The 505,944-nt window shown below is 43.7% G+C and overlaps 8 protein-coding genes and 1 long non-coding RNA gene across 20 annotated transcripts in view; 3 read left to right on the top strand and 6 right to left on the bottom strand.

The window, feature by feature from the left end:
- The window catches only part of LOC139570754 (protein delta homolog 2-like), a 30,790-nt gene extending 5,376 nt beyond the window's left edge, over positions 1–25,414 (bottom strand). Inside the window, exons 1-2 of one of the 2 annotated variants that reach the window (XM_071392902.1) lie at positions 23,881–25,414; positions 9,676–9,768 (exon numbers count right to left, since the gene is read on the bottom strand). In XM_071392902.1, the coding sequence (XP_071249003.1) occupies positions 9,676–9,754 (79 nt within the window). In that variant the 5' untranslated portion in view covers positions 9,755–9,768; positions 23,881–25,414. Of the gene's footprint in view, positions 1–9,675; positions 9,769–14,702; positions 15,160–23,880 lie in introns of those variants that run through there. The other variant, XM_071392901.1, reaches the window with a different exon arrangement.
- A 25,421-nt stretch (positions 25,415–50,835) lies between these two features.
- Positions 50,836–208,194, top strand: LOC139570750 (tight junction-associated protein 1-like). Of its 2 annotated transcripts, XM_071392894.1 has the most exons (11): positions 50,836–51,224; positions 62,982–63,059; positions 125,439–125,549; positions 130,583–130,641; positions 147,547–147,737; positions 151,567–151,595; positions 161,974–162,135; positions 170,458–170,524; positions 181,405–181,512; positions 181,693–181,776; positions 199,037–208,194. In XM_071392894.1, exons 5-11 carry the CDS (start codon positions 147,585–147,587, stop codon positions 200,534–200,536), a joined length of 2,103 nt encoding a protein of 700 aa, XP_071248995.1. In that variant the 5' UTR covers positions 50,836–51,224; positions 62,982–63,059; positions 125,439–125,549; positions 130,583–130,641; positions 147,547–147,584; the 3' UTR covers positions 200,537–208,194. The 2 variants fall into 2 exon arrangements, with proteins under 2 accessions (XP_071248995.1, XP_071248994.1); XM_071392893.1 differs by lacking the exon at positions 62,982–63,059 and having other exon boundaries at positions 50,837–51,224.
- Positions 208,195–210,047: 1,853 nt separating this feature from the next.
- Positions 210,048–224,072, bottom strand: LOC139570753 (leucine-rich repeat-containing protein 73-like). 2 transcript variants are annotated; one of them, XM_071392898.1, is made up of 6 exons: positions 223,013–224,072; positions 222,522–222,682; positions 221,977–222,111; positions 218,379–218,479; positions 210,828–211,026; positions 210,048–210,458 (listed from the first exon to the last, which is right to left on the bottom strand). In XM_071392898.1, exons 1-6 carry the CDS (start codon positions 223,315–223,317, stop codon positions 210,388–210,390), a joined length of 972 nt encoding a protein of 323 aa, XP_071248999.1. In that variant the 5' UTR covers positions 223,318–224,072; the 3' UTR covers positions 210,048–210,387. The 2 variants fall into 2 exon arrangements, with proteins under 2 accessions (XP_071248999.1, XP_071249000.1); XM_071392899.1 differs by having other exon boundaries at positions 221,977–222,099; positions 223,013–224,070.
- Positions 224,073–228,630: 4,558 nt separating this feature from the next.
- Positions 228,631–242,401, bottom strand: LOC139570751 (protein YIPF3-like). 3 transcript variants are annotated; one of them, XM_071392896.1, is made up of 11 exons: positions 242,119–242,401; positions 239,877–241,163; positions 239,315–239,613; positions 237,882–238,091; positions 237,614–237,720; positions 237,454–237,499; positions 237,226–237,318; positions 234,655–234,786; positions 234,439–234,552; positions 232,015–232,138; positions 228,631–229,684 (listed from the first exon to the last, which is right to left on the bottom strand). In XM_071392896.1, exons 4-11 carry the CDS (start codon positions 238,056–238,058, stop codon positions 229,545–229,547), a joined length of 933 nt encoding a protein of 310 aa, XP_071248997.1. In that variant the 5' UTR covers positions 238,059–238,091; positions 239,315–239,613; positions 239,877–241,163; positions 242,119–242,401; the 3' UTR covers positions 228,631–229,544. The 3 variants fall into 3 exon arrangements, with proteins under 3 accessions (XP_071248997.1, XP_071248998.1, XP_071248996.1); XM_071392897.1 differs by having other exon boundaries at positions 239,877–240,005; XM_071392895.1 differs by lacking the exons at positions 239,315–239,613; positions 239,877–241,163.
- A 15,561-nt stretch (positions 242,402–257,962) lies between these two features.
- On the top strand, positions 257,963–267,099 carry LOC139570747 (nuclear receptor coactivator 4-like). 3 transcript variants are annotated; one of them, XM_071392889.1, is made up of 10 exons: positions 257,963–258,048; positions 261,204–261,330; positions 262,222–262,362; positions 262,546–262,634; positions 262,870–262,978; positions 263,359–263,460; positions 263,593–263,715; positions 263,934–264,998; positions 265,143–265,235; positions 265,525–267,099. In XM_071392889.1, the coding sequence occupies exons 1-10, from the start codon at positions 257,978–257,980 to the stop codon at positions 265,528–265,530; spliced, it is 1,926 nt and encodes a 641-aa protein (XP_071248990.1). In that variant the 5' UTR covers positions 257,963–257,977; the 3' UTR covers positions 265,531–267,099. The 3 variants fall into 3 exon arrangements, with proteins under 3 accessions (XP_071248990.1, XP_071248989.1, XP_071248991.1); XM_071392888.1 differs by lacking the exon at positions 257,963–258,048 and adding an exon at positions 258,553–258,703; XM_071392890.1 differs by lacking the exon at positions 257,963–258,048 and adding an exon at positions 259,622–259,777.
- Positions 267,100–267,806: 707 nt separating this feature from the next.
- LOC139570749 (uncharacterized) lies at positions 267,807–285,659 on the bottom strand. Its single transcript, XR_011674158.1, has 5 exons — positions 285,116–285,659; positions 284,865–284,975; positions 281,439–281,497; positions 281,188–281,298; positions 267,807–270,175 (listed from the first exon to the last, which is right to left on the bottom strand). It is a non-coding gene; the product is annotated as an uncharacterized lncRNA (long non-coding RNA).
- A 3,276-nt stretch (positions 285,660–288,935) lies between these two features.
- LOC139570748 (zinc finger protein 883-like) lies at positions 288,936–294,026 on the top strand. 2 transcript variants are annotated; one of them, XM_071392892.1, is made up of 3 exons: positions 288,936–289,120; positions 290,091–290,164; positions 290,290–294,026. In XM_071392892.1, exon 3 carries the CDS (start codon positions 290,375–290,377, stop codon positions 291,788–291,790), a length of 1,416 nt encoding a protein of 471 aa, XP_071248993.1. In that variant the 5' UTR covers positions 288,936–289,120; positions 290,091–290,164; positions 290,290–290,374; the 3' UTR covers positions 291,791–294,026. The 2 variants fall into 2 exon arrangements, with proteins under 2 accessions (XP_071248993.1, XP_071248992.1); XM_071392891.1 differs by lacking the exon at positions 290,091–290,164.
- Positions 294,027–307,296: 13,270 nt separating this feature from the next.
- LOC139570746 (KH domain-containing RNA-binding protein QKI-like) lies at positions 307,297–412,961 on the bottom strand. 4 transcript variants are annotated; one of them, XM_071392886.1, is made up of 8 exons: positions 412,224–412,960; positions 388,645–388,787; positions 368,669–368,785; positions 347,612–347,755; positions 321,264–321,351; positions 320,255–320,542; positions 317,185–317,259; positions 307,297–311,801 (listed from the first exon to the last, which is right to left on the bottom strand). In XM_071392886.1, exons 1-8 carry the CDS (start codon positions 412,363–412,365, stop codon positions 311,785–311,787), a joined length of 1,014 nt encoding a protein of 337 aa, XP_071248987.1. In that variant the 5' UTR covers positions 412,366–412,960; the 3' UTR covers positions 307,297–311,784. The 4 variants fall into 4 exon arrangements, 3 of the variants coding, with proteins under 3 accessions (XP_071248987.1, XP_071248986.1, XP_071248985.1); XR_011674156.1 differs by having other exon boundaries at positions 317,185–320,542; positions 412,224–412,961; XM_071392885.1 differs by lacking the exon at positions 307,297–311,801 and having other exon boundaries at positions 316,658–319,376; positions 412,224–412,958.
- Positions 412,962–477,672: 64,711 nt separating this feature from the next.
- On the bottom strand, positions 477,673–493,833 carry LOC139570744 (uncharacterized). The gene is made up of 5 exons (XM_071392883.1): positions 493,590–493,833; positions 481,407–481,548; positions 479,291–479,697; positions 478,922–479,150; positions 477,673–478,676 (listed from the first exon to the last, which is right to left on the bottom strand). Exons 1-5 carry the CDS (start codon positions 493,695–493,697, stop codon positions 478,555–478,557), a joined length of 1,008 nt encoding a protein of 335 aa, XP_071248984.1. The 5' UTR covers positions 493,698–493,833; the 3' UTR covers positions 477,673–478,554.
- Positions 493,834–505,944: the final 12,111 nt, after the last annotated feature.

The raw sequence follows: 505,944 nt of genomic DNA, 5'->3' as shown, positions 1-505,944 counted from the left end.
GTCTGTTACTTGAACTCTGTGAAGCATTTATTTGGGCTGCAATTTCTGAGACTGGTAACTCTAATGAACTTATCCTCTGCAGCAGAGGTAACTGGGTCTTCCTTTCCTGTGGCAGTCCTCATGAGAGCCAGTTTCATCATAGTGCTTGATGGTTTTTTCGACTGCACTTGAGGAAACTTTCAAAGTTCTTGAAATGTTCCAGATTGACTGACCTTCATGTCTTAAAGTATTGATGGACTGTCGTTTCTCTTTGCTTATTTGAGCTGATCTTGCCATAATATGGACTTGGTCTTTTACCAAATAGTCCGATCTTCTGTATTTTTTTAACTAGGCAAGTCCGTTAAGAACAAATTCTTATTTTCAATGACAGCCGCAGCAGATTTTTACCTTGTCAGCTCGGGGATTCGATCTTGCAACCATTCGGTTACCAGTCCAATGCTCTAACCACTAGGCTACCTGCCCCTGCACTGTATTTCTGATCAATTTGATATTATTGTAATAGACAAAAAAAAAAGTGCTTTTCTTTCAAAAACAAGGACATTTCTACGTGACCCCAAACTTTTGAACGATATTGTATACATTGAACTGGGTTTACATTGAACTGGGTTTACATTGAACTGGGTGAAACAGTCATCCAATATGTTGTGATAGAAATAAGGCCATGTTCATGAGGGGAAAAAATGGTCCTCCATCTTAAATGGCACCGACTGTGTGTGTGTGTGTAATAATATCACTTAGAAATTTCCTTGTTTTTGAAAGAAAAGCCATTTCTTTTCTCTATTAAAATCAAATTGATCAGAAATACAGTGTAGACATTGTTCATGTTGTAAATGACTATTGTAGCTGGAAATAGTACCCGCAAAAGCATCCAAGACCAGAGAGCTGTGTAAGGACATCAGGGATACAATTGTAGACCTGCACAAGGCTTGGATGGGCTACAGGACAATAGGCAAGCAGCTTGGTGAGAAGGCAACAACTGTTGGCGCAATTATTAGAAAATGGAAGAATTTCAAGATGACGGTCAATTACCCTCGGTCTGGAGCTCCATGCAAGATCTCACCTCGTGGGGCATCAATGATCATGAAGGTGAGGGATCAGCCCAGAACTACACGGCAGGACCTGGTCAATGACCTGAAGAGAGCTGGGACCACAGTCTCAAAGAAAACCATTAGTAACACACTACGCCGTCATGGATTAAAATCCTGCAGCGCACACAAGGTCCCCCTGCTCAAACCAGCGCATGTCCAGGCCCGTCTGAAGTTTGCCAATGACCATCTGGATGATCCAGAGGAGGAATGGGAGAAGGTCATGTGGTCTGATGAGACAAAAATAGAGCTTTTTGGTCTAAACTCCACTCGCCGTGTTTGGAGGAAGAAGAAGGATGAGTACAACCCCAAGAACACCATCCCAACCGTGAAGCATGAAAGTGGAAACATCATTCTTTGGGGATGCTTTTCTGCAAAGGGGACAGGACGACTGCACCGTATGGAGGAGAGGATGGATGGGGCCATGTATCGTGAGATCTTTGCCAACAACCTCCTTCCCTCAGTAAGAGCATTGAAGATGGGTCGTGGCTGGGTCTTCCAGCATGACAACGACCCGAAACACACAGCCAGGGCAACTAAGGAGTGGCTCCGTAAGAAGCATCTCAAGGTCCTGGAGTGGCCTAGCCAGTCTCCAGACCTGAACCCAATAGAAAATCTTTGGAGGGAGCTGAAAGTCCGTATTGCCCAGCGACAGCCCCGAAACATGAAGGATCTGGAGAAGGAAGGTCTGTATGGAGGAGTGGGCTAAAATCCCTGCTGCAGTGTGTGCAAACCTGGTCAAGAACTACAGGAAACGTATGATCTCTGTAATTGCAAACAAAGGTTTCTGTACCAAATATTAAGTTCTGCTTTTGTGATGTATCAAATACTATGATTGAGTGTGTGGACAGGTGTCTTTTATACAGGTAACGAGTTCAAACAGGTGCAGTTAATACAGGTAATGAGTGGAGAACAGGAGGGCTTCTTAAAGAAAAACGAACAGGTCTGTGAGAGCTGGAATTCTTACTGGTTTGTGGTGATCAAATACTTATGTCATGCAATAAAATGCAAATGAATTACTTAAAAATCATACAATGTGATTTTCTGGATTTTTGTTTTAGATTCCGTCTCTCACAGTTGAAGTGTACCTATGATAGAAATTACAGACCTCTACATGCTTTGTAAGTAGGAAAACCTGCAAAATCGGCAGTGTATCAAATACTTGTTCTCCCCACTGTATATACACACACACACTGGTGTACAAAATATTAGGAACACCTGCTATTTCCATGAGATAGACTGACCAGGTGAATCCAGGTGAAAGCTATGATCCCTTATTGATGTCACTTCTTAAATCCACTTCAATCGGTGTAGATGAAGTGGAGGAGACAGGTTAATGAAGGATTTTTTAAAAACTTGGGACAAATGAGACATGGATTGTGTATGGGTACCATTCAGAGGGTGAATGGGCAAGACAAAGGATTTGCCTTTGAATGAGGTATGGTAGTAGGTACCAGGTGCACCAGTTTGAGTGTGTCAAGAACTGCAACGCTGCTAGGTTTTTCACAATGAACAGTTTCTGGTCCACCACCAAAGGACATCCAGCCAACTTGACACAACTGTGGGAAGTGTCAACATGGGCGAGAGTGGGCCAGCATGGGCCAGCATCCCTGTGGAACGCTTTCGACACTTTCTGGAGTCCATGCCCCAACGAATTGAGGCTGTTCTGAGGGCAAAGGGGTGCAACAAAATATTGTGTATATTTAAGCAATAAGACACAAGTGGGTGTGATATATGGCCAATATACCACGGCTTAGGGCTGTTCTTATGCACCACACGACGCAACGCAGAGTGCCTGGATACAGCCCTTAGCTGTGGTATATTGGCCGTATTACATACCGCCCCAACAGATCCACAGATGATACTATCTCTATTGCACTCCACAATGCCCTTTCCCACCTGGACAAAAGGAACACCTATGTGAGAAGTGGGCCTGGGGGCTTTCCTGTCCAAACGACAAGGTAATCCACAAAAATTGTATCCATGTGCATATTACTCAAAGAAACTGTCTCCTGCAGAGGGGAACTAGCGATCGGGAGCTCCTAGCGTTGAAGTTGGCATTAGAGGAGTGTAGACACTGGCTGGAGGGCGCCAAGGACCCATTTCTCAAGTCGGATTTGAAGTCAAAATCGAGGTTAGTAACTGTCAATCTGATGTCCAGAAGTGCTTGGCGTCATATTTGATAATAGTAGGAACTTTCTGCACAAAAAAACATAAATATTAACATGAAAAAGTCACTAAATAGCATCGATGGGTTGGAACTCGTAAGATGTCGGCCTTCTCTACGTTGGCGCCATCCTGACAATACCTTCTTCTCATTGACTCTCCAGGGTTGTGTCCTCAGTCCTCTGCTGTACTCCCTGTTCACCCACGGCTGTGTGGCTTTGCACGACGCCAACTCCATCATCAAGTTTGCTGACGACGCCACGGTTGTAGGCCTGATAACCGACAACGACGAGCTGGGGGAGGTAAGTGAACTAGCATTGTGGTGCGAGGACATCAACCTCTTCCTCAACATCAGCAAAACAAAGGAATATATTTTTGCCTTCAGGAAGCAGAGGAGAGAACACGCCCGATCCACATCCACGGGACTGCATTAGAGAGAGTCAGCAGTTTTAAGTTCCTTGGTGTCCACGTCACCGATGACTTGACATGGATCATCAACACCACCACTCTAGTCAAGAGGGCGCAACAGCACCTCTGCTTCCTCAGACTGCTGAAGATATTCGGAATTCCACCCTGGGTCCTCTCCAAATATTACCCGCTGCACTATCCAGAGCCTCCTCACCAATTGCATCACGGCCTGGTACAGGAATTGCTTCGTCCACGACCGCAAGGACCTCCAGCGAGTAGTGAAGACAGCCCAGTACATCACTGGGGCCGTGTACCCACCCATCCGGGACAGATACTTGAAACAGTGCCTGAGGAAGTCCTGCAGCATCATCCCAGCTATGAGCTGTTCACTCCCTTACCGTCGGGCAGATGGTATTGGAGCATGAGGTCTGATATCAACAGGCTCAGAGACAATTTCTATCTACAAACCATCACTGCTGAACACTTAATTAAACTGGACTAACCACCTGCACTGACTCTCCTCACCTTAGCACACATGCACTCACACACGCACACACCCACTCATTTACTCTTTCTAATACTGTTCAATTTAAAAACTTTCCCCCCAATCCCTGATACATGTACATATTGCACTGTAAATTGTGCCTTCCTGTATTATACTTATGGTAAAATGTTTCTTCTTTTCTACTGAGCCGTTTACTTCATGTTTGTATTCTTATCTTTTATTATTTCTTATTGTTGTTGCATTGTGGAGAAGGAACCTACAATAAGCACTTTGTTGGACATTGTCTACCATGTGTATCCTGTACATTCGACTAATAAAACTTGAAACTTGAAACCTTGGGAGTGGGGACGAGGATAGACGAATGCCCACATGATGAGTCACACACTTTGATTTCACTTGGGGTTTTATATGATTCTGACTATGAATTATATGCTATTGGTTTCAGAAAGGTAACTCAAGCTGCATTGCTGAGTTATTAAACATCCCCATGAACTGGCAAGCATTTACTACTAAAGGGATATGTGATTAATCTCTTATTGTCATCAGCTGTTGTTACTAGTTGATTTGGCTGGCCTTAGGCATACCTATGTACTGTCTGTACTTGGCTATAGTAAATAATGGGGGCTTGCCAGGTAGGGTGTGTGGGGTGCGTGTGGTAGCGGTGAGCCGCACGAGGGGAGCGCGTGCAGTGGGAGGAGAGGAATGCCGTACAGTCATGTCTCCGCCCGCACAAACTCTGCCCAAACACCACTGGAATTCACAATCACTCCTTGTCTCACCTCCCACACTGTAGTACTGTACCCGAACCCTGTCACTATATAGAGAGATTTGTAGAGCAGAGTTCTTGCAGTAAAACAGTTATTCTCTTTGTTACCTGAGCAGTAATTTATACAAATTCTTTCTTTGATATACAATAGTACATTTTCTCGTATAACCTAGTCTGGTAGCTTTAGTTTCTCAGCTCAACTGACTATATTTCTTATCATTGTTGCGTCTTCACATCTCAACATTTAGAATAGGGTAGCTTTGGCAATTATATGTACCGTAAGACAATAGAGATATCCTTCAGTTGTGAATGCATACAATGCTGCAGAAAGTCATTGGATTGATGTGGAATTGCAGACATTTTCCATGAACAACACGACAGTTGGCTGCAGTAAGCCCTGTGTCCGTGGCAACAAAGCGGACCTTGAACAATGAAATGCGTTAGCTCATGTATTCTAAACAGGGAAGCTATAAAAATAAAAAATAAATCCCACAGACAATGGGAATATTGCAGTAAGCTGTTATTTTCAGAGACCTAATTTCTGTTTTTGACATGCAAAAATGAAACTGTGCTCTTTTAAAAGCACGTTTCGTTGAATATAACAACACACTTGTCACATCTTATATGACTTAAGGCTGAATTTAATTAAAACTGACATTATATATCCGTGTCTATCTAGGAACGTTTTGCAATTTTATATGACCACCGGAAAGAAATATGTTAAAATGCTACTGTGTACGCAAAGCAAGAACAATTTAATTGAGCCTTGATCCAGCCATTTGCTTGTTCTGTACGGCGTCATTAAATGGCATGGAGGATGTCACAGTAGACACCATCAACAATCCTTCAGGTGCCATTTACCCCATGCTGCCAGTGCCTCCGGTTTAAATGAGAGAATATTTCTGTAATTTCTCATCCCTAGTGGTAAAGTTGCGTGGAGGCCCTTTTCTTTCCAACTTTTTTCTGCATGGTTTATTAGAGTAAACTTCAAAGGCTCTTGAAGCGCTGTGTGAAGTGTGTTATATCTGGTAGGAAGAGAGACATATTGAGAAATTACAGGGGATGGAAGTGGAACTAGCCTGCAGTTTGAGTTGGACCACAGTGAGCATCACAATGAGTGAGAAGAGTGAGAGGGACAGAGAGGAGAAGGAGTATGCAGGATGGGCGTGCGCCAAAGGCTTGGGTAGCCATACTGCACATATCATGCACATGTCCGTAGGGAGGGAATGAGCATGCCAGGGTAGACGGACAAACAGCCGTCTGATCACTGCAGAGTGTGGACAGACTGATGAGACAAGTCAGCCTGCTCTCAGAGGTCCAGGAAAGTACAGCAGCCCTCCCGCCTGCCTCTCATTCCTGCTGCTGGCCCTGCAGCAAGTCAGAGAAGACTAGTCCCAGCCACTGTCTGCCAGGGAAGCCTGTCTGGTCAGCCCCATTCCCTGTCCCTGTTGTGGGCTTTGTGTGTTTGTAGTAGGTTCCCTCCAGCTCTGCTAAGACTGGAACCATGAAGACACACATGCCCCAACTAGACCCAGGGCTCAGTATCAGCAACAGAATACATCCCGGAAGACTTGGAATCAGGAAAAATTGTCCTAAACTAATCAGTACGAAGTCCCCCAGCTGACTGATTATTGAGCAAGATAACAAAAACTTCTATACAGTATAAACATTGCCAGAATATTAACAATGACAACTGTGTATATGCAGTATACTGTAGTATTGTAGTAACTTATTCAGTTGTCAACTTGTCATTCGTAGAATGCTGGGTGGTGATATCGTATGTATCCAGGCTTTGGACCAGGGCCTTGTCACTAGCTTATGTATCACCAGATAATCATGGAAAATAATGACTGGACCACCAACTGTTAAACACACTGTCCTTTGTTTGGAGCAGTGTTCTTTAAGAGCTTCTGGTTTACCATCTAATCATGGGGGGACAGGTGCTGTTTTCTTCCCCAGTCTGGCCCTCAGGGCCTGCAAGCTGCCCAGTGCTTCTCTGGAGGGGTACTTTACACACCGGGCTTCACTGAGTCTCTTCATGTTAAAACCAGAGGGATCTAAATTTACTCCTGGCCATGAAACTTTATCCCCCCCTCCCATCCTCCCCTGCTCATGCCTCGGCAAGTGCTTTGGTGCCAGTTATACACGCAGCACAGGTTTTGGTTTCCTCCATTTTGATCCCAAGACGGGCCGCGTGCCGGCCGACCAACCCACGCGCACGTGTGCCCTAAGTCCAGATTAAGGAGGAAGGGGGTGAGGAGGGACGTGCGAGGGGGCACCAGCGTCTGAAGAAGCTGAGAGAATCGTAACCAGATCCTTGAGAAATTAAGGATCATTCAATCTCTGTATCCACTCCAGCTGCTTGTGCCGCTAGAAAAATATTTAGGTAGGACGGCCGAGCAGGGAGCATCAACTGCCTTATCCCATGGCTCCGAGGCTCTTGGCAAGGCTTGAAGACGTAGACAGGCCAGGATAGGCTCTATGACCCTTTATCCTTAAAGCAAACCCAATGGCTATTGACTACTGCTGTAACACAGAGGGCATTCCTGTCTTCTGACACACGTGTCACACCTTTTGTCACAATGCCTCCTACCACATCACTGCTTCCCTTCTCACCCCAGGGGGCGACGCAAAAATGAATCACATTCTTTAACCAGACAGGAATTTCACAGCGAAGGGAGAAGAGAAAAAGCATCTCTGTTTGTGATATTGCACTCCGTACTGAGGGCAGATCATGACTGATTCAAGAACATGATTCTTCATGCACAGACAGCAATGTTCAAAGTTTAAATTGAATTGCGGTTAAGAATCTCTGTACTTCATGCTTTAAACAATGTTTTATTGAGTCTACACATTCGCTGTTTCACACAACGATTTTCTTTCTTTTTTTACGATGACGTGTGCTTGTTTCTTTTGATTTAAATGATGTATTTAATAATTCTATATCAAACTACTTCTGATGTATGTTTTGAACAGAGTTTTGTTTACTTTTATCAGCAGAAATCCTATTGATCCTTTGGCTTAAACCTGATAGTTACCCAGCATACAGTATCAGATGCACTCACATGCACAGTTGCCAAGGCTTTCTCTCTAGGAGTACATATTCCGTGGGGTCCGAAATGATTGACATCCTTGATAAAGATGAGCAAAAAATGACTGGATAAAATAAATAATTCAAATAGGGAGCTATATTGTATGCTAAAGAAATGGTTCATTGGCCACAAAATCAACATTTTGCAATGGCCATCCCAGGCTTCAAACCCATTGAAAACCTGTGGTTTGAATTGAAGAGGACAGTCCAGACGAAGGATATCAAGGATCTGGAAGGATTCTGTATGGAAGAATGGTCTAAGATCCCTCCCAGTGTGTTCTCAAACTCATAAAACATTTTACAAAAAGGCTCAGTGCTGTTATCCAACAAGGTGAGGTATTGAAAGGTATTGAAAACGGGTGTGATTCATTTTGACCCCTATCTTTTTCAGATATATGTTTTTGTAATTTTTTGGACAAATGACAATCGATTTAGCATACAATCAATGTTCTCTCAAAAAAATGTTGTCACTGAGCTAATTTCAGGTCTGCTGAGTGCAAACTTGAACGTTGTGAATATTCTGTGCAACTTCCGGGGCCCGTTTACTGTGAACACTGAGGTTGTACCTGCTTTAAGTTAGTTTAACAGTGGTCAAGTAGGCTACTGTGACTATTTGATCATAATGTAGGCCTACCAGAGTGGCCTACCATCAATAACAATGGGAAAAATGCATTCCATAACATTTTAACATGGAAACAGCTGTTCTTTCATTCAGCCTACAGTAGCAGCCAATGTGTGGTGTTCAATGTAGGCCGACATTCCATGAGACTTTAAAAAAAAACATGCAGGGCTTGAGATTAACCTGTTTATCCACTTGTCCTTCAGACAAGGAGGTGACTGAAAATGTTGTGTAGTTTGATGCAAGAAACCACTTCACAAAAAGTAAATGCATCATTATTCCAAATACACTTATTACAGAGAATCAGTCAACTTATGCTACCCTCTACGTATTGGCTACTTAGCTTATTCAAGTCTGTCTCAAAATGCAACACTACCCCTTTAAGACAAAATAAAAGAAAAAATACAACTCTTTACCTGACTCACTTTTCAAAGCTGTCTAGAAATGTACACGTTTTGTGCTCTTGTAGGAAACAGTCACTCTCCCATTGAGGACTACAAATTATCTATAACTGGGCTAATAGCTCGCTAACTAGCAAAGGATATGAACATATGTACAAATGTGCACACGTCGCTACATTTAGCTCTCATTTTGATCTCAAAACAAGCGCATCTACTCATGACCGCTCACGCTGTAAAAACAGTCCAGTTCAAAGTGAATGGTACAGATCCATATATGGCAATGGTCTATTTGCATATAGGCCTACTGCAGCTCTGATTGGTTATGGCGCTCTGGTCTGTGTAGAGTACAGGCCTGAGTTGTGCCTGTCAATGAAATAGAATCCTACTCCGATGCGTTCTGCCTACAAAAATTTTTCTTGCATAGTTAGTTTTGCATACTACTGTAAGTCTTGCATAGTTCGTTTTGTTTTTGGTATGTTGCATTGAACGTTGATTCAATCACAATTCCCACAGTAAATGATTTATTTCATACAGTCATTTTTGCTCATCTTCATCAAGGGTGTCAATAATTTCGGAACCCACTGTATGTACCATAGGATGTAGGGCACCGATTGACATGCAGCAAATGTCTTACCTTGACCCTCGCATTGGTGGACAAGCAGTAGTACGCAGCAACTCCAGAGCAGCAGCGTGACTGAGTCTCTCAGAGGCATGGTGCAAAGGGGATCTGAAATGGAGCACAGAAGATTCCTCCTTAGGCTTTAGGAGGTTAACCTTGTGCCGATACACAGGACTCGAATGATGGGACATCTATCTTTGGCATGACATAAATCTCTACCATAAGGTAGAGCTTGGCGATATGGACAAAAATACATATCGCAATAAATTGTCTGAATTGATGCGATAACGATAAATAGAACGATACGTTTATAACATTAATGTGCACCACAGTTTTTATCCTTTAAACTACTACTTCTAGTTTGATGATTGTAGCCACCAATTGTCCCATTAACAATCACCCATATTAGCAAACTTGTTTCCTTTCAAAAGTTCACATTTCTGTAGTATAGTTCACATTTCTCTAGTTTAGGCTACTTATCGTAATGAACGATATCAGCAAAATGCCTGCAAAAAGTGATCCGTATGGTCGGTGTCGGTTTATCGTCCCAGCTCTACCATAAGGTGAACATGCTTTGTGGCCACAAAGGGGTCTCCAAAGGTTACAGAACAGGAGTGAGACATTCCGTCGCGGAGGCCTGCAGGTTTATTACATCTTGGCTCATAACTCTTATTCTGCTGTCATCGTTTCGATAAAGGACACTTAACCAGGTGTCCCAGTTATAAATCAGCTCAGACATGATGGCATTCAAGGACAAGGGTTGGTCCTGGAGAGAAACAGCTACAACTGTTGATGCCAACAAAACCTAGTATCATCTCCTTCCCCATACTACTTAGCTTTATTTCTCAGTAGTTCCAGAACTCAGAAGAGGGGCTTTGCTTAGTCAGTCTTTGCTTACTCAGTATCATGCTGTTAGTCAGGAGTAAGTCAGGAATGCTGAAACACTCCTCCAACTCCTCCAAAGATCAAACTGAAAGAAACCCGATCACCTCGACAGGCAACTGACACTCACTCAATAATTCACAACATTGTGTGAATCTTTAATACTGGACATTTACAACAAGACCACACCACTCCAGTGCCACCTCTCTCTCTCTCAGCACCACCCAACATACAAATCTACCCACTTACCATTATGTCTTCTTGAGATTATTGCAGTGATACTGCATCCAAGGTTACTGCATAAACCTGCTCCTCCAACCGTGTTGCATCGTTGCTATTAGTTACCTATCTGACATGTGACCGTGTTCTCTTTGCTTACAGCAGTCTGCTAAACCATTTAAATGGCTAGAGTATGCAGTGACTCAGGTATATCACATTTGCATAGCCGCCACACAGCACTTGAACTTACATTTTTGATATCCACTTGGCAGTCAGCCGACTCGACCCTATCCAGCTCCATCTAAATGTCTTATCCAGATGAAGGTGCTGTTCTCACTTTTCTATGCAATGGCAAGTTGACCTTTCCAGCTTTCCCTGGAATGGAGCAAACTAAGAGCAAGGGGTCGGGAGCAATAGCTTTCAGCCTTACACTTGGCTCGAGTTTTCATATACTTCTCAGTAATCTCCCAATTGTCATTCTGGGATTCCATTGAATTGCCGTTGTGAATGTGGCTGCTGGGCAACAACTGGCCCCTTCCCTGTTCCCGCTATAGCCTAATGGAACTTTGTGAGCTGCTAATGAGAGCCAACATGGACCCTATTATTTTTTGTTACATTTTTAACCCATTTTTCTCCCCAATTTTGTGATATCCAATTGGTAGTTACAGTCTTGCCCACCACTGCAACTCCTGTACGGACTCGGGAGAGGCAAAGGTTGAGAGCCATACTTCCTCTGAAACACGACCCTGCCAAGCCGCACTGCTTCTTGACGCACTGCCCGCTTAACCCGGAAGCCAGCCGCACCATTCGCCCGGCCCACCACAGGAGCCGCTAGAGCGCGATGGGACAAGGACATCCAAACCCTCCCCTAACCCGGACGACGCTGGGCCAATTCTGCGCCACCTCATGGGTCTCCCGGTCGCTGCCGGCTGCAACACAGCCCGGGATCGAACCCGGGTCTGTAGTGACGCCTCAAGCACTGCGGTGCAGTGCCTTAGACGGCTGCGCCACTCGGAAGGCCGGGCCCTGCTTTGAACTGGAAACCCAAGAGGAGTTTTAATTCCATAATAGGAGGGCTATTTCCCCATGCCACATTAAATAGCCGCAGTCCATTGTCTTTGATGCGCTAGATTCCATGTAAATGATGAAGTACGCTGTCTCTTCTGGCTCAAGTGTTGACAAGAATGTGATAAATGTAAATATAAACCCAACAACTGAATCGTATGGATTTGTTTCCCACACTCACAAAAATCTCACCCACTAAACTAACGGTCAAAAGTTTTAGAACACCTACTCTTTCAAGTATTTTTCTGTATTTTGACTATTTTATACATTGTAGAATAATAGTGAAGACATAAAAACTATGAAATAACACATATGGAATCATGTAGTAACCAAAAAAGTGTTAAACAAATCAAAATATATTTTATATTTGAGATTCTTCAAAGTTGCCACCTTTTGCATTGATGACAGCTTTGCACACTCTTGGCATTCTCTCAATCAGCTTCACCTGGAATGCTTTTCCAACAGTCTTGAAGAAGTTCCCACATATGCTGAGCACTTGTTGGCTGCTTTTCCTTCACTCTGTGGTCAGACTCATCCCAAACCATTTCAATTTGGTTGAGGTTGGGGGATTGTGGAGGCCAGGCCATCTGATGCAGCACTCCATCACTCTCCTTCTTGGTAAAATAGCCCTTACACAGCCTGGAGGTGTGTGGGGGTCATTGTCTTGTTGAAAAACTAATTATAGTCCAACTAAGCCCAAACCAGATGGAATGGCGTATCGCTGCAGAATGCTGTGGTAGCCATGCTGGTTAAGTGTGCCTTGAATTCTAAATAAATCACAGACAGTGTAACTCTAATTAACTTATCCTCTGCAGCAGAGGTAACTCTGGGTCTTCCTTTCTTGTGGTGGTCCTCATGAGAGCCAGTTTCATCATAGCACTTGATGGTTTTTGCAACTGCACTTGAAGAAACTTTAAAAGTTCTTGAAATGTTCCGTATTGACTGACCTTCAAGTCTTAAAGTAATGATAGACTGTCGTTTCTCTTTGCTTATTTGAGCTGTTCTTGCCATAATATGGACTTGGTCTTTTACCAAATAGGGCTATCTTCTGTATACCCCCCTATCTTGTCACATCACAACTGATTGGCTCAAACGCATTAAGAAGAAAATAAATTCCACAAATTAACTTTTAAGAAGGCACACCTGTTAATTTAAATGCATTCCAGGTGACTACCTCATAAATCTGGTTGAGAGAATGCCAATAGTGTGCAAAGCGGTCATCAAGGCAAATGGTGGCTATTTGAAGAATCTCAAATATAAAATATATTTTGATTTGTTTAACACTTTTTTGATTACTACATGATTCCGTATGTGTTATTTCAAAGTTTTGATGTCTTCACTATTATTCTACAATGTAGAAAATAGTAAAAATTAAAGAAAAACCCTTGAATGAGTAGGTGTGTCCAAACTTTTGAACGGTAGTGTACGTGAAATGTAACATGTACTGGCCTTTCTGACACAAAATCTACATCTATGACAATTAGATCCTTCGATCCTTCCATTTCTCACTTGTACTCCTTTCTGAAGATACATTTTCCATGTCCCCTATGTGTTTCCCACAGGGATTTGGATAGGGACCATCTCTCTCAGTACATTGATAGAGTCTGGCAGAGAGATGTGAGGGTATTTCCTGTGGGCTCACAGCTAGAGCAGGGGACACATTCTAACAGCAGGCAGCACGTCTCAGCCTGGCTCTTCATCAATCAGATACAGGTCCGACTTCAATAGACCTTCCACAAGATTGCTCTGTTACCTGCTTTAAGTAGATACTTGAGTGCAGCTATCTTGATTAAGACCTACCTTCTGTTCCTTTTCTCCTTTTGGCTATAACATAAATGTTTTGTGATCAACGGCTGAATTAAATTATATTTTTTCCGATCACAGTAATCAAAAACACTTTACCTGTACTTCACCTCACCCGCTCCTGTTCTCACTATATACTATTCTTAGGTAAATGTTGCTCTATCGCTGTGGTGACTGTAAATGACTGATTGTCTTTACGGTGCGTGTGTAGGAAATAGCCGAGGTGTGAGTTTAGGATCTCCTCTGATATTCTTGGCACCATCATATTCTTTCTTCACAATTAACCCTTTATTGGAAGTGCTATTTGTGTTCGGCTATTTGGAAGTGCGTCCTTATGTCACTGAACCACCAAATGGAGTGTCTAGGATAAAACATCCAGAAAGAACCTCCCTCACAGAATTCAGAATACTGACCGTAATCCAACACTGATAATTGTTGACCATATTGCGTACATGGTAAATTAAATCATAACAAGACCACCGAGGTTGATTTTCAAATGCTAACAGTCATTGATTACTCCACCACTTTGTGTCGAATTCCATCAAACCCACACTGTGTAGGCGTCGAATCAAAATAAGGATGCACTTGGTTTTGTTTCATTCAGTCACTGCGATCTTACTTAATTACATTACTGTACTTGAAATGTGCGTTTTCCATGTAGGTTTGTGGCAAACATGTTTTTAATTCAGTTTTAAGTACAACAAGAAGAGAACAAGATGTTCTTTAAATATGCAAATTGCAGGCCACAATTTAGCATAAACATAAAATCCCCATCTAACCAAGATTAGATAACTCACCAAGATGCACACACACATTTTCATGTACTGTATGCCACAACCCTAATCAGCAATTCTGATTCTGGTTTATTTGCTGAACGATACAATATATTGCCTAAAGAAGGTTAAAATTACCTAGAATTGTATAGACACACACACACACACACACACACACACACACACACACACACACACACACACACACACACACACACACACACACACACACACACACACACACACACACACACACACACACACACACACACACACACACACTGTACGTATGTTACACACCTGTGCTGAAGGTGGTCACCTCACCACTGAATAAGAGTCCTCGGATAGAGCGAGTAGGTACACGTGCTCTCACAAACAGTAAAAAACACATGTTAGAGCTACACAGACACACGTTCAGGAGCAGGCAGCACGTTCAGGAGCAGGCAGCACGGAGGAGTTTGTTGATCAAAAAGCCTGTCAGAGAAACAAGAGGCAGAATAAAGACAGGCAGGGATCCACCTCCTCACTTATCAGCACAGACCTGCCAAGGACCAACTCTTAAAGAGACAGGCACCATTAATGTCTACATCCATTAGACAGCCATCACGTCTAATAATCACCTTTCTTTCTACTCGACAATGGACTCACAAACATAGATTGAGTGATCGATTTCTGTCGCTGTTTCTCAGAATCTCAACCTCCCAGACTAGAGAAACACATTTGAGATGAGTATCGAGCAAGCTCCCTTGTGTGTGCTTCTTGGTATTCTGTACCTCCTAGAAATGGGGAGCTAGTCAGTGGATGCCTGTTGCTGTAGCGACAGATCAGGCTCCTGAGGTTGGACGGTTGCTGTGCCCACACGTTCCACTGCAGGTGATAGTAAGAAAAGGATCATTTTTCAGAGGATTATCTCCACAATATCACAACTGTGTGCCTTAGAAAACAGGCACCTACATGCCTGGATGACTGCCTTCTGCTGACGTGTGTGTGTGTGTGTGTGTGTGTGTGTGTGTGTGTGTGTGTGTGTGTGTGTGTGCGTGCGTGCGTGCGTGCGTGCGTGCGTGCGTGCTTGCGCGTGCGTGCGTGCGTGCACGTAGTGTACGTCTGCGTGTGTTTACTGTAAATGTGTGGCTGCCTGTTGACAGTGTGTCTTTGTACTTGTGTTTTACTGCATATTGTGAAAGAAAGAACATTTACCCGAAATATGTATTTTATCTTCCATGTCAATCAGAATTCTGTTGCACCTTTCGTGTTAACTTTACTGTCTGGTTTAGTCCAGCTAACGACGGCAAATCATTGTTTTTAAGAGACAATGGTTACAGGCGGATGTTTTTACAAGTGGCTGTAGTCCCATTTCACTTGTAAGAAGCACTGAAAGCCTGATTATAAATGAAATAAACCACATTATAAAGCTTTGCCAGTCACCCTGGGTGTGTAGCTTGCACATCTGCTGTAAATGGAATTTGACTCCTGGAGCCCACAACAGCTCCTGTGACACATCAATGAATTTCATCCACTTCACTCAACCCAAACAGCCTTCCCACTGGGCAAAAAGTTGTCGAATCAACATTGTTTCCACGTCATTCCATCCCCCAAAAATCTATGCAATGATGAAAATTGATTGGATTTGCAAAAACTTAGCAACTTAAGGTAATTGTTGTCTTTTTTTCACCCAACTTTTGACATAAATCCAATGACAACATTACATTTTTTGTTGAATTCACGTGAGTTGAAAACTCAAGCAAATGTAAATCAAAACTAGACGTTGAACTGACGTCTGTGCTCAGTGGGTTAGTGCTGTCCTGGCTCCCTCTCCGTGTACAAATAATATCCCTCCAAATTCAGATGAATGGAGAAGCGCACTCAACTGTTCTGGTTTCTGCTGCCTGCCTACATTGTGTTTATATTGGGATAATGGCTTGCCTATTGTTGTACCCATCCGACCAGGCAATTTGATATCTACAGTTGAGGGACTCTCTTTTCAGACTGCATGATTATGATGCATCTGCTCCACATGAAAAACAAAAGTAATTGCATTCACTCTGTAGCTCTCTTCAGAGAGTATATGGCTTCTGTTAGTCTTTTATTCTCTAATAAGCCTGCCAAACCCCCTCAATTCTAAATAGCCACATTTGATGTCAATGACTGCAATTTTGAAAATTGCTAAATGAACACTTGCATGCATTACACACAACAAAAAGAGAGATTACAAAAGTTTGTTGTCATTTGTTTTGTTTTTCTCAGTTGTAATGCCTCCAAATGAAAATATGGTCACTTTGTTGTCATTCCTAATCAGCTGAGATAGGAAAACACACGCATTATGTGTGTCCAATATATTGTGCTGTTACCTGCTTTAATTCGGACTTAAATCACATTGTTTTGCCCACATTTCTGGGACAAAATGTATCACTGAGAGAAGTACGAGCCTTCACATCATCAAGGGTTGAAATGTTAAGAGTTGAGCGGCTACTGTCTGTGTGCTTTTCCCATAGTTGTCTTGGAATTACAATTGTTATCATTCAGACTAGGCTGATAGAACACCAGTGGGAAAACTGGAACAGACCTTCACATGCTATTGTCCTGTTATGTAACTCGACTTCACCAGAATACTTGACTTTATTGAATACATTTTCCCGTATGTTCTTTATACATGATGAATGATCTTTCTGGTTTACTCTGGCATTTAAAGTTTTACTATCTGCCCAGAGCTATTCCAATCAAGGTGTGCTCAGGTTACACATGGCGTCAAGCTCAGGAAAATGGAAAGACATTTGTCAGACCTCTAAATCCTCTAGGCATTACAAAAGCAACAGTAATGTCAAAAAAAAAATACTGAATACAAATCAATGTTTATGGAGTTACAGTTGAAGTCGGAAGTTTACATACACCTTAGCCAAATACATTTCATCTAAGTTTTTCACAATTCCTGACATTTAATCCTAGTAAAAAATTCCCTGTCTTAGGTCAGTTAGGATCACCACTTTATTTTAAGAATGTGAAATGTCAGAATAATAGTAGAGAGAATGATTTATTTCAGCTTTTATTTCTTTCATCACATTCCCAGTGGGTCAGAAGTTTACATACACTCAATTAGTATTTGGTAGCATTGCCTTTAAATTGTTTAACTTGGGTCAAACATTTCGGGTGAATTTTGGCCCATTCCTCCTAACAGAGCTTTTGTAACCGAGTCAGGTTTGTAGGCCTCCTTGCTCGCACACTATTTCACTTCTGCCCACACATTTTCTATGGGATTGAGGTCAGTGCTTTGTGATGGCCACTCCAATACCTTGACTTTGTTGTCCTCAAGCCATTTTGCCACAACTTTGGAAGTATGCTTGGGGTCATTGTCCATTTGGAAGACCCATTTGCGACCAAGCTTTAACATCCTGACTGATGTCTTGAGATGTTGCTTCAATATATCCACATCATTTTCCTACCTCATGATGCCATCTATTTTGTGAAGTGCACCAGTCCCTCCTGCAGCAAAGCACCCCCACAACATGATGCTGCCATCCCTGTGCTTCACGGTTGGGATGGTGTTCTTAGGCTTGCAAGCATCCCCCTTTTTCCTCCAAACATAACGATGGTCATTATGGCCAAACAGTTCTATTTTTGTTTCATCGAACCAGAGGACATTTCTCCAAAAAGTACGATCTTGTCCCCATGTGCAATTGCAAACCATGGTCTGGCTTTTTTATGGCGGTTTCGGAGCAGTGGCTTCTTCCTTGCTGAGCGGCCTTTCAGGTTACGTCGATATAGAACTCGTTTTACTGTGGATATAGATACTTTTGTACCCGTTTCCTCCAGTATCTTCACAAGGTCCTTTGCTTTTGTTCTTGGATAGATTTGCACTTTTCGCACCAAAGTACGTTCATCTCTAGGAGACAGAACGCATCTCCTTCGTGAGCGGTATGATGGCTGCGTGGTCCCATGGTGTTTATACTTGCGTACTATTGTTTGTACAGTTGAACATGGTACTTTCAGGGATTTAGACATTTCTCCCAAGGATGAACCAGACTTGTGGAGGTATACAATATTTTTCTGAGGTCTTGGCTGATTTCTTTTGATTTTCCAATGATGTCAAGCAAAGAGGCACCGAGTTTGAAAGTAGGCCTTGAAATACATCCACAGGACACCTCCAATTGACTCAAATTATGTAAATTAGCCTAACAGAAGCTTCTAAAGCCATGACATCATTTTCTGGAATTTTCCAAGCTGTTTAATGGCACAGTCAACTTAGTGTATGTAAACTTCTGACCCACTGGAATTGCGATACAGTGAATTATAAGTGAGATAATCTGTCTGTAAACAATTGTTGGAAAAATGACTTGTATCATGCACAAAGTAGATGTCCTAACCGACTTGCCAATACTATAGTTTGTTAACAAGAAATTTGTGGAATGCTCTTGGAGCACTACCATTGGCCCAAGTGCCAATTTCATCTACAAGGCAGAACGTGAAGAGTTTGCCACTCCTTTGTAATTTCTAACTCCATAGACCTGCCCTGTTACGCACAGGTTTGTTGTGAAAGGTAACTCTACTCAGCTTTATAGTATGAGTCACTGCACTGCCACCTTTTATCCCTTTATTTTGGATTTGGAGGGAGAATACAGCGTCTGAGGGAGGAAAAGGCTTCTTGCGTAAACTGAATATCTGTCTTTATTGTTTGGGCAGTGTGGCTCATTCTCCATTTATCAGAACAGGAGTGCCTTGAAAGGCCTCTCCACATGCTATGAGCCTTGGAAGCGAATAATCCAGTTACTAGGAACCCCACCAGAACACTGGTTGATCTTCACAGGGGTCAGTGGCTGCTATGGCAACAGAGGACCGATGCTGCTAACATTTGGGAGGCAGTGCGAAAGAGAGGCCTTTCTGGCCAATCTCCACAAGGGTCTTCGGCATATTGCCTCATCGCAGGGCATGTGGTGCACGATGAGTCATTTCGCTTTCATCTGCTTAATTTTCATAAAGCTGTAAAAGTAATGTCCTACAGACTTGGAGTCTGACATGCAGTCAATGACTGAGCCCAAGAATCCTTTGGGCCTGATATTGCCAATAACAACCCCTAAGTGTGTTACATACTCCCTGCCTTGGGTTCTGTCAGCTCCTACAAATCACTAGGAAGCATCTGTAGAGCATGGGAGATAGAGAGATGGGATTGTGTGACGGTGATGGAGGATAGAGGATATCAAGCCCTGCACTGTTTCCGCCAGCAAATAACATGATAGAGCCTTGGCAAATGAGTGTCCCTGATACAGGATTTCTGTTGATGTGCCCTGCATGTCTACGTTGGTGTTAATTAAAGGACAATAAATCAAAAGCAAGTGGGCTGACACAAGATCTGTGAGAACAGGAATTGTCCTTACCTCACGTATGCTGTAGACCAGTGGTCCAGTGGTTCTGCAGGTGGTCTGCATTTCTTTGCTGATAAAATAAATAAACTAAAATCGTCCAACAATAATAACAGTTGGTAGTAGGTATTATAAGGAGTTTTACATACTTTTCAGAATGCAAATAGTTTATAATAATAACAAAAATATGCCTTTAATTTGTTACATTCACTGGAAAAATGTACTAAATTTGATCACCAAGATACAGTATTTTATGTTAAAATAATGTTGTCGTGATTTGGTTGTCCCTGGAACAGAAAAGGGAACCGCTGCTACAGACAACTATGAAGTAGTTTCTCAAAAATACAAACTCTTTCTCTCACCAGCGCAACTCACAAACCCCCAAACAGACACGCGCACGTGTAGGCTACACACACACCTGCCTACACTAAGCCGTGTCGCCCCCCCGACTCCTAGTCTGGTTTCAGAGAATGCATTATGAGGGCCAGTGAAAGCAGATTATAGACTCGTTGCCTTTTTATTAGGAAGTATTTATTAACTGATTTACTGGCCACTGAGGTCCCCTTGTTATGGACACCACATTTGTTTGCCTGTGGCTTTCGATCTGGACAATGGATCCCAAGTGAGCAGAGCAAGTCAGTGGGCTTCAAATATAACTCGACCCCAGGAACCAGAAGCATGTCTCAACAGGGTAAAATACCTGAAACATTAGCATTTTTGCGCTTCATGTCCAAATCATCTTCAAGTAACTTAATTGAGTTACACAATCAATTTCTAAATACTTTAGGATGATTTGGACATGAAGCCAAAGATGTTAATATACAGTTGAAGTTGGAAGTTTTCATACACCTTAGCCAAATACATTTAAACTCAGTTTTTCAATGTAATTCCTGACATTATATCCTAGTAAAACATCCCTGTCTTAGGTCAGTTAGGATCAGCATTATATTTTAAGAATGTGAAATGTCAGAATAACAGCAGAGAGAATTATTTATTTCATCACATTCCCAGTGGGTCAGAAGTTTACATACACTCAATTAGTATTTGGTAACATTGCCTTTATATTGTTTAACTTGGGTCAAACATTTCGGGTAGCCTTCCACAAGCTTCCCACAATAAGTTGGGTGAATTTTGGCCCATTCCTCCTAACAGAGCTGGTGTAACTGAGTCAGGTTTGTAGACCTCCTTGCTCGCACGCGCTTTTTAAGTTCTGCCCACAAATTTTCTATAGGATTGAGGTCAGGGCTTTGTGATGGCCACTCCAGTACCTTGACTTTGTTGTCCTTAAGCCATTGTGTCACAACTTTGGAAGTATGCTTGGGGTCATTGTCCATTTGGAAGACCCATTTGCGACCAAGCTTTAACATCCTGACTGATGTCTTGAGATGTTGCTTCAATATATCCACATCATTTTCCTATCTCATGATGTCATCTATTTTGTGAAGTGCACCAGTCCCTCCTGCAGCAAAGCATCCCCACAACATGATGCTACCACCCCCGTGCTTCACGGTTGGGATGGTGTTCTTCGGCTTGCAAGCGTCCCCCTTTTTCCTCCAAACATAACGATGGTCATTATGGCCAAACAGTTCTATTTTTGTTTCATCAGAACAGAGGACATTTCTACAAAAAGTACGATCTTTGTCCCCATGTGCAGTTGCAAACCATAGTCTGGCTTTTTTATGGCTGTTTTGGAACAGTGGCTTCTTCCATGCTGAGCGGCCTTTCAGGTTATGTCGATATAGGACTTGTTTTACTGTGGATATAGATACTTTTGTACCCGTTTCCTCCAGCATCTTCACAAGGTCCTTTGCTGTTGTTCTTGGATAGATTTGCACTTTTCGTACCAAAGTACGTTCATCTCTAGGAGACAGAACGCGTCTCCTTCCTGAGCAGTATGACGGCTGTGTGGTCCCATGGTGTTTATACTTGCGTACTATTATTTGTACAGATGAACATGGTAGGTCTACAATTTTTTTCTGGATGTCAAGCAAAGAGGTACTGAGTTTGAAGGTAGGCCTTCAGTCAACTTAGTGTATGTAAACTTCTGACCCACTGGAATTGTGATAGTGAATTATAAGTGAAATAATCTGTCTGTAAACAATTGTTGGAAAAATTACTTGTGTCATCCACAAAGTAGATGTCCTAACCGACTTACCAAAACTATAGTTTGTTAACAAGAAATTTGTGGAGTGGTTAAAAAACAAGTTTTAATGACTCCAACATACAGTGGGGAGAACAAGTATTTGATACACTGCCGATTTTGCAGGTTTTCCTACTTACAAAGCATGTAGAGGTCTGTCATTTTTATCATAGGTACACTTCAACTGTGAGAGACGGAATCTAAAACAAAAATCCAGAAAATCACATTGTATGATTTTTAAATAATTAATTTGCATTTTATTGCATGACATAAGTATTTGATCACCTACCAACCAGTAAGAATTCCGGCTCTCACAGACCTGTTAGTTTTTCTTTAAGAAGCCCTCCTGTTCTCCACTCATTACCTGTATTAACTGCACCTGTTTGAACTCGTTACCTGTATAAAAGACACCTGTCCACACACTCAATCAAACAGACTCCAACCTCTCCACAATGGCCAAGACCAGAGAGCTGTGTAAGGACATCAGGGATAAATTGTAGACCGGGATGGGCTACAGGACAATAGCCAAGCAGCTTGGTGAGAAGGCAACAACTGTTGGCACAATTATTAGAAAATGGAAGAAGTTCAAGATGACGGTCAATCACCCTCGGTCTGGGGCTCCATGCAAGATCTCACCTCGTGGGGCATCAATGATCATGAGGAATGTGAGGGATCAGCCCAGAACTACACGGCAGGACCTGGTCAATGACCTGAAGAGAGCTGGGACCACAGTCTCAAAGAAAACCATTAGTAACACACTACGCCGTCATGGATTAAAATCCTGCAGCGCACGCAAGGTCCCCCTGCTCAAGCCAGCGCATGTCCAGGCCCGTCTGAAGTTTGCCAATGACCATCTGGATGATCCAGAGGAGGAATGGGAGAAGGTCATGTGGTCTGATGAGACAAAAATAGAGCTTTTTGCTCTAAACTCCACTCGCCGTGTTTGGAGGAATAGAAGGATGAGTACAACCCCAAGAACACCATCCCAACCGTGAAGCATGGAGGTGGAAACATCATTCTTTGGGGATGCTTTTCTGCAAAGGGGACAGGACGACTGCACCGTATTGAAGGGAGGATGGATGGGGCCATGTATTGCGAGATCTTGACCAACAACCTCCTTCCCTCAGTAAGAGCATTGAAGATGGGTCGTGGCTGGGTCTTCCAGCATGACAACGACCCGAAACACACAGCCAGGGCAACTAAGGAGTGGCTCCGTAAGAAGCATCTCAAGGTCCTGGAGTGGCCTAGCCAGTCTCCAGACCTGAACCCAATAGAAAATCTTTGGAGGGAGCCGAAAGTCCGTATTGCCCAGCGACAGCCCCGAAACCTGAAGGATCTGGAGAAGGTCTGTATGGAGGAGTGGGCCAAAATCCCTGCTGCGGTGTGTGCAAACCTGGTCAAGAACTACAGGAAACGTATGATCTCTGTAATTGCAAACTAAGGTTTCTGTACCAAATATTCAGTTCTGCTTTTCTGATGTATCAAATACTTATGTCATGCAATAAAATGCAAATTAATTACTTAAAAATCATACAATGTGATTTTCTGGATTTTTGTTTTAGATTCCTTCTCTCACAGTTGAAGTGTACCTATGATAAAAATTACAGACCTCTACATGCTTTGTAAGTAGGAAAACCTGCAAAATTGTCAGTGTATCAAATACTTGTTCTCCCCACTGTAAGTGTATGTAAACTTCCGACTTAAACTGTAGGTACCGTTGACATGCTTTTGATTGTTGTCACACATGCTAAAAGGTTAGCATTTAACACAGTGGCCAGGTAAACAAAACTTGGATTGTTGTCATACCTTGTCCATAGACTGCGTACAGAAAACCAATACGCCATTTTATAATTTGGGTGAACTCTCCCTTTAATATACTTAGTCGGTTGCTCTCAACCTTTTGCCCACAGACACTTTTGCAAGCAAAACACAATGATCTACATTAAATGTGTCTTTGTATTCTATGTGAAATGATTTCAGTTCTTACCTTGTTTGGCAAATAAACTCCGCTCAGTCCTTCACTCTGTAAAAGTAGAGAAAAGCTCTCCCGTAGTGTGCTCTTACACTCCAATCTATCAGTCTGGTGGTGGGCTCCTCTCTTGAAGTGTGTCCAGTCCTCACACCCGCTGGGCAGCAGCCTCCCTCTGGTGGGTGTTGGGTTATTTTAATGTGTGGTGAGCTGCAGACAGGCTGGAGAAGCCACTGCTCCCCCTCTAGCTGGACGACAAGGAGACACACGTCCACCCCACTTCACACCCTCTCTGGCTGCTCCACGCCTCACCCTCTCCTCTGGGTGCAGACCTGACTCTCCAGGCCACACACTCTTGTCACTTCCTCATTGAGCTGAGAGAGAGAGCGAGAGAGAGAGTGAGGGAGGGTCACAGCTTTCTTTCTATCGCCTTTGCCGGATATCTTGTTTGTGGCAGTGTTAAATTAAGTTCAGATTAGATGGCAGTTCCGCACACCTGTGGCTATTTATTGCCCCTCCAAGTGGAAGAAATTGAGAGGAGAAGGAGTGAGAGAAAACAGACTGCAGCCACCAGCTCTCGGGGTCTTTGAACAGAAGTTGTTGGATTGCGCTGGTGGAAAGTTTCTGTCCCCGAGGACGGACGATAAGTGCTCACTCACTGACTCCACTATTCGCTCTCCTGTAGCTCACTCACTCACTCACTCCACTATTCGCTCTCCTGTAGCTCACTCACTCACTCACTCTTCCTTTCCAGTCCTCAAACTCTTGCCATCCACGTTCTCTGATTGATTCTGTGTCAGACTGCTCTGGCGGCTGTATGGAATATCAGATAGCTAAGCTGGTTGTGTGGATATTTTTTTGTCCATAAAACACCCGGCAAGTGTTTTTCTGTCAGCGTCAAACCACAGAGGAACCTCAGTTTAAACCTCTAACATTTTCCAAAGCCAGGTCCAGTGTTCATTCAAGGAAAGGAAAAAGGTGCCCAGTATCACCTCAACAGAGAGACACAAGCTTGTCTGACTGGCCTTGATGTCAGGAATCAATTTTTATTACACGGGTCACTCCCCCCCAAAAAAGCAGAGGTCCCGAAGCCCTCTTAATCTGCCAGACATCTGACTATCCGCTTTCTCCCGATCCCTCTGTAAGCCCTCCTGGATAGGTGCAACCACACCACTCTGTTAGCTGAAACCGAATAGACGGAGAGAGAGCAGCTGAACTCACATTCGGTTGCCCCACAGAGCTCAGGTAAGGTCCTCTTCAGAGAGATGCACAGCCTGAAGTAGTCACCTGACTGTCTGAAAGACACTTGAGACACAATGGCCAACAACTTTGATGCAACAAGTCCAAGCGGACAGTTTTCGTTCTTCTTTGCTCTTTCCAGATATTTGTTTTGAAAGGAGATATCACTCTAGTCATTAACACCCTCCGTCCCCCTGTGTGCTACACGCAGGGAGCGAGAATTAACGTTCCATTGCTGGGATGCTCCGCTCCTGTCACTTTGAGGTGGGCCGGACGTGCCAGTGTCCCCCTGCTGCATTCTGGCAAATGTGTTGCCCGTCCCCTGCCCGAGGCAGAGGCGGGATGGTGTCCCAGGGGATGTGGCCTGTTTGTTGTAACCTAATCCCAGGGCTCATTGTTACGTTGGCTGAGGAGCGCTAAATTTGCTCATGCCCAGTGGTGACTTTGAAATAGCCGCTCATTTAAGGGGGGTTGAAAGGTAACACATTGAACCAGGCGGTGCAGCTGTGTGATGCTTTCTCCCTTAACCGCTAGTAATCTGCACACAATGCGGGGCGCGAGGGGCTATCTGTCAGCATGGAGAGACCTTGATAGCGGAGCTATTGAATGACTCCCGAATATGAGGGGACGGATATGCCCCCCCTGTCTAAAGCCACCTGGCCCGAAACGCTTGTCTGTTTATCTTGGGATGAGAATGGGGCTGAATGGCGGGAGGAGCAAACCACAAACATTCCACACCAGCAGCAGCCTTGACCTGGGAGCAGCTGGGGCTTGGGAACAATATTGCAGGGCCAGCAGGCATCTAAACGCCCTCGGTCTCCGGATGGCCGACATACATTCCGACTTTTTTTTTTAACATGGCATGTTTACATGCCATGGCTGTAGAAACCCAGAATCTCTTGACTGTATGGATTCAACTCAGGTATCCAATAAGCACTAAAGTCCTCTTAAGCTCTTGTCGCAAGTGCCTCATGCATTATGTCTTTACAGTTTTCACCATTACCAGTTGGAGGGGTTTTGAAGAGCCTGCGTGTCTTTGGTCTGGGTGTCAGGATGCTTTGCGTGCATGCCTCTCTGTGTGGTACGTTGAGGTTAAAGGGATCGTTTGATATCCACAAGGTCATCTGACTCTTGGGGCGTAGATACACGGCTTCATTGCCAACATCCCAAACTATCTCTTTAAGGGCAGGGTTGTGCTATGAGGTCCGAGGCCGTGGGAATGCCATTTGAACAATAGGCTGGACGTGTGCAAAATATATAAGCAAGCTATTTGGATGGTATTTTAAGGAACCGTCTGAGGTAAACACAGTCATGTTGCTGGGCTGTTGAGTAAATCCTGGTATCGAAGATGAGGGTGAAGGTTTGCTTCTGTTCAGTGTGTGTGTACGAACATGCATTGTTGTATACAGTATGTGTGTGAAAAGGAAGGAGGATAATTTGGGGCCCTGAGTGACGGGCCAGAGAGTGGTAACTGGAGACACCGCTCCCCAAACAAGGAGACAAACGATCTGATCATCGTGTGTTTGACCTCTTCACCTTGACATGCGCCATTCCACTCCCAGGACAAACAGTGCCTTGCATGATGGATGGCCTCTTAAGACTGCAACAGTTGAGCCCACAAACCCTCCCTTGAGGCAACGAGACTGAACAGCACTATATCCAATTAATGAAACGGAATCATTAGAACAAACTAGTCTGATCCCTCAAGAACCACCTATTCTGATGCTGTGTTTGAAATCATAATGATCGATCTTGACTTCTCCCGTCTTTTGATTTTCAATGTTCTTTACATGTCATAAACAGTACTACACACACTTGGCTAAGAACTGTCTCACAAGTACCTCTAACCACAATAAACTACGGTATGTAAAACACAGATTGCCAGCCTTTTGTTCGGAAAACACTTCACTTTCACTGTTCTCTGATACCGCTGTTTCTCCCCTAGGGCCGTATAACGACTAAAGAGTGAATAACATCAGCTTTCAATGCAGTCTTCAGCCATGATCAAATATAGATAACTTGTGTACGCTGGACAGATAGCCACTAGGGCAGTGCACAGCGGGAGTAATGTATACACACACAGAAGAACAGCCTGCACCCTGTTGGCATCTACTATAAGGGGTCTCGAGTCGACACCCGATCCACCCCCAACACCACAATGAGCACACTCCAAGCTGCATTATTAATACCTGCCCAAGAGGTGATAAGAAAAGTGCTTCATGGAATAAAACCAATAAGCCTGTTTGTACGGTGCTGAGCGGGTGTGTGGGAGAGAACTCTGCGTTTTATCTGGATTAGAAAACGCCACGCTGTGTTACTGCTGGTGCAAACAGGAGGAGCAGCAGGACTTCCTTGCTCCCCAGCGGTGCAGAGGTCTTTCAACGTGCAATGTGTGTCTCAGTCCGCTATTACGTGTAATTCAAATTTAGTGAGATGGGTGCTGAGACAACAGTGACAGGATTGCATCATGCCAATATCAACCTTATTTAAATGGTGACTATATGTACTGGTTTGCAAATTGAGCAGAGGGTTAAGTTATTGTGCGTCCATAACATTATTGTGAGTCCAAAGTTGTATGTAGGCCTTCATTTCTTGGATACATTTTAAAATGATCTTAGCTATTATTATGAATATTAAGGCATTGCTATAGGATACACAGAACATGTATTTCAGACCATTTCTCTAACTTGCTTATTAAGGGTGACATGTCTGTGATGCTGCCACCAGGCTGATCACTCACGCAGGGCAACAGTTTTTTCAACTGTGCTCTATGACCACTAGCGATTATTAACATAATTGCAATGGTGTGCAATTACTGAGAATTGTTTCACCAAAGATGCACACAGCTCCTTCCAGACCATTCAGGCATCACAGAGACCGGAGAGGCTAAGAGAGAACACTGCAGGTTAGGGACCCATTTCCATTCATTAAGTGTCCTCCTTACAGAGAGGCTAATTGTTTCTACGAAGGAAATTAATTGATAATAGACTGGCCTTGAGCATGATGCAGTGAGTGCATTGTTGAGCTTCTTGCCATTCTCCTGTTTGCTGGTCTAAGCAAATATCCTGGGTTGGCAATCAAAGTCCACATTAGATATTCCAAATGCATAACATACATGGTCAGTTTGGTTCTTTTTCAAATACTCACTTCGATGTCTCTCAGTGGGATTCGCTCAGCGGATCACTGACTGCTGGGAGAACCAATCACACATCGTCTGTTGAAGACATACAGGTCGAGTGGCGAATGAGGTGAACCCCTTTCCTCTTTAAGGAAAGGGGCCCACTGTGGAAGAGATTAAGCTCTCCTCAGCACGACTAGATCCCTTTCTTTCTACTGAATGTTCCCCATAGAACTGTGAGGTTAACGCTGCAGAACATAGGACCTCAGCTTGATAGTGTTGAGTACTGACCGAAACTAAAGTTTTGCTTCGAGTAGAATTAATGTTCTACTCCTCAGTCTCACTGTTGCCAAATCATTTTATGTTTATTTCTCTACATTAAGCTGCCTCCAATGTCCTTTTAGAGAATTTGGCAGTACGTCCAACCAGCCTCACAACCGCCGACCACGTGTATGGCTTCGCGTGGGCGAGCAGTTTGCTAATGTCAACGTTGTGAACAACGTGCCCCATGATGGTGCTGGGGTTATAGTATGGGCAGGCATATACGCTACGGACAATGAACACAATTGCATTTTATCAATGGCAATTTGAATGTACAGAGATACCGTGACGAGATCCTGAGGCCCATTGTCGTGCCATTCATCCGTCACCATCACCTCATATTTCCGCATGATAATGCACAGCCCCATGTCGCAAGGATCTGTACACAATTCCTGGAAGCTTGAAAATGTCCCACTTGTTCCATGGCCTGCATACTCACTAGACATGTCACCCACTGAGCATGTTTGGGATGCTCTGGATCGACGTGTGCGACAGCGTGTTCCATTTCCTGCCAATATGCAGCAACTTCGCACATCTATTGAAGAGGAGTGGGACATCATTCCACAGGCCACAATAAACAGCCTGATCAACTCTATGCGAAGGAGAGCTGTGTCGCGCTGCATGAAGCAAATGATGGTCACACCAGATACGGACTGGTTTTCTGATCCATGCCCCTACCTTTTAATTGAGGTATCTGTGACCAACAGATGAATACCTGTATTCCCAGTCATGGGAAATCCATAGATTAGGGCCTAATGAATTCATTTCAATTGACTGACTTCCTTATATGAACTGTAACTCAGGTAAATCTTTGAAATTGTTGCATGTTCAGTGGCTCATAATAGCAAGGGTTTACAGACCCTGGTGGGCCTGAGGGCTCATTCCAACAGAGGTATGGCTAAGAGATTTGCGAGGCAGCATGTTGGACCACCCCTCATACAAATAATATCAGGTTTTCCTGACTGGATGTCACTGCACCTTTGTTGGCGCATATTGACCTCAATGCCAGGGCCTCTGAGGGGTGATGCTGTTAGGACTACCCTGGCTTCGGAAAGCACGTCTGCGATACGGGAGTTGGCCATATTCCATCATGAGACATCGGAACTAGTATTTGAAATAGGACTTAGTGTTACTTGCGTAACGCCGGTTCTATGATAATATGAGTGAGATCTCTCACCGCGTTTCCCTGCTTGCAAGAGCGCAAGGAAGAGAGGCATGCTTGAGAATGACCAGTGGGTGGGCAAGTGGCGCCTTATAAGGAGAAGAGGGGCTCACCTCATTCGCCGCTCGACCTGTCCGTCTGCAACAGACGTTGTGTGATTGGTTTTTCGAGCTGTCAGTGATCCGCTGAGCGAATCCCATTGTGAGACATCTCACTCATATTACCATAGACCAGGGGTTACGCAAGTAACCCTACATTTCTTGTCATCAAAGGGTTATCCCCTCCTTATGTTCGTTCCATCTGGAAGGAAAACGTCCCATTTTACCCATTTTCAGCTAGTGAAATAGATATCAATAAAGTGAGGAGTCTAATCCCTACATTTGATGGTAGACCCTTCCTCTCTTTAATAATCTCCAGGCCTAATCCGTCTACTCTCTTTTATTAATTCTGAGGGGCATTTAGCAGTGCTGCCTTACTCTTAGCTGGAGCCTGTGGTTTGTACAAAGAATTATGGACCCAGCTTGAATTTGTTAGGAGGTGATATTAGAGTTACTTTACTTGTTGTTAATTAAATCTCTATAGACTTGCTATATGTACATGTCATTATTTAATTACTGTTATTAACAGAGAAGTAGACTCTCTTTATTTATGTTTATAGCTTACAGTTTAATCGCCGTTAGTCAGCACCTCCACACAAAATATTTTTTTCTGGGTGTGCGCCAGCTCATGTTTATTTATTTTTATTTATTTAGTATTTTTTTATATATATATATATTTTTTAGACTTTTTTAACCCTTTTCTCCCCAATTTCGTGATATCTATTGGTAGTTACAATCTTGGCCCATCGCTGCAACTCCCCTATGGACTCGGGAGAGGCAAAGGTTGAGAGCCGTGGGCCCCCTCGAAACCCTGCCAAGCCGCACTGCTTCTTGACACAATGCTCGCTTAACCCGGAAGCCATGTGTCAGAGGAAAAACCGTCCAACTGGCGACCGGAAGTCAGCTCGCAGGCGCCCGGCCCGCCACAAGGAGTCGTTAGAGCGCGATGGGACAAGGAAATCCCGCCTGGCCAAACCCTCCCCTAACCCCTAACCCAGACGACGCTGGGCCAATTGTGTGCCACCTCATGAGTGCCACCTCATGCTAATGTTCATGCTTTTTTTTTAACAGAGAAGGAGACAACTGTGCAGAGAATAAGAAGATGGAGTGAAACTGCAGTGTCCATGAAATAAAGGTTTCAAAACAGCATTTACTTTCAGTCATGTGCAATTGTATATATGGGAGGTCTTCATTATATATAATTTGAGATATTGCACATCAATGTTACATGAGGCACTGTATATAGAGCTGAAACCCAATTACGAAGTGTTGCTTATTGACAGCTTTCCATACAACTATTCAATGCACTGCTTAGAAGTGAAAACAGGTTTCTCCGGAGGCCTAATGACTGATCCTTCATTACTCAGCCTTTGCCCTCCAAATCGTATTAATTGATAGCGTAGATCAGGGATTATCACTGTGTTGGTTAGGTTAGGAAAGTTATGAGGGGAAGGTTGTGACAACAGGTGGTCAATAATCTAATAAACAGTACAATCCCATGACTGGGACATGACAATAGTTAGTTGTTACCTCTATCCCTGTCCTTAACTCACTGTTCCCATTATAGCAGGGAACAATAGCCTACTAAACTGATTGGACTGGAGAATGTGTTAGACCTCATATAGGCGAAGGAGCAGGAGAGCGACAGGATATACATCAAGTGTCTGGTTTCATACACTGCCGAGTGCTGGCCACTTCAAACAAGAGAGAGCTGAGGGCTTTAAATGTGACTGGGAAGAGGATCCAGGAACTGTCTGAAAGAGAGTGTGTGACATAGAACACCATAGTTTGACATGACAGTACGAGGCATGTACCTTCTAAAACCATACAAAAGACCATTCTAGTAAGGGTTGTAGTGTGTTGTTTCTATATAGCGGGTATGGTAACTCACCTCTTAGACATGGGTTTAACTTTCATATGCTCCCTGGCCTGGAACAGAGAGCATCAGCCTAATATTAATTTACGGTCAGCTTATGAATTGATGGTTTACGGTATTGTAGTTACTGAGGTATTGATTTCGCATAGCACCAAAAGAGTATGTTTAAAGTGACATACAGTATTGCTTGATTCTTTTACCTTCCTTCCGCCATGTACAGTATAGGATGAGCCACTATCACCCTCCTGCCCAGCCACCATTACCTCAGACATTAAACCAAGGCCATTTTTCATGGAGATGCACTTGTCAGCCAGTTCACATGTCAGACCTCTGATGTTTCTCTTTATAAATACCCCTCCAGCTATTTAAAAGAGGTGCCAGATTTCAAGGTGGACAGGGTGGTGAGAGGTGCTGCTGTGCTTCTCATGCGTGTTTTCTCCCCATTGACACCACAGCAAGAAGCCTGCGTCACCATCAGACGATGAGTTCCTTTAATAACTGGACACCTGATACACGACTTCTGAAGGAGGGGGCAAAGATCGCCTGTAAGACTGGGTATCAGTCATGCAGATGGTAAACGTTTGGAACAAGGGCAGGGTGACACTGTTGATACACAGAACATCAACCGAGTGAACTCTCCAGGTCTGTAACGGGTTTCATCCTCGTCTGAAGAGGAGTATGAAATGTCGGACCAATGTGCAGCGTGGTCAGTGTCCATTTTAATTATTATAAAACTGAACACTAAACAATACAAAATAACAAAGTTGCAAAATACTGAAAAACCCGAAACAGTCCCGTATGGTGAAAACACTAACACAGGAAACAACCACCCACAAAACCCAAAGGAAAAACAGGCTACCTAAATATGGCTCCCAATCAGAGACAACGACTGACACCTGCCTCTGATTGGGAACCATACTAGGCCAAACACAGAAACAGACAACCTAGACATACAACATAGAATGCCCACCCACATCACACCCTGACCAAACAAAACATAGAAACATACAAAGCAAATTATGGTCAGGACGTGACAGTACCCCCCCCCCCCCCCCAAAGGTGCGGACTCCAGCCGCAAAACCTGAACCTATAGGGGAGGGTCTGGGTGGGCATCTGTCCGCAGTGGCGGCTCTGGTGCGGGACGTGGACCCCACTCCACCATAGTCTTAGCCCGCTTAAGTGGCGTCTTTGGCGCGGCGACCCTCGCCGCCGACCTAGGACTGGGGACCCTAATAAAGGGCACCACTGGACTGAGGAGCACCTCTGGACTGAGGGCCCGAGCCACCCTTCAGTCCAGAGGCGCCTGAGCTCCGGACTGAAGGGCAGCTCCGGACTGAAGGGCAGCTCCGGACTGAAGGGCAGCTCCGGACTGAGGGGCAGCTCCGGACTGAAGGGCAGCTCCGGACTGAAGGGCAGCTCCGGACTGAAGGGCAGCTCAGGCGGCTCCTGACTGAAGGGCGGCTCAGGCGCCTCTGGACTGAAGGGCGGCTCAGGCGCCTCTGGACTGAATGGCGGCTCAGGCCCTCAGTCCAGAGGTGCTCCTCAGTCCAGTGGCGCCATATACAGTAGACAGCTTGATCATCTCTCACGCCGATAATACTATGAATTGAGGATATTGAATCCTTGAATAAATAAATTCAGCCAAGTTATTCCTCATAGCTGCTTAACCACACAAATACAAAATATCCCTTCTAACATAAACATGTCCAAAACAAAGACAGTTCTTGATTGATCTGATGATATCATAGTTTAGATGATAGGGTCTATTGTTGCCTCCAATGAACGATGAAGCAGGTGTGACTCAGTCAGTGTTCGTCACACACTGAGCATTAGCTGTCACTTCATCCTCTAGTGAGAAAACCAATTTCCGTCTCCACTCCGATAAACACCTGACGTGTGAAAAACAACACAGCCCCAAAGCATACATGAACCACCAAATATCTCAGAAGTCATGAGGTTAAAAAAACATCAAACAGAGCTGGAGAACGGGGTGTTTATTGAATAATATTCTCTCAGTGAAAAAACGTAATTCGATCGTAAACACTTTTGAGACCTTTATATTTGTCGCGTAGACGTAGTACTGGAGTTGTGGTTTTCCGGACATAGAGTTCTCTGGCTCTCTTGCTCCTGACGCTGTCTCATGGGTCGGCTGCACTCTACAGCAGGGGAGGCACCCGCTCAGTCAGTGGTAGCAGGAGGTGATGAAATGTGTCGCTATTTCAAGTCAGACGTGGGACACTGCCTTTGAAGTCTGAACTTCCCTGAGATTACACTTCTACCCGCGCTGTCATCTTCCACCACTACACACGCTGTGACACATGCAGCACCCTGGCCTGTACTACACCAATACTCCGTGTAGTCTACTCCCTAGAGTGCTATTCCATCAATAACATGAGCATTAGACAGAAAACAGCACTGCAGACAATCTAAAATAACGGTGTCGTAGAAACCCTAATGACAAGAGCAGCTGCTAAAGTCAGGAGTGATTCACTAATCTAATGCACATACTTGCCATCGCTCCCATTGCTCCAGAGAGTGGAGATGGGCTTCACATTGTTTCTAAAGCAGCTGGGGCTGGGGCTGGGCATTGTCTTTCTTCCCACACCAGGATAGTGGACATAATCTACAGCCCACCAGGTCAGGGGTGGGGTGGTAGGGGACTGTAAGGTCCTTGTCATCGTCATTTATAAAAATAGAGCATCACACCCAATCCAGGGGTCCTCACAAACCAGCTGCCTCAGAGCAGCAGAACCTTAATCAGACGGGACAATAAAGGGCAATTTAGGAGCAGATTGCTGATTAGCAGTGGGTTCTGATAACAGGCAAACAGTTGTGTAATGATTACTAATTACTCCCCCCCCACCATCGCTGTGTGGGTAATTGAGGCAAGGATAATGAGTTATTAAGGGGGATTGTGTCCTCAGGGCAATCAAAGATGTTATGTGGGGTTGTCTGTGGGGTTTAGGGGTGACCTCTTTTTGGCTTTTTATGGTTTGGTTTGGCGCTCTGAGGGTATGGCACTTTGGCACACTCAAGAGAATGGTGTTAAGATGAAGAATCGTCAAGATCACTAAACAGAAACTTTGTGCAAATCTAATGATGCTCATCAAGAAATGGTATCAAGGTGAGTATGTGATGTGTCAATGGTGGACATATGCACCCCCACACAAATGTGAACAGTTTCTGAGAGAACTGGGGGAAACATTTTCCCTTCATGCCAGAGCTGTCCAGCCCAATAGATGGGTTTTGAGTTGAGGAGGCATGGGTTTTGAGTTGAGGTTCTTCCACGTTTCAAGGTATTATCAAGGTCAAGATGAGGCCCTGATCACAGTAACAATTTAGTGTATTAAACTTTAGTGGTTAAGAGTAAGATTAGACAGTCTATTAACCTGGATAGAGAAGAAGAAGAACTGGGTAAGGGATCCTTGTTACTAGTCTGTTGTTTCCAGATTTAATTGAACTTTCCTTGATTTACCTAGTCGTCCTAGGCTCGCATACACTCTTAGATAAATGGTTATTTGGCTGTCCCAATATGAGAACCCTTATTGGTTCCAGGTAGAACCCTTTTTGGTTCCAGGTAGAAGCCTTTTGGGTTCCATGTAGAACCCTCTGTGGAAAGGGTTCTGCATGAAACCAAAAATGGTTCTTCAAAGGCTTATCCTATGGTGATATCTGAAGAACTGTTTTAGGTTCTAGATAGCTCCTTTTTTCTTAGAGCTTCTTCCCACTTACTACACTTTTCGTAAAAATACCATCGGCTACACATATACCTCAAATGTAAACTTGCGTACTTGCTACATCTCGACCACTAACTCGGGAGGTAGCTCACGACGCTTGCCTGACAGTTGCCACCCTTGAAGCAGGGCAGTGTAAACAGAATTGTCTCATTGAGCCAACACTCCTACACAGTGGCGACCAGTCATTCAGGGCATATTTAATATACCCTGTATGGGCCGATGCCTTACAGGAGAATCAGGTACAGGGAGTCAGACATTTATTCGGAAACAGACATAGAACAAGACAGGAACAGCGTCAGCACAGGGGTAACACGAACATATGACAAACAATGCAGCAGTGGATAACAGAGCTGGGGAACTGACAAATATTGAGGAGGTAATAAACAGGTGATTGAGTGAGTCCAGGTGAGTCCAATATCGCTGAAGCGTGTGACGAGGGAAGGCAGGTGTGAGTAAATGATGGTGGCTGGAGTGCGTAATGCAGGGCAGCCTGGCACCCTCGAGCGCCAGGGGGAAGAGCGGGAGCAGGCATGACACACCCTTTGCCTTGATGACATCTTTGCACACTCTTGGCATTCTCACAACCAGCTTCATGAGGAATGCTTTTACAACAGTCTTGAAGGAGTTCCCACATATGCTGAGCATATGTTGGCTGCTTTTCCATCACTCTGCGCTCCAACTCATCCCAAACCATCTCAATTGGGTTGAGGTAGGGTGATTGGGGAGGCCAGGTCATCTGCTGCATCACTCCATCACTCTCCTTGGTCAAATAGCCCTTACACAGCCTGGAGGTGTGTTTTGGGTCATTGTCCTGTTGAAAAACGAATTATAGTCCCACTAAGCTCAAACCAGATGGGATGGCGTATCGCTGCAGAATGCTGTGGTAGCAATGCTGGTTAAGTGTGCCTTGAATTCTAAATAAATCACTGACAGTGTCACAGCAAAGCACCCCCACACCATCACACCTCCTCCTCCATGCTTCACGGTGAAAACCACACATGCAGAGATCATCCCCTCACCTACTCTGCGTTTCACAAAGACATGGTGGCTGGAACCATAAATCACAAATTTGGACTCATCAGACCAAAGGACAGAATTCCACAGGTCTAATGTCTGTTGCTCGTGTTTCTTAGCCCAAGCAAGTCTCTTCTTCTTATTGGTGTCCTTTAGTAGTGGTTTCTTTGCAGCAATTCGACAATGAAGGCCTGATTCACGCAGTCTCCTCTGAACAGTTGATGTTGAGATGTGTCTGTTACTTGAACTCTGTGAAGCATTTATTTGACCTGCAATCTGAGGCTGGTAACTCCAACGAGCTTATCCTCTGCAGCAGAGATAACTCTGGGTCTTCCTTTCCTGTGGCGTCCTCATGAGAGCCAGTTTCATCATAGCGCTTGATGGTTTTTGCGACTGCACTTGAAGAAACCTTCAAAGTTCTTGACATTTTCCGGATTGACTGACCTTCATGTCTTAAAGTAATGATGGACTGTCATTTCTCTTTGCTTATTTGAGCTGTTCTTGCCATAATATGGACTTGGTCTTTTACCAAATAGGGCTATCTTCTGTATACCACCCCTACCTTGTCACAAAGCAACTGATTGGCTCAAACGCATTAGGAAGGAAATAAATTCCACTTTTAACAAGGCACACCTCATGAAGCTGGTTGAGTGAATGCCAAGAGTGTGCAAAGCTGTCATCAGTGCAAAGGGTGGCAACTTTGAAGAATCTCAAATATAAAATATATTTTGATTTGTTTCACACTTTTTTGGTTACTACATGATTCCATATGTGTTATTTCATAGTGTTGATGTCTTCACTATTATTGTACAATGTAGAAAATAATAAAAATAAAGAAAAACCCTTGAATGAGTAGGTCTGTCCAAACTTTTGACTGGTACTGTATATACGTTTATAAAATTCATTTTTTTTGTTGTTGCCTGTTTTGCATGTTATTTTGACATTAATACGTGTCACAATTAAAAAAAAAAAATCCACATACAAACATGGTCTCTTTTTGCAGGTGTTTCAGCCTAGCTCAGTGCTTTCTGTGATTGATGCAACTTTCAACTTTCATCATACTTTCAAAATCTTAGCTAGCAGGCTAGCAGTCATCATCCTGCATCAAGTCGACAATCTACTGGCAAATCCTTTTCACTCCTTGTCATATGAAGAGAAATTATAGATAGAACGTTTCGGTGCTCATCGTCAATTGGACATCAACATTACACAACAAGTTGGAAATCACAAATTCAACAATGAGTGGTTTGGAAGGAATCAGTGGCTTACTTCAAGCATTGCAAAGAAATCACTAGCTTGCTATTCAATGGAGTGTATGTGTGGTCCCAGTCTGGGTTTAAGAATCTCTTTTCCAAGCTTAAAAGGATAAACATTCAACATTGGCCATGCTGTCAATCCCGCATGACGTTGGCTGCTAACAGAACAACTGGAAACTCGGAACTGGGAAATCTCAGACTTCAGTGAGTTCTAAACACCTGGGAACTTGGAAAAAAACAAGGTCCAACCTGAAGATCACTAACGTCATGATTCCTAGTTGTCTTGAAAGTACCATAAATTCAGAGAATGCCAGACTTTGATGACACAATTTGCCCATGAAGGATCATCGCGCCACTTTCCTGTTCAGGTGAGCACATCACAGCAAGGTGAGTCCAAAAATGTATTGTATGCTGTTGCCTAAATTATGTAATATGCCATGGAGATATGTATACTAAAGTTCAGAAAGTAATAATCAGTGTATGTTGTGTAGTAAACCGTTAGTAGACCATGTGCCTCGCCCTAATAATTAGGTCTCTTTTCCCCTCATAATTTAGCCTACTGTTCTGACTTGGTGTTGCATATTTAGCCTATAGCCTGTTTTAGAGAAATGTCATCATCGAATATTGTAAGAGCTTTCATTGTCTGCTTATGTGCCCCTTTTATTTATTCTACGGTTCTGACTTGGTGTACAGGGAGAATACTGTAACAACGGCCCATGTTCTGAATTCTATCGCTGTCCATTTCTAAAGTCCTGAACAAATAGTTATATTGACTACGTCCGTCCTAGCTGGCTTATTGTCTTAATCAAAAATTAGACAAACTAACAAGGCTGAGTTCGCTGTATGCAGGGTTGCATCGTTGTCACGCCCTGACCATAGAGAGCTTTTTATTCTCTATGTTGGTTAGGTCGGGGTGTGACTAGGGTGGGTCTTCTAGGTGATTATATTTCTATGTTGGCCTGGTATGGATCATATTTAGGCAGCCATTTCCCCTTTGTGCTTTGTGGGATCTTGTCTATGTATAGTTGCCTGCGAGCACTACGTTAGCTGCACGTTTCGTTTTGCGCATTATTGTTTTTCTTTGAGTTTCTCTTCCAAATAAAGAGGATGGAAACATACCACTCTGCATCTTGGTCCACTCATTATAACGAGCGTGACAGAAGATCCCACCACAAACGGACCAAGCAGCATGGCCAGGAGGAGCAGACATCCTGGACATGGGAGGATATTTTGGATGGTAAGGGATCCTGGACGTGGGAGCAGATCCTGGCAGGAAAGGATCGCCTTCCATGGGAGCAGATGGAGGCAGCGAGGGAGGAACAAAGACGACACCGGGGTTCGCGGCCATGACGGAAGCCCGAGAGGCAGCCTCAAACATGTTTGGGGGGGCACACGGAGTGGTTGGCGGAGCCAGAGTTTGAACCAGAGCCAACTCCCCGTACTCACCGTGGGGAGCGTGTGACCGGTGATACGCACTGTGTCTCCAGTGCGCATCCACAGCCCGGTGCGTTCTGTGCCAGCTCCTCTCACTTGTCGTGCTAAAGTGGGTATCTGTCCAGGATGGGTTGTGCCGGCTCAGCGCTCCTGGTCTCCAGTACGCCTCCAGGGTCCAGTACATCCTGCGCCGGCTCTACGCACTGTGTCCCCAGTGAGCCTTCACAGCCCAGTGCGTCCTGTGCCAGCTCTCCGCACTTGCCGTGCGAAGGTGGTCATTTGTCCAGGACGCGTTGTGCCAGCTCTACGCTCCAGAACTCCAGTGCGCCTCCACAGTCCAGTAAGTCCGGAACCTCCAACGACGGTCCACAGTCCGGAACCTCCAATGACGGTCCACGGTCCGGAACCTCCAGAGACGGTCCACGGTCCGGAACCTCCAGAGACGGTCCACGGTCCGGAACCTCCAGAGACGGTCCACGGTCCGGAACCTCCAGAGACGGTCCACGGTCCAGAACCTCCTGAGACGGTCCACGATCCGGAACCACCGGCGACGGTCGGCAGTCCAGAGCCTCCTGCGAGGGTTCCCAGTCCGGAGCCTCCGGCGACGATCCACGGTCCGGAGCCTCCGGCGACGAGCCACAGTCCGGAGACCCCGGCGACGAGCCACGGTCCGGTTCCTCCGGCGACGAGCCACGGTCCGGAGTCCCCGGCGACGAGCCACGGTCCGGTGCCTCCGGCGACGAGCCACGGTCCGGTTCCTCCGGCGACGAGCCACGGTCCGGAGCTTCCGGCGACCATCCCCGCACCAGAGCCGCCATTGAAGATGACGTATCCACGAGCAGAGTGGGTGCTTCGCCCCGCACCGGAGCCGCCCCCGACGGTAGATGCCCACCCGGACCCTCCCCTATTGAGTCAGGTTTTGCGGTCGGAGTCCGCACCTTTGGAGGGGGGTGGTACTGTCACGTCCTGACCATAGAGAGCTTTTTATTCTCTATGTTGGTTAGGTCGGGGTATGACTAGGGTGGGTCATCTAGGTGATTATATTTCTATGTTGGCCTGGTATGGTTCCCAATCAGAGGCAGCTGTTTATCGTTGTGTCTGATTGGGGATCATATTTAGGCAGCCATTTCCCCTTTGTGCTTTGTGGGATCTTGTCTATGTATAGTTGCCTGCGAGCACTACGTTCGCTTCACGTTTCGTTTTGCGCTTTATTGTCTTTCTTTGAGTTTCTCTTCCAAATAAAGAGGATGTGTCACGAGAGACTAGGTGCGTGAGGAAGAATCAGGCACAGAGAGCATAAGTTCCACAGGAAGAAGTGCACTTTAATTACGCACCGATAAAACAATGCCCACAACACAGGGTGCCGAAAAAATGTGGACCAACCCAAACACACAGGGTACCAGGTCCGGAGTACGAACACCAAATATCATACACACGTAATCCCGCACAAAACAAGGGCGGGTAAACGTACTATAAATAAGGAAGCCCATCAAGCACATAAAATAAACACAGGGGCAACTAATAAGACAAAACAAACAGACAACGAAAAAGGGATCGTGGCGGCTAGTAAACCGGTGACGACGACCGCCGAGCACCGCCCGAACAGGCAGGGGAGCCAACTTCGGCGGAAGTCGTGACAGTACCCCACCCCTGACGCGCGGCTCCTGCAGCGCGCCGCCACCGGCCTCGAGGGCGACCCGGAGGGCGAAGCGCCGGGCGATTCGGGTGCAGGCGGTGGAAGTCTCTCAGGAGGGAAGGATCCAAAATGTCCCCCACCGGTACCCAGCACCTCTCCTCCGGACCGTACCCCTCCCAGTCCACGTACTGTGTACGCCGGGGACCCTCGATGTCCAGAGGGGGCGGAGGGACCTCAGGCACCTCACCTTCCTGAAGGGGACCAGCCACCACCGGCCTGAGGAGAGACACATGAAACGAGGGGTTAATACGATAATACCTAGGAAGTTGTAACCTGTAACACACCTCGTTTATTCTCCTCAGGACTTTATATGGCCCCACACACTGCGGCCCCAGCTTCCGGCAGGGCAGGCGGAGGGGCAGGTTTCGGGTCGAGAGCCAGACCCGGTCCCCCGGTGCGAACACGGGGGCCTCACTGCTGTGCTGGTCAGCGCTCCTCTTCTGCCGTTCACCCGCCAGTCTCAGCGACTCCTGGACGGCTTTCCAGGTGTCCTTTGAGCGCTGTACCCATTCCTCTACCGCAGGAGCCTCGGTCTGGCTCCGATGCCATGGGGCCAGGACCGGCTGGTAACCGAACACACACTGAAAAGGGGACATGTTCGTTGAGGAGTGGCGGAGGGAGTTCTGAGCGAGCTCAGCCCAAGGAACATACCTCGCCCACTCACCTGGCCGGTCCCGGCAATATGACCGCAGAAACATGCCCACATCCTGGTTTACGCGCTCCACCTGCCCATTACTCTAGGGGTGAAAACCGGAGGTCAAGCTGACCGAGACCCCCAGTCTCTCCATAAACGCCCTCCAAACTCTGGACATGAATTGGGGGCCCCGATCAGAAACAATGTCCTCAGGCACCCCATAGTGCCGGAAGACATGGGTAAACAGGGCCTCCGCAGTCTGCAGGGCCGTAGGGAGACCGGGCAACGGGATGAGACGGCAGGACTTAGAAAACCGATCCACAACGACCAGGATCGTAGTACTTCCCTGGGACGGGGGAAGGTCGGTAAGAAAGTCCACCGATAAGTGTGTCCACGGCCGTTGTGGAACGGGGAGGGGCTGTAACTTCCCTCTAGGCAAGTGTCGAGGAGCCTTGCTCTGAGCGCACACCGAGCAGGAGGAGACATAAAATCTCACGTCCTTAGCCAACGTGGGCCACCAGTATCTCCCCCTAAGACTCCGCACTGTCCTCTCGATGCCAGGATGACCCGAGGAGGGTAGAGTATGAGCCCAACGGATTAGTTTGTCACGGACCCCCCTCGGCACGTACTGAGCCCCTGCAGGACACGGAGAGTGATGCCCTCTCTATCTCCGCGTCCACCTCCCATACTACCGGTGCCACGAGACATGAAGGTGGAATGATGGGGGTTGGCTCAACGGACCGCTCCTCGGTATCATAGAGGCGGGACAGCGCGTCGGCTTTGGTATTTTGGGAGCCTGGCCGGTATGAGATGGTGAAACGAAACCGGGTAAAAAAGCATGGCCCATCTAGCCTGACGCGGATTTAGTCTCCTCGCTGCCCGGATATACTTGAGATTACAATGGTCAGTCCAGATGAGAAAAGGGTGCTTAGCCCCCTCAAGCCAATGTCTCCACACCTTCAGAGCCTTGACTACAGCTAACAACTCCCGGTCCCCCACTTCATAGTTTCGCTCCGCCGGACCGAGCAGCCTCGAAAAAAAGGCACAAGGGCGGAGCTTTGGTGGCACGCCCGAGCGTTGGTACCGCACGGCCCCGACCCCAGCCTCGGACGCGTCCACCTCCACTATGAACGCTAAAGAGGGGTCCGGATGCGCCAACACGGGCGCATTGGTGAACAGCTCCTTCAGACGACTGAAAGCTCTGCCCGCCTCTGCTGACCAATGCAAGCGCACCGGTCCTCCCTTCAGCAGTGAGGTAATGGGAGCAGCCACCTGACCAAAACCCCGGAAAAACCTCCGGTAGTAATTGGCAAACCATAAAAACCGCTGCACCTCTTTCACCGTGGTCGGAGTCGGCCAATTACGCACAGCTGTAACGCGGTCACACTCCATCACCACCCCGGAGGTGGAAATACGATAACCCAGGAAGGAAACGGCCTGTTTGAAGAACTCACATTTCTCGGCCTTGCAATACAGGTCATGCTCCAGCAGTCGCCCAAGTACCTTACGCACCAGAGACACGTGCGCCAACTTCGGAGGAAGTCGTGACAGGATGGAAACATACCACCCTGCATCTTGGTCCACTCATTATAACGAGCGTGACAATCGTGTAGGCCTTTGCGTATGTAATTAAAAAGATACTCATACAGTATGTTATCGCTAATGTGTTGATTGATTAATTCCAATCAATAACTTTGGATTAAAATGGCCATGGTAGCCTAGCCACCCAAAGTTTCAATATAAACCAAATTTTATCAAATTCACATATTCTCAGAACACAAATAAATGGGCCTGTTTTAGGTTATAAATACATAGCTTAGGCTATAAAAACATGATGTTACGTTTCCCCTGGCGAAGCCCAGATGGACAAGAGCGCATAGGCTTCTCTAGGCTACCTGCAGCTGTGGTAGGCTACAGTTGATCAGACTTAAGCACAGACTAATTGTGCATGTTGACAAATCACAAGGCATTTTATTTAACAAATTGGTGGCGGTTATGAGCTTCCATATAAAACAGCTGGTTGAGTCACAATTTGCTTTTACCACATGTAATGATTGGCATGATATTGATACAAATGTAGCCTGGTTTGTTGGAAGGTAGGCCTATTGTACTTTTATATTCGTATGAGAGGGTTAATTGTAATTTTTTTTATAGGATAACGTGCTTTTAGCAACTGTGCTTTTGTCTTGAAGCTAAAATGTAATGACTGCATCCTATAGACAAGAAAATAAGCCCTTTAATTGTCTGCACATGCTTGTGAATTGTTGCATTATTGAAGAGTGTAATATGGTTTGGTTGCATTATTCAATAGTGTAATATGTCTTAGAAGAAATGTTTCTGTCATTATTGAATAGTTTGTGCTTACTGGCTAGTGGCTACTATGATATTTACTGTCAATTTGAGCTGTGGACCAAGAATAATGGGATGCCAGCCACAACGAAAGGTAAGGCAATTATTTAATGTGAATTAAAAAGTAGAACTCTCTTTCGCCCCGCCTCAGACTCTGTCATATCTCATAGTGGGAATAAGGGCCTAGTGTATGCTTCACATTAGAGCTGGGATGATAAACTGAAAATTAGCAATACCGATCACTTATCGCAGGCATTTTCCTGATATCGTTCATTGTGATATGTAGCCTACACTAGAGAAATGTGAAGTTTGAAAGGAAATGCATTTGCTAATTTGGGTGATTGTTAATGAGACAATTGGTGTCTACAACCATCAAATCTGTAGTTTATATTTTTTAATTTAACTAGGCAAGTCATTTAAGAACAAATTCTTATTTTACAATGACGGCCTACCACGGCCAAACCCTCCCCTAACCCGGACGATGCTGGGCCAGTTGTGCGCTGCCCTATAGGACTCACGATCATGGCTGGTTGTGATACAGCCGGGGATCGAACCAGGGTCTGTAGTGACACCTCTAGTACTGAGATGCAGTGCCTTAGACCGCTGTGCTATTCGGGAGATAATTTTTACTATGGTGCACATTAATGTTAGACACGTATCGTTCTCGTTCTATTTGTTGTTATCGCATCAATTCAGGCAATCTCTCAGCTCTGCTACACATAACAGTTATAGCCATAATGACTAAGGTCTACATTTTTTAAATACAATGCCAAGTCATGCTCTCTTTTAAATGGCCTCCAATGGTGTGTTCGTGACTGGTACAGAATCCAATAGCTTATCAGTGTACAAAACACAAGTTGTCTAATATACTATCCCATAAAACATTGAAATAATTAGACTTTCTTTTTTTCATCTGACATTCCCTGTTTCCAGCGCTAAGGTGGAAAGCAAGTCTTTTTTAAATCCTTTAAATCAGAGGGGCCAGTGGCGGTTTGCATGTCTGTAAGTCTATGCTTGTTATTTTCACGTTGAGATTTACAACCATGTTTTTCAATGGCTGAGCAAATTAAAGCAGAGAAGTGTTACTGAGGAGTTCAGCTGATAACCTCTAATTAGTGGCTGTGTCTGACAGAAAATCTGACTTGAAAGAGAGGCATGAAGGAACATAATGAGACAGGTCTCGTCAATGAAACATTTCCTCTTACTGCGTTTTCATTAACCGTTCACATCTGAAGTGCAACATGAAGCACTTCCATGTCTCCATAATGCTTAAAGACTCTCCTCAGTTTTCGTCAAGCGAAAATGTCAGCTGTTGTTTTCATATTAATCGCCGTATTTACAGTGGTGGAAAAAATATCCAATACTTAAGTATCAAATGTAATTGCTATAACATACTTAAGTGTCAAAAGTAAAAGTATAAATCGTTTCACATTCCTTATATTAAGCAAACCATAAGGCACTATTTTATTGTTTTTTAAATTTACAGATAGCCAGGGGTACACTCCAACACTCAGACATAATTGACAAAACAAGCATTTGTGTTTAGTGAGCCAGATCAGGGATGAACAGGGATGTTCTCTTGATAAATGTGTGAATTGGACCATTTTCCTGTCCTGCTAAGCATTCAAAATGTAATAAGTACTTTTGGGTGTCAGGGAAAATGTATGGAGAAAAACTGCATTCTTTTCTTCAGCAATGTAGTGGAGTAAAAGTTGAAGTTGTCAACAAAAAAAAATAGTCAAGTAAAGTACAGAAACCCCCAAAAACGATTTAAGTAGTACTTTAAATTATTATTACTTAAGTACTTTACACCTCTGAGTATTTAAATGTCACTAGATCCAAATACTGATTTCTCCAATAAAAATGTCCTAGATACTGTAGATTTTTGAATTGGTATCATCTTTTGTAGAACCAAACTCTTCCCACTAAATGTCTACCATCCATCCAATGTGTCCAAGATTATAAATACTGCCTCAATCAGTAGACTGCCTAGATTGGTGTGTCAGATGAGCATATTGATCTTCAGGAGAGGAATCTCTGTCACCTATCCTCCCCTTGTGGTTCTGTCTGGTAATGCTAGATATAAAGACAAGATAGTGACTTACCTCTCTTTTATTTGAAGGCTGCATACAACTGTTGTCTCATTTAATCCTATTACAGGTGTCCAGGAGTTACTTTCATTTACATTTTAGTCATTTACAGTAGTTACTGCATACATTTTCATACTTGTCCCCCATGGGAATCAAACCCACTACCCTGGCATTGCAAGCACCGTGCTCTACAAACTGAGATACTCGGGACAACTTTCAATCACTCTTCAGTGAAATGTAATGTCTGAGAGCTCTGAAACTGCAATTCAACAATCCCTCTTAGTTTACATTGGTGAATAACACTTCAAAGAGTGAGGATTGTAAGTAGTGAGTGGCCTTGCCACCACTTAAGCGAAACGGGCATGTTGGTTTTGTGAGCAATATGACGCTCCATCAGAAGCCAACGGGGGAGAAGATCTGGCAGGCCCTATCACTCTGCCCACATTAGTGACATGAAGCTCTGCCACGCTACGCTACGCCCCAGCGGAAGAGGAGCAGATTTTCCCGCTGTGGCACGAATGGGTTTTCCAGCAGCCCAGAACACTCTCCAACCAAGGAAAACAAACATAGCCTGGGGCTGAACCTGCTGGTGTGAACAGGGGAAATGGTAGCTCGCTCTCGAGGTTCAAGTTGGCTCTTCAAAAAAACATTGTACATTTTTCATCATGAGAGTATTGGAATACAAATGTTTGTACTTTTATGTGTGGCACACTAATAGAACCCTTCCTATCCAGTTAACACAAATAACCATCATTGCCTATTGCAGAATGGCTCCTAGTTTAAATTTGGTTATTATAAGTTTGATTAGAATTTGTATTCTCTTTTAAGCATAAAGATAAATATATTGAAAGTGGATGTAAGAACTAAACCACCATTTTAGCAGCTTAGTGCAGGGTTTCCTAAACTCGGTCCTGTGGCCCTCCCTGGGTGCACGTTTTGGTTTTAGAAGTATGCACTACACAGCTGATTCAAATTATCAAAGCTTGATGATGAGTTAGTTGGTTGTTTGAATCAGCTTGTGTTGTGCTCGGGCAAAAACCAAAACGAAACCGAAACACTGGCTTAGTGTATTAACACATAATATGCTTTCACCGTCAATATATTCAAAAAGTTGTTGGAGTAAAAACATAAAGCCTGGATGATGGTTCCATTATACCAACACAATGGTTTCCTCTGATGTTTGTAACTCAAACGATTGAATGACCAAAATTACAGGCTGCAGTGTCACCAACAGTGTGCTAAATGTGTGCAGAGTTTAGTTTTCAGTAATACTTTTACAGAGCTTTGTGAAAGGTTTTTGGGCAAGTTCTACCATCAAATTGCATATTGTATTTGAGAAAGGATTGACCTTTTCATGCAATTCTTTTAAATATTCCTACATAAACAATAGAGCAACTACAGTCATTGAAATGTCTAATCCGCTTCTCTCTGCTGCTCAGGCCTAGGATAGATAGGGCACCCCTCCCCCACCTGTGCAGATTTGAGAGGATTAAGTTTGACAAGGAGACGCACTGGCTACAACGCTCTGGTTTGATGGTTTTTACATGTGTACGGGGGAAATTATTCATGCTGACTCTGTGCTTTTAATTCATTAGATTTTTTGTAGCTCCTCCACCTAAAATGCAAATAACTCTCTCCCCAGCCAGCTCCCCGTCATGATGTGAGGCCTGCTGGAGTGCTGTGCCAGTGGACTCTGACCCCTCTGGCGTGAAATGTGTTCTCTACCTTCTGTTCTCAGGTCAGCTGTCTGCTCTTCTGACAGGCAGGTAGAGCATTAGTATGCAACCTCCTGCTGGTGAACAACTTCAACCACAGCTAGCGCATTAGAATATAGAGAGATATGTAACTGCAGGAGCATTGTTTTGTTCTGTTGAGAGATGAATGCAGATTAATACATTTTCTTACTGGAGGGTATGAGAATGTGTGGTTGACAACATTGTTTAAAACATTTCTCAACAATTACTTCTGAGAAAAAGCATAAGTGGGGGGCCTTATATAATTTACCTACTTTAGTCCTATATAATCATAATGTGATTCATAACTCAAAAACTATTTGTATTTGTCCAAATATAGCCTATGCCATTTCCAATTCCTGTGTAACAATTGAGTCAGTGTAAAAAGGTGGGGCGCCTGGAGTGAGCAATCATTGATTAAGTTCACTGAACAGTTTGTTTTGCTCTGAGGAGTGCCCGGCTTTGCTCATGGAACCACAGATGTGTCAACTAGGATCTAAGACTGCCACCTGCTGCTCAGCCTCTCTCTGTAACACAGCCCAGAGGACCCAATGCACTTTTTTCTCCCAACGCTTTGTTCTGGCTCTCTGGCTCACTTTGTCCAAAAAACAAAGATGTCTTTCCTGCGTATTACTTGAAATATTTGGGGTTTGCTCTGTGTACCCTATCTTTTTAACAAAAGGATGAATTATTGTTTTGTCGTCCACTCTGGATCAATTGTTTTCGATGAATGAACACTAGCAGATCTGAAAGGTTTGTTTTCATTGACTGAGCATCCCTATAGCAAAAATAGCCTATGTTGGGCTTGCCAGAAGATACCGATCCTACCGTTATGCTTGTTTACACTGAGCTGCACTGGGGTCGGAATGCAATCATGGTTACATTAAGACACCATGGAGCCGGTGCAAGACATGGGTCAGAAAATGTACCTTTATCCACACTGCTCCATCGAAAAGATTGAAATACTGCTAGTTTTTCCAGGAAACTGCCCTTTTCCTCCGCTACTGCTAGCCTCCTGCTGTGGCTAGCAGTAGCCACAGCAGCCATTATAGAATGGCACATTGTGTTGAACAACAAAGAAGCTAATTGGCTGACACTGCTATTCCAAAATGGCTGCGGTGGCTACTGCTAGCTAACATGAGGACAGGGCAGTGGTCCGGGAAAACTTGCAGTATTTCAATCTTCTCGATACATGTATCAGTGTGTGGCTAAAGGTCAAATTTGGAGTACAGGTTTGTTATCCCATACCTGCATTGAGGTACGTTTTCCGATCCATTTCTGGCGCCGGCTCCACGGTGTCTTAATGTAACCATGATTGCATTCCGACCTCAGTGCAGCTCAGTGTAAACGACCATGATGGTAGGGTCAGTATCTTCTGGCAGATGTTGGGCAGGCCTCATTTATTTGACATCATGAAGTAGACTATTGGGCACTTTGCTGTAAACATTTAACATTTAAACATGTTAGCCTACTATTAAATGAATGCACTTCAATTGATATCAAAGATAGCACCTTTACTAATAGTGTGTCTAGTACCATGACGCCAGGGGAAATGTATTGAGGAGCCTCGAATGCACCACCAGCTTGATTTTGTTTCATTTGAGGGACCTACGATGTTTTTGTTTGCAATTTTACGTAGTTTAACAAAACTCTTGACATATTTTAGGTAGGCTATTTAATAATAATAATAATAATAATGGATAAGGAAAATTTATTCTATCCCCAAATGTTATTCCGCTACCAAAAATGTTTAATTATAATAATTTATATGAACTCTCAATTTAATTATACATATTCTCTTTTACAAAAAGTAAATAGATCAAATTCTTTCACTCCTTGACTTTAGAAGGTTGTAGCACAGCTTTTGAATGTCATATATATCATACAGTATATATCCCCCATGTGAATCAGAGTCGCTTCTTGCTCTGGCTTGACTAACCTAAAGCATCGCAGATGAATGCGTTGTTTTAGATCGGTAAAAAAAAAATATATATAGAGAGTACCAGTCAAAAGTTTGGACACACCTACTCATTCAAGGGTTTTTCATTATTTTTGGAATTTTCTACATTGTAGAATAATAGTGAAGACATCAACACTATGAAATAACACATGGAATCATGTAGTAACCACCCAGCTAGCACATTCATACCAAATGTGATTTCATAGTGTTGATGTCTTCACTATTATTCTACAATGAATAACACTTTTTTTGCCCAGCTAGCAACGAGGCATCGGCCCAGAAGCGGCCCTCTTCCATGGGGCCGGAACTGATTGAATCGGCCCGGACTCGGGTGTCGGATTTGGCCGGGAATCAAAATGAATGACTGCCCAGAATCAGCCCAAGTACATCGGGCTGTTTCCGTCTACCGAAATTCAGCCGACTTTGCCTACATCTTACCAGAATCCCCCCAGAAGCGGCCCGATGCAAATTTAAATAAATGTATACAAAATTACCCGATTTAGTCATTTTAAATATTGCTATTATAAATGTTATACATACAAATTATACCCATCCACAAAAATACTACACAGGATTCTTAAAGAATGGCATTTAAATGTTAATTGTATTTTTTGATCACAGAAACAATGAGAAAATATGGGGAAAATAAATAATGAAATGTTAATTATATAAAGCAGCCCGTGTAATCATCTGCCAGAGTAGCCCCAATCGGCCCGAGCCCCAAGTAATACATTTGGGCCAGATAACTCTCAATGGAATTGGGCCGAGCCCCAACTAATACATTTGGGCCAGATACCTCACACCGGAATCGACCCGAGCTCAATCCCCGCATCCTAGCCATAAGTAATACTGCTGAAGGCGGCCCAGAATCGGGCCACATGACGTTGGACGAGTCTGACGCTCAGCCGAGTGCCCGACTCTCAGCCGGAATCGGCCCAGATCCACTGTGCTAGCTGGGTGGTTACTACATGATTCCATATGTGTTATTTCATAGTGTTGATGTCTTCACTATTATTCTACAACGTAGAAAATAGTAAAAATAAAGAAAAACCCTTGAATGACTAGGTGTGTCCAAACTTTTGACCGGTACTGTAATCATTTTTATTTGTTATTTTTTATCAAGGAAGGTCCCACCCCACGAATCGTTGGCGCCCCCTAGGTTGGGAACCCCTGCACTAGGCTATAAAGTGCTGCAGCTAGTGCAATTAAGTTGTAAAAATCCACCTGCCAGTCCTTCCCTTAATAGCCTATTTTGAACGTCAGGACGCTCAGTACGTGGGGATTCCTAAGGATTACCCAGTGTACCCCGCGGGTAAAGATGGCGATAGAAGAGGGTAGGAGATCAACTTTATCCGTGAACAATCGTTGCTGAATGTCGGGTTGAGAGAGAATAAACCGTTAGTTACCGATTGTGTAGTTTAATGGCTAGCCACCTATTTCACTGTCATTCGTGAGTCCAGACTACGCAACGTGATCGAATAATCGAGTTGTGCCAGTGCACGAGCTTCCTTCCTTGCGACCAAACTGCAGAGTCCGTCCTGAGAAGAGCGGATAAAGTTTATTACGGATCTGACTCAACCCTCTGTTGACGCTGATTTTTTTGTTGTTGATTATTTGGCGTAACAGTCGGACACTAGCTAAACAGGTAAGATTGAAGTTTAACTGTCTGTTTCTAATAATGTAAACAAGCTATCGTTTTGTAGATATCTGTGAACAGAAGTCGATACAACCTTTGAAGTGGGCCACACAGAATCGAACTCGACAATGGGTATTGACATTCGCTATCGCGTGACCGTCAATAATAACACCAAATCGACGATGGTATTTCTTAGCTAGCTAAATTGTTAACAGTGATATCAGAGAACATATTAGACATTTTGTTTTAACTGGATAAATCATTTGCAGCAGCTGTAAATCATTGAATGGGACATTATCGCAGGTTATGTCGTGTGTAAACCAGTATCGAGAGGTGCCTGTTTGCATACCTATATAGCCTACTGTTTTTATGATTTGACCGGATCCATAAATGCACCGTTTAATGATATTGATGACCCTGAGCTTGGTGTCATGCCAGTATGTTGTCAATGCATCGCTATCTCATTTGGTAAAATAATATGCCCTCAGATTTGCTGGCTCTGATTCGGCCAAATCGTTTGATCTAAGCACCTGTCATTTTTTTCACTTTGAAGAAAACCTCATGAAATGCGAGGTCTGGAGACAATTCATTATTTTAATGTTGAAATCAGAACTTTCATGTTCATGAACGCATAAAAAAAAAACATTTATTCCCGAAGAAGCAATAGAGGCGCATTTGTAATTTTTTCCAATGTTGCCTACAAAATGTCAAGCTGTTAGCTTCGGGATATAGGCTAATGGACAATCCTCGAAGCGCTTTAGTTTTGTTAGATTCTCCTACCCGAGGTATAACAAAGCACAACCATGTTTTTCCATATAAGGTCTCCCATATATGAAATGGATGGTTGCATAATTTTTTTTTACAGTAAAAGTGATTAAATGTATAAATATTAGCTGTCCCCCCTTACATTTTTCAATCTTTACTAAAGACATGTTTTGAGTAAAGCCAGTGTGTCTGTATGCATATGACTCAACACTGTACACACCAGCTACTACCAAAACTGAAATGACTGCAACAATTAAAAAAGAGCTGCAGTTAGTTTCGGAATGGGTAGCAAGGAATACGTTAGTCCTAAATATTTCCAAAACTAAAAGCATTGTATTTGGGACAAATCATTCACTAAACCTCAACTACATCTCGTAATGAACAATGTGGAAATTGAGCAAGTTGAGGTGACTAAACTGCTTGGAGTAACCCTGGATTGTAAACTGTCATAGTCAAAACATATTGATACAACAGTAGCTAAGATGGGGAGAAGTCTGTCCATAATAAAGCGCTGCTCTGCCTTAACATCACTATCAACAAGGCAGGTCCTACAGGCCTGAGTTTTGACTACTGTTCAGTAGTGTGGTCAGGTGCCACAAAGAGGGACTTAAGACAATAGCAGTTGGCTCAGAACAGGGTAGCACCGCTTGCCCTTAAAAGTACATGGAGAGCTAACGTTAATGACATGCATGTCAATCTCTCATGGCTAAAAGTGGAAGAGAGATTGACTTCATCACTAGTTGTTTTTGTAAGAGGTATTGACATCCATGTATACCCCACAAGACATGCCACCAGAGGTCTCTTCACAGTCCCCAAGTCCAGAACAGACTAGGGACATTTTGAAGAGACTATATATATATATTATTAATAATAATAATATATTTTTTAAATATAATAAATACTTTTTTTATATATATATTTTTGGGGGTAATAATGACAATTACAACACTGAATGAACACATATTTTAACTTTAATATAATACATCAATAAAATCAATTTAGCCTCAAATAAATAATGAAACATGTTCAATTTGGTTTAAATAATGCAAAAACAAAGTGTTGGAGAAGAAAGTAAAAGTGCAATATGTGCCATGTAAGAAAGCTAACGTTTAAGTTCCTTGCTCAGAACATGAGAACATATGAAAGCTGGTGGTTCCTTTTAACATGAGTCTTCAATATTCCCAGGTAAGAAGTTTTAGGTTGTAGTTATTATAGGAATTATAGGACTATTTCTCTCTCTACGATTTGTATTTCATATACCTTTGACTATTGGATGTTCTTATAGGCACTTTAGTGTAACAGTGTAGCTGTTTGAATGATGTCTGAGTATAACCAAACTCAAATGGCAGGCAAAAACCTGAGAGAAAATCCAAACAGGAAGTGAGAAGTCTGAGACTGGTCAATGTTCAACTCATCGCCGATTCAATTCCCTGTAAGATATGGATCTGTTTGCACTTCCTACGCCTTCCACTAGATGTCAACAGTCTGTAGAACGTGGAATGAAGCCTCTAGTGTGATGTGGGGCCGGATGGGACGTGTTTCAGTCATTGGTCTGGCAGAATGCCAGTTCCTGGTCACGCGCTTTCCTCATGATATCGCCTTGCGTTCCATAACTTCTACAGACATGAAGGAATGCTCCGGTTGGAACGTTATTGGATATATATGATAACAACATCCTGAAGATTGATTTTCTACTTAGTTTGACCAGTTTATTCGACCTGTTTATATCACTTTTTCCAAAGTTTTCGTCCGAGTTTGCCTGCATCTGCGTGAGCGTTTGGACATGTGCACTAAACATGCTAGCAAAAGTAGCTACTTAGACATAAGTAATGGACATTATCGAACAAAACAACGATTTATTGTGGAACTAGGATTCCTGGGAGTGCATTCTGTTGAAGATGATCAAAGGTAAGGGAATATTTATGATGTAATTTCGTATTTCTGTTTACTCCAACATGGCGGAGAAATGTTGTTTTTATCTGAGCGCCGTCTCAGATTATTGCATGGTGTGCTTTTTACGTTAAGTTTTTTTGAAATCTGACACAGCGGTTGCATTAAGAACAAGTGTATCTTTAATTATATGTAAAACATGTATCTTTCATCAAAGTTTATGAGTATTTCTGTTATTTGACGTGGCTCTCTGCAATTTCTCCGGATATTTTGGAGGCGTTTCTGAACATGGCGCCAATGTAAACCGAGATTTGTGGATATAAATATGCACATTATCGAACAAAACATAAATGTATTGTGTAACATGATGTCCTATGAAGATCATCAAAGGTTAGTGATGAATTTTATCTCTCTTTCTGATTTTTGTGACTACTATCTTTTGCTGGGAAAATGGCTGTGTTTTTCTGTGGCTATGTACTGAGCTAACATAATTGTTTGGTGTGCTTTCCCCGTAAATCCTTTTTGAAATCAGACATGTTGGCTGGATTCACAACATGTGTAGCTTTAATTTGGTGTCTTTCATGTGTGATTTCATGAAAGATTGATTTTTATAGTAATATATTTGAATTTGGCGCGCTACATTTTTTTCTGGCGTTTGGCCAAGTGGGACGCTACCGTCCCACATATCCCAGAGAAGTTAACTTCTTGACGCTAGGAGGCAGAATTTTTATATTTGGAAAAATAACGTTCCCAATGTAAACGGCCTATTTCTCAGGCCCAGATGCTAGAATATGCATATAATTGACAGATTAGGATAGAAAACACTCTAAAGTTTCCAAAACGGTCAAAATATTGTCTGTGAGTAAAACAGAACTGATTTTGCAGGAGAAAACCTGAGGAAATCCAACCCGGAAGTGCCTCTTATTTTGAAAAATCCCTGTTCCATTGCCTGCCTTTCCTTAATTTAAAGGGATATCAACCAGATTCCCTTTCCTATGGCTTCCTCAGGGTGTGAACAGTCTTTAGACATAGTTTCAAGCTTTTATTCTGAAAAATGAGCGAGATTTATCAAATCGCGTCAGTGTCCTTGATTAGTTCTTGCGTGTGAAAGTTGTAGCTCAACATTTTATTTCTGTCTTCTATTGAATAGTTTACCCTCCGGTTGAAATACACTGCTCAAAAAAATAAAGGGAACACTAAAATAACACATCCTAGATCTGAATGAATGAAATATTCTTATTAAATACTTCTTTACATAGTTGAATGTGCTGACAACACAATCACACAAAAATTATCAATGGAAATCAAATTTATCAACCCATGGAGGTCTGGATTTGGAGTCACACTCAAAATTAAAGTGGAAAACCACACTACAGGCTGATCCAACTTTGATGTAATGTTCTTAAAACAAGTCAAAATGAGGCTCAGTAGTGTGTGTGGCCTCCACGTGCCTGTATGACCTCCCTACAACGCCTGGGCATGCTCCTGATGAGGTGTCGGATGGTCTCCTGAGGGATCTCCTCCCAGACCTGGACTAAAGCATCCACCAACTCCTGGACAGTCTGTGGTGCAACGTGGCGTTGGTGGATGGAGCGAGACATGATGTCCCAGATGTGCTCAATTGGATTCAGGTCTGGGGAACGGGCGGGCCAGTCCATAGCATCAATGCCTTCCTCTTGCAGGAACTGCTGACACACTCCAGCCACATGAGGTCTAGCATTGTCTTGCATTAGGAGGAACCCAGGGCCAACCGCACCAGCATATGATCTCACAAGGGGTCTGAGGATCTCATCTCGGTACCTAATGGCAGTCAGGCTACCTCTGGCGAGCACATGGAGGGCTGTGCGGCCCCCCAAAGAAATGCCACCACACACCATGACTGACCCACCGCCAAACCGGTCATGCTGGAGGATGTTGCAGGCAGCAGAACGTTCTCCACGGCGTCTCCAGACTCTGTCACGTCTGTCACATGTGCGTGTGAACCTGCTTTCATCTGTGAAAAGCACTGTGCGCCAGTGGCGAGTTTGCCAATCTTGGTGTTCTCTGGCAAATGCCAAATGTCCTGCACGGTGTTGGGCTGTAAGCACAACCCCCACCTGTGGACGTCGGGCCCTCATCCCACCCTCATGGAGTCTGTTTCTGACCGTTTGAGCAGACACATGCACATTTGTGGCCTGCTGGAGGTCATTTTGCAGGGCTCTGGCAGTGCTTCACCTGCTCCTCCTTGCACAAAGGCAGAGGTAGCGGTCCTGCTGCTGGGTTGTTGCCCTCCTACGGCCTCCTCCACGTCTCCTGATGTACTGGCCTGTCTCCTGGTAGCGCCTCCATGCTCTGGACACTACGCTGACAGACACAGCAAACCTTCTTGCCACAGCTCGCATTGATGTGCCATCCTGGATGAGCTGCACTACCTGAGCCACTTGTGTGGGTTGTAGACTCCGTCTCATGCTACCACTAGAGTGAAAGCACCGCCAGCATTCAAAAGTGACCAAAACATCAGCCAGGAAGCATAGGAACTGAGAAGTGGTCTGTGGTCACCACCTGCAGAACCACTCCTTTATTCGGGGTGTCTTGCTAATTGCCTATAATTTCCACCTTTTGTCTATTCCATTTGCACAACAGCATGTGAAATTTATTGTCAATCAGTGTTGCTTCCTAAGTGGACAGTTTGATTTCACAGAAGTGTGATTGACTTGGAGTTACATTGTGTTGTTTAAGTGTTCCCTTTATTTTTTTGAGCAGTGTATTATAGATTATTTATGTTAAAAACAACCTGAGGATTGATTATAAAAACGTTTGACATGTTTCTACGAACTTTACGGATACTATTTGGAATTTTCGTCTGCCTTCATGACCGGCACGAGCCTGTGGATTACTGAACATAACGCGCAAACCAAATGGAGGTTTTTGGATATAAAAATCATCTTTATCGAACAAAAGGAACATTTATTGTGTAACTGGGAGTCTCGTGAGTGCAAACATCTGAAGATCATCAAAGGTAAGCGATTAATTTGATTGGTCACGAAAGTCAGAAAAGCAATCTACATTGCTGCTAGCTGTTCGTAATGTTTTGTCTAGTGATCGATAAACTCACACAAACGCTTGGATTGCTTTCACTGTAAAGCATATTTTCAAAATCTGACACGACAGGTGGATTAACAACAAGCTAAGCTGTGTTTTGCTATATTGCACTTGTGATTTCATGAATATAAATATTTTTAGCAATTATTTTTGAATTTGGCGCTCTGCAATTCAGCGGTTGTTGATGACAATTAACCCGCTAAAGGGAACCGTGCGCCAAGAAGTTAACTGACTTGCCTAGTTAAATAAAGGTGTAAAAAAAAAAAAATTTGCAAAATCGCCGTCAAAAATTACCATTTTCCGATTGTTATGGAAATTTGAAATCGGCCCTAATTAATCGGCCATTACGATTAATCGGTCGACCTATAATAAATACAAACTCAAACCATGAAGAAGAATGCCTGACAGGAGGGACTCATGTAAACGTCTGAAATATCAATTATTAATATTTATGCTGAATGTAAACTTCCCTTTTTGGTAGCTGTTCAATAGACAACTTTCCAAGTCAAATATGCTCTCATTCAGTGCTGTATGGTCCTGCCTGACAGAAATGCATAGTCTCACATGTTTTTTTGATGTTTTGGCTATTGTAATCAGGTCTATGGCAAGTGTGCTCATACTGAAAACTGTATATGCGTTATGTTTAGCCCCTACTTGCATTTACGTTAGGGGAACCCCCTAGATTTGAATCCAAATCCAATATGGTGTCTAAAATACAATATGGCTGCCATATTGCCATTAAATGGTGGTTTAATCACCTGTATATGTACACATTGTAAATGGGGTGGGGGGGATTTGTGTACTGTACTTATGACCTGTACTCACGGCTATTATCGTGTACTTCAACTATGTTAGAAATCCAATATGCCCACCATATACACTCAAACACCTTTGTCTGGATATATGTATAAAAAGGCAGCAGACTGCTTGGCATGGCAACACCAAGTATTCTAAGTCACAAGCCTCTTTAGGGATCAACAATATAAACACAAAAATTATTTTACGGAGTTAGTTCATATAAGGAAATCAGTCACCTGAAATGAATTCATTATGCCCTAATCTATGGATTTCACATGATTGGGAATACAGATACCTTAAAGGTGGGGGCGTGGATCAGAAAACCAGTCAGTGTCTGGTGTGACCACCATTTGCTTCATGCAGCGCGACACAGCTCCTTTGCATAGAGTTGATCATGCTGTTGATTGTGGAATGTTGTCCCACTCCTCTTCAATGGCTGTGCGAAATTGCTGGATATTGGCGGGAACTGGAACACGCTGTCGTACACGTCGATCCAGAGGATCCCAAACATGCTCAATGGGTGACATGTCTGGTGAGTATGCAGGCCATGGAAGAACTGGGACATTTTTAGGATCCAGGAATTGTGTACAGATCTTTGCGACATGGGGCCGTGCATTATCATGCTGAAACATGAGGTGATGGTGGCGGTTGACAATGGGCCTTGTTAATTGTTAGATTAACAAGTAATCTAACAATTTCACAACAACTACCTCATACACACAAGTGTAAAGGAATGAATAAGAATATGTACAGTGGTGGCCAAAAGTTGAGAATGACACAACTATTAATTTTCACAAAGTCTGCTGCCTCAGTTTGTATGATGGCAATTTGCATATACTCTAGAATGTTATGAAGAGTGATCAGATGAGTTGCAATTAATTGCAAAGTCCCTCTTTGCCATGCAAATGAACTGAATCCCCCCAAAACATTTCCACTGCATTTCAGCCCTGCCACAAATGGACCAGCTAACATCATGTCAGTGATTCTCTCAAAACAAATTTTATTTGTCACATACACATGGTTAGCAGATGTTAATGCGAGTGAAGTGAAATGCTTGTGCTTCTAGTTCCGACCATGCAGTAATATCTAACATGTAATCTAACCTAACAATTTCACAACTACTACCTTATACACACAAGTGTAAAGGAATGAATAAGAATATGTACATAAAAATATATGAATAAGCGATGGCCGAACGGCATAGGCAAGATGCAGTAGATGGTATAGAGTACATTATATACATATGAGATGAGTAATGTAGGGTATGTAAACATTATATAAAGTGGCATTGTTTAAAGTGGCTAGTTATACATTTATTACATCCATTTTTTAAATTATTAAAGTGGCTAGAGATTTGAGTCAGTATGTTGGCAGCAGCCACTCAATGTTAGTGATTGCTGTTTAACAGTCTGATGGCCTTGAGATAGAAGCTGTTTTTCAGTCTCCCGGTCCCCGCTTTGATGCACCTGTACTGACCTCGCCTTCTGGATGATAGCGGGGTGAACAGGCGGTGGCTCGGGTGGTTGTTGTCCTTGATGATCTTTTTGGCCTTCCTGTGAGATCGGGTGGTGTAGGTGTCCTGGAGGGCAGGTAGTTTGCCCCCGGTGATGCGTTGTGCAGACCTCACTACCCCCTGGAGAGCCTTACGGTTCTGGGCGGAGCAGTTGCCGTACCAGGTGGTGATACAGCCCGACAGGATGCTCTCGATTGTGCATCTGTAAAAGGTTGAGTGTTTTTGGTGACAAGCTGAATTTCTTCAGCCTCCTGAGGTTGAGGAGGCGCTGCTGCGCCTTCTTCACCACACTGTCTGTGTGGGTGGACCATTTCAGTTTGTCCGTGATGTGTACGCCGAGGAACTTACCTTTCCACCTTCTCCACTACTGTCCCGTCAATGTGGATAGGGGGCTGCTCCCTCTGCGGTTTCCTGAAGTCCACGATCATCTCCTTTGTTTTGCTGGTTATTTTCCTGACGTCACACTCCGGGGGCCCTCACTTCCTCCCTGTAGGCCGTCTCGTTGTTGTTGGTAATCAACAGGAAGTCAGGAAGTCCAGGACCCAGTTGCACAGGGCGGGGTCGAGACCCAGGGTCTCGAGTTTAATGACGTGTTTGGAGGGTACTATGGTGTTAAATGCTGAGCTGTAGTCGATGAACAGCATTACACAGGTATTCCTCTTGTCCAGATGGGTTAGGGCAGTGTGATTGCGATTGCGTCGTCTGTGGACCTATTGGGGCGGTAAGAAAATTGGAGTGGGTGTAGGGTGTCAGGTAGGGTGGAGGTGATATGGTCCTTGACTAGTCTCTCAAAGCACTTCATGATGACGGAAGTGAGTGCTACGGGACGATAATCATTTAGCTCAGTAACCTTCGCTTTCTTGGGAACAGGAACAATGGTAGCCCTCTTGAAGCATGTGGGAACAGCAGACTGCGATAAGGACTGATTGAATATGTCCGTAAACACACCAGCCAGCTGGTCTGCGCATGCTCTGAGGACGCGGCTGGGGATGCCGTCTGGGCCGGCAGCCTTGCGAGGGTTAACACGTTTAAATGTTTTACTCACGTTGGCTGCAGTGAAGGAAAGACCACAGGTTTTGGTAGCCTGCCCATACCATAAACCCACCGCTAACTTGGGGCTCTCTGTTCACAATGTTGACATCAGCGAACTGCTCACCCACACAACTCCATACACGTGGTCTGCGGTTGTGAATACGGTTGGACGTACTACAAAATTATCTAAAATGATGTTGGAGGTGGCTAATGGTGTTGAAATTAAAATGATGTTGGAGGTGGCTAATGGTGTTGAATGTTAATTTCTTTATCTTGCAACAGCTTTGGCATTGTGTTGTGACACAGATGCACATTTTGGAGTGGCCTTTTATTGTCCCCAGTACAAGGTGCACCTGTGTAATCATGCTGTTTAATACGTTTCTAAATATGCCGCACCTGTCGGGTGGATGGATTCTTGGAAAAGGAGAAATGTTCACTAACAGGGATGTAAATAAATTTGTACACAAAATTTGAGATTTTTTTTGCTTATGGAACATTTCAGGGATCTTTTATTTCTGCTTATGAAACATGGGACCAACACTTTACATGTTACGTTTTTATATTTTTGGTCAGTGTACATTGTTCGGTGCACTGTTATCCTGTTTGGGTTGAGCTGGCACATTTTCTTCCTCCAGACAATCATGTCCACCATCCTGGCTGTCTACCCTGGAGTTGCCATACTTGGTGACATTATGGTGTATGGGGAAGATGCAAGCACATAAGGCAGGTGTTCGCTACAATGAACCAACACAAGCACTCACTGACAAAAATGCCATCAACTTATTGGGCCTTCACATGGCATAGGAATTGTTATCTCCAATGTCAATTCCACTTTGAATCGCCCAAAATTGTCCTTGATCGGCCCACTTCACCACCAGGCTTCCCCTCAGCCAGCTACTAGAGACACCATGGAACTAGACATTTCTGGCGTGCATTGTACTCATGTACCTTTTTTGCTACCAACCATGGCTAGGGCTGTGGCGGTCAAGGTATTGATAACATTTAAAAGGGGGTGCTGGTCCTTGATCACTTTCTACTCTGAAGACGCTTTGTGAATACGGGACCGGGAAGAAAGCTGTTGCCCAATACCTTGCACAGCAGTCTTTCACCACATGACCCTAGATATTACAGTCAATGCTTATAAACTGAGTATTTGTATGTGAATTTCCATATTTCAATGACACTAACAAAAGGGTTAAATTGTTTAAAAATATCTCTTGACCATGGCCTTATTTCTATTACAGCATATTGGATGATTCTCATTCATATTCCCTTCACCCAGTTCAATATAACATAACAGTGATATGTTTAGGCTACTACATGATACTAAAATCTTCCCTATGAGGTTGTTACAACCTAGCCTATGAATGAAGTTTACAACGTAGGTGCACACAGGTCGAGAGACAAATATGAGGTAGCAGTGACACATTCATTATCGCTTTGCACACTCTTGCCTGCACCTGATATAGGGTGTATATTGTTTTTTTTTTCAAGTCAAACAGTTTGCGATAGTTTGACTATGATTGGTGTTAAAACATTTCTAATTAAATTATTAAATGAAATCATACTCTACCTTAACCATAATGTATTTAAAAATGCATTGGTTTGTTATGAAAAAGAACGCTATTAAACATTTGCATTTAAAGTATAACTTTTGAATGTATATAAACAAAGTGCATAAAAATATAACCATTCAAAACGAATACAATCTGAACAGCATAATAGAATATTGCACCATATCAAAGAAAAATAACAATAACAATGTGCAAAACTGCAGCATCCCACTTAAAACATTAAACTGGTCCCTCTTTTCTCTCTTCCTTATTGCCATGTTATAACCAGCAGCACAGAGCAATGCTGACCATATTTTGCTTTTGAGAGATTAGCATTCAGAAATGCAAGCTGCCTCACTTTCGAGGGGCTGATGCGATTTCTTCTCTCAGTAATTATTTGTCCTGTTTTCGAGAAGACCCTCTCAGAGGGAACGGATGTGGCCACTATGCAGAGTCTCCCTGTCATGACTTTAACCGTGGGTAGCCTTGTTCTTCCACCAGCTCAGAGGATCTGCAAATCTTTGGAGGGGCTCCTCCAAATAGGATCGGACCTCCATTATGGCATCTGCTGAGGGATTCCTTCATGCTGCATCCTCAGTTGCTCTCTCGTCAAACAGCATCCAAACAGCAGACGTTTGGGGCACTACTGCTGGTGCTTCTGCTCATCTGATCCCTCTTCCTGTTGCCCTGGTGCCTGAGCCAGCTGACTGCTGGGGATGTCCCTCCCTGCTGCTGAGCTTATTCTTTGAAGAGCCTCATCAATCGCTCTGGCATCACTGAAGGCTAAATTCTTAAACCTGGGGTCAAATGCAGCGGTTTCTGATAGCACGTGGGTATATTCCATTCTGTGGAACTTTCTGTCCATTGATGAGCATGGGGTGTCCATCAACTCTGTCACATGTCCTGTGGTTACATTTGCTTCTCTCTGGCGGCTGGCTGTGATTCGCTGCAGACCCTTACACAGGAGTGTCGTTTTTGAGGCTGTCACATAGCTGAAAAGAGAACAGTAACTTATTATTTTTTTGTCTACTGATACTACGTTCTCATCTACTGCTCATATACATATATAATACTGGATTAAATAATGATGTAGTAAAAAATGCTTACTCTACCTCTCTCCACTGATCTCCACAGTGACCTGCTCAAAGGGTTCCAGGACTCTGCACACCTCCACCACCACCTCCCATTCCTCTTGGGTCAGAGCATCAGCAGGTGCGTTGACAATGGCCAGGGTAGAGATGATAGCATCCTTTGACTCACAAAACCGCTTCAACATATAAAATGTTGAATTCCACATTGTAGTGCAGTCTTGTTTTAGGCCTCAGCTCAGGCATCCCCATCTGGTGTTGTGTAGACTTTTGTTTTTCAGCACCTACTGTGTTCCCGTCGAAGTATTCCACAGCTGCTTTCACTTTGTCCACAGTGGGCTTCATCACCTTCAGAGCATCTCTTACAATCAGGTTGATTGTGTGGGCTAGACATTGATGATGGGTCCATTTTTAATTTTTTGGTGGGGTTATGTTAGCTGCATTGTCAGACCACTTTTCCATCTACTTGCAATTCTCTGGCCACTCTTAACAGTTCCTCTGCCAAGTTCTCTGAGGTGCGTCTGTCGCTGAACTCAAAGCAGTCCAGAAGACAGCTAGACATCGAAAAATCTTCAATGAAGTGACATGTAACCGACATGTAAGAAGTGGTTACCCTTGATGTCCAGCAGTCAGTGGTAAGGCAAACTGCAGTAGCTTTTTGGAATCTTTCCCGCACTGATGCCTGTGTGCTCTCATACAGTTGTGGAATAAGGGATTTTGAAAGGGTTTTCCTGCTTGGAATTGTGTACATTGGATTTAGATTATTGCTATAATTTCTAAAACCTCTGTCCTCCGATCAAAAATGGCTGGAAATCAGTGGCAATAATTTTAGCCAATGCAATATCAATTTGGCCTGGTTTTGCTGCAGACATACACCTTAGCATAAACTGGTCCATAGAAGACTGCGTTGCTGTGCGTCGCAGAGTAGGCCTACTTGACCGAGTGGATACATCTCCACGTGTGGGGGTGCTGGCTCTACCACTATGACTAGCTAGCTTCACAGTTGGGTGCACATTTCGCATATGCCGGTGTAGGTTGTGCGTAGAACCGGCTTTATACAATTTTGTTTTGGCAAATTCTACGCTGTGCTCTAACATTGTCTACATTTATTAAAATGCATCCAAATGTTACTGTGCTTCCGACTCATTTTCCAGCTGTTGTTTTCACAGCTGTCCTTACTCTCTCTCCTCGGATGCTAAGTGTGTGAGTGAGTTGGCTCGGCCCTCCCTCACGCATCTTTGGTTCATTGGTTGAAACTGCGTGATTGACAGGAACAACAGGTGAGGCTGTTAGTCTGAGCAGACAGTCAGAACGAATGTGTGCGCTTGAGCATTTAGGCCTATATAATATATATATATTTTTTTCATTCTTTAAATACATTTTATTCAAATCTTTTTGATTATTTATATCTTAATTGAAATATTTTTATAAATAGATTCGGCTCTTCTGATATGCGAGCCGGCTCCCAAAAGACTCGTTCGCGAACAACCCATCACTAAATGTAAATAAATCGTTAGTAAATCCACTACATTCATGCAGTAACGTTGGTGTACAATCAGTAAGCGGTTACACTGGCGGGCCCTGGTGGCAATAAATTAGTAATACCAAAAGCTTACCTTTACTTGGAAGAGTTCCAGTGTTGTGTTGGATAGTCATAGCCACCTAACTAACATAGCATCCCTCTGTTTGAGCAGGGTGTTTCAGTAGGCTAAACTAGCTAGCTGTATTTGCTAGCTAAGTAACTGAAAGTGTAAAAAATGACACTCTTGCTTTTTGTAGAAATTAATTTGTTAAACTGTTCGTCTATTGTCTTTCTGAGTCAACTACTCGCTACATTTTGATACACTGCAGTGGTAGCTAGCTGTAGTTTATACTTTCAGATTAATTCTCTGATCCTTTGATTGTGTGGACAAAAAGTCAGTTCATGTTGCAAGAGCGCTGATAGGTTGGACATTCTTTGGAAGTTTTATTGACTTACACAGTAATTATGACAAGGGGGTGAGAACCATGAGCCTCCTACAGTGGTTCCTCTTTTAAAAGTTGTGAGCTTGCACCGCGGGACTTAGAGGTACTCAGCGTCACAGCTTCATTGCTCCAGACCACCACAAGGGGGAGTTAGAGTACTCATGCATTTGGGTCCCAAGGTTTTTATATGACCAATCATATCGAGTGGTTCCAATGATGAATTTTGACGCGAGCCACCCTTGCCTTGTGGCGTTCTTCAACAAAGATGGCTGACACAACATTATGGTACCAGATGTAAGTTGTATTGTCATAATGAGTCGAGCAAAAAATTTACAATTGAGAGGAATATGTTAGTTAATGTAGAGACAAACGTTTGTGCATATTTTTTTGTCAGTTAATTTACGAAAATCACTATTTTAGCAAGTTATCTGACTAGCTAACATTAGCTTGCTACCTAGTGTTAGGAGAATGAATTTGTAATTCGTGTTTTAATGTTTTAGTGACTCTTGAGAGAACCAGCAAACCAGGCTGTCGTCTTGTGAAACAGTGGATGTAAAGAATCTAGCTAGCTAAAGCATTTACTACAAATTGAATGTACAATTGTGTAAGCTTGCCTTGCAATGCAGTTGAAGTAACATAGCTAGCTAACTATTTACTTGCTCATTGTGTAGTGGAGGATAAAAATAACTAAGCCTATGGATGTGTAGCTAGTTACAGTATGTAGCCGATCTGTGTATGGACCCTAAAATGTTTGGTATGAATATTAGTTCAGAACCTATGAACCTCAGCTATCATAGTTGTATCAATTTCAATTCTGAATGGCATAAATTAAGCATATGGATAGAGTAGAATATAATGTCTTTATTGTTCCAAGGATGCAAGTCCTATTTACACATGTACTGTAGTTTACCACGCATGAGATTCCCACATTTTAGCCTGTACATTGAATATATTCATGTACTCTTCCTTGGCAACTAAAGGTGCGGTTCAGGTATGAATCTCAGACATTCTTTTTCAGTCATATCAAAATCCATTATTTGAATGCCGTGTCTGCATGTATGTATTACAATTATACACTTCAACAGTGTTTACCGCTCCTGGAACATCAATGATTACACATTGTAACTATGCAATAGACTAGAAACATGATTGATTTGTAATTGATATATACAGAAGAAGAAAAAACTACGCATATCTAACTCCCTTCACCTGCATTAATCTGAGGACACAGGATAGTATTTCAATGTGATACTTAATTTCAACCAATGTGAAACGCTTTATTGAAAGAAGTTCATTATCCAGGTGTTATAAATGCATTATAATTATGATAATTGTAATATTATAAATACAAGTTCAATCTGTACTTCAATGCACATATGGTGTGCATTATTAAACGAGGAAGAAAGACGAGGTGTATAAGACCGAAAGGGAAAGAGGTAAGAACAGCGGCAGACAGCATATGATTAATGAATTACAGTGCTACCCTAATATTCTCTCAGTTCTTCACAATTGCGGTGTCTCCTAACCAGCCTTGGGCCCCCAGTTGGCCCAAAGGTTATCTTAAGAGCGGGTGAGGTGGCGATGACAGGACTGGCTTCCTATCTCACATCAAAACATACCTGCAGATGAGAGAGCATGATTTAAGCCTTGTTTAAAAAAAAATTCTAACACGGTCAGTCATCTTAAATCAGGAGGTGAAATGCAAAACTGACCTTGGATCATTAACTCTGGGACTACTACATCTGTCTGTATTTCTATGTAAAGCATCTCTTTAATAATATTTCCTGTTGACCCGACCAAGTGACATCTCACCTATGATCATGCTGTGCCCTCTGTCAGCCAGGACAGATGCGGGAGGGGTTCACCAAAACCGCTGGGATAACCTTGAGGGTTTAGGGAGAAGGAGGAGAGGGATGAAGTTAAGAGAGACTGTTATTGTGTGTGTGTGGGGTCTCACCTGGTGTCCACACTAAGTGGCTACAGAGTACTTTATGCTGAAAAACAGACACATGAGGATAAACAATAGAAGATAATGTCAATAGGTGTCTGCGTCACATACAGTATCTTCTATCGGAGTGTACCTGAAACATTTAAATATAGAGGGCTATGTGTCTCAGCACTTGGTTATTGCAAGGCTAACTCCAGGGAAATTGTGACTTGGCAGCAACAGATAGTCCAGTGAAAATGGCTGTGTTTGTGGTGTAAATCTGAAAATTAGCAGCTGACATCTTAAGGGTTTTTAAATGAATGCAGGTGAGACAGGTTCCATGTACAACAAGACAGGCAGAGATGGAGAAAAATAACACAGAATAGTTTAATTACCTCTGCTTATGGACACTTTTGCCAGCAATAAAGCTTCCATGGCCTGTTCCTCGGACAGTGAACATCTGGCAATATCTACATTTTGACCCCTTGGTCAGCTCGCTCTCTGAAAGTAAAGAAAACAACTTATTTGTTATTGATAGGAAAACAATAACTGAGATATGACCGTTCAATCTAAAGCAGCAGATGTCATTTTTAGGATACGTTAATACAGCCCAGTGCGGCTTACCTGAGATGCCATCTTCGTAGTTGTCCGCTTTGACTTCCTTTGTGTCGGAAAAAAGTTGTTTTCAGATTTTTTTTTTTTAAATTGAAGATAAAGGTTTTGCTCTCGACCAAAAAGACACAAATGTACCTCCATAGCATATAACAATTTGCCTGTGAATAACCACACCTTCATACAAACATGCTACTGTATGCAGAATTCTTGACGCACAACTGAAGATGCTGCCATATCCTGCCAGCACGCTCACAAGCGAGCCACTCAGGAGCAGAATGATGACGCGTGGAAGAGGGAAAGGAATGAGATGGGAACAGCTATTTGTTGCAAGTTGGGGAGGAGAGCTAATAGCTGAACAATAGACTATTCAACCTTTACTAAAGAATAGTGTAATAGCCGAGCTAGGTCTGAAAAAAATAAATATATAATAATAATCACAGACCAGATTTGCCCTAACGACCAAGAGATAGCTTGCTACTCAATGTAATAATAAAGTAATTACTTTTCAAATAAGTTACCTTACACTTTATGTTGGCTGACAATTTGTTAGCTATGCTGTTCTTACGAACCACATAGAATATCATTACAGCAGTATGTACCGGTATGTTAGCTACCTAATGTTAGTAGTTATACAGTATATTAACTATAGGCTATTTAACTACCCAACGTTTATTGACGTGATTATTCTCGTCATTCTTAGCTTCGATAAATGGTATAGTCGTTGTGCTTTCTCAATGGACATTCGAGTGCTTTCGTATATTCACTCTGGCTATCTATAGGCTGGATAATAGAACGAGTCAAAATTCACCCAAGGCTGAAAAACGGCTTAAGGACGTTGGCTAAACTGGAACACTAGCGCGAGCCCATAGCAAATTAATGAAATCGAACGTTTGCAGAGTCTGTTTTGACTGGAGTGATGCTTTAGAATTCCATAAATGTATCCCTTCTTATTTTACCACAATCTGTTCGTCGGACGAAACTGGGAAAAAAATTACTTGTGTAGAAAGCAAACATCCACACCTCGATGGTGTCAACTGTGCTTATGTCTGCGTGGGGCAAACTAAAAACTTCGGACTATTTCTGGTCTAGCGATCGATGACAAACGAGCTCGCTGCCCAGACTTACATAATTACAAAGAGGAGATTATCCTGATTTTAAAATGGTGCACGTGTAACAGTTTTGCTTCCATTCCTCTCCTCATCCCTACCTGGGCTCGAACCAGGGACCCTCTGCACACAGACAACAGCCACCCTCGAAGCATCGTTATCCATCGCTCCACAAAAGTCGCGGCCCTTGCAGAGCATGGGGGACAACTACTTCAAGGTCTCAGAGTGAGTGACCTCACCAATTTGAAACGCTATTAGCGCACACCCGCTAACTAGCTAGTCATTTCACACCGGTTACACCTGACTTGCGAGATATTTGGCAAAATAGGCAGACGTGCCTATATTTCCCCCATAGGAAACAATGGGAAGACTGCAGAGTTCCAATGTTGTTTTTATAGTTAAAATGTAAATAAAAATAAAGTGAACATGTCTCATTGCCAGCAATAGCAAAGCAGGCATTGTGACATTGAACAATACGCTGGGAATAGAACGTTCTGAAGGCGAGTTGGTGCTCAATAGAACTAATAGGAGCTGTCAGGGTGAAAAATGCCCTAAAATAAGGCCTGCTTTTTCGCGATTACTTCAAAACGACGGCAAGCAGCTGGGAAATATGCTAATATTATGAAACTGAACTCTGCATTGAACTAGCTTTTATCAGAAAAAGTTCTTAAATTGTGTCCAGCCTACGATCTACACAGATTTCTGAGCACTCTCGTCTGAGTGTACCAGAGCGCAGAATAATTACTTTACGAGCGCTCGACACCCGTTGAATATGGCCGGTGTCAGTAATCGTCGGGAAAAAAGCGTAATTAAATTGTTTCCAGCAGCACATTTACAGTCACCAACGCTCTGGTTAAAACAAACTGCCTTACCACCTCTGCTAGGGCGAGTAAAATGGTCAGAGTGGTCTCAGTTGTGTCTGGAAGTAGCTAGCCAACGTTAGCTTGGGTGCTTGACTGCCGTTGTAAGGCCAGAACACTCGAATCAACCCTACTTCTCGGCCCGAGCGTCCAGTGTGCGCTCCGAGAGCGAAAAGGTCTGAATTTACAAACGGACAGTTTTTCTTCATAAACATTGATAAACGATACAAGTGTTAAGCATGTAATTATAGATAAACTTCTGCTTAATGCAACCGCTGAGTCAGATTTAAAAAATGCTTTACGGCGAAAGCACACTTTGCGATTATGTTAGGTCAGCTCCTAGCCACAGAAACACATACAGCCATTTTCCAAACAAGAGGTGTCACAAAAGTCAGAAATAGCATTAAAATTAATCACTTACCTTTGATCTTCATCTGGTGGCACTCCCAGGTCTCCATGTTAGACAAATGTTTGTTTTGTTCGATAATGTCCCTCTTTATGACAAAAACCTCCTTTTTTGTTTGCGCGTTTTGTCCAGTAATCCGAATGCAGAAGGCGCGAGCACTAATTCCAGACAAAGTTTTTATAAAGTACAATAACAGTTAGTAGAAACATGCCAAATGATGTTTAAAATCAATCCTCCGGTTGTTTTTGTCATAAATAATCAATAATATTTCAACCGGACAAAAGCTTCGTCAATAGGAAAGGTGAAACAAGAAAGGCGCGTTCACGATCAGACGCATGGCTGATGAATGGAAATTTCCACTGGCCACTGATTGAAAGTGCTGTATGTCCCTCATTTTTCAGAGTAAAAACATGAAACAATGCCCAAAGACTGGTCACATGTTGAGGAAGCCACAGAGCTTGTGAACTGGGTCAAGTCTTTGTATGGTGGATAGGCTTACAATGGAAAAACAGCCTTTCAAAATAATAGTACTTCCTGGTTGGATTTTCCTCTGGTTTTCGCCTGCCATATCAGTTATGTTATGCTCACAGACATTATTTTAACAGTTTTGGAACCTTTAGAGTGTGTTCTATCAAAATCTACTAATTATATGCATATCCTATCTTCTGGTCATGAGTAGCAGGCAGTTTAATTTGGGCACGCTTTTCATCCAAAATTCCGAATGCTGCCCCCTACCCTAGTGAAGTTAAAGGAGGAACCACTGTAGGTTTTCTATTGAAGTCAATGTACCCAGAGGAGAACAGAAGCTAGATGGCCTCCGGCGACTACACCATGGTGCTACCCTGCAGAGTGCTGTTGAGGCTGCTGTAGACCTTTGCAAAATAGTGTTTTAATCAGTTGTTTTGTGACGTGATTATATTTAGTATAATTTTATCAAAAAATTGTAACTTTATTTATACTATTATTATTTTTATGAAATTCACTGAGGTGGATGTCCTGCCCTGCTCCCCTGTGCTTGAAAAAGAGCCCCTCAACTCTGACCTACCACTGGCCAAGGGCCTCCTGCCTAACCTTTTATCGCAGTCACTCTGACAGGGAGTTACTCCAGGAGTAGGTTGTTGTATGGTGCATAGGGCTTCTCCACTTCTTATGAAAGTAGTATTAGCTCTTAAAATGGTATAATGCAATCTAAAGGAAAACATTACATCATGGCTTACTGACATGGAGTGCTCCATGTTTCCTGCTGACAGTCATACATCCTGCCTATTTAAAAAAAAAGAAATTTGCGGCCTGTGATTGAGGCCGGGCTGATTTTGCAGGCCAACTGCTTCAAATAGGGTGATTAGCCAAGGTAGCCTAGCTAGCTAAATGATAACCACATTAATTCTAGAAGTATTGACTCTATTGCTTAATTCAGAAAGTAGGCTTCACCTCCGAGTTACGTCGGTAGGCATTAGTTCGCCACAGTAGCTAGTTAGATAATGGTTTGTGATAATTACAGTTCATTATTTAGCTAGCTAAGAGTAAAACGACTCCTTCTTGCCGACTCCAGTCTATAGGTCTTCTAGGTTCAAAACAATATGACTAGTCCGGTGCTTCATTATCAAAAGAAACCGCTCACACACTGCCATCTGGTGCAGGCAGTCAATGGCTCAGCGTTCCAAAAGTATTCACCTGAATCTACGTCAAGCCAGGACAACGTTCAATGTTGAGTAAGGACGCTCACCTGACTACGCTTAGAAGTAGGCCTATAGGCTACCTGGCCTGCGTGCAAATGTAGGCATATACATGTGCCTGTAGTATTTCTGATTGGCTTAAGGCACCACCACTAATGAGCTGTGGAACTTCTCAAAGTAATATTTTCTTCACCCCAAACAGCAAGCAAACAAAGTCCTGTTTTAACACCCATTGAAAATGACAATAGTTCCTCAGTGTAATTTAAAAAAAAATCTTTCCAGCTCTCCCTTTCGATAACCACTCGGCGTGAAAGGGAAAATGTCATGCTCAGATCCAGTGGAAACATCATAAAATGGGCCTATGAGTGCTTGACTGGGACTGAAATAGGTTCCGGTACTCATTTTGGATGCTGGTACTGTTTATATTTAGGTGCAGGAGCTCCACAATACTTTTGAGTTAATGTTCTATAAGAGGAACAGGAGCTCAAGCAGTAGAACAAGCACTTCTTCTTACGCAAACAGCCTACAGCTGTCTCTCCCGAGCTCACTTGCATGGGAAACGCTGAGGGCCAGGAATATTTTATAAGATGTTGCAAGTTAGCTAGCACAAGGTTCGGGCTGGACTCCTCGTGTAGCCCCTTACCGGCTACTTCAGGAGAGTAATGGCAGAATTGATTGGTGGAAAGAACAGACTACTTTCGGTCAACTAAAAATGTTTTTAGTATGGGACAGCCCTACACTGCCCCAATTTCTCACTTTCCCTTATGTGTTCTTATGTCAACATGCTGGAGGAAATTAACAATTTTAAGTACTATGCATTTTTCCTGAAATCTATTTAGGTGGTGCATTTATTCAATCATGCTTGTCGCTGTAGAGAGCAGTAGTCTAGCTCTAGCAGAAGTCTAGGAAAATCCTACTAGTGGCCAATGTATCTGTTGGCTAATCATTCATCACATAGCTTTAAAAACATGTTTTTATTATTATTTTACCCCTTTCTCTCCCCAATTTTGTGGTACCCAAATGGTAGTTAGTCTTGTCCCATCGCTGCAACTCCCGTACAGGCTCGGGAGAGGCGAAGGTAGCTTCTTGACACAATGCCCCGCTTATCCCGGAAGCTAGCCACACCAATGCCTCGGAGGAAACACCGTACACCTGGTGACCGTGTCAGCGTGCATTGCGCACATTATCTCGCTCTTCTCCATACTGCAGCGGAAAGGCACTGCAGCTAGAAGGCTGCTGTCCTTGCTGAAGCTGCAACAGAATTTCATCCGTTTAGTTGCTTTCTTGTTTCTTACTGAAAGGTTCTGTTACCGAAATCCCTAATTTGTTTCTAAAAAAAACATTCCCTCAACCCTTGCTCTCTTTTATGTGAAACATGCAAGCATTGTATTCATGTGACCAATAGGGCCTGACCTATAGCCTATCATAATCACATCAATAAATTGGTTATAACAAACTCTGAACACAGTAATGTCGACAGCAAAATAGACGTGGAGGAAGTGAAGAACTTGAAATGGGCGAATGTTTACTGGTTGCTAAGGAGGGAAAGGGGAAGTCAGATCTGTAGAAGACATTTGACTTAGTAGTGGAAGCTACTGGAGATCAAGATAAAGGTGGATATAGGAGCAAACGTTGCGTGAGTATTATGTGTGCCAAACAGTTGCTGTTAGATTACATATAATTTTTTCGGACCATTTGGAGCAGTGTAAACAACACTAAATAAGTATACCAAAAGAGTCTTTTCTAACGTAAAATAACCATGCAGTACCAGTCAAAAGTTTGGACACCTACTCATTCAAGGGTTTTTCTATTTACATTTGTGTTACTATTTTCTACGTTGTAGAATAATAGTGAAGACATAAACTATGAAATAACACGCACATGGAATCATTTAGTAACCAAAAAAAGTGTTAAACAAATAAAAATGTATGTTCAAATTGCCACTCTTTGCAATGATGACAGCTTTACACACTCTTGGCATTCTCTCAACCTGCTTCAACTGGAATGCTTTTCCAACAGTCTTGAAGGAGTTCCCACATGCTGAGCACGTGTTGGCTGCTTTTCCTTCACTCTACGGTCCTACTCATCCTAAAACATCTCAATTAGCTTGAGGTTGGGTCATTGTGGAGGCCAGGTCATCTGATGCAGCACTCCATCACTCTCCTCCTTGGTTAAATAGCCCTTACACAGCCTGGAGGTGTGTTGGATCATTGTCCTGTTGAAAAACAAATGATAGTCTCACTAAGCGCAAACCAGATGGGATGGCGTATCGCTGCAGAATGCTGTGGTAGCCATGCTGGTTAAGTGTGCCTTGAATTCTAAATAAATCACAGACAGTGTCACCAGCAAAGCATCCCCACGCCATAACACCTCCTTCTCCATGCTTTACGGTGGGAACCACACGTGCGGAGACCATCCGTTCACCTACTCTGCATCTCACAAAGACACGGTGGGTAGAGCCCAAAATCTCACATTTGGACTCATCAGACCAAAGGACAAGTTTCCTCCGGTCTAATGTCTATTGCTCGTGTTTCTTTGCCCAAGTCAGTCTCTTCTTATTGGTGTCCTTTGGTGGTTTCTTTGCAGCAATTTGACCATGAAGGCTTGATTTCACACAGTCTCCTCTGAACAGTTTCTGTTTAGATGTGTGTGTTACTTGAACTCTGAAGCATTTATTTGGGCTGGTAACTCTAATGAACTTAACCTCTGCAGCAGAGGTAACTAGTCCTTTCCTGTGGTGGTCCTCGTAAGAGCCAGTTCCATCATAGCGCTTGATGGTTTTTGCAACTGCGCTTGAATAAACTTTCAAAGTTTTAGACATTTTGAGGATTGACTGACCATGTCTTGAAGTAATAATGGACTGTCGTTTCTCTTTGCTTATTTAAGCTGTTCTTGCCATAATATGGACTTGGTCTTAGCTCTATTTGGTATATGTTCTGTATATCCACTAGAGGTTGACCGATTATGATTTTTCAATACCGATACCGTTTATTGGAGGACCAAAAAAAGCCGATACCGATTTAATCAGACTTTTTATATATATATATTTTTAATAATGACAATTCCAACAATACTGAATGAACAATGAACACTTTTATTTTAACTTAATATAATGCATAAATAAAATCAATTTAGTGTAAAAAATAATAATAAATAGTTTAAATCATGCAAAAACAAAGTGTTGGAGAAGGAAGTAAAAGTGGAATATGTGCCATGTTGAGCGGTGGTAGCCGCAGCCTGCTGCTGCCTACCACCGCTCAGTCAGACTGCTCTATGAAATCATAGACTTAATTATAATATAATAACACACAGAAATACGAGCCTTAGGTCATTAATATGGTCGAATCCGGAAACTATCATCTCAAACAAAACGTTTATTCTTTCAGTGAAATACGGAACCGTTCCGTATTTTATCGAATGGGTGGCATCCATAAGTCTAAATATTCCTGTTACATTGCACAACCTTCAATGTTATGTCATAAATATGTAAAATTCTGGCAAATTAGTTCGCAACGAGCCAGGCGGCCCAAACTGCTGCATATATCCTGACTCTGTTGCACAGAACGCAAGAGAAGTGACACAATTTCCCTAGTTAAAAGAAAGTAATGTTAGCAGGCAATATTACCTAAAATATGCAGGTTTAAAAATATATACTTGTGTATTGATTTTAAAGAAAGGCATTGATGATTATGGTTAGGTACACATTGGTGCAACGACAGTGCTTTTTTCGCGAATGCGCTTGTTAAATCACCCGTTTGGCGAACTAGGCTGTGATTCAATGATAAATTAACAGGCACCACATCGATTATATGCAACGCAGGACAAACTAGTAAATATCATCAACCATGTGTAGTTAACTAGTGGTTATGTTAAGATTTATTGTTTTTCATAAGATAAGTGTAATGCTAGCTAGCACCTTACCTTGGCTCCTTGCTTCACTCGCATAACAGGTAATCAGCCTGCCACGCAGTCTCCTTGTGGAGTGCAATGTAATCGGCCATAATTGGTGTCCAAAAATGCCGATTACCGATTATGAAAACTTGAAATTGGCCCTAATTAATTGGCCATTCCGATTAATCGGTCGACCTCTAATACCCATCCTACCTTGTCACAACATAACTGATTGACTCAAACGCATTAAGAGGGAAAGAAATTCCAACAAATTAACTTTGAACAAATCTCACTTTTTAATTCAAATCCATTCCAGGTGACTACCTCATGAAGCTGGTTGAGAGAATGCTAAAAGTGTGCACAGCTGTCATCAAGGCAAAGGATGGCTACTTTGAACAATCTAAAATTAGATTACAATATTATTTTTCTACCTGTTTTGAACAGTGTAAACACTAAATCAATTATAACTAATACCAGTCTGTTCTAATGCATTTCCTTTGTAAAACCATTATTACAGCATAGCAAAGATCGATTAAAAACAGCCAAGTCTGTAATTGCTTCATCCAAGATTTTGCCGTTGCATGAGTCTTGGTGCACACGGAATCAGTAGGATATTAAACAAACACTCAAACAGGCAACAGAATCAAGATCTGGATGATTTCTAAAGCCAGGCACATTTAAGTTAGGCTATTGATTATAGACCTAAATAAGTTGTTTTGCTCTTAATATTCTTAAGCCCTATTTGCACGGGTCTAGTATTACTATAGAACGTCGGTTTTGTAGTTATTACCCCACCACGTCCGTTTTTCCAGTGGACGCTTCGACTGGATTGTTTTACCAAAACTGCTCCTGTAAAAAAAAATTTTTTTTCCTTTTTCAAAATGGACCATTATGACAAGCCTGGAGGCTGTTGCAGGCGTGAAAATATTTCAAATGTCTAGGGATAGCCTAATGGCCTTAAATTCAGAGAAAATTTAAATAATAATAATACATATCAATAAGAACCATGAACTGTAACCTATGGAGACATTTTAATTACCTGATGTATTTGGAAATGTATCAATTTATTGGCACAATATCATCCACTTCATCTTTTACAAGAGATGTCACTAGGAATATTGATATTTGATAAAACACTTCATTCATCTGTTTTAAGTATACATTCCTTCCCATGTTCTGGGTGCAGCACCTGTTAGTCTGTAATATCCCTCAACACAGGGATGACGATTCACACGGGATACGTATTATCAGAGTAACGTTACCTGGGCGTTTGCAGAAAAGCAGTAGGTTTTTAGGGCTGGGGGGATAACCTTCCTGCCGAGTAAAAATTACTGACGTGGCAGATTTGGATGGGACTGAAATTACGGATGTGGTGATTTGTGCTCGTGCAAGTAATTACGTTACTTGAGCTCCCCCAGTAAAACGTATCCCTTCCGAATAGGGTTTAAGACAATTAGGGTAAATCGTATTCGCACAGGACTAGTATTACTAGAGGACGCTGGTTATGTAATTTGTACCCTAGAATGTCCATTATTCCAGAGGACGATTCGGATGGGATTAGTTTTTTCCGAACTGTCTCCTGTAATAAAAACAAAATCCCAGTAAATTGACAGGAATGACGGAAGCCTGGAGTTTCTATTTCTAGGCGTGAAGATATTTAAACAAGTCCAGGCGATAACAAAACATCTTTGGTGTAGTGTCGCCATAATATTTGAATTGAGGAAGTGTGATCATTAGGCTATTTTAGCGATCCGCAGTAGACGTCCTAAATGGATGTGAAAGTGAATTTATCATTTCCAAAGGTTTAGGTCAGTTGTATGCTGCTTTGCGATCTATTAACAGCAAGAGTTACATATAAATATGCGCCGTTTTTTTTTTTTTTACTGATGCATTTGGCAATATTAAATTAATACGCACAAAACCCTATGAACAAAAGCATTCACTGTGAAAGTTGAGATATGAAGGGCCGAAATGTAAAGGCTACGCACAGCACTTCGTTAAATTGATCGAATCTGTTTTCACCTGTCAAACTCACACATTTCTATTAACCCAGGGATGTCGATTCGCACGGGACTAGTGTTATCAGAGGACTTTGGAGTTTGTCAAAAAAACAGTAGGTTATTCTGGCTGTTTTTTTTTACTCTCCTGCCATGTACAAATTACTGACCTCGCAGATTTGGATGGGACTAAAATTACAGATGTGGTGTTTTGCGCTTGTGCACATAATTACATTACCTGACCACCCCCAATAAAACTAATCCTGTCCGAATAGGGCTTAAGGTCAGGGCTGTTTCCTCATCTCTGCTTCTGGTGCTGCTTTATTGTCATAAATCCCAATATGCTGGTTCATTTTGCGATTTATTAGAATTAGCACTTTTCCATATGTTGCTAAGGCGCACTGAAGATTGTTTAAGAACTGCGGTCAGCGACCATATCCATCGCGGGAGAAAGTGCATTTGTTATAAAATAATATTCGATTTATTAGTGTTGCACCATTATTTGTACATAATATAACCTTATACAGTTTCTGTATCATGTGTCTGAGTGTCTCCCGGGTGGCGCAGTGGTCTAGGGCTGCGCCACCAGAGTCTCTGGGTTCGCGCCCAGGCTGGGCTGGGTTCGCGCCCAGGCTCTGTCGCAGCCGGCCGCAACCGGCATAGCGTCGTCCGGGTTAGGGAGGGTTTGGCCGGTAGGGAGGGTTTGGCCGGTAGGGATATCCTTGTCTCAGTATGTAAAAATGTAATAAAATGTATGCACTCTACTGTAAGTCGCTCTGGATAAGAGCGTCTGCTAAATGACTAAAATGTAAATGTAAAAAATGATGGACTGTGCCATCCCCATGGCCTCGCAATGGATTAGTGCACTGAGACTGGCGCCAATCAGACGTGTCCTGTCCACCATGATTATTTTTTTTACAATTGCGACTGCTCAACGAAAAATCTTGGTTGACCAACAGCCTATCACCCAGTCGACTAAATGGGGTCTATAACATGGATCGGATGCACACTTCATGTGGTGTGCTGAAGGATGTATCTGACAGTGTGGTTTTGGCTGGCTAGGCTAATGCCATACAAATTTTATTAAATGGTTAGCGGATACAATTTTGTAAAAAGTGGACCTTGTTAAAGTAGTTTAGTGAACTTAGTACAACAACCTAGCGACATAATCAAGAGATTCTTGCTTCTTGGGACATTTGTATGGCCTAACTGACGTTAGTGTGAATGCAAAGTGGGCAGCACTTCTGTTATCCTATGTGTCTGCTCCAGGAAAGAGAGGGGAGGCTAAAGAGCTGTCAACACTGCTCTGTGTCTCTCCTGACCTCTCTCCCCTGAGAGGGAGCCTCTGCCACCAGTTCCAGAGAGCTGCAGCCGGGCTGAGTACTCCTCACTCTGGGGCCCACGTGGCAGGCACACACTCATGATTTGTGTGTGTAGTGGTGGAAGGATGAGCTTGGTAGTTCAATTGGATAAATCCAGCTTTGAGAGAAAGCAGAGTGGTTATTTTCAGGATGAGTGTGGTATGGTAATATAGAACTCTGTTTGGGTTTTGGAGAGAGGGAAGGACTTTTTAACTATGCAAGTCAGTTAAGAACTAATTATTATTTACAATGACGGCCTAGTGCGAGTGAAAAGACGTTGGCCTATAGGCCTAGCCAAACACGGGATTGTTCTGCCTGTTCATTGTTAGACCTGAGCGATTCTTCAAATGAACATCAGAGTATAGCCGACACCTGGCAGCTGCTCGCTGACAACGCCACACTCGAGCTCATCTCCCGCCTTCTCATCATTTTTTATTCAAAGACTTAATTGGAGCTTGTAAAATAAAATGGTTCAACACTGCGTGGAAATGAAATCTGTTGCACGTGTGTGTGTTAGAGGAGAGCTGTGTCGGGAGCCTGTGCTCATCACCATGCCTCCTCTCCTGTTTTATTGAAGAATATTTGTTGCAGAAAACAAAAGTCTGTGGGGGCAGGCTTTGTCATAAACCAGACATTCGAAGGCGAAGTCGTGGGTTGGACTTGGTAATAGAATTTGAGACTGATTTATATCCGCGATATTAATCATTTTCTGGAGACAGCGGAACTGTAATGTCTGGGGCAGTGGATTTCAGCTGAATTGGAGCCACCCTGACTACTGCACGATGGTTCATCATCCCTGCCGCTGGGCATTCAGAAAGCTGCTGCAAGCGCATGGAGGTGACGTGGACACTGGACAGTCCCTGCTGTTTACCAGAGAGCTCGGCAGACAATTGTTGATTTGTTGTGTGTGGAGGGGGAAGAGCCAGGGGGCTGGTGAAAGGGAGGCTATTCTCTGGGACACTCTTAGCCATGTGGAGCGAGTTGCCCCTCAGTGCCCCCATTTTGGTAGAATGCACTTCAGAAAGCAGCTCCAGGCGATTTATTGTGCAAATTTACCCTTCAGCCACATGCTCCTATTCTCATCCTGTCAGGACTCTCATTCTGTGTGTTTGCTTGAATCCAATTATCTGTGACGTGCCACATACTTTCCGGTTGGTCTGAGGTGAATAACAAATCGGCTCTAAGTCAGTGGTTCCCAAACTTTTATACAGTTGAAGTCGGAAGTTTACATACACTTAGGTTGGAGTATTAAAACTCGTTTTTCAACCACTCCACAAATTTCTTGTTAACAAACTATAGTTTTGTCAAGTCGGTTAGGACATCTACTTTGTGCATGACACGTAATTATTCCAACAATTGTTTGCAGACAGATTATTTCACTTATAAATTCACTGCATCACAATTCCAGTCGATCAGAAGTTGACAAACACAAAGTTGACTGAAGGCCTTTAAACAGCTTGGAAAATGATGTCATGGCTTTAGAAGCTTCTGATATGCTAATTGACGTCAATTGGAGGTGTACCTGTGGATGTATTTCAAGGCCTACCTTCTAACTCAGTGCCTCTTTGCTTGACATCATGGGAAAATATAAAGAAATCAGCCAAGACCTCAGAAAAAAAATTGTAGACCTCCACAAGTCTGGTTCATCCTTGGGAGAAATTTCCAAATGCCTGAAGGAACCACGTTCATCTGTACAAACAATTGTACGCAAGTATAAACACCAAGGGGCCACGCAGCCGTCATACCGCTCAGGAAGGAGACGGGTTCTGTCTCCTAGAGATGAATGTTCTTTGGTGCGAAAAGTGCAAATCAATCCCAGAAGAACAGCAAAGGACCGTGTGAAGATGCTGGAGGAAGCAGGTACAAAAGTATCTATATCCACTGGTAAACGAGTCCTATATCGACACAACCTGAAAGGCTGCTCAACAAGGAAGAAGCCACTGTTCCAAAATCGCCATAAAAAAGCCAGACCTCGGTTTGCAACTGCACATGGGGACAAAGATCGTACTTATTGGAGAAATGTCCTCTGGTCTTATGAAACAAAAATAGAACTGTTTGGCCATAATGACCATTGTTATGTTTGGAGGAAAAAGGGGGAGGCTTGCAAGCCAAAGAACACCATCCCAACTGTGACGCACGGGGGTAGCAGCATCATGTTGCGGGGGTGCTTTGCTGCAGGAGGGACTGGTGCATTTCACAAAATAGATGTCATGAGCAAGGAAAATTATGTGGATATATTGAAGCGACATCAGTCAGGAAGTTAAAGCTTGGTCGCAAATGGGTCTTCCAAATGGACAATGACCCCAAGCATACTTCCAAAGTTGTGTTAAAATGGCTTAAGGACAACAAAGTCAAGGTATTGGAGTGGCCATCGCAAAGCCCTGACCTCAAACATATAGAACATTTGTGGACAGAACTGAAAAGGCGTGTGTGAGCAAGGAGGCCTTACAAACCTGACTCAGTTACACCAGTTCTGTCAGGAGGAATAGGCCAAAATTTACCCAATTTATTGTGGAAGGCTACCTGAAACGTTTGACCCAAGTTAAACAATTTAAAGGCAATGCTACCAAATACTAATTGAGTGTATGTAAACTTCTGACCCACAGGGAATTTGAATAAATAAATAAATAAAAGCTGAAATAAGTCACTATTATTCTGACATTTCACATTTCTAAAATAAAGTGGTGATCCTAACTGACCTAAGACCAGGGAATTTTTACAAGGATTAAATGTCAGGAATTGTAAAAAAAAAAGAAAAAGTTTTTAAATGTATTTGTTTAAGGTGCATGTAAACTTCAGACTTCAACTTTAGTCCCGTACCCCTTCAAACATTCAACCTCCAGCTGCGTACCCCCTCTAGCACCAGGGTCAGCGCACTATCAAATGTTGTTTTTTGCCATCATTGTAAGCCTGCCACACACACACACACACACACACACACACACACACACACACACACACACACACACACACACACACACACACACACAGACTATACAATACATTTATTAAACATACGAATGAGTGGGTCTTTGTCACATGAGTGGGTCTTTGTTATTTAACCATCTTTCATAAAACCTTAATCACAATTTTCAATGAACAAATAACTCACCACAGGTTCATGAGAAGGGTGTGCTTGAAAGGATGCACATAACTCTGCAATGTTGGGTTGTATTGGAGAGAGTCTCAGTCTTAAATCATTTTCCACACACAGTCTGTGCCTGTATTTAGTTTGCATGCTAGTGAGGGCTGAGAATCCACTCTCACGTAGGTACGTGGTTGCAAAGGGCTTCAGTGTCCTAATAGCGCAATTTGCCAAGGCAGGATACTCTGAGCGCAGCCAATCCAGAAGTCTGGCAGTGGCTTCTGATTTTAAATTATAGTTTCACAGGAGCGCTTGTTGCAATTTTGATGAGGCTCTCTTGTTCAGATATCAGTAAGTGGACTGGAGGCAGGGCATGAAAGGGATAACGAATTCAGTATTTTGTGTCATCCGTTTTGGGAAAGTACCTGCGTAATTGCGCACCAACTCACTCAGGTGCTTCGCTCTATATCACATTTGATATTGTCCGTAAGCTTGTTCATTTGCACACAAAAAATCATACAACGATGGAAAGACCTGTGTTGTCCTTGTTAATGCAGACCGAGAAGAGCTCCAACTTCTTAGCCTCAATTTTGTCCCGCACATTGAATATAGTTGCGGAGAGTCCCTGTAATCCTAGATTCCGATCATTCAGGCGAGAAAAAACATCACCTAGATAGGCCAGTCGTGTGAAACTCGTCATCATGCAAGCGGTCAGACAAGTGAAAATTATGGTCATTAAAGAGAACTTTAAGCTCATCTCTCAATTTAAAATAACGTGTCAATACTTTGCCCCTTGATAACCAGCGCACTTCTGTGTGTTGTAAAAGCATTACATGGTCGCTGCCCATATCATTACATAGTGCAGAAAATACATGAGAGTTCAGGGTCCTTGCTTTAACAAAGTTAACGTCTTTCAAGCTGTCAGGCATTCCTTTGGCAGCAAGGGCCTCTCGGTGGATGCTGCAGTGTACCCACGTGGCGTCGGGAGCAACTGCGTGTACGTGCGTTACCACTCTGTCTCCCTGTCATGGCTTTTGCGCCATCAGTACAGATACCAACATGAGCAGCAGCTACGTTTGGCTACATACAGACCGTTAGTGGAATTCCCGCGAGAGAGTAACGGTTACTGTGATTGGATCTTTAATTATTTGACTAGGCTACTAGAGGTCGACCGATTATGATTTTTTAACACCGATGCCGATGATTGGAGGACCAAAAAAAGCCGATACCGATTAATCTGCCGATATTTTTTATTTTAATTCAAAAGTTATATATATATTTTTTGTTTGTAATAATGACAAATACAACAGTACTGAATGAACACTTATTTTAACACATCAATAAAATCAATTTAGCCTCAAATAAATAATGAAACATGATCAATTTGGTTTAAATAATGCAAAAACAAAGTGTTGGTGAAGAAAGTAAAAGTGCAATATGTGCCATGTAAGAAAGCTAACGTTTAAGTTCCTTGCTCAGAACATGAGAACATATGAAAGCTGGTGGTTCCTTTTTAACATGCGTCTTCAATATTCCCAGATAAGGAGTTTTAGGTTGTAGTTATTATAGGAATTATAGGACTATTTCGCTCTATACGATTTGTATTTCATATACCTTTGACTATTGGATGTTCTTATAGGCACTTTAGTATTGCCAGTGTAACAGTATAGCTTCAGTCCCTCTCCTCGTTCCTACCTGGGCTCAAACCAGGAACACATCGACAACAGCCACCCTCGAAGCAGCGTTACCCATGCAGAGCAAGGGGAACAACTACTCCAAGTCTCAGAGCGAGTGACGTTTGAAACGCTATTAGCGCACACCCCGCTAACTAGCTAGCCATTTCACATCGGTTACACCAGCCTAATCTCGGGAGTTGATAGGCTTGAAGTCATAAACAGCGCAATGCTTGAAGCATTGCGAAGAGCTGCTGGTAAAACGCAGGAAAGTGCTGTTTGAATGAATGCTTACGAGCGTGCTGGTGCCTACCATCGCTCAGTCAGACTGCTCTATCAAATCATAGACTTAATTATAACATAATAACACACAGAAATACGAGCCTTAGGTCATTAATATGGTCGAATCCGTTCCGAATCGTTCCGTATTTTATCTAACGGGTGGCATCCATAAGTCTAAATATTCCTGTTACATTGCACAACCTTCAATGTTATGTCATAATTACGTAAAATTCTGGCAAATTAGTTCGCAACGAGCCAGGCGGCCTAAACTGTTGCATATACCCTGACTCTACATGCAATGAAAGGAAGAGAAGTGACACAATTTCACCTGGTTAATATTGCCTGCTAACCTGGATTTCTTTTAGCTAAATATGCAGGTTTAAAAATATATACTTTTGTGTATTGATTTTAAGAAAGGCATTGGTGTTTATGGTTAGGTACAGTCGTGCAGCAATTTGTGCTTTTTTCGCAAATGCGCCTTTGTTAAATCATCCCCCGTTTGGCGAATTTGGCTGTCTTTGTTAGGAAGAAATAGTCTTCACACAGTTCGCAACGAGCCAGGCGGCCCAAACTGCTGCATATACCCTGACTCTGTTGCAAGTGACACAATTTTCCTAGTTAAAAGAAATTCATGTTAGCAGGCAATATTAACTAAATATGCAGGTTTAAAAATATATACTTGTGTATTGAGTTTAAGAAAGGCCTTGATGTTTATGGTTAGGTGCACGTTGGAGCAACGACAGTCCTTTTTCGCGAATACGCACCGCATCGATTATATGCAACGCAGGACACGCTAGATAAACTAGTAATATCATCAACCATGTATAGTTAACTAGTGATTATGATTGATTGTTTTTTATAAGATAAGTTTAATGCTAGCTAGCAACTTACCTTCTTACTGCATTCGCATAACAGGCAGGCTCCTCGTGGAGTGCAAAGTAAGGCAGGTGGTTAGAGCGTTGGACTAGTTAACCGTAAGGTTGCAAGATTGAATCCCCGAGCTGACAAGGTAAAAATCTGTCGTTCTGCCCCCTAACCCAGCGTTCCTAGGCTGTCATTGAAAATAAGAATGTGTTCTTAACTGACTTGCCTAGTTAAATAAAGGTGTAAAAAAACAATCGGCCAAATCGGTGTCCAAAAATACCGATTTTCATAAACTTGAAATCGGCCCTAATTAATCGGCCATTCTGATTAATCGGTCGACCTCTATAGGCTACCTGTATTTGACATTGTTTTGTTATTTCGCTGAACACTTGATGGTTTAATTTTATTTTTGGCAGTGAAACGAGGCTACTCAGGCAAGAAAAAAACCTCACCCAAATGTATAGCCCCATTGGAAAATATAAATGGAAATACCTGCTGTAAGTGATTGAATCTGGATCTTAACATCACCAAAGAATCAGCGACTGCTTTTAGAAGTCTCGAGGCTAGTTGTTTTTCCATCCTCTTACTATCCAGTGATTTGTTTTCTCCATGCTCATTATTGCTCTGTGATCACCTCTCCCTTCCTCATTCACATCTTAAATGCTTCTCAGGCATTATTAAAAGTTAGTTACTTGTTCCGTATTTATAACCTGTTGAAATGTCAGTGAAAGGTCGTCACTTCAGTGGGGTCTCCTGATGTTGTTAAAGCATTGTTTTTCTATTAAAGTGTAAACCTGGAATAACTCTTTTATTTTGGGGAAAAACTGAACAGAATAAGGCAAACACACACACGGTCTCTCTTAATCTGTTGATTACCTGGTAAATCCAGTATTTCAAACTGAATGATATATCTAGATGTTTTACAAATTTTGTGAGTATTTGAAATGGATTGTTGCCCTGCTGCAGTATTTTTACACTGACCTACAACCACAGCCATTCAAAATGCCCCACTTCTCCATACCCCCTCCATCAAGCCTTCCCTCTCTTATTCCTGCCTCTTACCTTCCCTTGAGTTGGACCTGGCTGGCTGTGTCTCAGTGAGTCAGAGACTGGAAAGCCTTAATCCTCAGCACACAGTCACCTAAGCAGGCCTTAGCTAGCTAGGCTAACAATGTACCTCTCTGTGCCTGCCACTGCTACCAGCTGCCGGCATCCTGAGATGCTCCTTGAATGACTGCCTGTGTTGCCAGGCTGCTACTGCAGTATTGGCAGCTAGGACTGGTACAATTACTGTGTAACCGATGGGTTATGGATGAAGACCGTCATGATAACCGACTAACTGTTTGAATTTTTGTGTGTGTGTGTGGAACGAACAGCTGACTGAAGTCTGGACTGCTGGGCATTCATGCGGTTGAAAAACCGTATCATGGACTCTTAATAACGTGATTAAAATAGTTTTGCTTCTTGCTGAAACAAGAAAACGAGTCCTCGGTTGCCTAGGCAACGCCACCCACAATGGAGCAGGAGCACACTTAGAAATGTAATGAATAGAACGGGCTTGGAACCTTTAACATGCCGACCAGACCGCATGCGATCGGCCGCCAACATGCGCAAGTTGATTTTGTCCACCCACACCAGATGCGATCAGGACACGCAGATTGAAATATCAAAACAAACTCTGAACCAATTATATTAATTTGGGGACAGGTCGAAAAGCATTAAACATTTATGGCAATTTAGCTAGCTAGCTAAATCTAAACATTGGGTTGTTATTTTACCTGAAATGCACAAGGTCCTCTACTCTGACAATTAATCCACAGCTAAAACAGTAAACCCGAATTCATTTCTATTCATCTCTCCTCCTTCCTTCAGGCTTCTTCTTATCTTTGACTTTATATGGCAGTTGGCAACAAACTTTAGGTGCATTACCACAACCGACAGGAGTGTGGACCTTAGTTCATCTTTCAATCACCCACGTGGGTATATGCTCCTAAAAACCAATGAGGAGATGGGAGAGGCCAGACTTGCAGTGCGTTGAGCATCACAAATAGAACCAAATAATATTTTAGCGCATGGCCACGCAGACGCTCGCGAGCTTTGTGGATGCGTGGCCCTCCTTGGAGCCCTCCTAGATGTCCCGATTTTATTTTTCAAGCATGTTGGATTTTATCGGCACAATCTGTGATGCTTCTGTAGTGTGAGATGTGCAATGACAACTTTTGACAATGCTGATCAACAATAGCCAATGAGAGAGCGCCATAGAAAAAGCCAGTGAGATGATTTCGTTCACCCACAATGTGTAGACTCTGGTGCAGTTGTAATGCCCAGTGACTCACTAGGGCTGAAACAGCCACCTGACCTCTCATGGATCCAGTGCAGTAAGACTGAGGTCAGTCATTCTAAAATAAATGTGAAGTGATTACCACTCACCCTTACAAGTGTATAGCAATGGGTTTTGTACACAGACACGCGCACACACAGTATCACTCTCCAGGGAATCTTCGTTTCCATAGTGAATAGCATATACTTCATTCTCCTCGCCTGCAGCAGTTGTTGGCCTTACATAGAGAAAATGAAAAATAATTTACAGGCACTCCTCTCTCTCGTGCAGAGTCTTTTCTTCAGTCCATCTCTTCCTCTACTACGGTCCTGTGTCCTGCCAGGCACTGTAGCCTCCGCAAGCTTTATTCAGACATCTTCATAGCTGAACATGGCTGAGTCATTTATAGCTCAATATTTTATGAATATTATTTGTTCTCCCTGCCACACATGTGGCTTTAACGATTTCCAGCTCCCTAGAGTGTTTGTGGGAGCACTTTGTCTGTGCAACCTGGTCTTTTCATTATGTACACAGCTAATGCTCCAGAGAATATAGAGGAAGAGATGGCCAACATTAACTTTTTAATGAGACTCGGCGTTTGTTTTTCTTGAGCCTGCCTTGAAATGAAAAAGAATCACGCAATCAGAGGATGTTGTTTTTATCAGCCTTTTGTAGGCCAATTGGCAACTGTTTTACCCTTTATGATTTATCGAGAATTTTATACTGTTCTGTGTTCACTCGCTTGGTTGGTATTGGCTAGTTGTTGTTGTTGTGTGTGTGTGTGAGACTTGTTTTGTCAGTGCCTTGTGACGGGCAGAGGAGTGGGTCTGACTAGGGCTGGCACAATTTCCTCCCAACTGTCGGTTATGGATGAAATCCATTGTAAACGTAAAATAATATAAATTAATTGTGTGTGGAGCGAATCGGTCGGGCATTTTTGCGTTTGTTTGTTTCTGTGGTAATTTGGACTGTTAACAACGTTATGAAACTTTGTTGCTCCTTGCTGACACAAGCAAGATCTTGTAGCAAACTAGTTTTCTGTTGCCTAGGCCCCCCCCCCCCCCTACAGCAGCACGCATAGAAATAGAATTAATAGAACGGGCTTGGAACCTCTAACCCTGGTCCTTTAACAGTCAAACTCATGGGTACGCTGCTCGCAATGTCTGACTGGTATTGCGATTCAGTCATTTTCAGGGTAATATAGAATGTTCATTTGATTGATGTTAACTGGTGTGTGTGTGGCTGTTGCAATGGAATGTTTTTAACCGTCATCCAAAATGCCATGATCGTCACAGCCCTAGGTCTGACTCCAGAGTAGGAAAATAAAAGGAACTGCTTTAGCAATCTGCTCTGGATTAGAAGTGTCCATGTCCAATATTCTCGGTGGCCTCGAAGGGATTTTCAGATTTTCAGTTTTTATATGAAGTGGCGGTAAAGACTAGATGCCTCCTGGGGGTTTGCCTGTGATATTGGACTACTGATGAAAGGAGCTCAATCGTGTACTGCCCAGGCGGCTTTGTATCAGGAGTGTGGACTGGCATGCCTCAACAGAGCACCATTCCGATGGTACCGTGGGAGAGTTTCAGCTAGAGAGGGAGAGAGTCGGAGAGAGGGAGCCTGTAGCTGTCTTTGTCTGCTCTTCCACCAGTTTGCCCCCCTGCAGCGTCTGTGAGTCCGGGACTGAGGATTTAAGATTCTGTCGGGTTTGTGGAATTCTGTGTTTATTTGGAAGAGCAGGGGCTTCATGTCGTTTGAGGCCATCACCCAAATTCCTTAAATCCTCTCGTACTAAGATACACCAGGTCCAAGCCCTCTTGGAAACCCAAAACAGAGTAAAACCCATTCAACATCAGTAATGAATGGTAAACATTTTTTGTAGCGGCTTCAGGGTGTTTGTTTTCATCCACCTCAGAATTAAATTAATCAAAGCAGAAATACATTTGCATTCCCTGATAATATGAATAACCTAATTTTGGAAGCTCTGTTTATAGGCCTACATACATAACTAAATAACCAAACGAACATGGTGTGTACCAGCAGGGGTTTGGCAGGCACAGCAAGCTGTCTGACAATGTTGTATTTTGCCTTCTATGTGGTCTCCACCCCCAGTATTCAAGCCCCTACAATCTTCTAGGGCTGAGTGGTTAAATGTATTTGACTATATACCGGTATTGATGCACAGACCGGCTTGGATGTTTACTTGACCTCCTATAACGGTATTTTAATGTTTGCTTTGTTAAATGTGATAAGAGGTGAAACTCGAAAAATTATGGCAATTGTCTTTTTTTACCGCCAGTAAGAAACCTCTAACAGCTGAGAATGGCTAAGAGCTTCACGAGCACAGAGAGACAGATCCACGGAGGACGCAATCTCTATTGCACTCCACACTGCCCTTTCCCACCTGAACAAAAGGAACTCCTACGTGAGAATTCTGTTAATTGACTACAGCTCAGCGTTGGGTCACCATGGTGCCCTCCAAGCTCATCACTAAGCTAAGGACCCTGGAACTGAACACCTCCCTCTGCAACTGGATCCTGGACTTCCTGACGGGCCGCCCCCCAGGTGGTGAGGGTAGGCAACAACACACCCGCCACACTGATCCTCAACATGGCTCCTTAGGGGTGTGTGCTAAGTCCCCTCCTGTACGCCCTGTTCACCCACGACTGCGTGGCCATGCACGACTCCAACACCATCAAGTTTGCTGAAGACATGACGGTGGTAGGTTTGATCACTGACGACGATTAGAAAGCCTATAGGGAGGAGGTCAGAGACCTGGCAGTGTGGTGCCAGGACGACAACAACCTCTCCATCAATGTGGTCAAGACAAAGGAGCTGATCGTGGACTATTGGAAACGGGGGCCGAGCACGCCCTCATTCTCATCGACGGGGCTGTAGTGGAGCGGCTCAAGGGCTTCAAGTTCCTTGGTGTCCACATCACTAAGGACCTATCATGGTCCAAACACACCAACGCAGTCATGAAGAGGGCACGACAATGACTATTCTCTCTCAGGAGTCTGGAAAGATTTGGCATGGGACCTCAGATCCCCAAAATGTTCTGCAACATCGAGAGTATCTTGACTGGTTGCGTCACTTCTTGGTATGGCAACCGATTGGCATTCGACCGCAAGGTGCTACAGAGGGTAGTGCACTGACTCTCTTGCACAGGCTCGATGTACGCTCACTCGACTAACCACAGATTCACACATACTACACTGACACTCCAAAACACACACACGTTCACATTTCTTCACACACTTCAAGGCTATATACCCCTTGTATATAGCCTTGTTATTGTAACTTTTTATTGTGTTACTGTTTTTCCTTTTTAGTTTATTTAGTACATGTTTCTATTTTAAACCTCTACATTGTTGCCTTAGGGCTCGTAAGCATTTCACGGTAAGGTCTACCTACGCCTGTTATGTGATATAAAACAATATATATTTCCGTGAAGAGCTTGTTTTCATGTTTTCTTTTTGGTCTAGTCACAGTTTCTAAACCTTTTATCTTATCTTACGTATAATTTCACAAGCCCTGAATTCATCAGATTATTGCTGACTGTTTGAAGTGCATTGTACAACAAAGCTTATTTGGAGAGAAAATATAATATATAATTATATATATATTTTTTTAAAGTAAGCTTTTAGCAGATGCTCTTATCCAGAGCAACTAGGGTTAAGTGCTTTGCTCAAGGGAAAATCGACAGAGATTTCACCTAGTTGGCTTGGGGATTTGAACCAGCCACCCTTACTGGCCCAACGCCTAGTTGAAGTTTTATTGAGGAGTATAAAATAAAAAACATTAAGATAAGTTAATGTAAAGAAAATGTAATGTAAAACGTTATATTTTTTAATGCGTCATTATCAGGTAAGTTTCACTTACCTACAAATGTGCAGAGCAGCAGCACTGCATACAGAAACAATCTTTGAAACTGGAAGTTAAAATGATATCGCACAGCCCAACTACACATACCTCTGGAAAATACAGAAATAATGTGAGATCACTCAAAGTAGTGTCAATCCTGTTGGATTGTGTTTATGGTTTACATACCAAATGTTATCGATTTCTGTGTAGAGAAGCCACTGCTGCTTTTATCACATGGAATGGCAGCAGCTTTCCATCAAAGTGTTTGTGTCCTGGGTGGCTTCCTGGTAATACTATTGCATTATCCTCTGCGTAGTTGTTGAAGTTCACCACTCGCTGCAAGTCCTCATGCTTCAGGTGTAAACTGTGCTTTCTTGGGCCAGCTCTCTTCTTGATGGGAGTCATTAGACCATTCTCCTTGTATGATTGGTGGAGTAGAGTCAGGCATGTTCTACTGATGCTGAAAGACAAATTCCGGATACAAATATTTTGGCATTATTATACAATAGATAGCCGTAATCACCTTCAGACACACCTGACTAACTTGATGGGTCTTGTAATGATCTGGCGAAGTGGAGTCTTGTTTAGACATGCTAGCTAAACAATGAACTATAATCCTAATCCATAGAGTACTAGCTATGCAAACCGATTGTCATAGCTAGCTAAAGTTAACCAAATAGGTTTAATGTTAGTTAGCTAGCTAACATTAGGCTATAACTAGCACAGCGAAATGGCATTCTGAGTACATTACTACACACCGATCATAAATGTAATGTTAGCTAGCGAGCCAGTCATCTAACGTCAGCTAGCTAGCTAACAGTAAGCTTTAACTTGCAATGAAAACAACTTTCTGACAAAATTAGAAACGCATATCTGAAACTGTAGCTAGACTCTTACCCATAAACATGGATGAATGCTTCACATCAGACTGCAACCTCTTTCATTAAATAAGATGTCCTGTCGTTTCCGTTTTGTTTGACCCGTTGTTTGAAGTCACTCTGGTTCATACTGCCCGTGTGCAATTCCATAAGAATTATCTGAAGCTATAGCCCCCACCCAAACTCTGACCATTTTACTCACCCTAGCAGAGCTGGAAAAGCTGTTTTCATGTTATCCAGAGTGTTGGTGACTAACTGTGCTCCTGGCAACAATTTATTTACGCTTTTATGCCGACGTTTACTGACACCGGCCATATTCAACCAGTGTTGAGCGTTCGTAAATCCATCAGTTACTCTGCGCTATGGTACACTCAGACGAGAGTGCTCTGAAACAGTTGTTTCAGTGATGTTCTATTGATATGGTTACTTGCATACTAAAGTCTTAAATTAATACGCAATACATAAAAAAAAAAGCTGCGTTAGACAGGATTACCCTACACATACTGACCAGTTTAAATAGACAGAAGCGCGCTATATGGCAGACCAATCCAAACTCATCTCTCGGCATGTCTAGCCCACATCTCAGCCAAACATGGCCAGGGGGAAGGTTGCCCACTTTTTCTGTGGCTTAACCAACTAGGCTCATAATTTAAGTTGTATTCATATTTACAGATGGCATACAAGTTTGTTATTAAGGCACATGAAAGTTCACATGTTTGAGTAGTGAATCGCGACATACACCTAGTTTCCTGAAACGGGTCACATATGACAGAGGAGTGGTCTGCTATATATATATATATATATATATATATATATATATATATTTTTTTTTTTTAATGAAATAAGTAGGTGCTTCGTCTGGCTCTCTCTCCTCAAACACTGAGCTATAGGCTAGACTGCCTAATGTTACTCCTCTAATTCTAAAACAAATAAAATAAAAATTCAACTGGTCTTTCACCTCTTCTGCTTCTCTTGCCCTGTGTCTTTCTCTCATTCTACTTCTTTGTTCTCTCACTTAATTTTTTGCCCACTTTCCCTCTTAATCTAAATGCTCATATTTTGGAAATTATACGTCTCCTTTAAACTCTGACATCACAAGCTGTTGTAACATCTGTTGAATGTCTTGATCAAAATACCGTCCTTAGAGCAGTCACTGTGAAGTTCCTCCTGTTTCCACTAAAGATTTAAGAGAGGCACTAGAAAGGACAAGACGGTGGAAGAGGGAAAGAGTGGGAGAGAAGTAGAAAAACTCAACATACTGTAAGCCTAATTGGGCTTAAGGCAGGTGTGTTTTGGTGTGTAGTTATAAAATGGTGCTGTGTGCCTATTTTCACTCAATTTTCTGATAAACGGCATGAGCCAGTGCAGGTAGGCAGTGTTTGTTTGCTATTTCAGTGTCGGGTAATGAAAGAGAAACATGAGTTCACGCCTGGATGGGAGTCACTACCATGTCCTCGGGCTTTGGATGACATTGCTCAGGTAGATCAGCTTCCCTCCACTGCCTTTCTAAAAAGTGATACAGCCTTCTCCTTTTCTCCCCCACTGCATTCCAGCGGAATGGTTCCTCTGGGCTGGTTGAATTGACCTGTAAATAAATATGTACTTTTTTTTTCTCCTTCCCCTCTCTCTTTACAGACTAGCATGTTCACCAGGCTCTGATAGCCTTTGTTTATTTTTTGTGTTTATTTCCAATTCATAGGATACTGCTCTTTGTATAGTATGTTTAACATCTGGACAGACTGGTAATGTTGATACTGTGTTGAGCGATTGAGTGACAGACATGGTATTAGGCTACACTCAAATGCCCATTTTATAACATGGTATGCATGTATGTATTTTTCTTCAACCTTTTATATTATGGTCTCACTGTTGGCCCTCACATGCAATGACGAGGGAGGTTTTCATTAATTATAGAAACCTTTTTACTTTGACATTTATGTACTTTATATTATTTCCATCGTAATGGCAGGGCACTTCGGGCTGGTGATGGATTGCACACCAGGCCGGAGCTGGTGTCTCGGATAGGGCTGTTGCGATGACCTTATTATCAATCACATTTATTTATAAAGCCCTTTTTACATCAGCAGATGTCAAAAAGTGCTATACAGAAGCCCAGCCTAAAACCCCAAACAGCAAGCAATGCATATGTAGAAGCACGGTGGCTAGGAAAAACTCCCTAAAAAGGCAGGAACCAGGCTCTGAGGGGTGGTCTGTCCTCTTCTGGCTGTGCCGGGTGGAGATTATAAGAATACATGGCCGTTTAAGGCCAGATTACTCTTGTTCAAATGTTCATAGATGACCAGCAGGGTCAAATAATAATAATCAGTGGTTGTAGAGGGTGCAACATCTCAGTACCTCAGTTGGCTTTTCATAGCCGAGCATTCAGAGGTCGAGACAGCAGGTGCGGTAGAGAGTGAGTCGAAAACAGCAGGTCCAGGACAAGATAATAGGTCAGGGTTTCCTAGCCACAGGCAGAACAGTTGAAACTGGAGCAGCAGCACGAGCAGGTGGACTGGGGACAGCCAGGAGTCATCAGGCCCAGTAGTCCTGAGGCCAGCCAGGCAGAGACGTCAAGGGCGGTTTGTCGCTCCAGTGCCTTGCCATTCACCTTCGCACTACTGGGCCAGACGACACTCAATCATGGGACTTACTGAAGAGTTGAGTCTTCAATAAAGACTTAAAGGTCAAGACTGCGTCTGCGTCTCTCACATGGATAGGCAGATCATTCCATAAAAATGTAGCTCTATAGGAGAAAGCCCTGCCTCCAGCTGTTTGCTTAGATATTCTAGTGACAATGAGGCCTGCGTCTTGTGACCGTAGCATACGTGTAGGTATGTACAGCAGTATGTACAAATCGGAGAGATAGGATCAAGCCCATGTAATGCTTTGTAGGTTAACAGTATAACCTTAATCAGCCCTAGCCTTACCAGGAAGCCAATGTAGAGAGGCTAGCACAGGAGTAATATAATGTGTTCTAGTCAGGATTTTTTGTGTTCTAGTCAGGATTCTAGCAGCCGTGTTTAGCACTAACTGAAGTTGATTTAGTGCTTTATCCGGGTAGTCAGAGAGTAGAGCATTGCAGTAGGCTAATCTAGTGACAAAAGCATGGAATAGCTTTTCTGCATAAAAAGTTCTGCTTTTTGCAAAGTTACCATGATGGGGGGGGGGGAAATCTGTCCTTGAAACAGTCTTGATATGTTCGTCAAAAGAGAGATCAGGGTCCAGAGTCACGCCGAGGTTCTTCAGTTTTATTTGAGACGACTGTACAACCAATCAGATTAATTGTCAGATCCAACAGCAGATCAGCAGATTTTTTAGGATCTAGAACTAGCATCTCTGTTTTGTCCGAGTTTATAAGTAAAACATTCGCTGCCATCCACTTCCTTATGTCAGAAGCACAGGCTTCCAGGGTAGGCTATTTTGGGGCTTCACCATGTTTCATCGAAATGTACAGCTGTGTGTCGTCCACATAGCAGTGCAAGTTGTCATTCGGAAACACAATGTCATCACCAAGAGGTAGAATATATAGTGAAAACAATAGTGGTCCTAAAATGGAACCTTGAGGAACTGCAAAACTTACAATTGATTTGTCAGAAACGTACAATTGATTTGTCATACTCAGAGACGAACTTATATCTTTCCGAAAGATAAGATCTAAACCAGGCTAGAACTTGTCCGTGTAGACCAATTAGGGTTTCTAATCTCTCCAAAAGAAGGTGGTGATCGGTGGTTTCAAAAGCAGCACTAAGGTCTCGGCGCACGAGGACGGATGCAGAGCCTTGGTCTGATGTCATTTACCACCTTCAAGAGTGCTGTCTCAGTGCTATGATGAGGTCTAAAAACAGACTAAAGCATTTCATATATTTTTTGTCTTACCGCCACAACGGAGGTCATGAAGGCAGTCAAATTTCACGTGACCGTTTAGTCACGGTAATTAGGCTTCTCCAAGCTATGATGCTTCTGATGGTCATTCATAGCCTACCAAACTTGCTAACTGCCTGGTATTCAGCACTCTATTGTCCCTCTAATCACTCTGACATCAATGTAGCTGAGAATCTAATCAAACACTTCATCAGAGCCCATAAGCTCATGTTGCTCAACATTTCTATAGGCTATACAATTTCCTCGAAAAACAGATATAAAAGGAGGCCTACTATATTTATTTTTCTACTTTCCTAATATTAAGCAAATATTAAGCACATTTCTTCTCTGTACAACAGGAGTATAGCCTTACCTGGCTGGCATGAAAATGAACCACAGGAGAAGCGTCCTCTATTTGGCCCTGTTTCGAGACACGTGCAGCATAATGGTCCATTCTAAATCAAAACGAATTTCACACATACTGTACAGTACCAGTCAAATTTGGACCCAGCTACTTATTCAAGAGTTTTTATTTATTTGGACTATTTTCTGCATTGTACAATAATAGTGAAGACATCAACACTATGAAATAGCACACATGGAATCATGTAGTAACCAAAAAAGTGTTAAACAAATCAAAATATATTTGAGATTCTTCAAAGTTGCCACCTTTTGCCTTGATGACAGCTTTGCACACTCTTGGCATTCGCTCAATCAGATTCATGGAGTAGTCACCTGGAATGTATTTCAATTAACAGGTGTACCTTGTTAAAAGTTAATTTGCGGAATTTCTTTACTTAATTTGTTTGAGCCAATCAGTTGTTGTGACAAGGTAGGGTGGGTATACAGAAGATATGCCTATTTGGTAAAAGACCAAGTCCATATTATGGCAAGAACAGCTCAAATAGGCAAAGAGAAATGACAGTCCGGAAAATTTCAAGAACTTTGAAAGTTTCTTCAAGTGTAGTTGCAAAAACCATCAAGCGTTATGATGAAACTGGCTCTCATGAGGACCGCCACAGGAAAGGAAGACACAGAGTTACCTCTGCTGCAGAGGATGTGTTTATTAGAGTTACCAGTCTCAGAAATTGCAGCCCAAATAAATGCTTCAGAGTTCAAGTAACAGATGCATCTCAACATCAACTGATCAGAAGAGACTGTGAATCAGGCCTTCATGGTCGAATTGCTACAAAGAAACCACTACTAAAGAACACCAATAAGAAGACGAGACTTGCTTGGGCCAAGAAACACGAGCAATGGACATTAGACTGGTTGAAATTTGTCCTTTGTTCTGGATGAGTCCAAATTTGAGATTTTGTCCCCACGTGTAGTTACCACCGTGAGGCATGAAGGAGGTGTGGGGGTGCTTTCTGGTGACACTCAGTGATTTATTTAGAATTCAAGGCACACTTAACCAGCATGGCTACCACAGCATTCTGCAGTGATACGCCATCCCATCTGGTTTGCGCTTTGTGGGACTGTCATTTGTTTTTCAACAGGACAATGATCCAACACACCTCCAGGCTGTGTAAGGGCTATTTGACCAAGAAGAAGAGTGATGGAATGCTGCATCAGATGACCTGGCCTCCACAATGACCCTACTTCAACCCAATTGAGATGGTTTGGGATGAGTTGGACCACAGAGTGATGGAAAAGCAGCCAACAAGTTCTCAGCATATGTGGGACACTCCTTCAAGACTGTTGGAAAAGCATTCCAGGTGAGGCTGGTTGAGAGAATGCCAAGAGTGTGCAAAGCTGTCATCAAGGCAAACACTTTTTTTGGTTACTACATGATTCCATATGTGTTTTTTCATCGTTTTGATGTCTAAACTATTATTCTACAATGTAGAACATTTTCAAAATAAAAACCCATGAATGAGTAGGTGTGTCCAAACTATTGACTGGTGCTGTATATTATTTAATATATGTAAAGACCAGATTAAGTCAAGAATGATTTGGGTGACAATATTAGCCTTTCACTGTGAATGATGCCCAGCTAAAGGCAATCAACAATGCTGTGAGTTTCAAGTTTGGGAAGATAATATTCACCTTTAAATACACCTTTTATAGTAAAAGCATTATATGCATTATTACATTTGCGGTCAATTTTGATAATGGTGTTTTCCAGTTAATGGAACATTCGTGCTTATAACCTACTGCCATGTGCGCATTGCTGCGCTTATGTGAATAAATAGCCTAATAGTTTATTACCATTTTAAGCTAAACATTCTGAACTGTTGCGTCACCCTCATTGCATCAAAAAGTTTGATGCTAGTGGTTGTATTCATTTGGGATCTATCGCATCCCACAACTGTCCCAGACTCTTTGGTATATTTATTTCTCGCATAGAATAGGTCAACATTTGTACTATGGGGATAGTAGCTTGACATAGGCTTGTGCTTTTGCTGTTCGTTAGGCCATCTCATCTTGTTGGTTGACATAGTAAATGTGGACAGGTTCTTCCAATTTTTTTAATTTAACCTTTTATTTAACTAGGCAAATAAGTTAAGAACATTCTTATTTACAATGACAGCCAAACCCCAACCCGGACGACGCTGGGCCAATTGTGTGCCGCCCTATGGGACTCCAAATCACGGCTGATTGTAATACAGCCTGGAATCAAACCAGGGTCTGTAGTGATGCCTCTAGTACTGAGATGCAGTGTTTTATACCGCTGCGCCACTCGGGAGCCCTTAAAGTAATTGAAGAATGTGGGCATCTTCAATTTGCACCTCGGAATTGCATAAGGATGTGATCAGTTGCATCACCGATGTCTCTGTCTTCACTTGTAGCCTGTGAGAAAATCCGATCATGTGATGTGGAGCCGTGTGAGTGAGATGAGAGGTGCTTAGGAGCAGGCATGGATTTTTTTTAGGGTTCGTTAAGGCCACAAAGAGGATGCCGCCGGGAAATTCAAGTCATTATCAAGTGCTTCTCAAATTGTGAATGAGAGACTGAAATTGTGTGTACAGCCTGTGCAAAAATCTAAGCAGAGCTCATGCCTTTCAAGTGACTTTTTTCAAAACATCATTAGTTGCATCATGCAGCCTTAGAATGTATTAAAAATCAAAACATATAGGCAAACGTTTGTAGAACATCTAAAGTTACATTAATAACTCTAAATTAAGCAAATACGTGTACCTATTTCTTTGTTAACCGCTCAACACAGAATAGCTGCACGTGCGCACTCCCTCTAATTGTTTGGAGAAAATATCCTCTATTTTATTCAGCTTTGTTCAATTCTATTCTTCATACTATAGATTAATGCCACAGAATTCTAAGCGAATCTTGTCTGCTAAATGAACTAGTGTAGCCCACAGCAATATGGCATAGCCAGATCAGGAATTAACATAAGGACAACACAGAGTATTCTGTTCTTCTAAAATAGAAGTCTAAAACTGTCTACAATAAATAATGGATTTATTGTGAAGATGTAGGCTATAATACATGGATTTATTAGACTTTTAAAAATGTAGATGTTCCAATGGTCTGCATCAGTGGCGTGTAGGCTGTGTGGCAGCCAGGAGATGCTAATTGTTAATTAACCGCTAATTAACCGTCAATTACTGTGAGACCGACAGTTATTTGCGTGACAATCACCAGTTGACAAAGTTTTGTGACTGCCACAGTCTCTGACATTTTATTTTTGCAGTCTTTTCCTCTCTCAGCCTATGCAAGACCACAAGCTTATGTTATTTGGTTAGCAGTTTACTGACACAGGACATGGTTAACTAAGGTTGCCAGTCTAAAAGCATTTCATTCAAAGGTCGGTGATGGAGAATAACCCCCTTTGGATGACAATACTGGAGGAAACCCTAGCTACATCAGAATAACAGACGGTTAACAGTAGAAAGTAACAAGCTGTCTGTGCGTTTCAAGGGGTGTGTGTGTGTGTTTTAACTGCTTTGTCTGCTTGTCTGTGCTGCCCATGACCACTGAGTCAAGTGCCCTCTAGATGCCAAGTCTCGACACAAATGGCGCAAGCTTCCATTTTGAAGACTCATCATGGAAGAAGAATCGCCTTTTAAGTCGGAGGACTGAAGCGTGCCGGTTTCAGCTCCCTGCTCACTGCTGCAGAAATTGATTTGGTCCATTTCAGTGGTTGTGTGAGAAGCATGCATTTTTCCCTTTCCATCCCTGTGGTTTCCTTCCAGTGTTTGAGCCTGTATAGCTCTGCACTCACCTTCTTTTAAGGCTCTGCTTTGGTACTTGGCTGCAGGTAAAGAGAAGGCAGAGCTGAGCCGCAGTATAGGGCGCACTGAAATGAGAATGGGAATACTCACTAATCCCAGGCTAGAGCCATCTCTTATGCCTGTTAGCCTTTTTTTATTTTCTACTCACTGTAATCCCTGACTTCTCCTCCAGAGCCCAATATTATAGGTCTGAATCAGAATGAAGTATTTGAAGTGTATTGCCAAACATCTCATACCACAAACAACCCAGAGCCGCTACAGAAGGTACAGCTATCTGCCAATTTTGCCAAAGATATTATACCATCTCCAAAGGTCCTGAACTCATCACAATGAAGCTAACGTATTGCTCCAAATGGAAATGTATGCAAACTACTTGTTGCGTCCATGTTTCTTTAAATGCATAATAAAGTTTCTTTATAACTTAGTCTATCAATTTCATACAGTAGAATATCCCCATGTGAGCTAATATTACCCTGAGATTCGTATAAACCTAACCTGATAACCTAACCTGACAGTCCTACTGTCTCTTGCTATAGGCCACTCTCCCACCCTGGCATAGTTCTGCAGACTGGAGGTGTCTGCTTTGTTTGCGTGCTTGTGAAAAACGACTAGATACCACTTGTAAGTAATGTAAACTAAAATAAGTGCTGTCCATGTCTGCACAAGGTCGTGGCCGCCTGTTTGCAGTTATTTATTAGCGTCGTCCCGGGTGCCTGCAGGGTGACCTCGGTTGAACAGTGTTTCCCCCGACACCTTGGAGCGGCTGGCTTCCGGTTTAAGCGGGCGGGTGTTAAGAAGTGTGTTTTGGCGGGTCATGTTTCGGAAAGACGCATGACTCGACCTTCACCTCCCGAGCCCATTGGGGAGTTGCAGCAATGAAACGAGATCAAAATTGGGGAGGTAAAGGGGGTAAAAAAAAAATATATATATATATACGATGCCCATAGTGGCTGTCTCTAGAGACGAGGGCTCTGTTAGAAGTTTCTGTCTTTGCCCAGAGGAGACGGGAGCAGAGGGATGAACAGAGGTTGTTACTGATTTAATTAAGACTGCTCTCTTTTATTAGCTGTCAAACTTGAGAGCCGAATTACCATGCATGTACATCACTTCAGCACTGCTTTTGAAAATTGCACTGTGCGACGCCGTGCCACTTGTGAGGCTGCTGTGTAGGCTAATCGGCATCCCTGTGACTACTGTCCCCGCCTTTGTGAACTAAACCTAAACTCTTAATGGTCAGTTAGTGGGGGGGGGGGTATTTTTAGTTTTTCTCCCATGCAGTTTAGTACTCTGCTGTGCCACTCTACTTTTTGAGTTGTGGAGAATTGGAGATTGAGCGCTATACTGGGATGGAAATGGAACTCTTGCAAATCATATCTCTAGTTCCATAAATAAATAAAAAGTAAATTTAATCAGTGACGTCTGCCTATCCTCGGGTTCTGACTAAGACCCTCATGGACCTTTTTTAATATAAGGATTGTGAATAATTTAGCTGTCTGATTCAGAAGTTATATATGTGATTCATGTTAATACCAAAGTCAAGTGTTGATAATTTGTGAGAGCTTCCTGGGCTCTACAGGTGTGAGGAATTCCACATTCTCATTCAAAATAATGAGGTATGGAAGCAGCAGCAGACCAAAGCAGAGGGATCTTTAGGATTCAGAGGCAGCCAGACATGAGCCAAAGGCTGGCTTTATGCTTAAACAGTGGTATTCTTTCAGATCATGATCGTTTTGTAGGGATTGAAAATCGGTCATTTTGAGAATATGTCTGAAATTCAATCTTTGAGAAGGAATGAGATGTACTGGGCCTGAGCATCAGGTTATCCAGGAGGGGATAAATCACCTGGCCTTTCTGGTCAAACCACATAGAGCCAGTCACCTAACCAGACCTTGGACCCCCGCAAGGAGTCTGTGGAATGGTACAATTGCTGTGGCTACAGCAATTAGGGAGTGTCTAACTTTGTATTACATTTAGAAATGGCCCAGCTTCTAATCATGATTAAAGGATGGTATTTTCACTGGATGAAAGAGCCAGTGCCTGAGCTTCACAGATGCAGCTTCGAGTTGATAGACTTGTTAAAATGTCCATTTTGGAGTGGTAGCTTTTAAGATTCTGCTGGTCGTTAAAAACGCAATGGAGTAGAAATGCTAACCTTCTCACTAATTGTGATCAGATGACTGGATCTGTGGGCTCCTGAGCAGAATATTAAAACGTAAAGTGTTCATATGAGCAAAATCTCTCAAATGTATCATTGCCTCATTTCTATCAAGCCTAAAATAAACTGTACATTGACATATGTTCTGCTGTGTAAGACATGTATTCTTTGTACACTCTTCCTGCATTAGTCTTGAATAATTGAGGAGGAATGATTGTTTAAGATTTTACCATGAACTAATTTGCACAATGGTTTGGCTGTTCAGTTGGTCAAATCAAAGTTATTTGTCATATGTTTCGTAAACAACAGGTGTAGTCTAACAGTGAAATGCTTACAGGCCCTTCCCAACAATGCAGAGAAAAAATAAATGGTAGAAAAATACAAAATGAGTAACGATAGCTTTGCAATATACACGGGTACCAGTACAGAGTCGATGCGTAGGGGTACGAGGTAATTGAGGTAGAAAGTACACGTATGAAGGGATAAAGTGACTAGGTTACAGGATGCATAATAAGCAGCAGCATATGTGATGAGTCAAGAGTTAGTGCAAAAAGGGTCAATGCAGATAGTCCTGGTAACTATTGGTTAGCTACACTGAACAAAAATATAATCGCAACATGTAAACTGTTGGTCCCATATTTCATGAGCTGAAATAAAAGATCCCAGAAAAAGCTTATTTCGCTCAAATTTTTGCACAAATTTGTTTACATCCCTGAACATTTCTCTGTTGCTCATTTCTCCTTTGCCAGGATCCATTCACCTGACAGGTGTGGCATATCAAGAACCTTGTGCTGGGGACAATAAAAGGCTGTAGTTTTGTCACAAAACACAATGCTACAGATGTCTCAAGTTTTGAGGGAGCGTGCAATTGGCATGCTTACCGCAGGATTGTCCACCAGAGCTGTTGCAGAGAATTGAATGTTCATTTCTCTACCATAAACTACCTCCAATGTCGTTTTTGAGAATTTGACAGTACGTCCAACCAGCCTCACAACCGCAGACCACGTGTATGGTGTCGTGTGGGCGAGCGCTTTGCTGATGTCAACGTTGTGAACAGAGTGCCCCATTGTGGCGGTGGGGTTATGGTATGGGCAGGCATAAGCTACGGACAACGAACACAATTGCATTTTATGCCGTGACGAGATCCTGAGGCCCATTGTTATGTCATTTAACCCGCGCCATCACCTCATGTTTCAGCATGATCAACTTTATGCAAAGGAGATGTTGTGCTGCATGAGGCAAATGGTGGTCACACCAGATACTGACTGGTTTTCTGATCCACGCCCCTACCTTTTTTAAGGTATTTGTATTCCCAATCATGTGAAATCCTTCTATTAGAGCCTAATTTATTTATTTCAATTGATTGACTTCCTTATATGAACGGTAACTCAACATGATTTTTTTCATGTGCGTGTTTTGCCCTTTTTCTCTCCAATTTCGTGGTATCCAATTGGTAGTTAGACTTGTCTCAGCGCTGCAACTCCCGTATGGACTCGGGAGAGGCGAAGGTCGAGAGCCGCGCGTCCTCCGACCTGGAAGCCAGCCGCAACAATGTGTCGGAGGGAAAACGCTGACACGGACGACGCTGGGCTAATTGTGCGCCGCCCCATGGGTCTCCCGATCACGGCCAGCTGCGACAGAGCCTGGACTCAAACCAGGATCTCTAGTGGCACAGCTAGCACTGCGATGCAGTGCCTTAGACCACTGCGCCACTCGGGAGGCCTTTTTTCAGTATATTTAACTAACTATTTAACAGTATTATAGCTTGGGGGTAAAAGCTGTTCAGGGTCCTGTTGGTTCCATACTTAGCGCATCGGTACCACTTGCCATGCAGTAGCTGATAGTCTATGACTTGGGTGGCTGGAGTATTTAACAATTTATAGGGCCTTCCTCTGTCAGCGCCTGGTATAGAGGTCCTGGATGGCAGGGAGCTCGTCCCCAGTGATGTACTGGGCTATACGCACTACCCTCTGTAGCGCCTTGCGGTCGGATGCCAAGCAGTTGCCATAACAAGCGGTGATGCAGCCAGTCAAGATGCTCTCAATGGTGCAACTGTAGAACTTTTTGAGGATCTGAGAGCCCATGCCAAATATTTTCAGCTTCTCAGTGCTGCCCTCTTTCAGCCTCTCTACATTCTACAATAGTAAAATGAATTGAATGTAGGCGTTCTAAAACTTTTGACTGGTTGTGGGAGTGTGTTTTTATTTGTTAGCTTGTTGTACGGTACTTTTTTGATACTTGAACTTGAAAAATGGTTTGGTACTAGCATTTTTGTCACGTTCGGTACTTCTGTCAAATGTCTCACGGATCAAGTCTGTATCAGCGCAGCCAGTGCTCCGTGCTTGCTCCACAGACTCATTGCAAGCCTGCACTGGGAGTCTGGGCTGCATCATGTTTAGCTCCACACTCAGGCTGCACAGAAGTTAACACATTTGAATAATGAGACCCTGCATGTTGAAACTGTTCATTACTGTTTGCAAAATAATGTCCATACAGGTTAGAATAACTTCACAAGTTATCTCCCTCAGGCAAAGATTTATCGCCTCAGCGAACTGAGGGCTCCGACAGGCCGCACACCTCTAGGATCGTAAATGACGTCTTAAAGAGGGAGCTCGCACTTTTATAAAATAAGCTACTTCTAAGCAAATGTTGTTGATCAGTACAATTTAAACTCAGTGCCACATGGAAGGGGAACATATTGTTTGTCATCTGTAGCGCCATCTAAATCAACTTCAATAACTCAATGCTCCTATTGCATATGCATTTGCCTGTATTGTGAATAGGCTTAGGGTACACCTTGATTTACCCAGTTTATCAATAGAGCTTTACCATTCAAATAAAGTATTACCATTATGTTATGTAGTTAGGATTGGTATTAAAAAAAAAAGTCAAATTGAATGTATTGTGTAATTTATTGTGTAAAACATTTAAAAATGCAATGATATTGAACTCAAAAGATGCCCAACGGTTGAACAGAGCAGTAGCTGAGTTTTTCTGGATCAAGTGCCATTCTGTGACTTCGGCTAATATGCCGTTTTTTGCAGTGGTATGGTTTTGATATTGAGTATCGCGATAATAAACCTGGTCTCGGTATTGAAGTCAAACTTCTGGTATCGTGACAACACTACATGCTTCCCCATTAATACAGAGAACTGCTCGTTTCTAATCCAAACAGTTCAAAATGACTACTATTTACAATGCAAGTATGGGTATTCGGACACAGCCATTGACTTGACTGTGAACATCGTTTTTCAAAACACTGCTCTACTTGTAGGCTACATTGTACAGAGTTCCCTGACACAAAATGTTTCAGAATGGCATATTTTATCTTTTGGTTTAGCTAACAGGTTGCTTAGCTTTTGGGCATTGTTAGTCAAGTCTTATCGTGAGAAAGTTGAGCTTCAATGTAAAAGTCAAAGGAAAATCATAATTACCGTAGTCTAGATTGTATAACCACTTTATGGGAGTAGTTCAAAGCTTAAAACTGTATTAAAGTTTCTTTCAACATGGCAGTAATTAAACACACCCGTCAGCCTCTTGGTAATAGTTTCCCTGGGAACTGTGTTTGATTTATTGTTCTCATTTGTGTTTTAGTATGTCATTTTCAATTTCCTCCAAATGGCACGAATGATAATTATAGATGTTGAAAATCCAATTTTTATGCACAAAAGGTTGATTGCGTGGTGGTTGTGACCAGAAGATGAATACCAAGGTGATGGGAGACAATACATTATGGTAAAATACAATGAAAGATTATAGTTAAATGAATCTAGCAAGTAAGCCTATGTACTAAGGAGGATGTTGTGTAGAAATGCACTGTCAGTCAACCAGTGACTCAGTTCTCTGCCACTGTGTGGTTCATGTCGGAAGCCTGGTGCCATATGCTCCGCGGGGAGACAGGAAGCCATGGCCTGAGAGTGAGGAGGCTACCACACATCGCGCTGACAGCTCCCAGACCCAGCCGAGTGCTCCCTCTGTACCACAGCCCTAAGGCCCCGATGAGTCAAACATGTCCTGGACCCTGGCCGAGGAACTGTTGACACTATAGTATGGAAGACTACAATGACTGCATATGCCATTGATGACGAGACACACATTCCTATGTGATGACTCGATAGCACATTGAAGCCAAATTTATGTTGTTTAAGATGGCGTCTCATGGATCAGTTTGAGCTACTCCAGGAAGTGATGTTGCAGGCTCGCCCTCATTGATGAACTCCAGTTGAAGGCCAACCGGGGTAGTGCAGGCTGCGATTAGCGACTAAATTAACTTCTTCTGTTTGCAATAAATAAAAATCAGTTCAAGGTCATCTTTTGTATTAAAGCAACTATTGGTACCTTGATTGTCTAAGAAAGCATATTTTATTTAAACGGATTGACCACTAAGCTTGCCATTTTTCCATTCACTAATGGGGGATCTGGTTTTCAGCAAACAATGCCTGCAGTACCGTGGTCGCCCTTTAACTTTCGTGGCTTCATTGAGAGGGGGTAGTCATTTCCTTTCGAAGACTCAGTCACACCTCAGAGGTGTGTCCACTGTGTCTGTCCAGGCCTGTCTGTCCATCTCTGAGTCTGTGATGTTCTACGAAGCACAGAATTAGAGATGATGGGATTACACGTCACACGGTTTAGCATAGACAGACCTGGATTGTGGGAAGGGATCATAGGGCCGGGGTCAGGTGAGACAATATGGTGCATTCAGGAAGAAAATTCCCATGGCAGCTCTCGCTTATGGGCCCCATTTTAATTATCTCCTGTCTTCTCTCTGCAGTCTCCCAAAAAGCAGTTAGAAAGAAATGGTTCATTACTAAACAGATTTTTTTATGCAGATTTATCCATTTCGATGCAGATTGATCCATCACATGTGTGATATTTACAATTCCTCTTCATGTCTCCAATAAAGCAACATGGATTAACTAAATCCACTTTGCTGTGGAGGTCCGGGCATGCACTCCAGGAGATTTATTTTGTAGAACAACTATGACAAGGTCACTTCTGGTGACTTAAAAAAAAATGCATGAAAATGTAATATGTTGACACAATCTGAAATATAGAACTGATGCGTGCCCCAGCAATGTAGGGAGATGATTAGGAGCAAGCGGTGGCTGTGGCTCTCCTTCGTGCCACTGCTCGCACTGTTTGCTACAAATATACAGTACCAGTCAAAAGTTTGGACACACCTACTCATTCAAGGGTTTTTCTTTATCTTTCTATTTTCTACATTGCAGAATAATAGTGAAGACTTCAAAACTATGAAATAACACACATGGAATCATGTAGTAACCAAAAAAGTGTTAAACAAATCAAAATATATATTTTGATTCTTCAAAGTAGCCACCCGTTTCCTTGATGACAGCTTTGCACACTCTTGGCATTCTCTAAACCAGTGTTATGAGGTAGTCACCTGGAATGCATTTTAATTAACAGGTGTGCCTTTATTTCCTCAATGCATTTGAGCCAATCAGTTGTTGTGACAAGGTATACAGAAGATAGCCCTATTTGGTAAAAGACTCAAGTCCATATTATGTCAAGAACAGCTCAAATAAGCAAAGAAACGACAGTCCATCACTGACTGACCTTAATGTCTTAAAATCTGCAAAATTTCAAGAACTTTAAACGTTTTTTCAGAGTTCATCTGACTCTGGGTAAGTAGAAAAATGCTCATTGCCAAAATCTTACAGATCCCTTTTAAAAGCATATCTCTGCAGATACATATATATATACAGTTGAAGTCAGAAGTTTACATTCACTTAGGTTTGAGTCATTAAAACTAGTTTTTCAACAACTCCCACAAATTTCTTAACAAACTATAGTTTTGGCAAGTCAGTTAGGACATCTACTATGTGCATGACAAGTCATTTTCCCAACAATTGTTTACAGACATATTATTTCACTTATAATTCACTGTATCACAATTCCAGTGGGTCAGAAGTTTGCATACCCAAAGTTGACTGACTGTGCCTTTAAACAGCTTGGTAAATTCCAGAAAATTATATCATGGCTATAGAAGCTTTTGATAGGCTAATTGACATCATTTGAGTCAATTGGGGGTGTACCTGTGGATGTATTTCAAGGTCTACCTTCAAACTCAGTGCCTCTTTGCTTGACATCATGGGGAAAATCGAAAGAAATCAGCCAAAGCCACAGAATTTTTTTTTATATCTCCACAAGTCTGGTTCATCTTTGGGAGCAGTTTCCAAAACCCTGAAGGTACCACATTCATCTGTACAAACAACAGTACGCAAGTATAAACACCATGGGACCACGCAGCCATCACACCGCTCAGGAAGGAGACGCGTTCTGTCTCCTAGAGATGAACGTACTTTGGTGCGAAAAGTGCAAATCAATCCAAGAAAAACAGCAAAGGACCTTGTGAAGATGCTGGAGGAAGCTGGTACAAAAGTATCTATATCCACAGTAAAACGAGTCCTATATCAACATAACCTGAAAGGCCGCTCAGCAAGGAAGAAGCCACTGCTCCAATTCCGCCATAAAAAAGCCAGACTACGGTTTGCAACTGCACATGGGGACAAAGATCGTACTTTTTGTAGAAATGTTCTCTGGTCTGATGAAACAAAAATAGAACTGTTTGGCCATAATGACCATTGTTATGTTTGGAGGAAAAAGGGGACGCTTGCAAGCCGAAGAACACCATTCCAACCGTGAAGAACGGGGATGGCAGCATCATGTTGTGGGGGTGCTTTGCGGCAGGAGGGACTGGTGCACTTCACAAAATAGATGGCATCATGAGGTAGGAAAATTATGTGGATATATTGAAGCAACATCTCAAGACATCAGTTAGGAAGTTAAAGCTTGGTCGCAAATGGGTCTTCCAAATGGACAATGACCCCAAGCATGCTTCCAAAGTTGTGGCAAAATGGCTTAAGGACAACAAAGTCAAGGTATTGGAGTGGCCATCACAAAGCCCTGACCTCAATCCCATAGAAAATGTGTGGGCAGAACTGAAAAAGCGTGTGTGAGCAAGGAGGCCTACAAACCTGACTCAGTTACACCAGCTCTGTCAGGAGGAATGGTCCAAATTTCACCCATTTTATTGTGGGAAGCTTGTGGAAGGCTACCCGAAACGTTTGACCAAAGTTAAACAATTTAAAGGCAATGCTACCAAATACTAATTGAGTGTATGTAAATGTCTGACCCACTGGGAATGTGATGAAATAAATAATTCTCTACTATTATTCTGACATTTCACATTCTTAAAATAAAGTGGTGATCCTAACTGACCGAAGACAGGGATTTTTTACTAGGATTAAATGTCAGGAATTGTGAAAAACTGAGTTTAAATGTGTTTGGCTAAGGTGTGTGTAAACTTCCGACTTCAACTGTAGGTACTCTGACAAATCAGGGCTAACTTACTTAACGGTCTCTGCCAATCACAGAGAGCCATTGAGAGGTAAAGACAAAGCTATGGGGGAAAAAAAGGCTCTCCGGGGTTAAAATGTGAGCTAATGCGGGTTGGAGAAGGTTCACAGTACACCTTGTACACCTTGGTTGAAGCGGAGATTAAAATCAATACTGGAGCCCACATGTAACCGATTGAAGTCTTAGAAAATCAATTTTCGGCACTGCAGTGCATTGGGATATAATAGGCTTCAGCATGTTTTTCATTGGGATTAATGGGCATGTTTGGGCAAGCTGCACAACTTTGTGGAGGCTGTAAAGTTCACCTCATCCTCAAACTCTGTCTTTCAGATTCATTTAAATGGTTCAGAGAGACCATGCAAAACACCAGTCATCAGTCAGGCCTAACACATACTGAAACGTCCAAAGCTGGGATAAGAATAACAGCATCAGGTGGAACGTCACCCTAAATGTCAGCAGCTTTCTTCTGACTGCAAGACACAGTGCTCTGTTCACCTTAGGCCTACATGGTTAAAGCATAGGTCATCATACAAAAGTGAGCGGGGTGTGAATCAAATCGTACAGTGTTATGCATGTGGGGGAGTGGCAAGGATATCTGCAAATCCCTTTAAGTACCAACAAGACACCACAAGAGAGAACACAATTAATTTCAGTCATATTGGATGTAATTACTGAAAAGGAGTAGAGTTCTCAGCCCGAACCCGACGGGGCCCGATGGTCTGGGCCTCAAATTCTGAGAATTGATTCGGGCAGGGCAGGTTTTGGGCTTGCTGCACTGTGTAAAAAGATATATGAAAAAGACTGCGTGTCTTCACACCTTTTACTCCTGCTTTCTCGCAGCAACTAACAGTGCCAAGATTCCAAATTTGTCTGGGCCAGAGAAATGTGACCATGATGAAACATTTCTTTCTGATGATTTGAAATGTTTCAAATTGCGATATGAATAGGCTGGAGTGCACACGGGAGAATGATGATCCATGAGACCACGACAGATCGCACCTCTCGGAATCAAGGGGAAGACCATTTAAATGGCATCTGCTAACGCCAATACATCCTAATAAAATGCATCCTATGACTGCCCTGCAAATGTGCCTTGCTGGACCTTCTAAATTATCAAAAGTCGACCCTTAATTGATCCAAAGGTTTTCCTCAATCAGGCATACATACGCTTGCAGTTATTTCAGAGTAAAACATGCATTTAAAAACAAGGAGCTTTTGTTTAATTATTCAAATGGTGGTTTGGCAGAAAATCTAGTTATTGTTTAATTACTCAAGGCTCCCTTTGTTCTCCTAATTCATTTTCAAAATACATTTTTTGATTGTATTTAAAAGGCATGAATGAATAGTATGCTGTGTAATGACATGAATGAGTTACGTTAAAGATGTTCTGGGACTTTGGCAACGACATAAGTATTTTTTAAAACCTTTTGCTTTGGGCTGGATGTGTCAATGTGTAGTTCATACATTAATAATCTATGAGCAGAATTACTGTCTGACCTCAATTAGCCACGAAATCCCTAGTTTGAAAGCGACTGCTGTCTGGAACCTGTGTGGTGCCATTTTGAGTACTGCAAGCTTGGCCCACATGGGCTAGCCCCCTAATAATTAAGAGTTCCAGCCAATGAGCTTCAGCCCCTCGTCATTTGAGTGACAGCTAGCAAGATGCACATTAACAAGTTGCACAGTGAAAGAAGGCTGGCCCAGGCATGCCCAGCATTATCCAATGAGATTGCAGGGCGGGCCCAACGGCTCAGTGACACAGCAGAGAGGGAGATGACGTACTGCCCATATCTGCAAATACTGTATTAGTGCACATATTTTACTTCCTGGATAGCTCCCATGTGTACACTCGCAAAGTCCGCAAGTTCACTCATTATGCGTTCATTGACTTGAAACTACTGTCTCTTGTCTCCAGGAAAACATTTATCCGGGGTCATTGGCTACTCTTATTTCATAAATGTTATGCAAATGAAGGATTAGAAATCCCATTATATCCTAGGTGAGCCTTAATTAAATTGGAGGTGAGAAATATAGTCTGGTTTACTGTATTTATTGAGCTCAGCCTGGGGTATTAGTCACGCTCTTGACAGGGCGGTTTGGCTCCTGTGACCTTACTTTGAACAAATTAGTTTATGCACTCACTGCAGGGCTCATCCAAGGGAACAATGAAGTAGCCCAAATGTTAAACTTTATTTTAACCACCCTGCATGCTGACATTATGCAAATGTCACCCATTCATTTGAAGTCAGAGAAAAGAGCAGGGAAAAAGTCAAGGATGGATGAAAATACTCATTCTGTACTGTATTATTTACTGTAGAAATGTACGGGTTTGATGAAATTTTTAGAGGTTGTCACTTAACTTCTTGGAACTATAGGGGGTGCTGTTCCGCATTAGCATATTTTGGTCTCCAAATTAAACTGCCTCGTGCTAAATTCTTGATCGTACAATATGCATATTATTGTTATTATTGGATAGAAAACACTTTCTAGTTTCTATAGCCGTTGGAATTTTGTCTCTGAGTGGTACAGAACTATATCTACAGCACTTTTCATGACAGGGGTCAGATTTCAGAAATTTTTACCCCTGATCTGGAGTCTGTTTTTAAGGTGACAGTGAATGCTATGAAGAAACCGACACTGCCTACGTCTTCCTCTGGGTGTCTGTACGTCATCACGTTTTGAATGGAATCGATTGCACAATCACAGCCACTATAAAAGAACAAAACGTAGAGGTACCTCCCTTTCTCGTCGCGCGCCTGAAGCGTGAAGGACATCGGACTTGCCTCATTCCAAATCGTTGTTTAGCCAGCAATATTTCTCTGGTCATGTTTTTACTCGTTATAGTTTTTAAAAACATCATAATGTAGTTAATTTGAACCGTTTTATAGCAATTTATATCCGTTTAGTGCGATTCTGAGGAATTTCTTTGTCGTGCACTTTCTAGCTTTGGGAACGTTTCGGGGTCTCGGTCGTTGTTAGTGGACATTTCGAAGGACAGAGGACATCTATCGACCAAAAGAAGATTACAACATAGAAAGGATACATTGCCCAAGAATCTGATGGAAGAACAGCTCAAAGTAAACAATATTTAATATGATAAATCGTTGTTCTGTCGAAATATTTTAAACGCATATTTCGCCATTTTGTTTGTTATCGCGTCACTTGGCGAACCCTGTATTGAAAAGTAAGGATAATTTTAAAAATGTAAGTCAGCGGTTGCATTAAGAACTAATTTGTCTTTCGATTCCTGTCAACCCTGTATTTTTTAGTCAAGTATATGATTAGCTTTCAATTAAACTAGATCACTCTGAAAGATGACGTCAGACATTTTGAGGCTTGATTTCCTAGTATTTTCATTGTGTAACCACGGTTTTGTATGGCTAAATATGCACATTTTCGAACAAACTGTATATGTATGTTGTAAAATGATGTTACAGGAGTGTCATCGGAAGAATTCTGAGAAGGTTAGTGAAAAAATTAATATATTTTGGCGGTGATTACGTTATAGCGCTCTTTGGCTGGAATCGATGCTCTGGTAACGTTTTCACATGTGGTATGCTAACTTATTGATTTATTGTGTTTTCGCTGTAAAACGCTTAGAAAATCTGAAATATTGTCTGGAATCACAAGATCTGGGTCTTCCACCCAAAAACTAGGTTTTGGTATTTGTTTCATTAGTCAATTGTTGACATAGGCAAAACATTTTGGGACTGTCAGCAATCAAAATGTCAAAATATAGAACTTTCAAAATACTGTATTTTGAAAGTTACTCTGGATCTCTGTTTGAAAGGTACTGCGGTTTCTCTTCTGTTTGGTTCTAATTCTCAGAGTAAAAAAACTACGGACACTATGAAAGCTTAACCAAGTTTATTCTTCCCAGAGGATCAATACGGCTGCATTAGACAAAACATGTTTCCACCACAAGTTTTTAAACGTCCTATTTTCAGTACCCTGTTTTTCAACGATAAATTCATAAAAATCCAAATAACTTCACAGATCTTCATTGTAAAGGGTTTAAACACTGTTTCCCATGCTTGTTTAATGAACCATAAACAATTAATGAACATCCACCGTTGGAACGGTCGTTAAGACACTAACAGCTTACAGAAGGTAGGCAATTAAGGTCACAGTTATGAAAACTTAGGCCTTTCTACAGACTCTGAAAAACACCAGGGTCCCTGCTCATCGGTGGGAAAATTCCTTAGGCATGCTGCAAGGAGGCATGAGGACTGCAGATGTGGCCAGGTCTGTACTGTGAGCAACAGGGAGGCAGGACAGACAGCTGATCATCCTTGCAGTGGCAGACCACGTATAACAACACCTGCACAGGATCAGTACATCCGAACATCACATCTGCGGGACAGGTACAGGATGGCAACAACTGCCCGAGTTACACCAGGAATGCACAATCCCTCCATCAGTGCTCAGACTGTCCGCAATAGGCTAAGAGAGGCTGGACTGAGGGCTTGTAGGCCTGTTGTAAGGCAGATCCTCACCAGACATCACCGGCAACAATGTCACCTATGGGCACAAACCCACCGTTGCTGGACCAGATAGGACTGGCAAAAAGTGCTCTTTGACGGGTCACGGTTGTCTCACCAGGGGTGATGGTCGGATTCGCGTTTATCGTCGAAGAAATGTTCCTGCAGGCTCATCCTTGCAGGTGCCTTGGTGGAAGAGTGGGGTAACCTCCGCTCAGAATGATTAACATTCACAGTTAGGCTTATGGCCTCTGTTCTACATGCACTCTATTTCCATCACAACATAATGCCATTCCAGCTGAAGCTGTTGGCTTCCACTTCAGCTGGAGCTGCTTTTAGTTTCTCCACTTTATCCTTCTGGTTCCTAAGAGAGTGATAGCATAAGACTTGGAAAACAACAAAAAAACACAACATAACAGTATTAACAATGTGGTAAACTATGCATAAGTATATATGCATAAAAACCAAAGTCTGAGACCATGACATTTCCCACTCTCTCTTCTCCTGACTCTATGCCTCCAGGATACTTTTCTGCTGGATTCCACAAAAATGAAAACCCTAAAAAGTCTCCTCATGCTTTCGCCCAGTCTTCCCCTTTCTGGCCCCAGGTTCCAAGAGGTGTTCCCAATCCATGTCATTTTCACTTTGTTCCCCATCTCCTCCATTGCCACCTGATAGGCAAGTGCTTATCCATAATCAACGCTACATCCTCTTGAGGTAACTCAGCACTTTATATGCTTTGACATGACATGACATGAAAAACAGCCCCCCCCCCCTGTACTCCCATCGGTCTCCCAGTTACCAATTCATGTGGCACGAGTCCTCATAAACTGATATCCCAAAAATGCTTCTAAAATAACCCCTGCTACTACTAACATGGCCCATGACTATAGCCTCCTTCAATTACTGTCCCTACAGCGACTGCCGTGAGAATAACTACTACATGTAATCTGTCAAGTGTTCGCCGGCTGTTTGAAATTGGGAAAGAGATTAATGTGAAGTATATCCAACCGAACAAAGCTCAAACCACCTTTTGATGCGACTAGAACTGGGGAAAGAACCGTCCATCCATTATGTTCTATGCCCATGTTATGCTGGTCCCCATGCCCTCTCCTTCATTTTCATCCTTGGGTGTTATCGCAAAACACAGACTATGAGCCTTGTATGCAATTAATTGTACCGTCTCATCCAGCAATCTCTATGTATCGATGCGATTTAACATAAAAATTCTGATGACATGGTAAAACAAAAGGGAACAAAAAAAAGCCTTCATGGTTGATCCAAGCTATCATCTAGTGAGTTCTACTTAGAGATGAAGTTTCTAGAGCCTTCCTAGGCCTAATACATTTTAGCAGTGCCCCCACCCCTCACCGTTTGAAAGCAACTCTCTCTCGCTGTATCCGAATCATAACTAAATCATTTTATAAATTATCCAACCCAAATTCAGAATGCCAGTTCTTAGTGCTTACTTTGAGTATGACTTGAATTCAAGCTTCTCAACCTAGCACACATCATCCCTGTTAGAATGTACATTTCTAAACTGAACATTTTATTGCCGGTAATAACTCTTCTCATTACAGGTCCCCTTTGGCCCTGTTTTCCTGTCGCAAGTGGCCTGGTAATGAAAGATCGGCATCTCAATGCATACTTAGTCTAAATTGTTTGCAGTGTGTAGACCTTCTCCCGGCACTTATCATTCTAGCGTATAGTTGAAGTCGGAAGTTTACATACACCTTAGCCAAATACATTTAAACTCAGTTTTTCACAATTCCTGACATTTAATCCTAGTAAAAATTCCCTGTCTTCAGTCAGTTAGGATCACCACTTTATTTTAAGAATGTGAAATGGCAGAATAATAGTAGAGAATTATTTATTTCAGCTTTTATTTATTTCATCACATTCCCAGTGGGTCAGACGTTTACAAACACTCAATTAGTATTTGGTAGCATTGCCTTTAAATTGTTTAACTTGGGTCAAACGTTTTGGGTAGCCTTCCACGAGTTTTTGTTTTTGGCCCGTTCCTCCTGACAGAGTTGGTGTAATGGAGTCAGGTTTCCTCGCACACACTTTTACAGTTCTGCCCTCATATTTTCTATAGGATTGAGGTCAGGGCTTTGTGATGGCCACTCCAATACCTTGACTTTGTTGTCCTTAAGCCATTTTGCCACAACTTTGGAAGCATGCTTGGGGTCATTGTCCATTTGGAAGACCCATTTGCGACCAAGCTTTAACTTCCTAACTGATGTCTTGAGATGTTGCTTCAATATATCCACATAATTTTCCTTCCTCACGATGCCATCTATTTTGTGAAGTGCGCCAGTCCCTCCTGCAGCAAAGCACCCCCACAACATGATGCTGCCACCCCCGTTCTTCATGGTTGGAATGGTGTTCTTCGGCTTGCAAGCCTCCCCCTTTTTCCTCCAAACATAACGATGGTCATTATGGCCAAACAGTTCTATTTTTGTTTCAACAAACCAGAGAACATTTCTCCAAAAAGTACGATCTTTGTCCCCATGTGCAGTTGCAAACCGTGGTCTGGCTTTTTTATGGCGGTTTTGGAGCAGTGGCTTCTTCCTTGCTGAGCGGCCTTTCATGTTATGTTGATATAGAACTCGTTTTACTGTGGATATAGATAGTTTTGGACCCGTTTCCTCCGGCATCTTCACAAGGTCCTTTGCTGTTGTTCTGGGATTGATTTGCACTTTTCGCACCAAAATACGTTCATCTCTAGGAGACAGAATGCGTCTCCTTCGTGAGCGGTATGACGGCTACGTGGTCCCATGGCGTTTATACTTGCGTACTATTGTTTGTACAGATGAACATGGTACCTTCAGGCGTTTGGAAATTGCTCTCAAGGATGAACCAGACTTGTGGAGGTCTACAATTTTTTTATGAGGTATTGGCTGATTTCCTTGATTTCCCCATGATGTCAAGCAAAGAGGCACTGAGTTTGAAGGTAGGCCTTGAAATACATCCACAGGTACACCTCCAATTGACTCAAATGATGTCAATTAGCCTATCAAAAGCTTCTAAAGCCATGACATCATTTTCTGGAATTTTCCTAGCTGTTTAAAGGCACAGTCAACTTCGTGTATGTAAACTTCTAAACCACTGGATTTGTGATACGGTGAATTATAAGTGAAATAATCTGTCTGTAAACAATTGTTGGAAAAATGACTTGTCATGTACAAAGTAGATGTCCTAACCAACTTGCCAAAACAGTAGTTTGTTAACAAGAAATTTGTGGAGTGGTTGAAAAACGAGTTTTATTGACTCCAACCTAAGTGTATGTAAACTTCTGACTTCAGCTGTATGTCAGAGCATAACAAACATACTGTTACTGTTGAAGCCATTTTCAAAATTAGTTTATACTCCCTTATTTTACTGGCGACCTCTCGGAAAAGTTACCAGATCAGGAAGTTAGCACCCTAACCCATCCGGGAATCCCACACTCCATAAATCCCAATCTTGTGAAATTTGTATCGTAAGATGATCAAAAAATGAAATCAGCAATTCACATATCACAATCAATTTGGAGTAACTGTCATCCCTATTTAACATATATTTTTCCATCTCTATGCAGACTGAACAAAGTGAATTTGTATATTTACCCAAAGACCAGGACCCCAGGGAACTGGTAACTTTCTTTTCTAACACATGATTCACATTGTGATTCAAAAACATGTTAAATCAAAAATAACCGCATTCGAAATAACCAATCAACTTGGAATTACAACTCTTGATAACTCCATAAGGAAATAATAGTATCTCATAAAGCAATGGTAAAATCGAACAGAAACTGGTGTTTCTCATTCATTTTATAATTAAATCCCACCTGTTTCTATCATTTCTAATGAGATTGGTCAGGCCTTACCAGAAAGTCAGGATACAGGACATTCGACACCATTAAATATTTCCTCTCCCTTTTTTATTTTTTATTTCACCTTTATTTAACCAGGTAGGCTAGTTGAGAACAAGTTCTCATTTGCAACTGCGACCTGGCCAAGATAAAGCATAGCAGTGTGAACAGACAACACAGAGTTACACATGGAGTAAACAATAAACAAGTCAATAACATGGTAGAAAAAAAAAGAGAATCTATATACAATGTGTGCAAAAGGCATGAGGTAGGCAATAAATCGAATAATTACAATTTAGCAGATTAACACTGGAGTGATAAATCATCAGATGATCATGTGCAAGAAGAGATACTGGTGTGCAAAAGAGCAGAAAAGTAAATAAATAAAAGCAGTATGGGGGGTGAGGTAGGTAAATTGGGTGGGTAGTTTACAGATGGACTATGTACAGCTGCAGCGATCGGTTAGCTGCTCGGATAGCAGATTTTTAAAGTTGTTGAGGGAGATAAAAGTCTCCAACTTCAGAGATTTTTGCAATTCGTTCCAGTCGCAGGCAGTAGAGAACTGGAAGGAAAGGCGTCCAAATGAGGTTTTGGCTTTAGGGATGATCAGTGAGATACACCTGCTGGAGCGCGTGCTGCGGGTGGGTGTAGCCATCGTGACCAGTGAACTGAGATAAGGCGGCACTTTACCTAGCATAGCCTTGTAGATGACCTGGAGCCAGTGGGTCTGACGACGAACATGTAGCGAGGGCCAGCCGACTAGGGCATACAGGTCGCAGTGGTGGGTCGTATAAGGTGCTTTAGTAACAAAACGAATGGCACTGTGATAAACTGCATCCAGTTTGCTGAGTAGAGTATTGGAAGCTATTTTGTAGATGACATCGCCGAAGTCGAGGATCGGTAGGATAGTCAGTTTTACTAGGGTAAGTTTGGCGGCGTGAGTGAAGGAGGCTTTGTTGCGGAATAGAAAGCCGATTCTTGCTTTGATTTTGGATTGGAGATGTTTGATATGAGTCTGGAAGGAGAGTTTGCAGTCTAGCCAGACACCTAGGTACTTATAGATGTCCACATATTCTAGGTCGGAACCGCCCAGGGTGGTGATGCTAGTCGGGCGTGCGGGTGCAGGCAGCGAACGGTTGAAAAGCATGCATTTGGTTTTACTAGCGTTTAAGAGCAGTTGGAGGCCACGGAAGGAGTGTTGTATGGCATTGAAGCTCGTTTGGAGGTTAGATAGCACAGTGTCCAAGGAAGGGCCGGAAGTATATAGAATGGTGTCGTCTGCGTAGAGGTGGATCAGGGAATCGCCCGCAGCAAGAGCAACATCATTGATGTATACAGAGAAAAGAGTCGGCCCGAGAATTGAACCCTGTGGTACCCCCATAGAGACTGCCAGAGGACCGGACAACATGCCCTCCGATTTGACACACTGAACTCTGTCTGCAAAGTAGTTGGTGAACCAGGCAAGGCAGTCATTAGAAAAACCGAGGCTACTGAGTCTGCCGATAAGAATATGGTGATTGACAGAGTCGAAAGCCTTGGCCAGGTCGATGAAGACGGCTGCACAGTAATGTCTTTTATCGATGGCGGTTATGATATCGTTTAGTACCTTGAGCGTGGCTGAGGTGCACCCATGACCGGCTCGGAAACCGGATTGCACAGCGGAGAAGGTACGGTGGGATTCGAGATGGTCAGTGATCTGTTTGTTGACTTGGCTTTCGAAGACCTTAGATAGGCAGGGCAGGATGGATATAGGTCTGTAACAGTTTGGGTCCAGGGTGTCTCCCCCTTTGAAGAGGGGGATGACCGCGGCAGCTCTCCAATCCTTGGGGATCTCAGATGATACGAAGGAGAGGTTGAACAGGCTGGTGATAGGGGGTGCGACAATGGCGGCGGACAGTTTCAGAAATAGGGGGTCCAGATTGTCAAGCCCAGCTGATTTGTATGGGTCCAGGTTTTCCAGCTCTTTCAGAACATCTGCTATCTGGATTTGGGTAAAGGAGAAGCTGGGGAGGCTTGGGCGAGTAGCAGCGGAGGGGGCGGGGCTGTTGGCCAAGGTTGGAGTCGCCAGGAGGAAGGCATGGCCAGCCATTGAGAAATGCTTGTTGAAGTCTTCGATTATCACGGATTTATCGGTGGTGACCGTGTTACCTAGCCTCAGTGCAGTGGGCAGCTGGGAGGAGGTGCTCTTGTTCTCCATGGACTTTACAGTATCCCAGAACTTTTTGGAGTTAGAGCTACAGGATGCAAATTTCTGCTTGAAAAAGCTGGCCTTTGCTCTCCTGACTGACTGCGTGTATTGGTTCCTGACTTCCCTGAACAGTTGCATATCGCGGGGGCTCTTCGATGCTATTGCAGTTCGCCACAGGATGTTTTTGTGCTGGTCGAGGGCAGTCAGGTCTGGAGTGAACCAAGGGCTATATCTGTTCTTGGTTCTGCATTTTTTGAACGGAGCATGCTTGTCTAATATGGTGAGGAAGTAACATTTAAAGAATGACCAGGCATCCTCAACTGACGGGATGAGGTCAATATCCTTCCAGGGTACCCGGGCCAGGTCGATTAGAAAGGCCCGGGTACAGAAGTGTTTTAGGGAGCGTTTGACAGTGATGAGGGGTGGTCGTTTGACCGCGGACCCGTGGCGGATACAGGCAATGAGGCAGTGATCGCTGAGATCTTGATTGAAGACAGCAGAGGTGTATTTGGAGGGCAGGTTGGTCAGGATAATGTCTATTAGGGTGCCCATGTTTACGGATTTAGGGTTGTACCTGGTGGGTTCCTTGATGATTTGTGTGAGATTGAGGGCATCAAGCTTGGATTGTAGGACTGCCGGGGTGTTAAGCATATCCCAGTTTAGGTCACCTAACAGAACAAACTCTGAAGCTAGATGGGGAGCGATCAATTCACAGATGGTGTCCAGGGCACAGCTGGGAGCTGAGGGGGGTCGGTAGCAGGCGGCAACAGTGAGAGACTTATTTCTGGAGAGATTAATTTTTAAAATTAGAAGTTCGAACTGTTTGGGCATAGACCTGGAAAGTATGACAGAACTTTGCAGGCTATCTCTGCAGTAGATTGCAACTCCTCCCCCTTTGGCAGTTCTATCTTGACGGAAAGTGTTATAGTTGGGTATGGAAATCTCAGAATTTTTGGTGGCCTTCCTAAGCCAGGATTCGGACACGGCAAGGACATCAGGGTTGGCAGAGTGTGCTAAAGCGGTGAGTAAGGCAAACTTAGGGAGGAGGCTTCTGATGTTGACATGCATGAGGCCAAGGCTTTTTCGATCACAGAAGTCAACAAATGAGGGTGACTGGGGACATGCAGGGCCTGGGTTTACCTCCACATCACCCGAGGAACAGAGGAGTAGTAGGATGAGGGTGCGGCTAAAGGCTATCAAAACTGGTCGCCTAGAGCGTTGGGGACAAAGAATAAAAGGAGCAGATTTATGGGCGTGGTAGAATAGATTCTGGGCATAATGTGCAGACAGGGGTATGGTGGGGCGTGGGTACAGCGGAGGCAAGCCCAGGCACTGGGTGATGATAAGAGAGGTTGTATCTCTGGACATGCTGGTCTCAATGGGTGAGGTCACCGCATGTGTGGGGGGTGGGACCAAGGAGGTATCAGAGGTACGGAGAGTGGAACTACAGGGTCCATTGCAAACCAAAACAATGATAATGATAACTAGCCTGAACAACAGTATGCAAGGCATATTGATATTTGAGAGAGACATACAATAAGGCATAAAGTGATTGCAGGTCTTGATTGGGAGAGCTAGCTAAAACAACAGGTAAGATAACAGCAGCAATAACAGGGTGCTAGTCTAACACAGCAACAACAGGTAAAAATGGCGACGACTAGGCAGAGAGGGTCGGATTAACTACACACAGATCCTGAGTTAAAGCACAGAGCCGACAGATAAAACACAAATAAACAGAATGGAGTACCGTGAATTAATGGACAGTCAAGGATGCATCAGCTATGTAGCCAAGTGATCATAGTGTCCAGGGGGCAGCCGTAGATGGAGCAGGGAGGCCTCCACTAAGCTAGCACGCGGCGTTTAAAGTTAGTAGCCCGGGGGGTGGTCTGCTCAGACGGAGGGGGTCTGCTCAGACGTGGTCGTGTCGACAGGGAATCCAAGCCAGATGGCGATGGCGAAAGAGAGGTTGTGAATTGTAGAATTGTGTTTGCTAACTGGTGCTAGCTTCGTGGCAGTGGCGCTAGCAGCGCTAGCTGCAAGCTAGCTGTGAGGATCAGAAGTAGTGGCTCAGGGATTACGGCAGGAATCCGGCGTTGTTGTCGAGAGACAGTCCGATGCTGGTAAATTGGTGAGTAATATCCAGGCTAATAACAGGGCTGGTGTCTGTGCAGAAGGTAAAAGCTACTAGCAGCGGCAAAAAAATGGCTAAATTAGCTTGTAGCTGGTATTGTAGCCCAAGAATTCGCTGGTAGACCTCTTCAGCTAGCCGGCAGATGGGCCTAGCTCGAGGCTAGCTCAAGGCTAACTGGTGCTTGCTTCGGGACAGAGGTGTTAGCCAGTAGTAGCCACTCGGTTGCAGCTAGCTAGTTGTGATGATACGGTGTAATTGTCCAGAGCTTGCGTCAGGAATCCGGTGATGTGGTAGAGAAAAAGCAGTCCTATATGCTCTGGGTTGATATCGCGCTTGCAGACTGGCAGGTATTGGCCCGGTATTGAAGCTGGCTGTGTCCGAGTTGAGGGTGAAGACCGCAGCAGTGGCTAACTGACTACTAGCTAGTAGCTAGTTATCTGGCTAGCTTCTGATTGGGGTTACTGTTCTAAAGTATAAAAAAAATAGCAGGTCCGTACCACATTGGGTGAGGCGGAATGTAGGAATGTATATTCAGTTCCTAGATGGAAAGTGAAATTAAAATATATACGAAATGTACACGAAAAATACGAAGACTATTTACACGGGACAGGACATGACAAAGACACGTCCGACTGCTACGCCATCTTGGATTCAACCATCCATCCTGTCCTTCAGAAACCATTTAAAAACCTTCCAAACATTTCCATCCTTCTGCATACCCAATTTACAACTGAATTGAAAAGACCCCATCCAAAATAAATCCTCCGTATCAACACCACTAATGCATATTCGTAACCGGTAAAGTGTGTTTTTGTGTGTGTGAAACCGTAGGTCAAAAACACACATGAACAAGCCTCACTTATCTGGAACTCCATTTATGGCCCACTCCATAATTTATGTATATTTTATTTAGTATGTACTATTCTCCATAACCACCGCACCACAATGTTCATGAACTTACAAAAAAATATTAAGTTAATTTTAGTTTTAGTAACCCCTTTGCTAATTCCTCGTTACCTTTCCACCCTTTCGTACATTCTCAAAATCTATTTCAGAATAAAAATACACAAAATGTCTCGATCCCCCAAAAAAGAGTGTTTGGACAGATTATTTTAAATTTGTTACCTCTAGAATTCATTCCACCTGGCATTTCGCCTAGATTCTTCAACCCAAAATATGTTTTCCTGTGTCAATTTTAGCCAATTTCTCATCCTAAGGAATCCGTGATATTTGATCCCTGGCCTCATATTGAACAGTTGGGTAAGACGTGATCTCATACGTGTTCCTTCAACTAGAAACTGTCATCTCTATGAGCCGCTATCGATCGAACCGAAGCTATACACCGAGATGTGACTTTTCCTCTCCTGCTACTCTCAAAAGGATTTGTTGTCGCTCTTTTGAAAAAGATGCAAACGCTTGTTTAGCGGAATTTCCTTCGAATGCAGCAGGCTCCAGTATCACCATACACTCATTCTTCCAATGTCCGATGCTCCCTGTTTTAGATGTGAGATTATCTCCTTACGCTTTGATGTTTTGTCGCTGCGTTTCTTTGTCTTACCTTGGCCATTGAAACCACTGTTAGTGACTTTCACTGTGCCTGTATTAACCCCTCGCACGTCTGCGAAGTGAGCGGATTTATATTCCACTCAAACATCTTGCTCTATTTCATCCTCAACCCCCACAATGGTCGTTTTGATCACAGGTTTCAAACCTGCCATCAAAGCCGGAGTACAAATTCTATCAATGTACTCACGTACCCAGTCTTTTTGTAGCTAAGTACCTCTATTAATTCCCCATATTCGAGCCGAATTGGTAGAATGCTTGTGCGCTTCTTTCAGTGACTCCGTTGCTTTTTTAAAATCCTCTAGCTCCGCTTGGAGAATCGAGTCTGTCGCCATATGAATAGTTATTATTCCCAAACTGTGTCTAGGGTGTTTTATATTTCTTCATTCCCGTCTATAATACACACCACCTATTAACTATTTTCTAAGGTAGCGCTACCCACTTCCACGGATAATAATTAATTGGTCACGGTACTTAACACCTTGTATAAGAACCTATACTATAGCGTCTGCACATGTATTACTGGAGAATACGGATGACTTAATGTCTTATTCCAGTATTGTGCCTCAAATATCACTGTTGTTGATAACCCACATTACCAAAATTATTCACACTTGTCTTCCTGTTTCCACATAATCTGTCATGGTTCTCCACCCAACAGGGCATCTAACCAACCTCTCTTTATTGCTACTGCTAATACTCGTAACTCAGTGTTTGAATATCTTATTTTTCATTTTTTTCATTTTTATTTTACTCACTAGCTTCTAGAACTGCCCCTACACTGTATTGTCACTCCTGGATCTCGCAGAGGAAAACCTCCACTCGGGACCTGTCCTTTTGGAACCTACCCTGCACCAGATATTTGCGACCGGTCATTACACAATGGGCCTACCGAATAAACTCAGGCTCTCTAGGTCCGTGTCCTATAATTGTTCAGCCTACGATTCTCATCTCCCCAAGATGTCAAAATGAGTGGAAACAGGTGTCGGAACTGTGCCTTCCTTGTTTGTTGCCAGCTCCAGCTCCACTGATCTGGACTCTCTGGTTTGACTACAAATCGTGGTAAACCCTGCTTGCAGCGCCAAGTGTTTGGTTCTAATTCTCATAGTAGAAAAGTCAACGGACGTTTTGAAAGCTTCAAAAATGTTGTTCTTCCAAGAGGATCAATACAGCTGCATCAGACAAAACATGTTTCCACCACTACAAGTATATATACTCCTATTAGGCACTCCTCCTTCTCTCCAATCCTAACATCTATTATGGTTCGACAGGAAGACAAAGTAATAGGGTAATAAACCATAATTTCTCCCTTAAGGGGATCTGACCTGACCTCAACCCCTCATTTGCCTAATCCAAAGATGTCCACCCATATCCCTACAGCAATCCTGTGACTTCCTCCCGTCCACCCAGCACATTCCAAAGCCATCTGGCTCCTACAGATAACCATTATCTTCTGATGTAAAAACCAGTCTCTAGGATAGCAATGTTCCAAGTTTACCCCAGAATCCAACACTTCCAGACAAAGTTCAATCCAAGCAAAAATGTATTATCAAGGCTAAATGTATTATCAAGGCCTTCTCCTTTCGCGTCGGATTCTGACAAATAGAGCACAGCGAGTCACTTTGAGAAGGCACAGTGGCTGTCTAAAGTTATATATTTTTCTCAATAGAATCCCCACGATCATTCTAGAGTAGAAGAGGAAGCTAGCTAGTGTGTGGCAGCAGTCAGTCAGTCAGTCAGACTGTGTAGGAGTGAATGTAAAGGACAGAGAATGAAACAGACTCCCTTATGAGGTTTGCTTCGCACACACTGTCCCCTGAGCCCCAGCTTCGTCTGGCTTGTTACCGTATCCGAAGAGTCGGGAGATTGACAGCCCACAGGTACTAACACGGCTGTGTTTTTCCATCCACCTTCTTTTGTTTCAGGTTATCAGTAGTCCAGAGGTTCACATGCCAAGAGAGAGAGGACGAAGAGGAAAAGAAGAGGGGACACACTTAGGACGATGAGTCTGGAGCACGCAGCATATACTCTTAAAGGTGAGGGGCTATTCATACGCGATTCTCTCTATAATCCTGCTTTCGTTCTCTCCCCCTCTTGCTTGCTCTCTCTACCTCCTCACAGACACACCACACACACACAAAGTATGCTTTCCATCCATTACTCTCTGTCCTTGGTTTTTCTCTCTTCTGTATGAAAGATGCACATAATCACTCCAATTATACTGCTAAAATACACATTCATTTCCCTTCTGCACATTGTGGTGTTACTGTTTTGTGAATTGCTTTTAAGTTAAGTTTAGCGTGGCACACTGTGAACCTCCTGCTGTTTGGATCTTCTCCTATGGTTTCCGCAGGGAAGAATGCTTTTCACTCGTAGGTTTGAAATAGAGCCGGTTTAAACAGGTTTATTTGTTCATACAAGAGGATTATGTAATGGTTTTCTGTTTACTTCATGTAAATGAGACCGACGAGCCACTTCTTTTGTAAATGTTTGGTCTTTCGTTGTTGCGTTAGTACAGTAGCTCCAGCCTTATTATAATGGTGAGCCACCCAGGTTATAATAAGTCAGCCACCCAGGTTCCACCAAGTCAAGAGTCCTCAGTGGGACTTAATGACTTGGGTTATTTTTCTCTCTCCCATACGTGACGTCCTAGGATTTTTTTGTATTTTTTTATATAACTTTTTCCATGGGCTCAGTTATATGAACCGTAGCCATCTCTTCCTCCATTAAATTATTCAAGCTTCGCCCAAACAGCACTGAACACGGCCATGTAGAGCACACCATCGCCCAGTCCAAGGGCTTGTTAATAATAGAGCACTACCCTCACCTCAGTGGAAACATTTGTTCATTTGGGTTTTTGCAAACAACCCTCACTAGGCTCGCTTTATATGGAGCTGCATTTTCATTAGACCAATTCAGGTGACTAGTGCTGAGCGATTTAGTGCTTTTTGAGGTCTGTTTGATAATTTTTTTTAAAAATATGGTTTTTCGATGTTGATTATTTTTTGTGTTTTTTTTACGTTAAATGCACTATGCATTATGTGGGTTGAATGTTGTAACACAGAATAAAACAATACAAGTCCCATTAATGTAGTTGACTGTCTATTACTGCTTCATCACTTAACCATCATTTATTAACATTACTTTAATAAGATATTTCAGTTGTTGTGTATATTATGTTTGTTTCATTCCAAGTCGTCTCATCTCTATAGAGCTGCTGCCTAGGCTGTCTGACAAATCACTATTTTAGTAGTTCTTCAAAGTAAATAAGGCATACTTTTATGACTTCTGAATACCAACTATTAATGACTTAGATCACGTATTTTCAGGTGGAGATGCATCTGCTCTCTCTCTCTCCCTAGAACACGTGTTCTCTTCCTCTCCGTGTCTGCCCCACACCGACCGGACAAGTAGGCGCGCAATGGTTTATGGTGATTATAGTTAATTACCACATTTTCTGCGCTCTACTATGTGGCATATTGGCCTGTTGGAAACTACAACTCCCTACTACATCGCGTAGTTCGAGCTTGAGCCAATTCATCTTTAGAGAAACTGCGCATTGAGCTGACCAGAAAAGAACTGAACAAAATGGAATTCAAATAATTGAACCGATGTTGGTCAATTAGCTGTTTAAAAACCGAAAGATTGCTGAAATGTCGGTTAATCGCTTAGCACTACTGAGTACACAAGCTGTGTGCCTTCATCTCGCCCCTAAATCCACCCAATTATTGCCTCGGCACCAACAGCTGCTCTAATCGGTCGCTATATTGGGTTGATGAGGCAAAATGGCGGTACAATCAATGAATTAAACTTTGTTAGTCGAGCACACTTTTCACAAAGTAATTTGTTACAGGAAGTTCAACAAAGCCAAGGCCTTAACCTCCCAAGAGCAAGCCTAGGGCCTTAGAAAAACTCTCCCAGAAGAAAGGAAGAAACCTGGCAAGGAACCAGATATAGGGGAGAGTCCATCTCCCTCGATTCAGCTGTTCAGGTAATGTCAGTTAAGGTCAGCCAATTGTCCTCGTTAAAAGCAGTCAATAGAAGGCTGAAAATAGAAGGATGTTGGACAAAGCAGGGTGACCACTGGTAACTGGATGCTAGACATGGAGTTAAGAGGCATGGAACGAGACACATTCGCTCAAAATGACAGCAGGGGTTTTGCACCGATAAGGAGGAGCAACGTCCCATCAGTTATAAACAGAGTGCTGCCAGGGCAGAGGCATAAGAAACACATCACCGTTAGGGTTCTCCTAAATCAACCCACTGTTCAGAGTGGCCGTAAAGATGGCTTTTAAAATAATAATTATATTTCTATGGCTCATAACATCATAAAGCTCTATGGTAGTGCTCTTCCCATAGCTGTGCCCTTAGGCTGTGAGCCTAATTTAGATTTTAAAAATGGAATCTGATTCCTTAATGTTGACTGGCTTGTTCAATAGTAAATGAGCCCTTAAACACTGTGGGTGACCTTGGAGAGGAAGACACTATGGCTGTGTTTAGACAGTCAACACAGTTCTTATATTTTTGTCACTAATTGGTCAATTGCAACAGATCTTTTCACATTAGCTCTTTTCCAGAGCTGATCTGATTGGTCAATAGACCAATTAGTGAAAACAAGATCAGAATTGGTCTGCTTGTGTAAAAGCAGCCTGTGTTCCATTTTCTCCTAGTCTGTAATCATCATGATTTTCAATTAAGTAAAATATCACACACTGCTGTGTACCCCTTTTTAGAAGCAGCCCTCTTTACTGTCTCTGGTCCTCAGATAAATATTAACCCCTGTCGGTTAGCCATGGCACTGTGAAGATTTTATTCAAACATGGAATACTTTATGATGAGTAATGGCCTTGCTGTGTCTCCTAGCCTGTGGGGCAAATACGGATGATGGTGGTCTGAGGTAGTGCCATTGGAGAGTGTGAGACTGTGTTGGAGCTGAAGTGTGTGTGCGCGTACGTGTTTGCACTTTGCAGACTTGTGTGTAGCTGTATGCGCGTGAGGCTGTATTCAACAGCACCACAGGCTGATTGTCACGCATGGCTGGCGGCCATAGCACAGGCCTTCATGTGTTATTCTCTGCCACATCCCCCTGCAGGGCTTGCTTATCCACAGCAAAAGGCCCTGAACGGCACAAAAGAAAGAGCACTTTTACACTGAATAAATATTGTATTGGATCAGGTCAAGGCAGATAGACTCTGAGAGAACAGAAGAGGCAGTGGCAAATATTTAACTGGAAAGCTGTAGTTGCCAGTAAAACATTTAAAATTTGTTTTACGCTGGATTTCTTTAGAAAAATAAATAAATAAATAAATATATAGCCTTCAAGAGATCTTACAACAATATAAAACACTCGCTGTGTTAAACTAGATTAATCTCCATTTAAACACACGCTACCTGACACCAATATTTACATTTTGTGCGGCCTTTTAAGCGTTCTAGTACAGTTAAATAGTTGAAACGCACACACTGACCAAAAAGTTATTTTATTGGCATTTTACGTATGTCCCCATTACCAGTAAAACATAATCAAAACCTATTTCTTTCACTTACTTGCTGTGCTGTTTCATTGTTCAGTCGTTTCATTCTCAACCAGGATTTCATCATACATGTCAAGCAGTGAAGTTTCACCTCTGTTTGTCACGTGCGCCGAATACAACCGGTGTAGACCTTAGAGTGAAATATTTACTTACAAGCCCTTAACCAACAGTGCAGTTAAGTAAAAAAAAATAAAAAAAATAAAAAGTGTTAGTTAAACAATAGATAAGTAAATAAAAAAAATAAAAACACAGTAAAAAATAACAGTAGCAAGGCTATATACAGGTGGTACTGGTACAGAGTCAATGTGCGGGTGCACCGGTTAGTCGGGCTATTTGAGGAAATATGTACATATAGGATATGTTAAAGTGACAATGCATAGAGGATAAACAGAGAGTAGCAACAGCTTAAAAGAGGGGTTGTTGGGGGGGTGGCAGGAAACAATGCATAGTTCGGGTAGCCATTTGATTAGCTGTCGTGGGTCCTCTAACTCGGTGCGCACTGTCACTGTGTCTGTTTCCGTCTTCCATCCAGCTGTGTCTAACACTTCACCTGAACTCCTGTTTCTAGTCTTCATCGAAGTAGCGGTCCAGGTACCTAGCATCGAGGATGGTGGCGACACAGTAAAGACACTGTTGCCGAGAATTGAATGTTCATTGCCCCACCATAAGCTGCCTCCAATGTCGTTTTAGAGAATTTGACAGTACGTCCAACCAGCCTTACCATCACGGACCACGTGTAACCACGCCAGAATGCACTTCCACATCCGGCTTCTTGACCTGCGGGATAGTCTGATACCAGCCACCCGGACACCTGATGAAACTGAGGAGTATTTCTGTCTTATCTTAAAGCCCCTTTGTTTGGAAAAACTAATAGTGATTGGCTGAGACTTTCTCCCAAGTGGGTGGACCTGGCTCCCAAGTGGGTGGGCCTATGCCTTCCCAGGCGAACCCATGGCTGCGCCCCTGCCCAGTCATGTGAAATCCATAGATTAGGGCCTGTTGAATTAATTTCAATTGACTGATTTCCTTACATGACCTGTAACTCAGTAAAATCGTTGACATTTTTGCATGTTGCGTTTTATACTTTTGTTCAGTATATAACTGCCACCAAATCAACGGTAATTGAAGATCAGAAAAGTGTAGCACTGAATGTTGTGGGAAGAGTCCTGCTATCAACCATGTGTGAATTTCCACTTGTCACACTGCTCAATATTTGATTGAACATTTTCGTGAGGGGGCCTCAGAACAGTTTTGAGTGTGTGAAAAGTTCTTGGATTTTCAGTGACCCATTTTTGAAACCCGTTATCATTGTGAGCAATGTCACTCAAATCCCAGTGGACTTCATTACAGAATGTTTGTAGGGTTGTCTCAGGTGAGTGAGTCCCCTGGTGCTTCACGATTCTAGAGGAGGGAACCCAGTATAGCAGCACATGCACGGAATCCTTTCTATCACGTGTGAAATGAAATCGCTAACTATTGGCTACTTTTCTCTAACCCTTTGATCTAAATTCAGCCTGCTCCTTTGTGTGTTTCAGAATGCCTGTGACTTAGGAACCTGTGGATGAGGACATCGCTGGAATAACTCAGAATTTGGGTATGGCTCTTATTTTCATAGAATCATTATCTAGATTTATTTCAGTACAATATGTTTAGTTGTGTGGGTTTAACAAAATAAAATCACAGTGCAGTTATCACAACCATATTATGTACCCTGTTATAGCCTAACTAGACGATAGGCTATAAAGTTGTGTAATTGAAATAAAATTGGAGCGTAAGAGGCGAACTTTAGGTTACTTTGGTAAATTTGCGAGGAATGCAAGTCAAGACGTTGCGAGAGAGAGATTACCAAGAATTTTTACAAACCTTTTATTTAACTAGGCATGTCAGTTAAGAACACATTCTATTTACAATGACGGCCTACCGGGGAACAGTGGGTTTAACTGCCTTGTACAGGGGCAGAACGACAGATTTCTACCTTGTCAGCTCGGGGATTCGATCTAGCAACCTTACTGGCCCAATGCTCTAACCACTAGGCTACCTGTCGCTCCGAAATATACAGTGCATTCGGAAAGTTTTCAAACCCCTTGACTTTTTCCAATTTTTTTGTTATTCTAAAATGTATTAACTTTTTTCCCCTCGTCAATCTACAATCTACACCCATAATGACAAAGCAAAAACTGTTTTTTAGATTTTTTGCAAATGTATAAAAAAAAAATCATATCACATTTACATAAGTATTCAGACCCTCTACTCAGTACTTTGTTGAAGCACCTTTGGTAGTGATTACAGCCTTGAGTCTTCTTGGGTATGACGCTACAAGCTTGGCACACGTGTATTTGGGGAGTTTCTCCCATTCCTCTCAGAAGATCCTCTCAAGCTCTGTCAGGTTGGATGAGGAGTGTTGCTGCACAGCTATTTTCAGGTCTCTCCAGAGATGTTCGATTGGGTTCAAGTCCGGGCTCTGGCTGGGCCACTCAAGGACGTTCAGAGACTTGTCCCGAAGCCACTTCTGCGTTGTCTTGGCTGTGTGTTAAGCCCTCTGTGTCCTGAGCCCTCTGGAGCAGATTTTCATCAAGGATCTCTCTGTACTTTGCTCCGTTCATCATTCTGACTAGTCTCCCAGTCCCTGCTGCAGAAAAACATCCCCACAGCGTGATGCTACCACCACCATGTTTCACCATAGGGATGGTGCCAGGTTTCCTCCAGACGTGACGCTTGGCATTCAGGCCAAAGAGTTCAATCTTGGTTTCATCAGATCAGAGAGTCTTGTTTTTCATGGTCTGAGAGTCTTTAGGTGCCTTTTGAGAAACTCCAAGCGAGATGTCATGTGCCTTTTTACTGAGGTGTGGCTTCTGTATGGCCACTCCACCATAAAGGCCTGATTGGTGAAGTGCTGCGGAGATTGTTGTCCTTCTGGAAGGTTTTCCCATCTCCACAGAGGAACTCTGGAGCTCTGTTAGTGACCATCGGGTTCTTGGTCACCTCCTTGACTAAGGCCCTTCTTCCCCGATTGCTCAGTTTGGTCGGGCGGCCAGCTCTAGGAAGAATGTTGGTTGTTCCAAACCTCTTCCATTTAAGAATGATGGAGGCCTCTGTGTTCTTGGGGACCTTCAATCCTGCAGAAATATTTTGGTACCCTTCCCCAGATCTGTGCCTTGGCACAATCCTGTTTCGGAGCTGTGGGACATTATATAGACAGGTGTGTGCCTTTCCAATCATGTCCAATCAATTGAATTTACCAGAGCTGATCTCAAGGATGATCAATGAAAACAGGATGCACCTGAGATCAATTTTGAGTCTCATAGCAAAGGGTCTGAATACTTATTAAAAATAAAAAACAGAAATACCTTATTTATATATCAATCATATATTTATGTAGCCCTTTTTACATCAGCCGATGTCACAAAGTACTGTACAGAAACACAGCCTAAAACCCCAAACAGCAAGCAATGCAGATGTAGAAGCACGGTGGCTAGAAAAAACTCCCTAGAAAGGCTAAACCTAGAGAGGAACCAGGCTCTGAGGGATGGCCAGTCCTTTTCTGGCTGTGCCGGGTGGAGATTATAACAGTACATGGCCAAGATGTTCAAATGTTCACAGATGACCAGCAGGGTCAAATAATAATAATAATCATCCTCAGTGGTTGTAGAGGGTGCAACAGATCAGCACCTCAGGAGTAAATGTAATTTGGCTTTTCATAGCCGAGCATTCAGAGTTAGAGACAGCAGGTGCGGTGGAGTGAGCGAGTCGAAAACAGCAGGTCCGGGACAAGGTAGCACGTGCAGTGAACAGGTTAGGGTTCCATAGCCGCAGGCAGAATAGTTGAATCTGGAGCAGCAGCACGACCAGGTGTACTGGGGACAGCAAGGAGTCATCAGGCCAGGTAGTCCTGAGGCATAGTCACAGGGCTCAGGTCCTTTGGGAAGAGAGGGAGAGAGAGAATTAGAGGGTGCATACATAAATTCACACAGGACACAAGATACGACTCTGACCGAAAATAAATAACTTCTGGACATCAGGACTGCGATTACTCACCACGGACTGGCAGAAATCTTTTTATTTTTTTCCTTTTAACAAGTCTGATGAGCCCGAAGCGAATTATATTCTGCTTTCTCGGGAACAGGCCCAGATTCCCGTGATTTGCGTGAAGAGGCGGAGAAAAAGGGGCCAGAGAGCAGGCTGCCTTCTGAGAATTTGTAGGCAATCGAATAAACCCCCACTACCTTTTATTCTGCTAGCAAACGTGCAATCTTGGGAGAACAACGGGACATTCAAAACTGTAATCTTATGCTTCACGGAGTCGTGGCTGAACGATGACATTATGAACATACTCGCTGGTTATACTCTGTACCGGCAGGATAGAACAGCGGCGTCTGGTAGGACGAGGGGCGGCGGACTATGCATTTTTGTAAATAACAGCTGGTGCACGATATCTAAGGAAGTCTCGAGCTATTGCTCGCCTGAGATAGAGAGTATCTCATGATAAGCTGTAGACCACACCATCTACTTAGAGAGTTTTCATCTGTATTTTTCGTAGCTATTTACATACAACCACAGACTGCGGCTGGCACTAAGACAGGATTGAATGAGTTGTATTCCGCCATAAGCAAACAAGAAAATGCTCACCCAGAGGCGGCGCTCCTAGTAGCCGGGGACTTTAATGCAGGGATACTTAAATCTGTTTTTACAAATGACTAGATCAATAAAATAGTGGTCAGATGAAGCAGATGCTAAGCTACAGAACTGTTTTGCTAGCACAGACTGGAATATGTTCCGGTATTCCTCCGATGGCATTGAGGAGTACACCATGTCAGTCAATGGCTTCATCAATAAGTGCATCGAAGACGTCGTCCCCACGGTAACCGTACATACCCCGTACATACCCCAACCAGAAGCCATGGATTACAGGCAACATCCGCACTGAGCTAAAGGCTAGAGCTGCCGCTTTCAAGGAGTGGGACTCTAACCCGGAAGATTATAAGAAATCCCGCTATGCCCTCTGATGATCCATCAAACAGGCAAAGCGTCAATACAGGACTAAGATCGAATCGTACTACACCGGCTCTGATGCTTGTCAGATGTGGCAGGGCTTGCAAACCATTAGACTACAAAGGGAAGCACAGCCAAGAGCTGCCCAGTGACACGAGCGTACCGGACGAGCTAAACTACTTCTATGCTCGCTTCGAGGCAAATAACACTGAAACATGCATGAGAGCATCAGCTGTTCCGGAAGACTGTGTGATCACGCTCTCCACAGCCGATGTGAGTAAGACCTTTAAACAGGTCAATCAATATTCACAAGGCCGCAGGGCCAGACGGATTACCAGGACGTGTACTACGCGCATGCGCTGACTAACTGGCAAGTGCCTTCACTGACATTTTCAACCTCTCGCTGTCCGAGTCTGTAATACCAACATGTTTTAAGCAGACCACCATAGTCCCTGTCCCCAAGAACACGAAGGTAACCTGCCTAAATGACTACCGACCCATAGCACTCACGTCTGTAGCCATGAAGTGCTTTGAATGGTTGGTCGTTGCTCACATCAACACCATTATCCCAGAAACCCTAGACCCACTCCAATTTGCATACCGCCCCAACAGATCCACAGATGTCATCTCTATTGCACTCCACACTGCTCTATCCCACCTGGACAAAAGGAACACCTATGTGAGAATGCTATTCATTGACTACTGCTCAGCATTCTACACCATAGTGCCCTCAAAGCTCATCAATAAGCGAAGGACACTGGGACTAAACACCTCCCTCTGCAACTGGATCCTGGATTTCCTGACGGGCCGCCCCCAGGTGGCAAGGGTAGGTAACAACACATCCGCCACGTTGATCCTCAACTCAGGGGTGCGTGCTCAGTCCCCTCTTGTACTCCCTGTTCACTCATGACTGCACAGCCAGGCACGACTCCAACACCAAGTTTGCCGATGACACAACAGTGGTAGGCCTGATCCCCGACGAGACTGCTTATAGGGAGGAGGTCAGAGACCTTGCCATGTGGTGCCAGGACAACAACCTCTCCCTCAACATGATTAAGACAAAGGAGATGATTGTGGACTACAGGAAAAAGAGGGCTGCGCATTCTCATTGATGGGGCTGCAGTGGAGCAGGTTGAGAGCTTCAAGTTCCTTGGTGTCCACATCACCTACAAACTAACATGGTCCAAGCACACCAAGACAGTCGTGAAGAGGGCACGACAAAGCCTATTCCCCTTCAAGAGACTGAAAAAATGTGGCATTGGTCCTCAGATCCTCAAAAGGTTCTACACCTGCACCATCAAGAGCATCCTGACTGGTTTGTTCACTGCCTGGTATGGCAACTGCTCGGCCTCCAACTGCAAGGCACTACAGAGGGTAGTGCCAATGGCCCAGTACATCACTGGGACCAAGCTTCCTGCCATCCAGGACCTCTATACCAGGCGGCGTCAGAGGAAGGGCCAAAATATTATCAAAGACTCCAGCCACCCTAGTCATAGACTGTTCTCTCTGCTAAGCACGGCAAGCGGTACTGGAGCGACAAGTCTAGGTCCAAGAGGCTTCTAAACAGCTTCTACCCCCAAGCCATAAGACTCCTGAACATCTAATCAAATGGTGACCCAGACTATTTGCATTATACCCCCCCCCCCCCCCTTTTACGCCGCTGCTACTCTCTGTTGTTATCATCAATGCATAGTCACTTTAATAACTGTACCTACATGTACATATTACCTCAACTAACCGTCTGCCCCGCACATTGACTCTTTACCGGTACCCACCTGGTCTTTACCGGTACCCACCTAGTCTCGCGATTGTTATTTTATTGCAGCTCTTTAATTACTTGTTACTTTTATTTCTTATTCTTATCTGTATTTTTTTAAACTTCATTGTTGTTTAGGGGCTCGTAAGTAAGCATTTCAATGTTGTATTCATCACATGTGACTAATAAAATTTGATTTGAAGACAGGAGAAATACTCCAGATATAAGACTGACCCTAGCCCCCCGATACACAAACTATTGCAGCATAAATACTGGAAGCTGAGACCGGAGGGGTCGGGAGACACCGTGGCCCCATCCGATGAAACCCCTTGACAGGGCCGACCAGGCAGGATACAAACCCACCCACTTTGCCAAAACACAGCCCCCACACCACTAGAGGGATATATTCAAACCACCAACTTACTACCCTGAGACAAGGCTATATCCCACGAAGATCTCCCCCACGGCATGAACCCAAAGGGGGCGCAAACACGGACTCAAGTGACGCACCCCTCCTAATGTGCAAACATTTCTATAAACCTGTTTTCACTTTGTCATTTTGGGGTATTGTGTGTAGATTGCTGAGGAATTGTTATTTATTTAATACATTTTGGAATAAGGCTGTGAAGTAACAAAATGTGGAAAAAGTCAAGGGGTCTTAATACTTTACAAAGGCACTGCATGTGCACGGTTCTTTCTGCCGGCACCCTCCCCTCTCTCCCTTGCGATGGCTCGCCTGCTCTTTCTCTTTGCTTATGATGCGAGTGTGTTAAGTTTTCATTCTGTGCTTGTAGAATTTCCTATTCATTGATGATAGGCCCTGCTGTACTGAAGTTGCAAAACATTGCAAGCCAAGAAATTGTGAGATACAGCGTTTGTTTGCCGATAGATAGGCCTAGTACATGGTTCTGACGCTGTCTGTCTGGTGGCCGACCTGCCTATGCTGTGCCCGTCCCCTCTCTCTCCATCCCTAGCTAGCTTGCTATGAATGATGCAGGTGTTTGTTCTTGGAAGTACGGCAACTAATCAGTCTCCTCCGTACCCAAAATACTCAATCTTAGGAGTCAATTCCTTGTGGACTCGAATCTTGACACTCAGAAATGGGAGTCGACGTGCAAGAAGTTGGAGTCAATTATTTTGGAGTCGACTCTCCACCCACTACATCATCGTTGTTAACAGTTGGAAAAATGGCAGAGAAAGGCAAGCGACAGCAGTGAAGTCCTATATGGTATTTCTATGAGAAGTTAAATGAGGAAATGTAAACTTTGCAGTAGTGATGCACCGATATGACATTTTTGGCCGATTCCAATATTTTCCTTGCCAAAAAAAAACGATACCTATAACCGATATTTAAAATTTAAGCGGCCTTTTAAGCATTGTAGTACAGTTGAATAGTTAACACACACACACACATGGATGCAGAGGTCTAAGGCACTGCATCTCAGTGCAAGAGGCATCACTACAGTCCCTGGTTCGAATCCAGGCTGTATCACATCCAGCCGTGATTGGGAGTCCCATAGGGCAGCGCACAATTGGCTCAACATCGTCCGGGTTTGGCCGGGGTAGGCCGTCATTGTAAATAAGAATTTGTTCTTAACTGACTTGTCCACTCAAATAAAGGTTACACACCACACTGACCAAAAAGTTATTTTTGTTGCCATTTACGAATGTCCCCGTTACCAGTAAAACAATCAAAACCTATTTCTTTCAATTTACTTGCTGTGCTGTTTCATTGTTCATTTGTTCAGTCATTTCATTCTCAACCAGGATTTCTATGGAACACCGTTTGGGTCTTTGCGTGTCAATAAAGATACACTATTTGACGTGTCAAATAACACTATTTGACAAATCAGGACCTGAATATGACAGCACGTCACATAATTTAACGCGTTCATTAATTTTCTGCGTAGTTATTGCACATTGATTACGCTATCACTCGTATTTCATATGTCACAACGGTTCATCGATAAGTATGCTAGGATGCTAGCTCATGGATGCAAACAATGTTCTTACCCATAAACATAGAAAAACGACAATTTGTTATAGTAGCATAGCTAGGTGTTATCTAAAATAACCCTAATTTATAAGACAGTTCTTATTTGATTAATGGTGGTCGGACCCATCTATGTGAAGCTAGTAGACTTTGCGGTTAGCATTCAAAATCAAAGTTTGGCATAATTATACTATTTGTATTAATTTGCATCACTGTCAATTATATACTCTTATTTTGAAGGAAAACCGCAAATGCCACTATTGTGCTTAATCCTTATTGTGGCTAGCTTCACAACACATAATCCGGTCCGGTCGAGCATCACTAGCCAGATGAAGCTAGCTGGCTGCTTATAACGTTAGCTTTGGGCAAAAGGGTTAAGTAGCTGGCTAGCTATTTATTTTCATGAACTGAAGTTCATTTTCAATAGGTGAACAAGTGGCAACCTAGATAATACTTACCCACAAGGATTCCTAAATCATTGCTAAGAATAATGAAAATGACTGCAGTTTCTACTGGTCATTGTTTTCAGGCTGTTTGTATTGGTGCTAGCTAGGTACCAAGCTAAAGCTAGCTAGCCCAGAAGTTGCGGTAGAACAAAGTATGCTTTATTACCAGCACGGTATTGTAAACACATTGTTTGTGGCTGGTGTTTGCTTGTTTGCAGACTTTTTTTGTACAGCTTTGACAGTGCTACTGTATATTATTTGACACGCAATGACCCAAACGGCGTTCCATAGTATTGTAATGACCTGACTAGATCATAAATTAACAATTGTCCAGACATAGGCTTGAGTTTGCGAATTGACGGTTTATTAAACCAACTTTACACAGGCTACTGTTTGGCCGTAGCCCACGCCAAATAAATGACAGATAACCCACAAGCCAATCGTGACCTTCTCTTGTGAAGCCCAGACGTAAAAAGAGAGAACAAAGGCTAAACCTGGTCTTAACTTCCAATGCTCCATCCCCCTGCCCAACCCCCTCCACGCCACTCCGCCAACCGCCAGGATGCCCGGCATCAGAACATTCCAGGCATTCCCGTGATTGGCAGATAGCAGGTTGATTGACATGTCGGACCCCGCGAACACTGGGTACTGGTCAGTACAACACAACCACCTCCTAGCCTAACACATAACACACAGCTGTCTGTGCGGGTCGCTACACAGCCCCCCCACCACAAAGTCCCTCGTCCCCGAGGGAACAAACAAAGTCTCTGAAGCGACCCGGAGGTCTCCTTTGCCTGCGTGGCCGTGATGGTCGCAGAGTGCCCCTCTGGGAACCAGGGGATGAAGGCAGGGATATGGGGGACAAGGAAGCGGGAACGGGTAATACAGTCCGTGGCTCTGGGGAACCACGCGGTGACACAGGGGGGGAGACAGGGGGAGTGGGCTGTCTGGAGCCTTGTCTGCGGCACCTGGGGGTGGGTGCCTGGAGAATGTCATTGCCAGAGAGGGGAATTGTGGGGGTTCCTGGGGTTTGGGGAGAAGAGGCCCCTCTGTATGGGGCTAACCTGTCCCGGTGCAGTGCCACCTTTCTCCCCCTGGGAGGAAGCTGCACCCGGTAAACAACCTCCCCTACCCTCTCCAGGACACTGCAGGGTCCCACCCAGTGACTGTCCAACTTGGGGCATCTGCCTTTTTTCCTTAGGGGGCTGTAGACCCAGACCAGCTCCCCAGCCACAAAGTGCCTTCCCCGGGTGTGCAGGTCATAGTTCCTTTTCTGCCTCACACCTGCATTCACCAGCTGCTCTCTGGCGAAGGTGTGGGCTGTCTCCAGGCGGTCCTGGAGTCTCCGGGCATACTCCGGCCCCGGGGGAACATGAGGGCTATCCAGGGGCCGACCAAACGCCATCTCCGCAGGGGTGCGGATCTCTCTCCCCAGCATGAGGAGGGCAGGAGTGCAGGAGGTGGAGTCTTGGACAGCGGATCGGCATGCCATGAGGACCATAGGCAGGTGCTTGTCCCAGTCACGCTGGTGTTTGGCAGAGACGATGGCCAGCTGCTGTCCAAGCGTTTTGTTGAAGCGCTCCACAAGGCCATCCCTTTGAGGATGGAGAGGAGTAGTGCGGGTCTTGTGCATACCCAGCCTCTCACACATGGTGGCGAACACACGGGACTCAAAGTTTCTGCCTTGGTCGCTGTGGATGGACTCTGCAGCTCCAAACCTGCTGAACATCCCCGCTGTCAGGGCGTCGACGATGGTCTCTGCCTCCTGGTCAGGCAGAGCATAGGCCTCGGGCCATTTTGTGAAATAGTCCATGGCCGTGAGCACCCAGCGGTTTCCACTGTCTGTGGTTGGGAACGGCCCAACTACATCCACTCCCACCCTCTCCATGGGAGCACCCACTGGGAACTGTTGGAGCTGAGCATGAGAGCGGCCTGGGGGGCCCTTTCTCGCTGTGCAGTTGTCACAGCGGCGACAAAAGTCCTCCACATCCCTCTTGTGCTGCCCCCAGTAGAAGCCCTGATGGAGACGGCGCAGTGTTTTTGTGACCCCAAAGTGTCCAGTCCCCAACCCCCCATGAGTACTCTGGAGCACAGCCTCCCGCAATGCTTTTGGGACCACCACCTGCCACCTCTCCTCTCCCGTAGCTGACTCCTTCCATGCCCGCTGTAGCACGCCATCAGCCAGCCGCAGTCTCTCAAACTTCGACCACAACCCTTTGGTCGCGAGTGAGAGCGCTGTCACCTCTTCCCATGGTGGCCTCACCTGCGCCTCTACCCACTGTAGCACTGGCTGTAGGTCTGTGTCCCGTCCCTGCTGCTGCCGCCATTCAGCCACGTCGACAGTCTGCAGCTCACGGCAGACAGGCCCGCTCGCCCGACACACTGTGGCACAGACCCCCTTCTCTGCACACAGCTCTCTCTCCCGTCCCTCTCTCCGTTCACAGTGGCGGCAGCCGTCTGCAGTACAGGGCCGACGGGACATGGCGTCGGCGTTGGAGTGGCGTGCCCCTGCCCTGTGCACCACCGTGAAGTCATACGGCTGAAGCTCCTCCAACCAGCGTGCCACCTGCCCCTCTGGCTCTCTGAAAGACATGAGCCACTGGAGAGCAGAGTGGTCAGTCCTTACCCCATACCACGTATCGATGAGTCGCTGGTAAAGGGCAGTAAAGGGCAGACCACCCAGGTAGTACTTGAAGTGTTTGACGGAAGCCACAACAGCCAAGAGCTCCCGCCGGGTGACACAGTAGCGGCGCTCATGTTTGTCAAATGTTTTGCTGAAGTACGCCACCACTCTCTCCCCCTCTGGCCCCATCTGGGCCAGCACCCCACCCATGCCCACATTGCTCGCGTCTGTGTCCAGGATAAAGGGCAAGGTGAGGTCAGGTGGGGCGAGCACGGGGGCCTCGATCAGTGCACGTTTGAGGGTGTTGAATGCCTCCTCACACTCCACTGTCCAAGTGAAAGCCTTGTCCTTCGGCAGCAGGCGGTTCAGTGGAGCAGCAACGCTTGAGAAGCCCCGTACAAACCTCCTGTAGTACGAGGCCAGGCCCAGGAAGCTCTTCAGCTGACGCTGGTCGGTGGGGGTGGGCCAGTCTCTGACAGCCCCTACCTTGTCCTCCATGGTGCTGATCCCCTCCTTCCCCACTCGGTGGCCCAAGAAGGACACCTCTCTCCTCATGAAGTGGCACTTCTCGGGGTGGAGCTTCAGACCTGCGGCAGCCACCCTCTCCAGCACACGCCGTAGCGCCCCCAGGGCTGACTGGAAGGAGCTGCCATGGGCCAGGATGTCATCGAGGTATACCAGACACTGCTGTCGGGGGATGCCATCCAGCACCCTGTCCATCAAACGTTCAAAAGTAGCTGGAGCGTTGCACAGGCCAAAGCACAGGACCTTGAACTGCCAGTGTCCTCTGTTAGTGGAGAACGCAGTTTTGGCTCTGGCCTCTGGGGAGAGGGGCACCTGCCAGTAGCCACTGCGGAGGTCTAGTGAGGAGAACCAGGAGGACCCCCTAACCAGGTCCAGCGACTCATCGATACGTGGTATGGGGTATGAGTCCTTCCTAGTTACCTCATTCAGCCGCCTGTAGTCCGCACAGAACCTCAGCTTGCCCCCCTTCTTCGGAACCATGACGACTGGCGCCGCCCAGGGGCTGTCTGAGGGCTCAATGAAGTCTGCCCGCTGCATCTCCAACACAGCCTTGTCTGCCGCCTCCTGGCGTGCCAGCGGGATACGGCGGGGACGCATCTTGATGGGTCGAGCGTCACCTGTGTCGATCTCATGCTGCACCAGATGAGTCTGACCCACCTCTTCCTCACTCAGCGCAAAGCTGTCTCTGAATTCAAACAGCAACTGCCACAACCGTTCCTGCTGCTCGGGGTCAAGACCAACACTCTCCTCTCCCATCTGGGGTAGCTGGGCTGGGGGGGCGCGGCCCGGGCTCACAGAGGGCTGTGTCATGGAGGTAGCTGGGGGAATGTAACACACCGCCGTAGGTGACAGGGGGACTGGGGAAAAGTCACACACAGCTGTGGGGGAGGGGGGGCAGCCATGAGTCTCTGCTGCTTTAACTGTTGGAGTAAAGGGTTTGTTGGGTTGAGTGAATGTGACATTAGGGGGGGCCATGGTGACCTCCGGCCCTCCCTGGAAGCTCAGTGTGCCCCTATTTAGGTCTAACTGGCAGCCTGTGCTCCTAAGAAAGTCCAACCCCAGGATACAAGGGTCCTGCACAGCCGCCACCCACACAGGATGACGCACAGTCCTGCCCCCTACTGTCAGAGTCATTATTCCCTTCCCTTTCATGGGTGCCAGCTCACCTGTGACTGTGCGGAGCTGCACAGTTGTAGGCTCACACTGAGTCCAACCTGGCACAATATCTGGCCTCACCAGGGTTACTGTGGACCCAGTGTCCACCAGGGCGGAGCAGGGCACCCCCTCCACAGTGACAGGGACATGACAAAAGTCCCCAACACAGGTCCGGCCCACCACAACAACAGGCTCCATCCGCTTGCCCTCGTCTGCTTCTGGGGGAAGTGGAGCCTTGCTTCCCCGTCTGTGCCGGTGGGCTCCTCCTGAAGAAGATGGTGGTTGGGATAGAAAGCCAGGGGTCCGCACTACCCGGTCTATGCGGACCCCGAGCCGTTTCCCTGAGCTCTGGGGGACATGGGGCAATCTCGGCGCAGATGGCCTGGCTGGCCACAACCCCAGCAGACCCTGGGACCAGGGCGTGTGTTTCGTGCCGCCTGTAGCGACACAGCACGAATGAGTTCTGTCATTTCAGCCACCCATGCAGGCTTTTCCGGCTCCGGGCTGCTCTGCCCCCCAGCTCGCACAGAGGGTCTGTCTCCCTGCACCCCCACCAAAGCCCCAGCTGAAGCCCCAGCCCACACCAGCTCCCTCTCCAAAGCCATCTCCAAGGCTGTCTGCAATGACTCAGGATGAGCCAGCTGGGTCCGTATGCGCAGCTCCGTAGGAGAGAGCGCCTGTATGAACTGGTCCCGTGCTAGCTCGCTCTGCACGGAGGGGGGCATGTGAGCATATGCCCGCCGAGAGAGGCTCTCAATGTCATTAGCTAGCACCCGTAGAGGCTCTCCAGGCTGCCTGCGTCTATTACTCAGTTCGGAGCGCAGTAGCCCGGGCTGTACACACTGTCCATAGCGCCTCCTCAGTGCTCCCACTAAAGCACCATAATCATGTCTGTCCTCGGGGCTAATCAATATCAAACAGGCCAGAGCTTCATCCGTGAGGCATAAAGCCAACTGCAGTGCCCTTTCTTCATCCGACCACCCCCTAAAATGAGCTAACAGTTCAAACTGAGCATGAAAAGCTTCCCAATCCGCCTTACCGGAATACTTCGGGGTCTTAACAGATACGGACGCACCCGGGAACTGGGCGCCGCCATGTTTGTTTACATCCTGAGCCCCAGATTCCTCGTCCCGCCGCGTCGACGTCACCCCTTCGGTCCGCCCACCAGAATCCGCGCGAAACACAGTCGACGAAGCACTCATGCCCGCTTCAGCCGCCATCACTCTATCGTCCTCCCTCAAGCGGCCTCTGGGCTCCGACGCCCTGGCGATCTCCTCAGCCAGAACCTCCGACGTCCATGCACACGCACCTCTTTGGCTATAATCGTCCCCTACCTCCACCTTCACTTTCGGATTCCCTCGAAGCATTTTCAACCACCGTTCTCACCTACGGTAGCTAGTCACATAAGTCAGCTAGCTAGCTAACTTTTATCAACGTTTTTACTTCTGACACCAATGTAATGACCTGACTAGATCATAAATGAACAATTGTCCAGACATAGGCTTGAGTTTGCGAATTGACGGTTTATTAAACCAACTTTACACAGGCTACTGTTTGGCCGTAGCCCACGCCAAATAAATGACAGATAACCCACAAGCCAATCGTGACCTTCTCTTGTGAAGCCCAGACGTAAAAAGAGAGAACAAAGGCTAAACCTGGTCTTAACTTCCAATGCTCCATCCCCCTGCCCATCCCCTCCACGCCACTCCACCAACCGCCAGGATGCCCGGCATCAGAACATTCCAGGCATTCCCGTGATTGGCAGATAGCAGGTTGATTGACATGTCGGACCCCGCGAACACTGGGTACTGGTCAGTACAACACAACCACCTCCTAGCCTAACACATAACACACAGCTGTCTGTGCGGGTCGCTACAGTATGCATGTTGTGAAGCTAATAGCAGTGACTTTATGACTGTGTAACTCCAGTAGGGCAACGTCTGAAAAATAGCTGACTTGGTAGTGTGTACCGGTGCTCGACCAGTCGGCGAAAGCCAACATCACCCACGACAGAGAACGGTTGATTGTCAAGGGCAATGAATTGCCTTTGAGTTGACTCGCTGAAATTGTCTTACTCTTTCAATTGACTGCTCGACTTGTTGACTGCTCACTCTACACAGCAGACATTGTGGGCTAGGTTAGGAATGCTGTGTTGTACGTGTAACGCCAAATTTTTACGTGACGTCATTACGTCATGTACCTACATTATATAGGTATCCACGTCAGCTTTGACATCGGTTTTGCACATCGGCGTTAAACTAGACATCGGGCCGATGTTGGCATTTTTAGCTAATTTCGGCCGACTCAATATGTTCACCGATTATATTGTGCATCCCTACTTTGCAGTAATGGTAGTACAGGTGCAAGGCTTAAACCTTTTGAAAGGAACGCAGTGTGAGACCCAAAACGTTGCTGGCAGCAGGATTGTGAATTGAGACATGGAATTTTCTGATCTTTTCGTATGGTTTTGATGAAAAACTGATGATAGAAAAATGGCGGTTTAAACACTAAGATATTTTCCATTTGTCACATCCCTAATATGTATCTGCTCCTGTTTGTCATTATTTTAAGGTGGAAGAGCTGTGTTTTCCCATAATGATGATGCCGTTTATTTTTTTTTAAGTCCTTTTAGAAACTGGGATCTTGTGGTGTGAAAATCTTCTTCTTTTTTTAATGATTAAAAAATATATATATATTTTACCTTATTTTACCATACTTAAATAAAACAATGAATGTTTTATGGTGTGCGAGTGTTGCGCCTTTTCCTTTTCAATGATGTTGGCTTGTGGCATTTATTTAATGTCTTGCATGTCAGTATCATCATGTATCAGCTCAGAATAGCTTGTTAGATTTCATGTCATGTACACAAAAGTATGTCAGTGACTAGGCTTTGCTATAGTGTGGTATAGTCAATTTGACTCTATGTTCTAAATACCGCTGTACCTGCTAGCAATCTAGTATTGAGATGTCATCCTCCTTTAGCTCAGATTGCTTAATCAGAATCCTTTCATTTGATGTGCTGTAATTTCAGACATACACTCACGGTTCCTCTACCTGACTGGCTCTGTGCTGTAATTGCGTCTGATCATTCATTCCAAGGCTGATTAACTCATGCACTCATTTTACCCAGAGACCCCCTGTGGCTCATTCAAATACTGTCTTCAGGTAAATGGCATTCCAAAATGTTCATGTTCCAATTGAGGGCTGTCACCTTCAGATTCACTGTCGGTGATTTCATCTCTGATGAGCTGAAGTTTGACTTCCTTTTATAAGATATCGTAAACGTGGCCTTAGTCGGTTATAATAATGGTGTTTTTCAGGCAGAGCTTTAACTTAGAAGACCCATCTGAGTGATTCCGCATGAAACCAGGACAGACAAAAAATACTGATTTTGGGTGATTTTCACAAAATGTAATGAATTGAATGGTCATTTGGAGGAAGGATTGTTGACGTTTGACATTTTGTATCTAAAAGCATAATTGAGAAATAATTCATCAAAGTTGGCATATGACATTTTGGCCTTACCCAGGCCTCCTTTTAGACTCCATAATGTTTTATCTCTCTGCAATCTTACTCCATGCCGTTGACCTTCTGATGTTGTCTGTATTCTAGCAACGCAACATTATATAGAATTGGAAAACAAGACATAGCGATGATTGGCTTTCCTCCATCTTTTTTTGTTTTTGCTTGCCCGGAAAAAATTACAGGCAGAACTATGTTTCATGAGCGGAAGATAATCAAGCAAACATCTGCTCCTCAGTTGGCAATGGTGGTTGTGTGAAATTTGCATAAAGTAGAGCTCAACTTTTTCTACTGCTCTGCTATTAGGGTTCTCGCCGCTCACCTTCCCACAATCCCCTGCACATTTCTCAGCGTGCCCTCGCTGAAACTTAATGGGGGCAGTACTTCTCTTGCTGACGCCGTGTCTGGTAAAAACACGCTGTTAGACTGAAGAGGGGGTTGAGACCTGACTATATTCCACAATAACGTTTTCCTAATCATTATTTATTTCATAATGCTCTCATCAGGGATACAAATGGTTGTCCTTCAATCTACCTTTTTTCTATCTGAACCTCTTAAAATGATTTCTATGGCTTACACTGCAATGAGTGCATCAGACTGGCATAAGCAACATGTATAATGGATATAGAGAGGACTACAGTGTCCTAGTCTGTGCTGGCAGGAAGCATAGGCAGCTCAATGGTGTTTCTCCACTCACTGGCAATTGGATCCACAGGGCTATAGAGTGACTCAGCGGAAGCCAAGTTATCAATCAGAATGGATATAGTGACGCGTCCTTCTCTTGTTCAGCTTAAGCTTTTTAGTCATTTATGACCACTAGTGTGGGTGTCGGTGTGCCTGTGCTCCTAAAAGTGCCTTCCGGTGCATCAGTGTGTGTTTGTGGTCCATGGTTTAGATTTTGGGAGGAAATGAATCCACACCCCCTAACGAATGTGGCTTGTTTTCACATTCTAAACTTAGCCCACTTTAATCAATTCTGCCAGCCCGTGGACTGGAGTTTAAGAGTTCCTCTATTGGAAACATACTTCTGCTTGTAATCAATCGTAGGCTTGAGGGCATGCTCAGATTTTCCTCTCTTTCTATTGCACATACACACATACTCTGCAGGCAGAATTCTGAGAGCAGATATTTTAAAAGCCCTCCACATCACAACACATAAATTGACATGTGTATGATGTTCATTTGAAGTGGCATCCCAAACCCCTCCCTCCACTCTCCACCACTAACAGTCTGCACCAGGCAGCCACTTTCTTTACTGTCCAATGCTGCTGCTCTCAAAGCCCTATTGATTCAAACCACTTTTTCGTTGCAGCCACTTTAGGAGAGAGCGAGAGCGGCAGAGTAGAGAGCCAGGGAGAGAGAATGGTTGTGTGAGAGAGGGAGAGAAAGACTGGGGAACTGGACACAGACCTTTACAGCTGGCTTTTTGCACAGAGCAGGACTCAGGGTTGTTGCTACTTCCACCGCATCTAATGCTTGTCTCCTGGCAGGAATAACAGAACAGACAGACGGACGCTGAGCGCCAAGGATGACGAGCGCTGCCCCGGCCAGGAAGCCGTACCGCAAGGCTCCGCCTCAGCACCGCGAGACACGCAACAACCTGCCCTTGTTTCGAGAGGACCTTAGTGGGAGCACGCCGCCTGTCCACACCGCTGGCCCCAACCTGCCTGACCCCTGCCAGGTAATTCGCATTCCAAACCATACCCCAGGTTTTCAGCGATCAAGGTTCACAGACCCCTACCCGAAATGCCCAGTTAGTCCTGAGGGCCGCAATATATTCTCCCCCTCCTGGTCTCTGCTCTCGGACAGCGAACTGGACGTCTCCAGCCTGTCCAGCCTGGAGCTTACCGTCCTGCCCCCACCCCGCATCTTCAGCCATGGAGGCATCACCGTGGGCGTCACTGCCAACCAGACAGCCAGGGATCTACAGGGGATGAGCCACTTCTTGAGCCACAGTGAGGGCTTACTCGCCCTATCTGGAGACGAGGACCTCAGCTCAGAGGACTCCCAGCGAGGTGGCCACTCCGCCTCCATAGCCCAGTCCAGTCGTAGCATGGAGCGCTCGCTGGCCTTCAAGGACAATGCAGAGATCCTGGTGCCCAGAGGTGGTCAGCACCACCAGCAGACATCCTTCCAGAGACCGGCCCTCCCTCCTAAGGGGATCCTAAAGCAGCCCAACCAGCTGGGCGCCCACTTCTCAGACCTCAGGAAGTCCAAGTCTGTTGAAATGCTGGGCCAGAGCCGTGGCCGGAAACCCGACAGCAAGTCTCTGGACAGGGAGACTGAGAGGAAGGATCTGGGCAAGACCTCTTCTATCAGACAGGTTTCCCCATCTTCCACTTCATCCAGCTCAGCGCCCTCAGAGAGAAAGATACAGTTTCTGGAAAATAAGCTGAAATTCTCCAACTTCCTGAATGATGTCACCACTAGGGTCATCTGCCCTGCCAGAATGCAGATGCTGGGTGGAAAAAATAAAGAGGCCCCAAGACCAGCTAAGGGTAACCAGTACCAGGCACAGAATGCCCCCCAGACTCCTGAAGTGAAGAAGCGAGGAGCCGAGAGGAAGTCTGAGAAGAGCCGGCCGTGGGACGAGTGGTCCTCGGCGCTGAACAGGGACAGGCCTTCTAGGAAGGACAAAGAGGGCCAGCCCAAGACCTGGCGCATCCCCCTTAGGAAGGACAGCCCCGACCAGGATGGAAAGAAGCGTAGGGCAGACCCTCTCAGGGCAGACCCCCATCGAGAGGGAGCAAGGCCCAAATCGGAGGGGCCCATCTACAGTCATGTGGGGGGTGGAGGGGACTCCAGCTCCCGACGCAGCAGTGAGACTGATTGGGAGGACAAGAGTCGGCAAGGGGACCATCACCAGCAACAACAGCACCAGCCCTCTCAGCTGGAGACCAGGACACAGCACAAAGACACTATGAGTAGACCCACAGCTAAATACATGCCCCAGCCTCCTCACTCTGAGAGGGAACAAGTGACAACTGTATCACAACACAGCTCTTTTTCAATTTTATCACAGATCAAGGTATGTGAGGAGAATTTCTCCTTCTTTCCCCCGTTCATTGTTGTACACCTTCCAGAAAAATAATTGGAAGCCTTCTCAACCAATTTCTGTGTATTGTGTCGAGAGATGATTCAACCTGCGAGTTGCTTAGCTACAACTCTCGTTATATTATAAATAGAAATGACATTCGCCATTAACTGAAGGTAAGTCATCTCCCTAGATGGCTTGAAAGAGCGTTCAAGTGGCATTCACTAGCCAGCGTTCTAGTTCAATTCAAACTGAAAAGTTCAGTCTTGTGCAGCTGTGTCATGTGAGTCTATCATTTTACTTTTAGATATCTTTATTTTATTGCACGGTATTCTGCTGTAGCTACAGTTGCAGCCAAATATATTGACACACTTGCACTTTTCTTAAAAATATATATATTTTTATTAAATAATAAATTCTAAAATAATTAGAAATGGAAAAATTTGTTCTCATCTTGTTATTCGATTGTCAACATTGCAGAACCAATTTTATTTTTGTTAACTTAAGACAAATGGACAAATTTTTTGGCAACCCGGAGCTAGTACTTGGTTTCACAGCTTTTGGCCAAGATAACTGCCAACAAATGCTTCTTGGAGTCACCAATGAGCTTGCTGGACCTTCCTACCGACAATTTTGCCTACTCTTCTGCAGCAAACTGCTCTAATTCAGTGTTGGAGGGGTACCCTCCACAAACTGCTGTTTTCAGCTCTCGCCATAGGTTATGGACTCTCCTCTGGCCACTCCAGAACAGTCCAATGTTTTTTATTGAACTATACCAGTGTGCTTTTGATGTTTCTTTGGAGTTGTCCTGCTGGAAGACCCACAACCTTCAACAGACAGCTTTTGGACACTAGGTTGAACATTACACTCAAACACCTTCATAATTGGCTGATTTCATGATGTCTTGCACACATTCAAGGCCCACAGTACCAGAGGCAGCAAAGGAACCCCAGCATTGTCGAACCTCCCTCATGTTTGATTTTAGGGAGGGTGTTCATTTCTTTGAATGCTTCATTTGGTTGTTGGTTAACTTAGGAAGACCCCACTGTGGAAGGAGACACAAGAAAGCCCGATTGATGTATGAAACCCACCTAAACCAGCCTAAATCCTGGGGGAAATGTTCTATGGACCAATTCAACTAAATTCAAGTTCTTTGGCTGTAGAGATCAGCACTGTGTTTACTGACGACTAAATTAAGCTTTCAATTTAAGAAAAACACCCTCCCTACAATCAAGCACGGGGGAGGTCCGATAAGGCTGTGGCGTTGCTTTGCTGCCTCTGGTACTGGGTGCCTTTTAACGTGTGCAAGACATGAAACCAGCAGATCATGTGTTTTGGGGTCCTGTGTTCAACCCAGTGTCCAAAAACTGGGTCTCCATTGATGGTTTTGGGTCTTGCACCAAGCCAACGACCCCAAACACACATCAATGGTTCAAAAAGAGATGCTGGACTGTTGGAGTGGCCAGCAAAGAGTCCAGATCTGAATCACATCCATAACCTATGGCAAGAGCTGAAAACAGCAGTTGGTGGAGGGCACACCTCAAACATTGAAGAACTAGACCAATTTGCTGCTAAAAATCTGCAAAATTGCCAGTAGAAAGGTGCAGCAAGCTCAAAGATGGCTAAAAGTAGAGTTGGTCTGCTGTTATCTTGGCCAAAGGCTGTGCAACCAAGTACTAGCTCCGGGGTGCCAAAATGTTGCCCATGCAGTTTGTCTTTATTTTCTAAATTAAAATAGTCAATTTAAGTTTACAAAAATATAATTGGTTCTGCAATGATGAAAATCGAATAACAAGGTGTGGGGACCAAATGTTTTTTTAAATTATGCCTGTAACGATTATTCTTAATTATTAAAGTGCAATTATCCTACAGAGATGAGACTACCATATTCTTAAATATAATGCTGATAACTAGCCTCTTAAGTGCTGTAGATGTGCAGATGGACCCTATGTGTAAACTGATGGCTTTTTTAGTTGGCAGAATGACAGGGGCTGTCAAATTGATTTCATAGCTCCATGAGGCGTGTACGTATTGACCTATGCAGCTAAGAGAGACACAATTTAAAATTCTGCCCTGGCTGCTCATCTCTAACCCTTTGGCTTCAACAGAAATGTGGCTAACACTGTGGCTACCAAGGAATCTGTGCAGTGCAAAATTCTTTATTATAAACATAGAACCTGTGTACAATTTCTGCTTCAAGTTCTACCTTGAAAGCCAGTGATTGTTGACATTGTGGATTGTTGTCAGAGTGCATCTCAGCTTTTTCCAAGGTCTGCTCACTGCCGGTCTCGCTCAATGCCTCAAGGTTGTAGATAGCCTTTTTAAAAGTAATTACCAATGTTTCCCCCATATGGCAGAGTTTGCCAGGGCAGCTGAGATTTTATGTGTTTTTTTTCTTGACAATGCTTTGACAATCTCTTTTGTTGCAAACATATCCACAATGGCCAAATTTAATGGGATGTTTCTGTTGTTGCAGGACTCCTTATCAGATGCAGACAGGATCAAGTAAGTGGTTATTTTATATCCTCATGCTTACCTTGATAAATATATGTTGTATTTTCTGTGAAATGCTTCAGCCACAGGATTGAAAAATACCCACATTTTGACTTAGTTTAATGAAACAGAAAAAAGTGAACTTATGCATGTCTTGGAATGGTTCTTTGGCGATGGGTTTCTGTGTCTATTTGCCTGCCTCACTTTGAGCCCAGTGTTGACACCTCTGAGTTATACAGTACACTGTAATCTTTACTGTGTGGGAAGCTGTAGCCCTGGGTGGCATGACCTGATTGGCAGTGGGTAGATAGGCTGCTTATAGTGGACAGCCAGGTTGGCACCGAACCATGGCCACCCGTTCACTGGAACCCCCCCCAGCTGCTCCGGTCGAGACGCTTCCTGGGGAGAGGGAGCCTGGCAGGCTACTTTTACATGTAGTCCTCTTTAAAACAGCCGATCCCAGTCCTCTTTAAAGTGAACTCTGGGTTGGGCCTTTCGAGTGGCGCAGCGGTCTAGGGCACTGTAGTAATGCCGCAGGGCTAGAGGCGTTACTACAGACCCAGGTTCATTCCCGGGCTGTGTCACAACTGGCTGTGGCCGGGAGTCCCATAGGACGCCGCACAATTGGCCCATCGTCGACCGGGTTAGGGGAGGGTTTGGGCGGGGGGGGCTATACTTGGCTCACCGTGCCCTAGCGACTCCTTGTGGCAGGCCAGGCGTCTATAGGCTGACGCCAGTTGAATGGTGTTTCCTCTGACACATTGGTGCGGACTGGCTGGCGGGTGTTACGGGTAATTTTTTGGGAGGACTCATGACTCCCCCCTTCGCCTCTCCTCAGCCCGTTGGGGAGTTGCAGCGATGAGACACGATCGAAATTGGGGAGAAAAAGGGGGGTAAAAAATCAGCTAAATAACTAAAGTCCTTGTATTCACACTGCCCTTGCCTTTATAAGAGGACTCGACTCTTTTGCCAGTACACTTCACCTATTTTGTGGTCCGAGTCCTCTTTGCATTCACGTTGCTATGTTTAGAGAGGAACCAAGATCTTTTTCCAACATCCACTCAATGTACTGTGGGTTTTTACGAAGTGCAGGACAAGCCATTCCATCAGAATGTGTTATGGGACAGCTAAATATACCTACTTACAGTGCATTCGGAAAGTGTTCAGACCCCTTGACTTTTTAATTTATGTTACAGCCTTATTCTAAAATGTATTAAATATATTGTTTTCCTCATCAATCTAAACACAATACCCCATAATGACAAAGCGAAAACAGGTCTTTAGAAATATTTGCAAATGTATTAAAAATTAAAAACAGATAGCTTATTTACTTAACTATTCAGACCCTTTGCTATGAGACTCGAAATTGAGCTCTGGTGTATCCTGTTTCCGAACATGGGGTGTATTCATTGGCCAAACAGTGAACTAAAACAAGAGTTTCTATTGGACAAATTCAGGTAGGTTTCTCCCCGTTCCGTCTGCTTCCGTTTAAGAAATGCTTCGCAACAGAATTTGCATAATGAATACGACCCTGCATATCATCTTCTCTCTTTTGTGGCTCCGATGTGAAGGGTTATGTCAGGGGAAATGGTGTTGCAGTAATCTAGTGTGTATGCGGGAATAATGACAAGGGAACCTGCGGAGCTTTGTGTTCACATTGCCTAAAACATAGGGAACCGGACCATGGAATTCAAGTGAAACGAACTCTCGAGATGGTCTCAGTTCGGTTTGCTTCGTGGGCTCTTTTGACGGGTCTGAGTTCCTTTTGGAGTCTTCACGCTGCACAAAGAAATAAGCGAATCGCACCGAGTTCACAAAAATTGGCTGAAAGTGACCAAGTGTGAATACGCCCTCAGACACCCAGCCTCTGCGTCAGTAGCACTGAGGGGGAGGGGAGGGAGGGTTCATAGAGATATGGGAGATCCCATCTGGTGCGATGATGACTAGGCCCTGCGGTGTGGTCGGATGGGCGCTGCACAGGTGGGCGAATGGAAGAGGAGCAGGTTGCTGTTAGCGCCAACATCTGTCAACCACACCGCCCTCCTCCCTCTCCTCCTCCCACCCCAGACTGGGCTCAGAGTGAATCTGTGTGATCAGTGCCATCTCCCTGCCGGACCTCCCTGAGAGCCTCGGCAGTCCAGGCTGTGAAAGCACACACCTGCTGCTGCCACACAGCTAATGATGAGTCAAAGCAGAGACCGACCACTAGTTCTAGTTACAGATGGCACTCTCACCTCCATCAGTCCTCCTGTCCTCCTCCGCTCCACTTCCTTTCCCACAGGAATCCCTATACTCAGCTAATTACTACTAAATCTATCAAGTGTGTGTGTGACAGTGCCTGTGTTTTTGAAGTTTCATCTTATCCTCTCATAGTGAAGTCTAGTGCAGTCTCTGTCTCTGTGGTACGCTACACGTGAAGTGCCCTTTGGTGTCAGTGAACAAGCTGTGACGTGCGCGCTAGGGTAAATGTTGTCAGGCCACTATCCACACGTATGGGCATCAGACCGCAATGCTTAATGAATTTCCGCTGACGTAGCGGCTGTTGGATCCTCCCTCCCTCTCTCTTCCCTGTGGTGGGAAATGCTGGTAAGCTGCTTTGTGGCACACAGGCAACATAATCGATTGGCCTAGATGCCCCTGTGCTCGTGTGGGATGTTGAATAATTCTGTGCGAGATGACCTGTGTCTGACTGAATACAACCGGACCTGAGCTGAGTGCTGCTGTTAATGAGTACCGCCCAGTTGCCCACTCTTGCCCTGGAATTCCTCAAGGCACCAAGCCTCTACAGAGGCTAGAGCTTGTTCTGTCTCCCCAGTAGTAGAGCGGTTTTGTCATGCTGAATCTTGGCTGTTGGTCTACTGCATATGCTGCAGAGGACTGTGAGGAGCAAATCTCCCAACATGTGTTTCTCAGATGAATGGGATTACCGACACGTCGATTGACAGACAGATCTTCCTCCTCTCTCTCCCTCCTTCCATCATACCCCTCCGAATGGGGAACAGGTCAGAAAAGTCCAGCTCGGCCAGGAATTGTTTCCCATTCTCCGCTGGAACCTTGCTGTGCCTCCGAGTTTTAAATGGCCTCTGCCTCTCGACCAGCCATGCTCAACTATGCTTATTTTATAATTAGAGGCGTTTTGTTTACCTCTCTTTCCATATGCCGGGTCTTATTTTCTGTTTGGTTGACTAGACATAACACACAAATGCATCCTTCCAGCCTTTATCTCGAGACGTGTACTTGTTGTATTCTGTCACTCAGTGTCAAGTTGCGACTACCATGGGATAAGGGGCCTATGAAAGACAGATAAGAAGTGACAGTGATGAGATGACTGACGATGTTGTTGCCATGAAGCAGTCAGGGAAATAGACATCAGAGGCCTAGGGATGGCTGTCGTTCTGTTGGCCATCCTAAGCGTTGCTGTTGGGTGTTTCGCTGTAGGCCTATTGCAAATGTTGTTTTTTTTGTTACATTTTTGATAGCATTTCACATTTTTTCAGCTCACTATGATGCACACGCCTACCTCTCTGATCACAAGGACAAAGTTTAATGCTTGTAAAAAATAAAATAAACTGGCCTCTGAGAACATCTTACAATTTCAGTCTATCAAATTACTTTCTGAAAGCTTTTGAATCTCTGTTTTCTCTTATCGCAGTTATTTCCCCAATGTGCGTTTGCCACTCTCCTCCACCTCTTTGTTGGCTCCTGTGGAGCATCTCAGTGTGCAAGGCTGTTAGAGCTGTTTGTAACACAGCCGAAAAAGTATCCCAACCACTGTGGACTCGGGTGCTAGGTTGTCTGAAATTGACCCTTTTATGCTGTGACATGCTCATTTTGCTTTGCTGTTGTAAATCATCCAGGTTAGAGCCAAAGTTCCTGATACCTTGCTTTTATATACACACTGTGCATTAGTTGGCAGGAGTTGAGTTCTGTGCAAATCTTGTATTGTACCATATAATGCATCTACATTTTTCCTCAATGCTTACATTTACAGCAGAATAGAGTGGAAAGCTTAGCTTCTTATAAAGGTCAAAGGTCAAATTGGAGGCGCTTATATTTGTAACCTGTGCGTTGTGAAATTAAAATGTTGCCGTCATTGACGCTGACCCTGGAGCAATTGGGGTTACGTGCCTTGTAAATCGACAGATTTTTCACCTAGTCGACTCTGGGATTTGAACTAGCAACCTTTCTGTTACTGGCCTAACGCTCTTACCGCTAGGCTATCTGCCGCCTCACACTGTGTGCTTAGGGTCGTTGTCCTGTTGGAAGGCGTGAGGTCCAGAGCGCTCTGGAGCAGGTTTTCATCAAGGATTTCTATTACTTTGCTCTGTAAATCTTTCCTTTTGATCCTGACTAGTCACTAGTCAGGGAGCTACAAAGGAAGGAGCAGGACCTTGGTCAGCTCCAGTCCCTGCCCGCTGAAAAATATCCCCACAGCATGATACTGGCACCATCATGTTTCACCGTAGGGATGGCCAGATTTCATCCAGACATGGCGCTTTGCATGCAGGCCAAAGAGTTCAATTTTGGTTTCATCAGAAAAGAAAATCTTGCTTCTCATGGTCTGAGAGTTCTTTAGGTGTCTTTTGGCAAACTCCAAGCGGGCTGTCGTGCATTTTTACTGCGGGGGGGCTTCCGTCTGGCCGCTCTACCATAAAGGCCTGATTGATGGAGTGCTGCAGAGATGGTTGTCTTTTTGGAAGGTTCTCCCATCTCCACAGAGGAACTCTGGAGCTCTGTCAGAGTGACCATCGGATTCTTGGTCACTTCCCTAAACAAGGCCCTTCTCCCCCGATTGCTCAGTTTGGCCGGGCGGCCAGCTCTAGGAAGGGTCTTGGTGGTTCCAAACTTCTCCCATTTAAGAATGTTGGAGGCCATTGTGTTCTTGAACCTTCAATGCTGCAGAAATATTTTGGTACCCTTCCCCAGATCTGTGCCTCGATGCAATCCTGTCTCGGAGCTCGATGGACAATTCCTTTGACCTCATGGCTTTGTTTTTGCTCTGACATGCACTGTCATCTGTGGGACCTTATATAGACAGGTGTGTGTGCCTTTCCAAATCATGTCCAATCAATTGAATTTACCACAGGTGTTCTCCAATGACTTTGTAGAAACATCTCAAGGATGATCAATGGAAACAGGATGCATCTGAGCTCAATTTCGAGTCTCATAGCAAAGGGTCTGAATACTTATGTAAATTAGATATTTATGGTTTACATTTTTAATATCAATCAATCAAATGTATTTATGAAGTCTCAATTTCTAAAACCTATTTTTGATTTGTCATTATGGTGTATTGTGTGTAGATTGAGGGGAAAAATATTTAATCAATTTTAGAATAAGGCTATAACGTAATAAATTGGGGTCTGAATACTTTCCGTATGTGTTGTGTACATGCATACTGAGCACACATACTTATCTCAAGCAAACTTGTACAGGGTTACAGGGTATTACCTAATCAAAAGAGAACAATCGCGCTCGCCCAGAAGCTTGGCTGTTGCGTAAAACCTGCGAATTCAGACAAATTAAAAGGGTTTGCGCTCAAGATGTCGCATAAAGCTTATTCTATGCTTTTCATTATTTTCACTGCAACAGGGATAGCATACACAGACGTTTCGGCTTTACAGCCTTTAGTGTGTAGGCACAATTTTATTTTAATTCAAAACAGCATTTGTAAAGAACAACAGATGAGCAGCAGGTCCTTCTGATCACGGTTGCCATTCATCTGCCAATCAGGGATGTGGCTTTTCTGGTCTACCTGTATAGAAATTAGTCACAAAGAAATAGAGTTATAGGGTATGGGAGTTGGCACAAAGGGCAACTCAAATCATTACCGCCCCCGGTGTTTGCTCACCTAATTACATCATATCAATTCATGAGCCAGCCCACCACAAAGTACAGTTGCAAAGAAAAAGCCATATCTCAGACTGGCCTATAAAAAGGAAAATATTAAGATGGGCTAAAGAACAGACACTGGACAGAGGAATTCTGCCTAGAAGGCCAGCATCCCGGGGTCGCCTCTTCACTGTTGACGTTGAGACTGGTGTTTTGCGGGTACTATTTAATGAAGCTGCCAGTTGAGGACTTGTGAGGCGTCTGTTTCTCAAACTAGACACTCTAATGTACTTGTCCTCTTGCTCAGTTGTGCACCGGGGCCTCCCACTCCTCTTTCTATTCTGGTTAGAGCCAGTTTGTGCTGTTTTGTGAATGGAATAGTACACAGCTTTGTACGAGATCTTCAGTTTCTTGGCAATTTCTCACATGGAATAGCCTTCATTTTTCAGAACAAGAATAGACTGACGAGTTTCAGAAGAAAGTTCTTTATTTCTAGCCATTTTGAGCCTGTAATCGAACCCACAAATGCTGATGCTCCAGATACTCAACTAGTCTAAAGAAGGCCAGTTTTATTGCTTCTTTAATCAGAACAACAGTTTTCAGCTGTGCTAACATAATTGCAAAAGTGTTTTCTAATGATCAATTAGCCTTTTAAAATGATAAACTTGGATTAGCTAACACAACGTGCCATTGGAACACAGGAGTGATGCTTGCTGATAATGGGCCTCTGTACGCCTATGTAGATATTCCATTAGAAATCAGCCGTTTCCAGCAACAATAGTCATGTACAACATTAACAATGTCTACACTGTATTTCTGATCAATGTGATGTTATTTTAGTGGACAAAAAAATTGCTTTTCTTTTAAGAACAAGGACATTTCTAAGTGACCCCAAAGTTTTGAACGGTAATGTAAGTTTGATAGATTTCTTGACCATTTATAGGTGAATAAAGGTGGATTCTGGAAGGCAGAATTTAAATAGGAGTCTGTGTCAATGTTTATTGACAATACACTTGATGCCATTACGGCTATCATTGAAAGTAAGTATATAGTTTACAGAAAACTTGATTCTGTTTTTGTTGTCATTTATTAAGTAACTGGTTTCTGTTTAAACTTGTGTTTTGAGCTTTATCAAGCCAGGCATCAGGGTATCCTCTCAAGCGAAAATGCTCAAGGAGAGGGCGATAACTATCTGTAGGTTTTCTGTAAACTCTAGTACTTGTTACAAAAGCGACAATCTATATCTAAGAAATCTATGGTTAATGCTATTTTCCATAGTGAAGGAAATTGTTTGATTGTAGTTAAGAAGTTCATTTAATTTCGGAACCCGTCCAGATCATAAAGCAATCTTCTGTATATCGGGTCCAATATTTAACATGATCTTTGTAAGGATTATTTTCATGAATTAAAATCCAATTTGAATTTTCCCAAGATTGATTTGCGTTGTTGGAAGCTAATGGAGTTCCCGTTGCTGTTTCTAAAGTCTGTAGGTAGTGATATTTTTCAAATAGAAAATAGTTTTTAGTAAGCATTAGTTGTGCAAGCTCAATTATGTAATTTGTAGGCACATTGCTTAAGCGGTTGGAGAGGAAGAATTTGAGGGCCTCATCATTCGCAATATTGGTGTTATGGAAAACCAGGGGCCAGCAGGCCTCTAGAAAGGAAGGAGCAGGACCTTGGTCAGCTCCAGAGGGCTCGAGAGGCCAAGGTGAGTCGGCGCCATGGACAGCTCTACAGGCACCAACTGGGTCTGGTGATTCATGGAAGACGCTGTAACTCAGCTGGTGCAAGCCCAAAGCCTCCTTGCCCATCAGGAGGCCTTCACACAGCTTAGCCAAGCCATGGTTCGGCCAAATCGAATGACGGAACCAGTCAAGATTCTCGCCAAGCTAATTGCTGAAGATGACATTGAAGTTTAGCTAGAGGTTTTTGAGCGCACCACAGAGAAAGAGCGATGTCCCTAGGAGGACTTGGCTGGCAAAGTGGCCCCTTTCTGACTGGAGAAGCCCAGAAGGCCTGTAGGGACTTGGCACGGGCGGATGTCGACAACTATGCTGCTCTGAAAACTGCCATCTTGGCCCATTATAGGCACAACCATTCCACTCCTGGGCCTATGATGGCCACGCCCCGGTAAGACCTCAAATAGCCGCGCCGGTTAGATTAACTAGTAGTTGGCTTACCACGTGGGACGGGCCATCAGCTATAGATCGACTGGTAATAGACAAATGTATCCTGCCCACCGACACAAAGCGCCATGCTGCCCAGAGCAACCCCCGTTAGTTGATGCCCTGCTTGCTTTTAATAGAAAATCACCAGGTTACTGTAGAGGTGTTTGCGAAGGACAGAGCCCAGTAGGCCTGAAGTCAAGCCCGAACCAACGCGTGGTAGAAAGGGAGACACCTATTTGAGCCCCGCTTCAAGACGGCCTCCTATTACTGAACCCAGATCACCCCCGAGGCTCGGCTGCTTGTTAGCGGGAGCCAGAGAAGGTGTTACAACTGTGGCCAGAAGGGATACCTGGCCTGGAGCTGCCCGGGAAACGAGTCTTTGCCGACGGCCAGTCACTACCTGCTGGGCCCATGAAGCAACTGCAGCCCCCCAGATCCTAAAGCAACGGGTCTCCCGCTGTCTTATTTTATTGTGAGTGTCACCTCTCCCCTGACTCCCCTGAGCTGCCACAGTATATAGCTATGAGACATCAAGAGCAACTATTTGACTAATGGATAAATGTGTAAGTCCACATAACGAGACACTTTCTGTTTGGGAGCCAGTACCTGAAACGATAGGTCTTAATGGAGGGTCTGTGGTTGATTTGTGTCTAAACTGTAGGTTTTGGGACAAAGATATATTTCAATTCCTGTTCTGTCAACCATTTATTTTGTAGTCATTTAACGAGGACTTTATTACTTGAAAATCTGTTTCTTGTAACATATTTTTAATCATCCAACATACACATTTTTCGATATACATGTTGGTATTAGAAATCACAATTCCAAGTCATCAAGAGCGTTGTTTGTTTTTTTTACTCCTGGAAAGGTATTGTTTACGTTGTAAATGTGGACATTCACTTTTGGATTTGTTGGATGTCAATTACATTTCCTACCAGTCTGCAGAATTTACTAACTGATGGGTTATTTACAAAAGGACTGAAGGTACTGGGTAATACCCACAGACTGTGCCAAATACCAATTTTCTGCCTGTTACTCAAACCTGTGCCCTGAAAGAGCCCAGAAGAAAGCGTGAAATCCTGTGTATATTTATAGAGTAAAACATTGGTCGCCCCCCCCCCCACCGACCAGAACATACCATAAATCATTGATGTTCTCTTTTCTTGAGCCGTTCTGGTTGGCATGCGTGTCTGCATGTGTGTGCGTTCCTTCCTTCCCCTCTCTTAAGCAGTAGACTTAGTGAAGAGGACTACCCTCTGGCTCTGGGAGTGTCAGGATGGGACCTCACGTCGATTTTAAAGATTTAGTGTCCGCAAGCTGTTAGGTGTGGAAAAAGTCCAATTGATCTTTGCAGACGCAGCACGGCGGAGCAGACAGCGGTGTGAGGGCTAATTTGATTCCACACGGTCACACCCAATCACACCCTGTCACAGGGTAACGCACCTGGATGCTGCTGATGTGGTCTGCCTAATCAATTGCCTGGCTCTCACAACCTAATCTGAGCCTACTGGAAGTCACAGCCTAAACGTAGGTCAGTGGACGGTAGTTATGAGCTTTCTGCTGCTAACTAGCTGGCCGTATCTGCATATCCTCCTCTCTCCTCCTTTCTCCCTGCTTTCTTTGTGCTTTTTATTGAGCTATCTGTTGTTGCTGGTTGGATGTGTCAGTGACGTGTTGAAAAAAACATGTGGTCTTGTTTTAACCGCTGTCATGCATCTGAGCCAGATTGGACAGACTCTGAGAGAACTGTGGTTTTAATAGACGTGTGCAGCCAGCAGTGAGTGTGTGGCTGGATGCTGCGTGGTGTGATGCGCTGTGTGGTGACAGGATTGGGGACATTGGGTTGTGGCAGATAGCAGATGTGTCCTGTCCCATGTCAGCTGCTCTGTCCCCTCCCGTCCCCCCAGCATCCTGACAGTATCTCCCATTAAATCCACAGACACACTAGGACAAAGGGACCTGGGCAAAGTCAGGCAATCACCCAAGACACAGGCTACTCTCCTTCCCGCTGCAGACACACACAGAGGGCTGTGGTCAACCATGTGCTCTCTCTCGCACACCCCAAAAATGTGTATGTCATAAATATGCACGCACTAGCTAAATTAATGACTTTCTTTCGCATACCAGTTTTCCCTTATTATGCTTATCATAGTTGTTAATTGTGATTTTTCTTTATTTCCCGTTTTGATATTTTGTCAGTCACTCAAATTCAGTTTGTCAGTTAACTGTGTCTCCCTGAATTCTGTGGCTGAAGCAAGTTCTCATGGCTCTCTGTTCGTCTTGTCAGTCTAGTCACTGTGAAATACGATACTGTCTGTGAATCATTCCACTGCACCTGGGCTGACTGTCTCCCCCCTCCACCCGTCCCTCCACCCGTCCCTCCCCTCCAGGATCCTGCAGCAGCAGAATGAAGACCTGCGCCGGCGGCTCTCCCACACCACCCACAAGATGGAGGCCATGGAGACGGAGTTTGAGACCAGCCGCCACTACATGCGGGAGGAGATGGGTCGTACCCGCGACGACCTGGAGAAGATGAGAGACAAGTTCCGCAGGTGACGAGTTCGACCTCCCTCGTATTCTGAGCCAGTTGTCAGTGTCATGGAAAGCGCTCTCACTATCTCATAACACAGATAATATTCCCTTACACCGCGCTCACTCACTCCCTGACGAAGGCCATGCAGCCGAAACGCGTCGGTTTTTAAACAACTTTGTTTCTATTGAACATGCCATACTAATAAAGGCATTTTAATTAATTATATGAAGAGTGCCTTGGTCCTCCTTTCTTTTTGATGACCGCGCTCACTCACTTCCTCTCCCCACCACACTTTTTTTCCCACACAGAAAGATTAAATGAATACCTTCCCCGGCAATCAATTTTTAATGAATTTGATCAAAGCTGTTGAATTAATGAGATCTTAGCTGTCTGATTATGCATCTAGTTGTTACTTTAATTCCCTCAATCTCCGGGCATGTTGGATTGCCTATTTGAGAATGTTATGTTAAGTTTCTGCCACATGGAACATTGCCAGGAAGTCTGTGCTGTTTTATCTACACACAAGTTGTCTGGATGTTGTTTGGGTGGTGGTCCATTCTCAATACACACGGGAAACTGTTGAGCGTGAAAAACACAGCAGGGGTACAGTTCTTGACACAAACCGGTGCGCTTTACACCTACTACCATACCCTGTTCAAAGGCCCTTTAAATCCATGTCTCAGTTGTCTCAAGGCTTACAAATCCTTCTCTAACCCGTCTCCTCCCCTTCATCTACACTGATCTGAAGTGGATTTAACAAGTGACATCCAATAAGAGATCATAGCTTTCACCTGGATTCACCGGGTCAGTCTATGTCATGGAAAGAGTTCTTCATGTTTTGTACACTCAGTGCATATCTATATTTCATAATGTTGTTGTTCAATCGGAGGATGTTGCCCCAGGGCTCTTCTGTGCCCCACCACACTTTCTCTGTCAGCCCCAGGTGATAACACCAGGCCTTCCTCTACAATATATGGCCACCAGTCTTTCAGAACCTGATTTAAAAGCAAATGCTTCTCCTACATATTATTATTCTGGTCTGCTGTGTTTGCTTTCCCTGGCGATGCACTTGCAACCCACCTCCCAGCTCTTGATTAAGAAATTCATCTTTACACATCTGCTGGTCTATCCAGTTCATTCTGAAGTAAAAGGCAAGCCAAGTCCCATCTGTGTTCAACTTGTAGCTTGTTAAATGATGATTTACATTATTCTCCGTTTACAGTTAACGTTTAAAAGCGTATTGACAGATCAAATAGATTTGAGTTTAACACTAGAACCGCTAAAGCTGTCATTTGGACTTTTCATGATAAAAAAAAAAAAAGTCACTTCTGTCCTTGACTTTTTCTAAGTAAGTCTATATAACACACGGTCCTTGTTAGAATCTTAATATCACAAACAGAACTGGAGTTATAAACAGTTTTAAGAGGGCTTATCATTTTTTAAATAGTGCCTGCCCCTCTCCTTCTCCCTACAGTTGCCGTGTCCAGTTGATAATCACCCCAATAATTGTTTCGAAACTGAACCTAAACTATGCCTAAACTAATTTCACACATATAACAACAGATTAAATAAATGAAGTAAAGTATGATGGGGGAGAATGGGTGAGTTGATGAGCGAGGGGAAGCGAACAATGCAGAATTATGTAATCACCAATTGGGAATGAAGAACAGGGTGGGCCATTCTATTATATTGGTCTATTCAGATTTTTATCTCAAAATGGTATGTACCTTATATCAGTCCATCAAATCCAAGCAGTCTTTATCAGTCTACTCTGGCCTACGTGGAGTACGTCATTTACAATGGCGAGAAGACCAAGACGAAAGCACATGCCGTGTTAGCGTCGCTCCAAACTCTGACTGAACTACTGACGGTGGGGAAGAAATGAATCATGACATGTCTGATGATTATTCATCTGATTCTGAGCCTCAGCCTGAACATACACCTCCGAGGCTTAAGGGCAAAAGAAATTGAGTACGTTGCGCCTCGAAGATGCGCCCACCACCAAATGAAACGGGGAGATGGGAGAGAGGAAGAGACGGTACCGTTGGATAGAACAAGTCAGTGACGACGCCATGGGCCGATTATCAGCACAAAATGTCACCACTGACAGAGAATCCCCTACATCGCAAGTAACATTAGCACTGCATTCACCAGCTGTCGTTGTTTGTGACATGAGCTGCCAATAATTGATTATTATTCATAATGTGCTTTTGTACTGATTTTCACTTTTATCAAGCACACTTGGCACTTATGTTTATTGATGTTGTCATCGCTTGGCTGCGCGTCTTGCTGACTGTGCATGTTGGCGGTATTATTTTCCTTTTTTTTTGTATAAAAAAAGCTGTTACCGCATTCCATCACACATGCGTTCTGTTTCATAGTTGTAACAATGGCACTCCACGAATAAAATGTATTGAACACTTGAATTTTTTAATTTTTTACATAGACTACAGTAACATACATTTATTTTTAAAAAGCTATTGTTATTTTAGAAGAAAAAAAATCGGATTCTGATGTTACCTAAGTAAGTTAAAGGTTAAAAAAAATTAAGCACACCCAAATGATTATTTTTGCTATAGCATATATGATTAACACTGTTAGAATTTTGCAGTCAGAATGGGTTCGAAGGGGGTTCCCTCGAGGCCCAGCGATTCTAGTGTTAATGGCAGGAAAAAAATAGCCAACAAAATGACAAGCGTGTACTGGTGGGGGGTATGCCTAATTCATATTTTAATGAGAAAAGAAACTGTCTCGTGGGCCTCCTGAGTGGCGCAGCGGTCTAAGCCACTGCATCACAGTGCATAAGGCGTCACTACAGACCCAAGTTCGATCCCGGGCTGTATCACAACCGGCTGTGATCGGGGGTCCCATAGGGCGCCGCCCTAATTTGCCCAGTCCGGGTTAGGTTAGTGGAGTTTGGCTGGGGGGGGCTTTACTTGGCTCATCGCGCTCTAGCGACTCCTTGTGGCGAGCCTGGCGCCTGCAGGCTAACCTCGGTCGTCAGTTGAACTGTGTTTCCTCCAACACATTGGTGCGGCTGGCTTCCGGGTTAAGCGGGCGGGTGTTAAGAAGTGCGGTTTGGCTGGTCATGTTTTGGAGGACGCATGACTCGACTTTAGCCTCCCGAGCCCGTTGGGGAGTTGCACGATGAGACCAGATCGAATTTGGGGAGAAAAAGGGGATGAAATACAAAAAGAAAAGAATGAGATTGTAAAGCTAATGTCATTATGAAGTGAAATGGTATTGATCAATGAGGTTCCCACCACCACACAGAGAAGGGTTCTAGGCTGACCTTTTTTACAAGGAGCAGGTGTGCGCCTAAGTTGAAAAATGTAGGCGCACACAAAGAAATTTAGGAGCACAATGAAAAATAGTTGAGGTAATAAAGCTAGAGTCCTTAATTTGTCAAGGCGCACTGGTGCTCCTAAATAAAAATTCCAGGTCACGCAGCAAAATATTTAGGCGCTTTATGCGCGTAAAATTGTAGCGCTGTAGAGCCCTGCTTAGGAAACTAAAACTCTGTCAGAGGCAGGACACAGGTCTGCAGCTAATGCTGGTTAACAGAACTTGGCGGGAAAACCATTTCCCGATTGGGTGTCGGGTGATAATGTTTGCCATTCTGTTTCTTATGCACAAGATGTCTTTTAAATCGTAAAATATGTTGCATCCATTTGAAATATTTTCCAATACATTTCCCATATCTTTCTTTATATGTAAATGTACCATTTCGTTTTTATCTTGCGGTCAACATGTACAGTGGGGAGAACAAGTATTTGATACACTGCCGATTTTGCAGGTTTTCCTACTTACAAAGCATGTAGAGGTCCGTCATTTTTTATCATAGGTACTTCAACTGTGAGAGACGGAATCTAAAACAAAAATACAGAAAATCACATTGTATGATTTTTAGGTAATTCATTTGCATTGTATTGCATGACATAAGTATTTGATACATCAGAAAAGCAAAACTTAATATTTGGTACAGAAACCTTTGTTTGCAATTACAGAGATCATACGTTTCCTGTAGTTCTTGACCAGGTTTGCACACACTGCACACACACAGCAGTCACATTTTGGCCCACTCCTCCATACAGACCTTCTCCAGATCCTTCATGTTTCGGGGCTGTCGCTGGGCAATACGGACTTTCAGCTCCCTCCAAAGATTTTCTATTGGGTTCAGGTCTGGAGACTGGCTAGGCCACTCCAGGACCTTGAGATGCTTCTTACTTCTTACGCAACTCCTTAGTTGCCCTGGCTGTGTGTTTCGGGTCGTTGTCATGCTGGACGACCCAGCCACGACCCATCTTCAATGCTCTTACTGAGGGAAGGAGGTTGTTGGCCAAGATCTCGCAATACATGGCCCCATCCATCCTCCCCTCAATACGGTGCAGTCCTGTCCCCTTTGCAGAAAAGCATCCCCAAATAATTTTTAATTTTTTATTTTTTTTTTTTTTTTACCGTTATTTTACCAGGTAAGTTGACTGAGAACACGTTCTCATTTGCAGCAACGACCTGGGGAATAGTTACAGGGGAGAGGAGGGGGATGAATGAGCCAATTGTAAACTGGGGATTATTAGGTGACCGTGATGGTTGAGGGCCAGATTGATGTTTCCACCTCCATACTTCACGGTTGGGATGGTATTCTTGGGGTTGTACTCATCCTTCTTCTTCCTCCAAACACGGCGAGTGGAGTTTAGACCAAAAAGCTCTATTTTTGTCTCATCAGACCACATGACCTTCTCCCATTCCTCCTCTGGATCATCCAGATGGTCATTGGCAAACTTCAGACGGGCCTGGACATGCGCTGGCTTGAGCAGGGGGACCTTGCGTGCGCTGCATGATTTTAATCCATGACGGCGTAGTGTGTTACTAATGGTTTTCTTTGAGACTGTGGTCCCAGCTCTCTTCAGGTCATTGACCAGGTCCTGCCGTGTAGTTATGGGCTGATCCCTCACCTTCCTCATGATCATTGATGCCCCACGAGGTGAGATCTTGCATGGAGCCCCAGACCGAGGGTGATTGACCGTCATCTTGAACTTCTTCCATTTTCTAATAATTGCGCCAACAGTTGTTGCCTTCTCACCAAGCTGCTTGTCTATTGTCCTGTAGCCCATCCCAGCCTTGTGCAGGTCTACAATTTTATCCCTGATGTCCTTACACAGCCCTCTGGTCTTGGCCATTGTGGAGAGGTTGGAGTCTGTTTGATTGAGTGTGTGGACAGGTGTCTTTTATACAGGTAAAGAGTTCAAACAGGTGCAGTTAATACAGGTAATGAGTGGAGAACAGGAGAGCTTCTTAAAGAAAAACTAACAGGTCTGTGAGAGCCGTAATTCTTACTGGTTAGTAGGTGATCAAATACTTATGTCATGCAATAAAATGCAAATGAATTACTTAAAAATCATACAATGTGATTTTCTGGATTTTTGTTTAAGATTCCGTCTCTCACAGTTGAAGTGTACCTATGATAAAAAAGTACAGACCTCTACATGCTTTGTAAGTAGGAAAACCTGCAAAATCGGCAGTGTATCAAATACTTGTTCTCCCCACTGTATATGGAAAAACAGCTTTGTCATTTACTGTTCATGTGCATTTTGAATTGGTTTTGCTCTGGGGTGCAGTAATGTAAAAAAAAAATGCACATGTTTAAGTCAAGACTCCAGGAAAAAACACATGGCTGCTTATTTCAAATCCCCTGTGTGTGTGTGGAATTCAAAAGCAATCATCCCAGTTTATCTCCAATCAAGAGGCGTCTCTTCCTGTTTTTTGGTCAGAGCAGCCAGTCACTTTCAATTATCCCTGCAGTGTTTCCATCATAAATCGGAGCATGAGGCTACATGCCTATGCGGGATGCGCTGGTCCATACTAGATGATCACACATTTCAATGCGGCCTCAGCAAAGGTAATGGTTCAATTGGATCACCGTTGTTTAATGAGTATGCTCCACTCCTATGTCCTATCTGATTATCACCGAGCAGCACCATTACACGGATGCTTTTAGAGATCACTCTGCATGGAGAAAAGGCTCTGGGAATGAGAAGCCAATTGTTGTATTTACGACTACAATTTTACCCAACCCAGGAGCAGCCTTCACATGTGAATTACTCTCTGAGGACTTGATTTAATTTGTTTACGGCAGCCAGACTATTCAATTCGACTTCTTGGTGGATCTATCAAGTGACTTTAATTGCTCTGCCTATTTTTTCTGAATTCCATCAGCTCTAAATAAAATTAATCACTATCCTCTGAACACTGAAATACAGCGGGAGTTTACCACTGTGGTCTCGGTGGGAATCAGTGAGCTTTGCTCAAATGTGTTTATGAATTTTTGATTGGGACAAAGAGAGCGAAAATCATCGGTGGTGATTTGCAGTGAACACTTTTTAATTAGTGAGGAATGAGAAGGATGTGCCAGAGGGTAATAAGAAATGCTGGTGTTATTGAGAGGGAATTATGTCAGTCAAATCCAGGTGTTTTTGGAGTATGAATCCAATTGATACGCAATGGTAGCGCTGATACATGCTGGACACTGCAATAGCTTTAGTGTCATTGCAGTGGGGTTGTAATCAGGGCAAGGTTACACCAGTGTGTGTGTCCTTATGCAATATTGTTCGATCGATGAATCAATCACTTGGCCAGTTGGCCCGGGAGAGGCAGTTGTTGTAACATGTCCACATCTGCATGGTCAAATGAGCAAACAGTATGGCTCAGGGCAGAGAGAGGAGATGAGACTAACAGGCTAGAGAGGATGGCCCTGGTGCACTGTGCAGACCTCACTACCGGGGAAAGGATCACAAGCTGCTAGACTGTGGCCTTGTAATCCGTTCTCAATGGGAAGAGTGACGGGCAGAGTGCTTTGTGAGCATCATCGGTGTGCTTTTTTTTGGACACTTCTATTGGATTTCAGATGTTGGATTTTCAGTCATAGTCCTGAATCATATGCTCCGGGGTTTCTGTGAGATGGGGTTTGAACCATACAAAGGTTAACAAAGGCAAAATTACTAATATAACAATGGACATAGAGAGGTGATTAGAAATTACTGGTATTGAAAGATTCGCAGGTTGGTATTTATTGTCGTGAAACTTGCCCTGGTGGCAGCTCTGCAGTAGGGACACTAGCTGGCACAGCCACAAAGTCATGAAATCTGATTTGAAACCTAACCTTAACCACACTGCTAACCATAATACCTAACCCTTAGCCAATTTTGACTTTGCAGCTGGCCCAACTAGCGGAAACCACTCAGTTCTACTTGCAGGGCAAGATTCATGACGATAAACGTCAACCTGCGAAAGATTCATGACACCTTTCAAATACAGATTTTCTAAAAAAAATTTGGGGGGTATTTCTTTGTTCAAGAAGTCTCACATGGAGTTGACTTGCACGTAATTTCTCATGAGTCACACTCACTGAAAGATTTCACTGAAAGCAGTGTGCTTTGGTGCCCTGAACTTCCTGATTCCCACACCTCTTTACTGTTGCTCACCATTACACATTGTGAGCGTGACTGATGATGATTGTGCACCACCATTATCCTAATCAGGGGTTGTAAGCTATTTCTATAGAACAGGAACATCAATACCTGTACAGTACATGCCTGCAGGGCCCATCTCATCCATTAAAAGCAAAACTATGTGTAAAATTGTTACGTTGCCATTTTAGCGCTTTGAATTTCTTCTGCATCATAATTGCATTCGGCATAAAATCCACAACCTCTCATTTTAGAGTGGAATTTATCTAGCAAATTTAGGAGGCAGTGGATACTGGATACAGTGGGAAAGTAATTGCCCTTGGCCCTATTGAAATGGGTTTAGTTCAGACTCCTCTCTCCCCTTTCCTCCCATCTCTCGTAATTTGTGCCGAAAGTCTAACCTGTTGAAAAACTCAGACGGCGTCATTAAATGCTCTGAGAAAATTCATACCGCTCTGCTGTTGAATGTGAATGGAAATAAACCAAACTAAATGTACGGGTATGTGACTGCCAAAAGAACAGTATCCGTACTTCAGGACGTGCCCATTTTCTGGTGCCTTATTGCGGCAATAACTCTGGTCTATATGGCCAGTTTCTTTAATTTATTTGACGACCAGTCTGAGACGAGACGCACATGAGAAGACAACGCATCATCTGAACTATGATGGGAGTTGATTGCATACATTTAAAAAATGATTATTTCTTTTTTTTAAAGCTGAAGTGTTTGAAGAGTTCTTACTGCAGTGCTACGTTCTGTACCAGTGGGCTCGTATCAGTCAGCAGCATACCATCTGTGGATTTCCGATTTAACCTTTCTATCTGTAGGCACTGCACTATTAACTGAGACACATTCTGTTTTCTGCTCTTCTCCACAGACTGCAGAACAGCTACACTGCCTCCCAGCGGGCCAACCAGGACCTGGAGGAGAAGCTTCATGCCCTGGTAACCTTTCACCTCTTTCAGCTGTCCTCTGAGCTTTTTATATAGGTTTTCATTGGTCAATACACATTACGTGTTCTTCTGGTGACTACTTTTGAACGGAAACCTTATCGCACAACTTGTACCATGAAGTTAAAGGGGCAATCTGCGGTTGCTACATACATTTTTGCATTTTTTGAATGAATGATATGTAGTCTCTACATCTACTTATGCACATATGAATTAATGATACGTATCCATTGATTCTTTAGGAATATAACTTATAAATGCCTCATTAGCTTAGTTCAACTGTCATACCACATCAGAACCCCAAATACATGTTTGCATTACTCCAATGTTTGTAAACAAACAGTATGGCCTCAAAACATGGTTAAACTATATTTTTGATATCATGGATGGTCAGTCCTTCCATTCATAGCTCAAAATATTAATTTTCCTTTTGACCTTACCCTGGTCAAACGTATTATGGAATTGCAAACACTACAACTTCCAATTGCAGGTTTCTATGTCACTGAATTTCCCAGTATACCAGGTCAGTGGATCTATTCTGTCTGAACAGTCTTTCCCATACAGCTGTGTGTGTATTATCTAAAGTGCACTCTCATGCCATTATCCCACACCTGTCAGACATTTATGTTGCAGGATTTTGTTTTGGAAGGTTCTGTGGTACAGAGTGCTGCAAGGGATTAGCACGGAGGGAATTGACTTAATTGCCAAATTATTCTATCACGCATGTCTCTGCCAGACCCCTTGGGAAATGGGAAGGTCCACAACTCTGCTATTCCCTGTGGCAGCACACCAGGGAAAACCTGTGTGCGCGCACGTTCCAAACCCACCACAAGTGACAACTATGGAATTTATGTGCAAAGAGAGGGACAGTTGTATATATTCCCACAATGGCAAATCCCAGACCGTCCCTTTAAAACATGGTTAATTATGTATGATGCTTGTTATAGGTTTATCGGGAGATTCACAATATGAGTCCCCAACCATACATAACAAACATGAATTCACATCATCATTGTTTCGCCACTAACATCAATCATGTATTAAATATCAGGGCATAAAGTATGCGTGGATGTTAGATGTGCGCTGCTGTCCCCACACGTCTGATGGTTGTTTGATTAGCCTCTCAATTCAATTGAAATGTGCTTTATTGTGGATGACATACTGATACGTATTGCCAAAGCACAATGTTACAATAGAACTAGTCATTAACAATCGAAAATAAAAAATCAAGAGGTCTTGGAAATCAACAGAATAATACTAACAATGTTAATTGGGAGGGGTGGGGGGAGGGTATTTGTGTGTCGGTGTGTGTCGGTGGTATGTGTGTGCATACTTTATGTCCATTCTTTCCAATCACATTGTCAAAGGAAACGTGCCCCCTGGCCCAATGTTGTTTTCCCATAAAATGTAGATGGACTGTCAGAATAGTTTTTTTAGATAGATAGATAGACAGACAGACAGACACAGTTGAAGTCGGACGTTTACATACACTTAGGTTGGAGTCATTAAAACTCGTTTTTCAACCACACCACAAATTTCTTGTTAACAAACTGTAGTTTTGGCAAGTCGGTTAGGACATCTACTTCGTGCATGACACACGTAATTTTCCCAACAATTGTTTACAGACAGATTATTTCACTTATAATTCACTGTATCACAATTCCAGTGGGTCAGAAGTTTACATACACTAAGTTGACTGTGCATTTAAACAGCTTGGAAAATTCCAGAGAATGTAATGGCTTTAGAAGCTTCTGTTAGGCTAATTGACATAATTGGAGGTGTACCTGTGGATGTTTTTCATGGCCTACCTCTTTGCTTGACATCATGGGAAAATCAAAAGAAATCAGCCAAGACCTCAGAAAAAGAATTGTAGATCTCCACAAGTCAAACGCCTGAAGTTACCACATTCCTCTGTACAAACAACAGTATGCAAGTATAAACAAATGTTGTGGGGCTGCTTTCCTGCAGGAGGGACTGGTGCACTTAACAAAATAGATGGCATCATGGGGAAGAGAAATTATGTGGATATATTGAAGCAACATCTCAAGACATCAGTCAGGAAGTTAAAGCTTGGTCGCAAATGGGTCTTCCAAATGGACAATGACCCCAAGCACACTTCCAAAGTTGTGGCAAAATGGCTTAAGGACAACAAAGTCAAGGTATTGGAGTGGCCATCACAAAGCCCTGACCTCAATCCCATAGAAAATGTGTGGGCAGAAGTGAAAAAGTGTGTGCGAGCAAGGAGGCCTACAAACCTGACTCGGTTACACCAGCTCTGTCAGGAGGAATGGGCCAAAATTCACCCAACTTATTGTGGAAGGCTACCTGAAACGTTTGACCCAAATTAAACAATTAAAAGGCAATGCTACCAAATACTAATTGAGTGTATGTAAACGTCTGACCCACTGGGAATGTGGTGAAAGAAATAAAAGCTGAAATAAATCATTCTCTCTACTATTATTCTGACATTTCACATTCTTACAATAAAGTGGTGATCCTAACTGACCGAAGACAGGGAATTTTTACTTGGATTAAATGTCAGGAATTGTGAAAAACGTGAGTTTAAATGTATTTGGCTAAGGTGTATGTAAACTTCCAACTTCAACTGTACATATCACACACACACACACAGTGCCTTCAGAAAGTATTTGCACCACTTTACTTTTTCAACATTTTGTTGTTTCAGCCTGAATTTAAAATAGATAAAATGTAGATATTGTGTCGCTGGCCTACACACAATAAATACTCCACAATGTCAGTGGAATTATGTTTTTAGAAATGTTTCAAATTAATAAAATAAAAAATGAAAAGCTGAAATATTTTGTTCAATAACTATTCAACTCCTTTGTTATGGCAAGCTTTAATGTTGTTCCCTCTAAGCTTCGCTTGTGCGCAGTCGCGCACTTCCTCCAGGACTGCCATACAGAAGAAATGCGATGCCACGCGGAGACGCATTCATTTGCACTATATAGATCAACTTTTTTTCTGTGCCTGAATCAACATTACAGTGCATTCGGAAAGTATTCAGACACCTTGACTTTTTCCACATTTTGTTACGTTACAACCTTATTCTACAATGGATAAAATACATTTTATTTACTCATCAATCTACAGACAATAGTGTGAAAAGTGGAGAGGATTTTAGAAATGTTTGCAAAAGTATAAAAAAACGTAAGTATTCAGACCCTTTGCTATGAGACTCGAAATTGAACTCAGGTGCATCCTGTTATTATTGATCATCCTTGAGATGTTTCTACAACTTGGAGTACACTTGTGGTAAATTCAATTGTTTGGACATGATTTGGAAAGACACACACCTGTCTATATAAGGTCCCACAGTTGACAGTGCATATCAGAGTAAAACCAAGCCATAAGGTCGAAGGAATTGTCCGTAGAGCTCTGAATCAGGATTGTGTCGAGGCACAGATCTGGGGAAGGGTACCAAAACATTTCTGCAGGATGGAAGGTCCCCAAGAACACAGTGGCCTCCATCATTCTTAAATGGGAGAAGTTTGGAACCACCAAGACTCTTCCTAGAGCTGGCCGCCCAGCCAAACTGAGCAATCGGGGGAGAACGGTCTTTGTCAGGGAGGTGACCAAGAACCCGATGGTCACTCTGATGAAGCTCCAGAGTTCCTCTGTGAAGATGGGAGAACCTTCCAGAAGGACAATCATCTCTGCAGCACTCCACCAATCAGGCCTTTATGGTAGATTGGCCAGACGGAAGGGTATGAATACTTATGTAAATGTATTATTTCAGTTTTGTATTTTCTTTTATACATTTGCAAAAATGTCTTAACCTGTTTTTGCTTCGGCATTATAGGGTATTGTGTGTAGATTGATGTGGGGGGAAAACGATTTAATCAATTTTAGAATAAGGCTGTAATGTGGAAAAAGTCAAGGCGTCTGAATACTTTCCAACTACACTAGACACTGAAGTAGCTTACCAAGACGACACTGAATGTTCCTGAGTGGCCTAGTTACAGTTTTGACTTAAATCGCCTTGAAAATCTATGGCAAGACTTGAAAATGACTATCTAGCAATGACCAACAACCCCACAGAGCTTGAAGAATTTGTAAATGTACAATCCAGGTGTAGAAAGCTCTTGGAGACTTACCCAGAAAGACTCACAGCTGTAATCGCTGTCAAAGGTGACTAACATGTTTTGACTAAGGGGTGTGAATACTTCTGTAAATTTTATTTTCAATAAATGTGTGAATTTCTAGAAACATGTTTTCACTATATGGGTATTGTGTGTAGATGGGTGAGAAAAATAAATACATTTAATCCATTTTGAATTCGGGCTGTAACAACAATGTGGAATAAGTCAAGGGGTATGAATACTTTCTGAAGGCACTGTGTCTGTGTGTGTATGCATACGGTAGTGTATCTATGTATGTATGTATATACACTGCTCAAAAAAATAAAGGGAACACTAAAATAACACATCCTAGATCTGAATGAATTAAATATTCTTATTAAATACTTTTTTCTTTACATAGTTGAATGTGCTGACAACAAAATCACAGAAAAATGATCAATGGAAATCAAATTTATCAACCCCATGGAGGTCTGGATTTGGAGTCACACTCAAAATTAAAGTGGAAAACCACACTACAGGCTGATCCAACTTTGATGTAATGTCCTTAAAACAAGTCAAAATGAGGCTCAGTAGTGTGTGTGGCCTCCACGTGCCTGTATGACCTACCTACAACGCCTGGGCATGCTCCTGATGAGGTGGCGGATGGTCTCCTGAGGGATCTCCTCCCAGACCTGGACTAAAGCATCCGCCAACTCCTGGACAGTCTGTGGTGCAACGTGGCGTTGGTGGATGGAGCGAGACATGATGTCCCAGATGTGCTCAATTGGATTCAGGTCTGGGGAACGGGCGGGCCAGTCCATAGCATCAATGCCTTCCTCTTGCAGGAACTGCTGACACACTCCAGCCACATGAGGTCTAGCATTGTCTTGCATTAGGAGGAACCCAGGGCCAACCGCACCAGCATATGGTCTCACAAGGGGTCTGAGGATCTCATCTCGGTACCTAATGGCAGTCAGGCTACCTCTGGCGAGCACATGGAGGGCTGTGCGGCCCCCCAAAGAAATGCCACCCCACACCCACCGCCAAACCGGTCATGCTGGAGGATGTTGCAGGCAGCAGAACGTTCTCCACGGAGTCTACAGACTCTGTCACGTCTGTCACATGTGCTCATGTGCTCAGTGTGAACCTGCTTTCATCTGTGAAGAGCACAGGGCGCCAGTGGCGAATTTGCCAATCTTGGTGTTCTCTGGCAAATGCCAAACGTCCTGCACGGTGTTGGGATGTAAGCACAACCCCCACCTGTGGACATCGGGCCCTCATACCACCCTCATGGAGTCTGTTTCTGACCGTTTGAGCAGACACATGCACATTTGTGGCCTGCTGGAGGTCATTTTGCAGGGCTCTGGCAGTGCTCCTCCTGCTCCTCCTTGCACAAAGGCGGAGGTAGCGGTCCTGCTGCTGGGTTGTTGCCCTCCTACGGCCTCCTCCACGTCTCCTGATGTACTGGCCTGTCTCCTGGTAGCGCCTCCATGCTCTGGACACTACGCTGACAGACACAGCAAACCTTCTTGCCACAGCTCGCATTGATGTGCCATCCTGGATGAGCTGCACTACCTGAGCTACTTGTGTGGGTTGTAGACTCCGTCTCATGCTACCACTAGAGTGAAAGCACCGCCAGCATTCAAAAGTGACCAAAACATCAGCCAGGAAGCATAGGAACTGAGAAGTGGTCTGTGGTCACCACCTGCAGAACCACTCCTTTATTGGGGGTGTCTTGCTAATTGCCTATAATTTCCACCTGTTGTCTATTCCATTTGCACAACAGCATGTGACATTTATTGTCAATCAGTGTTGCTTCGTAAGTGGACAGTTTGATTTCACAGAAGTGTGATTGACTTGGAGTTACATTGTGTTGTTTAAGTGTTCCCTTTATTTTTTTGAGCAGTGTATATATACATATATACTACCGTTCAAAAGTTTGGTGTCACTTACAAAAGGCCTTGTTCTTGAAAGAAAATCTGTTTTTTTTTGTCCATTAAAATAACATAAAATTGGTCAGAAATACAGTGTAGATATTGTTCATGTTTAAATTACTAGTGTAGCTGGAAACGGCAATTTTTTTCTGGAATATCTACATAGGCGTACGGAGGCCCATTATCAGCAACCATCACTCCTGTGTTCCAATGGCGCGTTGTGTTAGCTAATCCAAGTTTATCATTTTAAAAGGCTAATTGATCATTAGAAAACCCTTTCGCAATTGTTAGCACAGCTGAAAACGGTTGTTCTGATTCAAAGAAGCAATAAAACTTTCCTTCTTTAGACTAGTTGAGTATCTGGAGCATCAGCGGGTTTGATTACATGCTCGATTACAGGAGGTGTGATGGTGTGGGGGTGCTTTGCTGGTGACACGGTCTGTGATTTATTTAGAATTCAAGGCACACTTAACCAGCATGGCTACCACAGCATTCTGCAGCGATACGCCATCCCATCTGGTTTTTGCTTAGTGGGATTATCATTTGTTTTTCATCAGGACAATGACCCAACACACCTCCAGGCTGTGTAAGGGCTATTTGACCAAGGAGAGTGATGGAGTGCTGCATCAGATGACCTGGCCTCCACAATCACCCGACCTCAATCCAATTGAGATGGTTTGGAATGAGTTGGACTACAGAGTGAAGGAAAAGCGGCCAACAAGTACTCAGCATATGTGGGAACTGTTGGGAAATCATTCCTCATGAGCTTGTTGAGAAAATGCCAAGAGTGTGCAAAGCTGTCATCAAGGCAAAGAGTTGCTACTTGGAAGAGTCTAAAATATATTTAGATTTTTAAAAACTCATATTTGGTTACTACATGATTCCATATGTGTTGTTTCATAGTTTTGATATCTTCTCTATTCTTCTACAATGTAGAAAATAGCAAAAAATAAAAACCCTTGAATGACTAGGTGTGTCCTGTATATACACTAAGTAGTAGCCAGTTTATTATGTACACCACCCCGTTCACGGACATGGTTCGCTCCTGCAGACAGTGAGTCACGTGGCCGTGGTTTGCTGTATAAAGCAGGCAGACCGGCCTCCTGGGCTTTTCGCGAACGACATTGTCTAGTCTTTACTGAGAATGGTATGACAAACATCCAGTCAGCGTCAGTCCTGTGGGCGAAAATAGCTTGTTGATGAGAGGTCGAAGGAGAATGGCAAGAATTAAGCTGACAGGCGGGCCACAAACAGTCATATAACGGCACAGTACAACAGTGTGCAAAACGGCATCTCAGAACGCACAACTCGTCGGTCCTTGAATTTGGCGAAGTGGCATGAGTTTATGGCCCCATCCAGCCTGATGTCAACGGTACAGGCTGGTATCGGTGGTGTAATGGTGTGGGTAATGTTTTCCTAGGTCCGTTCATACCAATTGAGCAACGCTTCCATGCCTGAAGCAATGACGCTGTTCTGGAGGCAAAGGAGGGTTTGACCCGGTACTAGATGGGTGTACCTAATAAACTGGCATCTGGGTGTATATAGCTGTGATCCTTTGCTGGTGACTGTCGTATGGTCCCCTGTCCCCTCTGATAGCTGTGTGACAATCAAAAGTCAAGCTGCACTGTGTTACTAGGGAAAGACCAACTATGTTGCTGTGAAACTGCCATCTCTCTGCATGGCATGTGATCTGAGTAGAACTACAAGCAGTTTCCCTTGACTGCCCGTTAACCAGAGGCTAGCCCTCCCAGAATGGATTCACACCACATAGGCCTATTTACTGTCGTATTATCTACCAACATTCTACTGTCTGATTTTAGTCCAGCCCTGCTGTCAGTGTAGAAGAGGTAGCTTTAGCAAAATAGATGATAGAGGATGAATGGGCTGGTCGGAGCTTTGAAGATGGGACGGTGTGTGTGGGGGGGGGGGGACTGGCCCTGATGTGAGGTAATCTCTTTTAACTGGCCAGAGGATTACTCTGCCCAAAACATGCTCTGTCCCCACACTCACTCGGTCAAAGGTGGCCTTTAGCCAGGGGATGGGCAGTTGAAAGAGTATCGGTGTTTTGTGTTGCTGGCCTAAAATAATTTTGAATACTCGCATCTTAGCGTGAAACGGGGTTGAAGGGGAAAAGTTTGCGGTAATTGTTCCAATTACTGGTTGTTCTGATACTCAACACATTATTTTCAAAGCGATTGACATACTCCAGACAAACACAACTTAGTTAGACATTTTGCCAGTGCTTAATGTCTAACTAGTATAGTTCAAAATGTAGTACTTCTATTCAATTATAAGTAAACAAATTGCAAACCTTGAATCGAGTACTCGCGGTCACCCCTAGTACACAGCTTTAAAATCCTCCTTCCTCATCCTTGGGGATTCCATTATTTTTGTGTTGAGCCTAAATTGATGAGATTTCCCAGTTCTCTTTAGAGGTCTATTGATAGTGTGATTGGGAATAGGCCTAAATTGGCGAACAGTTAAGGCCTTAAATTGCATGCCTGTTTCAACATATTCTGACGTGTTGCGGTAGAGGAGTTTGCAATCAGGAACCTTATTAGCCGATGAAGCACTGGCGATCTCGTGTAAAAGAGACCAAAATGTCCTGTCTTGTTGTCTTTGTTCTCACCAGCCGTCTGTCTTATTTTTTTTCTGTCTTTCTCTCATTCTCTTCCTCTCTCTCATGCTGCCGATTCGTGACGGGCTGTCTCATCATCAGGCTGCGATCAGTCAAACCTGGGTCTACGCAGTTGCGTTATCATTCTTTTTCTCTCCCGACTACCTCCCCCATCACCCCCCCTCCGATCATTTATTACTGTTGTCATTTTCATTACTGCTCTGCTTGTTGTTTCTGAATAAGAAGTCTCTCCATCCTCCTGTCTTGTCCTGGCAAACTGCTCCTAGATGTCCCGCTGTAGATCATCCTGTCTGTAGCGCTGCTATGGGGGGTTGAGGTTGGGGGGGAAATAATGTGTTTCTCTAGGTGTGCCTAGCGGTTCAAACTTTACTTTTCTAGTGTCAAGTCCCCCACCTCTCTATATATCCCCTTTTTTGAGTTACTGTAGGCTTGTTATGCGCTGCTGCACAAGTGCTGTAGTAGAGATCACTAAGGTGTTTTATGGCCGTGTCTTTGCCCAGTTGAGCTGCGTCTCTGCATGGCAATGAGGCGCTGACTGGCTTCTTTTCTCTGTGCTTTTATTTATTTATTTTTCTCCTCAGACTCTCCAGTTGAGAATGTACCGTACAGATAATTGGTTCATTTTTGACATGGCAAGCAATGGAGCAGGAGCTACAGTCTGGGTCTCATTCTGTGTAAATGTCTCACAGTAACTCCCTTTCTCACTGATTCTCTATCCTCTCTTCAAGCAGGTGTGATTTAATGTTAGTGGCTATAGCCTATCCCTTGGTGAGGATTTGGATCTGAAACAACCGGACAGAGCTCTGTGCCGGCTTCAGTTAACATCCAGTAAATTTACAATATGTCAGATATAAGCTGCAGGTAGGGCCCCCCCCGAACAGAACAGCAAGCCTGATCAGGGTGATGCTCGGCTGGTGGGCTTACAGGGTGTCGGTGCAGATCCAAGCCACTCGCAGTGGGCTCGCTGGAGGCTCTAATGAACCTGTGGTGAATATTAATGCACAATATTGATGTATTCCAAATTCTTGTCCAATCTGGACCTGCTCTTGCTTACTAACACAAACGCACTACACATACACACGCAGGAGTCACAGAATCTGGATCCGCACTCTTAATTGGTTTGGAAGTTCTCCAGCTCGGGTTTGGGGGATCATTTGCTCCGAGAGAATGTTCAGAAGCACAGAGAAAACCGGTGGTTTGTTTTTCCAATTTGAAATAGGGAAATCTTCTGTTGTTCACTCAACTTGACAGGTGTATTGCACATATAGTGTGAGGTCCCTACTGTACCAAGCACAATTTGTAGGCTAAGTCTTACTTAAAGGATAGTCACCACAGCTACTCAGGACCACAGGCTGTTCCTGTGGTACCTCTGAAATCAGAGACATCTTTTTATATTAGAGAATCCCTTAAATCCTGATTTATAACAATACATCAGATAATGTTAGCGCTGAAGCTACAGAGAATTTGATCAATTGTTGCCTGTCATGGCCCTTCCGTAATCTACCTGTCACTCACCTAACTGTATAATAACTGAAGCGATTCGCTAGCCCCCTAAAAAAATACAATTGGCATGTCACCTGCCCAGGTGTTTTCCTAAAGTTATCGGTCGTTTTTCCCTTAACATATTGCATGGGTGAGTAGGAGAGGGAGTAACTACATATTAGGGGGACTCGGCACAGACTCAGACCCAGAGTCATTTGAGTTCACACTGTGTTACTTCATAATGTGCTATCGATCTGTTTATATAGGACACGTCCTGCCCCTGTGTGTTTTTTGTTCTCTAACCACACTGCTGAGCTGAGCGGAGAACAAAAGCAGCAGCCTCCGTCTGTGCTGCTGTGTCAGCTAGCGGAGAGGATGAAGGAGGAGACATGCTTTAACTTTAATCAATGAGGAAATCACTCATGTGTACTTCAGAGGAGGCCGGTGGGAGGAGCCATAAAAGGACGGCGTCATTGTGATGGCCGGAATGGAATAAAATCGAACCGAGTCAAACGTGTGGTCCCCATGCGTTTGGTCTGTTTTGATACCGTTCCATTTATTCCATTACAATGAGCCCGTCCTCCTATAACTCCTCCCACCAGCCGCCTCTGGTGTACTTACTCAAACAGAGAGTCCAGCAGCTAGTGCACCGCTACATTGGCTATGGTTATCCCTGTGTGAATGATGCGTGATGCTGCTCTCTAACATTATTCTCCCCTCACCATTCTCGTTCTGCAGCTCCGTAAAGTGGAGAGGGACAAGAAGACAATGGACCAGGAGATAGTGGAGCTCACCAACAAACTCCTGGACGCCAAGAACACCATTGACAAGCTGGAGGAGTTGAATGTGGGTGTTATCTCACGGTCCCTCTGAGTTATCGCATGCCAGATATTAAGTTGTGTATAATGTAGGACCACGGTGTGTGGTAAGATTAAGACATTAAGCAGATCAACCACACCGTTCTGCGAATAAAGTGTGTCGGAGTGTTGTGTGAGAAATGGCCTTGTTGATTCTTCTCCCTGACAGGAGCGCTATCGTCAAGATTGCAATTTGGCCGTGCAGCTGTTGAAGTGCAATAAGTCCCATTTCAGAAACCACAAGTTTGCAGATGTAAGTATAGCTCTGATCGTTTAGTGGAAATGATTGAGGCTTGTATATAAAACGTATTCCAGTTGTCACAGTGGCATTGTTGGAGCTTGAATGTGTTTTTCACTCCGTAGTGACACTCTTGGATGTGGGAGAGGGAGAAATGGGGAGAGAGCGGTCACCTGGGTGATTTTAAAAAAAGGCTGCTGAGCTCTTTACATGTGTTGTCTGACCCTGGCGTCAGAGAGGACTAGGCAAAGAGAAAAACAAAGAGAATCAAAATTGGATAAAAAAGCTGAGGTTTGCCTGCCCACTTTATCACAGCTTGTGTGTTTGAGTGCTGTACATCATAGTATTGATTGCCCATGTGTGTACAATACAGTGCATTCGGAAAGTATTCAGACATCTTGACTTTTTCCACATTTTGTTACGTTACAGCCTTATTCTAAAATTGATTAAATAGATTTTTTCTCTCATCATTCTACACACAATACCCCATAATAGCAAAGCAACATTTTTGCAAATTTGTTCAAAATAAACATTTACATAATTATTCAGACCCTTTACTCAGTACTTTGTTGACGCACCTTTGGCAGTGATTACCGCCTCAAGTCTTCTAGGGTATGACGCTACAAATCAAGTTTCAAATCAAATCAAGTTTATTTTATATAGCCCTTCGTACATCAGCTAATATCTCGAAGTGCTGTACAGAAACCCAGCCTAAAACCCCAAACAGCAAGCAATGCAGGTGTAGAAGCACGGCGGCTAGGAAAAACTCCCTAGAAAGGCCAAAACCTAGGAAGAAACCTAGAAAGGAACCAGGCTATGGGGGGTGGCCAGTCCTCTTCTGGCTGTGCCGGGTGGAGATTATAACAGAACATGGCCAAGATGTTCAAATGTTTATAAATGACCAGCATGGTCAAATAATAATCAGGAGTAAATGTCAGTTGGCTTTTCATAGCCGATCATTAAGAGTATCTCTACCGCTCCTGCGGTCTCTAGAGAGTTGAAAACAGCAGGTCTGGGACAGGTAGAACGTCCGGTGGACAGGTCAGGGTTCCATAGCCGCAGGCAGAACAGTTGAAACTGGAACAGCAGCAAGGCCAGGTGGACTGGGGACAGCAAGGAGTCATCATGCCCGGTAGTCCTGACGCATGGTCCTAGGGCTCAGGTCCTCCGAGAGAGAGAAAGAAAGAGAGAAGGAGAGAATTAGAGAGAGCATACTTAAATTCACACAGGACACCGGATAAGACAGGAGTACTCCAGATATAACCAACTGACCCCAGCCCCCCGACACATAAACTACTGCAGCATAAATACTGGAGGCTGAGACAGGAGGGGTCAGGAGACACTGTGTGGCCCCATCCGATGATACCCCCGGACAGGGCCAAACAGGAAGGATATAACCCCACCCACTTTGCCAAAGCACAGCCCCCACACCACTAGAGGGATATCTTCAACCACCAACTTACCATCCTGAGACAAGGCTGAGTATAGCCCACAAAGATCTCCACCACAGCACAAACCAAGGGGGGGCGCCAACCCAGACAGGAAGATCACGTCAGTAACTCAACCCACTCAAGTGACGCACCCCTCCTAGGGACGGCATGAAAGAGCACCAGTAAGCCAGTGACTCAGCCCCTGTAATAGGGTTAGAGGCAGAGAATCCCAGTGGAGAGAGGGGAACCGGCCAGGCTGAGACAGCAAGGGCGGTTCGTTGCTCCAGAGCCTTTCCGTTCACCAGACTACACTCAATCATATGACCTACTGAAGAGATAAGTCTTCAGTAAAGACTTGAAGGTTGAGACCGAGTCTGCGTCTCTCACATGGGTAGGCAGACTATTCCATAAAAATGGAGATCTATAGGAGAAAGCCCTGCCTCCAGCTGTTTGCTTAGAAATTCTAGGGACAATTAGGAGGCCTGCGTCTTGTGACCGTAGCGCACGTGTAGGTATGTACGGCAGGACCAACTCGGAAAGATAGGTAGGAGCAAGCCCATGTAACGCTTTATAGGTTAACAGTAAAACCTTGAAATCAGCCCTTGCCTTAACAGGAAGCCAGTGTAGGGAAGCTAGCACTGGAGTAATATGATCAAATTTCTTGGTTCTAGTCAGGATTCTAGCAGCCGTATTTAGCACTAACTGAAGTTTATTTAGTGCTTTATCCGGGTAGCAGGAAAGTAGAGCATTGCAGTAGTTTAACCTAGAAGTAACACAAGCATGGATTAATTTTTCTGCATAATTTTTGGATAGAAAATTTCTGATTTTTGCAATGTTACGTAGATGGAAAAAAGCTGTCCTTGAAACAGTCTTGATATGTTCGTCAAAAGAGAGATCAGGGTCCAGAGTAACGCCGAGGTCCTTCACAGTTTTATTTGAGACGACTTTACAACCATCAAGATTAATTGTCAGATTTAACAGAATATCTCTTTGTTTCTTGGGACCTAGAACAAGCATCTCTGTTTTGTCCGAGTTTAAAAGTAGAAAGTTTTCAGCCATCCACTTCCTTATGTCTGAAACACAGGCTTCTAGCGAGGGCAATTTTGGGGCTTCACCATGTTTCATTGAAATGTACAGCTGTGTGTCATCCGCATAGCAGTGAAAGTTAACAGTATGTTTTCGAATGACATCCCCAAGAGGTAAAATATATAGTGAAAACAACAGTGGTCCTAAAACGGAACCTTGAGGAACACCGAAATGTACAGTTGATTTGTCAGAGGACAAACCATTCACAGAGACAAACTGATATCTTTCCGACAGATAAGATCTAAACCAGGCCAGAACTTGTCCGTGTAGACCAATTTGGGTTTCCAGTCTCTCCAAAAGAATGTGGTGATCGATGGTATCAAAGGCAGCACTAAGGTCTAGTAGCACGAGGACAGATGCAGAGCCTCGGTCTGACGCCATTAAAAGGTAATTTACCACCTTCACAAGTGCAGTCTCAGGTTGGCACACCTCTATTTGTGTAGTTTCTCCCATATTTCTCTGCAGATCCTCTTAAGCTCTGTCAGGTTGGATGGGGAGTGTCACTGAACAGCTATTTTCAGGTCTCTCCAGAGAAGTTCGATCGGGTTCAAGTCCGGGCTTTGGCTGGGCCACTCAAGGACATTCAGAGACTTGTCCCAAAGCCACTCCTGTGTTGTCTTGGCTGTGTGCTTAGGGTCGTTGTCCTGTTGGAAGGTGAACCTTTTCCCCAATCTGAGGTCCTGAGCACTCTAGAGCAGGTTTTCATCAAGGATCTCTCTAATTTGCTCCGTTAATCTTGGGCTATCGAATTGCGCAAAGGTCTAAGGCACTGAATCTCAGTGCTAGTGGCGTCACTATAGACCCTGATTTGATTCCAGGCTGTATCACAACTGGCCGTGATTGGGAGTCCCATAGGGCGGCGCACAATTGGCCCAGCATCGTTAGGGTTTGGCCGGGGTAGGCCGTCATTGTAAATAAGAATTTGTTCTTAACTGACTTGCGTAGTTAAATAAAGGTTAAATAAAAAATTACTTATCTTTCCCTCGATCCTGACTAGTGTCTCAGTCCATGCTGCTGAAAAACATCCCCACAGCATGATGCTGCCCCCACCATGCTTCACCGTAGGGATGGTGCCAGGTTTCCTCAAGATGTGACGCTTGGCATTCAGGCCAAAGAGTTCAATCTTGGTTTCATCAGACCAGTGAATTCTCATGGTCTGAGAGACCTTTAGGTGCCTTTTGGCAAACTCCAAGCGGGCTGTCCTGTGCCTTTTACTGAGGCGTGGCTTCCGTCTGGCCACTCTACCATAAAGGCCTGATTGGTGGAGTGCTGCAGAGATGGTTGTCCTTTTGGAAGGTTCTCCCATCTCCACAGAGGAACTCGAGAGCTCAGTCAGTGACCATCGGGTTCTTGGTCACCACCCTGACCAAGGCCCTTCTCCCCTGATTGCTCAGTTTGGCCCGGGCGGCCAGCTCTAGGAAGAGTTGGTTGTTCCAGACTTCTTCCATTTAAGAATGATGGAGGCCACTGTGTTCTTGGGGACATTTAAGGCTGCAGATCTGTTTCTCGACACAATCCTGTCTCGGAGCTCAAAGGACAATTCCTTCGACCTCATGGCATGGTTTTTGCTCTGACATGGACTGTCAACTGTGGGACCTTTATATAGACAGGTGTGTGCCTTTCCAAATCATGTCCAATGAATTGAATTTACCAAAGGTGGACTCCAAGTTGTAGAAACATCTCAAGGATGCTCAATGGAAACAGGATGCACCTGAGCTCAATTTCAAGTCTCATAGCAAAGGGTATGAATACTTAGGTAAATAAGGTATTTTTCTTTATACATTTTTGCACATTTATCCTCGTTTTTAAACTGATTTTGCTTTGTCTTTATGTGGTATTTTGTTTAGATTGAGGTAAAAATGTATTCTATCCATTTTAGAATAAGGCTGTAACGTAACAAAATGTGGGAAAAGGGGAAGGATTCTGAATACTTTCTGAGACTTTCTTAGTCTGGAACTGCTATTGATAGCAATGATGTCAGCAAAACTCGAAGCACCCCTGTCTCTGTTCCCACCTCTGGGTGAGATTTTCTGGGTGAGATCAAGAGCTACTGAGTGCAGAGCCTGCTGGGTAATCAATACATCAGCAAACAAAGGACTTGAAGTCAGTATGATTAAAAGAAATCCATCGAAACCAAAGTGTTGTGCTATGACTAAGTCTCTTCAATTTAAATGTTTTTCTCGAGTGTAAAATCCATTTGATTATTATTTCTCCCCTAATTTCACTCCCTAAGACTCGATTAAAGAAAATGTTTTCGCTACGTGCCAATTGTTTTGAACAATGCCATTACGAAGTTCAACATGGATTATGAAGGACGAGGCTCCTCTGGGCATCACGTCCATGACCAACAAATGTTTCAAGTTTTACTGAGTATGTTTACATGCACACTAATATTTCAATATTAAATATATAATGATAGTAGGCAGACTATGGAATAGTCATGTAAACACCTTACTCTGCTTAATCGGTGTAAGGTCAAAATCGAGGTAAGCATACGCTAATTAAAACACCTGGTTTTCTCAGCAATCTTTCAAATTATTAGATGTACACACCTTAATCAGTGTTCCAGCTGTGTATTTGATCAGAGTATGTGCTAGCACCAGCCGAGTGAGCCTCCCTCCTTTAGTGAATTCGGAAACAACTGAAAAGTATGTGTAGTAGAAGTAGTAATCACATACAAACTTCATATGTGACCGACCGGCTCGATTCGGTCTTATGTAGCAAAATTTGAAATTGTATTTTTTACATAAAAATAGACAGCATCATACACTGTAGTTGAGAAACAATGGGAAAGTAATTTTGCTTTGAAAGTTGATCAACTAGTAACCCCACTTTTGAGAAAATGGCCCTTGAATGTTTTGGTACACCTACTGGAGAGCTCTTATTTGTCTACACCCATTCAGCATCATTCACACCATCTTAAACCCATCTCATTAAGGATTCACATTGTGAGGCCATGTGGTAAATACACGCTATATCAAATAAAATATTTGTCACATGCATAGGATACAGAAGGTGTAAATGGTACAGTGAACTGATTACTTGCATAGTAGCAATATCAAAAACAAAGTGTCCAGATAAAAATATTTTATCATTATTAGATCACGCTTACCTGACACACTTGTCTAAATTGATGGGTCATGTGAAGGAAATTCTATAACCACCCCCCAGCTACATCTAGCTAAGTATGGGTCACAATTGTCTAGACATGTACACATATTCATGAAATACAATAGATGGCTGTAATCACCCCCAGACATACCTGGCTAATTTGATGGGTCATGCAGTAATCTGGCCGAAGTGGAGTGTTTTGTTTAGACATGTCGCGAGCTGGCTAAAAAATGAACCGGCATAATCCCAACTCATATTATTACCAATACAAACATTGTCATAGCTGTAGTATGAATCTGCAGGTAGCTAAAGCTAACAAACTGGGTTCAATGTTAGCTACTAGCAATGCAAATGGTTTTCTGATTCGAATAATATTACTACATATTACTACATACATACAAGTTAACATTTGCTAACTAACTAACAGCACGCTTTAACTTTCTGACAAAATTAGAAACTTATACCTGAAAATGTAGCTAGACTCTTACCCATATACAGTTGAAGTAGGAAGTTTACATACACTTAGGTTGGAGTCACGAAAACTCGTTTTTCAACCACTCCATAAATTTCTTGTTATCAAACTATAGTTTTTGCAAGTTGGTTAGGACATCTACTTTGTGCATGACACGTAATTTTTCCAACAATTGTTTACAGAGAGATTATTTCACTTATAATTCACTGTATCACAATTCCAGTGGGTCAGAAGTTTACATACACTAAGTTGACTGCCTTTAAACAGCTTGGAAAATTCCAGAAAATTGTCATGGCTTTGTCATGGAGTCAATTGGGGGTGTCCTGTGGATGTATTTCAAGGCCTACCTTCAAACTCAGTGCCTCTTTGCTTGACATCATGGGAAAATCAAAAGAAATCAGCCAAGACCTCAGAAAATAAATTGTAGACCTTCACAAGTCTGGTTCATCCTTGGGAGCAATTTCCAAACGCCTGAAGGTACCACATTCATCTGTACAAACAATAGTACGCAAGTATAAACGCCATGGGACCATGCAGCCGTCATACCGCTCAGGAAGGAGACGCGTTCTGTCTCCTAGAGATGAACGTACTTTGGTGCGAAAAATGCAAATCAATCCCAGAACAACAGCAAAGGACCTTGTGAAGATGCTGGAGGAAACAGGTAGAAAAGTATCTATATCCACAGTAAAACGAGTTCTATATCGACATAACCTGAAAGGCCACTCAGCAAGGAAGAAGCCACTGCTCCAAAACCGCCATAAAAAAGCCAGACTACGGTTTGCAACTGCACATGGGGACAAAGATTGTACTTTTTCGAGACATGTCCTTTGGTCTGATGAAACAAAAATAGAACTGTTTGGCCATAATGACCATCGTTATGTTTGGAGGAAAAAGGGGGAGGCTTGCAAGCCGAAGAACACCATCCCAACCGTGAAGCACGGGGGTAGCAGCATCATGTTGCGGGGGTGCTTTGCTGCAGGAGGGACTGGTGGACTTCACAAACTAGATAGCATCATAAGGAATGAAAATGATTTGGATATATTCAAGCAACATCTCAAAACATCAGTCAGGAAGTTAAAGCTTGGTCGCAAATGGGTCTTCCAAATGGACAATGACCCCAAGCATACTTCCAAAGTTGTGGCAAAATGGCTTAAGGACAACAAAGTCAAGGTATTGGAGTGGCCAACACAAAGCCCTGACCTCAATCCCATAGAAAATGTGTGGGCAGAACTGAGAAAGTGTGTGCGAGCACGGAGGCCTACAAACCTGACTCAGTTACACCAGCTCTGTCAGGAGGAATGGGCCAAAATTCACCCAACTTATTGTGGGAAGCTTGTGGAAGGCTACCCGAAACGTTTGACTCAAGTTAAACAATTTAAAGACAATGCTACCAAATACTAATTGAGTGTATGTAAAATTCTGACCCACTGGGAATGTGATGAAAGAAATAAAAGCTGAAATAAATCATTCTCTCTACTATTATTTAGACATTTCACATTCTTAAAATAAAGTGGTGATCCTAACTGACCTATGACATGGAATTTCTACTAGGATTAAATGTCAGGAATTTTGAAAAACTGTTTAAATATGTTTGGCTAAGGTGTATGTTATCTTCCGACTTCAACTGTACATGGATGAACGCTTCACGGCATACTGGAACCATTTAACTTTGTAGCTACTTCTTGTTTGTCACTTCGGTTTACACTGACCGTGGAATGTGCAGAAGGCCCATTACTTTTTCCACCTGATCTGTCGATAGTGCCGGCTAAATTCAGGGCAACAATGTTGAGAAAAGTAACAAAACTTTTGTTGTTCTCGATGGATAATGTTAGATCTTTCAAAAATGGCGCGGTGGAAAGGACTGTCAACACATACTGAACAGCTCACGTTATAGACAGAAGCACGCTACATGACAGACCAATTGTTCTTCTTGCAAAGCATGTAAACGTTTTTAATCGGGCTATTATATTAATCTTACTATCCACAAAAATAGCATTAGTGTACATTTAACCGTACTCAATGTCAGATGCACAAATACAGTGAAATACTGTAGTGAAAGCAGTAGACATGTATAGGTAAGGTGACTAGGCATCAGGATATATGATAAACAGAGTAGCAACAGTGTATATGATGATTGTATGTGAGTGGTTGTGCGTAGAGTCAGTGTAAATATGTGTGTGTGAGCAAATGATGGCGTGAGTGTTTGTGTGTGTTATAGTGTCAGTGTGTGAGTGTTTAGGGCCCTGTGAGTGTGCAAAGAGACGGTGCGAAAATAAAATTGTTTGTGTAGCCATTTAGTTATCTATTTAGCTGTCTTATAGCTTGGGGATACAAGCTGTTCAGGAGCCTGTTGGTGTCAGACTTGATGCACCGGTACTGCTTGCTGTGCGGATGCAGAGAGAACAGTCTGTGGCTTGGGTTGCTGGAGTCTTTAGCTGTTCCGTGCCTTCCTTTCACACCGCCTGGTATAGATGTCCTGGATGGCAGGGAGCTCGGACCCAGTGATGTACTGGGCTGTCCGCACCACCCTCTATAGCGCCATGCTATCGATGGCAGTGCTATTGACATACCAAGCAGTCATGCAGCCTGTCAAGGTGCTCTGTGGTACAGCTGTATAACGTTTTGGGGCCCATGCAAAACCTTTTCGATCTCCTGAGGGGAAAGAGGCACTGTCGCACCTTCACGACTGTGCATGTGGACCATCTTAAGTCCTTAGTGATTTGGACACCGAGGAACTTGAAGAAACTGGGATGATTGAGTTTGTGTGCCATAACCAGCCTCTCAAAGCACTTCATGATTACAGATGTGAGTGCTACAGGGTGGTACTCATTGTGGCATGAAGCCTTATAGCATTTGTCTGGTAGAGAGGCATCATTGGGCAGCTTGGTCTTCCTTTGTAATCCGTAATGGACTGTAGCCCCTGCCACATGCAGCAGGCATTGGAGCCTGTGTAGTATGATTTTACCTCCTATATTGTCCTTTTGTTTGTTTTAATGACTCTGCGGAGGTCATATGTGGACTTCTTGTTCCTGTCCTCATCCGTAGCCTCAGGGTTGTTTGCGATATCCCTGTGTGCAGTAGCCCTGTCCTTTAGCGCCAACCTCCATGTTAATCCAGGCTTTTGATTGGGGAAGCAGCGAACCTTCACTGTGGGGACAACGCCGCCGATTCGTTTTCTAATGAAGCCGATGACAGGTGGTTAGCTCGTCAATGTTATATCGGCGGAGTCTCGAAACATATTCCAATCAGCGCTAGGAAAGCAGTCCTGTAGCAAAGTCTCTGATTCTGGTGACCATTTCTCACGTGAGCGAGTCACTGGTGCTTCCTGTTTGAGCTTCTGATGTACACAGGAAGCAGGAGTACAGAGTTATGATCTGATTTGCCGAATGACGGCCGAGAGAGGGCCTTGTATGCTTGCTTGTGGGTAGTATAACAGTGGTCTAGGTCTTAATCGCCCTAGTGGCGAAGAAGACTTGTTAATTGGAAGTTGGGCATCACATGTTAAACATTGCTGTCAATATTATCATGTTGGTTGTAAGAAATGAACAACTAGTGCTTATGTCTGGATACACTTGATTTGCAGTTAAGATTTGAATTACATTTAAAATGTAACAGTTTATTTATCATTCAGTTGAACAAAAAGTATAAACTCATAGACGCCTAATTTTAGTGCCAAAGTCCGACCCTTTTCAGTGAATTGTAGTTACATCATGGTCTGCACTACCTGTGATATTAACAATCCAATCCCTCTCAGTAAATGAGAGACAGTGTTTGAATGTGCGCCTTAGGGATTTAAGTTATTTTCCCTCGTTCATTGATCCACAGGGCTACCTGCTGCTCGAACTCCTTCAGTTAGTTAGTGTATGAATTGACGGTGCCGTCTTAATGCCTGATGCTCTGGTCTCCAGTGGACTATTACTGCCGATGTGACAACCATGCTGTCGCTGCAGGGCAGCCAGGGGGCTATTTTTAAGGGATGTATAATTCTTGCCTGAATTCATACACTGCTCTGTTTGCTACATACTTCAGTCCGAGACTGCCATCGTTGAAGTTGTTTGTGTTGATGTCAAAATGAGGGGTGTTGGACAAAACAAAGTCATCTCTGATTAGATCATGTCTAACTAATCAGAGGATCAAAGACACATTTTCAAAATGCAGCTTTACCCACGTGTGTCTTGGCTGTGGCCCAACCCATTGGTTTCTGGGAGGTTCAGACTAATTGCGGAGAAGAAACTAACGTCTGTGGGCGTGGCGTTTGGCCGGAGCAAGGAATTTTGGCAGCCAGGCAAGTGTAATTCATCTGAGCAGAATGATCTCCCAGTCCTGCCATAATTGAATACTGCTGGGAAACCCAACAATCTGCCACAAGCTGCAGATCTGTTCGCACACATCATTTTATTCCTTTGTTTTATGATCAGTTTATTTATTTGGGAACTATTTTATTCTCTCTCTATTTGTCAAGCATTAGTTGAAAGAGTGAGCGTTTTGCTTACCTGGTGGTTCTACACCAAAGGCAACTTTTGTACTTAAACACACATTTCACATGATCTACTTTAAACTTCTCAAGTATTCAAATGCATCCAGATTCAGCAGCTAGTTCAAACACTTGCTGATTGCGTGTACTCATGCCCTTATTCAACAAGTGAGCTAGCAATTTACCCCCTCATTTTGTCTGAGCTTGTGAGACTGATTTTGTTATATACAGTATATGCCACTTACTAGAAGCTTTTTCCCCATGCGACATCCCCCTAGAGTCTAAGTCGGGGGGGGGGGGGGGGGGGTTTAAGATGGTCATACCAAGAATCATCAGGCTATTTGATTTAGAATTTTAGGAGCCCTTTAGGTGTGTGTGTGTGTGTATATTAAAACATTATTTGATGGAACATTGAATCAGGCTTTACTGCCATTAGCCCATAGAAACACATTGAATAACAGATTCATACATGGAAAAATAGATAGTCAACAAAAAATATCTAAAGGACGTTTGTTTTCAAGTCTCTCTCCTATATCTGAGCGATATAAGATCATGAAACTACTTTTTAAAAAGTTTTACACATATTTAACCCCTTTTTTTATATGCACTAAACTACCTCCATACTGCCATTCATTTTTCAAACTGGTACCGGGCTACATTCAGTCGAGGCTTGTGGGCGTCCTAGAGCAAAACAACCGTTCGGATGCCAAACATGTTTTCATGGCCAATTTTCGGGACGTCTCATGGTCTGACAAACACTGCTGTAGCTCTGCCACCTTTCACCGCAGATGGGGCCGGCGGAGGCGGTGAATTGAGACGCAGCCCATGCAAAACTGAGATCTCTACTTTAAACAGGCAGATTTGTATGTGGATTTTTTTATTACGCTAGTTAGATTCATGGACATCAACTGTGGGGGGTTTGGTACAATGAGTGCATACATTTGTAGCATCTTGGCATTTCAAACATCTTAGCACTGCCAGCGCCAACCTCTTACCAACTAAGCCACTCAGGACCTAGATGAAAACATAGTCGCAGAAAGTGGTAGTTCTTGAAATGGGTCTACAGACTGAGATCCAATTGCTGCAGTGAGCTATTTTTGCAAATACAAACAAGTGAAGAGTCTTGAAGATGACATATTTTTGAAAATCAAAGCATTGGCCATAAGGCAATGTCCCCTTGACAGTCCTTATGCATTATGAGAGAAAAAGTAAGACCGAGAGGAAGCATGATAAAAGTACACCAAAGGGAAACCTGGATAACCATGGTTATAGAGTCCTCCTTGCAAAAGATCTGGCAGTATGGACATGGAGAGGCAAGCAGACAGGCAGGCGGGCAGAGAGACAAACAGGCTGGCAGGCAGAAAGCATTGAGTCATCCTGTGTCCAAGTGAGCTGCTCCCTAGGAGGGGGTTGCAAAAGTAGCCGTGTATACAAATCATCTTATCAGGCAGGCAGCAGCCATCTGTGGGAGATTTGATGGATTCTGAAGATTGGCTAAGGAAACACAAGTCAATTATACAGCATGGCAGGAGTTGCCCAGCAGCCCAGTCCTGAAGCTTATCACTAGAGTGGATTGGCTGTCTGTGAGCACCAATTCACACTGCTGCACATGTGATTGTTCTAAGAAAGCTATGCTTTTGTCTCCCCAGGCATTATGCCATATATAGTATACCCACTTTGCCTCAAACTGTTCCTCTGTTGTGGAGTTTATGCGTATTGATATAATTTGCAGTGAGTAAGCAGTTAGTACAATAGCATGTAAAATGACCATGACTGAGGCCATCAATGGACCCATGCAGATTTGCATCACAATGGTTGTCTGCGGTGCTTATAATAATACAGCCAATGTTCTATAGGAAAGAATGGTGCTAAAAAAAGGTCTCTCACTCACTGAAGAATGAAACACTTCTTGCTACAGCTATTGTGTGCCTTTTTAGTTCAGGCTCTATAACACAGTACTGTACAGTCGTGGCCAAAAGTTTTGAGAATGACACAAATATACATTTTCACCAGTCTGCTGCCTCAGTGTCTTTTAGATATTTTTGTCAGATGTTACTATGGAATACTGAAGTATAATTTCATAAGTGTCAAAGGCTTTTATTGACAATGACATGAAGTTGATGCGAAGAGTCAATATTTGCAGTGTTGACCCTTCTTTTTTAAGACCTCTGCAATCCGCCCTGGCATGCTGTCAATTAACTTCTGGGCCACATCCTGATCCACATTGTTTGTCCACCCGCCTCTTGAGGATTGACCACAAGTTCTCAATGGGATTAAGGTCTGGGGAGTTTCCTGGCCATGGACCCAAAATATCGATGTTTAGTTCCTCGTGCCACTTAGTTATCACTTTTGCCTTATGGCAAGGTGCTCCATCATGCTGGAAAAGGCATTGTTCGTCACCAAACTGTTCCTGGATGGTTGGGAGAAGTTGCTCTCGGAGGGTGTGTTGGTACCATTCTTTATTCATGGCTGTGTTCTTAGGCAAAATTGTGAGTGAGCCCACTCCCTTGGCTGAGAAGCAACCCCACACATGAATGGTCTCAGGATGCTTTACTGTTGGCATGACACAGGACTGATGGTAGCGCTCACCTTGTCTAATCCGGACAAGCTTTTTTCCAGATGCCCCAAACAATCAGAAAGGGGATTCATCAGAGAAAATGACTTGACCCCAGTCCTCAGCAGTCCAATCCTTGTACCTTTTGCAGAATATCAGTCTGTCCCTGATGTTTTTCCTGGAGAGAAGTGGCTTCTTTGCTGCCATTCTTGACACCAGGCCATCCTCCAAAAGTCTTCGCCTCACTGTGCGTGCAGATGCACTCACACCTGCCTGCTGCCATTCCTGAGCAAGCTCTGTACTGGTGGTGCCCTGATCCCGCAGCTGAATCAACTTTAGGAGACGGTCCTAGTGCTTGCTGGACTTTCTTGGGCGCCCCTGAAGCCACCTTCACAACAATTGAACCGCTCTCCTTGAAGTTCTTGATGATCCGATAAATGGTTGATTTAGGTGCAATCTTACTAGGAGCAATATCCTTGCCTGTGAAGCCCTTTTTGTGCAAAGCAATGATGACGGCACGTGTTTCCTTGCAGGTAACCATGGTTGACAGAGGAAGAACAATGATTCCAAGCACCACCCTCCTTTTGAAGCTTCCAGTCTGTTATTCAAACTCAATCAGCATGACAGAGTGATCTCCAGCCTTGTCCTCGTCAACACTCACACCTGTGTTAATGAGAGATTCACTGACATGATGTCAGCTGGTCCTTTTGTGGCAGGGCTGAAATGCAGTGGAAATGTTTTTGGGGGATTCAGTTCATTTGCATGGCAAAGAGAGGGACTTTGCAATTCATCTAATCACTCTTCATAACATTCTGGAGTATATGCAAATTGCCATCATACAAACTGAGGCAGCAGACTTTGCGAAAATTTATATTTGTGTCATTCTCAACTTTTAGCCACGACTGTATATAACCTTTGTGTCCACATGGATGTGATACAGGAGCTGCTTGTAAGCTCATCATGAGTTTGATCGCTATACGTAATTGGGCAGAGGTCAGGGGTATGTCGTGTAAAATTCTGACTAGTAGAGAAGTCACCTGGCAGCCCTATACAGTTGTATTGATCCTGCCTGGCCCACCCCACTGACCAGAGGAAATGAAGGGGAGGCGGGCGTGCCGATCGTTGCTCACCAGGATCGTTAGGGCATCAGCGAGCGGGGACTGTGGAATCACTTATTCTCTCTCTGCCCATTTTCCACATATCAATATCACAGCCTTGGCTCGTCACACCCAGTATCACCGTGATAGAAGGGCCCTAGATGCCAACCTTTTTTTCTTTACTTCCTCTCCTCACTTTCTTTCTTTCTCACCCCCCTTCAATTATCTCATTGGAGGTGAGCCTTTTATTCTCGTTCTCTCTGCTTTTTGTTCCTGTGAACATGGAGTCAGGGACAAGGAGACATTTGGTGGCCAGGGAAGAAAGGCAGCAGGAGACGGTCTCCTTCACAGCGCCGACTGAAGTTTAGATAGATCCCACTGTTCTCTTCCATTCACATATCAAGCATCAGACACCCCAGTGATGTCTAACCTGGCAGCCGTGTGTTAGTGTCATTAACTGCTCTTACACAGAGAAACTGATCCACTACAGGATCACATCAGCTCTTTTAGAAATCTTCTGGAACTGTAATTGACAATCGGGACGCCACTCGTATCCCACTTAGATGTACCGCTTTCTAATTTGGATCGGAGCACAAAGTCCTTGCATGGGAGAGATATGAGTGCTAAGTCTTTGCCACTCGGTTATTAGGGAAAGTTAAAGCTTAATGCATTTGACATGATAATCTAAATACTCCCACTGCGAGCTCTTAAAGTGGAATCACATGCTGTTTAAAAGCGCAGCAAGTCGGGAAAGATTTGTCAGCCCTTGTGAGATGCCGATTTTTAAAGGCCCAGTGCAGTCAAAATGTGATTTTCATGTGTTTTATATACAGTGGGGAGAACAAGTATTTGATACACTGCCGATTTTGCAGGTTTTCCTACTTACAAAGCATGTAGAGGTCTGTAATTTTTATCATAGGTACACTTCAACTGTGAGAGACGGAATCTAAAACAAAAATCCAGAAAATCACATTGTATGATTTTTAAGTAATTCATTTGCATTTTATTGCATGACATAAGTATTTGATCACCTACCAACCAGTAAGAATTCCAGCTCTCACAGACCTGTTAGTTTTTCTTTAAGAAGCCCTCCTGTTCTCCACTCATTACCTGTATTAACTGCACCTGTTTGAACTCGTTACCTGTATAAAAGACACCTGTCCACACACTCAATCAAACAGACTCCAACCTCTCCACAATGGCCAAGACCAGAGAGCTGTGTAAGGACATCAGGGATAAAATTGTAGACCTGCACAAGGCTGGGATGGGCTACAGGACAATAGGCAAGCAGCTTGGTGAGAAGGCAACAACTGTTGGCGCAATTATTAGAAAATAGAAGAAAATAGAAGAAGTTCAAGATGATGGTCAATCACCCTCGGTCTGGGGCTCCATGCAAGATCTCACCTCGTGGGGCATCAATGATCATGAGGAAGGTGAGGGATCAGCCCAGAACTACACGGCAGGACCTGGTCAATGACCTGAAGAGAGCTGGGACCACAGTCTCAAATAAATCCATTAGTAACACACTACGCCGTCATGGATTAAAATCCTGCAGCGCACACAAGGTCCCCCTGCTCAAGCAGGCGCATGTCCAGGCCCGTCTGAAGTTTGCCAATGACCATCTGGATGATCCAGAGGAGGAATGGGAGAAGGTCATGTGGTCTGATGATTCAAAAATAGAGCTTTTTGGTCTAAACTCCACTCGCCGTGTTTGGAGGAAGAAGAAGGATGAGTACAACCCCAAGAACACCATCCCAACCGTGAAGCATGGAGGTGGAAACATCATTCTTTGGGGATGCTTTTCTGCAAAGGGGACAGGACGACTGCACCGTATTGAGGGGAGGATGGATGGGGCCATGTATTGCGAGATCTTAGCCAACAACCTCCTTCCCTCAGTAAGAGCATTGATGATGGGTCGTGGCTGGGTCTTCCAGCATGACAACGACCCGAAACACACAGCCAGGGCAACTAAGGAGTGGCTCCGTAAGAAGTATCTTAAGGTCCTGGAGTGGCCTAGCCAGTCTCCAGACCTGAACCCAATAGAAAATCTTTGGAGGGAGCTGAAAGTCCGTATTGCCCAGCGACAGCCCCGAAACCTGAAGGATCTGGAGAAGGTCTGTATGGAGGAGTGGGCCAAAATCCCTGCTGCAGTGTGTGCAAACCTGGTCAAGAACTACAGGAAACGTATGATCTCTGTAATTACAAACAAAGGATTCTGTACCAAATATTAAGTTCTGCTTTTCTGATGTATCAAATACTTATGTCATGCAATAAAATGCTAATTAATTACTTAAAAATCATACAATGTGATTTTCGGGATTTTTGTTTTAGATTCCGTCTCTCACAGTTGAAGTGTACCTATGATAAAAATTACAGACCTCTACATGCTTTTTAAGTAGGAAAATCTGCAAAATCGGCAGTGTATCAAATACTTGTTCTCCCCACTGTATATATTTCCACACTATGAGGTTGGAATAGTTCTGTAAAATTGTGAATATGATAATGCCCTTTTTAGTGTAAGAGCTGTTTGAAAAGACTGGCAAGAATTTCAGCCTGTTTTGGTGGGATGGAATTTACATGACCAATAAGAAAGAGTTCCAAAATTCTCTGCCAATAACAGCTAGTTTTCAGTTTTCCCCTCCCCACTCAGACAACTCCCAGACAGTCCTAGCAAAATTCTTGCTTGAGAAATTGCTCTTTGCAAAGAAGCTATTTTTGTTTTCTTTTTGACCATTTTAATTGAAAACAATCATAGTACGGTACTTAATTGTTACCTAGAAATGATTTGATATTGAGATAAAAACAGCTGCATTGGACCTTTTTTTAAGTTGTTCCAGTTAATTAAGGGAATTGGGAGAGACTGCAGGTGGGAGAGTTGTTCTCATTATTAAGTAACATGTTTTCTTTACAAGTTACATCTAATATTAAGTACTTTAGTGTTCCAAACTCCATTCTGTGTTTGACAAGCCTGTGACTTTTGATTTTAACATGATGTCTTTGCCCATCTGTGAAACCTGTCACGTTTTGTATTCGTCTTCTCTTGTCTTCCAGCTGCCCTATGAGCTGCAGGACATGGTGAACAAGCACATGAAGGCCAGTCTGCCGGATAAGAGTTCCCAGGGGGCCCAGGGCCAGGACTCCGACACCATGAGCCTGACGCCCGCCGACGTGGTGCCCACCTCAGTCATTGCCCGCGTCCTGGAGAAGCCTGAGCCTCTGGTGCTCAACTCTGCCCAGTCCAGCAGCAGCGCAGGCCGGCCCCAGGCAGAGGACGTGTTTGTGCATGTGGACATGACTGGGCCCCAGGCAGGAGGAGGGGGTAGAGAGAACGGGGGTCCCGGTCACAGCAGCAGGGCCCCAGCCCAGAGCAGCCAGGCCCAGGAGCTCCTCCAGCAGAACGGCATGTGTCGGAGCCAGAGCAGCCTGTCAGCAGACGGCCAATCAGGAGAGGAGGGTAGAGAGGGTGGTGCCTTCGAGAAGCTCAACCCCTACCCAGCCCCCCCTCCGCCCCACCCCCTCTATCCCGGCCGCAAGGTGATCGAGTTCTCCTCGGACGACAAGGTGAAGATCCCCAAGAACAGCCCCCTGCCCAACTGCACCTACGCAACACGCCAGGCCATCTCCCTCAGCCTGGTGCAGAACGACGAGGAGAACGAGCGCCAGCGCACCGTGCCAAACAGCCCCGCTGTGTCGGACGGGGGCTGGCGATCCGGGACGTCCTCCTCCTCAGGGGGAGGGGGGCAGCGTGACCCCTGCCGTACCCCTACTCAGCTGGACACAGCAGACCCCCTCTCCAATCAGTCCAGCCCCTTCAGCAGCCCCCCTCAGCCCCCCAGCGCCTTTGCCAGCTCAGGTAGCTCCGAGGAGGACCTGCTGGCCAACTGGCAGCGCATGTTTGTGGAGAAGATGGCACCATCCTCTGAGGGCACCCTGGTCAACCGCACCTCCTTCAGCAGCGAGACGGTCAAGGACCTGGAGGGGACCCGGACCAGCAAGCCAGTGGGCGGGGGTTCCGACAGGGGGGCACTACGGGGGGCCTACTCGGACGGGGAGGAGGGGTCCTCCACCCGCAGCTGGACAGCAAGCCGAGAGTCCAGCCTGGACACTGACACCAGCAGCATGGCTGACCTCCGCACCAGGAGGGGGCATTACGGAGCAAACTTCTCCACAGAGGAGAGCGAGCAGCTGCTGATGGCCCTGGACCCACTGGACAACGACCGAGACAACACCAGTGGCGACACCGTGTCAACGGCCATCACTGTGGAGACCAGCCCGGCGGAGGCCAAAAGGAATGATTTTGTGGACGAGACTGAGTCTGTAGGCAGCTCTGCAGAGGAGAGAGACATCCTGCCACAGGACTTCCCCGTCATAGCCCCCCGGGTCCTGGCAGGGCTAGAGGACTACACAAAGAACACCACTCCCCTTCCCGCAAACTCCTCCACTTCCACCCCCGGCCGACCCCTGAAGAGCCCAAAGAGGATGGGAGTCCACCACCTGCACCGCAAAGACAGCCTGACCCGGGCACAGGAGCATGGTAACCTGCTGGACTGAGACTACGGGACTTTACTCCTCTCACTTCATCTGTCATCTGACAGACTAACTCTTCAATGGTCTGTGGACTCTTTATCTTACCAGAAAAGAGAGCGATGATTCGTGTCGGTCCTCCCTTTGTCCGTGCTGCCGTCTCTCATGAGTTTAGTCAGGAAATACACACATTCTCTAGTAACCACATTCAAGAGCTGACTGTTCTTTAGAAGATATGTGCGATGCCTGGCTGCCGGTTGAATGGTCAAGTTTGCGGCGTTCTTTCCTTTGTTTTCCACTGTAAACCGCAATCTCCTCCAGTAGCAGAACAAAGGGTCCTACAGGGGTTTCTGAATGAGGTTAGTTTTCTGTCTCTCAAACACTCCAAAACTGTTGCAGAGAGGAAAATGGAGCCATGCAGAGCCTGGTGTAAACATCCAGCCAGTGTGTGTTCTCATGGAACAGCCCAGATGGTGCAAAGTCTCATCTCGTCACTTGAGATGATCGGCGATATGCAGGATGGATGGAGTTGTTGCCTTCTCCCTTGTTTGTTCTCTTTTGCCCTGGATCCCCCGCTCCCCCCTAGAGAAATGATATGTCATGCAGGAATCTGATAACATGAGAACTTTACCTCCATCTCTGAATGGACGAATGGTGAAGAGGGCAAGCACTTGCAAGCGCATGCTGTTGTCTAGTGTGAGTGGATGGTGGAACGGACCCCCACACACTCTCAGTGCCTATCCCTCTCTGTCTGAGGGGGTTTCTAACCCCCCAATTCCCAGAAAATATATATTCTGATGCCCCTCTGAAGAGTCTGAAGTGTGCAGCAGTCTGTTGAGCACCCACTCTTAAGGGCTCACTTCTCTGTAATTGGTCACCTACACAAGAACTAGGAAGGTCACCCTCAAAGAATTCCTGAAATTGTAGGTCTGACTCAAGTTTATTTTCTCAATAACACATACAGTTTTCATTGATTTGTCTTTCTATTATCGTAAGTGTTACCTTTTATTTCTTCAATCGCTTCTTCATTCAAATAATTTTGATTTTTATGCAACTTTTATGGCTGATGTCTGGACATATTATGACGTTGATGATCTACTCTCTCACTTTTATTCTGTTATTGATCTGTCATTGGATTTAGTCATCTGTATTTTCATTTCAAGAAACAAACAGGCCTGTTGTTAACTCTGGTACTTTACATGGGGTATTACAAAGGAAGACCTAAATGGCATGAAACACAGTGTTTTTCAGAAGAACCACAACAATCTTAAAGGCATTTTTGTGGATGTGTTTTGGAAATATTCACTGGGCCCTGGGGGGGCGAATAATTCTCCTTGTGTACCACTTCTGTTAGCAATGTATTCAGTAACAACAGTATGTTTCCAGAATATCAAAGTGACAAGGAATAATCGAAGGCAAAAGGTCTGCATGGTATGACAGGGCTGGTTGATGATGAGATTTTTGGTATTTCTTTACCGTTGACAATTTCCTGATCAGGAAAGTATTTTTGTTGGTGTACTACTCAGTCTCCGTTGTGGGGGTTCACAGAGGATGTTATACTAGTAACTAGTAAACTGTGAAGAGGAGAATGATTTGACATGTTTTCCTCTGTGTTCAGCCAACCTTTTAAGTATTTCATCAGTTTGCTTATCAGATGTCCCCACCCCTAGATATTCTGGTCGATAGTTCAGATCAATTGAAAAAATGCAAAGTTGTTTTAATCTTTGGCTCTTTCTAAATACAATACCTAATCTGGAATGTAATCATGGCTCTACAGTATTTGCCGTTTATTTTCGCTATAGGTCCATTTTCATCTACATGCTTTTGTATGGATAGGGAATGTTGGTTCATTCAAGAGATTATAATTTTTGATTTTATGGATTGATTTTTGATTGTGTGCAATGTGTTCCTTTTGGACTTTCATTCGGTCCAGTATATTCAATTCACTTACCGTTCTGTATTTAGCAATGTTGAATTTATGTCTTAATTGTAATCCATAAAATGTGTTCAGCATCAGACATGCTCTATGTACAGTTGAAGTCAGAAGTTTACATACACTTAGGTTGGAGTCATTAAATCTCGTTTTTCAACCACTCCACAAATGTATAGTTAAAGTTTTGGCAAGTGGGTTAGGACATCTACTTTGTGCATGACGCAAGTAATTTTTCCAACAATTGTTTACAGACAGATTATTTCACTTATAATTCATTGTATCACAATTCCAGTGGGTCAGAAGTTTACATACACTAAGTTGACTGTGCCTTTAAACAGCTTGGAAAATTCCAGAAAATTATGTCATGGCTTTAGAAGCTTCTGAAAGGCTAATTGACATAATTTGAGTCAATTGGAGGTGTACCTGTGGATGTATTTCAAGGCCTACCTTCAAACTCAGTGCCTCTTTGCTTGACATCATGGGAAAAATTGTAGACCTCCAAGTCTGGTTCAACCTTGGGAGCAATTTCCAAACGCCTAAAGGTACCACGTTCATCTGTACAAACACCAGCCGTCATACTGCTCAGGAAGGAGACGCGTTCTGTCTCCTAGAGATAAACGTACTTTGGTGCGAAAAGAGCAACTCAATCCCAGAACAGCAAAAGACCTTGTGAAGATGCTGGAGGAAACAGGTACAAAAGTATCTATATCCACAGTAAAATGAGTCCTATATTGACATAACCTGAAAGGCCGCTCAGCAAGGAAGAAGCCACTGCTCCAAAACCGCCATAAACAAGCCAGACTACGGTTTGTAACTGCACATGGGGACAAAGATTGTACTTTTTGGAGAAATGTCCTCTGGTCTGATGAAACAAAAATAGAACTGTTTGGCCATAATGACCATCGTTATGTTTGGAGGAAAAAGGGGGAGGCTTGCAAGCCGAAGAACACCATCCCAACCGTGAAGCAAGGGGGTGGCAGCATGATGTTGTGTGGGTGCTTTGCTGCAGGAGGGACTGGTGCACTTCACAAAATAGATGGCATCATGAGGAAGGAAAATTATGTGGATATATTGAAGCAACATCAAGACATCAGTCAGGAAGTTGAAGCTTGGTCGCAAAGGAGTCTTCCAAATGGACAATGACCCCAAGCATACTTCCAAAGTTGTGGCAAAATGGCTTAAGGACAACAAAGTCAAGGTATTGGAGTGGCCATCACAAAGCCCTGACCTCAATCCTATAGAAAATTGGTGGGCAGAACTGAAAAAGCGTGTACCAGCAAGGAGGCCTACAAACCTGACTCAGTTGCACCAGCTCTGTCAGGAGGAATGGGCCAAAATTCACCCAACTTATTGTGGGAAGCTTGTGGAAGGCTACCAGAAACGTTTGACCCAAGTTAAACAATTTAAAGGCAATGCTATTAATACTAATTGAGTGTATGTAAAATTCTGACCCACTGGGAATGTGATGAAAGAAATAAAAGCTGAAATAAATCATTCTCTCTACTATTATTCTGACATTTCACATTCTTAAAATAAAGTGGTGATCCTAACTGACCTAAAACAGGGATTTTTTATTAGGATTAAATGTCAGGAATTGTGAAAAACTGAGTTTAAATGTATTTGGCTAAGGTGTATGTTAACTTCCGACTTCAACTGTAGCTTTAGTACATAATAAGGATGATTGACTGAGGCAAAAGTCTGCATTTTCATTTATGTAATTGTTTGCCTTTCTAATGGCTCTTTGATTGCGTGGTTATGAAGTCGGATACTGTCCTGCTGTTTTATTGATCCCAGATTGACAGCTCACAGTGAAAGCCCTTCAGTATAAGGCAGTAATCCAGTATGAATGCCTCATGCAGTGTGTTCTTAACTCTCTGAGTCAGACTCTGCTTGTATTTGTTCATGCAACCCTCTGTGGGCTGAAGACAGTGTAATATCATATACGGTGCATTCTGAAAGTATTCAGACCCCTTCACTTTTTCCACATTTTGTGACGTCACAGCCTTATTCTAAAATGGATTAAATAATTTTCCCCCCTCATCAATCTACACACAATACCTCATAATGACAAAACAAAAACAATTTTGTTTGCAAATGTATTAAAAATAAAAAACTGATCTCACACTTACATAAGTATTCAGACTCAGTACTTTGTTGACGCACCTTTGGCAGCGATTACAGCCTTGTATGACGCTATAAGCTTGGCAAACCTGTATTTGGGGAGTTTCTCCCATTCTTCTCTGCATATTCTCTCAAGCTCTGTCAGGTTGGATGGGGAGCATCGCTGCACAGCTATTTTCAGGTCTCTCCAGAGATGTTTGATCGGGTTCAAGTCCGGGCTCTGGCTGGGCCACTCAAGGACATTCAGAGACTCCTGTGACTCCGGCCACTCCTGTGTTGTCTTGGCTGTGTGCTTAGGGTCGTTGTCCTGTTGGAAGGTGAACCTTCGCCCCAGTCTGAGGTCCATGACACTAGGCATTCAGGCCAACGAGTTCAATCTGGGTTTCATCAGACTGCTCTGGAGCAGATTTTCATCAAGGATCTCTCTGTACTTTGCGCCGTTCATCTTTCCGTTGATCCTGACTAGTCTCCCAGTCCCTGCCGCTGAAAAACATCCACACAGCCTGGCCACTCTACAATAAAGGCCTGATTGGTGGCGTGCTGCAGAGATGGTTGTCCTTCTGGAAAGTTCTCTCATCTCCACAGATGAACTCTGGAGCTCTGTCAGAGTGACCATCGGATTCTTGGTCACCTCCCTGATAAAGCCCCTTTTCCACCGATTGCTCAGTTTGGCCGGGCGGCCAGCTCTAGGAAGAGTCTTGGTGGTTCCAAACTTCTCCCATTTAAGAAGGATGGAGCCCACTGTGTTCTTGGGGACCTTCAATGCTGCAGAAATGTATTGGTACCCTTTCCCAGATCTGTGCCTCGACACAATCCTCTGAGCGCTACTGACAATTCCTTTGACCTCATGGCTTGGTTTTTGCTCTGACATGCACTGTCAACTGTGGGACCTCATATAGACAATTGTATGCCTTTCCAAATCATGTCCAATCAATTGAATTTACCACAGGTGGACTCCAATCAAGTTGTAGCAACATCGCAAGGATGATCAGTGGAAACAGGATGCACCCGAGCTCAATTTCAAGTTTCATAGCAAAGGTTCTGTATACTTATGTAAATAAGGTATTTCTGTTTATTTTTTATTTGCAACAATTTCTAAAAACCTGTTTTCGCTTTGTCATTATGGGGTATTGTGTGTAGATTGATGAGGAAAAACTTTATTTAATCCATTTTAGAATAAGGCTGTAACATAACACAATGTGGAAAAAATGAAGGGGTCTGAATACTTTCTGAATTGCCTGCACTTACATTTTGAAGACAAATTAAATGATCAAAGATTATAAATGCAACTTCATGATTACGACTGAGGGCTTTTGCCAAGTACTGTGTTTCCACAAGGTTAGAAAAGATGCGCCAGTAAACTCTGTCCATACAACATTATAAAAATGCCCTCCCTCCCACCTAATTCTGATCTGGAAACAAGGACACCACCTACAAATGTTCATCCTTGATGTCTCTTGAGCCTGCCTTCTCACTATATATGTATAGATGTGGGTCTTAGTCCCCCCCTCCCCTGTTTAAACCTCTATTCTTAGACCAACAAGTAAAAGCCACATATCAAGGAACTGGCAACATTGTGCTGTAAAGTACTGTGCCGCCGCCAGTCACTGGAGTCATACGAGGTAACTGTGTTCCCTCCCGAGCGAGATGAGTCACCAGATCCCGGTATAAAAGTCTCTCCACATACTATATCCAACACGCTGAAGGCTTTCTGCTGCACTCCTGGGCCCTGAATAATTCAACGCCATTTTCTTCAGTGTAAACGGACCGGGACCCTGGATTGCGGGCCCCCCAAATCCACACGGTTCACGTCACTCCACCCTCACACTTTTTAAACCTCTTTTCTTTTGCTTGCAGTCTGCTTATTGGTCTTTTTCATTAGTATAGATGAAGTGTTAATAGCCCATAATTAAGAGTTGTAACAAGCCCTTTACTAAATTATTCATGTTTTATTACCCTCAGAAATAGGTCTCTAATACTTCAAAAGGAGTAGAGTAGTCTGTCATGGTCTTCAACATGGACATTTACGTTTTGAATATTGCATGGGCTCATCAGATAGACAAGGTTTCGTGCAAATACAAAAACGGAAATGAAAAAAAAAAGAGGGAATTAAATGTGCAGGCTCTAATGTACTAAGCAGTATAAATAGGCCTTTATATCTGGTCTCCTGCAACTTTAATGACTCCTCTTTCGTGAATATAATTGAACACATCTCTGCTGACGCGTCGCTGCTTTGATCCAAGGTCGCCTTCCCAAGACGCTCCACTCATGTGGAGCCTTTTTAAATTTAGTCTGAGAAATGTTGAAAAATGTCGGCTTCGTCACTCCTGTTATCTGATGCGGTGGAATAAACACACTGGTCATGACGGTAATCCCTCTGTGACGGTGACCTTTTAACAGGTAGCTAGCTCAGTTATTTTCACTCTATAGGTTTTAGTCTGAGCATGATTTAAACGGCATGCCAGTTGGTTCACAGGAGCCGTGTCTCCATTGTGACAGTGTTGAGACAGCGCCAGGGGTTTATTGGAAATATTTATCTGCAAGAATATTTGAACTGGAGTGTAAAGTATTCCATTATACAATTAGAAACCCCTGGCTCTACATATGAATACAGTGACGGGGTTTTACTGTGTAATATCCCACACAGACGGTGTAATCCCACAATCTGAGCTTGATGACAAAGCCAGTCCCTGCACAAGGGAGGTGTCATTGCAATGAGATGGTTCAGGAATACTAATAAAGATGCTGTCACTGTCTTCTCACGTCAATATATGCCTCCATTGTTGTTTGTTATTTACATCTTATTCATGTCTACATGTATGGTGTTGAGTCGTTGAATTCTCCCATTGACATGAATGAAATGCATGTTATATGCCAGGGCTGCCCCAAACCCTCTTCCTGGAGATCTACTGTCCTGTAGGTTTTCAGTCCAACCCTAATTTAGCATATCTGATTCAGCTAGTTAAGGTCTGGTTGAGCAGCTAATTAGTAGAATCAGGTGTGTTAAATTAGGGTTGGACTGAAAACCCACAGGACTGTAGATCTCCAGGAGGGTTTGGGGCAGCCCTGTTACATGCCTAATTCAGCACTTTATTTTATTTGGCTGCAGGTGAATTTTAATGTATATAAAATTATGTATCCAGTGTTTGTGTGATTTGTGCTTAATGGGGATAAATACTGGTATACCTATAACTTTTTTGATTCTAGGAGACACTGCAGTCTGTGGTACCTGATGGACGCCATTGCGAGGAGACTGTTGTAGGGTCCCAAGTCCAGACTCACCCAACCCTGAATCCAGTTCTGTTGCTGGGTTCATTCACACAAACCATGTCTACCAGTCTTGCATGGAGTTAAGTGGCAATCTGATTATTCTCTCATACTGAGAAAAGTGGGCTCCGTTGTGTTTTTCTTTGGTTGAATATTCATCACACTCCCGATGCAGTGCCTGTTCTTTCATGGCTTTGTAGATGTCCTTTCTTTTTGTGTGCAAGCGGGCTAAAAATGTTCTCCCTGTTAAAAAATGACTTCAAAGACAATATTATACACAAGACTGTTAAACCTGTACTAATTTTATTTTCTGAATTTGTAAACTGATGTATATTTTAAAACAAATAAAATATTTTAATCTTTACTTTTGTGGTCTGGTTATGTAAGGGGGATGTAGCCATGGTTGTTAATTTAGGCAATGTTACGTCAACGCTTTGACTTTCAACGATATGACGTACCACTTTTCCGTAACTCTTATCCAAGGATGCCCCCTTCTGATAATAACTGTCATCCTGGACTTGCAATTGAGGAACACTTTCAAAATGTTAGTCAAGTTGGAGGTTGAGGTTTCCCCTTAATGATTAACTGATATGAATACAAACATACAAACCAAAAGACTTTACCCTCTTGTGATATGTGTGAATGATTTAGACGTTATTTGGTAAACAATCAAAGGTTCAAAGGTTAAACCTAGGTGATTAGAGCTGCATCAAAAGAATACAATCTGCTTTCAGCTCAGATCCGATTTCATTGTCTGAGAAAGGGGACAGCGACGAAAAAGGAACCCTAATCTAATTAAACGCCTGTATTAGACAGGAGATTCTTCACCTCACAGAGGCATCTGATTGCATAGCAGACAATCTTATCTTTGCCAGTATTGCAGCTTTCATGTTTGGCATGGTCCAGCAGTGAAACAGACTGCCTCCCTGTGGGCATTCTTTCCTCCTCTCTATAGGAATCTCTTTGTGTGGCATCCAATGATGTTGACTGCAAGAAGGTCAACAATCTGCTCATGAACAACACGTCTGTAAGAAGCCTACTTACAGCTGCCGTCAGTCCATCACATTGATATGATAACATTGAAACTAATGGCTGTGCCCTTGATGCCAATTGTATTATGCCACCAGGTGTTGGGCCCTCGGAGCACATGTCCAGCGAGGGGTTGCGTATAGTGATACACTGGAAAACAGGCTTGTTTGTCCTGATCACTTAGCAACTTGGGAAATTGATCTGAGATGTCCATTAATTATGGATATCTGTTTCCACTCATTATTTAGCTGTCCTATGGGAATGGAGTACTTTTTATTTATGCTACCCAACATCAGAAACCTGCCTCACTGGATTACTCAGTAGATCAGTGATATATAAGATAAGTGTGCTTGGGAATTGATTACCAACCAAACTGAATGTGAGTTGTGGAGAGTGATTGATTTACGCTTACATGAGAATGTGCTGTTCTGCAACGTGCATCGAAATGAATGGCCTCTAATTCCCGCTCTCTATTTCTCTTTCATGCAGAGATTCTGTATCTTCGAAGCCTTCATGCCTTAACGTGTTGTCCAAAACATCACAAAGAAAACATGCGTTAATATATCAATGATAATAGAATATAGAATGTCATAATAACGTAGTTAAAGTTGTCCATAACGTCACCGAACACACTGGAGAGAGACGGTAAGATGTATTGATGTCAAGGTTTCTTGCAAACCTCAATAGAATATCATAACTAACGTAACGATATGGGCCAGGCTAGAAATGCATGTAGGCACAAGGGGCTCAAACAAGGGGATTTGATGGGGATAATGGCTGTCCTAGTAAGCACCACTTTGACTGAAGGCTGTGGGGATGATGAGGATGGGGTCAATGTATTATATAGGGCGAGGAATGAGAACACTGCTGCATTGTCATGGTGTGATTTTTGCTGATTTACCATGGGCTCTCATGCTCGTTACATTCAATTCCGATGTTCTGTATGTGACGTTTAAGTGCTGATCCCAGAAACATCCTGTGGCTATTCAATATCAAAATCGTGTTCATATGAGGCATTAGTATGAGGCATTAGTATAGCATTCAGTGGAGAGAAAAGGCCATTTAGGTGAAAGGAAAACAAGTTTTCAGTGAGCTACTGTTCAGTGCTATACAGGAATTGTCATGCCAATATGTTAATTGCATTCATAAGTAGGCTATTCCAATCAGGAAATAACATAAGAATCCAAATGTCTTTAAGAAGATGTAAACAGATTTATTCTGACATCACATCAGACCATCACAACAATCCTATCTAGTCGATCTATCAACAGACCTTCATTGCTTACATAAACCTTTAAATAGGGACTATAAATAGACTGTACATAATTAAAATAAATAATTCCCTATAAGACACTTTGTGTGTGTGTGTTAAGGATTTTGTGCCTGCTCCAAAACGTATTCTGTTGCTACATGTCATGCAAAAAGTGTGATTGATTGCACACTACCAGGTGATACTGCAACTCTATTACGTACAGACTAGCAGAAAGAAAAGAGGTAAAAAAACAAAAAAGGTAGGAAGGCTGTGGAATCACATCTCAGTCTCAGCCAGTAGGCTCTCACCTAGACCTGACGTCAGCAGGACCATCTGGGGGTGGGAGTCTGCAAAGGGCAGAGACAACGGAGACGAGTTTAGGACTTCTACAACTCTACGACTAGCCTGGTTGCTAGCTCTGTTAGTGCTTTATCCAACTCCTTTGTCCTTGTAAGGGATGATAACGAGCAAGTTGGCCAAAGCACACACAGATCTGACCATTGGTTGTTCCCCCCCCAATTCTACAGATTGATTGAGTCATAATTTTGAGGTCATCACCTACACCGATGTTTCAGGTTTACAGACGCTTATTATACTAAATGATTTATTTATAAATCTGCAAGACTCCAGAACAGAGCGCCCCAGTGGAACTGTCCTGTCTAGAATATGACTAAGATGGGAAGGAGAGCATTTTGGTTGGCCAGGTCAGCCCTTACTGCTGTGGGGGATCCACGCGGTTTTCTCCCTGGTGGGGATGGCAGCGCTGCCTCGTGCCTCGCCCTCCTTGTCGTCCTCCTCCTCTCCCTCGGAGAGCAGGTCGGAAATCTGCTGCTGCAGCTCGGGGCTGATGGCATTCTCAGCCAGGACCAGCACGCGCAGACAGGTGGGGTAGTTCTCCACCATTTCGAGGAAGACCTGAAGGTACAGGGGAGGGAGATTCTGTCATGAAGCACAGACAGGCTACAGTAGGGGTTGATAAGAAAACTTGATGGGTTTGTAGGTGTAGGTAGTTCTGCTTGCCAGTGGGGATTGATATTCCAGGTTATGAACTTACATTTAAGTGGTTTGTTTTTCTTGAATTACTTCCGCACGTAACAAGTCACTGCAATCCAGTGAAGTGCGGTGGCGAGGTAAGCACAGGCTATTATCAAAGCAAGATTTACTCACAAATAAACCTTGATGAAGCCCATGTTCACTATACAACGGAACTCCAACAACCAGTGGCATAGGCTACTAACCCGAAATTGACAAACAATTTTCACCAAATGTAAATACCAATGTAGCCAAAATAAGCAAGCGATAGCCTCCGATGGCGGCATAATGCATATCTGACAAAATGACACACTGCTCAACTCAGCCATACAGTACGTCGATGTAGCATCCACAGTTACAACTGATAGGTGGCCAGTGGCGACACGTCATGCAGGGCAGGTGCATGTTATTTTGGCATTAATACATGTCACATATCAGTTTGCAAACAATGTAAAAAATTAAGCCGCATACAAACATGGTCTCTTTTTTTGCTTTCTTGAGCAAGGCAGCTCCTAAAATGCAGGTGTTTCAGCCTAGCTCAGTGCTTTCTGTGGAGGTGGGGCAGCCAGACGAAAATGTGGAGCGTAGGGGTTGGTAATGTTCTCTAGTTGCGCCGTGATTGGCTCAGTGTTCTGTCACTCATGGGGAGACTACGTCACCGTACAATCTACGGGTAGAGGTAAAAAATTCAAGCCCCTTGGGTGCTACCATTGAGTGACATTAGAAGTGGCCATCCAAGAAGGCTCAAGGTCATTGGCCACAGATAACGTGATTTGACGTAATTTTATATCTACATTAGCTTTGATTGGACTGATCATGTCAACATCATACTCGAAAAATCTTAGCTAGCAGTCATCATTATGATTCAAGTCGACAACCTACTGGCAAATCCTTTTCATATGAAGAGAAATTATGAATAGAAATTATAGATAAAATGTATCGGTGCTCATCGGCCATTGGACATTACAAAAGAAGTTGGAAATCGAAAATTCAACAATGAGTGTTTTGGAAGGAATCAGTGGCTAACTGCAAGCGTTGCAAAGCAATCACTAGCCTGCTATTCAGTGGAGTGGGTGTTTTTAAAAGTCTGGGTTTAAGGGTTTCTTAAAAGGATAAACATTCAACACCATGTGACAGAAAAGGTTGAATACATTGGCCATGCTGTCAATCCAGCATGACTTCTGCCGTGTTCAAAACAACTGGAAACTAAGGAAATGTGAAATCTCAGACTTCAGTGAGTTCAAGACTACTGGAAACTCGAGCTCCAACTGGGAAAATACATTTTGAACAGTCATCTAACTCGGAATTCCAAGTCGGGAACTCAGGCCTCTTTCTAGAGCTCCGACATGAAGATCACTGACGCCATGATTCAACCTTGTTTTTTTCAGTTCCCAGTTGTCTTGAAAGCACCAAAAATCCAGAGAATGCCAGACTTTGATGACAAAATTAGCCCAGGAAGGACCGAAAAGGGAGAATACTGTAAGAATGGCCCATGTTATAAATTATATTGCTGTACATTTCAAAAGGGGTGAACAAATAGTTATATTGACTGCGTCCGTCCTAGCTCGCTCATTGTCTTAATTGAAAATGACGGATTGCCTCATATCTGCTAGTCGTCTCTTTATGCCATATCAAATCAAATTTTATTGGTCACCTGCAGATGTTATTGCGAGTGCAGCGAAATGCCTGTGCCATAGCTTGTACATATCAATTGTCAGTAGAAATCATATTTGTTTAAGCAAGACAGCCATATCAGCTTTGTTTTTTTTAAAGGCAGTAAATGAGGCTGAATGTACTGTTTTGCTGTCAGACAAGGCTCCGCTGATAGCCAGGTGTAGCAGTGGTAAGGATTCACTCCATGGTGCTGAAAGGAAAGCTCTGTTGTTGGGACTGCTTTATGTAGGCCCTAACTGTTTGTGGGCACCGTTTGTCACCGTTATAGAGCAACTAATGTATTGTTTAGTGTTGTGTTGTGTAGTGGCTTTGCTGGCCAGCATCCCACAAAACACCAGTCTCAACGTCAACAGTGAAGAGGCAACTCCGGGATGCTGGCCTTCTAGGCAGAGTTGCAAAGAAAAAGCCATATCTCAGAATGGCCAATAAAAAGAAAAGATTAAGATGGGCAAAAAAACAGACACTATCCAGAGGAACTCTGCCTAGAAGGCCAGCATCCCGGAGTCGCCTCTTCACTGTTGACATTAAGACTGGTGCGATTGCGGGTACTATTTAATGAAGCTGCCAGTTGAGGACTTGTTAGGTGTCTGTTTCTCAAACTAGACACTCTAATGTAATTGTCCTCTTGCTCAGTTGTGCTCCGACTCCTCTTTCTATTCTGGTTAGATCCAGTTTGCGCTGTTCTGTGAAGGGAGTAGTACAGTGGCTTGCGAAAGTATTCATCCCCCTTGGCATTTTTCCTATTTTGTTGCCTTACAACCTGGAATTAAAATATATTTTTGTGGGGTTTGTATAATTTGATTTACACAACATGCCTACCACTATGAAGATGCAAAATATTTTTTATTGTGATACAAACAAGAAATAAGACAAAAAAACTGAACTTGAGCGTGCATAACTATTCACCACCCCAAAGTCAATACTTTGTAGAGCCACCTTTTGCAGCAATTACAGCTGCATGTCTCTTGGGGTATGTCTCTATAAGCGTGACACATCTAGCCACTGAGATTTTTGCCCATTCTTCAAGGCAAAACTGCTCCAGCTCCTTCAAGTTGGATAGGTTCTGCTGGTGTACAGCAATCTTTAAGTCATACTACAGTTTCTTAATTGGATTGAGGTCTGGGCTTTGAATAGGCCATTCCAAGACATTTAAATGTTTCCCCTTAAACCACTCAAGTGTTGCTTTAGCAGTATGCTTAGGGTCATTGTCCTGCTGGAAGGTGAACCTCCGTCTCAGTCTCAAATCTCTGGAAGACTGAAACAGGTTTCCCTCAACAATTTCTCTGTATTTAGCTCCATCCATCATTCCCTCAATTCTGACCAGTTTCCCAGTCCCTGCCGATTAAAAACATGATGCTGCCACCACCATGCTTCACTGTGGGGATGGTGTTCTCGGGGTGAAGAGCGGTGTTAGGTTTGTGCCAGACACATTCATTGATGGCCAAAAAGCTACATTTTAGTCTCATTTGAGCAGAGTACCTTCTTCCATGTTTGGGGAGTCTCCCACATGCCTTTTGGTCGAACACCAAACGTGTTTGCTTATTTTCTTCTTTAAGCAATGACTTTTTCTGGCCACTCTTCCATAAAGCCCAGCTCTGTGGAGTTTATGGCTTAAAGTGGTCCTATGGACAGATACTCCAATCTCCGCTGTGGAGCTTTGCAGCTCCTTCAGGTTTATCATTGGTCTCTTTGTTGCCTCTCTGATTAATGCCCTCCTTGGGCAGCCCTCTCTTGGAAGGGTTGTTGTTGTCCCATATTCTTTCCATTTTATAATATAGGATTTAATGGTGCTCCGTGGGATGCTCAATGTTTTGGATATTTTTTATAACCCAACCCTGATCTGTACTTCTCCACAACTTTGTCCCTGACCTGTTTGGAGAGCTCCTTGGTCTTCATGGTGCCGCTTGCTTGGTGGTGCCCCTTGCTTAGTGATGTTGCAGACTCTGGGGCCTTTCAGAATAGGTATATATATACTGAGATCATGTGACAGATCATGTGAAACTTAGATTGCACAGGGGTGAACTTTATTTAACTAATTATGGGACTTCTGAAGGTAATTGGTTGCACCAGATCTTATTTAGGGGCTTCATGGCAAAGGGGGTGAATACATATGCACACACCACTTTTCCGTTTGGAATTTTTTGAAACATATTATTTTTTTCATTTCACATTTTGTGTATGTCCATTACATGAAATCCAAATAAAAATGTATTTTAAATTACAGGTTGTAATGCAACAAAATAGGAAAAACGCCAAGGGGGGTGAATAATTTTACACACACTGTACACAGCGTTGTACAAGATCTTCAGTTTCTTGGCAATTTCTCGCATGGAATAAATAGCCTTAATTTCTCAGAAAAATAATAGACTGACGAGTTTCAGAAGAAAGTTATTTGTTTCTGGCCATTTTGAGCCTGTAATCGAAACCACAAATGCTGATGGTCCAGATACTCAACTAATCTAAAGAAGGCCAGTTTAATTGCTTCTTTAATCAGGACAACTGTTTTCAGCTGTGCTAACAATTGTAAAAGGGTTTTCTAATGATCAATTAGCCTTTTAAAATGATAAACTTGGATTAGCTAACACAACGTGCCATTGGAACACAGGAGTGATGGTTGCTGATAATGGGCCTCTGTACGCCTATGTAGATATTCCATTAAAAATCAGCCGTTTCCAGCTACAATAGTCATTTACAACATTAACAATGTCTACACTGTATTTCTGATCAATTTTATGTTATTTTAAAGGACAAAAAAATGTGCTTTTCTTTCAAAAACCAGGCCATTTCTAAGTGATCGCAAACTTAAAGTGACCCCAAACTGTTGAACGCTAGTGTATATATAATAAGGTTCTAACAAAATGTTCTTAACAATCAAAATGGCTGAAAAATGCAGTTCTAAACATTAAAAAAATGTCTCATCAAAAATGCATTGTACATTTTGTAATTTTTTTTTTCATTTAGCAGAAGCTCTTATCTATAGAGACTTATAGAAGGCGCAATTAGGGTTAAGTACCTTGCTCAAGGGCACATTGGCAGATTTTTTCACACAGTCGGCTCGGGGATTCTAACCAGCAACCTTTTGGTTACTGGCCCAACACTCTTAACCACTAGACTACCTAACGCAAAGAGATGTCTATTCTCACGATTCAACAGTAACATAACCCACAAATTGCAAAGGAAAATGCATTTTGGCCTACCTTTACTTATAAAGTATGTCCATTAGTCTGGTGAACCTCTCAGTGACAGCATTGTAGAAGTCACAGCAGACGCATCCCCATTCCATGTTCACACTGACACAAAAAGTAATTCCCATTCCCATTATCCACAATGCAAAAGTAAATGTCTCAGATGTGTAAAAGCCTGGGTAAAAAGTATTAATTGGTAATGACGTTTCTGATAAGTGGACAGTCCAGTACTCACTGTTTGCCTACCCAACAGCTGGCAGAGTTGCCTGTCATGTCACGTTTTGTCACTAGAGCTCCTGAATGCTTCCTCTGTCTGGTCTTAACTTTCACTATAGTAGACGTTCCACTCTTCGAGCCCTCCAAACCGTGTGTTCAGGTTGTTTTTGCTAGCTAGCTTTTCACAAACCAACAGCGTAATGGCATTTTGGTACACCAGAATTACATTAATTTCCAATGAAACGCTGCATTTGCCTTTCAGCATTGCGTTGCAGAGGCAGTGCGTTCTGTGTGGTGCATACCTTGGATTTATCGAACGTATGGGTCAAACTGTATGTGTTCACGGCTTGGCAGAAATGGTAGCAGAAGGGGAATGTTGAACTTTTGTTGCACACATATACAGATGATGCTGCATACTATTTTGCGCAATGACGCTGTCGGTGTGATCAATAACGTTAGGCGATACCCACAACATGTTAAGGCAATACGCATGCGCAAAATATGAAATCGGCTCAATGCAACGAATTATGCTTCGAACACACTGACAGTGTCATTGCGCAAAATAGTATGCAGCATCATCTGGACCACACCGAACGCACTGCAACTGCCTCTGCAACGCTGCAAGGCAAAGGCAGTGTTTCATTGGAAATGAATGCAATTCTGATGTACCAAAATGCCAGGACACTGTCGGTGTGTTTGAAGCGTTAAGCTACTTCAAGCTAGGCAGAGCAGTATGCTGACCCTATCCATTAACAGTGACTGGAGTCAGGAACGGCTGTGGCATAAAGAATTTGAATGGCTGGAAATGAAGGCATGAATACCCTGGCGCCTTTCCTGAGATTTTGAGCATAAAAACCACCAGAATCATTGAGAAAATCGTTAGATGAGAAAAAAAGAATTATCATATTTTTAAATAATTGTATTTTTCATTTGGCTTTTCATAACAGCTTTTTTTATTAGATTATCACAGAGTAAGCACCGCCTGTCCTGCCTAACCTGACTACCCTGCCTGCTTCAATGTCAATACATATATGTATTTATTTGCTCGGATACACAGATTTACTCAGATTTAGTATCTGTCTTAAAAGCTGTGTACAAATTGTTTTTCTTAGTGTGAATTACATGTAAAGCCAGTCTCTTTATAAATCAGCTAGCTTTAAACTGGAGAGGGACCAGCTAGAAAACGAATTAAACGTTTTGAAATGGATAAGTTGTCCATAAGGGCAACTATCCGAGATTTGCTATCCGAGATCCTTGGGATTTCCCTACACCATTGAAGTTGAAATGTAAAATGGTTAAGGTTACGGTTTAGGGTAGGGACATCCCAAAGATTCCAGATAGCACTAACCGTACGTAAACCTTGAGCACTTTTCAATAGGCAGTAAACAGGCCACAGCTGGCGAAGTGCTTTGTGGGAGAAGAGTATCTTCCCACAGCTGGGAGTAAGCACATCTTCACTGCAAATGAGATTCAGGGTTATGGATCAATAACAGTGAGAATGTGAGAGGGAGACATGGGGCAAATCTTGATTGCATACTCCTCACGTCCTCTCTCCTCGCCTCAAAACCCATTGGAGGAGCAGGTTGGAGGGGAGGGACCTCGGGCTTTCTCATCCAATGGGCTTCATCTCCTAAGAAAGTGGACTGACTTCAAAATTAGACCATCATAAGAAGAGGTCTCTGCTATGACGACTGTTCAGTTGGGTGATTTGATATGCAGCGGCTTCAATTAGTGGATGTAACTCACAGTTAAATCTACAAAATAAGTGGGATGGCAAAATGTAAATGTTTACATTCACATTAAAGGTCATTTTTAAAAGGGATTGTAAGAGGGTAGGTAAAAAGCTAACTGATTAACATTTCTGAAAATAAATGAAAGTCCATCAAAAACGATATCTTTCAACTGATGATTGGCATGAGTATTGCTGGAAAATGGCACCACATTTAAGGGTCATTGAACATTAATTAGGTAGTGAGGAACGTAAACCAGATCATTTAGAGTGAAAAAAAAGAGTATAACTCCCCTAATAGAATGAGTTTTAAGTCATAATGAAACTACATCAGATTTCTTCTCACTGTCTTTGTAAATGTTTTTCCACACACTCTGTGGTGCTGATGACGTTGCTCTGGTGGTGGTGGTGATGTTGATGATGTTACAGACCTGTGCTGACTGATTTGTGAGTCCTGTTCCCTCCAGATCCAACACCTCCAGAGTTCTGCTGGACGCCACAGCCACTGCTAGCATACCTGCAATCTGGTCCCCTGGAACCCCAACACAACCAAAACATGAGTGAGTTCAGAAGGTGAGTCTGTCAATTGAGCATTACAGAAAGCTGATTGATGTGTTTGTTGTCATTGACCCTAAACAACAGATTTGGACCGGACACAGATTAGTAACTGCATAATCAGTTAATTTATTCCTAAAGCATGAAGCAGATAAAGTATACACTATGTTTCGGCTTTCACCTTCATCAGGCATATGCACATCATTTCAACATGATACCTATTGTAGCAACCATAACTCAACACCTAGCGACCTCATGAAGGGGTTTGGATATCTTGGCGTAATGGCTAAGGTTGTTGGGTTGAAAATAGCTAGAGCCGGGTTCGAGTCCCGTATTCCGTACACTGGTGTCAGAAGTGGGATGGTTTCGATTAGTTTATTAGGATACCCATGCACATGCAGCAGCTACTCTTCCTGGGGTCCACATAAAACACAAAAATACATGATAAAGTACAGAACAGTAATAGACAAAAACAACATAAGATATTACATTTAATTCAAAATAACAACATTGGCTCAAACGCATTAAGAAAGAAAGAAATTACACAAATTAACTTTTAACAAGGCTCACCTTTTAATTGAAATGCATTCCAGGTGACTACATCATGAAGCTGGTTGAGAGAATGCCAAGAGTGTGCAAAGCTGTCATCAAGGCAAAGGGTTGCTACTTTGAAGAATCTCAAATGTGAAATATATTTTGATTTGTTTTTACACTTTTTTGGTTACTACATGGTATTTAATAGTTTTGATGTCTTCAGTATTATTCTACAATGTAGAAAATAGTCAAAAATAAAGAAAAGCCCTTGAATGAGTAGGTGTGCCCAAACTTTTGACTGGTACTGTAAATATTAGGAGGAGCAATGTCGGAGTGGCATTGACTAAAATACAGTATATACACTAATGAAATTATGTATATATATATATATTCATATTGTTATATACAGTACAGTTAAATTAGATCTTTAGAAAGAGGAGCGGCTATGATAAAATATCAGTTTTTTTTAAGCTAAACTTGCTTTTTGCCTGAGTATCCTCTGGTGGCAGACCATTCCAGGATGACATGGCTCTATACATAACAGAGTGACGCATTAAAAGTGTTTTTGGTTTGGGTATTGTAAAGAACCCCATAGTGGCATGTCTGGTGGGGTATGTAAATCTGTTTGAAGTGTATGCAAATAGATTATACAAGTGGTTAGGCATTTTCAACACAAAAATGTTTCTTAAAAAGACTAATAGAAGTAGTACATTTCTCCTAAACCAAGAAAGACTATCATGCATGTTGTTGATGTTAGTTGTGTGTGTAGTTAAGGGCAAGGCGTGCTGCTTTGTTTTGAGCCAGCTGAAGCTTTGCCAGGTCTTTCTTTGCTGCACATGACCATATTACCAGCAGAAGCGGTGCGCGGGTAAAATCACTGGGTAAAAAAGCTATTTTACAACCTTTGTTGTAATAATTGTGTTGTTTGCTCTATAACCCACTCGTTCATACACCACCGTGATATACAATAAGGCAGTGACAACAAAAAGAAAACAGTGACACAGTGACAAAACCGGAGAGAAACATCTGTCCGGTGAAGTCCACAAAGCAAATATTTAATGTGACCAACAGTTATATGACCTGCAGCATTGTCAAGCATGTTAATGTTTGATAGTTTACTCATCAACTACTGATTTAGAACCAGAGTTACCGCAAGTCAGCACAAAGACAACAGGCCTCCGCTATTCCAGCACCATTTAAACATCATCGAATCAACAAGGCTATAAATGTTTAGTTTAATACACTGAAAACAAACTTAAAGATACCAAAACCAGGGGCACAACTTTGGTTTTAGAAGTGGGGGGGGCATCATTTCTTTTTCTTTTTTCTAGTTGGATAAACACTCCAAACAGCCTAACCGACCGTTCGGAGGCCTCCGCATGGTCCTAAAGCACACCATTGCCTCGTTTTGTATTACATTTCAATGATAAAACTGCGGGGGACAAAAATGTAATTTCAGAATTTTGGGGGGACATGTCCCCCCCGTCCCTAGTGGAAGTTGCGCCCCTGCCAAAAACGATTTAGTCCAATCAATGTTGCTAAATATCATGTGGCTGTCCATGCTAATGATTTCCGTCTGTGTGTGCACGCGCAAGTATAACAAAAAACATTGACACCTACTTGTAGTCTAGTTGAACGCTCTCTTTCATGTTGGCAAAACGGTCTATGGCTCTGTCATACAGTACACTTTCAATTTGTGTTGTCCAAGGCTGCCGAGCTACAATGCTTGCTAGCCAAACGTCCTCGCATGAGCAACAAAGTCCAAATCCCCATTTCCATCCATGGCTAAGGAAAGGGACGATTTAGCGAGCTAGCTACTGCAGGACATCAACACATACAGAACCTCTCCCCATCTTCGTCAAAATATGACTTGACCATGATACTAACCATCCTATGTTACTCCTAGTTCAGCTTCTTCAATGTGTTCAATGGTCACATGCTTTGTGCACAATTTCAGTTGAGGTTTAGCTCTAAGAGAATGTTTTGAACCAAATACTATGCTTTTGGTTTTAGATATATTTAAGGTCAGTTCATTGTTTATTACAATATATCAAATGGTGCCCGTGAGGCCATTCGAGAGGCGGTTCACGTGAGGGACTTGGTATAGAAAATAGTAGGGACACGCTCTCCCGAAGAAAGGGGGTAGTGCAACCACCTTAACCCAACACCTAGCGACATCGTAGAGGGACTCGGATCTCATGGCTTAACAGCTAAGGTGTTGGGTTGGCAGTAGCCAAACTCGGGGTTGAGTCCTGGTTGGGGCTACCCCCAAGTAATTAGGAATGTCATTGACAACCCATATTTCAGATGGATGAAATGGAATCTGAACGTTTTATACCCTGTATACTTGCTCCAAAATGACCATAGACGTATAATTCTGTATCAAGTGTGCTCTCTAAAATTCAATCTAAACTTAAATGTGGACAACATGACTGCGTTCACACAGGCAGCCCAATTCTGATATTTTTTCCACTAATTGGTCTTTTGACCAATCAAATCAGAATTGGGCTGCCTTTGTAAACACAGCCTATGTTCCTAAAATGACCTCCTTTCCTATTTCTCTGTAGTGCAAGCAGCCAGGGCGTTGTCATGGAGACACACCTGAATAATTAAAATAAAAAATGGTAATGCAGGAGGCAACTGGCCCATAAAATGGACGTCTTTGGTATCTCAGGAGTGTTTCACCTCTGAAAAAGTCCCATTACACAAAATGACACAAAAGTAATTTTTTCCAATACTTGAAGTTCACAAAAGTTCATATTGATTATCCAAAGTTAACTGAGATGCAAATCTTTTTATGGCAACACTTGTGGTTGAGGGCAATATTCATTTAAAAAAATGTTAATAAGAATCTGATTCCTTTTAAGCTGATTCCATATTAACAAACTCACCGATATAAAGTACAGTAATTGGTTTTGTGTCCTGGTGATTGGTTCTTACCCAGGGGGTTGTAGTCCAGGTTGAGGACTCGGAGCTGGGAGCTGTGGGCCACAGCGATGGCCAGGCGGGCCCATCCCTTGGTTGTGATGCTGGGGTTCGCACTAAGAGTCAGCTCTCTAAGCCCTGTGGGACAGGCTGTCCATCACCATCAAATGACCATCAACTGAGTATAGGCAGAGCCAGCATATAACCATATATTATAAGTATTATACTCCATTATCGTGTAACTTGAGTCTAATTGTTAACACTAGATGCTTCAGAAATCACTCATAAGCAAATGTCATGCTACATAAAGGACGGCAAAAGACCATTGTGACAGATCTATGTCGTGTTCAATAACAACTTTATGAATGTTCTATAAACCCTTCATGAGTTGTACATTTGTCTGGACTGTATTTTCTATCATCAAAAAATGGGTTTCCCCACACACGCACTTGGAGAGGACTTCTACACTAGCCATTTTGTTTCCAACCACTGTCCCCCAGCAGGCCAGGTTCAGAATCTGACAGCCCAGTAACAGTGAGAGCAGTGTCGAGTGGCTGTACCTGATTTGGCCCCATCCGGAGGCAGCATGGCACAGATGAGCCGCAGTGCCTCATCCCCCAGCATACAGTCCCCCAGGTCCAGAGACACCAGTGAAGGGTGAGTAGACAATGCAGTGTTGAGTGTGACCAATCCTGCATCTAGGAGGGGGCTTCCATGGAGACTGTGGCGAGATGGGAGGAGAGAGAAATGCAGAATTTCAGTCAATACAAAAGTTCCAATGAAGACCATCCAATTAATTCACCTTTCAATCTGGATAAGGCATCATCAAATTGACATCAACTTGAGTTCATGCTCATGTACATAATCATGGTAATTAGGGTCAGGTCCCCCATTTAATGTCATGGAGAGCTTTTACTGGATCACAAATTGAGGGACCCATACTGATTACAATTAGTTAATAGACTACAGTAGCCATATCAACCACTAACATCAACCAATCAATCAGTCAGACCGACACACCTTATTCATTGTGATCTACGAGGCTACTTACAAAAGGGTCTGGATCGATCTGTTTGTCTTGAGTGCATCTGCGAGATGCTTGGTTCGGCTGATGGTGGAGACCACACCGAGGTTCATGTTGAGTTGCGCCAGTGAGTGGGACTCCGCCACACCACGACACACCCGTCCAAAGTCACGGTCCGAAAGCTGACATCCCCTGATAGACAGAAGCCTCACACTGTTCTCTTTCAGGCTGTCACAAATATCCTTGATCTCAGCTCCCGACAGTGTCTCTCCCGTTATTTGAATAGAACCTGGTAGCATTTTGGTAAATGTGTCTACTAGGCTACATGACATTCAATGGTTGTGCCCAACTAAGAAATACGTGCATTTTAAGCATAGGCATACAACTATCCAACGTCGGTAGGCTGTTAAATGACATCTCAAACTCAATATGCTATTGTTTAGGATATACGATATTTACCACAAATCTGCAAGGCTCTCAGTGTTGCAGCTGGTTTAATTGAACATTTCTTATTAGGCTATGGATAGGGGAAAAGCACGCAAGGTGGGTTTTCTGAAGTTAAATCGATCATAAACCCCATGCGCTGTTACAAGCCCTGACATCATAACCTACTGCTACAATGTAGCTAAATACTTAGCGATTCTTCTTCTGTACCCCGCAGGCCATGGATTGATACATTCGTCGATACATACTAGACACGTTCAAATAAAATATAATGTGCCGTTTTCCAGGTCCTCATGCATAACAAACGACTTGCGTTCCTGTCATGTTTAGAGCTTCGGTTTATAGCGCTGAAGCGAATGCGATCGTTAGTTTGCCACGGTTGCAGTTATCGGGTTATGCACACACTTCTCGATGTCATCAGAAACGGCATTGCAATAGTGACTGTCACATGTTGTTCTCAATTAGCTTACTATACTAATGCAGTCTTCCTCATTCAGGGCGCGTGCGCGCACCCTCTTCCCCGAAGCGTCTGTGTGGCTGCAGTGACCTCAGGAAATATTGCAGGGCTGAGCAAACGTTTCTCCAGAAGGAAAAATGCAAGTCGAGGGCAAAGATGGCCGTGATCTCAATACAGTATGGCTATGGCTATTGATCACGTGCAGTGCTGTTCTGCCCTGCCCAAATACATCACCTGGCTGTCTATACCACACCCAAAGCCCTTGGTCTTTACATTGGATTTCCTCAAATTAGTGCGTAATGTAACATGATCACCAAATAGATAGGCATGTTATAAAACTTTTCCCAATTAAAAAGTTTTGAAATATTACCAGAATTATTACACTACATTGTGTTTTTACTTTAGCAGTAAAAGTACCTCAATAGGCCTATAATAAACTCTCATGAGAACAGTAACCTTCCATTGCACTGTTCTCTGGGTCAAACACACAATGGCCCCTTAAATAATATATATGCAATGGATTACTGAATAAGCCAAGCCTGCTCTACCTCATTGATAGTCACCCAGGTTGAGGTGCTGGAAGCTGAGTATTGAGACCCTCCCACTGTGCCACTCTCATGTCTCCTTGCAGAGCCAGATCCCACAAATCCCCTAGTGAGAGGAGAGTGAAAACGGAGAACTAATGGAGGGCATGGCTATGCTGCATCCAAGTCTCCATTGTTCAATGTTGGAAATAATTCACCTTGCCATAACCCATTTATTTATACATTCTACAGTCAAACACAGAATTGAATTCCTCCACTGACAGAGTACTGTAAAACACAGGGACAGGGCAGTGTTTAAGTCCTTTCATCAAGTTTGCAGATGACACAAAAGTAGTAGGCCTGATTATCTGATTAACAACAATGATGAGACATCCTACGGGGAGGAGGTGAGGGATGTGGCGGAGGTGCCAGGAAAATAACCTCTCCCTCAACGTCAACAAAACAAAGGAGCTGATCGTAGACTTCAGGAAACAGCAGAAGGAGCACCCCACTATCCACATCGATGGGACCGCAGTGGAGAAGGTGAAAGCTTCAAGTTCCTCGGCGTACATATCACTGACAATCTCAAATGGACCACCCACACAGACAGTTTGGTGAAGAAAAGCACCCTCTTCAACCTCAAAAGGCTGAAGAAATTCAGCTTGGCCCGTAAGACTCTCACAAACTTTTACAAGTGCACAATTGAGAGCATCCTGTCAGGTTGTAAAACCACCTGGTACGGCAACTGCACCGCCTGCAACTGCAGGGCTCTCCAGAGGGTGGTGCAGTCTGCCCAACGTATCACCGGGGCCACACTGCCTGCCCTCCAGGACACCTACAGCACCCGATGTCACAGAAAGGACAAAAAGATCATCAAGGACATCAACCATCCAAGCCACGGCCAGTACATATGCATCAAAGCTGGGACCGAGAGACTGAAAAACAGCTTCTATCTCAAGGCCATCAGACTGATAAATAGCCATCACTAGCTGGCTACCACCCGTTTACTCAACCCTGCACCTTAGAGACTGCTGCCCTATGTACATAGACATACGATCACTGGTCACTTTAATAATGGAACACTAGTCACTTTAAAAATGTTTACTCATTTCATATACTGTATTTTAGTCAATGCCACTCCGACATTGCTCGTCCTAATATTTACAGTACCAGTCCAAACTTTTTAAAACAATTTTCTACATTGTAGAATAATAATGAAGACATCAAAACTATGAAATAACACATATGGAATCATGTAGTAACCAAAAAAGAGATAATCTGTTCACCTACTCTGCGTCTCACAAAGACACGGCGGTTGGACCCAAAAATCTCAGATTTGAACTCATCAGACCAAAGGACAGATTTCCACCGGTCTAATGTCCATTGCTTGTGTTTCTTGGTCCAAACAAGTCTCTTCTTATTATTGGTGTCCTTTAGTAGGGGTTTCTTTGCAGCAATTCGACCATGAAGGCCTGATTCACACAGTCTCCTCTGAACAGTTGATGTTGAGATGTGTCTGTTACTTGAACTCTGTGAAGCATTTTTTTGGTCTGCAATTTCTGAGGCTGGTAACTCTAATGAACTTATCCTCTGCAGCAGAGGTCACTCTGGGGCTGCATTCCAAACACTTAAGACACACCCTCTCCCCTCAGCCCTCAAACTAAGTGGACACTTCTGATGACGTATCATGATGTCTAACGAGTATACACTTGCAGTGTATGCCCGGAAATTGGTCCCTCGTTCATCCCGCGAAGATTGTGTTTTCAGCCAACGGTATCTTGTGGGTGCTTTATATGATTGCATGTCTACTTAAATTAAATGTATAATTATTAATATACGCCTACTGTATGATAGCGAGCAAATTAATGATCTAGCTAACATTAGCCTGCCTAGCTGGAACTTCTGAAGATGGAAAATGTTTTATTTCTACAATTTCCAAAAACGAACCAAACAAAAACATCATTATTTTTACGAGACGTGTTTGTGCCGTCATGTGCATTAGTGGCACAATTTCTAACTTATTTACATTTGTTTTTACTTACACTTGTATGTTGACTCCATATTGACGTTGAGGTTTTAAGTTTGGGCTGACTTTTCTTAGCGGATGTACAATCATCGCAAATTGAATTATGGGGCGTTTCAGGCCCCCGAAGTGAACATAATTGTACACTCGCAAACTCCATAAAACATTAGGGCTGAGGGGCTTACGTTGCAGACTTCCCTTGCTTGGACTGACGACAAATATGGCCGTGGGGATTCCCCCAAGGGCATAAGGTGAGAGTAAGTGGAGGAGGGTGTTTCTTTTATGAGTTTGAAACGCAGCCTGGGTCTTCCTTTCCTGTGGCGGTCCTCATGAGAGCCAGTTTCATCAAAGCACTTGATGGTTTTTGAAACTGCACTTGAAGAAACTTTAAGTTCTTGACATTTCCAGATTGACTGACCTTCATGTCTTAGAGTATTGATGGACTGTCATTTCTCTTTGCTTATTTGAGCTGTTCTTGCCATAAAATGGACCCTATTTGGTAAAAGACCATCTTCTGTAAACCACCCTTACCTTGTCACAACGCAACTGATTGGCTCAAACGCATTAAGAAGGAAATAAATTACACAAATTAACTTTTAACAAGGCACACCTGTTCATTGAAATGCATTCCAGGTGACTACCTCACCTGGAATGAGTGTGCAAAGCTGTCATCATGGTGGCTAGTTTGAAGAATATCAAATATATCAAATATATTTTGATTTGTTTAATACTTTTTTGGTTACTACATGATTCCATGTGTTATTTCATAGTGTTAATGTCTTCACTGTTATTCTACAATGTATAAAATAGCAAAAATAAAGAAAAACCCTTGAATGAGTAGGTGTGTCCAAACTTTTGACTGGTACTGTATATATTTCTTAATTTGATTATTTTACTTTTAGATTTGTGTGTATTGTTAGATACTACTGCACTGTTGGAGCTAGGAACACAAGCATTTCGCTACACCCGCAATTACATCTGCTAAATATGTGTATGTGACCAATAGCATTTGATTTGATTTATTCAAATGAGAAATGTAGGCCTATCGGTGTTGTCTCCAGGTGTGGTCTCCGACATTAACTAGCTATTGGTCACAGGGGGTCAATCTGAACATTGGGCTCTGAGTGCTTTGGCAGGACCATGTCCCCACTCACACTTCTGCTCTCCTCCTTGCTCCAGGCACTGTGCCAGCACTCCTTGTTGGCCAAACGTTTTAGATGCGTATCAGAAGAACTTGCTCTTTTGATAGGCATCTAAATCATTCTTCATGAAGGCCACAATTTTGCCATCCACCATGCTCTCCTGTAGAGCTGTGAGTGAGAACTTCATGACTGAAAGATGCCACGTGTCCCTGAAGAACTGCTTAAGGGTCAGCTGGATGAGGGTTGTTTCTCAGGCTGAACTGTAATCTTCTTGAAGGAGGCCATTTCTTTCCTGAAATGCCAGGGTCACCTGGTAAATACTGGTTGGTCCACATTGGTGTTTAGTAGCCACTGCAGATTGCACTCTGGGGCCTTCTTCTCTTGCTCCTTTCCTCTGGTGCATTCTTCTCTTTCTCATCTCCATGGTGAACCTGACATTTGACCTTTGCTTGTCTATACAGGTAACAATCTCTCCAAGAAGACAGCTGATCAGCCACTATCTATGTGGCTCTCCCAGGAGAGACATATTGTCTACTCTACAGTAACCATTATACTATTCAAACTTGAAACTATCCATCCTCTGAAAACAATGCTTATAAAGCGAGTTATTGCAGGATTTCTTGATTTTGTCTTGAGTATGAACATAGACACAGCTAGTTGGGGGGGGGGGAAGCAACTCTCACAGTCTCACGTCAGAATTAAAAGTTCATCCATGTTTCTCAAACGTCAGATTCCGAAGTGTTTAAGGTTAAGTTTAGGCATTAACTCCAAATGGTTAAGGTAAGGGTTAAGGATCGGTTTAAAACAAACATAACTTTCTATCACTGGATTTGAACTTACAACCTCTGGAATCGGAGGCAGATGCTTACGCCCATCTTCCATCCCCAACACCATACCAAAACATACTTTAAGGTAACAACGCTCACTGTTACCCCTAGTGGCCGGTTCCCTCATCTCCTTGACGTCCTCAGACATGGCTGGACATCAAATATTGACTTGCATCACGGGTGACCTGGCTGTTTTTTCCCCCCAGGGTCAGTGTTAAAAGACGTGTCTTAGGTCGATAAAGTTTATTTCCATTGTATCTTTCTGTACAATAACCCTATAAATACATTTTCACATGTAAAATAAAAAAAGAGGTCACCTTGCATCCCACCCAAAAACAATGTTGTTAGGAAGTACAAATAATGCACAAAACAAATGATTGGATGAAACAAAAGGTGCTTAGAAGGAACAATATTCATAAGATAACGCACTATTACATATCTCATATGACATGTCAACTGCATTTCTCGTAACTTTTTCTGGTTAGGTTATTAAAACTACAGACAATGGATGTGCATTGTGTAAAACAAGAGATGAAACTCTAATTTACCCCATATCATACATGATAATAATTCCTTCGAAAAACAATAGAAGGCACCACACACTGCTTTAGAACCTTCCTCCCATTGAACGTCTAGAACGTTAAAACATCAATTGATGTTATCGCCATAACCCGTGTAACAAAGCCTACAAGAGGAGAGAAAGTGTCGAGTTGGAGATGAATTGGTCTTAACATGAGTACAAATGCAAACAGCTGGGAATCTTAGTGCACTCATGCTGCTTTAACAAATACAAGACCCCTATGAAAAGGTGGAGGCAATTTGCTATCGTTTGAAAAGAGTCACAGCACCAGCATGACATCTCACTCCATCATTTAGTTCTTTTGATTAGGTACAATATAAACATCCAGGGTAAGCATGTCATTTCCCATGGAGAATGAAAGTTGTAAGAGTTGTTGTGAACTGATGGCGATGCGTTTACTGAGACAATGTTCATGTTTAATGATGAAGGTCAAATGTCAACTGTAACCAGCCACCATAATGGTCTTTGACCTTCACTTCAGTCTGTATTACCTACACAACACCACCACTGTGGAATTCAGGCTCATGAGCCTGTGGTATCATCTTTGATGTTGGACACACCATCACTGTGACTGTAGGATAACACCAAGGGTCTTCACTGTGGCATTCACAGCATTCATAGCAGCGGTGGCCACCACAGGCAAATCTCTAGCCACTCTCTGGATGGGGGGCATGTTGGGTCCTTCCAATGTGTCCAGGATACCTTCAGACAACATTTTTTTTAAACAAAATGTCAAATTCTTATTTATTTAATCATACAGAAATTCAAGACCCAGTTTAAGAATATACCTTTGAGGGTCTTTGAATAGAAGCAATTAAAATGTGTTTAAAATTGGACCAGGGGAGTCAACTCAATTACCCGAGTTCACGTTATTGGCTTTCGTTACTCTGAAAGACGCATGTCCACTGCAATGAAATACTTTTGTGGATGACCTCATTTTATTAGTCTCTCTCTCTCTCTCTCTCTCACACACACACACACACACACACACACACACACACACACACACACACACACACACACACACACACACACACACACACACACACACACACACACACACACACACACACACACACACACACACACACACACACACACACACACACACACACACACACACAGTACCAGTCAAACGTTTGGAAACACTTACTCATTCAAGGGTTTTTCTTTATTTTTACTATTTTCTACATTGTCGAATAATAGTGAAGACATCAAAACTAAAGAATAATGTAGTAACTGTCGTTTCTCTTTGCTTATTTGAGCTGTTCTTGCCATAATATGGACTTGGTCTTTTAGGGCCATCTTCTGTATACCAACCCTACCTTGTCACAACAAAACTGTCTCAAATGCCTTAAGAAGGAAAGAAATTCCACAAATTAACTTTTAACAATGCACACCTGTTAATTGAAATGCATTTCAGGTGACTACCTCATGAAAATGGTTGAGAGAGTGCAAAGCTGTCATCAAGGCAAAGGGTGGCTAGTTTGAAGAATCTCAAATTCAAAATATATTTTGATTTGTTTAACACTTTTTTGGTTACTACGTGATTCCATATGTTATTTCATAGTTGTAATGTCTTTACTATTATTCTACAATGTAGAAAATAGTAAAAATAAATTAAAACCCTTGAATGAGTAGGTGTGTTCAAACTTTTGACTGGTACTATATATATATTACATATATAGCGAGAGATCGCTCGATCCTGGGTCACATACAATACGCAAAACAACAAAACTAAAGTGTCCTAATTGCACACACTTTGGGTAGTACAGTTCCTTCAAAAAGTATTCACACCCCTTCACTTACTCAAAAAAATCACACCCGTCTGCACACATTACCCCATACTGACAAAGTGAAAATGTTTTTAGAAATGTTTGCAATTGACATAAGCATTCACACCCCTGAGTCAATACTTTGCAGCGATTACATCTGTGAGTCTTTCTGGGTAAGTCTCTAAGAGCTATCCACACCTGGATTGTGCAACATTTGCCCATTATTATAAAAAAAGATTATTCAATCTCTGTCAAAACTGTAACTCGTCCACTCAGGAACATTCACTGTCTTCTTGGTAAGCAAATCCAGTGTATATTTGGTCATTCCATTTATTTTTTTATCCTGAAAAACTCCCCAGTCCTTAACAATTACAAGCATTCCAATAACATGATGCAGCCCCCACTATGCAAGAACATTTGAAGCGTGGTACTCAGTAATGTGTTGTATTGTATTTTCACCAAACAGAATTTTTTTGCCACATTTTTTGGAGTATTACTTTAGTGCCTTGTTACAAACAGGATTCATGTTTTGGAATATTTGTATTCTGTACAGGCTTCCTTCTTTTCACTCCGTCAATTAGGTTAGTATTGTGGAGTAACTACAATATTGTTGATCCATCCTCAATTCTCTCTTATAACAGCCATTAAACTGTGTTTTTAAGTCACCATCCAAAGTGGTGCTCAAAGGGATATTCATTGTCTGATTTTTTAATTTTTACCTATCTACCAATAGCTGCCCTTCTTTGCAAGGCATTGGAAAACCTCTCTGGTCTTTGTGGTTGAATCTGGTTTTGAAATTCACTGCTCGACTGAGGGACATTATCGATAATTGTATGTGTGGGGTACAGAGATGTGTGGGGTACAGAGGTAGTCATAAAAAAAATAATGTTAAACACTATTTATTATTGCACACAGAGTGAGTCCATGCAACTTATTATGTGACTTGTTAAGCACATTTTTACTCCTAAACAAAGTGGTTGGATATTTGACTCAAAACATTTCAGCTTTTTATTTTTAATGAATTTGTAAAAAATAAATAAAAAACATCCACTTTGTCATTATGGGGTATTGTGTGTAGGGAAGTGATACCTCTACGCCTGAATCCATTAAGAGTCTCAAAGTAGGAGCGCTGATCTAAGATCAAGTCCACTCTATATTCATTATGATTTAAAAAGTCAAAAATGATCTCAGATCAGCAACCCTACTCTGAGACGCTTTATGAATATGGGCCCTGGTTTGCTTAGTGAGGAATCTTACCTTCAACAATCTTGTGATAAGCGAAGTGCAGGTAGAGCAGAAAGAGCATATGCAGAGCACCCAGTGTTCCACAGAGGATGAGGCGTGGGGTCTGTCCCACGGTCCGAGAGATGAGAGCAGCCACCTGAGAACGAGAGCGAGGGATAATGTGAGCAAGTGGGACAGACTGACTATCACTGACATAGTGGGCACGTTCAAGCGGATACAGTTTTTGCAACGTTTGTTGCATTATGGGGATAAAAATTTCCCCGACTTGCACCTACATGTCGACTGCATGAAATGTACAAAAATCACGTGATCAAAGGTCATGAAGTTGACTGCAGTCTACTGCAAGTTTCTGCAGTTGCTCTTCGCCAACTTTATCCTGCAGCCATCGCCTGCATTGTAGAAGGCTCTATTGTCAACCAGTCATTACAGTGTTTTTGTTTGACCCACGCAAACTTGACCAAAGACATGACTGAAAAGGGAACCAACTTTGCCACGATTCATGTAAGCCTATACAGTGGTTATACAGTGCCCTCAGACAGTATCACACCCCTTGACTCATTTTGTTGTATTACAGCCTGAATAGCCTGGATTTTTTTCCACTGGCCTCCAAATAATACCCCATAATGTCAAAGTGGAATTATCTGTTTCAAAATGTTTCCAAATTAATAAAAATTAAAAGCTGAAATGTCTTGAGTCAATAAGTATTCAACCCCTTTGTTATGGCAAGCACAGTTAAGTTCAGGAGTAAAAATGTGCTTAACAAGTCACATAATAAGTTGCATGGACTCACTATGTGCAATAGTGTTTAACACGGTTTTTGAATGACTACCTCAGCTCTGTACCCCACACATACAGATAATTGTAAGGTCCCTTTAGTCAAGCATTGAATTTCAAACACAGATTCAACCACAAAGACCACAGAGTTTTTCCAATGCCTTGCAAAGAAGGGCACCTATTGGTAGACGGGTTTAAAAAAAAGCAGACATTGAATATCCCTTTGAGCATGGTGAAGTTATTAATTACACTTTGGATGGTGTATCAATACACCCAGTCACTACAAAAATAAAGGCGTCCTTCCTAACTCAGTTGCCGGAGAGGAAGGAAACTGCTCAAGGACTTCACCATGAGACCAATGGTGACTTTAAAACCATTACAAAGTTTAATGGCTGTGATAGGAGAAAACTGAGGATGAATCAAAAACATTGTAGGTACTCCACAATACTAACCTAATAGGCAGAGTGAAAAGAAGGAAACCTGTACAGAACCTGTTTGCAACAAGGCACTAAAGTAATACTCAAAGAATGTGGCAAACAATTAACTTTTTGTCCTGAGTACAAAGTGTTGTATTGGATTTGCCCCTAACATAACACATTACCGAGTACCACTCACCATATTTTCAAGCATAGTTGTGGCTGCATCATGTTATGGGTATGATTGTAATTGTTAAGGACTTGGGTGTTAAGGATTTTTTTAAATGGAATGGAGCTAAGCACAGGCAAAATCCCAGAGGAAAGCCTGGTTCAGTTTAAGTTCCAACAGACACTGGGAGATGAATTCACCTTTCAGCAGGACAACAACCTAAACACAAGGCAAAATCTACACTGGAGTTGCTTACCAAGAAGGTGAATGTTCCTGAGAGGCCGAGTCACAGTTTTGCCTTAAATCTACTTAAAAATCTATGGCAAGACCTGAAAATGGTTGTTTAGTAATGATCAACAACAAATTTGACAGAGCGTGAATCATTTTTAAAATAATAATGGGCAAATGTTGCGCAATCCAGGTGTGGAAAGCTCTTAGAGACTTACCCTGAGACTCACAGCTCTAATTGCTGCCAAAGGTGCTTCTAGGTATTGACTCATGGGTGTGAATACTTAGGTAAATTAGATATTTCTGTATTTCATTTTCAATAAATTTTAAACAAAATCTAAAACATGTTCTCACTTAAGTCTTTATGGGGTATTGTGTGTAGATGGGTGAGACAAAAATATATTTAATTCATTTTGAATTCAGGCTGTGTAACAGCAAAATTTTGAATAAGTCAAGGGGTATGAATACTTTCTGAAGGCACTGTATACAAAATGAATGTGATATTTGAGGCTCTCTCCCACTAATTGATTGTATAACGTGTACACATGATTTCAGTTTGTGAGTGTGTGTAATATGGGGGTTGGAGACATGTTTATTTCAACATTATAAAGAAAAACTTTTCTAACCAATGGCAACACTGCCATGTTGATCTGAGCCTTGCTGTTGGAACAACCACATTAGTGTCCGTCTTTCAGCTGTCGCGGTTGCACCTCCCCCGACTTCGCTCCTCGACTTTTGTCTAGTTGGTTGCTGTAGCCTGACCACTCAAATGTGCCCAGTGTGAACGTCAGCAAGTGTCTAAGTGTCAAGGGGCTCTTGGGACTTGTAGTAATTGACCTGCTTATTTACCATCCGCAGTGTGGAGAGCCCTCCTACGACCAGCCACAGGATGTAGAACAGGGAGTGGAAGTGGACGTTGTAGGTGACGAAGAGAACCACGCAGTGTCCGAAAAGACCATAACCCTGTTGGGGGCACATAGAACAGACAGTGAGATTTCACACTGCATTTATAACAGACTGATTACACAGGGATGCTGTGAGGGATGATGGTCATTGTTGACTCACCAGCAGAGACAGCGTCTGGACCATGGTGATCTGGGCGTTGCACAGATATGCCAGGAAGTATATGAAGGAGGAAACTCCCAGCCAGTAACCGAAGCATGTCCCTATGGCTGTGCCCATCAGAGTACCCTCTCTCTGTCCAGGGAGGAAGAACAATGTATTAGGCCTAATCAAGGTCAGATAGACAACATACAGTGCCTTCAGAAACTATTCAAACCCCTTGACTTATTCCACATTTTGTTGTTACAGCCTTTATTCAAAATTGATTAAATATGTTTTTTTCTCACCCATCTACACACAATAACCCATAACGATCAAGTGAAAACGCTTTTTTGGAAATTTGTGTAACTTCATTGAAAATGAAATAGAAATACATAATTTACATAAGTATTCACACCCATGAGTCAATACTTTGTAGAATCACCTTTGGCAGCGATTACAGCTGTGAGTCTTTCTGGGTAAGTCTCTAATGGCTTTGCACACCTGGATTGTACAATATTAGCATTTTTTTTTCTAAATTCTTCAAGCTGGTTGTTGTTGATCGTTGCTAGACAGATGTTTTCTTTTTTTTCAAGCCAATTTAAGTCAAAACTGTAACTAGACCACTCAGGCACATTCAATGTCCTCTTGGTAAGCAACTCCACTGTATATTTGACCTTGTGTTTTAGGTTAATGTCCTGCTGAAAGGTGAATTCATCTCCCAGTGTCAGGTGGAAAGGAGACTGAACCAATTTTTCCTCTAGGAATTTGCCTGTGCTTAGCTCGATTCCGTTTCTTTTTTTATCCTGAACATCTACACAGTCCTTAACCATTACAAGCATGCCAGCAGCATATCACCCTGCATCCCACTGCTGGCTTGCTTCTGAAACTAAGCAGGGTTGGTCCTGGTCAATCTCTGGATGGGAGACCAGATGCTGCTGGAAGTGGTGTTGGAGGGCCAGTAGGAGGCACTCTTTCCTCTGGTCTAAAAAATATCCCAGGGCAGTGATTGGGGACGCTGCCCTGTGTAGGGTGCCGTCTTTCGGATGGGAGGTTAAACAGGTGTCTTGACTCTCTGAGGTCATTAAAGAGCCCATGGCACTTATCGTAAGAGTAGGGGTGTTAACCCCGGTGTCCTGGCTAAATTCCCAAGCTGTCCTTCATACCATCATGGTCACCTAATCATCCCCAGCTTACAATTGGCTCATTCATCTCCCTACTCTCCCCTGTAACTATACCCCAGGTCATTGCTGTAAATGAGAATGTGTTCTCAGTCAATTTACCTGGTAAAATAATGATATAAATAACATGATGCAGCCACCACTATGCTTGAAAATATGAAGAGTGGTACACAATGTTGTATTGGATTGGCCCCAAACATAACACTTTGTATTAAGGACAAAAAGTGAATTGTTTTGCAGTATTACTTTAGTGCCTTGTTGCAAACAGGATTCATGTTTTGGAATATTTGTATTCTGTACAGGCTTCCTTCTTTTCACTCTGTCAATTAGGTTAGTATTGTGGAGTAACTACAATGCTGTTGATCTATCCTCAGTTATTTTATCAGTCATTAAACTCTGTTTTAAAGTCACCATTGGCCTCATTGTGAAATCCCTGAGAGGTTTCCTTCCTCTCCGGCAACTGGGTGACTGGGTGTATTGCTACATCATCCAAAGTGTAATTCATAATTTCACCATGCTCAAAGGGACATTCAATGTCATCTTTTTTATTTTTACCCATCTGCCAACAGGTGCCCTTCTTTGCAAGGCATTACTGCTCGATTGAGGGAACATACAGATAATTTTACGTGTAGGGTACAGAGATGAGATAGTCATTAACAAATCATTTTATTGTCTATAGTGAGTCCATGCAACTTTTATGTCACTTGTTAAGCACATTTTTACTCCTGAACTTATTTAGGCTTGCCATAACAAAGGGGTTGAATACTTATTGACTCAAAACATTTCAGCTTTTCATTTGTAATAACTTTGTAAAAAAAATATTATATTTTTATGAAATGGGGTATTGTGTGTAGGCAGTGACACAACATTTTTATTGAACCAATTTTAAATTCAGGCTATAACACAACAAAATCTGGAATAAGTCAAGGAGTGTGAATATTTTCTGACGGCACTTATCACAATTCGATGGAGATCTACAGACAGTTCCTTGGACTTAGTTCCTTCTCTGACATGCACTGTCAACTGTGGGACCTTATATAGACAGGTGTGTTTCTTTTCTAAATCCTGTCCAAACATTTGAATTGGCCACAGGTGTACTCCAATCAAGTTGTATCGACGTCTCAATGATGATCAAAGGAAATTGGATGCACCTGAGCTCAATTTGGAGTGTCATCGCAAATAAGCATTTAACCACATGAGTGCTATATGAGCAGTCATTTATATCTTTTAGCAGCAAAAGCTGAACAGATGGCTTTTGGTTTCATAATGTCAAAAGGGTTTTGAGTTGATGGCTACCCCCATTTCCAGTTTTAATTCTACCGTCGGTATCCCTGAGCTTCATAAGAAATGTTCATCTATACATACTGTATATTAACATGCATTTATAAAGCCGGTATAAGTTGAGCTCTCTTACAATAACTGTTCCTGATGTCTTCATTCCATGCAGGAGGATGGCCACCAGCGTGAACACCAGCATCATGGGCCCATAGAGCTCCCCAGCAATCTTCTATAGTTGGAAAATAGGAGCAGGGAAAACATTTCATATTTCCTTTTAATTGGCTAGGTAAGCGCCCGAAAGCCTCTAGATTTAAATCTCCTCTCGGCCTGTGAAAATAGTACGGGAAAAGAAAATGCAACTCACCTGTGGAAAATGTATCATGCGGATGGGTATCATTGATTCAATCAACCTCGGGTAGAAAAGAGGAGGAAATGTCAGGAATCTTGTTTTAAAATGTGACTCCGCGAGACTATTTTACGAGTTACACGTTGTGATTACAAGCACATTCGTGACCGACTCTCACCTGTTCCTGACTTGCATTGGCTCTACATCAAAGTACGGCCGGAGAATATCTATGTTGGCATATAGGTTGAAAGCTTTGGAAGCCTGACGCTTTCCTGCTTGCCACACCTAAGAGGGGACGGGACGACTGCAACATTAACCAGACAAGGCTATTGAGATGTAACTTATAATATCGGGTTATGGCAAACGCCCATTTTCATGACAAAGGGAATGTTGTGTGTGACAGGTTGTTGCCCATCATAAAGCATCACAAAGTACTCTCATCTCACCTCATCTGCCACCTGTCTCCTCAGCTGGCCCTTGATACCCTTCATGCCCAGAAACTCGCCATCCTCTCCAGTCTCCTCTTCAGTTGCTTCCGCCTCCTCTGCCACCTCTTCCTCCTCCTTCATGCGCTGGTGCATCTCCCCCATGTCCTCAAAGCTGGAGCCTGATGTGTCATCCATGTTCTCTATATCAATCACTGCTGACCCAGTGCCCTAGTAAGACAGTTTATTAGATATAACTACTGTACATCCATGTATGTGAAATGATGTTTGACAAGCAAATTGTCAATGTTTCCTTTGACACAAGTCAGTCACCACGTGAGACGAATAAGGAAGAAACAAAAAGGCTCTTTCCAGTTTATGGTCAGCTAACTAGCTACCCCGGTTCATGGACTATAACTGTAGTATCTTCTGACCGGAGGTGGTTTAAGAGCCCGGACATTTGAGCTAAACATTAACACGCATCGCTTGCGGTACGGCTTTGGAAACCTATCAGCAAGAAATCATTAAAAAATATGTTTTAAAAAGGTTACATTACTACACGCCTTTATAGGGTTAGGGTTCCCACACGGCCATGTTTCAGTGCACTACATGTGCCAATTAGCTGTCTGTGCCTCTGAACACTGTGTAACGTTAAATGGAAGACTGATGCTAAAATACTGTCGGCTGAAACTGTTAAAACTGGTTAAGTGTACAGTAAGTGTGTTTATGATTTGTGAAATTATTTTGCGAGAGGGATTTGTTTGTTTCTAGAACCGTACTGCAATTAACCCTCCTGTTGTGTTCGTTTCATGTTAATTAATTGTGTCCCCTGTCCAAAATGACCGCCCCATTATAGAGGATTATAAATCCATAATAATACATATATTATCACCTAATGTTGAGTTACATCTTTATAATCAACTTAAGTTCTTGTGAACATTACAAGTTTTGATCTTCTATTTGCTATTTATGGCCTGTAGGCCTCATTGACCTGAGCTCATAACTCGTTTAGTAAACAAAAAAAAAAACTGAATGTATGAATTATTTTGACTATAACAAATACTCAGATGAAACATATTGTGCTATTTATCACAGGACTACTTTGCATCAAAGTTTAACAAGGACATTTGTTTTGAAACCATTTCAAATGTTTAAATAGTCACAAAATAACATCTGTTGTGTTCCTGGTCAAAACTGACCGGTATGATTTTATTAGTAAAGAAAGGACATAGGCCCAAAACTACACATGAAAACTTTACCATATTACAAAATTAATGTCTGAGCACATTAAAGAACAGTAACAAGAACAGTATTACTAACAATCAATGGTGGTTACATTTTGTGTTCTCATGTACATGTTGGCCAATACGTGGTGGTTGATGCATGTGCCTTGCAAATATATGCACTGCATTTATGGCACATAATGCTCGTTTTGACAACAACACAGATTGCACCTTTTCCTTCTGTCTCTGGCGGACGTAGATCTTGCTTCTGGCCCTTGTACATCTCTCACCAATCCAGCAGAGGATGATGTTGGAGGAAGGTGTTGGCGCCTTTGAATGAGGGATGCCACCATGGCTTTCCCCAACTCTTCTAGGAGTAGTTTCCTCTTGAAGAATTTCCCCTGCTTCCAGCCTGGATTCCCTTCCATTCACACCACAAACGCGTTGTAGAACGACACGTCTAGGATGTTGAAGAACACCACCATCGGCCAACGTGCCGTCATCCTCTTACAAGCGTATGGGCCAGTGACCTGCAAAAGCGCAACAATCAGTGAATAAAATAATGAGTACATACAAGTGATACTTCATGTCTTGCATAGTAACGTGAGAAATTGCATCAAAGCATCATTTTAATTGATCACATCTAAAACATATTTACATATTCAAATGAATATAATTGACTCCATATTGTTCAAAGTCAATGAGCCTTTCACCAAACAATTTTTAATGGTGTAGATAAAACAATCTGGTAATAGAAAAATAAAGTACATGAGAAAGATAAAAAGTAACATACCTTATCAAGGTTGTCAACTCCCCCTTTGTTCCTGTTGTAATCCAGGACAGCGTTGGACTTCCTGTCCTCCCTGGTACTCACAGCGGCATCCCTACGCAGAGTTGTCATCAGGAGCACATTCTTCTTTTTCTTCGGGCAGTAGGACACAAGAGTGTGTGTATCGGTGAAGGCAAACTTAGAGGAAAAAAGCGATCCCTGTCCTTGGTAGTGAGTGAGGCAAATGAGGCTTGTTCCTTCTGACCGTCCCCACCATGGTCATTTTTGGGGGGAGCAGGTCCTGACCAAGAGCATATGAGGTGAAGAAATTGTCACGTGTTATGTTGGGCCCCTGGAGACCTGCAGTCATTTCCAGGACCACCCTCTTCCCCGGGTTCCTTTCCGGGAACACCGTCAGAAGGCTTCCCGGTGTGAACATGCATGTTCCATGTATAACTTGCCCAGGCATCACATGCTGCCCATATCTTTATTCCATATTTAGACGGTTTGCTTGGCATGTACTGTTTGAATGGGCAGCGTCCCCTAAAAGCGACCAGACACTCATCCACTGTGATGTCTGGACTTGGGTTATAGATGAGTGGCAGGCGCTCCACCCACTTGTGCCAAACCTCTCTGATAGGTGCCAGCTTGTCTTGTCGACGGCGGCCTGGTCTTGTATCACGGTTGTCGTAGCGAATCAAAAAAAAAATTGGCCCGACCAGACTACGCATCCCATAAACTGGTGGTATGTTCGTTTCTGGATCTGTACACACCAACCAAAATCAAGAGATCCACGTATGCTTCGACGTCTGTCCGGTCTACCTCGTTCCAGTTGTCTTTGTAAACGCTTCTCCTCTCCAAGTTGGTTATGTTTATCACTATAGTTTTGATTGACTCTGTCAGGAACAGTTCGAAGCAGGATTTTGTCATCAACCTGGGATATGGCGTATCTCGTTGGCCCTAGGGTCATCCTGATAACAGCCGACAGCCAACCTCTCCTCTCAGGTGGGGATGCAGACCAGGACAAATTCCCATTCTTTGACCAGAATTTAACAGCCTCAGCAGGGTCCTCTTCCTCATCACTGGATTGTTCCACATCAGATGTCTCTTGGTCTGGATCATATTCTGTGTTGTCTTCAACTTCTGACATTTCCTCCTTTAACTTCTCTGTCAGTTTCCTGGCCTCTCTCCTCCTCACCAGTGTCATGATCAAAGATATGATCAAGAGCCTCACATAGTGTATCGTTTGGTCATTGTGCTGCCACAGAATGAATTGTGAGCAAGGCCTCAAAAAAGCTTTATATACCAGAGCTGCAAGAAAAGTTATGTATTATTGAAACAATGTTGCGATTGTTTGTGAGAATGCCAACAGGTGTGGATCCTGTGGGGGAAAGATTCTATTGGGGAAAGGTTCCTGTGGGGTTTGCCATGGAAGACAAGAAGGGGAGTGAGGTGTGTGCTCTCACACACATGCACGTGGGGGTCTGGTTGAGGAAGTGTGTCCATCTGATGAATGGGTATGTGCCTGAAGTCAATTTTATACACTAATTGTAGTCTCACCCATTCATTTCTAATGACCGGTCATTTTTGACCAGGAACACCACAGGTGTACAAAAGTTAAATAAAACACCCAACATTTTATTAAAATCATCTAAATGTATTTTGTGTGTTCAGATGCCCTATGTGGACAAAGTCATGGAACCGTATGACAATCAGATTAAATGAACTAAATGAGCGGCAGGTAGCCTAGTGGTTAGGGCGTTGGGCCAGTAACCTAAAGTTTGCTGAATCTAATTCCCGATCTAGCAGGTAAAAATCTGTCGTTCTGCCCCTGAACAAGGCAGTTAACCCACTGTTCCTAGGCCGTCATTGTAAATAAGAATTTGTTCTTAACTGACTTGTCTAGTTAAATAAAAAATAATAAAACTACATTTTTCAGAGAGTACTTGTAAATCGGTCCAATTCGACTGGAACACAACAGGAGGGTTAAGAATTATTCACGTTTAGATGAGCCAATTCGCCTTAAACAGAACATGTAGCTATGGTCCTTTGACTAAGGACTAACGTTAGGTTAATTTACCTAGTCCATTATTGGGCTAGTTTACTAACTACCACAACATTGTGGGACAAGTGCCCATTTTCAGTAGGATGATATGTACTGCAACACTAAAGTCCGATGTACAGTGATGTTATCAAATAAGTCGATACATATTAAGCATTTTCTTGGATAGCTATAGCTAGCTTCTAGCTAGTATAGTAGCGTTACCTGGATAATGTTGTCATCAAAACCGCCCCATGGTTCCGTGTTTTTGTTTCCATCAGACGAAGCCATCTTTTAGAGCAAGTGAACGTGTTCTTGATTTCTTGTAAAAAATGTAACTGCTCTTTCAATCTCACATACAACCAACGAATGGTTAATTATAGCATCAGAGGTGCTTTAAAGATAAACGTTTGTTCCCAAATGCATTAAACTGCCTGGTAATATTCCACGCACAACAACACGTCTTGCGTACGACGTGGACACTTCTCCTTTGTGTGAATTTCCGGCAGACTAGATGCTTTTTGGCGTATTGCTGCCCTTCTCAGCCCGGAGTATGCATTACACATTGTGACAAAACAAAAAAAGGGAACGGAAAAATACAAATTTCATCACCCATAACCCTGCAACTCTAACACCAACACACCAAGAAACCAACCTTGCTAAAACACAAACTATTCAGGTCACTCAGTTCTGGCCTACTACTTACTGGTATCCTCTCATGATACCTTAGCCCACCATCCTCTACTTCCCTCACCGCCTCAGCAAATGACAATCTGCACTGCTCGAACCTGGGCAACCTCAACCTCTCACAGGACATTTCTGATCCCCAGCAACATTGGCTCCCCCACAATTGAAACTCACTACTTTTTCTTCAAACTACACACTCCTTTGTCTCACGCCTCGGAATCTTCAACCTACACACTGCTGCTACATGACCATAACCTTGGCACCTGAAACATCAAACGGATTCGGAACAAACGCTATCATGGGATAGCTCATATATCCTAGCACGACTTTCAGGCAAACACTCAATATCAAAACTCAAAAGGATAGACAGGGTCTCCTCAGTCCCGTTCTCACCACCAGGTCTGCGTTTCACCAAACGGCATGCATCACAGACACCAGGGATCCTCAACTTCAGTTGATCCATCTTCACACTCAAAGCCACCCCCAAAATCACTCCTTTCAGCGGTGTTCTGCTCTGAAGAGAAAAGCAAGACAGCTCTTGTCCTGTGGCGTGTGAAGCAGAGCGCCCGCTCTTTCTGGGTGGAAGACGCACAGAAAATCTACTTTGACAGAGTTAACACCCACCTTCTTCTCCACCCAGCCCGATACCACAAATTTGGTCGGCCAGAAGACATGGCTCCACTTTCTCCACAAAACGGACTCCCACTGGGCCAGATTCATCTTGGGCATTCCCCTGTTCATTAGGGTGAGGCTCTGAAGCCTTCCCCACACCTGTCAACCCAGGTTGTTCCTTTTCACTTTTGTGGGATTCGATCTCTGAACTCCCACTATCCGCCTCCATCTCAAGATTCTCAAGCGATAAAGTAGATTTAAGAAATTCCAGTTGGCTTGTATTCCGGGGACGTAGGTTTATACTAAACGCCATTGTTATGCCTTCACTTCATCGCACTTCCTCCGGTCTTCTCTTCCTGTCCTCAGACCCACCCGTGATCGTGGACACTTTTTCTATGGGATTATGGCGGTCCACAAACAACGTTAGAGGTGCATGCCTCCACCTACTGGATGGGTGGAAAACGGATCAACTTTAACGGCAAATTTTTAAAATTTATTTTACCTTTTATTTAACTAGGCAAGTCAGTTAAGAACACATTCTTATTTTCAACGACAGCCTAGGAACAGTGGGTTAACTGCCTTGTTCAGGGGCAGAATGACAGATTTTTACCTTGTCAGCTCGGGGATTCGATCTGACCACTAGGCTACCTGCCGCTCAAATAATAGGGAGAAGAGAAGAATGTGGGGAAAAACACATATATATATATATATATATATAAACAAAAATATAAACGCAACAATTTCAAAGATCTTACTTACTGTTCATATGAGGAAATGATCAGTCATCCCAAACCATCTCAATTGGATTGAGGTCAGGTGATTGTGGAGGCCAGGTCATCTGATGCAGCACTTCATCACTCTCCTTCTTGGTCAACTAGCCCTTACACAGCCTGGAGGTGTTGGGTCATTGTCCTGTTTGTCCTAATAGTCCCACTAAGCGCAAACCAGATGGGATGGCGTATCACTGCAGAATGCTGTGGTAGCCATGCTGGTTAAGTGTGCCTTGAATTCTAAATAAATCACAGTCTCGCCAGCAAAGCATCATAACCCCCCCCCCCCCCCCCCAATGCTTCATGGTGGGAACCACGCATGCAGAGATCATCTGTTCACCTACTCACAAAGACGGTTGGAACCAAAAATCTCAAATTTGAACTCATCAGACCAAAGGACAGATTTCCCCCGGTCTAATGTCCATTGCTCGTGTTTCTTGGCCCAAGCAAGTATCTTCTTCTTATTGGTGTCCTTTAGTAGTTTTTTTGTTGTTGCAGCAATTCGACCATGAAGGTCTGACTCATGCAATTTCCTCTGAACAGTTGATGCTGATGTGTCTGTTACTTGAACTCTGCGATGCATTTGTGTCTTTGGCATCATTAAAAGTGAAGACTGCTATTTTATCAAATCAATTCTCTGTAATTATTATTAATTGATTAAACTAATCATGTAAATGTAATTAACTAGGAAGTCGGGGCACCACGGAAAATCTTCAGATTACAAAGTTATAATTTTCCGAATATAACTCTTCAGATATTTTAATATGATAAATTAGTCTAATATTAATGAATTATTCTTTACCTCACGTCAGTCTCATTCCAAATGACGTAAATTGTTGGTTATCTGCACGAACCCAGCATTTACTGTAAATCATCCATACACCAATTGGCCTAATCATTTATTTACTAACTAACTAAATAATCACAGAAATGCCTAAACAAACAAGCAAACAGTAGATATTGGTTACTAACAAATGATAGGGAAGATTCCCTAGTGGGCTAAGCCGATATGACGGCTTGGTGGACAAAGGGGGTGTGGACTGAGAGAGCGGGAAAGACAATGGATCACTACACACAGTGGATAATTATATTCATTGAAATTCTAATCCTTTGCACATGAACGCTCGCTCATTTGGGAATAATTGCAATCAATATATTTACACCAATATGTCGTTGTCTTCTCTGTTGGAATCGTCAGTCCGTCTGCTGGAGAGTCAGTTCATCAGAGTTTCTGGCTACTCATGGTGGCGGCTCCTGATAGTGTCTGTTGTAATGGATACGTCAGGCGTCTGTTGGGGTTCATTCCTTGGTCCTTGTCAATCATTGGCTCATTTGTGAAATTAGCATTCAGACAATATCTTCAAGTAAATCAATCAAAAACCTTTATTAATGCAATTGCAGACAGAAGTTGACAACAGGAACATGGCAGTAGCTTCTCTGAATTTATTAGCATTGTCTACTGTCACACAAGATCAAAATGTCAAAACCAGACAGTGGTTACTTCTCTTGATCCAGTTTCGGTCTGACTCAGACCTAGACCGTTTACACATTCTCCAAAATATGGATATTGTTCTCAAATTCTGTGATGTAGTAGAAGTTCCTTTGTTTTACTGTGAAACTCTCTCCATACTGCATGGCCAGGGAAGGAGAGTCTCCGCCAGGAATTTATGACCTGAGATAACAACCTGGGTGTAGGAGAGAGGGGGAAGCCACGATCTATACCCAGAAAGGTGCAGTTAATTCTAATTAACTTATTCTCTGCAGCAGAGGTAACTCTGGGTCTTCCTTTCCTGTGGTGGTCCTCATGAGAGCCAGTTTCATCATAGCGCTTGATGGTTTTTGCAACTGAACTTGAAGAAACTTTCAAAGTTCTTAAATTTCCGGATTGACTGACCATGTCTTAAAGTAATGACAGACTGTCGTTTCTCTTTGCTTATTTGAGCTGTTCTTGCCATAATATGGACTTGGTATTTTACCAAATAGGGCTATCTTCTGTATACCCACCGTACCTTGTCACAACTGATTGGCTCAAACACATTTAGAAGGAAAGAAATTCCACAAATTAACAAGGCACACCTGTTCATTGAAATGCATTCCAGGTTGACTACCTCACCTTTACACAGTGTGTAAAGCTGTCAAGGCAAACTGTGGCTAGTTTGAAGAATCTCAAATATATAAAATCTATTTTTATTTAACACTTTTTTTGGTTACTACATGATTCCATATGTGTTATTTCGTAGTTTTGATGTCTTCACTACTATTCTACAATGTAAAAATAAAGAAAAACCCTGGAATGAGTAGGTGTGTCCAAAACTGGTACTGTATGATCAAAAGTATGTAGACCCCTGCTCGTCAAACATCTCTTAACAAAATAATGAGCATTAGTATGGAGTTGGTCCCCCCCTTTGCTGCTATAACAACTTCCACTCTTCTGGGAAGGCTTTCCACTAGATGTTTGAACAATTCTGCAGGGACTTGCTTCCATTCAGCCACGAGTATTAGTGAGGTCGGACACTGATATAGGGTGATTAGACCTGGCTCGCGTTCGAATTCATCCCAAAGGTTTGATGGGGTTGAGGTCAGGGCTCTGTGCAGCTTATTCAATTTCTTCCACACTGATCTCAACAAACCTTATATATATTTTTTTTTACTACCCCCTTTTCTCCACAATTTTGTGAAATACAATTGGTAGTTAGTCTTTTCTCATCGCTGCAACTCCCTTAGACTCGGGAGAGGCGAAGGTCGAGAGACATGCGTCCTCCAACACAACCCTGCCAAGCCACACTGCTTCTTGACACACTGCTCGCTTAACCCAGAAGCACCAATGTGTCGGAGGAACACCGTCCAGCTGGCGACCAAAGTAAGCTTGTGGGCGCCTGGTCCGCCACAAGGAGTCGCTAAAGTGTGATGAGTCAAGGAAATCTCGGGCGGCCAAACCCTCCCCTAAACCGGACAACGCTGGGCCAACTGTGTGCCGCCTCATGGGTCTCCCGGTCACGACCAGCTGTGACACAGCTTGAGATTGAACCCGGGGCCGTAGTGACGCCTCAAGCACTGCAATGCAGTGCCTTAGACCACTGCGACACTCGGGAGGCTCTGACAAACCATTTCTGTATGGACCTTGCTTTGTGCACAGGGGCATTGTCATGCTGAAACAGCAAAGGGCCTTTCGCAAACTGTTGCCGCAAAGTCGGAAGCACAGAATCGTCTAGAATGTCATTGTATGTTGTAGCATTAAGAGTTCCCTTCACTGGAACTAAGGGGCCTAGCCCGAACCATGAAAAACAGCCCCAGACCATTATTCCTCCTCCACCAAACTTTACAGTTGGCACTACGCATTCGGGCAAGTAGGACTGCCAGATGGTGAAGCGTGATTCATCACTCCAGAAAATGCGTTTCCATTCCATACCATTTTTACGCGCTTCTTGCTTCAGCACTTGGCAATCCCATTCTGTGAGCTTGTGTGGCCTACCACTTTGCGGCTGAGCCGTTGTTGCTCCTAGACGTTGCCACTTCACAATAACAGCACTTACAGTTGACCTGGGCAGCTCTAGCACAGCAGAAATTTGACGAACTGACTTGTTGGAAAGGTAGCATCCTATGACGGTACCACGTTGAAAGTCACTGAGCTCTTCAGTAAAGCCATTCTACAGCCAATGTTTGTCTATGAAGATTGCAAGGCTGTGTGCCTGATTTTATACACCTGTCAGCTGTGGCTGAAATAGCTGAATCCACTAATTTGTAGGGGTGTCCACATACTTTTGTATATATAGTGCATCTTGCTGCGCTTTGTAAACGCAGATCAAAAATGCTTCTTATTATAGTTTCTGCTTTGCATCAGACTAATTTTGTGCTTCAGTTGCACTTCTTCACTCAGATGAAAATTCCCGAATTGCATTATAATCAGTACTTTTCTGTGGTAAACTGCAAGATTAACTTAGAGAAAAACATTAGGAAATGTAGCTGGCTGCATTCTTTCTATGGTAATCATTACAAATATGATGGTCATGCATAATTTTTTGCAAAAAAGTCCTTGCTTTTTAATTGTAAGCTCATTTACTTGTGTGGCTGCTAGCCAAATAGCATAGCACTTCTGTTGCCAGCCAGACCTGCAGCCACTGGTGTTTGAGCCAGCACCCCAACCCACACTGCAGCTAGTGTCTCGTCTAGACCAGCCATCACTGGATTTAATTCCAGTGCTGGTCCCAAGACTACCTTCTGCCCTTGCAGACCTGCTTGGCTTGGACCTGATGCCCAAGCTGACTCGCTAGCTAGTGTCTCAGTCAGGGTCCAATCGAGCACCTGATCCTTCACGGTCTTTCCTGGACCTAGCAGCAGCAGATACTGTGAGCAGGTCGTCCCTCACTGCCCGCTCCATCCATGCCACTGAAAGGGTGGAGACATGGGGAGGCAGGGCTTACAAGCACCAGACATCACGGGCGGCGAAGATGACACAAGGCTGCGCCGCCGCACAAGGATTTTCTTGACATTTAAAAATGCCTCCATTCAAAGACACAAGCTCTGAGACACTTTACACAAGCAGAGGTACTGGGAGGATGGACTTTCCATTTTTTAGCTCTGCACCCCCAACTTTCACACCTTTGCTCCTGGAACCAATGACCGTATATATGAATGGACAAAGCCATTGATCACGTGACATGATTAATTCCTATGTGAAGACTCAATGAAGTCGGTTAAGATGGCGTCTCATGGAGACATAACATGCATAGTTTGAGCTACTGCAGGAAGTGATGTTGCAGGCTAGCTCAGTGCTGCCACCTCTCATTGATTAATGAGAGGGGGCAGCACCTCCCGGCCGGCTCGGCCCTCCCTTCCTGCTCTGAGTGACTCAGAACAGAGCTACGGGCAGCTGAGCGAAAATTGAGGAAAACTAAACTCCTGGAGGACCTATCATCCTTTCACTCCCTCCTCTCTACCTTCTCTTCCTCTGTGTCCACTGCTAAAGCTACCACTATACATTTCAAGCATATGCCTCTAACACTAGGAAACTCTCTTCCACCTTCTCCTCCGTCCTTATTCCTCCACCCCCTACCTCTCTGTGGACGAGTTTGTCAACCACTTTGAAAAGAAGGTTGACGAAATCTGCTATTCATTCACTCAGCATATTGAGTCCACTGGTTTCACTCACACAGAACTACCCTACGCCTTGACCTCTTTCTCCCCTCTCTCTCCAGATGAAATCCTGCGACTAGTGAGGTCTGGCCACCCGACAACATGCCTGCTCAACCCCATCCCCTCCTCCCTTCTCCAGACCATCTCTGGAGACCTTCTCTGTCCTGGCACCCCAATGGTGGAACCAGCTTCCCCCTGAAGTTAGGACAGTAGCGTCCCCCCCCCCCCCCCTCCCTCCATTTCTAGCTCTGACTCTACTGATAGCTACTTTATTGAGGAAAAATGTACTTTCTATTCCTGTGATATGTGGTTGTCCCACCTAGCTATCTTAAGATGAATGCACTAACTGTAAGTCGCTCTGGATAAGAGCATCAGCTAAATGACAAAAATGTAAATGTAAAAGGCAGACTGCAGGCTGCCATTAGCAACTAAATTCTCCTTAACTTCTTCTGTGTGCCATTTTTTTTTTAAATGATCGGTTTAAGGACATACAATGAGTATACAAAAAATTAAGAACACCTGTTCTTTCCATGACAGACTGACCAGGTGAATCCAGGTGAAATCTATGATCCCTTATTGATGTCACTTTTAAAATCCACTTCAATCAGTGTAGATTAAGGGGAGGATACAGGTTAAAGAAGGATTTTTAAGCCTTGAGACATGGATTGTGTATATCAGAGGGTGAACGGGCAAGACAAAAGATGTAAGTGCCTTTGAACTGGGTATGGTAGTAGGTGTCAGGCGCACCGGTTTGTCTCAAGAACTCCAACACTGCTGGGTTAACGCTCAACAGTTTCCTGTATGTATCAAGAATGGTCCACCACCCAAAGGAAATCCAGCCAACTTGACACAATTGTGGGAAGGATATGAGTGTACATGGGCCAGCATCCCTGTGGAACACGTTCACTACTTTGAAGAGTCCATTCCCCGACGAATTGAGGCTGTTCTGAGGGCAAACAGGAGGAGTGCAACTCAATATTAGGAAGGTGCTCCTAATGTTTGGTATACTCAGTGTACATCTGGTGTATTAGAAACAATTATTAGTACCATGATTGTCTTTAAAACCATTTTTTTTATATACACGAAGATTGACCAAGATTGACATTTTTCCATTCACTTCAGTGGCTTCAATGAGAGGGGGCAGTCGTTCTCCCCTGCCTGGAACATTCTGTTGCTATGGGCAACTCTGCTGAATAAGTCAGCTGACAGATGTCAGTGAAACAGGCCTGGTCCTAAAGCACACTGTTCCCTTGTTTTTTTATCACATTCCAACGATAAAACTGGCGGGGGCAAAAATGCTATTTCAGAATGTGGGGGGGACAAATTGATCCGACGGATGGCAGCCCTCATGGCCAATTTTTTTTACACGCTAGCCTAGCAACAGTAGCTTAGCATACTACTGCTAGCTGCTATTGTGTATATACTGGTCTATTGTATGCTATGCTAGCCCTCCTGTGTAATATGCTACCATTACTGCTATGTAGCATGTTAGCCCACTTGTATACTATAGTCTTAGCGTGCCCTGACCATACTGTGCATATATACGGTTTGATCGTGTGTTGTGTTAGGTTATACATTGGTAGCTAATAGTAGTAGCATATGTGCCATTTCCTGCTGTTTCCTGTTTACATATGTAGCTATTTATGCCATATCACAATACTATTTACTATACAGTTATTATTCATTCTAGTGCTACCGTTATGCATAGCCATAACAGACTGTGCACTGTGTAATACATGCACTCTATTTCTGTTCTCTATACAGAACAGAGAACCACTTCCACGACTAGTATATCCTCCTTATTTGCTGTGTGTGTGTGTCTGTTTGGTGTGTGGCAATAAAGTGTGAATTGTATCTCTGTCTCCTGCTGGTCATTATCAGTTCTCTTACTGGGACTCTAGGACAATTGTAGCCTATCAAAAATCTAAACTGGCAGCTCTTTCGAGACCACCACCCATTTGTGGAGCTCTTTCTCAGGCTGTACTTGACCAACATTAGAACGGGAAACTACGTGTAATAGGGTATGGGTCCAGAACTCTAACTCCAGCAGAGAAAAACGACCACCGTTCTGGCAAACTTGAGTTTTTAGCGCTGAAGTAGGCGATCTGTGACAAGTTTAGTAACCACCTACCTACCTTTACAGACTACTACCCATTGACCTATGTTCTGAGCACAACAAGACTCAATGCAGTAGGTCACTGCTGGGTCGGGGAGTTGGCTGACTTCCACTTTGACTTTAAGTACAGATCTGGGAAGAAAAATGCAGACGCTGACATGCTGTGACATTGTCCTGTCAATCTCCACAGCCACGTGGGTGAATACACGAAAGCTATGCTACCAGAAGTCGGCTCAAATCAAATTTTAGTTGTCACATGATTACTTACAACAATAAAGATTTTTTTTTTTTATAATATAAATGCCTGGACTTTTAATTTGAGAATATCTTATACAACGGGTTAAAGTTCTGTGTAGTAACCCCAGGTGTAAAACAGTAAATAATCAAATCAAAGTTTATTTGTCACGTGCGCCGAATACAACAAGTGTAGACCTTACAGTGAAATGCTTACTTACAGGCTCTAACCAATAGTGCAAAAAAGGTGTTAGGTGAACAATAGGTAAGTAAAGAAATAAAACAACAGTAAAAAGACAGGCTATATACAGTAGCGAGGCTATGAAAGTAGCGAAGCTACACACAGACACCGGTTAGTCAGGCTGATTGAGGTAGTATGTACATGTAGATATGGTTAAAGTGACTATGCATATATGATGAACAGAGAGTAGCAGTAGCGTAAAAGAGGGGTTGGCGGGTGGTGAGTGGCGGGACACAATGCAGATAGCCAGGTTAGCCAATGTGAGGGAGCACTGGTTGGTCGGCCCAATTGAGGTAGTATGTACATGAATGTATAGTTAGTGACTATGCATATATGATAAACAGAGAGTAGCAGCAGCGTAAAAAGAGGGTTTGGGGGGGGCACACAATGCAAATAGTCCGGGTAGCCATTTGATGACCTGTTCAGGAGTCTTATGGCTTGGGGGTAAAAAACTGAGAAGCCTTTTTGTCCTAGACTTGGCACTCCGGTACCGCTTGCCATGCGGTAGTAGAGGGGTGGCTGGGGTCTTTGACAATTTTTAGGGCCTTCCTCTGACACTGCCTGGTTTAGAGGTCCTGGATGGCAGGCAGCTTAGCCCCAGTGATGTACTGGGCCGTACGCACTACCCTCTGTAGAGCCTTGCGGTCAGAGGCCGAGCAATTGCCGTACCAGGCAGTGATGCAACCAGTCAGGACGCTCTCGATGTTGCAGCTGTAGAACCTTTTGAGGATCTCAGGACCCATGCCAAATATTTGTAGTTTCCTGGCTACTTCTCAAAGTATTCAATTGTCAAGAGGATTAAAACAAGGCTGTTTATTATCGGCATATCTATTTATGATGGACAGCATCTCTAAGCCTGAGCGAGATCTTAGAATCGTCCAGCAGCAACAAGGACACGGAAGGAAAGGAGAGTGAAGAGGAGAAGGAGGTGCTAAGGGTGGTCACGTCACCATGGTGTCCTACCTCGTCAACAACCCCAACAACATACTGTCGGTCCCCGCACCAGACCTACAGTATCTCAGCTCACACACCCACTCCCATGACATCTCTCAGGTAGGGACCGCTAGATTACTAACATACAACTACTCTACTTCTACAAACATGTTTGTTTATTTGTCTGGATGGAGTTGTATTGACATTAAGTTGATACCAAATATACTTTTGTAATATCTCCTTACATCTTACCGAACCCAAACAGGCTCCAAGAGTTCCATTCCTAGCCCTGGCCATGGTGGAGCCAGACAGAGTACCCTCCAACATCACAACACCTCTACCCATCATCACAAAAAGGTCAGTCCAACAGCAAATATAGGTCCAACTTTGATAATTCCCAGACCAAGACGACAACTAGACATCAGTTGATTGCACAAGGCATCAACGCGTTATAATGATTACTGTAATTTGGGATGCTAAAACCTTGTAGCTAACTAGTTGTATTGTCCTGTGTGGCTGTCTCCGGAAGCTCCAAGCAGAGGCTGAGTCCCCTACAGCATAGCCGCATCACTGCAGACGGTCTAGACAGACCTGCCACCTGTACCAGCTCCTGGAGTGCATTATGGAAGAGGCGGAGGGCAAGCTGAATGAGCTGGGCCTATGTGAAGGTCTTACATGTGTTGACTAATACTGCTTTTTTAAATAACTTTGCATGGGTGAGCTGGATAGATGACACACACCACTTCCTCAAGCTGAACTGGAAGAGGTAGCTGCAGCTACAGTATGGTCCATTTTGTGTCTTCAACAGTTTCCAACACTGACAGGAAAAGACATGCACTGCTGTGAAGGATCCTGCCTGACACAAATACTTCAAATGGCACAATTACATAAGAGGCTGTCTGTTTGACAGGTGTTTATCGAAAGGAAACCACAAGAACACTATCCCTCACAAGATAGACTAAAAACAGTGAGTAAAGTGATTGTTTGATTGAAACAGTTTTATCATAAACTAATAATTAATTACATGTTGACTACATACAGTATTTTATGTTACCCTTTCCTGATATGATTTAATAAATGCTGACTGCTGTCTCTAGGTTAGTCTCGTCTGGCACAAACACTTAAACCGAGTGGCACTGCGGTCTAAGGCACTGCATCTCAGTGCTAGAGGCGTCACTACAGACCCTGGTTTGATTCCAGGCTGTATCACAACCGGCCGTGATTGGGAGTCTCATAGGTCGGCGCACAATTGGCCCAGTGTCGTCCGGGTTAGGGTTTGGCCGGGGTAGGCGGTCATTGTACTTCGAATTTGTTCTTAATTGACTTGCCTAGATAAATAAATGTAACAAAAAAAGCTGTCATCAAGGCAAAGGGTGGCTACTTTGAGGAATCTAAAATATAAGATACAGTTTGATGTGTTTAACACTTTTTTGGTTACATGATTCCATATGTGTTATTTCATAGTTTGATGTCTTCACTATTATTCTACAATGTAGAAAATAGTAAAAATAGAGAAAAACCCTTGAATCAGTCGTTGTGTCCAAACTTTTGACTGGTACTGTATATCTTTGCCTTGACAATTTTATGACATTCCCCCTTTTTATATTACTATTGAAATAAAATATTCGTTCAAAAAACATGACAAATTGTGAGAATTATTTAAAAATTAGAAATGCAGGACTTATTTTGCATGACTAATCAACACTTATTTTGAAATCGGAAAAGAACAGAATTTGATTTTTTCATTAAAATAAGGCACTATAGAGCACCACAGTGGAGGTGTCATGATAATACCCATAAAACGTAGCTGTCAAACAGGGAAATGGTTCCATTCTTTTTCCACCATTCATTTGTCCCACAGAGGATTTTATAAATGCTTAAAATAAGGGCTGTGTTTCGTGTAGGCTGTCGTGACTTTACTTTCATTAATCTGATGATTAAAATTAATCATGTAACAATTAACTCATTAGGAATTGGGGCACCACGAGCGGTTCTTTAGAGTTAACATCTCCCGAATTAAACTCTAAAGGTCTTTACCTATCACATCCATAAACAGTCAACATAATCATAACCTCAAATTATATCATCATTCTGAACAGTCGTAACCTCCTGCATCTGCAAAAAAAACAGCCTTACTTATGATTCAGTCCTACACAAATTGGTTTAATTATTTATTTACTAGTTAGCTAAATAGTAACACGGGATAAACATACACACTTAATACAATAGAAACAGGTCCCTAGCGGACTGACACAATATGGCGGCTTGTTACAAAGAGATGGAGAGAGAGACAGACACTTAACGTTGGTACATTTTAGACACTACTCTCACAGTAATCATATACTTTACACACAAACCACAGCCTATTTGGAGTAAGGAATCATGAATGTATTTACCTGTAAATGTCTTGGTTCTTCGCGTATTTCTGTCGGAGCCAGGCCTTCTTGGAGAGGGTGTTGGGCCTTTTCACGGCACGCTTGTAAGGCTTTGATTGTCCAAAAGGGGTCCCCACCACCTTGTTATTTTTCCATTCGCTCTGGAAGATGATTCTTTGAAGATTGACACGCCTGGCTAGCCTACGATTCCCAGTGGGGTGATGAGTAGTAAAATATGATGGTTTGAAGAGAGTAGTAGAATGGTCCACCTTAATTTAGCTTTTCTAGATACTTTACTTAGGACATCTAATCAGCCATACCAGTGATTGTCTGGGAGATTACGTTATCGTCTCTACCTCGTGTTGAGATTGAATTCGAACCACTTGGACGTGAGCTGCAGCTACACATCTCTCTGGTCTGAAATTAATTCTTAACCCATGGTTTTATACAGTTTGTTCAAAAGGGGGTGGTTCGTGAGGCTGACACGCTCTCTGACCTCACTCAAGTGGGTGGTGACTACTTGTACAAAGTTATAGAAACAATTTCCTCTCATAGTTTCTAAGATCACATCACTCTCTTAACAAAAACACTCATCATGTTTCGTATCTCATACACAACTTCGTAAATGTAGTGTATATACTTTTCAAGTTACAGTATTTCCTTTATAAAAAAAATTATGACATCACAAAATAACAACCAAAATGACATAACTTTTTAGATAGCCTTTGACCATTCCCCACATTCTATGTTAGAAATATTGTTCCAGTATTCGCTTTAGAACGTGTTAGAGTTTTGGCGGGAAAATGTCTGTGAAACAAAGACATATTCCTGTATGAATTTGGAGAGGGATGTTCTCTCCTTGACTTACAACAGGGTGTGGGCTGTCAACCCCCCTCCAGCCAGCCAGCCAACCCCCCCCCCCCCCCCCCCCCCCCAGAGAGAGGGTCTGGTTGAAGTCATCCACTGCAAAGCTGATCCAACCCATCCGGATCCTCACAGGACAGTCATGACAAGGCTTAGCCTGGCGTGATGTTTTGATAACCATGCATTATCACTCATACTGTGGTACTTTATTATTGTGGTCGAATTTCCCCTACCCTGACTGACAGTCCCCTCACCATATCACCCTCCCCTGTCCAATCCCCCTCCAACAGAGACAGGACTCCTTCACCACCTTTAAATACCCAGACCTGTCACTAATCAGTGTGGTAGACCTTACCATTTCAGTTTGCAAGTGTTTTGTTACAAGACACCTTATTGCTTGTAACCCTTTCCTTTGTGTATTTTGAATGTGTTTAGGACCAAGAAAGTTTGTTCTTATTTCTTAATTTAGATTATCATTTGATTTAGAACATTTACTGTTTGTTTGCTTTATGCATTTCCTTTACTCATGTTTAAACCTATTGCCTAAGTTTCTTCACTGTAAAATGATTTTAATGTTAGAGATTCATGAGTATATTCGTTTATCTGCGTATGGTTTATATGAAATCACTACCATGTATGTTTTTTGTTTCCTAGTTAATCATTCCATCCTTACATCCTCAATCTTGTTGTCATTATCTTCAATTCAACTGAAGTAATAAACTGGGCATCAGCCCTTTGAACTGCAAACCACCATCTGTGTTTTAATGGACACCACCATGATAGCCCTAACTCAAACCAACAGTTACAGCAAGATGCAGTCCTTTTACCACCACAACTGTGATCCGTTTTTAGAATTATTTAGAAAATAGGAAATTGCTGGAGTTTTTATTTTGGCAAGACAAAGTGAGGGACACTAATTTTGAAATAAGGGCTGAGGACTGCCTTGTGGTGGTTGAGGCGCATCTACAGCGGGCGTGGGGTCTCTGTTTGCAGATCTTCACAGATGGATCAAGGGACCCAGGCAGTGGGAGAGCAGGGTTTGGGATGCGGCTGTCTGATGGAGCTTCAGTCTTTGCTGAAATGCTAGCACAAGTGTGGGCATTGGGATGGGGGGGAAGAAGTGGGGCATAAAAGGGTAATTTTGTGTTCAGACTCTGCTGCTAGCCTGGTTCCGCTGAGAGAAGGGAAGTCAAAGTCATGTCCAAACCTGATAGAGCTGTTGGTGGCACTTTAGGTAGGGGGAAATGAGGCACCAGATAAGGCAACTCTGAAGAGAGAGGTAGATCTGGTGGTCCTGTTGGGGGGTGCTGGGGGGGGGGGATAGGAGCATCGAAGCATAGGGGTTGACCCAGGAGTGGCAACATGAGTGGAGGAACGGGGAAGGCACATCATAATTCTTAAGAAGGTCCATAGGTATCTGGGGATGGAAAGGAGGGCTGAGGTTCTGTTGACAAAGCTGAGGTTGGGTCATTGTGGGTTATTGTTACTGGGGAAACACCCAGAAAGGAAGAGTGAGGAATGTGGGGAGGTAGACTTAAGCATGTCCTCTTATATTGCAGGTGGTATGCTGAGGATAATTCTCTGTGAGCTGGCTGAGTTGTATGTAACCACATTTTCGCTTGTAACAATTTTGGCCTCAAATGACAGGCAGCGCGAAATAGCAAGGAAGCTGTTGTTTCTCTATTCCACCGGCCTGCACCTACAGGTGTGAAGCTATTCAGATATTTATATGTATAATTCGCACTCCGATTTGAGAAAGGCAGCAATACAGCGTCTAATAGTCTGTGGGAACGCAAACTCATGGATCTACATACAAAAATATTGTGGGTGGAGTAAATCCTCTCGCTTTGCCTCTTTCTGTCTGGTTTTACCAACGATATGTATAAACCCTGGATGACTAACGGGGATGCTGTATTGAATCCACCGCGGAGACATCTTTTTTTATTTTACCTTTATTTAACTAGGCAAGCCAGTTAAGAACAAATTCTTATTTACAATGACGGCCTACCAAAAGGCCTACTGCGGGGAAGGTGGCTGGGATAAAAAAAAAAAAACATAAATATAGGACAAAACTACATAAAGAGAGACCTAAGACAACACCATTGCAAGGCAGCAACACATGACAACACAGCATGGTAGCAGCACAAAACATGGTACAAACATTATTGGGAACAGACAACAGCACAAAGGGTAAGAAGGTAGAGGCAACAATACACCACGCAAAGCAGCCACAGCTGTCAGTAAGAGTGTCCATGATTGAGTCTTTGAATGAAGAGATTGAGATAAAACTGTCCAGTTTGAGTGTTTGTTGCAGCTCGTTCCAGTAGCTAGCTGCAGCGAACTGAAAAGACGAGCGACCCAGGGACCTTTGACAGAATGTGACTGGTAGAATCTTGGCACACCTCAATTGTAAAACATTTTAGAAGCTATAGAAAGGCATTTATTAATGTCTACATTCGTTTTTGACACGTTTATTCTTAGGCATTGTTTTACATTATACTGTGCGCTAAACATAAAATTAAACATTTTCCTTTGTATTTTTTTTGTAATGTTACTGTCCCCACTACAACAAAATACTTATTTGTAATTTTGTCCTTAACATTTCATTGAATTACTGTAGAATTCGATTCATTCCTATGGAGGATGCTCCTACTAGGAAGTGCCAATATGGCCGACCGGCGGCTTCAAATCCCCACTATAGACAATAGATATGCAATCCAGGGTTTATGTTTTTCCCGGTGAAAAGAGGAGCAGTTGACTTTGCCGGGGTTTATTATATTTTTAAAACCACTGAGCTAGTTACATCGATGTCTTCTAAGTCAAAAGTGCAATACAAGGGGAAAAGGTAGGTGCTGCCGGTGGCATGTAAACATTTAGCTACTAAGTAATGAAACAACGGCAGCTGTCTAACTCTGTTAGCTGTTTTAGCTAACGACCTTTGCGCATACAAATTAGCTAAGGTGAAGTTAGTTGCTACAATAATCCTAGCGAGTAGCTAAACGTATTTCGACTTCATTGAGCGGGCAAGCTGTATGAAACAGCCAAGAGACTGCATTTGTTTAAGTATACTAGGTATCTATAGATAACATGCTGGTAATAATCGATAGTGTTCGGCGTTATCTGGGATCCCTACCCTCACCCAGGCAGTGTTTCGCCTCGTCCTGGAGGTGAACATTTCGTAACATCCGCAATAATATCTGCTACACACGTAACGTTATGTGACAAATACAATTTGATTTCATTATTTTTGCCCTAACACCAGATTCCACCAATCAAATGTTTAATGAGTTGATTAGTGGAATTAGATGTGTAGTGTTAGGGCAAAAATACAAATGTGTACCCTTTCGAGACCCCAGGATCAGGATTTCGCTACACGCGCAATGACATCTGCTAACCATGTGTATGTTACCAATACAATTGGATTTATATCACTATAAAACACCGAATCATGATCACTATGGGAAAATTAGCAGCTGTTATATTTGTGCATTTTTTACATTCATATGAAATAGTGAGTCTGGAACTCTTCGCCTTTCTGGCGGTGGCTGGCACTGGTAACTTGAAGTGTATTTCCAACATGGAAAATCATTCGTGTGTTCATCGCGTATTGGGCCTGTACATTTTTGAGGTTGTGTGACAAAAGCTGAAAAAGATTCGCTTGTCTGTCTTGAACCCACTTTTGAAGGGCCCTTCTCTTTCTACTAGTGGTGGTGTACGTGTGGAATGCGAAACTGATGCAGGTTGTTCCATAGAAATATAATAAAGGGTTGCTCTGCGCACTATCTGACGGAAACAACCTATGACGTAGCAACCAGCCTTGGTTCGTGGCTTGATAAATACATTGCACATGAAAGCAAACAAGGGAGCTACATCAAAGGATTTAAACGGAGAGATATCACTGGAGACCCAGCAACACAAGGTAGCTATAACCTTAGGAGTTCGTGGTTGACGTTGTACGTCTGTTTTTCAAGAATACGCCATGTTCTTACATGGCCAACTCAACGATTCGAGCCTCGTCGAGACAAGCGCCTCCATTTTTACCGGAGTTAACGTTACATGACATTTAAACCCGCATAAATGTATTGACCAACCGGTTAATTGTCAAAGACGGTACTGTTTTAAAATGAGAAGCACTGACATGTTGTCCTATAATGATCAAAGAAAAAGTAAAACCAGCTGCCTGGTGAGGGCTTACTTTTTTATAACAAAAAACGTCTCGGAAAGCTTCCATTTGTATCAGTTAACGTTACTTTGTTGCAAGAGATCATTGCAAGGGACTGGTTACATGCTATATATTAGCCGATCAAAGTCAATGCCAGAGGTAGGAAACTCGATTCACTGGTGGGACGATTTTTGTCGAAGCGAATGCATGTTTGGGGGGCTGGATCATAGTTGTCAATTTGTAGTGTACAAATTATTATAATTATGTCCAAAAAGAGATTGTATTTGAAAATAACAATAATTTCATCATAACATGTTTGCATTGAGATACGATCACATACGTCTTTATGTGGGAATACTTGGGAACCGATATCCTAAATTAAACTAATCTGTCAAAAACCCAGCACGATGGCTATGACAGGTAGTGAATGAGCAAACATTTTAGGATGCGGTTTTGTGGGCTCAATAATGACAGAGCTAGGGATATTATGTGAGATAGCCCAACACCAGCTTTGAGGTGAGTCAACAAGAAGCTATGAGACCAATTCAGAACTAATAGCCTATCCTAAACATTTCTTCCAACTTAATGCCCTTACTAAAATGAACAATTTTCGGTAGTCTCCACACATGCATGCTAGTGATTAACAGTATACAGCACTCAGTATATTTTGAAGTATAGTAGGATCTCCCTGTGGAGCCTGGACCCTGATCATGAATCTGTTGGTGGTCACGGTGACAATTAGTCTACTGTAATAGTAGAATGCACCTTGTTTAATTTCTTAAATCTGATACTTACTTTCCCCAAAATTCTCTCTGTTTGTGTTAAGAGATGGAAAGCAGAAGTGAAAATGGAGAGGGAGCAGGAAAGTGAGAGTTTATGTGGCGGTTTCACAGCAAAAGGGAACAGAAATGTAACTTCAGTGCTGACAGTAACCTATTTCCATTCCATGTAATATTTAGACTAGGGGAAGCACTCACTTTACTAGTGCATAGCCAATGAATTTAGTTGATTGTTCAAGCGCAACCCCCTATTCGGCTCACAGTTGATCCCTGAAAGCAGACAGTAGTTCACTGAACAAAGGGAAGATTTAAGTCTTTGGAAAGAAAACACAAAGAAATGCTGTTCTGTCAAAGTAACATAGTATGTCTCAAAGGCTAACCCTGTAACAACTGTGCCTCTGCAGAATGTTTACTGTGGAGGAGCGAGAGAAGGCCACCCTCAGGCAGTGTGTGCAGGCCCGCTGTCAGCTGGAGGAGGCCATCGGCGGGGTGACGAGGGCTGAGGTCCAGCTCAAGGATAACTCCAGAGAGGTGAGTCGGAAGACCCTTGGCCCCACCCAGGAATGACACAGTTCTAGTGGCTCAGGAGGAACCATCACTGGGTCAGTCTTTGTGCTCCGGTTATGTCAGGACATACAATGGGCTCTATGTTCTAAACAAAGTAGTTTTCAAGGATTTAGGACAAGCACCATGGTTAGTCACCCCAGGCCTCAGGAAGGCAGATGGCTTTTGGGTGTATGTTTTGATGTGCTGGGAAGCCTAGTACACCTTGGCAGGGTAATCATTAGTATTCTACAAAGTGATCCATGGCATTATTGTATGTCATAACTGTGGCAGACAGGCTAAGCCCTGATATGTTAGATGTGTTGTTAAAATGGGTCTTTGTCCTCCTGTCGTGGCCACAGTTAATGATTAGTATGTGGCTCATGTTATGAGGGTAAGAAGGGGAACCGGAGAGACCAATAATTGAAACATGACTACGGGATAGAGTTCCCCAGACCTGCCTTTTTTATAAGGCAGCAGCAGGGGGTGAGGCTGGTCATTGCAGTCGGAGAGTACACCGACAGCAGAGCATCCACTACTGCAGAGCAGCTCACTTCTCACTGCGTCTTAGAGAATCATTCAACCTTTTTCTGACTAACCAGCTGAGGAATAGGTAGATCCTTATGTTATTGCCCTTATGCTTGGAGCAGATTGCAGATGGGTGTATAGGTCGGTGTGCTGTCTTGTCTGTGCATCTGACCTTGCTTAGTGTCAGCAGCAGGAGATTTAAAGAAGCTACTCAGCCCTTGAGTGTTCTGTATCAGATCTCAGGGCAATGACTTGACAGCAGTGTTTGAATTTGTGTGCGTACGGATTCTCGTATGCAGATTATTATAATATATTTTTTTACTGTTTTGCTAATTTCTCTTGTGTTTACAGGTGAAGTCCCAGCTTCAGACCTGTATCAGCAGACACCTGGAGTCTATGCGTTCCCGTGAGGTGTGGCTGCTGGAGCAGATTGACCTTGTGCAGCAGCTAAAGGGAGAGGCTCTGCAGGCACAGCTACATCAGCTTCACTCGGTGAGTATTAACCCAGGTGTCTGCACACTCATTGCAGGATTCTCTGCACTGCACAGTGTCTGCTCAGAAACCTCTGAAGGTCCAGTTCCATTTTGTTTCTTACTTCAGTGACCACCTCTTCGTGTTAATGGCGCCAGGTCTGACCTTCTTCTCCTTTTCTCTCCCTCTCTCTTTTGCCCACAGCTCCGGGGCCAGTTTGACATTCTCATCCATCAGCTGGGAAACTTCAACAGCAACGACCTGGCCAACCAGCTCACCGGCTGCATGGAAAAGTACGAGACGGCACAATGGCCTCTGTCTTGGATCGAATGTGGTTTGGGAGTCCGCTTAAGACGTGGCGATTGAGCGATCATTTCAGCCTTTCTGCATTTGCTTCCATAATACCTCTATCGTTGTCAGTTAGACTTAGTCACAGGTTAGAACCTGAAGCTTGGAATGTGTTAGTAGAGGATGACGAGATGTGTGGGGTGAATTTTGGGTGGACTACTAAAATGTCTCTCTGTTCAGGTTATCTTCTCTGAACCTGACTCCTGAGGAAACCCCTGAGATGAGCTTCCAGGCTGACACTCGTTCCCTGCGCCAGGCCATCACCTCCTTTGGCACCATTGCCACCCAGGTACGTGACCCACTGGGAGCTACAAGCAGAAATGCACACACGGCTTAGGTTTACTAAAGGTATATTTCCTAGGTTTTTAACATGTACATTTTTATATTTAATATCAGTTGTAGTCTAGGAAAGAGTGTTAGAAAAACAATTTCTGATGTTCTTTGTGGAGGTGTACAATTGCATGCTATCAACATGCTGGGGGAAATCTTGGGGATTGGAGTTTTGAGGTAACCTAGTGATTCTACTGGTAATGCTGTCCTAGATGACTGACTGCCTTGTGGCCTAGTTCCTCGATCCATGTTATGTGTTAGTGCTTCTTACATAATACCCTGACATCTCCCACTGTCACTATTGATATAATGTTCATAACTTCTCTTTCATTTCCCCAGCACGTGGAAGGAGGCCCTGTGCTGAATATCGCCTCTCAAGGCTCAAATGCCAGCGAGCGACACTGGCTTCAGCAGGGTTGTCCAATCGCAGCTAAGAAACAGGTTTGTACCTTGATGATGTCACAGATGACACTTTTCCATCTAAAGCGGTGGTGACTCTGGATTGCTTGCACGGGGTCCCCACCCCCACAGAAGTACACTGTACTGACATGTCCACTCGTTTTTTGTTTGTAGAGGGTGGAGTCTGCACCTCTTGCCGACTGGCTCCTTGGAAACCGTCCAGAGACTACCGCCCCAGTTGGATACCACTTGAGCAAGAACCCACAGGATTGGTTGATCACCCGCAGGGATGTTCAGGTGAGAGCAGATGGCGGGAATTTAACTTCTTTGTGGCCTTAAGTCTATATCGAATCTGTGCCGAGAAACAGGTGAACTTTTAATTTACATTTACCACATCTAATTTCACATAAAAACCCACTTGGATTCCATTTGAAGTTAATAAGTCAAAATAGTGTTGACATTTCGAGTTGCATGGCTGATTACACCGACTGTTTTCTTTTTCCTCTGTTCTCCAGTCATCTTGCCCCATGGCCCCCTTTGACTTCCTTAAGGCCTGGGGCCAGCTGAATGATCTGGAGATGTGGCTACAAAAGACTCCCATCAGAGAGAGAACCAGCTGTAGCACCAGCAGCAGCTCAACCTTCTCCATCGAGAAAATCGATGAGTCTGAGTTAGACATGGCTCTGGAGGAAGAGGTGGGCCAAGAGGAAGGGGAGGAAGAGCGGGCTAAGACGGATGAACTGAGCGACTGGCTCATCACCCCGGCATCTGTTGCCAAGGAAACCACCAGCAAGAGCTGCCAGGCATCTGAACCTGACAGGTGGAAGCAGATCTTCAAACCTTTCCAGGAGGTCTTCTCCTCCAGCGAGTGGCTGCTCAAATCTGACTGCGGATCGTGCTGTGCGACCCACACCAAGCCTGTGGCGATTGAGAACCTGGGCAATCTCTTGTGCCTGAAGACCCTCCAAGCCTCAGCAGCCATCACCCCCGCCACCACCACACCCCAAACCCCCAACACACCCAGCTCTGTGGAGATCTGGCTGCAGCAGGCTATTCCAGTACAGCAGTCATGCAAAGCCAACGAGTCCTGCTCCAGCTACTCTCAGTGTGTGTGTGACAAGAACTGCGGCAAAGAAGCCCTCTGCGCCTGGCTCCTCAAGAAGGAGGGTCGGGACAAGAACGGGGTCTCTGTGGACAAGAACAACCCCAGCAAGCAGTCCATCCTCGAATATCAAGAGCAAGAACAGAATGTTCAGGCCATCCTGGAGGCCTGGCTCTACCCTAGCGAGCCTCGCAAGACCATGGGCTCCACATCCCCAGTCATGTCATCCCTCTCAGCCTGGTTGTCTCCACCAGCCTCCCAGGGTGAAAAGGCCAGCATGGAGGAACACAGCTCCCAGTTCAATGGCCCCAAGTCAGAAAGTCCTTTAAGCAAACCACTGCAGCCAGAGTGCTGGGTTTTACCTGAGAACACACACAGTAGCACCGCTGCCACACCAAGTCAGGAGACAACAAAGGAGCAACCCAGCATAGAACCAGAGGAAGACAAGTGGCTTCTACGCAAGAGGGCCAATGCTCAGGTAAGGTTATGGATCATGGACTGATAGGACAAACTCGTGTATAGTAGTCTTTGTAATACTTTTTTTTGGTAATCTGTGAATCTATTTAAGCCTCAAGTAAAAGCTGGGTCACTGACCATACTGTGTTCCTTGGTCTGATTTCAGGAGCGACTTGCCCCTCCCACAGTATGTGATCTATTTTCCTCTATGAAAATCGGTGGAGACAAAGAGAAGTGGCTACACAGGGTCCCTATACAGGTAAGAATCTTAATAGTCCCTAAGGGGTGCACCTTTTGGGTATTTGCCGTAGCACTACAAAGCTGATTCAAATAATCAACGCTTGATGATGAGTTGATTATTTGAGTCAGCTGTGTAGTGCTAGGGCAAAAACCAAAAGCTGCACCCCTTGGGGTCCCCAGAACCGAGTTTGAGAAATGCTGAAAGAGTCAGTCGTATTTCTCTGAACACCAACATGGGATTATTTTGGTCCATTTTGTTCATTATTTGTTCCTGGATTAATTGGACTTCCTTTCCCCGTCTTTTCCAGATGTGACAAGTATATCCAGTAGTTTTTTGAGGAGCCACTTTAATGCTGATCCTCGCACACAATGTCTTGATTTGCCATTTCCTCCAATTCTCTTCTGGGACTGGGCTTTTTTTATTTTCCTTTCCTTTGTTGTCATGGAGATATGCCTCCCGCCGCCAGTCTGAAGTAGACTGGGGTTACTGGAGCTACTACCATTATCTGATTGTTCTGAGCATTTAGGTCTGATGGAATTCTGTGAATTTGCCTTCTATAGTCACAGTAGAGTTGTCAATACCTTGTCAAGCTAGCAAGATTAGCCTTGGGCTCTAAAGCGAATCCGCAATGTGACTGAGAATCACTAGTCCCGAAAGGACCAGCTCACATGAATATGTAACATTATTTTCCTTTAGTTTGGGGGTGATGTGAGGCAGGAGGTTTGGGTGTGACAGAAATAAGAGATTTGAATCAACCATATTTTAGGAACACTTGTTTTTATTGAATGCGGTGAAGGGTTCTCTAATGTATGTCACTAATATGAATGGCTGGTCTTTGTAGTGACTATTTTTGTAGTGACTTTGTAGTGGCCATTCTCTTCATTGTTATGTCTTCTTCTGATCTTACAAGCTAAACCTAAAGGCATTGCCAAATACATCTACCCTTATTGCACTACCATAACTCTATAGTTCTGGTTTATGTGCCTAAAGTTTGCTTCATTGTATTTAGCGGATACATTGTGAAAACAGGGTCGGCTTGCCTCCTATATATCACCTGTGTGTTGAGATTTTCACTGCTGTGCAAGTGTTTTCATGTTACAAAAGATGCAAGCTGAAAACGTGCCCAATATCGAGTTTCCATTGATATGACTTTCGATTGGCTGAATCCAATGAAGAAAACATCTCCCGCGTAATCATTTTAGTACCTATCAAAATAACATGTATTGATGGCCTTTTGATGTGTATTTCTTTCTGCATAATACCTCTTTAGCTGTCTCTCCATAGTGCTTAGAACAAAGATTCTTCAAAATGTGTACATGGCTCTCTGCGAAGGAGAGTTGGAGAGGAGAAACACCATAGACGGACGGGTTGGTTGTTTAGCAACAAAACCGACGGGTGCGCAACTATGGGGCAAAACAGACGGGGTTGGTTTAGATTGTATTTAGTCTCAATGTTTATTGAAAACCAAATACATTTGCACAATGAGCACTTCTCTCAAATACATAGTTACATTTGTTGGTTAGCTAGCGAATTTGAGCCATATTCGCTTTGACATGAAATCAGTCAAAACACCTCAAAACAATAAATGGTATAAATAAGATACGAGCCACCTACGATTCCCCACATGGCAGCTTTGTCATTGTTGCTAGCTATCTGACCAGTCATAATGTGCGGCTTCCGGACACATCGATGCGCACATCAGTTTCTTGACGTCAGCCAACCCGTCTATGGTGCTCGATGAATGGTTCTAGTGTTTGATACTAGGACTTGGCTTTTCAGTTCATCTGGTGTGCCTGTGCAAATGCTATGATCACGTGTGTTCTGCTCTCTGGAGTCATGCCTGTACCATATTTAACTCTTAATAAAAACAAGTAAACCTTGAGCGCTGTGGTTGGACTTCCTCCTTTCGGAAACCTAGTGTTGCGATTGAACATTTATTGCCCAAACCAAGTTGCAAGCATAGGCTGTTAGTCTTGAGAAATGCACAGTGCAGCATTATCCAATGTTGTGATGATGCCAAGAATATTTGCTGCTGTTGCAATCCGAGTTGTGGATTAGATCAAACCAGTTGCAGCAGTCTTCCCATGATGACCGACATTAGCCAAGGATCAACCCAAATATAGATTTTGCTTTGATTACTATTCATTTATTAACTTTCACCTTTTGAGCTAGAAAAGGGAAGACATTTGTTCTCCTTTGAAAAAGCAATGAATCATATAGCTTCTGACATATGATTACAGTAGTGATGAGCAGAACAGACTTAATAGCCTCCTTTTCCTCTTGTTTACATCTTTATCTTTGGCATGTCAGGTGAAATCACAAGATGGCTTGGTAAGACATTACGGGGTAGGTAGTCTAGCAGTTAAGAGCAGTGGGTGAGTAAAAAATAAATCTGGTGTGCCCTTGCGCAAGGCACTTATAACCTTTTGTCTTAAGGGTAAAAAATGACCTGCCACTGTGTTTAACAGCAAAGAACCCCCTAAATTATATTTTTTCAACTTCAAATTTGGTGACTTATTCTAGAGTGACCCCAACATTAGAAAAAGTGAAACATCGCCTTTGTTCACATTTCCATGAAAGCTGTACACCACCAGGGTACAAAGATTGTCTAACAGGCTGACTACACCGCTCGCGTCGCGTGTGTGAGCGGTGCAAAATAAATTTAGACATGCATGTTATTCAATTATTGCACCCACAATGCTCACGCACACCAACGAGCGTCTGCGTTGCCAGGGGCTAAAATAGAAGTCAGTTCTATTTGTGACGCAGATCACACTGCAAGTCCTGCCTCTCCCATTTCCTCATTGGTTTATAGAAGCAGGTACCAACGTGCCATCTCCTCATTTGGTTATATCCACATGGGTGACTGAAAGATGAACGAGGTCAGTGGCGGTAATGCACCTAATTTATGAAAGTTGCCAATTGCAATATAAAGTCAAGAGAAGAAAAAGCTTGGAAGGAAGAGAGATGACTAGAAACAATTCGGTTGACCGTTTTATGTGTGGATTAATTGGCGGAGTAGAGGACCTTGTGCATTTCAGGTAAAATAACTCAATGTTTATATCCCAGGACAAATTAGCTAGCAACAGCAAGCCAGCTAAATAGGACAAATTAGCTAGCAAGTGTAAGCTAACTAGCTAAATTGGTCTGGCTCTGGGGTCATCTCTCCCTGGTACCATATAGAACAGAAACATTAACCCATGCTCTGGAATGCTCTTTAGGTTTTATCACCCAAAAGACATCGTAAATCTCCTGTCAGTGTTATCTCCCAGAGGCCCATCCTAAGTAGAACACACACACGATAGTTATAAGAATACTCTATTCTGTTGCATAAAACAACCATTTGATGTTATAATACTTTTATTGCAATCTTGCAAATTTCCACCATAATAGGTAACTCTCTGTCCACAACATAGCAGGGTGTAAAGCCATAGCACATGTTTTTCCAGCAGCAGACTATGATCGATAATGTCAAAAGCCGCACTGAAGTCTAACAAAACAGCCCCCACAATCTTTTTATTATCAATTTCTATCAGCCAATCATCAGTAATTTGTGTAAGTGCTGTGCTTGTTGAATGTCCTTCCCTATAAGTGTGCTGAAAGTAAAATAGCATTTTATCAGGTCAAAAAAAAAAAAAATTCTCAAAACTTTACTAAGGATTGGTAAAAGGCTGATTGGTCGGCTATTTGAGCCAGTAAAGTTGGCTTTACTATTCTTAGGTAGCGGAATGACTTTTGCTTCCCTCCAGGCCTGAGGACACACACTTTCTAGTAGGCTTAAATTGAAGATATTGCAAATAAGAGTGGCAATATCGTCCGCTATTATCCTCAGTAATTTTCCATCCAAGTTGTCAGACTCCGGTGGCTTGTCATTGTTGATAGACAAATGGAATTCGAAATTACAATTCTTGTCTTTCATAATTTGGTCCGATATACTTGGATGTGTAGTGTCAGCGTTCGTTGCTGGCATCCCATGCCTAATCTTGCCAATGAGAAAATCATTAAAGTAGTTGCCAATATCAGTCGGTTTTGTAATGAATGAGGCATTTGATTCATTGAATGATGGAGTTGCCTTTTTTCCCAAAATGTCATTGGTGTTAACTATCATTCTTTGTCACTTATCTTTGTTTCATAGTATAGTTTCTAATTATATTCAGTTTAGTCACATGATTTCTCAATTTGTAGTACATTTGCCAATCAGTTGTGCAGTCAGACTTATTTCCCATTCCTTTTGCCTCTCAACCATACCATAATTTTTTTTTTAAAAAGCTAACTGCGTCTCGTGAATTCATGCAAAAACAAGTTAGGTATTTATGTTAAACAAAGATTTTTATTTTAACTAAAACAAGTGTTTCCAGTATACAGTGTTCAGCTGCACACTCTGATGACGTCAGGAGAATGCAGCAAAGCTAGTGGAAGAAAATGTTCCTGATGGCAAGACCTGAAAATGGTTCTGTAGTAATGATCAAAAAACAATTTGACAGAGCTTGAAGACTGTTGAAAATAATAATTGAAAAATGTTGCACAATCCAGGTGTGGAAAGCTCTTAGAGACTTACCTAGAGAGACTCACATCTGTAATCGCTGCCAAAGGTGCTTCTACAAAGTATTGAGTCAGGGGTGTGAATACTTATGTAAATGTGGTATTTCATATTCAATAAATTTGCAAAACTTTCAAAAAACATGATTTCACTTTGTCATTATGTGGTATTGTGTGTAGATATGTGAGAAAAAAACACATTTAATACATTTTGAATTCAGGCTGTAACAACAGTTACAAAAGTCAAGGGGTATGAATACCTTCTGAAGGCACTGTATGTCTACAAAGGAAAAAGGATATATTTTGGGGAAATGTTTTGACTGGTCCATCCTCCAGTTTTTCTTAAGTTGGTCCCAGTTGTTGTACAGGCCATATAGACCTGCCGGCCAGGCCCCCTCACGCTGTCACATGTACATCACCTATAAAACACACAAACAGTGTGTGTATGTCATATCACAATCACACATAAGTCAGATCTAACCGGCCTACACTGATATCAAACCAACAATGTCATACACTGACTTATAAACAGTGACCAAAACTAGAGGTGTCAGCAGTCAGTCAGGGGAATTCTAGTACCACAGAGACATCTGACAGCTGACCATCCCTCTCACACCACCAGGGGAAAAACAGACAAACACAATAGGACGAAGACATGAGGTATGTTTCCACAGTCTACATTCAACACGGACTATTGACAAAGGCATAGTAAAAGGCCAGTTTGTTTGTGTGAATTTTCACACACACCTTGGGAAACTGGAAAGTACATACAGCTAACAACAACAGTGGTATATGTACTGGTTAATTCGTGGAACCTTCGCTTTCACGATGAGGTGCTCATCAGCACTAAGCGTGATTTCACACAGATACATGGGAAAGTACATAGGATCAGATTAGTGCGGGAATCAGGTTTGAATGGCAAAGCATGTCAATGAGAAGCCATTGCTATGGGCACACAGTGGCAAACATATCCAACAGTCTTCAGAGCGTGAGAGGGGAGTAGCAGTTGGAGTATGCCTGTCCCTGGCCCCATTCAGCAGCAGGGGATAAGACTGATAAAGTTCTCTCATACTGCAGTCACAGGGCCCACACCCACTACCAGCAGCCCCAAGATAAGGGTTTATAGGGCAGTATAGGTGCTATGTCACCATGGCAGGGAGAGAGAGACAGCTTGAAATACAAAACACCCCACTTACCCAACCCTGTAGGGTCCATACAAGCGCAGCCCACACCCATGGGTGCGAAACATGCTGTCATTGTCAAAACACACAGTGGATTGAACGACTGCTTCTGGATAATTTCCATAGCACCGGGAAATATATATTTTTCTTCTTGAAGAATTTAAATCCTTTCATTACAGGCTATGGAATAGGTTTGGGCATACAATTATTACTTGTTTTTCATTGCGTGTCAGGATTGTTATTCATATCCCACATATGACACTGAATCACTACCACTACTATTAAGAGATTTCCCAAATGAACCACTAGTCTGAGACCAAGTTGAATGTGAGGCAGACTCATGCATCAGCACAATAGGATAACGTTACAACAATGCAGGTTGGTTGTCAGTAGCCACAGAACAAAATAACACAGGGGACAAAAAGTCCACCTAGCTATGTTTGTCCTACTTCCCTAAGGAATGGGACACTGAAAAAAATGAGCTGCATGTCCACACGTTTACCTGAAAGGTTTGGTGATGTATAAGCAAGTCAAGCAAATGCACACATTAGGTATGTGTGAGGGAACACAGACACAAACCTTCACAAAGACACATGCAAAGCTCTCATTCCAAATATATCGTAATCTCTCCGACTCCATAATTCTTATTATATCGATCAGATTCCATCTGAGTGTTCTCACTGGTCAAGATCAGAGCAATAGATAGAGAGACATGACTCTAGTCTAGACAAGACACACCAGAACTGAAAACAACAGTCACTTCTTCATTCGATTCAGGTCCACTGGACACATTGGACGAGTGCAATCATAGGCATTTAACACCTCAGTGAGCAAGATATTCTCAACATGGCCTTAGTTTGACATTTGACTCAGCAACACCTTTCCAATGACACTAAGGGGTGATCAGCAAGGCTTTAACAGAGACGGAGAGAATATAAGCAAGAGTGAACGACCCTTGCAAATGTATAAAAAAATCCAAAATTGAAATATCACATTTACATAAGTATTCAGATCCTTTACTCAGTACTTTGTTGAAGCACCTTTGGCAGCGATTACAGCCTCGAGTGTTCTTGGGTAGGACGCTACAAGCTTGGCACACCTGTATTTGGGGAGTTTCTCTCATTCTTCTCTGCAGATCCTCTCAAGCTCTGTCAGGATGGATCAGGAACGTCGCTGCACAGATATTTTCGGGTTCAAGTCTGGGCTCTGGCTGGGCCTCGCAAGGACATTCAGAGACTTGTCCCGAAGCCACTCCTGTGGTGTCTTGGCTGTTTGCATAGGGTCGTTGTCCTGTTGGAAGGTGAACCTTCACCCCGTCTGAGGTCCTGAGCGCTCTGGAGTAGGTTTTCATCAAGACCTCACTGCACTTTGCTCCGTTCATCTTTCCCTCAAGCCTGACTAGTCTCCCAGTCCCTGCCACAGAAAAACATCCCCAAAGCATGATGCTGCCACCACCATGCTTTACTGTAGGAATGGTGCCAGGTTTCCTCCAGACGTGACGCTTGGCATTCAGGCCAAAGAGATCAATGGTCTGAGAGTCCTGTAGGTGCCTTTTGGCAAACTCAAAGAGGGCTGTCAGGTGCCTTAAACTGAGGAGTGGCTTCTGTCTGGCCACTCTACCATAAAGGCCTGATTGATGGAGTGCTGCAGAGATGGTTGTCCTTCTGGAAGGTTCTCCCATCTCCCCAGAGGAACTCTGGAGCTCTGTCAGAGTGACCATCGGGTTCTTGGTGACCTCCCTGACCAAAGCCCTTCTGCTCAGTTTGGCCCGGGCAGCCAGTTCTAGGAAGAGTCTTGGTGGTCTCAAATGTCTTCCATTTAAGAATGATGGAGGCCATTGTGTTCTTAGGGGGCTTCAATGCTGCAGAAATGTTTTGGTACCCTTCACCAGATCTGTGCCTCGACACAATCCTGTCTCGGAGCTCTATGGCCAATTCCTTTGACCTCATGGCTTGGTTTTTGCTCTGATATGCACTATCAACTGTGGGACCTTGTATAGACAGGTGTGTGCCTTTCCAAATCATGTCCAATCAACTGAATTTACCAATCAAGTTGAAAAAAGGATCTCAAGGATGATCATTGGAAACAGGATGAACCTGAGCTCAATTTCGAATCTCATAGCAAAAGGTCTGTTTTTCATTTTTAATGAATTTGCAAATATTTCTTAACCGGTTTTCACATTGTCATTATGGGGTATTGTGGGTAGATTGATGAGGAAAATATTTTATTTAATACATTTTCGAATAAGGCTGTAACGTAAAATTTTTGGGATAAAGGGAAGGGTTCTGAATACTTTCCGAATGCACTGTATGATCGGCCACCTTTACCACCCTCTTTATAGGATCCGATGACTGTGTATTTAGTTGAGTGTCCTTAACCCCCTTGGCTGATATCATACCCCTTCCCCCTCCCAGTGATAGAGGAGTGTAGGCCAGTGCCAGACTTTTAAGAACTTCCCCTTATTGAATCCGGAGCAGTGCATGCTCGGATAATTTATGTTGGCAGCAGAGTTGCCCTGTGTAGATACTGTCCATTTAACAACAGCTGGTAATTAAGGCCTAGTGTCCCTCCAGACAAACTGAACCAGTCTAACCAGAAAGTGGTGTCTGCAACGACCTCTCTCAATCACATGAGCGGTGGAATTTTAAGTGGAATCTAATCAAGAAAAATGGGAAGCTGGTAAAAACCGACATAAAGCATCAGGTTGTCTTGCTCAACCACACCAGAAAGTCCTAGATGGGTATTTTCCTTTAGCTTCCTCTAAATAGAGCACGCTAGGGGAAAATATATAGAAGTGTTAATGTTTAATTACAAGTGCCAAAGATCACTTTTACTGCAGCTGACAATGTATTTCCATACTCAAAACAGTAACACGGTTGTCTGACTATTATGTTCAATACCAGCACGTAAAGTTTTTTGTTTGTTTTACGAAGACCTCTGCACATTTCCAATGTGAGTCACTAGTTCTCCTGTATGAGAACAGGCATTTTCTTCTTCACAACTGACCTGAAATGCAAAAATGAATGCCAGGGCTATGGATTTCCACTAGATAAAAGCCACAAAGTCAAACATTTGCTCTTTGGTCTATTTAAGGTTAGGGTTAGGCATACATTTAGCAGTGTGGTTAAGGTTAGGTTTAGAATTCAATTTTAATTAGATACATTTTAGAAATGGGTGGGGTTTAGCCATAATTATGATTTTGTGGCCATGCTAACCCCTTTACACGTGTAAAAATGGGCCTATATGGAGAGGGCCAAATTGAAATGTTCCTAACAGAAGAACTATAAAAAGCATATGCATGACCATAGTAGCACATTTAATAAGAACACTTTGGAGATTATGGGGGAAATTATCACACCAAAAGGTGAGGACACAACAATTTACCTGACACAAGACTGAATCCAAACGTTACGCTGTTGATTTTTGTTCATTTGACATTTCTGTACTTTTCACAGCATTTGCCAATAACTGAAAATACTCTGGATACATTCAGTAACAACATATGAATATTCATTGACATTTTAGAGTAGGTGCAATATAAGAAAAAAAATATTACAAGGGTTTGAGTGAGGTCTAACTGGTGTTAAGTGGCCACACAGCTCTCCAAACTGTGCACAGTTCCTAAGTAATTTCAATGCACTTTAATGAATCAAGGAAAGTACCTTCAACTTGCTCAATCCAAAAATGTTCCATTATAAATCGCAATCTGGGTCAGGTGGGCATCATTTGAAAGCGTATTCTATTGCCAACATGGCTAGCTAAGTTATAAAATAAGATCTTACATTGTTACGCCTCGATCACACCGACAGCGTCAATGCATTTTGGTACATCAGAAGTACATTCATTTCCAATGGAATGTTGCGTTTGCCTTGCAGCTTTGCTTTGCAGAGGCAGTTGCAGTGTGTTCTGTGTCTTACATACGAAGGATTTATTGTACGGATGGGTCAAACTGTATGCGTAGAAAGCTTGACAGAAATAGTAGCAGAAGGTGAATGTCGAACTTTTGTTGCACACATATCCAGATGATGCTGCATACTATTTTGCGCAATGAAGCTGTCGGGTGTGATCAAGGCATTAGGCTTTCAAAAGGAACTTCAGATAAACAGATTGTAATTTAGAATGGAATCATGAGTGCATTCAAGTGCGTGTTTCGGCGCAATTTTTTTCTTCATAATACGACAAACATAGCCTCATTCTTTTAAGGACACCCCAGGGTATAGTGCATGTCATCCTGGTAACTGTGGATCAAACATAGTGATCATAAACATTGATACTGCTAGAAACATAAGAATTTCACTTGGGACTCATCCTATGGCATTGAGGAGTTTACCACATCAGTCACCGGCTTCATTAATAAGCGCATTGATGAATTCGTCCCCACAGTGACCGTACATACATATCCCAACCAGAAGCCATGGATTACAGGAAACATCCGCACTGAGCTAAAGGCAAGAGCTGCCGCATTCAGGAAGCGGGACACTAACCCAGCTGCTTCTAAGAAATCCCCCTACGCCACATTGAAGGTCCCCAAGAACACAGTGGCCTCCATCATTCTTAAATGGAAGTAGTTTGGAAGAACCAAGTTTAGAGCTGGTCGCCCGGACAAACTGAGCAATTGGGGGAAAAGCGCCTTGGTCAGGGAGGTGACCAAGAACCCGATGGTCACTCTGACAGAGCTCTAGAGTTCCTCTGTGGAGATGGGAGAATCTTCCGGAAGGACAACCATCTCCGCAGCACTCCACCAATCAGGCCTTTATGGTAGAGTGGCCAGACGGAAGCCACTCCACAGTAAAAGGCACATGACAGCCCGCTTGGAGTTTGCCAAAAGGCACTTAAAGAACTCTCACACCATGAGAAACAAGATTCTCTGTTCTGATGAAACCAAGATTGAACTCTTTGGCCTGAATGCCAAGCGTCACGTCTGGAGGAAACCTGGCACCATCCCTACGGTGAAGCATGGCGGTGGCAGCATCATGCTGTGGGGGATGTTTTTCAGCTGCAGGGACTCGGAGACTAGTCAGGATCGAGGGAAATATGAACGGAGCAAAGTACAGAGAGATCCTTGATGAAAACCTGCTCTAAAACACTCAGGACCTCAGACTGGGCGAAGGTTCACCTTTCAACATGACAACGACCCTAAGCACACAGCCAAGACAATGTAGGATTTTCTGAATGTCCTTGAGTGGCCCAGCCAGAGCACGGACTTGAAATTGATCTAACAACTCTGGAGAGACCTGAAAATAGCTGTGCAGCAACACTCCCCACCCAACCTGACAGAGCTTGAGAGGATCTGCAGAGAAGAATGGGAGAAACTCCCCAAATACAGGTGTGCCAAGCTTGTAGCGTCCTACCCAAGAACACTCGAGGCTGTAATCGCTGCCAAAGGTGCTTCAACAAAGTACTGAGTAAAGGGTCTGAATACTTATGTAAATGTGATTTTAAAAAAGTATACATTCGTAAATATTTATAAAAACCTGTTTTTGCTTTTTCATCATGAGGTATTGTGTGTAGATTGATGAGGAAAAAAACTTTTAAATCCATTTTAGATTAAGGCTGTAATGTAACAAAATGTGGAAAAAGTCAAGGGGTCTGAATACTTTCCAGATGCTCTGTATGTGAGAATGCTGTTCATTGACTATAGCATTCAACACCATAGTGCCCTCTTAGCTTATCACTAAGCTAAGGAACCTGGGACTGAACACCTTCATCTGCAACTGGATCCTGGTCTTCCTGATGGGATGCCCCAGATGTTGAGGGTAGGCAACAACACATCCACCACACTGACCCTCAACACGGGGGCCCCTCAGGGGTGCGTGCCTAGTCCCCTCCTGTACTCCCTGTTCACCCACGACTGTGTGGCCGCGCATGACTCCAACGGGATCGAGGTGGTGTCACATTTTAAATACATAGGGATTTTAAATACTTAGTGATAATTATTTACTCTAACCTTTCCTTAAAAAAATATATAAAAAGTATATGGAACAGCAATACGCAACCTGGTAAATGTTTTATTTATCAGAAACCAAATGTCAACAGATGTACCAAACTGTACATGCATTCAATGATTTTGTCCCATCTCTCGTACTGTGTCACAACCTGGTCACAAGCTAGTATCACAGCAAACCACTTCAAAAGCTCTAGAAACAAACTCTGAATGTGCTGGACAAAAAACCAAACACCTTTCACCACTGCAATATCAATAAGAAATACCACCTACTGAGCTTTGACAGGTTCTTATGCCTTGCCGGCACTTCTCTGCTTATTAAGATCACTCCTGACCTTTCCCAGCCACTTCAATTTGTCACATATTGCATGTACAATACCAGGACAACAAGAGCTTCAAACAGAGGAGCCTTCTCATCTCAGTTTTAGGGTCCACCAAATTTGGCCAGACAGCTTTTTCAGTCGGTGCGTCTAGACTATGGAAAAACCTGCCAACCAGTGTCAGAGAGTGCAGTACTTTTGCTAGCTTCAAGGCAAACCGGGAAAAAGTGGCTTAAGGCAAACCAGTCATGTGAACATTAAGACGTTCTGACTCTTAAGAAGTCAGATAATGTAAGACCAAGGGACATTTAAACTCTGATGTAATATTAGCATTATATTGTCCATTGTTCATATTTTGATAGATAGACACTCTAGATAGATAGATTTTAATAGTGTGCAATATTGTAGTATTGATGTATTAATGTTGATTGTTTTCTGCCCAAGGACTGCAGATGGAAATTTGCTATGTAGTGAAATCTGGTGCAATTTCATGTTATACATGGTCCCTGACAAATAAACAAATAATAACACAAATATTAAGTTTACCGACGACACGGTGGTGGTAGGCTTGATCATTGACGATGATGAGACAGCCTATAGGGAGGAGGACAGAGACCTGGCAGTGTGGTGCCAGGACAACAACCTCTCCCTCAACGTCAGCAAGACAAAGGAGCTGATCGTGGACTACAGGAAATGGAGGCCGAGCACACCCCCATTCACATCGACAGGGCTGAAGTGGAGCAAGTCGAGAGCTTCAAGTTTCTACATCACTAAGGAGCTATCACGGTCAAAAGACACCAACACAGACGCGAAGAGGGCACAACAATGCCACTTCCCCCTCAGGAGGCTGAAAAGATTTGGCATGGGCCCTCAGATCCTCAAAAAGTTCTACAGCTGCACCATTGAGAGCGTCTTGACTGGCTGCATCACCGCTTGGTATGGCAATTGCTTGGCATTTGATTGCAAGGCGCTACAGAGGGTAATCCAGAACATCACTGGGGCCGAGCTCCCTGCCATCCAGGACCTCTATACCAGGCGGTGTCAGAGGAAGGTCCTAAAAATTGTCAAATACTCTAGCCACCAAAGTCGTAGACTGTTCTCTCTGCTACCGCTCGGCAAGCAGTACCGATGCGTCGAGTCTGGAACCAACAGGACCCTGAACAGCTTCTACCTCATACCCCTGCATATCAACAAGGAACTGTTACACTACATTACCAAAAGTATGTGGACAACTGCTCGTCAAACATCTCATTCCAAAATCATGGGCATTAATATGGAGTTTGCTGCTATAACAACCTCCACTGTTCTGGGAAGGCTTGCCACTAGATGTTGTAACATTGCTGCGAGACTTGCTTCCATTCAGCCACAAGAGCATTAGTGAGGTCGGGCACTGATGTTGGCCGATTCGGCCTGACTCGCAGTCTGTGTTCCAATTCATCCCAAAGGTGTTTGATGGGTTTGAGGTCAGGGCTCTATGCAGGCCAGTCAAGTTCTTCCACAGCGATCTCGACAAACCATTTCTGTATGGACCTCGCTTTGTGCACGGGGGCATTGTCATGCTGAAACAGGAAAGGGCCTTCACCTAACTGTCTAGAATGTCATTGTATGCTGTAGCGTTAAGAGTTTCCACTGCTCCAGAGTCCAATGGCGGCGAGCTTTACACCCCTCCAGCCGACGCTTGGCATTGTGCATGGTGATCTTAGGCTTGTGTGCAGCTGCTCAGCCATGGAAACCCATTTCATGAAGCTCCTGACGAACAGTTCTTGTGCGGACGTTGTTCAAGAGGCAGTTTGGAACTCGGTAGTGAGTGTTGCAGCGGAGGACAGACCATTTCTACGCGCTACGTGGTCCTAGACGTTTCTGCTTCACAATAACAGCACTTGCAGTTGACCAGGGCAGCTCTAGCAGGGCAGAAATGTTATGAACTTACTTGTTGGAAAGGTGGCATCCTATGACGGTGCCATGTTGAATGTCACTGGAGCTCTTCAGTAAGGCCAGTCTACTGCCAATGTTTGTCTTTGGAGATTGCATGGCTGTGTGCTCGATTTTATACACCTGTCAGCAACTAATTTGAAGGGGTGTCCATATAATTTTGTATATATAGTGTATATAGCCAAGTTATTGTTACTCATTGTGTACCTATTATTACTTTTATTATTGAGTGTTTTACTTTTCTTTTATCTCTCCATTTTCTTTCCCTGCATTGTTGTGAAGGGCCTGTAAGTAAGCATTTCACTGTTAGTCCACACCTGTTATTTACGAAGCATGTGATAAGAATAAAATGTGATTGGACATTTGATTTGACATGAGTTTTCACATATGGAAATGTGAAGTGCACGTTTGGACTCACGGGTGTGTGGTTTGATTGTATGACATCAAAGCAGTATTCATTATGATCCTCAACGTCTCATCTTTCACAACACAGACTCCTCTCGATTGACAGGATTTCCCCTCACTCAGACAACAACAAATGTGCAAAAGTAGCCCCATTAGCGGGAGGGATGGTGGCATCTTTTTGTCGCGCGTGGTGCTCAAGTTTATAACGGCCGTCAGTCAAAACCCATACAGCACTAAGTGGAGAACCTGAACTGAAGTGCAGTACTTTTGCTAGCTTCAAGGCAAACCGGGAAAAAGTGGCTTAAGGCAAACCAGTCATGTGAACATTAAGACGTTCTGACTCTTAAGAAGTCAGATAATGTAAGACCAAGGGACATTTAAACTCTGATGTAATATTAGCATTATATTGTCCATTGTTCATATTTTGATAGATAGACACTCTAGATAGATAGATTTTAATAGTGTGCAATATTGTAGTATTGATGTATTAATGTTGATTGTTTTCTGCCCAAGGACTGCAGATGGAAATTTGCTATGTAGTGAAATCTGGTGCAATTTCATGTTATACATGGTCCCTGACAAATAAACAAATAATAACACAAATATTAAGTTTACCGACGACACGGTGGTGGTAGGCTTGATCATTGACGATGATGAGACAGCCTATAGGGAGGAGGACAGAGACCTGGCAGTGTGGTGCCAGGACAACAACCTCTCCCTCAACGTCAGCAAGACAAAGGAGCTGATCGTGGACTACAGGAAATGGAGGCCGAGCACACCCCCATTCACATCGACAGGGCTGAAGTGGAGCAAGTCGAGAGCTTCAAGTTTCTACATCACTAAGGAGCTATCACGGTCAAAAGACACCAACACAGACGCGAAGAGGGCACAACAATGCCACTTCCCCCTCAGGAGGCTGAAAAGATTTGGCATGGGCCCTCAGATCCTCAAAAAGTTCTACAGCTGCACCATTGAGAGCGTCTTGACTGGCTGCATCACCGCTTGGTATGGCAATTGCTTGGCATTTGATTGCAAGGCGCTACAGAGGGTAATCCAGAACATCACTGGGGCCGAGCTCCCTGCCATCCAGGACCTCTATACCAGGCGGTGTCAGAGGAAGGTCCTAAAAATTGTCAAATACTCTAGCCACCAAAGTCGTAGACTGTTCTCTCTGCTACCGCTCGGCAAGCAGTACCGATGCGTCGAGTCTGGAACCAACAGGACCCTGAACAGCTTCTACCTCATACCCCTGCATATCAACAAGGAACTGTTACACTACATTACCAAAAGTATGTGGACAACTGCTCGTCAAACATCTCATTCCAAAATCATGGGCATTAATATGGAGTTTGCTGCTATAACAACCTCCACTGTTCTGGGAAGGCTTGCCACTAGATGTTGTAACATTGCTGCGAACCTGAACTCTGCCGTCATGTATAGAATGTTACTGTACAGCCCCTGCGTTCCAATTTAGGTGTTAATCAATGACAAAATCTGCCATTTTCAACCTGTATATGTGATGACAGGGTGAGAAGAAAGGGCTACCTAGGCTCCATCTCTGATTCCTTGTGTGGGTGAGGAGACATGAGGTGAGGAAAAATTCTCCTGTTTTGCTTTCAACATCATATGATCTCAGATCCTCTACTAACCTGTGGACTTGTACAGCATGCCTGTCATGGTCCTGGCAACAACAGTGTTGATGTCATCCTCTGCTCCTCAGGTCTTCACGATGGCCACCCCAGACACACTCTACAACAGAGCTGAGGACAAGCAAGCATACAGGTGAATTAATGTCACATTGTTTTTTGGTTTCTATTGAGACAATAACAGTATACCAATGTGTGGCACTGCTGAAAGGACATCTGCGTCAATCCACTGGTGGGGAATGACAGGCACTCACCCACTGACCCAAGTGTGCTCGCCCATGTCGCTCCTTGGCCGGTCACCAGATTCAGGATCCTAAAACAGAGGGCAAGTGAGGAAGGATATTATATCCATTAAAACACAGACATCTACAGTCAACACAGAGACTCACCCAACTTCAATGGGACACAAGGGTTGATTTACAGTTAGGGGTTCTAGTAAAAGTGCTGCATATTTGGAAAAACTGATACATGCCTGCTGCATCGCCAAACAAGACTTGCTTCAGTTTATATGGAAATCCAAAACTGTTATCCTTGAGTGGATGAGATCATCAGGCCAAGTGTAAACAGCCTGCCAGATCATAATGTATCATGATTTATCTGATTCAGCTTTAGACATTCACTAACAGTAAGATAGATGGACAGTGGCACGTTGTGCAGTGCTATCTTATAACAGTGATCAGCTGAAAAATAATTATCCTGGTCAAACCAATATTCCAACTGTAGCCAGCATTACACAGTGAACACAATGTACCCGTGGCCAAGGCAGACTTTGCCCTTCTCCCTTGGCAGGGACAGCTAGGTTTTGGGCCTTGACATCCTTAGCTGTGTCACAGCACTGAGAAGTCAGGTGTGTAAACACAGGTGTGTTTGAGCACAGGGTCATTCAATGGCAATGGGTGAGCATGACAAAATCTCAGTGAAAGCAACAGCATAGTAGGGGTTTACAACATAACCCCATCATACATAACCCCATAATTTCCTTGTGTGGGTGAGGAGACATGAGGTGAGGAAAAGTTTTCCTGCTTTCAAATCAAACCAAAGTTTATTTGTCACGTGCGCCGAATACAACAACCTTACAGTGAAATGCTTACTTACAGGCTCTAACCAATAGTGCAAAAAAGGTATTAGGTGAACAATAGGTAAGTAAAGAAATAAAAACAACAGTAAAAAGACAGTGAAAAACAGTAGCGAGGCTATAAAAGTAGCGAGGCTACATACAGACACCGGTCAGTCAGGCTGATTGAGGTAGTATGTACATGTAGATATGGTTAAAGTGACTATGCATATATGATGAACAGAGAGTAGCAGTAGCGTAAAGAAGGGTTGGCAGATAGCCCAGTTAGCCAATGTGCGGGAGCACTGGTTGGTCGGGCCAATTGAGGTAGTATGTACATATGTACATGAATGTATAGTTAAAGTGACTGTGCATATATGATAAACAGAGAGTAGCAGCAGTGTAAAAGAGGGGTTGGGGGGGGCACACAATGCAGATAGTCCGGGTAGCCATTTGATTACCTTTTCAGGAGTCTTTTAGCTTGGGGGTAAAAACTGTTGAGCAGCCTTTTTGTCCTAGACTTGGCACTCCGGTACCGCTTGCCATGCAGTAGTAGAGGGGTGGCTGGGGTCTTTGACAATTTTTAGGGCCTTCCTCTGACACCGCCTGGTGTAGAGGTCCTGGATGGCAGGCAGCTAAGCCCCAGTGATGTACTGGGCCGTACGCACTACCCTCTGTTGAGCCTTGCGGTCGGAGGCCGAGCAATTGCCGTAGCAGGCAGTGATGCAACCTTTTGAGGATCTCAGGACCCATGTCAAATCTTTTTAGTTTCCTGAGGGGGAATAGGCTTTGTCGTGCCCTCTTCACGACTGTCTTGGTGTGTTTGGACCATTCTAGTTTGTTGGTGATGTGGACACCAAGGAACTTGAAGCTCTCAACCTGTTCCACTACAGCCCCGTCGATGAGAATGGGGGTGTACTCAGTCCTCCTTTTCCTGTAGTCCACAATCATCTCCTTAGTCTTGGTTACGTTGAGGGATAGGTTGTTATTCTGGCACCACCCGGCCAGGTCTCTGACCTCCTCCCTATAGGATGTCTCATCGTTGTCGGTGAATCCCACTGTTGTATCGTCTGCAAACTTAATGATGGTGTTGGAGTCATCCCTGGCCATGCAGTCGTGGGTGAACAGGGAGTACAGGAGGGGACTGAGCATGCACCTCTGGGGGGCTCCAGTGTTGAGGATCAGCGTGGCAGATGTGTTGCTACCTACCCTCACCACTTGGGGCGTCCCGTCTGGAAGTCCAAGATCCAGTTGCAGAGGGAGGTGTTTAGTCCCAGGATCCTTAGCTTCGTGATGAGCTTTGAGGGTACTATGGTATTGAACGCTGAGCTGTAGTCAATGAATAGCATTCTCGCATAAGTGTTCATTTTGTCCAGGTGGGAAAGGGCAGTGTAGAGTGCAATAGAGATTGCATCATCTGTGGATCTGTTTGGGCGGTATGCAAATTGGAGTGGGTCTAGGGTTTCTGGGATAATGGTGTTGATGTGCGTCATTACCAGCCTTTCAAAGCACTTCATGGCTACGGACGTGAGTGCTACGGGTCTGTAGTCATTTAGGCAGCTTGCCTTTGTGTTCTTGGGCACAGGGACTATGGTGGTCTGCTTGAAACATGTTGGTATTACAGACTCAATCAGGGACATGTTGAAAATGTCAGTGAAGACACGTGCCAGTTGGTCAGCACATGCCCGGAGCACACGTCCTGGTAATCCGTCTGGCCCCACAGCCTTGTGTATGTTGACCTGTTTAAAGGTCTTACTCACGTCGGCTACGGAGAGCGTGATCACACAGTCGTCCGGAACAGCTGATGCTCTCATGCATGCCTCAGTGTTGCTTGCCTCGAAGCGAGCATAGAAGTGATTTAGCTCGTCTGGTAGGCTCGTGTCACTGGGCAGCTCTTGGCTGTGCTTCCCTTTGTAGTCTGTAATAGTTTGCAAGCCCTGCCACATAAGACGAGCGTCGGAGCAGGTGTAGTATGATTCAATCTTAGCCCTGTATTGACACTTTGCCTTTTTGATGCTTTGTCGCAGGGCATAGCAGTATTTCTTGTAAGCTGACGGGATAGAGTCCCACGCCTTGAAAGCGGCAGCTCTGCCTTTTAGCTCAGTGCGAATGTTGCCTGTAATCCATGGCTTCTGGTTGGGGTATGTACGTACAGTCACTGTGGGGACGACGTCCTCGATGCACTTATTGATAAATCCGGTGTACTCCTCAATGCCATCAGAAGAATCCCGGAACATGTTCCAGTCTGTGATAGCAAAACAGTCCTGTAGTTTAGCATCTGCTTCATCTGACCACTTTTTTATAGACCGAGTCACTGGTGCTTCCTGCTTTAATTTTTGCCTGTAAGCAGGAATCAGGAGGATAGAGTTGTGGTCAGATTTACCAAATGGAGGGCGAGGGAGAGCTTTGTACGCGTCTCTGTGTGTGGAGTACAGGTGATCTAGATTTTTTCCCCCTCTTGTTGCACATTAAACATGTTGATAGAAATTTGGTAGAACTGATTTAATTTCCCTGCATTAAAGTCTTCGGCCACTAGGAGCGCCGCCTCTGGGTGAGTGGTTTCCTGTTTACTTAAAGTTTTCCTGTTTTGCTTTCAACATCATATGATCTCAGATCCTCTACTAACCTGTGGACTTGTACAGCATGCCTGTCATGGTCCTGGCAACAACAGTGTTGATGTCATCCTCTGCTCCTCAGGTCTTCACGATGGCCACCCCAGACACACTCTACAACAGAGCTGAGGACAAGCAAGCATACAGGTGAATTAATGTCACATTGTTTTTTGGTTTCTATTGAGACAATAACAGTATACCAATGTGTGGCACTGCTGAAAGGACATCTGCGTCAATCCACTGGTGGGGAATGACAGGCACTCACCCACTGACCCAAGTGTGCTCGCCCATGTCGCTCCTTGGCCGGTCACCAGATTCAGGATCCTAAAACAGAGGGCAAGTGAGGAAGGATATTATATCCATTAAAACACAGACATCTACAGTCAACACAGAGACTCACCCAACTTCAATGGGACACAAGGGTTGATTTACAGTTAGGGGTTCTAGTAAAAGTGCTGCATATTTGGAAAAACTGATACATGCCTGCTGCATCGTCAAACAAGACTTGCTTCAGTTTATATGGAAATCCAAAACTGTTATCCTTGAGTGGATGAGATCATCAGGCCAAGTGTAAACAGCCTGCCAGATCATAATGTATCATGATTTATCTGATTCAGCTTTAGACATTCACTAACAGTAAGATAGACGGACAGTGGCACGTTGTGCAGTGCTATTTTATAACAGTGATCAGCTGAAAAATAATTATCCTGGTCAAACCAATATTCCAACTGTAGCCAGCATTACACAGTGAACACAATGTGCCCGTGGCCAAGGCAGACTTTGCCCTTCTCCCTTGGCAGGGACAGCTAGGTTTTTGGGCCTTGACATCCTCAGCTGTGTCACAGCACTGAGAAGTCAGGTGTGTCAACACAGGTGTGTTTGAGCACAGGGTCATTCAATGGCAATGTGTGAGCATGACAAAACAAAATCTCAGTGAAAGCAACAGCGTAGTAGGGGTTTACAACATAACCCCATCATATTGGCCTACTATTTCCAGTTTTCCATGGAACAATGTTGTGTTATTTCTGATACCGATTGGGGAAAACGATGGTGCTGCATATCAGCATTATAAATTCAGCCAACAGGTTTTGTGAGAATCAATTTCAGCTAATTCAAAAGTGTATAGTTCAGTGCTTCTCCCACCCCTCTAACACTGGTCTAATGCTATCAGTAGTGTAACTTTGGATCAGTGAGATCCTCACTATGACTTAATCATGGATTCATGTCATACCATGTCAAGTCCGATTCACAGGAGGTTGGTGGAACCTTAATTGGCGAGGACAGGCTCATGGTAATGGCTGGAGCGGAATTAGTGGTTTCCACGTGTTTGATGCCATTCCATTCGCGCCGTTCCAGACATTATTATGAGCCGTCCTCATTTGGTCAGATTATGTATGCAGATGACTTTGCGCCACACAAAAAAGAAAAGCTAAGTATACTTTGATTAGACTTAAATCCCAAGTCATGGCCTCATATCTGTAAGGGCAAGACAAGACTAACATTTCAGGTGGTTATCCTTTTGTAGTTATTACTAAATCAATAAAGATTGCAGATTGCTCAAGCAACCCATAAGAAGATTGAGTTGGGCCAAAATCCTACTACTTAAACATTTTTACCCATATAGATACATTTATATCTATTTAGAAAGTTCAAATAGAACCCTTGAAATCAAGTCGAGGGCAAAGTTCCTTCAAGTTCCTTGGCCGTGGTCTCAAAATCATTGTACCACCCCAATCATAATGGCGGGCATGACAAATTGGAGATTTATCAACCAGCCATCTGAAATCCTTTGACGTAATCTGAACAAATTGGTAGAGACTGCCCTCTGCTGGTTGATACCTGAATGAGTAATTCAATTCTACTGAAAAAGGGATTGAGATGAATAGAACTATTAATCTGCTTTGTGTCTCAAAACCAGAAATAATATATGAAGGAGATCCAACTTAATCACAGCCTGAGTCGATAAATCGGTGTACATTGAGTGGTTTAGACCAAGCCATGTTTTTGGTCTCTGATAGTCCCATGCGGGCCCGTTGAGAGCTCCAAACGCTGCACTTGAGAAGCAAAACAAACAAGAACTTGTTTTACACAATTTTATTTGACATTTCATACAGGCTCAAGAGCGTGTAAGCGACAAGACAAGATTTCCCCTGTACTAAAACAGCCTCCAATGGTGAAAACAAGCTAGTTCAAATCGGCCTGTGTTTTAGTTGGCACAAATCGGTCAAATGAAATCATCAGGGTCCTTTGGGAATATTAGTCATTGTTGTATTTTATACAAACGGGTGGGTCCAATCCTGAATGCTGATTGGTTAAAAACGCATCCCAGCCGGTGTCTATTCCACAAATTACTATCCGCTAAATCTATGACGTATAAATGCCTATTTACTCTGTTCCATTTGACTGCGCAATCGAATGTCTCATCAACCCAGGCAGGGACATTATTAACTTGATATCCACTATTAAAAAAAGCATCATCTCACTTTTAGACTAACATTTAGTTTAGCAGCGGAGATTTGTATAAACCTTACTGTCTGTCTCTCCGACATTTGCAGCATTGTTTCAATGTTAAAATCTCCAACTGTCCCATAGTAATGAACGTGTAGGGGTCGGGGCGAGAGAGAGGCAGGCAGCGTTTCTCAGCCAGTCGAAATCATGAATCAGTTGGCATCATTTTTATGGATATATAAAGAAATGAATTGAAAAAAAGTCAAACGAAACGAAGTGCAGATAGTTTGCAGTCTTTCCAACTTCAGTTTGAAGTTGTTAGATGTGTTGGCTAGTTTCTCTGAACAGTGTCCCGAAGAGAGAGCACATTCATACAGGCTCAATAGCGAGAGTAGGAGACAAAACAAGATTTCCACTGTAATACAACAGCCTCCAAGGGTGAAAAAAGCTAGATGAATTCATCCTAACTGGAACTCACGTGTGTAAGATATATTGGATCCACGTACCAGTTACTGCCTGAGGAAAGAAAAAAACAGACAGTCAGCTGGTGCTCATGGCCACAACAAACAACTCAGACTGAGTTGTATTATTTGTCCATATCAGATTGACAAACAATTTACATGGGACACCGGCGAGTTCAGTGTTTGAATATTCTGGCGAGGCTCCACTAAATATGCTAAAATCACATATACGGGATACACTTGATGACCAGGAACATCAACAGGTGGATCCAGTAAGGGTGGTTTTAGCTAAAACCTCCCTTAATCTTCCTTGATCCACCTGATTCCCTAAATATTCAAACACTGAACTCGCAGGACCCCGGCGTCCCATGTAAATCGTTTGTTAACCTGCTATGGACAAATTATGCAATTCAAACTGAGCTGTCTTGTGGCCATGAGCATCAGCTGACTTTTGTCCATGTTTTCTAAACTTGTGTGAGAATGTCTTCCTTCCTTAGCTAGCTACTTTAACTGTACTTTAAAGGAATTATTAGCGCAACTACTGTAGCTAGGAAAAGGTAGCTAGGTGGCTTGCAACGGATGACTAGCCTATAAACCAGCGATTCTGGTGACCCAGGCTTTGTTAACTAGCTATATTGATTAGCTAGCACTACCTCGTCTTGTTTCTGGCTATCTTAACGTTAGTTAATTAGCTTCTATCTGAGTAGCACTGAATAGTTAGCTGCTTTGACATTCGGTGTACTACTGGTTTCTCAACTCCGACCCAGTCAAATAAGTTACATGTCGTTACAGTGACAGCTAGCTAGTAGCATACTTGTTGTTGACATCCAAAACATGACACATCATCACTCAAAAAGTCGTAAAGACAAGAACGACGTCCTGTGTTTGGATCGACAATAAATCTGAAATTAGATGGTTAGAATGGAAAGGGTGAATGCAATTACTCTTATTTAACAATCGAACTTTGAAATTGTATCTTTGCACGTAATGGACAGTAGATGAATAATTCGACAGTTTAAATAAACTGTTCACTACAGTTTTCACGACACCCTGTGCTTGGTAACTATGTCCTGTCCAGTGATTGGTCCTCTCTGGTGCATTGCCCAATGAAATTCGAGATTTGCATGCTGCGCAGGAGCGGTATAGCGCATCGATTTAAAATGCATGTGGCTAGCTAGCTAGTCACACACTGTCCTTCAACGCTTTAAGACAATCCATAGTATTTAAAATCAGTGATGATACGCAGCCATTGCCTAGGCTCGACATTCATGAGGACGCTGGTTGTGAACTGACAGAGGTGCGGCAGAATCGACTCATTTCGTCGAGGGTCAAGACAACGAATCTAAAAGGATAAAAGCCCGGTAAATACTAATCTCGAGACCATTAAACTTGCGCCATCGCTTAATTCGGTATAGCTAATTGTTCATACGTCAAATTTGGCTACATAACCTGCCTTATAATCACAACACCGACAATACAATAACGTCTTGGTTATTTATGCCAAATATAGCCAGCTTGCCATTATCTATTGAGCATATTATGCCGGGTGATGTGCTCAGCCACGGTTTGATGGTAATTCCTGTAAAAAAAATTACAAATGTCCATCTCGTAACAAGGGTACTTCTGATGAAAGAATTTGCTGTGGACAATCCTATGAAGCCAGCCCTGGAGCGTTGGCTCTCGTTTTATGCCCTCCTCAAGCTGCATGTGTCATCGATGCTGGATTTGACCCTGTCAACCCGCCAAGATTTACATGATCAGTGACTAGACATGTACATTGTTTAATGTATTATGCTTTCTATGATCAGTACTATGCACCTTGGTCGATAGAGAAAGATTTGTTTGAGAAAATCTATAGAATAATGCACGATTACGGGGGGGAAAACATGGTTTATGCTCAGCGCTATTTTTATGGCGGGCAGAATGAATTCGTTTTAGCCAGAGAGCCTTCTTAGATAATCCTAGAGAATGAATAAAACATAAATTGTACTAGCAAATATCTTTGGTCGATGTAGTTTTGAGATGTCATTTTGGGATTTGTGAGTGTTTTAGACACAATACATACTGTCTCCTGTCTGTTGTAGGCGGCCTTTTAGCTACAGCCCATTTAATCCCCTCCCATGATGCATTGTGCTCATCCCAGTCCCTACTGTATTTCCTGTTTATTGTTGCTGCTTTGTCTGGTAATTTTCTTTCGTCCTCAAATGTAGTATATTTACTCACATTTTCTAATTACTAATAATTTCTGGTGTTTTGCTCAAGCTCATACAACCGTTTAACGTAGCACCACTCCTACTGAAGCAATGTCGTTTTTTGTTTAATTTTCTCCAGTCAACGTAATGCAAAGCACTTCCTCGGTTCATTTGCACACAATTCAACTCCACGTTTCGATAGTGAAAGTACAAGTATGTCAATGTTTTTATCTGTGATTTTCAAAGGTATTTTGTTTATGTGTAATATTATTGGATGTGGTGTTCATTTGTTATGATGTCAAAAAACTGTTTTTACTTTCTTTCTCTCTTTCTTTTAGGCGTGGTGGAGTCTTATTGTTACATTGACCCTGTAATTCCAACGAGACCAAAAGTTACACACATTGACATTTGGGGTTTGCTCCAATGGAGGGCTCTGAGACTGACTTGACTTCGTCTGAACCGGATGCACTTGGGGCAGACTTCATCACAGTGGAATTGGATACCCAACCCATAGAATATGTTGTCAAGTGGGCCGAGGTCGGGTCCAAGTTCACAATATCCTGTGTGAAAAAGGAGGCGGACGAGGGGTCTGGCCTAAATCTGGAGCATGTGAAGGCAGAGCCAGACGAGCCCTTCTTTGCCCAGTATGAAGAGGAGTTCACTGGCTGTGAGATAGCAGAACAGAGTGTTGTAGTAAAGACGGACGACTCGGATGAGGATGACCACACTGAGCCAGGGAGTAGCCAGCTGGTTCCTGTTGGAGATGGCTCTGATTCGGGCTCAGAGAAATGGGAATATATCTCACCAGGGGGATACTACAGCTGCAACTACTGTGGGAAATGCTACAGTCATTCCTCAAGCCTATCAAGACACCAACAATTGCACACAGGAAAGGTACCCCCACCCCCAAACAAGCAAACAGATACAGGGTCAGGTGAGGGGAACAAATACAAATGCACGCAGTGTGCAATGCGATTCAAAAGCAGAAGAGCTCTCGGAACTCACCTGAGAACACATCGGGGCATGAGAGTTTACCCATGCAACATCTGTGGGAAGGATTTTAACCACAGCTCCAGTTTGTCGCGTCATAGGCTCATCCACAAAAAAGGGAAGGGTATTCCCTCTGGTGTCATACCCGCTGAAATCAGTTATGTCCGCCGCCCACCTGGCAGCAGGAATAAGAAGAAGCAGGCTGAGAAGAAGATCCCTGGCGAAAAGAAGATCCCTGGCGAAAAGAAGTTCCCTATCAGGAAGAACCTCTCTGGAGAGAAGTTCTACGCGTGTACACAATGTGATATGACCTTCAAGAACTCCATTGGCCTCTCAAAACACCAGGTCTCTCATGTCAAGGACCTGCTTAATAACTATGCCCATGGTAAAGACGGTCTTACCAAGTCCTCTGACTTGAAAATACGCCTCAAGTTGTGCTCGAGGGACAAACCCAACTTCTACACCCTCTGTAAGAAGAACAAGCGATCAAGAGCTGCCAAGCGCCAGCGCCAAGCATCGGTCTCTGAGGAAGAGGAAGGACCATATGCATGCGAGCAGTGTGACAAGCGCTTCAGCCAAGTGCAGAGCCTCGCCAGGCACCAGCAAATGCACAAGGGAGACAACAAGTTCAGCTGCTCTTACTGTAAAAAGACCTTCACCAGGTTGTCCAACCTCCACCACCATGAGAGATCTCACTCCACAGGGGGGAAGTACGAATGCACAACCTGCAGCAAGACATTTGTGCACTCGTCCAGCTACTCCAGGCACAAGCGGCAGCACGCAGAGGAGGAGGCCCGACAGCGGAAGGGCATAGATGAGATGGAGCCACTTGATTCAGACTCTGAGTGAGCGCAGTCGTGGTCTGCTCTTGACTGCCCACACACAGCTGTCAAAACTCTGGGTTTCAGGGGTTGGGAGTTTTGGGGGGATTTTGTTTGGGACTGGAATTGGCTTCACTCTGAGTATATAAAGTGTGTAATGACTTATGTTTGTATGGTATCAGCAAATTGGATCTTGGGATGGGGTTAGGAATTTGGGTTCATTTTGAGTGAGATTCCTCACCCCCTTCCCCCTCACACACATACACATTTTACCTAAATTGCACTGACAATGTTGTCCTCTGCTGCTCATGCAAAACATATTTTGATTTATTTTGTTGAAATTCCCTTTTGGCCATGGTTAGTTACAGTTTTAGGGTAAAAGTGTTGCTAGAGTCTCGCCAGCTGTGTAGTATATCAGCCATGTCAAGATATCACCCTTACCACACACACATCAGAAAACTGCTATAAAATGCTTCTGATATCGAGTATACCCCCTTTTCTGTATGTAATCTTATTTTTTTAAATCTCTGATGTGACAAAGGGTCAAAATGAAAACCTTGCCATCAAACTAAATCCGGATTTGACCTCAGGGGATTAATCTGATGTCTGCACTACGCCACATACAGTCCCTGATTCAATCAAGCTTCTATGGTTTAGCCTCCGATTTGTATCTGTTCATTCAAGTAATCTCTGATGCTGAAAAAACAACAATCAAAACGATGAAGAACTTTGAGGAAAAAAACAAAGGAAGCTTGATTGAATCCAGGCATCGCTAATTATTACTCCTTCAATCAGAAAACTGCGTTCTTTTCCCGTCCCCTACTCAACATCACTTGATTAACGATCTTAATGACACACAGTGGTGAAATGAAAAGACAATATTTATTTCTACATGTTTGGGATAATTGATTTGTATCTTTTTTGTTGTTGTTGAAAACTGCTAGTGTTGAGTGATCAACCAAGTTCTCAATTAGTTTTATTCTACTACACAGTGTTCAGATGAATGTTCAGATTGTTGATGTAAGGATTTGTCCAAATATTAAGTCCAGTCAGATCCTTAGAACTTGAATATGCTATATTTGATATTTGTCAACATATACTGCAATTACCACAACGTATACAACTGTGACTCCATATATATGTATGCATGATGAATATAACATGAGAATAGTTTACAATATATGTCGTTTTTACATCTGCTGTTCCTGTGTGTGTAAAGCATTGCTTTTGTGAAAGTGAGAATAATTGAGATATTTAATAATATGTGCAGTGCATTTTGACAAAAACATTCAAATATTCCTGGGATTAGGGATTTAATATTTTGTTCAAGTATTTGTTTATTGAGGTTGTAGGGGAAACTGCACAACTTATTTATGAATTGGGAACAAAGGTGCAATTGAAATGGTAGTGAATGTGATTCACGTCAATGGCCATCGCTGAAAACACCTTTTAGGTGGCAACACCTTCCGCATTTGCCCCCAAAGTTCCACCTTTTCAGGTGTACCTTTCAAAATCGATTACCATTCACAGAAATATTATCAAGTGCTGTCAACTACTTACTGTGTATCTCCATAATGCTTGTATACATGCATAGCCAGATGGATGTTCTTTTCCAGCTAAACTGTTCAATAATCTGTTGAAAGTGCTTAACTAGTCACCTGTTCTATGTTTTGCATTTGCTTTAAGCACAACCAGGGTACTCTGAACAATGATCAACACTTGACTTTGTGAATACCATTTACTGTTTGAATAGTTTTTTTATTTGTGACTTCTAACCTCTATTTCTTTGAGTGTTTGAAAATGACACATAGGGAAAGTGTAGTGGCATGTATCAAGCACAGACCCAGTCTATTGCACCCACAATGATAATTGAAGATGGAACAATTATGATAAAGGCTTGGTACTTTCCCTGTATTTCTGTTAGTAAATGTTTTTTTGTTTGTTTGTTTTTGAAGAGCTAGATTCCCCTGTTTCCCTTAAACCTTAGTTGAGTCGGGTTAAATAGTTTTGCATTTTTTGTTTGTGGTTCTGGCCTTTTTCTCCAATGGCAAACGTTCTTCTCTCTTATTTTTCAGCAATCTCAGCTTTTTGAATTCTGAAACTCATATTGTTTTCTTTTTCGCTGTCATTATTTCATTTTTTGATGCAGCGGACCTACATCCTATAGAGAGGTGTATGTTTTTTGTATTGTGTTTGCCATTAGAATACAGTTGACATGTTTTGTCTTGCGTTTTGGTAATAAACCTTTCATGAAAAAAATGGTCCATGATGTCCTGGATCTGTTTTGAGAACGTGTAGGCTTATGGTGGATTTCAGAATATTGGAACTGCTAAATCAGTAAAGTGATCACAACTCAATTGTGCTTTACCACTATTCAGTTGTAGTTTGACTTCAGCGAGACTATTAATAAAGGACAACTGTCCAGTTGCTGTTGGTAATTCACCATGTGATTTTAAAGTCCCCCACTAGATGGCAGCAAAACACTTCAAATCACCACACAGCATGACCTGTTACAGAAACGGAAGACTTGTCAATGTTTTGAAGAGTTATCTTCCTTTTTTAAGAAATTGAATTCAATTGTTAGAATTGTTTTTTTGCACAGGTTTTATTTATCGGGTCATCTATTCACATTTAAGACAATCCATAAAAATTGTGATTGGTCTACTGACTAAGGGCACTATTCAATCCGCATTGTGTAAATTCAGTTTTACAGCGTGATTTAAATTTAAAGGGAACGTTTCCACTTTAGGAGAGACTGCATTCATGGTAAACACTGCATATGTCGGCTCAATTAGGAATTCCCTTTACATTTCTATCTCGGAATCTGTAACGCTTCAGCTTTACAGATTGGATCGAGCCCTAACTCCACTTTTCTTTATCTGCTGCCCAGAATATCTCACAGGGTCATAAAAAGATGCATTCAAGGTATTTGTCACACAGCCTGAAATCTAGAACCTGTTTTGCTTATATTCCACTCCTTGTACTCTGTGTCATTACCAAACATGTTCAGCATGGCAAGGAGTGGAATGATAGCTAAACAGACTGGTACAAGCTCAACTCAGCAAAAAAAGAAACGTCCCTTTTTCAGGTCCCTGTCTTTTAAAGATAATTTGTAAAAATCCAAATAACTTCACAGATCTTCATTGTAAAGGGTTTAAACACTGTTTCCCATTTTTGTTCAATGAACCATAAACAATTAATGAACATGCACCTGTGGAACGGTCGTTAAGACACTAACAGCTTACAGACGGTAGGCAGTTAAGGTCACAGTTATATCAATTTAGGACACTAAAGAGGCCTTTCTACTGACTCTGAAAAACAACAAAAGAAAGATGCCCAGGGTCCCTGCTCATCTGCGTGAACGTGCCTTAGGTATGCTGCAAGGAGGCATGAGTACTGCAGATGTGGCCAGGGCAATAAATTGCAATGTCCGTACTGTGAGACGCCTAAGACAGCGCTACAGGGAGATAGGACGGACAGCTGATTGTCCTCGCAGTGGCAGACCACGTGTAACAACACCTGCACAGGATCGGTACATCCGAACATCACACCTGGGGGACAGGTATAGGATGGCAACAACAACTGCCCGCGTTACACCAGGAAAGCACAATCCCTCCATCAGTGCTCAGACTGTCTGCAATAGGCTGAGAGAGGCTGGACTGAGGGCTTGTAGGCCTGTTGTAAGGCAGGTCCTCACCAGACATCACCGGCAACAACGTCGCCTATGGGCACAAACCCACCGTCTCTGGACCAGACAGAACTGGCAAAAAGTGCTCTTTGACGAGTCACGGTTTTGTCTCACCAGGGGTGATGGTCAGATTCGCGTTTATCGCCGAAGGAATGAGCGTTACATAGAGGCCTGTACTCTGGAGCGTGATCGATTTGGAGGTGGAGGTCCGTCATGGTCTGGGGCGGTGTGTCAGCATCCTGACATGACCCTCCAGCATGCCAATGCCACTAGCCACACTGCTCGTTCTGTACGTGATGTCCTGCAATACAGGAATGTCAGTGTTCTGCCATGGCCAGCGAAGAGCCCGGATCTCAATCCTATTGAGCACGTCTGGGACCTGATGGATCGAAGGGTGAGGGCTAGGGCCATTCCCCCCAGAAATGTCCGGGAACTTTCAGGTGCCTTGGTGGAAGAGTGGGGTAACATCTCACAGCAAGAACTGGAAAATCTGGTACAGTCCATGAGAAGGAGATGCACTGCAGAACTTAATGCAGCTGGTGGCCACACCAGATACTGACTGTTACTTTTGATTTTGAACCCCCCTTTGTTCAGGGACACATTATTCCATTTCTGTTAGTCACATGTCTGTGGAACTTGTTCAGTTTATGCCACAGTTGTTGAATCTTGTTATGTTCATACAAATATTTAGTGTCCTTCTATGCAGAGTTGCAAAGAAAAATATATATCTCAGACTGGCCAATAAAAAGAAAAGATTAAGATGCGCAAAAGAACACAGACACTGGACAGAGGAGCTCTGCCTAGAAGACCAGCATCCCTATTGAGACTGTAATCGAACACACAAATGCTGATGCTCCAGACACTCAACTAGTCTAAAGAAGGACAGTTTTATTGCTTCTTTAATCAGAGCAACAGTTTTCAGCTGCGCTAACATAATTTCAAAATGTTTTTCTAATGATCAATTTGCCTTTTAAAATTATAAACTTGGATTAGCTAACACAACGTGCCATTGGAACACAGGAGTGATGGTTGCTGATATTGGGCCTCTGTACGCCTATGCAGATAGTCCATAAAAAATATCCCTTTTCCAGCTACAATAGACATTTACAACATTAACAATGTCTACACTGTATTTCTGATCAATTTGATGTTATTTTAATGGACAAAAAATGAGCTTTTCTTTCAAAAACATGGACATTTCTAAGTGACCCCACTAACTTTAGAACGGTAGTGTACATCACAGCATAGTTGAAACATATATGGTGCGTAGATGGTTGAGGGGAACTGTGGGGGGATCTTGGATGGTTGGTGGCCTGGCGGTTGGGAGCTTGGGCTGGTGGCCGAGAGGTCGCTGGTTTGGGTCCCCGATTCGCCTGGGTGGGGAATCTGTCCTTGTGCCCTTGGGTGGGGCGCTTGACCCTGGTTGCTCCTGTGGGTCGCACTGGATGGGAGTGTCTGCTAGATGACTGAATGTAATGGGCGCCGAAGACGTGGATGTCGATTAAGGCAGCCCCCCACACCTCTGTTTCAGAGGGGTTGGGTTAAATGCGGAAGACATTTCAGTTGAAGGCATTCAGTTGTACAACTGACTAGGTATCCCCCTTTCCCTAATGTAAATGTTGAGCGGCTTCACTGCAGGAAGATTGTATGTTTTGAAATTCAATAAAATAAATACAAATAAAAGTTCAACTGTAATGTGTAGTATTGGATTTGCCCCAAACATAACAGTTTCTATTCAGGACAAAAAGTTAATTGCTTTGCCACTTTTTTTTCCAGTATTTTTTTACACTGTCAATTATTAGTGTTGCGGCGTAACTATAATGTTGTTGATCCATTCTCAGTCTCAGTTTTCTCCTATCACAGCCATTAAACTCTGTAACTGTTTTAAAGTCACCATTGGAAATTCCTAAACAGTTTCCTTCCTCTCCAGCAACTGAGTTAGTGACTGTATCTTTGTAGTGACTGGGTATATTTATACACCATCCAAGGTGTAATTAATAACATCACCATGCTCAACAGGGTATTCAATGTCTGCTTTTTTTACCTTTATTTAAGGTTAAGAACAAATTCTCATTTATATATTCTTATTTTTACCCATATACCAATAGGTGCCCTTCTTTGCGAGGCTTCGTGGTTGAATCTGTGTTTGAAATTCACTGCTCAACTGAGGGACCTTACAGATAATTGTATGTGTGGGGTACAGAGATGAGGTAGTCATTCCAAAATCGTGTTAAACACTATTGCACACAGAGTGAGTCTATGAAACTTATGTGACTTGTTCAGCAAATGTTAACTCCTGAACTTATTTAGGCTTGCCATAACAAAATCGGTTGAATACTTATTTCTCAAGACATTTCAACTTTTCATGTTTAATTCATTTGTAAAAAATTTGAAAAACATAATTCCACTTTGACATTATGGGGTATTGTGTGTAGGCCAGTGACAAAACATCTCCATTTGAAATTCAGGCTGTAACACAACAAAATGTGGAAAAAGTCAAGGTATGCGAATACCCTCTGAAGGCACTGTAGATTCATGTCTGTTACATAAATATTAAGTAAAAGTGTATGTATTTATATATGGGCACAGCTTATCAGACAACAACCTCTGTCACATTTAGCAGGCAGACAGCAATTTAAATCAAACAACTTTTGCGCACTTAAACCTCTAGGGGACCCACACAGCCCAGAAAAGTGCTCCTCTTTTTCTGTCGGGCTACTCTACAATCACTCGAGATGGAGGGGTGAAGGAATTTGTAAGGACAGAGAAAGAGAGAGAGAGTGGGAGGGGAAAAAAGAGTTTCTATTAGAATTCAGGATTTGCAGCTGTGGAGTTTCTGGGCCCTCAAAGTGAGCCAATAACATTTGCCATTGTTGCCAGGCTAGAGGACTCAGACTTCCTGGCAACCCCAAACTAAATTACCCAGGCTTTTCTGTGGGCCTAGAAACGAGCTCTCTGTTCCGCAAACAAAAAGGGCATTGAGACGAGGGGAGAGATGGCCTCCCGGGCTCCTGAAAAGCCAACTCCGAGCCAATGAATGAAGGCAGAGGGCTCCCTCTATGAGAACGGCTGTGGGAAATGGTAGTGATGTCATTATGAATGCATTTCTGAATGTTTTTGTTGCTTGCTTCTTCTCTCTGCCCCAATCCCCCCACCCCACTGTTCCCTTCCTGTCTCATTATTGGGAGCCGACCAATGAAAAAAAAAAAAAAGTTAAAGCCCAGTCCCTGGGACCCCAGTGGGGCACGGTCTCTATGGAAACGAGAACACAGTGCTGTAGGTCGTCAGTTCCTCTTTGAGACCAGTGTGGAGGACATGAGGAGGAGAGGGTGTGTGAGAGAGAGAGAGGGGGTCGGATCAGCAAGAATTTGGACACCTTGAAAACAAATTTGTAAGCCCTCATTTATGGGCCTTTTCTTAAAAACAAAAGAGTTTTAAGTCAGATCCAGCATGTGCTCACTCGGGGCTCGGTGTGGAGTGGTATACAGACAGACCTATTCATTCACTTCCCTCATTTAATACTGAATGCTACTTGTTACCACATGACAGTAGAGAAACAGAAAATGTATGTTTTTGAATCATAATCCCCTTTACATCACCAAGTACATTTAATACACATATTTTACAAGGTGATATGGTGCTGCTAGTGATCGACAACATTTACAGACAGAATACAGACAGCGGAGTTTCAACAAAGTGTACATACATTATATACAACTAGGTAGAGTGAGCACAGAGCTATTAGAGAATGAGCAGATATACACTCTATAGTGGGTATACGGTTGATATACAGAGTTCAATGCACTATAGTGCAGTTATTTTGTGTACAGTTCAGATATGGCTAGATGTGGTGTCCAGCATAGAGTGCATAGTCCTTTAGTCTCTATGGGCCAGACGGCCAGTTGGCGGGAGGTTTTGGTCAGAAGTACATTTTTGGAGGAGGGGGTGACTGGAATGGGAGTGGTCAGCGATGATCGTTCCTGCACGCTTCCTTGCCCTGGAGTAGTGCAGGACCTCGATGGAGGGCAGGTTTGCAGCCAATGACCCTCTCTGCAGACCGGACAATCTGTTGCAGCTTGTCCTTGCAGCGGGCAGGTGCAGACCCAAACCAGACGGTGATGGAGGAGGTGAGGATGGACTCAACGATTGATGCGTTAAACCGGATCAGGATCAGCTGATGTGCCTTCTTGGTGACCGTTGTGATGTTGTCCTCCCATTTGAGGTTGTGGGAGATGATGGTCCCCGGGGAATTTGAACGATTCAGCCATGCTAACAGCTGAGCCATCAATCTCGAGGGGGAGAGATGGTGGGGGGAGGGGGCGTTTTCTGAAGTCAACCACCATTTCCACGAGTTCCAGATGAATGAGACTGCACCTGGCCATAAGCCGGTCGACCTCTCCACGGCACATGGACTCATCGCCATTGGTGATGAGAACGACCACAGTGGAGTCATCTGCAAACTTGAGAAGTTTGACAGATGCGTTGTTGGAGGTGCAGTCATTGGTGTAGAGCAAGTAGAGTAGAGGTGAGAGCACGCATCCTTGCGGCGCTCCGGTGCTGAGGGATAAAGAGTCCGAAAGGTATTTTCCCAGCTTCAGGTGTTGCGTCCTTTTGGTCAGGAAGTCAGTGGTCCACTGACAGATGGAGCTGGACACGTTCAGCTGAAAGAGTTTGTCTTGTAGCACTTCTTTAATCATTCATTTTGATGCGTGCAATGACTGACATGCAGGATTTTCTTTGTATTTTCCATTGACCTGTATTTATCTATACTTCTGATCGTCATCCATTCTTTGTTCCTCCGTTTCATCAACAAGTCTGCATGGTGTGATTGCAGTAATAATGCAAAACCTGTCTCCCCGTTAACCTGGCTCACTCCCCACTCTCAACTCAATACCCTTACAGGCAGGAAGAACAAACAAACAACACACAGTTGAAGTCGGAAGTTTACATACACTTAGGTTGGAGTCATTAAAACTCGTTTTTTCAACCACTCCACAAATTTCTTGTTAACAAACTGTAGTTTTGGCAAGTCGGTTAGGACATCTACTTTGTGCATGACACAAGTCATTTTCCCAACAATTGTTTACAGAGAGATTATTTCACTTATAATTCACTGTATCACAATTCCAGTGGGTCAGAAGTTTACATACACTAAGTTGACTGTGCCTTTAAACAGCTTGGAAAATTCCAGAAAATGATGACATGGCTTTAGAAGCTTCTGATAGGCTAATTGACATAATTTGAGTCAATTGGAGGTGTACCTGTGGATGTATTTCAAGGCCTACCTTCAAACTCAGTGCCTTGACATCATGGGAAAATCAAAAGAAATCAGCCAAGACCTCAGAAAAATAATTGTAGACCTCCACAAGTCTGGTACATCCTTGGGGGCAATTTCCAAATGCCTGAAGGTACCACGTTCATCTGTACAAACAATAGTACGCAAGTATAAACACCATGGGACCATGCAGCCGTCATACCGCTCAGGAAGGAGGTGCGTTCTGTCTCCTGGAGATGAACGTACTTTGGTGCGAAAAGTGCAAATCAATCCCATAAAAACAGCAAAGGACCTTGTGAAGATGCTGGAGGAAACAGGTACAAAAGTATCTATATCCACAGTAAAACGAGTCCTATATCAACATAACCTGAAAGACCGCTCAGCAAGGAAGAAGCCACTGCTCCAAAACCACCATAAAAAAACAGACTACGGTTTGCAACTGCACATGGGGACAAAGATCGTATTTTTTGGAGAAATGTCCTCTGGTCTGATGAAACAAAAATAGAACTGTTTGGCCATAATGACCATTGTTATGTTTGGAGGAAAAAGGGGGATGCTTGCAAGCCGAAGAACACCATCCCAACCGTGAAGCACAGGGGTGGCAGCATCATGTTGTGGGGCTGCTTTGCTGCAGGAGGGACTGGTGCACTTCACAAAATAGATGGCATCATGAGGACATTATGTGGATATATTGAAGCAACATCTCAAGACATCAGTCAGGAAGTTAAAGCTTGGTCGCAAATGGGTCTTCCAAATGGACAATGACTCCAAGCATACTGGCAAAATGGCTTAAGGACAACAAAGTCAAGGTATTGGAGTGGCCATCACAAAGCCCTGACCTCAATAGTATAGAACATTTGTGGGCAGAACTGAAAAAGCGTGTGCGAGCAAGGAGGCCTACAATCCTGACTCAGTTACACCAGCTCTGTCAGGAGGAATGGGCCAATATTCCCCCAACATATTGTGGGAAGCTTGTGGAAGGCTACCCGAAACGTTGACCCAAGTTAAACAATTTAAAGGCAATGCTACCAAATACTAATTGAGTGTATGTAAACTTCTGACCCATTGGGAATGTGATGAAAGAAATGAAAGCTTAAATAAATCATTCTCTCTACTATTATTCTGACATTTCACATTCTTAAAATAAAGTGGTGATCCTAACTGACCTAAAACAGGGAATTTTTACTAGGATTAAATGTCAGGAATTGTGAAAAACTGAGTTTAAATGTATTTGGCTAAGGCATATGTAAACTTCCGACTTCAACTGTATTACCCCCCGTGTTATTTGCTTACTTAAATAGGTGGCGGTGCATTGTGCCAATTCCTGATATTTATGGCTCTATTCTGTCTGTATCGTTGAAATGTTACATATTGCGCGATGGAAATTTCAAGGTAATTTCCGGGTTGACCTTACATATGCAGCGTTTACCGTGAATGCAGTCTGCGCTAACGCGGGAACATTGACTTTACATTTCAATCACGCTGTAACGCTAAACTTCTGCGATACGGATGAGGTGAAAACTAGCAAGTGCCAAAAGGAAAAACTATTAGATATGTAAATAGCTCATTACTCACTCTCACAATTAAGTGGAACTTATTCCCTCTCATTTAGGTGATGTTTAGGCTACAACATCTCCCTGCAGCCACATTCAAATCAAAAGCTTGGCTAAATACGGAGAAGGGGAGCTCTGCTCAGCACACTCTACACATGTACAGTCGTGGCCAAAAGTTTTGAGAATGACACAAATATAAATTTTCACAAAGTCTGCTGCCTCAGTTTGTATGATGGCAATTTCCATATACTCCAGAATGTTATGAAGAGTGATCAGATGAATTGCAATTAATTGCAAAGTCACTCTTTGCCATGCAAATGAACTGAATCCCCTCAAAAACATTTCCACCGCATTTCAACCCTGCCACAAAAGGACTCGCTGACATCATGTCAGTGATTCTCTCGTTAACACAGGTGTGAGTGTTGATGAGGACAAGGCTGGAGATCACTCTGTCATGCTGATTAATGTTGGAATAACAGACTGGAAGCATCAAAAGGAGGTTGGTTTAATCATTGTTCTTCCTCTGTCAATCATGGTTACCTGCAAGGAAACACGTGCCGTCATCATTGCTTTGCACAAAAAGGGCTTCACAGGCAAGGATATTGCTGCCAGTAAGATTGCACCTAAATCAACCATTTATCAAATCATCAAGAACTTCAAGGAGAGCGGTTCAATTGTTGTGAAGAAGGCTTCAGGGCGCCCAAGAAAGTCCAGCAAGCGCCAGGACCGTCTCCTAAAGTTGATTCAGCTGCGGGATCGGGGCACCACCAGTACAGGAATGGCAGCAGGCAGGTGTGAGTGCATCTGCACGCACAGTGAGGCGAAGACTTTTGGAGGATGGCCTGGTGTTAAGAAGGGCAGCAAAGAAGCCACTTCTCTCCAGGAAAAACATCAGGGACAGACTGATATTCTGCAAAAGGTACAGGGATTGGACTGCTGAGGACAGGGGTAAAGTCATTTTCTCTGATGAATCCCCTTTCCAATTGTTTGGAAAAAAGCTTGTCCGGAGAAGACAAGGTGAGCGTTACCATCAGTCCTGTGTCATGCCAACAGTAAAGCATCCTGAGACCATTCATGTGTGGGGTTGCTTCTCAGCCAAGGGAGTGGGCTCACTCACAATTTGCCTAAGAACACAGTCATGAATAAAGAATGGTACCAACACACCCTCCGAGAGCAACTTCTCCCAACCATCCAGGAACAGTTTGGTGACGAACAAGGCCTTTTCCAGCATGATGGAGCACCTTGCCATAAGGCAAAAGTGATAACTAAGTGGCCCGGGGAACAAAACATCGATATTTTGGGTCCATGGCCAGGAAACTCCCCAGACCTTAATCCCATTGAGAACTTGTGGTCAATCCTCAAGAGGCGGGTGGACAAGCAAAAAACCCAAAATTCTGACAAACTCCAAGCATTGATTATGCAAGAATGGGCTGCCATCAGTCAGGATGTGGCCCAGAAGTTAATTGACATCATGTCAGGGCGGATTGCAGATGTCTTGAAAAAGAAGGGTCAACACTGCAAATATTGACTCTGTCACGCCCTGACCTTAGAGATCCTTTTTATGTCTCTATTTTGGTTTGGTCAGGGCGTGAGTTGGGGTGGGCATTCTATGTTTTGTTCTATGTTGTCCTTTTCTATGTGTTTGGCCTGGTATGGTTCCCAATCAGAGGCAGCTGTCAATCGTTGTCTCTGATTGAGAACCATACTTAGGTACCCTGTTCCCACCTGTGTTTGTGGGTAGTTGTTTTCTGTTGTGTGTCTGCACCAGCCAGAACTATTTCGGTCGTTCTCTTTGTTATTTTTGTTATTTCAGTGTTCATTAAATAAATATGGACACGTACACGCTGCACCTTGGTCTCCTCCATTAGACGATCGTTACAGACTCTTTGCATCAACTTCATGTCATTGTCAATAAAAGCCTTTGAGACTTACGAAATGCTTGTAATTATACTTCAGTATTCCATAGTAACATCTGACAAAAATATCTAAAGACACTGAAGCAGCAAACTTTGTGAAAAGGTATATTTGTGTCATTCTCAAAACTTTTGGCCACGACTGTAGGTAACAGTGTTTCATGGCATTATTTTCCTCTTCACTCAGATGTGTTTCATTTGCTTTGGTTGGAGAACACAAAGGCAGTGAAGAAGGGCAACAACAGATGGAGAGGAAATCATTATAAAATACTGAAGTGAACTGAATACAGAGAATATTGAAAAGACTGCTGCGTTAAAACAACATTATCTCTGCCATAACGTTCAACTTTATTTTAAAAGAGCGTCCAGGGGACACATTTCAAAGACACTGTATGTCCATCACATAAGATAACAGAGGTAAGGATTGGTAATGGTACTATGGTATTGCCGCAATGCATCACTTTTCAGTTTTCCCAGCCGCCACCAGAAAGCTGACCAAGATCCCAGCCGGCGTCGACATGAAGGTCACAAGTGCTCTGCGCCTTCCTAAGGTGATCCCTGTGTGGCGGCTGAACGCCCTCCCAGGACTCTCTACCCAGTCCCCGAAAGCTCTGCTTTCATCCTCACTGCCTGTACTGGACTCCCTACCCCTCCCTACCCTCCCTTAAGGACATTTACATACTCATTAGCCCCCCCCCCCCACTGCATTATGTTACATTAGGAGGACTGGGAGGGTGGGTGTGGGGGGCATACTCCAAGTTGCGGATAGGAGTCGAAGGGTGGGGGGGGGGGTGGTCTGCAGATTACGATTCAGGGGGAACATTATTCAACCGCTCTCTCTCTCTCATGCAGATTCGGAGCAGGAGAGGGATGAGTACTTCTCTCTGATTGATCCCCACTCTGGGGCAGAATATTGGATGTATCACAGCCAGAGTCTGGTACTGTTCTCCTGAATGGAATAGATGGCAGGGAAGAACAAAGTACACAATGAAAAAGTACCATTGACCCTGATAACAACAGAACACGGCTTTGCTATGATCACAGCATGGTTTCTGCATAACATGTGGGTTTCTGCCGGGCATGGCAGTCTGGCAGAAGCAATTTACAGATCAATCCGCACAGCGGAGACTCCAGTATTCTGCTCCAACCCTCTCCTCCTCCTCTACCCCATGGCATGGCAGTGTTGCTGTTATGGCTGCTGTTGATCTATGGCAGGGTGAACTTGAACATTTCACTTCTCATTTCTCCTCCCCAGGAGTTAAAATGTGACGCCCAGAGAGAATCACATCTACTTTAACACTCTTCATAATTGACTCTCCCTCTGTCCAGAGAGAGAGAGAGAGAGAGAGAGAGAGAGAGAGAGAGAGAGAGAGAGAGAGAGAGAGAGAGAGAGAGAGAGAGAGAGAGAGAGAGAGAGAGAGAGAGAGAGAGAGAGAGAGAGAGAGAGAGAGAGAGAGAGAGAGACTCAGAATCTCACAACCCAATCAGAGATCTGGGAGCAGAGCTTTTTTCTTCTTCTACAAAGACAAACACTTACGTGGCTCAACACCTGGTGGCGACACCAGATGTGATTTCTTCCCCCAAACAGCCGCCGGGGCCCCCGGCACATCTTATCAGCACATAGCAGCGGGCCGCTGCAGCCCAGGCAATTTAAGCCCTGTGATAAACATAGCAATTCCCCTAGAAAGCTCCGGAATGGAGGACGAGGAGAGGGGAAAAAGAGAATGAGGAGTGAAACAAGGAATGATAACCCAGAAAGGGTGAGGGGTGGGGAAGTATGGATTTGGACAAAGTATTTGTGTGCTTGTGATGGAGGGAGTCTTGTAGCCTAGTTGCCATGCTGAGAATTGGTTGTATATGGAAAATGTTGACAGCTCTCGTGTGTCTCATAACAGCAGGTTGCTAGACCAGAGGTGGTGTTGTTGTTGGTGTGTGTATGAGAGTAGAGAAGACTGGTGGTCATCTGAGGAATGTTCCACTGACTATAGATTCATGCTGTGGAGATAACCGCAGATAGTAATCCCACAATTCCCAATTACATGTCCATCCATGCCTTCCAGTGTCAGAAAGTGTGAAAGGGGGTATTGATTGGCCATCCCACCCCACCTCTGTACCACACTGTGTTCCTCTCTGCTTCTGTATCAGTGATCAGGGGTCATTTTACAACCCATTCGCAAGCCTAGTTTGTGGTGTCCTTCACTGTATAAACCACACTGCATAAGTAAACAACACAAACACAACTTTGTCAAATCACCAGGCTCCTTTCCCACTGTTCTTCAAGTTTAAGCCAGTGTTGTGGACTATAATGTTTCTCGGTACGCTACGATGTAGTTCTTCAAGTAAGATATTTTCAAGTTTAATTTGTTTCAAGTTTCATTTCATTTGAACTTTAGGGTTTGTACCTACTGAAATTGTGCCACCCACCGTTTGTATTTTCCTCCCATACTTTTCCATAAACTCCTCAGAATAGTGTAGATTTCTAGGCCAATGAAAACGTTCTTCCTCTGGGATGTCCCAATTTTCTAGGATTCTATATGAAACCTTCATGACGCTACATCGTTTCCATAACAAACTATGGTCAATCTTTTAATATTTTACCCTAGATGCAGAGGGGAGTAGCCATTGTTACTGTACACAACTCAAGTCAATAACACCACCCTGAAAAACATTGACCGTAGATGCATCTCAAATTTACTTCAAACCTGGGTATTTTATGGGTGTTTGAAATAAAACACAGATTAATACTTTGGCCAAAAATAATGAGAAGTTTATCAAAGAGTTTGCAACAATTTTTTAAAAACATGATTGTTCAAATCTATTTAAAGTACTCTGAAATGTAAGGTCATTTTATCAGTAACTATTGAGAGAACAACATGCTCATAAAATAAGCATCTGGTATGTTTGATTGAGTCAAATGGCCCAATGATGTAAGAGGGTTAGGACTTCATAGCTAGATGTATGTGTCATCTAGTGTTTCATAGCTGAAAATTACCACCGCATTATACAGATGTATGGTAATAACTCCTATAGCCTTTTGAGGCAGACTCTCTAAAGTTAAGTAGTGCCCTCAGGATGGTAATAAAACAAGTGTTCTTTGTTAATATGTCTGTTTGGAAACATTTATTAAAATAATACTGGCTAAATCAAACATGCCACAACCAAACATCCCTAAATGTGAGGAAAGGAAAAACTTAAACGATCGGAATCAGTAATAGAGATAAGGCTTTGTCAAGGAGTTAATTTAATGCAGTGTTTCTTATTCATGGTCCTGGGTGCCCAAAGGGTGCACATTTGAGTTTTTCCCCTAGCACCAGACAACTGATTCCACCAATCAAAGGTTTGATGATGAGTTGATTAGTGGAATCAGGTGTGTAGTGCTAGGGCAAAAACTCTAATTAGCAGGACCAGGATTATGAAACACTGATTTAATAAACTACAAAGAATCTCAAATGAAACAAATAATGTAGCTGATTTTGTCGTTTTAATAATTCAAATCTGTAAAGAAGTAATTTAATATTTTGTCTTACACACATAGAAAATAAGATATAAAAATACATTATAAACTTAGAACAATGGCTGCAAATAGACATACTGTTTTCTCGTAGGCAATAATTTGGGTATGGTTACACACAATTCATGGAGTAAATGCTAAGAGAATCAGTTGAGTTTGACAGCATGGAGTCCTATAACACGGTTGATTTGCACACTCAGAAAAAAACACCAGATCAAGAATAATGCTGTCAAAATAGCACAAATAAAAACCTCTGATAATAGCATAACATGCACGTTATTAAGGGATGGGATTGCCATGCTTTATTGGCTATGATATGTTTTCACTCACAACCAATAAAACCATTTGTTTGCCACCATTATTTTATCACCAATAACATTTTATGTCAAATATTAGTCTTACTTCAAAGTCAATCCATTATCTTAAATAATAATAAGAGGACCAATAACAATGATAATAATAGGTATGACAATAATCATAATCATAATCATTATTGAGAATGCATACTAATTCATCCTTTATAACTGATCAGAATAATATGCAATTGCACAACAGAACAATTTCTGAAACATAATACTGAGACTGAATCTAAACGGCACACACATTAAGACACAATCTGAGACACAGAAACTCTCCATAAACCACTAGAGGCCATTCTGTTGCATAGTAAATAAAGAAGGGGATGTGGAGCGATGTTTTCTGGTGTAGACCGGGAAATACACGCAGGCTTTTACAGTCGACCACCTCGTTACCACAACCACATAAACCCTTCACCTAGAACTACCGCAGATGCCGAGTCAGCAGATGTCTGGTCACTGAGACTACCGACTCAATACTCCTCTATAGAAAGCAAATCAGGAGGGCAAAAAAAGACAAGTCCTCATCTCATGTGATAGGTGATAGAGAACTACATCATGGTAGAGAGCTCAGCTCTACGGGTAGTGGGATGTCTATGCCAATGACAACTCCTACATAAGGCAGTCCAGAACAGCACTTATAACAGTAAAACACAGTCTATTTATAAAGAACCACAGACCCTCCACTCAAGGAAAGGTAAAGACATGCTCGACTATCTGGAGAATGTCAAGAAAAACCTTGGGTCTGTCCTGGCATGAGTAGCTACTACTACTGGATATAATAATTGGGCAACTCTGAGCTGAGGCCCTCATCCACAAAGACAACCGGTCTCAGAAGATTCATGGTGAAATACCATAAGAAGGACAATCAGACATGTTACCGCTCTGTTTTACAATCATTATAATACTATTTGTCCCTTTAGGACATTGGTAGGACTGTGTAGACACTGACTCGGACAGTATTGGTATACTCAGGGCCGGCTCTATCATTTTGAGGGCCCCAAGAGAGATTTGGTTGGGGGCCCCCCCCACCAAGCGGGCACATCTTTTTTGTGGCCCCCCTCTTGATAATGGAGAGACAAATGTACGTTCTAAAGTACATTTCCTGCAATTCTACACATTTTGCCATGGGGTGTAGAGAAAATGTTGCAGTTTTAAAGCAAGTTTTCTGCAGTTCTACAGATTTTGCTATGGGGCGGAGAGAATGTTTTTCAATTTCATAAAACATTTCAGGCAATTCTACTCATTATGCCATTGGGGCAGAGAGATTTATTTGTTTTTACAGTTTTAAAGCTAATTTCCTGCAATTCTACCAATTTTACCATGTTGGAGAGAGAAAGTGTTGCAGTTTTAAAGCTAATTTCCTGCAATTCTACATATTTTGCCCATATTAACCCAATGAGTCCCACGGCGACGCTGGCACGAGTTGGACTTCTTATGTTGCTTATGCCTGGAGCCGGCCCTGGGTATACTACTGGTATACTACTGATATTCCTACTCTATGGAGCATAGGAGGCTGCTGAGGGGAGGACGGCTCATAATAATGTCTGGAATGGAGTAAATGGAATGGTATCAAACACATGGAAACCACAGGAGGTTGGTGGCACCTTAATTGGGGAGGACGGGCTCGTGGTAACGGCTGGAGCGGAATAAGTGGAACGGTATCAAATAGATCAAAACGCATGGTTTCCAGGTGTTTGATCCCTTTCCATTTGCTCTGTTCCGGCCATTATTATGAGCCGTTCTCCCCTCATCAGCCTCCTGTGATGGAAACCATGTGTTTGATGTGTTCGATACCATTCAATTTATTCCATTCCAGCCATAACTATGAACCCGTCCTCCCCAATTAAGTTGCCACCGGCCTTCTGCGCTATGGAGCCACCAAAAAGTACTCTTATGTATGTATGGAACTGTGTCTGTCTAGTGTAACAACAAGGCGGAGGTGACTGACTCCGTCTCGGGGCATCTCTCAGTGGCTGACAGACTGTGTGCACTGACTTGTCCTGTGCAGCTTAAAGGCTGATGACACATTCAGATATCAGAAACCATGAGTAAAATAAGGCACTTTGTCGTTTTTTACACTTCAGTTAAATCCTCAACCCCGAATTAAAATGAAAGGTTGTTTTGGTCTTCACTCTCCATCCACAGAAACAAAACAGGATTGTTTTCATGACATAAAGGGTTTCATTACAAATGTCTCTTTACAATAGTCGAAGGTATAAAAGACTATGTTTTTGAAAAATAGATTTTTTTTCTTTCCCATGAGCACCCATGTATAATAAAAGTGTCTATTTTCTTTACATTGGTGCTCTCCCCCATTTTTTACACATGTATCTACAATTTCAATACATTTGTACAGCAGGTAGGCAAGCATGGCTTTTACATCCTCAAAGAAACAGTTGACTGCAAGATATTTCTTTATGGCAGAAAAACAACAGCGACAATGCCAGGTAACGGGGCAGGTACTTTTCCTTCTATATGCTTGAAACTCTCTGTTTGACCCTAGGGCCTAGATTAAATCAGATGAAGCGTTAACCGGCGATAGCCGACACCCAACACAGCTGATGTTTTGGCGGTGTTGGAGGTGTAACTGCATTGCAGCTGTCAAATTGGTGAGCAGCTGCTCTTGATCATTGTCACAAAGCCACACCCATCCCACTCGCGTCAGGAAGTGCAGGAGAAGAAAGTGTAGGCTATATAGAAATAATGACGCCAAATCATGAAATGAAATAATGAGGATTACATCTCATATTCCAGCGTTTGAACTTGTAATCAAGGCTGCATGGAATTTCTCTTAATGTGACTCCTTGCAGCCAATGGCAATGTCCACTTTATAATGCCAGGAACCACTTGTGGATTTGACATCTCTAACGCAGTTTCACCTCTGACACACAGCCAAAACAACCACTATGCAGATTGTCTGATTGAATAGAGCCCCTAGTCTCTCTTCAAGTCCTGCTTAAATGAACCCTCCTCAGTCTCCATGTAATAAAAGACCCAGGACTTCATTGTCAGTGAAGAGAGATGGGTCATCAGTTGGCAGGGATAGATGTACAGAGAGAGAGAGAGAGAGAGACAGAGACAGAGAGCGAGAGAGACAGAGAGAGAGAGAGAGAGAGAGAGAGAGAGAGAGAGAGAGAGAGAGAGAGAGAGAGAGAGAGAGAGAGAGAGAGAGAGAGAGAGAGAGAGAGAGAGAGAGAGAGAGAGAGAAGTGCATGCATGCACTCGGCAGGACTCACCACGCTGCTATACATTCATAGTCAGCTCAGTTACCATGACAGTGGGAAGGTTACCTGGGCGATGTGGCAGGACCAGGGGGTACGGTGATTTTGGGCGGTCGGGGAGTGGAGGTTTGCATCCTTCTTGATCTTCAGGAGGCGACCAACCGGGTGTTACCAGGGTGTTTTAGAGTGTGGTGTGTTTGGGGGTTGCTTGGCGGGGACTCGGTCAGGGAGGATAAGAGGGGGCATATCAGACCTTATTGCTTAACAATGATTCAGTGCAGGTCTAGAGCCAGTATCTGTCCCCCTAATAAGCAGACTGGGCAGGCAGGAGGTGGCTGCCAAGCCATTGTAGTGTGTCCATTAGTCAGGTGATGAGAAGCTGTGCCTTGACTGACTGTAACAAGCCAAGGCTGCTTTTTTCCCCTTCTACCAAAGAACTGATCTGCGGGCAATGGCCAGGTCGTCATTGGTTGAAGATTTCAGAAGGTCAGAAGGTCAGGGGTTAGTTGCCAGTGGCGGCTGGGGGGGTTAAGAAACAAACAAACAGAAAAGAGAGAAAAATTATAAAAGGAGAGAAACAAAAATGAAAGGAAAGAAAAAAGATAGAGAGGAGATTAGTCTCAGCTAGCGACAGCAGGATGAAAACATGGCTTAACTAATCAGAGCTATACCATGCATCCATTCAATCCACCATGCGATTTCGCCACAACTGTGACCGACCAATCTACACGTGTCACCATATGTTTCCATATCTTCCACAACATGTTCGCTTTGACCGAAGCCAGAGCGCTGGACGCAAAACGCCGTGTCAGAAATGAAAACAATTCATGCGTTCTTCTGTTTGTATAGATAAAGGACAATTCATATGATGGGTTGATTGAATCCAAGAGTGCAGGATGAGCTACTCATCTATATCCTTACAATGTCGTAAAGTCATGAAAGCATGGTTTTACGTAACGTGAAAGACAGTCCCGTCCCCTCAGCTCACGTGTTAAAAAGGAGGAAATTAAAAAAGACAATTACAGTAGTTCTAATGGTTAGTAGCAGTCAAGTAAATGGACAGTAAATCTAGGCAGAGGGAAAGAACCTAATGAGATGGAGGAAGGTAGCGTCGTCGACAACAGTCAGTAAAGTTATTGTTACCTGACTGCTAATAAATATTAGAGCACTTCAGAGGTTCATGAGTCAAGCGGCTAGTAGTGGTGGACGTGAATATTAATAAGTCTCATTGTTTTAGAATAAATTAATTTAGAGAGGATACAGTGAGAAATTCAAGAAGACCACATCGTTGTGGTGGAAAAATAATTTTGGGGCCAAAACAGTGTTTGTCATTTTTTTTTTTTACTCAATATCATTTTTTTATTGCCTTTTCAAAGTATGTTTTCTATTTACAACAAGCATGAAAATCTTTGCTTTAATGATACAAAGCAACACTACATGGTATTTTCTAGAATAGCACACTAGCCATGAGAGTTTAAGCTAAAGCCGTCACTTCAGCCAGTGCCCTCAGCCTAGGAAACAATATACAATTCACAGGACACATAATATAAAATGCACCTGCATATAAACACTGAAAAGGTCCTGTCTTTTGTATAAAGCCCTAAAATATATTAAAAAATAGAGGACATTTTCTAAAGTGGTGCTATAAAGCTGCTATGATGCATATTTGTCTTTCCTACAAATAGCCCTATAGAATAATCCTTGCTATTTCTGACATTTCATATACATTCCTGCTTTATATTTTATATATATATTTATATATATATTTCAAGAAGCCACAAGTAAATACTATTTTCTTTGCAACAACAAAACATTTAAAGAAGCTTACAGTAAAATATTTTTAAAAAAATTCTCAAGTGGAATATTTCTGGTAAATGCATTCCTACTCTGGCAATTTCTCATCCAAAATGGACCCTAGGATTCTCCGTCCACTCCACAGTGGTCCGTCTAAGACGTATGCAGCTTAGATCATATGTTTCATTTCATCGTCTGAGGTTCTGACCTTCTGACTGCAGCAGAGGAGATGAAGAATGCTTTTGACTTTTTAAAATCATTCAGTGCAAAAAAAGATTTGTGCCGTAGTCTCTCTTTTCGAATGAAGCAACAGTCAAACAGATGTACAGAAGAAAAGAAAGGCTTCTTTACCAGATTTGACAACATATTGTAAATCTTACTGTATTAAGAGCTTAACAACTGTATCGTAGAGAGCTGTTGTAAAATGCTTTCTAATGCACTGTAAAGTGTCCAGAGGAAAATCAAAATAGGATATACTGTATACAGTGCCTTCAGAACGTATTCAAAACCTTTTACCTTTCCCAGATTTTGTTGTGTTATAAAGTTGGATTCAAATTGATTTAATTGAAAAAAATATTGTCAATGATCTACACAAAATACTCTGTAATGTCAAAGTGGAAGATTTTTAAAATTTATTAAGTGAAAATAAAAGAGTAATATATCTTGATTAGATAAGTATTCAACCCCTCAAGTCAATACATGTTTGAGTCAGCGATTACAGCTTTGAGTTTCTGGGTAAGAGTTTTTTTCTCTAAGAGCTTTGGACACCTGGATTGTACAATATTTTCCCATTATTCTTAAATAATGTGTCAAGCTCTGTCAAGATACCACCAGAGCATTTTGCCAGCAGCATACCACCCTGCATCGCACCGCTGGCTTGCCTCAAAAGCTAAGCAGGGTTGATCCTGGTCAGTCCCTAGATGGGACACCAGATGCTGCTGGAAGTGGTGTTGGACTCTGTCCTTGGACTCTGTCCCCCCCCCCCCAAAAAAATCCCAATAACTCAAGGCAGTGATTGGGGACATTGATCTGTGTAGTGTGCTGTCATTCATCCCCCCTCCTCTCCCCTGAACCTATTCCCCAGGTCGTTGCTGTAAATGAGAATGTGTTCTCAGTCAACTTACCGGTTTTAAATAAATAACTAAAAAGATGATTGTTGATCATTGTTAGACAGCCATTTTCAAGTCTTGCCATAGATGTTCAAGCCGATTTAAGTAAAAAATTGAACTAGGAACATTAAATATCATCTTGGTAAGCAACAGTGTATATTTGGCCTTGTGTTTTAGGTTATTCTCCTGCTGAAAGGTGAATTTGTCTCCCAGTGTCTGGTGGAAAGCAGGCTGAACCAGGTTTTCCTCTAGGATTTTGTCTATACTTAGCTGTATTCTATTTATTTTTATCCTACAAAACTCCCTCGTCCTTGCCGATGACAAGCATACCCATAACATGATGCAGCCAACACCATTCTTCAAAATATGAAGAGTGGTACACAGTGATGTGTTGGGTTGGATTTTCCCCAAACATAACGCTTTGTATTCAGGAAAAAACATGTATTTCTTTGCCACATTTTTTGCACTATTACTTTAGTGCCTGCCTTATTGCAAACAGGATGTATGTTTTGGAATATTTTTTTCCTACAGGCTTCCTTCTTTCCAATCTGTCATTTGTGTTTGTATTACAATGTTATTGATCCATCGTCAGTTATTTCCTATCACAGCCATTAAACCTCTCTGGTCTTTGTGGTTGAATCTGTGCTTGAAATTCACTGCTCGACTGAGGGACCTTAAAGATAATTGTATGTGTGGGGTAGAGAGATGGGGTAGTCATTTAAAAAATCATGTTAAACACTACTAATGCACACATAGTCCATGCAACTTGTTATGTGACTTGTTAAGCATATTATTACTAGGCTTACTAGGCAAAAGGGTTGAATACTTACTGACTCAAGACTTGAGCTTTTCATTTTTAATTTGTAAACATTTCTAAAAACAATTCCAGCTCGACATTATGGGGTGTTGTCTACATCACCTTACACAACATATCAACTTAATTCATTTTAAATTCAGGCTGTGAATACTTTCTGAAGGCACTGTAAATCTCTAGACCCCAATTGATGTACTTATTTGATAGTGTATTTACTATTTTGAGACCGTTCAACATCTTTGCCAATATGAGCTGTTAAAAAGGCCCACATTTCAGACGCCATCTTAGCTTCCTCCCTGCTTCACCCAGAGTCAGTCTGCCTCTTACACACAGGCTTGACCGTTTGGCCTGCACTCAATCCACCTGCCTCATGGTTCAACCCCCAAACCGCACTGACACGTCAATCATATTATGTTGTATTACCGTCATGTTTGGATAAACCAACGTTTTAATGGTGTAAAACTGTTCATCAGTGTGGGAGCCAAACCTATGAAGAGGTAGATTGAATATAGGCCTTTGTGCAATTTCATCGGATGTTGGTTTGTCATTAAATTTGTCAGTGTTACCTATCCGTTACCATAATTATCATTTATTATCATTATGGATTAAGGTTTGACCTTTTAGTAATAATACCCTTTGTATAATATGCACTTCTTAAGTAATGCCATATTACAGTTATTTTTATATTAATTTATTTGTTTTAGGGCAGATTTGAGCTATCAAGTTTTCAGAGGCAATTCACAGACAGAGCTACAGTGCCGAAACCTGAATATCCTTAGACCCAGTTTGTATATACTGTTAATTATATATGTTAATTGTTCCACATCATCTAGCAGCAAAAAAAAGTGATTCATGAATTGGAGTTATTTAAACAATATTACAATTTAATCAATTTCACTGGGTTTTCAACTTCAACATTGAAGTTGAAAACCCAGTGAAATTGATTAAATTGTAATATTGTTTAAATAACTCCAATTCATGAATCACTTTTTTTTGCTGCTAGATGATGTGGAACAATTAAAATGTAGGTTGATTTATCCAAAAATGTCTGCATGTAGGCAGTTTTCAATTGGCATTTGCATCCTATTTTCTGGCACATTGCAAACATTCACTTGATTGGGTACAAGTAATTATCTGTAGTGAAATGTGATGATACACAGTGTGGGTGTATGTACAAGGCACACTTGGTGTATTAAGCACTAGGGTATAAGGATAAAACAGAGAAAAGGCACTGATAGAGAACAGATCCTGCAAACTCCTTGTTGCTTGCGTCATTTCACAAACGGTTTCTTCTCTAATTACGACCTCGATTATTCTCAATATTCAGTGGGAGTATCTGTTCTGTATGGACTTAGAAGAGAAGGTGTGACATGTGTAGACTTTAGAGAGTAAAATGGTCTGACTGTTGTGTTTGTTTACCAATCTGCAGAATAAAACAATTTCCAGTCTATAGCCTACCATGTGTCCATCCCTCTTTACTTATAACGTCGTTGTTGAGACTTAAAAAAAATACTGTAGCAAAAATGGGAAGATACTGCAGTCCAATTAGACAGTGAAAATCCCCCAAATATGACATGACGTGTTTACACCCACTTCTGTGTTGTCCTCGACAATACAATGGGTCAGATTCTCCCCAAAATAATTTCCGCAAACAAATAAACACAAATGGACATAATTTATCAATTAAAACGTTACATTATCCACGTAAGAAGCTGAAGACTTAAGTGCATTTGAAATAAAATTGCAACCCTCTCGTTGAACGGAGGGGGAAACTAAAACACAGGTCATTTGATCTTCTTTTTTGTTGTTGTTGAAGGGGTATAGTCCATTATTTGTCATCGACATCATGTCAGATGCATAAAGTCATCGAAATAATAGAGTCGAGTAGCTTGTGTGTAAGTTTGTGTCTCTACCTAGATAGCAAAAGCATCATTAGGCTACTGTGTTGTGGTCACGAGTTCTCAGAATCACCTTGTACAGCCCTCCACGTATGACCTCTGAGAACAAATGTATTCCAAATAAATGTTTCTCAGAGGCCAAGACTAGGAAGGGTGTGCAGTATGTTGCGTCACATCACAAACCTGGAACGACTAGCTGAACAATTTGTACATGTTGCAAAACAGATCAGGACCAACAGTGAGCAGGCATTGGCAATAAAACACAAATGCATAAGAGCTAAACTAACCTCTGTCTGCGGTCACTATCCTTTGGTAAGGATGGACCCGCAGCTCGTGCCTTCGAACCTTAGTAGTCACTGCACCTGCTCGGATTGCAACAACATGACCAAAACAAGGATTAGGTCATTTCCTCCTTCGCCGTTTCCATCAAGTCAATTCGTCATATCATCAAGGTTTATACGACCAAACACATGTAACACAATTAGGAAAAATCTTTAGAAATACATGTTAAGGCACAAATTATACTCATATACTTCATCGTAACAAGGAGAAATCTTGGACATAGTAGCATTCGTGACTATGGAGTAACCTTGACTGTAAGGATCCATTGTTTTCTTGAGTCCTTGTTACAAATTTGCAGAAATTAGGCATTTACACACACACACACACACACACACACACACACACACACACACACACACACACACACACACACACACACACACACACACACACACACACACACACACACACACACACACACACACACACACACACACACACACACACACAGAGGGGAGCTTTACTAGTCACATAATCTCAGGTTGAGCATCAGGAAGTGCATCTCTTCAGTTATTCGTTTTAAATATAATACTGATCACTCACTCTCTGGTTAAAGCCCAGAGATGAAAGCTTTTAGGCACATTTGCAGTAGTAAAAAAAATGAACATCTCTTATAAAATAAAAAATAAAAAGAACAGGTAGAAAAAAAGGCAATGAATTAAGTGATTAGTAAAGCGTGACAGTATTGTATAGATTTTCAATCCCAGACATAGCAGTCAGAGGAACAGTGGAAAATATACATATATGAATGTGTGTACAGGATGCACGTACACACTCACACATAATGCATGGCGTTAAGGCCTGTGCCTCTTTGGGGAGGTTTGGCCGGTGTAAACATCAGTAGTGAGGGAGCCGAGCCTGTCTGTCTGTCTGTCTGTCTGTCTGTCTGTCTGTCTGTCTGTCTGTCTGTCTGTCTGTCTGTCTGTCTGTCTGTCTGTCTGTCCTGCCTGCCTGCCTGCCTGCCTGCCTGCCTGTCTGTCTGTCTGTCTGTCTGTCTGTCTGTCTGTCTGTCTGTCTGTCTGTCTGTCTGTCTGTCTGTCTGTCTGTCTGTCTGTCTGTCTGCCTGCCTGTCTGCCTGCCTGCCTGTCTGCCTGCCTGTCTGTCTGTCTGTCTGTCTGTCTGTCTGACTGCTATATGCCCGGCTCTTGGTTCATTACACTCAAAGGCAGCTGTGAAACAAAAGCGCATGTTGTGTGTCAACACTCAGATCAGATGAGGGGCTCAGTAAGGATCCGAGAAACTCTTTTAGCCTTTCGTGGGGAAAGCCATACCTATAGAATACAGGAAGGGAACAAGGAATTAGTGCCAGGAGTTCCTGTCTGTCCTTTGAGAAGGACAGCAACACACACCAGGCCCCTATTCCCGAAGCCATTTTAGGACACTCCGTTTGAGTCGATGCAAAAATGCGTTATACAAAAGGGCTATGTTGTTCACTCACTGACTGTCATTTGGCGTGGCTACACTTGCGCTGAAAGTCTCATTCTGTGAATATTTTTCATAAGAGTGAAGTTAAGACTGTCAGTGTCGGGACAGAATGTCCTCAAATCCCTTTGTGAATAAAGCCTGTCATGCCTAGATGATTTAACTGCAGGTGCCCCATCGCCAACACACACCATCTCCCCCATTGGCTCCGCAACCCCTCTCTGTCGACCCCCTCTGACCCCTCACCGTCCTCATGTTACCCCTCAGGACGCCCCCAAGCCACACCCAGAGAGAGGGGGGCGCCCCCAAGGGGGGTCTGCAGCAAGGTGGAGCTCAGTTCTCCCTCACCATCATACACAAATATATCATCATCATCATCATCATCATCGGGACAGGAAATCAAAAAGGGTTGATCAGTAACACACACGTCACTTTGAACAGACATTAAAAGAGGAAGGGCCGAGGCTTCCCCTTGTGGCTTGTGGTTGCTCAGAGAGGGCCAATCCTCAACCAGTCCAGCGTGTGGTGGCGGGGAGGGAGGAGAGAGATGAGGAGGTGGGTGTGTGTTGTTTGAGGGGATGGAGGGAAAGAGGGAGGGAAGTGGCGTTTCTTTAAAAGGGAGGCCGGTTGGAGGGCTCTCCTCGCTGCACAGTGATGGGAAAGTGACAGGTCTGAAACCCCAGGTAGAGGGGCAGCTCTTCGGCCTTTGAGGACGCTGTATAGGTCACACAAGAGAGAGAGACAGGGTGAAATCTTCACTGGGCTCCGCCGCTCCTCGACCCCCCCCCCCCTCACAGTAACACCCCCACCCCGCCTCACTCACTCACTCACTCACCAAACCCCCCCCTGAATCCCCTCTCCCTTCACCCAGACACACAGTTGGAGGCTTGGTCCAGTGGAACTCTGTTAGGTGGAACTCTTGGTTAGGCGGAACTCTGGCTGCTAATGGCTGACAGGGCACACCCTGGCTGTCTAGAATGTGCTCAACCCAATTGGACAAGCTGCTGTTGACATTTTGGTGCGTTGGTAACAGTTCAGATTTACAATGTGCCTTTGGGTACAGTCTGTCTTAATGGAGTCAAGTCGCGTTTGTAATATGATATTTTCTAAAGGGGCTTTTTTCAAAGCCATAGGGCTGCGTGTGTATGCAGGGACTGGGAGAGAGGAGGGTAAGGACCCTTTTCCGAATGAAACCGCTCCCTCTTATAAATCACAGAGCCAGTCGAGCACTTAACTTCCAGTTCATTTATGCACACATTTCTTAAAGGGCTTTTTAGAGGAGAGAATTGTCTCATGATAGTGAAAAGAAAGATGCAATAAAGAGCTGGAATGTTTTTTCTTTCTGTTGCTGACCCCTCTCTTTCAGTGGTATCTCCTGGGAGGCTGGGGTGGGCGAGAGAAGAGGGAGTGTGGTATTATTCTGAGGGGGGGGGGGGGGGGGGTCGTCACAAAAGTGGGAATGGGGGGGGGGGGGGGGGGGGCGTATTTAGGAGGAGTGGCGCAGGATCAGCGTGGGGGCGGGATTCCACTGGCCATGGGGGTGGTGGTGTTGGTGGGGGGCTGCGGGGCAATCGCAGGGGCACGCATGCTTACCTAACACCCCGCTGGAGTCGATGGGGTACTCCAGGATGGAGGTGGCAGGGGCCAGCGTGTAGGGGTAATCGTACGGCGACGCGTATATGAGGCCCGACTCGGGACCCTGGGTCATGACGCCCGGGTGGGGCGAGCCGTTGGGCATGCAGGTCTGGATCTGTCGGATCAGGGGCATTAGGGTGGGGCCGGCCGGGGTGGACGTGCGCAGGGCGTTCTGGGACATGGCGGCGGGGCCGGCGATGATGCGGGGCGCCTGGGCGTTCGCTGCAAGAGAGAAGGCAAGGGCAGCTGGAGTGAGCGGGAAACACGGGGGGAGAAGGTGGAGGAGGAGGAAGAGGGAGGGGTGTGTGGAGAGACCAGAGGGGGAGGAGAGGTGGAGAGAAGTGGAAGAAAAAGGAGGATACAAAAACACAAGTTAGCATCTATCACACATATCATAGGACACACTCAAAGAATATCAGATAAGTCAGGAACCGGAGAAAAAGCTACATAAACAAACTGTTCGACAGACTGGCCTTAGCTTCCACTACACAACATTTAGCACAATATAAGAGAGGTCTTTAAGGATTGCCTCCATTCAGCTCTAGCACTGTTCGATTCTGGCACAACAGTGCTGGCTGGGATCTGTTCGGCACAAACACCATGCGATTGGAATGAGGCACGCATCTCCCTCAGCGACACAAAATGGACGCCCAGTCAGAGCCAGACCTCTCTTCCTCCTTCAAAAGAACTCAACCGAGTGCCACCCAATAGGACAGCAGGGAAACTAAAGTTACTAAAGAAACAACGAAAAATGCACTGAGGGGAACGCTGAATGTGGCAAGCCAAAAGCACACTCTGTTCAATTCAGCCACTGTGCATGGCACCGCACAACGCTCCTGGGCTTGTCGTGAGCGAAAAGGAGCAGTTTGAATTACACTGCTCCCGGACACACAAAGGGCTGTTCTACTGTGTCAGACAGTGCCTGCCCCCCCCCCTAGAGAGAGGGGCGCGGTGATGTCATCCTTACGTGACTTGATGTTGGCGTCTCGGTAGGTGCCGTTGAGGATGGCCAGCTCCATCAGCTGCATCTTCTTCAGGCTGTCCTCTCCCTCCGCCTGGAGCACAGAGACACAGGAACAGTCACACAGAGACACAGGAACAGTCACACAGAGACACAGGAACACAGAGACACAGGAACTGTCACACATAGACACAGGAACAGTCACACAGAGAGCAGAATATGTTGAACGGCGACTCACGTCTGCACATAAGACTTGGAGCACAGACACACTGTATGATTGTCTCACATCAGTACACAGACACTCAGCTCTCTCACACACACACACGCGCACACACGCACACAGACAGAATCCAAATCAACCGAATGGCATCCGATCCTGCCAGATACCGAAAGACACACACACAAACGTTCCTACCAATTATCAGCAATTATTTACTGAAGCGATTTGGTTGGCAGTTTGAAAAGATCCAGCAGGAGCCCAGATCTAGATTCAGTAGCAGCAGGGTATCCAATCTGCCACAGCATCTTTGATATTTACATCAGCCCTTAATCGCCTCATCTGCCAGAGTAACGAATGGGAGGAGAAACACTTTGTTCATCAGTCAAACTTTTTCACATCACTGGGATGATTCATCTCCACGCCTAGAGCAACAATACGTTTGGAAAATGTAACGCAATGAGACAGAACTTGATCACAACTTTGATTTGGGGAAATGCGGTGAAGATGAGAAGATGAGGGGGCGGGGAAAAGGCATTGACCTGACATGGTACATTCTCAAGCCCCATACTGTGTGTGTGTGTGTGTGTGTGTGTGTGTGTGTGTGTGTGTGTGTGTGTGTGTGTGTGTGTGTGTGTGTGTGTGTGTGTGTGTGTGTGTGTGTGTGTGTGTGTGTGTGTGTGTGTGTGTTCGCGTCGTCTACAGAATCACAGTAAACGTACTTTTAGAAAACACTCTGAGCCAAACCTTCGGGAGCCAAAAACAAAACGCTCAAAGGGCTCCTGTATCTACTGTAAACATCAATACTTTTTAATAAGTGAAGACTGCAGTGATTAATAGCCTATGAAGAGAAGGCACTGCAGGAATAAATCACGCTGACTCTGTATTGAGTCAACGGAGTCTACTGTAGTTCCAGAGGAGGCTGGTATATAAGATCTGGGATGGAATGAATGGAACGGTATCAAACACATCAAACATATGGAAAAACCCCGCTTGACTCCTTTCCATTCATCCCATTCCAGCCGTTACAATGAGCCCGTCCTCCTATAGACCCGCCCCACCAGCCTCCTTTGTGTAGTTCTGTCCTTGAGTGGTACCGTTATGTTCAATTCTCTTTGAGCAGCAGCGTAGCATCGATATAATGTGTGTGTGTGTGTTTTTGGGAGTGTTTAAGGACAATACAGTGTCATCCTCTGCACATTCCTCTCCGATTATACGGTAGGGAGGTGTGGAAGCTTTTCGATCTTGGACAATGGACACCAATGGATGACTCTTGGTATGTTTGGTTTCTAGTCTGCCTTCAGCTTGTAGTTGCTGGCCTGGGCCAGTGAGTGGTGCTGTGTTGTCACTCATATCAGTGAGTCCAGTAGGGCTCTCTTAACACCTCCACTGTTACAGTCTGTATACTGCTGTCAGGGATGCACGTGTGAGAGTCTGTTGACCGTGATTGCTTGGCCCTCTACTTTAGCTGTCAGTGTCAATGGCAGTAGTCCACGAGTCATGTTCTCACATTAACCTACGTGTGTCTCTTCTTAAATCTCCCAGCTAGGAATATCACAGGAGGTTGCTGGCACCTTAATTTGGGGAGAACGGGCTCGTGGTAATGACTGGGGCGGAATCTGTGGAATGGTTTCAAACACATCAAACACATGGTAGCTTTCGCTCTTCTCTACCTCCCCCTCTGCTGTGACAGTGTTGCCGTGGGCCCTTCCCGCTCCCACAGCTAAACGCTGCCAAGCGCAGACACAAAAAGGGCCACTCTCTGTCTCTCTCTGCACAACTCACACAGTAGCACAATTCAGCAGCCGGCCACAGACACTGGAGCGTGTGTTTTTCAGTGTGTGTGTGTGTGTGTGTGTGTGTGTTTGTGTCTTAAACAAATGTATTGTGTGCGCGAGTGCGAGTACCCATTTGTGTTTACATGGGTTCTATTTCCAGGTGGCGCAAGTGTCAAACGCACGTTAGTATGCAATTTCGTCATTGTGAAAACTGGCGCACTGGCTTACGCCAGGTTCTGCAATTGACCTGTCTAACATCAGCAGACTGGCGCTGAGTTGGGAGAGGTGGCAATATTTTATGGGGGGTCTTTTAAAAACAAGCACAAAAGTGACAATTTCATGCAGCGCTAATGCGAAGTTCTATAAGACCCATCCAAAGCAGGTGTTATCAGTAACACAGTTGGTAGTGGAATGGATTTTGGGTGCAGAAGAGGAGCTTATGCAGCCATGACGCATAGTGCCCATGGAAGGAGAGATGTGCCTTTTGTACCAGTAAATCTCGTATTTAGAACCCCCCCCCCCCCCCCCATTTCGTTTAATTTGAATAAAACCGAAGCATAGTCAACCCTCCCCTTAGTCTTGTTTATCCTGGCCATTGTCCAAGTAGCCTATGAATATAGGGTTTTTTAAATAGTCTACTGAGAGTGACTTGAAATATTGGAGGTTTTCTTGCCCTCATGCTTTTTCATTATTCACAATTCACATACCTGCCTACTTCATTTCTCTTGTTCAAGTAGGCTATCCATCCCCATTTTCAAAGAGCGCCCCTCGTCGGATTACCAAAGACTCGCTCCTCTAAACTATTCAGTCCTCTAATAATTCCATATCAACTGCACATTTTCTGGAGAATGTGCCTCGCACAAAGGCAACGATACAATTGACAGGAGCCTAGTATTTTGTGTAGACGTGCGAATGTTATGCGTAAAGACATTTAGGCCCGAATGTGCACGTAGTGCCATGGAACGAGAGAAGTGATTTGTGATATCATGCTTCTGACCCCGTCCTATTTCGAAATGTTGTTGTTGTTTAAAAACCAAAAAAAACAGATTGTTTGTTTTTCGTTTCATTTGATTAAAAACCAAGCCTCCCCTCCACTCAATGTTTTCTTTTGTTTTTGTCCTGCCCAATGCATTTCTCAAATAGTGTTTGGCTCGTGAGACTGCTTTGAAACAAATATGAATCACCAAAGCTTTATTAAAAGATCAAGTTTGAGAGCAGCAACACAGTGAGCGGACATCCCCTTTTTATGATTATTGTTGCCAGCTCCAGTTATTATTTTGGATGCGTGTAAAAGCCACCATAATCCACCTTAATAGTATATACCCACAGGGAGCAAATATGGTGCCTGTAACTGTATTAAGACAAAGCCTATTTAAAACAAGTTGTTTCATTTTGATTCAAATTATTCACTCTCTTTTTAAGTCTTATCAATAGTGAATTGAATCTTGTTTATTGATGTTCATTTATTAATGTTTGGCATGTCCTTGGCTCAGACATGGCAGACATTATGCAATATACAGTAGGCCTAGCCCCTATATCAGTGTGAATACTATGTTTAACAATACAGTGCCATTCAGAAAGTATTCGGACCCCTTGACTTCTTCCACATTTTGTTACGTCACAGCCTTATTCTGAAATGGATTAAATAAATACAATTCCTCAACAATCTACACACAATACCCCATAATTACAAAGCAAAAAAAAGTTTTTTTGAAATTTTTGCAAATGTATTAAATATAAAAACATAAATACCTATTTTACATAACTATTCAGACCCTTTGCTATGAGACTCGAAATTGATCTCAGGTTCATCCTGTTTCCAATGATCATCCTTGAGATCCTTTTTTCAACTTGATTGGAGTCCACCTGTGGTAAATTCAATTCATTAGACATGATTTGGAAAGGCACACACCTGTATATATTAGGTCCCATAGTTGACAGTGCATGTCAGGGCAAAAACCAAGCCATGAGGTCGAAGGAATTGTCCGTAGAGCTCTGAGATAGGATTTCGTCGAGGCACAGATCTGGGGAAGGGTACCAAAAAAATGTCTGCAGCATTGAAGGTCTCCAAGAACACAGTAACCTCCATCATTCTTAAATGGAACCACCAAGACTCTTCCAAGAGCTGGCTGCCTGGCCAAACTGAGCAATCGGGGGAGAAGGGCCTTGGTCAGGGACGTGACCGAGCTCTAGAGTTCCTCTGTGGAGATTGGAGAACCTTCAAGAAGGACAACCATCTCTGCAGCACTCCACCAATTAGGCCTTTATTGTAGAGTGGCCATACGGAAGCCACTCCTCAGTAAAAGGCACATGATAGCTAGCTTGGAGTTTGCCAAAAGGCACCTAAAGAATCTCAGACCATGAGAAACAAGATTCTCTGGTCTGATGAAACCAAAACGTAACTCTTTGGTCTGAATGACAATCGTCACGTCTGGAGGAAACCTGGCACCATCCCTACGGTGAAGCATGGTGGTGGTAGCATTGTTTGGGGATGTCTTTCAGCAGCAGGGACTGGAAGACTAGTCAGGATAGAGGCAAAGATGAACGGAGCAAAGTACAGCGAGATGAAAACCTGCTGCAGAGTGCTTAGGACCTCAGACTGGGGTGAAGGTTCACCTTCCAACAGGACAACATCCCTAAGCACACAGCTAAGACAATGCTGTAGTGGCTTCGGGACAAGTCTCTGAATGTCCTTGAGTGGCCCAGCCAGAGCCCGTACTTGAACCTGATCGAACATCTCTGGAGAGACCTGAAAATAGCTGTGCAGCAATGCTCTGCATCCAACCTGACAGAGCTTGAGAGGATCTGTAGAGAATAATGGGAGAAACTCCCCAAATACAGGTGTGACAAGCCTGTGCTTCAACAAATACTGAGTAAAGGGTCTGAATACTTATGTAAATGTGATATTTCAGCTTTTTATTTATAATACATTTGTACAAATTAAAATAAACTGTTTTCGCTTTGTCATTATGGGATATTGTATTTACATTAATGAGGGGAAAAAAACAATTTATACATTTTAGAATGAGGCTGTAACGCAACGAAATGTGGAAAAAGTCAAGTGGCCTGAATACTTTCTGAGTGCACTGTATTTCCATATTGAAGCCATACAATTAGGCTTCTTACAATGTTGACTGCAAACATGTTCAACATATTTAGCAAAGATGGGCTAGGCCTACATATATTTTGTTATTTTGTTTCTGTAGGCTATTTAACAAACTAGGCTATTACGGACTAACATTCAAATTGGAGTTGATGACAACGCAATACATACAATAGCGTAAATAAACAACTTGAAGCAACCAAACATTTTGCTATGGAGCATATTCTCATTGGCCAGTGAGGGGTCAAGCCTTGACACACCCACAACTTGTTTATTCATCAAAACCCAGCCCTTTCACGCCACCTCCAGCCACTGTGCCCATAATTCCAGTTGTGAAATTATACAAAAATATTTCTGACACACCATTGCGTTAGGTTTGCTAAAATAGAACCCAATGTATGTGTGTTTTTGTGTGTGTTTAGATGTGTGCTTTTACAGTTCACACTTGCTTAGTTTCTGGTAACTTGCAGCAAACATCAATAAGGTCGATTTCAGCCAAATCCAATTGCTCCAGACGATAAACCCTTTTAATCTGCTTCTTGGTTTTTCATTATTCCTTCCTATCTGTCCCTATCGGCACCTGCAGCGAGCCTACAGTTTGGAGTGCTATGTATTACAGAATTTGACGGGAGTTTAGAACCCATGAATTCAGCGGCAGTTAATCCATGACCATGCTAACATGCCTAGCCGTGCAACAGCGTGCTCCTAGCAGTTAACTCTTAACCCCTTTCAACAGATCCCTCACGTCTTTGATTTTCCCTCTTTGGTTAAGACCGATTTATGCTAAATGCAGATGCCATTTCCATTAGACTTGGTCCTCGTCGGCTGTTTGGAGTGGTGAATGCATGTTCAAATGTGATCCAGTCTACATTGGGAAAAAGCATGTGGGAAAAAGGAAATAGATGATGCAGAGAAGATTCAATCATCATGCCTTGTTCTGATGTTCAAGAGAGATACAACTCTCGCTTGTCATGCATCACTGAACCTTAATTCCTGGTTTAGTGGAGGGAACATTGCAAATGGTGTACTGTGTGTGCTTCACGGTCAAAGCTCCCCAAACGACTAACTCTATCTCCATATCTACTGAACAGAACACAATGACAAGATGAAAAACCCAACAGAAAAGATGTCATTTCACATCCATTGAGATATTAGTAGAGCAAATGTCAATGCAGACAGACCGCTATCTCTCTCTCTCTGTGTGTGTGTGTCACGGTAAATACAATCTTGTCATCCTGTACCCAATCAGAATGACTCATTAGATGTAATCGAGGAAGTGAGTGAAGAGAATGAACGCTCTCAGATTTGCAGGTTTGATTTTCCTTTGTCTACGTGTCGGCCATTTATTGCCCTCCCACTGCTGTGAGTGTTGAGCTGTTGATGTGATGAGCAGAAGACGTCTGTCTGTCTGTCTGTCTGTCTGTCTGTCTGTCTGTCTGTCTGTCTGTCTGTCTGTCTGTCTGTCTGTCTGTCTGTCTGTCTGTCTGTCTGTCTGTCTGTCTGTCTGTCTGTCTGTCTGTCTGTCTGTCTGTCTGTCTGTCTGTCTGTCTGTCTGTCTGTCTGTCTGTCCATGTGTGCGTGTCCAGTGGCACAGTCCGCTTTGGGAGCCTTCTCAGGTCACGCCGTGTGGAAATGTTTTTTATGTCAGTTTGCATAAAGAGGAATTATTCCGCTGCTATTCAGGCTGGGGTCACTATGACCTTTGGAGCACAATGACTGCCAGCCTACCCCATTTCCATCACAGCCTGTCAGACTGAAGCTCTCTCTCTCTCTCTCTCTCTCTCTCTCTCTCTCATCTCTTTCTTTCTCTTACACTCTTTCTTTTTGCTTTGTCTATCTTTGTCTCTGATCTCTGTCTCTAACTTTGGACTTAAATATGATCAGGAAACACCTATCGCTTTCTCATATTTTACAGAACAAATTCCAATAAACATTTACGGTCGAAATTCTCATTAAATTGCGGCTCTTGTCCTCTGTATATTTCTGGTAAATGACATGAAACAAATGCAAAGTAGAGTGACGACGGTAATAAAACCGATTAACACAGTGGTAAAAGTGAGTCTGGAGTGACCATTACAACATTACAGCAGGTTTTACAATGTAACTCCCCCTCTCAAGGGCAAGGGCGAGGGCCTGCGCCTGTCAACTCAGACAGCCCCTCCAATTGGCTGTTTAGGAGGAGGACGGGCAGGGTCGCGCTCTAATTGGCTGGAGTGGGACACGGAGAAGGACAGGGGTGGATGTGGAAAACAGACGCCTCTCTCTCTCTCTCTCCCCCCCTCTCTTTCTCTCCAGGAACTCATCCCACTCCCACCGAGTACAGCTGCCATCTCTGAACATCGCCCCCTCTACTCCCCCTCTCTTCCCTCCTCGGTCCTGGCAGCCAGCCACGGCGTCGCCTCATCCACTCATGCCTTTCCTGTCTCTCCACAACCACGCGGACGCTGACCAGTTTCCCAACAACCAGTTTCTCCCCCAAACTTTCAATCCGGCTACGACCCATCTCGACTTGCACCAGAGCCACTTGCACCGGAGCCAAGAGAGGGGAAAGAACTACAGCTAATGAGATCAGCCATTTGAGAGGCTCTGACGAGGGAAAGTTTGGCCCGGGGAGTTTAGTTAACTGCAAGCCAGAGCTTTTCCTTCCAAAGACACAGTCCCCATTAATTACAGTGCAGCTGTAGACAGGCAGGAGTGCAGAGCTGAACATCACACAGCACTACGCCCCGCCCTTCCTTTCAGCTGAGACAGAGGCAGGACACAGAGATGCTGCTGATCAGTACAGAGAAAACATTCTGTGGAAAAGCCTTGTTTCCTGTTCGTTTTAGCGCACACACACACACACACACACACACACACACACACACACACACACACACACACACACACACACACACACACACACACACACACACACACACACACACACACACACACACACACACACACACACAGAGAGAGATAGATAAAGACTCATGTAAGCCTCAGCATTACAGCTTCATCAGGGTAATTGGCTCTTAATCCAATATATATGTTAATTAGAGTTGTAGCACCCCTTTTAATTGGCCTAGCTGGCTAATTAGACGAACACTCGTTAAAATGCACAGCGCAAACACCGTCCATGTTTACCCACCAACGAGACCAGAGGCCATGGTCGCAAAGGCTATATTTACCCTATTCAGCATGTGTAGGATCTTTGACTTCAGATCCTACACATGCTGACGCATCAGAGAGAATAGGGGGCCTTCAAGAGTCAACAAGTTGTTACACAACTTAGTGCAACTCAATGTCCAAACACCAATAAGAGGTTTGATTATGTAAGGCTCAAACAGCATACCCTGGCCGTCTCTCCTTTGTCTCCGGGCTCGCACAATGAGGAGAGATGAGGAGGGTACAATGAGACCACGGGGTTATTCTGAGAACAGTCCAGGGCTGGGTGGGGAAAAAGTGTTTCCTGGTTGGGAAATAGGTGTGTGTGTGTGTGTGTGTCTGTGTATGTGCGTGCCTTTAAATTACACATTTTGTTTCATCTACCACAACAACCCTGGAGTATTGGCAATGGCATGTGTTTGCATATGTACATGCACCTGCGTAGTGTGTACTCACTGATGAGTACTAGCTAAGTATATTTGTCCAACTGTGTGTGTGTCTATGTGTACTGTGTATGGTAACTAGCCACCGTGTGCTTTCTCACGCACACATTCTCAAAACTGGGTGAGAATTCAAAGTCATGGTAGGTCACGGGAAGTAAACGGGAGGGGGGGGGGGGGAACTTAAGGAAGCCTTCAGCATCTCGCCTGATAATCTTTGAGAGTTCCCTGCACTGCTCCAGGCGCATGGAGCTTTCATGTTAATTGGCTTTGGCAAAAGAGAGAGGGAGGGAGGGAGGGAGCGGAGTAGTGGTGTCCCCAGTGCATGAGGTTACTGTGTGTGATCTCTGCAATGTTAATAGGCTGCTCTGATAGAATGCTTAGACATGACTGCATCACGGCCAGACACTTGTCCCGGAGAAAGAATGTAGGACGGGCTAGTGTTGTGACTCTAACACGATTTGATCAAGGTTAATACCGTATTAGCAGAATCGGTCAATATCAGTACATCAGTTGTATAATGCACATCGTTAGCAGGTTACATGTGTGACTACATGTGAAGGTTGAATTGAACTAAGGGTAATATAGCAAAGACTGTATGATTGAGGCTTTTTGCATGAGTTGCTGTTAGTGACGCACCGATATGACATTTTTGGCCGATACCGATATCCAATATTTTCCTTTCCCCAAAAAACTGATACCGATAACCGATTTTTAAATGTTAGCGCCTTTTAAACATTGTAGTACAGTTGAATAGTTAACACACACACATGGACGCAGCGGTCTAAGGCACTGCATCTCAGTGCAAGAGGCGTTACTACAGTCCCTGGTTCGAATCCAGGCTGTATGACATCCGGACGTGATTGGGAGTCCCATAGGGCGGCGCAACAATTGGCCCAGGATCGTCCGGGTTTGGCCGGAGAAGGCCGTCATTGTAAAGAAGAATTTGTTCTTAACTGACTTTCCTAGTTAAATAAAGATTACACACCACACTGACCAAAAAGTTATTTTGTTGGCATTTACATATGTCCCCATTACAAGTAAAACATAATCAAAACCTATTTCTTTCACTTACTTGCTGTGCTGTTTCGTTGTTCATTTGTTCAGTCGTTTCATTCTCAACCAGGATTTCATCATACATGTCAAGCAGTGAAGTTTCAGCTCTGTCTGTCCGTGGCCTCTCTTCCTCGGTGCGTCACTGTCACTGTGTTCATTTCCATCTTTTCCAGCTGCGTATGTAATATCTCACGTAAACCCTGTTTCTGCATCCTTGAACCTAGCATCGCGCATGGTGGCGACAGAGTAAAGAAGCTCAGAGGGAATGCCACCGAATCGCTTGTTCACGGCCTCGAGTACTTTTGCAAGTTTTAACCCCACGGTCTGTGTCGCCAGTTTTGTTGAGCAGGCGTTTCAATGCCGTGACAGAGAGTGTCACGTCTGCTGCGGACGCAGTTGATGAGCTTATCTCTTAAGGTCGTTGTTTGAATGGCGCTAGCTAGTGTGTTCATGTTTCCGAGTTTCAAACATGTTCTCAAATGCCATTGAAATGGCAGCAGCGGTATGAGAACCAGCACATTCTTGAGCATGCAATACGGCTTTCCTCAATACAAAATCCTCGTCGACCCGCTGTGCTGTCAGACTCGGCATGCTCATGGGTTGACGTCGCTGGTCCAAATGTCAGTCGTGAAGCTAATAGCAGTGACGCCCATAACAAATAGCTCAGAGATGTGCGTTTCAACAATAATGTGTAACTCCGGTAGGGCAACATCTGAAAAATAGCACCTATTTGGTAGTGTGTACCGGGGCTCGTGGTGTCATTACGTCATCTACCTACGTTATATAGGTATGCAGGTCAGCTATGACATCGGTTTTCCACATCAGCGTTAAACTAGACATCGGGCAGACGCCGATGTTGGCATTTTTAGCTATTATCGGCCGATTCCGATATGCTCACCGATATATCGTGCATCACTAGTTGCTGTATAAACACAAGCCTGAAATATGATACAGTTCAATGGATAGTAGCTCTATCTAACACGTGTGTAGTGATCCATATTACTATTAGTGCAATTACAGTGATAAGGTTGGTTATTACGGTAATGTTGTTATTAAGGTTAGTTATCCTTATAGGACAGTATTAATGTGGCCCCTTTCCCTCCCACAAGTCTGAAAGAATAACCCTGGTGCTATAGGTCACTGAAATGGGACCGCTAGCCTTCCTACTTCTCCTTGTCCCTAAGGTGAGAAGGATTTATACACAAATCCAGTAATGGGAGGGGTGTTATGACTTGAACTACATGATTTGGGTGACGAGCAAAGAGCAGTGACACAAACGGAGAGAGTGATCTCCATTCCTGGGCACATTAGGAATGGATGGTGCATGAAACCTTTCCGAGGTTTCATTTAGTTATGCCTGCAAGCCACACAGCTGGAATCTGCACACAGACACAGACACAGACACAGACACACACACACACACAGAGACACAGACACACACACACACACACACACACACACACACACACACACACACACACACACACACACACACACACACACACACGCACACACGCACGCACACACACGCGCGCGCACACGCACACACGCACACACGCACCCATACGCACACACGCACACAGTGGGTTACTCCACCATGCAGGGCACCTCTTCCTACCAGAATACAGATCAAACCAGGAGGGGAGCATAAACTCATTAAATATACAGCTTTGAAAAGGATGGACATTTCACAAACGCAAGCAGTCTCCCTTTAAACTCAGTTGAGTGTTTGGAGTGGCAGAGACGGGCGGGCTCGCTCTCTCTACAGTGGCTTGTTTTCCCACCATTGGCACAAACTGGGGTTTACATGCCAGTTAAACAGCGGGCAGTGAGGGCATCACCCTGCCGCGGTGCCCCAGCGCCCTTATCTCCCTTTAGAAGACACTACTCAGCTTTCACGACACACTCAAAGACCGCCACAGCGATGTCACTTCCTCCCCGATCTGTCTGCCTGTTTCTCTGTGCCCGTACCTCAGAGATACATACGGCGGGGAAAAGAGTCTCTCTCCACATCTCAACGTTCTCTAATCTTCCAAAAGAGGCCAACTTACAGGCCCGCTGCCTGTCTTCCTTTATGAAAAATAGATTTGAGGATTTCTTTCGTGTAAAAAATGTATGTCCTTGTCCATTATTCATCTTACAGGCTGTATTCTAATTGGTGGTCTGGCGATGGATTGGAATTGCTATCCGCTCTCAAAAAAGGGTCTTATCTCCATCATTGTCACAGCCAAACAATCTGGATTGTAATAGTGAAGAAGCGTATTGATGTAGAGATTTTTGTGAGAATACTCTGGTGGAAATACCTCTTGTGGAGGTGATATTTCACTGCATGTAGCTACAGTATGTTATGCATTCAGAGGGATACACGGATCATGATAAACGTTCATTGAGTGTGTCTCAGTGTCACGCCCTGGCCATAGAGAGGCTTTTATTCTCTATTTTGGTTAGGCCAGGGTGTGACTAGGGTGGGCATTCTAGTTTCTTTATTTCTATGTTTTCTGTTTCTATGTTTTGGCCGGGTATGGTTCTCAATCAGGGACAGCTGTCTATCGTTGTCTCTGATTGGGAATCATACTTAGGCAGCCTGTTTTGCCACCTTAGTTGTGGGTAGTTGTCAGTGTTAGTGGCCTGTATAGCCCTAGTCAGCTTCAGGTTAGTTTTTGTTGTTTCTTGTTTCTGTTGGCGACATTCATAATAAAAATAAATGTACGCTTACCACGCTGCACCTTGGTCCGGTCATTTCCACCCTGACGACGATTGTGACAGAACTACCCACCACAAACGGACCAAGCAGCGTGGTAAGGAGGACTGGACAAGGGAGGACATCCTGAATGGGAAAGGATCCTGGACGTGGGAGGAGATCCTGGCGGGAAAGGATGGCCTGCCGTGGGAGCAGGTGGAAGCAGTGAGGAAGGCGGAGGCAGCGAGTAAAAGGGCCTAGGATTACACAGGGTCACGGCTGGCACGAAAGACCGGGAGGCCACTCCTAAAATGTTTTTTTTTGGGGGGGGGGGGGGGACACGAGGAGATTGGCTGAGTCAGGTTGGAGACCTGAGCCAACTCCTCGTGCTTACCGTAGGGAGCGTGGTACTGGTCAGGCACCATGTTATGCGGTGGAGCGCACGGTGTCTCCAGTGCGCGTTCACAGCCCGGTGCGCTACATTCCAGCTCCCCGCATCAGCGGGTCTAGAGTAGGCATCCAGCCAGGACGGATGGTACCGACTCAGCACATCTGGCCGCCAGTGCGTCTCTACGGCCCAGGATATCCTGCGCCGGCTCTGCGCACTGTGTCTCCGGTGCGTCTGCACAGCCCAGTGCGTCCTGTGCCAGCGCCCCGCCTTTGCCGGGCCAAGGTAACCATCCAGCCAGAACGGGTTTTGTAGGCTCTACGCTCGAGACCTCCAGTGCGCCTCCACGGCCCAGTGTATCCGGTGCCTGCTCCAAGAACCAGGCCTCCTGTATGTCTCCCCAGCCTGGTAAGCCCTGTGGCAGCTCCACGCACTAGGCTGTCCATACGTCTTCTCACTCCAGTGATGATCCATGGCACGAAGCCTCCAGTGATGATCCATGGCACGAAGCCTCCAGTGATGATCCATGGCACGAAGCCTCCAGTGATGATCCATGGCAAGAAGACTCCAGTGATGATCCATGGCAAGAAGCCTCCAGTGATTATCCATGGCACGAAGCCTCCAGCATTGATCCGCGGTCCGAAGCCTCCAGCAACGGTCTCCAGTCCGAAGCCTCCAGCAACGGTCTCCAGTCCGGAGCCTCCAGCGAGGGTCTCCAGTCCGGAGCCTCCAGCGACGGTCTCCAGTCCGGGGCCTGCAACGAGGGTCCCCAGTCCGAGGCCTGGAGCGAGGGTCCCCAGTCCAAAGGCGCCACCAAAGTGGGGGGAGACAGAGGTGGAGCGGGATCTGCATCCCGCACCGGAGCCGCCATCGAAGTAGATGCCCACCCGGACCCTCACCTATAGAGTCAGGTTTTGCGGCCGGAGTCCGCACCTTTGGGGGGGTACTGTCACACCCTGGCCATAGAGAGGCTTTTATTCTCTATTTTGGTTAGGCCAGGGTGTGACTAGGGTGGGCTTTCTAGTTTCTTTATTTCTATGTTTTCTGTTTCTATGTTTTGGCCGGGTATGGTTCTCAATCAGGGACAGCTGTCTATCGTTGTCTCTGATTGGGAATCATACTTAGGCAGCCTGTTTTGCCACCTTAGTTGTGGGTAGTCTGTGTTAGTGGCCTGTATAGCCCTAGTCAGCTTCAGGTTAGTTTTTGTTGTTTCTTGTTTCTGTTGGCGACATTCATAATAAAAAGAAATGTACGCTCACAACGCTGCACCTTGGTCCGGTTATTTCCACCCTGACGACGATCGTGACACCCAGAGACCTTGGGTTCGGCATGAGAGCTTTTAGGCTACAGTGAAAGGCTTCTGTGCATAGGGTCAATGTTGAAGTGTTTAGCTCATAATGATCAAGCCCTTGGAAAAATAGTCTTCCAAATGACTTAACATGTCAATTGGATAGATCTCTAACAAAAACGCACGGAAGTCAAATAATTCATTCTTACTTGATTTGCAAAACATTTCTGAAGCCACTGCAGGGTGCTGTACGATCTGTTCCATTTCAGTCTTCAATAAACACCGCTGCCATCCTTTCTCACACACAAAGACATCGGTGCCTTTTTTTAACAAAGGTCTGTAATAGCATTGAAGTCAAGTGTGCCATTACACAGTAACAGCCCTGCATGTGGGAAATGAGATGCTTTCGTGACAGAAGCAGGCCTTTATTTCAGAGGTGACATTTCATTTCACGCATGCCTCAGGGTGGCAGGCAGGCAGGCAGGCAGCTATCTGGTGAAATGCTACATCTAAGCGAAACAGCACTGCAGAGCTAGATTAATTTTTCGGTCTGTCCGTCTACTCTCAAAACACCGGGCAGGTTTCCATTGACCCAGGTTGATTCCACAAGAGTAATGTCGCAATAAAAGATATTCTGACATGTGTAATGGAAGCGGCAGATACAGGAGACATTTTCTAAAGATCGACAAAAAATTGTATCGGTTCGACAGGGCTGGATTCTTCTTTATTGCAAGACACGATGATGAAAACGGTGTTTTTCAAATAAATGATGTATGTGGGGCATGTGATGTAACTATAAAGCTCCGCTCCACATTTCATTCTAAACGCTTACTGCTTGCAAAATCCAAATGTTCAACTATAAAATGATGTTTCTTTGCAGGACAAGGATTGTCCTGACTTTCAAGAATGCCTGAGTTGCTTCTAATTTGCTTTTCTGGTTTCACCGTCCAATAGGGGCGGCAGGTAGCCTAGTGGTTAGAGCGTTGGGCCAGTAACCGAAAGGTTGCTAGATCGAATCCCCGAGCCGACAAGGTAAAAATCGGTCATTCTGCCCCTGAACAAGGCAGTTAACCCACTGTTCCTAGTCATTATCAATAAGAATTTGTTCTTAACTGACTTGCATAGTTAATATATATCTAAAGGGGTGTAAGTTTTACCGTGGCGATACATAGAATTGAGAATGAGAATTCATAGAATATGTCAAATATTATTAGTATTAGTTAGGCATTCTATCCATGCTGGCTTTCGCGGGCTAAAACAGATTGGTGGGACGGCATACAGGCTGTCGCCAATTTATAATGAATGAATGTGCAATTTGCCTAAATGGTCAGTGGACACTGTTGGTTTTTGCGGAACAAATATATATATATATAACAAATATATAACAAATATATATCTTCCAGGTGTGACGTCATCACGTCCAGCTGTTTCTATCGACACAAGATCGCTAAATGGAAACGCACACCCTAGTAGGCAACTGTCTGTCGCATCTATTTTCTAAGTGATCTTTCTAAATGTCAACAACGACAAAAAAGGATCCCTCACTACCAGAGGGGAGGAGACGGAGGAGGAAAAGGAGGAGGAGAAATACGCAATCGGGTGAGGATGGAGACGGACAGCTTGTTTCCCAGAGCTTGGGGGGTCCTTGCCGTCTGAAAACGGGCAGTCCGTGAGGAATTCAAGCCTCTCTATTTACAGTCACATGGCTCGGGCTCTTTTGAAGGCCCGGGACGAGGGCCACTCAACAGGTTGCCACGGAGATGCATTTTCTACCCCCTTTCACCAGAGTCCTTGATTTTTCGGCCTGATCCTCAATGTAAAGGAGGGGAGGAGAGAGGGAGGGAGAGAGAGAGAGAGGGAGAGAGAGAGAGAGGGAGCTGCTGGGTGCGTTCCCAAACATGGCTGTTTACCCAGGACAGGGTGGGTTTTCCACTGTATTGATTCAGCGAGACATACTCAACTCTCCAAAATGATTTAACAGAGAGGGAAAGAGAGGGGGACAGAATGTGCGCCTTTGTTTCCCAGAGAGAATGAGAATGAACGTGAATGAAAGGAAAAGTGAGTGAGTGAGTGACAGCGAGAGAGAGAGAAAACGAGAGAATGTCAGTCTGTGAGAGAAAAAGGGAATGAGAGTGAATGGAAATGAAAGTGAGTGAGTGAGTGAATATGCGTGTGTGTGTGACAGATGAGAGAGAGAAAGACACGGAGAGACAGCGAGAGAGATGAGAGAGATGAACTCTGTCTATTTAGGAGCCCAAAGTAAAGCAGGGAAGGGAAGGGGAGAGGAGAGCCCCACAGAGAGCATTATCCAGCCCCAGAGGAGAAGAAAGCCCAGCTCAGGATTTCTACACTCCAGTTGTAAACAAAGGCTCTTTTGATGGTCTTTCAGCCTCAAAGACCTAGATGACTACTCAATCATGTGACCAGAGAAGAGGTCCCTGCTGTTCACACATACAAGCACCAGAGCCACACACACACGCAAACACACTCACACACACACGCAAACACATCTTTCGACTGCAGATCAATCACATGCATAAACATACTGTACACCTACATGCGTGAATGAAGGCATACACAAACGCACACAGACACGCGCACCACCCAACCACCCACAACCTACCCCCACCCCAAACGCACACAGCAACCAAGTCTCAGGTACATCTGAACTCTATTCAGCAGGGCTGGCCCACTCTCCTGGGTCCTGGGCTGGCCCGCCCTCCTGGGTCCTGGGCTGGCCCGCTCTCCTGGGTCCTGGGCTGGCCCGCCCTCCTGGGTCCTGGGCTGGCCCGCTCTCCTGGGTCCTGGGCTGGCCCGCTCTCCTGGGTCCTGGGCTGGCCCGCCCTCCTGGGTCCTGGGCTGGCCCGCCCTCCTGGGTCCTGGGCTGGCCCGCTCTCCTGGGTCCTGGGCTGGCCCGCCCTCCTGGGTCCTGGGCTGGCCCGCTCTCCTGGGTCGTGGGCCGGGGCTCTGCACTCTCAGTAACCGTGAGCAGCAGAAAAACATGTCATGCAAGAGAGGGTCTATTGTGCTGCAGAGGGAACAGATGGGAACTCCCACAAACCAGTGGGCTTTTGTTCAGTCATTCTGCACCGCTCTCTCTTCACACATACTATAACAAGAGCAAAAATAACTCTGCTTCCCTCTGCTTCCTTTGCCTCTTTCACCGAACACATGGCTGATTCTCCCCTGGCCTGGCTTGTACATTCAATTGATTTGAATCAAGTTCCCAACCCCCTAAGGATGTGCGGGAATTGCAGATGCATATCCAGCCACCTTTAAAGTATCTGTTAGTGAGAGTGTATTTAATCCTGTCTACAATGTGTCAGCTGTCTGTGACTAACCCCCATGGAATGGAACATGCTGGGAAATCCCTCCGCTGGAAACTTGCAGATGCAGACTCAAATTCACAAGTGGCCAGGGCCTTGGACCGATGCACCCAGCCTCCTAGAATCTCAGCAGCACTCAAGGCCTTCTCAGACAAGAGAACACGTGTGTATAGATGTGTGTGTGTGTGTGTGTGTGTGTGTGTGTGTGCGGGCGCACGATTACAGTTTATGAACAGAGTGGTGTATGTGAGTTTCAAAACGAGTGTGACAGAGTGAGAGTGAGAAACGGAGAGTGAGTGAGACAAAGGGAGAAGACGTGGGGGGAAGAGAAAGGCGGCAAAACCAAGAAATGGTGCGAAGCGCTCAGTGTTTCCCTCGAGACAAAAAAAGTGTTTAATAAAAACTGTCAAGTGTAGATACAGTATTCCTCCTCGGCTAGGAGCTAAGGAGGTGACATGACTGACAGGCTGGGCTTGGCAGCAGGAGGTCTGAGTCCCAGACATAGTGTGTGTGTTTGCTCAAACACTATACTTGCACAGCTGGTCAAGCCTATGGGGAGGGGCACGCACACACACACACACACACACACACACACACACACACACACACACACACACACACACACACACACACACACACACACACACACACACACACACACACACACACACACACACACACACACACACACACACACACACACACACACACACACACACACACACACACACACACACCCCACCACCCCACAGACACACACCATTTGAATTCCACTTTATCTTTGGGCCCTGACAATTAGAGCCTGCCTCTATCTGTCAGAGTGGTAGGGGCCAGGAGCCATTGCGGGGCCCCGCTGATAGACAGGACTTTAATTAAAGCTGGTCCCCTCAGCACCCGACGGTTTAGGCTCTGAATATGCTGTGCTCCTGCTGCTACTACTGGGGATGCACAGGGAGAGACAGGCAGCAGAGAAAGCCTCCACTCCTATCTGTGACAGCATTATCCAGTCCCTCCAGGATTGAGCAATTCCACAAAAACCTTTTTTTTTTGCGTGCAAAATCAACAATTGCCTGCATATTATACGAGGGCTTGCAAGTTTGACCAATCCCTGCACTATTACCGCATACAACAATCAAATCACTGCAATATTACTGGATAGAAAACTGTCTGACCACCGCACTACAAAAAGAGGGCTCGCAATTTGAACCAATCAACGTACTTCAAAAAATTGCAATCCTGCAGGGACTGATTACAGCAGGTGGCAGAAGATGGCAGAGTTTGCTGTTGGCATGAGTGCTTTTAATACCTATGATGTCGACTTTTTTCTTATCTGGCGCACACACACACACAGCCTAGTGCTGAAGTTGCACTTCCTCCCATTTACTGTCCGGGGAATTGAGCACGCGAGTCTTTGTGATTCGCTGGTTTAAGGGAGGCGGTTTAAGGGTTAAATGCACGAAAGTGACGGGGATGATTCACGTGGTTACGGTCAGTGTAGAAGGTTAATGCAACCAGTGGACAGATAGAGGGGTCTGACAGGCTGGAGGACACAGTCCAAAGACACGATGTCCCTACACATCATATGTACCACTGAAGGCACTTTCTGAGTATATGGTGCGTTTAGATCGGAGCTTTCTCTCTCCAGAGAATTGGAGTCAAAGACTTTTGAGGAATATCTTAATTGCAACAATCTGTTGCAGATGAGTAAGTCAGAACGTTGAGCATACGCACACACACTCACACACACGATTATGTCTCCCTCATTTTGCATGGCTCCGTGGCAAACTGCAGAGGGAGTGGTACTGGCATAATCACACAGTGGACTGGTCTTACTCATGCTACAATGCTAGTGCTGATAATTACCCTTATCACCGGTGCTAGTCACTGAATGCTGCAAGCACACACGGACTACTACTGATAATGATGATGATGATGATGATGTTCTCACCATAGAGATGTTCTATTATGGCTCTCAGCAGGTGATGTGATTTCAAGCTATTTGGAGGGGAAAAGGAAATGGTAGAGGGGAGAGAGGGGAGAGAGGGGCTGAGGGAAGAGGAGACGGGGAAGAGGGGCTGAGGGAAGAGGAGACGGGGAAGAGGGGAGAGGGGCTGAGGGGATAGGAGACGGGGAAGGGGGGAGAGGGGCTGAGGGAAGAGGAGATGGGGAAGGGGAGAGAGGGGCTGAGGGAAGAGGAGACGGGGAAGGGGGGAGAGGGGCTGAGGGAAGAGGAGATGGGGAAGTGGAGAGAGGGGCTGAGGGAAGAGGAGATGGGGAAGTGGAGAGAGGGGCTGAGGGAAGAGGAGATGGGGAAGTGGAGAGAGGGGCTGAGGGAAGAGGAGACAGGGAAGAGGGGAGAGGGGCTGAGGGAAGAGGAGACAGGGAAGGGGAGAGAGGGGTTGAGGGAAGAGGAGACAGGGAAGAGGGGATAGGGGCTGAGGGAAGAGGAGATGGGGAAGTGGAGAGAGGGGCTGAGGGAAGAGGAGATGGGGAAGTGGAGAGAGGGGCTGAGGGAAGAGGAGACAGGGAAGGGGGGAGAGGGGCTGAGGGAAGAGGAGACAGGGAAGAGGGGAGAGGGGCTGAGGGAAGAGGAGACAGGGAAGTGGAGAGAGGGGCTGAGGGAAGAGGAGATGGGGAAGTGGAGAGAGGGGCTGAGGGAAGAGGAGATGGGGAAGGGGGGTTAGGGGCTTGAGGAGAGCGGAGAGGAGAGGGTAGAGGAGAAAGTGGAGGGTAGAAATACCATCAGGCGGGTGGGGTGGGCTTCGGAGCCGTGGGGGCAACAGAGACCGTGGTTTTACCTTTAGGATGCTGGTATCTCTACTCTGATAGCCAGAACACTAATGTCTGTTGTGGTGGAAGCCTGGGGCCAGATGGAGATGACATTTCTATTGGAGGTGGCCAGAGGGCTGCCAGGATCTATGTTTTAGTCCGGACGTTGAAGTTGAAGCTCGTTTACTGCACTTCTATACAATTTAAAAACTCTAAAACGCTATGTTTGGAGAAAAAAAACATCCCACACTGGCTTTGAAGTGTTATAATATCTGATATCTTGCCCTTTTAACACACAAACACAAGCACGCGGGCATAAGCACCCAAGCACACACGCACATATCCACGCAAACACACACTTACGCACACACACACGCAAACAAGCCTAAGCGAGATTTTGTCACTGGCAAATCATTTTTGGACGGGCGGGCAAACCACTTGACGGCGGAGAGAAAAACGTCACCTTTTCAAGTTAATTTCCCACAATTCTACACATGTTACTATGACATCTGAGTGAGGGTGACTAACAAAAAAAAATCAGTGGAGTACCTCTGGAGGTCAGGGCCCCTGTATTCCCGGTCGGTAATTCAGCCATGATTACTACACGTTTAGATAGTAGGCTAGACTAACTAGACTAATTTACCAATCTAAAAAATGTTAGCTGACAAGGCCTGATTGAGCGACTGTCAGTGAGTGACATATAACAAGAGGGAAACTGCTGATACACTGCCAAGTCTCGTAAATTGCAACTTGTGTTTTCTACTATTCTAATTCTCAACAGTAAATTGAGATCCCGAATAATCTGCATACACACAGTACCAGTCAAAAGTTTGGACACACCTACTCATTCCAGGGTTTTTCTTTATGTGTACAATTTTCTACATTGTAGAATAATAGTGAAGACAACTATGAAATAACACATATGGAATCATGCAGTAAGAAAAAAAGTGTAAAAAAAAAATATCAACATATATTTTATATTTGAGATTCTGTATTTGAGATTCTCTAAATAGCCACCCTTTGCCTTGATGACAGCTTTGCAAACTCTTGGCATTCTCTCAACCAGCTTCATGAGCTAGTCACCTGGAATGAATTTCAATAACAGGTGTACCTTCTCAAAAGTTAATTTGTAAGCAAAGAGAAACGACAGTTCATCATTACTTTAAGATATGAAGGTCAGTCAATACGGAACATTTCATGAACTTTCATGAAGTTTCTTCAAGAGCAGTTGCAAAAACCATCAAGCACTATGATGAAACTGGCTCTCATGAAGACCGCCACAGGAATGGAAGACCCAAAGTTACCTCTGCTGCAGAGGATAAGTTCATTTGAGTTACCAGCCTCAGAAATTGCAGCCCAAATAAATGCTTCACAGAGTTTAAGTAACAGACACATCTCAACATCAACTGTTCAGAGGAGACTGCGTGAATCATGCCTGCATGGTCGAATTGCTGCAAAGAAACCACTACTAAAGGACACCAATAAGAAGGGAGAGACCTGCTTGGGCCAAGAAACACGAGCAATGGACATTAGACCGGTGAAAATCTGTCCTTTGGTCTGATGAGTTCAAATTGGAGATGTTTGGTTCCAACCGGCTGTGGGGGTGCTTTGCTGGTGACACGGTTTGTGATTTATTTAGAATTCAAGGCACACTTAACCAGCATGGCTACCACAGCATTCTGCAGCGATACTCCATCCCATCTGGTTTGGGCTTGGGACTATCATTTGTTTTTCAACAGGACAATGACCCAACAAACCTCCAGACTGTGTAAGGGCTATTTGACCAAGAAGGAGAGTGATGGAGTGCTGCATCAGATGACCTGGCCTTCACAATCCCCCGACCTCAACCCAATTGAGATGGTTTGGGATGAGTTGGACCGCAGAGTGAAGGAAAAGCAGCCAACAAGTGCTCTGCATATGTGGGAACTCCTTCAAGACTGTTGGAAAAGTATTCCAGGTGAAGCTGGTTGAGAGAATAGCAAGAGTGTGCAAAGCTGTCATCAAGGCAAAGGGTGGCTATTTGAAGAATCTCAAATATAAAATATATTTTGATTTGTTTCACACTTTTTTGGTTACTACATGATTTCATATGTGTTATTTCATAGTTTTGATGTCTGCACTATTATTCTACAATGTAGAAAATAGTACAAATAAAGAAAAACCGGTGAATGAGTAGGCGTTCTAAAACTTTTGACCGGTAGTGTATATATTTTTTAAATTACAGATGTATGGATCTCGGTGTCCTCATATGTAGCTATGTCCTTGGCAGTTGTCATGACAGCCCAGTAAGATGGAGTCGTAGCTTTATTTCTGCAGTACCAAGGCAAAGCAGCAGATATGCCACATCACTTCACAGTCTTTAAAAACAGCCATTTTCAACAAACTAGACTAGACAATAAAAATCGAAGTAATGAAAAAGTTAAAATAATACTTTTCATTGTCGTCGTCCCCCTCCCTTTTTGAACACTGCTGCTGCTCGCTGTTTATTATCTATGCATAGTCACTTCACCTCCACCTATATGTACAAATTACCTCAACTAACCTGTACCCCCGCACACTGACTCGGTACCGGTACCCCCTGTATATAGCCTTGCTATTGTTATTTTATTGTGTTACTTTTTATTATTACTTTTTATTTTAGTCTACTTGGTAAATATTTTCTTAACTCTTCTTGAACTGCACTGTTGGTTAACGGCTTGTAAGTAAGCATTTCACGGTAAAGTCTACACTTGTTGTATTCGTGGCACGTGACAAATACAGTTCGATTTGATTTGATTTTGAAGAAAAAAAATGAAATACATCAAGCAAACTTCTTATCCTTTTCAGTGCAACGCCTATAACAGTGCTTGAAAGGTTTCTGTACTTGAGGGGAAAAAATCCCAAATGTTGTGGTTTGAAAACATTCAAACACAAACTTCAAAAAACTCTAAATCACACTCTCACTCTCTGGCGTGTGATGATGATCACGTCACGTCATCTCCTAATCTGTCCCTCATTTGCAGTGAGTGATTCATTTCCTCTAAATCAGCCCTGCTTCCAACTACAGTTGAAGTCGGAAGTTTACATACACCTTAGCCAAATACATTGAAACTCAGTTTTTCACAATTCCTGACATTTAATCCTAGTAGAAATCCCTGTCTTAGGTCAGTCAGGATCACCACTTTATTTTAAGAATGTGAAATGTCAGAATAATAGTAGAGAGAATTAATTATTTCAGCTTTTATTTATTTCATCACATTCCCAGTGGGTCAGAAGTTTACGTACACTATATTAGTATTTGGTAGCATTGCCTTTAAATTGTTTAACTTGAGTCAAACGTTCCAGGTAGCCTTCCACAAGCTTCCCACAATAAGTTGGGTGAATTTTGGCCATTTCCTCCTGACAGAGCTGGTGTAACTGAGTCAGGTTTGTAGGCCTCCTTGCTCGCACACGCTTTTTCAGTTCTGTCCACAACTTTTCTATAGGATTGAGGTCAGGGCTTTGTGATGGCCACTCCAATACCTTGACTCTGTTGTCCTTAAGCCATTTTAACACAACTTTGGAAGCATGCTTGGGGTCATTGTCCATTTCGAAAGACCCATTTGCAACCAAGCTTTAACTTCCTGACTGATGTCTTGAGATGTTGCTTCAATATATCCACATAATTTCCCACCTCATGATGACATCTATTTTGTGAAGTGCACCAGTCCCTCCTGCAGCAAAGCACCCCCACAATATGATGCTGCCACCACCGTGCTTCACAGTTGGGATGGTGTTCTTTGGCTTGCAAGCATCCCCCTTTTTCCTTCAAACATAACGATGGTCATTATGGCCAAACAGTTCTATTTTTGTTTCATCAGACCAGAGAACATTTCTCCAAAAAGTACAATCTTTGTCCCCATGTGCAGTTGCAAACCATAGTCTGGCTTTTTTTATGGCGGTTTTGGAGCAGTGGCTTCTTCCTTGCTGAGCAGCCTTTCAGGTTATGTCAATATAGGACTCGTTTTACTGTGGATATAGATAATTTTGTACCCGTTTCCTCCAGCATCTTCACAAGGTCCTTTGCGGTTGTTCTGGAATTGATTTGCACTTTTCGCACCAAAGTACGTTCATCTCTAGGAGACAGAACGCACCTCCTTCCTGAGCGTTATGACGGCTGCGTGGTCCCATGGTGTTTATACTTGCATACTATTGTTTGTACAGATGAACGTAGTACCTTCAGGCTTTTGGAAATTGTTCCCAAGGATGAACCAGACTTGTGGAGGTCTACAATAATTTTTTGGCTGATTTCTTGGCTGATTTCTTTTGATTTTCCCATGATGTCAAGCAAAGAGGCACTGAGTTTGAAGGTAGGCCTTGAAATACATCCACAGGTACACCTCCAATTGACTCAAATGATGTCAATTAGCCTATCAGAAGCTTCTAAAGCCATGACATCATTTTCTGGAATTTCCCAAGCTGTTTAAAGGCACAGTCAACTTAGTGTGTGTAAACTTCTGACCCACTGGAATTGTGATACAGTGAATTATAAGTGAAATAATCTGTCTGTAAACAATTGTTGAAAAATTTACGTAGATTCCTAAACGACTTGCCAAAACTACAGTTTGTTAACAAGAAATTTGTGGAGTGGTTGAAAAACGAGTTTTAATGACTCCAACCTAAGTGTACGTAAACTTCCGACTTCAACTGTAACTAAAGTTTGTAACCTCTCCCTGCTCATTACAGCTCCGACCAACAGTAAATACAACATTGCTTGCTCCCTCGCGCACACACACACACACACACACAGGTCCCCCAGATGCCTGGCCTCGCTCGTCTTGTGTTCTTCATTAATTTTTGAGTGGTTATTTGATGAACGAGGACAGCTACACTGGCCATGCTCTCTGTGTTAGCAGCCTGTCAGGATCTGTGTACGACAGCTTTCATAACCCAGAGAGCACCCATGACCCGATAGGGGCCAGCCAGCCGGCCAATCACATGATCTTATGGAGGTCCTCCAATGTCATGCTCTCCTAAACGGACTCCTGAGAGACACAGACAGGAAACCACTGTTCATTTACAAGAAACACCAACAGGTGTGTTTGAGGACTTTGTGTATGAACTGGCCTGGCTAGTTGCTATGTATTGATACATTCAACTAAGCATACTGTAGGCTGCCACACATTCAGCATTGGCCATTCGTCTACCGTGGGGAGGGTCTCAGAGAAAGACACATGCAATATGATACAACGATTCCTCCAAGAGTGAATGTACAGGCTGACTAATTCACCCATGATCCTCTTTCAACACTATCTAATCATCATTCAATCCCTCTGCCAATGACACAGATTTACTTCAACCACCAGTCATTTGGGCAGTCTGACAAAAAAAGCAAGTTCGTATCCTTTAAGTAGCCATGCTTGAACAAACTGAAATAGTCCCTCTTTGCTCTACTGAGATGGCAGACCGAGACGATTACCCCATCCTACAGGCTCCTTCCTAAACTTCCCCTTTTCGCCAATGGAGAGTCTCACTTCCTATTTCAGGGGACAAAAAAAGGAAATGAAAGGGAGAACGTGTGGATCAGCAAAAAAACGGACCATTCCCCATTATCTCTCTCTCATTCTCCCTCTCTTTCCTCTTTCTTTCTCGCACACACTCGCGCACACAAACAAATGAACACGATTGAAAAAGCAATATCTTCGGTATGGATTTCTCTGTAAAAGAAACCGATGTATGTTTACACGTGGTTTATTGATTTGAGGATATGCTGTAGTCATGTACATTATCTGTAGTCATGTACAGTATCTGTAGTCATGTACAGTATCTGTAGTCACTGACATATAGCTGACTGCTTGCATGTACAATCAGCCGTGTAATTACTTTTGAGCTGATTCTATAAAGCTCAGCACATTTGAAGGAAATAGTAAGCTATTAAACTATAAATATGAAACAAAATTTCACCGCAAGTGTGATGACCATCTTTTCACGTGCATTACGGCACATGACTCTGTTAGCACAGAAATGTGGTCTGGAGCAAACTAGCACCAATCCGTTTTTAACCACTTGATGTTTGCTTCCTAAATATATGAACACTTATGACATCAATCTAAGGTCTTTAAATAAAAACACGTCTGATTGGGGGACATCTCTGAGAGCTTCCTCTCAGCAACAGGAAGTGACACGTGGCTACTGACTCACCGCAGGCACCAGTAGTTTGTTGACCTCCTCCACGGCCCTCTTCAGCTTGATCTCGGCGCGGTTCTGTGCGTCCTCCACCGTGATCAGGACATGCAGGTCCTCGTTGAGGTGCTCCCAGTTGGGCTTGCCGCGGTTCTGCTCTTCCTGGGGGGGGGGGGGGGGGGTGTGGAGAGAATGGAGGAAAAGAGTTCAAAACTAGTCCAGACAGAGGCTGTACTTCATGGGCCGGTTTCCCAGACACAGATTAAACCTAATCCAGGACTAACAGATTCTCAATGGAGAAGAGCTTTTTAGTCCAGGACTAGGTTTAGGGAATCAAATCAAATCAAATTGTATTTGTCACACACACCGAATACAACCTTACAGTGAAATGGTTACTTACAAGCCCTTAACCAACAATGTAGTTTTAAGAAAAATACGTGCCAAGTAAAAAATAGATAAGTAAAACATTTGAAAATGTAAAAAAATAATAATTAAAGAGCAATAGTAAAATAACAGTAGCGAGACTATATACAGGGGGTACCGGTACAGAGTCAATGTGCGGGGGTACAGGTTAGTCAAGGTAATTGAGGTAATATGTACATGTCGGTAGAAACAGGCCCCATATATGTTTTGATGGGGATCAAGGGTCAAATATGATCAACGATCAATGATTTATGTCAATATGCATGTATGGGCAATTTACCCACTCCAAAATATCATATGATAATAAACAAATACATCTCCATAGGTATGGTTTTCATGACATGTACCAATGCCCGAAGAGTTGTAGAAATCACAAAGTAAATCCTCCATGTCAGGAGGTATGTAAGATCCACGGACTCGTTGAACTCCCCACATTCTTCACGAGACCTCACTGAGAGTGGAACGGTTTCCCTCTTTTTCCTTTATTCAATAGAGCTAATCTGTTCAAAACGAGGCAAAAATAGCCAGCGTTACCGCAGTGGCTCCACGTGACAGACTTATAAAAGGACTGTCTGGTTCAAACCATAGGTTAAACTGGAGACAGCCAGGAGGTTACGCAACGTCACTGGTGGCTTTTACTCTCGATCATTTCCCCTCTTTACTCTACGGAGCTGCAGCACTGCTGAGTCTCAGGGCTCAGCGGAATAGAACTCAAATTGTTGTATCAAACGCAGCGGCTCCTTTCCTCTGGTGAAGGAAAACCACATCATCGTTTTAGCTATAGTAAAAAACTACTACCATAAATACTAGGTAGACCCCCCCCCCCCCAACATAAATATGCTTCCAGCTTTTAAAATAAGAAGTGCGTGTGAGTGGGGTTTCATTGAATTCCAGCCTCAATATTAGCATAAAATGTCACAATACAACTCCGACATTTCCTTCTCTGCTTCCTCGCCAGCCCAACACTCCAGAACAAACAACAACCGCCCGTTACCGAACGAAGGACAAAAAAACATGGTAAACAAACAAAAACACGGCGTATCCGAAAAAGACTCCACTTTGATCTGCCTAAATCCATGACAACGCAGCGGAAGACAGGACACACAGTACATGACATCAAAGGTGGCGTTCCTATACAAAGAAGGCTTGTATACCTAACCCAGAGAGAGAGAGAGAGGGGGGGAGAGAGAGAGAGAGAGAGAGAGAGAGAGAGGGGGGGAGAGAGAGAGAGGGGGGAGGGAGAGAGAGAGAGAGAGAGAGAGGGGAGAGAGAGAGAGAGAGAGAGAGAGAGAGAAAGAGAGAGAGAGGGGGAGAGAGAGCGAGGGAGAGAGAGAGAGAGAGAGAGAGAGAGAGAGAGAGAGAGAGAGAGAGAGAGCGAGAGAGAGAGGGGGGGAGAGAGAGAGAGAGAGAGGGGGAGCGAGAGAGAGGGAAAGAGAGATAGAGACAGAGAGAGAGAAAAACGTTAACTTCTAAAACTACCTAAAAGGAAGCGATTCCCAAACCTTCCATAACAAAACCATCATCTACAGAGAAATTAACCTGGAGAAGAGTCCCCTAAGCAAGCTGGTCCTGGGGCTCTGTTCACAAACACAAACAGACCACACAGAGCCCCAGGACAGCAACACAATTAAACCCAACCAAATCATGAGAAAACACACTGGAAAGAATTTACAAAAAAACCAGAGCAAACTAGAATGCTATTTGGCACTAAACAGAGAGTACACAGTGGCAGAATACTTGACCACTGTGAATGACCCAAAATTAAGGACATCTTTGACTATGCACAGACTCGGTGAGCATAGCCTTGCTATTGAGAAAGGCCGCCGAAGGCAGACCTGGCTCTACAGAGAAGACAGGCTATATGCACACTGCCCACAAAATGAGGTGGAAACGGAGCTGTACTTCCTAACCTCCTGCCAAATGTATGACCATATTAGAGACACAAATTTCCCTCTGATTACACAGACCCACAAAGAATTCGAAAAACAATCCAATTTTGATAAACTCCCATATCTATTGGGTGAAATACCACAGTGTGCTAACAGCAGCAAGATTTTTGACCTGTTACGACAAGAAAAGGGCAACCAGTGAAGAACAAATACAACCTGTATTTATGTTGATTTATTTTCCCTTTTGCACTTTAACTATTTGCACATCATTACAACAGTGTATATAGACATTATATGACATTTGAGCTGTCTTTATTCTTCTGGAACCTTTGTGAGTGTAATGTTTACACTACATTTTTTATTTCACATTTGTTTATGATCTATTTCACTTGCTTTGGCAATGTAAACATATGCTTCCCATGCCAATAAAGCCCCTGAAATTGAGAGAGAGAGAGACAGAGACAGAGAGAGACAGAGAGAGACAGAGAGAGAGAGAGAGAGAGAGAGAGAGAGAGAGAGAGAGAGAGAGAGAGAGAGAGAGAGAGAGAGAGAGAGAGAGAGAGAGAGACAGAGAGAGAGACAGACAGAGAGAGACAGAGAGAGACAGAGAGAGAGAGAGAGAGAGAGAGAGAGAGAGAGAGAGAGAGAGAGAGAGAGAGAGAGAGAGAGAGAGAGAGAGAGCGAGAGAGAGAGACAGAGAGAGAGAGAGAGAGAGAGAGACAGAGAGAGAGAGAGAGAGAGAGAGAGAGAGAGAGAGAGAGAGAGAGAGAGAGAGAGAGAGGGAGAGAGAGAGGGAGAGGGAGAGAGAGAGAGGGAGAGAGGGAGAGAGAGAGAGAGAGAGAGAGAGAGAGAGAGAGAGAGAGAGAGAGAGAGAGAGAGAGAGAGAGGGAGAGAGAGAGAGAGAGAGGGAGAGAGAGAGAGAGAGAGAGCGAGAGAGCGCAATATCAGATGAAGGTTGTTTCTCTGTTGAACTGGGAGGAAGCATGCAGCCTGACACAGACACACACGGTTCTCTGAACACAGACATGTCTGACGTGTGTCTGACGTGTGAGAGACTCCCGGCGCGCCGTGTGTGAGCCGACAGGAACAAAAAAAAGGACCTCGATTTGGTTTGTTAATCAGATTTGTCCTTTCGATCTCATCAAGTTAGTACAGAAGTGATCGATGTTCAGGGAAGAGGAATTTGACTCGTACGTGGACCGCGGTATTTTGGAGTATGGAATAGGATGGAAGTATACGAACAGGTATACACTAAAATGTTTCAATAGAAATCTAAACTGACGCCCCCTTGTTTCTCAGCTCAGTAGCAACAGTACCTGTACATACTATAAATCTCCCCCGGAAATTATAGGTGTCAAAATGCTTTGATTTACACGTGAATTAAAGATGCCACTGTTTAAAGAAAGAGAGGGAGTTCTGACGAGACAGGGGCGATGTATGTCGATAAAGGCCATCACCATGACTACAGCTTTTCATCTCCCACCCTTTAAACAGGGGAAAGTAGGGAAACGGAGAAGGAAAGATGAAAGACCCTCTAAGTGTCTTTGTCAGAAGAAAGAGGCGCCTAGTAAAATATTTGCTCATCCCCTCCTCCTCCCTTCTCTTCTCATACTTGGTGCCCCCCCCCCCCTTATGATTTCCCCAAAATGAAAAATCAAGATCTGATTGATACAACAAATCATGTTTCTCACTGTAGCTACAAATGGGAAATTGATGACTTGCGGTCGGTGATTGGGTCCCACTGCCCCTGTATTTTGTGCAGTGCTCTGATTCAGGAATCCAATGGCTCTGACCGAGAATCACTTATTTGAAATGCCATGTGTGGATAATGTGTCGTCAGAAAGACCACGAGGAGGGGGTTTTATATTAGAAAGTGTGATAGGTTTCTTGTAACCCGCTGGCCGGCAAACTATGGCCTACGTAGTCATTCTCAATGCAGTCGGAAGGTATTGGACGCTTGGATGACCATAGTTCCAACCCCGATCATGAACACCCAACTAAACATCCACCACATATTATGTGATTATCTAGGAATCCATCTCAACCGAGAGCAAATAAACCGTACAAAGGACAATATTGATAAGATTTCCTCTTCATATTCTCTGGATATCTACTCTCTCCCGACTTGATTTATCTCCTATTACAAGCACCAAAGAAATGGATCCCCAGCGTCTCGCTGTCACAGACCAGCCCACCCACTAACACACCATCAATAACATCCAGGAAAAGCCCGAGCACCACTACCAAAAGGGGTTCAGAGGGGTGGACGGATGTGTGTGTGGAGGGGTGTGTGTGTGGAGGGGTGCTGGGGTTGGATCTGACACGGGGTACATCAGGAGTCCGGTAGAAGTCGGCTCTCACACACACACACACACACACACACACACACACACACACACACACACACACACACACACACACACACACACACACACACACACACACACACACACACACACACACACACACACACACACAATCCAGTATGAAACAACATGACATGGCAGCAGTCAAGGTGACGTTCTCTTAGCCCTTTTAAATGCCTGCATGTCCAGCTGTGTGACCCTTCATGTTTATCTCTCTCTGCCTCTCTCTCTCTCTCTCTCTCTCTCTCTCTCTCTCTCTCTCTCTCTCTCTCTCTCTCTCTCTCTCTCTCTCTCTCTCTCTCTCTCTCTCTCTCTCTCTCTCTCTCTCTCTCTCTCTCTCTCTCTCTCTCTCTCTCTCTCTCTCTCTCTCTCTCTCTCTCTCTCTCTCTCTCTCTCTCTCTCTCTCTCTCTCTCTCTCTCTCTCTCTCTCTCTCTCTCTCTCTCTCTCTCTCTCTCTCTCTCTCTCTCTCTCTCTCTCCACCCTTCCTCTCTCTAACCACTGCCACGGACCTGGAAGATAATTAATTACCATAAATCCATGGGCCAGCTCTTTTGTAATCCTAACCCAGGCAATAATGCCTCCCCTGAAGGAATCAGTCAGCCCCACAAAAGAACAGTGCGGGAGAACACAGTAGCGCGGGCCAATATGACAGCACAAAGGAAGACTAATTGGGTAGAGTGGAGACAGGGGAACTGAGGAGGGAGGTGGGCGGGGGTCTATGGGAACTCAGAGGGTGGTACAGGCTACTTAGGAAGGTGGGTTGGTGGGTATATCCTGGTTTTAAAAAGTGTGCGTGTGCAAGTGCGAGTGTGTGTGTATGCGCCTGTGCGTGTAAGCGTGCATATTACTATGTGACTAGGTGTGTGTGTGCGCGCACTGGCATGTGGACGGCTAAAAGCCATTCCATTACTTATCTCTTCTTGGCACCGTTCCTAATAACTTATTTCCGACAGTGAGTCACTGTGAAGAAACCGAACACAGCAGGCTCAAACGGAAGCTAGGTTGAAGACCCGGTTTCTGATGACCCGCCGAGGGTGCTGTAGAATAATGAGATGTAAAGACGGGTCTCTAGTTCCACAACGAGGGAGTATACTATACAGAAAGCCTCGTCAAGGTGAAACAGCTCCACTCTGAAGCAAAGTTGGGAGCTATTGCAGTGAGTGGCGGCATCTGTAATAGTCAGGGAAAGTGAGGGCGGAGAAACGAGAAGAGAGATTAACAGTGACTGGGTTCCTCGTGTCAGTGTAACAGTGTCAACGGTTTAAAGGCAGTGGGTTTTCTTCAAAAAGAAAAGGAATGTACAACTCCGGATACATGGCGCAGTTCAGGCCGGTTCAACCTGCTACTGTTGAAAGCTTTTAAGACTGAACATTCTTCTACACGAGCCATCTCTCGCTTTCTGGATATGAGCGTCTGCTAAATGACAATTTTTTAAATTTTATTTAACCTTCATTTAACTAGGCAAATCAGTTAAGAACAAATTCTTATTTACAATGACTGCCTACACCGGCCAAACCCGGACGACGCTGGGCCAATTGTACGCCGCCCTATGGGACTCCCAACCACGGCTGGTTGTAACACAGCCTGGAATCGAACCAGGTCTGTAGTGACGCTTTTAGCATTGAGACGCCGTGCCTTAGACCACCGCGCCACTCGGGGAGCCCAACTCCAATGTCCAATCAGAGACACGCGCGCGCGCACACACTGGGCAGGGATATGAGGTCGAGGGCATAAAGTTAGAAGCATAAGAATGTGCTGTTTCCTGAAATTCCGGACGACTTCTTGATTGTGTAAAAAGGCTCCTTGTCAAAGGATTTAGGAGGAACGACACATCCAGGGTCAGGCTGTGTGGCTATTGTTCCAGCACTCTCGTTTGCAACATTCCAGCACAGAATCGGAATTCTGTCCGCAATGAGGATTATACTCCACTACCCCTCCCCACTGCACTCCCATACGATACCCCCCCCCCCCCCCACACACACACACACAAACCATCTACACACAGAATGCACACAAACACACAGATGCAAACACACATTACCAGTTGGCTTATAAAATTGTGAAGACAGATGAAAGTCAGTGTGCATAGGATGTGTACATAGCAGTTTACTTCTCTATGGAAAGGCAAACAAAACAAAACACGTATTTTCATACTCTCTAAGCTTAAACAAACTCGACTTTTGTCCCTACCCAGCAAACCGGAAACATTCCAAGAACATTCGATTCCCATGAAGTTATAGTTAGGGTTTTATCTAACATCAGAAATTCTAATATCCTAATAACAAAAAAAAAATTCTTCAGAAAATGTTTTAAATGAAATATCCTTGGAATGTCCTCCAAACGTTCACTAAAAATGTTGAGCACATCTGTAACAACCACCACAGAACATTCTCCAAATGTTCTCATTAGGTTTCCAGGTAACGTAATAACACAACGCACCAGTAATGTTTGTAGAACATACTGCCGCAACAAAATGTGAGAGCAAATAGAAATGGATCTGAGAAAACATTGCAGGAACGTTCTGCTAATGTTGACGGATATGTTATTCAAAACACCCATAACAACAAGCAGGGAACATTCCCACAATGCTCTCGCAAAGTTATAGTGTGACGTTATGACATGATTGCTCCAATAACATTCCTTAAACATTCTTCAGCAAATCATGTCCGGATTGAATTAAATTGGCTCTGAGAAAACATTACTGGAACGTTCCGCTAACATTAATGGACATATCATCCGAGACACCTACCCAGGTATAGGCTCTTCATTTTATAAATAATCCTGCAGCAACAGGAAATGTGAATGACTATGTGGATTATAATTAATGGACATTGTTGATACATTGTCCGTGAGAGCAAATCAAGTCTGACATTTTAAAGTGGAAATTACAACTTTTTAAAGCATTTTTAAACCTTGAATACACCAGGCAGGACAATGTATCCTGTAACTTGGTGGTCAAATTAAAATCCTGTACAGGCCATAACAACCAATCAAATTTGTTTTTTATATGAATTTTTTGTTGCCTTTACTTAACCGGAGGAAATGCATTGAGACCAGGGTCTCATTTTCAAGGTTGCCCTGGGAACAATAAACCAACATAATCAGTATCAAAACAACACTATCAATTCACAATTTCACATTTCAACAAACCAAATATCACATCAAAACATCAATCAAAACAAATGCAGTTCTCCTTCACCACATTCCTAATCAAAGTCCCGAATTGACCCTTCGAGACCAGAGAGTCAAGCCTCAAAGTGGCCTGCAGGTTATACCATGCACTAGGGGCACAATAACTAAAGCCAATCATCCCGGACTCTGTGGAGACTTCTAGAACCAGCCAGTCTTGAGAGCGAGTCTGGTGGTGGCTGGATTTCCAATTAAGAAGTGAGGTGAGGTAGTTAGGGAGTTTCTGGAGAACTGCTTTATAAACAAATAGCAGCCAATGTTGGGCCCTTCTGGTAGTCAGACTCCCAGCCAACTGAAGTATATAAAAAGCAAAGACGTGTACAAACATTTTCTCCAATGACAAAACGCAGGGCTGAGTGATAGATTGAATTTAAAACAGAGGCTGCAGCGTGCATGTAAGATGATATCACCATAGTCAAGTACTGGGATGAGCAACGCTTGAACAATCTTCCTCCTGTCTCAAAAGTAAGGCAAGATTTATTTCTATAGAGGAAACCGATCTAAATTCTCAGCTTCTTTGTTCGTTTTTCAATGTGTGCTTTAAAAGACGGCTCATCATCAGTCCAAATACCTAAATACTTAAGAGGGACTTGCTCAATTTGGGCCCCCTTCAAGGTGCAGCCACACAGATCTTTAGGGTCAATTTCACAAGACCTGGAGAACAACATAAACTTGGTTTTATCAACATTTAGCACTAATTTAAGATCAGTGAGTGATTCCTGAATTGAATCAAAGCCAAGCTGAAGATCTTGGCCTGCTGCACTGAGGGCGCAAAGGAATAAATAACTGTGTCATCCGCATAGAGATGTAGGTACCAGTTATTATTATTATTCAGGGACAAATTATTTATGTAAATAGTGAACAGTAAAGGGACTAGTATTGAGCCTTGTGGCACTCCTTTAGACTGAACTCCATCAGCAGATGTACATTGACTTTTGTCGTGCAGGTCATTTTTAACCAGCCGCAGGCCGCTTGGTCTAGACCACGTGTCAAACCTCATTCCACGGAGGGCCGAGTGTCTGTGGGTTTTCGCTCCTCCGTTGTACCAGACTGATGAATTAAGGTCACCAATTTTGGATAGCCTCCGTAGCAGGAGTGCGTGATCAACCGTATCGAATGCTTTCGACAGATCAATACGAAGGGCAGCGCAGTGCTGTTTCCTGTCTCGCGCATTAACTGTGTAATTTATGACTAGAGAAGCAGCCGAGATGGTGCTGTTGCCTGGTCGAAAGCCTGACTGGTGAGCATTCAGAATACATTACCCATCTAAAAAAGACTGCAGCTGAGAATTCAAATATTTTCGCTAAACGTGAACGTTTTGAGATTGGACGATAATCATTAAGATCTCAGGGATCGCCACCTTTGTGGAGCAGGAGAACACAAGGGCCGCCTTCTACACCGTAGGAATAACACCCAAGAGAATGAATAGAGACCATTCCAAGGACGTATATTGACAACAACAAACAGCCCAGCAAACCGGGAACATTCCCAGAACTTTAGCTAACCTTCCCATTATGTTCTAGTTAGGTTTGGAGCTAACATTAGGATGATAACGTCCCACAAACATTTCTATCATGTTTTTATTAGGTTGCCTGGGAATGTAATAACACAACGTTCCGGTGATGTTCATAGAACATACTGCCACGACAAGATGTTGGAGCAAGAGAAGTGGTTCCGACGAAACATTGCAGGAACGTTCTGCTAATGTTGATGGACATGTTACTCAAAAACACCCATAACAACAAGCAGGGAATATTCCTCCAATGGTCTCATAAAGTTATAGTGTGTTGACAGCTTGGCTGTCGAAACGCTGGCTATTCAATTATTGCATGTGAGCTCCTAGATTACGCAGCTCTTCTTTGCTTTTATAGTTGTGACATTATTGTCACGCCTTGACCTTAGAGAGACTTTTCATTTCTCTATTTTGTTAGGTCAGGGTGTGATTTGGGTGGGCATTCTAGTTTTCTATTTCTTTGTTGGCCGGGTATGGTTCCCAATCAGAGGCAGCTGTCTATCGTTGTCTCTGATTGGGAATCATACTTAGGCAGCCTGTTTTCCACCTTAGTTTGTGGGATCTTGTCTTTGTATAGTTGCTGTTTAGCGCTACAGAGCTTTACGTTCGTTTCGTGTTTTGTTGTTTTTCAGTGTCATTTGAAAATAAAGTAAAATGTACGCCTTACCACGCTGCACCTTGGTCTTCATCTATCAACGAGCGTAACAATTATGACATGACGGTTCTGATAACGTTACCTGGAGTTATTTTTAAAAAATATATACATTCCTGGAATATTCCGTTAATGTTGATGGAGATATTACTACTAATACCTACTGTATAACAACAAACATTCCTACGAGACTATTATCAAGTTTTGTAAGGTTATCACACGACGATACAGAATTGCTCTACAAACATACTTCGACGATAAACGAAAGTAGTTCCGAAAGCATTGCTGCAATGTTCTGCCAATGTTGACGTGTAATGTGACATTATTAGATGAAGTTGCCAAACTTCTAAAGAAATGGCATCTCCATGGTCTTACATCATTATATTTTATAAGGGTATTGTCCAAACATTGCTGTAGCTTTTTTAAAGAATGGTAGCCAAGCAAATTTGAACCTGCGATCTGCTATCTTCAAGCCTTGTAGGCTACTTAGTTTGCTGCGCCAGTAGGATCCTAATGTTTCTAGCGGATTTCTCTTTGTACTGAAATTCTCCAATTATGATCCAATCAATGGCTATACGCTGAGTGTACAAAGCATCAGGAACACATTCCTAATATTGAGCTGCGTCCCCTTTTACCCTCAGAACAGCCTCAATTCGTCGGGGCATGGACTACAAGGTCTTGAAAGCGTTCCACAGGGATGCTGGCCCCTATTGACTCCAATGCTTCCCACAGTTGTGCCAAATTGGCTGGATGTCCTTTGGGTGGTGGACCATTCTTGATACACACGGGAAACTGCTGAGCGTGAAAACCCCAGCAGCATTGCAGTTCTTGACACACTCAAAACGGTGCACCTGGCACCTACTGCAATACCCCGTTCAAAGGCACTTAAATCTTTTCTCTTTCTCACTCACCCTCTAAATGGCATACATACACAATCCATGTCTCAAATGCCTCAAGGCTTAAAAATCCTTCTTTAACCTGTCTCCTCCCCACAATCTACACTGATTGGTGGGATCATAGCTTGCACCTGGATTCACCTGGTCAGTCTATGTCATGGAAAGGGCAAGTGTTCCTAATGTTTTGTACACTCAGAGTGTGTCTTAGTATATATGCACATCTACAGTGCCTTTCAGAATGTATTCACACTCCTTGTTACAGCCTGAATTTAAAATGGATTACATTTAGATTTATTTTGTCACTGGCCTACACTCAATACCCCATGACGTCCAAGTGGGTAAGTGTTTTCAGATATTTCACAAATTAATTGAGTCAATAAGTATTCGACCGCTTTGTTATGGCAAGCCTAAATAAATTCAGGAGTAAGAATTCGCTTAACAAGTAACATAATAAATTGCATGGACTCTATGTGAAATAATAGTGTTTAACATGATTTTTGAATGACTACCTCATCTTTGTACCCCACACATAAAAAGATCTGTAAGGTCCCTCAGTCGAGCAGTGCATTTCAAACAGATTCAACCACAAAGACCAGGGAGTTTTTCCAATGCCTTGCAAAGAAGGGCACCAATAATTGGTAAATTGGTAAAAATAAAAAAAACAGACATTGAATATCCCTTTGAGCATGGTGAAGCTATTATTATACTTTGGAAGGTGTATCAATACACCTAGTCACTACAAGGATACAGGCGTCCTTCCTAACTCAGTTGCCGGAAAGGAAAGAAACCACCCAGGAATTTCACAATGAGGCCAATGGTGACTTTAAAACAGTTACAGAGTTTAAAGGCTGTGATAGGAGAAAACTGAGGATGAGGATGAGGAACAACATTGTAGTTACTCCACAATACTAACCAAATTGACAGAGTGAAAAGAAGGAAGCCTGTACAGAATAAAAATAATTACCAAAACATGCATCCTGTTTGCAACAAGGCACTAAAGAAATATTGCAAAAAAAACGTGGCAAAGCAATTCACTTTCTGTCCTGAATACAAAGTGTTATTTTGGGGCAAATCCAATACAACCCATTACTGAGTACCACCCTCCATATTTTCAAGCATAGTGGTGGCTGCATCATGTCATCATGTTATGGGTGGGCTTATAATCGTTTTTCAGGATAAAAAAGAAACGGGATGGAGCTAAGCACAGGCAAAATCCTAGAAGAAAGCCTGGTTCAGCCTGCTTTCAACCAGACACTGGGAGATGAATTCACCTTTCAGCAGGACAATAACCTAAAACACGAGGTCAAATCTACACTGGAGTTGTTTACCAAGAAGACAGTGAATGTTCCTGAGTGGCCGAGTTACAATTTTGACTTAAATCTGCTTGAAGATCTATGGCAAGACCTGAAAATGGTTGTCGAGCATCTATCAACAACCAATTTGACAGAGCTTGAAGAATTTTGAAAAGAATAATGGGCAAATGTTGCACTCCAGGTATAGAAAGCTATTGGAGACTTACCTTGAAAGGCTCACAGCTGTAATCGCTGACAACGGTGATTCTAATACGTAATCAAGATATATTAATGTAAAAAAAAAAATTCTACTCGAATTTTTCTTCAATATTACACACTATTTTGTGTAGATCGTTGACATAAAATGCCAATTAAATCCATTTTAATCCCACTTTGTAACACAACAAAATGTGGAAAAAGTCAAGGGGTGTGAATACTTTCTGAAGGCACTGTATGTGGACCTAACCGCAATCGACAAGGCAATGACTTAACATGATTTTTGAAGTCAAGTTTTTTTGGGGAAATAAAAGTCAAAACATCCCAACATTACAGTATATAAAGAAGACTGATAGAGTAAGAAATAATACAGGATACTTATTTTTCTACATTCACTTACCCTCTCCTTTGCAAAGACAAAGACCACGACCTGAAAGTCAGTGTAAAGCTGTCAACAACTTTATATTTTTGTTAGTCCCATCCCAGTGACGCAACGGATTCATTCCAGGGATAATGCTTATAAACTCCCAGATTCAATCCCTGCTTGTGACTGTCAACAAAATATGGTAAAAATATGTTTGTACAGTAAATGTTTATGTGATTCCAGATAATTGCCCATATCTGTTGCTACATGGACTGTTGTGCAATTAACTTCCTTAACAGTAAGATAACATATTATCATTATGGGAAGAATGTGTCACGTTCCTGACCTATTTATGTTAGTTTTTGTGTGTTAGTTGGTCAGGAAGTGAGGTTGGGTGGGCATTCTATGTTATCTGTTTCTATGTTGGTTTCGGTTTGCCTGGTATGGCTCTTGATTAGAGGCAGGTGGTTTGCGTTTGCCTCTAATTAAGAGTCATATTTAGGTAGGGCATTCTCACTGTTTGTTTGTGGGTGATTGTCTCCTGTGTCCGTATGTTATGTTCGTACCACATGGGACTGTAGCGTTTGTTTGTTTTCGTTTTCGTTTCGATGTCGTCTGTTTCCTGTACGTAAGTTTATGTTTAGTTATGTAAGTTTATGTTCAGGTCTCGTCAACGTCGTTTTGTTGTTTTGTAGTTTGGAAAGTTTTTGTTTTCGTTTCGTGTTGCCATCTTTATCGTTGTTATAATAAAGATGGCTTATTTCCCACAAGCTGCGTTTTGGTCTGAAGATCCTTCTCTCCTCACCTCTTCCGAGGATGAGGAGAGCGTCACCCGTTACAGAATTACCCACCAATGCAGGACCAAGCGGCATGTAAAGCGGCAACAGGACCCACCTACACAGGATTTCTGGAGATGGGAGGACGAACTGGATGGTAAGGGGCCGTGGGCACAACCGGGAGAATATCGCCTTCCTCGTGAAGAGCTGGAGGCAGCTAAAGCCGAGAGGAGGCGATATGAGGAGGCAGCACGGAGACAAGGCTGGAAGCCCGTGAGTACAACCCAAAAATTTCTTGGGGGGGGCCTTAAAGGGAGTGTGGCGAAGTCAGGTAGGAAACCTGCGCCTACTCCCTGTACTTACCGTGGAGAGCGAGAGTACGGGCAGACACCGTGTTACGCAGTAGAGCGCACGGTGTCTCCTGTACGCGTGCATAGCCCGGTTCGGTACATTTCAGCTCCACGTATCGGCCGGGCTAGACTGAGCGTTGAGCCGTATGTCATGAAGCCGGCCCAACGCATCTGGTCACCAGTGCGTCTCCTCGGGCCGGCGTACATGGCACCAGCCTTACGCATGGTGTCCCCGGTTCGCCTACATAGGCCGGTGCGGGTTATTCCACCTCCCCGCACTGGTCAGGCGACGGGGAGCAATGAACCAGGTAAGGTTGGGCAGGCTCGGCGTTCAAGGGAGCCAGTACGCCTGCACGGTCCGGTATTTCCGGCGCCACCTCCCCGCCCCAACCCAGTACCACCAGTGCCTCCTCCACGCACTAGCTATATGGTGCGTGTCTCCAGCCCTTTACCACCAGTGTCTAAACCACGCACCAAGCCTCCTGTGTGTCCCCAGAGTCCTGTGCGTCCTGTTGCTGCTCCCCGCACTAGCCCTGAGATGCGTGTCCCCAGCCCGGTGCCACCAGTCCCGGCACCACGCACCAGGCCTACAGTGCGCCTCAGCTGGCAGGAGTCTGCCGTCTGCCGAGCGATGACTGAACTGCCCATCTGCCAAGCGCCATCTGAGCCATCCGTCTCCCCAGCGCCATCTGAGCCATCCGTCTCCCCAGCGCCATCTGAGCCATCCGTCTCCCCAGCGCCATCTGAGCCATCCGTCTCCCCAGCGCCATCTGAGCCATCCGTCTGCAATGAGCCTGCAAAGCCGCCCGTCTGCCATGAGCCTGCAAAGCCGCCCGTCTGCCATGAGCCCACTGAGCCGTCCGCCAGACAGGAGCCGCTAGAGCCGCCAGCCAGACAGGAGCCGCTAGAGCCGTCCGTCAGACAGGATCTGCCAGAGCCGCCAACCAGACAGGATCTGCCAGAGCCGCCAACCAGACAGGATCTGCCAGAGCCGCCAACCAGACAGGATCTGCCAGAGCCGCCAACCAGACAGGATCTGCCAGAGCCGCCAACCAGACAGGATCTGCCAGATCAGTCAGCCAGTCATGAGCAGCCAGATCCGTCAGTTAGCCATGAGCAGCCAGATCCGTCAGCTAGCCATGAGCAGCCAGATCCGTCAGCTAGCCATGAGCAGCCAGATCCGTCAGCCAGCCATGAGCAGCCAGATCCGTTAGCCAGCCATGTGCAGCCAGATCCGTTAGCCAGCCATGAGCAGCCAGATCCGTCAGCCAGCCATGAGCAGCCAGAGCCGTCAGAGAGCCATGAGCAGCCAGAGCCGTCAGAGAGCCATGAGCAGCCAGAGCCGTCAGAGAGCCATGAGCAGCCAGAGCCGTCAGAGAGCCATGAGCAGCCAGAGCCGTCAGAGCGCCATGAGCAGCCAGAGCCGTCAGCCTGCCATGAGCGTCGAGAGCCGTCAGCCTGCCATGAGCGTCGAGAGCCGTCAGCCTGCCATGAGCGTCGAGAGCCGTCAGCCTGCCATGAGCGTCGAGAGCCGTCAGCCTGCCATGAGCGTCGAGAGCCGTCAGCCTGCCATGAGCGTCGAGAGCCGTCAGCCTGCCATGAGCGTCGAGAGCCGTCAGCCTGCCATGAGCGTCGAGAGCCGTCAGCCAGCCATGAGCGTCGAGAGTCGTCAGTCAGCCATGAGCTGCCCTTCAGCCTGAAAAGGCTAGATACCCAGAACTGCCCATCAGTCCAGAGCTGTCTCTCTGTCCGGAGCTGCCTTTCAGTCCGGAGTTGCCCCTCTATCCTGATCTCCCTCTATCTTTATCTACCTCTATAGTCTTATCTATCCCTCTGTCTTGGTTAAACTCTCTGTCCCGGTATTGTCATTATTAGATTTGTTATTAGGAGGATTTTGTGGGGGAAGTAAGAGGGTGGACATTCTTGAAGGGAGGGGGCTAGGATGGATTATGGTGGGGTGGGAACCGCGCCCGGAGCCTGAGCCACCACCGTGGTTAGATGCCCACCCAGACCCTCCCCTAGACTTTGTGCTGGTGCGTCCGGAGTTCGCACCTTGTGGGGGGGGTACTGTCACGTTCCTGACCTATTTATGTTAGTTTTTGTGTGTTAGTTGGTCAGGAAGTGAGGTTGGGTGGGCATTCTATGTTATCTGTTTCTATGTTGGTTTCGGTTTGCCTGGTATGGCTCTTGATTAGAGGCAGGTGGTTTGCGTTTGCCTCTAATTAAGAGTCATATTTAGGTAGGGCATTCTCACTGTTTGTTTGTGGGTGATTGTCTCCTGTGTCCGTATGTTATGTTCGTACCACATGGGACTGTAGCGTTTGTTTGTTTTCGTTTTCGTTTCGATGTCGTCTGTTTCCTGTACGTAAGTTTATGTTTAGTTATGTAAGTTTATGTTCAGGTCTCGTCAACGTCGTTTTGTTGTTTTGTAGTTTGGAAAGTTTTTGTTTTCGTTTCGTGTTGCCATCTTTATCGTTGTTATAATAAAGATGGCTTATTTCCCACAAGCTGCGTTTTGGTCTGAAGATCCTTCTCTCCTCACCTCTTCCGAGGATGAGGAGAGCGTCACCCGTTACAGAATGGCATCAAAATCTGTCCTGTTGTGTACACTCAGTGGCTAGTTTATTAGCTACACCACCCCGTTCACGAAAACTGATCGCTCCAAATTATTTTCCACCATAATTTGCAAATAAATTCATTAAAAATCCTACAATGTGATTTTCTGGATTTTCTTTTCTCATTTTGTCTGTCATAGTTGAAGTGTACCTATGATGAAAATTACAGGCCTCTCTCATCTTTTTAAGTGGGAGAACTTGCATAATTGGTGGCTGACTAAATACTTTTTTGCCCCACTGTATTTTCCCAACCTAATAGAACCATTGTAAAGTTTTTGTGTTTTGTCTCTTGTCATATCCCCACAATGTTACCACAACCTAAATAAATGTGTTAGGAACCTCTAAAGAACATTAAAACATGTGTTTCTTGTAACATTAGGTGAATGTTTTCTGCACCCTAATGACACATTGCATCCGCACAACTGGACAGTTTCTGTGTTTTGAGAACACATCTTTTGTGTTCCCACCAGACCGTTCCCACAACCTAATGAAACATTCTGGGAACCTTTAAAGAACAGAAGGAACGTGCTCTGGGAACGTTCTTGCAACCGCAGGCAAATGTTTTTACAAACGTGCATAATCAGCACCACTGGACAGTTTTATGTTTTATGAGAACATTTGTGTCAACCTAACAAATGTTCTGGGAACTTTCACAGAACCAATTTTGGTTGGCTCAGTATTGTCCCTGCTGAGCCAGACATGCTGTCTGGCAGAATATATGCTAAGAGGAGACAGTAATTAAGGAGAACCTTAAGATTCAGCACACTAATTCAAACCGCTAGGCAATGAGCTCAAGGTTAGCTGCACGGTTAGCTACTCTAGTGTCGCTTGGAGACGTGCGGCAACACTGATGCAACAAACAACACTGATATGTATGTGTACTATGCACAGTGTTGCTTTAACAGAGCAACTTGGAAAGTCATTCCCAGACTCTAATGAACTGAGAGAGAGAGAGAGAGAGAGAGAGAGAGAGAGAGAGAGAGAGAGAGAGAGAGAGAGAGAGAGAGAAAAATAGAGAGAGTGTGAGTGAGAGATACGCACACACAGCCACACACACACACACAGTGTCTCAGAGAAGGGGAGCAACTGTAGAAGCGATGTGCTGTGCGAGTTGAGTAGGCAGTGTGGGTATGGGACTAGAGTAGAGTAGATCTGTGTGAAGCCACTCTGACAGCCATAATAACTGTAATAGCCAGAGGGCCTCGAGCAGTTGAAGACGGAGTCTGTCTGAACGCTATTGTAAGGACAACGGCCTGTGTGGTTGGTTATGTCTGTGTGCTCATGTACGTGTGTAAAGCAGAGAGAGAGAGAGAGAGAGAGAGAGAGAGAGAGAGAGAGAGAGAGAGAGAGAGAGAGAGAGAGAGAGTAGAGAGAGAGAGAGAGAGAGAGAGAGAGAGAGAGAGAGAGAGAGAGAGAGAGAGAGAGAGAGAGAGAGAGAGAGAGAGAGAGAGAGAGAGAGAGAGAGAGAGAGAGAGAGAGAGAGAGAGAGAGAGAGAGAGAGAGAGAGAGAGAGAGAGAGAGAGAGAGAGAGAGAGAGAGAGAGAGAGAGAGACGCAAACAGAATGTGTAGAGTAGGTGTATGTATCTGTGATATTTTTCACCAGCTTACAGTGCCAGCAGCAGCAGAAGGACGAGGAGGCGGCAGTGCCGCTACTGCTGCCAGGGACACACAGTGCAGCCCTCATCTGGCCCCCGTCCTATAGTCTGCTGCCTTTCTTACCACTGGTCATGGACGCACGATTCATTAAGCTAACCTGGCGAGCCTCCTTCCCACAGCACCAGAGCACACAACAGAGCACAGAGAGACACTGAGGCAATCACTGCCCAGCGCTGCTGAGACCCCGCCCACTCCAAGGCTGTAGACACCACCTGCTGTGCCACCATTTGACTCAAACATCACACCACTTCCAGGGCTGACCTTACACCAAGCTCTCCACTTCCAGGGCTGACCTTACACCAAGCTCTCCACTTCCAGGGCTGACCTTACACCAATCTCTCCACTTCCAGGGCTGACCTTACACCAAGCTCTCCACTTCCAGGGCTGACCTTACACCAAGCTCTCCACTTCCAGGGCTGACCTTACACCAAGCTCTCCACTTCCAGGGCTGACCTTACACCAATCTCTCCACTTCTAGGGCTGACCTTACACCAAGCTCTCCACTTCCAGGGCTGACCTTACACCAAGCTCTCCACTTCCAGGGCTGACCTTACACCAAGCTCTCCACTTCCAGGGCTGACCTTACACCAAGCTCTCCACTTCCAGGGCTGACCTTACACCAACCTATCCACTTCCAGGGCTGACCTTACACCAAGCTCTCCACTTCCAGGGCTGACCTTACACCAAGCTCTCCACTTCCAGGGCTGACCTTACACCAAGCTCTCCACTTCCAGGGCTGACCTTACACCAAGCTCTCCACTTCCAGGGCTGACCTTACACCAATCTCTCCACTTCCAGGGCTGACCTTACACCAATCTCTCCACTTCTAGGGCTGACCTTACACCAAGCTCTCCACTTCCAGGGATGGCCTTACACCAAGCTCTCCACTTCCAGGGCTGACCTTACACCAAGCTCTCCACTTCCAGGGCTGACCTTACACCAAGCTCTCCACTTCCAGGGCTGACCTTACACCAATCTCTCCACTTCCAGGGCTGACTTTACACCAAGCTCTCCAACGATCGCTATATTCCTATTCTCAGAATTCAACTTTGGTACTTTCAATTTTAATATAGCAGGACGTTCTGTCGTAACTGAGAAAGCCCCACTCCGGCGTATAAATGTTTTGTGTGGTTTCGCGTAGCCCTGCTAGAACTGGAGCTCCTAACACACATCCTATGGTTACGTGAGTTAGTGTGGGAACGCTGCTGCTCAATGGTTATCTATTGGCTGGCTGCTGTGGTGGTGCTGTGTTTCCACACCGCCTTCCGCATTCCACAAGACCCAATCTGTGTCGGCAGGCATTTGTTTCACTTAAGGAGTGTGTACGTGGCACGAGACAGTACGCAGAGGACAAGGACACCAGCCTCTGCGCTGCTCGGTCATCTAATAAAATACGTGCAGGTAGCGAGGAACCCGATAACCACTGCAACAACAACGCCCTTCAGTCACAGAGAGGGAGAAAGAGAGAGAGAGGGGGGGAGAGAGAGAGAGACGGAGAGAAAAGACAGAAAACGAAACAGGGAAGGAGGGGAAGACAGAGCCTGGGAACGGGAGAGATGGACGAACAGAGGAAGGACAAGAGGGGGTCATTGACTGTGCTTTATGATGCGAGGAAGACCAGTAGTTTTGATTTACCCTGTAGTACAGTTCATCACTAACACCATGGTGGTGAAACTAAAAAGAGAGCCTCACCCCGCTCTGTGGTGGGAGATATGATACAGATAGAGCAGCTGGGTTTCTGCAGGATGGCGAACTGAAGCAGACGTGGAAGGGGGCAGGAGACCACAGCATGGATATCAGAGACACTTGTTTTATTTTTTCTGCCAGCGCCCCCCACTGGGACTCTGTGGAAGAGCTCAGATAACCATCTCCACTAACACCACTTGTCCAAATAGAAGGCAGGGCCCTGCTTATACAGTGGAAATAAAAACTGACCTTTCTCTGAAAAGAGAAAGATGGGAAATAAATAAATGTCTGTGTGTGTGTGTGTGTGTGTTTGTCTATGTGTCCGTGCGCACGTGCGCATGTATGTCTAAGAGGAGCATGGAAGTCCCCCTGGTCCCAGACCACCTCCCAGTGCTCCTCTCCCATCCTACAGGGGCCAGGGTTAGAAGATCACACCGCCAAAACATGGTCACGTTTCAGGGACAGGGACAGGCTGGACTGGGGGCCCATCGAGCCCCACTGCTGCTGGATCCCACAGATCTGAGGCCAAGGACAATGTTTGTACACCTGCCCCTCTCAGAGCGACAGTGCAGCTTGGGGGAATGATTGTTGTTTCCCAATAGGAGGAAATATCCGAGATCTTCAGACGGCCCTGCAGACTAGTGGACACACCCTTGGAGGGTAAGTAGTACTGCTCATGCACACAGTATGAAAACACACTCTACCAGTTTTACACAATGACTGGAGCCTGTATCAATGGAAGGCATCTGAGAAAAGACGAAGAGATTAGGGCGGTCAATTGCTGACATGATCGATAACGAGAGAAAATGAAGTAAGGTTTTACCTTGTAAATAGCAATCTGTGTGTGAGGGTGAGTTTATAGTGCCTGAGTGTGTGTGTGTGTGTGTGTGGTCTTGTTCTTCCATCCTCGTGGTGGCCTGAAATCACCAAAAGTCCACACAAGGATAGTAAAACAAGAACATTCTCCCTTGTGGGGACATTTTAAGGTTACGGGTTAGAATTAGGGTTAGGTTTAGGGTTCGGATTATAGGTTAAAGTTAGGGTTAGGTTTAAGGTTAGGGGTTTCGGGGAAATAGGATTTTAAATGGATATACATTTTAGGTCCCCAAGAGCAAACAAGTGTGTGTGTGTGTGTGGTTGGGTTCGAGTGTATGTGGTTGTGTGTGTGTGTGTGTGTGTGCTCGCCTTACCTTCTTCTTGTCCCTCATGGAGCCTTTTCCACGCACCATGATTTTACATCCTGTCTCTGCCTCCAGCTGCTTGGCTGTCAGCCCCCGTGGTCCCAGGATACGGCCCACAAAGTTAAACTGCAAGAGAAACACACACACAAACACACACACACACAAATTAGAACCAGGGCTTAGAACCAGAGCAGTTCTTCAGCATAGACAACAGGACACTTTATCATTGATATGTATGAGGACATAGTAGACAGTTGAAACATATCTGTAATGGAAACGTTAACTGATTTTCTCAACCCTGACATGTTGAGAAGAGAGCGGGATCAGATACAAAGATATGGAAGCACAGAGAAAGAACGAGAAAACAAGGCGATGATGCAGACGACGTAGCCCGTCGCTTGACCCTCCCACCTCGCTGTAATCTCACGCCCTCATCACCCGCCTGGCGCTCTTACACAATGGCGCTCGATGGCGGCTGAAAAGCAGCCGATATCGGGAGTGTCTTGCGACCAGACGCCGCTGACAAGATAAGGCTCAGCAATCGTTCGCCCATCGATCAGCAGCTCCTCTCTGCTCTTCTCCTCACTGGACTTTACACTGCCTGTCAGTCAAGACTCATGAGGGCTGCTGCATATCGATGAGCTGGGACTGAGACTGACACACAGACAGGTCCTGGGCCTAAAAGGACAAGAGAGACGGACTGACTGACTGGCCAAGTTTATAGCAACAAGACCTACTGGATTCAAACGAAACAGAGCAAGAACAATGAAAAGTTTTAAAGATTGGCATTCACCATTATCTCCGCTGATCACTTCATGTCAATACAGATGTAGGATCTTAATTTGAGCCGGTTTGCTGCAGCAGGAAAATAATCCCGCAGCAACAGGAAATGTGAATTATTATGTGGACTCGGTACCGGTACTCCTTGTATATAGCCTCATTATTGTTATTTATAGTGTTACTCTTTTCTATTTTTATACTTTTTAACTCTTTTATACTTTTTAACTCTGAATAGTTGGGAAAGGGCTCATAAGTAAGCACTTAACGGTAAAGAAAACAGTTAAAGTCTACACCTGTTGTATTCGGCGCATTTGACAAATAAAATTTGATTTGCTTTTAATTATAATGAATGAACATTTGTGAATGGGTTGATAAATTTTTCGTGTGGGGAAAATCAAGTTAGAATTGTAAAAAGTGGAAAATGCTAACTTGAGAAGTCTTTTTTAAACCTGAAATACACCACAAGTTTTACATTTCCTGCACTTTTTTCCTGCAACAGGGTGATCAAATTAAGATCCTACATCTGTACATTCACTTTGACAGTGTTTTGAACCAGAGTCGACTTGACACTACAGGATGTGAGTGACGAAGAGCTGTGGGAAACATATGGACTACTATGGTTACTCCCTCCTCTGTGGCTATCAAAGTGCTGTGCAACACAAATAATTGAGCTTGAAGTATCGACAATCCATTAAAATGAGGTCCGGAAGACTTTACTGAGTTACAGTTTATATAAGGAAATCGGTCAATTTAAATAAATTCATTAGGCCCTAATCATTAGGCCCTAATCTATGGATTTCACATGACTGGGAACACAGATATGAATATGTTGGTCACGACGCCATACACCTGGTCTGCGGTTTGAGGCCGGTTGGACGTACTGGAAAATTCTTTAAAACAACGTTGGAGGCGGCTTATGGTAGAGAAATAAACATTCAATTATCTGGCAACAGCTCTGGTTGACATTCCTGCAGTCAGCATGCCATTTGCACGCTCCCTCAAAGCTTGAGACATTTGTGGCATTGTGTTGTGTGACAAAACTGCACAAGCTGCACCTGTGTAATGATCATGCTGTTTAATCAGCTTCTTGATATGCCAAACCTGTCAGGTGGATGGATTATCTTGGCATGGGAGAAATGCTCATTAACAGGGATATAAACAAATTTGAGCGCAAAATTTGAGAGAAATACACTTCTTGTGCGTATGGACAATTTATGGGATCTTTAATTTCAGCTCATGAAACACTTTACATGTTGCATTCATATTTTTGTTCAGTGTATTTTGTCTTTCTGTTGGCTCTGCGGCTCTCGTGTCCAAAGTTATGTACTGTGCGATGAGCAAGAGCAATGTTTATCGTGTGCTCTGCCCTTCTTTTAATTTTGCTCTCTCCCTCCCCCTTTTCCTCTCGTCTCTCCCTCGCTATGGAAATTCTGTCCATCGGCAACATGAAGATCCATTTGCTTATCTTTGAATACGAACCCGAAAGAAAGTACAAAATGTACAAGAAATGCCTACAAACATTGTGGAATCTCCAGTTTCACCCTCCAAACCTCTAAATAACTGAGATGTACAGAATAAACAGACCCCATGCTGTCCTTCTGTGTTTCAGCACCTCGCTGAAAGCCTAGTTGTTTTAGCCGTTTGTCAGCTGCCAAAGTGAGGAGTTTGCACCTGGCATGGTTGAAAAGGGCACATTCTGCTGCTCGGCCATGCACTATGTCCCTATACACAATACACACACACACACCACTCCCCAACGAGAAGAAATAACAAAGACAATATCTCAACATAGAGACACAGGTCACTCCATAGAGACAGCTTTCTGCATAATCCTCAATGCCTGCCATTTAAGACAATTTCACTTTTTGCAATCTCACTTTGATTGGGCATCACAGAGCTATACAGGTTTTTGCATGACGGTGCTTTGAGAGCTCAGTCAGTGGTGTCATTCTAGTCAATCACGCGTCCTTGTCTCCTGGATAAAAGATGTTCCTTTTGAGCCTGAACAATCATAGGAACCACAGGACTTCCTCATTTTCATAAGTACAGCTCAGCTCAAATTCACCAGGAAGGGAAATCAAAAAAGGCAGGCTACAGCAGTTATCTCCACTCTCTGACGCAGGTCTCTCTGTACCATGCTGTAGTGTTCGGTGCAATACAGAGACACCAGCCACGGAACAACCATCCCTTCCAGCCTACAATTCAGAGGAAACACATCGGCGCAGCTGCCAGGAGATTCCGCATCGAGGCCAGGCTCTCTCTCTCTTACACCTTGACTGTCATGATGATGATGAAGATCACCATCAACCTCAACACCATCGTCACGTTGACGATGACCATCTACTAAAAAAAATTTTTTAACTGTAATTTCCCTACCTACGACGTTTCAACAGAATATCTGAGCCGTCGGAATCCTTCTAGTATTCCAAAGCATGAAAGGTCAAATGCATTGTCATAGTCAAACATCCTCGTTTGCTAAGTCAAACGACACCGCTGGTTCTGCTCACACTGCCCTACCCTGTGCTTTGACCTCTTTCTCCCCTCTCTCTCCAGATGAAATCTCGCGTCTTGTGACGGCCGGCCGCCCAACAACCTGCCCGCTTGACCCTATCCCCTCCTCTCTTCTCCAGACCATTTCCGGAGACCTTCTCCCTTACCTCACCTCGCTCATCAACTCATCCTTGACCGCTGGCTACGTCCCTTCCGTCTTCAAGAGAGCGAGAGTTGCACCCCTTCTGAAAAAACCTACACTCGATCCCTCCGATGTCAACAACTACAGACCAGTATCCCTTCTTTCTTTTCTCTCCAAAACTCTTGAACGTGCCGTCCTTGGCCAGCTCTCCTGCTATCTCTCTCAGAATGACCTTCTTGATCCAAATCAGTCAGGTTTCAAGACTAGTCATTCAACTGAGACTGCTCTTCTCTGTGTCACGGAGGCGCTCCGCACTGCTAAAGCTAACTCTCTCTCCTCTGCTCTCATCCTTCTAGACCTATCGGCTGCCTTTGATACTGTGAACCACCAGATCCTCCTCTCCACCCTCTCCGAGCTGGGCATCTCCGGCGCGGCCCACGCTTGGATTGCGTCCTACCTGACAGGTCGCTCCTACCAGGTGGCGTGGCGAGAATCTGTCTCCGCACCACGTGCTCTCACCACTGGTGTCCCACAGGGCTCTGTTCTAGGCCCTCTCCTATTCTCGCTATACACCAAGTCACTTGGCTCTGTCATATCCTCACATGGTCTCTCCTATCATTGCTATGCAGACGACACACAATTAATCTTCTCCTTTCCCCCCTCTGATAACCAGGTGGTGAATCGCATCTCTGCATGTCTGGCAGACATATCAGTGTGGATGACGGATCACCACCTCAAGCTGAACCTCGGCAAGACGGAGCTGCTCTTCCTCCCGGGGAAGGACTGCCCGTTCCATGATCTCGCCATCACGGTTGACAACTCCATTGTGTCCTCCTCCCAGAGTGCTAAGAACCTTGGCGTGATCCTGGACAACACCCTGTCGTTCTCAACTAACATCAAGGCGGTGACCCGTTCCTGTAGGTTCATGCTCTACAACATTCGCAGAGTACGACCCTGCCTCACGCAGGAAGCGGCGCAGGTCCTAATCCAGGCACTTGTCATCTCCCGTCTGGATTACTGCAACTCGCTGTTGGCTGGGCTCCCTGCCTGTGCCATTAAACCCCTACAACTCATCCAGAACGCCGCAGCCCGTCTGGTGTTCAACTTTCCCAAGTTCTCTCACGTCACCCCGCTCCTCCGCTCTCTCCACTGGCTTCCAGTTGAAGCTCGCATCCGCTACAAGACCATGGTGCTTGCCTACGGAGCTGTGAGGGGAACGGCACCTCCGTACCTTCAGGCTCTGATCAGGCCCTACACCCAAACAAGGGCACTGCGTTCATCCACCTCTGGCCTGCTCGCCTCCCTACCTCTGAGGAAGTACAGTTCCCGCTCAGCCCAGTCAAAACTGTTCGCTGCTCTGGCACCCCAATGGTGGAACAAACTCCCTCACGACGCCAGGTCAGCGGAGTCAATCACCACCTTCCGGAGACACCTGAAACCCCACCTCTTTAAGGAATACCTAGGATAGGATAAAGTAATCCTTCTAACCCCCCCCCCTTAAAAGAGTTAGATGCACTATTGTAAAGTGGTTGTTCCACTGGATATCATAAGGTGAATGCACCAATTTGTAAGTCGCTCTGGATAAGAGCGTCTGCTAAATGACTTAAATGTAAATGTAAATGTAAACATCCCCTCCTCCGTAAAAATAAAACGGGTCATGAAAGAGCATCTGACTTATTCATAGTGACACAACCCGGCGCAACAAAAAGTGCAAGTGACAGCATGAAGGTGAAAGGTGGACTCGAAGCAACACTTCTCAACCCCCTCTGGTCTCCCTCCGGTCTGCCTCTGTCACCTGCATGTTGATATCCCTCCTTTAGGAGCATCCCTCTCTCCTCTCCTCCTCTGCCCAGCTTTGTGTTCCAAGTCTCCTAACCCATCATGCCAAGTACAATACTTTGATGCATTTGGCAGTGATGAATGCCTCCGAGTAGTTTTGAGGTGGGGAATTGGGGATCGTGAGGCTGTGTGTGTTTTGAGAGGACAGTAGTGTTTGTGTGTGTGTGTGTGTGTGTTTTGAGAGGACAGTAGTATCTGTGTCTGTGTGTGTGTGCTTTCCCTGCGCGTGCATGTGTTTTGAGACGAGGAGAATAAAAAAGGGCAGAATTAGAATCCCATCTCCCATCTTGTCAGGTGAAATCTGGGCGAGTGACTGGCAATGTGAGAGAGGGGATTTGCGTGGAGGTTATCAGCATTGGTAGGGTTAGTGTGCTTCGGGCAGGAATAGTCTTTGTGGAGGGTGCCCCCCTGCCCCTCACGTCCCTCTTCCAGGAGGGCCGGGACGATACCAGTATCGCAAATACTCGTTAGTATCGTGGCAAGGAAACAAAACACACAATTTCACTTCTTTAGGAAGACATGTCGTCATCCATAGTCACATTTATTTATTTTCAAAGTTACAGGACACTATATTTGACACACAGCAGGTTTTTAAGGGACCAAAGAGTTTGGTCTGCTTTGTGTTCTCATTTATGCCATGGAAAAAAATATCTTGCGATACTGGTATCGTCCCAGCCTTAACTTCCTGTGTTTAACCTTTTCTGTCAGACGTCGAGTGATCCACATGGCAGCTGCAGCTCACTCAGGATCACATTGGGCATTCTCTTCCTTTTAAAGGACCAACACAGGGCCGCAGCAGGTGCACTGGGATCAAACACATACTGTATTTATGTGTGTCCACCCTCCATGTATTTATAAAGCAAGTCTCTCGGCCCAACTGCACAATTTCCGACATTTCTAGGGTGGACGGGTGGACACTGGACCGGGTGGATGGAGTAAGTTCAAATCATTGCAGTAAAATGGTGGATCCAAACCCCCATCCATAGTATTGATCAGAGCAGCCAGCTGGAGAGGCCAACAGGACAGAGACAGATTGAGTCAGTGGCCCCAACAACGACACAACCCACCTCCACTCCTCCCACTAAACTAAGAGAGAGAGGGAAGTGGAGAGTGAGAAAATCCATTGAAGCTAATGGAATGTCTAATATCTGCTTTTAAAGGACTCGCCCTATATATCCAATCTGGGCAGTGGAGATTAAGTATGTTTTCCATCAACTACAATAAAAACCGAAAGTAATTAGGACCATTTTAAACCGAGAGCATGCTGGACCAATCGGGACACACTCACACTGATCTCATTGTTTTATGAAGATAAACGAGCTACTTTAATAGGCAAATTAATTACTGACTTCTAATAGCACTCTGCTCTAATTCCCTTCTGCAGGATGTCTTTTGTTTTCATTATTACGGAGGACCAGAGGGCGAGCGTGCAGGAAGAAAGGCCAGATAGCTCTTTCAAGAGGTGAGTGTGTGTGGGAATGTCGCGTGTGATTATTGACCTTATCATAATTGACCTTTCAAATATCTTTTAAGTGTGTTTGAACATGAAACAGGGTTCTCCATAAGCTACTTTTTCCCCCAGTTCATTAATTAAACTAGGCTTCTTTTCACTTAAACGTTTCAATTCGCGGGTCAGAAAAGTCCTTATACCCTTCTCCCGCTAGAATGAACAATATGCATCGTCTAGTGATCTTCGGATAGGACAGGCGCTTGTCAATCACAAAGCGAGCAATGACAGGGAAACACTGCTGGTTTGTCAGAATGCTGTCGGTCCCGCCTCTCGGTACGTGTGTTATCGTTGTGCGCTGTGGTTGGCTGCAGTCGAATTTCTTCCACGGAGGGAGAGCATGATGCTTCATCGTCTCCCGTGAGCGAATTTACACGCCCCGTGTAATGTAAGCAGTAACGACGAGTTGAAATCCACTTCGTTGTGAATTATTCTTTTGTTTTGCCTGTTTCGTAGGCCTATAGTCAGTCACAGTGTCAGGGTGCATAGCCTATTTGCTGTTCTTTGATTGACAGCTTGCGTTGACTAGTGTATTAAAGGTGTCGAACTGACCGAAATAAAGTCAATCTCCTATATTCCTTTGCGATCCATAAATCATACGACGTAGTTATATGCCCACGGTAGCGCTTCAGAACAAGTTAACCCCCAACAAGAACTGTTCCCCGGGCGCCGATGACCTGGATGTCGATTGAGGCAGCCCCCCGCAGCTCTCTGATTCAGAGGGGTTGGGGTTAAACGCGGAAAACATATTTTCACACGAATGCATTCGGTTGTATCCCCCTTTCCCGTGAAAGTGACTTGTCAGTGTAGCCTAGTGATGGGCAAACGACTCTTTTTGAACAGATATTTTCGGTGAACGGAAACCGAATCGCATCGGTGAGCGAGCCGTTCTTTTGGCCCCTCCATTTGCATACTGGTAGGCTCCGTTTTGGCGATTATCTGCAGATAAATTATGAAAAACATTCAATGAGAAAGTTACAGAGGCATAAATATCATACCCTGCCAAAAATGCTCACCTCCCCTGTTATTGTAATGGCGAGAGGTTAGCATGTCTTGGGGGTTTGATCTTTGTGTCTCTAACTTACTCACTCATCATTATTCACGATTCATTCATGATTATCCGTAATCATAGTAGCATCCACATTAACGTAGAAGTGTTAAGAAACATATTCTATTCCTATTTACAATAAAAGTGATTCCAAAATGACACTACATTATTTACCATTAATTTCTATTGTGCACAAAATAATCTGAAACACAACCAAAACAAAACCCCAATTGCATCCAACAAGTGTGTAGAGTTACACGCTTGATATAGTCATTGTGTGCTTGGAATATGGGACCAAATACTACACTTTTGACTACTTTAATACACATAAGTAAATTTGTCCAAATACTTTTGATCCCCTACAATGGGGACACTATATACAAAAAGTGCTGTAATTTCTAAACGGTTCACCCGATATGGATGAAAATACCCTAAAATGAAAGCTGACAGTCTGCACTTTAACCCCATAGTCATTGTACCATTTCAAATCCAAAGAACTGGAGTACAGATCCAAAAACAACAAAACATTTGTCACTGTCCAAATACTTTTGGCCCTCACTGTACATGGAACTATCCAACTAAAGTGTTACCGAATCTTCTAACTGAATCTTCATAAGCGAAGGATTTTCCTCCCCATAACCATAGATTTAGTAGAATGACATATTGGCATTTCGTCATCCGTTTGAGCAGTGTGTGTTGGATGACAGAATGAGGTGAGCCTCATCCCCTCCCGGGTGATGATGCTGTGTGTCAGCTTCGCGGTCCTAATGTTCTAATGAACCCTAATTAACCTTCATTAGCCATGCGTGTGACCCACAACGCCTGTGTTGCTGGCACCTTCCTCTCTCCCCTGCGTCTAGCTCGGTTTCTTATCATCACAATAATGAGGGGGCTAATTTATACGGCATAGTTCACATAATCACAGACAGCCCTCCCTCCTCTCCTCCTCTCTCACCCTTTTACTCACTTCTCAATCTTCTCTGCACCTCAAGTGGACCTCACGCAGCAGGGATGGGAGGGAGGACTGACCTCTTAAAGTCAAGGTCACTCCTCCAAGCCCTCTCTCGCACACACAAACAAGTGTGCGGACAAACACACACACACACACACACACACACACACACACACACACACATAAACCAACTACGCAGGGACAACACACGCCCACACCCCACCCCCCACACAAAAAACACTGGAAAAAGCAGCCGCTCAATCTACAGTCCCAGTCCAGCTTGGGTCTCTCTGCGTCACTCAATTAAAAGTAAGACACCTGGAGTGATGGATAAATTACATTCACTAATGCTGTCTCTCTGCTAGAGTGCTTATTCTTCAAATAGGGAGAGGGAGGGAGGGAGACACAGTACATACATAGCACGCGCACACACACATACACACACACAGACTTCACACACAGACTTCCAAATTGCATATCTCCACTCCCTATTCTTCCCTCCCTGTCTCTCTCCCTCCCTCCCTGTATCTCCCCCCTCCCTCTCTCCCTCCCTGTCTCTTCCCCCTCCCTCTCTCCCTCCCTGTCTCTCCCCCCTCCCTCTCTCCCTCCCTCTCTCCCTCCCTGTCTCTCCCCCTCCCTCTCTCCCTCCCTGTCTCTCTCCCTCCCCGTCTCCCTCCCTCCCTGTCTCCCTCCCTCCCTGTCTCCCTCCCTCCTTGAGGTTTGTGAAGGATGGCCAAGGCCAAATGAGAGGACTGTGGGAGAATGAATCCAGCCACACATGCTTCTAATGATTAATAAATCAGTGATGGTCTCGCTCTCATCTCTGCTGTGGACGAGCATGACCCAGAAAAGGACACGCAGCAGCCAAATGATTGATGACAACAGCTAATTTCCATTGCCTGTCCCTCTCCCTCCACCTCACACTGTTGTATTGAGCACAATTAAAAGCTTTGTCCCCACAAACTCCTGAAATGTATTTATAGTCCACTAGAAAATAATCCATTAACCACACTATTCCCCCTTTCTTTTTCAACACACACACACACACACACACACACACACACACACACACACACACACACACACACACACACACACACACACACACACACACACACACACACACACACACACACACACACACACACACACACACACACACACACAAATACCCAAAACTAAAACTCAGTGTGAGGCAATGCTCTCCTGGATTCCTGTCTTTCATTGCCTAATAACATTGTTCAGCAAATTGGAATGGGTGTGGGTTGCCAAAACAGTGGCAGCAGCGCTGCGAGGAGTTTGAAGGGGGAAATTAATTTCCGTGCTGCTGCTCTCCTGTCTCAGAGACGAGGGTGAGACACGATGTCTTCTCTCTTTATCAGACAGACCAGGCCACGACTCCCCTGCCCCAATTCCCCCAACTCATCTCACACACACATTCATCATCAACTCGCCCACCCACCCACCCACCCACCCACCCACCCACCCACCCACCCACCCACACACACACACACACACACACACACACACAATTTGAGATGTTTTTTGAAGAGGTAGGTTCCCTCATATCAAGGGCACACACTTACTACGTTGTGAAATCTGTTATGAATATATTGTCATTTTAATTTGTTTTAAAATGTATAATTGCCTTAATTTTGCTGGACCCCAGGAAGAGTAGATGCGGCCTTGGCAGCAGCTAATGGGGATCCATAATAAATACAAACATCAACACCTCTCCCACCCTATCCTTGATTGTGACACTTCCACTCCCTCCTTAAACCCCACCATTACTCCCTCTAACCCTCCTCCCTCATCAGGGTAGCACCCCATGCCTGCCCTTAACCATTACCCCCCAGGTGGAGGTAATGGGGTTCCCTCAGTAACCCCCCTCCCCTACATTTACGCACGCACCATCCCTCTCTACCCCCTCCCATGCCACCTGGTGCTAGAATTGGAGTGCTTCTGAAGCAGTTCCATGATGAGCCATAAAGCTGATAGTTTTAACTTAATGATATCCTACATAGGGGTCCTCTGCAATTAGCAAAGAGGTGCTGCACCCTCAACCAAAACACTACTCTCCAAATGATAGAATGTCATATTCCCGTACTCCTTATTCCGAGTTAAAATGAAGAAGCTTTGCTCACACCTCTCAACTAGGTCAAAATCAAATCAAAATCAAAGCAAACTTTATTTGTCACATGCAATGAATACAACAAGTGTAGACTTTACCGTGAAATGCTTACTTACAAGCCCTTAACAAACAGTGCAATTCAAGAAGAGTTAAGAAATGATTGACCAAATAAACATTTTTTTTTTTAAATAATACAAAGTAACACAATAAAATAACAATAACGAGGCTATATACAGGGGGTACCGGTACCGAGTCAGTGTGCGGGGGTACAGGTTATTTGAGGTAATTTGTACATGTAGGTGGAGGTGAAGTGACTATGCATAGATAATAAACAGCGAGCAGCAGCAGTGTTCAAAAAGGGAGGGGGACGACGACAATGAAAAGTATTATTTTAACTTTTTCATTACTTAGATTTTTATTGTCTAGTCTAGTTTGTTGAAAATGGCTGTTTTTAAAGACTGTGAAGTGATGTGGCATATCTGCTGCTTTGCCTTGGTACTGCAGAAATAAAGCTACGACTCCATCTTACTGGGCTGTCATGACAACTGCCAAGGTCATAGCTACATATGTGGACACCGAGATCCGTACATCTGTAATTTAAAAAAAAATACACTACCGGTCAAAAGTTTTAGAACGCCTACTCATTCACCGGTTTTTCTTTATTTGTACTATTTTCTACATTGTAGAACAATAGTGAAGACATCAAAACTATGAATTAACACATATGGAATCATGTAGAGATTCTTCAAATAGCCACCCTTTGCCTTGATGACAGCTTTGCACACTCTTGGCATTCTCTCAACCAGCTTCACCTGGAATGCTTTTCCAACAGTCTTGAAGGAGTTCCCACATATGCAGTGTGCAGGGGTACAGGTTAGTCAAGGTAATTTGTACATGTAGGTAGGGGTGAAGTGACTATGCATAGACAATAAACAGCGAGTAGCAGCAAATGGAGGGGGGGGGGGGGCAATGTAAATAGTCTGGTGGCCATTTGATTAATTGTTCAGCAGTCTTATGGCTTGGGGGTAGAAGCTGTTGAGGAGCCTTTTGGTCCTAGACTTGGCGCTTCGGTACCGCTTGTCGTGCGGTAGCAGAGAAAACAGTCTATGACTTGGGTGACTGGAGTCTGACAATTTTATGGGCTTTCCTCTGACAGCGCCTATTATATAGGTCCTGGATGGCAGGAAGCTTAGCCCCAGTGATGTACTGGGCCGTATGCACTACCCTCTGTAGCGCCTTATGGTCAGATGCCAAGCAGTTGCCATACCAGGCGGTGATGCAACCGGTCAGGATGCTCTCGATTGTGCAGCTGTAGAACTTTTTGAGGATCTAGGGACCCATGCCAAATCTTTTCAGTCTCCTGATGGGGAAAAGGTATTGTCGTGCCCTCTTCACAACTGTCTTGGTGTGTTTGGACCATGATAGTTTGTTGGTGATGTGAACATCAAGGAACTTGAAATTCTTGACCTGCTCCACTACAGCCCCGTCGATGTTTTTTATTTTTATTTATTTATTTCACCTTTATTTAACCAGGTAGGCTAGTTGAGAACAAGTTCTCATTTGCAACTGCGACCTGGCCAAGATAAAGCATAGCAGTGTGAACAGACAACAACACAGAGTTACACATGGAGTAAACAATAAACAAGTCAATAACATGGTAGGAAAAAAAAGAGAATCTATATACAATGTGTGCAAAAGGCATGAGGTAGGCAATAAATCGAGTAATTACAATTTAGCAGATTAACACTGGAGTGATAAATCATCAGATGATCATGTGCAAGAAGAGATACTGGTGTGCAAAAGAGCAGAACAGTAAATAAATAAAAGCAGTATGGGGGGTGAGGTAGGTAAATTGGGTGGGTAGTTTACAGATGGACTATGTACAGCTGCAGCGATCGGTTAGCTGCTCGGATAGCAGATTTTTAAAGTTGTTGAGGGAGAAAAAAGTCTCCAACTTCAGAGATTTTTGCAATTCGTTCCAGTCGCAGGCAGCAGAGAACTGGAAGGAAAGGCGTCCAAATGAGGTTTTGGCTTTAGGGATGATCAGTGAGATACACCTGCTGGAGCGCGTGCTACGGGTGGGTGTAGCCATCGTGACCAGTGAACTGAGATAAGGCGGCACTTTACCTAGCGTAGCCTTGTAGATGACCTGGAGCCAGTGGGTCTGACGATGAACATGTAGCGAGGGCCAGCCGACTAGGGCATACAGGTCGCAGTGGTGGGTCGTATAAGGTGCTTTAGTAACAAAACGGATGGCACTGTGATAAACTGCATCCAGTTTGCTGAGTAGAGTATTGGAGGCTATTTTGTAGATGACATCGCCGAAGTCGAGGATCGGTAGGATAGTCAGTTTTACTAGGGTAAGTTTGGCGGCGTGAGTGAAGGAGGCTTTGTTGCGGAATAGAAAGCCGACTCTAGATTTGATTTTGGATTGGAGATGTTTGATATGAGTCTGGAAGGAGAGTTTGCAGTCTAGCCAGACACCTAGGTACTTATAGATGTCCACATATTCTAGGTCGGAACCGTCCAGGGTGGTGATGCTAGTCGGGCGTGCGGGTGCAGGCAGCGAACGGTTGAAAAGCATGCATTTGGTTTTACTAGCGTTTAAGAGCAGTTGGAGGCCACGGAAGGAGTGTTGTATGGCATTGAAGCTCGTTTGGAGGTTAGATAGCACAGTGTCCAAGGAAGGGCCGGAAGTATACAGAATGGTGTCGTCTGCATAGAGGTGGATCAGGGAATCGCCCGCAGCAAGAGCAACATCATTGATGTATACAGAGAAAAGAGTCGGCCCGAGAATTGAACCCTGTGGTACCCCCATAGAGACTGCCAGAGGACCGGACAACATGCCCTCCGATTTGACACACTGAACTCTGTCTGCAAAGTAGTTGGTGAACCAGGCAAGGCAGTTATTAGAAAAACCGAGGCTACTGAGTCTGCCGATAAGAATATGGTGATTGACAGAGTCGAAAGCCTTGGCCAGGTCGATGAAGACGGCTGCACAGTAATGTCTTTTATCGATGGCGGTTATGACATCGTTTAGTACCTTGAGCGTGGCTGAGGTGCACCCGTGACCGGCTCGGAAACCGGATTGCACAGCGGAGAAGGTACGGTGGGATTCGAGATGGTCAGTGATCTGTTTGTTGACTTGGCTTTCGAAGACCTTAGATAGGCAGGGCAGGATGGATATAGGTCTGTAACAGTTTGGGTCCAGGGTGTCTCCCCCTTTGAAGAGGGGGATGACCGCGGCAGCTTTCCAATCCTTGGGGATCTCAGATGATACGAAGGAGAGGTTGAACAGGCTGGTAATAGGGGGTGCGACAATGGCGGCGGACAGTTTCAGAAATAGGGGGTCCAGATTGTCAAGCCCAGCTGATTTGTATGGGTCCAGGTTTTCCAGCTCTTTCAGAACATCTGCTATCTGGATATGGGTAAAGGAGAAGCTGGGGAGGCTTGGGCGAGTAGCAGCGGGGGGGCGGGGCTGTTGGCCAAGGTTGGAGTCGCCAGGAGGAAGGCATGGCCAGCCATTGAGAAATGTTTGTTGAAGTTTTCGATTATCATGGACTTATCAGTGGTGACCGTGTTACCTAGCCTCAGTGAAGTGGGCAGCTGGGAGGAGGTGCTCTTGTTTTCCATGGACTTTACAGTATCCCAGAACTTTTTGGAGTTAGAGCTACAGGATGCAAATTTCTGCTTGAAAAAGCTGGCCTTTGCTTTCCTGACTGACTGCGTGTATTGGTTCCTGACTTCCCTGAACAGTTGCATATCGCGGGGGCTCTTCGATGCTATTGCAGTTCGCCACAGGATGTTTTTGTGCTGGTCGAGGGCAGTCAGGTCTGGAGTGAACCAAGGGCTATATCTGTTCTTGGTTCTGCATTTCTTGAACGGAGCATGCTTGTCTAATATGGTGAGGAAGTAACTTTTAAAGAATGACCAGGCATCCTCAACTGACGGGATGAGGTCAATATCCTTCCAGGGTACCCGGGCCAGGTCGATTAGAAAGGCCTGCTCGCAGAAGTGTTTTAGGGAGCGTTTGACAGTGATGAGGGGTGGTCGTTTGGCCGCGGACCCGTGGCGGATACAGGCAATGAGGCAGTGATCGCTGAGATCTTGATTGAAGACAGCAGAGGTGTATTTGGAGGGCAAGTTGGTCAGGATAATGTCTATTAGGGTGCCCATGTTTACGGATTTAGGGTTGTACCTGGTGGGTTCCTTGATGATTTGTGTGAGATTGAGGGCATCAAGCTTAGATTGTAGGACTGCCGGGGTGTTAAGCATATCCCAGTTTAGGTCACCTAACAGAACAAACTCTGAAGCTAGATGGGGAGCGATCAATTCACAGATGGTGTCCAGGGCACAGCTGGGAGCTGAGGGGGGTCGGTAGCAGGCGGCAACAGTGAGAGACTTATTTCTGGAGAGATTAATTTTTAAAATTAGAAGTTCGAACTGTTTGGGCATAGACCTGGAAAGTATGACAGAACTTTGCAGGCTATCTCTGCAGTAGATTGCAACTCCTCCCCCTTTGGCAGTTCTATCTTGACGGAAAGTGTTATAGTTGGGTATGGAAATCTCAGAATTTTTGGTGGCCTTCCTAAGCCAGGATTCGGACACGGCAAGGACATCAGGGTTGGCAGAGTGTGCTAAAGCGGTGAGTAAGGCAAACTTAGGGAGGAGGCTTCTGATGTTGACATGCATGAGGCCAAGGCTTTTTCGATCACAGAAGTCAACAAATGAGGGTGACTGGGGACATGCAGGGCCTGGGTTTACCTCCACATCACCCGAGGAACAGAGGAGTAGTAGGATGAGGGTGCGGCTAAAGGCTATCAAAACTGGTCGCCTAGAGCATTGGGGACAAGGAATAAAAGGAGCAGATTTATGGGCGTGGTAGAATAGATTCTGGGCATAATGTGCAGACCAGGGTATGGTGGGGCACGGGTACAGCGGAGGCAAGCCCAGGCACTGGGTGATGATAAGAGAGGTTGTATCTCTGGACATGCTGGTCTCAATGGGTGAGGTCACCGCATGTGTGGGGGGTGGGACAAAGGAGGTATCAGAGGTACGGAGAGTGGAACTACGGGGTCCATTGCAAACCAAAACAATGATAACTAGCCTGAACAACAGTATGCAAGGCATATTGATATTTGAGGGAGACATACAATAAGGCATAAAGTGATTGCAGGTCTTGATTGGGAGAGCTAGCTAAAACAACAGGTGAGATAACAGCAGCTAGTCAGTTAACACAGCAACAGCAGGTAAAAATGGCGACGGCTAGGCAGAGAGGGTCGGATTAACTACACACAGATCCTGAGTTAAAGCACAGAGCCGACAGATAAAACACAAATAAACGGAATGGAGTACCGTGAATTAATGGACAGTCAAGCAGGCATCAGCTATGTAGCCAAGTGATCATAGTGTCCAGGGGGCAGCCGTAGATGGAGCAGTGAGGCCTCCACTAAGCTAGCCCGCGGCGTAAGATTGTTCGATAGACCTGTTCAGATAGCAGCCGGTATGCTCAAGACAGCTAATGATTAGCGGGCCGCAGTTAGCATATGGGCGTTCAGGTTACGTCGCGATGGAGGGGCCAGTTGAATAACTCCCTCGGGCAGATAACGTCGGTATCCCAGTCGTGAAGGCCCGGTGGGGCTCCGCATCGGCAGTAAAACGGGTCCGGATAGGTGATTGTAGCCCAGGAGTGGCTGATGGAACTCTTCAGCTGGCTAGCTCCGGGATAATTGGTGTTTGCTCCGGAATTGATGTTAGCCAATAGTCACTCGGATAGCAGCTAGTTAGCTGCAAGATCCAGGTGTAAATGTCCAGAGCTTGCGGTAAAAATCCGGGGATATGGAGAGAAAATAGGTCTGGTATGCTCTGGTCTGAGTCGCGTTGTACAAAACTGGCAATAGTTTTCCGAGCTAAAGGATAGCTGATAAGCGCTAGCTGTGGTTAGCTGAACTACTCACGTTAGCTTGTGAGCTGGCTAACTTCTGGCTAGCTTCTGTTGTAGATTTCGGATACGAGGTGAATAATACCTTTGAGGAAAAAAAACAGATCCGCACCACATTTGGTGAGGTAGGTTGCAGGAGAGTGTTTTGAAGTTGAGTTTTTAAGAAGAAAAAAAATATATATAAAAAGAAATGCGAAGAAAAATATATAAAATATATACAGTGGGGAGAACAAGTATTTGATACACTGCCGATTTTGCAGGTTTTCCTACTTACAAAGCATGTAGAGGTCTGTCATTTTTATCATAGGTACACTTCAACTGTGAGAGACGGAATCTAAAACAAAAATCCAGAAAATCACATTGTATGATTTTTAAGTAATTAATTTGCATTTTATTGCATGACATAAGTATTTGATCACCTACCAACCAGTAAGAATTCCGGCTCTCACAGACCTGTTAGTTTTTCTTTAAGAAGCCCTCCTGTTCTCCACTCATTACCTGTATTAACTGCACCTGTTTGAACTCGTTACCTGTATAAAAGACACCTGTCCACACACTCAATCAAACAGACTCCAACCTCTCCACAATGGCCAAGACCAGAGAGCTGTGTAAGGACATCAGGGATAAATTGTAGACCTGTACAAGGCTGGGATGGGCTACAGGACAATAGCCAAGCAGCTTGGTGAGAAGGCAACAACTGTTGGCACAATTATTAGAAAATGGAAGAAGTTCAAGATGACGGTCAATCACCCTCGGTCTGGGGCTCCATGCAAGATCTCACCTCGTGGGGCATCAATGATCATGAGGAATGTGAGGGATCAGCCCAGAACTACACGGCAGGACCTGGTCAATGACCTGAAGAGAGCTGGGACCACAGTCTCAAAGAAAACCATTAGTAACACACTACGCCGTCATGGATTAAAATCCTGCAGCGCACGCAAGGTCCCCCTGCTCAAGCCAGCGCATGTCCAGGCCCGTCTGAAGTTTGCCAATGACCATCTGGATGATCCAGAGGAGGAATGGGAGAAGGTCATGTGGTCTGATGAGACAAAAATAGAGCTTTTTGCTCTAAACTCCACTCGCCGTGTTTGGAGGAATAGAAGGATGAGTACAACCCCAAGAACACCATCCCAACCGTGAAGCATGGAGGTGGAAACATCATTCTTTGGGGATGCTTTTCTGCAAAGGGGACAGGACGACTGCACCGTATTGAAGGGAGGATGGATGGGGCCATGTATCGCGAGATCTTGACCAACAACCTCCTTCCCTCAGTAAGAGCATTGAAGATGGGTCGTGGCTGGGTCTTCCAGCATGACAACGACCCGAAACACACAGCCAGGGCAACTAAGGAGTGGCTCCGTAAGAAGCATCTCAAGGTCCTGGAGTGGCCTAGCCAGTCCTCAGTAATAATGATCCTCCCGGTCCTTCAGAGCAGCAAGGACAACCAGCATCGACACTCACTCTGCTGCTGCTGTCCTTTACCGGAGACTAGAAGAGCAAGCCAAGACACACTGACTGGGAAAGAGAGAGAGAGACTCAAGAGATCGACAACATTTTCACACACCACCTACCTCCAATACAGGCAGACAGACTGCAGAGACACATTATTATCTCATACCATCTATAGCCATCCATATTCCCAATCTACTGTGAATTCATAACATGTAACAACAACAACAACAAAAAAGGCAGTTCTGTACAAAATCCACTGGGCACAGACGTCAACGTCTAGTTTTGATATAAAGTTGGTTGAGTTGTCAACTAACGGGAATTCATCGTGAAATCAACCAACAAATTCACCATGTCGTTGGATTTAGGTTAAACGTTGGGTGAAAAACAGACGAAATTCCCTTACATTTATAACTTTTGCAAATGCAATCCGTTTTCCACATTGATTCAATGTCATCACATTGAATTTTTGGAGGGGGTTGAAATGACGTGGAAATGATTGATTCAACCAGTTTTTGTCCAGTAGGTGGTCAGTAGGAGGCAGTCTGTATCATGGGTGGTCTGTGTACACTAACTTAACTATTACTGTTTTCCCCCAGGTGAAAAACGGTGGCATAAACAACCTTTGAAAAGCCTTAAAACCTCAGCAGAAATACAGTAGACGAATCCGGACTGGAGCTGTGCTTTTAAACCTCCGATGACTCAACTCCATTAATGCTGCCCACGCAACAATCAGCCACTCAGAGGAACAAGTTAATTGGGATCAATCAGCTCGGAGCTCGGCTCGCTCCCCCTGGGCCAGGCTTAAGGCGAGCACGATCTGAGGGCGATTGCTTAAAAGATTTGTTAACTACGAGGCGGATAGTTTCAGGTGCGAGGTAGAACATACGCGCGCACGCGTGGTTGAGGTAAGTTCAATGTGGGGACTTGCGTAGATGATGCAATCTTCCGCCTAGCGCCCACTGCCTGATGCATTTCTGTTGTTTCTTAATTTCTCCTGACACGACACGTTTACATGACTAGTATTACGGAGGTAAAGAAACAGCACAGCAGTTCAGAAATAATATATTAAGTACCGAAACAGAACGCAACTTTCGCAACTTTATGGGTTGATATAAACTGTATCTTTCAACAATGTAGTGCTGGGAGTACCGGTTGAGTGCTGTTATGCAACCCCATGTCAATAAATAGCTGAGACTATTCTTCACATGTGGACGGATCAGTCCAATAACAGTAGCCCCCCCCCGCCGTGGTTTACACGGTGCCCAGTCAGAATCCCATTGCACCCAGAACTCTTAACCCAATAACCCAGTTATTGGGTTAACTCTTAACCCAGTAACTTGGACATTGATCACCAGGACTTGTAAGAACTTGGTAATCCTATAAGGCTGATACTGAATGCAGCCACACCCAGTTAACCCACAGTTCATATTCATCTAGGGAAAGTGCCTTGACGCAAACATACATTTTTCATCGTAGACTTGTGGTGGTCCTTCAGGCGTGCCTGTGCGTGTGTGTGTGTGTGTATTTCCCTGCTAGCAGCAGTGGGGAGATACCCGTGTGTGAGTATCTTCGTATGTATGTATGTGTGTGTGTGTGTGTGTGTGTGTGTGTGTGTGTGTGTGTGTGTGTGTGTGTGTGTGTGTGTGTGTGTGTGTGTGTGTGTGTGTGTGTGTGTGTGTAATCAGACAAAAGATTGTACTCACATCGGGGTACTCTTTCACAGGCACAAATAGTTTCTCCTGGAGCTGCACCATGGGGCCCACTGCGTCTGGGAGCTCACTGCTCCGCTTCTCTGTGCTGCCGTTTAGCGTGTCGTTGTACATGTCCTTCCGTACCCGGCTGATCTCTGGCGGACAGGAGGAGAAGCAAACACGTCAGTCAGATGATTGTCAGAACAAAGTTGGTACTGTACAACACCGTTGTAGGCACGCAGACGCCGCAACACAGTGCAAGGCAGACCAGTCACACCATAACAAAGAAGGACCAAAACGGGGCCATAGACCCGCTCATACAACTATATCATCTGTGGCATAGACTCGCTCATACAACTACATCATCTGTGGCATAGACTCGCTCATACAACTATATAATCTGTGGCATAGACTCGCTCATACAACTACATCATCTGTGGCATAGACTCGCTCATACAACTACATCATCTGTGGCATAGACTCGCTTACACAACGACATCATCTGTGGCATAGACTCGCTCATACAACTACAACATCTGTGGCAGCAAGGAAATATGCAAGTGTTTTAGGACATCCGTATGAGAGGTATAGGGACAAGCACCTCACATAGCCACCTCCCATAGCTACCTCCTATAGCCACCTCCCATAGCACCTCCCATAGCCACCTCCCATAGCCAACCTCCCATAGCCACCTCCCATAGCCACCTACCATAGCCATCTCCTATAGCCACCTCCTATAGCCACCTCCCATAGCCACCTCACATAGCCAACTCCCATAGCTACCTCCTATAGCCACCTCCCATAGCACCTCCCATAGCCACCTCCCATAGCCAACCTCCCATAGCCACCTCCCATAGCCACCTACCATAGCCACCTCCCATAGCCACCTCCTATAGCCACCTCCTATAGCCACCTCCCATAGCTAACTCCTATAGCCACCTCCTATAGCCACCTCCCATAGCCACCTCCCATAGCCACCTCCCATAGCCATCTCCTATAGCCACCTCCTATAGCCACCTCCTATAGCCACCTCCCATAGCCACCTCCCATAGCCACCTCCCATAGCTAACTCCTATAGCCACCTCCCATAGCCACCTCCCATAGCCACCTCCCATAGCCATCTCCTATAGCCACCTCCTATAGCCACCTCCCATAGCCACCTCCCATAGCCACCTCCCATAGCCACCTCCTATAGCCACCTCCCATAGCTAACTCCTATAGCCACCTCCCATAACTACCTCCTATAGCCACCTCCCATAACCACCTCCTATAGCCACCTCCCATAACCACCTCCTATAGCCACCTCCTATAGCCACCTCCCATAACCACCTCCTATAGCCACCTCCTATAGCCACCTCCTATAGCCACCTCCCATAGCACCTCCCATAGCCAACTCCCATAGCCAACTCCTATAGCCACCTCCAACTGGTCTACAGACATAAGATCTTACCACATCTGCTCTCACCTACACACCTCTGGTCACAGATTAAAGGCCATTATGATGAGAAGACCATGGGCAAACACGCATAAACAACACATCTCTGACAGTCTGCCTGAAAGAATACACTGCTGCAGGAAGACAGCTGGCCACAAACAGGTTTAAAATGCATGTATGGTTGCAACGTCACTGGGCGGCTTTCGTCTCTAAATAGTATGAAATGACTTTGATTCCGAATTAATTATTGAGTATCTCTTTCCACCACCATCCATCTACAACGAGTGTGAAACGTTCAAGAAAAGCATGAAAACAACAACAAAACAATGCATACCAAGTCATCATAGCTGTCACCTATCAAGCCTGCCATTTGGAACCCTATTACCGAAAAGAAATACATGTATGCAATCTCACACATACATATTTTAGATTAGATAACTTCAATCCACCACATCAGTTAATCCAAAAATACACACACACACACGTTTAAGGAAATGGGTGTCTACGGCACACACACACACGTTTAAGGAATTGGGTGTCTATGGCACACACACACACGTTTAAGGAATTGGGTGTCTATGGCACACACACACACACGTTTAAGGAAATGGGTGTCTAATATGCACACACACGTTTAAGGAATTGGGTGTCTATGGCACACACACACACGTTTAAGGAATTGGGTGTCTATGGCACACACATACACGTTTAAGGAAATGGGTGTCTATGGCACACACACACACGTTTAAGGAATTGGGTGTATATGGCACACACACACGTTTAAGAAATTGGGTGTCTATGGCACACACACGTTTAAGGAAATGGGTGTCTATGGCACACACACACGTTTAAGAAATTGGGTGTCTATGGCACACACACACATGTTTAAGGAAATGGGTGTCTATGGCACACACACACGTTTAAGGAAATGGGTGTCTATGGCACACACACACACGTTTAAGGAATTGGGTGTCTATGGCACACACACACATGTTTAAGGAAATGGGTGTCTATGGCACACACACACACGTTTAAGGAATTGGGTGTCTATGGCACACACACACATGTTTAAGGAAATGGGTGTCTATGGCACACACACACATGTTTAAGGAAATGGGTGTCTATGGCACACACACACGTTTAAGGAATTGGGTGTCTATGGCACACACATACACGTTTAAGGAAATGGGTGTCTATGGCACACACACACACGTTTAAGGAATTGGGTGTCTATGGCACACACACGTTTAAGGAAATGGGTGTCTATGGCACACACACACGTTTAAGAAATTGGGTGTCTATGGCACACACACGTTTAAGGAAATGGGTGTCTATGGCACACACACACATGTTTAAGGAATTGGGTGTCTATGGCACAGACACGTTTAAGGAATTGGGTGTCTATGGCACACACACACACGTTTAAGGAATTGGGTGTCTATGGCACACACACGTTTAAGGAATTGGGTGTCTATGGCACACACACGTTTAAGGAATTGGGTGTCTATGGCACACACACACACACACACGTTTAAGGAATTGTGTGTCTATGGCACACACACACACACAAGTGTAAGGAATTGGGTGTCTATTACACACACACACACACACACACACACACACACACACACACACACACACACACACACACACACACACACACACACACACACACACACACACACACACACACACACACACACACACACACACACACACACACACACACACACACACACACACACACACACACGTTTAAGGAATTGGGTGCCAACAACAGTTGGAGGCATAAAAAAAACCCGACATATACAGCAATTTGAGAAGCTTACTTGAAGGCTACAGAGCAATACCGAAACTCACAATAGACAGCAGACTGGGGAGTCATGTAACCTCTGGCATGACCTCAATAAACACGTCTAACTGCTGGGCCTGTGGGCCTCGTTTCAGAAACTCTCTGTGGCAGAAAGAAAGATGCCAGAAAGTCAATACTGTAGTACTGCTGACTGAGAGAGGGGAGAAGAGAGAGAGGGGAGAAGAGAGAGAGAGAGAGAGAGAGAGAGAGAGAGAGAGAGAGAGAGAGAGAGAGAGAGAGAGAGAGAGAGAGAGAGAGACGTAGAGACAGAAACAGACAGACAGTCAAACAGACAGACAGGCAGAGGGAGGGAGGGAGAAACTGAGCAATTAAAAAGAGGGAGAAAGAGAGAGACTGTGAAAAAGATCAGGAGAAAAATAGGCACATCGGAAACAAACGGTGGGAACTATATGTCATTCACCTGGTCTGTGTGCGCCGCAAAGGACAAGCAGGGAGATGGAGGACAGATAATCACAGTCAATGACTTTAGATCCATTCTGTCATTTAATGAAGGGGGTAATAACTCTCAATTTCTTAAACGAACGGATATTATCCCCGAGGAGAAAAAGGAGAGAGGGAGAGTGGAGGAATGAGAGAGAGAAGGTAAAAAGCTAGGTAGAGACAAAAGAGAGAAAGAGAGATGAATAGGGAGAGAGAAGAGAGAATGAGATGGAGATATAATGAGATAGTGAGAGAGAGAGAGAAAGAGAGAGAGATATGGAGAAAGTGCGAGAAAGAGAGAGATAGAGTAAGAGAGAGAGAGAGAGAGAGCTTTATAATAAGATGGAAAGGATAATTAAAACGACCAACTCTGTTTGTTTCATAAAAGACATGAACTATACCCATCCCTAGCTGCTGCTGAGGCACACACACTGGCTAATTCTATTACAGATGAATCCTCTGATGCAATTCTCAGGGGCAAACCAAGGAGGAGGGAGAGATGGAATTACAATGGAGATGGCTGCCTGCCATATTGCCATGCCTTCTTCACATAGATACACTGATACGCTCACAACATCCATGACTTATTGGTTTCTTCACATAGATACACTGATACGCTCACAACATCCCATGACTTATTGGTTTCTTCACATAGATACACTGATACGCTCACAACATCCATGACTTATTGGTTTCTTCACATAGATACACTGATATGCTCACAACATCCCATGACTTATTGGTTTCTTCACATAGATACACTGATACGCTCACAACATCCATGACTTATTGGTTTCTTCACATAGATACACCCCCCCCCCCCACACACACACACACACACAGAGGTACAAATGCCTCCTCATTTAGCCTCAGCCTTGACCAGTGTGGCAGGATGGTCCTTGTACAGAGGCCCATCATCATCCTGTATGTCGGGGAGCCCAGTGTGATGGCAGGGTGGGGTTGCAGCTGGTGGAGAGCTATACGAGCTTATTGTAATGGAAGGTGATTTTTGGGACGGTCAAAGCTTAGCACTGTGGGAGAAAACAGCCCTCAGAGAAAACTTCCTTCAAGAGGAGCCAGAGGAGTAAATTACACAACACCGACTGTTAGTCCCTCTGAATAAGGGACAAGAGTGTCTGTTAATGGCTAAAATGTACACAAATGTACAACACTGAAACCCTTCTCTACTCTACACCACTTCAGACAAAGCACTGGCTCAAGCAAGTGGTATTGACTAGGAATCATCTGTATTTCAGGTCTCATGAATGCTCTCATGGAATGGCTGCACTTGGTATTGTTGCGATTATTGCTGTGGCTTCATTTTGGGAGATGTCACACACAACAAGTCACTGTAACGTGTGGGAGTAACAGTAACATATAGACACCTAAAAGAAAGAAAGCTCATTTAGATGTGTTGTGGTGTTAGGGGTATTGTCGAGGCATTTGTTAAAGAGGGAAAGGAAACCAACTTTAGAGCATTGCAAAGAATTTCAAATCCAAGGGGCCTTGGAACGGAGCCTGGGGGGATTCCAAACCAAATGATCTTAGTAAATCATCCGGCGTAGTTATACACATAGCTTAGTCCTACATGTGAAATGTCACACTGAATAGGGCTTGTCTGTTATGTACATAAATAACAATCATGTTTTTCTCCCACCCAGCCTCTGCCTTTAAAACACATGAGATGGAGTGGGGAGGGGGTAAGGGCTGAAACATGCAGAATAGGCGATACATTGGCTCCCTTTCAGCTTTTATTTTCTCCCTATCATGGACGCCACACAGCACTGCTGTTTCAAGCTCTCAGATGAAATAGAGCTCAGGGCCGTATAAGAAGTCAACCCCAGCTAATGCAAGTGGAAGGGGAAATGTAGGGACAAAATATTTCAAAGTTAATTTTAATGGATGATTTGAGGGAAACGATGTGCTCTTATAAAAAGCATGCTGGGTAATTTAATTCAATTGTCAGATTCATATTTGACCGTGAGCAGATGTTTGCTGATGCTAGGAATGTCTTGATTTATGAGACATACATCGGTGTGAATGAATTGTGTGTGTATGTTTGGTTGTACTTTCTTTTGGCCAGTTCCTGAGTGTTGTCCAGTGGTCAGACTAGGCCACAGTCCTGAGGATGATTAAACTGTCACTGGTGATTTATGGACAGCGTTATTACAGCGTTTTAAACCAGTTTTTTCTTTTTGTGATTTGTCAGCTTTCTAAACCCCTCTGAATTCAATCAATTTCCTGCTATGGCCTGAAGGGCAACTCCTACTGCACTCCTGAGCACACAACGCTGCCACCTGCCTATGTGGACACACACACACTTCAGCTCGCGCCCACAGACACACTTGTGACCACACGCACGCACATGCTCACGCACAATCACACAATCACACACACACACACACACACACACACACACACACACACACACACACACACACACACACACACACACACACACACACACACACAAACACACAAACACACACTTAGTTCAAGAAGGTAACGTTACATTTTCTCTACTAAGGAACAGTGCCAATCTGACAAGGATATGATGACTTTTGCGATGCACATCGAAGTGATCCTGAGAGAGAGAGAGAGAGAGAGAGATGTAAGCTGAGTAACCCTACGCCGAATCAATACACCCAGATGAATTTACCCTCCAATTCAACACCATCTGCCACATATATCGGCGGCAATCAGCCTCAGCTTTCCTGAACATCACAAACTATTAGCCTATATAGCCTCAGAACAAATGACTCTCACAGGCACAAGCTTTCATCCACAAACCCTTAACCATCTCACCACATCAAACACCTTAAACAGTTGCTCGTTCAATAAACAGAATAAAGCAAAATAATAAAATAATAAATAAATATAGGGTCCTGGTGAACGTCAAACTGAAACATCAACAGCTGCGAATCCCTCTGTTCAATTAGCAGCCTGGAGGACACACGCCAACTTGTACCATGCGATTGATCCGATTACTGAAAAAGCAGCTGGTGAGTTTACCGGGATTTAACTGAGACTACGTGGGGATTCTCAGCTGATCCCCAGTATGTGAGATCAGTTTATCAGATGCATTGTGTGTGTGTGTGTGTGTGTGCGCACGCGTGCATATGCTTGTGCATGTGTGTGTGTCCGTAATCAGCTGGCGCCCTACGCGGGTCGCGTTCTTCACAAGATTGATACGATATGATATCTCTGTCCTTTATGAGAAGGGCAACACACACACACACACACACACACACAACGTCTAGATAGGAGATAAAACAGAGACATGGAGAAAGGCAAATAAAGACAAAAAAGCCACAAAAAAAACAAGTGAGAGGAAGATGTGCACACAGAAAAGAAAAGAAAGTGAGAGACACTGAGACAGAGAGAAAACGAGAGCACGAGAGCATGAGATACAGACAGAGTGCGAGACAGAGACAGAGAGAGTATCGTCCCGACACCCTTCTGTGTTAGTAATTACGGGGCTCTGTGAGTGGCAACCACATCGAGAGTGAAGGTTCAGTCTGGGGGGGGGGGGGGGGGGGGGGGCGAGCGCACAAACAGAGATGCCATCTGGAACAGCGCTTTCTGCAGAATAATAATTCTCCTCCTTCTCACCCTTCGCTCCCTCCCTCTCTCTACAGTGTACCTGCTTTGTGTCCACCTACAGAGGTCTGATCGCAGCTAAATCAACCCATCACAAGTTGGACTTCAGCTCCAGTGGTATGTGATGATGCCATCTCGAGGGGGGGGGGGGGGGGACGACGACAAATAGGGAGATACATCTCGGGGGTCTGTTTCATTGGGGGACGAGGTGCCATATTTAGATGCCCAAACATCGGGCAGCAGCTCATATCCCACTGTCGCTGTTGACTCTGGGGCCCGCTGGGCGCAAACCAGCTGTGCCCTAATGAAAGCCTCCTGAAATCCCTCGCTCCGATTCTGCCGTCACACGCTCCGAAAATGAGCAGGGACACTCGAGCAGCGGAAATCCCTGCCACGAAGAAGAGAAGAGGAGGAGGAGGAGAAAGGAGGAAGAAAAAGGAGGGGGGAGGAGGGGGGGGATGCTTACTCTGCACTGCCTGCTCTGGCACATACCCACTTCAATTAGCTCAGTGTGGCGGAGTGGTGGAGCTAGCAAAGCCTAGTAGCAGACCCAGTGGAGTATTTCTGAAAGCGCCTGTACGCTGGTGCAGACGGCTGCCATGCACCGTCTGATCAGGGAGACAGGGCTGACAGATCTCATCATCCACCCTGCTGCCTAATCACAGACAGCAGCGACTGCACACACACACACACAGATGGATACACAAGCACGCACATACACACACACATAATATCTACAGTAATATAGCAAGGCTGGTGCCTGTGTGATACACTGTACCGTGATTAGGGCAGGAGCTCAGACAATTATTCCAGGTCAGTTTGTGTACCGGTATATGCAATATGTACAGTGCATTCGGAAAGTATTCAGACCCCTTGACTTTTCCCACATTTTGTTTACGTTCCAGCTTTATTCTAAAATTGATTCAATTGTTTTTTCCCCCTTCATCAATCTACACACAATGCCCCATAATGACAAAGCAAAAATAGGTTTTTAGAAAATGTTGTAAATGGAGAGAAAAAAGAAGAACTGACATAAGAATTGATCAGACCAGAGAATCTTGTTTCTCATGGTCTGAGAGTCTTTAGGTGCCTTTTGGCAAACTCCAAGCAGGCTGTCATGTGCCTTTTACTGAGGAGTGGCTTCCGTCTGGCCACTACCATAAAGGCCTGATTGGTGGAGTGCTGCAGAGATGGTTGTCCTTCTGGACAATCTCCACAAAGGAACTCTGGAACTCTGTCAGAGTGACCATCGGGTTCTTGGTCACCTCCCTGACCAAGGGCCTTCTCCCCTGATTGCTCAGTTTGGCTGGGCGGCCAGCTCTAGGAAAAGTCTTAGTGGTTCCAAACTTCATCCATTTAAGAATGACGGAGGCCACTGTGTTCTTGGGGACCTTCAATGCTGCAGAAATGTTTTGGTACCCTTCCCCAGATCTGTGCCTCGACACAATCCTCTCTCGGAGCTCTACGGACAATTCCTTCGACCTCATGGCTTTGACATGCACTGTCAACTGTGAGATCTTATATAGACAGGTGTGTGCCTTTCCAAATCATGTCCAATCAATTGGATTTACCACAGGTGGACTCCAATCAAGTTAAAGAAACATCTCAAGGATGATCAATGGAAACAGGATGCACCTGAGCTCAATTTCAAGTCTCATAGCAAAGGGTCAGAATACTTACGTAAATAAGGTATGTGTTTTTTATTTGTAATACATTTGCAAAAATTTCTATAAACCTGTTTTCGCTTGGTCATTATGGGGTATTGCGTGGAGATGGATGAAATACAATTTTTTCCCCATTCATTTCAGAATAAGGCTGTAACACTTTCCGAATGCACTGTATGTATAAGGTAGTATTGAATGTGTTTGCATGTGTGTAAGTGCATGGGTATTGTCACGGATCCCTCCGGAACTTTCATTACGCACACCTGACCCCTATTCCCAGTGATTAGTAATTGTATAAGTGTGCCCTTGGTTTACCCTTGTCCTGTCGATTATTGTTACAAGAATAAATCAAATCAAATTTTATTTGTCACATGCGCCGAATACAACAGAGAAATGCTTACTTACAAGCCCTTAACCAACAATGCAGTTTTAAGAAAATACTGAAAAAAACGTTTTTTTTTAAAACAGAGAAGAAAAAAATATATAGAGCAGCAGTAAATAACAATAGCGGGGTTATATACAGGGGGTACCGGTACAGAGTCAATGTGTCAATGTGCGGGGGCACCGGTGTTGAGGTATTTGAGATAATTATGTACATGCAGGTAGGGTTGTTAAAGTGGCTATGTAATAACAGAGATAATAACAGAGAGTAGCAGCAGCGTAGTGGGTGGGGGGGTGCAAATAGTCTGGGTAGCCATTTGATTAGCTGTTCAGGAGTCTTATGGCTTCGGGGTAGAAGCTGTTTAGAAGCCTCTTGGACCTAGACTTGGTGCTCCGGTACCGCTTGCCGTGCAGTAGCAGAGAGAACAGCCAATGACTAGGGTGGCCTACCCTCTGTAGTGCTTTGCTGTCGGAGGACGAGCATTTGCCATACCAGGCAGTGATGCAACCCGTCAGGATGCTCTCGATGGTGCAGCTGTAGAACTTTCCGAGGATCTGAGGACCCATGCCAAATCTTTTCAGTCTCCTGATGGGGAATAGGTTCTCTCAAATCCCCTATTACGCATTCCTGCGCCTGTCTCCCGAATCATTCATACCAACGTGACAGGTATACTGTAGCAAGCTGCTTTTGAGCAGTTGCTGCCTCAGGAGGTGCTAACACAAAGGAAATTATGATTCTCAGTGGTGATGGCTAATGTGGGCCAGCAGAGAGGATTGTGCTGGGCTGAGCATGGAGGGAAGCATATGGACACAGCGCCACAGTGACATGGATGCCACATGCCCCGAGGCTGGCCTGACGGGCTCACTACCATCTCTCTACAGGCCTGGGCAAAAACAAACTGGAGGAAAGACACGCAGATAGACACTGAATTAGAGTGACACCTGAGCCATGGCCTGTTCATCCCGCTACCATCTAGAAGGCGGAGACAGTACAGATGCATCAAAGCTGGGAATGAGAGACTGATAAACAGCTTCTATCTCCAGGCCATCAGACTGTTAAACAGTCACCACTAGCTGGCATCTGCCCAGTACCCTGCCCTGAACCATAGACACTGTGACTAGCCGGCTACCACCCACTACTCTACCCTGTACCTTAGAGACTGCTCCTTTTACTAATGTTTACATACTGTTTTACACACTTTATATGTATATACTGTATTCTAGTCATGGTTCATTCTATAGAACTACTGCTGTACACACCTGTTCTATTCACATACTGTCCGTACTGTCTATACACACACAATTATATATACTCATATTCCTGACTCTGACATTGCTAATTCATTTCTTTCTTTTGTATTTTTTTTTTGATTATGTGTGTATTGTTTTGTGTTTCTAGGCATTACAGCACTGTTGGAGCTAGAAATAAGCATTTCACTGCACCTGCGATAAGATCTGCAAATCTGTGTACGTGACCAGTGAACTAGGATTTGATTTGAGATACTGAGAGACACTGAGACAAAGTAAGACACTGATGCTATGAGATACTGAGCTAATGTTAGACACTCAGAGACATTGAGCTAATACGAGACGCTCAGCGACATTGAGCTAATGCGAGACGCCCAGCGACATTGAGCTAATGCGAGACGCTCAGAGACATTGAGCTAATGCGAGACGCTCAGCGACAATGAGATAATGTAAGACAGTCAGAGAGACACTGAGCAAATGCGAGACTGTGAGATACTGAACAGGCCACATTTGGTTCATTTACAACTACGGTTGAAGCTTGCACAAACATTAGTAGGCAGATATGCTGAAACGTGGTCAGATTTAGCCACACAGCTAAGGCAAATATACGAGATACAAACTGCGCTCAGTGATTTCCTTTCTGGATGAACACAGCAACATACTGATGAAACGTTCCTGCGCTGTTCTGCATGCTCTGGCTTAGGCTGACATAATTGGGTTGGGCTGTCACGAGACATGCGGTTAAGGAGTTAATGGTTTAATGCTTGTTAATGAGTGGCGGCAGGTATCACATGTTTTGAGGATGGGAGGTCGGACGGAGGATCCGTCCAAATTATCGGCAAACATTATCAGCTAGCTCTAAGAAAAAGATTTAAAAAATTCAGAGTCTAAATAAAACGATTTAGTGTTGCACATCTGGACAAAAATAAAAATTCAGGACCGAAATCACATGTTGTGAGCAGTATGAGAACTCACCTTAACACATCCAAAAGAGATCATTCACACTTCTCAACCTCAATGTTCCAACTAAAGATAGGCCTACAGTATTTCAACTAATCTCACATCTTGCAGCCAAAATTTAAGACACTTATAATCCACCTTCAAAAGAGTAAAGAATCATCTGTCTCTCCTTTGAGCCCTTAGTGAGCCGAGATAATTGAGGTCAAGGATTGCTCATTTTTCACAGCCGGGTCTTGGTGCTCTTTATCAGCATTAAACTAGGCGGTCTAATAGATGGATCATTAGGTGGATACCTTTGAATGTCCTTTAGAGTGGACTTGGGCACCAGCCCAGAACATTTCAAAATCACCTCAGAAAGTGATGAGATTCAAATGAGAAAATAAGGAACCTCCAACTCCTACCACACCTTGAACTTTGAGCTGCTGACAGAGGGAAAACACATCAATCTTTTAGATTCCCCAAGCAAACAACAATTCCAGAATGTGTTGAAGCGTTAACTTTGTGTCGAGAAGTGGAAGAAAAATAGCCCGTGCTCAAAAGAGGCTGACGCAGAAGACCTACAGTCTTGAAAGGTTGAAGCACTCACAGTTTTACAGCGCTATTCTTTATTGGCTTTTGAAATGAATTACAGCAGGGTAATTAACATTGCAGTATCCGTACAGGTGGTCCAGTCTAACTTATGCGCTTTGATTTGAAAAGCAAGGGTAGACGGCGAGCCATCATTTGACATAAGCTAAAAAATGAGGTCACACGTTGCCTGAGCATTTCAACTTTTTCACGTTTCAATAAATAGGTTTCATCCATTTTTTTCACATGCTCTTTTTCATGCCCACCCCTTAGTCCTCCACCCCATCCCTCCACATCTCCCCTCCCCCCCCGCCACACAGCCGTAATACTGTAACCCTGCGGATGACTTACTTACTCAACGTTCCGTGGTAGAAAGGGGTTTCAATTGCAGAGAGTGATTTTAGAATGAGAAATGTGAACGCATTATAGAGGTACACACTGATGTATTCTCGCATAATGCTGGCATCGCAGGGAGAACGAAATAATGACGCGCATTAATACAGAGCGCGGCTACAGCCGCAGCGGTCTACTCTACGGAATAGAGAGATTGATTGTCTCGTGAGATTGAGTGTTTAGTCTTGTGAAGGGATGACTAAACTAATAGCACGTTGACCCAGTGACCTTTGGCTGTTGTGGGTAGATCCAAGGTCTTAAGATCGGAGTGATTATTTATAGATCTTTCTTTAGTAAAAAAAAAAAAAAAAAATTGTATTTCACTTTTTGTATGTCATCACTTTTAAGTTGGATTCGTTTGTTAAAGGCAGTCGCTCTGTAATTCTTTAGAATCTAAGACGTAAATGGCAAAAAGGACAGTCAAAAAAATCTATCATAAGAAACAAGGTTTTGAAGTGTCCTAAATCTAGGAGATATAAGAAAACACAGGAAATATATATATATACACACAGTACCAGTAAAAAGTTGACACACATACTCATGGGGCAGCAGGTAGCCAAGAGGTTAGATCGAATCCTCAAGCTGACAAGGTAAAAAATCTGTCGTTCTACCCCTGAGCGAGGCAGTTAACCCACTGTTCTCCGGGTGCCTGAAGACGTGGATGCCGATTAAGGCAGAGCCCCGCACCTCTCTGATTCAGAGATGTTGGGTTAAATGCGGAAGACAAATTTCAGTTGAATACATTCCAGGGTTTTTCTTTATTTTACTATTTTCAACATTGTACAATAACAGTGAAGACATCAAAACTATGAAATAACACATATGGAATCATGTAGTAACCCAAAAAAGTGTTAAACATATTTAAGATTCTTCAAAGTAGCCACACTTTGCTTTGATGACAGCTTTGCACACGCTTGGCATTCTCTCAACCAGCTTCATGGGGTAGTCACCTGGAATGCATTTCAATTAACACAAGGAAGGGGTGGTATACAGAAGATAGCCATATTTGGTAAAAGACCAAGTCCATATTATGGCAAGAAGAGCTCAAATAAGCAAAGAGAAATGACAGTACAGCATTACTTTAAGACATGAAGGTCAGTCAATCCAGAAAATGTCAAGAACTTTTAACGTTTCTTCAAGTGCAGTTGCAAAAACCATCAAGCACTATGATGAAACTGGCTCTCATGAAATGGGAGATGAAGACCCAGAGTTACCTCTGCAGCAGAGGATAAGTTCATTAGAGTTACCAGTCTCAGCAATTGCACCCCAAATAAATGCTTCACAGAGTTCAAGTAACCGAAACATCTCAACATCAACTGTTCAGAGGAGACTGCATGAATCAGGCCTTCGTGGTTTAATTGCTGCAAAGAAACACTACTACAGGACACCAATGATAAGAAGAGACTTATCAAGAAACACAAGCAATGGACATTAGACCGGTGGAAATCTGTCCTTTGGTCTGATGAGTCCAAATGTGCGATTTTTGGTTTCAACCGCCGTGTCTTTGTGAGACGGAGAGGAGGTGTGATAGTGTGGGGGTGCTTTGCTGGTGACACGGTCTGTGATTTATTTAGAATTCAAGGCACACTTAACCAGCATGGCTACCACATCATTCTGCACGATACACCATCCCATCTGGTTTGCGCTTAGTGGGACTATCATTTTTTTTTCAACAGGACAATGACCCAAAACACACCTTGAAGGCTGTGCAAGGGCTATTTGACCAAGAAGGAGAGTGATGGAGTGCTGCATCAGATGACCTGGCCTCCACAATCACCCGACCTCAACCCAATTGAGATGGTTTGGGATGAGTTGGACCCCAGAGTGAAGGAAAAGCAGCCAATAAGTGCTCAGCATGTGTGGAAAATCCTTCAACCCCTGTTGGAAAAGCATTCCAGCTAAAGCTGGTTGAGAGAATGCCAAGAGTGTGCAAAGCTGTCACCAAGGCAAAGCGTGGCTACTTTGAAGAATATAAAATCTAAAATATATTTTGATTTGTTAAACACTTTTTGGTTACTACATGATTCCATATGTGTTATTTGATAGTTTTGATGTCTTCACTATTATTCTACAATGTAGAACATAATAAAAAATTAAGAAAAACCCTTGAATGAGTAGGTGTGTCCAACCTTTTGACTGGTACTGTATATATATTATTTTTTTACAAATACAGTGCCTTCGGAAAGTATTCAGACCCCTTTACTTTTTCCACATTGTTACGTTACAGCCGTATTCTCAAAAAATAGACCTCAGCAATCTACACACAACACCCCATAATGACAAAGTGAAAACAGGTTTGTAGAAATGTTGGCAAATGTATTAAAAGTAACAAAACAGAAATACCTAATATACATACTATTCAGACCCTTTGCTAATAGACTCGAAATTGAGCTTAGGTGCATCCTGTTTCCATTGATCATCCTTGAGATGTTTCTACAACTTGATTGGAGTCCATCTGTGGTAAATTCAATTGATGGGACATGATTTGGAAAGGCACAGACCTGTCTATATAAGGTCCTACAGTTGACAGTGCATGTCAGAGCAAAAAAAAAAAAAACGAGGTTGAAGGAATAGTCTGTAGAGTTCCAAGACAGGATTGTGTTGAGACAAAGATCTGGGGAAGGGTACCAAAAAATGTCTGCAGCATTGAAGGTCCCCAAGAACACAGTGGCCTACATTCTTAAGTGGAAGAGGTTTGGAACCACCGAGACTCTTCCTAGAGCTGGCCACCTGGCCAAACTGAGGCGCCTTGGTCAGAGAGGTGACCAAGAACCCAATGGCCACTCTGACAGAGCTCTAGAGTTCCTCTGTGGAGATGGGAGAACCTTCCAGAAGGACAACCATCTCTGCAGCACTCTACCAAATCTGGCCTTTATGGTTGAGTGGTCAGACAGAAGCCACTCCTCAGTAAAAGGCACATGACTGCCCACTTGGAGATTGCCTAAAGACTCTCAGACCATGAAAAACAAGATTATCTGGTCTGATGAAACCAAGATTGAACTCTTTGGCCTGAATGCCAAGCATCACGTCTGGAGTAAACCTGGAACCATCCCTACGGTGAAGCATGGTGGTGGCAGCATCATGCTGTGGGGATGTTTTTCAGCGGCTGGGATAGAGGGCAATATGAATGGAGCAAAGTATAGAGAGATCCTTGATGAAAACCTGCTCCAGAGCGCTCAGTACCTCAGACTGGGGTGAAGGTTCACCTTCCAACAGGACAACGGCCCTAAGAAGACAGCCAAGACAACGCAGGAGTGGCTTTGGGACAAGTCTCTGAATGTCCTTGAGTGGCCCAGCCAGAGCCCAGCCTTGAACCCGATTGAACATCTTTGGAGAGACCTGAAAATAGCTGTACAGCGACGCTCCCCATCCAACCTGACAGAGCTTGAGAGGATCTGCAGAGAAGAATGGTAGAAACTCTCCAAATACAGGTGTGCCAAGCTTGTAGCGTCATACCCAAGAAGACTCGATGCTGTAATCGCTGCCAAAGGTGCTTCAACAAAGTACTGAGGAAATGGTCTGAATACATATGTAAATGTGATATTTAAATTGAAAAAAAATGCAAAACTCTCTACAAATCTGTTTTTGCTTTGTCATTATGGGGTATTGTGTGTAGATTGGTGAGGGGAAAAAAATATTTAATCAATTTTAGAATAAAGCTGTAACGTAACAACGTGAAAAAAGTCAAAGGTCTGAATACTTTCCGAAGGCACTGCACAAACTACCTTCATACTTCCGTTTGTATTTTTAAACCGGTACCGGTTACCTTCAGAAGAGTCATGTTACACTTGTGGGGGTCATAGAGAACACCATTGTGTTCGTGAGAGTCTCCCCTTTTCAGAGTGGTCATAATAGCAGTAGCGGTGCATGGGTAAAATAACTGGGGAAGCCAACCCCCCCCCCCAGCAACCTCTGTCCAGTTAAGTTCACAAAACATATTGCATGTACAGTAACAGACAGTTCCATGACCTACAGTGTGGTCAAGCAAGTCAATGTTTCTGACATTTTCAGACCGCTAAACAACTATCGATTTAGAACCCCAGAGAGTTACCAGAAGACGCAAAGAAAACATCACAATTTCAACATCATCAAATCACCTCTGCTTAGTCTAATACAGCGGCAACTAAAAGATACCAAAAACGATTTAGTCCAATCAACGTGAGCTAAATATGATACGGCTATCCATGGTTATGATTTCTGTGTGTGCGTGCGTGCGCGTTCCTGCAAGTAGAAAAACATGTTGACTCACCCTACTTGTAGAGAAATGCCAACCCCCTCCTCCTCTCTTTCATGTTGAAGAAACGGTCTATCACTCTGTCATACAGTACATGCTTTCATGTTTTGGTGTCCTAGGTACCTGGCTAAAATGCTTGTTCGCTAGCCTAACTTCCATTCATGGGCAATGTTAGCCAGTTAACATTAGCCTTCTACATCTAGCTACATATTGAACTTTCATCCTCTCAGGCCAGGGGCATAACAATGTATGAATTAATGGTTGGATCAGAATCGCTGTTAAAATCATTGGCCGGATAATCATACGGAGAATGAAGTAAAACCACAAGTCCAAATCCCTATCTCAATCCATGGCTAATTTAGGAAAGGCACAATTTTAACTAGCTGGCTAGCTAGCCACCGCAGGACAACAACCAAATGAAATGCAACAATTCAGGTTTTCCTGTCGATGACGTATGCTGTCAATGGGATTTGATAGGAGTGACGCCAAATCCAAGATGGCATCCCATGACACTTTTTTTTCACAATTGAGCTCGCTCAGTTTAGCCCAACGCCCATTTTTTATACTTTTTTTGTCACGGGAGGCCAGATGCTCGCCGGCTTCCCTTGCCTACAATGCTACGGACGGCAACAATGTCATACTCGTTTGGACCAGACGGCATCAGATAGATGGCCTACACGTAGAGCGACGGAGGGGCGCTGTTTCACTCGCTCGGATGCTTTCTCATGTGAGATACATTCAGCCTCTTGCGAATTGAAGGAATGACCAATGACCCCAAAAAAGAGATCTCTTAACTTAAACTGACGGATTTTGATGGGGATTTCTTATTATGTTACTTAGATTGACGCACCGGTGCGTCAATCGACTCTAGGGGGTTTAAAGGGATGAGGGAAAGCCTCTATCGCTTCACGCGACTGACCTGGTAGGGACCTGCCCTCTATCTATGATGAGCCAATATCATACATAGTCTATCTGCCACAGCGGTCAGGTTGAGGTACTCTAGCTGTAATTCTAACCTCTTGATACAGACTGAATACAGAGGGTGAGATGTGCTTTTTAAACATGTACAAAAGATGTCACAGGTTCTGACGCAAGCATAGACAACAACACACCGTATCAACTAACCGAAAAAACACAGGCTTCGCCATCTTTGTCCCTAAGGTACCCTTCTCCCCATCCCTCCTAATGCTGCAGTGCATACCCTACGTAAGAGATGGAACAGTTACTCCACAACACAGGGACAATTTGAGCCCCCCGCCAAAACCCTACTTCACTTCTAAAATTAATTAATTACTCCAATTATGTGATGAATAGAACCACTTAGTCTAATTGTGAGATGAGTTGGAAGGTTTCTCTGGTCTCTCTGGGACTCCTTGATGCTTGAGAGAGAGAGAGGGAGAGAGAGAGAGAGAGAAAAAGAGAGAGAGAAAGAGAGAGAGAGAGAGAAAAAGAGAGAGTGATAAGGCCAGACGGAGATAGAAGAGAGAAAGAGACAGTGAGTCAGAGGCAGACACACAGTCACAACATGACGAGATATAAGGAGACTACACCTGAGATCAACCATCAACCTGCATCCTTCCGCAACGTTTAATGGCGAAGAGGAGACCTTGGAATGATCCCTCTGTGTGTGTTGATTACCACTCCCTGACGCAGCCAGCTCCTGTCTCTCTGGGACGCTGAGTGCGCTTAACGACCCCTGTTAGAGTCTTCTTCCTGTCACGCTAGTGAACCACTAACTATCCTGGGGAAGTAAACTTGTTTCTTGTTAACCGTCACTCTAGTGAAACATATGAACTCTTCAATGTGGTTTCCCAGGGTCGTTTCATGTGCTAGTGGTCCATATCAATAGAAAAGACAATAACAGCTAGCTAATAGCTCAATGAAGATAAATGAGTTGTCAAACACTTTGGATACAGTTAATGTGGGCAATTCATTTTGGTTAAACAAAACATACAGTAGTGGCACCCAGTGGGGTCTCTCACACACACACACACACACACACACACACACACACACACACACACACACACACACACACACACACACACACACACACACACACACACACACACACACACACACACACACACACACACACACACACACACACCTTAAAAGTTATTCATCATAAGCTCCTTGGCCTTGCTCTCTCACAGATCCTTCTTCTACTAACCTCTCCTCCCATCCATTTGAGTGTGTATTGGGGCTGGGGCATACAGAGTAGAGTACCAGAGTACCTATAGCAGTGATTCAATTCATCACCTTTATTACAGAGCGGAGCAGCCCTGCATGGCTGGCTGCACTGACGGTCCATTGAGAGCATTCATCTGCACTAACAGTGGCATCAGTCTGCGCATCAGTACGCAGCTGTGTCGTCTGCTCTGGGCCACCGCGCAGACACATCACTCACAGATGACAGCTCAGGGCCGGGCTCAGTGCTCAGATGAGGGGGCTCATCTCACATACCTAGTAATGACTGGGACAACTTTTACCTGAGTCATATGGTCGGTCACTGATACTTTCTGACCATGACCATCTAGACATGGTTCGGTAGTAATGTCACTGAAACTGACCACAATCGCCTGCCCAGGGCACACCTAGCTAGTATTATTAATAATCCAGGTGGTTCTGTGATGAGTTACTTTGCCGCACTTGAACGTCACTGGAGAAAAGCACAAACTAATAGCAAGTACACTAAGTATACACACACAATAGCCTTTTTCCTTGTGGGGACTGGCAAAATGCCCACACTTGTCCGAATTTTCCTTGTTATACTATCCTTTTGAGGACTTCTGGTCCCCACAAGGATGGTAAGACCAAAAACACACACACACACCCGCACACTCTCCCCATGCACACACAATCTATTATCAGTTCTCAGTCACAGCCGTTGCACACAGGTGCACCGGGGTTATCAGACAGCCATCTCCTACAAAACGCATCCTCTGTGGGATGAGATATAGCCCTCCATCACCATCAGTGACGCGGCTGCGTTTCCATACTCATTTATCTCTTTTCATTCTTCACCGCAGACCACAGCAGATCACAACAGAGGGGAGAAGAAAACACCGACTTGGAGCGTCACGTATGATCAAAGTTGCGGCCAAGCACAAGCTGTAGATGATATTTTATACGCCAGCCCTCTCCGACCCCCCCCCCCCCTCTAGAAAGCGGCATAACGCTGAGGTCTGCAAAACCCAGTGATTTAGCGTCGCTCGGCTGATACCGGCAATGGAAAAGCACAGCTACAGACTGGCGCTATGAGGATATTGTATACTAGGTGAATTCACCCTACCTATAAAAAATCCGATTGTACACATTACCGCAGATGCATACGTGTAGCCAGATCACGCAAGGAATAATCCATGCCACTCTATTACTGTAACACTGCCCACTGTGCACACACTGGTCGAATCAACGTTGGCTCCATGTCTTTTCAATGAAATGACGTTGAACCAACGTGTAATAGACGTTGAATTGACGTCTGTGCCCAGTGGTTGGCGTCACTCACTAATCCAGTCCGCATACAGTGAACGCACGTGGAACACAGGCTAAATCAATTGATGATTGGAATTATTGTTATTTACAAAATGTCCTGTTGATCAAATAAAACACACACATGCACCTGCACAGGCACGCACGCGGGCACACACAGCTAAGGGGAATGGTGTGTGTGGGGGGGGGGGCTGAGTCAACTACACCTCAGCTACATGTCATTTGTGGTATTATTGGAGGTCAGACCTGAGTGTGCTAGTGGAAGTGAAACTAGTGTCTCAATCCGCCCCACGGTCTATCTGGCCAAAGGGTGCGTGCACTGACTCAGATATCTCTCTGTCTGTCTGCACATCACATCCCAGCACTTAGACAGACCTGGCTTATCAGCCACATACAGAACAGACTAACAGGAAGACACAAACTGACAGCAACGCTCGCAAATGTACACTTGCGAACCCACTCGGACTCGCACACTCACGTGCAGCCACGCACACGGGAAATGATCTGATTTGCGTGATGTGTACTATACGACTGAGTGATGAAGAGTTTCTGTAAATTGGCCATCCAATTAGTGCTGAGACCGTAGGCACGCTTTTCTCAGTTCTAATCCTAGTGCCTAGTATTGAGCACAGCCATGCAGTGAAAGGGGAAGTGAAGGAGAGAGTTCTTCAGAATAGTGTACAGTGCATCGAAACTCGAATGTACTACGGGGGCTTTACATGTGCCATATTGTACTTCTTAAGCAGCTGTACTATCACACAATATCACACGGTGTGTGTGTGTGTGTGTGTGTGTGTGTGTGTGTGTGTGTGTGTGTGTGTGTGTGTGTGTGTGTGTGTGTGTGTGTGTGTGTGTATCCTATGGTCCCTGGGAATGTATTCACGTTAGGCCTACGTTTCTCTTTCTTGTGCGTCCTGTGGAATAAATACAGAAATCTTTCCAGATGAGCGGGAGTGCTGTGCGAAGCGGAGGGATCGGCTTTCCTCACACACAGCTGCGTTCCAGCCCCCCCCCCCCCCCCCCCCCCCTCACTCACACCAGCACGGCCTGCAGCTCCATCAAGCATCTACGCTTCAGACCGAAACCAACGCGAAAAGCAGGAACTCGTGAGCGAGAGCGTCCGTGATTAACCCGGCCCACTAGACAAGTTAGACCCCTTCGAGAACACGTGGGCGGAGACTGTGGGGCCTCTCGTCTGAGCTGAGAATCAAATGGTTAAGGATGGTGATTTGTGAACATATGACATGACAGATTGACAATAATATGCGGGGACATCCACTTTGGCTAAGTTGGGTGTGTTTCTCCTTCACGGCCTAGCCCTGAATCAGCTGCAGTATAACATAGCCTTCCACTGACAACATGACAAACAGCAAAACTCTACAGAAAGCACTTGTTTTGCACACATATGGTAAATTAGATTTGACGTGGGCGGTTAGACGTTCTTAAAGGTGTGTTAGAAACCTTACCTCTCACTAAAAATACCAATATTTTCTTCACGTGACAAGATGAGAGAAACACCTGGGTAATGTTCAGAACGAAAACAATTGGGAACGTTGCAGATAGGAATACCTCAAATAGAGCCGATTCCTTATTCTACATGTCAGAGATTCATGACTGTTCTAAATAGCATATTTCTGTCTGAACGTTCTAAAACGCTGTGTCCTGCTGAACGCGCCCCTGAAATAGAAGGCGGAGGTATAGGTCTACGGCAGGGGTCCCGTGACAGTTTTGTTATTTTCAAAAAAAATACTGGTCAAAAATGATATAATTCAGCTAAAAATGGGTGTCATTTATGAAAATCTGTTCCCAAATATTCCCACAAATAAAAAAAGAGACATATGATCGTTTCTCAATGTAATCAAGGTATGACAATATTTTGGGGGACTTAGTTGTGGTCAATTAATTATAATTATTATTATTTTCTGGGTCCCCGACCATTCGCTCTGATGAAAATTGGCCCGTGGCTGAATATAGTTGACTACCCCTGGTCTAGGGTCTAGGCATTGCGCAATTCTACCTGTGGACATTACGCAGTCAATTGTCACGTTCCCCACCACCAATACTGTAGGATATAACCCAAATAAACGAATTCAATGGCACCTCATGCACGCTAAGAAAATCTCCTGAACTCACCAAAATATTTCTGAAATTGCTGGCATATAGCCTATGTAGGCAACGCAAGGCAGGCTGCCATAGTGAATGGGTATGTAATGCCTTGGGATTAATAGAAAATCATAAAATTCTAATCTCAAAAAAGAGGCTCATCACTTCAAATAAAACCTCACAGGGTCTAAGGAGGCATGCAAAAGTTTGATATATATAAAATAGTTTAGTAGGCCTAAATAATTGAAAAAGTGAAAGGTAGCAGAATGAGGGGAAAATGGTACCCAAAGAGATGGGCGATAAAATAAGATGAAGACGAAACCCGGTGGGAGCCCCCTGGCGCCTCATCCACCAAACCCCCAACAGTCTCTCTAGCACTCCAACTCACACGCACTATTGCCTATCTATATCAACTAGAATATACATTGTTGAAGGACACCAAATAAATAAACACGAAACGTAGTTATTGTTTCACTAATATTCTCAGGGGAAAATCGTTATTTTTTTTAAAAGACGGTTTGGAGTGAGAAATGTTTCACTCTTCATTGCGCTCTGAGGATAACGGTGGTTACAATATTGGCTGTGTAGTTAGGGACAACGTATTAAACATTTATTTTAAAAAACATTGTCTTAAATGCAGACAAATGTTGGACTTTTCCCTCCACCTCATGCATTGTGTGTTACCTTGAAATCGAGTCCAAAAGCGATGTCTAGTTTAGGTTAACTCTAAAATAACTCTGAAGAATACGCGAATCACCAAACAGATTGTAATCTTTCTTTCTATTTAGGTAGGCTAGGGTTTCACCTTTTAATCAAATGTTTTATGTCAACATGAGTGGGATTAAAGCACGCAAGAATACAAGTACTGGTGTGCTCTTCGGGTGAAACGTCTGAAGGTTTGGAGGCTTGCATAAAACGAATGCGAACTATTCAGAACTGTAGACTAGCCTACTGTTGTGTCTGCATTGATATAATGATTTTTCCAATGATGACAACACATTCACGTCTCTGTAAAATACATTGCTTATGATTTCAGTCCACAGAGGCATAAAATGCTCCCAACGTCGACCTATGTAAAAAGGAAGGGAGACAGCACTTTCACTATGAGAGAATACGTATGTGGGATCCATGCACAGACTGTGACATAAGCTACCACACATGTAATGTTACCTTCATTTAGGGTGCTTGTCTATTCACACACATTGATCCCAAATTTACCTTCATCAAGCAGCCGTTCGAGGTGGTTAAAAATTCCGCAGAAGTTGGGTAGGCTGCTCATCAGTTTCTTATCATTCATGAGCTGCATGAGATAGTCTGGGGTAGGCTTCGGTTTCTCCTTCGTTTCCATTTCCCCAACCATATTCCAAAAAATTAACAAAAATCAGCTCCAAGCAGAACCAAGGATGGGAAAAAAATATATATACTGTATTTTGCTGGTAGGTTAAATGCGGTGAGCTGTTCTGTCTCCTGCTGTTGCGTTCAATTTCTTTACGCACTGCACTGCAATTCAACTCCGTCTGGTTGTAAGCTTTTCTGAGGACAGGTGATAAAATAAAGAAAAAAGTAAATGAAAGGAAAAATAAAACTAAAATATGAAACGGCGGTTGCCCTTATAGAAGTTATCGGAATGAATAATCTAGTCCCGCTGTGTCCACTGCGCTTGATTTATCTTTTAAAACGATGTGTCTTCTGCTTTCTTCTACCGAGGTTCTTGAGGCTGTGAAAATGTCCCTTTCGCCGAGTTCCCCAGAGCTTTCTGCGTGTTGTTATTTGTGTGTCTGCACACTGAAAACGTCTGTCCCTCCTGTCTCTACTCTCGATAACAGAGCTTTTTCAATGAAGCTGGCATTCGGTCTCATGTAACCGTGTGGCTGTGCTTCGCCTGGGCTCGCTAGCCCGTCACATGACCACACTTCACAGCCGAGTTTCGCAGCGGAGAGCTGAGGCGCGCGCTCCGCTGGGACCGAGTGTGGAAGGACAAATGCGTGTGCACATATTTACACAAAGCTAAACTAATTTCCTGCAACTCTACACATTTTGCCATGGGGCAGAGAGGAAAATGTGCCGTTTTATAGCTCACCTCTTGCTTTTCTACACATTTTACAATGAGGCTGAGAGAATAATTACACATTTTCAAGCTAATTAAAGCTTAAATATAGGTGCGTTGACAGTGATAAAGGCACTGGATTATGACCTGTCTTGTTTTCTAGATGAACAAATTAAATAGGCAGTGGCATGGTGCATATAGCCATAGAAGCACAGTGACATACAGTATGCCTTAATGCAGTCATATTCGAGGCTTATTGGGGGTGTGGTTTTTAGTTCGTTTTTTTGGCAACCCATCCTGTGAGAGTGAATGTCATTCCTGTTCATCTGTTCTGTTATATTTAATCAAGTCTGAATAACTCACTGCTCGCTATGAATTCTATCTGATGGTGTTTAGGTAAAAAGACAAATAATGTCTCAATCTGATTGGGTGGGCCTGGCTCCCCAGTGGGTGGGAGCCAGGCCCCACTCCGTGCCCAGGGGTGTCATGCAAACCAAAAATCTGAAGGGGGGCACAAAGTATGTGAGGATGGCCTGGAGGTGGTCCGAAGAGGGGCCCGTCGGTAAATTGAAGAATTGAAACAGCCTTTTCCTGCAATCTAGAGCCATAATCATTATGCTTAATTCTATGTAAAAAAATATGTTTATTTTTCTGCATATTTAAGCATACCTCTGGAGCTGTCTGTATCCTCCTGACTGGTGGTTTTAATAAACAAAAATATGCTTCTCTGCATCTCTGCTAAAATTGAAAAGGCTTCTAAAGTTTGTAGTTTCCACTTTAAAATTTCAGACTTGATTTGCCCGAGCGAAAAAACTATCAAACCCTACAAATTTCTCATTCATTATAATTCAAATAATAATACACATTTCCTATTGCTGCAGTTTTTCTTCTGCTGTAGTAAACTGGCTTAAATTAAGATCCTACATCTGTAGTAATTGCTTGATAAAAATTTCCTACCTGGACTATCTCCATTGACCTTTTTGCACAAATTTTTTGGACTCATCACATACACTGCTGCTACTGTTGATTATCTGTCACTTTATCTCTATTTCTATGTACATACTGTACAGTATCTACTTCAATTACCTCGTACCCCTGCACATTGACTCGGTAATGGTACCCCATGTACAGTGCCTTCGGAAAGTACTCAGACCCCTTGACTTTTTTCACATTTTGTTACGTTACAGCCTTATTCTAAAATGGATTAAATAAATAAAAATCCTCAACAATCTACACAAAATACCCTATAATGACAAAAGGAAAACAGGTTTTTGGAAATGTTTGCAAATGTATTAAAAATAAAAAACAGAAATACCTTATTTACTTAAATATTCAGACCCTTTGCTATGGGACTCGAAATTGAGCTCAGGTGCATCCTGTTTCCATTGATCATTCTTGAGATGTTTCTACAACTTGATTGGAGTCCACCTGTGGTAAATTAAATTGATTGGACATGATTTGGAAAGGCACAGACCTCTCTATATAAGGTCCCATAGTTGACAGTGCATGCCAGAGCAAAAACCAAGCCATGAGATTGAAGGAATTGTAAGGAAAGCGCAGAGACAGGATTGTGTTTAGGCACAGATCTGGGGAAGGGTACCAAAAAATGTCAGCAGCATTGAAGGTCCCCAAGAACACAGTGGCCTCCATTATTCTTAAATGGAAGAAGTTTGGAACCACCAAGACTCTTCCTAGAGCTAGCCACCTGGCCAAACTGAGCAATTGAGTAAGAAGGACCTTGGTCAGAGAGGTGACCAAGAACCAGATGGTCACTCTGACAGAGCTCTAGAGTTCCTCTGTGGAGATGGGAGTACTTTCCAGAAGGACAACCATCTCTGCAGAACTCTACCAATCTGGCCTTTATGGTAGAGTGGCCAGACGGAAAACACTCCTCAGTAAAAGGCACATGACAGCCCGTTTGGAGTTTGCCAAAAGGCACCTAAAGACTCAGACCATGAGAAACAAGGTTATCTGGTCTGATGAAACCGAGATTGAACTCTTTGGCCTGAATGCCAAGCGTCACGTCTGGAGGAAACCTGGAACCATCCCTACGGTGAAGCATGGTGGTGGCAGCATCATGTTGTGGGGACTGGGAGACTAGTCAGGATAGAGGAAAATATGAACCGAGCAAAGTACAAGGAGATCCTTAAAAAAACCTGCTCCAGAGCACTCAGGACCTCAGACTGGGGCGAAGGTTCACCTTCCAACAGGACAACGACCCTAAGCACACAGCCAAGACAACGCAAGTCTCTGAATGTCCTTGAGTGTCCCAGCCAGAGCCCGGACTTGAACCCGATCGAACATCTCTGGAGAGACCTGAAAATAGCTGTGCAGCAAAGCTCCGCATCCAACCTGACATAGATTTAGAGGATCTGCAGAGAAGAATGGGAGAAACCCTAGAAGACTCGATGCTGTAATCGCTGCCAAAGGTGCTTCAACAAAGTACTGAGTAAAGTGTCTGAATATTTATGTAAATTTGATGTTACATTTTTAAAAATGTTTATAAATGACCAAAAATAAAAAAATAAACAGCTATTGCTTTGTCATTATGGGGTATTGTGTGTAGATTGATGAGGAAAATGTTATTTTAATAACATTTAGAATAAGGCTGTAATGTAACAAAATGTAGAAAATATCAATGGGTCTGCATATTTCCCAAAGGCACTGTACAGTCGTGGCCAAAAGTTTTGAGAATGACACAAATATACATTTTCACAAAGTTTGCTGCTTCAGTGTCTTTAGATATTTTTGTCAGATGTTACTATGAAATACTGAAGTATAATTACAAGCATTTCATAAGTGTCAAAGGCTTTTATTGACAATTACATGAAGTTGATGCAAAGAATATTTGCAGTGTTGACCCTTCTTTTTCAAGACATCTGCAATCCACCCTGGCATGCTGTCAATTAACTTCTGGGCCACATCCTGACTGATGACAGCCCATTCTTGCATAATCAATGCTTGGAGTTTGTCAGAATTTGTGGGTTTTTGTTTGTCCACCCGCCTCTTGAGGATTGACCACAAATTCTCAATGGGATTAAGGTCTGGGGAGTTTCCTGGCCATGGACCCAAAACATCGATGTTTTGTTCCCCGAGCCACTTAGTTATCACTTTGGCCTTATGGCAAGGTGCTCCATCATTCTGGAAAAGGCATTGTTTGTCACCAAACTGTTCCTGGAAGGTTGAGAGAAGTTGCTCTCGGAAGAAGTGTTGGTACCATTCTTTATTCATGGCTGTGTTCTTAGGAAAAATTGTGAGTGAGCCCACTCCCTTGGCTGAGAAGCAACCCCAGACATGAATGGTCTCAGGATGATTTACTGTTGGCATGACACAGGACTGATGGTAGCGCTCACCTTGTCTTCTCTGGATAAGCTTTTTCCGGATGCCCCAAACAATCGGAAAGGGGATTCATAAGAGAAAATGACTTTACCCCAGTCCTCAGCAGTCCAATTCCTGTACCTTTTGCAGAATATCAGTCTGTCCCTGATGTTTTTCCTGGAGAGAAGTGGCTTCTTTGCTGCCCTTCTTGACACCAGGCCATCCTCCAAAAGTCTTCGCCTCACTGTGCGTGCAGATGCACTCACACCTGCCTGCTGCCATTCCTGAGCAAGCTCTGTACTGGTGGTGCCCTGATCCCGCAGCTGAATCAACTTTAGGAGACAGTCCTGGCGCTTGCTGGACTTTCTTGGGCACCCTGAAGCTGTCTTCACAACAATTGAACCGCTCTCCTTCAAGTTCTTGATGATTTGATAAATGGTTGATTTAGGTGCAATCTTACTGGCAGCAATATCCTTGCCTGTGAAGCCCTTTTTGTGCAAAGCAATGATGACGGCACTTGTTTCCTTGCAGGTAACCATGGTTGGCAGAGGAAGAACAATGATTCCAAGCACCACCCTCCTTTTGAAGCTTAAAATCTGTTATTCGAACTCAATCAGCATGACAGAGTGATCTCCAGCCTTGTCCTCGTCAACACACACCTGTGTTAACGAGATAATTACTGACATGATGTCAGCTGGTCCTTTTGTGGCAGGGCTGAAATGAAGTAGAAATGTTTTGGGGGGATTCAGTTCATTTGCATGGCAAAGAGGGACTTTGCAATTAATTGCAATTCATCTGATCACTCTTCATAACATTCTGGAGTATATGCAAATTGCCATCAAACAACTGAGGCAGCAGACTTTGTGAAAATTAATAGGTCAGGGCTCTGTGCAGGCCAGTCAAACCATTTCTGTATGGATATCACTTTGGTGCATGGGTCATTGTCATGCTGAAACAGGAACTGGAAGCACAAAATTGTTTAGAAGGTCATTGTAGGCTATAAGATTTCCCTTCACTGGAACTAAGGGGCCTAGCCCAAACCATGAAAAACAGCACCAGACCATTAATCTTCCTCCACCAAACTTTACAGCTGGCACTATGCATTGGGGCAGGTAGCGTTATCCTGGTATCCGCCAAACCCAGATTCGTCCGTTGGAATGCCAGATGGTGAAGCCTGATTCATCATTCCAGAGAACGAGTTTCCACTGCTCCAGAGTCCAATGGCGTTGAGCTTTACAACACTTCAGCTGACGCTTGGCATTGCGCATGATGGTCTTAGCCTTGTGTGTGGTCTTAGCCTTGTGTGTGGTCTTAGCCTTGTGTGTGGCTGCTTAGCCATGGAACAGTTCTTGTGCTGACGTTGCTTCCAGAAGCAGTTTGGAACTCGGTAGTGAGTGTTGTAACCGAGGACAGACGATTTTTATGGACTACGAGCTTCAGCACTCGGCGGTCCCATTCTTTGAGATTGTGTGTCCTACCACTTCGCGGCTGAGCTGTTGTTACTCCTAGACGTTTCCACTTCACAATAACAGCACTTACAGTTGACTGGGACAGCTCTAGCAGGGCAGAAATTTGACGAACTGACTTGTTGGAAAGGTGACATGCTATGGTACCTCGTTGAAAGTCACTGAGCTCTTCAGTAAGGCCATTCTACTGCCAATGTTTGTCTATGGAGATTGCATGCCTGTGTCCTCGATTCTATACACCTGTCAGCAATGGGTGTGGCTGAAATAGTCGAATACACTAATTTGAAGGGGTGTCCACGTACTTTGATAATAATTATCTCTGGCCCCCTCCCGTGCTACAGAAGGGATTCGGAACGTTTCAGCTGAATCTTTGCCCTGAACGAGTACCTGAAGAAACTGCAACAACAGGAATGTCTCTTTTTGTGACAACTTTTATTTGCTGTGGGAGCAACCAGCACTTTTTCAAAAATACGGGATTCACCACAACCGCAGGGGTTCCAAGATTATTTCAAGCAACATCGCAAACTGTTTTAGAGACTGACGGACAGGGTCTGGTAGTGCTCCAGTTCTCCCTGTTAGAATAAGCAACAGAGGACTCCTTTAGAAATGGGACTATGGTTATTGTGAATAGCCTAATTTATGTTCCTTTAACTCCTGCTTCTATAGTGAGTTTATACAAACCGTTATATCCTACCATTCTGATAGTCTCAAATCTGTCAGAAAACGTTGTTGTAACATGAATAATTTGGCTGTTATTCCATTGGTTACCTCGAGGCAGATCCCCCAGGGGCAGAGTGGCCCACACGTTGAATATGGCGCTTTTAAATATTGGAGCAATCACAATTAAAACCTTTCTCGTGAAGGACCTCCTTACTGAGCGCAAAGTTGATTGCATGTTTCTCACTGAATCATGGCTGTCATCAGACTGTAGTGTCGCTCTTATTGAAGCCTCCCCCTGGACTACAACTTTTCATGCTCTATCAGAAAAGGGAAAAAGGGTGGGGAGGACAGCCTATTTTTACTAATGCTCTCAGCTGTATGGACATTTCTTTTGGCGACTTTGGGTCTTTTGAGCATCATGCTATACTGTTCAAATGTCAGCCACCAGTGCTGGCCATAACCCTGTATAGGCCGCCAAAGCACTGCCCCACTTTCTTTACTGATTTATCTGAACTATTGTCTATTGTCGTTAAGAACTATGCTAAAATCATTGTGTTGGGTGATTTTAATATTCATGTTGACAAAGAGACTGACCCCAAGGACATTGAACTTATCAATCTTTTGAGCAGTATGGACTTTATCCAACATGTTAGTTACAGGGCCCACCCATGATTGCGGCCATACTCTGGACCTGGTTTTTACCAAGGGGCTTTCTATTGACATATCCTCTATTGTTGATGTTGCTTTATCTGATCACCACTGTTTTTTTTTATTACCTTGTTGCCCATAGTGCAGGGTAATACTGAACACATTAAGAAACTTTATCTTACCTCTGAAGTTGCTAAAGATTTTAATTTAGTGTATGAACAATATCCCCCACCCATTCTGCCTTCCTCTTGTGATGATTTAGCTGATAACTTTCATAGCAAATTAAGGGCAACAATTGATGCCATAGCTCCAGTAAAGTTGAAAAAGGCCACGTCCAAATGAAGAGCCCCTTGGATGAGTGAGGAAACTAATCAATTAAAGAGAAATTGCAGAAAGGCAGAGCGGAAGTGGAGAAAGTCAAAGTTGCAGGTCCATTACGATATTCCGAGAGAGCTCTTGTCATATCTAACAAGGCAATTAGAAATGCCAGAAATGCTCATTTTTCTAACTTGATCACTATAAATCAGAATAATTTGAGAGTGCTTTTCTCGACCGTTGATGGCCTGATAAATCCTACCCCCACAAACCTTTCTGAACTTTCCTCCGCATCTAAACGTCGTGGCATATTTCAGAGATAAGATAACCAACAATAGGCTGGCTATCAGTCAAGCAAGACCTGTTGAGAAAATTGATGATATGTGCCATAGCCTAGCACGCAACGGCACAATGGATTTATTTTCCCTGGTTGACACAGACATGCTCAGGAAAGTGATATCACAACGTAAGACTTGTACCTGCATTCTTGATCCTATTCCCACCACCTTCAAAACAGTTTTCAATTGTATATCTGCAGAAGTGCAAGCTATTGTTAATCACTCTCATTTCACAGGGAACTTTCCCCATTGTACTAAAAACTGCAATGGTGAGACCTCTTCTGAAGAAAAGTAATCTAGATGCTTCAGCTCTTAGCAATTTTCCAACCTTCCATTCTTAAGCAACGTTTCGGAGAAATTGGTGTTGAAACAGCAAAAATATATTTTAAGTGCCAACTGTATTTTTGAAAAATTCTAGTTTTCGTGCCCACCACATCACAGAGTGTTAAGGTGGTAAATGATCTTAGATCCAACACAGATGCAAACAGCTCTCTGACATTGTACAGTACTATTAGATTTAAGTGCTGGGTTTGACACTGTTGACCATGATGTCCTTCTGCACAGAATGGCTTGGGCTCTCCGGTCCAGTTCTAAATTGGTTTAGGACCTATATAACCGGTCAAGAGTTTGTAACTCTTGGTAAACATAACTCAGAGAAAATACATATCACATGTGGTATTCCGCAATGTTCGATTTTGGGTCCTGTACTGTTCAGTTTATACAGTGCATTTGGAAAGTATTCAGACCCCTTGACTTTTTCCATATGTTGTTATGTTACAGCCTTATTCTAAAATTGATTACATTTATTTTTATCCTCATCAATCTCCACACAATACACCATAATGACAAAGCCAAAACAGGTTTTTAGAAATATTTGCTGATTTATAAAACAAAAAAAAGGAAATGTCATGTTTACATACAGTAAGTATTCAGACCTTTTACTCAGTACCTTTGGCAGCGATTACAGCATTGAGTCTTCGGTATGACACTACAAGTTCGGTACATCTGTATTTGGGGAGTTTCTCCCATTCTTCTCTGCAGATCCTCTCAAGCTCTGTCAGGTTGGATTGGAAGAGTTGGTGCACAGGCATTTTCATGTCTCTCCAGAGATGTTCGATTGGGTTCAAGTCCAGGCTTTGGCTGGGCCACTCAAGGACATTGAGACTTGCCCCGAAGTCACTCCTGTGTTGTCTTGGCTGTGTGATTGGGGTCGTTGTCCTTTTGGAAGGTGAACCAAGGATCTCTCTGTACTTTTCTCCTTTAATCTTTGCCTCGATTCTGACGAGTCTCCCAGTCCCCTGCCGCTGAAAAACATCCCCACAGCATGATGCTGCCACCATCATGCTTCACCGTAGGGATTGTGCCAGGTTTCCTCCAGACGTGACACTTGGCATTCAGGCCAAAGAGTTCAATCTCGGTTTCATCAGACCAGAGAATCTTGTTTCTCATGGTTTGAGAGTCTTTAGGTGCCTTTTGGCAAACTCCAAGAGGCTGTCATGTGCCTTTTACTGTGGAGTGGCTTCCATCTGGCCACTCTACCAAAAAGGCCCGATTGGTGGAGTGCTGCAGAGATGGTTGGCCTTCTGGAAGGTTCTCCCATCTCCACAGAGGAACTCTAGAGCTCTGTCAGAGTGACCATCTGGTTCTTGGTCACCTCCCTGACCAAGGTCCTTCTCCCCCAATTGCTCAGTTTGGCTGGGCGGCCAACTCTAGGAAGAGTCTTGGTGGTTCGAAACTTCTTCCATTTAAGAATGATGGAGGCCACTGTGTTCTTGGGGATGCTGAAGAAATGTTTTGGTACCCTTCCCCAGATCTGTGCCTTGACACAATCCTGTCTCGGCGCTCTACGGACAATTCCTTTGACCTCATGGCTGGATCTTTGCTCTTGGCATGCACTGTCAACTATGGGACCTTATATAGACAGGTGTGTGCCTTTCCAAATCATGTCCAATCAATTTAATTTACCACAGGTGGACTCCAATCAAGTTGTAGAAACATCTCAAGAATGATCAATGGAAACAGGATGCACCTGAGCTCAATTTCGAGTCTCATAGCAAAGGGTCTGAATAAGGTATTTATGTAAATATTTTCGCTTTGTCATTATGTGGTATTGTGAGTAGATTGATGGGGGGGAAATTAATTGAATCCATTTTAGAATAAGGCTGTAATGTAACTTCATGTGGAAAAAGGGAAAGTTTCTGAATACTTTCCTAATGCGCTGTGCAATTTGATTTGGTTTGGTAGCTAGTTATGCGGTTGGGAGATTGGGTACCTACCTGGGCCAGATAAAGCCAACTTCATAAAATTGTTATGAGGCTGTTAGTATTACATTAAACCCTTTCCTGAAGTCAAATGACCTAGTGGCCATATGGGTGGAATGTTATTCATATTTTTCATAATTTCATAATTAATTAACATAATTAAAAATAACTCTGAAAATCTGGTGTTTCTATATCAAACGGTTTTGCTATATTTCAGTCTTCTGGTATGTATATAAAGTGTAATATTGGGATGGAGAACTCTATATCTGACATAGTACAGGTGTCTTCTTTTTTTAAAGCCCATAACCATGTGTGTAAGGTGTATAATTTATTATTATTATTGGTGGTTTAAGACCACCAAGAAACACTCCGTGTGACCCTGATTTAACACACTGCCGTAAAAAGGTTACAAAGAAAGTTTGTATATATACAGTGGGGAGAACAAGTATTTGATACACTGCCGATTTTGCAGGTTTTCCTACTTACAAAGCATGTAGAGGTCTGTCATTTTTATCATAGGTACACTTCAACTGTGAGAGACGGAATCTAAAACAAAAATCCAGAAAATCACATTGTATGATTTTTAAGTAATTAATTTGCATTTTATTGCATGACATAAGTATTTGATCACCTACCAACCAGTAAGAATTCCGGCTCTCACAGACCTGTTAGTTTTTCTTTAAGAAGCCCTCCTGTTCTCCACTCATTACCTGTATTAACTGCACATGTTTGAACTCGTTACCTGTATAAAAGACACCTGTCCACACACTCAATCAAACAGACTCCAACCTCTCCACAATGGCCAAGACCAGAGAGCTGTGTAAGGACATCAGGGATGAAATTGTAGACCTGCACAAGGCTGGGATGGGCTACAGGACAATAGGCAAGCAGCTTGGTGAGAAGGCAACAGCTGTTGGTGCAATTATAAAAAAATGGAAGAAGTTCAAGATGATGGTCAATCACCCTCGGTCTGGGGCTCCATGCAAGATCTCACCTCGTGGGGAATCAATGATCATGAGGAAGGTGAGGGATCAGCCCAGAACTACACGGCAGGACCTGGTCAATGACCTGAAGAGAGCTGGGACCACAGTCTCAAAGAAAACCATTAGTAACACACTACGCCGCCATGGATTAAAATCCTGCAGCGCACGCAAGGTCCCCCTGCTCAAGCCAGCGCATGTCCAGGTTCGTCTGAAGTTTGCCAATGACCATCTGGATGATCCAGAGGAGGAATGGGAGAAGGTCATGTGGTTTGATGTGACAAAAATAGAGCTTTTTGGTCTAAACTCCACTCGCCGTGTTTGGAGGAAGAAGAAGGATGAGTACAACCCCAAGAACACCATGGAGGCATGGAGGTGGAAACATCATTCTTTGGGGATGCTTTTCTGCAAAGGGCACAGGGCGGCTGCACTGTATTGAGGGGAGGATGGATGGGGCCATGTATCGCGAGATCTTGGCCAACAACCTCCTTCCCTCAGTAAGAGCATTGAGATGGGTCGTGGCTGGGTCTTCCAGCATGACAACGACCCGAAACACAGCCAGGGCAACTAAGGAGTTGCTCCGTAAGAAGCATCTCAAGGTCCTGGAGTGGCCTACCCAGTCTCCAGACCTGAACCCAATAGAAAATCTTTGGAGGGAGCTGAAAGTCCGTATTGCCCAGCGACAGCCCCGAAACCTGAAGGATCTGGAGAACGTCTGTATGGAGGAGTGGGCCAAAATCCCTGCTGCAGTGTGTACAAACCTGGTCAAGAACTACAGGAAACGTATGATCTCTGTAATTAAGTATGATCTCAATATTAAGTTCTGCTTTTCTGATGTATCAAATACTTATGTCATGCAATAAAATGCAAATGAATTACTTAAAAATCATACAATGTGATTTTCTGGATTTTTGTTTTAGATTCTGTCTCTCACAGTTGAAGTGTATCTATGATAAAAATTACAGACCTCTACATACTTTGTAAGTAGGAAAACCTGCAAAATCGGCAGTGTATCAAATACTTGTTCTCCCCACTGTATATCTATATATATATAATACATTTTATATTTGAGATTCTTCAAAGTAGCCACCCTTTGCCTTGATGACAGATTTCCACACGCTTGGCATTCTCTCAACCAGCTTCAGTCACCTGGAATACCCCTGTGCCCCTACCTTAAAGAGCTGTGAAACTGAAGGCGATAGAGTACTGTTTCTGCAATAAAAAACAAATGTTCATTAGGTAATAGATTATAGGTAACACTATAAAAAAGACAAAAGTGCTTTACATTACAGTCGTTACAGTTTTATGAAAATTGTATACGTGATATGTGAATGTGATAATGCATTCTACAGTCCAACTTAGTTGAACTGTTGGGGATGTTGTGAATAAACACAGAATCAAAGGTAGGATGTACAGTCTCATTTTAAAGAGAATGGAGAGAATGATGTGCTGTGTTCTATTAGGGCGTCATTGTTACTGATGTTGATTTACCACAAAACGTTTCACAAAACTATGTTAATTCCAGTGAAGGCAAGGGATGTTTTATTTTACCACACAATAAGCATGAATTATAACTGCTTAAATTCTGTCATTAAAATATGCATATAAATAGTTTAATTGGCTTAATGGTGTTGCCTTTCTTTTGTTATGCAAAACACTTTCCATGCCCGGAGCTGGCTGCCTTTTAGATGTATTAGAAAAACAATTGCCCCACTTTCTGTTTGATGTTACTTTGCCCGCCATCCCTTTTCACGTGAATGAAAAAAACAGGAGCAATGTTTTAAAAACAGCCCGAAAACAAAGCTGCGAAGAATGTGTGAAATGGGCCAAGGAGACGAGGGGCTGAGGGGGTTTGAGGGGGCCGAGGAGGGCTGTGGGCCTGGCACTGACAGCCCTGAAACAAACGACCCAACAGAACAGGAAGGGATTGTACTGGGCCTTTTCCACTACCTTTTCATCCCTTTGTGTCTCCACGGCCATTCTCATGGAGATCGACTTGGACTCGGAGGCCTAGGCTGGCTAGAGTCTCGCCCTCCTCTGCTCAGAGAGTATGTTTGGAGGAGGAGGAGGGGGTGTATTTATGCCCCCCCCCCCCCCCCCCTTAATGCCTCCTAGCCCCACCAGCTCCCCAATCCTCCACTCACTCACCCAGTGACGGCACCCTTGTTTGAGAGCAGAGGAATTACTGTTAATGAATGCATTCCTGCACACATAGACTGTGAAACCAGGCAAAGAGAGCAACCCGGCCTCTGTCTGTCCCAACTTGGCCAGGAGAACACTGGCGCTCTCAATCTCTTTCCCAACTCTGCCTTTTTCAATCCCTCCGTCTTTCTCACACACTCTACCCCTTTAGCACTCTCTCCCTCTCATTCTCTCTGTCGCGCTCTCTCGCTGTCCCCCTAGCCTCCCCAATGATGGCATGTGGGCCAGCAGGGTTAAACCAAAAAGAAAAGTAGCCTATAAACTGATGAAACCGGATCTAGACTGAGCGATGGGGGGCACGGGGTCAAGCCCTCACCATGGCAACGCCACCCCAATGAGACAGGAGTTTTGGTGAATGAACTGAGATATCAGCCTGATAATATTACATGTCACCCTGCCTCAATGCCTCTGGCAGTGAATAACAACTCTGTCTGCCTCTAAGGAAATCAGCTTTGTATCATTTAAAATAGATTTTCTTCATAGAACAACAGGCTACAAAGTCACAGAGAGAGAGGCACTGAATGAGATATCAATGGAAGAGGTTATTTGATTAGCCTACATGTGACAAGGTATAGTATTTGACGGTTGTTGGTGTTGATAGTACTATACAGAAGCAGCATAATACTCTCACAACAGTTTGGTTTATTGTTACTCATCATTCTGTCCAAAAATACACACCAATTCCACCAGAAGTGAGAGATGTTCATCACTTTCATCATAAAATTCCATCTAACTGCATGAAATTAAATTCATTTATTTTGAATGCCACCCCCATTGCTTTGATGTTCATACACCATTAAATACAGTTTACATCCAGACAGACTGGCAGAGGCGTTCGTTCGGTAGAGCCAGAGCCCACATACAGCCATGCTCGAGACACCATACTGTGTAGGGCTCGCAGCACTAATCAGCCTGTCTCCAGGCTTTTTCGGTTGCCTGGTTCTTTGTAGCAGGAATCTGCCGGGTGCTAATTTGACGCGCTGTTGAGATAAAAGGGGGGACTCATGTTAGTTTCAGCATCAGAGGATCGGAATGCAGGCTATTTAACGCAGGAGTCAGACAATCCCCACGGCCGGGAACAGCCCCCTCCCGGACAGATCAGCTAAATAAATAGAGGAGTAATTAACAGAGCATCGAGAGGACAGGCATTACTGGGAGAGCGTTTCATTACAGCTCACGCAGAAGAGAGAGAGATAGATGGAGAGAGGGAGGGAGGTGGAGGGAGAAGGGGAAGAGAGAAAGTGAGGGCTGAGGAATAGAGAAAGCAAGAGGTGGAGAGAAAGAGTAGGCGGAAGAGTGAAATACAGGGTAGGTTATGACGGGAGAGAGTGGTTGTTGTATAGAGTGAAAGAAAGGGGAGGAGGGAGAGAGTTGAAAAGAGAGAAAAATTGTTGAAAGACAGTGACATTCGGGGACAGTTATGGAAGGAAGGGAGTGGTAGGGAAGAAGAGGGTAAGAGAAAGTGGGTATGAGAAAGAGAGAGTGTGAGGAAAAAGAAAGGGACAAGGAAAGAAGAGTGAGTTGGTAACAGTTTTTGGTCATAAAAAGTATAGCACCTGCTGTGCATCATCAGCTCGATAATAAATCGCAACATACACATCATGACTACAAAAGATGTAGAACGAGACTAAAAGTCATTCTCGGAGTACATCTTGAGATGTGGTGTTCTGACTGGTTAATTTCCCAGTGAACTCCTGTGTCCTGGTGGCTTAATGAGATTATAACAGTATTCAGGAACAATCAAGGCTCTGTTGCAGTGAGCAGCTGCCATACTGTACATCTGAATAAATGTATGCTATAGTTATTGTATACATAGGCCCTAACTACATACTGTCAATGTTTTGTAAAGTACTTAAGTAAAAATACTTTAGAGTACTACTTAAATAGTTTTTTGGGGTGTCTGTACTTTACTATTTATATTTCTGACAACTTTTACTTTTACTTCACTACATTCCTAACGAAAATAATGTACTTTTTACTCCATACTCCTGACACCCAAAAGTACTCGTTACATTTTGAATGCTTAACAAGACAGGAAAATGGTCTAATTCATCCCTACTGCCTCTGATCTGGCGGACTCACCAAATAAACACACATGCTTAGTTTGTAAATTATGTCTGAGTGTTGGAGTGTGCCTCTGGATATCCGTAAATTAAAAAACACAAAAATTGTGCCTTCTGGTTTGCTTAAAACCTCAATGGGATTGGTGTCCCCCCTCCCCCGTGGGACGGTTGAGCTAACGTAGGCTAATGTGATTAGCATGAGGTTGTAAGTAAAAAACAAATCCCAGGACATAGGCATATCTGATATGGGCAGAAGGCTTAAATTCTTGTTCATCTAACTGCATTGTCCAATTTACAGTAGCTGTTACTGTGAAAGAATACCATGCTATTGTTGGAGGAGAGTGCACAATTATGAACTTGAAAATATATTAATAAACCTATTAGGCACATTTGGGCAGTCTTAATACAACATTTTGAACAGATATGCAATGGTTCATTGGATCAGTCTAAAGCTTTGCAAATACGCTGCTGCCATCTAGTGGCCACAATTAAATTGCATCTGGACTGAAATAATACATTATGGCCTTTCTCTTGCATTTCAGAGATGATGGTCAAATAAAAAATAAAAAATCTTTATATTATCTTTTACCAGATCTAATGTGTTATATTCTCCTACATTAATTTCACATTTCCACAAACTTCAAAGTGTTTCCTTTCAAATAGTATTAAGAATATGCATATCCTTGCTTCAGGTCCTGAGCTACAGGCAGTTAGATTTGGGTATGTCATTTTAGGTGAACATTTAAAAAAAAGGTTTGGATACTTTAAGAGGTTTAAATTATTTATACTTTTACTTTTATTTTATTTTACCTATTACATTTACTTTTGATACTTAAGTATATTTAAAACCAAATACTTTTAGACTTTTATTCAAATAGTATTTTACCCAGTGACTCACTTTTACTTGACTCATTTTCTATTAAGGTACAGTATTGACACAGAGGGTATCTAAAATGAAGAGAGGAGAGTAAATGAGTGCATACTGACCCATAACTGACCTGTAGTGCACCTTGCCCATAATGCACCATTCTCAACTGGCTCAAGCTGACCACATAATGCCACGGACTACAATGTTACTGTGGGTATGTCTCATATGTGAAATAACTTGACCTAGTACCATGGAACATTGCAATGGTTCTACAATATTTCTTCTGAAAACTCTCTTCAATCTTGGACTCTGCTTCAACACAACAAGACCAAATAATACTTCCTGTTTCACTTCTCTATGTGCTGCAGTCTGAAACACATTTTCTTTGCTGCTTATACAGAGAAAGGATTAGTCATGACAGTGTTTTCAACTGTGATTACAACACATCACGTGTTGTTTTCAACCTCTATCTGCATTTGATTGATTTTTCCCTAATGGCTATTGATTTGATCTTCAGAGTAAATAAAAGCATATCTCCTAAATGTAGTGTTGATGCTTGTCAGCACACAGAGAGGGTTCATTAGAGGGTTCATTAGATAGCCGGAGGGCAGAGTGTCTGACTGTCAGTATCTGTCATTTGCGCAGGTACAGACAAATAATTTAGACAACCAAAAGGCTAACTTCAGCAGAACAGCAGCAGTTTAGTAGGGAAGAATGCTCACTACTGTTTTGAACCTTCTGTAAGCCTAACATAGTTACTATGGGTCATTCATTGTACTTCTAAAAAAAAAAACTATCTTCGCCATGACATCCATCATGCTCTACTCTATTTGTGTGTGATTGTGTCATGTGTGAATTTGTATACACCGCGTGTATACATGCCTCGTTATGTCTGTTAGGGTGTACATGCCACGGTGTGTGTTTGTGAAACCAGTGTACGTGTGTGTGTGCCAGCGAGTGTGTGTACAGGCACAGTGGACAGTGACTCCACGGTCTGTGGGAACAGAGGGGCTGATTGTTAGCCGTTCGAGGGGAGCACAGTGCACCATTGTGAGATACAGGAGAAGGGGAGCGAAGAACAGAGACACAAAGACAATTAGCGTACTTCCACAATGGAGACATCGCCACAACGGCTACTTTCAACCAGGATTGGAGGCACCGCCTGTGTGCCACAGAGGGACGACAGAGACAATGGCTGTTTCCGTGTCATGGAGCCCACGGCCATTCACCTCTGTCCATTGTTTGGCCCCACCCTCTCCCTTTGGATTGGCCACTGCTTATCATGGAGATTGGGTGACAGGCTGCCTGGTTCTGGTTGCAGTAACCTGGTTGTGTGGTGATTTTACATGTGCCTCGTGTAAAGTCGGGTTCTTACAGAGTCGCTCAAAAGTCTCTCTGGTCTTGTGTCTCCCTTCCTAGCGAGGCTATAGAGATCACCAGCTTGAAGTCCTAAAACCGGAAATGAGTTACCTCTGGTTCTTTCAGCCATCCCTATGGGGAAAAGGAATGGGGAATGAAGGTTAACATGCACTCAGGAGATCGTATACGTTTTGTTCTATGAGATAATAGCAGTCAGTTAACATGAGCTTCACAAAAAGTGACATTAGCTGATCGAGATGATCTCATAGAACCAAACTGATGTGGCTCGCTGATGTTATCTGTTGTTGCTGTTGTTTGTACTTACACTGTATTCAAAAGATTAGCCCAACTGGCTCTATGGCTGGTACTAGAGCTGGATTTGTCATAAACATTGATTTAGGAACATTTTTGGAACAGATGGAAACCACTGGCCTATTGTCACGTTCCTGACCTTGTTTTCCTTTTGTATAGTTGTGTTTAGTGGGTCAGGACGTGAGCTGGGTGGGCAGTCTGTGTTGTTTGTTCTATGTTAAGTGTCATTGTTAATTGACCTTGTATGGTTCTCAATCAGAGGCAGGTGTTTGACGTTTCCTCTGATTGAGAACCATATATAGGTAGGTTGTTTCACATTGTTTGTGGTGGGTGGTTGTCTCCTGTGTCCGTATATGTTACCACACGGGACTGTATCGTTTGTTTGTAGTCTGTACCTGTTCGTGCGTTCTTCGTTATATGTAAGTTCACATGTTTTAGGTCAGTCTACGTCGTTTGTTATTTTGTTAATTATCAAGTGTTATTTCGTGTTTCGTCGTTTGTTTAAATAAATCATTATGTCAACATTTCACGCTGCGCTTTGGTCCGCTCATTCACCACAAGACGACCGTTACACCTATCTTGGACTTCGCCATCTATCTCAAAAGCCTGTGCTCATGGTCCTCACAGGGGAAGTGAAAGAATTGGTTACAATGACTTTGCTCGCGATCATGTAACTATATATTCCTTGAATTTTATTTTGTGGGTGCCTTTTTCATGACCTGAATAGACAATTGTGGTTTCTAGCTAACGTTACACCAATCAAAGCAGCGGAGCACGAAGGAAGCAAAACTTCAGTGATCAAAACCGTTCATCTTGGGGCGGTGGAGGGAGCGAGTTTACTAAATGCTATCACATCAAGCAATTATACCATTTATAAAAAGGTCAGATATCTATATTCTTTTATACAAACTAGCTAAAAAATAAGTGGAAATTGACAAATTAGCATAATTTTCTGGTAAAAGACAGTGGAGGTGCAAAAACAAGTTTGCACCCCCTATTTTAATTTGCTCCATGGCTCAGGCGGCCGAGTGGACACTAAGCTGTTTGGCTCATCTCAGTCGTGAAGAGGAATAACTTAGTAGTTGTTTTTGATTAATAAACAATGCCATGCTGGTGGGTGGTAACATTCAAGTAAAACCCAGCCCTGAAACGAACTGTAGGCTGAAAAGGATGTGTATGTCATGTCAAAGGAAAAGACACCACATTTATACGGATTTCAAGTGGGATGACAGAGGTGGCAGACAATTTCTCAGCTGTCAGTAAACCATGGTTGGTGTACTGTTGGGCTGCTTGCACCATACAGCCTTATCAACTGCAGACACAGGTCTGATACTGTCATGTCTACAGAGGTATGGAGTCTCATAGCCACCAGTGGTCTGATAAGTGCATGTTAGTAGGGTCCATACTTCTGTAAGGAGGAAATTACTTCATTGTACACAAATAGGTCTAACAACAGGTGGCGGGGGAGTCGAGGGGACCCATATGGTCTCCAACAGCCAGGGATTGAACTATGGCCATCTATTCTAGTCCCTCTCTATCTATTTTTGGTGTGTTAGCATTGCAGACTAGACCTGAGGGTAGGCAGTGGTCAGAGGTAGAGTCAGGCTTATCCCAAGGAGAGATCATAATGATGGAGTAGATGACATGTGACAGTCTGTAACTGGGCCTGTCCAGCAGCCCTGCTTGTGCCTGTGACGTGCCAGAGAGGAGACTCAGGGAACGGCCCTGTTGTTTTGATTGAAGTAGTCTCTCTATTAATTTCCCTCTGAGCCGACGTCCGCTGTGGCGGTGGAACAGAAGAGAGGCTATGACGTGTCTGTGGGGAACCCAGGCATCCTAGGACATACCAGTGCCAGCACGGGTGGCACAGGGACAACTGCCACGGCTGGATTTATGCAATCTGACAGACAACCACGAATTGCACCTACTGTAGTGGAACCAGGAAAATGTCTTGGAAACTATTTTGTCAGGAACATCAACCTTCATCGTGCAGCCTATTTGATCTGATCTAATTTTGAATAATTTGTTCCCCTTTTCCTAACTACTTTAAGCAGCTGCTGTTCACAATGGTTGGTTCTCAATTGTGTAAGTGTTTGAAACCGGTGAACCCCGTGAACCTTGATGAGCTGGAACTGAGGATGAGGGAGAGCTTGGGTGGTCTTGACGGAGAGAAAGAGGTCAAGAGATTGGGGATTGGAGGGGTTATTATCTGGTTGATGTGGAGAACCTTCTGTCCTAGTCCTACCCTATCCTCACACCCCTATCCCCCTATCCACACATATACACATACCAAACACACACGTACCACACACACACACACACACACACACACACACACACACACACACACACACACACACACACACACACACACACACACACACACACACACACACACACACACACACACACACACACACACACACACACACACACACACACACACCCTGTGTACCGTTAAGCTGTGTGTCCAGGCTGACTGAGGGAATACGCTCTTTTCCGCTCGCCTCACATTCCCCCTGTAATCCAGCCACTGTGGCATTCCCGCCAACACACTTCACCCTCACCCTCCCCTTCCCTCTCCCCTCCCCTCCTGTCCCCAATGAATGGAGTGAATGGGCACACCCTGATGTTGCAGAGTGTACTCTACACTGTGCCTGCACCTTTCTAAATGGAGCTGCTTCCGCCCATCACTTATCTCATCACTTACAGTCAGTGGTGGAAAATGTACCCAACTGTCATACTTGAGTAAAAGTAAAGATACCTCAAGTAAAAGTTACTCAAGTAAAAGTGAAAGTCACCCAGCAAAATCCTACTTAAGTAAAAGTCTAAAAGTATTTTAGTTTTAAATATACCTACGTATCAAAAGTAAATGTAATTGCTCAAATATACTTAAGTATCAAAAGTTAAAGTATAAATCATTTCAAATGTCCTGTCTTGCTAACCATTTCAAATGTAATGAGTACTTTTGGGTGCCAGGAAAAATGTATGGAGTAAAAAGTTCCTAATTTGCTTTAGGAATGTAGTGAAGTAAAAGTAAAAGTTGTCAAAAATAGAAATAGTAAAGTAAAGTAAAGACTTTTGTCCCCAAAAAGACTTTTGTCCCCAAAAAGGACAAAAGTATTTTTACACCACTGCTTACAGTCGCTAGTGAAATTCTACCCACCCCTTACACAGTCTTCACATTTTCCGGCCTTAAAATTTGATTAAAAAAAGGATTAAATCAGATTTTCTTCCTATTGATCTACACAACCTTCTCCACATTTTCAAAGTGAAAGAAACATTCCAGAACATTTTCCAAATGACTAAGAAATACAAAATGAGGATGTACTGATTGCGAATATCTTCACACCCCAGAAATAATACTTGGTGGAAGCACCTTTGCCTGCCATTACAGCTGTGAATAATTTTTAATAAGATACTTCCAACCTTACCCAACGTAGGGCAACATATATCCATTGTTTTTGTCAAAATTTCTCAGGCTCAGTAAATTTGGTTGGGAATCATTAATGGACAGTGATATTCAAACCATGTCTCAGTTTTTTAAAGCAGATTTAAGTCAGGACGGAGACTGGACCATTGAGGAACACACCTCCTGGAAAGCCATTCTGGTATGTACTTTGACATTCAAAATTGTGTAGGCTTTTAAAAGACTGAGGTGGGTTTTCCTCTAACTTTTTTAATTGGGCTCTGCTCCTTTCATATTTATTTTCATCCTAACAAACTTCCCAGTCCCTGTCGGTGACAAGCATACCCATAACATGATGCTGCCACCACGATACTTGCTGTGCTGACTGTGGGAGTGTCACTTCCCCCCATGTCTAAGTCCAGGCTACAGTAACACTCTCACCTCTCTGTGAGGTCTAGCACAAAGTTTGGATCAATACCCTTCTCGTCACGCCACGGGGGATAATATTTTCACCCTCCGCCCTGTTTCAGGAGCATAACCCTGGAAGGCGCTCATGAAACAAGCTGTCAGGCCTGGTTTTAAAGAGGTTCCATGCTCCGAGCGTCTTTATTTCCCCCTCCAACATCTGCACGGAATGTCCTGCGCTGAAGAGCAGGGCAGAAAGGGCATGTTCCGTTCAGCAGCTGTTAGTGGGCTTACAGAAGTAACACACCAGGCCCAGCACAGGAGGACGCCTGGGGGGGGGGGGGGGGGGGGTGGAGGAGATGGGAGTGGACAGGCCATGGTGAGTGTAATTGGGATTAGTTTAATTACGTGCTTGTCATACCTTTGAGTGGGCCCATGGCCTGGTGGGTGGTGGGGCCCGTGGGGGTCAGGGTCAGGGAGGCTGGCCCGGCACAGGGAGACAGAGCTGCGGGCTGGGGGCCAGCTGCAATGCACTTCCTGGCCTGAGCTGTGCTGCAGAGAGGCAAATTGGAGGACGTTGCGTAACTCGGTTGGCTGATAACAGTATGTTACGCCTACATCATAACGGACTCAGACGCAGGCCATGAGTTTTTCCTGGTCAGGTCACATGTTCAGGATAAGCTCAGGGGCTCTGTATGCAGTGCATTCGGAAGGTATTCAGTCTCCTTCTCTTTTTCCACATTTTGTTACGTTAAAGCCTTATTCTAAAATGGATAAAAAATAAATAAATGTCCCTCATCAATCTGCACACAATACCCCATAAAGACAAAGCAAAAACAGGTTTTTAGAAACTTTTGCATGTATATATAAAAACTTCAATATCACATTTACATAAGTATTCAGACGCTTTACTCAGTACTTTGTTGAAGCTCCATTGGCAGCGATTACAGCCTCGAGTCTTCTGGGGTATGACGCTACAAGCTTGGCACACCTGTATTGGGGGAGTTTCTCCAATTCTTCTCTGCAGATCCTCTCAAGCTCCGTCAGGTTAGATAGGGAGCGTCGCTGCACAGCTATTTTCACGTGTCTCCAGAGATGTTCGATTGGGTTCAAGTCCAGGCTCTGGCTAGGCCACTCAAGGACATTCAGAGACTTGTCCCAAAGCCACTCCTGCGTTGTCTTGGTTGTATGCTTAGGGTCATTGTCCTGTTGGAAAGTGAACCTTCGCTCCAGTCTGAGGTCCTGAGTGCTCTGGAGCAGGTTTTCATCAAGGATCTCTCTGTACTTCGCTCCGTTCATCATTCACTCAACCCTGATGAGTTTCCCAGTCCCTGCCGCTGAAAATCATCCCCACAACATGATAAATTACACCACCATGCTTCACCGTAAGAATGGTGCCAGGTTTACTCCAGACGTGATGCTTGGAATTCAGGCCAAAGAGTTAAATCTTGGTTTCATCAGACCAGAGAATCTTGTTTCTCATGGTCTGAAAGTCTTTAGGAGCCTTTTGGCAAACTCCAAGCGGGCTGTCATGTGCCTTTTACTGACGAGTGGAAAAATGTGGAAAAAGTCATGTGGTCTGAATACTTTCCAAATGCGCTGTATGTTGCATAGAATCAACCACTAAATTATATCATTGGCTCTGGTACAACTAGTGGAAGAATTGACAATAGCAGGTCATTGGTTTAGCTTAGACAATATTATATGGTAGTCCGTCACACCTGGGAAGGTCATTGGAGTGGTAGTAGAGGTCACCTCGCTGACGTAGATTTATAGTATGCGTGAGAGGAATGTTGAGTGCCTCTTTGAGCTCCTGTGGTTATTTGTGGTTGCTGGCTAACTGCAGCGGGCTGGGTGAAGTGACTGTATGGGAGCAGGTGCACACTTCTTAAAGGGAACCAGGTGGATGGAAGCTTTGCAGGGCAGGGGGTTGGTTTAAAGTGTGACACCACATATCATGTGTCAGTGCACTTCCTCTCTTAATATTTCTGCTCCAATGTTTTTCTTGAAAGTTTCTCTCCACAATAGGATGCAATAAAAGCAATTAGCTTGAGGGGTTAGCTGACAAATATAGCCATGATTTAATTGGATGACATTCATAGCATAGTAATTGGGGCTGCTTTGTGATTATGTCTCCTCATATATATAGATGTATGAAAACAGTAGACTGGTGGGATCTGGCACGCACGCACACACACACACCTCTGTCTTGGTTAATGAGCATGATGAAAGAGCTAGCTTGCTGAGGAACCTGCTATGGAGATGATATTGACATGCACGTAGGAGACCGGATGCAAGCAAATTCACAGAGACATGATAAAAGGGCCGACCCGGGGATGGATTAGAGAGCTGTGTTTGAATCATCTCTTGCTGGTTGACAGTTGTCCTTCTTATAATGGGCAAAAAGAATAGATTAGGCACATTAGCTCTACATGCTATTTATGATGTGCTTGGCAATATCATGTCAACTCCCCTGCTGCTTTTTAAATGGAGAACAATCGCTCTATCTTGAATATAAAGCTATTTATTACAGCTTGGGGTTGTTTGGGGTTTCCTGAAGATGCTTAAGAGTAGAAACCACCTACAATGTTTATCAGCAACAAATAGGTAGAAATACCTTTTTCAACCTTACCTTAAACAGGTGTAATTTCCCGTGTGGATTCCAAACACGCATTTTGTGAAAGCGCATTATCCATACTCTTTCACATATACAGTTGAAATCTGAAGTTTACATACACCTTAGCCAAATACATTTAATCCTAGTAAAAATTCCCTGTCTCTCTCTCGGAGGACCTGAGCCCTAGGACCATACGTCAGGACTACCGGGCATGATGACTCCTTGCTGTCCCCAGTCCACCTGGCCTTGCTGCTATTCCAGTTTCAACTGTTCTGCCTGCGGTTATGGAACCGCCACCTGTCCCAGACCTGCTATTTTCAACTCTTAATGATCGGCTATGAAAAGCCAACTGAAAATTATTCATGATTATTATTTGACCATGCTTGTCACTTATGAATATTTTGAACATCTTGGCATAGTTCTGTTATAATCTCCACCCGGCACAGCCAGAAGAGGACTGGCCACCCCTCATAGCCTGGTTCCTCTCTAGGTTTCTTCCTAGGTTTTGGCCTTTCTAGGGAGTTTTTCCTAGCCACCGTGCTTCTACACCTGCATTGCTTGCTGTTTGGGGTTTTAGGCTGGGTTTCTGTACAGCACTTCGAGATATTAGCTGATGTACGAAGGGCTATATAAAATAAACTTGATTTGATTTGATTTGATTAGGTCAGTCAGGATCACCACTTTATTTTAAGAATGTGAAATGTCAGAATAATAGTAGAGAGAATTAATTATTTCAGCTTTTATTTATTTCATCACATTCCCAGTGGGTCAGAAGTTTACATACACTCAATTAATATTTGGTAGCATTGCCTTTAAATTGTTTAGCTTGGGTCAAACGTTTCGGGTAGCCTTCCACAAGCTTCCTACAATAAGTTGGGTGAATTTTGGCCCATTCCTCCTGACAGAGCTGGTGTAACTGAGTCAGGTTTGTAGGCCTCCTTGCTCGCACATGCTTTTTCAGTTCTGCCCACACATTTTCTATGGGATTGAGGTCAGGGCTTTGTGATGGCCACTCCAATACCTTGACTTTGTTGTCCTTAAGCCATTTTGCCACAACTTTGGAAGTATGCTTGGGGTCATTGTCCATTTGGAAGACCCATTTGCAACCAAGCTTTAACTTCCTGACTGATGTCTTAAGATGTTGCTTCAATATATCCACATACTTTTCCTCCCTCATGATGCCATCTATTTTGTGAAGTGCACCAGTCCCTCCTGCAGCAAAGCACCCCCACAACATGATGTGGCCACCCCCGTGCTTCACAGTTGGGATGGCGTTCTTCGGCTTGCAAGCTTCCCCATTTTTCCTACAAACATAATGATGGTCATTATGGCCAAACAGTTCTATTTTTGTTTCATCAGACCAGAGAACATTTCTCCAAAAAGTACAATCTTTGTCACCATGTGCAGTTGCAAACCATAGTCTGGGTTTTTATGGCGGTTTTGGAGCAGTGGCTTCTTCCTTGCTGAGCGGCCTTTCAGGTTATGTCGATATAGGACTCGTTTTACTGTGGATATAGGTACTTTTGTACCTGTTTCCTCCAGCATCTTCACAAGTTCCTTTGCTGTTGTTCTGGGATTGATTTGCACTTTTCGCACCAAAGTACGTTCATCATACAGAACGCGTCTCCTTCCTGAGCGTATGACGGCTGTGTGGTCCCATGGTGTTTATACTTGCGTACTGTTGTTTGTACAGATGAACGTAGTACCTTCAGGCATTTGGAAATTTCTCCCAAGGATGTACCAGACTTGTGGAGGTCTACAATTATTTTTCTGAGGTCTTGGCTGATTTCTTTTGATTTTCCCATGATGTCAAGCAAAGAGGCATTGAGTTTGAAGGTAGGCCTTGAAATACATCCACAGGTACACTCAAATGATGTCAATTAGCCTATCAGAAGCTTCTAAAGCCATGACATCATTTTCTGGAATTTTCCAAGCTGTTTAAAGGCACAGTCAACTTAGTGTATGTAAACTTCTGACCCACTGGAATTGTGATACAGTGAATTATAAGTGAAATAATCTCTCTGTAAACAATTGTTAGAAAAATGACTTGTGTCATGCACAAAGTAGATATCCTAAACGACTTGCCAAAACTACAGTTTGTTAACAAGAAATTTGTGGAGTGGTTGAAAAACGAGTTTTAATGACTCCAACCTAAGTGTATGTAAACTTCCGACTTCAACTGTGTGTTGTTTGTTTGTTCTTCCTGCCTGTAAGGGTATTGAGTTGAGAGTGGGGAGTGAGCCAGGTTACTGGGGAGACAGGTTTTGTATTATTACTGCAATCACACCATGCAGACTTGTTGATGACACGGAGGAACAAAGAATGGATGACGGTCAGAAGTATAGATAAATACAGGTCAATGGAAAAGATAAGGAAAATACTGCATGTCAGTCATTGCATACAACAAAAATAGAAAAAACAGAAACCGCAACAATGATCAGGGGAGAGACAAGTGAAATAATCTGTCTGTATACGATTGTTGGAAAAATTACTTGTGTCATACACGAAGTAGATGTCCTATCCGACTTCCCAAAACTATAGGTTGTTAACAAGAAATGTATGGAGTGGTTGAAAAACTAGTTTTAATGACTCCAACCTAAGTGTATTGAAACTTCCGACTTCAACTGTAACTGACACCTTTAACATGGAGATTCAGTCAGTTTTAGAATGGGTAACTAGCAATAGGCTGGTGCTAAATATTTCTAAAACTGAAAGCATAATATTTGGGACAATTCACCCACTCAACCCGAAACCTCGTCTGGATCTATTATTGAATAATATGGTGATTGAGCAAGTTGAGGAGACTAAACTGCTGGGTGTAACCCTAGATAGCAAGCTGTCATGGTCAAAACATATAGACGCAATGGTTACTAAACTGGGTAGTCTGTCCATGGTAAGGTGTTGCTCTGCTTTCTTGACATCTAAATGAACCAGGCAGGTCCTACAGGCCCTAGTTTGGTCGCACCTGGACTACTGCCCGGTTGTGTGGTTAAAAGGTACCAAACTATCTGTTCAAGCAGTTGCCACACAGTTCGGACACTCATCGGTACAACACAAAACATGCAGCCAGAGGTCTCTTCACAGACCCCAGGTCCAGAACAGAAGCTGGGAAAAGCACAGTACTAAATAGAGCCATGACTACATGGAATTCTCTGTCACCCCAGGTAACTCCAACTAGCAATAATACCAGATAAAAAAAACGGATAAACAGATAAAACACCTTAACGCACGACGGGGACTGTGAAGAGACACAGACATTTTTATATATTATGTATTGTATGGACAGTAGTATTATGCGTATTATGTATTTGTGTATTTTATTTGTTGTGTTTTGTTTCCTGTTTGGACCCCAGGAAGTGTAGCAACTGCCTTGGGGATCTTAATAAAACACTAAATGCTAAATACTAAATATTAAATACTAAAGCTGGAGAAACCAGAACAGTGCCCATGTTCAGGGTGATCTGTTGGACAACCGTCAGCGGAAATGACTTCCTTGATTACACCAGCAGAATCCCTCTCGTATTGTAAATACAAAACCACCACCTATTGAAGTGTGTTTTTTAAAGGAGAGGATTCAGCACCCGTTTCAGACAAGTATATTTGATCTGCTTAGATGTGTGGTTTCTAAAATGTCCAGAGGCAGTGAAATCCCCTACTCTCACATTGTGGAGCTGTAACAGGACCAAGAGAAGATCATGTTAGTCCTAACACTATTAGGGCGATGACCTCAGTATTCCCTCATAAACACAGGCATGTGGCTGGTCTGTGTAACTATGTGTTGCTGTCTTTCTCCCTCGCTCTCATTTAACCGCAATTACTATGTCATCGTAAACTATCCTGTAAGGTCAATGTTTGATGTCAGCACATGCGATGTCCAGTCATTTCTTACAGTCAGTTGCCATCACAGTACAGTGTTTCACAGTGTTTCAGTTCCAAGGAATATACAATAAATGGCCGAGATGAGATTTGACCGGTTCGTAAACATATCTGATGTTCTGCAATGTTATTTCGACTCTGTTATGTTGCCTGTTTCATGGTGAGATGTGTCAACTCCTCCCATTCATTAGTCAGGAACTGGAGATGATTAGTGAGAGAGTACTATCCATCTCTTGAGAGCATCAAATGTATTTACAGGTTTTCTTTTCAGACTTGTTTAGCATGCTTCATGTAAGGTGACAGCAGATGTTCCCTATGTGTAGTCTACACCATAATTAAGAATCAATGTTATGCGGTTGAAAACATTTTATAAACTGGGTGGTTGGCTGAAAGCTGTGGTATATCAGACCGTATACCATAGGTATGACAAAATATATATTTTTACTGCTCTAATCACGCTGGTAACCAGTTTATAATAGCAATAAGGCACCTCGGGGGGTTTGTGATATATGGCCAATATACCACAGCTAAGGGCTGTGTCCTAGCACTCGTCGCGTCGTGTGTACGAACAGCACTTAGCTGTGGTATATGCCATATACCACACCCCCTCGGGCCTTATTGCTTAAGTATATCATTACAAGCATCATCCAAAATTGTCATAAAGATTTTACAGCAACACCCTATGTGGAGCAGGGGAAAAGTGTTTAGGGCTGTATCATGTCACATCACTTAGCCACATGTCGCACCCTCTGCCTGCGTGGGCTTGTTCCACCGACGAGCCCAACAGCCTTCTCTGTGGTCATTAGCAACATTAGCTGCTAATGAAGGGTCTCTTCAGATAAGCAGTGCCTAATTAAGGGCCTTCTCTGATTCTCTCAGCCCCCATTTCTCCCTGTCTCTCTCTCGACAACATGGCGTAAAAAAGTTTCACGCCGACCTCTCAACCCGGCCCCCGTTCAGAGGAGTTGGAGTTTAAACACTCGAACGGAATTACCTCGCTCCCAGAGGAACGACTTTCTCATTGGAAAGTGTGGACGCGCACTTTGGAAAGGGTTTAATTAGTGCTAATTACTTTGTTTTGTTTCCACACTTTGGTGGTTATAGCCGAGAGGCTGTGTGACTCCATAGGCCCACTGTTCTCTCTCTTGCTCTCTGTGAAAACACATTAGTGACTGTTAACAGAGTGTTTGGACTATTGAACGTTTGCCGCTCCTGTAACATCCATTTTCATATGCTGACTGACATCACCAGGATCGGAGCCAGTGGCGATGTGCGTCCCTGTGTCTCTTTGTAAGTCCATTGACCTGTCTGTATGTGTTCTGGTTTCATCTGTTCTGAAATAGTTCTTCTGTCTGTGCGATATGTTGTTCTGTAGTCTTTGTCTGCTGTATGTCTTTTTAACTTTGCTTACTCAGGCTGGTGGAGAGTGTTAATTAGCCCCCTGCAGGGCAGATGAAATGTGCGGTCTGAGTCACTATGGGATGCAGCAGCAGGCCACACTAGCACATGGCTGGTGGGATCCTGCTGGCTGACACACGCACGCACGCACGCACGCACGCACGCACGCACGCACGCACACACACACACACACACTCAACTAACCTTGTGGGGACAAACAATTAAGTCCCATTCAAACTCCTATTTTAGCTAACCCCTAACCCTAAATCAAACCCTAACCCTAAACCAAACCCTAACCTTAATCCTAAACCGAACCGTAGCTCCTAACCCTAACCCTAAAACTAATTCTAACCCTAACCCTAAACCAAACCCTAACCCCTAACCCTAAATCAAACCCTAACCCTAACCCAAACCTTAACCTTAATCCTAAACCGAACCGTAGCTCCTAACCCTAAAACTAATTCTAACCCTAACCCCCCGAGAAATAGCATTGGACCTTGTGGGGACTAACAAAATGTCCCCATTTGGTGAAATTGTTGTTTTGTTTACTATTAAACACGTCCACACACACACACACACACACACACACACACACACACACACACACACACACACACACACACACACACACACACACACACACACACACACACACACACACACACACACACACACACACACACACACACACACACACACACACACACACACACACACACACACACACACACACACACACACACACACACACACACACACACGTCCACGCACACTCTTATATACTGTAACACACCTTCACTTGTCATATGATGTCACGGGTAGCCTGAGGGGTGGTCTGGTGTGTGTGTGTGTGATTCTGCCCCTCTGACCCAAGACGCACTCCAGGGGTGCTTCGGATCCCTGTGGGGCCTGTCAGAGTCCACATATCACATTGGCCGTACTCAGTACTTACAGTACTGCCCAGAGGGGTTTCCCAATAGAAAATACATTTGTACATGTAGAAAGTGGGTCAGAACAGAACGTGTGCCTGCCCGGCCCCATGGGAGCCTCGGCAGCAGGGACTAAATAACTAAAGGAGTGCTGCTGAGACAACATAGTCCAGTCTCAGCATCATCCTCGGAACAAGACCTACTTTATCAACACAAGACTGCCCTGAAGGGATGAATTCACAGAGTGGGACTTGACGTTGGACCTTTTGACTGACCACACTACCCAGTCATTTTGCCTGATACTAATCAGAATGGGATTGGGAATGAATGTGGAGCGCCGTTACAACTAGGGAGTGGTTATAACGCTTCTCAGAGTCCTAAAGGTGTATGTGGCGGCACAGCAGTGTTCTAGAACAGTGGTTCCCAACCAGGGGTACTAGGACCATCCACAGGGAGTACTTGAGAAGACTCGTGAGACCATAGGCTTACTGGTAAAAATACACACGATGGGGTACTTTAGGGGGTTCCTCCGAGCAGAGCAAAATTCAGTTGGTGGTAGAGTAACCGAAAAAGGTTGGGAACCACTGTTCCAGAATACTGAACTGTTGGCTTTCATACTTTTGGAATTCTCAGCACGTCTCAAGCAATTTTTCCAACCGTCACCAAAATTCAGATGAATAGACAACGCGTGAATGGAGCCCCATTGGTTCAGAATTCTGTGGAGGTGCGTGGTTGGGCTATGCGTAAAACTCCCCCTTTACTGTATTTGAGTTTACATTGATAAAGTGATGGAGTGATGATCACTATGCTACACACATAATCTCCTTCGGGGGGCCACGCCATGTACCTCATTTTCTTCGTATCAGAAGTATTCAGTTACACATGAAGTTGTGACACTGGGATCGTCCACTGTGCTTATCTGAGCTTGACACTAACCACGGTGACGACCCACAGGCCGCACCACGTCCTTTCAGCGTGGGTAATTGGGTAATATTTGGTTGATATGTTGACATTACAACCTATTTTCACCCTTTCAAAAAGACAGCCAAAAGTTTGCCGAATTCCCAATGACCATGCTTTCAACCATTTAGAAAGCACAAGAAAATTCTAATGGGAATACAATGTCAGATATAGAACAATTTCATGTGTTATCACTGTGCTTCATCTAATAGCACAACCAAATGACTTGGATTGGAGATTATTAAAGTACATTGTGTAAGTGATTAATGCCGTTCGAGATTCCGCGCAGACTATTACAGCAATTGTGAAGATCTCCACAGACCTGCGACCTTCGCATGCAATCTTTCAAATGCACGCTTTCTAGGATTACGTAAGAAGACATTTATTGTTACAGTAGCCTCAAAATGTGGCCATGAATATGTTACTCATTTTAAAGTTGAATAAACACTGATACATTAGTTTGTATGCCATTTACCAGGTCTTGTTTCGGGTATCCTTAATAAGCTGTTTACTGCATTGCAAAACTGATATTGAATTGTGTTTGGTTGATTTTTAGTTGAGATGGAGACTTTAATCCAACATATTGTATTATTAACTTGTAGATTTCATTTGAAATCAACCAAAGCTTGAAACCCTATGCTTAAATGTATTGCCTATGTTTAGTTGAATCCTGGGTTGAATTTAACACAATAGCTGTTGATGACTTCCCAAAATTCTACATAGGCCGAAATAGTATCTTTGATGATATATGAGTGATAAAGTATGGGTACAGTTAAGTTACTCTGTTAAACCTACCCTTTGGAACAGTGAATCTATTAAGTGTACATTTCTCAACAATCATTCTCATGATAGCACACTGGTAACAGTCAGTGACAAATATAGCAAAACCCTGGATGAGAGACCAAAGGGATAGCTTTAGATAGATGAACTCCCCAGTAGTAGGTGCTGCCAAGCCTATAGCTTTTTCTTATAGTGGATATTACGTTGAAGATCTGACGTTGTTTCAAAGGTACAAATTCAACATATTTTATTCAAGGTTTGTCTATGTTGAAAATTGGTTACCTTGATGACATAATCCTGTGGTTGAAATGTCACCCTCAAAACAATGACTTTTTTCAAATCTAATGTATTTTCCACGTAGATTCACAATACGTTGACAAATTACATTGAAACAACGTTGATTTAACCAGTTTGTGCCCACACTCTTAGAAAAAACTGTGCTAAGTAGAACCATACAGGGTTGTTCGGTTTGTCCCCATAGGGAAACCCTTTTTGGTGCTGGGTAGAACCCTTTACAGAGGGTTCTATCTAGAACCCTTTATGTAGGGCTCTTGAAAGAACCCCCTGTATATGGTTCTACCTAGAGCCCTCTATGAAGGTTTCTGCTTAAAACCCTCTATGAAGGGTTCTACCAAGAACCATTTTATAATCTAAAGGTTCTTCCTAGAAACATCTATGAAGGGTTCTACCGAGAACCCTTTTATCTTTGGAGGGTTCTTCCTAGAACCTTCCATGGACAGTTCCACCAGCCTTATTAGCCTTTAAAATTGTACTATTTATGACAATACGTTACATATATCATAAAGGCCTTTCTTTGAGGGCGTTGTTATACCCTAACACAGTGGTGTTAGGAATCTCCTGGTTCACAGGCCACATCAGGCCTACAAGTCACATTATGCTGGCTTGCAAAGTGATGTATAATTCCTATTGGAAGCCAGCCAGAGTTAGGATATCCAACAAGTGGAATTGCAACCTGCATTCAGAATGACTGCCAGTGTAGGCAAGATTGAATAGTGAGAATACCTCAATCATCTTAACTGGAAAAACCATCTCAGTAATGGGTGCAAAAAATCTAATTACGAACAGTTTAGAAAACTGGATGCTATTTTGAAAACTGCATGTTATTTATCTTTATGTAGCATTAATGTATCAACCAATCAATGCAAAAACAACAGATATTACAGTAAAACAAACAATTCTTAAAACGTCCCTGCAATGGAGCATGCTGGAAATATATATGGTTCTATATAGAACATTTCTTGCCTTCCAAATAATCATTAAAAAAAACGTTCTTCCAAAAACTGTTATTAGGATGTTATAGGTTCTAGGTAGAACTCTTTGCCTTACAAAGAACCCTTATCTTCCAAAAAATTGTTATTCTGATCAAAACAGTTCTTGGTAGAACCCTTTCCCTCTGCAAAGAACCTATTTGGAACCGTTTTTTTAAAGAGTGCAGTGGGTAATGACATTAACGACAATGAAATAAAACAACGAGGTCAGCCCTCCCAGAGTGATCTGGCTTTTAAGACTATGTGAAATGATGTGATCACATTACTAATGAAACCTCTATGACTCAGGTGGTTGGGAAACCTCTCTGACTCCGTGTCAGGTGGTTGGGAGTGGTGAGGAGGTTTAATTGAAACAGCACTCTGAAAGGCCCTCGTGCTTTTGACAACGAACCCTGGCTCTCTAAAGAGGTTGTTGTCAGAGCTATGCCTGCATGACGATCATAGGCTACACCTCATTATTGCAGCAGACTAACATTCAAAAATGGGTCTAAAACTGTTGAACATAGTCTGGGTCGTATTCACTAGGAACGAAACAGAAGCAAATGGACTGAAACGACAAGGGACTACCTGAAACTTGTTTGTCGTTTTCAGGGGACAAAGTTAAACAGACATACTAAACTGGTCTTACACAGTAATGTGCTGTGTTTCAGTTACAGCAACAGTTGGGAATGTTTCAAATCAGTCTCCAGGGTCACGAGGAGGTTTCACGTATCGTCATGACACCAAGAATACCAAGCCCGTGTCATCTGGCATTGTGCTGCTAGTATTCCCAATGAGCGTGTTGATGATCATACGGTACACACTCTGCTCACTCACCACTTACACTTCGATGGGTTGGCGTGCATGGAAATGTTAACATGCTATCCATGATGAGTACGACTAGAAATGTACCGATGTCATTAGGGTCCAGAGAGGCCTGCTGGTATTCACAACAGTACTCATACTCCCACCTGTGGTTACGTTCTAAACGTCTGTGACCAGCTTAGGCTACTAACTGACCACCAAACCAAACCGTCCTCCAGATCCAATGTTGATAAATGACATTTGGGCATCATTGGAGTTCTAACCAGGTCGATACATCAACAACCCCACGGACCACATGGTCTGCTCTGTGCGCCACCCCACAAAATCTCAGAGCACCACTCCGACTTCATCACAGTCAAACGCAGGAATGTCACGAAAGCCTTCGTCGTGGACGCGTACAGAGAGCGGCACGTGAGCAGTCAGGGAGGTCCGGAGCAGTCACATCATCTAGAATGGTGGCCTGAAGGGCTGGAGGGAAATGATTTTCACTCTTTCACTTACAGATTACCTACAGATGACCCACTTCTTCTATTCTACTTCAACCTCTTCAAAGACGATCAATGCTACCTGAACTGTCGGATAATCCTACATGACATAAAATAGAAACCGTAAATGTGAACACAGGTTTGTATATGAAGGCGGCTCTGAGTATAAACGATTGTGCCTTCTTTTTTTTCTCCCTCTGTCGCTCCCTATTATTAGAGGTGGAATTCTGATCCTTGTGTGAGTGGCTATCGGAAAGAGCCGACTGGGACGCTTTTGAAGTCTGCCGATCGATCAACACCAATCTGGGGTGAAATTGGAGAGCAGGGCCAGCATGCATAAACTCTTCCTCTTCCTCTTCCTCTGACACCAGCGTTGAACAGCCTAGACGATCTGGAGGGAGATGTGATATGATGTGGCCAGACAGGGGAAATGAAAGGGAGGAATGGATGGGCATGGTTCTGTTGGGCTCACTGGGTCTTACAGTGACACGTGACAGACGTTGGAGGTAAGGAAATAGACAGACGTGGAGAGAAGTCCTTCTTTCGGTTCAGTAATTTACCGGCATCGTATACAGTAGATACAAGGTAAGAAAGAGCAGAAATCTTGTGTGAGTGAGAGAGCGTTGCCCCGATAGCAACAGGAACCGTGGAGATGTTGTAGTAATTTATTAAAACACAGAATTACAAGCCTGTACTCCATTCTTCTCAATATGCTTCTATTGTTCCCGTGTGCCATCAACCATGCTCCCTGCCATGTACAAAGACGAGCAGACAGAAATTACATTTTTCGCTTTTGCCATCTCTCTCTCCGCCACGGCTCCACAGGTCTAATTGAAGTGGTTAATTAACTAGAAAAACACATAAACACTTTTCCAGGACGTTAGGAGATCTGGGGATGAGTGCGTGTGAAAGGGTTAATAAAAGCGTCTGAAGTGCATTATGTTTCCTCTCCCGCCATCGCCCCGGGAGACGGAGAGCGTGACGGCCGCCTGGCCACAGGTGTGCAGGTGCAAACATGAAGCCAGCCAATTGGACAGTTTTAATTTGTTTTCTGGCGCAACGCTCCGCCAAGTCCAGGAAACGACACGAGAGCTAATGTGTATAGTTGAAAAGAAATGTCATCAGAACAATGTTTTATGTGGCATTTTATGGCATCTCTCATAAAGATGTGAGGGGAAACAGACACAGACGCGAGCTCGTGTACACACGCATACACATAACTACATACCTTATTTTGCATGCACGCACGCACGCACGCACGCACGCACGCACGCACGCACGCACGCACACACACACAGGAGCAGAGAGATTAAGCCATATGCTTTGGCTCTGATGGAGACACAGTAGGTGACGGAGAGAGAACAGAGATACAGCAGATACTCATCAATCCAGTAGTCTCACACACACACACACACACACACACACACACACACACACACACACACACACACACACACACACACACACACACACACACACACACACACACACACACACACACACACACACACACACACTTAAACACGTCCACACACACACACACACACACACACACACACACACACACACACCTCATTGAAGTCCTTTTAGAGAAGCAGACCATAGAGTGACAGAGAGGGGGAGAGTGTAGGGCATTGTCAGGGGCCTGCTGCGTGTGTCCACATTTCAGTACCAGCTCACCAGTGGAACCGAGGGACAGAGCCACCTTGGTCTCAGGCATACAATCCCTCACTTATGCTTGCCATCTGATTCAGAACCCAACAACCCCACCATTCTAACTGCCATCGCACAATGGGATGAATGTCTCTGACTAAATGGAGAAAGTGACAGTGTGTGTGTGTTAAAAAATATGTGGGAAGCCTTTGGGACAGGCCTTGTTTTGAGTAAAAATGTCCCACTCTTGCCTTCTGAAGAAATCCCGCACTACTCGGGTGGCAAACATACAGTATATCTTTCTCTTTGTTAACATTCACATTGTTGACATTCTGCCTCTTGTTATGGGACTGCTCACCCTTTTTAAAGCTGCTTGAGCAGACTGTGGGCTCCATTGTACTGTAGCAGTTTGGGATGAAGTATGTGCGGCCGTTGCGTAAGCTACACCTCAAGGGCCATACCTCCCACCACATTCCCCAGAATGGGAACAATCGGTCCAAGTGTCCGCTAAACGGCCTAACCATGGGACAACAGTGTCTTATCCCTCAGAACGGAGGGTGGGAGGGATGGATGGAAGGATGGATGAAGGAAGGAAGGTAGCGGGGCATTATCATCTGCCCCAGAGAGTGCCTGACCGGCCTGGTGTGGGTATCAGTGGGCGTGGCGGGCATTGTCTTCTCATTCTCTCCTAACAAAGGCATATTTTCCCAGTGCCCATGCATTCCACGAACAAGTGTCACACTGTCCTGAAGGATCGAACGGTGGTGAAGGCAAGGTCAGGAGACAAAACAATGTTTCACTGGCCCAGTCAAAGGACAGAAGGACAGTTAGTGTCAGCAAAGTGATACTTCTGACTTCTTCCCATCCACAGATCTCTGTCTCCTTCTGTCCCCTCTGTTTCTGGCTCCTTCTCTCCGTTTCTGGCGCCTTCTCTCCGTTTCTGTCACCTTCTCTCTGTTTCTGTCTCCTTTTCTCTGTTTCTGTTTCCTTTCTGTTTCTCTCATACTTTCGAGGTGTCTCTTCCACTGTCAGACACTCACCTTAGGCTATCACTAGATTCACTACATTATTTGTTTTCTACAGCAGTCTTGTTCCAATTATGGCAGAACATTGTGTATTAGAAAGCAAAACTAAGACCTCCCCTAAACTCTTATTTATGTAAATGCCTCCAATGTACAAAACTCTCTCTGTCTCTCACATATACACACACACCACTAGACATTCCCAAAATCCCCCCTCTTCCGTCTCCCACTTTTACTAGACTAATCCCTCAGCCTCACACCATGTGTAGTGTCCAGATCATTGCACAAACCACTAAAGTGTTACTGCGTGTTTCTCACAGCCAGCGGTTCAGCCCCATTTAAAGAAAACAGGAAAATCTATATTTCTTATTAGGAATCCCTGCTGATGTGCCTGAGGCTTGGCTTTTTCATCGCTTTTCTCCTTTGTGCTGTTGGAGGATACACAGAAGGACAGTCTCTCTAGGAGAGTTCATGCTATTGTACGTTTTTTCCTCTATTTGTACTGTACCAGAAAAAGTATGGATTCTGCTTTTAACAAATGTGGTACGGTATATCCTTTTTCATGGAAGGGAAATGTGTTGATTGTTGTGAATCTGCAAACATATTGATTTCAAGAGTACATATGCACCTGGATTCATGTTGGGCTCCCGAGTTGCGCAGCGTGTCTAAGGCACTGCATCTCACTGCTTGAGGTGTCACTACAGACATGCTGGTTCAAATCCAGGCTGTATGACAACTGGCTGTGATCGGGGGTGGTGGTGCACAATTGGCCCAGTGTTGTCTGGGTTTGGCTGGTGTAGGCTGTCATTGTAAATAAGAATTTGTTCTTAACTGACTTTATTACGCAACGGCGTGCGTAACCGTGGAAGGAGAAACCATTACACTTTGATTGAAGTTCCATATCTGAGGAATAGCTTCAACCTGCATTTTACATGCTTCCATTTTAAAAGTTGCTATCTGCAGGAGCAGTCTGGTTTAAGTGCAATTCTCATGGGTGCACTGCTGTATCCTACCATCACCACAGTAGAGTCAGTGTAATAGTTGGCTACACTCGAGCGTCTGTATCCTGGTGACTTTGAAAACACTGCTGCTTCAAAGTCACAGATAAAAGACAGATTAGGGAAACACTGCGACACACAAGGAGCATTCTGGGTGATGGGAAATCAGAGGCCCAACCCTTTCTAAAGACTGTGATAGATACACTATAAAATACATCGAGAGGGAGAAAAGGGGGGGAAGAAAACTCCTCCCAACACAGACAGAGGTGGTGTCCTTGCTAGGAATAATTGGTCTGTTTCTTCTGTTTCCCCCTGGGTCCATCCCTCCTTCCCTCTCCTTCACTCCACTCTCTCGTTCTCCCTCTATAAAATTGTTTACTGGGGACAGTGGCAGGGGCATTGAAAGAGGGAAAGTGGGTGCAGGCTTTCATTGTGATTGATTGAGAGGGCCATGGCCCTTATTAAAAAAACATGAAAAAATATAGTGATAAAACATATGTAAAAAAAAAACATGGTTTTCGGACACATGTAGAGTATAATCTACATCTCGCCGTGATTGGGAGTCCCATAGGGCAGCGCACAATTGGCCCAGCGTCGTCCGGGTTTGGCCGGGTTTGGCCGTCATTGTAAATAATATTTTTTTCTTAACTGACTTGCCTAGTTAAATAAAGGTTAAATAAAATGTATGAACACATGTATGAACAAATCACGTGAAAAATGTTATGTAAAAAAAAATATATATTCCACATGAGGTTTCACATGGATTTATCATGAACATTTTTCACGTTTGAACAAATCAAATGAAAAATGTAACGTGAAAACTAAATTCATAGGTGGTTTTACATGGATTTTTCACATGACTCACACGTGTTTTCCCAACATTTCAGGTGTGCTTTTGTAACTGGCTAGATTAGAACCAAGGTCTCCCAGGGGAGAAGCTAATGTCTTAACCATTAGACCAAATGTGCCAACACTTTTCCAAGGTGTATTTATTATCAATTTCTCTCAATCTCAGAATATTGACTATTCCCTTTAAAATATGTCTGTCAAACATTTAAAAGTGTAATCAAGTTAATTGCAGGATTTGTTGTGGTTAATCACGATTGATCTTACATTTTGAAGTTGCTCAAATTGAGCTGTGATTCAAGATTTTTTTTATACAAAAAACAATACAAGAATATTGCCATTTTGATTTAGTCCAAAGTAATGTTAAGCAAAATAAGGTCAATTGATAAAGCACACTTTAACATCAATGTCAACATGTTCTGACATTGCATTGTTGTTATTAGCTGTATAGATTCTAGATGATTTAGGATGTTTTTAGTGTATTTTGAACACTTTCAGACAATGCGATAATTTTTTAAAATTCAGTAAAAATAAAAAATAAAGTTTAATTCAGTTAACTGATTACCTCTGACAGCAATACTTTTTACATGTTTAAAAGGATAAATAAGGAGACACGGAGCTCTAGCTTTTCTGTTCTTTTCACTGTTGTTCCATCGGTCTCTGAACAACATATGAAGAAATCATTATTTATAACATACTTCAATTATTATATTCAGGTAGGCTAAGTTAGCTTTTTATAGAATGGAATTACAAAATGTGCAATTCCATATGTGGAAACATTGGTACTGCAACATGTTACCGCCCCCTTTTCACATCTGAAGAGAATAACACTATTTCATTGCCACATGTGAACTTGCAATTCCACATGTGAATGTTCGATTTTCACATGTGGCGTTTTCTTACATGTGAAACTGCCAATGAGATTTTCACATGTGATCACATGAACTTACAATTCCACATGTGAACGTGAGATATCAAATTTTCACCTGTGACCGTTTTTCACGTGAAGCCACAAATTTAACATGTGCGACTGCAATTCACGTGAGGTGAAAACATGTTTTTCTTTTCATATGTGAAAAGGTGGTGTTAACATGTTAATTCTAAATGTAATACATGTGACATTTTTTTTTACAATTGGCCCAGTGTCGTTAGGGTGGCCGGGGTAGGCCGTCATCGTAAATAAGAATTTGTTCTTAACTGACTTGCCTAGTTTAAAAAATGTTTAAAAAAATAAAAAATAACTCGAAACACGATGAACCAATTAGGAGTCTAAAGATGTTAGGGCAGGCAGCGACACATGGCTGATTGATGATTGCCTATTGGTCAGCGGTGCTAAGGATGGATTGTGTTTGTGTGTGCCTATATGCCTATGTGTGTGTGTTTGATCTTACATAAGATTCCTGCTGCTTTCTAATTAAGTTATGATTGCTTGCTCTGAATCCAAGGCATTTTCTCCACTTTGAACAAGCTCCTCACACAGTCACTGTAACAGATGTGATCATACTTCGTAACTCGTTTGCGTTGTGTTTGTCAAGAAAAGGAATGTCAACCAGCGGTCCCAGTTGATCTGTAGTTTATTCTGTGACAATAGATAAAGAACAGCACATTAGATGTACATAGCTTGATGATGTTGATGGCTGTAAACACAGTATTAACATAAATCACTTGCATGTTAATATCAGATTGGGTTGTAATCAATAATCATAACAATTACAAAAATGTGACAACATACAATAGGTTAAAAAAAAAATTAAGTACCTGTGGCAATAAATAAAGGGCAGCACATTAGACGTGCATCTCTTGATGATGTTGATATTTAACCTTTATTTAACAGGCAAGTCAGTTAAGAACAAATTCTTATTTACAGATGTATTGTAATTGAGTAGCTTTTCTGAGTACAAAGTCAGTAATTTTACTTCTACTTGAGTAAAATTTTATGCAAGTAACAGTATTCTACTTGAGTAGGATATTTCAGTACTATTTCCACCCCATTGATTTTAAATGTTAATACTATATATATATTTTACCAATCCTTTGTTTTATTTATTTTTTTTTTTACAGATGTGCATTGTTGCAACTCATAAAATAAATTAACTTAGTTCCTACTGTACATTCATTTCCTATTTTACCTTTTCAATGTAATGCATGGAAAATATTATGTTTAACAATGTTCAGGTAAGCTCAGCAAAATTATGTATTTATCAAGGTAATGTTTTATTTTAAAAGCAACTCAATTACATTTACTCAGCCATTTTTTAAATATCAACTTTATGTTAACTTGAGTAGTTTTTACACCAGTAATTGTACTTCTACTTGAGTAAAATGTCATTAAAAGTAACAATACTTCTACTTGGGTAGGATATTTCAGTACTCTTTCCACCCCTGTTGATGGCTGTATAGTAGATTGTAGCATGAATCTGTAACAACAAGGCTGTGTTTACACAGGCAGCCCAATTCTGATATTTTTTTCACTAATTTGACTTTTGACCAATCAGATCAGCTCTGAAAAATATATAAGGTGAAAAGATCTAATGTGATTGGTCAAAAGACCAATTGGCACATTGAAGTCAACCCAGATTGGGCCAGTGTTGCCAATTTAGCGACTTTATTGCTATATTTAGCGAGTATTCAGACCCCTCTAGCGACACATTTTCAGAAAAGTGACTAGCGACTTTTTCTGGTGTTATTGGAGACTTTTGGAGACTCTGAAAGCACATATCATTTGGTTAACTATCGACCCGGGCCAGGTCGATTAGAAAGGCCTGCTCGCTGAAGTGTTTCAGGGAGCGTTTGATAGTGATGAGTGGAGGTCGTTTGACCGCTGACCCATTACGGATGCAGGCAATGAGGCAGTGATCGCTGAGATCTTGGTTGAAAACAGCAGAGGTGTATTTAGAGGGCAAGTTGGTTAGGATGATATCTATGAGGATGCCTGTGTTTACGGCTTTGGGGTTGTACCTGGTAGGTTCATTGATCATTTGTGTGAGATTGAGGGCATCAAGCTTAGATTGTAGGATGGCCGGGGTGTTAAGCATGTCACAGTTTATGTCACCTAGCAGCACGAGCTCTGAAGATAGATGGGGGGGCAATCAGTTCACATATGGTATCCAGAGCACAGCTGGGGGCAGCGGGTGGTCTATAGCAGGCGGCAAAGGTAGAGTTCAAATTGTTTGGGTACAGACCTGGATAGTAGGACAGAACTCTGCAGGCTATCTCTGCAGTAGATTGCAACACCGCCCCCTTTGGCCGTTCTATCTCATCTGAAAATGTTGTAGTTAGGGATGGAGATTTCAGAGTTATTGGTGGTCTTCCTAAGCCAGGATTCAGACACGGCTAAGACATCCGGGTTGGCAGAGTGTGCTAAAGCATTGAATAAAACAAACTTAGGGAGGAGGCTTCTAATGTTAACATGCATGAAACCAAGGCTTTTGTGGTTACAGAAGTCATCAAAATAGAGCGCCTGGGGAATAGGAGTGGAGCTAGGCACTGCAGGGCCTGGATTCACCGCTACATCACCAGAGGAACAGAGGAGGAGTAGGATAAGGGTACGGCTAAAAGCCATGAGAATTGGACGTCTAGGACGTCCGGAACAAAGAGTAAAAGGAGCAGGTTTCTGGGCGCGATAAAATAGATTCAAGGTATAGTGTACAGACAAAGGTATGGTAGGATGTGAATACAGTGGAGGTAAACCTAGGCAGTGAGTGATGATGAAAGAGATATTGTCTCTAGAAACATCATTGAAACCAGGTGATGTCATCGCATGTGTGGGTGGTGGAATTGAAGGGTTGGATAAGGTATAATGAGCAGGGCTAGAGGCTCTACAGTGAAATAAGCCAATAAACACTAACCAGAACAGCAATGGACAAGGCATTTAGACATTAAGGAGAGGCATGGAGGTGCCAGTTGAATAACTTCCTCTGGCAGATAACGTCTGTATTCCAGTCGTGAAGGCCCGGTGGGGCTCCGCATCGGCAGTAAAACAGGTCCGTATAGGTGATTGTAGCCCAGGAGTTGCTGATGGAACTCTTCAGCTGGCTAGCTCCGGGATAATTGGTGTTTGCTCCGGAATCAACGTTAGCCAATAGTCACTCGGATAGCAGCTAGTTAGCTGCAAGATCCAGGTGTAAATGTCCAGAGCTTGCGGTAGAAATCTGGGGATATGGAGAGAAAATAGGTCCGGTATGCTCTGGTCTCGCGTTGTACAAAACTGGCAATAGCTTTCCGAGCTAAAGGATAGCTGATGACCGCTAGCCGTGGTTAGCTGAATATTAACGTTAGCTAGTGAGCTGGCTAACTTCTGGCTAGCTTCTGTTGTGGATTTCGGATACGAGGTGAATAATACTTTTGGGAAGAAAAATACATAAATCATCAAGGACCATTGATTTGATTTTCAAAACCAGGCAGCATCCACACGATCCGCTGAGGTACTGTATAACATGTTTGAGAAATGAGTACCGTCACAATCAGCTTTGCTGTAGATAAGCCATACTAAGTGTGTTTATCCTAGTCTACGGGATCGGTGTGTGTGTGTCCCCCGCGGGACGGTTGAGCTAACGTAGGCTAATGCGTTTAGCATGAGGTCCCAGGACATAGACATATCTGATATGGGCAGAAAGCTTAAATTCTTGTTAATCTAACTGCACTGTCAAATTTACAGTAGCTATTACATTGAAAGAATACCATGCTATTGTTTGAGGAGAGTGCACAATTATGAACTTGAAAATGTATTAATAAACCAATTAGGCATATTTGGGCAGTCTTGATAAAACATTTTGAACAGATATGCAATGGTTCATTGGATCAGTCTTAAACTTTGCACATACACTGCTGCCACCTAGTGGCCAAAATCTAAATTGCGCCTGGGCTGGAATAATCATTATGACCTTTCTCTTGCATTTCAAAGATGGTATAAAAAAGCATATTTTTTTCATTGTATTATCTTTAACCAGATCTAATGTGTTATATTCACCTACATTAATTTTACATTTCCACAAACTTCAAAGTGTTTCCTTTCAAATGGTATCAAGAATATGCATATCCTTGCTTCAGGTCCTGAGCTACAGGCAGTTAGATTTGGGTATGTCATTCTAGGCGAAAATTGAAAAAAAGGGTCGGATCCTTAAGAGATTTTATAACTGACATACTTTAAAAAGTGTGCGCTCTCTCCAGGAGCAGTCAGAATTCTCTCAAAGTTTTTCACAACCTCCTCTGAATATACAGTGTTGTGACCCGCCTCAGGCAATGAGATTGTTCAAAGGCAGCAGGCAAACTCTGAGCCCCTTAGTGCTATGGGGAGGGCTGTGACACAGCATGTTGGAGTGCTAAACCGAAAGATAGACAAATCACAATATACAGGATCAAAGATTTTGTGTTTTCTTGAAAAAATAAAAACTGCCTGTCTGTCTTCCTGTGTTTGTTTGTTCCTATACCTGTGGAAATCTGTATATTTGTGAATGTGCATTTGAGTGGGTGTTTTTGTATACATATGTGTATGTGCAAGTGCAGTGATTATTTTCCTATCCAACTGTGGGTGATGTGAATAGCCATAGTTGATGGAAAGCCATATTAGCTGGCTCAAGGGAATATGTTTATCTGTTGTCAGTGTTGCAGCAAACATAGATCATTGACATTTAAATGAACAGCAACAACAATCCAAGATGGGAAAAAAAAGCGTAATTACATTTTTACCTTTGCGAGAGATAGACTTGATTTGGTTAACCGGGGAACATCAGAGGGAATCAGAGCGCCTGCTCAGGACTCTATGATGAAGCTCTGGTCTAATGTGTGCTGACAGCTGAATGGCTTGTGAACAGAGGACAGGGCCCACGCTCTGTGGACTGATACATATTCAGGCCACTGAAAAATCAACAAAACATACCTAAACCAGGTCAACGTGGGCCACTTATTTTTTCGCAGAGATCAGCACTGTGATTAATACACCTCAACACAATTCCCAGTACTGGGTTGCAATGCCTACCAGGGAAAACCTCTCACTAGTACCATAGAAGGAACTGCTCTTGCACTGACAACATCTAACTGGTCGGCTCATTTGCACAGGGCTACAGTGTATGAGCAGCCATGTATGGTGTAATCAGCAGAATAATGGTTCGCTGGGTTCCTGCATAGGGAGTGTGTGTGTACGTACATGCATGCATGCGTGTGCACGTGTGTTATCTAAACGGTGCCTGTTTGGGCTACAGGCTCCACACTAAAGCAATGAAAAGCGAGTTATGTTTGGAAATTCTCCACCACAGCAGCACTCATGTCACACTTAACTACTGTATCTCAGCGGTGCTATATGTCTTCCCCTAACTGGCCACGAGGGTTAAATGCAGCAAACACCCACCCACACTTCCCACCAATCGTTCACATGATGTTTCTGGCATTGGTCTCCTTATCTCGTAGAATGAGAACAGCCCTTTGGTGCTGGCCAAACAGCGCTGTCACAGGGTTTGGATCCAGTTTTCCCTCACAGCCTTCAACTCACTGCAGTCCCCAGGCCATTTTCTTTTTGGCCTTTTACAACTCCCAGCATGCCCATTTCACTCTGGCCTCCAAATGCAAAGGCCTGGTTTTCCACACCGGGCCCCTTCTTTCTCCCATGAAATGTTGTCCTATCTCCTTTAGGCATCTGAATGGATGGAAAAGATCGCCTTAATCAGATGGAGTGAGTTGAATTCCTATGCAATGAGGGTTATGAATAGTCATTGTGGGTGAAAACATGCAGACCATGTTTTGTTCTCCTCCATTGTGGAGGAGAAATCAGAAGTCTATCTGAGGTCTCGCTCTCTCTCCGGGGCTAATAGTGCACCAGCTACATCTTAACCTAGCTGTACACGGAGAGAGACGCCTTTAGGTGTAGTGATTGTGAGAGAAAAAAAATGATGTGTCCTGTCCATTTCATCATCGCGATTAACCTAATTCTATTTCTGTGGCCGCCATGTCCCAAAGGACTAGTGATTATCACAAATCCATATATAAGGAAGACAACATCTGTGTATTCCTCTCTTTGACATTTTTCATACACTCTTATCACAGTAGTGAGTGTGTACTTTTTCATACTTGTTTTCTTCACACTGGCGCCCTGTGGGAATCAAACCCACAATCCTGGCATTGCAAGTGCCATGCTCTACCAACTGAGCGACACAGGACACCCTTCATCGGTCCTTGTGAGCTGGGGTAGAGCTGCTTCCTCCTGTAGGCTGAATAGATTACTACACTAAAAATGCCCCCAGAGTTATCGCTCACGGTTACCAATCTCTCATACCACACACTCTTCCTCAGCTCCCTCCCTCCCCATCTGATGCTGTGACGTCTGGGATGCTGATAGCATCTCTGGCTCGTGTTTAGACTGCCTGCTCCTGTTGTTTCTGTCTCTGATGGTGCTGAGTGTGTGTGTGGGCAATACAATGAGAAGCATGCTTGCTGCCATATCAATTACAATGAACACCATCACATGAAATATCATGTCATTTTTACATGGTCAAATCTGTACTATCTTATTGGGAAAATGTCAGAAGATATACACAGTTCGGCCATTTTCCACATCAGTCTGAGTCGATCAGAAACCCATTTTCCTCTGTTTTAGTAGATACGTTTAATTTAGCTGGGAACGGTAATGGTGACACATGATGCAGAGGAGTACCATAAATTTGCCTGAGAGAAAATTGTACTGTTTGGCATTCCTCCCTAGCTTATCAAGCCATAAGCCTTTCTTCACTTGACATCCTTTACAAAAACCCCCACAAATTTGCAGTTTCACATGTGAAATTACATGTTCACAGGACTGCAGTAGAGAGAGACAGCAGTTTTAAGTTCCACGGAGTCCACATCGCAGAGGACTTGTCATGGACCAAGAGCACCACCACTCATCAAGAGAGCACAACAGCGTCTCTACTTCCTAAGGTGGCTGAAGACGTTTGGCATGCCGCCCAAGTCCTCTCCAAATACTACCACTACACAATCAAGAATGTCCTGACTGGTTGCATCGCGGCCTGGTATGGGAATTGATTCGTCCACGACCTCAAGGCCCTCCAGCAGGTGGTGAAGATGGATCCGTACATCATCGGGACTCTATTTCCACACACCCAGGACATCTACTCGAAACGGTCCGTGAGGAAGGCCCACAGCATCATCAAGGACCCCACACAACCCAGCCACAAAACTGTTCACTTCCTTACCGTTGGCCAGACGGTATCGGAGCATGAGGTCTGATACCAACAGTCTCAGAGACAGTTTCTATTTACAAGCCACCAGACTGCTGAACACTTAAACTGGACTGACCACCTGCTCTGATTCTCTGCACCTTAGCACACATGCACTCACTCACTCACTCACTCACTCACTCACTCACTCACTCACTCACTCACTCACTCACTCACTCACTCACTCACTCACTCACTCACTCACTCACTCACTCACTCACTCACTCACTCACTCACTCACTCACTCACTCACTCACTCACACACACACACCCACACAGACATCCACACATCCACACACACATATACATTCATGCCACACACACACACACACACACACACACACACACACACACACACACACACACACACACACACACACACACACACACACACCCACACACACACACACACACACACCACACACACACACACACACACACACACACACACACACACACACACACACACACACACACACACACACACACACACACACACACACACACACACACACACACAACTGCTGCTACCAAACTCTTATTCTAATTGATAAATACTGCATAATTTAAACACTTGCCCCCCAATACCCCGTTCCCCAAAACATGTATAAATATTGGACGATAAATAGTTTTTACTGTGTTATACTTCTTTGCCTTCAGAAAGTATTCATATCCCTCGACTTATTCCACATTTTGTTACAGTTTGAATTCAAAATGGATTAAATATATATTTTTCCTCACCCATCTACACACAACACCCCATAATGACAGTGAATACATGTTTCGATTTTTTTGCAAATGTATTGAAAATTATATGCAGAAATATGTCATTTAAATAAGTATTCGCTCCCCTCAGTCAATACTTTGTAGAAGCACCTTTGGCGGCTATTACAGCTTTGAGTCGTCTTGGGTCTGCATCAGCTTTGCACATCTGGATTTGGGGATTTTCTTCCATTCTTCTTTGCAGATTATCTCAAGCTCTGTTAAATTAGATGGGGAGCGGCGGTGAAAAGCATTCTTAAAGTCTTTCCAAAGATTTTCAATGGGATTCATGTCTGGGTTTTGGCTGGGCCGCTCAAGGACTTTCCCATTCTTGTTCTGAAGCCATTCCAGCTTTGCTTGGGGTTATTGTCTTGTTGGTACATAAATCTTCGCCCCAGTCTTAGATGGTTTGCACTCTGAAGCAGGTTCTTATCAAGGATTTGCCTGTAATTGGCTGCAGTCATTGTTCCCTCTGTCCTTACCAGTCTCCAAGTCCCTGCCGCTGAAAAGCAACCCCATGGCATGATGCTGCCACCACCATGCTTCACGGTAGGCATGGTATTAGATGGGTGATGAGCTGTGCCTGGTTTTCTCCAGATATAGCAGTTTGCATTCAGGCCAAACAGTTACATTTTTGTCTCATTAGAACACTGGATCTTTTGCTCTCTGGATCTTTTGCTCTTTCACGTGCCTTTTTGCAAACTTCAGGCGTACTGTCGTGTACCTTTTTCTCAGGAGTGGCTTTTGTCTTGCCTCTCTCCCATAAATCCCAGATTGGTGAAGTGCTGTAGAGACTGTTAATCCTTCTGGCAGTTTCTCCCATCTCAGCCAAGGAGCTCTGTAGTTCAGTCAGAGTGGTCAATGGGTTCTTGGTCACCTCCCTGACCAATGTACTTCTTGCCCGGTTGCTCTGTTTGGTCGGACTGCAGAGTCTGGGTAGTTCCAAATTATTTCCATTTCCCAATGATGGAGTCCACTGGGCTCTTGGAAACTTTCAACACTCTAGAAGTTGCTTTATACCCTTACCCAGATACAGTACATTCAGAAAGTATTCAGACCCCTTGACTTTTTCCAGATTTTGTTACATTACAGCCTTATTCAAAAATGGATTAAATAAAATATTTCTCATCAATCTACGCACAATACCCAATAATGACAAAGTGAAAACAGGTTTTTAGATTTTTTTGCGAATGTATAAAAAAAATGACCCCAGAAATACCTTATTTACATAAGTATTCAGACATTTTGCTATGAGACTCGAAATGGAGCTCAGGTGCATCCCGCTTCCACTGATCATCCATGATGTTTCTACCACTGGATTGGAGTCCACCTGTCATGAATTCAATTGATTCAACATAGATTTTTTTTAAACTGCAAGTCAGTTAAGAACAAATTCTTATTTACAATGACGCCCTATCCCGGCCAAACCCTAACACCGCTGGGCCAATTGTGCGCCGCTCTATGGGACTCGCAATCATGGTCAGTTGTAATACAGCCTGGAATCGAACCAGGGTCTGTAGTGAGGCCTATAGCACTGAGATCAGGGGGAGAAGGGACTTGGTCAGGGAGGTGACCAAGAACCCAATGGTCACTGTGACAGAGCTCCAGAGTTCCTCTGTGGAGATGGGATAACTTCCAGAAGGACAACCATCCCTGGCCAGACGGAAGCCACTCCTCAGTAAAAGGCATGACAGCCAAAAGGCAAAAGGAACGTGAAGACTTTCAGACCATGAGAAACAAGATTCTCTGGTCTGATGAAACCAAGACTGAACTCTTTGCCCAAGCTTCACATCTGGAGGAAACCTGGCACCCTCTCTATGGTGAAGCATAGTGGTGGCAGCATCATGCTGTGGGGATGTGTTTCAGCGGCAGGTACTGGGAGACTAGTCAGGAAAGATGAATGGAGCAAGGTACAGAGAGATCCTTGATGAAAACCTGCTCCAGAGCGCTCAGGACCTCAGACTGGGGTGAAGGTTCACCTTCTAACAAGACAATGACTCTAAGCACACAGCCAAGACAACGCAGGAGTGGCTTTGGGACAAGTCTCAATGTCCTTGAAGGGCCCAGCCAGAGCCCAGACTTGAACCCGATCGAACATCTCTGGAGAGACCTAAAAATAGCTATGCAGCGACGCTCCCCATCCAACCTGACAGAGCTTGAGAGGATCTGCAGAGAAGAATGGCAGAAACTCCCCAAATACAGGTGTGCCAAGCTAATAGTGACATCTCAGGGATTATCAAAATAAATAGGATGCACCTGAGCTCAATTTAGAGTGTCATAGCAAAGGGGTGTGAACATTTACAGTACCAGTCAAAAGTTTGGACACACCTACTCATTCAAAGGTTTTCTTTACTTTTACAATTTATTTTCTACATTGTCCAATAACAGTGTAGACATCCAAACTATGAAATAACACATATGGAATCATGTAACAACCAACAAATGGTTAAATCTAAATATATTTTATATTTGAGATTCTTCAAAGTAGCCACACTTTGCCTTGATAACAGCTTTGCACACTCTTGGCATTCTCCCAGCCAGCTTCACTTGGAATGTTTTAAAAACAGTCTTGAAGGAGTTCCCACATATCCTGAGCACTTGTTGGCTGCTTTTCCTTCACTCTGTGGTCCAACTCATCCCAAACCATCTCAATTGGGTTGAGGTCGGGTGATTGTGGAGGCCAGGTCATCTGATGCAGCACTCCATCACTCTCCTTCTTGGTCAAATAGCCCTTGCACAGCCTTCAAGGTGTGTTTTGGGTCATTGTCCTGTTGAAAAACAAATGATAGTCCCACTAAGCGCAAACCAGATGGGATGGCGTATCGTTGCAGAATGATGTGGTAGCCATGCTGGTTAAGTGTGCCTTGAAATCTAAATAAATCACAGACAGTGTCACCAGCAAAGAACCCTCACATAATCACACCTCCTCCTCCATGCTTCACGGTGGGAACCACACGGAGATCATCTACAAAGACACAGCGGTTGGAACCAAAAATCTCAAATTTGGACTCATCAGACCAAAGTACAGATTGTCGTGTTTTTTGTCCCAAGCAAGTCGTTGCAGGTGCACATGGGCAGCGTCCATGGGAGTTTTGGGCCATCTCTGCCCAGGGGATGAAAGCCGCAACCTCCCCCGGCCAGTCCTGGCAATAGGACCGCAGAAACCTACCCACATCCTGGTTAACTCTCTCCACCAGCCCGTTACTCTCGGGTGAAAACCTGATGTGAGGCTGACCGAGACCCCCAGACGTTCCATAAACGCCCTCCAGACCCTAGACGTGAACTGGGGACCCCGATCAGAAACTATATCCTCAGGCACCCCGTAGTGCCGGAAGACGTGGGTGAACAGGGCCTCCGCAGTCTGTAGAGCCGTAGGGAGACCGGGCAAAGGAAGGAGATGGCAGGACTTAGAAAACCGATCCACAACGACCAGGATCGTGGTGTTTCCCTGTGACGGAGGAAGATCCGTCACGAAATCCACCGATAGGTGTGACCACAGCCATTGTGGAACGGGTAGGGGTTGTAATTTCCCTCTGGGCAGGTGTCTAAGTGCCTTGCACTGGGCGCACACCGAGCAGGAGGAAACATGAACCCTCACGTCCTTAGCTAAAGTGGGCCACCAGTACTTCCCACTAAGACAGCGCACCGTCCTACCGATGCCAGGGTGACCAGAGGAGGGGGACGTGTGGACCCAATAGAGCAAACGGTCGCGGACAGCAGACGGAACGTACAGCCGCCCAGCTGGACACTGGGTGGGAGTGGGCTCTGTACGTAATGCCCGCTCGATGTCCACGTCCAGCTCCCACACCACCGGTGCAACCAGGCAAGAAGCTGGAAGTATGGGAGTGGGATCCATGGTCCGCTCCTCTGTGTCATACATCCGGCCGGGACTGTGTGTCTGCTTTCGCGTTCTGGGAACCTGGTCTGTAGGATAGGGTGAAAACAAAAAAACAAAAGGGGTGAAATACATGGCCCACCTTGCCTGGCGAGGGTTCAGTCTTCTCGCCGCCCGGATGTACTCCAGATTGCGGTGGTCAGTCCAGATGAGGAAAGGGTGTTTAGCCCCCTCAAGCCAATGCCTCCACGCTTTCAGAGCCTTTACGACAGCCAGTAGCTCCCGGTCCCCCACATCATAGTTACACTCCGCCGATCTGAGCATCTTCGAAAAGAAAGCACAGGGGCAGAGTTTGGGTGGCGTACCCGAGCACTGAGACCGCATAGCACCTATCCCAGCCTCGGACGCGTCCACCTCCACTATAAATGCCAAGGAGGGATCGGGATGAGCCAGCACGAAAGCCTGGGTAAACAGAGCTTTCAGGTGACCAAAAGCCCTGTCCACCCCAGCCGACCACTGCAGTCGCACCCGGTCCCCCCTTAAGCAGTGAGGTAATGGGAGCCGCCACCTGACCAAAGCCCCGGATAAACCTCCAGTAGTAGTTGGCAAACCCTAAGAACCGCTGCACCTCCTTTACCGTGGTTGGAGTCAGCCAATTACGCACAGCTGAAATGCGGTCACTTCCCATCTCCACCCCTGACCTGGAAAGACAGTACCCTAGGAAGGAGACGGACTATGGAAAGAACAGTTATTGAAATTAGTATTGAATGCAGGTAAAACTAAGTATATTCATGGTCGAATTGCTGCAAAGAAACCAATACTAAAGGACACCAATAAGAAAATACTTTATTGGGCCAAGAAATACGTGCAATGGACATTAGACTGTCTGCCCTTTGGTCTGATGAGTCCAAATTTCAAATTTCTGGTTCCAACCGCCTGTCTTTGTTAGACGCAGAATAGGCAAACAGATGATCTCCGCATGTGTAGTTCCCACCGTGAGGCATGGAGGACGAGGTGTGATGGTGTGGGGTGTTTTGCTGGTGAGACTGTCAGTGATTTATTTAGAATTCAATGCACACTTAACCAGCATGACTACCACAATATTCTGCAGCGATATGCCATGCCATCCCATTTGGATTGTGCTTAGTGGGACTATCATTTGTATTTCAACAGCACAATGATCCAACACATCTCCAGGCTGTGTAAGGGCTATTTGAGAGGAGAGTGATGGAGTGCTGCATCAGATGACCTGGCCTCCACAATCACCTGACTTCAACCCAATTGAGATGGTTTGGGATGAGTTGGTCCACGGAGTGAAGGAAAAGCAGCCAACAAGTTCTCAGCATATGTGGGAACGCCTTCAAGACTGTCGGGAACGCATTCCAAGTGAAGCTGGTTGAGAGAATGCCAAGAGTGTGCAAAGCTGTCATCAAGGCAAAGGGTGGCTACTTTGAAGAATCTAATATATTTTGATTTGTTTAACACTATTTTGGTTACTACATGATTCCATGTGTGTTATTTCATAGTTGTGTTGTCGTCACTATTATTCTACAATGTAGAAAATAGTATAGATAAAGAAAAACACTTGAATGAGTAGGTGTGTCCAAACGTTTGACTGGTACTGTGTATATATATACAAAATGTTTTGTTCACATGTTTTCACACGTCTCTGAAAACCATATGTTTTTTTTCCACGTTCTTTTGATGTTATCTTTTGATGTGTTTTTTTGTTGTTGTAAGGGATAGACAACAAATCCTCACTCGCTATCTGGTGAGCCGTTTCAAAATCTCACCTCGCCAGTGATACCGCTGTGTATCTTTACACTTCCATCTCACTGAAAAGGTTCCCTATTTAACAATGGATACAAACACAAATTCAACACATTCAAAAAACATTTAGTGTCAGGGAATTTCACATGCTGCGGAATGTATGAAACAGCTGTCTGTAGCCCTTTTATGTAAATGAGATATTTGATAATCGTAATCTCCATCATGATAGTCATCTGCATCATGCAGACGATACACAAATTTACATTTCTGTGTTATCAGAGGAGTCCGCGCATCAATTATTAAACTGTATTAGGGATTGAAATAATTGGATGGCTCACATCTTCCTCCAGTGAGACTCAACTATGCTTTTACTAAAAGCAGGCTTGACTACTGTAGTGCTCTCCTGTCTGGAAAAGCCATTGGTCAACTGCAAAACATACAGAATGCTGCAGCACGGGTACTGACCAAGACCAGATGCAGAACACATATTACACCGTTGAAAAAAATATATATAATATATAATTTTAAGATTAATCTATTGGTTTTTAAATCAATTGTGCAAGTTATATACCCAGTAGGTTCATCAGGTCCTTTGGCACTGGCCTTTTAACAATCCCAAAGCCTAGGAGCAAGAGGCATGGAGAGGCAGCCTTTAGTTATTATGCCCCCAGCCTCTGGAATAGCCAGAGAACCTGATGGGGGCCGATACTGTGGACATATTTAAAAGAGATTTTTAAAACATACATTTTTAGCTTTGCTTTTCCTTAAGGTGCTTTTTAGTCGTTCTGTATTATTATTATTTTTTTTTATCCTCTTATATTTGTTGTATGGTAAATATTTCATAGTTTTTTTTGTGTGTGAAGCCCATTGCGTTGCATTCCATGTCTGAAATGCGTTGTGTAAATAAAGCTCGATGTGATGCTTAATGGCCACAGAAGATACTGCAACCTTCTAGTATTGTGACATCTCTTATGGAATGCCGCTCCATTTGGTTGTGTCACAACTGCCCGGAGTCGATGATGTAGGTCTTCATAATCATCATCATCGTTCCTATCAGTGTAGAGTCATCCACCCATGACGGTCTGGCTGATCTAGGATCAGATCCTAACCATCTCTCTGGACCAAACCCAAAGGTTACGGATCAAACATGCCCGGTGTTGATTGGGGAATGTGTAATCACTTGTGCAAACAAGGGAGAGAGCAGTTTTACTCTGCAGCCGTCACAATATCTTACCATATCTTATCTACATGGTGCTGAGACTACGTACCGAGGAATGATGTGACGTGAGTGCTGTTTTAACCAATCTCAGTCCAGGTATGTTGTAGAGACTAGTGAGAGATCTCCTGTTAGGACAATAGTCCTACTGTGACTACTGGCAACCATTCACAGCATCTCCCCACCGCCTTCACCAAACCATCTCTGCATCTGTGGGTGCTTCTTTGTGACAAACGAGGTCCATCAACTGGAGGAAGCAGCTTGAGCATCACAAAAACAACTTCATTAAAAATAGAGTTTCCTTTCTCTTCTTGTGCTGGACCTTTTCAAAGAGGTGCCCCCCCCCCCCGAGGAGCCAGCGGCTGACGGACACTGACCCTAAGTAAGCACAAAGCCTGTGAGAGCAAGGGGGCTCCGGGGGGTCACAGCCTCCATTATTGTCCCTTGTATAGCTATTGACAGTTTTATTACTGAAACACACAGGCATGCAAGAACGAGCACACACACACACACACACACACACACACACACACACACACACACACACACACACACACACACACACACACACACACACACACACACACACACACACACACACACACACACACACACACACACACACACACACACACACACACACCTCTACGTTTGATGGGAACCCTAAGGAATGCCAAGCTTAAAGCACATCCCTTGTTTATAAAGGGCTGACGCTATTCCTTTTCCAGCACTATGACTACAGCCATCCCTGTAACCATTACTGCTAATACTAGCTGTGAGTACTACTTTCAGCTGCCGATAGTATTTTGTTGTTCCAGCTTCAAGTAGACACTATTTGCCTATTATCTTGTGGGGGGGATTGTAGTGTCATCATCATCATGGTAAAGTGTTTCCGATGTGTTGTGTGTGGGTTGATGTGAGTGTACCAACACCGGATCAATGTTTCCTCTGAAGCGTTTGCTTTTGTCTTCACTTATCATTATTTGGAGGGGGCTTAGTGTTGCTCACTCAAGCTGCTGCTTAAAATGTTCATCCTACTGGTGTCTGAAATGAGAGTCGCAAGGAGGATAGGAACCAAGAGGCAGACAGCTCGTCTCATTGGTCCCTTCCAATGTGTTCCACCGTCATACAGTAGTGGCCCACCACAACCCAACACAAGAAAAAACGAAGAAGCAAGACTTGGAGAAAATGTTACACGCAGCCTTGTTTTTCTCAGATTTGGAAGCAGGCTGTTATGGACATTTCTCAGTGGATTGGCATGATTTGTAACTGCGTACAGATTTGACCCTCCAGACCTCTTTCTAAGAATGAACATGTGGATTCGCACGGTAGCTGCCTCCAGCCTCCTGCCTAGTGCTCTCATGTTCTCCCGAGGAAATTACTGTGGCTTGTATTGACTCTCTGTCAGAGGAAGCAGGGTGATTTGGACTTCTGAAGGATACGAGGTAACCTGACCCCTTGTCAGAAGCAGGCATTACACAGGAGAGCGGTCACAAGGGTGAAAGAAATCGCGTGACTTCAAGGTGCTGCACACCACACACACACGATGACAGAACAGGTTGTGTGCTTCGGTGTCATGATCTGCTTCTCATATATCTGTGACACACTGTTGAGATGATCTATGGACATTCCTTCAATGTCACCGCTATACCCTTGCCTCATTAATGCTGGGAAGGAATTTAGTGGGTATTGTGCTACATAAAACCAACATGAATCAGTGTCTGTCACTTCTCCAGACTCCTGAGGTTGGCCTGGATCCAATAAAGCTGTCATGGTTATCGGCAAAGCACTGACTGGACTTGCACTACCGGTGAACCAGCCATCTCTGGTCAATAATCCTCGTTTTTTTTGGGCAAGTGCCAAAGCCTACCAGCTCTCTCCTCAAGACAAGGGTGCCCCTCACTACCTACACCCCCACGAAAGCTTTGCACTGCTGCTCGCCAAAATGCTGCAAAGGGGTTTCACTCCTGAGCACAGATTTGATTGAGACTACTTTCTCTTTAGCCCCGGTTCATTTGAATATGAATCTCCACAGTAACCGACCGTAAAACAGAGGGAGACCCATCAACCACCACCCGCCCCTCTCGTCCCAGCATCTCTGCCCCATGCTCAAGGCCCGGCTTCCTAAAACAAGGCCTGCTTAATAAAGGCAATATCTTATTCTTTCCCCCTTGAATGACACAAAGAGGACCGGGGCCCTTTGCAGGGCTGCCAAGGACAGTGGACAAAGACCTGAAGCACGGCGAGGGAGAGCACAGCCCCCCACTCCACTTCACAGTCCACAGGGGCCTGGGACTGAGGGCACATCCAGGGGCCAGGGACAAAGCTTTCCTCGTCTCTCAGATCATCACTCTATCACTTGCTCTGAGTCCTCAGAAAGGACTTATTTTCAGCAATGACTCCATTTCTGATTAATCTGGAACCTAGTACTCAAAGTCAAAACAAATTTTATATGGATTAAATTGCCCCTTCCCTCTTCAACCTCCATAACAATATTGTAGAAACCCCTAGGGCAGTAAATTGATCCAGCATGGTGAAGTTGGAGTGCGTCAACCACAGGCATCCCACTCATTAATAATTATGTGCAGAAATGATTAGGATGTCTTGACAAACATTAATGAAGAACCCCAGGACTCCTTATTTCAATAATTAATGGCATAAAGCAATGATTGCTGTGAATACCTTAATGCTATTACGCGTGCAAATGATATTTTCTTGCATTGAATGGGAAGGAGAAGAACAACTTTGGCAAAATGTATTTTGAAAGTAAATTATGGTGGATTGTCTTAAATGGTTATTGCATAATTCATAAAATGACGAAAGGGCCCACTGGGAAAACAAAGATTATGTACGCGAGAGAGGATCTGGTGTTGTGCATACTAAACTGAACTATGCTTATGAAACTAGATCATACCATTGTTATACCATTAAACACCACCAATACAGTGGGGAGAACAAGTATTTGATACACTGACGATTTTGCAGGTTTTCCTACTTACAAAGCATGTAGAGGTCTGTAATTTTTATCATAGGTACACTTCAACTGTGAGTGAAGGAATCTAAAACAAAAATCCAGAAAATCACATTGTATGATTTTTAAGTAATTAATTTGCATTTTATTGCATGACATAAGTATTTGATACATCAGAAAAGCAGAACTTAATATTTGGTACAGAAACCTTAGTTTGCAATTACAGAGATCATACGTTTCCTGTAGTTCTTGACCAGGTTTGCACACACTGCAGCAGGGATTTTGGCCCACTCCTCCATACAGACCTTCTCCAGATCCTTCAGGTTTCGGGGCTGTCGCTGGGCAATACGGACTTTCGGCTCCCTCCAAAGATTTTCTATTGGGTTCAGGTCTGGAGACTGGCTAGGCCACTCCAGGACCTTGAGATGCTTCTTACGGAGCCACTCCTTAGTTGCCCTGGCTGTGTGTTTCGGGTCGTTGTCATGCTGGAAGACCCAGCCACGACCCATCTTCAATGCTCTTACTGAGGGAAGGAGGTTGTTGGTCAAGATCTCGCGATACATGGCCCCATCCATCCTCCCCTCAATACGGTGCAGTCGTCCTGTCCCCTTTGCAGAAAAGCATCCCCAAAGAATGATGTTTCCACCTCCATGCTTCACGGTTGGGATGGTGTTCTTGGGGTTGTACTCATCCTTCTTCTTCCTCCAAACACGGCGAGTGGAGTTTAGACCAAAAAGCTCTATTTTTGTCTCATCAGACCACATGACCTTCTCCCATTCCTCCTCTGGATCATCCAGATGGTCATTGGCAAACTTCAGACGGGCCTGGACATGCGCTGGCTTGAGCAGGGGGACCTTGCGTGCGCTGCAGGATTTTAATCCATGACGGCGTAGTGTGTTACTAATGGTTTTCTTTGAGACTGTGGTCCCAGCTCTCTTCAGGTCATTGACCAGGTCCTGCCGTGTAGTTCTGGGCTGATCCCTCACATTCCTCATGATCATTGATGCCCCACGAGGTGAGATCTTGCATGGAGCCCCAGACCGAGGGTGATTGACCGTCATCTTGAACTTCTTCCATTTTCTAATAATTGTGCCAATAGTTGTTGCCTTCTCACCAAGCTGCTTGCCTATTGTCCTGTAGCCCATCCCAGCCTTGTACAGGTCTACAATTTATCCCTGATGTCCTTACACAGCTCTCTGGTCTTGGCCATTGTGGAGAGGTTGGAGTCTGTTTGATTGAGTGTGTGGACAGGTGTCTTTTATACAGGTAACGAGTTCAAACAGGTGCAGTTAATACAGGTAATGAGTGGAGAACAGGAGGGCTTCTTAAAGAAAAACTAACAGGTCTGTGAGAGCCGGAATTCTTACTGGTTGGTAGGTGATCAAATACTTATGTCATGCAATAAAATGCAAATTAATTACTTAAAAATCATACAATGTGATTTTCTGGATTTTTGTTTTAGATTCCGTCTCTCACAGTTGAAGTGTACCTATGATAAAAATGACAGACCTCTACATGCTTTGTAAGTAGGAAAACCTGCAAAATCGGCAGTGTATCAAATACTTGTTCTCCCCACTGTATATAGTATAATACTCTATGGATTTATCATACAATCTCAGCAATATAATCAATGAAACATCACACTGGGCACAGAGTGGTTGAATCAACCAGTCTTTTCAACGTTTCTGTGCTCAGTGGGATTCTACAAATGTATAATTATTTCGGGCCAAAACGTACCCATAAACAAAGCCTTTTCCATGTCTTCATCCAAGAGATCTGCAGGACAAAATAGAAATAGGCATTAATTACAGTATTATGATTTCCCCCACATTCCTCTCTCCCTTCATCTGCCTCTCTTACCTCTCTCTGTGCACCCTCACCTACCCTTTCTCCACCCGTGTACTCTCCCTGACCCCTGAAGCACCATACTTAGTGCGCCACCTGCTGGTGACAGGGTTTCTGACCCCACATTTGGTAGGGCAGTGGGATTGAGGGTGCTGAAAAGCACTATACTAAAAGTAACAAATGTGAAAACTACAATATTGAGTGTTATTGTACATTGCTGCATGAGAGGGAGAAATTAGTGTTATTTTTATAAAAATATGGGTAAAAGGTCCACAGCGCACTTGTTAGAGCTCTTTTCTATATAAAAAGAAAATGTGTAAAAGTTATTTCTGTTGATTTATTATTGCTAGAGAAATTTATTCAAACCGTTTACATGTATGGAACTTCGTATTATTGTTGCTATTATAGACTGGCATATAATGGGTTAATTTAAGATTGCACCTCATTTGAACTGTGCGACAGGTAGCCAAGTGGTTAGACTGTTGGGCCAGTAACCAAAAGTTTGCTGGATTGAATCCCTGAGCTGACAAGGTAAAGATATGTCGTTCTGCCCATGAACAAGGCAGTTAACCCACTGTTCCCCGGTAGGTCGTCATTGTAAATAAGAATTTGTTCTTAACCGACTTGCCTAGTTAAATAAAAGTTGTTTGCAGTAACTTCTTAGTTATTGTAATATCCAGTGGCGTCATGCACCCCAAAAATCTGAGGGGGCACAAAGTGCCCAGGGGGAAGAAGCCATCTCAGGCTATCAATCAAGCTATTGTAGCTAGCTTGTCTATTTTACAGTGGCTGGCATGCCTGACTGCAAAGTTGGTAGACTTTAGAAAAGCAAGCTACTAAATGTACTATATAAGACTCACATTCCTTTCAATCTTTTACCCAGATGTTAGCAGAGAAGAATATTTAGTTTCTGTAAAAAAAGAACCAAAGGGCAGGAGGATACAGACAGCTCAAGAGGTATGCTTAGATATGCAGAAAAATTGCATATTTTTTTTAAACATAGAATTAAGCATAATGATTATGGATCTAGATTGCAGGAAAAAGCTGTTTCAGGTGTTTGAAAAATTCTAAATTCTCCAACACCTGTCAACTAATGTGAATTCAACATGAAATCAACAAACAATTTCAGCTTTGAATTGGATTTAGGTTAAGAGTTAAGAATTCCTTTATGTTGATTACTTTGTCAAATCCAATCAGTTTTCCACATCATCACATAGAATGTTTTGTTGTTGAAATGATGTAGAAACAAAGTTGATTCAACCAGTTTTTCCCAGTGGGTTGGTAGCTAGTTATGAGGTTGGAAGACTGGGAACCTATCTGGGCTATTTAAAGCCAGCTTCGTCAAAGTGCTAGGTGGCTTGTAGTATTAAAAAAAAAATATATAATATATAATAATAATAATATATATATATTTTAAACAACAAACCTGAGGGGGCACGTGCCCCTGTGCCCCCTACGGACATAGTACGCCTCTAGTAATATCCCAAACGGACAGTAGCAGTTTCAACATTAAGGACTCCAGCTTTAAGATACAGTTTTCACTATTTCATAGGTGGATTTATCATCTAATTTCATCCTTTATCATTCAACATCAAATGAACTGTGTGACATACCTGGACATTATGTGAGTAAAAGAAAAGTTTTTTTTGTTTATATCAAGAAATTATATCTCAAGCCTTTTCTTGGAAACATTGGAAAGACATTGAAACCCTCTTTATGGTGTCAGGAATTGGCCTATATCAGAATGCTGGGACATTGTTGGAAGCCACGACAGGATTTTCCAAGAACACGTCACAATGAGTCAGCAAAAATATGGCTGATGGTCACACCAGTTCAGTGGCCTTGTGGTTAGAGTGACTACCCTGAGATTGAAAGGTTGGGAGTTTGATCCCTGGCTGAATCCTACCAAGACTATAAAAATGGGACCCGATGTGTGTCTGCTTGGCACTCAGATTGGGGGTAAGGCCCTGTGATAGACTAGTGCCTCATGCTACAGGAGATAGGCTGCTGTTATGGGTTGTGCAAGGCTACTTACTTCACCATCACACATTTCATGAGTTATTAAATTGAATTGTTCCTTACCTGCTGAAAAAAAACAGCATTGACCAGCCTAAATTTCAAGCTGGTGCTGGTGACCTGCTAGTGCAGCATGTTCTTGCTTAGGGGTATTCAACTCTTACCCTGTGAGGTCCAGAGCTTGCTGGTTTTCTGTTTGATTTGATAATGAATAGCACCCACCTGGTGTTCCAGGTCTAAGGAAGTCCCTGGTTAGAAGGGAACAATGAAAACAACCAGTGGAACTTGCTTCGAGGTCCAGAGTTGAGTTTGAGGGGTCTAGCTGGCAAAACCACGGCCATCATTATCATATTTCCCAGCATGCTCTATTGCAGTTCGATTTGTTCGTTTTTTTGTTTCAATATCTGTGTTTTTGCATGTACATTGATAGATTATGTAATCTTATGCTACCCAAAGATAAATAACAAACATTTTTCTAAACTAATCCAATCAGTTACTTGGATTTAAGTGATTGTTCCAGTTGAGATGGTTTAAGTAGTCTTATTTATTTATTTGTCTAACTGGCAGTTATTCTGAATGCAGATTGTGTGTGAATAAAAATTCAAATGGTTGGGTATTCCCACTCTGTCTGGATTCCAATAGGAATTAAACATCCCTTTGCAGCAAGTATTCTGTGACTTGCAGACCTGATGTGGCTACTGTATTTATAAAAAATTAGGCCTTATGATAATACATTACATTTATCTTAAATAATTAAAAAGCACTATGGTGTTGGTTTTGCAGTTGACCAGCATAATGTTGGTACTTTGGTGACCTGGAGGTTTGAGTGACGTATAGTATTATACGTCTTTCTCGGAGACCTGGTTGCTTGTTGCGTCACATCAACAAAGGAGATTTAAGGGGAGAATTCACGTGGTGGTTAGGAGAACTAACGTCAAAGGTTAGGATGATGTACGTAAAAGATTAGGAGAACTAAAAAGACAAAAGTTAGGAGAATTCTCGTAAAAGGTTAGATGAATTGGGTTAAGGTTATAATAAAGGTTCGGGGAAGGGTTAGCTAAAATGCTCCAGTTGTCCCCGATGCGCATCAAACATGCAACCTTTGGATTGCTAGATGGTGGTGGTATACGCTCGCCCATCCTCCCCGACCAGCCTCCCTCCCATCGTTTCTGTCTTAAGTAACCTTCCGTCTTTAGTAACCACACCAAACGTAACATATCATACTTATTGGAGGTGCAACGATTCACGTAAAGTACAAAATGTCTGTCCAGTGAGTCCATTCAAGGGATCAGCACGGTGAATTTGTTGAAAATATGCCATCGTCTGCTGTAAAACTTTGCAAGACCCTCAAGAAACCCTCGAGAGAGACCTTTTTGCCATGCCAAGTAGACAATCAAATTCAATCAATCAAATGTATTTATAAAGCCCCTTTGAAACAGAGCGGCTCTCCAGTTGGGCTGACACCTATCCTGGTCAGAGGAATAAGGCAACCTCATAGAGAGTTAGACATAAGATGGAACTTTATTTCCAGAGGACATAATGAGATGGATCTGGTTCTGTACAAAGAGAGAAATGAATGAATATACTGTACATAATAAACTTGCATGACAATGTAATCAGATATGATAGCACAAGAGCAATAATATGGTCTGTATAAATTGATATATCAGTGGCATAAGCAAAGGACTGTATAGCACATAGCACAACTACTATGAACAACTAACAATAGACAGATTGTAACTGTAAACAGTAAACACACAAGTTACAATAGTAACATCAACTCACTGTCCACGCACTCCATCAGACATGTCAGGCTGTGACCTGAGCAGGCAAGATGACTGTCAAGTGTCCGCCCGCTAGCAACCACCTGACCCTAGCAACCTATCAGTGGCCTGGTGACAGAGGTTGCTGGGAATTTGGGGACCCCCTAGTTTCTCTGGCACCGTCGGGGGATGGATGGAGTGAGCTGCGTGAAGTGATGAGACTCACAGGCAGGGGAATCCGTAACACCTTTTGTATATCAGCAGTAGTCACAAAGTGCTTTTAAAAGTAAACCCATATAGTATCATATTGAACATCGAATTATAGGATCTCTATTAAGTTAAGAGATCCTAAAATTTTATGTTCAATATGTTATTCTATGGGATTACCTTAATAGTATTAACTCTGCCTTCCTTAACCCTAAAGAGCAAGCAAAAGCAAACCAGAGGCACATTGGCAAGCACAAATCCCTAGAAGGAAGAGACCTAGAGAGGAACTCGGCTCTCTTCTGGCTGTACCTGCTGCACAGCCTATTCAGTGCCAGTGAGTTTCATACTGTGTATCTTCCTGTCTCTATCTGATACAGTGCCGTCTACTTCTCAGAACCTAGCCAGTAAACATCTCACTGTATGGGTCTGTCTGTTCCCTATATCTTTCACAGGAGGGGCTGCATTATTTCCTCTCCTTCTTATTATTTCACCTTTCCCTGACATTCTGGGATTATTGATGATGTCTCCCGTCTCGCTGTGCGGCCGCCCTTTGACCGGTGGACACGTCTTGTTTCTCGGCAGATAAATGAAAACATCAGAAACCCATATTGATTTCATAGCCAGGGACCAAGACGAGACACGCTGTCAGGGGCGCTTTGATTGTTTTGTCTCTTTTTTGAAACCACCTACTCTCCTCAACTGGGAGGCCAGACGAGAGTACTGGCTGCTGCACAGACAGAGAGAAAGAAAAACAAAATAAGTCATTAAATTATTAATTGGGCCAAGGAGGAGGGGTCAAATGAGTCGATGCCTGGTTTAATAGCGCTCTGTGGCATTTTAGAAGCAAGGATGAATTTTGGAGACAGCTCAGGTTATCTTTACTATCAGAAGTTCACATCACATCTTGGAGCTGAATGGAATGCAGCTTTATTGAATTTGTATCGAGACAGAATAAAAAGGCCACAATAAACAGGATAGGGGTTATCATGCTGTCAGTGGGTGGAATGGGGTTCAGGACAAATGCCCACGAGGGGCTGTTAAATCCCCCGTGTTGTTGTCTGTGAATAAAGACATGAGATGCTTTACAGGTAATCTCGGATGAAGGAATGGTAGGAACATGGCTAGGGAGAGGGACTGCAGTACTGGATTAGGGTTAGGGATTTAGGATGGAGATATTAAATGAATTCATTGAAAAGTTCTCATGAAAAGTATAAATTGGCTATTTTCAATTAATGGATGCAATTTCAACTTGAATTGAGCTCAGGGGCTCCTGTGGGTCAAAAGCTGTGTTCACACAGCAGATCTGATTGGTCAAAATACCAATTAGTGAAAAAAAGATCAGAATTGGGCTGCCTGTGTATACACAGCCAAAGAGCCTAAGAGTAATGCATCTGAAAATGGTCTCTGAAAATGGTCACATGGCTACTTCAGTGGATATTTCAATTCATCAATGGCAAGTGGCTAATTGTAATTACTGCCTATGATCCTCTTTTTGTGTCATTTTATTTCAGGAGTAAATGTTTGATGTGATGCATCTGCCCAAAACTAAGGCTGTGTTTAGACAGGCAGCCCAATGATATTTATTTAACTAATTAAGTCTTTTGACCAATCAGATGAGCTCTGAAAAATATCTGATGTGATTGGTAAAAATTAATGGAAAAAAGATCAGAATTGGACTGCCTGTGTGAACGCAGCCTAAGTAGCTTTTAAGCAAGTGGTTAATGCGTAAATACCAAATCTTTCCATAGATGACTAGATGTACACAACATATGAAGGACAATGACAAACTGCAGTCTTTTAATGCACCATATTCAATGGTCAGACATGACCGGATATAAAAGAACAAACTTGACCGTTCCTCATTACCAACGGTTACATCTTCTCCAATATGTAATATCTGCATCAAGCCAAATCTCCAGTCCTATTCTCTTCATGTGGGCCCTGTGGACATAGTGAACTTGGGGGGAGTCACACACTGTTTAAGTCCTTTAAGATGAATTAATTCATGCCGTCATCCTCCTGGAGGCTCAGAGTACCTGGGGTCCATTAGGCATGATGCTTATCTCAGGGGGAAAAAGAGGTTAAGGAGGGGACCATGGAGTGGTAATGGAGCTTTTGGAGTTAGCTTAATGCCTAGGATCAGAGAAATCAATGGAGAAATATCATTTGGACCCCCTCCACCCCCCCGCCTCCTCTGTCTAAGTGGGTAGAGGTCAACGACAGAGAGGCGTCTGTCTGGTGAGACGTGACTGAAGCCTCCGTTCCTCCACTGGTTGATCACACATGGGTCAGCAGTCCTGGATCTATGCATCTCTATCAGTCAGCGAGAATACCCCGGGGGCTGTTCCCGTGTGGTTTGCTAATGGTTGGCCGGTGACAGAGGGTGGATATAAGCATCAAAGCCAGTTCTTTTGTACCTTTTTCCACTGGTCTTGAATCCTTCCTCTGTCATGAGGCTGTCTTTTGAGTAATTTTGCCATTCTCTTCCACAGTATCTCTCTCTAGCTGAAGCCAAAGTGGAAAAATTCATAGGCAAGACATTCGGCAGGCACATGCACTGATACACTGACACAGTTAATGTGATAAAAAAACAAAAAACTAGAACAAAAATGTTGACTGGATAAAACTTTGCGTTTGGGCAGGAACAGTCCTTCATAGATAACTGGGGTCCCGGTTGGCTCTCCTGGATCGGAACCGGATCTCAGACAGCTTGGAGTTGATGCCGGTGCCAATTTGCCCCTTCCTGGCCAATGGGAAGCGGGCCAGCGTGGCATCTGCGGAGGGAGAGAGTGACAGCACAACAACAATTGGAGGAGGGAGGACAACGCAGGAGTGAGGAACAGCCGTGTTTTACTTTAACTGTACCAGTTAGATATCTCTCTAATGATCGAGAAAGTGAGTGTGTTGTTTTCACTTATCAATGAATGATCAAGTGAACTTGGGAGAAAATTACAATGAAAGGTGGTTGAAGGTTGTTGGTAAGGCTGTTGATCAGGGAATGTGTCAATAACACACGTACTATAGATGGCGTTGAGCTTGTGTGGGTCCAGGGCGGTGCGGTGGTTGGGGAACGTTGGTCTGCGGCTCCTCCCCCCTCGCAGGTTGCTGTTAAGCAGGGTGTCCATGTCGAACACGCCCAGCAACAGGGTGCGCGCCATCGCCGTGGGAGACTGCGTCTGATTGGCTGCATGCCAGGACCGCATTTCACAGAAGACACCGGAACCCGGGTATACCTCCACCTGGTTTACCTGCACAACCAATAGGGAGAGAGAGCAAATGTGATCAGAATTAAAAACACATTTAGACCTTCATAACCATTGGAGGAGGACAGATATGCGGCTACGTTACCAATCTGTCTTTATCTGGAATGAACAGCATTTTTCCTTACATGGCCAGTCCCATTAACACAGTGTGTCTCTGAGCATGTCCTCATCACAGGTAGGTTGGATGCTGAGCCACACAGAGAGCTGTGGGGGTCGTCGTTCTCTGTGATGTCACTCAGCTCCAAGTCTCCGTCCACACTGTGCTCACTGATGGCCATCTCGGGTCCAAAGTTGGACATGCTTTCATTCATGTTGTCCTGAGTCATAGCTGAGCGGTTGGACATGGGCTGATGATGGAGTGGAGAACTGAACCCTTGGCCAAAGTGTCCTGACACGGAGTGGTGGTGTGTGTACGTGTAGCTCTCGCCCCTCCCTGTTGCCGTAGAGACCGCCTGTGGGGACACTGCAGGGTGGGGGGGCTGGTTGGCTTGGCCCAAGGTCTGCCACATGGTGGACAGCAGGCCAGGGATCTCTGGGGGATGACACCACAAAGAAAGAAGAAACATGCATGAGGGAATGTGATCAGTTCAGAGCAGTTGAATTATACAATTACAGATGACGTCGGAAAGTCGGAAGATTACATACACCTTAGCCAAATACATTTCAACTCAGTTTTTCACAATTCCTTACATTTAATCCTAGTAAAAATTCCCTGTCTTAGGTCAGTTAGGATCACCACTTTATTTTAAGAATGTGAAATGTCAGAATAATAGTAGAGAGAATGATTTATTTCAGCTTTTATTTCTTTCATCACATTACCAGTGGGTCAGAAGTTTACATACACTCAATTAGTATTTGGCATTGCCTTTAAATTGTTTATCTTGAGTCAAACGTTTCAGGTAGCCTGCCACAAGCTTCCCACAATAAGTTGGGTGAATTTCGGCCCATTCCTCCCGACAGAGCTGGTGTAACTGAGTCAGGTCTCCTTGCTCGCACACGCTTTATCAGTTCTGACCATAAATGTTCTATAGGATTGAGGTCAGGGCTTTGTGATGGCCACTCCAATACCTTGACTTTGTTGTCCTTAAGCCATTTTGCCATAACTTTGGAAGTATGCTTGGGGTCATTGTCCATTTGGAAGACCCATTTGCGACCAAGCTTTAACTACCTGACCGATGTTTTGAGATGTTGCTTCAATATATCCACATCATTTTCTCCTCATGATGCCATCTATTTTGTGAAGTGCACCAGTCCCTCCTGCAGCAAAGCACCCACACAACATGATGCTGCCACCGTGCTTCACGGTTGGGACGGTGTTCTTCGGCCTCCCCCTTTTTCCTCCAAACATAACGATGGTCATTATGGCCAAACAGTTCTATTTTTGTTTCATCAGACCAGAGGACATTTCTCCAAGAAGTACGATCTTTGTCCCCATGTGCAGTTGCAAACCGTAGTCTGGCTTTTTTATGGAGGTTTTGGAGCAGTGGCTTCTTCCTTGCTGAGCGGCCTTTCAGGTTATGTCGCTATAGGACTTGTTTTACTGTGGATATAGATACTTTTGTACCTGTTTCCTCAAGCATCTTCACAAGGTCCTTTGCTGTTGTTCTGGGATTGATTTGCACTTTTCGCACCAACGTACGTTAATCTCTAGGAGACAGAATGCGTCTCCTTCCTGATCGGTATGACGGCTGATTGGTCCCATGGTGTTTATACTTGCGTACTATTGTTTGTACAGATGAACGTGGTACCGTCAGGCGTTTGGAAATTGCTCCCAAGGATGAACCAGACTTGTAGAGGTCTACAATTATTTTTCTGAGGTCTTGGATGATTTCTTCTGAGTTTCCCATGATGTCAAGCAAAGAGGCACTGAGTTTGAAGGTAGGCCTTGAAATACATCCGCAGATACACCGCCAATTGACTCAAATGATGTCAATTAGCCTTCAGAAGCTTCTAAAGCCATGACATTTTATGGAAATTTCCAAGCTGTTTAAAGGCACAGTCAACTTAGTGTATGTAAACTTCTGACCCACTGGAATTGCGATACAGTGAATTATAAGTGAAATAATCTGTCTGTAAACAATTGTTGGAAAAATTACATGCACAAAGTAGATGTCCTAACTGACTTGCCAAAACTATAGTTTGTTAACAAGACATTTGTGGAGTGGTTGAGTTTTAATGACTCCAACCTAAGTGTATGTAAACTTCTGACTTCAACTGTATATTGATTTCACTCATCCTCACCCTTCACTAGCATGCTATGTAGCCGTTGGTTTTCAGCCGCCATTTCGGCCTTCTCTTTCTCCAGTTCCCGAACACGCGACCTGAGGAACTGGAGCTCTGTAGTGTGGGAAGGGTTAAATACGTCCATCTCCATCTTCATTGTCTGTGAAGGAAAGAGAGACGCCGATGGCTGATGAGTGAATGGTTTTGAGAGACACTTTCCATCTACTGTGTTGTGTTGCCTAGATCTCTTATTTTGAAGTGATCTAGGTTGTGGCGTCAAACAGTCTTTAAATGGCTACAACAGAACAAAGAGGTTTCTGTACTCAGTGCAACAAACACTTATAACACCTCCCATCTATGGCTCTGTCACCTTCTTTTGTGACCACACAAATCTAGGGCTGTGAAGGTAATGGAATTTTGGATGACGGTTATTGGTCAGCCAAATTACCACGGTTACCATTATCAGGGACAGTTAGAAAATGACTGGTAGTGTCATAAAAAATCACCCCCCTCCCCTCCCCAACGTAACAAATATGATCACATCACCCTCCCTGTAGTGCTGTAAAAAAATGCACACCTTCCGCCCTCATTGAATTAATTAATGATTACGACCACAAATAATAACTGTATTATGTTTATAAACGTGGATATCGACTTTGTCACTTCAGTATGCTTTTGTGGCACAGTGATGCCACGCAGGGTTACGGGCCAGACGGTTGAGGGTTCACCGACCACCACAGAGGAGCTAACTCTCCCTGCCTGTTTCATTACACTACGATCGGAGCCGGCTGCAGACAATGATCAGCTAGGGGGAAATCAGTTGTTCAATATGTTGATGCTATATTTATAAAATATATGTAACACATTTTCCACCAACAGGTTTCTGTGCCAATGCACCATACAACCAATAAGCAAAGCATAACTGCATACCGATTACCAACTTTCGGCTCTTCAACATCATGGTTTGCGTTTTCAACACCACAATCAAATAGACGAGGCCTATGTCAATCTCGACAAACAGAAAATACATCCCTCCCTACATGGTACCCAGTACCGAAGGCTTGGCTTGACAATCTTTAAATGTCATTGAACTTTTAGTGATTTGTGACAGATGTCTCTTTCCATTCATTGAATGGCCTGTGCACAGTTTGGATGCTGGAATGATATTGGACTGGACCAATATTGGACTGGACTTTCGAAGGACCAAAATCCGATTAAAACATTGCGAGTGATTGTGTTTATGCCACACATAAAAAGGTAATACATTTTAAAAGTTAAATTACAAATATTTAGGCTATAATGAAGCGTTAGGTTCTATGTGCGTGAGGAATAGGCACTCGGATTGGAGAGGAGGCAGAGCGTGCCTTAAGCCTTCCGGAATAACTGGGCCTGGAGCATACGTGGCCACATTATTATAGAAAGACTTGAGAATGATAATCCGCAACAGTCAGCGCATCTTAGCATCAGAAGTACAAATACAGCCAGACTGGCCTGCTACTGTGCCTTTCTAGACCTTATAAACTGTCGAGAGTAGCCCCACAACTGACCCAAATGGAATGAAACATTCAAATCACAGCGCTTTTGCGCTGTTAATCAAATGACATGTTCACTGCAGTTGAAAGCCTTGAGTACAATTTTGTACTCACTTCAAAACAATAATGCAATTTTTCATTGCATTGTGGTGTTGTAGGCTAGTCTAGGTAGGATACTTGTATTGTCCCTAAACAAGATCAATAGGTGAGCTTTTTTGAGCTGTGTGTCTCATGCCTTCACTGTCCTTTCATGCGCAATGATGCACCTTCCTCTCCACTGCCTTGAGCTACTCCCCTTGTTCTTGTGGATTTATATAGACAATTGGTGAAGCTTCAATGATTTTACGTGTGCTAGTCTGACATTTAAAAAGCAATACTTTCCTTAAAGGTTCTGTGTATCATAAAGCTACTTCTACGTTTAAATGTGTCACCTTTGACAGAAAATGGTGACAGACATTCACAGAAGGCTATGACAAACACTTATGAAGCAAGGACTATAAATAACAGCATTTCAAAAACACGGAAATTAACAATGTACCAAAAAAAGCTAGGCTAAAAAAAGAATTGGTGAGCTTAATTATATAGAAAGAATTCCCCTCACACAGAAACTAAAATGTCACTACAAAGGCTTTTATGAACATTTTATTAAAATTAAGTTTCATTGTTCTTAAAGTTATCTATTTGTTTTTTTCACTATTTCAGGAAAATAAAATGCTGGAGATTATAGACGTTCCCTGAAGGGAAAAAAAGACCAAATATTATAATCTATCATCGCACTCATTAATATGCAAATTGAATCGTGTTTAGTCAATCATTTTACCGTGCGAGTTGGGTTGTTATATGCCACATCATATTTGAAGAGATGCAGAAAACATTACGTTGATGCATTTTCAATTTGAATATTAATGAAGTTTACATAATTTACCGGTTCCTGGGATTTAACAGGTCCTTGCTTTTATTAGTGTACACAACAAACTACAACGCACTGCTTCAAAAAAGGCAATCCTTTTTTTCTCCCAATCTTACATTTTTGATACAATTTCTATAGGTGGAGAATACAGAATAAAGCTGACACTACAATCATCTGTGGTGACTTTCATTGGATCAAGCCCATTTCAAGCACTTCCTACCTGGATGAACAAAAATAGGCATATGGTTTGCCTACATGGACTAATATGGGAATGAGTGAGCAGCCTTCAACAAAAGGACATTGATTAAATGAATTATTATTATATTAAATTATTTTCTAACATAACGATGTGTACACATATGTAAATATATTAGTTGATATCACCAGTCTGATTATCAGCAGATATCTCTAAAAGAGTGTCAAACCTGGGCCGCGTTCAGCAGGACACAATGGTTGGTGAGAAACATTTGATTCAACAGAAACGGTGCTGTTCTGAACAACCAATTGAAGAACGCTGTGATTATGGTCGCGACTATGATTCATAGCTATTAAATACCTTGCCCAAACAGTTGTCCCTTATAGGGAGATGGCTTTGTGAATAAGAGGCTTCTTCACCTGAGATTGGACTCTAAAGATGTTTGTAGATGTTTTTAAAGATGTTTGTAGAGGTTTTTAAAGATGTTTGTAGATGTTTTTAAAGATTTTCTAGATGTTTTTAAAGATGTTTGTAGATGTTTTTAAAGATGTTTTTAAAGATGTTTGTAGATGTTTTTAAAGATGTTTGTAAATATGTTTGTAGATGTTTTTAAAGATGTTTGTAGATGTTTTTAAAGATGTTTGTAGATGTTTTTAAAGATGTTTGTAGTGTAACGGAGGTAAGAAAGTGCCATAAGCTCACTCCACTTGAAATATCTCCAATGTTGCTTTTGAATAGCTTAACTGGTTTGTATATCGTCAGGTGGGCGGTGACGTGTGCTGGCTAGGCAGAGGGCCCCAGGTCCAAGACGTGGTACGGACAGTTTACCCTGAGTTGTACTCAGAGAGGGAGGAAGCTAATACTGCTAAGTTAGATCACTGCTGCCGTGACACGGATCCGCAGTTGGGCACATCTCAACGGCTGGGGTTGCTATGGAGCGAGTTTAGAGGGGGCGAGTGTAACCGAGGCACAGTAAGAATGTACCGTAGGCTAACTCCACAGCTTCACTACATAGGCTAGTTTCACAACATTCACCCCCCACCCCCCAACATTTATTGTACGTTATATGGATTCACATCTCTTCACATTTCCCGAAAAATGTAATGACGAGACACACATGACAAAAATGTTCACCAACGTCGGCCACAATGCAATTCCACAAAATACACAACACGCGCAGCGGCAGAATAGCATAAAACAAAATGGAGCATTATCCAAGCAGGTTGCCGAGTGGAAGCCTTTAGCGTAGCGTATTTACTTCACACAAAGTCGCCAAAAATTCAAATAATTGTCACTGCCGGATTGCACACGCTCCCTGAACACAGTTAATGAACCCTACAGGAAACCCCTACAGTATAGCCTATAAAATAACATGTGACCATTTGAGCTGTCACTGTGAGACTCTTCAGACAGTCACAAATTTGATAGCCAACTGACATTTACTCCTGAGGTGCTGACCTGTTGCACCCTCTACAACCACTGTGATTATTATTACTTGACCCTGCTGGTCATCTATGAACGTTTGAACATCTTGGGCATGTACTGTTATAATCTCTACCCGGCACAGCCAGAAGAGAACTGGCCACCCCTCAGAGCCTGGTTCCTCTCTAGGTTTCTTCCTAGGTTCCTGCCTTTCTAGGGAGTTTTTCCTAGCCACCGTGCTTCTAAATCTGCATTGCTTGCTGTTTGGGGTTTTAGGCTGGGTTTCTGTATAGCACTTTGTGACATCGGCTGATGAAAATGCGCTTTATAAATCAATTTGATTGATGGGCCTATGCACAATCAATTGTGTGCATCTCAGTCACAGATACAGTCTGTTAACAAATCAGAAGCATTAGGGGAAATTATATCTTCTCCTATCCCAAAGCCTAGGCTATTTTCCTATCCAGTCCCAATCAGACTGAAAGCCAAAATCCTCACTCCTGTCTGGCCTCAGGGCCTGGACAGCTTGCTATCATCGACGGAAAAATTAATTCCCAAGTTTATCAAGACATTTTTCAGGAGAATGTTAGGCTATCTGTCTGCCAATTGAAGCTCAACAGAAGTTTGGTGATGCAACAGGACAACGACCCATAACACAGAAGTAAATCAACAACAGAATGGCTTCAACAGAAGAAAATACACCTTCTGGAGGGGCCCAGTCAGAGTCCTGACCTCAACCCGATTGAGGTGCTGTGGCATGACCTGTGATGACCCGATTGAGGTGCTGTGGCAAGAGAGCAGTTCACACCAGACATCCCAAGAATATTGCTGAACTGAAACAGTTTTGTATAGAGGAATGGCCCAAAATTCCTCCAGACTGTTGTGCAGGTCTGATCCGCAACTACAGAAACTGTTTGGTTGAGGTTATTGCTGCCAAAGGAGGGTCAACCAGTTATTAAATCCAAGGGTTCACATACCTTCCCCACCCTGCACTGTGAATGTTTACACGGTGTGTTCAATAAAGACATGAAAACGTATAATTATTTGTTTTTAGTTTAAGGAGACTGAGTTTGTCTATTGTTGTGACCTAGATGAAGATAAGATCACTTTTTCTTGCCACTAAATAGTACCAGTCAAAAGTTTTCTTTATTTTTACTATATTTTACATTGTAGAATAATTGTGAAGACATCAAAACTATGAGAACACATATGTAATCATGTAGTAACCAAAAAAGTGTTAAACAAATCAAAATATATGTTATATTTGAGATTCTTCAAAGTAGCCACCCTTTACCGTGATGACAGCGTCACACACTCTTGGCATTCTCTGAACCAGCTTCATGAGGTAGTCACCTGGAATGCATTTCAATTAACAGGTGTGCCTTGTAAAAATTAATTTGTGGAATTTCTTTCCTTTTAATGTGTTTGAGCCAATCAGTTGTGTTGTGACAAGGTAGGCTTGGTATACAGAAGATAGCCCTATTTGGAAAAATACCAAGTCCTTATTATGGCAAGAACAGCTCAAATTATCAAAGAGAAGTGACAGTCCATCATTACTTTAAGACATGAAAGTAAGTCAATCCAGAACATTTCAAGAACTTTTGAAAGTTTCTTCAAGTGCAGTCGCAAATAGCATCAAGCGCTATGATGAAACTGGTTCTTATGAGGACCGCCACAGGAAAGGAAGACCCAGAGTTACCTCTATTGCAGAGGATAAGTTCATTAGAGTTAACTGCACCTCAGAAATTGCAGCCTAAATAAATGGTTCACAGAGTTCAAGTAACTGACACATCTCAACATCAACTGTTCAGAGAAGACTGCGTGAATCAGGCCTTCTTGGTCGAATTGCTGCAAAGAAACCACTACTAAAGGACATCAATAAGAAGAAGAGACTTGCTTGGCCCAAATTTGATATATTTGGTTCCAACCGCCTGTCTTTGTGAGATGCAGCGTAGGTGAACGGATGATTTCCACATGTGTGGTACCCACCGTGAAGCATGGAGGAGGTGTGCTGGTGCCTTGCTGGTGACACTGTCTGTGATTTATTTAAAATTCAAGGCACACTTAACCAGCATGGCTACCACAGCATTCTGCAGCGATACGCCATCCCATCTGGTTTGCACTTAGTGGGACTTTCATTTGTTTGTCAACAGGGCAATGACCCAACACACCTTCAGGCTGTGTAAGGGCTATTTGACCAAGAAGGAGAGTGATGGAGAGCTGCATCAGACCTGGCCTTGACAATCACCCAAACTCAAACCAATTCAGATGGTTTGGGATGAGTTGGACCGCAGAGTGACGAAAAAGCAGCCAATAAGTGCTCAACATATATGGGAAATCCTTCAAGACTGTTGGAAAAGAATTCCAGGTGAAGCTGGTTGAGAGAATGCCAAGAGTGTGCAAAGCTGTCATCAAGGCAAAGGGTGGCTATTTGAAGAATCTCAAATATAAAATAGATGTTGGTTTGTTTAACACTTTTTTGGTTACTACATGATTCCATATGTGTTATTTCATAGTTTTTATGTCTTCACTATTATTCTACAATGTAGAAAATAGTCAAATAAAGAAAAACCCTTGAATGAGTAGGTATTTTAAAACTTTTGACCGGTAGTGAATGTAAATGTGATATTTCAGTTTTTGTAGTATTATTTTTGTAAAATATTTGTCATTCTGGGGAATTGTATGTAGATTAATGAGGAAATAAAACCATTTATTACGATGTAGAATAACGCTGTAACGTAACAAAATGTGGAAAAAGTCAAGGGGCCTGAATACTTTCCGAATGCACTGTATACACTTCATGGCCAAAAGTATGTGGCACCTGCTTGTGTAACATCTCATTCCAAAATTATGGGCATTAATATGGACTTGGTCCCCCCTTTGCTGTGACAACAGCCTCCACTCTTCTGGGAAGGCATTCCACTAGATGTTGGAACATTGCTACGAGAACTTGCTTCCAATCAGCAAGAAGAGCCTTAGTGAGGTCAGGCACTGATGTAGGGCGATTAGGCCTGGCTCGCAGACAGCGTTCCAATTTATCCCAAAGGTGTTCAATGGGGTTGAGGTCAGGGCTCTGTGCAGGCCAGTCAAGTTCTTCCACAGTAATCTCAACAAACTATTTCTTTATGGACCTCACCTTGTGCACGGGGGCATTGTCATGCTGAAACAGGAAAGGGCCTTCCCCAAACTGTTGCCACAAAGTTAGAAGCACAGAATTGTTTACAATGTAATTGTACAGTATGCTGTAGTGTTAAGAGTTCCCTTCACTGGAACGAAGGGCCCTAGCCCGAACCATGAAAACCAGCCCCAGACCATTATTCCTCCTGCACCAAACTTTACAGTTGGTACCATACATTGGGGCAGGTAGCGTTCTCCTGGCATCCGCCAAATCCATATTTGTCCGTCGGACTGCCAGATGGTGAAGCGTGATTCATCACACCAGAGAAGGCGTTTCCAATGCTCCAGAGTCCAAAGGCGGTGAGCCTTACACCACTCCAGCCAACGCTGGGCATTGCGCATGGTGATCTTAGGCGTTTGCGCGGCCATGGAAAACCATTTCATGTAGCTCCAAAAGAAAGTTATTGTGCTGACGTTGCTTCCAGAGGCAGTTTGGAACTCGGTAGTCAGTGTTGCAAAATAGGACAATTTGTACACGCTGCGTGCCTCAGCACTTGGCGGTCCCATTCTGTGAGCTTGTGTGGCCTACCACTCTGCGGCTGAGTCATTGTTGCGCATAGACATTTCCACTTCACAATAACAGCCCTTACAGTTGACTGGGGCAGGGCAGAAATTTGACGAACTGGCTTGTTAGAAAGGTGGCTTCCTATGATGGTGACACGTTTAAAGTCACTGAGCTCTTCAGTAAGGCCATTCTACTCCCAATGTTTGTATGGAGATTGCATGGCTGTGTGCTCGATTGTATACATCTGTCAGCAATGGGTGTGGCTGAAATAGTCTAATACATTAATTTCAAGGGGTGTACACATACTTTTCTATATAAAGTATATACACATAGATATACAGTGCATTCAGAAAGTATTCAGACCCTTTGACTTTTTCAACATTTTGTTACATTACAGCCTTATTCTGAAATTGATTATATTGTTTTCCCCCCCTCCTCAATCTACACACCCCATAATGACAAAGCAAAAACATTGTTATTATTATTATTATTACATTTTTTACATTTTTGCAAATGTATTAAAAACACAAAACTGAAATATCACATTTACATAAGTACAAATGGAAATTACAAAAAAGTTTAAATTATTGTTTTTGTGCTAAGCCAGGTCATTCCTTCGAAATGGCTATCCATGTTTTAACCTAAGGGGCTTATCAAAGTTTACAGAATGGTTACCTGGAGGAAAAGGGCAGAGGGTCATGCTTTTTCAATTTCAGTCAAGGGGAGGGTTTAGTATTTTATTTAAATCTAGTCCAGGGGAGGGTTTAGTATTTTATTTAAATCTAGTCCAGGGGAGGGTTTACTATTTTTTTTAAATCTAGTCCAGGGGAGGGTTATGTAATTTGTCATTGATTAAATGCTTTAGAATTAGTTGCTTATTAGGCTACATATTGATGTATGCCCAATGCCGCCCCTCATCTCTGATTCTCCATTGCACCTATAGGCTATCTAGTGTGGTCTCAATCAAAGGACCCATAGCCTATAGGCTACGAAGTGCATGCCCAGAGAAGCACAGAGCAAAGTTGTATTTCTAAGATTGGTGCTAGGATGGTTTAAATTAAACTAGGCTGCATTATACACTGCAATGGATATTCCAACCCTGAGCCCCAGCCTGCTCTGCTTTTGGTGATCAAAAACGTCTGTGTGAGCTGCTTAACCAATGGCTGTGCTGTGTAGGGCTACAATGTCAGTTCAGGAGGAGAGTGAAAGGTTTCTTCTGAAAATATATTTGATTAGGCCTAGACCCAAAAATGCACTATCATGCTATGTTCTGTTCAGTTTGAGAAAGAGAGCAGGAAGATGAGGAGGACCAGAGGTCAACTTTGATAGCTTGCTGCTACTATATTTGAATTTATTAAAAACAATATGTTTCTTGCCCATGATGTATTTTTCAGAGTTATTGACCTCACAATAAGCCAGATTCGAGTAACTTACATTGTTGTGCTGAAACTTGAAGCAGCAGCAGCCGCGGCACAATCAATTGGAAATGGACAGCTCATGGTGCTGAAAGTAGGCAAATTCGAGTAGGCATAATTCATTTAAAAACGGTCTTTACTAACAACAAGAGGGCTTTGTGTTGGAGCCTATTTCTTCCCATTTAAGAAATAAGAGGTACAACTACCTGTTTGACAGACGAAATTAGGCTATAGGCTGCTATAGCCATAGATTTTTGTCGGTCAATTCCTCCACCCACTCTTTAAATAGCCCTTCACTGACACAGACGTAGGCTGTTAAGTTAAAACCAATACTCAAATCGAGGGGGTATGAGAGGGTATGCCATAGGCCTAACTTTTATTGAAGAAAACGGCAAAAAGAACAGGCCTACCTCTTGTTAACTTAAGATTGAGAAGAAAATAAAAAACGGATACAATTATATAAAAGTGATCTATAACAGTGGTTTGGTCCGCAATGCTTCATGCTAGAAACAAGCTTTAAAATACCCGGGAAAGACGTCACTCCGATGCATATGATGATGTCATTGTTTAGTTTCTTTGACATTCAGAGGCCGACTTTGCTTGGGAAGTAATCTAATACTGTCACTATCAATGTATTAAGCTATTCACTTTTAGAAGATGTTTAAACCCAGACAGCTTTTAGGGAACCACTTGTGACCTTCTGTTGTTGGGTTAAGCCAAAAACGAAGAGTAGCCAGCAGTTAAAACTTAAACATTTCTACGTAGTTAGGTCCACTATGTCTGGGGTGGAAAGGTAGGCCTAACTTTTGAAAGTACAGTACCATGCTCAGATTCCTAATGACGTCTCAGATTTAATTATTTGCAAACAGGGACAATTTCGTTGCAAACAAGATACACTAATTTGGCATTAGAGAAATATGTTAAAATGAACTCTCTGTCCATTCTTAGCCTGTAATTCCTGTAATTAGTGTTGTATTAAAAAGCGATTCAGCTAATATGTACAATTATGAGATTTGCATAAAATCTATACAAAAGGCAATTTTTTTCCTCGGACTTGCAAATACGATGACAGATTCATGCAAAGCTTTTACTATAAAGGAGATCTTTCCAACCCTACTCCTGTCCACGGTGGTTTACGAACCCACAACCTTCAGGCCCGCAGCCCTGTGCGCTATCAACATTCCCAGGTTACCATTCAATGCTTCCAGGATGAAGAACAGCTAGACATGTTATCTGCTATCCACTTAGCGTTCAGGGAGAGTTTAGGTCAAATACATTTTGCTTAAGGGAGGGCAATCTATTTTCATTTCAGAGAGGTCCGATTTTCTCCATGTAACCCCTATTATAAGTAACGTTCACTCCCTAAGACATACAAACTCACAGGCTTTCGCTAATATGTTCAGTCTCCCCAAAAAGCTTGTTTTTTTTCATCTAACATCCATAATGTTTCGTATTTTCGTTATATCTCCAGCATGACAATATTTATACCCCAAAGTCCTATCTTTGGCGTATACACTCTCCCCAAGGGGTTCTATAGACACGCACATCAAAAGTTGAATTTCTATTTTGTGAGCCTTTTACAGTTTTTCTCAAGCATTTTTTGGAACGATGTTGATATTCAAATCAGAGACCACAAGACACAGATCTCTGTGGCCTTTTGCAAAACAGTAAATGCATTTAAAAAATGTAGATTAGTTGCCTTCCCAAAACATAAATACAGTCGTCAAAAGAACCTGACTGCCTGCAAAAAGATTAACGCAACCCTGAGTCCAAGCAGACAAGACAGAAAGTTAGTCTGTATTTTCAAAACCCAGTAGATCAATACATTCTCTTTGCAGTCACTAAAACGTGATGATCAAAATTGGAAATACAACTATCCAAAGGTGCAGAATAATGGGCAATCACTCTAATCTTAACTATATTCCACCAAACAACGTTATACACATCAAATGTTATTCCTGAAAAAAACATATATATTTTTTAAAGCATATTGTGTGCAGGATTCATTACACGTAATCTGTATCATCACAATCCGATTCCATGTATTTAATACACACGCTGGTTTGGCACAAAGAAACCCAATCCACAACAGAAATAAGACAAAAAAATTACAAGGGTTTGAGTGAGAGGTCTAACTGGTGTTTCCAAATGGCCACACACTTCTCCAAAGTGTGCACATTTCCTAAGTGCACTTATGACTCAAAGAACAGTCTTCAACTACGTTTTTTGTTGTTGCTTTTCTAGCTGTGCCGTTGAGGAACTAGAGCAAGCACACTTGGAGTTGTGCAGGCGACACTGCCGACTGACTGATCTACAAATCACCTTACACTACAAATAACTACTCATTATTATTTGTAGGTCAGTCAGTCAGAATAACAAATAATTAAAGAGCAGCAGTAAATAACAATAGCGAGGCTAAATACAGGGGGTGCCGGGAAAGAGTCAATGTGCCGGGGCACCGGCATCGAGGTGATGTGTAGATGTAGTTGTAGGTAGAGTTATTAAAGTGACAGGGCCTCTAGGCAAGTGCCCTGTGCGCTCGCTCGGTATTCGGCCATGATTACTACACATTTAGATAGCTGGTTAGATTCATTTACCAACCTAAAAATTGTTCGCTTACATTACTAATCGAATTCCTAAAAAAATATGTTTTTGTTGTTGTTGTTTTATTGTCAGCGGCCCACTAGAGGCTGCGGGCGTACGCGACTATGGCTAGCTGAATAGAATAGATTGCATTGATTACATTGAAGACGGCATCACTAGGCATACCATTTAGTATTACTCTTTGTACAGTACATAGACAGATGACCGCAAGTGTGTGATTGGTCCATCATAACAAAAGCGAGGTGGTGGATTAACAGATATGAAGCTGGCCACCTGCAGTAGACACTGAATGAACACTATTAGCATAGGTATTAGAATCATTTAGGATCTCTATGATGAACACGCCATATGTAGTAAGCTGTTTCCAAATGTGACCAAACACACTAACGAGCAAGCTAGATTGTGAAAGTACTTGAAGTACTGAGGGAAAACAGTCTTACTCTATTATTGCCAATGCTAGCCGTCTCTATTCTTTGTTGTAGGATCATGCATTCGTGATTCCGCTCCACCTCACATTTAGACGGCTGTGATTCCGGCATTTCTTGCATATTATCACACGAATATCTAATGTGACTTGAAGTTATATTCCTTAAATGGTAATGTATCCGTTTCCAAATGCAATAGTCGCGTATTTGCTGTCAACAACGGACGTTATCAAAACATTGAAAGTGAAAGCAAGCACGCTGTAAAAAATAATATGTCCGGTGTTTAAAGCGATAGTTTCCGGTATGACGTCACGTGCAATACTATATCAAAGAGTTTCTCAAATGTACTGTCTTTGACTGTATTCATTTTCTCTCTGCAATGGTGCTGTTTGTAGTATACATTCGTAGTATGATTATGTCTGGTACAATGTATATTTTGCAATATGAAACTGCTCAATGGCTTTTTTTAGACACTGCCAGGTACTAATTGATAACAATAATATGGAAACAAGTAGGACTCTATTCCTCAGTCCTCGAGACTTGCCAAATGTAAATAATGGAGATCCCCAGCAGTTGTATGCCATGAAATTCTTCACCTTAAAACCAGAAGACATACTGTACAACCCCAGTATGATTGGTATGTGATACAGTTGTAATAAGTCCTTTCACCCATTAATTTGACGTTGTCAATTCTAAGTTATGTTGTGGAGGACAGAACAGCATCTTGTGCACTAACCTGTGATGATGCTGTGTGCATAAGCTAGCTACTAGCTAAGGTTATCTAACATGCACTATTTTTGTGCCTGGCTGGTTACTGGTCAGTTGACAAAATGTGCTGCTGTTTAATATAAAAGCCCTTGTGTGTACACAAGTTGTATTAATCTTAACAAGATGTACTATCAGACTGAAAAACAGCTTCTATCTCAAGGCCATCAGACTGTTAAACAGCCACCACTAACATTTAGCGGCCGCTGCCAACATACTGACTCAACTCCAGCCACTTTAAAAATGGGAATTGATGGAAATTATGTAAAAATGTACCACTAGCCACTTTAAACAATGCCACTTAATATAATGTTTACATACCCTACATTACCCATCTCATATGTATACGTATATACTGTACTCTATATCATCTACTGCATCTTGCCATCTTTATGTAATACATGTATCACTAGCCACTTTAAACTATGCCACTTTATGTTTACATACCCTACATTACTCATCTCATATGTATATACTGTACTCTATACCATCTACTGCATCTTGCCTATGCCGTTCTGTACCATCACTCATTCATATATCTTTATGTACATATTCTTTATCCCTTTACACTTGTGTGTATAAGGTAGTAGTTGTGGAATTGTTAGGTTAGATTACTTGTTGGTTATTACTGCATTGTCGGAACTAGAAGCACAAGCATTTCGCTACACTCGCATTAACATCTGCTAACCATGTGTATGTGACAAATAAAATTTGATTTGATTTGATTTGATTTATCACCTGGTGGGTTATAATTTATAACCAACAGCTTCACTACAACTGCTCTACAGCATGCTCACGTGAACATGCAGTTCACACTGTAAACCCCAGGCGCCAGCCAGTGACAGATACAGTACATTGTAGCCAGATGGTCTGGCCTAGCTCTCAAGGATAGAGTACCACAGTAGTATAATACCCATAAAACCTAGCGGTCAAACAGGGAAATGGTTCCAATCGTTTTTCCACCATACATTTTTCCCATAGGGGATTTTAGAAACACATAAGGGCTGTGTTTCGAGGAGGTGTGACGTTTTGATAACACTGTAAATCTCTCTAGGACAAGATGACTTTTATCAATATATTCACCTATATTTACCCCCCCCCCCAAAATGTAATGCTAATTAGCTGCTGATGTGGCTATCATAAAGAACTACAAATGCCATGATGATCTGGACGAGACTGCCGAATCGAGGCAAAGGTAGAGTGGTTGCTCAACTAAAAGTTTTGCGATTATGTGGCGGGACTTGTGGCGGATAATTTGTGGTTTAGTACGGTACCCTGCGTCACTACTTCATTGCTCCAGACCATTGCAAGGGGGAGTTAGAGCACTGCTTTTGCTTTTGGATCCCAAGGCGCTACTGTGTCTCTAACTGACAATGAATGTGTCAGGTTGGTGGGTGTAGCTGGTGTATAAAGTCAGGTGCAGGAGAGCAGAGATGAGTGAAACAACGTACTTTACTCGACAGCACAAAGTAAACAATTTACAAAAAGAACGGTTGCCACAAAGCATGGGTGATGAACAGCACCCGGTACAAATCAGCCGGAACATACCGACCTGAACAAATAACAATCACACACAAAGACATGGGGGAAACAGAGGGTTAAATACATGACCAGTAATTGGGAAATGAAAACCAGGTGTGTGGGAAAACAAGACAAAACAAATGGAAAATGACAAATGGATCGGAGATGGCTAGTAGACCCGTGACGTCGACCGCCGAACACCACCCGAACAAGGAGAGGCATCAACTTCGGCCGAAGTCGTGACAGAATCGGCGACATAAACCAAATAGAAACGGATAATTGTGCACTTACTTACTAAAACTGTTGTTACACTAAGGTTTTTATTACAATTAGACTACAATTAGGGTGTGGAAATGTTAGGATTATTTTGCTCTTCTTGTAGTACTGTAGCCTACTCCCGACCAGTTACGTTGTACAGTGCCCGAGTGGCGCAGCTGCGTTGCTACAGATGCTGGTTCAATACCCGTGCCGGCCGCGACCAGGAGACCCATGAGGTGATGGTAGGCTTTTGGTTTCTCTCCCTCTAAAAACATAAATAAATCATTCTAAATAACAAACTTGCTTTATTTACAAATTAGTAACAATGTCTCACCCCATGTTCAAGAATGGCCTTTTTGTCGCTCACTTGAGGTTATTTGAAAACAAAATAATCTCCAAAATATCGTTATTTTTTAAACAAGCCATAGAAAGTTGGTTGCAATTTCAGTTTAATCCACCAGAAAAGACAGAACAAATAATACAACAAATATTGTAGTTAAACTGAAATATACTAATTGATAAAATGCCCCTTATATATTCATTTAGAATCCTCCAATCCTCTAAATGTAATTATTGACGAAGAGTCACATCATTGAAAAATATATTTCTTAATATACTGTAGGCCTACCGTAAGCGACATACCGTGAGTCTCACTAGTGTTGAGTAATGTGCTGTTAAAAGTGGTGTAGGTCTTATTTATTTTTAATGTGTATCAGCATTTGTGTGTTGGAGTCACTTAATTCATAATTGATCTACCGTTTGGTACCATCAGGGCGGTACCATTCTGCTCATCTGATGAAAGTGCACATAGATCAGATTCAAATTTCGAAGACCGAGATCGAGTCATTGAAGGAAGACCAGCAGAAAGAGAAACATTATCTGAGGGCAGAGATACGGGCGACAGCTGATGCATTGGTCCAGAGCCAGGCGGTATTGGCAGACAGTCACTCGTCATTGGCAGAGAGTCAGGCGGCATTGGCGGAGAGTCAGGCAGAGAATGATGCGTTGAAGAGGATGAGTAACGAGATGGAGTCACAATCCATGCCAGGCACACCTGTGAGCTCTGGAACTCCACCTCCGACAGGCAGAGTCAACATACCTGGCGGGTTCGTCAGGTCGTTAGTTCAGCCTGACATTTCCATTCCTCTTCTGACGTTATGCTGTTCTGCTATTCCAAGGATGTGTAACCGAAGAGAGATACCACGAGTGGTCACAGAATACCAACTGGGACGGATCCCGAGGCAAATGTGGCTTACCAGTGAACCTCTGGGTGTTCATCATTATTACAGTGTCTCAGAAGTTTCTGTCCATGACTGATCCAACCCGAAAAAGCATTAAAGACAGAGTTAATGAGTACTTGAGGTCACTGAGAAAGTCCGTACATGGCCTGCTCTCTCTTATGCAAGGAGTTAGGCACTTTAACATGTTTACTACAGTATTTACTGTATGCTATGTTTACTTGTCAGACTGCAAAGTAGCCAAATAAACAAATGCAGGCGGCTTCGATCTTCAAAATGCTTTAAATGCTTTATTATCCAAATGTTTAAAGTGCGTATGGGCGACCTCATGCTACCGCAAAATGGTGGATAAAGAATATACTGTACAGTACTGTATTTCTTCATCAGCATCTTTATGCTTTCATTAAAACTTCTTGTCACTATAGGGGGTGCTGTTTCAACTTCGACATTTATCGTTCCCAAATTAAACTGCCTCGTACTCAATTCTTGCTCGTACAATATGCATATTATTATTACTATTGGATAGAAAACAATCTCTAGTTTCTAAAACCGTTTGAATTATGTCTGTGGGTGAAACAGAACTCATTCTGCAGCGAAATTCATGACAGGAACTGCGAAGGTCTGAAAACGAGGCTCTGTTCTCAGATCAGTTTAAAGCTCTGTATGTATCCTATGGGTCGACATGAACTGCACGCGCCTTCCCCTGGATGTCAGTAACCAATGAGAATTGGAATGGAGTTTCTACGCAGATCTCAGACCTTATAAAGCCCCAAGGAACGGAGGGAGCTCTCTTTTCGACGTTCGTCATGATGCAAAGCAAGACCTCAGGATGGCATTTTGAAACGCTCAGTTATCGGCCTTAGATATATCCGTCTGTAATTTAATTCGATATAGGTGTTAGAAACATCATAACGAAGTTATTTTAAACCGAGTTATATCAGTTTATGCGAGTATATTGCGATTTTCGGAATTTCCTTAGTATTGCGTTTTGAACATTTGGGCATGTCTGCGCCACATAGCTATTGTTAGCTGCTAGTTCCAAAGTTGAAGAGGACGTTTTACAACCGAGCAACGATTCTTTTGGACAAAGGACAACTTGCCCAAGATTCTGATGGAAGCTCGTCCAAAAGTAAGAGCTATTTATGATGTTATTCCGTATTTATGTGGAAAAATGTAAAAGGATTTGTCCGCCATTAATTGCGGCACTAGTCTGGCTGTAACGCACACTGTATGTCTAGTAACGTTAATTTTAAAAATCTAACACAGCGGTTGCATTAATAACTAATGCATCTTTCATTTGCTGTCCAACCTGTATTTTTTAGTCAAGTTTACGATTATTTATCGATTAGATTAGGTGCCTCTCCAAGATGGCGCCGGCCAGAATGCATGAAATGTTGCTACTGATCACATTGTATAACCACGATTTGTGCTGCTAAATATGCACATTTTCGAACAAAACCTATATGCATTGTGTAATATGACGTTACAGGACTGTCATCTGATGAAGTTTATCAAGGTTAGTCAAATTATATATCTTTTGCTGGATTGTTACGATCGCTAACATTTGCTGCTGGTAAATGCGGTTGTGTTTCTGGCTATTGTGGTAAGCTAATATAATGCTATATTGTGTTTTCGCTGTAAAACACTTAAAAAATCTGACATATTGGCTGGATTCACAAGATGTTGCGCTTTCATTTGCTGTACGCTGTGTATTTTTCAGAAATGTTTTATGATGAGTAATTAGGTATTTGACGTTGGTCTTTGTAATTATTCTGCCTGCATCGACGCTATTTCAGATTGCAGCTGCAATGTAGAACTGTGATTTATACCTGAAATATGCACATTTTTCTAACAAAACATATGCTATACAATAAATATGTTATCAGACTGTCATCTGATGAAGTTTTTTCTTGGTTAGTGGCTATTTATATTTTTATTTGGTCGAATTAGTGATGGCTACCTATGCAGGAAAAAAATGGTGGAGAAAAAAAAGTTGTGTCTTTTGCTATGGTGGTTAGCTAATAGAAATACATATTGTGTCTTCCCTGTAAAACATTTAAAAAATCAGAAATGATGGCAGGATTCACAAGATCTGTATCTTTCATCTGGTGTCTTGGACTTGTGATTTCATGAACATTTGATTATATGATATCCCTGTAGCTTTAGGCTAGGCTATGCTAGTCTGCTTTTTTGATGGGGGGGGATCCCGGATCCGGGTTTGTGACCCGTTAGAGGTTAATAAATATCACAGAATGACAGAAATAATGGAACAAAGTAGGCTAATGAAGGTAAAAAAAATTTTGCCTACTGGAAAATAATCTTTCAATATTAATGGAAGAGAGAGCATTCAGAGGTCAAGACAGAGCTGCTCTGAGACAAGCATGGGGACTGGTCTTGATAAAACAACAATATTTTTATTTTCACTGAATCTCCGTTTGGGTATTGGTTAGACTACAATTAGGGCGTGGAAATATTATGCTCTTCCATCCTAATGGAGACCCTTGAGGGTTTTGTTTTTTGTTTTTCTTGGTATAGAAACACCATAATATTAATCAAATTAATTAAGCTACATTTCTTAAAATCAACCTCATATACTATGTTCTTACAAAAAAAGGTTTTAAAGTCTCTAGTACAGCCAATATTGAAGGCTATCGAACTCTTCTCAAAGATGCCCTCTGGTGGTCACACTAGCACTAACTAGCATTAATGGTAACAAAGGCTGACAATTAAATAACGTGCCATAGAATTCTGGAATTCTTTTAAAGGAAGAACCACTGTAAGAATCTCTGGATTCTTACCTAAATGTAGTAATAAATAAATTGGCTACATGTCTTTAAATGGACAATTCTTTGAGCTGTCTTGTGCACGTTTTAAATTGACACAATACCTGCTAGCAAAGGTATCAGCTAGAGATGAAGTGCAGGAGCTTGAAGGGGTTTTTAGTTTTGCATGATGTCTACTTTGATGCTAATTAGCATTTTCGAATCTGAGAGTAAATAGAGCCGAATATACTGATAAAAGTCACCTTGTCTGAGAGAGATTTACGTGGTTATCAAAATGTCACACCAGGGTAAGCCTACATGAAACACAGACCTTAATTTAAGTGTTTCTAAAATCCCCTATGGGGAAAATGAATGGTGGAAAAACGATCAGAACCATTTCCCTGTTTGCTCACTAGGTTTTTTGGTTATTATAACAACTCCACTGTGGGGCTCTATACCCAGTTTACAGCCGGCCCCTCTTAGGTTCTCAACTGATGGTACTGTTCACAGCTGGCTCCCTCATGAACTACAATTCCGACACTCAGTTTAATCCCAACGCTCCTTCTAAACGCAAATATGCTTATTCTCCGTTTACATGGTGACGTATTTCATTACGCCATACGCCATCTTCACGGAGTGTTGCACACAATATGGAGGAGAGCCTGTCTCTCGTCAGAGATTGCATTCATTTTGGGAGATTGCAAAATATGACCTTTTCAATCAAGACAGGATAAAAATATTGCTTCAAGGTGATAATAAAAACATGTTTTGTGTTACTTTTTCCTCATCGTGTTTCACTAACTTTATAGCAAGTCAAGCTAGCTTGCACTGCAGAGCAGCTAGCTAGCTAGCTAGCTAAAAGCTAGGCTAGGTCGGAGTTTCAAGTTCCAGTTTCACGTTTTAATGTCACATGCACAAGTACAGTGAATTGCAAACTCAAAACCCAACAATGCAAAAGTCAATAACAATGTAATACTAGAAAACAATACATGAGAAATAAGAATAAATATTAAGAACACAATCAGTAAGTAAGTAAACATACTATACTGAGTCAGTTCCAATACCATATTTACAATGTGCAGGGATACTGGAGTGATGGAGGTAGATAGGGGTAAGTTGACTAGGCAACAGCATATAAGATGAACAGAGTAGCAGCAGCTTGCATGTAAGTGGGTGTGCGTGTGTAGAGTCAGTATAAATGTATGTGCATATTATATGTGAGTGAGTGTTTAGGGCCTGTGAGTGTGCAGAGAGTCAAAGAAGATAAATGGTTAACTCAGATAGTACGTGTAGCTATTTTGTTAGCTATTTATCAGTCTTATTGCTTGGGGATAGAAGCTGTTCAATAGCCTGTTGGTGTCAGACTTGTTGCACCAGTAGTTGTGCAGAAGCAGAGAGAATAGTCTTGGGTGGTTAGAGTCTTTAACATCTTTCCGAGGCTTCCTTCCTCGCTGCCTGATATAGATGTCCTGGATGGCAGGGAGCTCGGCCCCAGTGATGTACTGGGCTGTCCGCACCACTCTCTGTAGCGCCATGCGATCGAGGGCAGTGCTATTGCCATACCAGGCAGTGATGCAGCCAATCAAGATGATCTCAATGGTACAGCTGTAGAACCTTTTGAGGATTTGAGGGCCCATGCCAAACTTTTTTAACTTCCTGAGGGAGAAGAGGCGCTGTCGTGCCTTCTTCACAACTGTGTGCGTGTATTTGGACCATTTTAAGTCTTTAGTGATTTGGACACCGAGGAACTGGAAGCTCTCGACCTGCTCCACTGCAGCCCCGTCGAGGTTGATGTGCTCGCACTCCATTTCCTGTAGTCCAAGAAAAGCTCCTTGGTCTTACTGACATTGAGGGAGAGGTTGTTACTCTGGCACCACTCTGCCAGGTCACTGACCTCCTCCCTGTAGGCTGACTCATCGTCGCCGGTGATCAGGCCTACCACCATCGTGTCTTCAGCAAACTTAATGATGGTGTTGGAGTCGTGCGTGGCCACACAGTTGTGGGTGAACAGGGAGTACAGGAGGGGACTAAGCACACACCCCTGTGAGGCCCCTGTTTTGAGGGTCAGGGTGGCAGAGGTGATGTTGCCTACCCTCACCACCTTGGGTCGGCCCGTCATAAGTCCAGGATCCAGTTGCAGAGGGAGGTGTTCAGACCCAGTGTCCTGAGCTTGGTGACGAGCTTGGACGGAACAATGGTGTTGAACGCTGAGCTGTAGTCAATAAACAGCATTTTCACATAGGTATTCCTCTTATCTAGGTGGGTGAGGGCAGTGTGGAGAGCAATTGAGATTGCATCGTCTATGGATCTGTTGGGGCGGTATGCAAATTGGAGTGGATCTAGGGTGTCTGGGACGGTGGAGTTAATGTGTGCCATAACCAGCCTCTCAAAGCACTCCATGATTACAGAAGTGAGTGCTACAGGGCGGTACTCATTGTGGCATGAACAGTGGTGACCCGTCATTCAGGGCAGGTGGGGCAAACAATATATAAAAATAATGCTCTCTTTTGTGCTTTCTTGAGTAAGGCAGCTCCAAAATGCAGGTGTTTCAGCCTAGCTCAATGCTTTCTGTGGTGGGGCAGTCAGCAGAAAATACGGAGCATAGGGGTTGGTAATATTCTCTAGTTACGCTGTGATTGTCTCAGTGTTCTGTCACTCATAGGGACACTATGTCACCGCAAACTCTACGGGGAGAGCTCGAAAATTCAAGCCCCTTCGGTGTTGCCATAGATTTACAATAGAAGTGCCCATCCAAGAAGGCTCAAGGTCATTGGCCACAGATAAAATGTCAAATCTACCGTAGCTTTGATTGGACTGATCTTGTCAACATGATACTTTCAAAATTTTAGCTAGCAAGCTAGACAAGTGGTCATCATGAGTCAAGTCGACAATCTACTGGCAAATCCTTTTCAATCCTTGCCGTGTGAAGAGAAGTTATAGATAAAACGTATCGGTGCTCATCGGCCATTAGACATAAACATTACACAACAAGTTGGAGTAGTTTGGAAGGAATCAGTGGCCAACTGCAAGCTTTGCAAAGCAATCATTAGTCTGCTATTCAGTGGAATGGGTGTGTGGTCCAAGTCTGGATTTAAGGGTCTCTTTTCCAAGCTTAAAGGGATACATTCACATGCAACACAATGGACCAGAAAAGGTAGACTGTCAATCCAGCATGACTTCTGCCATGTTCAAAACAACTGGAAACTCGGAACTGGGAAATCTCAGACTTCAGTGAGTTGAAGTCAACAGGGAACTCCGACAGGGAAAATACGTTTAGAACGGTCGTCCAAGTCTGGAACTCGGGCCTCTTTCTAGAGCTCCTACCTGAAGATCATTGACGTCGTGATTCAACATGTTTTTTCCCCCCAAGATCCTAGTTGTCTTGAAAGCACCATAAATTCAGAGAATGCCAGACTTTGATGACAAAATTTGCCCACTAGAAGGACCACAGCGCCATCTTCCTTTTCAAGTGAGCACAGCACAACAAGGTGAGTCCAAAAATGTCTTGTATGCTACTGCATAAATGATGTAATATGCCAGGGAGATATGTAAACTGTAGCTAAGAAAGCAATACTATGTGTATGTCGTGTAGTAAGCTCTTAGCTGTTGATGGTGCAAATGTAGCATATATCCTGGTTTAGAGAAATGTCATCATCGAATATTGCAAGAGCTTTCATTGTCTGCTTATATGCCCCTTTTATTTATCCTACAGTTCTGACTTGGTGTACAGGGAGAATACTGTAAGAACGGCCCATGTTCTGAATTCTGTCGCTGTACATTTCAAAAGTGCTGAACAAATAGTTACATTGATTCCATCCGTCCTAGCTCGCTAATTGTCTTAATCGAAATTACGGATTGCCTCTTATCCTCTCATCGTTACCTTATGCCATAGTTTGTACGTCTCAATTGTCATTAGAAACCACATTTGTTTAAGCAAGTCAGACATATCAGCTATGTTTTTTAAAAAGGCTGTAAATGAGGCTGATTTAACTGTTTTGCTGCCAGACAAGGTTCTGCTGATAGCCAGGTGTAACAGTGGTAAGGATTCACTCCATGGTGCTGAAAGGAAAGCTCTGTTGTTGGGACAGCTTTATGTAGGCCCTAACTGTTTGTGGGCACCGTTTGTCACCGTTATAGTGCAATTAATGTATTGTTTAGTGTTGTGTTGTGTAGTGGCTTTGCCTGCATGCATAACATTTTTTTTTATTATTGTTTGCCCCACCATGATTTACATGCTAAAATCCCCACTGGGAATGAAGCCTTAGAGTTATTGGTAACAGGAATGATGGTGTGCCCATCCAAGAAGGCTCAAGGTCATTGGCCACAGATAAAATGTCAAATCTACCGTAGCTTTGATTGGACTGATCTTGTCAACATGATACTTTCAAAATTTTAGCTAGCAAGCTAGACAAGTGGTCATCATGAGTCAAGTCGACAATCTACTGGCAAATCCTTTTCAATCCTTGCCGTGTGAAGAGAAGTTATAGATAAAACGTATCGGTGCTCATCGGCCATTAGACATAAACATTACACAACAAGTTGGAGTAGTTTGGAAGGAATCAGTGGCCAACTGCAAGCTTTGCAAAGCAATCATTAGTCTGCTATTCAGTGGAATGGGTGTGTGGTCCAAGTCTGGATTTAAGGGTCTCTTTTCCAAGCTTAAAGGGATACATTCACATGCAACACAATGGGCCAGAAAAGGTAGACTGTCAATCCAGCATGACTTCTGCCATGTTCAAAACAACTGGAAACTCGGAACTGGGAAATCTCAGACTTCAGTGAGTTGAAGTCAACAGGGAACTCCGACAGGGAAAATACGTTTAGAACGGTCGTCCAAGTCTGGAACTCGGGCCTCTTTCTAGAGCTCCTACCTGAAGATCATTGACGTCGTGATTCAACATGTTTTTTCCCCCCAAGATCCTAGTTGTCTTGAAAGCACCATAAATTCAGAGAATGCCAGACTTTGATGACAAAATTTGCCCACTAGAAGGACCACAGCGCCATCTTCCTTTTCAAGTGAGCACAGCACAACAAGGTGAGTCCAAAAATGTCTTGTATGCTACTGCATAAATGATGTAATATGCCAGGGAGATATGTAAACTGTAGCTAAGAAAGCAATACTATGTGTATGTCGTGTAGTAAGCTCTTAGCTGTTGATGGTGCAAATGTAGCATATATCCTGGTTTAGAGAAATGTCATCATCGAATATTGCAAGAGCTTTCATTGTCTGCTTATATGCCCCTTTTATTTATCCTACAGTTCTGACTTGGTGTACAGGGAGAATACTGTAAGAACGGCCCATGTTCTGAATTCTGTCGCTGTACATTTCAAAAGTGCTGAACAAATAGTTACATTGATTCCATCCGTCCTAGCTCGCTAATTGTCTTAATCGAAATTACGGATTGCCTCTTATCCTCTCATCGTTACCTTATGCCATAGTTTGTACGTCTCAATTGTCATTAGAAACCACATTTGTTTAAGCAAGTCAGACATATCAGCTATGTTTTTTAAAAAGGCTGTAAATGAGGCTGATTTAACTGTTTTGCTGCCAGACAAGGTTCTGCTGATAGCCAGGTGTAACAGTGGTAAGGATTCACTCCATGGTGCTGAAAGGAAAGCTCTGTTGTTGGGACAGCTTTATGTAGGCCCTAACTGTTTGTGGGCACCGTTTGTCACCGTTATAGTGCAATTAATGTATTGTTTAGTGTTGTGTTGTGTAGTGGCTTTGCCTGCATGCATAACATTTTTTTTTATTATTGTTTGCCCCACCATGATTTACATGCTAAAATCCCCACTGGGAATGAAGCCTTAGAGTTATTGGTAACA

Source organism: Salvelinus alpinus, chromosome 3 (assembly GCF_045679555.1).
Source record: "Salvelinus alpinus chromosome 3, SLU_Salpinus.1, whole genome shotgun sequence".
NCBI lineage: Eukaryota > Metazoa > Chordata > Actinopteri > Salmoniformes > Salmonidae > Salvelinus > Salvelinus alpinus.
This window is presented reverse-complemented; position numbering and strand designations above follow the sequence as displayed.

Excerpts from the sequence above, each read along its gene's own strand:
- LOC139570750 (XM_071392894.1), top strand. The coding sequence starts at position 147,585 with ATGACGAGCGCTGCCCCGGCCAGGAAGCCGTACCGCAAGGCTCCGCCT. Across the intron at positions 162,136-170,457 it reads ATGAGAGACAAGTTCCGCAG|ACTGCAGAACAGCTACACTG; the intron begins GTGACGAGTTCG and ends TCTTCTCCACAG. Across the intron at positions 181,777-199,036 it reads GAAACCACAAGTTTGCAGAT|CTGCCCTATGAGCTGCAGGA; the intron begins GTAAGTATAGCT and ends CTTGTCTTCCAG.
- LOC139570753 (XM_071392898.1), bottom strand. The coding sequence starts at position 223,317 with ATGTCATGTAGCCTAGTAGACACATTTACCAAAATGCTACCAGGTTCT. Across the intron at positions 222,683-223,012 it reads AGATCGATCCAGACCCTTTT|TCTCCATGGAAGCCCCCTCC; the intron begins GTAAGTAGCCTC and ends ATCTCGCCACAG. Across the intron at positions 210,459-210,827 it reads CGCGTGGATCCCCCACAGCA|ACTCCCACCCCCAGATGGTC; the intron begins GTAAGGGCTGAC and ends TGCCCTTTGCAG.
- LOC139570751 (XM_071392895.1), bottom strand. The coding sequence starts at position 242,184 with ATGGCTTCGTCTGATGGAAACAAAAACACGGAACCATGGGGCGGTTTT. Across the intron at positions 237,319-237,453 it reads GCATGATACATTTTCCACAG|AAGATTGCTGGGGAGCTCTA; the intron begins GTGAGTTGCATT and ends TTCCAACTATAG. Across the intron at positions 232,139-234,438 it reads GGCTCTCCACACTGCGGATG|GTGGCTGCTCTCATCTCTCG; the intron begins GTAAATAAGCAG and ends TCTCGTTCTCAG.
- LOC139570747 (XM_071392888.1), top strand. The coding sequence starts at position 258,585 with ATGTTTTTCCCGGTGAAAAGAGGAGCAGTTGACTTTGCCGGGGTTTAT. Across the intron at positions 263,461-263,592 it reads CAATCGCAGCTAAGAAACAG|AGGGTGGAGTCTGCACCTCT; the intron begins GTTTGTACCTTG and ends TTTTGTTTGTAG. Across the intron at positions 263,716-263,933 it reads TCACCCGCAGGGATGTTCAG|TCATCTTGCCCCATGGCCCC; the intron begins GTGAGAGCAGAT and ends TCTGTTCTCCAG.
- LOC139570748 (XM_071392891.1), top strand. The coding sequence starts at position 290,375 with ATGGAGGGCTCTGAGACTGACTTGACTTCGTCTGAACCGGATGCACTT.
- LOC139570746 (XM_071392884.1), bottom strand. The coding sequence starts at position 412,365 with ATGGTTGGGGAAATGGAAACGAAGGAGAAACCGAAGCCTACCCCAGAC. Across the intron at positions 388,788-412,223 it reads CGAACGGCTGCTTGATGAAG|AGATCAGCCGGGTACGGAAG; the intron begins GTAAATTTGGGA and ends CCTGTCCGCCAG. Across the intron at positions 321,352-347,611 it reads ACAAACTACTGGTGCCTGCG|GCGGAGGGAGAGGACAGCCT; the intron begins GTGAGTCAGTAG and ends TCTGTGCTCCAG.
- LOC139570744 (XM_071392883.1), bottom strand. The coding sequence starts at position 493,697 with ATGCAAGAAATGCCGGAATCACAGCCGTCTAAATGTGAGGTGGAGCGG. Across the intron at positions 481,549-493,589 it reads CTAGCATTGGCAATAATAGA|ACAATGAAGATGGAGATGGA; the intron begins GTAAGACTGTTT and ends TTTCCTTCACAG. Across the intron at positions 479,698-481,406 it reads ACATAGCATGCTAGTGAAGG|AGATCCCTGGCCTGCTGTCC; the intron begins GTGAGGATGAGT and ends GTCATCCCCCAG.